This window comes from Sander lucioperca, chromosome 17, assembly GCF_008315115.2.
Source record: "Sander lucioperca isolate FBNREF2018 chromosome 17, SLUC_FBN_1.2, whole genome shotgun sequence".
Lineage (NCBI taxonomy): Eukaryota > Metazoa > Chordata > Actinopteri > Perciformes > Percidae > Sander > Sander lucioperca.
Window position 1 is genome coordinate 10,426,320 of NC_050189.1, and position 482,500 is coordinate 10,908,819.

The window sequence follows — 482,500 nt, forward strand, 5'->3', positions numbered from 1 at the left end:
CCAGGAAGAGGTAATAAATGTTACTTTTGTTCCAGTTTTTGGATTGAATCACACTTATCCAGGTACAAATGTTTCAATATTATCAAATCCAGATGACCAGGGTTCTACAGTAGCCCACATATCACAACGTAAACTATTAACTATGTAAAGAACCAGAGGTAGAATAGCCAGCATGGGGTCACCTTAAGTGTTTTTATTTAAAGAGATAGAAAACAATACAAACATCTCCTTCCATTTTCTATTTCTTTTCTTCTTTTAAACTCTTTAAAGTCTGACCCGCACCTAACTAATGGAAACAAACACATGTACATCATTCACAAATACAGTGTCATATATCTCACACGTCTGTTTCTTATCATAAAGACCAGTTCAGACCAAAGAGTCGCGACGAGACGAGTTGAAACTTGCAACGCGTCGTCTGCAGCATTCTAAAACAGTTAACACCTGTGAGACGAGATGAGATGGTGCATCATCTCCTTAACAACGCCTCTTTGTACTTCTGTTCTAACTTCCGACTTTTAAGCTTTTTTGTAGCTATATAAATACATAATCTATATATAATTGAATGGATTGTGGATCATTTTATTTCTATAGTTTATAGCTGACTTTACCAACTGACTTCTCTATTGGCTGTTGAAACAGGAGACGTCTCTTACGTTCTTCCCTGCTACATTCTAAAACGGTTTCATCTCGTCGCGAATCTTTGGTCTGAACTGGGCTTAAAAGACCGAATGTCCAATAGTAACCACTGAGAGCGTGCAACATGATAGGCTACTGGCCTGTATTGTCCCCAGGGGCATAGCACAAAATGCTAGGCCCTGTAAAAAGGCATTTTCTATGGGCCCCTCCCTGCATCCACAGCTATTCATTTTCATTCTAGCATCGTTTTTGGCCCTCTTCACATGAGGGCCCTGGGTACTCAGTCCCCCCCCCTGTCCGATGCCGCTGATTGTCCCCACAACATCTCCACCACTTTCTGTCAGACTGATTGGCTGTGCAATATGGGATGCAATAGTTAGAAACTATTTTTGATGGTTCATCTCTGATGGTTGGGTCATTGTTAATAATTAATATACAATTAGCAATGACATTATTTTTGTTTGATATTGACAACTGTGTGGGGGATTATTTTATGGGGACAAACTCATATATTTATATAATATATATTTTAATTATGTTTGTTATTGGAGCTTTAAAGACTGAAAGGGAAACAAGTCATCCTGTTGTATGAACTTGACACTAAATAAAATTGAACTGAGTCTAAAACAAAGTTTACAACTGAATTGTGATCTTCATTTATCAAGTGAAGATCACAATATGTCTGAAGATCAAATCCTGGAGGAACTTTTATAATAATAGTTCAGTAAAGAACCAAATATAAAACTTGGGCCAATTTGTTTGAATCATTTTCTAATCTGAGAGTAAATTAACATGTTTGTCTAAATATCAGTAAATGTCCCACAGTTGATGTACACAATAAAAACAAACTGTGAATCACTAAATATGTTTTATACTTACTTGAAGAAGAGCGAGCAGCGAGTCAGTTTGTGTCCCCTGAGTTATGAGATAGACAGACAAACTGATTCTCTACTCTGAAAATGTTTGACACGAGAATATGTAGTCCTACCTGTTCTGATGCTCACCTCAGGACATTAAGGAGGAGGTGCTGCAGCTGTTTTTGCATTTCTTGTATGAATTTGACACTAAATAAAATTGAACTAATCATCCAAACTAACATGTAATTGTAGCACACAATCGTCAACTTTATTCAAATAAAACTTAATTTACCACAAAATAGTGGCTGGTGAAAATGCTGAGTGGCTAGTATAACCTCTAGCCACAGGGGCTGATGAGCAAAAAAGTAAACGTTAAGCCTCAAAGATAAGTTTTGCCTTGTGTTCGTTTTTATTTCAGTCGTGACAATAATGTGGATATAAGAACACAATGATATTAAAAAGTAATAAGAACACCAACCTTATCAGTATTTGATGCTGGTCTTCCTCCCTCTGTGGACTCCTGTGTCTGAGTATCTCCTCCAAATATACTGGCTGTATATCACAGCCCCACTTCACCTCTCTGTCCAAGTTCAATTCATATACGTCAATATATTTATAATAATAGGATGATAATGGTAAAATGAGCAGTGTTGGGAGTAACGGCGTTTAAGTATAACGGCGTTACTAACGGTGTTACTTTTTCAGTAACGGAGTAATCTAATTAATTACTTTTCCCATCGTTGCAACGCCGTTATCGTTACTGAGAATGTAAAGTGGCGCGTTACTTCAATTTGGTTGAATGAAGCGCGAGGTGTCAGGCTTTGGCTACACATCAGCTGCCTGGAGAGAGCAGGGGGGGGGATGATGACACCGTTGCAAATGTGATGATGATTGGCTGGGTGGGCGGACGCCCTGCTCACGCTGTCTCACTGCACGCTCTGACTACCATTAAACACAAGACAGCAACAATGGCGACGAGCCAGGGAAATTTAAAGGTAGCGTTCTCAAACTGGAAGTACCGGCACTACTTCTCGCGAATTGAAATTAAAGGCAAGGCTGTTTATGTAAGTATGTTACATAAACAGCCTTGCCTTTAATTTCAATTCGCGAGAAGTAGTGCCGGTACTTCCAGTTTGAGAACGCTACGCTATGCCCAGGAAAAAAGACTTTATCCACTTCTGCCTCAAGCAACTCAAACCTTATGAAGCACCTCACATCAACACATGCTAACACGACACTTGTTGCTGCTGCTAACCCAACCCCAAGCCCAAGATTTTTATTTTCAATATTTATTTTTTATATGTTTTTATTTCTATGCATATCATATAGCAGACTGCAATCTATTGAGTTCAAATAAATACCAAATGTTCTAAACTACTGTATATAGTGTTTTTGTTCTTCAATCCGTTAATATAAACATCTTTGACATTAAAGATGTTATAGAACGTAATAGCGTTATAGAACAAAAAAAAATAACGTCACAGTTACTTTGCTGAGTAACTTTTTTACAATGTGGTAACTGAGTTACTAACTCAATTACTTTTTGGGAGAAGTAATTTGTAACTGTAACTAATTACTTTTTTAAAGTAAGATGACCAACACTGAAAATGAGGTTCTGTATACTTTGTCTCGGTGTGGTTTCTGTAGCCTCCACAGACCGAGACGACAGAGCTGCCGTCATGTTGACTGCCTGCTTGACCCTCCTTGACCTAATACATAACTAATCATCACACCTGCATGCCTAACTCTAACACTTAGGGACCGTTCAGTATTTATGGAATGGACCACCGGAGGAAAATAGGGGAGCGGCATGTCTTTTTTATTCTTTGTTGAGGGGAGGGTCACCCAACGTTTTTTAGTTTAGGTGAGAGGGTCACCCAACTTTTGTATTCATGAAAACAGCAAAATTTCAAAGTGGCTTGTTTGGTGCATACTTTTCCGTGTAGTCTCGGCCCCCCATCGCTAGCAGATGGGTCTGACCCAACAAAAATCGCAACATGACAGTAACACAAGTTTGGAGTTGCTTTCTTTGAGAGTTGGGAGTTTTGGATAATGTTCAGCTTTGGCAGCTTTACCTATGCTAAAATATACAATGACTGAGGAAGTCTAGTGACGAGTCCATAGCAACCAGTTCACGTGTTTAATTTGTTATTACCCAGTGTGCTTTGTGGAATGGTCTCAATGTTTCATTGTTTTATTTCATGTGAATACTAGTTTACTAGATGAGTAACTTAGTATTTGAAGTAATGCAGTAATGCAGGAAGTGTGCATTTAGTTTCCATGCTTATTGTGTTTCCACAACAATGTTAGTGAGTAAATCTACTGAAATGGCCACCACACCATAACAGAGGAGTGGGATGTGTAAGATGAGAAAACAGAGGTTAACTCATCTATGCTGTGGTTGTGAAAAAAAAACTGTGATAATTTGTACATTTTTGCCAAGCACAAACCAGTACAGAAGGCATCAATAAATTGTTGGGGAGGGTCATGCCTTTTTTCCAAATTATTTTGGAGGGTCATAGAAAAATGTATTGCTGGCGAAGGGAGGGTTAAGTCTATTTTGACTAAAGATCCCAAAACTCCTCCAGTAGCCTCTTAAATAAATAGCGAACAGTCCCTTATGCTAACTTAAATTTAGGACATGACAAAATGTCCACACTACCCAAAAATGTCCTCACTTAAATAGAGAAAAGTATAAGATCACACTCAGATTCACAGACCAGGCAGGTGTGCTGGGCTGTGTGACACATTTTAATTTGAATAAGCACACGTTTAACCCCCCCCTGTAAATTAAACCTAAGATTCAATTTTATTCTCAATTTCAAGATCCATGTACATGACTGTGTTTCAAATAAAGTCAGCTAAACGCCCGTCCTTCCTGCTTCTTAAAAACAGCACCCGTCAGAATATGTTACTCTCAAACGTCCCTCTTTATCTTCAATCTGTGGGTCGTTCCCTCCCCCTACCTGTCCTATAGCAGCTTCTCAGTTGCTGCTGCTACAGCCTATACATCCTCATGTGAAATAGGACACCCTTGTTTAACAGGGCCAGTTATAGCCTGCTATGTTAGGGTGGGCAGCAGAGCCCACAGCTGCTACGCTGACCACAGAAAGCAGCGCTGCTCATCTCTATTTTAGAGAGGCCTGAACACAGAGCAGTGGACGGGTCTGCTGCAGAGCTCGCTGTGTTTGTGCCTAAACCATAGACTGAATTAGACAGGGCCGGTCCTGAACACCACGAGAAGAGGGAGTGGGCAGTGGGCCACACATAAACCACTGAACTTAAGAGTTAATTAGATTATATTAATGGAGTAACAATTGTTGGGAAACAATTCTGCATTTATTTACTTTTTTAATGTAATTTGATCTGAGTAATCTATGGAAGTTTGTTTCTTAGTAGTTGAACTAGATTTTAATGCTGTATCAACATTAACTGAAGGACATGCACTGAGTTGAAAGCATTTCATTCATCAGTTTGATTAGTTTGGACATTTTGGAGACACATCATGAAAAACTAAGGAGAAAGAAACTTTATGAAGCCCTAAATGGATCATTTTATATTAAATGTCACTTGATCTGAGTAATCTATTGAAGTTTGTTTCAACAGTAAAATCTCCAGCATCTTTTGGAAAATAAGTTGTTCTACAGCGCCACCATCTGGCCAAGCTGTGTAACTTCTGTTATATGACTGCTGTTAAAACCATCTGATGTCAGACAGATATTTACCGGTTTATTTAGTCTCAGTTCTACATTTGCTGAATTGGTATAAATGTGTTTTATGAGCTGGTCCAACACTACTGAGTTGATGCACCTGATATCAGATACAAACACTGGTTTTCTGTCTTCATGCAGCTGCAGAACACACACCAGGAGGCCCAAAAGTCAGATCACATCATTGGAACAAAGTTAAAACTTCTCTCAGAGCTGCAAAGTTCTCATAGTCTCTGCTGTGATATTTCTAGTAGATGCAGCTGTAAGATGTCCAGCAGCAATGTTTCTATATTACCTTCTGTTTGTGGCGTTGCTTTGTTTGAACTTCCTTTAGTCTCATGTCTCCTCCAGCAGAACAAGTCAGATCCAGAACTGATCCAGATGTGAGGAGACATCTGGCAGCTTCACTTCTTACGTTCTGGGTCCAAACTGTTTGAAGGAAGAAGCAGTTGCCCATCTGCACTGCACAATACTTTTACTTTAAGTACATTGAGCTGATGGTATTGGTGCTTTTTAAGGCCCGACACAACATGGACCAACCAGGACCAGGTCTGGTATATGTGCTGACAGGGTGATTGGGTAATGAGACCCAGGTGATCAGGATGAGGAGAGTCTGAGGACACCTGGTGGACAGCTGGACAATCTTCTTATTCTTCTGCTAAACACTTCTGAAGCACTTTGTTCTTAAAAATAAAAAGTAACTATTGTTTTCTATAATATCAAATATACCTTAGTATTTATTATTTACTGTGAATGTATTGTGAGACTGTTTTCATATATTTAACCTCTGAATGTTTAAATTATAAGTTGAACCACTCAGTGGATCAAGTCAAGTCAACTTTATTGTCAATTCTGCAAAATGTGCCAGACATTCAGAGCTATTAAAAATATACTTCTCTTCGACCCACGGTGCAATAAGGACACATACAAGTATAATATAAAAAAATAAAAAATATATACAAATAACAATTTTTCTCCCATTCATGGTTTCAATTCAACAAATCATTCAGAAGTTTAATATGATCAGTTAGAGCTGCAACATTTTCAGATATCACAGCCAGCAAAGAACATTTAAATTAACTTTAGTTAGTTAAAATTATCAAAAGATTCAGGATGATGAGCAGCAGGATGAAAAACTCCCCCAAAAACTTTAACAACAGAGAGCAACAGAGGAGGATCCCTCTCTCTGGACCAATAGATATGCAATAGATGTGTGTACAGAATAACCAACAAAATCAAATGACAGTATAGACAGATGACTTCTTAATCAAGTCTGGATGATCCATAGATGTGAATTAAGTGTCTTCTATCTTCTTTATTATCTAACATGATGAAAACTGCAGCTGTGAGTTCTGACCTTCTGTCCAAATGTATATAGAGCTTTAAATATGATTTTTAATATGATCCTGTAATTGACCCTCAGTGTGTTTAAAGCTGTCTGTTATTTCCTGTCATGGTCTCTCTGAATGGGTTTTAAAGGTTAAAGAAAAGCTGTGGAGTTAAAGATGAACCAGCAGAGGGAGCTTTTTACTGGGAGTCAGCTGGTCTTGTTGAAGGAGTTGATCATCAAGTCTCCACAGTTAACCTGCATGCTATCAGCTCAGCATAATAACACACATGAATGGAAGAGGTGGTGCATTGTGGTTTAAATGTCTCTGGAACTGAAATGCAGGAAGAAGAAGAAGAAGCAGGAAGATGTCTCCATATTGTTCTGTGTGATTTCTTTATTTGCTGTAATTTACCAAATTTGATTCACTTCATTTACTTTTTCTGTTGTAGTAAAACACCAAATCATATCTCAGATGTTTCAGCAGCAACAATATTTTTCTCTGACTCTTCTGGATTACAAATATTTTACAGACATTAGTCATTTCTGCTGTCATAACTTGTTCATTTAGATTAATGAACATCAAGATGTAATATATCAGTCAGTTAGCATTAATGCTAATTTCCATATGTAGTAGTAAGACAAGAGGGAACATTACAAGTAACATATGACATAATATATTGTACTGTAGTAGTAAAACAATAGATATAAATTATAATAAATCTCTACTACTTTCTCAATAAACCCCTGAATCAACTAGCGTAGCAACTACCAGCTAGCATTAATGTTAAATACATTTAAATAACACTAAGTCCATGTTTCTGAAACATGTGAATGGGCTTTACAGCCCCACATCAGAAGCAAAAGGTTCTGGTCAGAACTGGATCAAGTTTAACAGATTATTAGAGCAAAATATTTCATCAGAGTTAATACATGGCCTTCTGTAAGAAGGAAGAATAACACAGAAATAAGTACAATACTAAGTTGTTAAAATGTCAATACAAACATCAACAACACAGATTCATTCTTCTTCTCAGCGTCATGCGTCCCCTGAAGCAAACATGTTTTAGTTTGTTAGGAAACCTCATTGTGCTTTATATGTGTAACACCCCAACCCCCATATAATGCCTAAGCTGCAATAATTGCCAGGGCTACATATGGTCCATATGGGTCAATATATAATTGAGGGAGTTTTCATGTCCATGAGATTTATCTCGCAAACATGCTTATTAAAATAAAATTTTAAAAGTCTTCAGTGTTCTTCATGATCTTGTCTTTACAAATTCCATAGTTAATTATTATGGAAATAATCATTTATTTATAAAAATTTACTAGATATCCCTAAAATGTCAACTAAATAACCGTCCGAAATGAATTACAACCACAATCTCATTACCTAAAAAAACATTTTAAAAACTTATTCAAAAACAGTTTTAATTATATTATTTACATTAAGTTGAGGTAATTGTGAACAATGTGTCTTTTTGGGCAATATGTCACATTTTCAATAGAAATTGACAAATTGAATATGTGTCCGAGAAGTCGCTGTCATCTAAGTTACCCATAGCAAATACACCCCTCAAGGAAGAGTGTGTTTTCCAAATCACATGACCTGCTCCACATGATGTCATTTCCTCCTGAAGAGAAAACTAGCAAGACTCCAAGGTATGTTCTCCGTCCACATTTTCAGTTATTTCACCTAAAGTAGTGCTTGGGGCAAATGTGTACTTATCATATGTCAACAATGTTACTACAATTAATTCATAAATAACTTTGAATTTCAATTTTACTCAGTTGTACATATAATATTTAGAAGAACCTCTCCGTAAAATGCCATGTGGTGTCTGGTGCTAGGCAACCATTTTGATTTTATCCCTAAAAACAGCAAAAATGTCAACTAGGTTACCAGTCACCTATGTTACTCTGCAAAGGTAACTTAGTTGACCAAGAGTAACATAGTTGACATTCATGACATGTTATAGTTTTCAGGAGTTCATTTAATATTCTAATTGTACAGTAACTATAAAATACTTTGCAATAAATATTATAAAAGTAAACTTGTTTTCAGGCAAATGCCACGATTATCTGCTGCAGAAAAGCAGCGCCGTTACCGTGCACGGCGAGATGCTGATCCTGCAAAAAGGGAGGCATACTTGGCAAAAGGCCGGCAGAAATGGAGAGAAAAGAGGGAGCAAGGTGCATACTATAAGCCCATATCTGAACAGAGTGAGAGGGAAAAACGTGCAAAGAGAAAGGCCTGGAGAAGAGCCCAGGAACAGAGCAGACGCAGAAAGAAACAGGCTTCTGCTATTGTTACCCCACCACTGAGTCCTGACAGCGAGGAACAACCAGTTCCACAACCAGGAAGGTTAGAAGGTTATGTAGAAATAACCTCAAACAGAACTATGTAGGCAGGCTATGTAGAAAGTACCTTAAACAGAACAATGTCTCATGAAAAAGTACTTGTGAGATTATAATGTTAGATTAAAATGCAAAATTACATGGTGGCATGGTGACAATTAATTTCAAATGCTTTAAGTGACACCTGCAATGTTAAAAAATAATCTAAAAATGTCTTCATGTAATTTCAGACAGAGAATACAAGGAAGAAGGACTAGAAGAAGACGGTACCAGAAAATATACATTGAGAATCGCAAACTCAAGGAAAAGCTTAAAGCTCAAACAAAAACATCAGACAAATACCGTAAGCGCTATGAACGGCTACTGTGCAGTGTCGATTCTCCTAGGAAAAGAACAAAAAGGATGCTCGGAACAAGTCCAGTCAGTAATGATGTGCGGAGAACTCTGGTCTATCATCATGCACTTGTGAAAAGCCTCAAACAAAAATTTCAGTGTGCAGCAAAAGAAAAGACCAGGAACCTAATCGCCAGAGTCGTATCTGGAAAAATATTGAAAAAATACAGGTTCCAGAAAATCATTCATGACACACTGGGTGTCTCAGCCAAACGATTCTGCAAGAATGTGAACACAAATGGGGACGAAATAGCCTGTTTTGCCAGGAAGAAATACATATCCACACACTCAAAACTGCAAGACCAGGTTGTTGCCTTTTACACCAGGGATGACGTAAGTCGTTCAACAGCAGGTAAAAAGCAGACCGTAACAAAGGGAAAAGTAAAAAAGCAGAAGCGGTTTATGACTGACACCATGAAAAACCTCCATAGGAAATTCCTGCTGGAAAACGTCTCCAGCAAACTTTCCTATACACTCTTCTGCCGAATGCGCCCATACTGGGTAGTCCATCCAACCATTGCAGACAGAGATACGTGTCTATGTAAGGTGCATGAAAACTTGGAATTTATCGTGGAGAAACTTCATGGACTTAAACTTCTGGAGAGAACAGAGTTGGAATCTCTTGCTGAGGAAACTTGCTGTAATCCAACATTTAAGCCATGCATGTATGCGGAATGCAAGAACTGCAAACTACAAGACCTCAAGATTCAGTCTGGCTATGATGGTCAAACCCAAGTTTCTTGTGTGCAGTGGACAACTGAAACTGTCCTCAGAGAGAAGAAAAGTGGTGACAGCAAAGAAAAGTTGCCTGTGAATATCACCGTGAAGAGGGAAATGGAGAGTTCTTTGGAGGACCTGATTGAGACTTTCCAGAAACAGCTCAAAAAGTTCAAAAGGCACTTGTTTAACTACTACAGGGAATTGAAAAAGAACATGAAGAGTAATGAATGCCTCATACACATTGATTTCTCTGAAAACTACTCTTGCAAGTTTCACAAAGAGATTCAAGCTGTCCATTTTGCCTCTTCTCATCAACAAGCAACTCTTCATACAGGGGTCCTCTACATTGGTGGTGAGGAAGACCACTTGTGCTTCACAACAATTTCGCCATGCAAAGAAAAGGGTCCACCTGCCATATGGGCACACCTCTCCCCAGTACTTAACCATCTCAAGGAAACATGCCCAACAGTGTCAATTATCCACTTTTTCAGTGATGGTCCCTGCTCACAATACAGGCAGAAGGGCAACTTTTACATGTTGACAACTGAATTGTACAACCAGGGCTTCACTGCGGGCACTTGGAACTTTTTTGAGGCCAGCCATGGAAAGGGTGCCCCCGATGGGGTAGGAGGCCTTCTGAAGAGAACAGCTGACAGATTGGTGAGCCAAGGTGAAGACATTTCCACTCCTAAACATCTTTTCAATGCATTGGTAAACACCAATACAGCTGTCAAGATCTTCTACATTGAAGAGGCTACAGTGGAAAAGGCCATACAGCAGATGCCACAACGACTCCCCGCTGTACCATGCACTATGCGGATTCACCAGGTCATCACGCAAGCACCAGGGAAACTGACATACCGTGATGTGAGCTGCCTGTGTTCAACAAGGCAGATTCTGCAATGTCAGTGTTACCAAGCTCAGGCCTTCGACTTCAATGTCAACTCTGCTGTTCCTGCATTGCACCAAGAACAACCAGACCTTGAAGTACAGTGGGATAGAGATGACATTGTTGGTCAGTGGTGTGTCATCAGATATGACGATGAGGTTTACCCTGGAACCATTGTTGAAGTGAGTGAGACACATGTTCATGTTAAGTGTATGCACAGAGTGGGACACAATCGTTACTACTGGCCAATGCGAGAGGATGCGCTCTGGTATCCATTTGAGGATGTGCTCAGGTTGATTCCTGCCCCACAGCACGTGACAGGACGTCATGTTGAAATAAAAAGAGATGTGTGGGAAGATATTGCCAAATCATATCTTCATGGCTAAGGACATGCGCACACACACACACACACACACACACACACACACACACACACACACACACACACACACACACACACGCTAACAAACACGTGGCACAAGCACACGGTCAAGCACACACACATATAGACACCAGACGTGTATAGTCCAGGTGCCAGAAAGTAAAAATCCTGCCATGTTTTTGGATCTGCCTCTACATCTAGAACAGGTGTTTTCACTAACGAGCTCATCTACCTGGTAGAGGAGCTGGTTTAGTGATGGTTGGGACAGCTGCTGGACAGGATTTCTACTTTCTGGCACCTGGACTATACACCTCTGATATACACACGCGCACAGATAAAGATACACACACACACACACACACACACACACACACACACACTCAAAGATTACTTGATTGAGCTTGACAAAGTCATTGAAAAACAAACCATAATTGGCCATGTTCTTGGGTTAGAAAATGGGGAGTGTGTTCTGTCTCCGCCGGTTTCATGGTTGCCTGGAAGTTGGAGGGTATTACTTGGGTTCTGACATATGAATGTTTTTGAGATACAACTGTTTGCACTATTAAAATTTTGATCCAAGGCAGCACACTTACTCTGTTAACCAACAGAATAAAATACTATTTGGTTATTGTTACTTATTGCAGTGCACTATTATTTTTTGTTCAATACAATGCACTACTGTATTTCATTCCACAAACAAGATTTTCAAAATGTTTACATGGTGGAATTTTTGTGTAAGTGCTATTTTTGATACTTTTGTTGTTGTTGTTTTCTATGTTAGGATCTCTTGCTTATGATATATGTGCTTGTTAATAAAGTTGTGATTGATCCTTGTAAACTGATGTGCGTCTGTATTTCTCCTTTATGTCATGAAATATTCAACAGGTCGATTAAATGCAATAAAAGATTAGCTAACATATAATAATTGATATAGTTTAGGATTGTTTTTGTTAAAAACATCATCCTACTTTGTCATGTCCAGTCAACTATGTTACTTTTGTCAACTATGATACTGGGCTGTCAATTAAGTTACCATTATGTTTTTTTTTAAATATATGTATTTCAATGGTTCCCTAATCTCCAAGTAAATATTTAGAAACTGAGTAGCTGTCAAATATATACCTCAGCATAATTTCATCAAGAAAATTATCATGAATCAAGCAGTTTGGAAACAAAATATACAGACCGGTTACTTCAGTACTTGAAATTTGGGGTTTCAATTGAACAAAATGTGTATTTTCTTAATTAATTGGGTATTTTAATTGAAAAGGTAGGTAAATAGACACATATTCTTCCAAGAGTAATGCTTTTTTTAAATGTCTGCCATTTACTTAAAGTTAAAACTTATAGGTTTTGTCCGTAACATAGTTGACCAAATAATGAGTAAACTTCTTGTTTTTAAAACTAAATATCTGAAATCAATTATGCCTGAGCTTGGCAATGACTAAAAACAAAATATTTCAGGGATGATTTATCAGGGAAGATAATAATATTTTGTAAATAAATATATTTTTTCACAGAATTATTCAAACTCAAAATCTCCCACAATTATATATTGACCCATATATCTGTTGAACTCAGTTTTGTTGTCCACATTTGAAACTCTGAATTCTGGTTGGAGGATGTGGATTAACTGCAATTCTGAGCGGAGCACCAAGGGAAGCCCCCGAGTTGTCTCCACCGCTCTCCCCATAGGAAAACAATGGCACAGCCAGCGCAGAGCAGTTTTAACATGGATCATATGTAGCAACTTTACCTGCCAGGCAATAAGAAACTAGTATGTTTTGTATCTCGGTGCTAAAAAATGTAATGTTAACAGTTTGGTCTCATTAAAGTTGTGGATTAAACGGTTTCCACTGATCCACCTGCTGAACTGTAACTACCGTCTGAGTAGAAATCTTGTTCTCTCAGGAGACAAAGACTGAATAAACAGTCAGCAGAGCTGCTGCTGCTGTCAGTCTCAGTCCACACTAGAGGCAGATCCTTCCCCCACTCTCTGGTTGTGGTGGACTTCCTGTGTTTGGTGTCTCAGGTTCGGGCCGATCCCTCGCTGCTGTAAAGAGACCAAACACATCTGTTTCATTTCATTGAATTCATGTGAAGAAAAAAACTTTTCACTATAAGAGAAGGAAGTGTAAGGTTTGTGGAAGTCCACAGTACTTTTCTTCTCAGGTCCTTATTGATCTTAATAGCTGCTGAATTTAACCTTTAAGAAAGTTCTCCCCTCCGCCCCGCAGCGTGTGGCTGGTCTGGCAAAGAGACTAACATACCAGTGACATTGAGACGGCATTCACGGAAGTTGCCCCAACTATTATTTGTGTCCACATCACACTTGTACAGTCCCGAGTCTTCAGTCCTGAGTCTGGACACATGAAGTCTGAGTCGTCCTTCTCTGAGGACGTCTTTGTCCCACTGGACTCGTCCTGCAAACTGTTCATGCTGAAACTCTGGGACCTCAACTCCTTTACGGAGATGAAACAGACCTAAGCGCCTGAGGACAGTTAACAGTTCACAATAGATTATAGAAGGGTTGAGTGGATGTTTGGTTAGCGTTGTGAACATCCACTCCAGTGTGATGTTGTGGTTCTCCTCTGTCTGATAGGAGGACATTCCTGTTGAGGAGACAGAAGGGAAAGTGAGGAGCAGAGCTGCAGAGGATCATCAAGAGAACTTTGATCAAATGTAAGCGAGGAATGAATTGTTGGTTTAAATGATTCATTGAATAACAGTGTGCTCTTATTTAAAAACAAAGCTATACTACTAATAAAAAGAGGTTACAATGATAAGCTGAAGTCTGAAAGTGTGTTAGTTTATAATAAAGTGAAGCTGTAAACTAACCAGAGACACAGGAGGTCAGGATGATGAGCAGCAGGATGCTGCAGATCATCTTCTCCCTGTGAGAGGAGACAGAGGTGAAGAGTCACAAACACATGAGCTCAGAGTTCACTTATCACAGGTGTCACGCCATAACCACAAACCTGGGAAACTTTATGCTATCATGATTAATATTCGTCTAGGGTTGCAAGGTTTGGCCGCCCATGATTCTACAGAGCTGAACATTCGGCTGCCAGACCAAAGGTAAAGTGAGTAGGCCTACCTGTCCTCACTGCCCGGCTCCGCTTCGATCTGTCACTCCATCAGCTCACTCCGAGGTCCGGCACTGGTTAGCCTCAGTGCTCCAATGACAGTTCATTTTTAGACATTTAAAGGCGTGGACAAATAACTTTAACCCAACTTCATGGGTAAAAAGGGGATTTCAACGTCCTTCATGCAGCACTCCTCCAAAACTCTCCTCTCAGCGGCTGTCCTCCATCCCTCTCAATCACTTCCAGTGCTCTGTGAAATAGTGCTGTGACACAGATGAGAAAGAGAAATCATACCGTCTGTCTTTAGTCCTCACAACACCTGATCCTGTTCTTTCTGCTTTTAACACATTACTGACATCAGATCATTGCAGAGGAATCCATATCAGTGTATCTGTTGGCTGATAACTTGTAGTACAGAAACACCAGAGAGTGTTCAGTCATCATTTGAACAAGTTTGTGCAAGCTTTGACATGAATTATGGGATGCTGTTAACTATTAATCCACAGAAAACAAGGGTCACACCCCCACATTACTCTGGGAGATAGAAATGAAGGGACAGGGCTCACATTTTACTGTTGTAGCTTTAAGCAGCGATGCTGAACCCCAGAAGCATGTGATCTAAGAATTATGACAGATTACAAGCACACAATCAATAGAGGACAGAGTCTACCATACCAGACAGGACCCCAAGTGCAGGCTGGGTAAAGATGCCCATGAGACTGTCCAGCACATAACAGCAGGGTGTAAAATGCAGGCAGGTACGGCATTTTGGAACGCCATAACCAAGTGGCTGGCATAGTGCACATTGCACAGGAACATCTGTGCCAAGTATGGGCTGAAAGTCCCACGGCCAAAGTGGGAGGCACCTCCAAACGTGGCAGAGAATGACAGAGCGAAGATCCCTGTGGGACTCCAGATCCAGACTGATAAAATGCTGATGGCCAACCAACCAGACATCGTGGTGGTCGATAGTTTTACTGGCCTCTTGTATATTTTTACTGGCACGGAAAAAAAAGAGGAGAAAAAACACTTTTCCAAATTGTTGATTTACTAATCGAATATATATTGCAATGATTCATCCAAACAACACACAAAAAGCCTATTCTGCTACAAATATGAGTTCAGTCAATTAAGTTGGATTTGCACTCTAATAATTCATAGTTTGTATACAGTAAATCATAATGCCTGCTGTTATTTATGTAGAAAGGCCAGAGGGAGGCTATAGTTTCACTGAGTCAAGGCCATGACACTGCTGACTTCAACAAAGTTTTAGTTTTTTTTTATTCTGTATTGACATATTGTCAGGGCTACGGCGAAAGAGGTCAGTTTTTGCACCTCCTGGTAAGACGTTTTTGGGTTGGACGCTAGAAACCTGCTGTGCGCTCTCTCACACCTGAATGGGTTTTAGCCCTGGTGCTCCGAGCTCTGGGGAACCCTCCTTTTCGTGCCTCTGGCACAAGCCCCTCTCAGGATGCTGTCACTAAACAGCGCTCCTTGTTCGCCTCGACGTTGGCTAAGAGGGTGTGTGATTTATGCACGCTCCTCTCCATTAGAGGGGACGGGAGCGCGGCCACTTTACAACCAAATCCATCGTCACACCAAAAGTTTTAACAACCCTTTGGGCGAGGGAGTTTTCCCGCCAACAACGACTCGGAGGAGGTGTCTCACCGACCTGCCCGGTGCGCACGTTATTCCAGTATGTTTAACGCACGACAGACATCAGACGAACACAGCAGCTGTTCGTTAACTTCAGAGAACGCACCCAAGGTGCGGCTCTTTCGGAGCAGCGTCTGTCTCATTGACTGTGTGAAGCTATGACCCACGCCTGCAGCGTGGAGGGAGTGGAACCCCCCCTCAGAGCATTCTGGTGCACTCCGCGAGAGCACTCCGCGAGAGCACTCTGCGAGAGCACTGCCACTGTCCGCGGCCCCCTCGGCAGTATGACAGTGGCCAACGTTTGCGCAGCGGCCTCCTGGGCGTCCCTGTGCCCCCATGACTCACGCAGTTTTATCTGGACTTGATGGCAGATGATGCGCTGTCAGGTTTGGTTTTGCTGCTGTCTCCATCCTTCTGCACTTGAGTGGCTTGGAGGAATGCGTGTTTTTTTTTTTGCAGCTATTAATTGTGATGTTAATTTTTGTCACCATAAAACATTTTCACAATCCACATGTCATGGGCCTTACGATCAGTAGGCCTACTCATGATGATGACAGGGTTTTTCTCATCAAAATAATGTGTTTTGATTCATTAAACCTTGTTCAGTGGAAATAGGAAGTTGAATTAGTCTATGTTCTGCTTGTGGACCTTGTGTCGCAGGTGGCATTGACTACGTCAGCTTCGCCCTTAACCCAATAGCAATAGCTCTTAGAGGGCGAAGCCTATACGAAATAGAACGACAGTTACGTATTGTAACTCCAGATTCTATGAGTATAGGCACAGCCCTCTAAGATTCGGGCCACCTGCTTCACCAACATTGACTGAAGAAAAACGCTGATGTTGGGAGCAGATCTCTGGTCGCGCCACTGTAATATACATTATCTGCGGACGTAAGAGAGGCCCGTGCGGGGCACAGGGCGCAAAAGAAAATCTTTACGACTGCGCATGCACAAAGGGATAAACCCAATAGCAATAGCTCTTAGAGGGCTATGCCTATACTCATAGAATCTGGAGTTACAATACGTAACTATCGTTAGCTTGTCTTGCCTTTGTTTACCTATACTTCTCCCACACGCTGCATCTAATGTAGTCTGCCGAAGCCTCGCGCCACTGTTTGTTTTGTTGAATGATTTGCTGGTATCAACGGTGTGTATTGCATTTAGGTGATATTTCAGACTGGAAGTACTCCGGTGATAAGAAAATTCAGCTTTGCAGTGGTTACAAATAACTTTGGTTCTGTCGAATGGCTGTCTGGAAGAACTTTAAAATGAAAATGGCCATGTTAAAGTTCTTTACCCTTCTCCATGTTTGTTGGTTTGTTTATCCGCCCATTCTTTTCTTTTCCCGTTCCTGTAAGCGCGGCAGCAGTCAGCACAGACTTTTACAAAATAAAAGCCTGTTAGCAACAGACTCACAATAATGAAAGAAATAATAAAAACGGCGTTAATAATTAAAATTTGTCATAGACTGCGTCTCACTGCAGCCGGGGTATCTATTATTTTACAACGAAACCAGGGGCAGGGTATTGTTTTGGTTTCGTTTTTGCGCAGCAACTCCGATTCAGTTAATTGCGCCAAGACAGTCATGGAAGGGGACAGACAGATGCAGTGGAGGGATAGGTGGCGTGCCTGTTTAATTAACTACAAAGCTAGTAAAGTAGCCTATTTCAATGAGAATTGTGGGATTATGGTGGGGAGCGACATTTCGTTAGGAGACATGTCCGTCAGGTGGGGCGCCTGGATAGCTCACCTGGTAGAGCGTGCACCCCATGCATTAACGGCGCGTTCATGCCACCTCGGAACAGGGACCGCCCCCTTGATTACGTTGTTTTTCCGACTACCAGCGTTCACATGTCGGGATGCGTGTTCTTCTTCTTCTGTTATATTGGCGTTTGGCATAACAACTTGTTGCATGACTGCCACCAACTGTTGGCCGTAGCCTAGAGCATCAGGTGTGTGAAAACCTGGTGAAAACATGGAGGCCACAATAATTTGCTGCTGTTTTCTTATGCTAGCATACAAACAGCACATCGTCAGGTGTTTGTGTTATCTGCAGGACAACGAATGGGAAAGGACATGGATAAGGTGTTGTTGTTTTTTTTATACATAGGCCTATTTATGAATGATTGGAAACATGTTATGTCTGTGTATGTTTCTCAGCAGAGGCGTTTGTCCACAATAAGCAGTTTATTGTCATTGAAATATGTTCAGTGAACCAAAGTCGCCTACATCAAACGTCAGTTGTCAACAACGCGTCACCAACTGGGAAACTCGGTTAGCAAAATCTGGCCCGAGTTTCCCACCTCTGATTCACACAGGAAGGGACGTGAATGATGACGTTTTCACTCGGAAAAATGTTTTTCCGATGTCCATGAACGTACGGAAAGGCTCATTCCTTGTCGCAGCGCACTTGCTGCATGTCGTTCCTCCTCTCTCTCTCTCTCTCTCTCTCTCTCTCTCTCTCTCTCTCTCTCCCCTTTCACATCTTCAGCTATCCTACACACGGTAATACAGACCCAAAAAAATGTTTAAAAAAAAGAAATGTGCCGAGTTTTGCATCCCTGCCATGCATTGGCATCCACTCGGGAAGCAACAATGAATTCTGACGAATAATGCATGAACCCCTTATGATAATTGCATCCACCTCACAGACAGCAAGGACACTGCTACTGAGTCTAATAAAACATTGATGACTCTAAACGTTTTAAAATTATAGACTTCAGTTTATTCAGGCTATCTTCATTGATGAACATGACAAAGAAGATTATATCGTTTTTAAAGAGTACTTAAACAGCCTTAAAAATCATTAGTTTCCTTTGAATATGCAATTATCGGTTCAGCTCTTACAAAGTGACAGAGGTTCATTTTGATTACATGAAACAAGTACAGAAGTGTCGCAAACTGTGGCTCCGGGTTTCACAGAATGCAATCATGTGAACAAGGCTCAGACGACGCTGATTCCTGCGGTGTTTAGGGTCAGAAAGTGGCTGAGAGATGTGTGTGAGAGTTATGTCCTGCATTCAAATTCAAATGTTTAATTTACTATACAGTCAATGTCTATATACCTGTATTACTGTTATGTAGGCTATTAAATTAATTACTTACAGCTAGGTACAAAAACCTATGCGTATTATATAACGGGCATACACATGTCCAAGCACTGGCTGGCAATCTGCCATGTCTTGTACTGTTTGGCTGAAGTGTAGGAGACTCTTGACTTGAGTTATGGCTCAAATTGTGCCGCTATTCAATTTGACTTTATCCACTCATATTAAAGGCCTACTGCAATTCTGTGAGCTGTCCCTTTTATGGTCTTTTTTTGTGGACATTAATAGGTTAAACCATGAATGGTCTAAATGTTTTCACATCATGCTATCTCACTCTTGTACTGTAACTAGCCAGCAGACTGGCATTGTTCAGAAGCTTCAACAACTGCCGTGTCCTTCAAATGTCCACCCCCACAACACCTTCTCAGGACTTTGACACATATATAATTACATTGAGTTGGCTCAATGCAGCACACAAAATGTTAGGCGAGGTATTCAAAGAACTCGTAAAACCAAACAAACATCAAGATTATACAAAACTGATTGATTTCATGGGCTTGCTCTCAACGCTGGCCGAGCGTTGTACAAGATGAGCAGATAATACATCTCCTTTGTTTTGGTACTTTAAAGGGGCGCTATGCAGTTTTGGCAATTTCTTTGCTGTTTTCTCGCTTTTTGCTCGTAGGTTTCTCTATAGAGCTCCCCCTACAGCTTCGGAATAGATATTTGGCAACACTGTGTAAAAACTTGCTCAGTCAGTTTGCCGTTTCCTCTTTCTCTGTTCCTCCAACAATGCTTTCCTAGCTTTCTGCTTCTTTTTTGCCGGCTCAGCCATGACGATAGTGTGAAAAACTCCATCGCTACCAGCCAGTTCCTGGATGGGGGCGTGTATGTGTGCAGTGCCTAAAGCAATTCGTTACATCACGAGACCTCATATCACGCGGCTCGCCGGCCAAAAGTTGCAATGGTGTTTTTTCCGCTCGCAGGCGCTAGGGGGAAGCGAGACGACCACCATTCAACCCGAAAAAAGTCATATAACCATTCCAATGACTCCGAAGCTGTTCAGTTACGGTGAATTAAGCAAAAAAAACTCCATAGTTCCCCTTTATCTAGCCAGCAGACTGGCATTTTTCAGAAGCTTCAACAACTGCCTTGTCCTTCAAATGTCCGCGCCCACAACACCAGGCGTCCTCTGACCTCTCTTCCTTCTCAGGACTTTGACACATATCTAATTACATTGAGTTGGCACAATGCAGCACACAAAATGTTAGGCGAGGTATTAAAAGAACTCGTAAAAACAAACATTAAGATTATTACAAAACGGATTGCTCTCAACGCTGGCCAAGCATTGTACAAGATGAGCAGATAATACATCTCTTTTGTTTTTTTCCCCTTAGAGGTAAACAACTAGGAGCCACCACATATTTTAATTAGCTAATTTTGTCAGTTAAGACTGTGTTATTAAAAGGTCAAAATAGTAGCTTTGATCGTTTTTTTTCTTTCAAAGTAGCCTAAATAGCATGGCTCTGACATCTGACCAAGTGAGGTGAACTCTGGAAGGGGGAGTGCTTTGCTGTGAGACATCGATCAGCTGTGTGCTCACTGCAACCACCTTAGTGGGCAAACAGTCATCTGAACATCAAATAATCTTAAACATTTGATGAAAAACAGGACTAAGAAGCATTGTAGGAGTCCATACCTGAAAGATTTTAATCATTGTTTGAAACTGTGTGTGTGTGTGCGTGCGTGCGTGTGAGATTTTATTACACAAAACATTTTGTGAACATCCTATTCAATGAAATTGAGATTTTCACTGTACAGTACCTTACACTTGATGTGCCCTAACTATTTTTACTACTTTGTTTCTCTCTCGTCTAACAGTACAGTAGCTTGTGTAAATTGTACATTTGTGTGAAAATTACATTTTGAAAATTATTTTTGGGCATTTTGATCATTCCCAGAACAGACAAACATATTTTCAATTAATTATAGCTGCATATCCATAGTCCACTAAATTACAAGATGGATCTTGACAAGAGGGGCCCCTAACAAATGTGGCTCACAGAAGATAGCTTATGCTCTACATTGCACCCCAAGTTAACTGACAACTGGCTCACTCTGACTGCTTAATTCTAATCATTCTATAATGTAGACTGAATCTCCTTTAAAAAGACATTCAGCCTGAATGAATTGAATTACATTTCAGGAGACATTGACATTTCTGTAAAATCATGTTAAATTAGTTTAGAAAAGGCAATAATAAATGTGCAATTGTAAAAATATAATTACATTTAACAAAAATGTTGCTTACTTAGTGATTAGAAATATTACATAGTAAGTCATATCTGGGTATGTGTACTTAAGCACACTAAATATTGCCATAATAATCCCCATAATAATCCAATTCACATGACTTAAAAGAGGCAAGTGTAAAAAGTCATTTTTTGCTCTTTTGTCTTGCATTTTCAGTAAAGATTGCCAATAGCTTGGAAAACTAAGCCCAACATCACATCATGTCAAAACAAGTACCAAAACCACTGTTGCTCTAATCTATATGAAAACTAATCTCATCTTGTTATCTCTACTCACCTCCACACTGATCTCATGAAGTGGCGTATGTATGACACACCAATTTGTATGCCATTATTGGCATTTTATCAAGACGCATACTGGCTTTTAGCGTGTTCATCATCATTGACTTACATTACCTTGCGATTGCGTGTCAATTGACGCCGTAGCGAGTAGTATGAGAGGGCGAAAATTTGCGTAGGGAGGTTGGTCGGAGTGGGGGATGAGTAAAACACAGGACTTTCACCCAGGAGACCGGGGATCGTGTCCCGCGTGTCACATTTCCTAAACTCAACCGTCGCTTTCTTCTTTTCTTAAACCTAACAGGTTATTCTTTTGCTAAACCCAACCTGCGTTCACGTTTCCTAAACTCAACCGACGCTTTCTCGTGATAACACGGCAAGTGGCGTGTATGTTTACGTCCGCTGTATACAGCATAGACATACACGCGGATAGCTCAAAATGCGTACAGATAACAAGTCACTTGGCTTAAGAAAGTGGGCGTGTATGTTTACGTGAATTCGTGATGTCATGTTGTCACCTCAGCGGAAGCAGGTTTATTAGGAGTCAAGAAATTACCAAACAAGCGCAAGCACAAAATAATTTAAGACCATAATGTCAACGTTCATCTACCTTTGATGCATTTGCTGTCTGTTAGATAACAAACTTTAAATTTCTCATATAAATTTAAAATCCCACAACATAGTCTCAAATTAAAGAATGTCAATCAATCAATTATCAATCATCAAACATTTTAAAGGTAATCTTCATCTTAAAATGAGTCAGCACCACCATTTCATATTATAATCTTTAATTCAAAAAATTAAATATGTATATGTGAATGTTGTAAAAGAACTCAAAAGCTGCTTACTTAGGGTAGGGATTCTCCCAAAAATAGAACCAGCAAAAAATGCTTCACGACTCAGCTGTCACCCTTCCCATAATTGGCATGTAAGTCTGCTTCAACCTTTGCTTTGTTAGCACACCAGACTGAATATAAAGGGTCCATGTGGGTGCCTTAGACAGTGTGGTGGAAGACCAGTGAAGTTCCAGCTTGTGGTGAGGTGGTCTACTACTATGCATCATACCATTTAGATGTATTTCTCATTTTGGAAATTAGTTTACAAAATATAATATCATGTAAGAATGACTGTATGTATTCAATGCACTCTGTGCATCTTTGACACAAGATGACATTTAGATATATATATATATTTTTAACTTATCTCTACAATGTAATATGTGTCAACAAAATTTTCTATTAATTTGAGGTGTTTTCCTGCACTGACTAACCCATGATATTTTCAATAGGATTGTGGCGTGCAACATTCTTTTCACAAGGGGAAAGGATAAGGTATGTACAACTTTTATTTTAAGGCTACATTGTGTAAGAATTTCTCCCATCTAGCAGTGAAATTGTATACCACAACCAACTGAATATTACTTTCTAGCCCCTCCCATTCCGATCGCGTTTTAACTCCTACGGTGGCCGAACCCGAAATTAGCTCAAGTATCTCCATTGTTTACACTCCAATATTAACTTTGGTTTTGTTGCTTTGTCTGTCGTTTTAATTCTATTTTTTGCTTCCTTGGCGACTCCGTTACATGTCCTCGAGAATAGGCGTGATCCTCCATCTTCAATAGGCTTTCAAATCTGCCGGCAGTCGCAAGTAATCTCCCGGCTGGCATTTGTCACAGTGCCACTGAGGGTAAAAGCGCGAAATGCGGAGGTATGTCCCTCCTTGGCTAACGTATTTTAAAGATGGAGGCACAACATGGTTGCCGCCATTTGAGCGACTCGCTTGTATGTATTCTCAATGATTCTAAATGACAGATTCTACGCTCACGAGAATACTTTGATTAGTTGGTGGAAGTAATTACTCATGAATGAACACATATTTGTGAAAGAACAAAGTTTTTTTTGCTAAGAATCAACAAAAGCAATTACACAATGTAGGTTTAAGTATTTGTGTGTTTAATCCGTGACCTTAGGTGTTTTGCATCCAATCAGGACGAAACTCAAAATGATGAACAGTGTTAATTGTAACAACAATCAGCCAAGTGAAGTCAAGTCAGTTTTATTTATATAACCTAATATCACAAATTTGTCTGAAGGGGCTTTACAATCTGTACAGCATACAACACTCTCTGTCCTCAGACCTTCAATATGAACGGGGGAAAACGGAAGAAACCTCAGGAAGAGAAACTGAGTATGAATCTCTCTCCCTGGACGGAGAGACATGCAACAGATGTTGTGTGTAAATTATAGAGCAACGTAACTAAGCTAAAGGACTCTTGTAATAATGTAAAAATATTTTGGTATTGCTATATTGTTGATGTTTAGTACAACACCAGGCATTTAGGAACTGTTCAACGATATGAACAGAAACCATCATTCTAAGATTGCTATTGTTTGATTTACTGACTTGTGATGATGCCCAGAACTCAATTTGATAGGTATATGTTAATTATTTCATTGGACTCTATAATTCTGGGCTATATATATATATATATATATATATATATATATATACAGTATATATATGATTACTCTTATTTGTAATTACTTCACAGAAGTAAACCGCCACCATGAGTACGGATGCGGAGATGGCCATTTATGGCAAAGCTGCCATTTACCTTCGTAAGCCAGAAAAGGAGAGAATTGAGGCTCAAAGTGCACCATTTGATGCCAAGAGTGCCTGCTACGTGGCCGATGCCAAGGAGCTGTACTTGAAGGCAAAAATCCTCAAGAAAGATGGTGGCAAAGTCACCGTCGAAGTCCTGGACACTAAGGAGGTTAGTATCATGAAGTCAGAGTCAACTGGGAATTCAATATGATTAGTTCTCATTGTGTCTGATGTCTTGTTGCAGGAGAGGACAGTGAAAGAAGCTGAAATCTTTCCAATGAACCCTCCCAAGTATGACAAGATTGAGGACATGGCCATGATGACCCATCTCAATGAAGCCTCTGTGCTGTATAACCTCAAAGAGCGTTATGCAGCATGGATGATCTACGTAAGACAATCTGCCTAATGAGAAAAGAACTATTGTGAATTGCTAAACTTGTAGGAAACATGGAGTTAACTGTTAAATCTCTATGATCACTTTCAGACCTACTCTGGGTTGTTCTGTGCCACCGTGAACCCCTACAAGTGGCTCCCAGTGTACGATGCTGAATGTGTAAGTGCCTATAGAGGCAAGAAGCGTATGGAGGCTCCACCCCACATCTTCTCTGTCTCTGACAACGCTTTTCAGTTCATGCTTACTGGTAAGTCATTACCAAAACAATGCAGAATGTATCAGTATAAAGGGGTTTCTGTTGCAGTAAAACTTAATTATTATTACATTATTTTGTTTTTTATTTACAGATAGGGAGAACCAGTCTGTCTTGATCACGTAAGTTTGTTACATTTACATTTGTTGACTTTGTTTAACATAGTCAAATATCTTGATCAAATTCTTAAAAGTCTATGTCTATACCTAGTGGAGAATCTGGTGCTGGAAAGACTGTGAACACCAAGCGTGTCATCCAGTACTTTGCAACAATCGCAGTTGGTGGACCAAAGAAGGACACATCAAAGGTATCTTACTGTATGATTACAATTTAGGCTTCTTCCTCTATAGAATATTTTTCAAGGGGGAAAAATAAAGTCATTTTCTGACTGTAATTCTAAACCTGGATTATAGGGGTCACTGGAGGATCAGATTATTGCTGCCAATCCCCTGCTGGAGGCCTATGGTAACGCCAAAACTATTAGGAATGACAACTCTTCTCGTTTTGTGAGTATGGAACAATTACTACACATGAAAGAGGTCTTGTTACAGATTGCCAATGTGGAGGGACATTAAAAATCCTTTGTTCCAAACAGGGTAAATTCATCAGAATCCATTTCGGCACAACTGGCAAACTGGCTAGTGCTGATATTGAGACATGTAAGTAATAATACTCATAGTACATACAAACGACTGGAATTGAGAATTGGTCAGACTGTAATTTATGAACAATGTTTGTAGATCTGCTGGAGAAGTCAAGAGTGACATACCAGCTTTCTGATGAAAGAGGCTACCACATCTTCTTCCAGATGATGACCGGCCACATCCCTGAGCTGCTTGGTAAGAAGATTGAGAGGATTCACATTGTTTAACCTGTTTTCATATGAAACCAATGTTCTGACGCGTTCACCCTTTTTTTGATCTCCAGATATGGCACTCATCACAACCAACCCCTATGACTTCCCCATGTGTAGCATGGGTCAGATCACTGTGGCCAGCATTGATGACAAAGCTGAGCTGGAAGCCACTGATGTGAGTGATTTTTACTTTCAAATATTTGAATATATCCACATCAAAACTGCTCTTTTAAGTGCATTTTTCTAAAGTGATTATGTTTGTGTGGACCTCTTTTGAACTCAGAATGCCATTGATATCCTGGGCTTCACTGGTGAAGAGAAGGTGAGCATCTACAGGATGACTGGTGCTATCCTCCACCATGGTAACATGAAGTTCAAGCAGAAGCAGCGTGAGGAGCAGGCTGAGCCTGATGGCACAGAGGGTGAGTATTTAATGCCAGCTCAGAGTGAATAGCTTGGGGGAAAACAGTAATACAGTTCTTAATCACACTGGTTTCTGTTCATATCATGATGGAAATCTCGGAACTATTTTCAGAGGCTGACAAGGTTGCTTACTTGCTGGGTCTGAACTCTGCTGACATGCTCAAGGCTCTGTGCTATCCCAGAGTGAAGGTCGGAAATGAGTATGTCACCAAGGGACAGACTGTACCTCAGGTAATTGAGATGAACTGGTATCACTTATGTTTAATTTATATGTATTATATTTTGACTTTTTTTTAAATTTTTGATTCTTTTGTTAAAATACCAGTATTCCATCGTTTTACAAGATGGTTGACGGTTGATTTTAAACAACTCACATCCTTGTTTTTATTCAGGTGATGAACGCAGTGCCTGCCCTGGCCAAGTCTATCTATGAGAGGATGTTCTTGTGGATGGTCCTCCGTATCAACCAGAGTTTGGAAACTAAACAAGCTAGACAGTTCTACATTGGTGTCCTGGATATCGCTGGCTTTGAAATCTTTGACGTAAGCGTCATTTCAAACAATTCAGAGGCTGATACTTTTCATGACAGAATCATTCTTATTGCCCTGCGAGATATTATACTAATTATTTGTTCCATCACAGTTCAACACCTTGGAACAGCTGTGCATCAACTTCACCAATGAGAAACTGCAACAGTTCTTCAACCACACTATGTTTGTCCTGGAGCAAGAGGAGTACAAGAAGGAGGGTATTATCTGGGATTTCATTGACTTTGGCATGGACTTGGCTGCTTGCATTGAGCTCATTGAAAAGGTAATCACTTAATTTGGTAATTATATCTAATTGTTCTTAATTTGACTTAATGTATCACTTAATGACATACTTCTTCACACTTTTTCCAAGCCCATGGGAATCTTCTCCATCCTCGAAGAGGAGTGCATGTTCCCCAAGGCCACAGACACATCCTTCAAGAACAAGCTGTATGACCAGCATCTTGGCAAAAACAAAGCATTTGAGAAGCCTAAGCCCGCCAAGGGCAAGATTGAGGCCCACTTCTCCATGGTGCATTACGCCGGTACTGTGGACTACAACATCACTGGCTGGCTGGACAAGAACAAGGATCCACTGAATGACTCTGTCGTTCAGCTGTACCAGAAATCCCCAGTGAAACTGCTGGCTGTTCTGTATCCTCCCGTCGTTGAGGGTATGATAGTAACTACAGTAGACTAAAACACATTTTAAGGTTATACTGTATATTTTGTAACTAACTGTAGCATGTGCTCATGTAAATTATATGTCACATTCTAACATAACATGTATATTTAAAAACATTTACAGAAACTGGTGGTGGAAAGAAGGGTGGCAAGAAGAAGGGTGGTTCTATGCAGACTGTGTCTTCACAGTTTAGGGTAAGGTTTAACATTGCAAACTTATCTCAAATACAGTATCTCAATGTATGCTCAAACTCAGTTATGTGCATGATATAACTCACCATTCTGGATCTACAGGAGAACCTGGGCAAGCTGATGACTAACTTGAGGAGCACCCATCCTCACTTTGTGCGTTGCCTGATTCCCAATGAGTCAAAGACTCCAGGTACATAGAAAACTTCATCTCAAGAGATTCTTTGAGGACTGATTTGTTTTGTTGGTATGGTTTACTTAATTTTAGACCCTAACTATTTATTCAAGGAAGTAATTATTAAGAAATGTATTTTTTACAGGTCTGATGGAGAACTTCCTGGTCATCCACCAGCTCAGGTGTAACGGTGTGCTGGAGGGTATCAGAATCTGCAGAAAAGGTTTCCCCAGCAGAATTCTCTATGCTGACTTCAAGCAGAGGTAGCAATGGATATTTAAATAACTTTGATAGATAATTAAAAGAAAATGCTCACACTGACCATTAACTCTCATAAAAAGGTACAAGGTGCTGAATGCCAGTGTCATCCCCGAGGGCCAGTTCATTGACAACAAGAAGGCTTCAGAGAAGCTGCTTGGGTCAATTGATGTTAATCATGATGAGTACAAATTCGGACACACCAAGGTAAGCCCCTTGATTACATTAATATACTTTAGTGGTACTTTCCAATGATGGTCAGTGCATTTTGTCTGTTAAACAAAAAGAGTATCTTAAAAAAGTCTTACACAATTGTATGTATTGTAATGGGAAAATAGGCTGCTGAACGAGTAAAGGATAGAAATAGAGAAATTGTGCCACCATGTGGCCATTGATAAAGCAGGTTACATTTTGTCTTGTGCACCAAGTGATAGTAAAATACTAGTAAAAGTGCCTATACAGGATTGAAGTTTCCTAGAAAAAAGCACAGCTGCCATCAGCCATTTAGAATAATTGTGTTTCACTGTCTACGATATTTTGCTACATATCCTGATCCTGATGAAGATTTAAAAAAAAAAGGTTTCTTAATAATATAAGACATTCACATGATTGTGTGGGGTACATGCTCTCTGAGTCATTTCTGGTTTAATGTTTAGAATAGTGTATAGTGCAGACATGAAGTCAATTTCTCTTTTCTCTTTGATCAGGTGTTCTTCAAGGCCGGTCTGCTGGGTGTCCTAGAGGAGATGAGAGATGAAAAACTGGCATCTCTGGTCACCATGACTCAGGCTTTGTGCCGTGGTTTCCTCATGAGAACAGAGTTTGTGAAGATGACAGAGAGGAGGCATGTTGAAAACAACAATTTTGAGTGCACACCCATGGAATGAATAATGAGGAATAACTTTGTCCCTAACAGCCACTTCTTTTCAACAGGGATGCTGTATATACCATCCAGTACAATGTCCGCTCATTCATGAATGTCAAACACTGGCCATGGATGAAGGTGTACTACAAGATCAAGCCTCTGCTGAAGAGTGCTGAAACTGAGAAGGAGCTGGCAGCTATGAAGGAGAACTATGATAAGATGAAAACTGACTTGGCTGCTGCCCTGGCCAAGAAGAAGGAACTGGAGCAGAAGATGGTGTCCCTTCTGCAGGAGAAGAATGATCTGCAGCTGCAAGTAGCATCTGTAAGTACACACAAACGGACAGTTCTGCTTTTTCATGTTTTTTAAAGGTCCTATGACATGCTGCTTTTTGGATGCTTTTATATAGGCCTTAGTGGTCCCCTAACACTGTATAAAAAGTCTCTTTCTCGAAATTCAGCCTTGGTGCAGAATTACAGCCACTAGAACCAGTCCCACAATGAGCTTTCCTTAGGACGTGCCATTTCTGTGTCTGTAGCTTTAAATGCTATTTAGGAGGAGAGAGGCGGGGCAAGGTGGAGGGTGGGGGTGTGGCCTTGACCAGCTTTTGGCCACGGTTGTAGCTCTATTTTCTCATGGGCAGGCCAAATTCTCTGGGCAGCTGTGGGTGGCGGGTAAAGCAGAGAAAGAGGAGGTAACCTTTCCCCTTATGACAACATAAAGGGAAGATTCCAGATTGGCCTATCTTGAGCTTTCATTTTCTCAAAGGCGGAGCAGGATACCCAGGGCTCGGTTTACACCTATCGCCATTTCTAGCCACTGGGGGACCATAGGCAGGCTGGGGGAACTCATATTAACGTTAAAAAAAACTCAGAAAGTGACATTTTCATGCCATGGGACCTTTAATGTTAATGCGCTAACATCAATCTTTGGAAAATTAACTAGGAATCAGAGAATCTGAATGATGCTGAAGAGAGATGTGAGGGACTTATCAAGAGTAAGATTCAGCTCGAGGCCAAACTCAAAGAGACAACCGAGAGACTGGAGGATGAAGAGGAAATCAATGCTGAGCTCACTGCCAAGAAGAGAAAGCTGGAGGATGAATGCTCTGAGCTCAAGAAGGATATTGATGACCTGGAGCTTACCTTGGCCAAAGTGGAAAAAGAGAAACATGCCACAGAGAACAAGGTTGGTAAATAATAATCTGTCCAACAGATGAAGTAAGATTATAATGATGACAGTTTAAAGACAAGATTTTTCTTGCACACTTAGGTTAAGAACCTGACTGAGGAGATGGCCTCTCAAGATGAGAGCATTGCTAAGCTGACCAAGGAAAAGAAAGCCCTTCAGGAGGCTCATCAGCAGACTCTTGATGACCTGCAGGCAGAGGAAGACAAAGTCAACACTCTGACCAAGGCCAAGACCAAGCTTGAGCAGCAAGTGGATGATGTAAGTTTACAAAGTCTCTTGGATTGGCAGCGCAAGAGCATTCTTCTTGAATGTGATGGTTAAAAACTCATCTTATTTCTTAGCTTGAGGGTTCTCTGGAGCAAGAGAAGAAGCTCCGTATGGACCTTGAGAGAGCCAAGAGAAAGCTCGAGGGTGATCTGAAACTGGCCCAGGAATCCATAATGGATCTTGAGAATGACAAGCAGCAGTCTGATGAGAAGATCAAAAAGTAACGCCATTTTTGAATTTCTACAACCATTCTTTAAAAATTGTGGTCAACTGCATGAAGTCTATGTACTTTATCTATAATTCTCACAGGAAGGACTTTGAAATCAGTCAGCTCCTTAGCAAGATTGAAGATGAGCAGTCACTGGGTGCTCAGCTTCAGAAGAAGATCAAGGAGCTCCAGGTGACATATCACATTACACGGAACAGTTCTGCATTGTGTTCCCAATTTTGTGTATTAAAAGTGAAAGTTTACTGAAAGACATCACATCTATATTCAACAGGCTCGTATTGAGGAACTGGAGGAGGAGATTGAGGCTGAGCGTGCAGCTCGTGCCAAGGTTGAGAAGCAGAGAGCTGACCTCTCCAGGGAACTTGAGGAGATCAGTGAGAGGCTGGAGGAGGCCGGCGGTGCCACTGCTGCTCAGATTGAGATGAACAAGAAGCGTGAAGCCGAGTTCCAGAAGCTCCGTCGCGATCTTGAGGAGTCCACTCTGCAGCATGAAGCCACCGCTGCTGCTCTTCGCAAGAAGCAGGCCGACAGCGTTGCTGAGCTGGGAGAGCAGATCGACAACCTCCAGCGTGTAAAGCAGAAGCTTGAGAAGGAAAAGAGTGAATACAAGATGGAGATTGATGACCTCTCCAGCAATATGGAGGCCGTTGCTAAAGCAAAGGTACACAATGCGTTACATGCTATTTTATTAACTAAATCAGCATAGTAAATAATGTAATAAATATTATAAATGAAATCTGATCACTGATCTCATCTATATTTACTCATTAGGGAAATCTTGAAAAGATGTGCCGTACTCTAGAGGACCAACTCAGCGAACTGAAGACCAAGAATGATGAAAATGTCCGTCAAATCAATGACTCAAATGGACAGAAAGCACGTCTCCTGACAGAAAATGGTATCTAAAACTCTTAAACTGAATGATCTGCTGTGTATATTATTAAGAAACATGACAAAAACTAACGTATCATGACATCTTTCACACAAGGTGAGTTCAGCCGTCAAATTGAAGAGAAAGAAGCTCTTGTCTCCCAGCTGACCAGAGGCAAACAGGCATTCACACAGCAGATTGAGGAGCTGAAGAGACAGATTGAAGAGGAGGTTAAGGTAAGAAACCGTTAAGTGAGTGTGTATTGGTATTATTAGTTTGGGATTAAGGGATTTTGTAAATTCAATCATATTTCTTACACCAGGCCAAGAATGCTCTTGCCCATGGACTGCAATCAGCCCGCCATGACTGTGATCTGCTGAGGGAGCAGTTTGAGGAGGAGCAGGAGGCCAAGGCTGAGCTGCAGCGTGGAATGTCCAAGGCCAACAGTGAGGTGGCTCAGTGGAGAACTAAGTATGAAACTGATGCTATCCAGCGCACTGAGGAGCTTGAGGAATCCAAGTGAGTAACATTCAAACAATTCAATGGCCAGTTCAGAAGTGTAGCATTTTAGCATAACTCAAATACAGTACTTTAACAATATTTAAACAAATGTTCTAAACAGGTTTTCAATTGTTTGTATTTAGTATCTTATTACGAAAATAACATTTTAGATTAAAGGTGCTGTAGGTAGGATTGTGAAGATCCAGGACTTAGCCAAAAAATGTGAACATCGACAACTTCTCAGTCCCTTCCCCCTTTCCGCTAAAGCCCAAATGGTCCCCTAAGCCCCTCCCCCCACAAGGGAGAGCTGTGCACGATAGAGCGCTTGTGAAGAGGGGGGAAGGGGAGGAAACCTATCTGCAGCTCGTGCGCGGGGAAGGGGGAGGGGAGGAAGCTATGAAATGATGTGACTGAGCAGTGATTGACACGCAGTTAGACAACCCACCTGGCCCTGATTGGAGCATCTGAACAGGGAGCTGTGAATTTTTGCAAATCGCACTACAGGCTGTAGGTGGTGCCAGAGGAGCCAGATTTTTTTTTTAAATTACCTGCTTCATGTAGTTCTACTGGAACATAGGGTCAGTTTCAGCAAATATGACTGAGGCTTACCTACTGTATCTTTAAAGCAGTGCTTTCTTATATTAATCTATAGGTTCTGAGACTGTGTAATAATTTTGTATCTTATCTTTTTCAAACAGGAAAAAGCTGGCTCAGCGTCTTCAGGAGGCTGAGGAGCAGATTGAGGCAGTGAACTCCAAGTGTGCTTCTCTTGAGAAAACCAAACAGAGGCTCCAGAGTGAGGTGGAGGACCTCATGATTGATGTGGAGAGGGCCAATGGGCTGGCTGCCAACCTGGACAAGAAGCAGAGGAACTTTGACAAGGTAGCATTGTTTACTTTGTGTGGCCAAGCCATACAAACAATTAAATATATATATATTTATTTATTTGTCCCCATATTGCTACACAACCAACTGAACTGTATTAATTATGTTATTCAGGTGTTGGCAGAGTGGAAACAGAAGTACGAGGAGGGTCAGGCCGAGCTCGAGGGAGCACAGAAGGAGGCTCGTTCTCTCAGCACTGAGCTGTTCAAGATGAAGAACTCTTATGAGGAATCTCTGGATCAGCTGGAGACCATGAAGCGGGAAAACAAGAACCTGCAACGTCAGTTCTACTTTATGTAACAGCTACATTGTATTCATCACTTGTATTTCTTACATTGTATTCAATTGTGTTAGAATAAAGTGTTTTTATTTTACATTGTAAGGCTTAACAATATAAAATGTATCTCTCTACAGAGGAGATCTCAGATCTGACTGAACAGATTGGTGAGACTGGCAAGAGCATCCATGAGCTGGAGAAGTCCAAGAAGCAGGTGGAGACCGAGAAGGCTGAGATCCAGACGGCTCTTGAAGAGGCTGAGGTACTTTTTTCTCGGGGAAATCTTCTGAAAAAAAATCTTAATCATAGACAAATATACAAAAAAAGGTTTAAAGGCAAAGATTAATATTTAATTCTTTGATATCATTAGGGAACTCTGGAACACGAAGAGTCTAAGATCCTGCGTGTCCAGCTGGAGCTCAACCAGATTAAGGGTGAGGTGGACAGGAAGCTGGCAGAGAAAGATGAGGAGATGGAGCAGATCAAGAGGAACAGCCAGAGGGTGATTGACTCCATGCAGAGCACTCTGGATTCTGAGGTCAGGAGCAGAAACGATGCCCTGAGAATCAAGAAGAAGATGGAGGGAGACCTGAATGAGATGGAGATTCAGCTGAGCCACGCCAATCGCCAGGCTGCTGAGTCCCAGAAGCAGCTGAGGAATGTGCAGGCGCAGCTGAAGGTATTGTTAGACAAAGAGTTGTTGCACGGACTATGGTCAGTGCAGGTATATTTTGGCATTCATGTGAATATTTTCCTGATGTTATATCACTAGGATGCACAACTGCACCTTGATGATGCTGTCAGAGCACAGGAAGACTTCAAGGAACAAGCTGCTATGGTGGATCGCAGGAACGGTCTGATGGTAGCTGAAATCGAGGAACTTAGAGCTGCTCTGGAACAGACAGAGAGAGGTCGCAAAGTTGCTGAGCAGGAGCTGGTGGATGCCAGTGAGCGTGTTGGACTTCTGCACTCTCAGGTGAACAAGCCCAATTATTTCTTCAATTCAAAAATCTAATGACAATTAAATAACGTGAAAATCAGGCATGTAATGACTAAAGTGCCTTTTTTTTGTCTTTTAGAACACAAGCCTTCTGAACTCCAAGAAGAAGCTTGAGTCTGACCTGGTCCAGGTCCAGAGTGAAGTGGATGACACTGTTCAGGAAGCCAGAAATGCAGAGGACAAGGCCAAGAAGGCCATCACTGATGTAGGTTTACATTTCATTTGTTCTTCCTTTCACGCCAATATGTTCAAGATATTTCTCATTAACATTGTATGCTGTCTCTTCTAGGCTGCTATGATGGCTGAGGAGCTGAAGAAGGAGCAGGATACCAGCGCTCACCTGGAGAGGATGAAGAAGAACCTGGAGGTTGCTGTTAAGGACCTGCAGCACCGCCTGGATGAGGCTGAGAACCTGGCCATGAAGGGTGGCAAGAAGCAGCTCCAGAAACTTGAGTCCAGGGTATGAAAGTCACGTAAGAATTTGCACAACTGAAGCAAGACTTTTGGAAAAGAAAGACGGATACTTATTGTCTTGGTTTTGAAGGTGCGTGAACTGGAGGCAGAGGTTGAGGCTGAGCAGAGACGCGGAGCAGATGCCATTAAGGGTGTCCGCAAATATGAGAGGAGGGTGAAGGAGCTCACCTATCAGGTACAGTCACTTTGATAGCTACCATGTACAGTACAACAATGATCTAATATATTTACCATTAAAAATACACATGCACATTTGTATTGCCTATTACAGACTGAGGAGGACAAGAAAAACGTTGGCAGGCTGCAGGATCTGGTTGACAAATTGCAGCTGAAGGTCAAGGCCTACAAGAGGCAGGCTGAGGAGGCGGTAAGGACAAAACATACATTTTCAACACTGAAAGTTTGACAATATATCGTAGTTATTTTAATGTACAGTAGTACTATGGATCTTTTTGAACATTTTTTTCTGTGTCTTGTATTTCAGGAGGAGCAGGCCAACACTCATCTGTCCAAGTGCAGAAAGGTTCAGCATGAGCTGGAGGAGGCTGAGGAGCGCGCTGACATCGCAGAGTCCCAGGTCAACAAGCTGAGGGCAAAGAGCCGTGACTCTGGCAAGGTAAATACATACCTCAGTTTAGTGAAAAATAACCAACAAAGCAATTATTCTTTGATGTATATCTGTCGATATGTTAGAGCAGATTCTTTACAGTATTATATTCACCTTATAAAGCATTAGGTTTAAATACTATAAAATTAACAGATCACAATTATTGTCCCCTTATCGCTTATTCAAACTCACACAAACCATTTCTGTGTTTTTTACAGGGAAAAGAAGCAGCAGAGTAAAGCACACGAGAGTTTGGCTGTGTTGAATCATATAATATGAAATAATTCATGCCGAAACAATAAAGATTAAACTGTTATTAAATTCTGTCTGTAATACTTTCATCTCTTTGCTTCTCTCAAAGGTAATTGTAAGATTTGAATAACACTTTTTTTGGGACATGAAAAACGCTAAAAACCTCCTTAACATTTGAGGTGAAGGTGAACAATATGGGCAGTTAAGAAAACAAGGAGAAAAAAAGCAAATGTGTTTTCCTAATCTGGAAAACAGGCACAAAAAAGAATAATTAATTACCTAATCCAAGATGAGCTCTCACTTGTCCGCAATCTTTGGAGGCCACAGGCACAATTTACGTAGACAGCAGAATAAACTCTGGACTCCTAGAACCACAACTTTGGCTCCAATAGAAAGCAGTCATTAGCTCACAAAACCAACAAATGTTGTCACAATACAGGGTTTCTGCAGGTTTTCTGCAGACCTTTTTATGACCATTATGAATGAAATTTAAGATCTACGTATATCACAACATTAAAAACAAAACAAAAAACGGCAGATGTCAGAGTCGGGAAACAATTCACTGATTTCCTCATTCACATTATAGGACTGGTGTCTAGTGGAGGACCCTGATGTTTTTTTTTTTTTTTTCTGATACAGGTCCTAAAACAATTAAACTTATAAAATGGTGTAGGTGCCTTAACGGTGCCTGAATCAATACTTTAAAATAAAGAGCACGACTTGTGTATTGCTAAGGCCATATGGTCAAATCTTTTTGTTTTATTAAGAATATAATAACAATTACTTATAACAAAACTTATTTTTCTAGTCAATTGCAGTTATACGACAAAAAGAAGAACCACTAGATGATAAAAGGGTATTTTACAATAACATTGAATGCACCACTAATTTACCAACTAATCGAACATACCATTAAATTATGTTGTTTCTCTGACAACTCTGAGTCTTTAAAGGGGAACTATGCAGTTTTTTTTTAGCTTTATTTACCTTAACTGAACAGCTACGGAGTCATTGGAATGGTTATATGACTTTTTTCGGGTTGAATGGTGGTCGTCTCGCTTCCCCCTAGCACGTGTGAGCGGAAAAACCACCCTTGCAACTTTGGGCCGGCAAGTCGCGTGATATCAGGTCTCGCGATGTAACGAATTGCTTCACGGCACTGCACACATAGAGGAACCGGCACTATTGTCATGGCTGAGCCGTCAAAAAAAGAAGCAGAAAGCTAGGAAAGCATTGTTGGAGGAACAGAGAAAGAGGAAATGGCAGACTGACCGAGCGAGGAGTCAGACACAAGTAAACATCGGACCTGCGTTTTCAGAATGGCGAGAACCGAGACAAACAGAAGCCTGCTAATCCGATGCTGACCTGGCGTTCTTGTTGTTGCACTTGTAAGTATCTTTGGGATAAACTCAGTTTAATCTTTGTATTTCTTGCAGGGTTCAGCAGTACGTAGGCCTATGTAAAAAAGAAAAGAAAAAGAAAACAGTACCATACCTGAATGTGTTGAAACTTGAGTGGGACCATCATGTCTCTTCATGTCCTGCAGAGGTCCCAGTTGGGTTTCCTGCAGTTCAAAGTTCAGACTGAGCTGCAGCCTGCAGGACGAGACAAACACTTTCAATCTAGAAAGGTTATCAGATTTAAGTTTGTAAGCCTTGATTGCTCTTTTAATTAAAGTGACTATATGTAACTTTTAAATGTTTCTGAAACTGTGTAATGTTCCATCTGATGATCATAAATGACCTGTAACAGCAAACAAGACTAACAGTGAAAAGAATGCTAGTTTTATATAGTTTTTATTAATGTCTTTGTCCGGGTCTGATTTTTCCCACGAAGTCACAGAATGATTCATGACAGGTAGACAGCGCTACAGTAACACATCTGGTTGTAGTCAGTTGCCGACATTAAATTACGCCCCCCTTCCATTTATCGCGGACGTTTTATTCCTTTCAGTCCGTGTTTGTGTTGGCCTACTATTTTCTTTTCCCTTGTCCCCCTGTACCTGTGTAAAGCGTCCGTGGGTTTCATAAAATGCGCTATATTAATATTAACTCCTAATGCTTTGGCTCGTCCTCTCCGGGAACCATCACCTTATCGTGGTGGAGAGGTTTGTGTGTCCCTATGAACCTGAGGGCTGTGTTGTCTGGAGCTTTGTACTCCTTGTAGGGTCTCCCAAGGCAAAGTGGTCTCAGGTGAGGGGCCAGACAAAGAATGGTTCAAAAACCCTATGAAAAAACGAGGTAGAGATGGAGTGACCCTGCCCGGAGGAAGCCCGGGGCCCCCGTCTGGAGCCAGGCCCAGATGGAGGGCCCGTCAGCGAGCGCCAGGTGGCCGGGTTGGCCACGGAGCCCGGCCGGGCACAGCCCAAAAAAGCTACGTGGTACCTCTCTCTCCAACCCATGGGCCCACCACCTGTGGGAGGAACCGCTGGGGTGGGGTGCGCTGCCACATGGGTGGCAATGAAGGTCAGGGGCCTCGACGGACCAGACCCGGGCAGCAGACGCTGGCTCTGGGGACGTGGAACGTCACCTCTCTGTGGGGGAAGGAGCCGGAACTTGTGCGGGAGGTGGAGCGCTACCAGTTGGATCTGGTGGGGCTTACCTCTACGCACAGTCTCGGTTCTGGAACCATACTCCTGGATAGGGGTTGGACTCTTTTCTTCTCCGGAGTTGCCCAGGGTGTGAGGCGCCGGGTGGGTGTGGGGATACTCACAAGCCCCCGGCTGAGCTCCGCTACGTTGGAGTTTATCCCGGTGGACGAGAGGGTCACCTCCCTACGCCTGCGGGTTGTGGGGGGGAAAACTTTGACTGTTGTTTGTGCGTATGCACCAAACAAGAGCTCGGAGTATTCGGCCTTCTTGGAGTCCTTGAATGGAGTCCTGTATGGGGCTCCAGTGGGGGACTCCAGAGTTCTGCTGGGGGACTTCAACGCACACGTGGGTAATGATGGAGACACATGGAGAGGCGTGATTGGGAGGAACGGCCTCCCTGATCTAAACCAGAGTGGTTGTTTGTTGTTGGACTTCTGTGCTAGTCATGGATTGTCTATAACGAACACCATGTTCGAACATAGGGATGCTCATAAGTGTACTTGGTACCAGAGCACCCTAGGCCAAAGGTCAATGATCGATTTTATAATCGTTTCATCTGATCTGAGGCCGTATGTTTTGGACACTCGGGTGAAGAGAGGGGCAGAGCTGTCAACTGATCACCATCTGGTGGTGAGTTGGGTCAGAGGGTTGGGGAAGACTCTGGACAGACCTGGTAAGCCCAAATGGGTAGTGCGGGTAAATTGGGAACGTCTGGAGGAGGCCCCTGTCCGACAGACTTTCAACTCACACCTCCGGCGGAGCTTTTCGTGCATCCCTGTGGAGGCTGGGGGCATTGAACCTGAGTGGACAATGTTCAAAGTTTCCATTGCTGAAGCTGCGGCGGGGAGCTGTGGTCTTAGGGTCTTAGGTGCCTCAAGGGGCGGTAACCCACGAACACCGTGGTGGACACCGGTGGTCAGGGAAGCCGTCCAACTGAAGAAGGAGTCTTTCCGGGATATGTTATCCCAGAGGACTCCGGAGGCAGTTGCAAGGTACCGAAGGGCCCGAAGGGCTGCAGCCTCTGCCGTGAAAGAGGCAAAGCAGCAGGTGTGGGAGAAGTTCGGAGAAGACATGGAGAAGGACTTTTGGTCGGCACCAAGGTGCTTCTGGAAAACCGTTCGCCACCTCAGGAGGGGGAAGCGGGGAACCATCCAAGCTGTGTACAGTAAGGATGGGACGCTGTTGACCTCAACTGAGGAGGTAATAGGGCGGTGGAAGGAGCACTTTGAGGAACTCCTAAATCCAACTAATACGCCCTCTATGGTAGAGGCAGAGCTGGAGGATGATGGGGGATTGTCGTCAATTTCCCTGGTGGAAGTTGCTGAGGTAGTTAAACAACTCCACAGTGGCAAAGCCCCAGGGATTGATGAGATCCGTCCAGAAATGCTTAAAGCTCTGGGTGTGGAAGGATTGTCTTGGTTGACACGCCTCTTCAACATTGCGTGGAAGTCTGGGACGGTGCCTAAGGAGTGGCAGACCGGGGTGGTGGTTCCCCTTTTCAAAAAGGGGGACCAGAGGGTGTGTGCCAATTACAGGGGTATCACACTTCTCAGCCTCCCCGGTAAAGTCTACTCCAAGGTGCTGGAAAGGAGGGTTCGGTCGATAGTCGAACCTCAGGTTGAAGAGGAACAATGCGGATTCCGTCCTGGTCGTGGAACAACGGACCAGATCTTTACTCTCGCAAGGATCCTGGAGAGAGCCTGGGAGTATGCCCAACCGGTCTACATGTGCTTTGTGGATCTGGAGAAGGCGTATGACCGGGTCCCCCGGGAGATACTGTGGGAGGTGCTGCAGGAGTATGGGGTGAGGGGGTCCCTTCTCAGGGCCATCCAATTTCTGTATGACCAACGCGAGAGCTGTGTCCGGACTCGGACTCGTTTCAGGTGAGGGTTGGCCTCCGCCAGGGCTGCGCTTTGTCACCAATCCTGTTTGTAGTATTTATGGACAGAATATCGAGGCGTAGTCGGGGTGGAGAGGGGTTGCAGTTTGGCGAGCTGGGGATCTCATCGCTGCTTTTTGCGGATGATGTGGTCCTGATGGCATCATCGGCCTGTGACCTTCAGCACTCACTGGATCGGTTCGCTGGGATGAGGATCAGCACCTCTAAATCGGAGGCCATGGTTCTCAGCAGGAAACCGATGGAGTGCCTTCTCCAGGTAGGGAATGAGTCCTTACCCCAAGTGAAGGAGTTTAAGTACCTTGGGGTCTTGTTCGCGAGTGAGGGGACAATGGAGTGGGAGATTGGTCGGAGAATCGGCGCAGCGGGTGCGGTATTACATTCAATTTATCGCACCGTTGTGACGAAAAGAGAGCTGAGCCAGAAGGCAAAGCTCTCAATCTACCGGTCAGTTTTCGTTCCTACCCTCACCTATGGTCATGAAGGCTGGGTCATGACCGAAAGAACAAGATCCAGGGTACAAGCGGCCGAAATGGGTTTCCTCAGGAGGGTGGCTGGCGTCTCCCTTAGAGATAGGGTGAGAAGCTCAGTCATCCGTGAGGAGCTCGGAGTAGAGCCGCTGCTTCTTCGCGTCGAAAGGAGCCAGCTGAGGTGGTTCGGGCATCTGGTAAGGATGCCCCCTGGGCGCCTCCCTAGGGAGGTGTTCCAGGCACGTCCAGCTGGGAGGAGGCCTCGGGGAAGACCCAGGACTAGGTGGAGGGATTATATCTCCAACCTGGCATGGGAACGCCTCGGGATCCCCCAGTCGGAGCTGGTTAATGTGGCTCGGGAAAGGGAAGTTTGGGGTCCCCTGCTGGAGCTGCTACCCCCGCGACCCGAAACCGGATAAGCGGACGAAGATGGATGGGCTTTGGCTCGTGACACAGTGACAGTGATAGCCGGTTTAGCTCACGAGACATCCAAAGTAGGCTAAGTTACTGTAGCAACACTTAAAATGCAACAATGCATCTGAATTATTGAATGAATACTACTACTAGACCTTTACGACAGCAAGTGTGTGCTGAAATCAACACAAACTGAAAGTTACATATAATAATAATAATAACTTTTATTTATATAGCGCCTTTTCATGAAACCCAAGGACACTTTACAGAATGGCTAAGCTAAAGGAGGTTGTAAGCTGTGGTAAACAGGTGGTGTTTCAGGAGTTTAAAAAAAAAACATATAGTTACTTTAAACCAATCACAATCGTCTTTGGATGCTGCAAAATAGTCTCGGGAAGGAATTGTTTTGGTGGAACATTTTCACCCCACAAACGCCACATACAATATTTAGTGAAGTTACATGAAGGTACAGTAACGTGAGTTATTTAAATTAGCTGGGTACATGGTTAAACATCATTAGCTCTTACCAGTGTATCTCCGTGTGTACTTCGTCCACAGCAATCCCACCAATCGGTCCCAAAACATCCCAGTTAGAGAGGAAATGCTGTAAACATATTCTTTGTAAATGTTTACAATCACTACCCGAAAGAACCAAGTGGGCCTGCCTTGTTGCACCATCCAAACTTTCTTCAAAACTTGACATTTTCAGCGTGTAGCTCGCTAGCTCTGTTGTTGTTTCCCCGAATCGAACAGCGTTTGAATATGTCAGCACAGAGAGCGGAAGGTGGGGGATGTTAAGGCAATTATCCTGGAAATGTACCGACGTTGATCCAGACTAGCACACAGGTAACACACCAGTCATCATTTTGTTTTAATGAAAACTCAACTCCTGGCAATTTCCTGGTGTTCTTCCCCACTGTTTTGGAAGAAGGAAATAACGAGAGTAACCAGTGAACTAGGTCCGTGTACTTGGTGGCCAACGGATTTTCGTTTTGAAAGGAAAAAAACAAAAACGAAAAACGGCCAATTGGTTTCCCAATTACCATTAGTAAATAGGAAAACAAAAAATGGAAAACAACCCATTATTCGTTTTTTGTTTTGATATTAAAAAACGGAAAACGAAAAACAATCTCGTTATCCGATTGTCTTTGATGTATTTGTAGATGGAACTCGGAAATTAAAATACGTGTGTATAAGTCGTATTCCTTAATTTTGCATTGGTATTTTTTTCGTGACCCGGAAGTTACTCCCGCCACGCCAAGACCCGCCCTTCAATAGCATTTATTGGCCAGTACCGCCTGTAAGATCCGTTCTGTGCATGCGCATAATTACGTAGTAGAAAACTAACAATGTCCCTGTGCAATTTGTAACCATAGACTGTATATAAGTAACATGTGTCAACACTTTACGACCAAACATCACAACTTTTTTATTAAATCTTTTTTTATTAAATCTTTATTCTACAATAGTCATAGCTACAAACATTCGAAACTTGTCACTGATCCAAAACCGTGTAGCGACATCGTTGTTGTGTTGTTTACGTTAATGTTTTTACCTAATACTTCGTCTTGACTAATAACCATAGACTGTGTATTATTAATGCGATGAAGTGTAAACGTACATAAGTGTCCTTTTGAAGATGGGATGACAGCTCTCCCAGCCACCACTGCTGTATACCACTATAGTAGCTACATGCTAACGGCAGTAAACACTATAGTAGTTACATGCTAACGGTCATCTTAGCTGGCAATGTTGTTAAATTCTCCCCAATTCCGGGTCACATTCCTGCTGAAACATGTCCGATTGTGTAGTGTTTGGTTCAGAAGCCTTTATCTGTGATTTTTGACGTTAGAAAGTGCTGCTTCGTTCCACTACAATCTAACGTTAGCATACTCATAGCTAACTATTGTAGCTGCATGCTAACGCGACATAGCGGAGCATATATAGCTAGCTATGTACGTATATAGCAGGACTTTGTACTGTAAAAAAATCACCAATAAAGGCTTCTAAACCAAATACTAAACAAATACAAATACAGTAAAGTGACCAGAATTAGGGGTGAAATGTCCAGCATTGAGCTACATAATAGTTTGCTAGGAGTTAGCTGGTCTCTCACAGAGATCTCATTTGTAGCCCTGTTTTTACCTGATACTTTCATAAAAGTACAAACACATGAAGTGAGAGGTATACACATGCTTAAACTTTATTTAAAACATGGTTAACCTGAAGCAGGACGGAGTCATGACTTATAACACCAAAGCAAGGCTTCTAGCTCAGGCTAGCTAGCGTTAGCAAATTACCTTCAAAGTTGCAAAGAAATGACGAAACGTAAAATTTGAAGCCTTTATTTAATTTGCTACATGGTGTTGTACTGGATGGCCAGACGACGCTCGTATATCATTAACAGATACTTTAGGCAACTCCAGCAAACACCTTGTAAACTTCATCTTTGCCATCATAACGGTCTACTGTCACTGTCTAATGTTTTCTTCCGGTAACCGGGAATGTCCAAACATCCTTACGCCAACGCGTGCATAGAGCTGTGAAGTTTGCCGGTGTTCGCGCAAGCGTAGAACTGATCAGGCAGTGCACAGAACGGATTTTACAGGCGGTACGGATCGGGTACTGACAAAGGAATAAGATTTATACACACATTTTAATTTCCGAGTTCCATCTACAAATACATCAAAGACAATCGGATAACGAGATTGTTTTTCGTTTTCCGTTTTTTAATATCAAAACAAAAAACGAATAATGGGTTGTTTTCCGTTTTTTGTTTTCCTATTTACTAATGGTAATTGGGAAACTGGCCGTTTTTCGTTTTTGTCCTTTCAAAACGAAAATCCGTTAGCCACCAAGTACACGGACCGAACTAGTCTCGCATTGCCAGACTTTCCTCCACAGCGCCACGGAGGAAGGTCTGTCTAGTCCACACAACATTCTGGGATGGGAGAAAAACCAATCACAATCGTCTTGGGCGGCACTAAGCTCCGCATGGAGCCACAGAGCCTCTGTAAAACAGCCTGGGAAGAAATTGTTTAGGTGGAACATTTGTACGTTTAAAAGTTGTTTTTGTTGTGCAACAGAAAACTCAGATTGGACAGATAGCCTAGCTAGCTGTCTGGATTTACCCTGCAGAGATCTGAGGAGCAGTTAACCATAGTCCAAAATTACAACACAAAGAAAGAGGAAAGTAACGGACATCCAACGGAATTTCCGGCTGCAACGGAGCAATCCCGGAAGTGGAACGTTGTGGATATAGACTATAAAAGTCAGTGTGCTGTGTAATGCACAGAGACTTTATATTACCATAATAAGAAACTTTAAAGTGTTACATTTGAGAAAGGAATGGGATCAGATCTTTGGGTTCCTTCACCTGCCAGATCCCACTTTAACCCCAGAGCAAGACCATTTCTGCATCTATCTCTAAATCAAGGAATGGAACACCGACTGGGACTTCTCTGCAGGGCATCCTGCTAGCCAGTGTGTAGGCAACAGACGGTGAGCTAAGCTGGGTGGCCTCCGTGCCTGTGTTGGTTTCCAGTGGGATGGTCGGTATCTTTGGTGTCCTTCCGCCGAGACTCGGTTGGATCCTGGAGTACCGCTGCCATTCAACCGGGTGACCCCTTCTTCTGTGTGTCGATATGATGGCCAGACACGCATTGCACTGAAATTGTACCTCGTACCATTTCCTGCGACAAATAAAACTGATTGATTGTTAATGTGGTTATTTGCAACACAAAGCAGTTCAAAAGTTCTTTTATCTGCAGGCTCATATTTGTATGAAGTAATACAGACAGACGCTCACTTGTTTGATTTGAATACACAGCCATTGCTTACATAAGTGATTTGAATTCTGTCATTGTCCATCTTAATGGACAAATACAATGAGTTACATTTGCATTGGTGCTATGAAACTAGACACTGGCACAAATATGAGCTCAGATAATAAACAAATCATTACTGGATTTGCTTGATTTTAGGTCTGTAGTAAGACTTTAGAAAATAATGAACCATTTTCTAAACAGTGAAGTTCTGTCACGTGTAGAGAGAGAATGGTGGACCCAAATGCAGAGAGCAGGCGAAGGAGTTATGAGCACGAGGATTTATTAACACAAAAACAGAACAAACCAAAGGCGGTCCAAAAATGGAGCAGGCAGAATAAACTGAGCAGGCTACGACGTGCTGACAGAAACAAAACCAGACACAAACACGCAACATAAAACAATGATCCCACAAATGACAAGGGGAAGACAAAGACTAAATACACAGGGTAACGAGGAAACAAGAGGCAGGTGACACAAGGGCTGGGAAACAGGTGGAAAACATCAGGTAATCACAAGAGCGGGAAAACCGATAGTAAAACAAGACAAGACAAGACAGAGAACAGATTATCAAAGTAAAACAGGAAACAAGCAAAATACAGAAACAAACTACAAAAATAAGACACACCACAAAATCCCGAAACCCTGACAAGTTCTTGTAATGTCAAAACTAAGTGGCTAAACGAATGTATTTATGTTTCAGTTGTCAGGTTTAAGCAGATGTTAATACTCCCTGGAAAGGGAGGATGAGAACATTTACCTGAGAAATGAACCGTGTAAAAAAGTTTCACAAAGTCTGGACTGGTTTTGCAATATGCAAAAACCCCCACACACCTGCTTCCCAGCTGTTACACACACACACACACACACACACACACACACACACAGACACAATATAATACACTGTATATTTGAATTGGATATCAGTTTTGAGCCATCTCCGCAGGACGAAGGTCAGAAATAAACAAGGTGGGTGTCCTGTAAAAATATCATGAAATGTTTTAGTTATTAATGTTTGGGTGTGCAACTAATGATTTTTTTCATTATCGATTAATATGCCAATTATTTCCTCAACTAATCGATTTTTTGTTCATAAAGTGCCGAAACGTTTTCAAGCCCAAGAGATGTCTTGAAATGTTTTGTTGGATCCAAATTGCAAAACTTGAAGATTTACAAAGTTTACTGAGACATAACACAGACGAAAGCAGCAACATTCTCTTTTGGAAGCTAGAACAGGGGACTGTTTATCATATATTCACTATTTTTTAATCAAAATAAGTGAAACGATTAATCTAAAAAAATATTGCATATTATTTTTGGATGACAAGACAAAGATCAGAAAATACTGTATGTCCTTCGTCATTTTCCCACAGACTGTGTAAAATGTATTTCTTGATATAAATGTAAGTTAGAGTGAAAGGGAGGCATTTTAAACACAATGTATACTTACTGTAAATTTACTTGTTTTTTTTTTTTTAAATTTACTGTTTAAGGGGCTCAATGGTGTTTTTTGCCTCCAACGGCACCTTCCAGGCAGCTAACCCTAACCTTAACCCTAAACATAACCATTGCCACGCTGCCCGGGAGGAGACGTTGGGGGCAAAAAACACCAAAGACCGTTTAAGGGGGAGCTTTCAACTCTAATATAACGCTGGATAGTTTAATAAATTATAATGCATCATGTTTTAATCGTCATATTTTTTGAGAGAAAAATCTGAATCTACAAAGTAACTAGTGACATTTCTCTGTCAGGTAAATGTAGTAGGAAGATAATGTTTTCCTCTGATGGAGAAGTAGAAGTAATCAGCTGGTGGAGAGAGGTTACAGAGCAGCACTTTCAAGGACCAAGCAATCAAATTCAGAGCGTCAACAAATTCCGAACAGCTAACTGCTTTGAATTGGCACTGTAGTCTAACTACAGTATAAAGCAAATAATCTGTGTGTATGTGTGTGTGTGTGTGTGTGTGTGTGTGTGTGTGTGTGTGTGTGTGTGTGTGTGTGTGTGTGTGTGTGTGTGTGTGTCTGTCCTTCACATATCTTGAGAACCATTCATCCGATCTACTTCACACTTGGTTGGGTGCATTGCTGGGGACCCAAGGAAGTGCAGTGCTGAATATTGTGCAACTTATTTTCTTTTCAAGATAATTTTTTTGGCATTACAGGCCTTTATTTGTGACAGGACAGCCTAGATATGAAAGGGGAGAGAGAGGGGGAGCTACATGCTGCAAAGGGCCGCAGGTCGGAACCGAACCCACGGTCGATAAGTCGAGGACTGAGCCTTTGCACATGGCCAGCCACGCAGGCTGCAATTTTGATGTTGGTGCTATAACAACGTATTGGCCTTTAGCATTTGAACCGTAAGACTCCGAGAGATGAATTTGTGTCTGCATTCTGTGGGTGTAAGCGAATCTATCCATAAAAGCCAAGCTCATTTCCGATTTCCCGCCAATTTGAATTGCATCCGAATCTTCTCCCCACCCTCACCCCTAATACTCCTACAAATTTTAAGCAACCATCATCAAATTTGGAGCGGAACATCTCTGGACCAAGCCGGAAAAATATATACTTTCGGAGTTTTGATGTTCCATACAGTTTGGCTATAGCTATATAAATGCTGTGCACACGGCTTGTATTACTAAAAAATATGTCTCTGGAACGCTTTGTGCTATTGCAACCACATTTGGTGGACTTGTGCAGATGTGATGATGTCTGAGTGACCTTGCCAAAAAAAATCCTCCTAGAATGATAGACATGCTATAGATGTATTTATACATTTTCTATTGTATTGTTGTGTGTATTTTTCTCCATTTGATTGTCTTTTTGTCTTCCAGATATGGCAGTGAACTCTTCCTCTTCCAATGACTCGGTCCTTCATCCTAACCTCACTTTGGGCATGGATTGCTCCTTCATGCTTTTTGCATACAGCACCACCAACATCCTCCTCCTCCTCCCTGTCTGCATCCACGTCCTCTACCTGGGTCTCCAACGATGGCGGCGACATCGCTCCACCTCCGCAGCAGCAACGAGTCATTCAGACAGCTTCACCTACCACATGGTCGCCATGGAGCTGATGGGTGTCTTCGGGTACACCCTCTGCTGCTGTGGTATCTTCGTGGATCATTTTAACATATGTATTGTGGGGTTCTTTCTTTGGAACTTTAATTGGTACGGAGAGATATGCTTTCAAATCCTGACCTGTGTGGAGCCCTACCTGGCTGTCGTTCATCCCGTCACCTACCTGAGTCTGAGACGAGAGAGAGGGATCAGAATCAGAAATATCAGCATTGGTTGTGTTTGGCTGCTTTCCTTTGTAGCAACAGGTCTGATGAATGTTTACAACACAATGTTATACATAGATGCCAGCCTCTTGATTTTCTCCTTGTTCGTCATTTCCTTCTGCAGTCTTTCTGTTCTCTGCGTTCTGATTCGTCCAGGGCCAGGGGAAGAGGGCAGGGACAGGGAAAGAGTTGACCAATCAAAGCAGAGGGCTTTCTACACCATCATGGCCATACTCGTAGTGCTGCTGTTAACATGCTCTGGGAAACTGGTTGGGCTTTTTATTGCTTTGTCGATCGAAGGTGTTGATTGTGTGCTGGCGATTTCTTTACTCTGGTTAAATCTCCCCAGCAGTCTGGTGTTACCTCTGCTGTTTCTACACAGAGCAGGAATATTAGCATGTCGTAAGAACAACACCTAATGAGGATCAGGATCAGATTTGCATTAAATCACTTCAGATTCAAGCAAACTAATGCCTATTTAAACATCTTCTGGTTTGATCTCCACCTGCTGCTGAGAAACATATCTGGCTCTTTAGCTGCTCCACGTTCTTCACCGGCTCGTCTCTAACTGTGTCTGTCTGCTGTTTGATGTTGGGGAGATAGTGTACACTGGGTTTACCAGAGCTGTCTGCTGTTTGCCACTAAATCACACAGTTTTGGTTTTAAAGTAAATGTGCCAAATGTGAAGCCGAAACAAAGCTAAAAGAGTTTCAGAAGCTGAGCAGAGCTGCAGAGTTGGGTGATAATTATTTCAGATGCATTTTAATCATTATTCATATAAATGGAGCCTCCGTATTTAGTGTTTTATATTAGAGGGCTTGCACTAATACTGGGCAACACTTGCAGAATTTAAACCTTATTAAAGTGCTCATATTATGCTCATTTTCAGGTTCATAATTGTATTTAGAGGTTTATATCAGAATAGGTTTACATGGTTTAATTAAAAAAAAAACACCATATATTTGTTGTACTGCACATTGCTGCAGCTCCTCTTTTCACCCTGTGTGTTGAGCTCTCTGTTTTAGCTACAGAGTGAGACATCACACTTTTGTTCCATCTTTGTTGGGAGTCGCACATGCGCAGTAGCTAGGTAAGGACTACTAGCCAGTCAGAAGCAGAGTATGAGGGCGTGCCACGCTAGCAGCTAGGCGAGCATTATAACGTGTGTTACAAAGTGACGCACGTTTGTCTCTGAAGTAAAGGCTGGACTACAATAGAGCTGTTTGCAGCAGTTTGTGAACAGTGTTTTCTATTGGAGATGGTAAGTCCCTTTGGGGTGGACTTTGTTTTTTTTTCACTTTGTAAACCTATAACGTGCACAAAAAAGATATATAACTATATACTCTTATCTCAGATTCAGAAAAGATTGCAAGTGCTTTTAATGATTATTTTGTATCATCTTTTAAAGACTTGGCTATGCAATTTGCCATTCCCTCCTTGTCCTCACCTGTTCTCTCATCAACACCTGATCAGTTCTCATTTTCTGAGATCTCACAGAACGAGGTGATACAAATATTACATCTGCTAAAAAATTCTCATGCCCGTGATTTATGGTTTAAACACCTTATTTTTAAAGACTCATGCTGATAGCCTCATACCTCTATTTCTGCATTTAACCAATCTTTGTATCAGGCTTTCTATCGTTCCTACTGACTGGAAAACAGCACAAATTACTCCAATTTTTAAATCTGATGATCTCACTCTCTTTCAAATTACAGACCTATTGCAATACTTGCAAAAAAAAAAAAAAAAGTCTTGCATAACCAGCTAAGTTCTTACCTTGAAACTAATAACTGGCTCAGTGACTGTCAACACGGTTTTTGTGCTAAGAGATCAACCATGTCGTCGTTACTACTCTTCCCTGAACAATTACGTGACTCTCTCAACAAAGGTCATCACTGGAGCTATTTTTTATTGATTTTCGTAAAGCCTTTCGATACAGTGAACCACCAGATCTTGCTAAGCAAACTTCACTCATTTGAACTGTCTCGATCTGTGATAGAAATGCTCTCTTCTTATTTGACGAACAGGTTGCAGACAGTAAAAATTAATCATGTCATAGCCCAACCTTTAGTTTGTGACATGGGCGTTCCACAAGGCAGCATTCTTGGACCCTTACTTTTTCTTTTATACATCAATGATTTCCCTCGAGTGTATAAACACTCAAAATGCTTACTGTATGCTGATGATACTGTGATTTTTCTCTCTGATTCAAATCCTAATGTCATAAATTCCAAACTATCATCTGATCTTCACCTCTTACATGATTGGTTGAAAAAGAACCACCTTACCATCAATGTAAAGAAAACTGAATGTATGTATTTTCATTCACCCAGAAAAAGTCTTTCTTTTACTGATTTTATTACTTTTGCAAACCAAGATCTTGTTGTCACAAAGACCTACAACTACCTTGGTGTGCTACTTGATTCACACCTTACATATCGGGAACACAAATTAACAAAAAAGTTAAATCAGAAACTCTATGTGTATAACAAGATTAGATCATATCTTTCCTTCTCGGTTTCTGGAACCTACTTACATGCCACTGTGTTTTCAACAATGTCCTACTGTCTTCCAATCTGGTCTCTTACCACTAAGGACATTACTGAACCAATAGCACGACTATACTACCGAGCACTTAAGATCCACAGTAATCTTCCAAAGTGGTCTCATCATTGCAGTGCGCTCACACGCACAAATGCTTTGACTTACCAGAACTACGTAAACAGCCATGCTATTGCATTTTATTTTCAGATTCAAAATAGCTCTTTACCAGCACTTACAGTTCTTCTTCCGACACACAATATGAGACCACTACGCTTCACTAGGTCAGTCACACAGGCACTCACAAATTTCAAAAAGTCATATAAACTGTTTCTTCTTGATAGTCAGACTTGCACACACTGATTGTTCATGTATTGTTTTTAGTCTTGTTTTCCGTATTTAATGTTTTATTTGTTTGTATCTGTCTAGTCAGTAATAATGTCCTGTATAAATGTGCCGAAATTGTGTTTATTGTTCTATGTTGCTGCAGAACAGGAACCTGCTGTAAACCAGTTTTTAAACTGAGTCAGGCCTGTTTATTCTAACTTAATTGTTGCTTTTAAATTTTCCTGTATAATGAAATGAAATGAAATAACACAATAAAGGAAAGGGAAAAAGCCAAAAAGCATAATATGAGCACTTTAAAATCTGTCCAACTCCATGCTACACTCATATATCTGTCCATATAAACTGATTTCTTAGCTTTTTTTTCTTTTTATGCAGTTTCATAGTTGTGATCATCCCGTGGCAGAATCAAATTGTGAGTTTTTGTTGTGTTTCTAAACAAACTGCCTGATTAAACAACTATGAAATGTGATTTAAATGTTTTATTTAAATATATTTGAGACTGTCCTCGCCTATAAAGCAATCACCACAACTTTGCGTTTGTTTTTGTGTGTTACCCTCTAGTGGCCAGTGTTAATATGACGCGACCATTATGTGCCTGGGTAGATCACCTGGTAGAGTAGGTGCCCATATATAGAGGTTTGACTCCGCCCTGCGGCCCTTTGCTGCATGTCATTCCCCCTCTCATGTCTTCAACCGTCCTGTATGAATAAAGCCCTAAAAATGGCCAAAAAATAATAAAAAAAATTAAAAAAAAGAAATGCAGTGTGACCAGAGACCAAAGGCTTCTCTTAATAGGACATGAGCTTCCCCGAAAACATGATTTGAGAAATTTTCTACCACAACATCCACCCAACTTTATTTTGTTCTTCACTTACTTAAACTCAGAACAGAAAATAAACTTTTTTTTATATCAACTGTGCTGACATAAATCAAGTAAACCGACATACTTGCAGCTATGAGTGTTTTGTTGCAACAAAAGCTCCTCTGGAAAGTACAGTTTATAGTATATTTTTTAAAAACGGCAATAAGCAATCTTTTTTTTAGGCTACATAATATTTTGTCACACATACAATGTAGTAGGTTACCTTAATGAGCCATGCAGTGTGAAAATATGACTATTAAGAGAAAACAGTTATAGAGAAACAGTTGGTGAACATGTAAATATACGTTAAAAAATGTAAATGAACCGTTAAAATAGAAAATAAACATATTAACTTCTCATAGAAGTGAAGAACGATGAAAATATAGCTTACACTCTTCACGAAAGCACCCAGAATGCCGACACTCTTTCACTGCTTGCGGCATCTGGCAGACAGACAGACAGACAGCTCCCCCTACTGACCAAATGGCCATACTGCTTTCAACTCAGAGGGATATTTGAAGTCTCATGGAGCATTTCAGGGAATTCAGCACAGTGTGTTTATTTGTTCTATGTATATTTTCTACCATCGCTTTCATATGCATTTCTTGTAGGGTAACAACAACAAACCAAGTGGGATGTGTTGGTGGGTTAACGTACTCTGGGTTCCCGTCCTTCAACTAAGCCAATTCGAGTCACCAGTGTAGAGCTTAGATCGGGCCCAAAAAATCAAGCCCGACCCTACCCGATCCCGTGCACGTTGTGTCCGAGCCTGGCCCGGCCCGACATATTAACTGTAATTATGAGCCCGACACTTTTTTAATATGTGGGCCGTTGTAACTGACGTTCTCAACTACAATTCAGAGTTGTTTGAACTGCAGAAATCTGTTTAAAATGACCTTAATGAATAATGCAACAAGGACGAAGCATGTAAACTGCGCTGTTTGTTTATTCAGAATGGAATGGATCGCAAATGGATCCGAATTAAGAAACGTTAAAAAAAAACTTAACGCATTTCTCTGTGAGGGCTTGCCTCGCCCTCAGGGGTATGCTTGGAGAAGTAACAAAAGAGGACAGTGAAGGCTGACTGTCATCTTTTCTGCCATGGCAAGCCTGCTTCATGTGTCTGTTCATCGTCCAAGTCCCCGTTTTTTTTTTGCTGTCATAGGCGAGCAGCGTGCCGCACTTAATGCACTCGACAAAGCCGACACATATGTTGTAACTGCCCACGACTTGTTTAAAATGGTTCCATACCTCCGACTTTCCTCCAGACTTGCTCAAAAGTAATTCTCCTGTTTTTCTTTTTTTTTTTCTTTACATCCTCAAGCTCCATGTTGCACTCAGCAGGCCCGGTATGATGTGTGCGAGAGGAGGAGACTCCGCGCATGACACGTGTTGCATTTTGTAACTGTAGTCCAACTTGTGTAACTTTTTGGACACATTTGTTACTTTGGCCTAAATATAGCCTATATAGATACTATTTATGATTATGGCATAGCTTTCGCCCCACCCAATTAGGCTAATAAAGTAATTATTTAAAAAAACACAAATGCTTGATCAAGGGCCCGGCCCGGCCCGAGGATAGTGGCGGAAAATAACGGCCCGGCTCAGGTCGGGCTCGGGCTCGGGCAGAGAATCTAAACTCTACACCAGTGGTGTAGTCTAATGTATTGTAGTAGGTATACTGTACCACTTTTTTTTTCCTGGCTCAGAATGGGCCTTTTGGTGGTTGGGGAGGGGGGGGAATCAAAGTGTGGGGTCTGGGTGTCCTCCCCCAGGGTTATTTTGAGCGTCAAAGACTAACATCCTGCATTCTGATACACTTTTATGCACCAATTTATGGTGGGAATACCTTTATTTAGCATATGAGAAGGAAAACACAGATGACATTCAAAATATATCAAAAATATAATGGAATATAAAGCAGTAAGGGGGCTTTAACATCAGGGACCTGATCCTGGATCACAAAAGTTGACCCCAAAGGACAAAATAAAATAGGCTACTTATATTTGTCTTAAAGCGCCCATATTATGCTCATTTTCAGGTTCATAATTGTATTTTAAGGTTGTACCAGAATAGGTTTACATGGTTTAATTTTCAAAAAACACCATATTTTTGTTGTGCTGCACAGCTCTCTCTCACTGCTGCAGATCCTCTTTTCACCTTGTGTTCAAGTCTCTGTTTTAGCTACAGAGTGAGACATTTTTTCTTCTGTACTATCTTTGATTGCATTCGCACATGCCCAGTAGCTCAGATGGAGATCATGTCAGCTAGCTAGCTCCATAGACAGTAAAAGAAAGGTTTCTCCAACTTCGGTCAGTTACAAGGCAGGATTGGCTGGGAGACTTCTAAACGAGGGCGCACGTGTAAGTAGTTCTTTTGTAGATTATGGTGAACTTGTGTGTGTTGTAGCAGTGCTTTGCCATTGAGAACGAGGTAGCATGCAAACGGTTGCGGTTAGCCAGCTCGTTTTGGCTAGTGACGTAAAAAGCTGTGCAGATTTTGACCAGCTCACCCAGAGACTGAAGGTAGGACACATTCAGAAACTGTATCTCACTCAAAACAGCATGGATGTTTTTTTTTCAAAGTTTGTATGTGTGTGTGGAAGCACCAGAGACACAACATAACACCCCAAATCCCAGAAAAAGTGATTATTTCATAATATGGGCACTTTAAATGTGCGGTGAAGGGAGGATACTGGCGTTATAGGCAGAGCATTTGGGCCCGCTCCTCGCACTGCGCTCAGCGAGGAGCGGGTCGATGAAAGATGAGAAAAGTCTCTCTGCATATTGTGCAGTGTTAGTTTAGTTTGCTGTCACATTCCTCGACCCCGTATTTGTGAATACAAATATCTGAAGTGAAAGTTCTGTCACATAACTATGTTGTTGCGATATCATAGCACATGTTTAAGTGGGTATATGGAAATCCTGGAGATTTCTTAGTGCGTATACTGCATATACCTGTGTATCACGTAGACTACACCACTGCGAGTCACTGCACTTGACCTCCCGGCCATGTTTATGCCTTTTCTGAGAATTTCACATGCAAAATCCGACACGTAATAGGGTGTGTGTTTAATTTTACTAACAGACCCTCAAAGAAGTCTGTCTATTTAATTTGGAATTTAATGTTTATGGTTTATTTGTAACTTAGTTTAACAGCATATCTTTACATTGCACTTATCATACCGTATCATTTCAGGGCTGATGGTATTTACCAGATACACAGAGAGACGCCATTGTTCTTTGTTGTAATGTTTGTTCCTACCAAAACCTGGACAATAAACTTCACAAAATGACAAATCTTTTGCCTGGACAATGAACATGTCTGACCTGCGTAAAATTCACTCCTTCGGTGCCTCAGTGGCGTTTGGATTTTTAGTTTTTAAGTTTGTTTTCTTTCAACCTGAAGACAAATTTCCACTATATGAATTACGCGCATAACTTTTTTTTAGAATATCATGCAAACCCGTTCAGAGAATATATTGCTTATTTTAACCCAAACCCCTTTTCTTTTCCTCAACCTAACAAAAAGTAGTTGGTTAAATATAAATATATATATATAAATATACAAAAAGGAACAACCTCGAAACCCAATTTAAACTGCCAACGGTCAGTCAAACAATGCAATCTAAAATGCACACTTCATTTAACAGAGAGAGAGAGAGAGAGAGAGAGAGAGAGAGAGTGAGAGAGTGTAAATTACTGTTTGTGTTTTGCGTGGCATCCAAAAAGATACTTAAATAAAACGATTCAAACCACATGTTATAGTTGTTTAATCAGGATTAAGCAGTGAGGCAAACGTTACATAACAGATTATATGTGTTGTTTTACAGGAAACCCAAGATATACAGCAACTTCAGTTAATTAAAGAGACAACAACATGTTCAGTTAATGGAAGTAAATCAAGTCAAGTCACATGTATTTCTACAGTACATTTAAAACAGCATGAGCTGACCAAAGTGCTTTACAAACATAGGCCGAATAAAACAGGTCAACAGCAGACAACTAAATCATTCATATACAGCCAGAGATTAAGATAAAATCTATGACTAATAAATAAAACTAATAAACAACCATCATAAAAGGCCAATAGTGGCCAGAGGTTTGGCATTGAGCCGTGGTTTGAACGACTCAGTAGAGGGTGCAGATCAGATGTGGGGGGGGCAGTTTGTTTGAGAAACAATTACACAATCACAAGTACATTCTGCCATGGGATGATCACAATTATGAAACTGCATAAAAAGAAAAAAAAAGGCAAAAAAAATCAGCCTATAGGTACAGATATATACTGTACATACAGGTGTAGCAGGGAGTTGGACAAACTAACCCTAACCCAGCAGACCGGCAGTTAGAGACGAGCCGGTGAAGAATCTGGAGCAGCTAGAGAGCAAGATATGTTTCTCAGCAGCAGGTGGAGATCAAACCAGAAGATGTTTAAATAGGCATTAGTTTGCTTGAATCTGAAGTGATTTAATGCAAATCTGATCCTGATCCTCATTAGGTGTTGTTCTTACGACATGCTAATATTCCTGCTCTGTGTAGAAACAGCAGAGGTAACACCAGACTGCTGGGGAGATTAAACCAGAATAAAGACATCATCAGCACACACTTAACATCTTTGCCTGACACATTAAGACAAAGCCCAAACAGATTCCCAGAGCATGTTAACAGCAGCACTACCAGTATGGCCATGATGGTGTAGAAAGCCCTCAGCTTTGATTGGTCAACTCTTTCCCTGTCCCCGCCCTGTTCCCCTGGCCCTGGACGAATCAGAACGCAGAGAACAGAAAGACTGCAGAAGGAAATGACGATCAAGGAGACAATCAAGAAGCTAAAATCCATGACTAACAACATGGTGTCAAAACTAATCAGACCTGTTGCTCCAGAGGAAAGCAGCCAAACACAGCCAATGCTGATATTTCTGATTCTGATCCCTCTCTCTCCTCTCAGACTCAGGTAGGTGACGGGATGAACGACAGCCAGGTAGCGCTCGACACAGGTCAGGATGTGAAAGAAAATCTCTCCATACCAGGGGATGTTCCAAAGAAAGAACCCCACAAAAAATACATCATCATGATCCCTGTAGAGGTCACAGAAGGAGAGGGCGTGTCCAAATACACCAATCAGCTCCATGGTGACCATGTGGTAAGTGAAGCTGTCTGAGTGACTCGTCGTTGCTGCTGCGGAGGTGGAGCGATGTCGCCGCCATCGTTGGAGACCCAGGTAGAGGACGAGGATGCAGACAGGGAGGAGGAGGAGGATCTTCGCTATGTTGTATGCGAAGAAGATGAAGGAGCTTGGTCTGGTCATAAAGCAATATATGCCCATAGGAAGGTCAGGACGAGGGACGGAGTCATTGGAAGAGTTTACTGCCATATCTGGAAGAGAAAAAGACAATCAAATACGCACAGAAAAAAAACACAATATCACTTCTTACAGTATATATATGTAGTGCCCCTTTAAAGTTTCTGTATTGAGTCTTTGGGAAAAGCACTGAGTTTATAAAATACAGAATCAACTTTGCAAGTGTCACTAAGATAAAGTTTGTCTTCTATCAGTTTCACAATAATGTGGATATAGGAAGATGATGATATTAAAAAGTAATAAGAACACCGACCTTATCAGTATTTGTCGCTAGTCTTCCTCCCTCTGTGGACTCCTGTGTCTGAGTATCTGATCCAAATTGTACTGGCTGGATACCTCTCTCTCTCTCTCTCTCTCTCTCTCTCTCTCTCTCTCTCTCTCTTTCTATTTGAATAAAAAACAAAGTGGCATTGACAAATGAACCCATTGATAAATAAACAATCACAGTGACGGGTCAAATTCAAAATATATCAATATAATATCCTAATTATCCTACATTTCTTCCTTTATTTGAATGACTTTTATTAGTATTATTATTATATTGTTGCATTACTGATTAGTGATTACAGTACTGATCACTACATGATACCATTTGTGTCCAGATATAATATCTCAACACATTTTGACCCGGGCGTCTTGTAAAAGTAGTTCTAACATCTGAACAGACATTGGTGTCAGTTTTTAAATGTTTCAACAACACATCATGTGATTTTCATGATTACAGTTTTTTACAACTGTTTACACACATCATATTACAGGTCACGGTTTTTGAAACTTCTCTCTCACTCAAAGAGCCAAACTACACACCAAATCTCCAAAACCAGAAGCTATTTCTCAGCCTTTCACTCAGTTTTCAATTGCATAAAACACCACACACAATTCTCTACATAAGACAAAAATCTAACAAGAAGTCACTTGCTTTCCTGTTCCAAACACAACCAATCAAAATGCTACATTTATTCACCAGGTCACACACACACACTCCTCACATGTGATCACTAACCAACCACTGCTTTAGTACAGGCCTGCGCTAAGGTCAAAGGTGAGAATACCTGCTTCGAACAATGGATGCCAACAATAGAGCGAGGGGATTAGGAGGGAGAGGCAGGGGACGACAACTAGGACAAGTTCAAAGAGGGCGTGCTGGAGGAGGAGGAGGAGGAGGAGGAGGAGGAGGACAAGTTGTAAGAGGACGAGGGCCATCTCTGATGAGATCAAGGCCACACTTATTGATCATGTGATCAACCACAGGTCGACAATGAGAGAAGTTGGACTGAGAGTCCAGCCCAACATGAGTTGCTTTACAGTGGTGTCCATAATTCCAACCCAACCAGAAATGAGAACAGATATGCAACTATCTAATGACTATTTCAGCATTATCAATCAGACTTTATTTTGCACTTTCATGAAAGCAAATGTAGCATGTTGCTTCATATATACACACACACACACACACACACACACACACACACACACACACACCCACCCCTACAAATGATGACTTTTGGTTTACATGTTTATGGTTTGGTTTTCTTGTATGCTAGTTGTATTAGTGTTTAGAGTGTATTTTTCAACCCCTCTCAGCAGATCACTGTCACTCTAGAACATTGTATGGACATGTAGATATAAGCCTATGGAAGAGAAAAGAGCTTTAGATTTAGAGACAACAGTGTGTACATGGTACATCCAAAAATGTACTATTGTGAAAAAAAGTGTTTGCCGTTTTGATGCAAATGCTTAATCGAGATGTGTTTATGGTATTTTGAATGCAGCGTTTCATTTTGAAGGAGATATGAGGCATTTTGCATTTTGTGTGTGTAGTTATGGGAATTGTGTGTAGAGTTTAAGAAACAGGAGATATAGTTTTTAAAACGTGTGTAAGCAGTTGTAAAAAAAACTGTAATAGAACTAGCGGTGAGCTTCAGTTGTCCTTACTTGAATATATGTTTTATTACAACCCAAATCTGACATCAGAGAAGATCTTGGTACTACATGTATGGACACAGTCATACCAAATCTCTTTACATTTCACTCAGCTTTATATGGTAACTAGATTATTGTATAATCACACCATCGGACAACTTAATATTAAAATTACAAGTAAAAATCAAACAGTCCTTCATGCCTCATAAAGTTCTACCACAACATCAATCCAGCTGGAGTTTATTTGATCGGTCCATTAGATGGACAGTTGACATAATTTAAAGTAAGTCAAAGCCTGCCGTGTATTCAAATCAAATAGAGTCATTAACTGTTTTCCATGTTCATGTTATTTTAAAGGAGCTGTACTCGATGTTCAGCACATTAATATAGCAGCAACAAATATTTGCAATGTAAAGTGTATAGTGAAGTAATGGTGTCCTGAGTAGAGAATGTCCCACTCCCTCTGTGTGTGTCTGATTCTTTGTTTTGATAGCCGGTCTCGCTGCGTGTGCATGTTTTTGCATGTGGCCGTGAAAAAAAACGTAGGTATTTCACGTAATGGGGAATGGTCTGTGAAAGCCATATGGAGGCAATCCCAGCCTGCTGTTTTTTTCCCTGAGTAAACAGCCCCATTAATCACATCTTTGTGGTTCCTGTATGTAGAGTAAGTGTGCTCTAAGTCAGGCCTCTCCACATGAAGCATCACACTCAACTAAATCTAAAGAAATCTTATCTAAAACTGAATCCTGTACAGTAACCCTTTAACACCAAATTATCTACTATACTTATATACCATATACAGTGTAGCTAATATACTGTACCAACGCATTCTCAAGAACGGGTTAGTATGATATTGTACGAAAACATACGTATGCACGCCCATTTGTAAGATATCCTATGAAATTTGGCGCCCCACCTCTCACAATGACAGTTAAGTTTTGAGGTCTTTACAGTTAAATTTAGCCGACAAAAGGTTACTGCGAGCTGGCTTCAGAGAACCGTGAGCTGTCAGTCATTACAGAGGACGTTGCTGGTTAAGTTTAGCTGACAGAAGGTGACTTTGAGAAAAAAAAAATTCTGATAAATGTAGGAACATAGTGCTATGGGAACATAGGGTTGTGGGAGGCACGCTCCCGTATGTCCGAGCCTGTCTCCACCACTTCCACCTGCAGGTTGTCAGCTGTGTGTCTGCCTGGTATACTCTCACACGGCCGATTTAACCCGCCAGTCCTCATCAATATAGTTTCATCATGTGTCACGTAGCCTAGCTCACCACAAGCAGAAAAAAAGAGGAGCTTAAAATGCAACTTGCTGGTTCAAAGGTAGGACTAGCAAGTGAATGAGCAGTTAAGAAATAGATTGTATAGCCTGTTTACATTTTTATCATGCAAAAGACATTTTTTAATATATATTAATATTGGTTTAACTGATACTATTAGGCTAATCAGTCAAAAATCCTTTTGTTTCCTTAACGGTTAACGGTTAATCATTAACATCCCTACCAGCAGGACTTGCAACCCCAATCATAACATTTTGTTATGTAGAACTAAGTTACAAAAAAAACTACAATTTAATATTTTGGTGTCCTGAGTAGAGAATGTCCCACTCCCTCTGTGTGTGTCTGATTCTTTGTTTTGATAGCCGGTCTCGCTGCGTGTGCATGCTTTTGCATGTGGCCGTGAAAAAAACGTAGGTATTTCACGTAGTGGGGAATGGTCTGTGAGAGCCATATGGAGGCAATCCCAGCCTGCTGTTTTTTTCCCTGAGTAAACAGCCCCGGTTTATGATATATATATATATATATATATATATATATATATATATATATATATATATATATATATATATATATATATATATATATATATATATATATCATAGACTGGCATAAAGGTTATGGAGAGAATGGAAACCAGTCCCTCCAGGCAATATAAGAGCTGTCTATTCTCAGACAAGCACAGTATTGTCTGATCTCTCTCATACTCTCCACGTAGAGTATACATTCTTGCCCTCTGGCAGATGATATAGTAGTAGAGTAGTAGTAGAGTACCCCAATGCTCAACCTTTTTTCTTTAAACAAATTTAGACCTACCTCAATTAAAACTTTAAATAATGTTGCTTGAGGCTGCAGGGGTTGTGCAATAGCTTCATGATATGATGCAAAGGGTTGTGTAGGTAGATAGATAGATAGAGATTTGTTTTCACAGTCTGCTTCATGCACATGGCAATTTACACAGACAAATACATCAACAGGTAACATAAAGACAGGTATAGAAACAACCACATTTACAATGGCGACACCAAATCTATACAAAATCAGCAAGATAGTTTGTTCAGCAATGCTATGGCGACATAGAAGTGAAAACACTTCTTGACAACGCGTGCGTGCGTGCGTGCGTGTGTGCGTGCGTATTCATGCACTGATCAGGAGATAAATCTGACAACACGGGGAGTCATCTTGTTGATTAGAGTCATACATACACATATTATTTTATTATGTATCCACATTAAATTAGGATTTACTTCCAATGTGTTATTGTTCACAGAAAATCAACGGGTGGAAAACCTCCAACAAATCAAATCTACATGGTTTACAAAGAACATCAAAATGAAAATACAACAAAACACGTAATAATCTGCTGTCATAACCCTTCAGTTTATAAACATTGTGCCTATATATGATGTTTACAACAACAGGGCAGATATTAATGCAACACAGCCGCATGCTTCTGACGGGAATGTCTTCATTGTGGAACATGAAGCTCTCTCTAACAAAGGCACACAGTCAAGGTGCTTTTCTACGTAAGCAGACGATGCAACACGAGGGAATCAGCTTTCAGTTATCACAACTAAACTGTCTCCAGCTGGAACAGGAGATGGATCAAATTAGAAATTGGCTGTTACATTCATCATTTACAACACAAAATTGCCATTTATCATATAAGTTAAGTAACTTTAAGGGTGGAAGTAAAACACAATAATAAAAAATGTAAAAAAAAACATGCAAAATGGAGTAATACATTTGTTGCTGGTGCTCGGGTCCTGATAATAATAATACTGATCATCATTTTCCCTTCACCTCAGTCAGTGCGGCTTATCTCTTCAGAGGTCCTGATTGGATTTGATATAATCTGACAGGACAGGTCACACACTTGTTCTAGGTCGTCTCACACACACACACACACAGACGAGCTGAGATACACCAACTGTGATACGTGTGTGTCTAAGGCAGTACCACTCACTTGGTTCCTGATTTTTTTTCTTCCAACTTTTCTGCCTTTTGGATGTGAACCAAACAGGAAGTGATGAAAGTATCCATCGCTGTGGCGCTTTGGAGCAGAAGATTTGCCTCGTCTCATCAATCCTCGGTAGGAGTCCTTTAATCAATGAAAAGAATCAGATGCATGATGAGTATACAATAAGATGTATGAGAAGGAGAACATAGAACAAGTACATGCAAATATGAACAATCCTGTTTACGGAAGACGTAATCCATCTGTTTAAGGACGACTGTGCATTTATGTCTGAAATGACTGAAGTTGCAGACATGAAGACATTCATTAGTTCTGACGATAGCACTCTGCATCTACTCACCTATTGTGGGGGGGGCCTTTGGGGCTCCAGCCCCGAATGTTTTCTCAAAAGCCCCGAAACTTTTAGGGTTATAAAATAACTTCAACTTGTGTCATTTCCCCCCAGTCTCTCTGACTGGACCAGAAAGTCAATGGAGCAAAAGTTCTATTACTGGGGAAATTCTTCTTCGAACAACTAGGATTTGTCTTCTCTTAGTGACATGAGGATTTTGATTCAGTACATCTTAATCCTGTAGCTGACTGAGCGAGACACAATCTCCACAGTCTAACTTTCGCTGCAATTTGGTGTGAATGCAGCCAAAGTGCGGTAAAAGTCTGTCAGATGACGCAAACCAACACATTAAGGCAGACGGCAAAGAGCTAGTGGCAACGACGGCCGACTGTGACGTCGCCCCACGTCGTCTTGGTCTTAGCCAAAAAATTACACTTGAACAGATTGATCAGATGACATGCAGAATTAGAACTGCCTTCTGTGTGCGCTCTCACAGTCGTTTGTTTGCTTTCCGCACTTCCGTTTTCTTCTTGTGTACTAATTTGCTTAAGCTGAACAGCCAATCAGATGGATTCCTCGCACCGGCACTGATGCAGACGCAGATTGAATCTGTCTGCATCAAAAAAAGGCAGATGAAGGCCACGTGACACACCGCAACAACTATAGGGTGACAGACGCTCACCATCGGCCGACGATCTCCTTGGTATGTTAGGGCCTTTCTGGCGGACTTTTTTCCGGCAGGTGGGCAGGGAGCCCCTGGCGCTGCAGTGACACAGAGCCAGTATTTGTATATTTTGATGTGGGTACTTTCATTTCTTCCACCACTGAGTGCCTATTATCTCTCACAGAGTGTCTCTACAAAATAACCTCACCGTTACTCTTCTTCAAATCCTTTGTTGTTCCAGGGAAGTCACACCTTCAGACCATCTTCCTCCGGGCTTGTGTGAGCTCTGGAGGTGTTGAGACTTGAGATGCAACCACAGTGCCGCGCCTTTATCGTCTTCTTCTCACTTCAAACATGGAAGCAGACACCAGACAAAGCTCCTGACGTCCATCCATCCCCCTTTCCTCCTCCTCGTCTTTACTTCTCTCCTGTCAACCATTTTGCTGCATCCAAACTTTGTTCTGTTTCCTCTTCCCCTGCTTTATCCCCCCTCTTCCCTTTGCTCCGTCCATCCCTCCTGAGGTTTCTCCTGCTCCTCCTGGCCTCCCTGTTTTTACTGCCCCGCCCAGCACAAGCGGCCTGGTTTCAGGTCGGGGTGGTGGGGCCGTGGGGGTGCGACCCTCTCTTTGCCAAAGCCCTCCCCAGTGTCGCTGCACAGCTCGCCATCAACCGCATCAACAAGGACCGCTCGCTGTCCTACGCCGCAACCTTCGACTACACTGTGCTGCAGGTACGATGCTGACCTCAGCCAAGACTGTTTACGTTTCTAGTGGCGGTGTCCCTAGATTATGACTGGAGCAAAGCAGGTAGTAAGGTGGTTGAAGTATAACAGCGCTAGAGAGGCAGGTTGGGGTGGTGGATGGTTCAAACAAACACAGGACTTTCACCCAGGATGGGTTCGAGTCCCGTTTGAAAATAAAAATAAACAGCAAGTTTTTTTTCAAACTTTACGTGCATCACGTGCATAAGCAGACGTGAAGTAACATCTGATTTTAAGCCAAGCCACGATCTTTTTGTAAACTTAACTAAGTAATTTTTGTGCGTAAACATAACCAAATGTGACCATTCCATGTTAAAGACGTGTTTAAAACTGCGATCTTTAAGTTCAAACAACCCGTTCTCATTCCGAACTCGTAAAATAAGGACGTTTGGACAGTGGCTGTCAGCGTCTGATGCGACGAAAAAGGCATCTTTCAGCGTGTTTGTGTAATGCACCGGGGAGAGCAGCAGTTAGATAGGATTTAGCGAGTAGTATGTAAGGGTGAATTTTCGCGTCAAACACAGGACTTTTACCCAGGAGAGCGGGGTTCGCGTCCCACTTGTCACGCTTGCTATAGTCGCTATTTTCTTACGACGCCCACCCACGACCCTTTCCTAAACCCAACCGTCCCGTAGTTCCCGCGTGTCACGGAACCGTAAGCCCACCCACGACCTTTTCCTTAACATAACTGCGTCAAAAGGGACGGCAATAGTCCCGACCAAGCGCGTTTACTTAAAGCGCTAAAGGGATGGCACTAAAGGGACGGCAATAGTCCTGACCAAGCGCGTTTACTTAAAGCGCTAAGGGGACTTTTAGCGTCAATAAGAACGATAAAGGCACCTGACCAAGCGTCCATATTTTACGAGATGGGTGTGAGAACGTGTTGGTTCAAAACCACGACCGATGTTCTCTGGTTTAGATATGAGGACGGAAAACGCTCTTGTGGGTCGTATTAGAGGATAGAAACAAATGACCATTTCGTCGTATGGTTTGGAGGAATTATCTCAGCGTTAAATCAAAGTAGTTATGAAACAATCTGATCTGATCACGATTGTTTTGTGGTTCCTATCCTATCATCTACTGGTTCGACAGTAAGAAGCACTCGGAGAACAAAGCGACGTGAAGCAGGGTTCGGTACACAATGTTCAAGGTTTAATGAGACATTGTCTAACAATCGCTCCATTCACTTTGGTTATGTGAGAGTAGATAGATGAGAAAGAGGCTCCAGAGGAAAGGAGCAGTGGTTCAAGGTAGGTTCAGGCAGATAAATCTTCAGAAAGGAAAACAGTGTTACAATTTACCATACACATTTGTGATACAAATTAAAACAGATGAGAGAGGTTTTGTTCAGAGTTTTTACGTAACAGATTCACAACACTGACTGATTGGTACATTGATTAATCTATGCATTGCCTGTCACTCTTCAGGAGCCGTGTGAGACATCAAGGGCGCTCGAGAAGTTCATCGGTTTCCACACGAAGGCCTCGGGGTACATCGGACCATCCAACCCCAGCTACTGTGACGCTGCTTCAATGTTGAGCAAAGGCTGGAACAAAGTAGGTTGTGTTTCTGTGTGAACGGTATTTCAGAGGGACTTTAGATGCTGTATGTGTGGTCACATCTCCTCTACTCTCCTCCTCTTTTCCAGGCTTTGTTTTCTTGGGGTTGTGTTGGCTACGAGCTGGACGATATTCGGAGCCACCCGACCTTTGCCCGCTCCATGCCGAGGCCCACCTGGGTGCTGCTCAGCGTCATAAACTACTTCAGGTGGGCCCACGTTGGCATCATCTCTTCCTCAGAGGACATCTGGGTGGAGACGGCCACCAAGGTTTGAATATTTATCCAAAAAAAATCTGCTATTGGTTTCTAGTAGCTGCCTAGATCTTTCAAAAATCCAATAAAACTGATGACAGAGGAACTCACGCTTTGTTGGGATATGTAATGCCTAATTATGATACCTAAATACTTAATTTACTAAGAAAAGAAGGGGGAAAAGTGCCTGCCTCTGTCCCGTCCAGGTTGCTGATTCGTTGAGGAGCCACGGTCTGCCAGTCAGACTGGTCAGTATCATGGAGAACACGCCTCACGGCATCAGACGAACTCTGACCAAGCTCCGCAAGATGGCAGAAATACGGGGTGAGTTCCAGTCTATTGCTGAAGTTCAGAGCCTAAAAAAAAAGATCTGGCACATTCTTGCATATCTTCAGTGACATTGAGACAAAACTTACTGGATTTGCCGCCAGATCCACAAATCTGCTGCAACTTTACAACCCTTTACAACCAGTGCACATTTAAGAAACTTCCAAAAGAAGCTTCATAGTCATGACATGGAAGTCTGATTCCCCTCTCCCTATTGATGGTTTCTGGAAATTAAATCACAGTATCACATGTACTCTTAGGAATGAATATGACAAATTTCTCGAGATTTGAAGGATACCTTAACAACTCATATAGCAGATCTAATCTGAATTGATACGCCACTGGTTGTCAGGACAAGTTACATTGCCTCTTTTCTTTTTTAAATCACCTACTCCTTTTGAGTAGGGCCTACTTAGTTTGTAAGTAGGTGGGTCAGGGAAGGGACTTGGAGTTATGTCTTTGTGAGTTTATGTATGTTTCATTGAACTGAAAATAGTAAAAAAGAGACCTGGCTACAAAACCTATTATACACAATATTATACAATACCTACCTTCCTTCCTTCCTTCCTTCCTTCCTTATTGTTTAAAATGAATGAATCCTGATCAGGAATGTCCGTTCTTCAGTGGTAGAAACTTTAAACCTGCAGTTCATTATCATGTCCGGTTCTAGTTGTGATCCTCTGCATGCACTCCGTACTGATCGGCGGTGGAGCCCAGAAGCAGCTCTTGGAGACGGCGTACGACATGCAACTGACCGACGGCTCGCTGGTCTTTGTGCCCTACGACGCCCTGCTCTACAGCCTGCCCTACCGCAACGTGACCTACCCGGCTCTGACGAGGAACAGCAAGCTGCTGAGGGCCTACGACGCTGTGTTAACCGTGACCATCAACTCACCCCAGGTGTCCTTCTACGAGGCCTACAGCGATGCCATGGAGAGGGGAGAGGTGGCCCGGACGCTGAAGCCTCAGCAGGTGATGTGTGGGACTGTTGACCAGGGCCTGAAGTTAACTTTTATGGTGTGTGATCATAGACTGTTAATATTAATGGACAGAGCATGTGTGACGTCACCCATTGGTTTGTGGAGATCTGCTGTGAGTCGTCGAGTTTGCCGTTACGGGCGCAGCCATCCTGGTTGCGGATGTGACGATTTTAGACGAGAGGGAGGAGTGAGGGAGGAGCTACGTTACGTTACACACTTTCACTGGCAATCACATCATAGCCATGCTCCAAAACACCCCCTGCTTTATCGCCGATTTTAAAATCAGCGAGACCATAATTCAAAAAATGAACATCATTCTATATTGCAGAAGACTTAAAACTAGCGATTGAGACCATAAACTCATTATGAAAGTGTTTACTGAGGTAATAACTCAAGTGAGAAGTGGGTCACTTTCTCATAGACTTCTACAGAAACCAACCTCCTTTTGCAACCGCACGTGTCGCCCCCTGCTGGAATTCAGATAGAATGCAGGTTTAAGGCACTTCTGCATTTGCAGCACTTCGCCGAACAGGATGCTTTGTTCATTAATATTCAGTCTAACAGTCTATGTGTGTGACACACAGGCTTTTTACCAGCCAATTTCTTTTTTTAGTCCAGATTACGAAACAGTAGTCAATATCCACGACGGTCAACTGCTGGGCTTGCTCCAGTACCGCCGGAAATTCTGACAGATGTCACTCTTTTCGGCCGGATTTCCGTCACCTTCTGCTTTCTTTGTGTTCTCTGCAGGGTAAATTCAGACAGCTAGTTAGACTATCTGTCCAATCTGAGTTTTCTGTTGCACAACTAAAACAACCTTTGAACGTACACAAAACAAGTTCCTTCCCGAAGCTATTTTGCAGCGGCACCGTGGCTCCGTCCAGCGCTTAGCGCCGCCCATGACAATTGTGATTGGTTTAAAGAAATGCCAATAAACCAGAGCACGTTTTTCTCCCATCCTGGAATGTTGTGTGGACTAGCAAGACCTTCCTCGTCAGGGCTGCGGAGGAAGGTCTGGCAATGCAAGACTACAAAAGGTTTTAACTTTCTCCTGCTCTGAGCCATACACACGACAGTCACTGCAGTACATTTGTTCTGTACTGCTGTCGTAAATCAGCACCTCACGAACCTGGCTGTTGTCGCAACTGTCCACTTCAATGTCTTCTTTTACTTTTCTTTGAATCATCCTCATCCTTTTATTTGTTGCTTTTTTCAGCTGGCGTCTTCATCCCAGTAATTAAGCCGCCACATTTTTTAGCTCAAATCCAAGAAAATGGCAGATTTGGTTTATACTGTATGTGAAAGAACAACAGTGGCAAAAATAACTAATGAATTACTCAATTCACATCGGCTACTCGCCAACGTGGCAGGTAGACAGTTTCATCTGCCAATGGCAAAATTCATCCGCATTTGGCACGTGGTTTGGTGTTGATTTCAGGCCGTGGTGGAGGGCTTTGGTGCCCTGTTGAGATTCTCCTTGAGCAGTTCGATCCGTCTGTGTGTCCTGCAGGTGTCTCCACTCTTCGGCACCATCTACAGCTCCGTCCTCTTCATGGCTCACGCGGTGCATCGCGTCCGGCAAGCTGGGGAGTGGATGTCTGGGGGAAACCTGGCAAGACACACCCACAACCTGGACTTCCAGGTACCAATAAGGATCGTGAATAAGACAAACAGTGTTTCAAAATATACCGATAATCTCAGAAAAATTAATTTATGTTCAGTAGAAATTACACTGGATATGGTTTACTTTGGGTAGCAGCTAGATAGCACCTAACATTAGCCACAAGCCCGTTGAGGGAAGTTTTGAAAAAAATCTTTGGGACCAAAGATTTTTTTCTGAATATCTGTATTCCTTTAAATTACCCAAAAAAATCTAATTTTATTTAAAACTAAGTGCAGCATTAATAACAAACAGTTGAACGTTATTAGTTAAATTTCTTTAAAATTTCTAGACTAAATGACTCTATATAGTTAACTAATTAGCCACATATAATTGTTCTCACAGTAATCAAACCAAACACTTGAAGCTCACTGGCATGATAGAGTGACAAAAGCCCAAACTAAAAAGGGCTGTTCCAACTATACATCGTACTAAAGGTCCCATGGCATGAAAATTTCACTTTATGAGGTTTTTTAACATTAATATGAGTTCCCCCAGCCTGCCTATGTTCTCCCAGTGGCTAGAAATGGTGAAAGGTGTAAACCGAGCTCTGGTATCCTGCTCTGCCTTTGAGAAAATGAAAGCTCAGATGGGCCGATCTGGAATCTCCTCCTTATGAGCTCGTAAGGAGGAAGGTTACCTCCCCTTTCTCTGCTTTGCCCGCCCAGATAATTTGGCCCACCCATGAGAGAGAGAGACATCATGGCTTTCAAACGAGCAAAGTGGCAGTTGGTCAAGGCCACACCCCCGCTCTCCACCTTGCCCCCCCCTCTCTCCTCCTCAATAGCTACAGACACAGAAATGGCACATACTAAGGAAAGCTCATTGTGGGACTGGCTCTAGTGGCTGTAATTCTGCACCAAGGCTGAATTTCGGGAAAGAGATACTTCAGATACAGTATTAGGGGACCACTATGATCTATATAAAAGCATCCAAAGAGCACCATGTCATGGGACCTTTAACGTTGCAGGGCTTCAGCCACCCGATCAAAACCAACGGCTCTGGAGCAGCTCTGCTGGAATACCTCATACTGGACACGGACGGACTCTCCTGGGAGCTGAAGCCGACATACAGGTAAATGAGCACTAAAGTTAGAGAGAGAGAGAGAGAGAGAAGCAAATAAACAAATTAAATATTCAATGGCAGATAGGTAAGGTAAAAGAAAGTCAAACTAGGCTTTAACATGTCGATAAACTTCAAAAAGAACTAGAGTTTTGTTAAATTAAAACACAGTAAAGTAGTGATGGCCAAATGAAGCTTCGCGAACCATTTTCTTTATTTCCTGAGCCTACTAGATGGCGCTCTCGGTTTGAAGAAAAACACTGACAGAATGGCAGCTCAGTGTGCTTTCAACCATTTGTTGAACAAAAAGCGCCATCTAGTGGGCTCAGAAAATAAAGATAATGCTTCACGCCATCACTACAGTAAAGTGGGGAAAAGTTTTTCTTTGCAATATTTCGATTACTTACAGAGCAGAAAAGAACACACATTTCTCAGGCTGTAGTTTGACTTGCATTTTGTCCTAATGTGTGCCTTTACTCTACTCAAAGAATGGAGGTGTTATTGTTGGATTAATAACTCGGTCGAATTGATTGACAGGATCGACATGGAGGGCGGTATGGTGCATTTCCTTGGTCGAGAAATCCACTTCCCTCGCGGCTATGGACCCAGGAAGGACGCCTCTTGCTGGTTTACTCCCGGAGTCATCTGCTCTGGGGGTTAGCAACGCATACACATGCGCGCGCGCACACGCACACACACACACACACACACACACACACACACACACACACACACACACACACACAAACAGCTGTTTAGCTCGGATATCTCGGTCTTTTTTTTTGTACTTTAAAATAGTGTCAGCAGTTTAAAATCCTTCTGCATTTAAGATTTGTGTTCTTGAATTTGTTTTTCTTTATTTCCATAAAAACACACTTTACATTTTAATCTTTTCATCAAATCTAAAAGAATACGTTTGTCTTGTTTCAGGCGTGGATCTTTTCTCGACCATCAGCATATTCCTCGAAGCGATGGCCGCCTCTGTTTTTGGAGTGGCAGCTATTTACTGCATCAGGTAGTCATGTTGGTCTGGAATATCACTATAACTAAAACTAAAATGAATTATTTCCAGGTAGAAAAAAGTTAACAGGAAGATGTGACCGTTGTTTGCAGTTTAGTGTTTTTCACAAATAAAGCTGTTTTTGATAACAGCTGTTAGCAAGTCAGTCTTCTTCTTCTTCTTGTAAATTATGGCGGTTTAGATGCTACTTGATGACGTATTACTGCCCTCCAGTCGGTCAGTTAGCTAGCTAGCTATTCAGTCAGTTATCTAGTCAGTCAGTCAGCTAGTCAGTCAGTCGGTCAGTTAGCTAGCTAGCTAGTCAGTCATTTAGCTAGCTAGCTATTCAGTCAATTATCTAGTCAGTCCGCCAGTCAGTTAGCTAGCTAGCTAGCTAGCTAGCTAGCTAGCCAGCCAGCCAGCCAGCCAGTCAGTTATGAGTCTATATATAACTCTATCCTGCTGTCTCCCCCTCCTCTCTTGTTGCCTAGGCGACGCATCAATCAGATCCGACAGGTTAAGGGTCCAAACAGGATCCTGCTGACTCTGGCTGACGTCACATTCATCAACCCGTCGCTTAGCAACAAGGTCTGCCACTATCTGATTAACTCGTGCTTTTTCTTGTATTCGTTGTAGAAGTAAAACTACGCAAGAGGAAGTAAACTGTGATGTTTCATTTCAGTTAATCTCATTTATATTAGTAAAGACATTTATTAAACATCATATTTGGTAGTTGTTGTGTTACTGAGACAGTGGGGGAAAGAAAACTGTTTAAAAGCTCACATCCTGGGGCGCCTGGATCGCTCACCTGGTAGAGCGAGTGTCCCATGTGCGAAGGGCTCAGTCCTAACCGCAGCGGCTGCGAGTTTGGTTCTGACCTGCGGCCCTTTGCTGCATGTCATTCCCTCTCTCTCTCCCATTTCACATCTCAAGCAGTCCTTTCGAATAAAGGCCTAAAATGCTAAAAAAAAAAAACAAAGAAAAAAAAACAAAGCTCACATCCTGAACTTTGACTCCTTTATAGAAGCTGAGTATGGACGACAGCAGGGTGAACGGCATCAGGAGCGTCTCAGACACGTCGCAGGTCTCCTCCCAGTCCCCGGCCACCTACGAGAACTCCAACGTCGTCATTTTCGAGGTGACACAGTCAGTTTCATTTAAATAGGTCAATAACAAAACTCCTCTTGGTCCTTTCTAAACTGTAAACCTGAAGAAAAGTAACACAGTAGTCAGAATCAAATGTTTTTATCATAGGCGTAATTTACAGGGGGGTGGGGGGGCGGTTACAACCCAGAAAATGAAGTGTTTGATGTTTTGTTCAAAAGTGGAGATCTCAACCCCACCAATGTTGAACCCAAAGTTACACCCTGGTGGTTTTAAAAAAAACACCTCCCAGTCAGGGCTGCTCGATAATGGAATAAATCATAATCACAACTATTTTGGTCAATATTGAAATCACAGTTATTTAACACATTTACTCATTGCCTTTTCAAAAGATGTGGCATTTGTAGAACTTGATCAACAGTGAAAACACCTTGAACTGTGAAATTTCATTTTGTACTTTTCCCAAAAGACAAAATGAGAGTTTACTTGCACAACATAATGTGCAATTGTTTTTCTCGATTACTCTGTTTTTGTGATCGTTACAAGCGATCAAAATTTGATTAATTGCGCAGCCCTACTCCCAGTCCTTTTTAAACTGTAAAGACTAAAGAAAAGAAAAAGTCTTCATCCCACTGTGGCAGCCTAAAATGTAAACTTGGCAGATGGGTTTGAGATTGAGCCAACCACCATAAACTTTTGATAGTTTGGGGATATTGTCTCAGGAATTATCCTTTACGTGTAAAAAATAATAAACACACAAAAATGTAAAGTTCAGCAGCTTGAAAGGGTAAGAAAGCTGATTATTGTGTGGTTGTTGTCTCTCCTCCAGGGTGACTGGGCCTGGCTGAAGAGACTTCCTAATGGGACGTTCAGCCGCATCAACCCCAAAACCAGCCAAGTGTTTGAACTGGTATGTGGCATTGCTGTGAAACAAAGAAAGCCACAGCTGATAAAAGAAACCGGCAGCACGAATAGGGGTGGGACAATAGTTTGATATGGCAATATATCGTTGTCCTTCTTCATGCATTGTGAGATTCGATACACTGGCGCAGAATATCGATATTTTAATGAATAAAATAAGGCACTCTAGATAGATTTCAGCATCACTACTTCATGGCTCCTTAAAGGTGCTCTAAGCGATGTCACGTGTTTTTTTAGGCTACAACATTTTTTGTCACATACAGCAAACATCTCCTCACTATCCGCTAGCTGCCTGTCCCCTGAACACACTGTAAAAAAAATGCGGTCTCTGTAGACAGCCCAGGATCCACAAACACCAACAAAAACAAACTGTGCCAACCTGCACTACCAAACACAACAAACCTAACCCAACATCGCTTAGAGCACCTTTAAGGTGGCGTTCAACATATGAATGAGAGAAACTTGAACATGAGTTAGGAAGAGTTTTTCAATAGGATGACGGACAGCAGTTTGAGGGGAAAAAAAGTCCAAAGTCTGGACCCATAGTTATTCTATTGTTCTGTAATTTTAATTTACAGACTGAAAAACTTGTACTGCAGAATTGTGCTGTTTTCTAACAGTTTGGATTTGCAATGAATAAAGCGAGAAAACCTGCTCTTAAAGGACAATTCCGGCGCAAAACGTTATGTACCCACTCTGTCGTTCTCTGGGACATGTTTTCATGCTAATCGAATGAGTTTGTAGCTTGAAAGACGCTAGCGTGGACCGCTGATTATGCATTATGATGCATGTAGTTTCTGGCGTTTTCCGTCTTTTTAAAACAAAAAAAAATCTTCGGTTTTGTCGCCTTTTTTTGAATTTTTTTTTCGTTTATAGTCAACATTACTAACAATGTATCAATCAGATCAATAGAAAATGTATTTCAAAATAGAAATTTAAGTGGACATAATATTTTATTCATAACACAAGGTATGGGCCGGGTCCGAACTTTGAGAAGCCCTGGTTTATAGGTTTGTCTAGCAGTATGTCTTGTTTTTCTCAATTCTCGATAAATGATTATCACCAAATTGCTGTATCCTGATAAATAATACGATTCAACTTTATTGTCAGTTTGCACTAAAATTCAGCTCCACTCCAAAAAAAAGAAAAGAACAATACACACAGATATTATGGTAATCGTGAGCCATGTATGATGTATGGTATGGTGAGGAACCCTGTGATTCCCAGCCCAGATCATAAAGTACTTTTGTTTCCTGGCTGCAGATGAAGGACATGCGTCACGAGAATGTCAACCCTTTCCTGGGCTTCTTTCACGACTGCGGTGTGTTCGCCATCGTGACCGAGTTCTGCTCCAGAGGAAGTCTGGAGGACCTGGTGCTCAACGACGACGTCAAACTCGACTGGATGTTCAAGTCGTCGCTGCTGCTGGATTTGATTAAGGTTGGTATGGTATGGCGGGAAGACGGGATGGGAGCAGATAAGACAAACGGGTGGTAGAGTGGGGTGTGACATTTTTAGGGAAGCATGGAAACTCGGATAAAAGAAAAACACAAATATTTGTTGCCAGTGTAGACATGAAGGAGCCTATAACTTTTTCTCCTTTGGCCCATCAAGACTGGTCTGTTTAAGAGTGAAAACTAAAATAATTAATCGAAATGTTATCAAAATCGCAAAATGGCCTGCTGCAATTTTCAAATCGCATGAGTTGCAGTATTTGTTAAAGCCAAAAAGTGTGTCAAAATCAGTTTTTAACTAAATATTGTCGTGCTGCAGAGAGGTCCGGCCCTTTGTGTCCATATTCTACAGACACAAGAAAACATCTTTGTTTGGTACAGATCCTCGCAAAAATCATAATATAATCATTTTCATTTTAATGTTTTTTTTGTGAAAAGTATGTCAAATCCTATTGCAATATCAGTCAAAATAACTGCAATTAGAAATTGAGAAAAACAATTATGTTGCACATTGCGTTTTGAAAGATTTTGAAAGTGCACTTCTTCTCAATCAATGTTATTTTGTGTTTATTTTGTATATTATTTATTTTATGGGGAATTCAAAAAGTTAAACGGGAAAAATACTAAGGGAAATTTCACAGTTCAAAATGTTTTCACTGTTAATTTGTTTAACTGTTTCACCAGTTTTTAAGTTCAATAACTGCAACATCTTTCCAAAAGTCAATGAGTAATAATTTTTTTAAAAATCGTTATTTCAATATTTTTTTCCATAATCGAGCAGCCCTAAAACCAGTGGAGTGTAAAGTATTCAGATCCGTTACTCAGTTACAGTTCTTGATACTTACAGTACCTCCGCTGACTTGTATTCTGTCTCAGGGAATGAAGTACCTCCACCACCGCGGCGTGTGCCACACTCGCCTCAAGTCCCGTAACTGCGTGGTGGATGGGCGTTTTGTCCTGAAGGTCACAGACTACGGCTACAACACGGTTCTGGAGGCTCAGAGGTTCCCCTACATGGAGTCACCTGCAGAGGGTGAGAGAACGCATCAGATCAGGAAGCCTTTGTGTGATTCTTCACCACAGTAGCAAACTAACGGCGCTCTGTGTGTCCTCCAGAGTTGCTGTGGACGGCTCCAGAGAACCTGAGGAACGGTCAGCCGGAGCTTCACGGGACTCTGTCTGGAGACGTTTACAGCTTCGCCATCATCATGCAGGAGGTGGTGGTCAGAGGGCCGCCCTTCTGCATGATGGACCTGTCCGCCACAGGCAAGGTCATCACTAGTATGTAGTAGGCAGGGCTGTAGTCAGGTCCGCCTTTGTTGAGTCCCAGACAAGTCCAAGACTAGGACTAGTCGAGACCAAGCCAAGACCGAGTTCAAAGAGGTTTGAGTCCAAGTCAAGACCGAGTCCAAATGTGAGACAGTTATGACTGAAACAGAAAATATGATGATTGAGTTATATGACGCAGCCAGGCATACAAGGCAACCAATGTCGATGCCCATTCTAGATGGATTTTAAATTAAACTAGTCTCGCTTTGCCAGACCTTCCTCCACAGCGCTGCGGAGGAGGGTCTGACTAGTCCACACAGCATTCCGGGATGGGAGAAAAACGTGCTCTGGTTTATTGCCATTTCTTTAAAGCAACACTAAAGAACGTTCCACGTACATTGTCCATTACATTACATTATGCAAGTTTTCCAGATCGGGTAGCGGATCTGTAGTTCGAATGAACTGGACAATGTAATGTAATGGACGATTCCGCTTCCAACCTGTAGGGGGACCGAAGCGGGAAAAGTTCTTTAGTGTTGCTTTAAACCAATCACAATCGTCTTGGGCGGTGCTAAGCGCCGGACGAAGCCACGGTGCTGCTGCAAAATAGCTTCGGGAAGGAACTTGTTTTGGTGGAACGTGTGTACGTTCAAAAGTTGTTTTAGTCGTGCAACAGAAAACTCAGATTGGACAGATAGTCTAGCTAGCTGTCTGGATTTACCCTGCAAAGATCTGAGGAGCAGTTAACCATAGTCCTCATGAATCCACCAGAGTTTAGAACGCCAACACAAAGAAAGAGGAAGGGAACGGACATCCGGCTGAAAAGAGGGACATCCGGCGGAATTTCCAGCGGCACCGGAACAATCCCGGAAGTTGAACGTCGTGGATATAGACTAGAATTAAACTAATACCTGTTTTCTGAACGAGCAGGCTTCATCAATGGTTTTGCTTTGAAGGAGGAAATTACTTTAGAACAAAAGCATATAGTGTTGGACTCGGTCGAGACCAACTAGACTATTTGGCGAGTGTAATGGCCGAGTCCGAGACAAGTCTGAGTCCAAATACCAACAAGTCCAAGACAAGTCTGAGACAATAGAAAAACGTCTCAAGTCCAGACTCAAGTAATACAGCCCGGTAGTAGGCAGTTTCAAATACAGCCTTAGTCTTGAAAAAACTAAGAACTAGAGAGCTTCTTGGAACAAGTCTTTGTAAAAATAAGACTCTGCTCTCTGGTAGGGGGGCATCAACAAATCCAGTGAGCAACAAGAAACAATACAAGGCACTCGACTTCAGAACAAAAGATAAAATGCCTTTCATTACATCTGGCACATTCTAACCAGAATCAGATTTTCAGTGTCCAGCCTTCTTCAGGGAGTTACAGGAAAGGTTTGAGCTGAACAAGATAATGGTGGGAGCAAATCAGCAGGTGTATCAGAGTCAACCCATCTATAACACTGTTCACTTAGGGTACGTTTTTTGATCTGCGTTTCTCTGTCTGACTGACATTTTCATCCTAATTGGTGGCATGGCTACCAAAGACCACACACACACACACACACACACACACACACACACACACACACACACACACACACACACACACACACACACACACACTTCATGTTTATCTCTGTTTTAGATATAATAGAGAAGATACGTAAGCCGCCTCCTCTGTTTCGGCCCGTGGTCAGTCCAGACTACGCTCCATTGGAGTGCATCCAGCTGATGAAACAGTGCTGGAACGAACAGCCAGAGAAGAGACCGAACTTTGATGAGATCTTTGATCGGGTAGATATAAAGTTCTAACAACATGTTGCTTTAATTTGAACCACATATCTACCTTTTAAATGCTACAAAATGTAATTTTAGCTAGTGTTAAACTGATATATTGGGTTGCCAAAGTGGCCTTTTTTTATCAAATAAAGAACTGTTGGTGCTGGTTACTTTCTTTTTTAAATAAATCTTTATCTTTGAGATCTTTAAAATCTTTTGTACTAAACCAACCTACAGTTGTCCCTTTCCTTTAATGAACTGCTCACATTTTAAAAATGTCATTCGTCATGAAGAGTTTAAGTGTTCTTGGTGGTGTAAATGTTGTTTTTACCCATCTTAAAACATCATAAAAAAATCATATTGGATTGAAATGGTCTATTTTTCTTTGGTAAAATCAATTTTAGAGTCAATATCGTTTGGGAACTAATTGAACATTCTGATGATTTTAGGGGTGATGACATGCTGCTTGATTTATCTGTTAAACTTCAAGTTATGTCTTGTTTCTCCTCTCATCTCATCTCAGTTTAAGAACATCAACAAGGGGAAGAAGACCAACATCATTGACTCCATGCTGCGGATGCTGGAGCAGTACTCGTCTAACCTGGAGGAGCTGATCCGGGAGCGAACGGAGGAGCTGGAGATCGAGAAACAGAAGACGGAGAAGCTGCTGACTCAGATGCTTCCTCCGTGAGTAAACGTAGACAAACGCACCTCGTAGAAACACACAGCTACACAGACATACGGGTGCCGAGTGACTCTTTCTGTTAGGGCTGCACAATATGGGGGAAAGATGCGATAACGTTGTTGAACATTGCGATAGCGATATTACGTGAGATGAATAAACAGATATTAAAGGGCACTCAGTTCTGCCTTTCTGCTGCTTTCAGTATTCTGCTAAAATACAACAAATTGCTTGTTATGTTTATAACAAATGAAAGGAAATCATTTCCAACATTCTTTTGTTGAATACATTTAACATTTAATTAAATATAAAAGGCAACACTAAAAAAAAAGAATGACAGGTAGGTACATTTTAGTCTACGTATATCCACGACCTTCCACCTCCGGGATTGCTCCGGTGCCACTCTTTTCGGCCGGATGTCCGTTTCCTTCCGCTTTCTTTGTGTTGTAATTCTAAACTCCGGTGGATTTCTGAGGACTATGGTTAACTGCTCCTCAGATCTCTGCAGGGTAAATCCAGACAGCTAGTTAGACTATCTGTCCAATCTGAGTTTTCTGTTGCACGACTAAAACAACTTTTGAACGTAAACATGTTCCACCAAAACAAGTTCCTTCCCAAGTTCCTTCCTTTTGCAGCGGCCACCCAAGACGATTGTGATTGGTTCAAAGAAATTCCAATAAACCAGAGCACGTTTTTCTGTGTGGACTAGCCAGACCCTCCTCCGCAGCGTTGTGGAGGAGGGTCTGGCAGTGGTGACTACATTTTAATGTGCAGTTTTCTACAAATATTTTCAACAAAAAATGAGCAATGTTTATGGCAATATGTCGCAGCCTTTTGCGATGTGTTTATTGCGCCAGTTAATATCGTGATGACGATAAAAACGATTCATTGTGCAGCCCTACTTTCTGTCCCTACGACTCGAGCTTCTTAACAGTAGAGACACGTTTCAGACTTGAGTTTTCTCCGCTGCTGCAGGTCTGTGGCTGAGGCTCTGAAAGTGGGCGGCACGGTGGAACCGGAGCACTTTGACAGCGTGACGCTTTATTTCAGCGACATCGTCGGCTTCACCACCATCTCGGCCCACAGCGAACCCATCGAGGTGGTGGACCTGCTCAACGACCTGTACACAGTCTTTGACGCCATCATCGGAAACCACGATGTCTACAAGGTGCGGCGTTTAAATCTCTCTTTTGTGTCAATTAAGGATGTTAACGATGAATCGTGAATCGGTTACAAATCCATATAAATATGTAAAGATTACAACTGGTTGAGATAAAAAAAACAAATGAATGAAAATTTAAACGTCCTAGGGCGTAATCTACTTTAGATTTCACTTGTTTGACTTCAGACGTCACTACGTCTTCTTATTTAATTTATATGAAGAGATGTTTTTGTATTTGTTTAGTTATTTTGATGAGGGGTTTATTTAAAAATCCTATTTTTTGTTTTTTATTTAATTTTTGTTATTTAAGATAAAATACAATTTCAGTTGCACTTTTGATAAGAGGACAAATCTGCTGTTTTGCACAGTTTATAGACATGAGGGAATATTTTTCAGCCATTTGTCTGCAGCTCATTTTGTTGAAAAAGAATCCTGAGAACGATCGTATCGTGGTTTTAAAATCGTGAATTGTATCGAATCATGAGTGTATCGTTACATCCCTAGTATTGATATCGGGGCAGCGAATCTCTTCAGATCACAGTCTTGCTCACTCTATTCTATTCCACTCCAGGTGGAGACTATCGGTGATGCTTACATGGTGGCGTCCGGTCTTCCTGTCGCCAACGACAACCGCCATGCTGCAGAGATAGCCAACATGGCCCTCGACATCCTGAGCGCCGTGGGAACCTTCAAAATGAGACACATGCCAGACGTTCCTGTCAGGATACGTATAGGACTACACACAGGTGAGGCAGGAAGGAGCGCAGAGAAAATTGCTAAAGAGTTACAGGTCAATTTGGGTAAATCGTGGTACCTAGTACTGGGTCAATATACTGTAGCACCAAACCAGTACAGGGTAAACTTTAGGGCTCCTGCACACTGCCTGCGTGGCGTGTCCGTTTTTATTTCAGCTCCCATGTTAACAGGTTAGAACTTGCACACTGCCCACACGCACGTCTCAGGCACGCCTATTGTGTACAAAAATAATTGTTTTTCAAATATTGCACCTGTCAATACAGAACGAAATATTATGTAGCCTATTTTGCCATCAAAAACGTTGTCTTTGCTCAAATCAGTATATATTTATGTTTAACATGAAGTATACTACTGCTTAAAGTGCAATTTCCACAACTCTCTCCCCATCGAAATATGCGCAAACAAATGTACAAACACAAAAATATTGACAAAATAAAGTTGAAGAACACGCTATTATTTAATTTTGTCAATGGGAAACATACATGTGTACAGACAAGGCTAGCAGCAGCGCCGCATCAGACATGTTTCTGGTGTGCAAAGACATAGAAAACGCCACGCAGCCGCCACGCAACAGTAACGCCACGCTCACGCCACGCAGGCAGTGTGTAGGAGCCCTTACTTTCTTCGTCCACAGCAATCCCACAGATCGCTCCCAAAACGTCCCAGTTAGAGAGTAAAGACCGTAATAAAACATATTCTTTGTAAATCTTTACAATCATTCCCCGAAAGAAACAAGCAGGCCTGCCTTGTTGCACGATCCAAATTTTCTTCAAAGCTTGCCATTTTCAGCGTGTAGCTCGCTAGCTCGAAGTTTGTTATTGCAACACACGGAGAGCGGAATGCGCCGGATGTCAGCCTATTATCCTGGAAACATACAATATAATATAACAATATATCGTTGGTTTTAGGAGTGTTGTGTGAGCAATAATACACAAAATAACAAATCCCTGCATGGCCATGTTATTAAATGTATTACATGGGTCTTTTGCAAACTTAGATCCTAGCTAGTTAACTGAAGAAGTAATAGCTCGCTCTGTCTGTCTGTCTGTCTGTCTGTCTGTCTGTCTGTCTGTCTGTCTGTGTGTAGGGCCATGTGTAGCAGGTGTGGTAGGTCTCACCATGCCTCGCTACTGTCTGTTTGGAGACACGGTGACCACTGCCTCTCGCATGGAGTCCTCTGGGTTACGTATGTACAAAAACAAAATAACTGTTTATGGATGACATAATCAGACGGTAATGTTGGTTTTTGGCGTATCCTGTGAATGAAATACTTGACGAAGAAGAGTACAAATCATCCCTAGCTGAAACAATTAAATTGAGGTGAAATAAATCAGCAATAATTCTGATAATGAATTAATCGTGTTCAAACATTTTCTGATTCCAGCTTCTTAGATTTCTTTGTCATACATGATAATAAACTGAATATTTTGGAGGGATTGCACTCCCAAACTGTTTGGATAAAGCAAGCACTTTGGTAAAGTCCTCATCTGACATTTTATAGCCAGAACGATTAATGAATTAATCAAGAAAAATAACCAGCAGATTGATTAATAATGAAAAGAACCGTTAGCTGCCTGAGGTGAAAGAACTACTCAGATCTTTTACTAAAAGTACAATTTGCAATATTACAGTGTAAAAGTACTCTGTTACAAGTAAAATTCCTGCATTTAAATCGTATTTAAGTTACAAAAGTAATAGCTGCAGTCCTATTCAATTGTTGTAATTTTATATATTCCCAACCACATCCATTTATTTTTTTGTTTGGCTGCAGCCTACAGGATCCACGTCCACCAGAGTACTGTGAAGGTGCTGCGGGACTTAAATGTCGGCTACAAGCTCGAATTGAGAGGCCGGACAGAAGTCAAGGTATAACACTTTTGTTTAGATAAGGAGATTTCTGCATGTGGATGAAGTTCTGTGTCCATCGCTGCAGTTTGTCTATGTGTCTCGTTCTCAGGGGAAAGTAGTGGAGGAGACCTACTGGCTTGTCGGGAGAGAGGGATTTAGCAAACCACTTCCTGTTCCTCCAGAGGTCAAGTGCGGGTAGGAACATCTGTCCTTTCTCCTTTGTTGCTCCCCTCACACCTCAACTGTTTCCCACCAAGTTCCTCCACGTTCTGAGTCCTACACTGGTTGCTATTGTCTAACCATGTCTGACCCAAATATAATTCCCTTGTTTTGATAAGAACAAGCAATCTCATCTGCTAGACCAGGGATGTCAAGGGCCACACTGGGAAAAATAAGAATCACATCAAGGGCCAGACATGTTTAATTTACTGACATGCTTTTTATTTAATCGGAAAAAAAAAAGTGACTGTTGGAGCCATTATACAACTTTGTTTTGTTTTTGTTTTTTTATATACTACGTTGGTGGCAGTTTTTGTATGTGGTCACCGGGTGGAGCATTGGCACGAAAAGGCGTAAAGGTAATCAGCCAGAGGTCTACCGGTGTGGGGCAACCAGGGAAAGCAGACAGCTTTTCACCGTGTGAACGGTCTCACGCCAGTTTGTGAAATGGTCACGTTATTTAGATTTATTGATTCGTGTACAGGTCACGATTTTCTCGTTTATTTCGTGTACAGGTCACGATTTTCGAACGTGACCATTTTACGAACTGCCATGACACTGGGCTGCTCTGGAGGACGCAACAACGGGGAAATGAAACGCCACATGCCGGCGACAACAACGGGACGGACCGCCACACGCGGGACGCGATCCCTGGTCTCCGGGGTGAAAGTCCTGTGTTGTTTGACCCATTCACCACCCCGACCAACCTCCCTGCGCGGATTTTCACCTTATCAATACTACTCGCTACCGTAATCGTTCGGTGATCACGAAATATGCTTCCCATTGAAATACATTACTTTAAAATTCGTGCTCACCACACAAAAATAACGTCATTAACGTGCTTCAGTACACAAATCAATAGATTCAATAACGTGACCATTTCACGAACTGCCATGAGACTGGGCTGTGTCAGCGTACATGTTAGCGTGTTAGCATGTATTGTTATTGGAGTGTAATGGAAACAACTGGACAACTGAAGGATTCAAATCAGTTCACGACTAATTGGTCACAGCACAGAAATGTATGGATTGTATGGACATTGATTATTGGCAGCCCAGAACACGCGTTGAAGCAAGTACTCCCTGTTTTCCCACCGCATTGGCCTAATGTAGGTCTGCTCAAAAGACTCTACAGTGACAAAAACTTCAGAAAAAGCAACAAAACGTTGAAAAAGCAAACCAAAATTTATTGTGGACCTAAATTGATATGCGGGCCACATCAAAAGCTGCGAGGGGCCGGATTTGGCCCACGTGTGTGCTAGACGTTCCCGTATTGGTTGCTAGGAAACAGCACCTTGCTTATTATTACCTTGCTTATCTATTGTGTGATGGCATATTTTTTTCCATCCCTGCAAAAACTGATACCTGACTCGAACCTACTTAACAGTAAAAAGGATTATATATTCTATTAATTGTAGAGTCTTTTAACCAGACCTACATTAGGTTATTACACAATGCGGTGCGAGAAAGGGAGACGCGCGTTCTGGGCTGCCAAAAAAACAATGTTCAATACGTTACATTACTTTGAGTGCTGTGACCCATTTATTCAATGACAGTGTGCTCACTGTAGCACAGGTACGTTTCAGTTTAGTCCATTTAATTTCAGGTTTAAGTTTTATTCTGCTTTCCATATAAACACAAATCAAACAATACTGCTGACACGCTAAAAAGCTGTTTGCTTCCCCTTTGCCCCACACCTGTACCTGTGGCTGCTGATTACCTTTATGCTTCTCTGATGTCACTGCATATACATTCATGTCACCAACGTGCTATATAAACAAAACAAAATAAAAGAAACAAAGTGGCATTATGGCTCTGACATAAATAATGTTATTTGCAAAGACTCTCATAAATAGTACTGGGAGAAATCCACTGAAAGAAAGGCAGATAGACCAAATATTGTTATACTGTTGTATCTGATTTGTTTCATCCGTACTTTTACGGGGAGTTAAGTGTTGGAACTATTTCTTGGCAAACTTCCTGGAGTCTTGACATCACAATGGGGTTGCCAGGGTGGATAAAGACAACTGGTGTATTGTTAAGACTTTGGACAGAGCACGGCTAGCTGTTTCCACATGCTTCCATTCTTTATGCTAAGCTAGGATAATCACCTACCTGCTCTAGTTCCATACTAAACGTACAGACATGAAATTAGTATTGATCTTTAAATCTAACTGTGTGTGTGTGTGTGTGTGTGTGTGTGTGTGTGTGTGTGTGTGTGTGTGTGTGTGTGTGTGTGTGTGTGTGTGTGTGTGTGTGTGTGTGTCACCAGGCAGGGGGCCCACGGCCTGCAGATGGCTGAGATAGCCCAGTACAAGAAACGAAAAGCCGAGAAACAACAACAGGAACAGCTTGCAAAGAGGAAAAACTGAGGTAATGTTATGCATTATTTTAAAAAAAATTAATGTTGATATGACAAAGTTCAGAAAGAAATGGATTCTTTGTCCTTCCCACTTCCTCTTTTCTTTTCTTAGCACTTGCATCGCAACGAATGAGTCAAAGGACCTGAAGCATGTTTCACAAGGCGGTGAAGCTCTTTTACGTCCGGGTCATGACTCAGCAGTCCGCACATAAAGTGGACGACTACGTCATGATGGTTGCACCACTGACCGACCTGTAGTTTTTAAGTTTGCCTGGACATTTTATACCTACCTACCTAGTTTCCTGTGATGTAACAGATCAGTCTTAAGACTGACCTATTACATCACAGGAAACTATGTGACGTTTAAACTCTGGCAGAATTGAAAAATGCTGATGTGTCCTGCCAGTGATAATCCACCAAGGCTACATCTACACCGCTACGTTTTCATTTTAGGTGGGCGTATTGAGACAAAAACGATCTCAGAGTTTTAGCACCAGTGGCAGAACTAATCTGTGTCCATATTAACACGTCTGACAACACATATCACATGACCATTCACACACACTGGGCATGTGCGTGCAGGTGTAAACAGGAAGCAGATTGTCTGACGTTACTCTGCGGTTAAAAATCATGGATATATAAATTGAAAATACTTTGGAGAAAGAACAACAAGGGTGAAAAGTAAGACCAGACCAGGGATTTATTAGCTTGGAGCGACGACGCGGTGGAACTGTTACTGAGAGGTTTGTAAGCCCGCTGTACCGATAAGACGGACTGACGTGCGTCGTCATTTCCAAAGGTCTCCATTTGTGTCCGTTCAGACTACAAAGCAACCTCGGCATTTTCAAACCAAAACGGGGCCAGCAGTGTTTCCAAATGTCTCCGTTTTAGGGGCTCGAAAAAGCCGGAGTAGTGCGGACGCGAGGCGTAAACGAAGCAAAAGATATTTGTTTTTAAACCAAAACGTAGCAGTGTAAATGTAGCCTGAGAAACGTTTCCAGGAAGAGAAAGGGGGCTAGTGAAAGTGTTTATTCCAATTATAACCATGTGTGTCTGTGTGTATTAACGGGTCGAGTCGAGGACTTGAAGTCTTGTGTGGAAACTTATGTCTAGAGGCCGAGATTATGGTGACTAAGCAAAGCAGAGATCTGCAGGAACTGTCTGTCAGCAGCAGCTAATCTCTCTCGTTAATTTCCTCCTCCGTCGCTTCCCTGTTTCTCTGTTTGAAGGGACAAGAGGAAACTGAGAAGGAAATTAAGTAGGGAAGGAGAGGAAACTGAGGGAAATTAAGAAGGGGAGGAGAGGAAACTGAGGGAAATTAAGAATGGAATGAGAGGAAACAGGGAAATTAAGAAGGGAAGGAGGGGAAACTGAAAGGGAAATTAAGATGGGAAGGAGAGGAAACTGAGAGGGAAATTAAGAAGAGAAGGAGGGTAAACTGAGAAGGAAATAAGAGGAAACTGAGAGATGAGGCAGGAAGGAGAGTAGGATTTTTACTTTTTGTTTGTGGAAGAATTTGGCATCTTGTCTTTGTGGTACCAAGTTGTTGATATTGGCAAATTGTCCATCTTGTAGCTCTATTTTAATGTTTTATTTTGTTTACCGGCCCTGTGTTGATGTAAATATGACTTTATGTAAGAATCGGACAGTTATTTTAACAGTTTAATTTTGTGCTTATAGTTGGAATTGAAATTAAAATGATCCTGGATGTGGGTAAGAAATCTGATTTAGATTGTAATGTTGAGTGTTCTTTACTTTTGTAACCAAACCTGCCTGACAAACATCGCAATAAATCTTTTGGTGCTTAAATTTGGTGTGAAGATATCTCGTGTGTGTGTGTGTGTGTGTGTGTGTGTGTGTGTGTGTGTGTCATTAAATTTGCCATGTGAATTAGGGACCCCACTCATTTTTAAACAAACCCACAGCGCCCTCTGGTGGTGCAAGAAAGTAAACTTTGTTGAAGCTACAGATGGCATCATGGAAGCTCTGCAGTATTATCCTGCTGATCCTCACTCTCTCGCTTTCTCTCTCTCTCTCTCTCTCTATGTGTGTGTGTGTGAGTGCGTGCCTTTTTCGGAACAGTTTATTTAGTTTATTGCCCAAAAATCGTAGTATAAGATATTTAGTCTAAAAAATAGTAGAATGAGACTCAGCAACTCCACGTTTGTAATGTGTGTGTGTGTGTGTGTGTGTGTGTGTGTGTGTGTGTGTCTGTAAATTGCAAATTCCTCTTTCTGTCATTAACCCTCCACGTTTCCAGTGATATCACCCGAGGTGACCTTCTCAACATTAGCTTCAGCCCTGCTTGAATCACTGTTTAATTCCAGAAAACAAACATTTATCTGCATGAAAATCAAAAGGCTTATTAACCAGACTGGTTGTACTGGAAAGTGTCCAGCTTTGAATGCATGCACATTTCTTTTCTAACTTTTTGTTTGGTTTTTATGTCATCAGACAGACGGACACACACACACACACACACGCACACACACACACACACACACACACACACACACACACACACACACACACACACACACACACACACACACACACACACACACACACACACACACACACACACACACACACACACACACACACACACAGACAGACAGACAGACAGACAGACAGACAGACAGACAGACAGCGAAGAGCTGCCAACAAGCTGTGGTGTGTCCGAGCTACGGAGCTGGGATCATCAGTGGATTATCCAGGCGTTAGTGGCAGTTTGCTCGGGGGCAGGAAGGGGTTAGTATAGATTATGCTATAGTGATATAGAATAAGGAGGAATGTGGATTGTAAGGATTAGAGAATATTGAGGAATGGGACGTGGATTATTCATGTAAATGTGATCTGCTGCTGTCTCACAGCAGCAACATTTTTCATCATAAATACGACGAAAGTCAAGCCCTAAAACAGAAGAGAGGAGGATAAAAGAGGAGAGAAAGGAAAGGGGGAAAGGTAGAGATGAGTGGGACAAACAGAAAAGAAAGGAGAAGAAATGAAAGGAAGAAAAAAAAGAGGAGAGGAGACAAGAAAGTGAGGAGAGGGATGGACAAGTAAGAAGAGAAAAGAAGGACAAAAAAGCAGGAGAGAAGATAAGTTGCGAAAAAGGAGAGGAGAGGGGAGGAGAGGAGAGGGGAGAGGAGAGGAGAGCAGGTATAAACAGTTGCAAGTATTTCATAGGTTATAGGGCTGAGTTAAAATAACGATTCCCCAATTAAAATGTGTGTTTGAGTGATCTGATATTGATTACTAAAATCCAGAAATCAATCTTTTAATATCTCACCATGGATGTATAAGTAAAAGGTACTTTAAACAAACTTTTATAGGGGTCAGTTCTTAATGTAAACATTAATCTGGTGCATTATAAAACATATCTGAGGGTTGCTTCTTGCTTGTACAATTTACAGCAGAAGTTCTCTGATAATCTCTTTTATATCCAAGCTAAACTGGTATTGTAACTGAAATTTAACCAAATTGACATGGAATCAGAAATCTAATCGGGACCTTGTGAATCCAAATCAAATCGATTGGCGATACCTTAAGAACGTGCAATATTTAAAGGAATAGTTCAACATTTTGGGAAGCACATTCAATTGCGATTATCTTCCAACCCGGTCTCACGGCAGTTCGTGTAAGTGTCACGTTATTTTTAATCTATTGGAAGCAAGGGAAAATACTCTCCGAACACAAACACAAATGTGGCTTAGGAGGAGCTTCATGCGGGAACTATGGAGACTGTCCTCCCAAAAAACTCTCCCAGAGGTCATTTGTTCAAGCAGCTATTACCAACTATATTTACGTTTATAGTGGCTGTTGTAGTTATGACTGGAGCAAAGAGAGAGAGAGGTTAGGGTGGGTGGACGGGTCAAACAAACACAGGACTTTTACACAGCCTGGGTGTCCTGTTTGAAAATAAAAGTCAACGGCGAGTTTTTTTTTACTTTACGAACGGCAGGTTCAGGAAGTGAAGTAACGTCTGATTTTAACCAAAACCACGATCTTTTTAAAGATCTCTTAAAGGTGCACTATGAGTTCCTGCATGACGTCACTTCTGTTGACGTTCAAAGTAAATACCAAGCAAAACAGAGCAAGCTCGCCCCTCCCCTCATGTTTCCTTAACTGTCATGACTGACTAACTGTCACTAACCCCCACCCCCTCCCCCAACCATATTGTCTGTGATTGGCTGGAACGTGTTTGTTGTATTTTTGGTGCCCAGCCTATGCCCCTAGTGTTTGACGTTTACAACCCCTGTGTTGTCTCCCGAGACCGGGCTTTTTCACGGTGTGTTCAGGGGGCAGGCAGATCAAGGAGAGATGCCGTCACATGGGTTACTGGGTTTTAAACCTTGCCGAACCATATTTAGCAATCTGATTTTGTCTAGTTGGAACTTCTCTTCTCTCTCACGGATTAATTACGGTGAATTTGTCTTTATCTGCTCTTTTTTCATCCTTTACTTATTGAGAAGGGTGTCACAGAGAGCCCGGATGTCTTTAAGACTCAGTCACATCCTGCATTCATACCTGGAAACTGCTCTTCCACTGTTCCCACCCAGGTTTATCCTGCCAGTGCAGCCGGGATCGAACCGTCACAAACACGAGAATATGAGACAAAGGGAAAGAAATATATAAAGTAAACTATAAAAATAAACTATTTAAAAACAAACTGCTAGGACACAACCATGTGGTTTCATGTAGACAACAAGAACAACAAACATGGCTTAAAAAAAAACTCTCTATAAAACCAAAAAAAAATTTAAAACTGAAAGACTAAAATCAAGAAAACAAGCACAGGAAGCTGGAAAAGCTAAAATATGAGCAATAATAAAGATGCCCAGAACCAAAAACAATATTTTTCTACCCTTGGGACGCTCTATACAAATGTTTGTGTGTGTATTTGTATATGTATGTGATTTTTCACAATGCAACAAAAGCGCAACTTTGACATACTTCAAGTGTTGAACAAAACCACACTTTCAATATATATTCTACTGTATTTGGTTTGAATGTAAGAGAGCAAAGAACATGTTTAATTAAAGAACTAAAATAACCTAAATTGAACATTCAAACTGTAAAGAAACTGCAGTTTTTACAACTTAAGTAGTTTCAGTTTACCACCACTACATACTAAGGATGTAACGATGCACTGTGAATCGGTCAGAAATGGATATAAATGTGTAAAGATTACAACCTGTTGAGATAAAAAATGAATCGCGATGCAATTGTTAAACGTCCTAGGGCGTAATCTACTTTAGATTTCACTTGTTTGACTTCAGACGTCACTACGTCTTCTTATCTTATTTATTTGAAGAGATATATATCTATTTATTTAGTTATTTTGATGTTGGATTTGTTTTGAACATCTAATTATAATTGTTTTATTTATTTCAGTTGCACTTTTGATTTGAAGACAAATCTGCTGTTTTGCACAGTTGATATGAATAAAGAAATATTTTTTACTCATTTGTCTGTAGCTCATTCGGTTAAAAACAATCCTGAGAAAATCGTGTCGTGGATTTAAAAATCGCGAATCGTATCAAATCGTGAGTTGAGTGTATCGTTCCATCCCTACTTCTGAATACATCCAATAATTACCTACTGCCCTCACTGTATCATGAACAGTTCAGATCAAAGTTAGATCGTATACTTGTTTGAATGTTTTATCACAAAAACATTTTATAAATGTGCAGGTTTGAACAATTTGTTCTCAGTTGAATAAAGAAAGTGTCAGTTTAAATTGTCAACAACAGCAGCAGCAGCAGCGTCGCTGTGCTTGTTCTGAAATAACAGACTGTGTGAAACAAAGGGAAGCATACTTTCCTTTGTGTTTCCTGTGTGTGTGTGTGTGTGTGTGTGTGTGTGTGTGTGTGTGTGTGTGTGTGTGTGTGTGTGTGTGTGTGTGTGTGTGTGTTCTGCTCCTTTGTTGCGAGTACAATAGGAGCGGAGGCTCGACTGTAGGACCCGACCCCGACCAGCAGAGGTCGCTGTGTCACGGTGACTCGCAGTCAGCATGTAAACAATCAAGTTAGATCACAAGATGGCCATAAAGATGGGAAAAAACAGGAAGAAACTAACTAAATAAACAATACAAGAAGCAAAAAAGAAGCTAAACAAATATGGGTCTATGTAAATCCAAGTCAGTTTCAACAATGTGTTTATTATTCTGTTAACTTTACTACTATTTTTTTTTTTTTAAAGATGACTTTTTGGGCAGGACATCTTGAGGAAAGCTAAGTAGGAGAGAGAGAGAGAGGGGGATGACATGCAGCAAAGGGCCGCGGATCAGAATCAACCCCGGCCGCTGCGGCAAGGACCGAGCCTTAGTACATGAGGTTTGAGGGAACTTTACTACTATTTTACAGAGGAGCAAACATAGCCTTATGAACCTGCTAGGGGCCCTGGGGCGAAAATAAGTCAATGGTTTAAAATCTGCTAAGATAAAAAGGTACATAACAAGCAAGAAAACAAAATGTTAAACAAAACAACTGACATGATAAAACCAAAAGTCAAGTAAAGAAAGGTGAAGTTGAGAGAGGGGGAATCAAATCAACAATAGATTAAACGCAGTATAGGGATTTGAACATAAGTCAAGAGTGGACTTAACAGAAGCCAAAGCAGCCTCAAACTGAACTAAAAGCGGTGTAAAAAAGTTAGGGTCTTTACATTTTGGAACAAAAATTGTGGAACATGACTTAATGTGGGACAGGAGACTGGGAGCAGCACCAGAGAAAGCTCGGTCACCTTTGGTTTAGAGGAAATGAGCTCCTGAGCCCCTATCATCTGCCCAAAAACAGTAAAAAATATTTGACATAAAACCGTAGAATGAGCCTTAAAACCCCGACATTTGTAGTGTTTGTTTGTCTCTTCACGTCATTTAAACCCCTCCATGTTTTTTAAATAATATCACCGAGGACATGCTCGATCTTAGCTTCAACAAAGTTTGAGTCACTTTAAAATATCAATTTGTGATAAACTGTGTGCATGTGTATACTGGGATACTTCCTGGCAGCCGATTTATCGTGTAAATGTAGGAATCTGGCATCATTGCAGCACAAAACTGAACTAACAAAGGTCTTGAAAACTTTTACTAGACCACGTTGGACCAGATCGAAAAACCACTATAGGCTAGACTTGTCAGATCAGGACTACATTATTCCAGAGAGTGAGCGTGAAATGCAATAAAGGGAGATTTCACGGGTCTTAATGTTAAAAAATCTCCCTTTCTCTAACATGCTTTCACAACAGTAAGCGGTGCGGAAATTGGGGGATCACTTGCTCACAAATGTAAGTTATGTTTCCCTTAACCTTACAAAATCGGAAGCTGCGACTCGGACGCTAACTTGAACGTATACTCACCATAAGGTCGGCCAACCCTAATTTCATGTCAGTTGATGTTGACGCACATTCAGCCGCCTGTGCTTTAAAGCTATACAACACTAAGAAATTATGAGAAAAAAGAACGTAGTTGTGCTTGAAATTCAATCGAAAGAACATGGGTTACTACAGTTTGCTTTATCTCAATTTAGACCGTACTGACAAATATTTAATTGCTAGAAAAGTATGTAGTAGTTTACATGCAGTACTGGCCTCCTGTGTGTCTAAAGATTCAGACAACGGATGTCAATCATTGTCCAAAGCTACTAAAGAAGTGACCGGACGTGGCGAGGAAAATTTGCATTATTAAGCCAGCTACCAGTTAAACAACCCGGCTACCAGTTTGACTGACACACACACACACACACACACACACACCAAAAAATTCTGGGCCCTGTAGAAAGGCATTCTCTATGGGCCCCTCCCCACATCCACAGCATCTCATTCTAGCATCTTTTTAGGCCCTGTTCACATGAGTCCGACACCCCTGCGCATGCACACACATATACACACACACACACACACACACTCTCTTTATTCTCTGTTGTCTACAAACAACACTAGCTGCGGTGTCCTAACTCTCATGAAATCATCACAGAACAGCTTGTTTTACTTACAAGTGCTCGACTTGACCGCACCTAGTATTTGGTATATTACTCAGCAGTAATGCATGATGCTGTCATTGTAACAATAAAAATGTCTTTTAAATTTCAACCTTAATCGAGGGTGTGTTATATATTTTCTCTGAGGGGTTGAGAGAAATAAACAGAATTCGAGATTCCGGAGAATTTCAGAGGCACAAGCAGAATCTGAAATGCTCCTCCATTTTTATTAGAAGTGAGACAGAAACGAGGTAAAAGCTTGAAGGTTAAATAAGGGGGTAACTGACTGGTCTCACGCCAAAGGGACGGAGGTTAGCAGAACCAGGCTTCCTCTGAAAAGCAGCTGACATTTCCCCAGGGAAGAGTTGGGTTGCCAGTCGGCTCGGCTGGTAGCTAGCTGTCATTGTGGGAGAGATTGGAAGGGCTGGTATTCCGGCTGTCACAATGCTGTCCAAGTTTTTCCGTAACAAGAGGTCAAAGAGGTGAAAGAGTGAGCGAGGGAAGTCAGTCAGGTTCATTTCGAGCTAGGATTGCCAGATTTTTTTAAATACTCCAACCTCTGAGGAAGCTTTACACAAGACGATCAATATCATCTCTATGTGTTTGCAGAAGATTAACTAGAAGGACACTCAGACAGCGCAGACCTCCACCAACAAAATCATTTGTGTATCCGCCCCATGATTCGGATCCGCTCCAAAATGTAATGGGTTCTTCCTTGGCCTATGGTACACCCTACCACCAAGTTTCATGAAAATTGGACAAGTAGTCTTTCCGTTATCCTGCTAACAGACAGACAAAACAAACCGAAAACATAACCTCCAATTGGCAAAAGTAAAAATGAGAATTTATTTTAGTCAGAGTTACATGCTGTGAATATTTCAGTTTATCCATCCACAAGCATTACGTGAATTTTTGGTTTCCTCTTGCTTCCGGTCTGTGTGCTAAGAAATGCTAATTGTCGTGTTGCACAGGCTTATTGCAAGGCTAGGCTACTACCTCTCGTAGCATGATGACTAGGACCAGGAGGAAAGCCATATAGCTAATTTAATCTCCGGCTTTTGTGACAGTTGTAAAAAGTCCAAGAGTCAATATTCACATCAGGGTTTATCAGGACGGAGGAGGACAAACAAACCGCACTGAAAACCTTGGCGGAGGTAAGGACAGACTTTACCTAGCTTAGCAACAGAAGACAGCTAGCTCTGTCGAAAAAGGGGAAACAAAATGCCAGAGGAGCTGCAGAGAAAGATTGTGTGTTACGATCGAAAGCTATGAAATTCATTTTCTCATCTAACTCCTGTTAAAGAAGAAAACTTTTTCCCCGAAAAGTCAGAGTATAGCTTTAAATTTGTATTGTAAAAAAACAATAACTAGATAAAGCATGTATTACAAAAACAATTGTAAATAAAATACAGTATGGATCAGGACTGTTGACGCACATTTGTTTTTGTTTTGGTTGGTAATGAACGTGTGGCTCCGGTGTAGATGGCGTGCTTCAAAAAACTCCTATTGTCACCAAAATAATTGTCCGAAACTCTGCAACTTTAAGTTGGATATGTCAATCAGTTTATTTTCTACATTATAACAAAAACTCAAAAACGCAATAACTCAAACACCATCTCACATTCTCATGTTTTCCACGGTCAAAAAACTGTCGACTCTATGTGCGCAAGACACCTGTCGCAATTAGCACACGCTTTCGTAAACTATGGCAACCCCCAGCGTCACGCACAGGGATGTCGGACTGGGGGTGGTAATGGGACTGAGTACCAAAGACAGAGATAAGAAAATGATGCTAGAATAAATAGCTGTGGATGCGGGGAAGGGGCCCATAGAGAATGCCTTTCTGCAGGGCCCAGAATTGTGTGCTACGCCCCTGGTCACACACTGGTTGCCAATGAAATGGCTCTAACACGGACAGAGGTACATTTGCAATAAGTGAAAATGACAGTTTGCAGTGACAGATCCCGAGGCAGACTGACAGGTGGTTTCTAAAACACGGCACCAGTTCTGCCCGGCTGAAGGGTACACGCTTCCTACTGGGGCCAGCTGCACTACACATGATCCCACTTATGATACCAGAAGGTGTTTGGGATAAAAGCGTCCAGCACATTGTTGCATGCAGAGTGTAGTAGAGGCTCGGAAAGCCGAGCATGGCATTCTCTGAGGCGTGGAAGAACTCAGATACCTCCCCTGGGCAGAGCGGGGAGTCCTCCTCAACTACTCTACTCTATCTGGGTTCCCATGGAAAACACAGCTGGGGCTCGAGTCTCGGCTGCAGCACACACATGCACAGACTTATCTCCACAGCGCTGTGGAGTAAAGTCTGGCTTCACCACTGATACATTCTGGGATAGGACAAAAAAAACGCTCTGGGTTGTTTGCATTTTTTCAAACCAATCACAATCGTCTTGGGTGGCGCTAAGCTCCAGGCGCAGCGACGCACTCTGCTGAATATTCTCAGGAAGGAACTTGTTTTGGTGGAACATTTGCACCCCGCAAAAGAAAACTCCACATACAATATTAAATGAAGTTAACTGTTGACACAATACAGTAACGTGAGCTATTTAAATTCGCTGGATACATGGTTAAACCTCATAAGCTCTGACCAGTGTATCTCTGTGTGTACTTCGTCCACAGCAATCCCACCAATCGGTCCCAAAACATCCCAGTTAGAGAGGAAATGCCATAAATACATTCTTAGTAAATCTTTTCAATCATTCCCAGAAAGAACCAAGCACACATGCCTTGTTGCGCATTCTAAATTTTCCTTTTAAGGAGTGTAGCGTGTAGGTTGCTAGCTCAAAGTTTGTTGTTTCCCAAAGAACGGCAACACACAGAGAGCTGAAGGCAAGGGGCGTGGCTGGATTTCAGGCAATGATCCTGGAAATGTACATCTGTTGATCCAGACTACATGGTGTGAAAGAAACCTGGATTTGATCTGAATTCATCAGCTGTGCCAAAGCCGGTCTGGTTTGGGCTTTAGACGTATAGAGGATGCAGGCCGTGTGAGGTCAGCCCAGCTGGCCTGACCCTCTCTGACACTGTGGCTGGACAGTAATCAAACTCACCAGCAGATTCTCGTATGACTGGAGCAGCAATGTGTTTTAGTAAACCTCAGGCCCCACAGGCAAGAAGTCCAATGTTTGGTGAGCTGTTAGTATCCTCAGCGTATGGGTGAAAGATCCAAGCTTTTATCTGCAGGTGGAAAAGAGAGAAAAGGGGATGAAAAACAGAAGAATATAGTGTCTACTGAATAGGTACTTTTTAAAATGTTCATTTTGTAACTACATTTCAAACAGAAACAGTGTTTTTTTTTCCTCCTGCATTTATTTGACAACTGTGGTAACTTGTTACTTTGCAGAATAAGGTTTTACATGCACAACATTGATATAAAATGGATGGGCAACAGATGGCTAGATGTGGCCTATGTGGAGTAAATTACATTCAAATACTTCCTGCAAGTTAACACACATTTTACTACTAATTTGTCTACACTTTTCAGATCCTTTCAAGTAACAACAACAACAATGTAGAAATACTCCATTTAAAAATGTTACCTGCTCATTGAAGTACAGTGAGCTTATAACTTTAAAAAGAATAACTAAAACGTATCTTTTCAAACTAGCTTTTACCTAGAAACCTTTTTTTAATTCTACTTTGTACTCCAAATCTCAGAGTTTATTATTACTATTAAGCTATTGTACGTTTTACTTCACTACATGTATGTATGACAACATTACAAATGCAAAGTATAAATCACATAACAAATTATGATATATTATTTGTAGTATTTTTACACTTTTTTTACTGAGAACATCTTCCACCATTGCCAAAATCTTGACCAAAGACCTGTGTCTGCTCACAGCGACAGGGGGAAGAATCCGGTGTCTCTTTGGCTTGTCTGCAGCTCTGGAAACAGCTTTCTACGTGTAAAGTTAATGGAAACCGCTAACGTCAGACTCCAGATCAGCCTTACAAAGTCACCGCCTTATTTTTAACTTCAATAAAACTCTGTGCGATGCAATTGGTCACGACTATTGACGCAAACACTAATATCATATATCGATTGGCTGGCAGGGCTGTCTTAGAATGTCAGTCAAACTGATAGACCAATCAGAGCCCGTGTCTGACTCTTTGTTCCTCCCGTTTGGTGTGTGACGCAGGGAATCATGTGTTGTTTGTGCTGTGGCCCGTAGAGATGTGTACAGGAGGAGAAGGGAACGGATTGCTAACCGAGCTAGCCGGATCCTCCCGATTATAGAAACACGGCTAAGCGTAGTCATGTTGCACACGGTGGGATTCATATCGTGAAAAAGCCCGCTTTGGAATACCTGCTTCGCTGCTAAGAAACGGCGAAGGGACTTGTTTTTTGACGGAATAACAAAGCCGGTCCGTGAGGATTGCAAAACTGAGCGAGTCAACGTTAGCTGGCCTAGCCGGACTCGGGAGCTCGTCTCCCAAAACAAGAATGGGGTCTAGGTCCACTCGGATTAGCTTGCTAGTAAAGTGACCTTTGATTGTATTCTCTGATGGCAAATTTCACGAATTACCAGGAAGGCAAGGCAGCGATGTTGATGGTGGAGACGCAGCAGAGGGACGTGGGGACGAAATCCGCGGCCGCCACCGCGAACGGAGACGGCTCGGTCGGGGAACCCCCTTCCCCGTTAATTAATATCGGCGGAGGAGGCAGCGGCAGCAGCGGCGGCTCTCGCCTCCATCAACATTTGCCGCCCTCCAACCTCCTCCACCACCACCCACCAAAGGATCAACAGCAGCACCATCACTACCAGCTGGCTCCGCAGCATCTTACCGGAGAAAATATCGCAGAGTCCCCGGGCAGGAAAGCCTCCTCCTCGTCTCTCAGCCAGGTACAAACCGCCGAGGACCCCGCCGCTTCTTCCGCTGCCAGCAGCAGCAGCCATGTATACGCGGCTGTGAACGTCGCTAATACCTCTGACGTTGTGGATGATATTCGAAAATGTGGCTACTTAAGAAAGCAAAAACACGGACACAAGCGTTTTTTTGTGCTTCGGGCTGCCAGCCACCTCGGGCCGAGCCGCCTGGAGTACTACGACAGCGAGAAGAAATTCAGGAACAGCCTGCGCTCTGCTGCTGCCGCGGCCGCCGCCAGCGGCGGGACGGTCGCCCCTTCTCCGCCGAAAAGGGTTATTTACCTCTACCAGTGCTTCACGGTAAACAAAAGGGCGGATTCCAAAAACAAACACCTCATTGCCCTTTACACTAAGGACGAGTACTTTGCCATTGTGGCTGAAAACGAGCAGGAGCAAGAGGACTGGTACGTAGCTGTCAGCGAGTTGATGAGTGAGGGCAAAAAAGGGCACGTGGACTCTGATGATTTAGATGATGGATATGGTACAGTCACCCCTGGTACTGTGTTTAAAGAGGTGTGGCAGGTGAACGTGAAACCTAAAGGACTGGGTCAAACTAAAAACCTCACAGGTGTTTACCGGCTTTGCCTCTCAACTAAAACCATTCACCTCGTAAAGTTGAACTCTGAAACCCCTTGTGTCAACCTTCAGCTGATGAATATCAGACGCTGTGGACATTCAGAAAGCTTCTTTTTCATTGAGGTGGGTCGCTCCTCCTCTATTGGGCCCGGGGAGATATGGATGCAGGTGGATGATTCCGTTGTGGCCCAAAACATGCACGAAACCATCTTGGAGACGATGAAAGCCCTGAAAGCGTTTGCCGAGTTTCGGCCCAGGAGTAAGAGCCAGTCATCGGGGTCCAACCCCATGCCGTTTATCACAACACGGCGCCACCTGGGCAACCTGCCGCCGAGCCAGACGGGACTGCAGAGGCGGTCAAGGACAGAGTCAGTCGTCGGCACGCCGCCGTCAAGTAAGAGCTCCGGGGCTAGTGGCTATCGCTTCCGCACCTCCAGTGAGGGCGAGGGGACAATGAACCGGCCGTTCCGCTCCGCCACAGGAAGTCTGGTTCACCTTAACTCCGCACGGGCCCATCACGGTCGTCAGGACGGGGCTGGCAGCAGCAGTGGGAGTGGCGTCGCCACAGGAAACGCTGGCACAAGCACAGGCAGCGGGCGCTACGTCAGAGCCATCCCAGGGTCGTCGTCCACCTACCATGCCCGCTCCGCCTCGCTGCCAGTCTCCCACTTCCCCTCCACCACCAGCCCAGTGAGCGTCTCCTCCAGCAGCGGCCACGGCTCCGTCTCCGACACGCTCACCCGCCCATCAAGCGCCTCGATATGCGGCTCCCCGTCTGACGGCGGCTTCAACTCTTCAGATGAGTATGGCTCCAGTCCCGGTGACTTCCGGTACTTCCGGGTGCGGAGCAACACGCCAGACTCACTGGGCAACACGCCCCCAATCAGAGAAGAGAACTGTTTGAATGACTACATGGCCATGGGCTGGAACCGGGAGGTCTTCGGCACCAGCGGGGGCTCTGGAAACAACAGCGGAGGGGACACGCCACGGGACGAGAGCGCGTCGACAACAGAGGACGACCGCTTTTCTTCATCATCATCGTCGCTGAGGAACAGGACGCACTCTTTCTCCAGACCCCCTGGTGGCGCAACTGGCGGCTCTGGAGTGGCAGTTTACCAGAAAATGACCCAGACCAATTTCTCGTTGGACGAGGGGTCGGATATTGTGTTACCTTTTGGCAGCGGGCTGCTCCGTGGTGGGCCGTCGTCCTCTTCTTCCTCGCTCCGCTCTGACTACAGCTCCTGCTCTGAGCACAGCCAACAGAGCCGTCCCTCCACGCTCTCCCAGACGGAGTCCGGCGGTGAGCGGCCTCCCCTTTCCTCCTCTTCCTCTGCCAAGGAAGACAGCGGCTACATGCCCATGATGTGTGGCGTGGCTGCGTCGCCGCATGACACTCCTCCCGACTACATGCCTATGCAACCCAGCTCGTACTCCCCTCAGTTTCACAGTCCAGCTTTAGGTTCCCGTTCCGCCCGCCACCACCAGCTCCAGCCCCAATCCTCCGCAGACTCCCACGGCTACATGATGATGCTCCCGGGGGGCGGCGGCAGCTCCCCGTCCCCAGGGCAGGCCTCCCCCAGCCCTCATAGCAACTCCGGCACAGCAGGGGCCAGCGGGAGCGACAGCATAGCAGAGAGACCTGAGAATGGTGAATATATGGACATGTCGTACTGCAGCAGTGCGGGTCGCAAGCTCTCCAATGAAGCGAGCAGTGGGTATTACACATCGGGCACCCCGGAGGGCCCCACAAAGTCTTACAGCCCTTATTTTTCCCTCCCTCGCTCCTACAAGGCTCCCACTCGAGAGAGGGATGAGAAAGAGTACGGGGAGTACGTTCCTATGAGCTCTCCTGCCAAGCCAGTCTACTCATCTGTTGCCACAGCGTCCGTGTCGACGCCAGAGAAGAGGGGCGGAGGAGGTAGTAGCACCTCCACCCCCTCTCACCCACCCCCGCCTTACGGAGCTCACCATACGACCGCAGCAGTGGCGGACCGACGCGCCGCGAGGCCCAACCGCCTCCCTTTAGGCAGAAGAAGTTTCCAAGGTCCACTGCGGGTTAATGAGCCCTCCGCAGCGTCTGCAGGCTCCTCGGTCCCCTCGACTGTCAGCTCATCTGAACGGCCCTCCAGTCCCGGGGAGTATATCAACATTGAGTTTGGGGATCACTACCCCCACCAACAACAGCCCCCCGCTTATCCTCTCTCTGCCCAAGACGAAGCGCCTTCCCTGGGATCCAGTGACTGCCGTCACTCCCCTCACCAGGACTATATGAGTGTGGAGGTGGCGGCAGAGCAGCAGGACAGCGCTGGATGTCTGGGTAAAAACCAGTCGCCCAGAGCCAGCCTTGTCGCCCCGTGGAACCCACCCAGCTACATCCGACCCCTGGCTAGCAATGCTGGGGCGCTGGCCTCTCCCGGAGTCCCCGCCGGTGGTCCCTGGAGGTCAATGGGGGACGACTACACAGACATGACGTTTAACCTCGGCAGAGGCGAGAGGACGCAAACAAGCCCCACGGCCATGCTGCAGCATCTCTGTGTGATAGAGGGCCATTACGGCCACGCTCCCTCCGCCTCCTCCTCATCCATTTCTCCACCGAGCCCGGGGAGGGCGCCGACGCAACAGCTGGAGCCCAAGGTGGTTCGGGCCGACCCCCAAGGCAGGCGGAGACACAGCTCAGAGACGTTCTCCTCCTCGAACTCAAGTCCCTCCGGAGGAGGACTTGCCCCCTCATCGTCAGCCGCACACCCCACGGCCCCCAACGGCTCCTACCTAACGGAGGGTCAGGCTTCCAGATGGGCCAGCTCGGCGTCTTTTGACAGTACGTGGGTGTCCATGGAGGGTCTCTGGGACTTGCCACCTCCCCACGCTCCAGTAAGATCCACGGAAATGGGCGCAGGCTCCGGGACGCCAGCGTCCTCCTCCTCGGGGGCTGGAGCTGGCAGAATGTGCCGGAACATGTCTGTGGGCTACCAGAACGGCCTGAACTACATCGCCTTGGAGCTGAGGGAGGACGGGAGTAATACGGGAGCCATGATGCCCGGAGCTGGTAGCAGCAACGGGAGCTCGGTGGCGGTGGGGACGGTGCCTCTGCCGGAGAACGGAGCCTACGCCAGTATAGACTTCACCAAATCTGATGGAGTCACCACGACAACCACGGGTGAGTAAACACAAGTGTGTGTGTTTGTGTGCCTGGATGGGGAAACTGCTGCTCACAGCCACATAGGGCTGCAAATAAGTTGTTTCCATTGTCGATCAATCTGCTGATTATTTTCTCGATTCATCGATTATTTGTTTGGTCTATGAAATGGCGAAAAATGGCCATGTCCAGTGTTTCCCAAAGCCCAAGATGGCATCCTCAAATGTCTCAAAGACATTCAGTTTACTGTCACAGAGGAGTGACGAAACTAGAAAATATTCACATTTAAGAAGCTGGAATCAGAGAATTTAAAAAAACAACCGCAAACTGATTATTCGATTATCAAAATAGCTGCCGATTAATTTAATAGTTGACAACTAATTGATTCATCAATTAATCTTTGCAGGTCTACAGCCAAATTATGTTTAATGTTGTCTGTCTGTCTTCTCTGCCAGCCATTGTTTGAACTTTAAAGGCTCTTTTCTAGCTTTCATAATCATATTTGGAAGGAAAAAATCTTTGACTGGTTTTCTGGAGTTTACACAGCAGCCAGCCAGTGTACTGTGGAAAAATATAGTTTTTTTGCTGTGTGTGCATGTGTGTGAGTATGAGCTTTTACACGTGAATAAAAGAAAGCAAGTGCTTAGGTTATTTTGGATTTCAACGAGGAAAAAAAATATCCCTTTGTGCTGCGTGCTATTATTAGTCACATTTTATCAATTTGCAGCTCCTTTAGTGAATCTATTTTGGATCAGGTCTCTGATCTTGACAGGGCTGTGTTCAGGCGCTTTGAGCAGCCAGACATTGTCTTTGAAGGCATCCGTCCAGGGAGCTGAAGTCTCGGCACCAACGTGCAGCACATCTGGAGGTCCGTGTGTGTGTTTGTTGTGTGTTGTGTGCGAGCAGACTGCTAGACAATTAGCTCGCTGAATGAACTGAGGTTTATCTGAGGTCAAATGTGGACTGAATCGCCCCAAAACAAAAAGGCCCTGACTTTCGGTCTTTGTAGCTGCTGGTGTCTCTCTGTGCCTGTCTGTGCACGTGCCGCTGTTTTCTTTGTGTCAGCGTGTGTGCAGAGTGTACTTAACGTGTGGGTGTAGACAGCCTTTTTGTCTGCTGCAACTCTGGAAGGCTGTCACTTGAGACACTTTTCTACATGTACCAAGGCACTCTTCTTCAAAATTATTTAAAAAGCCTTTATTTCCAGTAAAATAAAGGCTTTTTGAAGACGAGTGCCTTGGATTTTCCCTTTTTTTCTACACTTAATTGAATTCCCGACCCCAAAGAGCACCTTCAAACATCTGACTGAACTTGACTTTTTTTGTCTTTCCAAGACACTTTTCTACATCTTTGAAAACATATTCATTTCTACAAAACAGGGATGAGTGCAGTGCCAGCAGGAGCGGTTAGCATGATGGCAAAACACATGAAACTCCTCACAGTGCTGTAATTTAGTGGAGTGAAAATAAATCCGCTAAGTATCTCTCCCATTTTTAGTACCTGTTTGTCTTTCAAAGATCACTAATACTCAAATTTGTATTGTAATAAACTGAATAATGGTACATTTCTTTGAATTTGGACTTAGTTGTTCTGTAGCAAGCAGTGCGACACATTTGCTGCAGCTTTAAAGTCCAGACGTGTGTGTGTGTGTGTGTGTGTGTGTGTGTGTGTGTGTGTGTGTTAGTGCTGAGGTTAGGGCTACAATTAGCGTGGTAGACAGCGGGTACGGATCAAGAGAAAAGAGGATGTTTTTGCTCCGTTTCCAGTCTTTCGCTTCCTCTTTGATAGTCTCCTTTTCCATTTCACCCAGCTCTCTTTTATACTCTCTCCTCCCTGCCTTTCACTCGCTTCCCTCCCGAATTTGTCTGTCTGGCTTCGTGTGTGTGCATGAGTCAGGATTCTCTGCGAACACCGACTGACTCATCTGTATATCGTGCTGCTGAACGGAGATGAAAAAGCTTGTGTGTGTGTGGCAAACCTACAGTACTGAACGTTTGGAGATCAACTCACTCTCAAAGCGCTTAAGCACATCCCATTGTGTGTGTTTGTCCATCTGTCGGTGTGTACTTTTGTTTTCAGCCGCTGCCAGCAGGTTCATTAAGAGTGTGTGTGTTGGTTCATTCAGTTCAAGGTAACATTCATAAATGTTAATCCATGGCATGCCCACACACACCCTCAGTCTGTGTTAGAGTGTCTGCATCTAGGTTGGTTTATGCGCGCTGAGTCATGGCTATTAGGCCTTTGATGTGGCGCCGTAATTGCGGCGGCGGTGTGTCAAGGCATACAGCCGGGCCGGGAGTAAACGCATCATCATCACTCAGGAATGCACTTCCTCTCAGCTACGGTGTTGAACTGATATCAGCACACCTGGATCCTTGACCCAGAGGAGAGAGGGGGAGGGACAGACTCCCTTTCTGTCCAGCTGTCAAGGAAATGCTGTGTGAACTCGGGGAAAAAACGTTTCTATGAATTTTAGATAAAAAAAAAAAAAAAGAATTCAGCTGGAGTTAAAGGGATAAGCAGGCTGGAGACACCAGGGGTAGAAACAAATAATGGGAGCAGCAAACTTTAAAGAAAACTCAATTACCGTCACGTCAAGGTTAATGGTTAACTTTTGACCTCGGAAACGGTGGTTGAGCTTGCTTTGTTTTGTAAAGTCGGGTAGGGCTGCAGCCCACGATTGTTTTCGTTATTGATTAATCTGCCGATTGAAGACCGCAACATGGTGTCTTCAAATTCATTGTTTTATCCAAGTAACAGTCCAAAACTCAGTTGACTTTCATATATGTAGGGATGTAACGATGCACCGGGAATCGGTTAAAAATCCATAAAAATGTGTAAAGATTACAAGCAGTTGAGATACAAAAAAATAACCGTGATGCAATTTTTGTCTACTTTAGATTAGACTTCAGATGTCACATGGGGCCCTATCTTGCACCCGGCGCAGCGCAGCACAAAGCCCGACGCAAGTGTCTTTGCTAGTTTAAGACCAACGCAGTTGTCAATTTCCCGTCCAGCGCCCGCATCGTTTAAATAGCAAATGCACCTGCGCCCATCTTTGCGGCCATGGGCGTGCTGGTCTTACAGGGAGGTGTGTTCAGGTGCATTCTGGGCATGTTGCTATCTTGAGGCAGTGGGAAGTGATCGCACCATTGACCAACAAAGACCTGGTCTAAAGTCAATAACGCAGCATTTCATTGTTATTTTAACAGCAAATTAGTAAAATGTGCCTAGGCTTATGTTACGCCCAAAACACACCTATGAATTAATGAAGACACTAAGTACAACCCTTTAGAACCATGCGCCCGGTGCACGGACCCTTATACCCTTATACCCCCATCAAACTAGCAAAAGGGGATTTGGGCACGCCCTAAACGCACCTGCGCCAGGTACTTCACGCCGTGCCCTTAGATTGTTAAAATAGGGCCCTTTGTCTTCTTAGTTTATTTACAGATATTTAATTCTTTAGTTATTTTGATGCAATTTGATAAGAGGACACATCTGTTTCGCACAGTTTATATAAATATATTCTGTTTAAAAAAAATTATAATAAACATAAAATCATGATCCTGATGTTTAAGAAGCTGAACTAGAGAATATTTTGTATTTTTATCAATTATAAAAAAAATAGTTGCAGATACATTTTCTGTGCATTGATTCTAGGGCTGCACAATTAATTGAAATTCAATATGAAATCGCAATATGGACTAGTGCAATATCCAAATCGCAGGGGGGGGGGGGGGGTTCAATATTTGTTAATGGCAAAATATGTGTCAAACCATTCTGAATGAAGTATTGTGGTGCTGCAGAGATGTCCCGGCCTACACATCGTATCCTACAGACTAAAGAAAAACAATCTTTGGTACAGATCCTCACAAAAATCACACTATAATCATTTTAATTTCTTTCACTGTTAATAATTTTCAATGAAAATGAGACTAATGATACAAAAACGATCATTCCCTCCAATATCGTGAATCATATCGCAATCGCAATATCAGTCAAAATAATCGCAATTATATATAATATTTTATTTTATTTAGTGCTGTCAGTTAAACGCGTTAACGGCGTTAACGCAAACCCATTTTAACGGTGTCAATTTTTTTATCGCGAGATTAACATTCTTTTTGGCCTAGCAAACTTTGTAGTTTTTTTTCACATACTGTTGCAACAACTAGTAACATTAGAAAAACTACAACACCACACCGGATCTAGCTAGACCGGGAACAAAACAACAGGCACGCTGCACACACTTGTTTGGGCTTGCGAGCCGGCCAAAGAGTAGTAGGCTAACGTTACGTTTTGAGTGGATGGCGAGCGTGAGACGCCGAAATGGACGCCAATAAGATTCTGAACGGAAAGTTTACTTTTAAAAAGTTGTCGACGGGGACAGTAGTTTCACGAATGCACAGCCTGTATGACACAGAGAAAGCAGTCCAACGGGAACTGCTGCTGAGTGGAAACGCTGTCTCATTAACCGGTGATCACTGGACATCAGTGAGTAATCAACATTATTTAGAAGTTACTGCACACTGTATTGACTATGTAGCATACGGTTTTAGGACTGTGTTTGTATCGGTTTTTTTTGACAGTTTTTGTCATTTGGGACGTTCCCCCCGTTTTCTGTCCAGGAGAATTGTTACGTTCCTTATTAGAAAAACGTAAAGGTTACAAATGTCCTGCTGTGGCAACCGGTTTTTGGACCATTTTGTTTGTACTGTATAAGCAAAGTGTTAGTGTTACATCTCAGTTAGGTTAGGTACTTGGAGGAATTGTGCAGTAATGACAGATTCACACATTTTTCTTTTGTTTACAGTAAATAAATAATAATTACTAGGGCTGTCAAAATAACGCGTTAATTCCGATTAATTAATCTGAGAAAAAATAACGCGTTAAAAAAAAATAACGCAGATTAATCCATTCCAGCCATTCTAGCCACCATTTGACTGTAAAATGAAGGAGGGAGACAAGAATGTGCTGCCTGGATCATTAATTGGAACATTTACTTGTAAAAATCTTCTTCCTGCCAACCCTGGCTACCGAAATCTGGTGCCACTGATATGTCTGCTCTTCTCTCTGATGCTCTGAAGACGATACAGGCAACACAAACACCGCTGCATGTGACGCTAGTTAAGACTATACTCAACAGCAGCCAACGTTAGCCTACCGCTACCTAGTTAACACTATACTCAACAGCAGCCAACGTTAGCCTACCGCTACCTAGTTAACACTATACTCAGCAGCAGCTAACATTAGCCTACCGCTAGCTAGTAGCTGGATTAAACACGGTTAAAATGCTGACAGCTAACGCTAAACGGTGTAAAGTTTGACTGTGTTTTATCCGGCGGAAAAACAACAGACGTTCAACACAGCGTTCAATGAAACTGGTAATTTACAGCCTTGTGGTGCATTTGAAGTTATTGTAAATGTCCTTTTCCCACCTGGTGGTTGTTTTTGTCGTTCAACAGCAATTTACTAGTGAAATAAGTTATTGTTATTGTTTTCCTTTATATTTAATCATTTAATTTTGACCATATGACCTTAGCAATAAACAAGCCGTTCTTTAATGTCACCAACTGTTGTTTAGTACCCTTTTTTTTTTCTTTTCTTTACTTTCTTAAAAAGTATCAGTTCAGGCACCATTAATTATGTATGCGATTAATTTTGATTAATTAATTACAGAGTATGTAATTAATTAGATTATTTCTTTTAATCGATTGACAGCCCTAATAATTACAAATCTTAAAGTCAAGTTCATAAAGTAACTTTCTTTGCATTCATTTGATTCCCAATTAAGATACACTGGTAAGAATGGCTTTCCATTGTTAATATGTACTTAAAAACAGTTCTGAAATGCAAAATAATAATTTTATTCATGTGATAAAAATCGCGATTAAAAAATTAATCGTTTGATTCATCGCCTAATCGTTTCAGCTCTGAATGTTTGTGTTATTAGCAGTGTTTATAAGCTTCATGTGTACATTTTCTCCGTTGATTAGTTTCAACTTGGGATGTCTGCGTTTTGGTGTACGTTGTAACTAGGGCTGAAACGATTCCTCGAATAATTAATTACAAAAAATCCTCGAAGCAAAATTCTTTGCCTTGAAGCTTCGTTAAATCAATGTAATTAAGGTTGTACGTCTCACTGTGTTTCCGCATGGAGGATAATTACTAGCGCACAACAGGTTGACGCTTCTGTGGACACAAGACTGACGGCCCAGATTACAAATGAAGGAACGAAAATAGCGAGGGTCTAAGAGAAGAGACAGGCGAGAGAAAACGACAGAAAGTTTGGGATCATTTTAAGCTGCAAACATGCTGCTACATCATCTCTGTAGAAAACATCCAGTCTACTCATCCATTCCACGGGGCGAACCCGACACCAGGTAGCTAACTAACGTCTGCTGCTCTCGTCCACCGCGCTGTTTTACACAACTAGCCTACAGCATGCTGCTCTGCAAATAGCCATGTTTTACAAACAAGCTAAAACGAGAGCTGACGGTTTGTAGTCCAACTGTTTATTAGTTTGCTACTAATCTTTAGAAACTTAGCTGCTGCCGGAGACCAAACGGCTCCTCCCCCCAGCATGGCCACTTAATATGCACGTGAATGACGTCATCATGCCGGTGATGTCTGCATTCTTTATTATTTCTCCTTACTCAGTATTAGCCTTCTTAAAATGTGTCCCCCAGAACAGTGTAGTTGAATAGACCTGCTGTAAGCTTTGTACAGTCACATTTACCCTCTGGTTAGTGAACAGCTCTTTTGCATATCCAGTGCAAAGAGCCAGAGGCAGGAAGGGGAAGGGGGTGAAAAATATTAACATTTGGGCCACCAAAAATTTACTTTTTTTTTTTAAGGGTCTTGGAATTTGGCAATAAAAAATGTTGCTTTTTCTAGTAAACGGCAATAATAAATATTTACTATTGCTGTTTACTGTTTTATCGATTAATCGATGGAATAATCAGTAGAATACTCGATTACTAAAATAATCGATAGCTGCAGCCCTACTTGTAACGTTTCACGCGTCACAACAAGTTTGGTCGGTGTTGTACAGCTGTAATACATGAAAGGGGAACACATGAGGATGATGGGAAAGAACATCAGGTGGATATGATATGACAAAAGGTTAAAGTCCAGTCCCGAGGGGACGTCTTATTTTTTTTTTTTTAGATGTGACAGCGGTGGGAACCTGCCCTTTGCTCCCTCTCCTTCCCCCGACAGTGGATATGAGGCGGTAAAGGGTCAGTCGGAGCGCGAGCGAGGGAAGGGGAAGCGAGATGTGAGAGAAGATGGTACAAGGCTGCCCTTTCCTCTCTCGTTCCCACCTCCGCCGTCTATATTTACAAGTCTATTTCCAGACTGACGTGAATTTATGGGCCGGTCCGAGGCATGCCCGTAACAGGACCCCCCCCCACCCCCCCTACCCCCCCTTTTTGATCTGTGTGTTGCATGCAGAGGTCTCTCTCCTAAATAGCCTGATACATGTGCCCACAGATGTTAGAATTATTAACCATCACGCATGCACACAAAGCAATTTAGCCATTCGGACTGACGCAGGGAAGTTGTTTACGCTCTCTAAAAGCCCCCCTTGGAGGTTGAAGTTTTGCCTGTGTTGCCCGTTTTTAGTATCCATTCAGCGAATAAATAATCTTAAAATAACTTGGAATGTTTGATGAGCACCTTAATCCAAAGCTCTGATATGCTAAATGTGCTTTTAGCATGGGTGGCCCGCTCTGAGAAGCTTGGGAATCTCTGAACCTGGCAGTGTTGGTGTCCATTGAGCTAAACAGGGAATTGAACCCCTAACCCTGGACTCTTTGGCACCAGCAGGGTTCCCATGGGTCAATGAATTCCTGGAGTATTACTGAATTTAAGAATTTATTTAATTTGAGTTTCCCAGAGGTTTACATTTCAATTTAGAGGTGGTCTGTGTGATCAGTTCACCGCTTTTATAACTTAAGTCTATCATTTCCAAAGTCATTTCCACATAGTTTTCTTGTTTCAGCTTCTAAATTGTGAAGATTTTGCTGCTTCTGTTCATCTTATGTGATAACAAATGTAATGGATTTGGGTTTTAGACTCGTAGTCAGGCCTTCGGAAAGTCTTGATTGTGAGAGAGCGACACTGATATTGAAATGAATTAGAAAAAGTTATTTGCAGCCCCACTTTGCAGCAATTTTACACGCATTTAGATAATTGTTTTATGAGCTCTTATTCTCTTCTACAGAAAGGTCAAACCTGCTTCATCTTTCAGAGTATTTAAAACTATTATTATTATTATTATTATTATTATTATTATTATTATTATTAAAGTAGAGCATTGAAGTTGTTCAAGTCGTGCAAATTAAACAAAGTCACCGGCAGTGATAGAGCTTCACGAGACCAAAGAGTGGAGCGTCTTAACATCCTGCAGTGCATACTCAAAGGGAAATGTTGTGTCTCATCAACGCTGTCAGCTATGTGGAGTTTTTAGTTACTCCTCAAGTGTAGATTTCACAGGTCGTCCTGAGCATTACTCAGTCACTGAAGGTTCCAGCTTCTCTCAAACATGCAGTAACTTCAGTTTCTTCTTTATGTTATGTTCTTCTTCCTTCATGTTTCCTCCAGCTCTCTTTTTTATGCCTCCCCCCCCTCCCTGACACACGGTAATGATAAAGCAGGATTTTACTAGAGTATCCCTCGGCTTACTGGAATGTGACGTTGGGTAACTTTATTAGAAAAGTCAGAATGTTTCCTGAACATATATTTGAAAACGGCACCGTTTGTTCATCTTTTTTGGTGACCCTTTGACATGCACAGTTTGAGCAAACTAGAATACAACGCAAATGTTTGCACGCTGCAGGAAATTAGAAGTTTTAGCAGAAATCCTAGGTGTTTTCCTGCTCCATTGCCGACCTAAAAGGGATAGTTTGGGATCTTTTGAAGTGCAGTTGTCTGAGCTACTCCTCCATAGTGCGTTAGCTACGGTAGATGGAGGTCGGCACGCGCCCAGTTTGGAGAAGCAGGCAGGAGTACCGACACGGAAGCTAAGCTAATGTCCTGCTGTGGACGGGGGCAGCGGCTGAACATATTTTAGACACCTAAAAAAATGATATATATAATAATATTTTCAGCACTTTACCTCGCTGTCAGACAGCCCTTTAGGACGGGGAACTGAAGCCGTTATCTCTGCTCTCTTCAACACTCTCCTTTAACAGAACATGGAGTTGCTGCTCTACCGCTGCCTCGATCGGTTGGTTAGTTAGTTAGTTAGTCTTTTTGTGTGACTTGTGTTTTTACTAACTAACAAACTCTCCGATCGAGGCAGCAGTAAACCAGCAACTTCTGTGTTACTGTATTATTTATTGTTATGGAGGTGAATGGGTCACATGTATTTCTCCAATCCTATCTGAAATAGTCAAAGGGTGAAAAGTCAAACAATCTATTGCTCTAGAAAACTTCAATCCAATGTGAATCTGTGACGTGATAAAGCTAAAAACACTGTGTGTGAGATTCAGATCTGGAGGGACGATTTAGACCGATCAGTTTCGAGTCTGCTTTGCGTTCCTCGATCTGTAAAAGGCCCCAGCTGTCACGGCAGCCTGTGTCAGGTCAACGCGTTACGCTCGCTGCTCACTCCCATGATGCCTTTCATCTGTTGTCCCAGCTGGGTGAATGGGGTTTAAGGACGGACAGACAGACGGTCACGGCTCTGAACACCTGCCTGTGTTGCAACGACATGACAAGCAGTTAGCTAATGCAGGTGTTTGGAGAACAGTGTTTTTATAACCCGGTTTTGTGGCGTGTGTGTTTGACGGCGGTCAGTTCAAGCGGTCTCGTGTCCTTAGAGTTTGTTTTGATCAAAGTTCACGGCTGGACTGCAGACAAACTCAAGAGACCCCGGACTGCTCTCTCTCTCTCTCTTTTTGTCTCTCTCTCTCTCTCTCTCTCTCTCTCTCTCTCTCTCTCTCTTTTTGTCTCTCTCTCTCTCTCTCTCTCTCTCTCTCTCTCTCTCTCTCTTTTTGTCTCTCTCTCTCTCTCTCTCTCTCTCTCTCTCTCTCTCTCTCTCTTTTTGTCTCTCTCTCTCTCTCTCTCTCTCTCTCTCTCTCTCTCTCTCTCTTTTTGTCTCTCTCTCTCTCTCTCTCTCTCTCTCTCTCTCTCTCTCTCTCTCTTTTTGTCTCTCTCTCTCTCTCTCTCTCTCTCTCTCTTTTTGTCTGTCTCTCTCTCTCTTTCTGTCTCTCTCTCTCTCTCTTTTTGTCTGTCTCTCTCTCTCTTTCTGTCTCTCTCTCTGTCTCTCTCTCTCTCTTTTTGTTTCTCTCTCTCTCTTTGTTTCTCTCTCTTTGTTTCTCTCTCTTTTTGTCTCTCTCTCTCTCTTGTCTCTCTCTCTCTCTCTCTCTCTTTTTGTCTGTCTCTCTCTCTCTTTTTGTCTGTCTCTCTCTCTCTCTCTCTCTCTCTCTCTTTTTGTCTGTCTCTCTCTCTCTCTCTTTTTGTCTCTCTCTCTCTCTCTCTCTCTCTCTCTCTCTCTCTCTCTCTCTCTCATTGTTAAATACAAATACAGTGCATTTCCTGTCGATGCCTCCGAGTGATTCAACCCCCCAATATCGAATCTTGTCGTTCTTTCCAAAGTGCGTCTCGAACTCTTGGTATTTGAGTTGTATTTTGGCGAAGAACGTCATCTTTTATACAGGCTGTGGTGTGTCAGTGTAGCAGGAAGAGGTTCCTCTTGTTGTCAGATCTTTTGGGTTGCCAGGTTTGTCTGGGTCCCCCCAGTCGTGGTCACTTTGCTTTGGCTATAGTTTGGTTGGTGTTTAGGCTGTGCTGAGGCTGTGTACCGTTACTCATCCTCCTCTGTGTACTGTGTGCGCCTGTCTTTCTATCAGTCCGTCCGTTCATCCCTCCATCCATCCCCATGGCTAACAAACAGAGGAGCAGCATTCCAGCAGTGCCCCCTGTCAAAGCATCTGTATTGTGGCGTGCTGCTCACATTGTTGTGGCGGACAAAGCCTCGCTCTCAGTGGAATAACCCAGCTGGACGGCGGCCATGGCCAGGGTCATTTGGGGCCGCTCGGCCGCACCAAAACAGCCAACCTGACAGCCCGGGCCCGGCCATGATAGCAGGGCAGGAAACAAACTTTATGTGTGTGTCTGCTGGCAACAGGCTGAATCCAAAGTTCACCGGCCACGCTCACTAATTTACCAGGCAAACAGATTTGTTTTTATACAGCCAGTAGTCTGAGCCAAGCCGCCGGCTCGCTCAGAGACGTCTTACATCTGTGCTGCTTCTTTGAAAAGCTTTCTGACAGTGAACCAACCTCGATAAAGACAAAATCCTCTCGATTTTACTGGGCTTATAAAACGCTAGGCCTCTTTTAATAACACAGCTGTGTTCAAGTACCTCCTAAGAAATCAGTTTTTGTGTACATTTGTGCAGTCAAATTCATTCACCAGCGCGGTTGCTGGTTATTTCCAGCCCAGACACAGCTGTCAGGTCAGAAGAACTCGCATCTTCAAAATGTCAACGTGTTCTTTTTCTTCTAGTGTTGACACTGAGCTTTGAAAAAGTTTTCACAAAATCCTTTTTTTTTTTTTTTTTTTACTCCTCTGCAGTGTTGTTTGGAAGACTGAGTCCAAAGCCAGACAGATTCCAGTCAAAATTAGTCAGCACCACTTGGCTTCAAAAATGTCCAAAAACAACTAATACTGTCAGAAACCACTGTCAGTGAACCGGACACATTCCTGTGTGTGTGTGTGTGTGTGTGTGTGTGTGTGTGTGTCAGGCAAATAGAAAACAACCACAGCAGCTTTCACTTTTCTGTACACTTGTTACGGCTCCAATTTAAGATTATTGTCATTATCGATTAATCCAACAGTGAAGAGGCTTTTCACAATGTCCTCAAGCCCAAGATGACTTCTTAAACCACCTTCTTTTTTTGTTTTTTTTGTCTGACCTAAAGTCCCAAACCAAAAGATGCTCACTTTACTTTCAGGATAAAGGAAAGCAGCAAATTGCCACCGTTTAGAAGCTTAAGCATTTTTTTTTGCTTGATTACTTTTACATTAATTTGTTTGTGTGACAGTTATGTCATTCAAGCTCTACCTATATAACCAGTTACCCTTGATTTAAAAACAAGTAGAGCTTACGTAGCGTGAATAATTGAGTGAATCCTTCCCGGTGAAACACACACGTTACACTGTTTAGCCGTCAGAATTTTAACCGTGTTTAAACCGGCTTAGACCGTTAGGATTGGGCATCGAGAACCGATTCCTACTTGGAATCGTTTCAAAAATTACGATTCCAGTAGAATCGTTTCTTTATTGGAATCGTTTAAAATTTAACATGCGCAAGTTTAGTTTTCCGTAGCGGCCAGGCGCTCGTGTTGAAGCCGTTAAGCACAGTAAGCGGTGCTCTAGTGTGGCGTCATTTTACGTTGAAAAAAGCCCCGAAAAACTGCAAACCACCATTGAATCAAACTAAAATGTTCCTTATTTGTGAAATAAGCATGTGACCCGTTTCAACTCCACCTCTCAAAGAGAGAATCGATAAGAACCGGAATCGGAAGGAAGAATCGGAATTGGAATCAGACTTGTTAAAATCAAAACGGTGCCCAACCCTACTAACGGCAGGCTAACGTTACCTGCTACATGTTAACTAGCGTCACGCCCTGGGCTGTTTAAAAATTGCATCGCAGATCTTTTTTTTTTGTTTATCTCGGTTGTAATCTTTATCCATTTAAATTGATTTGTAGCCGATTCACGATGCATCGTTACATCCCTGCAAACAATAGCTACTCATTAAAGTGTTGCCAATGTGCCGGAGCTGATACTTGTTTTTTACGTGCCGTTTTTTTTTTAATATAAAACGTTTAATATCAGTCATTACATTGTCATTAAATAAGTATCCGACCCGATGTTTGTTGTGCGTTTAAAGGCTTTTCCAGATGGATTGCTCACCTGTCTGTCTTCCTTTCCTTTCTCAGACTGAGCGACTGGGCGATAGAGGTTCCCCACCTTCCTCCTCCTCATCTCTCTGCTCGGGGCACTCGACTCTGCCTGGGACCTTTGGCCTCCCCCACCCGCCCCGCCAGTGACCTCTGACCTCTTCACCCAGACTGAGGAGCCGCTCCCTTCTGGATGCAGAAAACGACATCAACATCACAACAGATGACAAAAAAACGCTTGCAGTTTTATAAGTGTATTTTATCTTTTATTTTTTTGTGTTTTATATGCATATCTTGTCCTGTTATATTTTTTTTTTATCATTTCCCCCCCTCACACACAATCGATGCTGCCAGTGTGCGCAGCTTTTTTCAACAGAAACGGTCAGTGAACTTTAGTTGAGGGGGGCGCCAACAGAACCGTAGATAAGTCTCATTATCAGATGGTTCTGCTTCTCCATACGGTATTAAAAAGGGAGGCTGGAATACTTAGCAAAGGCATTACGGTACAAACTTGGAAACTTATGTTTAAATTTAAAATATTTTTATCTTTTTATAATTTTTTTTACCCCATGCATAATCTTTCCTCAATACGGTACCGTACAGTTATTACATTGTGGGCAAAGTTGTAGTAGAGAATGTATATTTTTTTGTTTATGGATTACCCCCCGAAAAGGGATAGTTTGGATGTTTTGAAGTGGGGTTGTATCAGCCTAAAAAAAAAGGACCACCTTCAAAAATCAATATCAGTTTAAGTGGACGCTATATTTACAATATTTTCAGCGCTTTACCTTGCTGTCAGACAGCCCTTTACGACGGGGAACTGAAGCCGTTATTATCCATCTTTCCTCACTTCAAAGCCACCAGACTCCTTTGATAAAAACAGCAATTTTACCTCGCAGAGTTGCTGGCCTGCTGCTGCCTCGTTGGGTTACTTTGGGTTTTTTGTGTGACTTTGGTGTTTTAAAGTGTAAAACGGAATCACCAAAGTCTGATATAACAGCTTCAGTTCCCCGTCGTAAAGGGCTGTCGGGCGGCAAAGTAAATTGGTCTACCGTCTACTGTAGGTAACACACTGACTGTGGAGAAGTAGCTCGCTTCAAAACATCGGAACTCTCTTTTAGTGGTACAAACTCGTGGCTGGATCCATTTAAACCTCTGAGGCGACAAGTGGCATTACACAAGTACTGTGCTTGTTCCCTCTGGATTATTACTTTGCGTGGCATTCACACCACAGCGACGCAATCGCATCCATTGCCTCAGCAGGCCAATTAAAAAAAACACAACAGAGCTACGGTACTGCGTCGGTATGGGTTCATCCCAGTGGGAAACCTTAATAGCATTACTTTCCGCATTTTCTGTAGCACATTTTATTATTTATTCGTTGCAATAGGTACAAATATTCCGGTACATTTCTTTGTTTGCTCTCGTGGCAGCGATGATACTCAGCAGGGCGGGGAAAGCACGCCGGCCACCAATCAAATGCTGCAAAGTTTGTCTGAAATGTCAAACTATTCCTTTTAAAAAAAAAAATAAATAAATAAATAAAACACATAAGGAAGTAGTTTGTAGGGGTTTAGGAAACTCTGCTGCTGTGGTCAGTGGATGGAAAAAGTTGTTTTATCGCCCTGCTGCTCGGTCAAAGCAAACCAAAGCAGGTTTTCAAGTCAGTTTTACCTCATACGGTCCGTAGCACAGTTCAAGTTACACACACACACACACACACACACACACACACACAGAGAGAGAGAGCTGTGAAAGGGTAAAGCACAAAGTACAGGCGTTGGCACTGGGATGCACAACACACACACACACCTGTACGCCATGAAGACACATGTCACTGCATCTCCCATGTCTGCTCTCATATCAAATAGTCGTCATACAACCGTATTTAGGCGGAATCATGTGGCCCCCGTTTTAGCACTCTGGCAGCAGCTCTTATATATATATATATACACATACATACATACATACATAGACACACACGCGCATGATGAAGTGTTTGTCACTGTCTCTGTGTGACGTAAAGGGGTTTCCAGTCACCTGAGCTCCAGCCCCAGGTGCAGCATGCTGCTCATACTCGCCCCGCTACGAACATGCACACACACACGCACACAAATGTCACAGTCTTAGCTGGAACTTGCTGCCTTCTCTCTCTCTCACACACACACACACACACACACACACTAAGCATTTCTACTCTCCCATGACAAGACTGATTTCACAGGAAACACAAAGACTGACAGCTAACGTAGCTCACAGAATTGCAATGTATTTTGTTCAGTATTCACTCATCTAATGCTATCTTTGCCCTGTTTCTGATTTTCCTCTCTTTCTTTATCTCCCCACACTTTTTTGTTGTTGTTTTTTTGATTTGTTTGGACAGTTGAAGGCCTGTCACACTTTGTGTGGGGCGCATCGTTGTCGTCCTTTTTAGGGCCCTGCACAGAGGCATCTTTAAATAACTCTTAATGCCTGGGTTACAGAGGTTGGACTGACTGCAGGGAACGATGTCAGTGTTGATGGGACTGACTGTGATTAAGAGCTTACTGTACTTGATGCCCTCTGAACTGCACAGATGCAGCAAACTTTGCACATCTGGTACTTTGTGTCAATGGAAACAAAACTGTCGTAAACTTTTTGGAAGTTTCTGCTAGATAAATAAAGCTACAAATAAAGCTGCCTTGCCTTGCCTAGATAACCGCGCGGTGCACATGCTAGCCTTCTGTATGAAAAGTCAAGTTTGACAACTAGAAAACTACTTTCCAAACTCAGAAGCTGCAGAAATCCAAAGTGTGTGTTTTTATATTCCATGACCTCAAGATTCATTACTTGCAAAAAAAAAACAAAAAACTTTGTGCATACAAGATTTGAATGATGCTTTTATCTTATCTTGTGTGCACAAGATTAAAAAAATAACTTTCTGGACTTCAAGTGCTGCATACGTTTCACACACTCTTGTTGAAAGTGATTTTCTATCGTTCAGACTTAATTATGTGTTGTCTATTTTATAGATTGTTAAACACTTTCAGGGTTAAATTCCATCACTTTTAGGGCGACTCGATGTGTTATTTCATTCATGTTGTACGCTAAAAAGTCGTAGCATGTGCACCAAACGGAGAGTTCCACAAGATCATTTTAAAACCGTGAATCACAATTCCTAAGAGCCTAATGTGACATTTTCAATATTTCATTTACATTAATATAAAACAGTGAAAACTAGCAAATTCTCACGCTTTAGGAAGCTGAAAAGGCGATTTTTCAACTTTTCGTAATAGCCTTAGCTGATTTCCTTTGCTAGAAATACCAGATATGTGGAGTTTAATGTGTCGAGGCAATTCAGTGTGTGTGTGTGTGTGTGTGTGTGTGTGTGTGTGTGTCAGGGAATTTCATCAATATCAAGATGGAATTTCACACAAGCTTTCCATATCATAGTCCAAGACAAAATCCAACTCATGAGGTGCTCCACTTGAAGCAAATTTCCAAATATCCCTAACCCTTTCCCTCCACCATCCCATCTTCCCTTTTTTTTTTTTTTTCAAATTCCAGTGACGACTGTGCCAAAAAGTTAAAGAAAAGCTGAAAAAAAAAAAAAGAAAGCTGTTTGTTTTCTGTCTGCGTGGCTCAAAATGTGGCGTTTAAAGCTGACATTGGTACAGAAACAGGAGAGCTTTTGAGCAGGAGAAAACTTCCTTTTACCCCCTTATGGCCCTCTGGAGGGTCGGGATGATCCCACTAACCCCCAGCAGATCCCTGTTTTAAATGGTCTGACTTAAAAGTGAAACCCCCACACAACCTCGTCCCCTTTTAGTGCGAACAAAGAATAGAAGAGTATTTAGGCTGCGGTGGCCCCGAGACAAACATTTTTGTTTATGTTTTTGAAAAAATGTTTTGTGTACTTACTATGCTACAGCGACGTGTTTTTTTTTTGTTTTTTTTGGGGGGGGGGGGTTTAACGCTATGGAAAAAACGTGGTAGAGCTAGATTTTGGTAGAATCTTCCTTAATTTATTTGAAGCATTATTCAAAAATGGATGTATGTCGTTCATGTCCGATTGCCTTCTTGTTGAATTTTTATCCCCCCACCCCTGTTTTATCCTTTGTCATGACTGAAATAATTTACACAGAATCTGTTTTAACAACTCAAACCTCAAAACTATCCTCAATGTTAGCGATTCTGATGTAAAAAAATCAGCTGTTGATTTCTTTTTTTCTTGTTCAGAGTGGAGAAATGAGAAAGGATATAAGGATATATATATATATATATATATATATATATATATATATATATATATATATATATATATATATATATATATATATATATATATATATAATCTTTGCAGAGAAGACTTGGGTACTGCATCATTATGCAAACTTGTGTCCTTTTTCCTCTAATCTTTTGGTTTATTTTGTATTCTAGTTTACCAAGGAAAAATTTTTTTTTTTTTGTGGTTTTGTTGTATCGGGGCAACCTTGTTTAACTGAAAACAAAGTGATACAAAAGGTAGTATTTTTTTTTAAGAGTACATAGGCATTTTGCAGTTATTTGTATAAAGAAATGGGTTACAACCTCTGCCTAATGTTTATTTTTTGTAACTATATTTACAGTTTATTTGCTGCTGTGTAGTACAGTTGACAGTTGGACAATGCTGAGATGATGTTCATTGCCCTGCTATCAGGCGGGGGTCCCTATTGTTTCCCAGAATCCTTTCCGAAACTACGGAGGATTATGGGCGGAGGAAAGGGGGGGGGGGGGGAGTAGACAAAGCAAATCCCACCGTGCTAGCTGTGTTCTTAGTTTCCGAGTTGAATGCTGTTGTTTATTAGCTTTACAGGGAAGAGAGAGAGTTCAAAATAATAATACTGTGGAGGTGTGTATCCTTCGTATGTGCATTATTTTTCTGCGACGTACGTCCTGTATACGAAAAAAAAAAGTTAGAGAAGAAAGCTGGTGGAAATGGAAGTCCTCGTGTAAATAAGGAAAACTCAAGTTGTCGCTTTTTTCATGTTTATGATCGGCGCCTCGGCAGGTGACCCCCCCCCTCCCCTTTTTTTGTTTCTATTTTACTTCCTTCTCTCTTCTTTCCCTCGTTTTTTTCTTGTGGAGGGAAAGGGGGGGCAGGAGGGGTACTCGGAGGCGATTTGAGCATCGGCATAGTGTTTATATTTATCAAAACTTTTTTGCTTTCGATAGAGCTATTGCAATAAAAATGTGTTCATGTAACCGCTGTGGTCCCAGCTGCCTTTTTTTATGTGTGAGACGTATGTTTATGGAGATTATTACACACAGCCAGTGGTCACTCAAGTACAAGTTAGAGGTACATGTAGTACTCCCATTTTCTACTTTCTACCTGTACTTGACTACATCTCAGAGGTAAATCTTGTACTTTTTACTCCACTACGTTTGTCTGACAGTTGTAGTTCCTTCTCAGATGACAGGTTTTCCTCCCCTTCATGTCCAGTGAGAACCTCGTATCTCCAGATGTGTATATTTTGTGATAAACTGAAGGATGAAGTCTTCCTTTGTGTCTACTTCTTAAGCATAATAAAGTCTGTTTTCCTTAGGTTTGAGAAAGAATTAGGTTCACGTATTTGCCGTGGGGTTTAGGTGTCATCCATCAAGAAAATGTTACGTTTTTCGATAAGAAAGAAATGCTATTTCACATAATTTCTGACCATTCTCACCATATCTGTGTCTAGAGCAGATAATAAATGAAGAAAACACTCAGAAAGCTTGAAGACAAAACTTGCTAAAGAAGTCCACTGGCAACGTGCCATCATGACTTCGCGTAAACATACATGCCACTTTCTAAAGCTAAGTGGCGTGTTATGTGCACGCCGTATACAGCACGTTGCATTTTGAGCTAACCGCGTGTATGTCTACGCCGTATACAGCGGACGGGTTGCAGACTGATCTCAATAAGCGGCGTATGTATGACACGCCAATTCGTATGCCATTTTGGCGTGTTATCAAGTCGCATAATCACTTGTCGGACGGTTGGGTTTAGGAGAACAATAACGGGGTTGGGTTTAGGAAAAGAAGAAAGCGACGGTTGGGTTTAGGAAACATGACACGCGGGACGCGATCCCCGGTCTCCTGGGTGATTGTCCTGTGTTGTTTGACCCATCCACCACCCCAACCAACCTCCCTACACGGATTTTCGGGCTTTCGTACTACTCGCTACAGCGTAAATTGACACACAATCGCAAGGTAATGTAAGTCAATGGAGGCCAAACTGCGTTGATAAACACGCTAAAAAACGAGTATGCGCCTTGATAACACGCCAAAATGGCATACGAATTGGCATGTCATACATACGCCACTTATTGAAATCAGTCTGCCACTGGGGACCAACTACAATCATTTGATCTAAGAAAAGTTATTTAGTTAGATTCGGTTTAGGTGGTGCCTGAAACGGCTTGAGTGCTAAACCCTAAAAAATCTTTTAAAAGCCTCTTGGATCAGCTGGAAAATGCATCGTCACAAAGCTGAGAACAAACGGGGCTGTTTTTCTGACAACACGTAGAGATACGTGGTTCTCACAGGACAGCAACACTACAAACATATGTTGATCTTATAGACCATGATGCATTGCTGTAGATTTAACTACCCAACAATATATAAAGGAGTTAAAAGGAGCAAAACCTAAAACATCTACAGCAGGAAAATGCAACATACACATTACTGCAGCAGGAATATGAATCCAGAAACATCAGATAGAAGAGGAAAACATACTGACAGGGAACATTTTACTACGTACTTTTACTTTTAAGTACATTTTGCTGATGCATACCTTGGTAAGGTTTTGAGTGGAGGATTATCACAATGATCTGAATACTTCTTCCACCACGGAACACAACTCTATTACAAAATACAAGACTTCCAATGAAGTGATTTGATGTCATTGTAGACAAATCTGAGAGCGTGTCTGTGTCTGTGTGTGAGAGAGTCTGTGTGTGTGTGTGTGTGTGTGTGTGTGTGTGTGTCTGTCTGTCTGTCTGTGTTTGCTCTCAGGCAAATGCATTTTGACACAAATGTTTGACAAAGATGAGCTTTGAGTGAAGCAAAAACAAGTTACCTCGGCGCCTGGAGGAGTTAAAAAGAAGGTTAAGACATTTCTGTGAGTAAATCCTTTCAAAAGCCCACTGCTGTCAGTGCGGTGACGTCAGTAAGTAGGTCCGTCCAACACGTGGCTTAATTGCCATTAAATTAGCTCCCCGGATTATAAATCCTTATGTTTTCAAGATAAAATAAGATATGACTTTATTGACCGCGGGAGGGGAAGTTCTGTTATTACAGCAGCACAAGGAAATAAAGAGACAGGTACAGAAATAAGAATTAGGGCTGCACAATATATTGTTTTTTTTTTAAATCATCGCAATATAAACTTGCGCTATAAACACATCGCGAAAGGCACATTTCTTTGTCACTTTTTTTTGTGACAGTTACGTTACATTCAATTGTTCAATAAAAGAATGTTGGAAATCATTTCCTGTCATTTGTTTTAAATTCACCAAGCAATTTGTTGTATTTTAGCAGAATACTGAAAGCGGCAGAACTGAGTACACTTTAATATCTGTATATTTATCGCAAGTAATATCGTTATCGCGATATTTAACAAAGTTATCGCATATCTCGCTCATATCGTGCAGCTCTAATAAGAATAGAATCGGTTACATTCCATCCTGTAAAAACTGAGCAAAGTCTCTCTCAGATGTTTCTACTGGTATCATGTAATTGTAACACGGTTTTCATTCCTGAAGATTATTCTGAACCTACCTTGAACCAATCCTCCTTTTCTTACGGAGCCTGTTTCTTATAAGTCTGAGATAAGAAAGAGGCTTTTCTTTCTATCTTAAGTGAAAGGAGCAATTGTTAGAAAATGTATTCTTGTGCATCTCATTAAACCTTTGCCCTCTCCTCCACAATGAGGCCCAGTTTTTGATCTTGTGCCATTTTCAATCTGATTGTTCCAGTACCCTGTTATAAACTCTGAAGTTTTACTTTTATTGATACAAATTAGACCCAGTCGTATGCATTAATGAATAAATGAAGGAGCACATGGAAACACATGACTGCAGACTTGTTGTTTTCTTCGAATGGATTGATAATCACTCATGGGCTTTTACTGGGGGTTTTTTTGTGACTGTTTGGCCTCTGAAACCTGTTGAAAACATGGGTGTCAACCAGAAAAACAAGCACTTACTTCCTCATTCCTGAGACTCTTTTGGTAGGTTAGTGGTTCTCGGACAATGACACACAGTGTTTATCCAGCTCAGGTGACCGGCTCAGCATCTCAAAGTCCAACTGTCAAAACAATATCAAAGTTCAGTTTGGTCATGATTCAGCTGAGAGGAGGGTTTTTCATCCACAACACTGTTTTTTTCTGGTTTTCTACTTACAAGTCAACAGATAAACTGCACTACACTACAACCGTTCCCTAAATTCACCAATTATTCGGCAATACAATGGTTTCTTAAACACGCATATTCCTCTCAAGTTCTACTGGCTTTCTACCAATTTAAACCACTTTTAAAAATTGTTTTAAGGACTATATATGAAGAGAGAACGACTGGTCACTTGAAGTGTCTCACCCCACCACGCACTAATACAACCTCTGTCCCTGTCGTCTCTCCTCGGCTTCTGCCGAGAACCAAGTCAGCTCTGCTGACCAGCTCCACTCCACACCAGCCTGAGCCATGGCGTATAAGCAAGCACCACAGCAGACGGTCAGGACAACGCTCAGGCCCAGCCCAACCTATACGACTAGAAAATCGCTACACCATTCTGATGAACGATGAGGAGTTCCCTCTGCTCTGCGGAAACCCTTCTCTGCCACGTCCCCACGGCGCTCATCCTGGCCCATCCACACAGTCGGCGCGCCCCCCTTCAGACCCAACAACTTCCACGCTGGTCATCGGAAGCTCCATGGTCAGGGACCTCTACATTCCCCCTACACCCAGCGGTCCGTCCAAGGTCTACTGCTTCCCTGGTGCCAAGGTCCGTGACATCCAGCACAAACTTCCCAGCATCCTCGCCTGCCACGCTAAGGTCGACAACATCATCGTGCATGTGGGCACAAACGACATCAGAGAGAGACGGTCGACAGCACTTCGAAAAGACTTCACCACTCTCATCACCACCCTGATGGGCACAGGAAAACGGATCGTCATTTCTGGGCCTCTACCTACCTACAGAAAGGGTGCTGAAAGATGGTCCAGACTGTTCGGGCTCCACACCTGGCTGAAACCCCACTGCGCTTCCCTGGGCATTCCCTATGTCGACAACTTCAACTTGTTCTGGGAGAGGCCCAGCCTGCTGAAACATGATGGTCTCCACCCAAACCGACATGGAGCCAGGCTGCTATCTGACAACATAACGACCACACTGAAAGTTAAGTATTGACATTCTGTTGAAAATATCACAGATTCATGCCCCCCAGGTATTGATCCTAATGGCACTTTACAAGTGAATGAATCTGAAAATGTTTTCTGCAGGGTAACATGTAGTACTAGTACTATTCCAGTTATAATCAACAATAGACCATACAAAGTGTTGAATCCCCTAAGGAATAAGAAGTTGACTGCAAACATAGTCAATTTAGCATCCAGTTCACGTCAGCCACAACCTGCCCCAAAAAACGAGACAGTGTCTGTAACTCGACTCAGATCAGTTAAATCACAGGTAACCAAAAGAGGGGCAATACTTAACAACCTAATTGGAATTACAACTACCACTGCAATGATAGAACAGGATAGGAAAATTAGATGCGGTCTACTAAATATCAGATCTCTGTCTTCTAAAGCAATACTAGTAAACGAATTGATATCCGATAATCAAATTGATCTATTCTGTCTAACTGAAACCTGGCTGGGCCATGAAGAGTATGTCTGTCTAAATGAAGCCACTCCTCCCACTCATATTAATACTCAAATTCCTAGAGGCTCAGGCCGAGGAGGGGGAGTTGCAGCCATATTTGACTCAAACCTGTTAATTAATCCTAAACCTAAACTAAATTATAACTCTTTTGAAAATCTCGTTCTTAATCTTCAGCATCCAACATGGAAAACAGTACAGCCTATTATATTTGTTGTTGTCTACCGAGCACCAGGTCCATATTCTGAATTTTTATCGGAATTCTCAGAGTTTTTATCATGTGTAGTCCTAAAATCAGACAAAGTACTTATTGTAGGTGATTTTAATATCCATGTGGACGTTGACAGCAATAGCTTTAGTACTGCTTTCAACTCACTACTAGACTCAATTGGTTTCAGTCAGAGTGTGCACGAGGCCACGCACTGTTTTAACCACACCCTTGACCTTGTGCTGGCATATGGCATCAAAATTGAAGACGTAATAGTATTCCCGCAAAATCCTTTATTATCAGACCACTTCTTAATAACTTTCGAATTCTTACTACCCGATTATATGAAATTAGATAAAAGCTTCTACACTAGAAGCCTATCTGACAGTGCTATAGCTAAATTCAAGGAAGATATTCCAACAGCACTAAACTCATTACCGTGCCGTAATATAACAGAGGATCTTTATGTAAACTTTAGTCCCTCTCAAATTGATAATTTCGTAGACGGTGCTACGGCCTGCCTACGGACTACTTTAGACTCTGTTGCTCCCCTTAAAAAGAAGACGATGAAGCAAAGGAAACTAGCGCCTTGGTATAACTCCCAAACTCGTAAATTAAAGCAAATCTCGCGCAAACTTGAAAGTAAATGGCGTTCCACCAAACTGGAAGAATCTCGTTTAGACTGGCAAGACAGTCTGAAAACCTATAGGAAGACCCTAAGAAAGGCCAGATCAGACTACTATTCATCACTAATAGAAGAAAATAAGAACAACCCAAGGTTTCTTTTCAGCACTGTAGCCAGGCTGACAGATAGCCACAGCTCTATTGAGCCATCTATTCCTATAGCTCTGAGTAGTGATGACTTCATGAGTTTCTTTAACGATAAAATTATAACAATTAGAGATACTATTCATCACCTCTTGCCCCCAACCTCTAATGGGTCACCTTTAACTGACTGCTAGAAAGAACGACTAGACCTGACATATACTTAGATTGCTTTTATCCTATAAACCCTCAACAATTAATGTTAAAGGTCTCTTCAGCTAAGCCATCTACCTGTCTCTTAGACCCCATCCCAACGAGGCTACTTAAAGAAGCGTTACCCGTGGTTAACACTTCATTGCTAGATATGATAAATATGTCTTTATTGACAGGTTATGTACCGCAGTCATTTAAAGTAGCTGTGAGAAAACCTCTACTGAAAAAACCCACCCTCGATCCTGAGGTCTTAGCCAACTATAGACCTATATCTAACCTTCCCTTTCTCTCCAAGATCCTTGAGAAAGTAGTCGCTAATCAGTTATGTGATTTTCTACATAGCAATAGCTTATTTGAGGACTTTCAGTCAGGATTTAGAAAGCATCATAGCACAGAGACGGCACTGGTGAAAATTACTAACAACCTTCTAACTGCTTCAGACAAAGAACTTGTCTCCATACTTGTCTTATTAGATCTTAGTGCTGCATTCGATACTATTGACCATACCATCCTCTTACAGAGACTGGAACATTTAGTTGGCATTAAAGGAATCGCACTAAACTGGTTTAAGTCCTATTTTTCTGATCGATCGCAATTTGTTAATGTTAACAATAAACCCTCCAATTACGCTAAAATTAACCATGGCGTTCCTCAAGGCTCAGTGCTTGGACCAATTCTATTCTCCTTATATATGCTTCCTCTAGGCAATATTATTAGGAAACACTCAATTAACTTTCACTGTTATGCGGATGACACCCAATTATATCTGTCAATCAAGCCAGACGAAACCAGCCAGCTAGCTAAACTTCAAGCTTGCATTAAAGATATAAAATCATGGATGGCCTACAATTTCCTGATGTTAAACTCAAACAAAACCGAAGTTATTGTGCTGGGCTCCAAACCCCTACGAACCTCATTAGCCGAAGATATAATTACTCTGGATGGCATTGCCCTGGCCTCCAGTACTACTGTCAGAAATCTAGGAGTTATTTTTGATCAGGATCTATCCTTTAACGCCCATCTAAAACTAACCTCTAGAACAGCCTTTTTTCACCTTCGTAACATTGCTAAAATCAGGAACATCCTGTCTCAAAACGATGCAGAAAAACTAGTCCATGCATTCGTTACTTCCAGGCTGGACTACTGTAATTCCTTATTATCAGGATGCTCAAATAAAACCCTTAGGACTCTCCAGCTGATCCAGAATGCTGCAGCGCATGTTCTGACAAGAACTAAGAAAAGAGATCATATTTCTCCTGTATTAGCTTCTCTCCATTGGCTTTCTGTAAAATCCAGGATTGAATTTAAAATCCTTCTTCTGACCTATAAAGCTCTAAATGGTCAAGCTCCTTCATATCTTGAGGACCTCTTAGTACCTTATTGTCCCACTAGAGCCCTACGCTCCCAGAATGCAGAGTTACTTGTGGTTCCTAGAGTCTCTAAAAGTAGAATGGGAGGCAGAGCCTTCAGCTATCAGGCTCCTCTCCTGTGGAACCAGCTCCCAATCTGGGACACCGTCGCTACATTTAAGACTAAACTGAAAACTCTCCTCTTTGATAAAGCTTATAGTTAGGGAGTGAGGAGTTGCAGTGAACGCCTAGACCGGCGGGGCAGGGTGTATAGCTGCAGACACAGCACCCCTGCTTCTCTCTGCTTCTCTTTACAGTCATCAGATTTACCTATCGTATAATCAATAATATAGTGCCTCTCCTAGTTATGCTGTTATAATTCTAGACTGCCGAGGAAGTTCCTTCTTATGACACGCTCTTTTCTTTTGTTTCCTTTTATGCACATCCTGTCTCAGAAGTGCTTGTTACTCACCTAGCTCTGGGGAGTTTCTCCCCGGAGTCCTTATGTTTCTTCTTCGCCCAGAACATCGCCTCGGATTAGGGCGACACCAAGACCTGGGTCTTGGGTGCAGCTGTGGCTATGGACCTGCTACACCCTGCTACGCTCTGCGATTCCCTGCAATGCCCGGCTACGTCCTGCCGCATCCACCGCGTCCACCCATGCTCTGCTGTGCCACGCTACATCCTGTACCGTCATAACCCCAACCGTCAGACACCGCCCACCAAGAGTCTGGGTCTGCCGAGGTTTCTTCCTAAAAGGGAGTTTTTCCTCGCCACTGTCGCAATAGCCACTGCTAATGCTTGCTCTTGGGGGAACTATTGGAATTGCTGGGGCTTTATAGAGTGTGGTCTAGACCTACTCTATCTGTAAAGTGTCTCGAGATAACTCTTGTTATGATTTGATACTATAAATAAAATTGAATTGAATTGAAATTGAAGTGCTTTCTTTGTTTTTCTGAAAACTCAATCACACTTAGTTTTTTTTTTTTTTGGGTTAAAAATCACAAAAGAAATTTTAATTTATTGTTTTTGTATCGGGTTACAAAACAGACAAACTGATTGTGATTTCTGCCTCCCAACAACACACACTTTAAAATGTTCTACTTAATTGCATGAGGAAAAAAAAAGTACATTTCAGGCACAAAATTGGCTCTTCGTCAGTTACAAAGGAATCGGACAAAGAAAGGGACAAATTCAATAACAATGGTAAAAAAAAAAAGGTAAAAGCATTTGAAAGTCAGATTGCAGATGGGATAAACAATTTTAAATGGCGGATAGTTTAACAAGCAGGTAAAACAGCAACCTGCCAAGGAGTGAAATTGGGCTTCAAACACTGTACATTTTAAAAGGTAACAGTGTTGGGAGTCCTTGGAAGGCCGAAACCACAAGTCATAGTTTTAAGCATCGTAGTCTTGTAAAGAAAGTTTACATTGGTCCACAGGCGGGATTATCTCTATGTTTCTAGGGTCCCATGTTCCCAAAGGGCTCAATGCTCACAGGGTCCTACATAGAGTTTGAAATAGGAGTGGATTAAGGTAAATTTAGTCTATAACCATGACCCTCCACTTCAGGGATTGCTCCGTAGCCGTCGGAAATTCCACTCTATGTCATTCTTTTCGGCCGGTTCTCCGTTACTTTCCTCTTTCTTTGTGTTGGCGTTCTAAACTCCGGTGGATTTCTGAGGACTATGGTTAACTGCTCCTCAGATCTCTGCAGGGTAAATCCAGATCCAATCCAATCTGAGTTTTCTGTTGCACGACTAAAACAACTTTTGAACGTACACAAGTTCCTTCAGTGGCTCCGTCAGGCGCTTAGTGCCACCCATGACGATTGTGATTGGTTTAAAGAAATGCCAATAAACCAGAGCACATTTATCTCCTCCGCAGCACTGTGGAGGAAGGTCTGGTAAAGGAAGACTACGTTAAATTGAACCTACAATTACGTTAGCATTTCAGAACTACAACCTCTCAAAGTGGTTCTGTTGCTCTTCTTTCTTTTTTGAGTTGGTCTAGTATTGTGTTGGGTTTGGAGCTCGTGTGTCTCTTGATATAAACTTACATGATAAGAAATTTGTAAGGGCTACCTTCAAAGTTATAATTGTAGAGGAACGAAGGAAAGTGGGCATTTCAAATGCAGTGTGAATGCAAATAATCTGTTCAGCCACTGTGGAGATATCAATGTCAAAAGTCAAGAAAAGAAAAGAAATCAGGGAAACTGCCCGCAAATTTGAGGGCGTAGGTTTCAAAGAGTAAGTTAAAAAAAAAAAAAAAAAAACATTTCAGAGAGACTTTCTGGGTCTGTTTTTGGTATTTAAAGGACATGCTGCCAGAACCAGGGTTAATTACACTTACGCAAAATAACAACTTTAATGTGAAATTGTGCTGGGAATTCCCCCTTCAACAAGCTCTCTGTAAACTAAATAAAGGGCTGTGGTTCAGCTTCAGGATTCAAGATCCTGGCCGCAAAACTTATCAGCAATCAGATCAAAAAATGATTGCCGCTGACTGACATTTTGGGTTTTTTGGCCTCATTGCTGAACGGACAGGAAGGTCAAATGTTGGTCAAACTCAAGGGTCTTAGCCAAAGTTGTTAGTTTGAAATGCCACCTCTGATGTCTGCACATAATATCAGATATCTGTCATTTTAGTAAAACATGTATGTCTTTAAACCTTGATGTATTACTCTCTTTATACAACTGCCCTCTGATTGCACCGAGATAGAAATTTAGAAACTTTTTCTGACGACATCTGGGCTTCTAAACACGTCAGCAAGAGTAGTTTTAAGACTGAAAAAAGACATTAATGTCAGCTGTACTTTTTGTGGAGAACTAAATGAAACGCTGGTACATTTATGTTGGTCTTGCCCACATACAAAGAAACTTTGGAGCAGAATGTCACATTTTATTGCTGATCATTTACCCTCAATTTACATTAGGCCTACTTTGGGAAAATGTATTGTTTGGATTTACTCAAAATGATAGAAATTTATGTTCAGAGCATTATGTAATAAATGTACTAATTTTATCCAAATTCAGTCAAAAAAAGGAAAAAAGAAGCCAAGCTTTATGAATACATTGTTTCCATATCTAACTATACAAACAAATTGGTCTCAATTAGCCACTTGTTTGTAACCGCCTTTTTTAGGATACGTACAAGCTTCAAAATTCCCGAGTGGGATATTTACTGACACATTTTATTTGTGTTGTAGAACAAAAGTTAAAATCTTTTATGCTTGTGGGATCCACAGACCTTATTTCAGGCACCTAACCAACTAATTTTTAACTCATTTCCAGGTTTAAGGACTCATTCCTGCAGACCCCGAGGCTATAACAGGTTGTGGTGACAATGCTAATCCTAGAATACAAATTGGAGGAAGCTAGTTCATTAGCTGTATTTCACCATTCACTTCTGTTGAACCTGCTGTGCTGAAGTATAAACTGCTCTACAGCAAAGGCAGACAAGTTATATGAGACAGGAGTCAATGCTACAAACACAATGTGTTATTGCCCCATTAGCAACCAAGTTATCTTAGTAGTTTGCTAACTGACAGCAAACTTGCTAGCTCAGATAGCTCACATATTTCTTTAATTTTCTAGTCTAGTGTAGTGTTTGTATTGTTGTATTGTATCTGTCAGGGAAGTATACCATTTCCCCAAAAAAATAATTATTCTTACTAGTGCAGCATTCAGTTTAGTTGTCCAAATGCTAAAAAAAAACAATTAAACGACAGGAAGGCTATATGGGCATTAAAAGCTGGAACGAATAGTATCTCCTGGGCACGCAATAGCATTTTGTGGCCCCACATATTTCTTCTATCTGTGACCCTCCTGGGGCTCCGAAGCCTATGGGGTAGCTTAAACTTATTAAAAAAACATACTGAAGACATGACCTCAGTGTCTTCATTGGTAGCTGTGGCATCAGCTTAGGTCCCCCAATATGGCCACCAGAGGGTGAGTTACATCACCTAATTATACGAGCCTGATTCATATCATTCAGTGTGTGCAGGAAAAGGTTTAGGAGTTGATGGAGTAGGTTTGGCTGATGCCAAATGGTAAGCTTTCTGACACTGCCTTTAATCCAGATGAAGCCATGGATGTTTTTTTACCCAGTGAACCACTCTGCAGCCTGGGGGAGACCGCCTAGCGCTGCCCTGCTGACTACCAGGCCTCCACAGTAAGGCTCAGCGGAGAGATATGATGATGATGATGTGTTTGTGTGAGTGTGTGTGGAAGATGAGGGCCAGGCCAGTTTCAACACCAGCATGTGACCCGCTAGGGTTTCATCACTGATGGATGAACCAGTGGGCCCCCTAGGGATGAAGAATGGTGCTAGGGTTCAAAACAGCACCTAGTGTATGTTTACCGTATGTGCATGATGTGGGCCAAGGCTTGGAGTCCAATGTGCGGATCTGCTGTACTTGGCTTTTCAACTATTAGCGCAGCTATGAAAATCTTCGTCAGTAAGTGAATCCTTCCCGTAAACACACACACAAACACACTCACAGGTGGTTTCCCTAATGAGCGAGGATGCGTCAGAGTTTGGAAGATGAGGGCCAGGTCAGTGGACCAAGCAGGGGGCATTTCAATACCAGCATGTGACCTGCTAGGTTTTTATTACTGATGGATGAACCAGTGGGCCCAATGGGGATGAAGACTGGTGCTAGAGTTTCAAAACAACATAGAGTGTGTGCTATTAGCATCTTCGTCAGTGAGTGAATCCTTCCGCAAACACACTCGCAGATGGTTTTCCTAATGAGCGAGGATGCGTCAGAGAGTTTCACATGAGCCCTCGTTTCCATTTCGCCAAGCAGGAGGCCTGACCTCGTTGACGCTCAGCAACAGCGTCTTTAAGAAAGAATCCATCGAGAGGGGTAACACCTCCTTCTCACATCCTAGAAAGTTTCCTATTTAGGTAGCAAGTGAGAGGGCTTTCGAGGTATCTGCCAGAGCAGATGCTATAGATGTCTTATAATTGGATATGTACTGGAAGCGAAAGTGCCTTCCACTACAAAATGATGACATTAAACTCACACTTACCGTGTAGAGAAGTGAAGTCCGATCCCACTTTTAGGTCGGATTCTAATTAACTCACATTCAGTTGTCAGCATTTACTGTATTGGACAGTCAAATTAGGACAAGTTGTCATTTTACCCAAAATAAGACATGAATATTAAGTTATATGCAGAAGAAGAATGAAGAATTATATATATGTGAGCATTTTGTTCTATTCATGCTGAATCCATATTATGTATTGGCAGTGTTGGGGAGTAACGGAATACATGTACTGGCGTTATGTATACAGAATACAAATTATGAGTAACTGTATTCCGTTACAGTTACAATTTAAATAGTTGGTATTTAGAATACAGTTACATTGTTGAAATCAATGGATTACATGATGAAACTTCTCTGTTTCACGAGTTTATTCACTCTCTAAATAAATTAAGGCAACTCCATGCATTTCCCAGAAGCCCCAATATGAAAACGAAAAAATGAGCTATTTGCGTGATCACTGAAAGAGGTAAATATGGAGCCGGAACCGCCACAACAGAGCCAGGGCAGGAATGCGTTTCTATCTTGGAAATTCAAACAGCATTTCACATTAAAGAAAGAACAGGGAGAACGAAATATAATTGTGCAGTGCAACCTCTGCTTGCCAGCAACCAACCTCCTTTCAGCGTCCAAATTACTCCAACCTGAAGAAGCATCTTAAAGTAAGTTATTTTTTTTTATTAGCCAGGGAGTCGTCTGCTGTAGTTTTACTGGTCACCTTGCTATTTTATAGTTGTATCAGGTAGCTACCTGCTTAGTTGACGTGCGACTTTACATTCTCCTATGTGCTGATTTACTAGCTCCAGAGCCGTTGAAAGACTGATTAGCCCCGTTTGACATGCTAGCTAACGTTAGCTAAAATTAGCTTGTGGTAGCTTAGACTGCGGTTAGATTTTTGTAGTATGCAGTTCGGGACTACAAATACAACAATCTATCTGCTTGTTTAGGTACACATTCAGCCAGTTGGAACAGAAGAACACAACAGAATAGGCCTGTTTAGTAAGCAGGATTTGATAACCACATTCCTACACTTATAAAATGCAATTCAATGTGGAAGTAATCCAAGTATTCAGAATACGTTACTCAGATTGAGTAATGTAACGGAATACGTTACAAATGACATTTTTGGGCATGTATCTGTATTCTGTAACGGAATATGTTTTGAAAGTTTCCTATCACGGGGTCAGACCAGTTTTCTTTGGTGGTAAGTGTGTCCTCGGACTCTGTGCTGTAATACTGCCATCTGCTGGTTATTGGCTGTAATAGAAGACGCTTTTTTCAAATCATTTGGGAGTTGGCAGATCAATCCTTAGCGCTTGAAGGGGAAATCAAATTTCCACCCATAACTCCACCTACTTCCCTAACAAATTTGCAATTAATTTACATAAATTATACCTTGGACTTTAAGGCCACTATAGAAGTCTAGGGCCCTGGCAAGAGTTTCCCACTACTTCACTGATTATTTACTATATTTATCATAGATATTATTGACGTTACCTTGTACGATTTTTCATGTTACAAATAAAATTCTGCTGGATGTGTAAATTAGCAGCTAACACCATATCATCCAACCCATCATCAGGTGTTATTGTACTTGATTGGGTTGGCTTTATTTAACATCTCCCCTACTGTCTTAAAGGGCCGGCCACACCACCTTTGTATCTTTGACCAAAACAATAATTCAGGGATTTTTGTAGGCCAACCCGGAAGTTAGCATTTTCCAATTTCTATTGGATTATTGTATTTTAATGTTACAAATAAAATTAATTGATTGATTGAGATACATTATATTGTGGGGATTGATATATAGCTTATATGTAACTGTGTTTTTTTCTAAATATTGTAGATAAATGGCAAATTAAATACATTTTTCACTATTTTGTGACATTTTATGGAGAAAACAATCAATTAATTGAAAAAAATTGTCAAATGCATCAATAATGAAAATGACCATTAGTTACACAGCCATACAAATAGAGTGATAACAGAAGTAACACTAACTTTATATGCTTTCCAATTTCTCCTATTTTGTGCTAAGCTAAGCAGCTGCTGGCTGTAGCAATATATTTATCAGACAAATATGAGATTGCTACTGATCCTCTCATCAATCCTTGAACCACGTAGTGAATAAGCGTATTTCTCAAAAAGTCGACTGTTATTTTAGCATGAGCATTTAAAGTGCTCATATTGTGCTTTTTGGCTTTTCCCCTTTCCTTTATTGTGTTATATATCTTTTTTGTGCATGCTATTGGTTTACAAAGTGAAAAAGCCCAAAGTCCATCCCAAAGGGACTTACCATCTCCAACAGAAAACACTGTTCACAAACTGCTCCAAACAGCTCTATTGTAGTCCAGCCTTTACTTCCGTGACGAATGTGTGTCACTTTGTAACACACGTTATAATGCTCGCCTAGCTGCCAGCGTGGCACGCCCTCATACTCTGCTTCTGACTGGCTAGTAGTCCTTACCTAGCTACTGCGCATGTGTGACTCCCAACAAAGATGGAACAGAAGTGCGATGCCTCACTCTATAGATAAAATAGAGAGCTCAACACACAGGGTGAAAAGAGGAGCTGCAGTAATGCACAGTACAACAAAAATATGGTGTTTTTTGAAAATTAAACCATGTAAACCTAGTCTGATATAACCTCTAAATACAATTATGAACCTGAAAATGAGCATAATATGACCACTTTAAGCAATACATTGTTTCCATATCTAACTATAAAACAGCTATTAAATCATATGACCTCTGTAAGCTTTACAAAATATTTATTATAATCTTTTTGCTTCTGTTTTGGTAATATATCTATATATTTTTAACCCCTTAATCTCCCTGGCTTGTTTGTTTGTGATTGTAGACTCAAGATGTACAGAGTATGTCCTGAGATTGTATTGTATGTCCATGTCTGTCAATAAAGAATGATGATAATAAAAAACAGTGGTTTCAAGATACAATCTCATACATTTACATTTTAGGTATTTATGTGGCCCTCAGAGTAAACCTAAAAGCTACAGGAATGAGATAAAAGACATGCCCTAGTAGCTGTTTGTCATGTGTCTTACTGCATGCTACCTGCCCAGCACCAAATAGTAAATCTGCTAGCTAGCTAGTAGCTAATTGTAACTACAGTTAGCCACTAGCTAGCTGGTGAAGATAATGGAGCATTTAGCAGCTAAAGAGTCAAATGTTTTTTCTCAGGAATAAGAGCTAAAAGGAAAGTGAATATTAGACTTACATTCATCAGGACAGAAACACGGCACAAAATGGATGCTAATTTTGCTCCCTGTCTGCTGGATGTGTAAATTAGCAGCTAACACCATATCATCCAACCCATCATCAGGTGTTTTCACTTATTGTACTTGATTAGACCTCTCCTTTGGGTTGGCTTTATTTTTCATCTCCCTGACTGTCTTAAAGGGCCGGCCACACCACATTTGTATCTTTGACCAATACAATAATTCAGGGATTTTTGTAGGCCAATCCGGAAGTTAGTATTTTCCAATTTCTATTGGATTATTGCAGGCAGAATATATCATGGGCTCTGTGACACACAAAAGTTTATGATATTTACCATTTTGTTTAGCAAGATAATCTTCCCAAATGAACACTACTTTTAGGATTTTTCATAGGTAAATGTAATTGCCAGAAGCAAAAAGCTATAGGCTATAAACTAACTACACCATGGTCGTATGACTTCAACGTCACGACCACTAAACTTCCAACTTGTAATTTGACTTTGCATGTTCGGATGTTTAAAATCTAGCTGTGGTCTCAATTAGCCACTTGTTTGCAACCACCTTTTTTAGGACACGTACAAGCTTCAAAATTCCAGAGTGGGATATTTACTGACACATTTTATTTGAGTTGTAGAACAAAATGTTAAAATCTCTTATGCTTGTGGGATCCACAGACCTTATTTCAGGCACCTAACCAACTAATTTTTAACTCATTTCCAGGTTTTAGAACTCATTCCTGCAGACCCCGAGGCTATAGCAGGTTGTGGTGACAATGCTAATCCTAGAATACAAATTGGAGGAAGCTAGTTCATTAGCTGTGTTTCACCATTCACTTCTGTTGAACCTGCTGTGCTGAAGTATAAACTGCTCTACAGCAAAGGCAGACAAGTTATATGAGACAGGAGTCAATGCTACAAACACAATGTGTTATTGCCCTGTTAACAACCAAGCTATCTTAGTAGTTTGACAGCAAAACTTGCTAGCTCAGATAGCTCACATATTTCTTCTGTGACCCTCCTGGGGCTCCATAGCCTATGGGGTAGCACTAGCTTAAACTTATTAAAGGGGCACTATCAAGGGGGTAAGCGTCTGTCAACAACCCGTAGCTCCTGTGGCGCCATTTTGATGCTAACAAGCACTCACCCGCCGTTATCATTCCATTGACTGCCATTCATTTTAACGTCACTTTGACAGCGAATAACTTTACATCTGAAGCGTTTAAAGACTTTGTCTATTGTTTATTTCTAAAGAAACACGACAATGTATAAAAGGCTCCATTACCTTGTATCTCACGTTATGGCTCCGTAGCAGACGTTTTTGTAAAAATAGGCTAACGATTGTGTCATAACCACGCGACACTGTCGCATAGTAGAGGAATTACCGTATAGTACAGGAGAAGCTCGCAGACAGTTTCAACTTACATTAGCTGTTTAAGTTTAATTACTAATGTTAACTAGCATCTTAGTGATCAATAATTAGCCTGTGCCTATGTTATCTCCTTACATATACCTACGCTTTCCGTCTCTGCAAGATTGGGAATGATTGAGATTTCTCTTGGCACAGCTACCAGAAGACTTACAACTTTCAGACAGGTTGCTCACGTCACATTTACGTCGTCTCTCTCAGTTGGAGGCTGCGCAGTAACGCTCAGCCATCACCGGAAAAGTGCTTCTAATATCCTTCACTGGTCTTCGTCCAGAGACACGGGATCTGTTGGTCCATTCTTATATACTGTCTATGGGCGCTATGCAGTTTTGGCCATTTCTTCGCTGTTTTCTCACTTTTTTTGCTCGCAGGTTTCTCTATATAGCTCCCCCTACAGCTTCGGAATAGATATTTGGCAGCTCCTATGTTTACTTGTGTCTGACTCCTCGCTCGGTCAGTGTGCTGTTTCCTCTTTCTCTGTTCCTCCAACAATGCTTTCCTAGCTTTCTGCTTCTTTTTTGCCGGCTCAGCCATGACGATAGTGTGAAAAACTCCATCGCTACCTTGTTAGCCAGTTCCTGAATGGGCGTATGTGTGCAGTGCTGTGAAGCAATTCGTTACATCGCGAGAATGATATCACGCGATCCTTCCTGACGCTGTGGCCAGCGGCTCGCCAGCCGAAAGTTGCAAGGGTGGTTTTTCCGCTCACAGGAGCTAGGGGGGAGCGAGACGACCACCATTCAACCCGAAAAAAGTCATATAACCATTCCAATGACTCCGAAGCTGTTCAGTTAAGGTAAATTATGCTAAAAAAAACCTGCATAGTTCCCCTTTAAAGAAAACATACTGAAGACATGACCTCAGTGTCTTCATTGGGAGCTGTGGCATCAGCTTAGGTCCCCCAATATGGCCACCAGAGGGTGAGTTACATCACCTAATTATACGAGCCTGATTCATATCATTCAGTGTGTGCAGGAAAAGGTTTAGGAGTTGATGGAGTAGGTTTGGCTGATGCCAAATGGTAAGCTTTCTGACACTGCCTTTAATCCAGATGAAGCCATGGATGTTTTTTTACCCAGTGAACCTCTCTGCAGCCTGGGGGAGACCGCCTAGCGCTGCCCTGCTGACTACCAGGCCTCCACAGTAAGGCTCAGCGGAGAGATATGATGATGATGTGTTTGTGTGAGTGTGTGTGGAAGATGAGGGCCAGGCCAGTGGACCAAGCAGGGGGCATTTCAACACCAGCATGTTATCACTGATGGATGAACCAGTGGGCCCCCTAGGGATGAAGAATGGTGCTAGGGTTCAAAACAGCACCTAGTGTATGTTTACCATATGTGCATGATGTGGGCCAAGGCTTGGAGTCCAATGTGCGGATCTGCTGTACTTGGCTTTTCAACTATTAGCGCAGCTATGAAAATCTTCGTCAGTAAGTGAATCCTTCCCGTAAACACACACACAAACACACTCACAGGTGGTTTCCCTAATGAGCGAGGATGCGTCAGAGTTTGGAAGATGAGGGCCAGGTCAGTGGACCAAGCAGGGGGCATTTCAATACCAGCATGTGACCTGCTAGGTTTTTATTACTGATGGATGAACCAGTGGGCCCAATGGGGATGAAGACTGGTGCTAGAGTTTCAAAACAACACAGAGTGTGTGCTATTAGCATCTTCGTCAGTGAGTGAATCCTTCCGCAAACACACTCGCAGATGGTTTTCCTAATGAGCGAGGATGCGTCAGAGAGTTTCACGAGCCCTCGTTTCCATTTCCAAGGAGGGGTAACACCTCCTTCTCACATCCTAGAAAGTTTCCTATTTAGGTAGCAAGTGAGAGGGCTTTCGAGGTATCTGCCAGAGCAGATGCTATAGATGTCTTATAATTGGATATGTACTGGAAGCGAAAGTGCCTTCCACTACAAAATGATGACATTAAACTCACACTTACCGTGTAGAGAGGTGAAGTCCGATCCCACTTTTAGGTCGGATTCTAATCAACTCACATTCGGTTGTCAGTGTAGGAGCCACATATTGTATGTTGTTTATGGTCTCATTTATATTATTTATTGATTATTATATTGTGCACATATATTATAGGTGGTGGCTGTTTTCATCGCGGTTTGAGTGATAACATATTTGTTTGCTCACCTGTTCACCTGGGTTTTTTGGGCTTTGACAGAGAGGGGGTGAGCCTGGGAGCGAACTAACGCACTTATTTCGACTCACAAAGTAACTTTACATTTGGTAACTGCAGTGCTAGTTGTATTTTACGTGTGGAGGAATACAATACAATCTTGAGCGCGTCACAGTGTGTTTATGCATCTCTCTCTTTGTTGGACTGCTTACAGCCGCAACAGTCAGCATCTACTGTATTGGACAGTCAAATTAGGACAAGTTGTCATTTTACCCAAAATAAGACATGAATATCAAGTTATGTGCAGAAGAAGAATGAAGAATTACATATATGTGAGCATTTTGTGTTATTCATGCTGAATCCATCATATTATGTATTGGATGATTTCAACTTTCTCGTGTTGTGTGGGTAATCTGGGTATGGGGTCAGACCAGTTTTCTTTGGTGGTAAGTGTGTCCTCGGACTCTGTGCTGTAATACTGCCATCTGCTGGTTATTGGCTGTAATAGAAGACACTTTTTTCAAATAATTTGGGAGTTGGCCGATCAACCCTTAACACTTGAAGGGAAAATCAAATTTCCACCCATAACTCCACCTACTTCCCTAACAAATTTGCAATTAATTTACATAAATTATACCTTGGACTTTAAGGCCACTATAGAGGTCTAGGGCCCTGGCAAGAGTTTCCCACTACTTCACTGATTATTCACTATATTTATCATAGATATTATTGACGTTACGTTGTACAATTTTTCATGTTACAAATAAAATGCATCGGTTGATTGAGATACATTATATTGTGGGGTATTGTGATGTATATATTATATGTAACTGTGTTTTTTCTAAATATTGTAGATAAATGGCAAATTAAATGGGGCATTTTTCACTATTTTGTGACATTTTATGGAGAAAACAATCAATTAATTGAAAAAATTGTGAAATGCATCAATAATGAAAATGACCATTAGTTACACAGCCATACAAATAGAGTGATAACAGAAGTAACGCTAACTTTATATGCTTTCCAATTTCTCCTATTTTGTGCTAAGCTAAGCAGCTGCTGGCTGTAGCAATATATTTATCAGACAAATATGAGATTGCTACTGATCCTCTCGTCAATCCTTAAACCACAGACAGTTAAAGAAATGGACCAACAGATCCCGTTGCTCTGGACGGAGACCAGTGAAGGATATTAGAAGCACTTTTAAAAAGAAAAGTCCTGCATTCAAAATGTTGCTCAAGTAGAAAAGTATTAGCCATCAAAATATCCTTAAAGTACTAAAAGTACAAGTACTCATGCAGACTGGCCCATTTCAGATCATATATATTAAATAACTGGATTATAATTATTGATGCATTAATGTTTATCATTTAGTATGTGTTTATAAACAGCAAATTTACAAATTTACTCCAACATTGTTGTTACTATACAATATTTGGCAATAGCTGTATGCTACAGTACATTGGCTTTCCAAGAGAAATACAGTAGAAGTAGCAAAGTACAAATACTTCACTACTGTACTTAAGTAGAATTTTCACGTATCTGTACTTTACTTCGTTATTTATATTTCCGGAAACTTTTATTTTTACTCCACTACATTTCCCCTAAGCATCTTAGTTACTCGTTACTACAAAATAAAATCAGAAGAAATTTGTTACACTGGAAAAAAACAGGTTTGGTGAATCATTGCTCCTAAATTGCCAAGATAATGCACGCTCCATTTCAGTTGGTGACATGATGCCTGTTGGTTGCCAAGCAGCAAGAAAATAACCATAGGCCAAAACTAAAGAAGAGGAGGAGGAAGCATAATGACTGATAGTGTCATGGAAGCACCTGGTGCAGGCTCTGCCGCCATGGTAACAGACGATGATCACCCCGACGACGGTGGTGATGAAGATAACGTTACACACCTTTGGCCATAAAGTTCATAGTCAAAGTTTTTTTTTTTTACTTTTACTTCTAATATTTAAGTACATTTACTATCAGAAAATTACTTTTGATAGTTAAGTACAGTAAATATCAGATACTTTAAGACTTTTACTCAAGTAATATTGTAAAAGGAGACTTTAACTTCTACCAAAGTCATTTTCTGGTAACATACTTGTACTTTTACTCAAGTATTGATTTCAAGTACTTTATACAAGACTGTGTGTAGTGATGTCTTGTTTTGTTTTTCTTGTCTTTTGTTGGGATTTCTGCCGTAACCTAATTTCCCCACGGAGACAATAAACAATAAAAAACTATTTTATGAGGTGTTAGCAGTTCCACCAAAGATACTTCTCACGTGGTATCATTTAAATAATAGTTTTAGACCAAAAGAGGTCCTGTAATCCAATTACTCTTGTCTTTTCCTTCTTTCCTCTCCCGTTAATCATCTCATGACCCCTCAGCTGTATCTCGTGACTCTTAGGAGGGGCCTGAACCCAAGGTTAGGCTGCAACACTTCTTCCACACAATATTTATACTCAAAATAATATTGGAATAAAATCCTTAACATGTTCACGAGATAGGACATTTTTTTTTTTTTTTTTAGAAGACAGCACTTTGGACATAGTATTTATTTCAGTCTTAAAAGTTTATAACAACTTCTGGATAACATAACATGAAAAACAAAACAAAACAAAAAAAAGAAATAAAAACACAAATACACAGTTTTAAAATCGCACCCCAGGTTGACATCATTAGAATTCATAAAAGCTGTTTTGAAAAAATAAAAAATAACATTAAAATCACAGGAACATTTTTTTTCTCCCCCCCCCCTAAAACAGCTCTTGTAGACGTTCAGTACCGTTGAGTACATCAGGAGTCTGGACAGCTGATGTGAGAGAATTGAAATGTACAGACACTTAAACCTGCGTTTCGACAGGGTCGAGTGGGAACATTTGAACTGATTTTAGATGTAAATTCAAGTCAGCAAAAGTGGATTTGAAGGTTTTTGGTGCAAAAAAAAACAGGCCCCAAAAACTCAGGCCCTCTTTTTTTTTTTTTTTTACAAGCAAAGCCCAGCACCTGGAAATGTTAAAAAAAAACAACAACAAAAAAAACAATATCAAGATGTTCTAATCAAGGAGCCAAGATTTAATTTAAATCCTTTTTGCACAAATATCTGCAACATTCCCCCAATCATTAGACTACCTAAAAAGCACATCCACTTTATTTCAGTTCAACATTTATTAATCCTACAAATTGAATACGAAAGGTTTAAGCGACTGGCATGTTTTAGGGAAAATGGCTCTGTCTGTGCTCAATAGTGAGCTTTACGTTTTCGGTGTAATGCCTGACCTTTGTTTGCGTTTGAAAACAGTGAACAATCTCCCCACAGCCGAATAAAGTTTATATACCTTTTTATCCTCTTTTTTCAAATATATATTTATTATATATAAAATACTGTTTCATTCATAAAAGCCTTACTTTGTACAATATCTGAGTTGATGTGTGTCAGTGAGCAATGAAGTGAATAATGTGTGTGTGTGTGTGTGTGTGTGTGTGTGTGTATGTTTGTGTGTGAACGCGTGAGCTAAAAAGAACCTGGAAAATTGTCTTATAACAAATAGCTGGTACCGATTCAGGACCTAATACACTAAAAACAAAAAAGGTGTTTTACACAATATACACATTTTATTACTTACAAAAAAAAGTTAGGAGAAAGAAGGTGTAGGCTGAGGGTTAGAAGGCGGGCTACAGCAGGGTTAGTACCACCAAATAGAGAAAGAGCGTGTGAATGAAGAGCTAGTAATAAAAAAAAAAAAACTAATAAAAAAAAAACCGCAGTCTCACTAAAGGAAAGCTCATCGTCAGTGCATCTCTCATCTTGGATGTTCCGAAGTCAAAGTGCCGATTTGGATTTGGTAGCCGTGGTGACCATCCTCTCCTCATCGTAAAGGCCATAAACAAAAAAAATAAAAAGAGCTCTTTTGTCTAGAAATGGTACAATATCACGTTTTTCTTGCACCAATGTCATAAAGTGATTCAATAAAAAAGGAGAAAAAAAAGAAACGATCAATTTGGGAAAGAAGGGAAAAGAATGGGAAAAAAAAATGCACTTTTGCTTTTTTCACACATCCATCATGGCACCATATAGTGGATATTTCTCTGCTTTCATTTTGAGGTACTTCTTAAGAGAAAGAAAGAAATGTAAAATGTATTTACGCTGTGTCGTACAGTAGCACCATTGTTTAAGTTGTAAGTTGTTTTTTTTTCCGAAGACAACGCACAATTGGAATTCCACCTTGTTGTCACGTTGACGGCCTATCCGCCCCCTCCCCCCCCCCCCCCCCCATCCCCCTACTTGTTCCTCGTCATCCAATCATCTCTTGATATTGATCGTGCGTCCCCCGAAATGGTGACGTAGCTCGTTGCCATGTGCCGTTACGTCCTCTTCATGCAGACCACGCAACGGCTGACGCGCGTTCGTAGGTTACCCGCCTTGAGAGTCTCCGACTGGGGCTTCCTGTAAGGACCAAAGACAGGGAGATGGATATATGTGTTCATTATAGATAGATAGATAGATAGATAGATAGATAGATAGATACAGTAGATAGATAGATAGATAGATACAGTAGATAGATAGATAGATACAGTAGATAGAATAAAGAATACATAGATCTTTATATCGTCATTGTGCTCAGAGTACAAATCATGAGAAACCATCAGGCCCCTGTCAACAGTCAAATTACAAATAGTTTGGTTTCAAAACCAGAGTTCAACCGTTTAGAAAACAATGATCATTTTGGTATTATTGTCCTAAATCTATCGTTATTTTTCTCTTGTCTTAATGTCACATCTTTTTAAATGCATCTCTTCTGTTGTTCTCCTCCTGACTAGTATATATCCACGACCTTCCACTTCCAGGATTGCTCCGGTGCTGCCGGTAATTCTGCCAGATATCCTTCTTTTTGGCCAGATGTCCGTTTCCTTCCTCTTTCTTTGTGCTGGCGTTCTAAACTCCGGAGGATTCATGAGGACTATGGTTAACTGCTCCTCAGATGTCTGCAGGGTAAATCCAGACAGCTAGCTAGACTATCTGTCCAGTCCGGGGCGCCCGGAGCTCAGTTGGTAGAGCGGGCGCCCCATATATAGAGGTTTACTCCTCGACGCACCTCCGACCTGCGGCCCTTTGCTGCAGGTTTCCCCCCTCTCTCTCCCCTTTCACGTCTTTTACTGACAGCACTACGTGACCACAAACAACAGAGCTACGTGCTGAAATCAGAATTCTCCTTTAAAGAATGCCAATACTGTGGACTAGCCAGACCCTCCTCCGTGGCGCTGTGGAGGAGGGTCTGGCAATGCGAGAGAGACCTCCTGACTAACCCCACATGATCATGAGTAATCAGTTTTGGGCTTCTTGCCAAAGAGCACCTTGCCGTGGACGTGTACTGAAACAACGACAACAGCTCTTATCACTGAACCGTCCTGCTGGCCCCGTGTGTCCGTACCTGAACATCTCAGACTGTTCTACGGTGGCCAGCCAGAAGCTGTAGGAGTTGCCGTAGTAGTTGCACGTCCCTCGGCCGTGGCACTCTATGAACGGGGCGCTGCGGAACTCCTCCAGGCAGGAGCCGGGGGAGGCCAGGGCCTGACCGGAGCCCTCGGCACCCGCACTGGTGTGCTGCGGAGGAGAGGCAAGACTGGTTACACACTGCACTGCACAGACGAAGGTAAAAGTTGGGTTAAGCGTGGCGTTGTGATATTTAGCGTCCTGTAGGGCTGGGCAATGTATCGATATTATAACGATATCGATACATGAGGCTACATATCCTCTGAGATTTTGGACGTTGTAATATCGTGATATGACACAAGTGTTGTCTGTTTCTGGTTTTAGAGGCTGCCTTACAGTAAAGTGATGTCATTTTCTGAACTTAGACTGTAGCTGTTCTATTATTTGCCTTTACCAACTTAGTCATTGTATCTCTCACTTTGTAAATATTTTGTGAAAGCACCAATAGTCAACTAGGAGTGTGCGCAAAAATAAATTCACATTCGTATCTCGATTCAAGCTCTACCGATTCCAAAAATCAATAATTTATATATATATATATATATATTTATTTATTTATTTATTTTTTTTTGATTGTATGTCTACTGCAATCACATGGGAAAAGTAACTACATTCACATACTGTGAATCGTTTTTTTAATTGAGAATCGTTTTTGAATCAAAAATCGATTTTGAATCGAATCTTGAGCCTAAAATCGAATCAAATCGTGACATTTTCCAAATCGTGCACCCCTATAGTCAACCCTACAATATCACCGCAATATCCACATTGTCGTGTTTAGTAAAAAAATCGTGATACTTGATTTTCTTCATATCGCCCAGCTCTACTGTCATGTTTAGGGGCATTTTGTAAACAATTGTGCTTAGTGCAAATGTGTATGTGTCATGTGTAGAGCTGCAAAGATTGATCGATTATTCGGTTAGTTGTCAACTATCAAATTAATCGGCAACTGTAATGTACTACCTGTGAGTGCAAAAAACAATAAAGATATTTTTGCCAACTATTTTGATCATCGATTATTCGGTTTGAATCATTTTTAATGGAAATAAAAAGGAAAACTTCTCTGGTTCCAGCTTGTTAAATGTGAATATTTTCTAGTTTCTTCTCTCCTCTGTGACAGTAAACTGAACATCTTTGAGTTCTGGACAAAACAAGACGTTTGAGGACGTCATCGTGGTCTTTGGGAAACACTGAAAACTGACATTTTGTAGACCAAACGACGAAGCCATTCATCCAGAAAAGAATCGACAGATTAATGGACCGTCCTACCATCATGAAGGAGTAGCCTATCCACAGAGCTTCCCAATTTGAAGGGCAAGTGGGGATCTGGATGGTCTGACTGTGGACTGCGATCACCATGGCTGGGGCTTCACACACTGCACACCTGGACACAGAAATGTCAAATCAAACACCTCGCATGCTTGCCTTTGTAGTGCCTTCCATTCACCTCGGAACTCAGAAGCTGGAGCTGGGAACGACGTCGCCCCCGAGGGGAGCGTTTCATTAAAACAGGGCTTCATAAAGTCCGGACCAAACGGCAAGTCAGTCCGGACCTGGACCATACCTTGTGCTATGAATACTTTATGAGGTGTAACATTTTCTATTTTGAAATACATTTTCTATTGATCAATACATTGTTATATTAATGTATCATTGTCATGTTGACTATACAAGAAAGAAATCGTCAAAAATGTTGCAAAAAGGCGGGAAAAAACAATACTGCTGTACTTTTACTGCATGAAGCTGAGAATACTGCTGTACTTTTACTGCATGAAGCTGAGAATACTGCTGTACTTTTACTACATGAAGCTAAAAATACTGCTGTACTTTTACTACACAAAGCTAAGAATACTGCTATACTTTTACTGCATGAAGCTTAAAAAATGGACCGAATGCTTCTTTTTTTTGTTATCGCCAATTGTTGTGGACCTTTGACCTGGAATAAAAATCAGATGCGGACCTTTGTGATGTGTTTGAGAACCCCTGCATTAAAACAAGTCGGAATTCACGTTGGGGTTAGCTCTAACCAGGTTAGCCATTGTTAGCAATGCCAGTTGATAACAATGCATTACGCCGTTTTACAAACAGCGTAGCAACATGTCCACAGGTAGAAGTTGGACAGGACTGTGTGTACGACTGATTTAGTGAGACACAAAAATAAGACAGAAGTGCTAATAAACTGTATGTTACTACAGCTTTCACTACTGTTGACGCACGGGGCAGCCATGTTGGATTTTGAGCTTGGGCTACTGTGAGGTTGTCCGACTTCAGGAGGCGTTTTTGACTTTGACCTCGGAAATTCCGACTTCCGAGTACAAATGGAGCGCGCAATCCAGCGTCTCCGTCTCCGTCTCGGCCCTACCTGCTGATGAAGGGCTTGATGCCCTCTCCGGTGATGGGGGCCATGGACATGGGCATGGGCTCGGGCGTGGACAGCCAGTAGGAGTAGTCGTTGCGGGAGGCGAAGTTGCAGACGTTGTTGATGTTGCAGAACATGAAGGGCATGGTGCTGAACCTGCGCAGACAGCTGCCGGCCGAGCCTGGAACAGAGCGAGGACGAGGTCAAATAGATGAAGTGCTTTTGATGAAATCAATATAAATTGGGACGGCTTAGGCCCTGATCACAGTTGGCGTCTTTTTTTACAAGAAAAAGTTGACTAGGGTGGTTTTGTAGTTTGAAAAAAAAAACAAAAAGCAGCGTGTTGGTTCCAAAAAGGAGCAGAGGGCGTCTTATGTTGCTATAACAACAGCTACTGCTACAGTATCCAAGAGTGCTATGTGGAGCGGTGCTAACGTTAGATAAAACAAAGCAAGTTCCCCCAACCAACATTCCCTGAACATATCATATAACTCGCTGTGCTCTGACACTAGCACAAGTCTATCTATCTGCACCTTTTCATTTTTTCTTGTTGTTATGGAAACGGGGTCAGCCCTATGTTCCTACAGCCCAATGGTCCCACATTTTTAAGAATTTTCTTTTCACTGAAAATTAGGCCCTATGTTCCCACAGCCCTATGTTCCCACATTTCTAGGACATTTTCAACATTAGGTCTTTTGTTCCTACATTTATTTCCCTTCAATTTAAGCCCTATCCTCCCACATTTTTTAGGGTTAGGGGGATAAAATCTGATACAAATTTATGAAAAAGGAAATGTGGGAACATAGGGCTTAATTTTGAAAAAAAAAATCTTAGAAATGTGGGAACATAGGGCTGTGGGAAAATAGGCACGCTCCCATGGATACGACCGGTCTCCTTACTCCGCTTGTCAAAAAAGCGCTTTGACGCAGGGCGTCTTTTTTTCCAGAAAAGTTACAACTTTTTTCAACTTCAAAAAGACGCCCTGAGCTGAAAAAAAAATCGGTCATTCACTTTATTTTTTTTTATAAACACGGTTTACTCCATAGGATTATAATGTAAAACAGACGCCAAGTGTGAACACTGCCTTAGCAAAACAAAGACCCTCCGTACCGAGGTCCTGTCCATGGGCCCTCTCGTTGCCCTGCACATACAGCAGGGAGTAGCCGTCGTAGATGAGGCTGGTTCCGTCGGGGCAGAAGGGCACATCCTGAGCCTGGCTGTGGCGGGTGATGAGGAAGCCGTGGGCAGCAGAGACGGATCCTGGAGGACCGGGCTGACCCTGTGGACCGTCGGAACCAGGGGGACCAGGGTAGCCACGCTGACCTAAAATCAAGAGAAAGGCATAGGGATGGAACGATGAATCATGAATCGGTTAGAAATCAATTTAAATGTGTAAAGATATATATATATATATATATATATATATATATATATATATATATATGAATCGCGATGTAATTTTTAAACGTCCTAGGGCGTAATCTACTTTAGATTTCACTTGTTTGACTTCAGACGTCACTACGCCTTCCTAGTTTATTTATTTGAAAAGATTTCTTTCTATTTATTCAGTTATTTCGATGTTGCATTTGTTTTAGAAATCCAATTACTATTATTCTTTTTATTTCATTTTTGTTGTTTAAGACAAAAGAGCTGCACTCTGTGACAGCGTGGACACTGCCAGAGAAGCAACAGAGACAAGACTTTCATGTTGCGTTTGAGTGCGCCTCCGTAAGCTTGTGTTGCGTTCAATGTTGTTGTAAAATAGCCTTCTGCCATCTAGTGTTTCTTCTTTTTGTCGTTTAACAGCAAATGACTGGTAATAAAAGTTGTTTTTATAAGTTATTGTAAATAAGCTTTTTTTTAAATAATTTAATTTAACATATGGTCTTAGCAATAAATCCTGAGAGTAATCGTACTGTAAACTTCAAATCGTTAGAAAGGCATATATTACCAACGGGAAGCTACAGTAGGCACTTAGTTATCAGAGAGCGTTTACTTTTTGCAAACTTTGTTATGGTATTGTGCAATTGTGCATTTGGGCATTGTGCAATACATACGTTATTGATCACAGCATGATTTAATTGGAAATGTGCAATCTGGGCAGAATTAAGTGCAATATGAGGGGGAGGATGTGCTGTGGGTTCTTCTGTGAGTGTGGGGAAAGGTAGGGGGGTCTTGTGTGAGGTTTATCGGATGTTTATTGAACGCATTGGATGAGATAATGTAATATAAAGGCTTATCTTATCTTAATTACTGTTGAAAAAACAATTAATTTAATCACAAAGTCACATTATGTTTCTAGCTTGGCTTGTCGTTGCTAGGCTGAGCCAGGTGAGTGGTGATGTCTGCTTCCTGCTTCACTCACCAGGCTGACCGGCCGGGCCGTTGTCTCCCTTCCTGCCGGGCACGCCGCTGAAGCCAGGAGGACCCTCGGGACCAGAATCTCCGGGGGTGCCGGGCTGACCTGAGAGCAGAAAGAGAGAGAGAGAGAGAGAGATTACTTTCTGTTAGACGAGCAAAAAGGTTAGACATGATATCAAGAGTTTGATTTAAAGGGGCGCTATGCAGTTTTGGCAATTTCTTCGCTGTTTTCTCGCTTTTTGCTCGCAAGTTTCTCTATAGCGCTCCCCCTACAGCTTCGGAATAGATATTTGGCAACACTGTCGTAAAAACTCGCTCGGTCAGTCTGCTGTTTCCTCTTTCTCTGTTCCTCTGACAATGCTTTCCAAGCTTTCTGCTTCTTTTTTGCCGGCTCAGCCATGCTACCAGCTACCAGCCGGTTCCTAAATGGACGGATGTGTGCAGTGCCTAAAGCAATTCGATACATCGCGAGACCGGATATCACGCGATCCAAAAGTTGCAAGGGTGGTTTTTCCGCTCACAGGCGCTAGGGGGGAGCGAGACGACCACCATTCAACCCGAAAAAAGTCTGCATATTTCCCCTTTAATAAAAATGAAAAATCATCACTAAAAGTTAACAGAGTGCCATTTGATTCGATTTAGTTGTTCCATTCTTCTCTGACTTAATTATTTTGTCTTCTTAAATGTATCTGTATGAAGCATGGAGCAGCTACAACTGCATTTTATTGTGAAATTCTGCATTTTGTAATGACAATAAAGCCGGACCTTAAACATTATTCGAACTGAACAATGGATAAGCTGAATATATATACTGTATGTATACAGCAAAATGAAAATCATAAAAATTACATTTAAACAAACTTTAAAGACAAAGAAAAACATCACTGCAACAAATAGGTCCGTCCTATTTTCTTAGGAATCTTCTTTCGTAGGAAGAACTCAATTACATGAAAACATAACTATGTATATAAATGTATTTCTCAATTCTGTTGTAATTCTTCATCACCAACTGTCCCGTGACCTTCATCGCGCCGTATTCACTCACCCGAAAGTCCTTCACGCCCAGGAGGGCCGGGTGGTCCCCGACCACCAGGCTGGCCCTGAACACCAGGGGGTCCTCGCTCTCCCTTCACATAGATGGGAGTCGGAGCAATGGCGGGGTCGCCAGGAGGGCCTGGAGATCAAATGTTAGAGAGGAAAATAATCAGTCCGAGGTTCCACGAGACATATTAACTGATTTTAAAGCCAAATCTAAATGTTCTGTGTTGATTTAAAGCTTTAGTGCGTAACTTTTTGATATTAATGAACATCTGTTACATTCAAGCCGTTGCCAAATGAGTTGCTACAAAGCTAATTAAGACTCTCAGCTCGACACAACTCTCTCTGGATTTCTCAGTGTGACTGTGTTCAGAACAGGGTTCATACGCATTTTAACCAATACTTTTCCATGACGTTTTCATGACTTTTCGGCAAATTTCCATGACTATGTATTCCTGAAAATGTCAGACGACATTATACAATAAGAATAAAAATCTGTGTTTAAGTTTACCCTCAGAGGTTTAACAATAAAATGAATGACAATTTATGTGGTTCATAGTGGGATTCGTAATATCGCGCCCAGAATATAACGTTGAGGTTAAGACGACGTGAAAATACATTTATTAATCACATTATTATGCTGTGTTAAAAAAATCCATGACTTCTCCAAAACTTTCTGGGTCTGTTTTTGTTTCCAAAGCCTTTCCAGGCCTGGAATTCGCATTTTTCAAATTCCATAACTTTTCCAGTTTTTTTCAAAATGTATGAACCCTGTCAGAAAATTGTGGTGTCCGGCGACCTTCGCGTGAAGAAAACCGAGTGAAGATAATGACCTCTTCTTAAGAGTCCATCATGTTTTTTTAATCCTCCGTGTCCTCCGTGGCTACTAGCAAATGCGTGGAGGAGGGGGGGGGGCATGCGCGATCACGGAAGGCTTGTATCGTGTGGATGCTCCGTCAGTGTTGTTGTCATTACTTAGAATTCCTCATGGGTGCGACAGTAAGTACGCACTATAGCTTTGAAGTGCTCATATTATGCTTTTTGGCTTTTCCCCTTACCTTTATTGTGTTATATATCTTTTTTGTGCACATTATAGGTTTACAAAGTGAAAAAGTCCACCCCAAAGGGACTTACCATCTCCAACAGAAAACACTGTTCACAAACTGCTCCAAACATCTCTGTTGTAGTCCAGCCTTTACTTCAGAGACGAAGGTGCGTCACTTTGTAAGACATGTTACAATGCTCGATACAATGCTCAAACCGAGCTAGTTAGAGCGGAGGCCCGAAGATACTAGCTACTGCGCATGTGCAACTCCCAACAAAGGGAGATGTCTCACTCTGTAGCTAAAACAGAGAGCTCAACACACAGGGTGAAAAGAGGAGCTGCAGCAATGTGCAGTACAACAAAAATATAGTGTTTTTTGAAAATTAAACCATGTAAACCTATTCTGATATAACCTCTAAATACAATTATGAACCTGAAAATGAGCATAATATGAGCACTTTAGGACCCCGCGGAAGCCCTGCACTAATCACTGTAAGTGAAAAGGTGAATGTGTCGACCCACCTGGCGCTCCGACGTCACCAGCATTTCCAGGAAGGCCGCTGCCGCCGGGGAGTCCCGGGTCTCCCTTTGGTCCTGAAAAAAACAAAAAACAAAACACAAATGAAGCACATGTTTGGGCTTTGCTTTCGACAAATTGACTAAAAATACAGGTTTTTTTGGATCGTAGGAAGAAATCAGAAAAATGCAGTTACAGTACTGTGGACTAACCAGGGAATCCAGGAACGCCGGGCAGACCGATGTCTCCCTTCAAACCAGAAGAACCGGGAAGACCAGAGGGACCCTGGGAAGAAAGAAGACCCGACAGTTACACCTCAGTCCAGAGGTGGAACAAGTACAAAAAATATTCTAGTTAAAAAGCACTATTACTTTGATGAACTTTTACTTAAAGGTGCAGTAGGTAAGACTTATAAAACTACCTTTCTGTCATATTTGCTGAAACTGACCCTATGTTCCAGTAGAACTACATGAAGCAGGTAATTAAAAAAAAAAATCCAGCTCCTCTGGCACCACCTACAGCCTGTAGTGCGATTTGCAAAAATCCACAGCTCCCTGTTCAGATGCACCAATCAGGGCCGGGGGGGGGGTGTCTAACTGCGTGTCAATCACTGCTCATGCACACACATTCATTCTCCCTTGTGGGGGGAGGGTCTTAGGAGACCGTTTTGGGCTTTAGTGGAAAGGTGGGAGGGACTGAGAAGTTGTCGATGTTCACATTTTTTGGCTAAGTCCTGGATCTTCGCAATCCTACCTACAGCACCTTTAAGTACAAGTAAAATTACCGGTATAAAATCTACTCAAGACTGGCTCCATTGTGGGTGGCCATTTGTGAGACCTATTCATATATATGTAAAAAAAAAAAAAAAAAAAAAGACATACAACCAAATCCAGCAACTGCAATATTTGGGGAAGCACCTAGGGAAGCTTTACTGTCACGCACTCAGGCTGATGCATGCCTATTCTCCGTTATTAGCACGGAAACTAATCTTGTTACAGTGGAAATCTAACAAACCACCAACCCATTCAAAATGGGTAGCGTGTGTCATGGCACATCTAAAGCTGGAGAAACTTATGTACGCTACAAGAGGCTCCCTCCGTTTTTTTTTGATGCATTTGTATTTTTGTATTATTGCTTTTATTCCACTTGCTTTTTGGATGACCTTTACACCATGTTGTGTATGTATGTTTCTATTATGTGGTGTGTGTGATTCCATGTTCTTTGGGAAGACACCACCCTGTTTGTTTTTCTCCTTTTTTGAAAATCTCAATAAAAAGATTTGAATAATAATTAAATCTACTTAAGTAAAAAGTAGCTCAGACTAAAAGTTACTTAGTTACTTTAACAGTGGTAGTTTATGGCATGCAATTTCTTACTTGCAATTTTGTTTTTTTACTCAGTATTGGATGTGATTTAAACTGTAGCAAAGTACAACACTTCAAACAAAACATACTTAAGTAAACGTAAAAGTACAGATTTTTTTGGCCTTGACCAACTGCCATGCTTCGCTCATTTGCAAGCCATGATGTATCCCTCTTTCTCATGGGTGGGCCAAATTCTCTGGGTGGGCAAAGCAGAGAAAGGGGAGGTAACCTTTCTCCTTATGAGCTCATAAGGAGCACATTCCAGATCGGTCCATCTGAGCTTTCATTTTCTACAAGGCAGAGCAGGATACCAGAGCTCGGTTTACACCTATTACCATTTCTAGCCACTGGGGGACCATAGCCAGGCTGAGGGAACGCATATTAATGTTAAAAAACCTCAAGTGATTTTTTCATGCCATGGGACCTTTAAAAGTACAGACAAAAACTACTCAATTACAGTAACGTGAGTAATTGTAAGTCGTTACTTTTCCACCTCTGAATTCAGTAAAAGGTATCTTACCGGGAATCCGGGAACGCCGCTATCTCCCTTCTGTCCGGGGAAGCCAGGCTGGCCGGGAGCGCCGGGGATTCCCTTCTCTCCTTTAACGCCGCCGCTTCCTGCGGGCCCGCGGGGACCCTCGGGACCTGGTGCACCTTTACACGCAGCCGGCAAAAGTCAAAGGTCAGGTACAGAATGACTACTGACTAATTAACACAATAATGTTTCCTCTCTTTAAATTCCTGCCAGGATCAGTTTGGTTGCCATTTATCAAGTCGCAAGTGAGATTTTAGAAGTTTTTTTTTTTGTGTTGTCTTCGCGTCAACCATGAAGTTGTTGTCTTTCCGGGTCAAAATTGAAAATGAACTTTTGGTAACACTTTACTTGAAGGTATCTACATAAGAGTGACATGACACTGTCATGACACATGAACCATAACCATAACTTGTCATGACAAAAACTGAATGACACTTAATAAAAGAAGCGTTATGTCATAAACGTTTATGACTTGTTTACAATGTTTATGACACGTTCATGACAGTGTCATGTCACTCTTACTGTATGTAGATAGCTTCAAGTAAAGTGTAACCAAACTTTTTTTGGCGCTTTATCCAATGTTTTTGTCCCTTTTTTCTATGCTTTTAATGTTTTTTTTTAAACGTTTTTCTCAGCGCTTCTTTAAATTCATGGTCAATAAACCTAATTTATATGACATTTTAGCAAATATTTTAGTTAAAAAAAGCAGAAATTATGAATTATTTAGACTATGAGTTAAGATCAGAGGATGTTGAGTGGATCACAGACTGTCAAAAGTTTAGTCAGGGTACGGTTTTGAAACCATTTAAACATTCTCTTCAAATGCTATAAAATTAAATAAAAGACCACAAATTTAATGGAAATAATCATATTTTTTTTTAAATGTTGTATGGGTTCCGTACAATGTACATCCATGTTATTTTTGGGCAATTTGTTTGAAAGAAACCCATATTTCTGATGTTAAAAACTTTGAAAATGGGCCAAATTTGAGCCGAGGACAACACAAGGGATATGAAATGTTGTTGCCATGTAGTGGTTGACATTCTTGGCTCGTTTAACTGGAAAATATGTATTAAACCATATTCTCACTCCATAATTTAAACTGTATAGACGGGAACTAAAATGACCCAGACCGTGTGTTTTTTTTCTTTTTTTACAATGCAGCCACTGAAAACAGACTTGTGAAATAAACAAATCATGTACAGTATATCTCCAGCCTTCACAAATCACCTGCAGGTAGCAATATTATGTTAAAAATAACTATTTATAATCATTTGTTAAGTTTTAAAACACAGGAAATAGCTTAGATGTCTACATGAGTTCAAATCAAACAAAACTGAAGAGTTTCATCATAGAACTAGCTGTAAAAAAAACCAACTTATTATAAAAATATAATATTCATTCTGATATAAGTTGGTGTATTGTGTGACGGCGTATTAGAGACATTGCAGGTAAAAGAAATAAAAAAATGATGGAGCTGGGGGAAGGGGGGTAATATTCAAAGAAAAAACTCAGAATCCCAGAGATTAAAGAGGCAAATTTATGAGAAAAACTAAATCCGAAAAATTGTGTTTTTTTTTTTTTTCAACCTCATCATCACAGATGCCACCGCTTGCTGTGTATTACGCCTGCAGTGGATGACCTAATGAAATTATAACTTGCAATTTAATTTTGCAATAAGGAAACACTTGTAATTTCAGCCCGGAATCAACATATTACATCCTGATTTGGATGAGGCGATAGCAGTGGACAGATGCAAAATAATCGCTAGTCACAATCAAATTTGACTTTATATTCTCTGAGAATATCCAAGTTTTGTTGTCGGAATATTACCCCCCCCCCCCTCCCCGGTTCCGTATTGTTTTTCTAATACGCCGTCTCAGTGTTGCTAGGGAACATAAAGTAATGTTGCAAGGCATCTTGAGCCCTTCATTGACGCATTTTACATATCATTTCAGTTGTTTCAGTTCAGTTTGTAGTCAACATTTCTCAGAGACAAAGCTGAGTTTCTGCCAGTTTGCAAACTAGCTTTATATCCACCAATGAGCAGGGCCACACGGAATCTGCAGATGCAGAATTGCGCGGGTTTTTCCGCAGATTTTAAACAAATACAAATAATCTAAAAATAAAACCCGCAGATTTTCTTTCTGGATCACCGCTGAAAACAACAAGAACAATCTGCAGATTCTGTTTGGGACTGCTAATGAGAGCATTTGTTTCCTAAAGAGCAGCTTTACCGCAGAAAAACTTTTTGTCCGTCAAAAATGGAAAAGAAGAAGCAGAAAAAAAAACCCAAAACACAATTTTGCTCTTTCAAAATGGCAAGAAAACATCAGAATGATAAATCCTCAGTAACACAATTGGAGTAAACGTTTGCTTTTATGCAAAAGTTAGGGTGATTATGATCAGTCCTGAGTGTCCAGCCTGTCCTGCGGGGTAAAGAGAGGGTAAAAAACCAAACAAAAAAACCCTGCAGACATCAACCCATTATCTGATTTTCACTCATTCTCACACTCTCCATGAAGTGTTGCTCCTAATTAAAAACAGATACCACAATACTAAACAATGTGTAATGATACAAATCAAGAGATCAGGGTTGGGATAAATGCATCTGCATAACAGTAGGTTGATGTCTTTGAAATTCAATATCTCAAAAGGATTTAGCCAGAAAAAAATAAGTGTAAATTTCAATTCTACAAATTCAAACTTTTAAAGTTTGAAGTGAATCGACCTCAACGCCGTCATGAGACACATTAAACCGTCGCCCGTCGTTTCCCCCCACAGAGCACAGCATGTATCAAAACCATCAAACCACTGGAGTCTAACCTGAAGGACCTAGGTTTCCCAGAATTCCCAGGTAAAGCGGAGCCCGGTTGATGGCACAGGGCAACAACAACAAAAAAAGAAGAGGAGGTTTAGACAAGAAGCAAGCATCAGTACAGGAACACAGTCAGACTAAACAAGATATTTTTGTCTGTAAGTAGCGAGGACGTATTAACCAAAAAGGCTACTGGACAACTTTGAAGGCTTCGCTGCCGTTTGCTTGTAGTCTCATAGATAGTTGATATTTATGTAATGGGGAGGATAGCCTACTGACTGTGCAGCTGTGGATTTTAAAAAGTGATAAAAGTAGCACCCAACAGCGCTCCCGTATCTCAACATTTGCACCGAGTTCACTGCTGAGGTTTTGAAAGGTATGGCTCCCCCTGGAGGTCACATATTACGCCTACTAATTTGTGTTCTCAAATTATTCATTTTCCGTAGTCTCACTTCTCCATAGTCTCACACACACACACACACACACACACACACACACACCGAGGACCCAGTTAGTGCACCCTAAGCACGATTAAAGGGATAGTTCAGATATTTTTTTTTTTTTATAAGTGTGGTTGTCTGAGCTATTTATCTATAGTGTGTTAGCTACAGTAGATGGCGGTCGGCACGCCCCCAGTTTGGAGGAGCAGGCAGGAGTACCGACACGGAAACTAAGCTAATGTCCTGCTGTGGACGGGGGCAGCTGCTAAACACATTTTAGACACTTAAAAACATCTATATCAGTTTAAAGGTGCTCTAAGTGATGTCACGCGTTTTTTAGGCTACAACATGTTTTGTCACATACAGCAAACATGGGGGGGGGGGGGGGGTGTTAGTGCGCTGAAGCACAGAAGGGAGGGGGCGGGATGAGGAAGGAGCGGCTAGTCTTCGTTTTGTTTGAAAATACTTTGAACGTCAACAAGAAGTAACGTCACCCAACATCGCTTAGAGCACCTTTAAGTGTACGCTATATTTAGAAGTTTTTCACAGCTTTACCTTGCTGCTACACTGCCCTTTATGACTGAAACCGTTATCTCTGTCCTCTTCAAAGCCACCAGACTCCTTTAACAGAAACAGAATCATTTTACCGCGCAAAGCACGGTAGTTGCCGCTGCCGCGATCGGTTAGTTAGTTTGTGTTTTTGTGTGACTTTGGAGAATTCAAACGAACTTCAAAGCCCAGTTCAGTCCAAAGATTTATGACGAGACAAAACCGTTTTAGAACGTTGCAGGAAAAGTCGTATTGGTCTGAAGCGGCCCGTCTCAGCTGGACTCAAACCAGCTGATGGTCTCGCTGCGACTCAAGTCACAGAGGCTGGTTTTAGAACGTGAGAGGACGTCACCTGTTCCAACAGCCAACAGAGGAGTCAGCTGGTCAACTCAGCTACCAACTATAGAAATAAAATGATCCATAATCCATTTTATTCCTATGTTACAAACTGTCAACTGTTCGAACTGAAGAGAGTTTCAGACGGAGGCTCAACGAGCGAGCACGGTACGCGGTGGAGCGAGCTAGAGAGTGACTGAAGAGAGGGAGCGGCGATAGAACAAAGCCGTGAATCAGAGAAATAAAAGGGTTTTGCTGATTCATCACTAGAAATGCAACTGTAGCAAGCATCTCACTATCACTGACGTTATCCACATTCATATTTTTAGACGCAACAAATGATGTATCCAGCTACAAAAAAGCCTGAAAGTCGGAAGTTAGAACGGAAGTACAAAGAGTCGTTGCTGTGGAGATGATACACTGTCTGGTCTCGTTAATACACCTATAAACTGGCAGGTTTTAGACATGGATGTATTAAGAGAACTGGATACAGTGTTCGGCGGGAAGCCCCGTACATTCCAATGAGAGTGCTCAAAAGTGCATAACGCAAACATGGAGCTCGGATCTTCCGCGTTGACTGGCCCATGACGTCACGACGGACATGCGCACTACCAACCAAGTTTGTTTGTGTTGTCATAGCAACACGCTCGATCATGAGCTTCTCTCTCGTGTCTCTTAGTGGCGAACTCATGAACTTGCCTTTTCATTGTAGAAAATATTCACTAAAGTTAAACATTGTGTTTTCGTTGTTCCTGATCGTTTACATGCTTAGCTAAATAAACGATGGATGCATTTAGACAACCAAGGAGATGTAATTATGTCGTGCTACTAGCTAGCGCTAGCTACTAAGGTTAGCCTGCAGTTTCGTGAACAGAGCTTCTCTTAATAACATCCATGGCTTCATCTCTCATCCACGTTACAGGCTTTACAGCATACATACCATGGATGTATTAATAGAACACATGGTGAATTACAACCATTAGCGTTAGCATTATCCATTATTACAGCTACAGGACCTCGGGAGAACAGTCATATGAGCATGCGCAGTGCAGTCTGTGCGTTCATAATGCCTAGTTTAATAACTCTGGATTCGGCTACTAGTAAATGTTAAAACGTGACAACAACAAGGACCCTTTAGGTGTTTAGTTAGTTTCTTTCTGGGCCATGGGGTGCAGTTCCACCCTTATCTGCTAAGCCCATGGCTTTAAGACATGGCGCTCTTCCTGGGGGCTTGGTTTTAGAACGTTGCATACCGGCGCGTTGCAAGTACTTTGGTCTCAGTCGCACTAAAACACAAACTAACTAACCGATGGAGGCAGCGGTAGAGCAGCAACTACCGTAAAATGACTGTTTTTGTCAAAGGAGTCTGGTGGCTTTGTCACTGTTAGCATGTCGCATTTAGCATGATAACATTTCAGTCTCAAAACCACTGCAGACATTTTGTCTTGTTTTTCTACTATGTGACCACCCGGGAGAGAGACTCTTAACAGCGAGTTGGGGGGACATTTTTCAGATTTGGGAGATACTGGCTGCTATAACAAAAACATTTCAGCTCTAGTATGTTTACATCATAACACCATTTCAGTAAAATCCATCAGAACTACAATTCCAGTATGTGACACTAAAAACAAAGATTTAACCTTTCAGGTGAGTTAGTTATACGGTGCTCAAACTGTACGATGCTAAATGCATAGCACATTCTGCTACGTTAGATTGGTATTTTTCATGCTACTTGTGCCAGAAAACAAGCGAGTTTTAAACTCTACTACTGTGTGTGATTTATTATTATCATCATAAAACAATTTATTATTTTTTAATGGTGCTTACTTGTTAAAAAGGTGCATTAAACTACCATCAGTGTGCATAGAAAGTGAAAGAAGACAGTCATTAGAAGAAGAAATAAAGAGTGAGGGAAGAGAAAATGCAGCGATTTCCCAGTAGAAGTGTGTTCCCTTTAGATCAGAGGGTGGGGTTAAACTGTAAGGAGCGTGCAGGAGACGTCTGGACGCCGTTGGTCTGACCTGCGGGACCTGTGGTGGCCGGATGCACGTGTCATCACATGAGGAGGCGGGGCCACACCGCAGTGGGTGGGGCCAAGCCACCGGAAACACAGGGGGTTAAATGTCATAGCTTCATTTTGTCACCCTGATGCGTTATCATGGAACCCACTGTCGTTCTAGGCAAGATCCGTCCGTAGAAATACATTTCTATGTACCCGCCCTTTAATAGCATTCGTGTGCTACAACTGGCCAGGCGTCCACGCTTGTGCGAGGTAATGGAACCCGATTTGTTACGGGCCTATCCACTGGCCAATCGGCTATCCTAACCTTAACTACTCAAAGTCAATGCCTAACCTCAACCAATCGGGCTGCTTCGTAGGGCGGGTCTTCCCTAGAACTGCAGTGGGATCCATTAAAACGCCACCCTGACACCCACAAAAACACTTTTTACTAGCCTAACACAGTGCTGGTGTGAACATTTGCATATAGAATCTTCAGATGGACCTGACAAAAAGTTAGCAAAATAATTTTGCAATGTTGTACTGATTGTTCAAATGGGTGTAGCCTATTAAATCCCCCCCAAAAATGCATTAACACTTTAAGAATGGATGTAAAAAATGAATGTAAACGTGAAATTTGCATTTTCAATTCACTACAGACCTTGCCGCTCACGCCTTGTAATATTTCCCGGCGGGAGGCCTGGATCCCATCCCAACTGCTTGCAGCTTGAATTTGAAATGTATTTTTACTTGTATTTTTTGTGTAAGTTTACCGTGTGAATGCTGCTAAGTTGTAGTGACGTGAACGTGGAGTAAATTCATACACACACTAGACATTGAGAATTACACCCGGTTATTGCACGTAAACTTTTCCAAATTTGGTGATTTTGATGATAAACTAAAGGATGAAGTCTTTATTTATGGATTGACCAATGCATCCTACTACTTAAGTTTAAAAGCCCATTTGATTAGGCTGATATTGCTTTGTCACAAAGCTGAAAACAGGGCATTTTTTCTTAAATTGTGTTTTCACACAGAATGGCAATAATATAAAAGTTTATTTTATTTTCACTCAAAACCACTGCACTGGATGCTTGTATTATACTGTGTGCACGATCTATCTGAGGCGTGCGCAGGCCTGTCCACTCTTTTTTTTTCCAGCATTGTGTTAGGCTTTTATTCTCAGTTTGTGTTGGGACAAACAGTGTCCATGCAGATGAATGATTGGTGGGACGAAAAACACGAGACAGCAAAGCCTGACGCAAACCCAAACACTCCCAACTGGACTCTTATTGTTTAAGGTAAAAGGAGCGAGCCATATCAGTACCAATATTATTACCCTTAATAACTCACGTTTAAAAGGCCCCGAAAGCCTGTTTCTTAATCATCTTCTTACTATGAGCAATTGTTACTGTTTTTTTTGTTAGGTCTGCTCAATTACGGCAAAAAAAATAAATAATCAGAATCACGATTAATTAACACAATATCATATTGACTTTTGACAAAAATCTTTAACAATGGATTTTCGTGAACTTTAAATATATAATTCAGATGCAAAAAAAAAAAAAACATGTAAAGAAATGAGAAAAATAATATATAAGTATATACACATTTGTTGTTTGCTTATGTTGCCTGATGAAGCTGATTAGCGGAGTTTTTGAGTGTAAAGCATTTTAGTTTTTCTTTTAGTATTGCATTTAGTCATTAAATATGTAAGGTTTTGGAGAAATGCTGAAGATTTGAAACCAGATTTCCAGAGGCTTTTGTGTACTGAATCCCGTTCAATTCAACAAACAAAGTCTATCTCGAACTCTGTTTTGAAGAAGCGAGTTTCTTTGAGTTTGTCTCAGGCTCAGCTGTTTCACACCAACATTTCTTCAGAATGATCTCACACGACCACAAACACTGGACACACACACACACACACTTTACAGGACTTCAGGGCTGTGGAGAGACGGATAGATACAGCTCCCCCCCCATCGTGGGATCAGGAGACGAGGGCAAGGGTGTGAGGGAGACATGAGGACGGATAGATGGATGGATTGGTGGATAAAAGACAAAACTGGATGATCTTGAGACAACAGAGTGCCATAAACACAACATGCTCGTTTTTTTTTTTTTGAGGGGGGGTGTCAAACCCCCCCCCCCCGGTGACAAAGAGTGATTGGTACGTGAGGAGCACCCCCGACATTTCCTCATCCGTGCTCAGTGTTGCTGACAATGATTGTTGACAATGTGGTGCTCAAACAGTGACTCTTTTTCGCCGGTGGTGGCCACCCCCATGCAAATCAACCGACATGGAGATGAAATCATTCACATTTAAAGTGCACGTTTTCTGCCGTTTTGCTGTCTGGTTTTCGCTGAATGAGCCCGATTCACAATACCCATCATTCAGCAGCGCTGGGTTTTTTTTTCTTTAGTTTGAGTAAATAATGTCTGATGTCCCCAATTATATTGTTAATCACAATTATTTCTGAGACAATTATATTGTGCCGTCACATTTGGAATTGTTACAGCTCTAGGTGTAGGTGAGTATAGCAAACCACCACTCACTCTAGGTGTGACAGGGTTTATCAGAAAACCAGGCAGCACTTTTCTGGCAGTACGTGTGGTGACGAATACTACATCAATAGGTGCTTTACCTGCTCGTCCGGGAGGCCCAGGGGGTCCTTGTGCTCCTTTGGGGCCCAGCAGAGCCTGACCCGGGGGCCCAGGAGGGCCGAGGTTGCCGGGAAGACCAGGGGAGCCGGGGTAACCGGTCTCTCCTTTAGAGCCGGGGAAACCAGGACTGCCAGAGGGGCCGGGGGGACCGGCGTCTCCCTTTGAGCCTGGGTGAGAGATACAGTAGAGCTTGTTATATCAGTGCAGCGACAATAATCAGGACAAACTAGCCTCTTACATAAAGGGGAGGGTTACCAGTGGTGAAGGAAGTACTAAGATCCTTTACTTAAGTAAAAGTACTAATACCATACTGTAAAAATACTCTGGTACAAGTAAAAGTCTTGCATTGAAAATGTTACTTAAGTAAAAGTCTGTAAGTATCATCAGGAAAATGTACTTAAAGTATTAAAAGTACTCAATGCAGTATCCAAACAGTGATGTGTTTAATGGTCTAATCATTACAGCTGGACTTGTAGGCCGTTATATTGTTGGATTATTATTATTATTATTGGTTATATTGCGCAAAATATGCGGGGCATGCATGATTTCATAATCCCCGCATTTTCGTTGCAAAAAAGTCATATATATCATATGACATATATCTTAGCAGAAAGTTGAAAAATGTTGCATTTACTTCACACAAGAGCAGCCATTTTCCCCCATTGCCATGGGAACGTTATGAAGTGACGTAATTACGCGACGTGAACATCACGAAAAGCTGCAAACCCCGCGATGAAGCCATGATGAAACCGCAGTTTTTGCCAGTTTCCGCAATTTTTGCAAGTTCCCGCAATTTCATCGCATAAATATCCTGCATATTCCATCGCATTTTTAAAAAAAATATGCCGCATAATCAAGGATTTTTGCCCGCAACAATCACAAAAAACTCGCCTTTTTCTGGAAGGACTGATAATAACACATTGGGCCCTATCTTGCACCCGTCTTTGCTAGTTCAAGGCAGACGCAGTTGTCAGTTTCCCGTCCAGCGCCCGCGTCTTTTAAATAGCAAATGCACCTGCGCCCATCTGTGCGCTCATGGGCGTGCTGGTCTTGCCAGCACTGATAGTAACTCACCTGGCAACCCTGGAAGCCCCGGAGCACCGGGTCCGCCGTAACCAGGAAGCCCTGGAGACGAGAATCAGAAGTGGATCAAATCAAAAACAAAACGTGGAAATCTTGAATTTAGTCATCTCTTTCTCCGAGCATGTTGTTGACTTACCGGGGTCTCCTTTGATTCCAGCCGGTCCTGGGATCCCGTCCCGACCTGCCTGACCCTTGTCTCCTGGCAGCCCTGGTCCTCCTGGTAAGCCGGACTCTCCTGGTCTACCGGGAGCTCCGGTGAGACCCGGTGAACCGGGCCCTCCGTCGAGACCCTTGGGACCGGGGATACCCGGAGGTCCTGAGCGGAGAAGATGGACAACGCATCAGCTTTGTTTTAGCTCGCAGCCGCTCGTCAACACAACTGCAAGTCGACACTGATCGCACAATTATGTAAAAGGTACAATATGTAACATTTCTGCATTAAAATGTCTAAAAAATAACCTATGTCATATGTTCTGTTGAGTTGTGTACTTACATTATCCTAAATGTTTCCAACAACGTTCAAACCCAGAGAAACCTGTTATTTTAACGGGACGTTTCCTTTAGTCGCCTGTCAGTGGCGTCATAATTTGACCCTTCTGGTTCCTCTAACTTCCGTCAAAACACGGGAACCCAGATGATACGTTCGAGAGTACTTGTAAATCATACAATGTCACAGAAAGATTTACACTCAGTAATCGTGATACAGCTTTTTTACGGTTACGGAGTATAATTAGCTATAAATAAAGCTAACTGGTCAGTTACAAATCGAATCATGAAAAAAGTAATAATGTGGGGCAAACTGCTAGGGCTGAATTATTCATTGTGAGAGACGTCAGCTGTTCCAACAGCCAATAGAGGAGTCAGCTGGTCAAGTTTTTAAACGGCGGCTCAACAAGCGCCTGCGAGTAGGTACGTGGTGGAGCGAGCTAGAGAGTGACTGAGAGAGGCAGCGTCGCTAGAACAAAGCCGTGAATCAGAGAAATAAAAGGTTGTTTCCGCTGACTCATCACTAGAAATGTATCTGTAGCAAGCATGTCACTACCACTAACGTTATCCACATTCATATTTAGACGCAACAAATGATATATCCAGCTCAGAAATTAGAACGGAAGTACAAAGAGGCGTTGTTATGGAGATGATACACCGTCTCATCTCGTCGCATTGATGTGAATCGCAGCCAGGGTCGTCTAGCAACTCTCCGTTGGCTTGCGAGCTGGAAAAACCAAACTCTAGTCAGGCCAATCACATCGTGTATAGAGTCGGTGGGCGGGCTTAACATAATGACGGCAGAGTTGCGACGGTTCCACGTGAATTCCCTGCTACTTGAAAACAAAGTAGATGGCTGCTGCAGTCCGTGTTTATGTACACCCATTGGTTTGATTAAACAGCCCTAGCGGAAGAAACTGACATATTGTACGTTTAAAGTATTAGCAGAGAACATGATGTCTGTATGGTCTTTGGTGTTTTTTGCCCCCAACGTCTCCTCCCAGGCAGCGCGGCAATGGTTATGTTTAGGGTTAAGGTTAGGGTTAGCTGCCTGGAAGGCGACATTGGAGGCAAAAAACACCATCAAGCTGTCTGTACTCCTGTGGATCTTCCTGAAACCCGCTGGAGTCAAACTTCAGACTCACCTTGTAGTCCTGGGATTCCGCTGTCGCCTTTGGGACCAGGCCCTCCTGGTAACCCTGGGAGACCGGGGGATCCTGCAGTTCCTTTAAGTCCTGGACTTCCTGGGAAACCTGGCTGACCTGGTTCACCCTTTGAGAGACAGAAAAAAGCTGGCACTTTGTGTTGCAACACACCAAAAGGAAAAACAATATCTATTTAGTGTTACAAACAAAATGTTTAATACGTCCGAAAAGGAGCGGGATGAAGTTATGTTCATTATAGAAAAAAAAAATGTTTTATGATGGATGGGTGGTGATGGCGCAGTGGATATGACACATGCCTTTGGTGTGGGAGATCTGGGTTCAATTCCAACTGCGATACATCAACCAATGTGTCCCTGAGCAAGACACTTAACCCCTAGCTGCTTGTAAGACGCTTTGCATAAAAGTGTCAGCTAAATGACATGTATTGTAATTAGAACTGTCAGTCTTCCTCTATAATACTATTCGAATTCCATTTGTTATTTTTTTTAATATTTGATTATTTAATGTGTACTACACTACTCAGGATTATGCATTGTCAATGCCACAATAAGCATGTGGTTGTTGTTACACGTTCTGTCCACTGGAGGGACTTCCAACATCAGCCTGGCCTTGAAGGGGATCTACATCATGGCGCATTGCATTTCTGGCACACCGCTCTCTGTTTACATTATTTTCCACCACGCACACAGCGACAAACACAAATCAACAGAGAACTCTGTAATGAAACATTATCTAACAAGTGTAGTGAAGTGGCTCTGTTGTAAAGGCTAACGGTGCTCGGTTAGCACAATGACATCATGTTAGAATGCACAATTTGGAAACGATTTGTCATAAACTAAGTAACACTAACAATAGTGTTAGCAACGATGCTAACGGCATTGATAGCTAAGCCAAACGTGCTGCCACTACTATTTTAGTGATTTAAAAGCAACCTGTTTCTTGCAGATTGTCACGTTACTGAGAATGCAGCTGTTAGAAGGTAATATATAAGTAGAAGCTAACTCTGACAGCTGTAGGGCAGCGAACATTAACTTTAGCTGTCTCCATAAAGCTCCCGGCTAAGCTCCTATAACTCGCGACGCAGTTAGGAAACCAGAACGAGCTAACGTCAGAATTTCCTTAATTTCTTCCGATTTCCAGCCGCAGCCTGTCACTCCCCCCTTTACTAACGTTACTCGGTACGTAACGTTAGCTCACAATGCCTTGTGTTTCTCACTCCCGTAACTTATTGTTCATCAGAAGTGACATAAGAAGAGGGAGATTAGCTAACGTTAGCCAACCTATTTATAAAAAAAAGTAGTAGAATAGTATTGATTTTTTTACTATTCAAATTTTATTTGACTTTCCAAATTCGTTCCAACAGCCCTAATTGTAATGTAATGTAATGTAATGTAATGTAATGTAATGATAATAAAGAGCCGTAGTTTACTTCATAGGCTGTGTACCTGCGTTACTACATTATCTGGGTCACATAACAGTGATATAACCAAAAGATGGATCCTGGGATTCATTAAAAACTTTCATTTGTTTAAAAAAGTAAACCATAAATAAATATTTTTAGATTTGACTGAAAGAGACAATTAAATTTGTAATCGCCATTATTTCAGAGCCAATTAATTGTACAGCAAAATTTGGAATTGTTCCAGCTCTACACTTTGAAGCTTTTCTGAAGTAAGACATGTCAGTGTTTGAGTCGTGTCTGTACCTTGGGTCCGGACAGTCCGGGTGGTCCGACTCCAGCAGAGCCTGGTTCACCTTTGGCTCCAGGGAAACCGGGTCCTCCTGGCTGTCCAGGGGATCCGGGCCGACCTGGCTGACCTGATAGACCCTTCTGCCCTGACGGTCCTGTGACATCATCAAAGCGTGACATCAGCATTCATGAAAAAGAAATCAGGGCCATGTTCGGCCCCGGAAAAAAACGTAGCAACACGTTTTTTTGGACTGAAACGGGGGTGCGTTAAACACCGTGTTGTGTGCGCAAGCGCCCCGCCTTTTTATTACCACGAGTTTACAGACATGTCTCTGCTGATTGGGTATCACCTGGGACACAGCCAATAAACGAGAGACACACCCACCAAACGAGAGAAAACATATCTCAAAGCCGTTGAACACTGTTTCCGCCGTTACAAGGAAACGTGTCGTTCAATCAAGAAACCGTCGCAAAACGGTGAACACATGAACACACACTGGGGATGTGCGTGCCAGCAACACATTCAAATTAACTTTTTTGATCACCAGCCAACATGGCTAGTAGATTTTTAAAGTTACCAGCCAATCAGATTTGCTACTAGCCACGTTTGTTTGTTTTCTGACAAACTTTACTTTAATTTCAGCTTCTCTGGTTTGTTTGGCTTGGTTCCGTTTGACTTCTCCGTTTTGGGCGTAGCTCGTAATCGATACCACGCACGCTTGGCACGCAGCCAACAGGGTGTCTGACTTCACGTTCATGGGAAATGTAGGATTAGTTCTACAAGCACCGTTGCACATAAGCACTGTTTGAACAAAACAGATAAAAGACTACGCTTCCAAGCCAAAGACACACAAAAACGGCCACATTTGTTGGTGGTAAACAGACCAATCTGGCAACACCGACTTGTCGCATCGTTTCTGCAGCCGGCCGATTCAAACAAACGCTTCGCTTCGTTCATCAGCGGCCAAATTGGCTAGCAACTTTACAATGTTACCTGCCAAAGTTCATTTTCACCCGCATTTGACAAGTTGGCGGGTATCAATTTAAAGCCCTGCGTGCCGGTGTAAACAGGAAGCAGATCGTCTGATGTTACTCAGCGGTTCAAAGTCATGGATGTATAAGTTGAAAATACAGAAAATCCTTTGGAGAAAGAACAACAAGGGTGAAAAGTAAGAGCAGGGATTTATTAGCTTGGAGCGACGACGAGGTGGAACGGTTACTGAGAGGTTTGTAAGCCCACCGTACCGATAAGACGGACGTTTTCCAAAGGTCTCCGTTTGTGTCCGCCCAGACTACAAAGCAACCTCTGAGTTTTCAGACCAAAACGGGGGCAGCAGTGTTTCCAAATGTCTCAGTTTTTTAAACCAAAACATGGTTGTGTGAATGTAGCCTCAGTGACCAAGCATCCACCATGAGTTCAAACCCACCTGGAAATCCCATTTCTCCCATTGCGCCTTTTGCTCCTGAAAGCCCAGGACCCCCGGGGCCTCCTGGGATGCCGGGATCTCCTTTGGGACCTGCAGCACAACGGAAACAGCCCGTTAGGAATCCATTCGCACAAGTAAGCGTGTATTCATGTAAGTGTGCATGGGTGTGTGTGTGTGTGTGTTGGTACCCGGTGGTCCGGGGAGTCCGGGACGTCCGTCTGATCCTGGCAGCCCGGGGTCACCAGGGAGACCGGCGACGCCTTTCTGACCTGAAAAACCTGGTACACCTGTAGAATACAAGCATTGTGTATTTCATTATACAGCGGGTAGTTACTGAATACTTTATCTATACTATACTTTATACTTTATCTGCCCATACTATACATGTAAATATTTTTTGCATTCTGCACTCAACCCATTCAGCCTCCTTTTGTCTTATACGAAACCGCTATTTTGTATATATTTGTTTCTGTAGTTATTGTTTATTTCTTCTTAATGTTTAATATGTCTGTTTGTGTATGTATGCACCAATCACCAAGGCAAATTCCACGTAGGTGTAACTCTCTGTGGCATTAAAGTCCTTTCTGATTCTGAAAATGTGTTTCCTATTCACAAGGTCCCCATTCAATTCCATTTACGATTTGATTCGATATCGATTCGCTCAGGGATATTTCAGTTACGATACCAATTTTACTTGGTATGAAAGAGATTTTCATAGAAGTAAGGGCACATCGGGCAAGTAAATATAACAACGCGCTTGTCCATTTGACTGGCGGCTGTCTTGTTAGAAGAAGAAGATGATGGCTGAAGCAAAAGTGTGTTTCAGGCGTCCTGATAGAAGAAGGATTCTTCCTCGGGTGGCACTAGAGGATGTCGATGAAAGGACTACAATGTTTTGCGAAGTTCGCCACAAGTTCGAGTCCAAGGCAGATAAAAGCGTCATTTTTCACACATACATTGAACCCTGTTGGACAAGGAACCCTCTAACCTGGAGCATTATTAAAATATTAATGTTGTCGTTAAGAATGTACCCAAAGCATTGGCGTTCTAAACTCCGGTGGATTCATGAGGACTATGGTTAACTCCTCAGATCTCTGCAGGGTAAATCCAGACAGATGGCTAGACTATCTGTCCAATCTGAGTTTTCTCTCGCAAAACTTTTTTGCAGTGGCTCTGTGCGGAGTTTAGTGCCGCCCATGACGATTCTGATTGGTTTAAAGAAATGCCATTAAACCAGAGTACGTTTTCCTACCATCCCGGAATGCTGTGTGCAGTAGCCAGACCCTCCTTCAGCGCGCTTTGGAGGAGGGTCTGGCAAAGCGAGACCAGGGGGGTTGTAACCCCCCACACCCCCTGTAAATTATGCCTATGAGAGATGGTATACCTAAAGCCGTACATCTCTGAAAATGGCCATGCCAGTTTTTCCCCCTCGCCAAAATGTTGCCTAACTTTGGAGCATTATTCAGCCTGACATGGGTTCCTTAGATCGTCTGCAGTGGTTTCACTCGATACGAATATCTTTAGTCTAGCTTTAAAACAGAGCCTCTTTAAAGATCAGGTCTTGGAATTTTATAAATCGATATCGGATCATTCAAATGAAGATCGATTTGAAACGGAAAATCAACATTTAAAAAATAAAAAGCTATATTTTCGACCGTACCTGATGGTCCAGGTTCTCCTTTGTCTCCCTTTATGATCTGTGAGGGGTCACTGCTTCCTGGGGGTCCCTGGATGCCGGGTTCTCCTCTGTCTCCTTTACCACCGGGGCCGCCGGGTCCACCGTCTCGGCCCGGGAATCCAGGTTCACCTGGAGAGAAGAAACGGGAGAATCAGAGGAGTTTAGCGGTCGTCAGCGAAGTACTTTGTTTCTTTATTCTCTTTAAAAGCTTTCATTAACTGCTTTTACGTTTCTTTTTTTGTGTTATATCAACAACATAAATTACAAAACAAGACATTTAGTTATGGCTGCAACTAACGATGATTTTCATCATTGATTAATCTGTCGATTGTTCTCTGGATTAACAGATTAGTCGTTTGGTCTTTAAAATGTCAGCAAATGGTGAAACATGTGGATCAGTGTTTCCCCAAAAGCCTTCCTCAAATGTCTTGTTTTGGCCACAACTCAAAGATATTCAGTTTACTGTCACAGTTTTTTGACTTCATAAAAAACGTCTGAAACCGATTAATCGATTATCAAAATAGTTGTAGATTAATTTAATAGGTGACAACTAGTGGATTCATCTTTGCATTTCTACATTTACTTAAACTAGTGCAGTGCCCGTTGAAAATTTGCCCATTTGGAACGGGCGATTACTTGGCCTGTGGTATTGCTGCATGTAGAATTCATCAAAACCAAATTGTACCCCCAAATTACTTACAGAAGGACCCCACACCACTTAATATGCAACTCCACTGTATAGCCTACTACTGACTTACAGTGTAGGCTACTTCTACAGTAGCATCAGAGGAAGACATTACTACTATATTTACCTGACAGAAAACGCTGCAGATTCAGAATGTAATCACAAAATATCACAATGAAAATGTGGAGTAATCAGACATTAGCGTCATGGACTCATGGCAGTGCGCTACCCACCCAGCCTGTTATGAGAGCTAATCAGCACATATCTGGGTTCATCAACCACCAGAACCCGACCGTGTGTTTGTGCGCAGAGAGAGAGAGAGAGAGAGAGAGAGAGAGAGAGAGAGAGAGAGAGAGAGAGAGAGAGAGAGAGAGAGAGAGCGAGGGAGAGAGAGAGAGAGAGAGAGAGAGAGAGAGAGAGAGAGAGAGAGAGAGAGAGAGAGAGAGAGAGAGAGAGACGGTGTTGTCTTGTGTCGGATCGTTAACGAAATTAACTTTTGAGCAGTGGTGTTCATTTTCACACAGGTTTAGTGGCTTGACGGTTAACGGGGAAGTATGGGATTTGATTCACGGAGTTATTTTGGCGACTTAATTAACCCAACCCAGGGCGAGTCTGATGAAAACTGATGTATCTGCCTGGTTCAACTCTGAGATTTTCTCACATTGCACCGCTATGTGAAGGAATAACCTCCAAGATTAGGCCACGTTATGTTCTGCCAGCTCACAGCAATTTAATACAATAGCAGGAAAAGAGTCCCCGCTGTTCTAAAGCATTCTGCATGTGGCGTCTGCTGATGTGCAGGTTACCTTCCCCCCAAACACGGACACACATACAGATACGTCTCACTTTATAAGATAAATAGCCTGCCTATATGTGGCATCACGCTCTGTCTGCACTTGTTGTCTGGTTGTGCTTTGCATGTGTGGGATTCTGATACGTGCTTAAATTCGGGAATTGTCGTTTGTTTATTCAAAGTCAAAGACAGTCCAAAGTAGTGCAACTTTGCACATTTTTGTGGGTCTGAGGTATATGCCACATTTTAGCTGCCAAAGCTCCGCTGCTCTCTGTCTCTGGTCCTCAGGGTGAGAGGGGGAGTGGCCAGCGGCTAGAGCGGCAAAAGCCAATGTGTGCTTCTTTTAGCGATATATATTTAACGATATCTTTTGCATTTATAATCCAACCAACGTCAAACTTGGCACTGCACTTACTCGTGCCCGTAGCAAGACACCTGTCAAGTTTGAAATCCATCGGACTAACGGTTCGAGAGATATTCACATAACACACAGACAGACAGACGTTCCTGCAATTTATAGATCGATAATGAGTCATGAATTTATCTTTTAAAATGCATTTTAATATGCTTTCTCATGGAATTAATAATCTAAACCTGTGTTTACAAATGTTAAAAATTGAGTAAAAACTTGTGTCAGCTTTTTCCCCATATAAAGAAATAAGATAATAAAAAGTGGGGAACATAACTTGGGACCCGCTGTGTGTGATGTGTGCTGTATGTAAGAGTTACAAGTGAACACCTTTAGGTCCGGGACCGCCGGGTCCTCCTGGTTTTCCTGATTCTCCAGAAGGTCCTGGAGATCCCATGGGGCCCATGTCTCCTTTAAGACCTGCAGCCAGTCGGACGTTACAGAGGAGAGAGGGAAGTTAGAACAGAAAATGAACAAAATTACCAAGACTGTCATATAGTCGATCATATCTTAGTCTGGAACGACGACACTTCATTTCCAGGATAATCGCCGCCGGATGTTTCGAGCGAAGTGTTGACGTTGTCTAACTCTGTTCTCTTCGGGAAACAACAACAACTTCGAGCTAGCAAGCTACACAGTGAAAATGGCAAGTGTTGGAGAAAATTTGGATTGTGCAACAAGGCAGGTCTGCTTGGTTCTTTTGGGGAATGATTGAAAAGATTTACAAAGAATAAGTTCACGGCATTTCCTCTCTAACTGGGACGTTTTGGGACCGATTGGTGGGATTGCTGTGGACGAAGTACACACGGAGATACACTGGTAAGAGCTAATGGGCAGCATGGTGGCCCAATGGTTAGCACAGTCTGTGGTCTCACAGCAAGAAGTTTCTGGGTTTGAATCCAGGTCATTCCTGGCCTTTCTGTGTGGAGTTTGTATGTTCTCCCCATGTTTGCGTGGGTTTCCTCCGGGTGCTCCGGTTTCCCCCACCATCAAAAAACATGTACTAGGTTCTCCAGTCAGTGCCCTTGATCAAGGCACTGGCTCAGATCTGGAGTTGGTCCCCGGGCGCTGTAAGTTTAACCATGTATTTAATATTGTATGTGGTGTTTTCTTTTACAAGGTGCAAATGTTCCACAAAAACAAGTTCCTTCCGGAGCCTATTTTGCAGGGCCGCTGTCCGGAGCTTAGCGGCGTCCAAGACGATTTTGATTGGTTTAAAGAAATGACAACAACCCAGAGCGTTTTTTCTCCTCTCCCAGAACGCATCTGTGGTGTAGCCAGACTTTACTCCGCAGCGCTTTGGAGATAGAGCTGGCAATGCGAGACTAGTCATATCTCAACAGCCAGCAACAACTAACAACAATTAACAATTAACTGCTAGTTAACCAAAACTAGCCATCTTGCTAGCCATGACTGAAAATTATACTGAGGTTTTCTGTCTATATTCTCAAAGATGTGGATGAGGCAGTCGCATCATCAGAAAGCCAGTAGGCCTGTGGCATTTACAGTTAGCTACTGAGTCCTGATAATCGTAGAATAATCATGTTAGCAGTAGTTTTTACCTGGCAGTCCAGGCAGGCCGTCCCGTCCAGGTCCTCCAGGGGGTCCTGGAGTTCCAACTGGTCCTGGGGAACCTGGGAAACCGGGACTTCCTCTGTCTCCTGGCAGACCTGGAATATCTAGACCTGGAGGGCCGGGGTCTCCCTTCTCTCCGTTTGATCCAGGGAATCCTGTTTAATTTAGTTTAGTTGAGTTTATTAGTTTACACATGAACAAATATTACAGATTAATATACACATAATCAATAAAAGATGTGATGGAGAGATGCAAAAAAAACAAACAAAAAAAACAATCTGGGCACTCTCCAATGCATACTCCAATTAAAATTGAAAGAAACTAAAATACTGAAAAGAAAGAGAAAAAAAGAAGAAGAAAAAAAGCCCAAACTGAAATTACACACAAAATCTAAACAACAGAATAAATACAAAAGGTAAAATAATATTAGGAGTTACACTGGTTGTTTGCAAAGACATTCCATCCTGCAATGATGATATCAAGATTACTGTATATTGTCTGGATATAGAAACTGAATGCAATCTGGGCGTTATTCCCCCCACAACTAAATAATATAAGAATAACAATAGTTAAATCTGGTCTTAAGACACATGCCCAATGCGGTCAAGATGTAATCAATCTTGTGTGTTTGCAGTGGACAAAGCAGCGGATCATTAAAAACAAAAGTGTCACGGCCTGTCCGTGACTCAGGCTGTGCGTTTCCTTTTTTTGGGGTTTTCGGTGTGTGTGTGTGGGAGTGTGTGGAGTGTGTGGGCAGGCGTGGCTTCCTCCAGGGCACCTGGCTCTCCAGCGCAGCTGCAGGTGATCTACTAATCAAGCTCCAGCTCTAGTACTCCTGTGATCCAGGCAGCCAGCGCCAGTTCATTCAGTCTACCAAGTGGTAACTACTCTCGGCCAAAAGCTCTAGTCTCTAAGTGAACTTGTTTCGAAGTTTTTCTTTATTTTAACACTGTGTCGTTTTTTTCTGTGCGCAGACGTTGGAGGTCTACAGTATCTTCACTTCCAGCCACGCCACCTGCTGTGTGTGTTTTCGAGCCTGCCTTGCCTACCTCCGCTCCTACACTCCATTTGGATCACCACCATCCTGAGTTATATTGCAAGATTTCTGTTTGGCTGAACTTTCATTAAAAACTGTTTTCAAATTCCATCCATCTAGTCTGTGTTCCGCTCTTGGAGTCTTAATACCTCAAATACTGTGCATTTCAAAGGCCCCATATTGTAAGAAAGTGAGATATCCATTTCTTCTTTGATTATAAAGCACAAGGTTCATACGCTTTTTACTTTTCCATGACCTTTTCATAACTTTTCCATGACTTTTTAGCCAATTTCCATGACTATGTATTCCTGAAAATGTCAGTCGATTATACAATCAGAATACAAATCTGTGTTAAAGTTTACCCTCAGAGGTTTAACAATAAAATGAATGACAATTTATGTGGTTCATAGTGAGATTTGTAATATCGCGCCCCGAATAGAACGGTGAGGTTAAGATGACGTGAAATACATTTACTAATCACATTATGCTGTGTTAAAAAAAAATTCCATGACTTTTCCAAAACTTTCTGGGTCTTTATGTTCCCAAAACCTTTCCAGGCCTGGAATTTGCATTTTTCAAATTCCATAACTTTTCCAGTTTTTTTTCCAAACGTATGAACTCTGAAAGCAGGTCGAGGTGCTGTGTAAATACTGTGAAAGTATCAAAACGCTCAGTCCACAGAGAAATGCACACGGCCCGTATTCAGGGTTGTGGCTAGAGGGGATACAGCTAGGGCGCTGAGCCGAGAAAAAGTGGCGACGACAGTCAGGTTAATGTCATGGTTGTGTATGTTTCAGTTTCCTGTTTGATTTTGTAGTCTGTTTTCTCCCATGTCATGTCTTGTTTTACTTCCTGCCTTGTGGTTTCCCGCCTTTGTGATTGTCTGCCCCACCCTGATGTGTTTCACCTGTTCCTGAGCCCTCATGTCACCTGTCCCTTGTTTCACCGTTGTTACCTTGTGTATTTAGTTCCTAGATCATTGTATTGTATTTTGTTAGTGTGTGGAGTCTACCCCTTTGTCTCGGTGTTCCCATTTTTTGTGATTCCTGTTCTTTTGGCTTCGTTGACATTTTGGAACTGTTTTTGCCTGCTGTCTTCAAGGACTCCTTTTGTTGTATTGATTTTTTTATTTTATTAAATCATCAAGCTCACCACTGCCCTGCTGTCTCTGCATTTGGGTCCGTCTATTCTCTGAAACCTGTTACAGTTTAGGCACCAAAACGACTAGTTAAGTTTATAAAAAGGGATCGTGGTTGGGATTTAAACACTCCCGAGAACATGCGTTTCCTGGGTGAAAGTATTAAAAATAGCAATATCCCCCTATAGTTGTATCCTTCAGTTACAGTATTCATAACTTATATTTTTTGCACTCTTTTGTACAGTATCTAAGTTTCTTGGTTTTATTTTAATTTATTTACCTTGTAGTGTCTTTTTCTATTTTAGTCGGTGTGCTTTGCCCTTAACTCTTTTTACTTTTTACTTGACTCAAAGAGCCTGCACAATAATTCCTATGTGCCTGGACTGTTTGGTGTATGCCCAAATGGCAAATAAAAATCTTAAAACTCGAAAATGATATTATATTATGTTTGCCAGATTTTGCATCACTTACGGCTGTAGCTGTATCAATTCCAGCCACAACCCGTATTCAGCATAGACACATACATATACATATATATATATATATACATATATATATATACATATACATATATATACATATACACACATATATATATATATATATATATATATATATATATATATATATATATATATATATATATATATATATACACATATATATATACATATATATATATATATATATATATATATATATATATATATAAGAATGGACCAACAGATCCTGTTGCTCTGGACGGAGACCAGTGAAGGATATTAGAAGACCTTTTCCGGTGAGCGCTGAGCGTTACTGCGCAGCCTCCAACTGAGAGAGACGACGTAAATGTGACGTGAGCAACGTGTCTGAAAGTTGTAAGTCTTCTGGTAGCTGTGCCAAGAGAAATCTCAATCATTCCCAATCTTGCAGAGACGGAGAGCGTAGGTATATGTAAGGAGATAACATAGGCACAGGCTAATTATTGATCACTAAAATGCTAGTTAACATTAGTAATTAAACTTAAAACACAGCTAATGTAAGTCCAAACTGCCTGAGAGCTTCTCCTGTACTGTACGGTAATTCCTCTACTGTGCGACAATAAGTCATATGGTTATGACACAATCGTTAGCCTATTTTTACAAAAACGTCTGCTATGGAGCCATAACGTGAGATACAAGGTAATGGAGCCTTCTATACATTGTTGTGTTTCTTTAGAAATAAACAATAGACAAATAGAGTCTTTAAACAGTTCAGATGTAAAGTTATTCACTGTCAAAGTGGCGTCAAAATGAATGGCAGTCAATGGGATGCTAACGGGGGTGAGTGCTTATTAGCATCAAAATGGCGCCATAAGAGGTTTGGGTTGTGAGGAGACGCTTACCCCCTTGGTATTCAGAAACGGTGCCTTTAAACAAGGAAGACTCGGAAACCCTGACCAATCAGAGCAGACCGGGCTTTTTGAAGAGGGGGTCTTAAAGAAACAGGCGCTAAAACGGAGCGTTTCAGACAGAGGTTGAATAACAAAAAAAAAAAAACGTTAAAGCATGTAAACATGTTCTAGCAGAAACCCCAAATACAAGTGTGAACCTGAAAATGAGCATGATATGGGACCTTTAAAGTACAATATTAAACATATTCAAATAATTGGAACTGCCTTCCTATTGAACTCAGAGAAAGCACCAAATATCTATTATTTGAAATCACACTCAAGAGATGGATTAAAAACAATCAACACTGCAATCATCAATAGCTGGTTTTACCTCTTCCTAGGTACTGCCCTTCTTTGTATTGTACTTATTATTATTATTATTATTATTTTTTTGTCCCTCTCTTTTTTCTCTTCTTTCTTAATTTGCTTTCTATCTTTCTTGCATTCTTTTTTTTATTAATGTAATATGGTGATATGTTGACCTGCCAAGGGACTACAGATGAAAATCAGCTTTTTTTGCTAACTCTGGCACATTTACATTTTGCGTGTAAACAAAAAATGTCAATTGATGTGCATTGTCCCTTTTAAATAAACAAATACATAAATTAAATACATTGTCACGTGTGATATGTGTCACCATTAACTGGCCATCAAGCAGCACCAGTTTTGGGGTTACAATACCTTTCTCGCCTTGGCATCAAAGGGGTCGCAGGTAAGGGAGGGGCGTGTTTCAAAGCGCAGAGGGCGGAGCGTTGGATTAAGCCGAGGATGAGATGAGGAAAACAAAGTATATAATGCATTAAAAAGTTCTTTATGAAGCCGGTTGTCGAACACTCTGGATGAAGAGTGTTCAAACATTTTGTTTGATTTTTGTTAGTTTTGAGTTTTTTTTTGTGTACATCCGAAGCAAGAGCGGTGTGAGGTTTAATTGTGGTGAACCGAAACTCTGTGAGGTTAGTTTACGATCGGTGTGCTCGTGAAGAAAGAGCCTAGAGTGATGTTAAAAACGGTGAGGCGTTGACGTGGGTTGCTCAAAAAGTGGAGGATGGTGATGCAGGCAGGAAAGGGTGAGAGAGAAAACAAAAAGGTGGCACTCGAAAGAAAGCAAAGACAAGATGAAAATGTGAGGGAAAAGTTCCCCAGATCAAGGTATGGTTTCCCTCCAGTAGTGTGGTAACCATCATACACACATACTCAATCACCGTGATCACCAACACACCCGAAAGAGTGACTGTGTTTTTCAATCAACCAGACAAACCCCTCGCCTGGGGGGGGGGGGGGGGGGCACGGCTCACGTGGAAAGGGTGCAACATATAGTTTGAACCCCTGAACCAAAAGGACATCCAGACACCTTCACAAGCTCAAAACACGGACAAGTGGGTGGCCATGCACAGTCCTGGGTGACTTTCCAAACAAACTAATACATGTTTCAACATTGTAAACGTGGAAACATACACAAATACGACACAAAATGAAAAACACAACAAATCTGATGTACCAATTAGGGATGTAACGATACACTAAACTCCCAATTTGATTTGACTCGCGATCAATGAGCTGCAGACAAATGACTGAAAAATACTACAAAACAACCAATGTGTTCTCTTATTGAGTTACACTGAAATTGTATTTGATCTTAAATTACTAAATTAAATAATTAGGTTTAACAAACCAAATACACAATAATACAAATCCCACATCAAAAACTAAATAAAAATAAGCTAAGAGGGCATAGTCAGTCCTTCCAGAATTTCTTTTTTTGTTTTTGTTGTTTTTTTGTGATTGTTGCGGGCAAAAATCCTTGATTATGCGGCACGTTTTCTTAAAAAATGCGATGGAATATGCGGGATATTTATGCAATTTTATGCGATGCAATTGTGGGAACTTGCAAAAACTGCGGTTTCATCATGGCTTCATCGCGGGGTTTGCAGCTCTTCGATGATGTTCACGTCGCGTAATCACGTCACTTCATAACGTCACTTCATAACGTTCCCATGGCAACAGGGGAAAATGGCTGCTCTTGTGTGAAGTAAACGCAACATTTTTCAACTTTCTGCTAAGATATATGTGACTGTTTTGCAACGAAAATGCGGGGATTATGAAATCATACAAGCCCCCGCATATTTTGCGCGGAAATTGGCAATTTATGCGGCGAAAGTGCGGCGTATTTGAAAAAATGCGGCCCCCGCATAAATATGCAGATTTTGGCTGATTATGCATTGAATTATGCGATCGCATAAATCGCGTTTTTCTGGAGGGACTGCATAGTGACGTTTGAAGTCCAACAAATGAAATCTAAATTAGATTACGCCCTAGGCCCTTTAAAAATTGCATCTGAATTCATTTTTTAATCTTTTAATCTTACACATTTATATTGATTTTTAACCGCTTCGCGATGCATCGTTACATCCCTGGCACCAAGTAATAGCTGTACTGTACATGTGTCGGTTCCTATCAACGCAATGACAATTTTGAGAAAAGCTTCTGCAGGAAAATACAGCCTTATGTATCTCACCTGGGGGTCCCATTGGTCCGGGGGGTCCGGGGGGGCCTGGCTGCCCCGGTGTGCCACCGGTGGGGATTCCCGGGGGGCCACGAGCTCCGGGTAGACCGGGTGTACCGGCGTCACCTGGACAGAGATGGACGAGAGAGTGAGCTCGGTGTACTGTTGGCTTTGAAGAGTTTTGGGTGGATGGGTGATTGCGGTATGAGTATAAATTTGTGTGTGTAACCCTTGTGTTGTTTTCAACGTTTTTTATATATCAGAGATATAGGTTTCTTTCAACCAAATTGCTAACGAAACAACATGGATGTACGTTCTTTGCAGGTAAAATCAATAATTATTTTCATTTAATTTTAGCATTTTGGGTGTTTAATTCAATTTAAAAAAAATATGTAATTATTTTTTAAGTGGTTTCAAAACAGCATCCTGACTAAATCTTTATATAAACAGTCCGTGATTCACTCGACATCCTCTGATCTGAACAATTACTCAAAATAATTCATAGTTTCTACTTTTGTTTTTTTAAACAAAAAAGTAGTTATAATGTCATATACATTAGTTTATTGGCCATGGATGAAATAAAAAAAAAGCGCTGAAAAAAAGTCACAAAAAACGTTTACAAAAGCAACGAAGAAAGCGCCAAAAAAAGTTTCCAAAAAAAGCATTTTCAATTTTGACCCGGAAGGACAACAACTTCATGGAAATCAGTAAAGCCCGGTTCAGATCAAAGATTTGCGGCGAGACGAGTTGAAACTTGCAACTACTTGCTCGCAATGTTCGACTCGGCAACGACTCTTTGTACTTCCGTTCCAAGTTGCGACTTTCAGGCTTTTTTTGTAGCTGGATATATCATTTGTTGCGTCTTAATATGAATGTGGATAACGTTAGTGATAGTGAGATGCTTGCTACAGATACAATACTTGTGATGAATCAGAGAAAGCAACCTTTTATTTCTCTGATTCACGGCTTTGTTCTATTGCCGCTCCCTCTCTCAGTCACTCTCTAGCTCGCTCCACCGTACGTGCTTGCGGGCGCTCGTTGAGCCTCCGTCTTTCTGCCATTTCTACCAGTTGACAGTTTGTAACGTTGACATAAAAAATGGATTATGGATCCTTTTATTTCTATAGTTTGTGGCTGAGTTGACCAGCTGACTTCTCTATTGGCTGTTGGAACAGGTGATGTCCTCTCACGTTCTAAAACCAGCCTCTGGAGACTCAACCAGCTGAGTCGCAGCGACGCCACCAGCTGGTTTGAGTCCAGCCGAGACGGGCCGCTTCAGACCGCTGAAACTTTTCCAATTTTGCAATTTTCTAAAACGGTTTTGTCTCGTCGCGAATCTTTGGTCTGAACTGAGCTTAACAGAACTGCCGAAAAACCTTTAGGTCCCGGAGAGCCATCAAATCCAGATCGACCAGGTGAGCCGGGGCCGCCGGGGAAACCGGGATCTCCCTTTGGTCCGGTGAAACCTTTAGCTCCAGGTACTCCTGGTGAACCTGGGGGGCCAGGGAGGCCAAAGCCAGGCTCACCCTGTCACACACACGCACACGCGCGCACACACACACACACACACACACACACACACACACACACACACACACACAGGCAAACGGTTAATTCAATGTACAGTATACGAGGTACCTTGTGATAAATATTACCCCATAACAAGAAAACAGGTACAATTTAATTACAGATAAAAGCAATTAGCTAGCATTTTCGCCAAACAAATACCAAGAAATAGGTTGCAGCAGTTTGTCTTTCGACTACACTTGCAAAATCCGCGATGGGACTGAGCTTGAATAGCTTCGGCGACTTTTTATAGTACAAAATCGCTGTCAATCAAAAGGAGATGCAGTCTTTCGACAGACCCTCCAATCATCACGCAGAAGCCCGGAGTCCGGGCCAGCCCACTCCTCCATTCAACCCCAGAGATGCTGAGCGTCCGTGGGCGGGACATAATCACAGCATTTATCCAATGACAAAAACTGTTCAAAGCAGCCCCATTGAAGTCCATGGACGCCAGGCTTCAACAGGGAAATGCACTGTGACGCTACGGGAATGTATGACAATAAGTAAGATGTGTAGCTGATTCTGAACGAACTCATCTTCGAGATGAACGTGTTCTAATGCATTTTTAGTCAATAAAATGTGAACACAATGGTACATATTTGACCATTCATTTTTTGACATTTTAGGGGAAGCCGAGCTTCCCTTGCAGTCTTAAAGAAATCACCTCTGCTACCTACTCTATCCATCCATCCATCCATCCATCTATCTATCTACCTTGGGTCCAGGAAATCCAGGCTGGCCGGGGAGTCCGTCTACTCCTGGTCTGCCCGGTGGTGCTGGAGCTCCTGGCTGGCCGGGGATACCTGGGATTCCTGGAGTAGAAAATGGAGAGGGAGTGAGGGGGGAGGAGGACAAAATAGGTGGGGGTGAACAGAGGATTTGTGAGCAGACAACAGCAGGAGGAAGAGAAGGCGTAAGACGTACTGAGAGGAGGATGTGAAGGTGAAGGAGGGGCGCGGGGAAGAGGAGGAAAGAGCAACAGGAAGCTGCAAAGGAAGACGAGAGGAGGAAGAAGGATGGGAGGAAGGGTTCATTGGTGTCTTTACCTTTAGCTCCGGGGGGTCCTGGGAGTCCGATGCCTGGGAGTCCAGGGTCACCCTTCGATCCTGGTAAGCCAGGGAAACCATTTTGTCCGGGCTGACCTGGGCTACCTGCCAACCAATCAGACAACAGAAACATGTGTCACCTTAGTTACCTGGAGTCAACGCTGCGTGAAAAAAAAAAAAAAAAAAAAAAAAGAAGTCCTTTACTTTAAAATAATAACTGTGTACCTGGTGAGCCGGGCAGTCCGGGCTCGCCATTCAGTCCTGGGGGTCCTGGTGAGCCTTTCTCAGACATTGTCTGGCCCGGTTGTCCTTTAGCACCTGCAGGGGGAGAAAACACCGGCGAAAGGTCAGTGAGGAGAGTTTAAAAGATCTCTATAATATATTATCAAGAGAGAGAGACGGGAAAGACAAAGACTACTGGACAGTAATACAGAGTACGTTTACATGCACACCAATATTCCTCTATGAATCTGAATATGACAATACACTGAATTTGAATCATGTCATGTAAACAGCATATTCTGTTTGGACGTTGTGAATAAAGCCTTTTTTCCAAATTAAGCATTTTCAGATTAAGATATTCCGGTATTGGGGCGCCCGCGTGGCTCACCTGGTGGAGCGTGCGCCCCATGTACAAAGGCTCAGTCTTTGTCGCAGCGGCCGCAGGTTCGACTCCGACCTGCGGCCCTTTGCTGCATGTCATTCCCCCTCTCCCTCTCTCCCCTTTCACATGTTCAGCTGTACTATATAATAAAGGCCTAAAATGCCCCCCCCCCCAAAAAAAAATAAAATAAAAGATATTCCGGTATTATTCTGGTTTTTGAAGCATTCTTTGGACATGTACACAGCGCATTTGGCATCTGCGTCTCAATCAGGGTTTTTACTGCAGTTTGACAGTTTACGGCCTCATGCCTGTGCGTTGCTATGGTTACTGTACACAAACCAACCAGCCGCCAGTTTGCACGGCTGCATGTAAACGGGAATATTAGTGGAATATTCAATTTCATTAGCCATGTAAACAGCTTAAATCGGAATATCATCTTTTTTTGGAATAAGGAGAAAAAAAACGGAATATTAAGTGCATGTAAATGTAGTCAGTGTCTTCTGTGAAATGGACGGTTTCAGTGAGTAGATAAAAGGTGAAGTGTTCTGGTACTTAATATAACAAGAGTAATATTACACCACTGTAATATTGATTTGGTTTTTATTCAGCTCTACCGCAGGTTGAAAAAACGATAAATACTCCGATTTGGGCAGAAAGTTGTTGCACTGGATGTGAACCCTGAAATATGGAATGAAGTAGGAAAGTTTTTTATTTGGATCACCTCTTAAAGGACAATTCCGGCGTAAAACGAACCTAGGGGTTATTAACAGATTTGTACCCACTCTGTCGTTCTCTGGGACATGTTTTCATGCTAATCGAATGTGTTTGGAGCTTGAAAGACGCTAACGCGGACCGCTGACTAGACAAGTTATGCAGAGTGCGATTATTTCAGATATATTGAGCAAATTGCTTTTGATTTTAGTTTGCATCGCCAGCTGTAAGTCATGACTGGTTTCCAAGACGGCGGCGGCATGTAAACATGAACGCGAGTGTCTTTATAATCTATCTTTTCAATAAACTGTCTGTACACTTACAAAGTTCTCAATGCTTCGGTTAACATTTAGGGAGCCTCATTATGCTACCGTTGAAGTGTGGTGACATTTTTATTCTTTTTAGTGGTATGAATAGCGATTTGTTTTTACTTTCCCGGTGCCCCGAATACTAGCGTTGTAAGCTAGTCAGCGGTCCGCGCTAGCTTCTTTCAAGCTATAAACTCATTCGATTAGTCCCAGAGAGCGACAGAGTGGGTACACATCTGTTAATAACCCCTAGGTTCGTTTTGCGCCGGAATTGTCCTTTAAAAAACCTAAAATTGTCTTCTTAAGGGGAAAGGACTCTCCTATTCTCCACTGTGCGTTCCGGCTGCGTTCTGGTTTTGTTCTGCCACGCACCATACCACACCGGGAGCGTCTCAGAAGCGGAGCTTCTTGCTGCCCGACTCTCAGATTATATTGTCTCTACAAGTACTTTACAGAACAATCACGTGTTTATTAAGCTAGTATCTACCTTCCACTCCAAGCACTCCTGTAATTAAACTCCATGTCTTCTCTTTTCTGGTGTTGTATTTATAAAAGATCTGTGATGTCGTATTACGTTTTTCATCTCCAAGATGAATCTCTTGTTGTCCGTGGTGTTGTAAAGGAGACATAAACGATATTGGGGAGAGGCGGAGTCTTTTGGTAAACTGACTGGATGCTCTCGCTGTTTCACTTCCTGCCCGGCTGCCTGAACCCCCCCCCGCGACTCGCGTGAAAATAGACCTGGCGCATATCTTTAGTCGAGCGGAGAGCCACTTCACGCGCGCTTCTGGGACGCGCCGTGGCGCAGCTGGTGGAATACCAAACATTGACTTGAATGGCCGTGATTGCTCGCAAGGGCTGCCACGCGCCCAGAACGCAGCGTAGACTCGCCTGGTGTAGGCATATCATGGCTTTGCTGGAGGTGCCATTGTTCCATACATGTGATACTGTCATCAAATTAGCTTTTTGTTTTCCTTGTTTTTTAGCTCTTATAGTGTAACAGATGTTGAGAGAAAAACTTTGTTGTGGTTTGGGTCAAGGGTTGTGGGTTGGGATTTGTTAAACAAAAGTTGTAATGTACTACCTGTGAGTGCAAAAAATAAATAAAGAAATCGTTTTCTTACCGGGTGCACCGGGACCTCCAGGTCTTCCAGAAACGCCCTGGTTACCTTTCTCTCCGTTAGGTCCCGGGGGTCCGTAGCCAGGGCTCCCTGGAGGACCCCTGTCTCCTGGAATACCTGGGGCACCTGGCTCACCGGGGATGCCTCGTTCTCCTTTCACCAGCAGAGAGCCCTGTCGAGCACATATGAAGTTATGAAGTGGGCCGTGGGACGGATGGATGGATCTAAATGACAGTGCGAGCGCCACCTACAGGAGCTCCTTTGGCTCCCGGAGATCCAGGCTGTCCATCGCGACCGGGCCGACCGTCCAGACCAGGGAGACCGGGGGCTCCCGGGAAGCCAGTGTCCCCCTTCTCTCCCCGCCCGCCGTTGACTGTGATGGCATCACCCGGGTCTCCCTTCTCTCCGGGGAACCCTGGAGAACCTTGAGGACCAGCGGGACCCTGGAGAGGAAAGGGCAGAGAGCAAAGAAGAAAATGTAGTTGGTAGATTTAGATTTTTGTTAGCCAACCTACTGTCAAAAGCGGCTGCAAATTTTTTATTCACTCGACCCAGTTCTTTAAAAAATGGCAGCACAGGGGCGCCCTGTTAGCTCACCCGGTAGAGCATGCGCCCCATGTACCAAGGCTCAGTCTTAACCACAGCAGCCCACAGTTCGTACCCGTCCTGCCCTTTGCTGCAGGTCTTCCCCCTCACTCTCCCCCCTTTTACGTCTACAACTGTCCTATCAATTAAAGGCCGAAATGTAGCAGCAGATCAGACATAAACTGTTCAGTTTATAAACCAACAGAAATGTCTTGAAATCAATTCTTTGATGGACAGGAAGCCAGAGTCAAAAAGCTTCAAGGCAAAACAATGCTAAAGAAGTCCGACTACAATCAGAAGATCTGAGAAAAGTCTTTCAGTTACATTCATTCGGCTTAGGTGCTGCCCAAAACGGTTAGGGTGCTGCACCTAAACTTTATCATGGCAGGGGAAACCCCTGTAGTGGAACACAGCACAAGATAACAGTTGACATCAGAAAGTAATATAAGCTTTATATTATACCAAGCACTAATGTGAGGTGATGACAAAAAGGTATTATGGCCTTAATTTAAAGCTCAAAGAATATCTTTAGAGTAGTATTTTCATTCCCCAGATCCCCAATAATTGTGTTGAGATGATATGTGCCGTTTTAGTTAAAGTAAAAAGTACTAACAGACGGTCCGATGGCACCAGGTATTCCTGGAAATCCTCTGTCTCCTTTGATACCCGGGGAGCCAGGAGATCCTGAAGGAGGAGAGGGAAGGCATTACAAATACAGTAATAAAGATGATATATTAGATTAGATTTACACTGCTCAACGTGAGAAACGATTAAAGACTGCTACAGTGTGTAGGAACTTGGCGGCTCTCTCATAAAACCTACATCCTTCCAAAGATTTCTACACAAAGCTCTGTCTGATGGGAAATCTGTTACTGTAAATAGGAAGGTGTTACCAGGGAATCCGGGCTGTCCGGCAGGTCCGGGGGGTCCTGGGATGCCAGTGCTGCTGCCAACGCAGTTCGAGCAGGTGTCGCCCTTCTCACCTGAAACGACAACAGATCACTGACTCTGGGTCCATGTTTTCTTGGGCGGTGCCCTGCTACGTCCTGCTATGCCCAGCTACGCCCTGCAGTGCCCTGCTACACCCTGCAGGGCCCCGCTATGCCCTGCAATGGGGGTTAGAGGTAATTCCTAAATAAAATGTGATGTTTTTCAATAATAAAAAAAGAATTCACATCATTTCGGACCAGTATTATCACCATATTTGTGTCTAAAACGTTGGAAACACTAGAGTAGATAATAAATAAATCAAATCAAAAAGCTTAAAGACAATACTTGCTAAAGAAGTTCACTGGGTGAACTACAATCATTAGATCTGAGAAAAGTCTTAGTCTCAGTTTTGATGCTCGCATTCATTTTACATTTATTCGTCTTAGGTGCTGCACCTAAGTGTTATAACGTTAGGGAAACCCCTGGAATCCACTTCTTCATATTTTATTATTATCTTATGACATCTTATGTCGAACACCAAATGACTTTTCAAGCGATTCTACTGTCGGAGACAAATCTCCAATATCGGAATGAAATCATGAGAGTCTTGCTAGAGTCGGGCGCTCTCCCGTCGTCTCAATCGTTTGGTGTAAGGTGGTCATAAAACTCAGTCCGAGCCGTCTTAAGTCAGTCTTTTTCCCGTCTAGACGTTTTGACAAAATCAAATGTGTTGGATATTATCGTAAGTTTGAAGTCTTGGTAGTAAAATCTTCCTAGTCTAGGACTAAAAACTCAGGGACATTATGACAGATTGTCTTTAGATGTGACATGGTGTCAGACTTTAATCTTTTCAAAGTATTTTCAGAGTCGTCTATTGGATGGTAGGCATTAGCTATTAAACCAAACTTTTACAACTGTATATTAAGCCATCTTTTTACCGTAGTGAACGTTGGACGAACCATTAAGGCTAAAAAATTCATACCACCACAGAAATGAGTTGCACCGTCGATAGAGACAGGGCGCATCGCGTGGGAGGGAAACTCAGGACGCCACAATCTTCTGAACATAGCCATACTGAGAAATACAGAGAGGGTTGTGCGGAGCTGATAGTCTTAAGCTTTGTAGCAACTCATTTGGCAATGGCCTGAATGTGACGGACGTTTATTAATATCAAAAAGTTATGCACTAAAGCTATTGTTCTGACCAATTGCAGAGCAGTTTAGGACATATGTTCAAATACCCATCTGGCCAATGATGTGAATGTTGTCACGTGACTTGTGTTGCTGCATTTTAGTACGTTTCACCAACTCACCAGCTGATTCTGACCAGAGCAAACCGTGTGGCGTGAAAAGGAACCCAAACGGCTGAAAAATGCTACTATTTATAATTTCTTGCCTTGTCCGGACCAAATGAACTGAACTACAGATGTGAAAGCACCCATACTGTATATTAAGCAATCATATCTTGCTCACAGTGTTTTGGATGAACACCAGCATCTCAGTATTCTCTCACCTTTCTGGCCCGACTCTCCTGGATAACCCGTCTCTCCCTGCACGCCGGGACGCCCGGGCTCTCCTGGAATGCAGTTTTGGCCTCCTGTGGAATAGCCTGGAGGCCCGGGGGGCCCCGGTTGACCCTGGGCACCAGGAGACCCAGAACGCCCTGGTGGACCTGGCAAAGACAGACCTGGAGTGCCCAAGTCCCCCTTCTGACCTCTTTCTCCGGGGAAGCCTGGGGGTCCGGGCGGACCAACACCACCGATAGCTGGAAGTCCCGGAGATCCTGGAGGTCCTGACAAACCTGAAGGAGACAGGAGACAGGACCAGAACCAGTTAAAAACTCATTTATTTAGAGCGAAAACTAACTGTGACTTTCATTTTTTATTCATTTGCCAGTTAGTTTATTTTGGCATTTACCTATTTTGAGTTCTACAAACAAAAACACAAGAACCAAAAGTTTTGGAGACATTTGATTAGAAATCTCCTTTTGCTCTTTGAAACCTCAGTGGGCAAAGCCACAGAATTAAAACAACAATATTAGCTCCTTAGCAAACCATAAGCTTGTTAGCTAGCCTGCGGTTTAAAAGGGGCAATCCTACATCAGATTTTCCAGAATGGTTGACGTAGTTAGGTTTAAGCAGTAGGAGTGGGGATTGGTTAGGGTTGAAAAATGTTATCGCCTACGTCTAATGTAAAGATAGGAACGTGTGTAATATTGTAAATCTTTTTATTTTATTAGGTAAGTTCCACATTCACAAAGCTAAATTCTCTAAATCAACCCCATGTTTTAAACTAGTCCCAATTGAAATGGTGAGTCTCTTAAATGGGTAACAAATAAGAGAGGTATTTTAATAACTAATATCTACTCAGAAATATTTAATTAAGAACACCTGCTGTCACCACTTCTAATGAGGTGTGTAAGTCTGTCACCTTTTCATTTATTTATCTTTCGTTTAAATTATTTCTTTCAAATTGAGTTTACTTTTATATTATGTCATATGTACCTGTACATGCACAATTTGTGTTTCTGAACTGAGATGATTGACTGTTTGTAAATCGAATTCTAAATAGAAAAATAAGAAAAAAGCATTGGTTAGGGTTGAGCCGTCTTCACATGATAACCGATTTGCTGTCTGAGAGCAAAGCGCAGCGCAGGTATTTATCATCAAGGGTGGCAAGGAAGCTATTTCCCCGTTGCTAGGTAACGACAGCTGTTATCTCATTAGTTGCACCTTTGAAAGGTAGGTCAAAGTTGAAATAATTTGAACTTTGAGCGCAAAGCGGCAAATCCGAGCGCTGCGCAACGCCAGGGATGGAACGGCCGGCGCAAAGAGGTTTTGCTGCCAATTGTGCGTAGGCGGCTTTAGGGTAAGCCAATCAGAGGCAGAATAAGGCGGGACACGAGGCATGTCCTTTGATGTCGACACGTCTAGCAGATCCAATCTAGCATCTACCGTTTAGAAGCGAGACGCCCCATCTCAGAGTAACTTCCTGTCTCTGTATCACGTGGGTTTCTCCACGGCCACGCCTCTTTAGGAGACTAGCGGCAGGTCCGGAGTGTGTTGATGCCAACGGGAGAAGTGAACGTGAACACAGATTATGAGCGATTCTTTCGCCCCCCCCCCAGTCACCAAAGTAAAAATCGGGCCCATTCTTCACTAGCCACATATCTCCAGAACATTCTGACACTAAAATGACATTTTTCAGACGGACACATCAGGAGAAAATTAACTTACTTAAGACCTGTTGTCTTTTTCAACTAATATATTTTTCCTTGGGTTCTGAACACTGAATTTTATACATTAAATTTCGCCGCTGAATTTGGCCTACTGACATTTTTACCGTTGAATTGAATTTTTGATTCTGAATTTGTGAACATTGAAAAATAAAGTTGCAAAAATAAGTTGTGAAATTCAGAGGCAAAAAAATTGGCCTTTTTAATTTCAAAATCCGATGAAACAGATCTACTTCCATGCAAACGCCACAGAAAATGCTAAATATATCTGTTTAGCAAAAGAAAATATAAAAACATTATGCAAATATAATGTTTCATCTGTCCACACGACGTTCACTACACTTTCAAACGAGGCCACGTCCACTTAGGAGAGAAGTGGGGCAGCTTCTAATGCGCTATCTTTAGTTTTAGGGAATCTTTGGTTAAGCTAGCTAACTAGCTAACTTAAGCTAACTAGTTGTTTTTTTAACTTGTAACCAACTTAGCCGTTTCCATTTGTTTGCTTTCCTGTAACTATGCTGTTTTGCTGCACCTTTTTTAACATTTATTTCTAGTTGTTATTGGTGTTTTAAAACAGTCAAGAGATCCAGCAGACCTAACAGACAGAAGGGAGAAGGTTCCGGAGAGTTGGAGCTAATAATGGCAAAGGCCTGATCACCTTTGGTTTGTAGTTGGAGCGTGGAAGATAGTGTTTTCAGCGTTACTGAAACAACCTTTGTATATATGTTATATTTGAATGTTTTGTGTCTGTGTGAGCACGTTTACCTGGTAGTCCTCTTTCTCCTTTGACTCCCGGGGATCCGGGGAACCCTGGCTCGCCTTTAGGGCCGACCTGACCCGCCGTCTGCCCGCCGATCACCTGGAGGCACGACCAGGAAGAAAGCACATTTAGGAGAGACTCACTCCTTTTTTTTTTTTTTTATTCAACTAAGACGTTATTTGTTTATTTTATTAAGAAAGAAAGAAAATAAAGTCACACTATTAATATACAACATCAATCCTTAAGCATATAGAAAGAAATCTTATTAAATCAAGGAGACAGATGCAGATATCACCACCTCGCGGTCAGAAGAATGTTATGCACTGAGCACCGTTTATCTTTCTTTTTTTTTTTTGTTTTCCACTTTTCTTGGCTCAGTTTTAAATTACACAGTTACGTTTGGTTCATCATTGGACACATTCACACCAGATGCTAGAAAAACATATTTGTCCCCATTTGGAGAAGTGTCCCCATCTGGTGGTCAGAAAGGTGTAGTGCACTGAGAAGCCACTTACCTAATTAGATCAGGGCACATGTCAAACAAATGTATTTTGGCGCTTTTGTCTGACAGTTTTGTTGCTTTTTTGGGACATTTTTCAGTGCTTTTTTTCAACGTTTTTTGTCACTTTTTTCTATAATGGCTGAGGAACTTTTTGCTGACTTTTTTTTAGGGCTTTATGGTCGACCAAACCGTAAGGGAGAAGATTTTATGAGACATGCAATAATACAGTCAAAAATATTTGACTTTTTCGATTAGGGCTGGGCAATATATCGATATTATATCGACATCAATATATGAGGCTAGATATCGTCTTAAATTTTGGATATCGTAATATCAAGAGTTGTCCATTTCTGGTTTTAAAGGCTGCATTAGAGTAAAGTGATGTAATGTTCTGAACTTACCAGACTTTTCTAGTGGTTCTATTATTTGCCTTTACCCACTTCATTGTATCCACATTATTGGTGATTATTTATCAAAACTGTCATTGTGTTAATGTTTTGTGAAAGCACCAAAAGTCAACCCTACAATATCGCCGCAATATCGACATATTTGGTCAAAAATATCGTGATATTTGATTTTCTCCATATCTCCCAGCTCTATTTTCGATTAAATTAAAGCACGTCAACAAACTATACTGTCTGGCCCTTGATGGGATTCTCATTTCCCAGTGTGGCCCTTCTTCTGGTGAAGTTGAGTTTGACACTCCTGGATTAGGGAGTATTTTCTTTCCTTTATTAACTTATTAACTTCATATTTTAATTGCCAGGTAGAGTTTTATTCTATTAGTGTTGTCCACCGTCTGCTACTGTTACGGCCGTGCTCCAGAGTAAGTGCAGAGCAGAGAAAAACATCCCCAAGGAAACTGCTGACAGACCCGGAAGAAAAGCTATAAGTGGATCTTGAGTTAAGAGTAGTTAAATGTAGAATACACACCACTCCTGGTAGGCCTTGGAATCCTCGATCACCTTTTAGTCCCTAAAAAAAAAAAAAAAAAGAGAGGGACAGTGGCAAGTTATCAAAACAATCCACGACATCACCTAATGACTTGCTGAATATAGTTTTAAAAAAGGTGTAGAAAACCCACTCTCTCTCCATCCCTGCCTGGAGGACCTGGCAAGCCTGGTTCTCCTTTGGACCCCTGATGGTGAACAAAGAAAGAGAAACAGTAAGAAACAGAAAGTTAGACACAAGAGATTTTTATCTAAAAAAAAATATAATATGAATTAGTCTAGTTTATTGGCAGAACTCACGGGGTAGCCTGGAGTACCGGGGTCGCCATCTTTGCCTGGTTTGCCCTGCAGATACAAGAAAACAGTGATAAGGGTTTGAGGTCCAAATGGACAATTATGTTCGGTTTTTAAAAAACATATCAAGTATTAAGATGTGTGTGTGTGTGTGTGTCGTCTTGTGCGTCTATATTTTGAAGTTTAGACCTTACAAGTGAGGATATGTTTTGAAAAGTGGGGACAACTTTGCCCATCCTCGTTTCTTCAAAAAACTGTTTAAATGTTAGGACTTGGATTTTAGGGTTTCTGTTAAGGCCTCGGTGTGCTTCCAATGAAGTGACAACATTTTGTACGAACATGTCGAAAATATGAACAAAAACAGCCCGCCATTGTAGCTCCGTCAAGGCTGCATCCCGACACTTTTGTGTGTCTTTGTAAAAATTCAATGTGACAAATTGTACAAATTGGGATAACAGACAGTCATTCTATAAAGGAATTCATGGAGTTGCATCCGGTTGCACGCACAAAAAGACTGAGTGCTTGAGAGAGATGTTCCCACCTCTGCGCAGCACACCGGGCTTTCTGTGGAAAAGTTACTAAATACTTTTGGACGCCAGCAGTAATTCCACTCCACTAATTCCGATGTTAGAAAAGAAATTGCTTTTATTTTATTTATTTTTAAGACTGTTTTTTTTTTTTTTTTTGGGCATTTTAGGCCTTTATTTGATAGGACAGCTTAGACATGAAAGGGGAGAGAGAGGGGGAAACGACATGCAGCAAAGGGCCGCAGGTCAGAACTGAACCTGCAGCCGCTGCGGCAAGGACTGAGCCGCTGTACATGAGGCGTATGCTCTACCAGGTGAGCTACCGAGGCGCCCCAGAAAAGTAAACTACTTTGAAGCAAACTGAGGTCTTTAGAATAGAAAAAAAAGGGTTAGGTGATGGTAAAGGTTATCGGAAAGTATGTCAACGAATTGTCCTACTAAGTACATTTATTTATCTGTTTATGTGTGATCTGTCCTTACTCGTTTGCCTGCTTCTCCTGGTTCTCCCTTGTCTCCTTTCTGGCCACCCGCGGGACCCTACAACAACAACAACAACAACAACAACAACAACAACATGGCTGTTCAAAACAGTACAGGGCTATTTCTGTATCTCACCAGTCAACTTCTTCAAAGATCTCTCGATGATGCGGAGCTCTTTCAACGACATTACGATGTTCACAGGTGAGGAATAGATACTTACAGGAGGTCCTGGATAGCCGGGGTCACCTGGGGTACCTGGAAGACCTGGATCACCCTACAGAGAAAACATTTAGAGTTTCAAACAAACAGACAGACTGAAAATGCCCTTCAATGGCGGGTATCTGAGCTTTACCGGTTGCTGATGGAACCTACAAAGCAGGGTTTAACTACAATGAAAACTGCTCATTGGAGATCTATAAGTACAGTGCTGGGCATTGGCATCAGATCTTTTGTGATATAATATCACAACATGAAACAATATCAATACAGGAATGGACCTGATTAAGAAAACGTCATCAGGAAATAAACACTTCCAAAAACGACAATGTACTGTAACTCATTCCTGCGCTGTTATGAATTTATAGCCTTCATGCATCGTCCAACACTCACAATATGGGCAAAACAAAGTAACGAAATATCTAAAAAGTGTCTAACTGTTCTGTGAATATACTGAGTTACTGTACGGAGCAACAGGTGTAGAAATGGTCTGCTGCCATCAAGTGGCTGAAGTGAAAGTTGCAGCATCCAGCAGTTTCTACAGGACAGACGCAGAAATGTGGTAATACGAGCCATGGATTGATCATTTATTGTTTTGGCCTGAACTCTGATGGAAATAGTTCTTGCAATTTACATTAGTTCATATTTTCTCATGTAAATCAGGTTAGTTTGGGCGTTGGTTAGCCTATTTAAAGTCCATTACAACTATTTCACTTGGCATCGTCTTCAGTGTCACCTGTCAGATTAGATCCAAACAGGGCTGCAATTGAGGATTATTCTCATTGTCGACATGACTCAAACCGATTATCAAAATAGTAGCCGATTCATTTAATAGTTGACAGCTAATCGATTAATCTTTGCAGCTCTAGATCCAAACGAGCTCTGCTGCGTCTTAATTAGGAAAAAAAAACCTAGCTATAACCAACTGAACCAAAGTTATGAGTGCTTTGTATTGTATGCTTCCTATTTAATGCACTATTGTTGTCCAGCGTTGGGAGTAACGCAATTACAGTAATGTATTCCTTTTTGCTGTAACACAGTAATATAACGCGTTACTAATAACATTTCGGTAATATCATACCCGTTACAATCTCAGTAACGCGAATTACAATGCATTTTAACGCAACATTTAGTGGTGTTATGTTTTTTTAAGAATTCACCAACACTGTGAAACATCGGTCTCCCAACAGGTAACGGTACGGACAACATCTGTGTCCCAACAGGTAACGGTACGGACAACATCTGTGTCCCAACAGGTAATGGTACGGACAACATCTGTGTCCCAACAGGTAACGGTACGGACAACATCTGTGTCCCAACAGGTAACGGTACGGACAACATCTGTGTCCCAACAGGTAACGGTACGGACAACATCTGTGTCCCAACAGGTAACGGTACGGACAACATCTGTGTCCCAACAGGTAATGGTACGGACAACATCTGTGTCCCAACAGGTAACGGTACGGACAACATCTGTGTCCCAACAGGTAACGGTACGGACAACATCTGTGTCCCAACAGTTAACGGTACGGACAACATCTGTGTCCCAACAGGGAGCGCTACGTCAGCGCAGACAGCGGTGTGTCCGAGCAACTGACAGATATAAACATGTCGGGGATTAACGTTAAGGCTTGCTACGCGTAAATATATTAGCATTAGTTCTTATCAGCGGTGGAATGTAACTATCCTGTACTTCAATACAATTGTAAGGTAGCCTACTTTTAATTGAGTGTTTTCAGTTGTTCCTACTTTATACTTCTACTCCACAACAATTTAGAGTCAAGTAGGCAATTGTAGGCCTACGTTATTACTTCACTATTTTAATGTATAGCTTAGTTTGCAGATTCAGATTAATACAACATATTATAAATATGAATAAATAAATCATAATGTATATTGTCGACCCGACCCCGGATAAGTGGACGAAGATGGATGGATGGATGATGTATTAAACTGGAAAAAGAGGAGACTTTATTGATCCCGTAGTGAAATTCACAAGCTACCTGCCAAGTCATACGTCTGCGGTTATTTTGGTGAAAGTAACTCAAAAGGTAGTGTAAAGCATTACAATTAAGAGACAGTAATATTGTAATATCACTAATTACTCTCAAATGACAGTAAGTAGTAATCGATAATGTATTACATTTTGGAAGTAACTTGCCCAACACTGTTGGTGTCCCTCTCAGTGCTGGGCTGGCAGTGTTACCTTGTCTCCTCTCTGAATCTCTGTCTCAGGCGGCCTCTTCTGTTCTCCAACTTGCCCGGGAGGACCAGGAGGTCCTGGCAAACCTGTATCACCCTGTGTTCACACACACGTGCACACGCGCGCGCGCGCACACACACACACACACACACACACACACACACACACACACACACACACACACACACACACACACACACACACACACACACACACACACACACACACAGGATTAAGGGTTAAGTGTTATACTTCTTATAGGCTTTTCACATGGGAAGCGAATGTCGGGTCTCGTAATTAATTTGCAATGAGAGGCGAGCGGGCAGGTAGGGGGGTGCTGGCAGCTTGACAGGCGACTCGACAAGCGGGCGCAATCCCATGAAACTGTCACGTTCGCGCTCGTCCCACGCGCCCGCACCCGCCCGCCGAAAGAGGTGAAGTGTCTTGAACTTTTCCCTACGCGAGCGACGCGCAGCGTAAATCAATGAACAAGAGACTGATTCTTGCTGTTTGTGAGTTCCCTAAAATATAAAACTGTTTTCTAAACAGTTATCAGGACACAGACAGCGGGGCTTTTGCTTGTCAGACCATCGGCACAAGACTGGATTTATCGGGTAACGTCAGTAATTATGACTATGCTAATTTAGCTAACTTTAGCTATCAACACTAACAGTCCGTGGTTAGGAAAGACTAGGATTACCACCATTTGTTATAAATCGACCTGTGATTAGGGATATATGATACCACGGTCAGCTAATCTCATTCAGTTGTACGGCAGGGGTAGCCTGGAAATCCAGACCCAAATCCGAAAGATTGAGGGTCTGGTAATGAGTAATGAAACTCGAGGGGCGGCACCAAGCACGCATTTGAAAATCTCACTGCACGCAATTGGATAACACTACGACCAATCACAACAATACACGGGGTGACGTATCGCTTAGCTACCAGCGGAGCTAACTGGTAGATTAAACTCTTAGCTACCAGAGGAGCTAACTGGTAGATTAAACTCTTAGCCACCAGCGGAGCTAACTGGTAGATTAAACTCTTAGCCACCAGCGGAGCTAACTGGTAGATTAAACTCTTAGCCACCAGCGGAGCTAACTGGTAGATTAAACTCTTAGCCACCAGCGGAGCTAACTGGTAGATTAAACTGTTAGCCACCAGCGGAGCTAACTGGTAGATTAAACTCTTAGCCACCAGCGGAGCTAACTGGTAGATTAAACTCTTAGCCACCAGCGGAGCTAACTGGTAGATTAAACTCTTGCCGTATCCGCTCGGCAAAAACTTCTGTTCCTCTTTTAGATAAAAAGCCAAGTCTAACTCGTCCATTGTAGCGGCCAAAGCCGTTTCAAACAACTGGCATTCAGCCGTAGCCGTCTTGCAATGTTTACTAATGACTTTGATGTCGCAGCGCTGTCGTCATCTGTTTAGCTCGCCTCTGGCCCGCCTATATCACATACACCGATGTGATTGGTGCAGTTCGGCTACAAGGGCATCGTTAATGAGCATCATTACTCATTGCCAGAGTGACTCGCTGAGCAAATTCAAACTGTGCTCTCGCGAGAACTCTGGATTTCCAGGGTACGGCAGGGATACAGTAGTGCACAGAATCCCCATGGTTACCGCACATTGATCGCCTGGCGTTTACTCGCCGAGCGTTGTCCTTCACATGAGGAGCGCAGTTGACCCCGCAGAGCCACGCGACTACGCAGGCCAAGTGTCGCTCCCCGTGTGAAAGGCCCTTTCTGAGTGGCAGAAGATGCCAATCAAGCTTTTACACAGCAGTAAATACCTTCTCTCCTTTGGGTCCTTGGAAGTTCAATCCCATGTTCCCCTGTTGGAGAAAACAAGAAAACAACAAGCTCTCAGTTACTTAGCCGTCAACCGGAATGCGAAAAAGACAAAGAGGATTCATTTAGAGAGAATGCATGGTCATCCCGTCTTTGTAAAAATCTGTTTTTTCTATTGACTCCTGAATGTTTGGACTCACCTTGGGTCCGGGAGGTCCTGGGGGACCTGGACGACCCTGAAAAAACAACCCCACAAAACAAACACTGTTGGACTATCGTTCACTTCAACATCTTTAATGGTTCAATTGGTCATTCAACAGAAATGAAAAAAAGAACACATATATAAATATATATGAAATACAAAGATTTCTTCCTACATTACCTCATAGCCTCTGGGTCCGGGAGGGCCGAGTGGACCTTGCAAACCGGGGGGTCCGGGATCTCCCTGTGTTGTGAACACGCACAGAAGAAACATACATACTTTAAACACGTACTTTAAGAGCTACTTTCCTGTGAAAATGTATCTTTTACGAGCATTTATGGCTAGGAATAGTCATATATTGTCAAATTGTTTTTTACACTGTTTGTATAAGAGATGGAGATTCACATGGAGTTCACGCCTCACGCAGACTGATCTCAATAAGTGGCGTATGTATGACACGCCAACACGTATGCCATTATTGCCGTGTTATCAAGACGCATAATCGCTTTTTAGCGTGTTTATCAACGCCGTTTGGCCTCCATTGACTTACATTACCTTGCGACTGTGTGTTAATTTACACTGTAGCGAGTAGTATGAAAGGCCGAAAATCCGTGTAGGGAGGTTGGTTGGGGTGATGGATGGGTCAAAACAACACAGGACTTTCACCCAGGAGACCGGGGATAGTGTCCCGCGTGTCACGTCCATCCACATTAAATAAAACTGTGACATGCAGGCCCCCCCCCCCCCCTTGTGTGGCTTTAAGGTTGGAATAATCCCCTTTTTTTTTGCCGTCTGACAGCATCACTTCTGTTCTCAGCTTGTTCCAGATCTTCATTGAAGCTAGCTGACATTTACAATGCCTGTTATGCAAACCCAAGACTCTACCAAATGTAGCCTGACATATTTTGTATCTTCGTACACTTTGCTATCTTTGTTAATACAGTTTAAAGTGGGTATGAACAAAGTTTGGCTGCACAGTACGAGTCTTTTTTAGAGGTTAAAATACACAAAAAAAACTCACAGGAACTCCAGGCAATCCGGGTAAGCCAACTGCTCCTTTGTCTCCAAAACGATTGGCGGAGATCACATCACCTGGGTCGCCCTGTGGAGGAGGAACACACATGGCATGTGATCAACAAGCTAAGAAGCATCCGCTATTTACGACACTGCTTCCCCAGTCTGTTATGCAGATTTCTGATTAAATAAACAGCACCATCTTGTGGCGAACACAAACAATTCAACTGGCCAGTTTTTTATATTATAAGAATCTATATCTTATTAACTAAAGAACAGCTGATATAACAGAGGGAGAATTTAGTGTACTTTTTATAATAATGACAGCCTGAACAAACAGAAAAACATTTGCAAAGATCTCACTTGTAAAAGAGTATAAACTTGAGCCTGAAACACTGCCGACTCTAATACAGTGCCGTATGATATAATACACTGTAATACTAAGCCAAGAGAATAAGAAATATACCTAAACTTTGTTTGTATGCTATTATTACATTGCAGAAGATGAAGAACAACAACAAGTAACACATTCTATTTCATATTGTATGCATGTTAGACATGTTTGTTTATGCTTTAATTATATTATTATTTTAGCTGAAGTCCATGTACCGATATATATCTTCATTAAGCTCTATGTGCCCTATTTGTATGACTTGTACAATGTCCCGGGACCTCCCTACATAGGTGAAAATCTCGACCCCCCCCCCGCCCCCCTCAATGTCGAACCCAAAGTTATGCCCTTGCTTGGCTGATTAGATCTCTAGGAGCTATGATTCTTTTTTTTAAACATTTTAGGCCTTTATTTCCACAGGACAGATGAAGACATGAAAAGGGAGAGAGAGGGGGAATGACATGCAGCAAAGGGCTGCAGGTCGGAGTCGAACTTGCGGCCGCTGCGTCGAGGAGTAAACCTCTATATATGTGCGCCTGCTCTACCAGGGGAGCTAACCCGGCCACAGGAGCTATGATTCTTTGTGCCAGTAAGAATGAGAAAGGTGAAAGTTGTCCCGCACTAAACACTTACCTTTTGTCCTGGCAGACCAGGTGGACCCTAGAAAGGAGAAAAGAAGAAAATGTAACAACAAAAAAAGAACATTAATTGTTAAACATATCATTAAACAGTCTGATAACAAACAAAGTTAAGTGTGATTTATGGTTGTGCGGAGGCTCTACGCAGAGCTTTCCCCTAGCCTACGTGAGCGGTCTGAAGTTTATACTTGTGCACTGGTGTGTGCGTCGATCTCTTTAAGACAATAGCAGGGCCAGCACGTGTGTGTGTGTGTGTGTGTGTGTGTGTGTAGGGAGTGTGTGGTAGAGCAAGTGAGAGAGTGATGGTGATTATTGTGAGTATAAGTGAGTCATAGTGAGAGAAACAAAGTGTCTCCCCTGTGCTTTCTGACCACGGTGGGAGATCTGTAGCAGGAAAGGTTAACCCTCTCCTTGATTTCATGTTGTTTATGGAGAAGGAGAACCAGGAAATGAGTCGGGGGGGGAATGCGACGCTACCAAGCCACGGCCGAGCGACGTGCGTCGCCGCGAAATGTAGTTACATTTTTTTTTCTACGAGAGGTGCACGTCAGGCTACGACATAGGGTCCGTGCCTCCACGTACCTACGTACATAGCCACAGCGTAGATTTAACGCATTTAATGCATAAATTGCGCTTTTCTCTTCAATGCTGCAAACTCACCGGCCGTCCTTGCTGTCCGGGGATTCCTGAACTTCCTGGGAAACCCCTTTCACCCTGGAGAGAAGAGGAACACATTTAACACACAGCCAATGAATAATATATAAAAATGTATATAAAAATGCTCAAGAAAAAGCTAGTAAGTGGACCTTGAGTTAAGCCTTTCTTTGTCACAGCCCAAAAAAAGGGTTATTTCATAGCATTACGGCTCAAAATGTCAACTTCCGGAGCAAAAAGATGACCAAATGTAAAAAACATTCAAAGCTGGCACAGATTAGCCTTGATGCAAAATTATTACTCATTATTATTCTTTAACAAATGTGTCATATGCAACTTAATTGTTGGGGGGTTTTCCCTCATTTTTACAAAACAACTGGCTTGTCTGAATGTATCTAATTCACTGTCATTTGTTTTAAATGCCGTTTTTATTTTATTTTTTCATTTTCCGAGAGATTTTTCATCAGATAGCCTACCTTTGTACCGTTGCATCCCGCCAATCCTCTCGGGCCTGGAGGTCCGTCCTGCCCAGGCAGACCCTGAGGAAACACAAAGTAAACAGGAAGTTATATCACACGTGCTACCTGGGTGTTTTTGCAAAGTAGTGTGGTTCAATATCATTTAATGCTTAACTTCCTCTTGCTCTTACAAACAATAAAAGAAGCAACATGTTTTTAGAATATTACAGAAACATATTTGATTAAACCCCTTGAGGTCAGATTAATTGCTCTTTCCTAATGTCTGTCCTTATTTTAAGATTTTCAATTATTTTTGTATTATAATTATTTAATACTAACTCATTTAGAATATTTATTTGTCTGTCTACTTGTATTTATACTATACACTGCACTACAATAGAATTTGTACAATCCATTGAAACAGATATGTTACTTATTTACTGTATATATATATTGACTTGCTCTTTTCTTACTCTTATTTTACCTTGAATGCGACTGGGAGCAACTGCAACTAAATCATTTCTGATTCTGTCATTGCATTGTTATCATTTATTTTACTTTCATCACACTGTGCCTCACATGGTATGTAGGCTACATTTTCTTTGCTAAATAAAGTTTTGTGTAAAAAAAAAAAGAAATAATAATAATAATAATAATAATTTTTTTTGAATTATTTCAGTAAGATTTTAGACAGGGGTGAAAGTTACAAATTACATCCAAGTCATGTTTTTTGTGTTTAATTTGTAAAAATCAGGTCACTTCTACTTAAGTTTGTTTGTTTTAAATCTCAAGTAACGTTACTTCCGTTACCAAGTCAAGATATGTAGGTCCGTATTTTCCTGTTAAATTCTAATTTTGAAACGCACCTAAAGACTTCATTTGCGTATTAAAATCACAAAAATTTGTTATGCGTGTTGCTTTGATATGTGTATTTGTGTCTGCAGCCACTGTGGAGTGTGTTGTCTTGTTTTCTGTTTAATTCCAGTGAGGCTACACTGAGGAAGGAGGTTGTTGTATAATCTGTTACTGATGATCAGCTGTATTGCACAGGCTGCAAAGTGTGTCTATAGAAAAGGGATGTGGTTGTTTGGACATAGGGGCTCTGTGGTGTGATGTGTAAAAAATAAAGTAGTCTTTCCATCCATGATTCTTTTTTTTTTTTTTTGATGACGGGGGAAACTTACTGGAAGTCCTGGCGTTCCTGGAAATCCTGGCAATCCAGACGGCCCCTGTTAGGAGGAGAGAGAAAAGAAAAGCAAATCAGTAACGTGAAGTATAAAAGCTGCAGTAAAAGTCACGACAGAGTTTCTTCACAACCACCTGGAGTGTGTTTTTAAGATAACGGTGAAATGTGGACATCTGCTGGCCAGAGGAGGCTATTACAACCTAAAATCCTTCAGTTTTGAGACACCTTTTGGACAAATGAACAAGAAAAATGAACCAAACTGAAGTTAAACTGTTTTATTAGACCGGGAGATTGGTCCGAAATGAGGAGAATAAATAACTGTAAACCTTGTTAAAGAGAGACTTTCTCTCAGTATGTCTCTCAAATGAAGTGTCACCCTGCTGTTTGCGAGAAAAAGAGACTGTAAAAAAATAAAGCATATACTTACTCGTATTCCTTTTGGACCAGATGGTCCTTGAGCTCCATCACTGCCCTGAGAGGAAGAACAGACATTAAACTGGATTAGAGGAGTCATCTATTTTTTTCATTTATTTTTTAACCCTCTGACCCATTTCAAAAGTTTCTATATCAGAAATGTGGGTTTCTTTCAACCAAATTTTAAAACAAAATAATGTGGATTCTTTGAATTTGGGTGTTGTGTTCAATGTTATAGCATGTAAAGAAATATTGATAATAGAACGTTGAAAAATGTAGGAAAAAATGTCAAGAAAGTGACAAAAACATCGGAAAAAGTGACTAAAACGTCCGGAAAAGTGACAAAAACGTCCGGATAATCTTCAAAAATGCCAGGAAAAGTGACAAAAACTTTGGTAAAAGTGACAAAAACGTCAGGATAATCTTCAAAAACGTCAGGAAAAGTGACAAAAACATGGCAAAAGTAAAAAAAAACGCAGAAAAATATTGACAGAAACTTCGAAAAACGTGACAAAAGTGTCAAAAAAGACAATTTCTTTTTACATTTTGACCCAGAAAAACAAAAAGTTGCATCATGGTCGACAACACAAGGGTTCAGATTATTTTTTGGGGCATTTCCTCCTTTAATGGACAGGGCAGCTAGGTGAGAAAGGGGAGAGAGAGGGGGAAGACACGCAGGAAATTGTCACGGGTCGGACTTGAACCCTGGACCTCTGCATCGAGGCATACACCTACGTATTGTATATGTGCGCCCGCTCTACCAACTGAGCCAAGCCGACCATAGAGGTATCATCTTTGACCGAATCGTGTCCGTCAAATCAAAATTATACATTAAAGTCTAAATTATGATACATTAATTTGGGCGCCAAATTATGTTTACAAAATAATTTTTCAAAATTTTTTTTGTCTTCAAAAATGAATTCCTGAAAATATACATTGACATGAATCTAACATTTTAATAGCAAAGATAAATTGGCCTATTTGTGAAAGAAAATGTAATTTACACATTGAAAATAACCTTACTATGCCTATATGGTAGCCATACAGTTAGGCTTAAGGATTCACTGCAATTCATTTTCATCCATGCGGCCCAATTTAATGCAACGTAATTTCATACAGTATATTTACCCCTGTTTTAGAGCATATGAGACCTACATTTTCTACCTCAATACTTGTACCTGCAGTAACCTTAAAAACTGTACTCCTTGTAACTAGAAGCAAGGTTTCTCTTCTCAACTTTTCTGACTTTTCCCTTATCCATTCCAGTTAAAACCTCATTCAAATTGACCCCTAAGGCTATGTTCACACTTGGCATCTTTTATTAAGCTGCCAGCCTCTACCATGGCGTAAACTGTGTTTTCAAAAAAGTCGTGAACGCTTTTTTAAAGCAGCCATATTATGCTCATTTTCAGGTTCATAATTGTATTTTAAGGTTGTACCAGAATAGGTTTACATGGTTTAATTTTCAAAAAACACCATCTTTTTGTTGTACTGCACCGCTCTCTCTCACTGCTGCAGATCCTCTTTTCAGCTGGTCTCTGTTTTAGCTACAGAGTGAGACCTATTTTCAGTGTTTCCCGCAGCACTTTGCAGTTAAGGCAGCCGCCTTAACAACACACACATGCTGCCTTAACTAAGTCTTCAAAAAAAAAAAAAAATCCGCCGTGTTACTCTGTCCTGTTTGAGTGGCTGTAATGTACTGTCGCATCTGTCGGTACACGATCTGTTCTGCCTGCACGATCCGTTCTGCACATGAGCAAAATGTTCGCGCATGCGCGGTTGTACGAGGATTTACGACACTGCACGATCTGTTCCACGCTTCCGGTCGACAGCCAAGCTAACGTTAGTTTAGCTAACAGCTAATTCGGCTAACCGCTAGCTGATTGTAGCGGTCTGCCGTTAGCCTCCACAGGCAAGCTAACGTTAGTTTAGCTAACGGCTCATTCGGCTAACCGCTAGCTGATTGTAGCGGTCTGCCGTTAGCCTCCACAGGCAAGCTAACGTTAGTTTAGCTAAGAGCTAATTCAGCTAACTGCTAGCTGAGACAGCATGTAATAACTTTAAAAGACCCTCAAAATAAAACTTGAAAATAAATGTTGACATATATAACACCTAACATATATAACAGCTGTTACGTCAGTTCTACTTTACTTGTGCTCATTTAAAATACAATCACTCAATACTTGTCTTTATTGTTATTACTGTGAAGTCTTAATTTAGCTGTAGACTGCTTTTCCCATTACGTTTGAGTTAAAGTTATTTTAGATTGAATCTAGCTGTCAGCTAGCGGTTAGCCGAATTAGCTGTTAGTTAAACTAACGTTAGCTTCCCGGTGGAGGCTAGCCATAGGCTAGCGTGGAACAGATCGTGCAGGTCGTATCCTCGGTAAAACAGTATTATCTTGCGCATGTGCAGAACGGATCGTGCAGGCAGAACGGATCGTGTACCGACAGCATCAACACAGTCTGTAGGAAACAAGGTAACAGCGAGTTGTCAAGACACCACCAATCACAACGGAAAGAGCATTTGCTGGCAGTGAGTGTAACTGTCATTTATTCACATTTAAAGGGATAAATCGTCATTTCACCGTCGCGTGTGCGTTGGAGTTTGTCAACAAATGTGCGGCCAGCTGGGGCATGCCCGGGCAGTCCCCCCCCCCCCCCTGTCAGATGGCAACCCTACCACCATAACTAACACATTTTCTGCGGGAAACCCTGCTTTTCTTCTTCTTCTTCTGTACAATCTTTGATTGCACATGCGCAGTAGCTCAGATGTAGCTCATGTCAGCTAGCTAGCTCCATAGACAGTAAAAGAAAGGCTGTGTCTACAACTTCGGTCAGTTACAAGGCAGGATTAGCTGGGAGACTTCTAAATGAGGGCGCAAATGGAAGTAGTTCTTTTGTAGATTATGGTGAACTTGTGTGTTGTAGCAGTGCTTTGCTATTGAGAACGAGGTAGCATGCTAGCGTTAGCATACTAGCGTTAGCATTAGCTAACACTAACGCTACGAGCTAATGGTTGCGGTTAGCCTGCTCGTTTCGGCTTGTGACGTCACAAGCCGTGCCGTTTTTGAACAGCAAAGTTTGTATGTGTGTGGAAGCACCAGAGACACAACATAACACCCCAAATCCCAGAAAAAGTATTTTTTTCATAATATGGGCACTTTAAATGCCACGACGCCGACTTTCTTTACTTCTGCAGCTCAGGGTGTCTTTTTGGAGTTGAAAAAAGTTCAACTTTTCTGAAAAAAACGCCCTACAGCAAGCGCTTTTTTTGACAGCCGACCAAAGACAAACGGAGTAGCCAGACCTGTTGTTTCCATAACGAGAAAAATTGGAGTGAGAGCACAGCGAGTTACACGGTATGACCGGGTGCTACCTGTACAGGGAACTTGCTTGTTTCATGTAACGTTAGCAGCACCGCTCTCTCTCTCTCTCTCTCTCTCTCTCTCTCTCGCTCTCTCTCTCTCTCTCTCTCTCGCTCTCTCGCTCTCTCTCTCTCTTGCTCTGTTCTTTCTCTAGCTCGCTCCACCGCTTTGTTTTAGCTAACGTTAGCACCGCTCCACATAGCGCTCTAGCTAGGATACTGTAGCAGTAGCTGTTGTTATAGCAACTAGGCAGTTTTTTGGAACCAAAACGCTGCCAGCTTCTTTCTTTTTTTTACTACAAAAGCACGTTGTCTTGTCAAAAAAGACGCCAAGTGTGAACCTAGCCGAACCCACCTTCTCTCCTCTGGCTCCGATCGGCCCCTCAGGTCCGGGGAATCCGGGGACTCCTGGCTGTCCGGTGAGACCTGGAAAACCCCGCTCGCCCTGCACACAGTTACACAGATACAGTAAACACATTCAAACAAACATATATATAAAACGTTCTTCCATCCACCTTCCAAAGGATAGTTTGGATTTTTTAGGCTTGTATCCGGTACTTATAAACCCCCCAGTTTGGAGAAGCAGGCAGGAGTACTGACACGGAAGCTAAGCTAATGTCCTGCTGTGGACGGGGGCAGCAGCTAAACATGTTTTAGACATCTAAAAAAATCTGTTTAGGGTAGGCCATATTTAGAATATTTTCACCGCTTTCCCTTGCTGCCAGACAGCCCTTTACGACGGTGAACTGAGGCCGTTATCTCTGCTCTCTTGAAAGCCACCAGACTCCTTTGATAAAAACAGTAATTTTACCGCGCAGAACACGAGAGGGTTCATTTTTAATCGATTGATTTTAACAATTCTGATTCCGATTCTTCTTTCAATTCCGGTTGTTATCGATTCTCGATTTCTTTGAGAGGTGGAGTAGAAACGGGTCACATGCTTATTTCACAAATAAGGAAAGTTTTAGTTTGATTCAATGGTGATTTACAGTTTTACAGGGCTTTTTTCAACGTAAAATGACGGCACACTAGTGCGCCACTTACTGTGCTTCACGGCTTCAACACAAGAAGCGCCTGGCCGCTACGGAAAACAAAACGTGCCCATGTTAAATTTGGAACCAGTGATCGGATTTGAAAACAAAACTTCCAAACGATTCCAAGTTGGAACCGGTTCTCGATGCCCAATCCTAACCTTCACTGATATTGTATTTTTTCGGTGTCTAAAATGTGTTTAGCTGCTGCCCCCGTCCACAGCAGGACATTAGCTTAGCTTCCGTGCCGGTACTCCTGCCTGCTTCTCCAAACTGGGCGCGCTACTGTAGCTAACACACTATGGAGAAGTAGCTCAGACAACCACACTTCAAAAGATCCCAAACTATCCCTTTAACATACATATACTGATTATGTCTTTAATACAAATACTAGTACCAACTTATATCTGCTCACAACTACTTCATAATGTGTTATAAACCATTTATATAATGTTAAAGTGCACAATGTGTACGTGTCGTTTTGTGCACCTTGTCTCCTTTTACTCCACTGCAGTCACATTTAGATCCCACGCATCCATGGCAAGCCTGTTTGGGCGACAAGAAAGAGAAAGATGAGGACGTTTGCTGTTAAAATGTTATATTATATTTCTTTCTTTGACTTATAGTCTCTTTTATAAGAGTCTCACGGCCAAATTTGGCAACAAAAACACAGACTCTCAGACAAAACCGTAGACAGATAACTTTAAATATATATATCACTAACTGAAGCAGAACCATGTTGCTGCTGACAGTCACTATGTGGACATTTTCCTTGTGAAATAACGATAAAAATGTTTGAATTTTTGCAACAGAAGACTACTGCAACATGCTGACAACGCTGCTCACTATGATCTCGGTTTGCATGCTTTAGCTTGCAGTTTTTTTGTCGGTGTATTCCCTTAAATATATGCATCTTTTAGTAAAAGTGGATAGTTTCATGCTGAAATCCACCAGTGCCACTAGAGAGCGCTCCATTATTAGACTAGTACACCCTCCCCCCCCCCACCCCCACAGAAGTAGAAAGGCTCTCCTGCAGGTTTGTTTAATGATGAGATGAGATGAGAGGACCAAAACAGCAAGCTAACCTCAAATAAAAAGCTGTTATCTAACATAAAACAAATTTGTATCCTGTAATCCTTCAGTTTTCTCAGCAGGAAATGTTTTTCAGAGGCGCGGAGACGTGAGAAAGTTGTGGAGAGAAGGGGCTAAATGAAGGAAGGGAGGGATGGGAGTGGGAGTGCCAAGCTGCTGATTAACTTTTCCCATGCTTGTTGACACAGCGAATGCCAGACGGGCATTGATTGCACGCATGCCAGGCAGTCAGGTTTGTGAGAAAGACAGGGAGGCAGAGCGTGCACGAGAGAGCACCGACGGGCAGACAAGTCAGCATTCTTCTGTGTCTGCAAAACCCTTTTGTGTGTCCGTGTTTGTGTTGATGGCTTTCGTCTCGCATTGCCAGACCCTCCTCCACAGCGCTGCGCAGGAGGGTCTGGCTAGTCCACACAGCATTCAAGAATGGGAGAAAAACGTGCTCTGGTTTATTGGCATTTCTTTAAACCAATCACAATCGTCTTGGGAGACACTTGGCGCGGGACGCAATAACCGCGCATCTGCAAATTAGCCTGTGGAAGGAACTTGTTTTGGTGGAACGTGTGTACGTTCAAAAGTTGTTTTAGTCGTGCAACAGAAAACTCCCATGTCGCGACGAGCAAGGTGAGGGTGCAAGGTGACGTCTTTAAATGTCTTGTTTTGTTGTAACACCCCAAAACCCAATTTTCTAGTCTTTTGATCTTTTGTTATCTTATTTTATCCATTTTTTAAATCTTATTTATCTAGTAGGATATTTCTTGTATTTTCTGTATGTATGTATGTATGCATGTGTGTGTGAGAGTGTGTATGTCCTTGTAACTTGCTGCTGTAACAGAGTAATTTCCCAGTTTGGGATTAATAAAGTCCACCCATCCATCCATCCACCCACCCATCCACCCATCCATCCATCCATCCATCCACCCACCCATCCACCCATCCATCCATCGTGATATAAAACAAAGAAAAGCAGCAGATCCTCACATTTAAGAAGCTAAAACCAGCTGGTATCTGTGTCGGGCGTTTAATATAATAAAGTGTTGCAGCTCAGTGAGTGGTGTGAAAGGACGTAATGGGTCAGATTCCAAAGCGTGACATTGGAGGCACAAGTTTGGCATCTCAGCCCAGTGATCTCCCACAGTGAGATCATGGGAGGGAGGTTATTTGTTTTGGTGACAACATCCTGACTCCCTAAACAGTGTTACTCATAACTGTAGGCACAAGAGTACAACTACTGTCCCGTGTGAAGTCGAGCAAATATATTCTGAAGGTTTTTACAGAGGGGTTTGTTCATATATCTTTCACAGCCTGATTTATAGAACATTTTATTCATAAAAACATGGCAAAAACGTATTGACAGTGTGTGTGTGTGTGTGTGTGTGTGTGTGTGTGTTTTTACAAGCCCTGTATCTCCACATTAGTCTCTGGTCCAATTCAGTTCAATGCAATTCCGCTCTCCCACGCCCAGGCTTGCAGCTCACACTTTCTATCTTTGTCTTTTACCTCCATCTTTTTCTCTCTTTCTCTTCATCCATCTGTTTTCCTGCAAGCTCTACATTCATCTGCCCCTCCCTTATTGTGTTTATCCATGACAGAGCTCCCTAGCTCTAAAAAGGCTTTAAAACATTCATAGATGCTTACTCAAAAACCCTAGAGATTTCCACTTATCCCTTACCCACAGGTGCCAGCTCTTTCAGGGATTCAAACCGGCGTTCAACGTTTTGGACACTTACAAACTTTTTTTTCCTCTCTAACGTTGAGCTGCAATCATGTCCTCAAATTAACCATAAATATTAGTATTTTCCCTAGGTTTGTGGAAGAATCAGGTGCACATATTTGACGTGGGGTTTAGGCGTCCTCCCTCAGAAAATGTGATGCTTTCCAATAGAAAGAAAAATGCAATTTCACATCATTTTGGACCATTGTTATTGCGATCTCTGTGTCTAAAACGTTGAAATAGCTGGAGGAGATTATAAAAAAATAACACTCAAAAAACTTAACGACACAACTTGCTAAAGAAGTCCAACTACAACCATAAGATCGGAGAGAAGTCCTTTAGTTAGTATTGATGCTCACATTGATTTTACCTGGTCAGCCCTATGTTCCCACAGACAAATGGTCCCACCGCCCTATGTTCCCACATTTCTAAGAATTTATTTTTCACTGAAAATTAGGCCCTCTGTTCCCACAGCCCTATGTTCCCACATTTCTAAGATTTCTCTTAAAATTAGGCCCTATGTTAGGGTTAGGGTTACATTCCATCTGTAGTCCATTGCTAATGGATAATAGGTTGGGTGTAATTGGCTATCAAATTGGGAGAAAGGGGGATAAAATCTGATACAAATTTATGAAAAAGGAAATGTGGGAACATAAGGCCTAATTTTGGAAAAAAATTGTGTCAAAACGAGCTGCAGCCACCGATACACATTTGAAATATCATTCGCAGGTCAAATATAGCTGATTTTTAAAATATTTTGGTGAGTGAAATGCATGAAGGCTTTTAAGAAATAACACGTCTGACCATTTTTAAACTCATCTTATACTGAACAGCTGCTGTAACTGGCAAATTATGGATTGTTTCAATGATAAACAACAAAACAAAAGTAAAAAAAAGATGCAAATATTGCTGTTTGACTTTATGGGAACATTCTTATGACCCTAAAATTTACTTTTTTTTTTACAGTAAAAGTATTATATAACTGTAACGATACTCAACTCACAATTTGATACCATTCCGGAGCGAGTAGCGTCTCTTGAGTCATAGTGAGAGAAACAAAGTGTATACACATTTCTGACTCACAAACTACCTTTGTTTGGGACCTTAGAACTCTATTTACCTGCTTTCCTATGATGCTGATCATCTCCAAAATCAAACTATCCTGATAAATATTTGTTATAATGATTATCAGAGCTGCAAAGTTTATTGGATTCATTGATTAGTTGTCAACTATTAAATGAACTGCCAACTGTTTGATGATCGATTAATCTGTTTAAGTCAAAAATTCTCTGATTGCAGCTGTTAAATGTGAATACTTTTTTAGTTTCTTCTCTCCTCTGTGACAGTAAACTGAATATCTTTGAGTTGTGGACAAAACTAGACATTTGAGGACGTTGTCTTGGGCTTTTGGGGAACACTAATCCACATTATTCACCATTGTCTGACATTTTATAGACCAAACAACTAATCGATTAATCGAGAAAATAATCGACAATGAAAATAATCGTTAGTTGCAGCCCTAAAGATCAGCCAGTGTCTGCCTTTAGTGTCATACATGTGAGGCAATAAGTATATACTGTGATCGACTGTAGTACTTTACTCAGGTACTGTACTTGAGTACAGTTTTAAAGGAACTTTTACTTGAGTATTTCACAACTTGGCAGTTTGTTGCATGTTTAGTTGATCGTGCAGTCGGTTATCGTATCCGCTGCAGGATGAGGTGTTGCACTTAGAGCTGGGCGATATGGAGAAAATCAAATATTACAATATTTTTGACCAAATACATCAATGTGTTTATAGCGTAGGACTGGGCAATATATCGATATTATATCGATATCGTGATAGGAGACTAGATATCGTCTTAGATTTTGGATATTGTATCATGGTAATATGGCATAAGGTGTTGTCTTTTTCTGTTTTTAAAGGCTGCATTACAGGAAAGTGATGTCCTTACCTGAATGTTCTAGCTGTTCTATTATTTGCCTTTAGCCTCTTAGTCATTAAATTTGAACACTATTGATGATTATTTATCACAAATCTCTTGGTGTGAATATTTTGTTAAAGCACCAAATGTCAACCCTACAATATCGCCGCAATAGTGATATCGAGGTATTGGGACAAAAATATCGTCATATTTTGTTCTTCAATTTTCTTCATATCGCCCATATAGCGGCAATATTGTAGGGTTGACTATTGGTGCTTTCACAAAATATTTACACCATGAGAGTTTTGATAAATAATCACCAATAATGTGAATACAATGACAAAGTTGGTAAAGGCAAATAATAGAACAGCTAGTCTGGTAAAGATATTACATCACTGTACTGTAATGCAGCCTTTAAAACACTTCATATCACAATATTGCGATATCCAAAATTTAAGATATCTATCCTCATATAGCGACGTCGATATTATATCGATATATTGCCCAGCCTTAGATGCACTGTGTGCCAATGTGTTGTGAATCGGTTTCCCTTTGGTGTAAAGTAAAAGACTGAACAGAGCCAACATGAACTGAGTGTAGTTTAAAAACCTGCCTAAATGCAGTGTTTAAAGTATCTCTCTCTCCCCGCTTATTCACCCCCACAGCACTGATGGGGCATGTAATCCACTTAGAGAGGTCAGTGAGCTGCAGATATTTGCTCCACTCCCTCCGTCTGTATCTGTCTTTTCTCTCACTCTCTCCTTTCCTCCGCTCCATCCCACTTTTTTTCCCCCCGTCATGCCAACGCCGACCATCAGGCCCTGAAGCGGAGGTGAAGCCTGGCTCGCCTCACTCAATCTCCACTGGCGGTCCGTAAAGGACAGGTAGTAGCAGCCAGAGTCAAAAACCCGATTTATATTCAGATTAAGGCAATACAAACGCATTTCTCAAACGCAATGTAAACACCGACCTTACCCCGGCTAAAATCCGTGTTCTCGTACCCCGGTTATAGCTACCCAACCTCACTCCGCTGCAGTGGTTTTTCACTTGGAAAAAGAAGAGAACAGTTGGAAGTGACGACGCCAAAAACAACAGCAACAACAAAAGCTTTAAACCTTTAAAACCCACTGAGGACTTGTTGAACATTAGAGAATGTACGAAATGAATAGGGTTGGCTATCGTTCAGGTTTTTTCAGATACCGGTGCTAAAATGATACTTTTAAAACCGTGCCGGTGCCTGAACCGAAACTTAGGGTAATAGGGTATTTTACAATAACTTTGAATGCACCACGTGGCTTACTAGTTTCAAGTGAACGCACTGTCTGTGTTTTTCCGAAAAAGGCAGCTGCACACTGCTTAACGTCCCGCTGTTGGAATCCTCCACAGTGAAATACAGTCACACTTTACACCATTTAGCTGTCAGCATTTTAACCGTGTTTAATCCAGCTGCTAGCTAACGGTAGGTTAACGTTACCTGCTGTCAATTGTAGTGTTTATTAGCGTCATGTGCAGCGATGCTTCTGTTGCCTCTAACGTCTGTTTCGGAGCATCAGAGAGCAGTGCATTTAATTGGCACCGAAATCTGCGTTGTGATTCGGTCCGTTAGATACCGGTCGTTTAGGCACTGGTGCCGTATGAGCACCGGGTTTTGGTACCCAACCCTAGAAATGAACAGCGATGAAAAGTCGTCCCATGTTTGCCCTTATTCCGACCAGTTTTACGTTGGCAGAGCGCTGGAGGTAGAGTGACTCCCAACATTCAACATGGACAATTTGAGGTCAAGACGAGGTGGAAAAAGAGCAAAAAAGTAGCCTACATTTATATTCACATGGGGTGGAAGTACTCCGACCTTTTACTGAAGTAAAAATAGCGACCCATTCACGATGCATCGTTACATCCCGAGTGACAAACGGCGTAGGAGTATCTCACGTTGATTTTTGTATGTAAAAACAAACTGCATTAAAAAGCCAAAAGGAGCTTGTGTGCACAGAGTGATGGAGGGGTGAGCTGGGTGAGGAGAGAGAGGAGGAAAAGGAGCGAGCGGAAGGCATGTACCCGGGGATTAGACTGGCGAGACTGGAATTCCCCCGCTCATCAAAGACTGATGATTAGACATCTATACACACTGCCCTGCCCTGGATCACACACACACACACACACACACACACACACACACACACACACACACACACACACACAGCATTAATGCAGCATAGAAACCCACACATGCACACTGCAAATAGACAAATACTCTCATAAACAGTACACACAGATGCCATCATTAACACACCCAAATGCTAATAACTTCTACTTTCCAACACTGATCGCAGATCAGCAGTCAGAAACCACAGTCTTGGGAGTACTTTTATAATCCGTGTATATTGTTCGGATCTTCACCTTTTTATATTTTTTGGCATAGTGTAAATTTGGTATTTGCACCATCTCCTTGTTTGTTCTGCAACTGCTGCACAATCATTTTCCTCAGGATGAATAGTTCTATCTTATAATCTTTCACTCTTTCTTTCAGGGTGTAAAAAAAAAAAGTAATCAGAGTTTGGAATGCGTTACTGCGGACAGTTTGATGAGGAAAAACGAGAGGATGATTGTACTGTAATTGTGTGTGTGTGTGTGTGTGTGTGTGTGTGTGTGTGTGTGTGTGTGTGTGTGTGTGTGTGTGTCGGAGCCGCTGCCCTTTAAACCGTTGATCCCTTTCATCGCGGCTGGACTTTGACTACTTCAAGGTGCTGACGCCCACGACAGCGACGACCAAACCAAATATTTTCACTTCGACAAAAGAAAAAACAAAATCCGATCATGTGTGTTTTGACTAACCGGCCCTCTGGAAGAGGAAGACCCCCCGACTGTCTCACACACAAACACACACACGTCGTCGTGCCACAGTGCCAGTCCAGGCATTCCATTGATATTCCCGGGAATTCTCTTTCTTCCGAACACAATTTTCTCTCCTCTCCTCTCTTCTCTTCTCTTCTCTTCTCTTTTCATTTAGTCTAATGAATGTTGACCCCAAGTGACCTCCCACTGAGAGACACCTGAGCATTTTGAGGCACCAGATTTAGTTCCTTTTGTAAGCAATTAAGTGTTAATGGCAGTTTGCATTCTTCTTTGCTTCCCGCATAATGCAAACACAAACACACACTTTCTAGGGAGGGATTGGAATTTCTCAAACTTAACCATCCAGATGGGACTTTGGGGGGCCAGGCCCTGAGAAGGAGAGGTGAACACACACACACACACACACACACACACACACACACACACACACACACAGCATCAGCATCCACTCTTCTTATCCTCCGCAGTGGTTTTCACACCGCAGGAGTTTGTTTTTTCGTGTAAGTAGTCTGTGCGGCGGGGGACACTCAAAAAACGCAGCAAAAAGTTTTGACTCAACTTTTGGAGAAATGCAACCCCACGTCACGCTGCGGTGGCCAGTCATGTAACTGGAGATCAGACTTGTCAGAGTGTTTTGAGCTGTGGTTTGAGGCGGTGTGAGAATCCCGTACAGGAAACAGGAAACATCACTGCCTCTATTGTTGCCACAAGAAAGTTTTTAAAACACTATGAGGGTAAAAAAAAAAAAAAAAAAAAAAAACGGAACACAAGCACTGAACTGCCTGGGAGTTTGTGTAACAGCTGAATGTTTCCTGCAACAACGAAGCCCTCGCTATGTCTCACTCGTCTATTTTCTGGGTCGGAAACGTCGAGATCTATAAAAGATCTGACGGAAAACATTAATTGGGAAAAGTCTCCTTGTGCTTTGTTGGGGGGGGGGGTTTAGGAACATAACAGGACGTCACACAAATCAGCCGTTTAATTGACACCCAAAAGTCTTGGATGCCTCCCAAGGTGAATAAGGAACCCAAAAGCGGAGAAACTTCCTTCCCGTAACCCTTCGTACAACTACGCGCAGTACAATCCGCGTCTTGTTTGTACGGTCGTATGCTTTTACTATTTCAAACGCTTCCGCATAAACAGTCTCACGCTCGTCTTGTTTGTTTGTGGGGAAGAACTTTCGGTAACACTTTACTTGAAGGTATCTACATAAGAGTGACATGACACTGTCATGACACAGTCGTGAACACATGAACCCTAGCTCTAACCACAACCCTAACTTGTCATGACAAAAACCGAATGACATTTACTAAAAGAAGCGTTATGTCATAAATTTGTTTGTAATGTTTATAATGTTTATGACACGTTCATGACAGTGCCATGTCACTCTTATGTAGATACCTTCAAGTAAAGTGTAACCGAACTTTCTCCGTTTTTTGGATTCATCGTTCACTGTGGAGGGATTCCAAGAATTCAAGGTGTCTCGGTGAGTAACTGATAGACAAATGATAATTTTGAGGGGGAAGTATTTCTTTAATATCTATTAAAAAAAAACGATGAGCAATTAGAGCTGTGATCTCAAGCATATAAGTTGTATTACACTCTAAATATATATTTTTTTTGCTTTTCTTCACTTCACAATGCTCACAATTGGAGCAGTGTGTAGGTTTGCATTGCTGAGCTATCCGTGTTTGTTCTATCTAGAAAATGTCCTCACGTGTTTCTTGTAAGCAGGGAGGGGTTGAATTCCTTTTCCCTGGGAGATATGACAACCCGCCCTATCCTAGCCCGGCCCAGCCTGACACAGGTTTGAACATGCCCCCCTCTACCATCTACCTCTACCTCTCTGCAAACGCTCCACATACATCACCACTTGGCACGGCGCGTCCTCGCTACCGGCAATGAGAAATTAGGGAGGGGAGCGGCGGCTCGCTGGCTGAATACCTGGATATGTGGTAGCCTGGGGGATAGACTGAGAGGAGGTGACGAAGACAGACAGGCAGACACGAAGTTAAAGGGAGGGAGGAAAGAGAGAGAGGCTAAGCTCACCACCGTTTTTCTAAATATGCTTTAAAGTCACGCTGATAAGATCACGTCTGTGGGATTTGGTTTAGAGATGCATTCAGGTTCACAGTCAAACACTGCAACTGCCAAAAACAGGCGAATCTGTGTGGTCCAAATAGTTCTTTCCTTTGCACTCGAACAGTCCAACGCACAGGGGTGTGACCTGTCTTTTTTTTTTATGCAATCCTGGACCTATTTATGGTTTCTGTCCAGCGGTCACGACACGGGGCGCTCCAGCAGAACAAATGAGTCTATGTTTGAGGAAATCCCCTTAGCTTTTCTTTCAAAGGTCCCTTCACTCATGTGTAAGTTTTGTCCTATCAGGACCTGTAACTACGTCCAGCTGTAATTCTGAATTAGAGCCCGACCATAAATCAAATCGGTTGGGCTCTACTCTGAATCCATGTTTGTATCTGTAAACCACCCCGTCTGCTCTCGAGGGATTTTTGCACCCGGAGCCAAAGAATTTGCATCAAGAAACATCGATCCAAACAAATCATAGGAGAATTTCGAGAGAGAAAAATGACCGTTTACCGTTTACCTCCAAACGGTTCAGACGTTGCCATAGAAGTCGACATCTGTATAAACCTTCAGGCAAACAGCTTGCATTGCTCCCATTAACCTGCATGCTGGAGGTGTACAGTATCACTGTTTGGATGAGCTGCAGCCTAACCTTAATATTTACCCAGGAACCTTTGCTGTAGACGCAACAAGATAGCACTGGATGTCCTGATAACTTCATCTGGGAGACAGATAGGAAGAGGTTATTTTTTTGATGCTGAATCTCTTGCTCTACACTTGGACTTCATTCTGCCTGGGATAGAAAGTCACAGGGATTAAAATATGTGGAAAAGGCTGAACACACCCGAACTTCACACCCTTAATAACTGATTGTTAAAGATCACTTTACAAAACCCACGGGCATTAATCTGCTCCTTTTAACAGCCTCCACTTAGTCTGGCTATGGCACCAGACCAAGCTCAATCTTTTAAGATTGAACATTAGTCGGGGGAGTCTGCTCTGTATTTTCTACTGCACAAGGGCATAGTTCAAATGACTCTTTAAACAATTGGATAGTCCTTCAACCAATCAGCTGAGCTCCATTCTTTTGGCCACCAGCGGGGATAGCTGGTAAATTAGGCTTTTACCAAAGCCAGTCAGTAGGTTAACACATCCTTCTTTTGTAGGAATTGTTCCAAGTTGTCAAGTTTCTGTTCCGTTTTCAGAGAAAACTTGCCTTTGAAATCTTACCGGCAATTTCCACTGGATGCGTAACGGCTGCGTATCCGCTCCGGAACGTCGGTGGAGTCATTAGGTTTCCACTAAAGTCAGTGTGTGTATTTCCACTGACTGCGGAACGGCTGCGTTCCGACTCCGTCCCAGCTCCAGCGGTCCGCAGCCCTCCGGAGCAGATACGCAGAGCTTCTATTTTTGCCGGACGCCGGAGAGCTCTGCAGCAATTCAGCACACGGCAGATAGTGCGGGACAGGAAGTCGAGCACAGAAACAAAATAAAAATCTGGTTAATTTTCAAAGTAAAATACAGCGTGCTCACGGCGGATCATATTTCCCTGCACTACACCTTGAAAACACAGCACAGAGTTGTTTCCCCTCTACTCCTCTGGATGGAAACAAACTGTTGTTGGTTTTGTGGTTCTATTCTACGTGAATTCGCGAGATCTTGTGGGTCCTGGTGACTACAGCTGTCAGTCATGCCGCAACAAGTCCGGACCTAGTGGGTACTGACGGATGGCGGAGCACGCCGCCGGTCCGCAGACGTTCCACATCCAGTGGAAATCCGGAGTTATAAAACAGCAGCGACAGCGGCAATCAACGGGTTGCTGCGCTTCGGTAGCCGCCATGTTGAATGTTAACAGAAAGCTGCTTGGTCGCTTCTCTATCGCCATCTAAACCCGCCAATAGCGCGCCAGGTGGATAAGCCAGTTTGTGATTGGTCCCTGCAGATGGACCTGAAGCAGGAGAGAAAAATGTACAGGTTTCCAGCCTGAGCTGCAGGGCCAAATCAAATCGCCGGCAGATCGGGCTGGGTTTACCCAGTCTAGCCTCCACTCGCTGTTCCACCAGATCTTAGAGCCTGTCGGTGTTCAAGTTCGCCCCAAAAGTGTTGGATGGTATAGTGGTCAGAACTCTGAGCAGACCAGGCAAGTTCTTCCACACCAAAACTGGGAAAACCGTTTCTTTAGGGACCATGATTCTTACATGCACATTCTCTAATCTAGTTTTGGGTCTATCCGCTGACACCACAAACTAAAAACTCCCTAGCTCACATAACTTTAGTCCTAGAGGTCTGGAATTTGATTTGATTTGCATAGTGTGGCATAAAGCAAGTCCGAGTTATTGTTATTTTTTAAATGTGACTTACTACAGACCCAAATGGAATCTGCAGAATTTTCTGGCATGTTTTTCTGCTTGGGATGGAGATGGGTTACATTCTTCTACCTTTTTTTTATAAGTTTTACTTAAATTTGTTTGAAATGTGCGGGAAATTCTGCGGAATTCTGGGTCAGTGTATTACAGACAAGGACCAAACAAAATCTTTTTTTGAGCCATGTTTGAACTGATGTAGTTTAGCTTGTGTTTTAGTCAACACGCAACACACAAACCAACAATCTCAGAAACTAGAAGATGTTTTAGACCTTTCAAATGAAGCCTCATAAATGCATTTTGGGCTCACAGTTCCTTTGTTATAAGCTTGCCCATTTGGGTGTGCCAAATATGCGAGGCGACTGTGGGTGTTTTAAAGGTTAAGATCACTTCTACTCCGTTTTTATATTAGTGGCATTGTGAGTATTTTAATATGTTTTATTTATATGATGGTTTTATTAGCATGCTGTGTTGAATGTCTGTCCCTCACTATGAGTTCAGCGAGGCAGATCCCAGACGTTTGTTGTTATTTGCAATTTAAGTTAACTCAACGATGGTCTGAAATATCACTGTAAGCTGCAGCATTAAGTAGGGTTGGGTAGCGTTTGGATTTTTACGATTCCAATGCCGAACCGGTACTTTTAAAACGATTCCGATTCCTAAACCAATTCTTGAAAAATGACATCAAAGATGTAATATGTTTACTAGCGATCACTTGCAATGAATGGTTAATATGCTTTTACGTCCGTTTTGGTGAGCCCAGAGGAAAAATATGGCATTTTAAAAGTATAGCCTACATTTACGGTAGTTATCTAAAAGTAGACTACAGAAAGAACTACAGAAAGTGTGATATTTTTACGTCCGTTTCGGAGCGACAGAGGGAAAATATTTCAGTCGACACATTAAGTGGAACCAAAATGAGGAACCGAAATTTGCTTTCTAATCCGGTCCGATTCCTACCAGTTGCATAGGAACCGGTTCCATAGTTTCGGTACCCAACCCTAGCATTAAGATAACATCCGTCCTGAGTGATCGGATCACAAGCGGACAGCTCTATGTACAGGTGAAAACTCTCTCAGGACGCGTTGAGATTGGATTGCAAAAAATACATTTCCCCTATAACTATACGACCTCGTCCAAACCGCCACAAACAAGCCCAAGTGAGCAGCGGTGTGGCGTCCACATACTTTTGTGCGAACCCTCCTTCTACCTGTCCACCTGTCGTCACCACGCAAGGGCGGAAACGTGAGTGGGAAGCACGCAGGTAAAAAGATAAAAAGCATCTCAGCCACATTGTAGACTTTAGACTAAACATTATATCGACATTCATGAATCAACAGCCCGGCAAAAACAATACATGATTACTGTATATAGTACATCAAAGTAATAGTAATAGTTTTCTATCAGTTTGGTTCAGATCCTCAGAGGATCAACAACGTGCTCTCTCTTGTTTCTCCGAGTCCTCTGGTGTCTGATGGGATCTCGTGAAGAGGCAGGTCACAGCAGGTTCCTGCCCTGCCTACATTTCTCTTAAATATCCGCACTTAGAGACTGCCTTCACGGAGAACGCACACATCTGAAGTGCAGCAGCTGAAATGTTGAGTGTTACAGGGGGAGTTCAACTGTGCAGCTTTCTATTGGTTTTGCATACACAAAAAAGAGAAAAAAAATGGGCATTTTTAGAGGGGAAACGTGGGTGACTTAAACCTGGAAACGCTGGACGAAACACCTGCTGTGACGGACTAGCTGTTAGCATTTTAGCAAGCTTTAAAATAGTGGATATTCAGTCATTTAGTAGCTTGTCTTTGCTGTCCAATAATAATTAAAAAAAAACATGCAAAATAATGCATAACACTTTAAAAGTGAGTCAGAAAGTCACCTAAACACAAATAGAAAAGTATTTGGCAATACAACAGGAGCAGTTCCTCAATAAATATTTCTATCTGCAAAACTTCAAATCTATTTGTTCCTCTAACGTTAGCACCGCTCTCTCTCTCTGTTCTTTCTCTAGCTCACTCCACCACTTTGTTTTATCTAACGTTAGCACCTCTCTCTGTTCTTTCTCTAGCTCGCTCCACCACTTTGTTTTATCTAACGTTAGCACCTCTCTCTGTTCTTTCTCTAGCTCGCTCCACCACTTTGTTTTATCTAACGTTAGCACCTCTCTCTGTTCTTTCTCTAGCTCGCTCCACCACTTTGTTTTATCTAACGTTAGCACCGCTCTCTCTGTTCTTTCTCTAGCTCGCTCCACCACTTTGTTTTAGCTAACGTTAGCACCGCTCCACATAGCGCTCTAGCTAGGATACTGTAGCAGTAGCTGTTATAGCAACCAAAGACGCTCTCGGCTGCTCTTTGGAATAAAAACGCTGCCAGCTTTTTGGTTTCACTACAAAAGCACCCTAGTCCACTTTTTCTTGTCAAAAAAGACGCCAAGTGTGATCATGGCCTTCAACGACTAACACTGGTACGATTTTGTCGATTAGTTGAGTTAATCGATTGTAATAATTCAATCTGTAAAACTGAGTTTCTCCACAAATAACCACTTTAAAAGGAACACACCGACTTATTGGGACTTTAGCTTATTCACAGTAACCCCCAGAGTTAGATAAGGCCATACAAGTAGCACTGCTTCGCCTTTCTGAGAATGTAGTTCCAGTTTATATACGGTTAGAAGATGGCTGTGTCTCATGCAACCTTGTTATTTGTACTATACAATTGTGTGTGTGACTATACAAATCACAACATGTAAATAGGAAAATGTTGGCGTTACTTTGTCACTTATTCGGAGCAGTAGGCTAGTTGGAACCAATTACCTTCAGGATCCGTGCTAGGCTAAGCTACCGGTGGAGCCGTCGGACAGAGTTATAACTCGCACGGAGATGAGAAGGGTATGTGTGGACTTATTAACTCTGGGGGATACGGTGAATAAGACAAAGTCCCAATAAGTCGGCACGTTCCTTTTAAATCATGTGTTTACCAGAGATGTGCTCACTAGTTGTTTGGACACAAGTCATTCAGCATGAAAAAGCATTTAAAAAAATGACCTGAGAAATCTTAGTCGACTTAGACCGAAACGACCGATCACTCAACCAAACGACTAAGACGGAGCAGCCCTAACGACAAGGAGCATTAAAGCTTTCATTCTTTTAGATTTGTCCTTTAATTTGTCTCCTATCTGTGTCAAGATGGGATGCACACAAGACTTATAATGGCAGGGGAAACCCTGAGGATGAAATAAGATAAGAAGAATAAAATAATAATAATAATAATAATAATAATAATGCACAAACAAGCAGAGGATCAGGTGCCTCCTGCCTCCCGCTGTTGTCACTAAACAATGTTGAAAATGCTCCGACAGAGAACACGTACCTTTCTCTGTGCTGCTGAACATTCTACTCTGACTGCATGCTAACGGCTTAGCTGCATACCAGCCGGCACGCAGTAACTAAGACCAGGCTCACACACACACACACACACACACACACACACACACACACACACACACACACACACACACCCACACACCCAGCGGTGTGCAGCCTAGTGTGAAGTACAAACAGTATTTGTGACTTCTGATTTGATCGGGACTCTGATATCTGATGTAGACGGGAGGAAAGAAAGAGGGAGATGATGTGGAGACAAAGAAAGTGTAGAGGAGCTGCACAGATTAATCGATTAGTTGTCAACTATTAAACGAATTGCCAACTGTAGCGATAATTGATTAATTGGTTTGAGTTATTTCTTGTGAAACAAAGTAAACTACTTTAATTGCATCTTGATAAATGTAAATATTTTCTAGTTTCTTCACTCCTCTGCGACAGTAATATCTTTGAGCTGTGGACCAAACGAGGACGAAAAAGGACAGTTCAAAAAAAAAATATTTTGCAACGTGCGAATTAATCACACGACAAAACATAAGCCCAGAGTGTAAAGGACTTAAAACAACATCACACTTCTTGTACCTTTTTGCTCCGGAGAGAGACTAGAGTCATAATTCTTACGGCCACAAGAGGTCCTTGTCAGGAAAATGCCAACGCACCGCCATGGTTTTAGGCAAGGAGCGAAGGAGGGACCGGCCAAAGAGATCAAGTGTTCTCTCCGTCTGGACACATTGATGTGTTAACTCAAGTCTGCAACTGTGAAATGTGCAAAGAAACAGTAGTCACACACTGACTCATACCATTTATTCCCCTGTGGGTTCTGGGGAAGCCCTTGTTTCCTCCTGAGGAGTGTGATTTAAGAAGCAGGTGCCCGCAAATGAGAGAGAGAGAGAGAGAGAGAGAGAGAGAGAGAGAGAGAGAGAGAGAGAGAGAGCAAAGAAGAGAGAACCAGATGCCCTCCCACACTAGAGTCGATTCAGCTGCAGTCAAAACAGCTTTCTGTCTCTCTGGAGCGCCTCTGATGACTTCACTCATTCAGTCTATCGGTTAGCCACAGGCTACACGTTAACCCTGTTGTCCTCGGGTCACATTTAACCCATTTCCTATATCAGAAATTTGGGTTTCTTTCAACCAAATTTTCAAAGAAAAGTAACGTGGATGGTTCTCTACAACGCTCTTCACAAGTAAAATAAATGATCAGTTCCCTACTTTCATTGAATTTGGTTGTTTTATTCAATTGAATAGCATTTGGAGAGAAAAAAATTGGAAAAAAAGTGACAAAAATGTCAGAAAAAGCTTCAAAAACGTAAAAAGGCGCTGAAAAATAAATCGACAAAGACATTGGAAAAAGGGACTAAAACTGGGTGCCTGGGTGGTCTAGTGGTAGAGCGGGCGCCCATATAAAAGAGGCTCAGTCCTTGACGCAGAAGTTGCAGGTTCAATTCCGACCTGTGGCACTTTCCTGCATGTCATTTCCCCTTCTCTCTCCCCTTTCATTTCTAAGCTGTCTTGTCACTAAAGACCTAAATGCCAGAAAAAAAAAATCTTTAAAAAAAGGGACAAAAACATCTGGGGGAAAGTGACAAAAGTGTCAAAAAAGACTGCCAAAACGTTAAAAAAAGTTTTAATTTAAAATTTTGACCCAGAAAAGTTGCTTGATGTGCGCCGGGAAGACAACACAAGGGTTAAGCACTTTTGTGTGCGTGCGTGCGTGCGTGTGCGCACGTGTGGCTGCGATCCAGTGGGCTACCTGACAAGTCCACCTACACACAGAACAGTCACAAGACATGCTGTCCTCCGTCCCTCCGTCCTTCCCTCCTTTCCCTTTCTTCTTGTGTTTTCCTGACCTTCTTTTCCTCATCATGCTGCAGGAAATTTTACAGCCCAAAAGGAAACGCAGAGCGCCACTCAGGGACAAAGCGAAATGAGACGGAGAAAGAAACGTGTACATGTAGCTTCAGGTGGGAAGAAACAATAAAGTTTGGCTCAAAAGGATCAAACGAGCAAATACATTCAGAAGATGCAGGGGATATAAGATGGATATGAACCAAATAGTTCTCCTCGCAATTGTTTTGCGTTCTTTCTTTCGGATGAGAAAAAGAAAGGGAGGAGTTTTTGTAATCAGTCTGAGATCAGCTGCTGGCCTTGATCTACAGATGCCTTCCTCTCCTTTCCCTCTCACCTGCTCAAACTGCAGACTGTTGGACAGCCTCCCTAAAGTACTTAACGGTATTACCAAATATTTGTGAATGCAGTCCTGACCCGAGCTGACGCGCCCCGTCTTCCATCATCATTCAACGCCTTTTTATTACTATCTGCCTGTCTCCTGGTTCTGTTTTCACACACACGCACACACACACACACCCACCCACACACACTGCAAGAGAACAAACTTCAGATAAAGTTGCTCATAGGAAAAATGCAAACTGTCCTAAATCTGCCTGTTTCTGTTTATACACACACACACACACACACACACACACACACACACACACTGCAAGAGAACAAACTTCAGATAAAGTTGCTCATAGGAAAAATGCAAACTGTCCTAATTCATAGGCCAGTGTTTAAGCTTGATCTCTTTTAAATGTTAAAATGTATGCAGAACTTAATATACAGGCTGGAACAAAAAAAAAAGTTGTTCTCAAACTTGAAAAACACTTCCAAACCTGCATTAATGATAGCATATAATGAAATAGTTCTCCGACTTGCACAGCTGCCGCCTCCGTAATGCCTTCCGGTTTGGATTATCTGACAAATAGTGCACGCATCAACACACGTCTGATGTTTTAATGTTAAAGTTCCAGATGTCTGACATTTCCTCCAGCACATGAACACAACATAGTTGTTGGCTAAAAATGAAACAAAAAAAAGAAGAGAAAAGCACGGAAACAGATATTGCACTTCTGGATCGTCACCAAAAGCTGATCCTAGAACCAAATCTTTCAAACAGACAAGCAACAACTTTCCGTTCCCAAAACGAGATTCAGGCCCACATAGATCTACTGTTTCTGCTGATGTTAAGGAAAGACAAACACTGAAGTGTGCAAAGATCAAAAGAAGAAGTCCGACAAAATAAAACAATCTGAGATATAGACGCCCGTAGGCAATGTAGGCAAGCTTACACCCATCTCTTACAAAAGAGTTTATTTATCATTTACTCAAAGTGATTCTTTACATATCCACTGTGGAGAAAAGATCAGCGGGGCTATCTTCAAATTCCAAACATCGGGTTGATAAAAGCATTAAAGATTATCCAACCACAGCTTCAAATGAGTCGGAAAAAGTTGCAAAAGTAAAACGTTTTAAAAATGAATGTATTTATTATTGCAGGGGCTACTTTTTCTCAAATGGTCTTAATTGGACTTTCCTGAGTGCTTTCCATTTCAAAAAAAAGAATTTGAAAAGCAGACTTACAATTGACAAATCAACCAGTCGATTGACGTCCATGAAGTCTTGACTTTTTTGAAGAAACAACGATATGGATTAGGGATCGACCAATACTGATTATTAGTAGTTAATGAAACCGATAACCGATATTTGGATCCGATATGCATTTACAGTAAAAATGAAAATCTTTAAAGGTGCCCTGCCACACATATTTCATTACTTTGTGGTGATGTCTGAAGTTCTACCATGGACTCTGTAACATTTTTTGTGGAAAAAAATCCTTGGTTACCTTGTTTCAAGCCATTCTAGCGTGGTATAGAAAGCCTGCAGGAAGACTCAGCTTGTGCCAGTTCTCATTAATATTCAACGAGCTAAGCTGCTTGACTCTGATTGGCTACCAGCTAGCCAATGAGAGCCTGGCTATCAGCATCCTTTGCCCAGCGCAACTGGGCGAGCTCATGAATAGTAATGAGCTCAGGCAACACCACAAGCTGACAGAGGAGGTAGCAGTTCATTTTCATGTTCACGACATAACACAAACACATATGGACCTAACATATTTAACAAAATACAAGTAAAAACGGTTTTGTGTGGCAGGGCACCTTTAAGTCAAAATTAAGATTTTGGGAATTTTACAAACAACACAAAACTTTGTTTCGATGCTTCAAGCAATTATTGAATAAATGAGAAACTTATTAACAACATATTACCCAGTAACAGAGAGTCAGATAGTGTTGTGGGCGGGACATTAAGTCAGACTCAGTGGTGAGTGAAACCGAAGCAGAGGGACAGACACAGAGCTGTAGCCGAGCCAAAGTAGCACACTTTTTAATTCATTAACTTTATCGGTTATCAGGCAAATAAAACGCCGATACATAATCTGCAAACTGCCAAAAGAAATCTATCACCAATGTGGATATGAAATTGTTGGATGTAATGTTGTATGTAGTATTGCAATTGAATTAAGATGTTGATTGTCTGTATGAATGTGAAATGATTGTTGTTGATTGAGACACTCCCATTGATAAGTGATTGTCTATTGTCCCATACCTGGGGACACAGAATGGGAGGGGCAAATTGTATTTAAGCCCGGTTGTCTTTTTTATTTAAAATTGTCTCGATGGGGGACCGGAGGGACTGAAACGTTAGTTTTTTGTAAATGAACGGTGATGCTATAGCAAGAGCAGATTGTGTGATTTTTGTCCCTTTGTTCCTCTTGTGAAATTGAAAAATACTGTTTTGAATCAAACTCAAGGCCTGGGGGCCAAATCCGGCCCCTTGAAATTTTGATCCGGCCCGCATATCAATTTAGGTTCACAACTAATTTTGGCCCGCCTAGCAGTGCACAACACCAAAAAAGTCAGTCACGCTGTAATTATGTGACACTTAAGGAAGATTTTTTGCAGATTTGCTGACTTTGAGCCTCAGAAATTCCCCCACAACCAGAGAGTTTACATATTCAGGCTGTGAAACAGGTTGCTGGGAGTCAGCTATGTGGTAGCCTGCTTTTAAAAATGTAATCTTTGTTTTTCATGTTTTGCTAAATTCTATGATGGCGAAGAAACTTTTTTGCCGACTTTTTTAGGGTTTTATGTCGACCAAACTGTACATGAGAAAGCTATATGAGACATGCAATAAAACAGTCCAAGATATTTTACTTTCGGTTGTTACTTCACTTCCTAAAGGTTACGCACGTGACGCTGTTCGTTAAGTTCGCCGAAGCTTCGAATGTTGATAACTCCAGAAGCTTGGAAGCTCAAACTATGGTATTCGGTACAGCCCTACTAAATATACTAGCAACTAAGAAACATTGAGTGTAAATGGTTCATTTGTTACTGTTGGCGCACATTTGTTCTTTGTTTTGGTCTGTATTTAATGCATGGCATCGGTGTAGATGCAAGCTTTAGAAAAAAAAAAACTGTCACTCAATAAATTGTTGTCCAAGAGTTGAAACTTAAAGTTGGATATGTCAATGTCCATTTAAAACTAATGCAACAAAATAATAGTTCTTTTAATCTTACCACATTATCACCATACACGCAACCACGGTCAAAAAAACTGCTGTACAGCCGTACCAATTAGGCCACATTTGAATAAACGTTATTCCACCCTCAATGAATTTGCCAATGAAATGGCTCCAACAGTTACTACATACATAGACCCTGTTCAGACCTAGCATTAACGTGCCTTGTCTAAAACTAAGTTAAAATTAAATTGAAAAGTCAGAAATAAAATAAAAAATAACTGAAAATCCAAAACTATTATAAACTTGTCCAAGCATACCTAATCTCCCAAGAGGTTTGACATGCTTGTAAAACATCTCTAAGAGCTTTTAGAAATTTCCAGACATCGTGGATGAAGCCAGCTCACGTGATTTGAGAACGCTACACTTTAAGCAGAAGAGGTCAGTTGAGTAGGCGGTCCTTCGGTGGGACCCAGACCACAAGATCTCAATTCATCCTCAAAGTGTCTCGGGTGCGTTCACACCTGTACTTAGAGTTGTACTCTTGTGATCAGATCACCCAAGACGCACATTAATGCCAGGTCTGAACACGGCCATACATTCAAAGAAGTCTCTTAAACATTAATCTGTAACATAATTCAGCTCTAAATCCACAAAGAGAGCTCTGCTTTAATCTGGATATTCTCCCTGCCCTTCAAAGAAAAGGTTCCCTCAGACCTTTAAGTGACCTCTGTTTCACCCTCCAGATTAGAAGATCAGAGATTCCTGACTTTTATAACCCCAAAGAGGTTTCAAGAATCTTTAAGTCCCTCACAGACCGGTTAAAGCTTCGGTCATGTGGGGAGCCGTGACTAGCATGACTTGAGCTGGTCGTAACAAAGTAAAAACTAGGTTAAGACTGCATGGGGGTGTGGTTAGTGATGAGAGTCAAAATATAATCAGATGGGTGGATGGGTGGATGGATGGATGGGTGGGTGGCTGGTGGGTGGATAGATGGATAGATGGATGGATGGGTGGGTGGGTGGATGGTTGGGTGGGATGGAATGGATGGGTATGGATGGATGGATTGGAAGGGATGGATGGATGGAATGGATGGGATGGGATGAATGGGTGGGATGGAATGGATGGGTGGATGGATGGATGATGGCTAGGATGGAATAGATGGATGGATGGATGATGGCTGGGATGGATGGGTTTCCACCATTCCCCAATGGTGGAAAAAGACCCAGCTGACCTTTAAAGCCTCAAAGCAAACAGTGAGGGATGGAGTAAATAAAGAAGTCTCTAACAAACACACCGTGTTTACACTCCTCTTAATACTGAAAGGGGGAGGAGAGGGGAGGGCAGAGGGGGTGATAATGAAGTTTCAGAGTAAGTGACAGAAAAAGACGTCTTGTGCAAAGAGATTAAATGACATTATAACCCCAGTGGGAAGTCAGCCGACAAAGAGTGACCGTCCTGCGGCGACGACAGTTAAGTTTAGGCACCAGAACAACTAGTTAGGATTAGGGAAAAGATTCTGGTTTGGGTTAAAACACCAGTCACTTTAAGTACAGTAGTACTCCTGGGACACAAACACCCGTTACCTGCGTGAAAGTCTTGTGTTTTCCCCTTAAAAGGTTCACACTTGTATTTGGGGTTTCTACTAGAACATATTTACATGTTTTAATGTTGAAAAAAAACCACTTTATTTTTCTAATACTGTCTGTCTGGATATACCTGTATTTTGTTAAAGAAGGAAAAGTAAATCGCAACATTCAAAACTATCGAATAATCACAATAAATGAAAATCGCAACACAAATCCAATCGGCACCCATGTATCGTGAAAGAATCGAATCGGGGCAAAAAAGGAGAGAGTGAGTGATGAAGAGGAGGATGGATTGTAGTAATTAGCTGTCTAAACATTTGGGGTTAGCTCTCATTGACTGTTGTCCACCTGTTAATCCCAACGGCATCTTCAGCTCATTGACACCACGGTGTGAGATCTACCGGGAAAATGCACACGCACACACACACACACACACACACACACACACACACACTTCCTTTACAATGGGTAACTATATATAAAGGAGGTAAAGATGTTTAAGGAGCCCTTCTCTCAAAGCAGGCGAGATAACGATGGAATTTGTCTTCGAGAACAGACACAAAGGGAAGGAAGAGAGAGAGAGATGGGGGAGAAAAAAAGAAAAGGGAGGGAGATACAGTCAGAAAGAGAGGAGGATAGATGTACGTTGGGATAAATTTAAGAAAGAGAGCAAAACTGCTTTTGATTATTGAGTTTAGGCAGGATATCTCAAAGGTTTAAAACGACTAATTCTCTAACAGTAGTTCAGGAGCTTTTTGGACATTGAGGTGAGATTTTTCTTCTTCTTTTTTTAAACTTTGGCTCACGACAATTGGATTATTTTTCGGCATAAAGCTGCGGTGAAGCCTAAACTGGGGAAACATCTTTCAGTTCAGACACTTTTTTTTGTGTGTGTGAATAATTGCAATGAAAGATTTCTGGAATATAAATTAAATTTAAGTTAAATCTTGCGAATTCCAGAAGAGACAAATTATTCAACTCTTCTGTGTCTCTCTTTGGCACTCAGGGAGCAAAAAGTGAGAACAATAGATGGGGGGGGCGAGATGAAAGAATGAAAATAAGAGTCCAAACGACAGTAGACAAAAGAAGAAAATCATAAAAACCAACAAAGACGAGAGAAAACGGCTCAAATGCAGCTCTGCAGTGTTCGCTGACGTCACAGATTTAATCTTCCGCAGTATGAGGATGTTATGGCTAACACACACACGCAAACACACACACACACACACACACACACACACACACACACAGGTTGCTTCACCTTTGACGTGACCCACATCCCAGGTGGAGGGGTGTGTGTGTGTGTGTGTGTGTGTGTGTGTGCTCACAGGAAAGCATGCATCAAATTAAGAGTGTGTTTGTGGTTGCACGGCATGATGGGTTCAAAGGAAAACCTCCAGGTATACATTACCGCTGAACTACCTCACCTGGCTGAAGGGAGATTCATATCTAGGCGAGGATTAAACCACACACACACACACACACACACACACACACACACAACCAGCTAAACAGTGATATATTAGACATAGGGATGTAACGATGCATCGTGAATGAGTTTAAAAATCAATATAAATGTGTAAAGATTGCAACCAGCTGAGTTGCGATGTAATTTTTAAACGTCCTAGGGCGTAATCTACTTCAGATTTCACTTGTTTGACTTCAGATGTCGCTACTTCTTCTTAGATGATTTATTTGAATAGATTTTTTTCTACTTAGTTAGTTATTTTGATGTGGGAAGTCAATGATTACCAGCTGTACTGATTGAGAGTGGCACATGTGTGTTGTATTTTAAATTGTACGTGCAGTTATCTTTATTCTCACTGTCCTGTGAAAACCATTCATCTCCAAATGTCAACTTCACATCACCTATAAGAAAGAAAAGAGCCTTTTTTAAAGCTGATTTTAAAGGGGTTTACCTACCAGCAGTAGGAGAGATTTACACAACTTCTTTCATATTTCAAACTTCACCATGTTTTTATTTATTTTTTTCTGTGAACAGTGATGATAAAGGCAAGCTGCATTCCTGAGGAAATATTTGGTCACACACACACACACACACACACACACACACACACACACACACACACACACACACACACACACATACAGACTCCACTAGGGGGCCTCAGAGAGAGAGACCTGCTGCAGCTCAGGTGTGTGTGTGTGTGTGTGTGTGTGTGTGTGTGTGTGTGTGTGTGTGTGTGTGTGTCTGCGTGCGTGTGTGTGTCAGCGTGCATGTCTGTGCGTGTGTTTTTGTGCGTGCATGTGTGTGTGAATGTGCGTGTGTTTTTTTGTGCGCGTGCATGCGTGTGTGTGTGTTTCATGCGTGTGTGCGTGCATGCGGGTGTGTGTGCATGCGGGTGTGCATGCGTGCATGCAGGTCTGTGTGCGTGTGTGTGAATGTGCGCGCATGCGTGTGTGTCTGCGTGCATGTCTGTGCATGTGTGTGTGCATGTGTGTTTTTGTGCATGTGTGTGTGCACACGTGCATGCGGGTCTGTGTGTTTTTGTGCGTGCGTGCATGCGGGTCTGTGTGCGTGTGTGACTTGCATAATCTCTCCATATGTAGAAGACTCTGAAAAAACTTTACAAAAGATTAAAGTCTGATACCATCTCATATCTATTAGTCACGGACTAGAAGATTTGACTACCAAGACTTTAAATTTACAAACTTATCAAACCCGTCTGATTTGGTCGAAAGCGTCTAGACGGAAAAAAGACTTAAGACAGCTACTCGATATGAGGAAAATATGCGACGACGTTGAATATCGTGATAACGATATCGCTTGCGATCAATAAACAGATATTAAAGTGTACTCAGTTCTGCCTTTCTGCTGCTGTCAGTATTCTGCTAAAATACAACAAATTGATTGTTGAATTTAAAACATAAAAGGAAATAATTTCCAACATTCTTTTATTGAACTAATTGAACATTGAACTGCACATAAAAGGCTCCACTAAAAAAAAGACAGTTACATCTTTAAGTGCCGTTTTCTGCTGATACTCTTTTAGCTAACTCAAAAAAAATCTCTTGAGTGTCTTTCGCAATATGTCGCAGCCTTTTCGCAATGTGTGTGTTGCGCAAGTTGATACTGCGGCGACGATAAAAAAAACAATTGATTGTGCAGCCCTGTGCCTTACACCAAACGATTAAGATGGCGGGCGCGCGCCCCCGACTCTCGGAAGACTCTCCTGATTTTATTCTGATATTGGAAACTTGTCCGCGACGGTGGAATTGCTTGAAAAGTCGATTTAGGTGTAAAGTCGGCATCGCTAGCTTTTCTCTGGGCCTGATCAAACTCCAAAAAACAACTGATGAAGGCTGTGAGACGTGGTTGAAAGCCAGTACGTGGATCAAACATCTGTTCCCAGAGTCAGGACTGGACTTTTTGTTTGCTGTCTTCTATCCATCCTCGCCCTCTCCCCCTCTGGACTTCCTCTTTTCCCCCTCGTCCTCTCCAAAGCGGGCGGGGTCAGCCACATTCCTATAGGTACAAAGTGAACCCTCCCCTCTATCTCCATGGCAACGATAACAGCCACTCAGTAACGCCTATACACGGCCAACACCTCCAAACACTCCTTTAACTCAGCTGTCTGTATAGTGACGCCCAACATTGTTCCAGAGCAATGTGTAAAGAAATAATTTGGCCCTAAAGTGGAAATATTTCTCAAGTCGCTCGTGAAAACATACCTACACTCACTTGTTTCGGTGCTTGAAATGAGTTTACAAAAGTCTGGGGTTCACAAAAGTAGCGTGATATATGAATAAAATAGTAAACAAATGTCTAAAATGAACTTTTGTAATATCGCTTTTTTAGTAGGAGCGTTGTCAAACACCGGTTGGACGCGCTGTTGCGTCTTTTGTCCTCAGAGGGTTAAATAGCCTAAAAACTTGATTGACTTAATGAAATAACGGCATACAAACATAGGATTCAGGATTGTCAAAAAGTCCTCATACCACACATAGATTATAAACTTTGAGCAGACTCACCGTCCCCTCATAGTTTGACTTAGACCTCACTCTGAACTTATTAGTGGTGTTAGGAGCCTAAAAACCTGACTGTGTGCTCTGTTAGGCAATGAGGAACATAGGATGCAAGTATATAAAAGACTACTGAATGTTTTGGAACATTCAAAGTTCTCGTACCGGCAGAAAACGGGGACAGATGGGAGGACTTAGATATACAGCGGTGGAAGAAGTATTCAGATCAAGTTTTTACTTAAGTTAAGGATCTTAAGTAGTAAAGTACTAATACTACGCTGTAAAGAAAATACTCTGTTCCAAGTAAAAGTCCTGCATTGAAAATGTTACTTGCGTAAAAAGTATGCAAGTATCATTAGGAAAATGTACTTAAAGTATTAAAAGTCAAAGTACTCAATGCAGAAAAATCCTCCTATTGTAGAAAGTGTAAAGTATTAAAAGTCAAAGTACTCAATGCAGAAAAATCCTCCTATTGTAGAAAGTGTAAAGGATCCAAACAGCTGTGTGTTTAATGGTCTAATCATTTCAGCTGGACTTATAGGCCATTATATTGTTGGCTAGTTTATAATAAAAAATCTGATTTTATAAACTACATGTGTTTTGTGTGCAAACATCTGAATGTGTAAAGTAACTAGTAACTAAAGCTGTCAGATTGATCTAGTGGAGTAAAAAAAGTACAATATTTCTCTCTGAAATGTAGCGGAGTAGAAGTTGGAAGAGCCATGAAAAGGAAAGACTCAAGTAAAGTACAAGTACTTCAACATTTGCACTTAAGTACAGTACTTGAGTAAATGTACTTCGTGACATTCCATCACTGATGCCATACAAAGTGATAAACAGAAAGTGTGCAGGCCTGATTGGACACGCCTTGTGTGTGTGGGCGGGATCGTGTGCATCAGCGTGCAACTAAAGCCCTCATGAATTATTAATAAAGTGTGAATATTCATCAGCCTGTTGGAATATTACATTGCTTAGTCAGACTGTGACTTTGATTATGCATCTGCGTCATGCGGGGAGGATGTCAGCGTTTACAGAGCTGCAGCCACAAGTTTAGGAATCAGAGTGAGGAGGGCTGAAGTTAGTAGTTATGGACACAAACACGCACGCACCTCCTGGATCTCTGCTCCTGATACATCTCAAGTGCAAAAAGACATTTTCACCTTGATGCAAATGATAATAGAGCCACTGAAAGTCGTGTTTCTGCTCTTCTGGCTGCACAGAATCCAAGCGATAAAGCAATACAAAGCTGGATTTTAGGTGGCCTATATATCTATACTTCAACATGCGCCAGGGACCAGCTAGGTGCTGTCAACATAAAACACACCTGCAAGGGGAGAGACACCTTAAAAAAAAGAAGAAAAAAAAAGAAAAAAAGAAAAATTTAGAAATTTCGATAAAAGAAAAATCACATGCCCGCTCTTCTGGGATGCAAATGGATGTTAACCAAACGAAATGACGCACACCGTGGTTCAGATAAGAGCGTTATTATCACCGACGAAGCAAAAATGTTGCAGTTAACTTCAATATTTTAAGAAGAAGCGCGCTGCACACACACACACACACACACACGCGCGCGCACACACACACACACACACACACGTCAACGAGTTGAAGAGTCAAAAGATACCAAAGACTACTAGATTACAAAACAGATGCAGGAATGATACCGAGATTAAAAGGCAGATGCAGGCTGAGAAGAGTGCACCGTGGTCGGCGTGTTGCTACAGGTTGTCTCCTCCTGGTGCAGAGAACAGGGAGGAAGAAACGTGATGCCCACGGAACGGGACACGAACTCCGTCCGATTCTTCCCACCAAACTACAAAGCAGAGCTCGCGGGTTCCCCGTCGTTTAAAAAAAAAAAAAAAAAAAAAAAAGTGCCCGAAAAAAGCTCAGCCCAAAAGTTGTGTATAACTCTAAGTGGGTGTGATTGTTGTCATTGCAACAAAACGGAAAAAAATAAGGGTAACTGGATTATTATTATTAGAGCAGAAGGATAAGCACTTGTTGTAAAGCAGCCTCTCTATTTATAAACCCGCTGTGGGAGCCGGTGGTGTCCCGGCGCCGGCTTACTGAGAGCAGCGGCTCTCTCGGCTTCTTCGTGCGGGGTATAGGCTATATCTTGTGGGGCAAAAAAGCCCGCTATGGAAGGCTTTATATGTCTGCAAAAAAAAAAAAAAAGGAAAGAAAGTGGAAAACGCACTTACCGCTGAGTCGGATCGCTGCACCGCGACGCTCAGGGTGAGGAAGAGCAGAGGCACGGCGAGCTGTCGCAGGCTCTTCAAGTCTTTATTCATCTTGGGGGGAATAAAACAAGGGTCCGCCTGCGTTAACACTCACAAACTTAACGGCTCTCTACTCGCGTGTCATAGCCCTGCTTCCCCCCCCTGCACACTTGATTCTTGGTGAAACAGAAATAATAAGAAAAGGCACTTCTTTCTCGGCTTGTCGGCTGGCTGTTGTTGCGCTTGCAAGAGGCTCCCAGTGGTCCTGGCTGGCTCTAGCACCGTGCGCCTCTGCTGTCCCCCTCTCAAACTTTTTCTCTCCTCGACTTGCAAACCTGCCCAGCCGGATCTACTTCCAACACCCAGGGCGCACTTATATTAGCTCCCCCATGCACCTACACCAAGACAGACAATTCACCTCAAAAATAAAAGTCTCCGGATGATTTGCATCTTAAAATGTGGTCCGAACTTGTAATCAATGCGTGACATTTCAGTCCAGACGACGATATGTGTTTAGATTTCTTTCCAATTTCTAAAAGAATTGAATAATGTTAGGACCTCGCAAGCGCGGATGGATATGGTGCCTCCCCAATACCTACCCAACGCCTGAGGCTACACAAAAAAAGCGTTGACATTAAACCTTTATTTGACATTTTCTATAGGCCCGGACATGTTGCATTCCTGCCAGATTATGAAAGGCCAAATTCTTACTTTTTACTCCTGACAGAGGGATGCTGCTGGCAAAATGGAACAAATTAAGAAAAAACTTATTATTTTTTTTTTTTTTCAAACAAAGTAGGCTACATCATCCTTTCTTTCTCATTTTCCTGCATTCTTTTTAAATTGGGTGTGAAGAAAGAGGGTAGTGAAAGTTATGTTCACAGCTGCTGATACTGACTATAATATCTAAAACTTTATGGATGAGATCATCCTAACATCCATCCAAACTTCCTAAAACGCGCATGAAAGTCACATACTGACATTTCAGTTGCACATTTTCTTTTCTTATAATGTAACATTGTATAATGGAATATGTAATGTTCATGGCAATAAGCCCTGAAAGCACGAAAACAATTAAAATGCAGATAACATCCTGTATGGGGGCAAGAAGTTGTAGAGTAACCAGCAGTTAATGATCTGTTTCACAAGTTTCACTCTCTCTCTCTCTCTCTTCTTGCTTGTGATCTTAAATACTTTTATTTTTCGTACTCCGAGACAATTTCAGAGCCGAATTTCAAATATCTTAAAGACAACTTTTGCAGGGTTGGTTTACCAGATTAGAGTAATAGCATTGTTGACTTGTGCTTGCTGAGGTTTAAGAGCAACATATCTGTTCTTATAGGCCCTGTGAAGTGTAAAAGTGGAATGTAACTAAGTACATTTACTCAAGTACTGTGCTTAAGTACAACTTTGAGTTTTCATGCCACTTTCTACTTCTACTCCGCTACATTTCAGACAAAAAATATTGTACTTTTTACTCCACTACATTCATCTGACAGCTTTAGTTACTAGTTACTTTACACGTTAAGATTTCTACACACAAAACACATCTACATTATAAAATCTGATGTTTTATTATAAACTAAACTAGCCAACAATATAACGGCCTACAAGTCCAGCTGAGATGATTAGACCATTAAACACACAACTGTTTGGATCCTTTCCACTTTCTAAAATGGGAGGATTTTTCTGCCTTGAGTACTTTTACTTTGAATACTTTAAGTACATTTTCCTGATTTTCAATGTAGGACTTTTACTTGTAACAGAGTATTTTTACAGTTTGGTATTAATACTTTTACGCACAAATGATGCGTAACCAACACCAAATAAATGGGAATGGGAAACTTGGAAGTAAAGATCATACCAAATAAGTCATTTGTTTGGTATGTTTGACTTGGAGTGAGTTTAGTCTTGAAATATTCTTGACATCTTTGCAGTTGTGTGCATTGATGTCATCCTTGTCATAATGTCAAGTTTTTAAACTGTCTTCAAAGAAATGTTAATTTACTGTAAGGCCATTTTGGAGTCTGTAGTTTGTGGTGCTATTGAATTGCGTTGTGTTACACTGACAGGTGTTTCTATTATTTTGTCAACCCCATTTATATAAATGAGGAACCACATCTCCATTTGTCACTTTATAGCCATTCCTGTCCCCTCGAAAGTATGTTCCCATACAACTAAACTGCATTCTCATTACATTTCCAGGGAAACATAGTTTGTCCCTGATTACGTTTGATTTTGACGTATCACAAATACGTTTTTAATCAAAGTCCACTTAGGGAGGAGGGATGGGTGAATAAAATTGAATTTACGTCACATACATAACATAGCTGCTTAACTTACATATGTAAACGTAGGCCTACTTATGTTACCCAAACCATGATCTTCTACGGAAACCTAACCAAGTAGTTTAGTAGTTTGAATTCACAGCGTTAACCACGTGTTTAAAACTGCAGCCCTTTCGCAACGTGTGCCTCTCGTCGGTACTTGTTGAAACAAACGTACTCCAGGAGAAACTATGTTTCCCTCGTACCGCAGTTTAGTTGTATGTAAACATATGTTTTGGGTGACAGGGTTGTTATAACTGGTGGAGACAAGATCTGGAAAATCGTAACTTAAGAACTGAATGAACCAGTTTGAAGAAAGTTTTGTGCTTTTCATGTTTGAACTATTTCTGCAATTTGGGCTTAGGGTTAGGGATAAGGTTGGGGACATAGATAATGTGGGGAATATACTCATTAATGCAGCAATGACACTAGATATGCCTTCAAATTCCTATGTCAAAGTGCAAAACTCAATAGATCCCAGGAAGAATCCCTGTGGTACACCGCGGCTAAAAACAAACTGCAGAGAAGAACAACGAGGCCTTTATGTAAGACATATATTTTAAACAGCAACATGAGTGTAATGTCAACCAAATCTATAAGTAGATTAATTAACATGTTGTAGTAAACTCTGTTGAATGCTAACTCAGGTCAAGTTGTACTAAAATAGAACATTCAAGAGCTAAAAGTGGCCTGTTTGCAACTTGAGTAACTCTGTGTCTGCACCATGTTTAGAGCAGTAGCTCAGGACTGAGGTGTTAAAACAAAGTTTTTAAAAAAAATTTGATCTCACTATGGCTATAAATATGACCCTGACAACGCAGAGCTGTGAGAATCCTGTAATATATTTGTGGGATCCTTTTTTTTAATTTAAAGAAAAACAATGTGTTAGTTAATTGCAAATGTATATGATACACAACATAAATATCATGCAATCCCAGGAGATTAAATAAAGTGTACTGTTTAGTAGCAGATTTAATATAATATAATATGACCAATGTATTGGTTGTATGGGTGTTAATATTACATAAAGTATCATAAAGTCACTTTAAACTACAGTCATTATTAAGACTCTAACCTTTTTAGGGACATTATGTTGATATTATGGGCGATACCTTAAACACAATGTTCATACATGTTTCATAATTGAGTATCATAGACATAAAGGTCTTCATAATGTCTTTAATAGTGACATATTTTCTTTATTTTTTTTTTGCTTTTTTTGCATAGATTAAAACCAAATAAAGACTTTCTCCGAATAGAAGTGCCTCCTTCGCTGCACCAAACAGTTTGAAGAGGTCATGGCTCTGTGTGCGTGGGTAAAAGCTCCTGTTGTAGCCAAAAGGTATGGAGGCATGAATGACATGTGTTGGCCCCTCCTCTCCCTGCTGCTGTGGTGCGCTGGCTGAGTTGAAGCGCAACAACCCGGAGAGCTCAGCAGCGACTTCACCGCTGCAACTTTGGTGAGTTGGATAAGCTCTCATTTTACGACAGAAATCACCCACAGAAAGGTGTTTTTACGTGCAGGTTGTGTTTAAATGCGTGAAGCTGTGTGTGTGTGTGTGTGTGTGTGTGTGTATGTGTGTATAAATACGGGTTGTGTTTGGCGGTGGGACTACTTTATCTCTCTCTCTTTCTCTGTGTCTGTCTCCGGGTAGATGACAGGGGTTTTTTGGAGCCGTCGATGAGCGCGTTTGAAGTGCCTTGTTGGTGAAGACAAGGGGATCGAGTCTCGAGCTGCGGTTCCCCCATCTGCCAGTCCGATCAAAATGAAATTCCTGTAAGTTATTTCCCCTCTTAGAAATCACGCTCCAAACGTTATTTCTTTCCAATGTTCGGCTTTGCAAACAGCCGCGGCGCTGGTTGCGCCTTCTGTAACGAGATGAGCCGAGCTCCGGCGGAATTTAGGCTATAATCACTGTGGGGAAAAAACAAACAAACTAACTAAAATGTATTTCTCTGGCAGGATTTGTGTGATAGCAGTCGCCTTGGCCGTGGGATCTGCGCACGGAGTAAGTCCCGTTTGCTTATTTTACACTCCTCCAGGTGAAGTGGCTCTCCACTTGGTTTATTTAGAGCGCAGATGCAACACCGATGAAGCTGGATCTTTTTTTCATTCAATTGCAGGAGAAGATACTGTTCATGAAAGTGTTGCACGTACATGTCTCAGCTGCCCTAATGTGAACACCAAAGCCACTTTTAAAAAAACCTATTTTTTTAAAGAGACAATTTAGCACAGATTGTTGCATTATGTATACGTTAATATGTGTCTAACGTGACTTGTTGTCCATATCAGAGACGTGCCCTCTGCACAGGTCTCCTACATGTTATCCCTCCACGCGTCACGTTGTGGGTGTCTTCAGCATGAGAAGACACATTTCTGAATACTTTTTGAGTCACTCTACAAGTCTTTAAGGACACTTCAGTCAGTGTTTTGCAGTTCTTTTTATTGTCATTTAATAGGAAATTGATATGCCAACTCTCTTAAAAACTCTCTCTGGATGTCTTTAAACTGGATGTTTTATAAGTAGCCCGAGGGACTGAAAAAAAAGCAGTTCATATTTGAGTGGGCCCGCTCTGAGTCATTTGCAATTCAAACCCCGCCTCGCTGATGAATATTTAAATTAGGGAGATTATTGGGGCAACTTTTTCCAAGCCACACCTATAAGACTTCCTACAGCTGCGGGACACAGCTGCAGCAGAAAGACGTGTGCAAGCAAACGGGGATTATTTCTTTCTTTGCACCACTCAAAAGTGCATCCTTTTAAACCTTTTCTATTTTATTTTATGCATCAGTATATTTGGGGCTGATTTGAAGGCAGCTTTTTAAAGTCCTGTAAAGAATGTTTCTTATGCATACAGTAGAAAACTCTGAAACGACTTTGAAAAGATTGAAGTCTGACACCATGTCACATCTTAAGACAATCTGTCATAATGTCCCTGAGTTTTTAGTCTCAGACTAGAAGATTTTACTACCAAGACTTCAAATTTACGATAATGTCCAACACGTTTTGATTTTGTCGGAACGTCAAGACGTGAAAAAGACTGATTTAAGATTAGATTAGATTCAACTTTATTGTCATTGTGCAGATTACAAGTACAAAGACGACAAAATGCAGTTTGCGTCCAACCAGAAGTGCAAAAAGAGCAGAAAAGTGCAATGCGATATACAAAGTATAGACAGGTATAGACAGGTGGTGCATAGACAGGACAAGAAATATAGGGCATTGTAGACAGTAGTATAAAGTTGGTTTACAGAAGCTGGTTTAGAGTTATATAAATTAGATATAAATATGTGCAGTGTATTAGCAGTTACCTTACAAGAGCAGAATAAATATGGCTATGTGATATGTGACAATGTATGAACAACATGTACAGATATGTGCAGCTCAGGCTGAGTTTTATGACCACCTTACACCAAACGATTGAGACGACGGGAATGTTGTGCAGTGACAAATGACATATATATATATATATATATATATATATATATATATATATATATATATATATATATATATATATATATATATATTCCAACATATACACACTGAACCATGGAAATCTATAGCGTCACTGTCCAGTGAAAAGCATGTATACAGGCTATCTTAAGTTTAATTTAACACTTTACTTTAACCCTCCCTATTCAGCATTTATAAGCACTATGTAAACATTTCATAAATGGTTTATAACACACTCTAATGTGAGGCTGTCCTCCCCCCGAAAAACGCTCCCAGAGGTCGTCTGATCCAGCAGCAATTACGACCTATACTTACGTTTCTAGTGGCGGCGCCCTCTAGTGGCCGGAATAGTTCTGACGGGAGCAAAGTATGAGAGCAGAGTTCGAGCCCCATTTTGAAAATAAAAGTAAATGGCAAGATTTGTTTTTTTTTAAACGTCAGGTTCAGTATCCCGTGCATAACCGGAAGTGTCTGATTTGAACTCAAACCACGATCTTTTTCTAAACTTAACCAAGTAGTTTTTGAGCCTAAACATAACCAAACTTCGAACCGTTTCACAACGTTAAAGACGTGATTAAAAACTGCGCGACCTTTACGTCCAAAACCGCGACCGGCGCTTTCTGGTTTTCAGGAATGAGAACGGGAAAAAAACTCTCCTGTGGGTCGTCTTAGAGAGTAGGAACAAACGACTATATCGTTGTGTGATTTGGAGGACTTGTTGTAGTATGTAGTTGTATGCCGCTAAAATGAAATTTTAAGTGTTTATAAATTTAAGTGTTACAATATTATCATCCCATATCTGTTATATAGGCCTACAACTAGTCTACGTTATGTTATAAATTAGTATTTCTCAAACATTGATTCGCGAGTAGATTTGGTAAAATATCACAGTTCTAGTTAAATAAACCCAAATGTAAATGTTAACATTATTATTTGAATTGGCTGTTTTCTCTCCGTGATGTCGGACGTCGGCAATGAAGCCGACTGTTTTTGCAACAGTGCTTCCAATTTACGTCACAAACGATCAATGTGACATTCGAAGGAAATACAGAGGAATGAAGTTTACGGTTTATCGTCGACTGACGAGATAAATCGATGGCTTCGGACAGACATTGCTTCCTTGCTGTCTCAGCGTACGCAGCACCATTCTTCAGAGACAATGAGTGAGTAAGCTACTTGTAGAAAACTGAGGAGGCCTTTTGATGCTTGGTCCGGTGCCTTTGGCGTTGTTATTGATGCTAAAATTCTCCTTTAGCGTCATATCTAAATGCGCTTTATCTAAACGCGCTTGGTCGGGACTTTTGGCGTCAATTTTTTTTTAACGCAGTTAGGTTAAGGAAAAGGTCGTGGGTGGGCTTACGTTTCCATACGCGGGAAGAACGGGCCGGTTGGGTTTAGGAAACGTGATACACGGGACACAAACCCCAGTCTCCGGGGTGAAAGTCCTGTGTTGACCCCTCCACCACCTCAACCAACCTCCCTATGCGGATTTTCGGCCTTTCATACTAATCGCTACCGTAGTCCCTCTTAGTGCTACGTCATCTTAAAACCCTGTGTAGCTGCTGCTCTCCCCGGTGCGTTCTACAAACACACAGAAGGATGCTTTTTTTTTCTGACGCTGACAGCCACTGCCCAAGTGTCCGTATTTTACGAGTTCGGAGTGAGAACGGGTTGTTTTGGGGGATATTCTGGCAGTTAGGTGGTCCGTGAGTTTTTTTTCTTCATTGGATAAGTAGTCTTTGGTCTGAAAAACTTTAGGACACTCTGTTATAAATGATTGGAAAGGTTTATGTACAGCTTATAAATTCTACAGTAGAGGGGGGTGAAAGTGTTTTCAATACTTTATTGAGACACAGACCAGCCATCTGTGATGACAAGGGTCAGGTTAAGTTGTGAAGAGAAGAGTCAATGCAGCACTATAGCGATTACTCCCACATTAGAATAAGAAAGAGCAGCCGTGCTGTTTGATGGTGCCATTCAGACTGATAGGGGGCAACATGGCATCTTTCTTGTTAGTTGGGCAGGGCTTTTGGTTGAGGAGGATCCAAACTGTTAGCTATATCTCTCATAACATCTGTGCAGCATTTCCCTGATGTTGGGGGGGAAAGCTCCCAAAACATTAATTTTACTCTTAAATTGCTTTTTAAAGTAACAGCGTTAGGTTTGGTGTCCTCTGAAAACTTCATCAGATTTCATCCAGTAGTGATAAAATACTATTTTATCCAAAGTGTCTTATAATGAGTGGTGGAAGAGGTATTCAGGTTCCTGTCTCAGGCAGTCATTGTCCCCCTAGATATTGGCTTTAGCTCCTTGATGACCCATTGATTATGTCTGCAGAGTCTAGCTCGTTCTGCAGCTGCTCCTCCACGATTGCTAGCTTGTCCCGTTTGGGTACTTTTTTCTTACGTTTTTAACATTCTTTCTGCTCTTTTTTGGCCTTTTAGGGATTCTTTGCCCACTCATCTGTCCCCTGCTCAATTAAATTTCACATTTTTAAGTTCTTCAGCAGGTAAAATATGCTTTGCCTAGGAGCGCGGCGCCACAAAAGTAGCAATACTTCAATATAAAAATTACAAAAAGTTACTAGTAAAAGTCATTTTTAAATGGTGCTTAAGTGAAAGTAAAGACGTATCCAGCAGAATGTACTTAAAGTGTCAAAAAGTACAAGTACTCATTATGCAGTCATGTTTTACATATTTTCTCATTGAAATAATACGTACGTAGTACTTTAGTTAATTTTAACAACTTTATATATTAGTTGGTAGTTGAATCTATACCAATGCATCCTATTTTTATGTTTAAGTTGGTTTTTACATGTAAAAGTATACAATGTAACTAGTAATTAAGGCTGTAAAGTAAATGAAATGGAGGGAAAAAAGCAATATCTGGTGTAGAAATGTTATAAAATTTTATATGCTAAAGTAGGCCAAAGTTCAGCCATAGCTACATTGTTAGCTTCTAACAAAAAGTCAGGCACTGCTAGGCACTGTTTCGTGCGTCTCAGCATAGCCATCTAGCGGTAGGGGGTTTAAACACAACATAAACGTGAACCACTGTCTTACATGAATATTTTTGAACGTTTATAAAAAAAAAAAAAAAAAATCGATGTTGCCTTCTTGAAAATCGATACAGTATTGCAAAATAAAATATCGCAATACTCAAGTGTATCGATTTTTTTCTTACACCCCTATTTTCAACCTATATTCAATTGAATAAACTACAAAGAAAATATATTTAATGTTTAAACTGATACACTTTTTGCGCATATTCACTCATTTTGAATTTGATGCCTGCAACACGTATCAAAAAAGCTTGGACAGGGGCATGTTTACCACTGTGTTACATCACCTTTTCTTTTAACAACACTCAATAAGCATTTGGGAACTGAGGACACTTATTGTTGAAGCTTTGTAGGGTTAGGGTATGGCTCTTCTTTCCCATTCTTGCTTGTTTGTATTTAGCTACATTCAACAACTGCTTATAATATCATAATTTCACAACGTTTCAGGCACGTGGTGCAAAAATGAACCTTTGACGAACTTCATCAGGGACTCAAACCCTCAACCATCAGGCAGCCGACGTTGTCGTTGGTGGTGACAAAGACGCTGACGGGGAAACATAAAAGCGAATCAGCAGCAAAAAGCTTCCTGCGTCTCAATAGAAATCATCTGATGGAGCTTCATTGACTTTGAATTGACTCCTCCGCCCACTTCCCACCTCCCTGTTGTTTTGTGTTGTATTTGTGTGTGTGTGGGGGTGGCTGAGTGGATAGATACGTGTGTGTGTGTGTATGTGTGTGTGTGTGTGTGTGTGTGTGTGTGTGTGTGTGTGTGTGTTGAGTGGCTGACAGATGATCATTGGGTGGTCTGGGCTGCTGTAACCTTGGTAACTGTGTCTTTTTGGGCATCGCCGTGGTAAGGCAGTGGTCCAACCCAGAGTTACAGTATGTGTTTTTGGCTGAATTGAAAAGGTCTTTATTAGGGGTTATCAGTGTAATCAGATAAGACTAAACGCACACATACGTTGGTTGAAGTACATTTGTAACTTACTGTAACTTTGTACAGACATAAGAACATAGCCTATGTTTCTCTCTTTGTAAACAACAGCAAATTTGCTAGAACATGTTATACAGAAGTTGTATATCTTCAAATGTGCTTTATACAGGAATGGATGGTCTTGAATTTGGTGAAAGTGTAAACTAGGATTATTTTGTATTAAAGTTACTGTTCTGAATATCTTACAGTTCCCGTTTTCCAAGGAATTTGGCCCAAAGCTTGCACACATTAGTGTTATCTTGCAACAAAACAGCATTAGCACTTAGCAGCAGCTAACATTGGAACAATACTGTAATATATACAGTAATATACCATTTAAAAGCATTACAAATATGCTTTAGTTGTCACTAGTGGAAGTTGGAGGGAAAGCAAATTAAAAATATCAAAAATATGTTGATTACAAAACGTAAGCCAGATGCCATTGCATTTCTTGTTGGAAATTAGAAGAAACATGTTGCAACTCCCAGTTTATTTCTTTTCTGTTTTGAATAAAAACAGTTGCGTTTTGTGTTTAGCTTGGTAGCTAGCTAACCATAGTATCTGTTTATCAATTAGTTAGCATGTCAAGAAGAAGCCAGCTTTGGGAGTGTCTAGGAGAAGTGTGTTAGCATTGTTTAGCTTGTGAGTTTGCTAGCTAGTTATGATGCTAAACAAACCGTTTGTTCAGGCTACCTTAACTGACTCTTCTAAGCTACAAGTGCTACCAGGAGGTAAGAGCTAAACACACTATATTAACTAGCCATATTAACCCACAGAAAATTTGGAAATATATGTTTCCTTTGGAGTAGCGTGTTAGTATTGTTTAGCTTTAAAGTTAGCAAGTTTACTAGCTAGTTATGATGCTAAAACCGACCGAGTTTGTACAGGTTAACTGAGCTGATTCTTCTCGAGCTACAAGCTGCAGTGCTACCAGTTTATTGAGCCACATTGCCCTATAGTACATTAAAAAAATGTGTATCTTTTGGACTACTTGGCTTTATTTTTTATCATTATCAATCATACCTTAATTTAGGTAGCTCACTTTTTTTTTCTTTTTTTAGCCTGGTTGTTATTTTGATGGATTATTTTAATGTGTAGCTGAGTCCCCCACACTTGAAAATGATGTTTCAGTGAACATCCAGTGAGAGCCAGAAGTGTCTGTAGGGGTTGACGCAGCTGTTGGCACAGGGAAAACATCACACCCAGGTGTGGAGGAATGGTGAGGAGAGGGGAGGAGGCATGACGGGAAGGAGAGGATGGAGTCAAAGGTTAATGCGAGTGATTCTGTACTACAGTACCTGGACGGTTAGGAAATGTACTCTCAACATTTGTTGGAATGCAAGATGGATGGGTTGTACACATTTGTACATATCTGTTTAATCTCAGTCTGGTGACAAATGAGGGTTTTAAGTTCGACACCCTTGGATATGTTGTATGTGCGTAGTTCATGGCACAAATAGAAACTTTTGTCCTCCTTTGGCAAGTAGACGTCACCATTGTAGCCTTAATGGATCGTACTGGGTTTTTGCAAGTGTTATCCCCGTTTGATCTATTTTTCCGACTGTTTCGCATGCCCACTGGTTTCCATTTATGTTTGTGTGATATGACAATCAATTAGCAGACTCTTGAGTCTTCCTTGATATGTCTAATTCATCATCGTGATCATGAAGTCTGCATTACAATAACTGTCAGGAAATAGTGAGAAGTTGTCATTATAATTTCCCAAAACCAAAGGTGAAATATTCCCCAAAAAAACACATTCAAGTTACATTCATGTACAGCTAAAAGAATCATCAAATCTTCACATTTGAAAAGCTGTAACCAGCAAATGCTTGACATTTTTTCTTTTAAAAAAAGAAATGAAATTTGGAGTATATGGGCTAAAAATATGCAAAAGCACTGGAATGAGTGTATGAGGTACATAAAATGCGTCTGTGTGGGAGAGATTTCTGAGCATAGCTAGATACTTCTCTTGTAGTTTTTGGAATATTTGGTTTCCTAACTGTGCAACAAAGTGAAGTTGCACAGTTGGGGATTCTTGGAGATAAATTGATGTGATGAAGCTGCTGAAATGCATTTAACTCCAGATTGTTGCAAATTCTGATGAAAACGTGCACACTGACAAACGTTGCTGGGTCATCCATTAACTACCCCTCTCCTCTCCTCCCTCCCCCCTCTCTTGAATTCCTCCAGAGCTTGGCAGGACTTGTCAGGCTGTCTCCTACTCCCTGCAGGTGCTATAGGCTGGAACATTCCACAAACGCTAAGTGAGGTGACTGATCACTGCTTGATTTGTGGTTGCTAGACCCTCCCCAACTCAACTGAGTCCCCCACCACCTCCTTCCTTTCCCTTCTGCCCTCCTCCCTCCATCCCAAACCCGATCATTACCCCCTCCCACCCCCTCTTCCTATCACTTTTTGCCCTTTACTGCTTCCACAAGTCAGACAATCCATTACAAGTTCATTTGTGGTTTGATTTGTGAGTGGTGGTCCCCCAACAACCTCTTCACCCTTCTTATCTCTTATCTTCCCTCTTTCTCAACACTGTCAATGCTCTGGACACAGGAGCTCTGTTGACCTAAAACAATCTGCAACTATATTGATAATCAATCAATCATTTTTCATAATTTTTCAAGCAAAATAGCCTAATGTTTACTGTTTCCAGTTGCTTAAATGTGAGGATTTGCTGCTGTTGTTTCTCATATTTGATACTAAACTTTTTGGTTTTGGACTGTTAGTTAAACAGCACAAGTCATTTGCAGATGCCACTTTGGGCTCCAGGACAATAAAATAAATGTTTATAGTCAAACAATTGATTGATAAATTAAGAAAATATTCATGTGATTCATTGAGACTGAAACTAATGGTTAGTTGCAGCCCCGGGTATCTGCATGTTAGTCCTAAGCCCATCGTTCAAACATCGATTAAATCGAGTTTATTTTTCTGCTGTAGAAAAGAAGGTGTTTAAGGACCAAAACCACATAATTATGGTGCGGAAGGACGTGTCAAACCGAATTAATCCTACTTTATTACTTCACTCTTGGGTTAAAATATGTAAGGGTTTCCACGTGTGTTGGTTTAAACATCAGTATGTTCCTGGGTGTGTAGAAGGCGCTGTGCTGTAGTTTACATTCTCCAAAGGCTCTTGCCTGGAAACAAGAATGAACGCTGATGATTTGGGTCAGGATGAGATTAGTCAAGTTTATGAAAAAGTTCTGACGTTGTTTTGAAATGTGATGTGGCAACAAAAAAAAAAGCCCACTGGCAAATCCGGAGTGTGTGTGTGTGTGTGTGTGTGTGTGTTTGATGTGACTGAGGCTGCATTTACATTGCTACGATTTGGTTTTTAAGCTGTGTTTTGAGCCAAAAGCGATCTCCGCACACACGTGTTTTTAGCTGCAGTAGAAGAACTAATCTCCGTTTAAGCAAACACTCCCAAACTGCACATCTCATCAACATTCTCCTATACTGGGCATGCGTGTGCCGGGGTAAACAGGAGGCAGTGTGTATACTCTGCCCCGTTGCTGGTAGTTGCCATGGCAGCGTTAGTAGCTTAGTGTTAGAGAACGAGACGGCGTGACCCAATCAGGCGGCGAAGCGTTGGCGTCAGTGTCGGTGTTGCCAAAGGTGTCCGTTTGCGGCCGTCGAGACTGAAACACAACCCCGCAGATTCCAAACCAAAACGGGTCAGAAGTCTTTTCAAATGTCTCCGGTTTAGGGGCTCGGTAACACCAGAGCAGGGGGAAGATAGTCGTTTTTAAACCAAAAGGTAGCGGTGTAAACGTAGTCTGGGTCACGCTGCTCTGTCTCAGTTTATGGTGCATGTCGTGTGTCTGGAGGAGTCGGGATGCAAATGTCTCTTTCCTTTACATCATTTTATCTCTCCCTTTTACTTCTTTCACTACCTTTAATTCACCTTCTGTGCCACTTTGTGCACTCAAACTCTCTTTCCCGCTATCTCTCTCAGCATAAAACCTAATTTCTTTGCGTGTTTTCAAAGCTGGAATATCCCTTTTCATTTCCACCCCCCCTCCAGTTTCCCCCTACTTTTCTCTCTCTGTAGTTTCATCAGAGGAACATACTTTGTCAGTAAGTGCATTAGGGAGCCTATAAACCACACATAGCAGGTTTAACGTACCGTTGAAAAGCCCCTGCTATTCCTCTCCCACGCCCACAGTTAAGACTCTGCTACCTGTGTGGTGCTTCCATGCGTTTGTGCATGTTTCCCAGCCCCATAAAATCCTATATGTCTCTGTGTATGTGTGTGTTGTTAGTGCAGGTGGGATAAAGGGTTGTTTTTAGGGGAAATACCCTCGCCAAAACCATTTTAAGAGGACACATTGGCTTTTAATGCCACAGCAGTGGTAGACAAATAAAGCTAATCGGCAGTCAGAGGAGACTAATGTGTGAAACCAAATATCAAGTATGTAGAAAGAGACTTTCAGGCGAAAAAAATTCACTGAATGAAATCTAGCACGAAGAACAGAGAGAACGACCGATTTTTGTTTTACTTCCCATGTCAGGTGAAAAAAATCTACGTTTTGTTCTTATGGACGTACAAATGTTTGGCTAGAATTATTAGCTTTCCATCCAAAGACAATACAATACACAGAACCTTGCGTGGGCCAGGTTTATAATTCTGAGGAATGTTACACAATCTCTGTGATGCTAAAAAGCATTTGTTAAAACATCCAAACACAACAGAGTGCGTAAGGTGCATCAGTGTAACTGTTGACAGATGGTGCCTAGTGATTTTACTTGGTAAAAGTGTTTGCGTTGCGCAATCCTCCTAAAAGAAATTCCACCTGTCATGCTTTCGCATCCATCCATCATTCCATGTATTCCCTGGAATGAACTCCGTCTTTTCTAAGTCTTGTGTACAGGTATGAACAGTCTTTTTAAAAGATTGTGGCAACACATGATGGGATAAGGAAACATGTCAAGCACGCCCCTCCTTCTCTATTGACGAAGCACACGCTGTCAGTTTGTCCCCCAATTGGTCACGGTGAACTCCAGGGGTCAGAGGTCGTCGGAGCACAAAGGCAGTGGGGGGCTCTTGGCCGTGGCGTCGGCTTAACATTCCACCGCCCCGCTCTCCAGATTTGTTTGTCGCACTTTGTCTTTTGCTTTTCTGCCTCTCGTGAAAGGAAGACGAGCAAAAACACCTCAGATGGAGAGGGAGAGCAGGGGGGAGTCAGAGGGGACAGAAGGGGGGAGTTATTCTATCTACGTCAGAGGTGGAAGGAGTACAACAATATTCTACTTAGAATGAACGCTGATGATATGGGTTTTTACTTTGATGAACTTTTACTTACTAACTAACTAACTACTGGCATAAGAATCTACTCGGAAGTAAAAGTAAGAAGTAGAGGTTACTTAGTTACTTTTTAACAGCGGGGGGGGGATATAATTTTTGATATTTATACTTATTACATATCTTATTTTTACTAATTATACTTCTTTAACTAAATCACAGTCTTTTGCGATTTGATAAGGGCACAAAGCCGCTTTCGCTTTGAGTTTGTCGACAGATACTTTGCCAAAACAACGGCGCAAAACAATGTTGGACACCTTTTTGGTTTACTGTGTTTTTTTTTAACTCAGTAAAAGATGTGATTGTAATTGGTTACTTTCCACCTGTGATCTATGTGCTAAGGTAGGTCTTTGCCTGTCAGAGAGAGCTGAGGTAGGGCAGTGTTTGGCTGGCGGGATGCTCGGTGGGAGAGCGGTCCTAGCTTGTCGGACGTGCCTTGTCCTTTCTCCTTAATGCCGTCGCTCCCCTCAGGGCTGTTTGCACTTCAGAAGGATTACACTTCTAATTTACTTCGCCCCACTTGTTGGGTTTTCTCTTCTGTACGTCTTGTCTTTAATTCTTCCTTTTTCTTGCTTAATTTTGCATATCTTGTCCCTTTCAAACTCTACACTCGTCGCTCGTTTCTTTACTTTTCTTTAAGTCTTGCATTGCCAGACTTTCCACCAATCACAATCGTCATGGGCGGCGCTAAGCGCCGGACGGAGCAACAGTGCCTCTGCAAAATAGTCTCGGGAAGGAACTTGTTTTGGTGGAACATGTGTACGTTCAAAAGTTGTTGTAGTCGTGCAACAGAAAACTCAGATTGGACAGATAGTCTAGCGGGGGGCTTATGGCCCGGAGGTAAAATGCCCCACAACCACAAGGTTGGGGGATCAATCCCAGGTCGTCCGGCCACATGTCAAAGTGTCCCTGAGCAAGACACTGAACCCCAAGTTGCTCCCCGGATGCTGTATGTATAGCTGTCCACTGCTCCTAATACTTAGGATGGGTTAAATGCAGTAATATCATTTCACTACATTGTACTGTGTGTATGTGACGATTAAGGAATAAAGTTTTAGTTTTTAGCTAGCTGTCTGGATTTACCCTGCCAAGATCTGAGGAGCAGTTAACCATAGTCCTCATAAATACACCAGAGTTTAGAATGAATGCAATCAGTCAACATTAATTTGTATACTGTACCGCTTTACAGCAACCAGCAGGTATCCAAAGTGCTTTACATCAAGGACAAGAATTAAACAACATAGCGTACGATAAAAAGAATAAAACATAGAATACAGTTTGTGTTGATGTTGATTTTACAATGGAAACCATGTCAACTTAACACCCCCCCCGTGCAACATCATTACTTTGGCATTAGACACCAACATCAGCCCTTTAAGTCAAAGATTTTCCATTGCAATTATCATACGTGCCCGTGCAGAGGCAGCACATCTTCTTTTGTTTGTCAGTTTACTCTGGTGGTGGTCTGAACAGCCGCCCCTGTGGGACAAGGTGTGTGTGTGTGTCTGCGCATGCGTGTGTGCGTGTGTGTGTGTGTATATATTACAGTTTTAGAGTGGCTTTCTAATTACCACTAATGTTCTTTAATCGAGACGTTAATTACATTCTTCAGCCCACATTAATGCCATTGTTCTGGGTAGTAAAGCTGCAGGTGCAGATATTTACCCTTTTTGTAGCAGCCTGACGTCTGTGTGGCCGGCAGCTAATGTAAACCAAACCAAAACAAATGTGTGCAAAGCACTTATATCCTGTTTGAGTTTACCTTTAGCATGGCAGCGTTAGCTTTAACTCTCTTCATTGTGAAGGGGGGGAAATGCTTGGCTAAAACTCTCTTTCTCTAAACCTGCAGGGAAATCTCGTCGTTCTTTGCCTCTTGTTAAAAATGTTAAAGCTTAATTTTAAGGTGATTTGATGTTGTCGTCAGTAAGCTCGTTAGCGTTTTGAGACGTAAAATAAGAGCTGGGCAATATGGCCTCGGCTCACCTATATACCTATATAGGTCATGTCAGATCTGAGTATTTTCCTCATTTTATTTAGAACTTTAGTACAAAATGAACATAACGCACAGTCTGTAGGGAGTTGGGTTGGGAACCGGAGGGTCGCTGGTTCAAGTCCCCGTATGGACCAAAATACGGAGTGTGGATTTGAAGCTGGATTTTCTACTGCCCGGGAGAGATGCCAGGTCACCTCCTGGGCACTGCTCTTGAGCAAGGTACCGTACCCCCCCCCCCTCCCCCAAACCGCTCAGGGCGCAGGTCCTGAGCATATGTGTGTGTGTATTTCAGGCCTGTGTAGTGATTTCTAACAGAGTGTAAATTGTAATTTCCCCATTGTGGATCAATAAAAAGTATAACAATTAAAATGACTGCATTGTCCCCATAGGGATATTCACCTTGGACTTAAATGCTGCACACTTGACATATTGTCTCATCATACAGCTGACATAGACCTAGTAGTTACAATAAGAACAACATATAAACAAAGGGACATGTAGCCTATGGAAAAACATCACGACCACAATTTACATATTGGTATGTTATGCACCTTAGTAAATCTGGCCTTCAGTGTCTTGACCCTCCTCCGCTCGGCAGCATGTGTGGATGGTCTGGCAAAGCGAGACTACCGTACCCGGTGACGAGGTAAACCCCCGGCCACAGCCCACCAATATCCCGCTATGATAGGAACACTATCATTGGCACATCAGATGTGTCACTTATTGTGTGCTATTACCGCCTCACTGTGTCTCTGCCTGGCCCTGTAATTACGAATACCTACCTCCGCACTGTTTCACACCCCCCCTCCTTCTTTGTCTCACACTCATCCTTCGCACCGTCCTCTGTGCCAGCCAGGTAATCCCGGCAGCACAGGTAACTACCTCATCCACACCTCCCTCCTTTTCCTCTCTGAGCTTCTAATAAACAACATAACTTTGGTCCATTGGGTACCTTCTTTATTGGAGTGTCTGTGTTTGTCCTGTTTCCTTTTTGTCATAACTTCACTAAAAGCGGCTGCCAACGTTTATGATGCCACTGCTTTGAGGAAAACGCAGCTATGAAGGCAATAACTTGTAGATTTAATCTTTTTTATAGAGCTGACGTCTTGATGTTGTTATGTTGTTGCTTGTTACCACCAGGCGTTTGGGTATTCTCTTGATGTCTTTCTTCCTGTTTTGTTATTTGGTTATTTGCCTCACCTTTAGATATCTCTTATCAATTGTTATTTTAGGTCAGAATGTTTTATTGTTCTCACAGTAGCCTCTATCCTGTTGTTGCTCTTTATTTTACTGGAAAGAAACTTGAGCTCTTCGCTTGAAAATTGCAATTTAAATAAGATTATTATCATACTGGGTTATGGACAGTAAAAGGATACAACTAGAAGGGTCAAGACATGCCCTACATCTCGCAGCTTACATTCTGACTCAAGGGGGCGTTCATGTGAAGTTTAGCAGTCAAACAAACACATTTTTCCAATTATTCCGACAATATAATTGGAGCACAAATGCCTCATCTCGAAAGTGACTGTGATTCGGATCCTCTCCAAAATTGAAAGGGTTCGTCCGTTGCCCATGCAACACCCTTCCACCAAGTTTCATGACAATCGGACGGGTAGTTTTTCTGTAATCCTGCTGACAGACAAACAAAGACCCGAAAACATGACAGAGGCAATAAAGTGGAGGCATGGGTATTAAAGTCAGCCCTAAAACTGTGAAACGTATGGTTTGTACTGCAGATTTTCCAGATAGATTGTTTATCTGGTTATTGCCATGCAGACAAGTGACTGAAACACTTTATAACTTAACTTTTGACAATTTTCTATCCGATGTTGCTTACATCATGGTCCTCTGTGGGGTTTAAAAGGAATGCGGGGTGGTCGACCTTAAGACATGGCGGTTTTTCTTCACTCGTTCACACTGACTAACCTTTGTCAATCAGCGATGTCTTGCGAGCATACGTTTTAAATCATAAATCAAACAGACTTTCCAATATGTCTTCTAGGCCTATCCAGAGGGGATAATACCACGTCAGTCAGGTGTAATTTACCGTGCTTTGTCGCTCAGTGTGGAGCTATCACTCACGCCCTGCAGTTGAACCACGACCGGCACTATTCATCATCTGTGACAAGACTGATGAACAGCAGTCAGTTACTTTTTCAATTCCAACTTTTGCATAAGGCTGTGATTGATTGATTGTCTCCTTATCGGTTTGTGGTATAGTAACTTTTGATCTCTTAAACCAGGGGTCTTCAACGTTTTTTAGGCCAAGTGGTGGCAGTAGCTCAGTTCGTAGGGAGTTGGGTTGGGTACGGGGTGTGGACCGGCAGCTGGAGAGATGGCAGTTCACCTCCTGGGCACTGCCAAGGTGCTCTTGAGCATGGCACCGACGGCAGCCTGTAACTTGTATTTGCAACGTGTGTAAACCTCATCTGAAGAGGTATTTCAAACAGGCTCCACGAGAGGAACTCCCAGAGCGATACACAGTCTTGTTTACGAGGGAGGAGTGGCTGCTTTTGAAGGCCTTGCAGGGGATATTTTCAAAAACTGGGTCACTCCGTCCTCTGGCATGCACCCATAAAAATGCCCTAGCTCGCTGCCCAAGGCAGCACTCTGGCCCAGTTTCTCCTCATACCTGGCTGTGTGACTGTAACCAAGTGTAAGACAACTTTTGGCAGGTGTAGCGCTCAACGTCACATTTAACAAAGGGCTCTTGTTATCGGGTTTCTGTGCCCGGGTTCCCTTTAAATCACTGTCAGATCAAACTGTTCAAAGAGCTTTGTAAAGAAATATGTGAAAAATAGCCCTGTCTTCATCTTTGTATAACATCTTTAGTCATGGAAAGTTTTTTATATTGCAGCTTTCAAACACAGATGCAGATTAAATTGCATGTGAAATATGATAGCACCCAAAAACCACATGCACCTAAATGTGAGTTACGTCACATGTGAAGTCATTGTTTTCACATTTCATATGTAAAAAAATCTTACGTGTAAAACACGTTTCGCGTTTGACAAATTTAGATGCTTTTTTTGCGAAAATGTAACAGAAGAAATGTAACAAAGCAGACAAAAAATGCATGGATTGAAAGGCCGCCCCCCCCCCCAAAAAAAAAAAGGGATACAGTTTTAGTTCAGTAATAAATAGTCCCAAATGTACACATTTACACAGCTACACACACTCTCATTATGTTGTTTTATGTAGCTTTAAAACATCTATTTAGCCAGTTAATAACCAGCATAGTGCTCATTGTAGCGCCCTGACTGAAGTGCCTTGCAGCTTAGCGCTACCTGGCACCGTTCCCTCCAACTTCACCCTGCGCCTCGTGCTCTTAGCTTTAACTCCATTCATTACAGAGTGAAGGGCCTCCGCTGGTCCACTGGCTCTGCTGGCTCTGTTCCCCGTTGCCCGCCATGGCCCCAAAAGGCCGCTAATGAGGGGGCACAGGCGATCATTGTGCCAACCTGCGCTGCAAAACATGGCTGCTTTCTTTACGTTGGCTCTTTATCGTCTTGATTTTGCATCGACGTTCAAATGTCTCCCATCGCGGGAGAAACCAAGTGTAAGCTGTGTGCTGGTAAATGTTTGGTGCTGTAGCCGGGGTCAGCGTGTTTGTCAACAGAGTGCAGTTGCCTCTCATATTCATTTAGCCGGCTCCTCTTGTTCCTAAAATAGCTCACTCGCCCACACACTGGCTGGCCAGAGAGCAGCTTCAACTGTGTGTGCGTGTGTGTGTGTGTGTGTGTGTGTGTGTGTGTGTGTGTGTGTGTGTGCGTGTGTGTGTGTGTGTGCGTGTGTGTGTGCGTGTGTGTGTGTGTGACGAGGTTTCATTATTTCTGTGAATGGTCAGGGTGCTTGTGAACTCCAACTAGGGCTGTGCAATTTAACGAATTTTGTTTGCGATTTCGGCTCCTAACGATCACAAAAAACTGTAAAAGTGTAATCTGGAAAAAGGTCCGTGTACTTGGTGGCCAACGGATTTTCGTTTTGAAAGGAAAAAAACAAAAACGAAAAACGGCCAGTTTCCCAATTACCATTAGTAAATAGGAAAACAAAAAACGGAAAACAACCCATTATTCGTTTTTTGTTTTGATATTAAAAAACGGAAAACGAAAAACAATCCGATTTTCTTTGATGTATTTGTAGATGGAACTCGGAAATTAAAATGTGTGTATAAATCTTATTCCTTTGTCAGTACCCGATCCGTACCGCCTGTAAAATCCGTTCTGTGCACTGCCTGATCAGTTCTACGCTTGCGCGAACACCGGCATACTTCACAGCTCTATGCACGCATTGGCGTAAGGATGTTTGGACATTCCCGGTTACCGGAAGAAAACATTAGACAGTGACAGTAGACCGTTATGATGGCAAAGATGAAGTTTACAAGGTGTTTGCTGGAGTTTCTGTAATGATATACGGAGGGTCGTCCGGCCATCCAGTACAACACCATGTAGCAAATTAAATAAAGGCTTCAAATTTTACGTTTCGTCATTTCTTTGCAACTTTGAAGGTAATTTGCTAACGCTAGCTAGCCTGAGCTAGAAGCCTTGCTTTGGTGTTATAAGTCATGACTCCGTCCTGCTTCAGGTTAACCATGTTTTAAATAAAGTTTAAGCATGTGTATACCTCTCACTTCATGTGTTTGTACTTTTATGAAAGTATCAGGTAAAAACAGGGCTACAAATGAGATCTCTGTGAGAGACCAGCTAACTCCTAGCAAACTATTTTGTAGCTCAATGCTGGACATTTCACCCCTAATTCCGGTCACTTTACTGTATTTGTATTTGTTTAGTATTTGGTTTAGAAGCCTTTATTGGTGATTTTTTACGGTACAAAGTCCTGCTACATACGTACATAGCTAGCTATATATGCTCCACTATGTCGCGTTAGCATGCAGCTACAATAGTTAGCTATGAGTATGCTAACGTTAGATTGTAGTGGAACGAAGCAGCACTTTCTAACGTCAAAAATCGCAGACCAAACACTACACAATCGGACATGTTTCAGCAGGAATGTGACCCGGAATTGGGGAGAATTTAACAACATTGCCAGCTAAGATGACCGTTAGCATGTAGCTACTATAGTGTTTACTGCCGTTAGCATGTAGCTACTATAGTGGTATACAGCAGTGGTGGCTGGGAGAGCTGTCATCCCATCTTCAAAAGGACACTTATGTACGTTTACACTTCATCGCATTAATAATAGACAGTCTATGGTTATTAGTCAAGACGAAGTATTAGGTAAAAACATTAACGTAAACAACACAACAACGACGTCGCTACACGGTTTTGGATCAGTGACAAGTTTCGAATGTTTGTAGCTATAACTATTGTATAATAAAGATTTAATAAAAAAGTTGTAATGTTTGGTCGTAAAGTGTTGACACATGTTACTTATATAAATCGCACAGGGACATTGTTAGTTTTCTACTATGTAATTATGCGCATGCACAGAACGGATCTTACAGGCGGTACTGGCCAATAAATGCTATTGAAGGGCGGGTCTTGGCGTGGCGGGAGTAACTTCCAGGTCACGAAAAAAATACCAATGCAAAATTAAGGAATACAACTTATACACACGTATTTTAATTTCCGAGTTCCATCTACAAATACATCAAAGACAATCGGATAACGAGATTGTTTTTCGTTTTCCGTTTTTTAATATCAAAACAAAAAACGAATAATGGGTTGTTTTCCGTTTTTTGTTTTCCTATTTACTAATGGTAATTGGGAAACTGGCCGTTTTTCGTTTTTGTTTTTTTCCTTTCAAAACGAAAATCCGTTGGCCACCAAGTACACGGACCGAAAAACTCTTATTTTGCACATTGCATTTTGCAAGTGAACTCTCATTTTGTCTTGTGTTCTGAATGAAAAACTAAACGTAAAATGTTACATTTCAAGGTGTTTTACCGTTTTTTTAAGTTCAAGAAATCTTCTTTCCAAAAGTCAATGAGAGATGGTGTTAAATAATTGCGATTTCAATATTGACCAATTTTTTCTCCAATAATGGAGCAGCCCTAACTCCCACACATTATAAGCACAACATGTATTGGGAGAAAAAACAACGTTACCGCCATGGGATTCTTTTGCATGACTTTTGTTAGGCACCTGTCTACGCAGTAAAGTTCTCTATGGTTCTTGTTATTTTTTCTTTTAATCTTTAACACTCCAGAAATATACTTCAGCATATGATATATAGCTAAAATTAGCATATTGAATGCATGTTGCACAATACATGCACACAGTGGCAGTTCTATCTATTGTTTTATTTCCGCTGTCATCATAGGTAACATGAAATCCAAAATGTTCCCACACACCAGACTATATACGACGCTGGAGCATCCTCCAACTCCAGGCAGCCTTCCTCATCTCTCCCACTGGACATTTCTGCATGTGACGTGACCTGCAGCACTCCACACTCCACCTGAGGAGCGGTCGGCTCGGCGCCTCTCAAAATCTGACGAAAATCTTTTAAACTGACCTTTTGTCAATCAAAAAAGCAGACAGATTCAGCAACTGTATGGCCTATTTCTCGCTTAAAATATTGTCCGAAACACGTTTCGGTGAACTATTTTCGTAAAATACGAGATCGTATTCAGAACGAGACGCCATTAGAGTCTGTTTTGAAATTCGGGAGCAGCAAGAACCATGTGACGCGTTCGTCCAATCAGCTGCCATGTGTTGCGTTCGTCACGCTCATCCCCCTCGTCGTTTCCAGTAAGTGTTTTAACATAGGTGTATAAAGTGGGCACTACGGCAGTAAGTGGTTAGTGCACGTTAACAGTGTACTGACGAACCGTGCGACGCACACGCTCCGAACACGCTCCGAACAGAGACAAGCGAACCGGGCGGTTCGGATGTTTTTTCATGAACCGTACCACCCCTAAAATCTAATAAAGTAAAATATACTGATTTACTGACAGGGACCAGGCTGCAACGTGCACCATCTAATGCTCTTCGGTTTAGGGATGCCACTAATAAGGATAATTTTCTTGTGACCGTTTTGTCGATTTAATATCAGAAAATTGTCGTTTTGTCCGACCAACAGTCCAAAAACCACAAGATGGACTGTTGGCTGTAACGACAACATAAAACAGATTCAAGCTGAACATACTTGCATTTAGAAGAAGAGAAGTGTTTAGTATTTATATAAAATGGTAATTTGAGTTGAATAAAAATGGTAAAATGAGTTATATTCACCTTTAATTTGTAGGTAGATTTTTGTAAGTTAGAGAGGATGAACTGAATCACTGAGAGGACAGTGAGAACAACAGCGCCATAGACAAACCCCCAATTATGTAACAGACAATACATTATTGCCCTTTTTTTTTTTAACAATGCATATTCGGAAGACAGACACAAGTTTGATGTAATGTCACTGCAAAGGCAGACCTCGTCTATTGCCTCATATCTGTCACATCTTCATTAACCTCACATGACCGAGGGCTTCACTGAAAAGAGCCAGAAATCTTTTTCACTTTATTAGATGTTTGACATCGCTTAAAGATTTCTTGCTTGGGGGGGTCCGTCTGTTTGAACATTGAATTACACCGAAGCGCGCGCACACACACACACACACACACACACACACAGGTTTGTGGCACTATCTTTGTGGGGACCCGTCATTGACATAATGCATTCCCTAGCCCCTAACCTTAACCATCACAACTAAATGCCTAACCTTAACCCTTACCCTCACCCTAACCATAACCTAATTCTAACCCTAATCCTAAAACCAAGTCTTAACCCTCAAACAGCCCTTTAACCTTGTGGGGTCCAGCGTTTTGGCCCCACAAAGCTGTCGGGACCCCACAAGTATACTGGACTCCCGGTTTTTGGACCCCACGAATATAGTTAAACAAGCCCACACACACACACACACACACACACACACACACACACACACACACACACACACACACACCTGCAGGCCCAAACAGACTGATGGAGAAGGTGATGTTCGTTCTTAACTGGCATGGAGTGATAAAGTAATTTCGGGGGCCTGCAAGAGCATGATTTAAAGGGTTTCTAAAGAAAACGGTGAAGCAATTTGGCAACATTTTTCATTGCTACATGACCGTACAAAGATCAGCACAGAAAACACTGTGAGAACTGTAGCTCAGATTGCAACATTTTAGAAAAGCACCTTACTTATTGTAACTTCTTTTTTTATCCGTTATGAGGTATCAGAGATTTACAAATTCCTTTTTTTAAGCTCCACTCTTTGCCTTCATATTTGTCTTTGTTATGACAAACTCTTTAAACGGTGAAGCCAGTAAGCAGTGATAACTTCCACATACAGTACATTTACCCTTTCAGCCTTATGTAATGGAATGAGCAGGTATTTGCATTGTGTTGTACACAGTTTAAGCTCATTAAGTCCATATTTCGAAAACAATATATGCTCCTGCACAGTAAGAAAATCTCTTGACGGCCACGCTGACCTTCCTAAACTCTCTGCAACTTCACTAGGATTGAAGCAAGGTCCACCAAGGCGCTTTCAGAGTCTATTTGGATAAACGATTGCTCGTTGGAAGTTGTTTTTTCAAGCAAGAGTGTCCAACATTTGACAGCTACAGCTTCTCAAATGCTGTCTTATATTAAAGCAAATGAATTACTTTTGCATTGCGAGACGAGACATTTATTGATGTGTTTTTTCCGCTCTTTTTTCACTGATGTTTCATGGACCGAGCGATTAAGCGATTATTTGAGAAAAGAATCTACAGATGAATCCATAATGAGAATAATCATTATTCCTTTTTTTAAAATTTGGTGATAATCGTGAAAAATCCCGTTCGGATTTGCGTCCTCCAGTTGCGGCATACACATTTCTACTGTTGCAACATTGCTCGGGTCATGTTTTTGGCTTTATGAGGTGTAACTGAGAAGCTGTTGTCATCACGATGCTTGACATCTCATCCCCTCGAGGTCCTGTTTTTTCTTTTTTTCCCTCGAGCATCACATTCACAAACCGTCACGTGAGCGCTGCGACCTGCAGGCGAGCGCCGCCCCTTTTTTTTTTTTTTTTTTTTTCATCAGGAATGTCTCCCCCCCCGATCCCGCCGGCATTCCACGATCCGGGACAGCCAGTGGGGGGACAGGTCTGGGCTTAGCATCCATCAGCCCTGTGGCGGCTAATAGCTGAGGAACCGTTGCCAGGGGTGACATGAACATTCCTTGTCATCGCCATAGCTACTACCCCCACCACCCTCCCACCCCCCGGCTCTGTGAAGGGGTCGCACACCTGTCTGCACCTCTTCTTTCCTTTCTTCGCCCTAACCTTCCCCCTCCTCCCTCCTTGTCTTTCACTCTCCTCCCCACACCTCCCACCACCGCGTCTTTCTTATTCTCATTTGAACTCAGTGACCCCTTTTGATTTTGGTTATGTCATGAATTGTTTAAACGGCAACAATTCGCGATATCATTTGCGAAGCGAAAAAGGAAAAGTTTCATGTTTACATGTAAATATGTACCTAATGGATACATCGATCTAATAAGACCTGATGTCAGGGCTGCACCATATGGGGAAAATATGCAAAAACGCTATTATAACAATGTTACGTGCGATAAATAAACAGATATTAAAGTGTACTCGGTTCCGCTTTTCAGCGAATCATACACCAGGTTTGATTTGTGGAGCACACATGCTCAGTTAGTAAGGATTTGATTGATTGATTGATTGATTGATTGGAATTTATTACGAACATTTAAAAGGAGACAGAACAACTCATAGGGTCCATGTATCTGTTAAAAGTGCTATTAATAAATAAATGCTTGAAGCTTTAGCGTCAGTCGAGAAGTGAGTCAGACGCCACTGGACTTGGTGTTTAGTCTCGAGGATGTTTTGTCTCAAAGACTCGACTGAGAACACACACACACACACACACACACACACACACACACACACGTGTGTGTATTCTTACATGAGTCACAAAGCATCTTTAAGACTCCACACTCCAGCTGTTTTAGAGGTACCCCTGGATATCCAATAACCTGGATAACTGAGACATTCTTCAGCGTCTCTTTTTCACTCTCTACATCTCTTTCCCTTTCTCTTCATTTTGCCCGAGCAGACGGTTTCACGTGCAGGTGAATCCTCCCCTGAAGCATGTACAGGGAAGAAAACACCTCATTTGTTTAAACTACGACGGTACCCATAAATCCATCTGTGTGTGGGAACCTAATTCCTGGGTCACTGAGAAAAGCCGTGAGAGGGCAGAGGTGACGGAGCGCCAGCAGGTAGGCTGCGTGGTTAGGGGTTAGGGTTAGGGTCACCGTTAAAGAGCAGGACTTCAATAACTTAACGTTACATGTTACTTTCAGGAATTCGGGAGCGAGACAAGAGCACACACGCGTTTTTAGGATTTGAATTGAGCTCACAGCACGCCATAAAGGCTGACCACCGCACAGGTCAAGGTTTTATCTGTTTATTGAGTTTAAAAAAGTGTGTGTTTATGTGGGTAGTAGCTGATAAGAGGAGAGATGACTGATGGAGTTACCTCAGGGGGGGTCTGTTAGAGCGCAAACATAAGTGACCGTGGATTCACCTGACGATTGGGAAGATAAGAGAGGCTGTGAATCTCGCTTTGTTGTGTTGGATTTGAAAATATAGATGTGTATCTATTTTCTGCAGTCCTGCGCTTGAAAACTGACGCCTACTACTTTTGCTTGAAAGCGACAGTTCCCGAGGGCTATTATTATTTTGTGAACAAAAGGCCCAAATTACCCAGCATTCTTTCACAAGCACCGTCATTTGTTTTAGCACTGTGATTTGCTGCTGTCAGTCTAATTGTGTCAGGTTCACGCGCAGGTTTAACGCTTTCAGAGTTTGTTGTCCAGACTTGAAAAATAATGAAAAAAAGAAAATGCATGGAACAGTGAGACTGAGGCATTATAATGGCCGCTTGTATAATGGTCAAAGTGACCGTGCATGACCTCAAAGTTATAGAGGTAAAAGTGAGGCTAAGGCCATGATCACACTTGGCGTCTTTTTTGACAAGAAAAAGTTGACTAGGGCGCTTTTGTAGTTGAAAAAAAACAACAACCTGGCAGCGTTTTGGTTCCATAAAGCAGCCGAGACTGTCTTTTGTTGCTATAACAACAGCTACTAAACAAAGTGGAGCGATGTAGAGAACGAACAGAGAGAGGGAGCGGTGCTACCGCTAACGTTAGATTAAACAAAGCAAGTTCCCTGAACCGGGAGCACCCGGAGCACACTTGTCCATTTCCAATCCATTTGTTCTTGTTGTTATGGAAACAACAAAAACTTCAAAAATATGTTCTGAGCAGCAGAAAAAGAAAAGTCAGAGGTGGCTTTTAAAAAGGGATTACAATGTGAAAGCAGCTTCAAAAAAGACACCAAGTTTGAACATAGCCTAAGACACGTCGCTGCTTTGAGGAGGAAGTCTGACCTCTCTTCCGACTTTGAAAAACGGTCATGGACTGACCTTTAGCCGGATGTTGAGAGATAGCATCAGTTAAAGATGACACTAACGAGTTTTGGAAATGATTAAAGGCATTATGACTCTGAGGAAAACGCTTAAGGTGGAGAGAAGAGTTCAGCTGCTCTGCATAAACTTAGAAGAATTTGCTTTTGATGCAATCGGTGGTCGTTGAATGTCTTTTGCAAAAAGACAAAAGGAAACAGGGCCTGTGAGGAAAGGTGGTAATAGCCACAAAAATAGAAATAAAATGTATGCATTTCAAGTAGCTGCTTGATCCACTAATGAGTCCAAGCTGTGAGCCAATGTCATGTTCTGGCCTTGATGTTTTCAACAAATCTTCCCTCAACCCTAGCACAGAAGTCAACGGTCCTTATTTCTTGTATGACTTCAAACCATTGTTGCTGTTTAGGAGAATAGGGCTTATTCCAGCTTCTGGTTATGGCTTTCCTTGCTGCTGCAAGGAGTATCTTTACTAGGTATTTTATTTAACCTTTATTTAACCAGGTAAGGCAATTGAGAACAAATTCTCATTTGCAATGACGAGCTGGCCAAGACAAGGCATAAAACGTGCAAGACAACATAGCGTTACACAATAAATTTGCAAAAATATAAACATACAAAATAGAGCAAAGAGTCTACGAAGAAATACGGATCAAATGTAAGCACTGAGTGTAGTACAGAATCTGTATAAAGTTTGTGCAAATGGAATAGTGCAAGAAACATTAAACAGATGTTAAACAAATATGAGAGCGGTTCTGGTAAGCTTGTGCCACTATGCTTTGGAGCATAAAAGACAATAAAGTGAACGTGTGCAATACATGCATGAATGATGGAAGAGACAAATGGAAAAAAAAAAAATCAACAAATGGAATAAGCGTTTCAAGTTTTAGGGGGTTTTTGTAATTCATTCCAGTCGTTGGCAGCTGGAAACTGGAAAGAATGGCGGCCAAAGGGGCTTTTGGGGTGACTAAAGAGATGTATTTGCTTATATTGAGCGCAGGCTGCGGGTAGGTAGAGCTATGGTGATCAGTGAGCTTAGGTACAGCGGGGCTTTGCCTAGCAAGGTCTAGGGCTGTCCTTGACTAAAGAAATTCTTAATCGACTAACACTTATATGATTTTGTCGATTAATCGATTAGTTGATGTAATCGACAGAGCTGTGCTCTTTGAGAGGTGGTTAAGACTAGAAAAGCACAATATAAATGTAGTTAATGAACCATCTGTAAAACTGAGTTTCTCCACAATTAATCCTGCAAAAGCACCACTTTAAATCTTGTGCTTACCAGAAATGTGCTCATAAGTTTCTTGGAAATGAGTAATTAAGCATGAATAAGCATAAAAAATGACTCATCAACTAAAGAAATCTTGGTCGACTAAGACCAAAACGACCGATTAGTCGACTAATCGACTAAGAGGTGGCAGCCCTAGCAAGGTCTTGTAAATGAGTTGGTGCCAGGGAGTTAAACGCCGGATATGCAACGAGTGCCAGCTGACTAATAGCGTAGAGTTTGCAATCTTATCTGTCCTTCTGTAATGTTACAAGTAAAATATGACCCAAGTACAAGACATTGCATGAGAAAGGAATCTTAAAGCCAAGTACATTACTCAAAACTAAATGTACATCCTCCCAAAATGACTTTAGTTTTTCACAAATCTCCAAAAAAACACGGATGTGATGTGTAATTTTTTAACACGTCCGGTTATGAGAGCCCATGGCCCGACCTTTAACAAAAAGCTGCTTTAAGCTAAACGCTGTGGGACCTTGATGGGTTTTAGCGAGGTAACTTTAGTGTCCATCCAGTTCCAAAAAACAAACGAGACATTCTGTGGCAAAGATGGACAGAGCATAAACGGGGTGAGAGGCACACAGAAAGACCGACGGAGTTAATGGAAGTTAGACTGGAAGAGAAAGTCACAGAGAAATGGCTAAATGTATTGCAACAAAATGGCAAAAACATGCCCCAGATGCTGTTTCTCTGAGCGCCGGAACTTTTTGTTTTTTGAACTGCGCCTCTTCCCCCATAACTCAGCCCTGTTTACGACCAAATAAAAGAGCAATGCTCTGCCTTCCCTTCGCTTCAACAGACTTTCCCATGATGCTCTTTCACACCAAAGGGTCATTGTTTACGCCTCGTCACTGCTTCCTCTTCCTGATGTAAACCGTTGCTCTTGGTTTTACCCTCAGTTTAGCCTTTCAGTTTCCATGTGATTGATTGAGTTCCTCTTCACGCCAAAAACCTAAAATATGGAATATTTGGAATCAAACCTGCCGTGTTTGTTGTTGAGTGTGAATGAGTGTGAGTGAAGTTAATGCAGTTTAGCATCTGCTAGTCAGCTAATGGTCAATTAGGAGAATAAAGGACAGAGGACGCAGCGTAGGTGGCCTCACACAGTTAATGATCAGCTGAAAGAGACAGTTTTATGTTAAAGAAAGAATGTAAGTCATTTAGTTTAGTTTATTTGCACAAAGATATAAGTACATACAATAGATTTTTAAAAACTATTCAGCAATTTTAGTGCAGGAGAGGAAAGAAGCCTAAAAGGCTCATTCAAGGTCCTCCCCTTATACAAAAGACAAAAAAAAACTACTAAAACATGATAATTCCTCCACAAAAAAAAAAAAAAGATAAAACAGGCAATACAACAAACAAACTGGTAAACATAATACATAAAAGACAAGACAAACAGAAATACAAGGCATAGAGTCAGACAAGAAATACAATCAACAGAATTATCCCAACATAAGGTTTAAGATGAAATGAGAAACCTCTTTAACTGGGACCAGGGCTTTAAACTGACACCCGCCAACCCCCAAATGCGGTTAAAAATGAACTTTGGCAGCTAACATTGGAAACTTACAAGCCAATTTGGCCGGTGATGAATGAAGTGAACAACACTGCATTTGTTTGAAGTCAGGCAAGTTGCAGAAAACACATCAGTGTTTCCAGATTGGTCTGTTTTCTGCCATAAAACTTGGTGTTTGTCTTGGAAAAACTTAATCTTTATCTGGCAATAGTGATTGTGGTACTGATCCTACATTTTCCATGAACACGATGATCTGACTTTCATATTACCATTGGGCAATGTTCCTAGCGTGCACCGTTTCAAACAAACCAGAGGAGCTGAAATTTAAAAGTAAAGTTAGTTAGGAAAAACAAAATTTGGCTAGTGGAAAATCTGATTGGCTGGCAATCTACTAGCCATGTTGGCTGGTGATCAAAAAAGTCAATGTAAAGCCCTGACCGTGAGCTAAAATGTTTTAGTGACCCACTCAATGAATACCACAGCAGTGGACCTCTATATCTGATAGATTATAATTTCCTTTACATAACTAAAGACATGTGCACCATAAATTGTTGCATTAAACTCAACAGAATGCAGAAAATGACGTGTTTGATGTTCAAAATTTCTATTTTGCTCAAAAGTATCATAAGTTCCGATTAACTCTGACATGACAGTACTTTTTTTTTTTTTTGGAGGAGGGGGGGGGTTGCACTGGTCAGTTTTGATTGTAACGGGTCCGATTCCATTTTTGGCTTACCGATTCTGATACCTGAACTTGTGTATTGGCCGATATTGAGTACAGATCCGTAATACATATGTTTTATTATGTTGTTACAGCTATATACTACTATCCCTGTATGGATGTGATATGATTGCTATCATTGTTAGGTCTAGCTCAGGTTAAACTCTTTGTGAAACATGAACAAACAAACAATTGAACGCCATACAACTTTATATTATTATTATTCAGTTTGACTCTGAGTCATAAAAAAAGAACATAAATAAACTACTTTATGACGTGGTATGGGATCGGTGCATAGACTTAAGTACTTGCTGATACCGATACCAGGATTTGAGGTGGTATCGGAGGCTTTTCTGACAACAACCCCTGTAATTGGTATCGGAACATCTCTAGTTAGATTTAGTATGCAGTATGGATTTGGGACACAAATAAAGAGGGAATTTGGAAATAAAAATACTTTAACTTTAGAAGATATCCACTTGATTTGCCCAACTCTAACTTGTCGCCCATCTCACCTGCTTTAACGTTCATATGTACACCTGATTGTTGTCGTAAGACGGATATAAAAAGTTTATCAGATTTACGTGGCGCAGCGAGCCATTTGTAGTTGCACATTTACTCGCCGGGTCTCTCTCTCTCTCGCGCTCCCTGTACTGACCTAATGTTGGAGCATTCCTTTCCTTCCACTTGTCTCAACCACTCCACAGATAAGGTCAAAGGTCCACCAGAAGAAGAGCAGGGGGGATAAGGGGAGGAGGGGTGAGGGTTGTTGGCAGGGAGTGTCCTTTATTTTCCCCGCAGTGTTGTGTTAGTTAGCAGGTTGCTCCGTGTGTTTGTGTGTTGGTTTGGTCTTCAAAGGAACGTCATTCTTCACAGAGTGAGGGAGAAAATAGAAGGAGAGGGAAGATGAGGGATGGATGTTTTTCTGAACTCCCCGGGCATGTGGGTGCACTGACATGCAATGCTTCATAGGTAAGTAACCCAAGCAGGTGGATGCATCAGTGATTGGCTCACGGTCAGGACTTCCAACGAAAATTGACTGAAGGCACAATGTTATTTCATAACCAAATTAAATGAACCTTTTTAACCTCAGCTGTAGTTTCTGAACCACATTTGTATTCTTATAAAATCTGTAAAACACCCTGCCTGTTGTCTGCGATATTTCCTGAACAGATTCACTTACATGTTAGCATTTCTTTTAATCATTTTGGATCAATGGATGGGCGTGGCGGTCATCGTCATCTGGCTTTTGGCCCTTTTAAAACCCAGAAAGTAAGAGACCACAGGAACTTAAATCAAAGTTTATTTTGCACATTCCTCTTTGCAGTTGCACCACAGGCAAAGAACAGTGAAGATTAGGCAAGTTCGTATGATTTTAACACTAACAATAACTTTGAATGCACCACAAGGCTGGCGAAGCGAGTTTCAAGTAAACGCACCTTCTGTGTTGTTTTTCCGACAACGGAGGCTGCAGATTGTTGGACGTCCCGCTGTTGGAATCCTCCACAGTGAAATACAGTCAGACTTTACACCGCTTAGCTGTCAGCATTTTAAATGTGTTTAATCCAACTGCTAGCTAACGCTAGTCTGTTTCGGAGTATCAGAGTATCAGAGGGCAGCGCCACCGAAATGAGGCACCGAAATCTGCGTTGCTATTCGGTCGTTTAGGCACCGGTGCCGTATTAGCACCGGGTCTCGGTACCCAACCCTAGTCTTTGGGTCTTTAGAGATTTTGCAGCTCTACGACCTTATGTTGAAACCCCCCACACTCCTAACACCCAAGTAGAGTAAAGTAAAGCTGTCCATCCTCACATTGACTACCACTGACCGTGCCGATCAGGATCAAACAGCCTCCTGTATCTCCACCTTGAACCCTGGCTCTCTGATGTGTGCAGCACTTAACCCTCCACGCAGCTTCTCAAACACTCATCATGTTATTTCAATACAGTTGAACCCAAAATGCCTTCCCTCTGGACGTCCAACACATCCTCTTTCTCCTCTGATCGGCGATTTGATCTGCTGCATCACTACGACCTGGCCTCTCTGAAAATATTATCTCAGTAATGCACAATGTTGTTTCACTGTCGAAAAGTCTATTCGTCATCTTTAAGTCCCTCTGAATCTCGCTGTGGTGACGGCTGAGCTGTAATGGCTCCCCAGCGGGACACTTAACCCCGGTCTGTCTGTATTATCTGAGTGTGGTTTGATCTAAAATCCCCCTTCCCCCCTATGGGATTTGTCACTTCTGAGTCCCCCCTCCACAGCAGAGCGGCGGCTTCCTGAGGTGAAGAGGGAGTCGAGGGGGCTGACAGCGGGCGGCTTGTTCGGGCAGGACTCCCGTGGCGTGTGAGATCGTGACGCCTGCCAGCTGTGTAAAGATTGGCCAAATACCTTGGGTTTCTTTTAGAAACAACGAAAACAAAATGCAGTCATTGTGCAAGATGTCATCTGTACATCCAACTCCTGTTTTCACATCAGTTTCACTTGTTTCAAGAATGTTCTTGTCTTGTTTTAAAAGCAGATCCCTCCACTCATCTCACTACATTGTTGCATTATTTTCAAGAGTTGGTTTGCATTGCATTGGACCAAATTTGGCAATATATATATATATATATATATATATATATATATATATATATATATATATATATATATATATACACATACATATATGCATACATACATACATATATGCATACATACATACATATATCCATCCATCTTCTTCCGCTTATCCGGTAACGGGTCGCGGGGGTAGCAGCTCCAGCAGGGGACCCCAAACTTCCCTTTCCCGAGCCACATTAACCAGCTCCGACTGGGGGATCCCGAGGCGTTCCCAGGCCAGGTTGGAGATATAATCCCTCCACCTAGTCCTGGGTCTTCCCCGAGGCCTCCTCCCAGCTGGACGTGCCTGGAACACCTCCCTAGGGAGGCGCCCAGGGGGCATCCTTACCAGATGCCCGAACCACCTCAACTGGCTCCTTTCGACGCGAAGGAGCAGCGGCTCTACTCCGAGCTCCTCACGGATGACTGAGCTTCTCACCTTATCTCTAAGGGAGACGCCAGCCACCCTCCTGAGGAAACCCATTTCGGCCGCTTGTACCCTGGTTCTCGTTCTTTCGGTCATGACCCAGCCTTCATGACCATAGGTGACGGTAGGAACGAAAACTGACCGGTAGATTGAGAGCTTTGCCTTCTGGCTCAGCTCTCTTTTCGTCACAACGGTGCGATAAATTGAGTGTAATACCGCACCCGCTGCGCCGATTCTCCGACCAATCTCCCGCTCCATTGTCCCCTCACTCGCGAACACCCTCTGACCCAACTCACCACCATATGGTGATCAGTTGACAGCTCTGCCCCTCTCTTCACCCGAGTGTCCAAAACATACGGCCTCAGATCAGATGAAACGATTATAAAATCGATCATTGACCTTTGGCCTAGGGTGCTCTGGTACCAAGTACACTTATGAGCATCCCTATGTTCGAACATGGTGTTCGTTATAGACAATCCATGACTAGCACAGAAGTCCAACAACAAACAACCACTCTGGTTTAGATCAGGGAGGCCGTTCCTCCCAATCACGCCTTTCCATGTGTCTCCATCATTTCCCACGTGCGCGTTGAAGTCCCCCAGCAGAACTATGGAGTCCCCCACTGGAGCCCCATACAGGACTCCATTCAAGGTCTCCAAGAAGGCCGAATACTCCGAGCTCTTGTTTGGTGCATACGCACAAACAACAGTCAGAGTTTTCCCCCCCACAACCCGCAGGCGTAGGGAGGCGACCCTCTCGTCCACCTGGGTAAACTCCAACGTAGCGGCGCTCAGCCGGGGGCTTGTGAGTATCCCCACACCCGCCCGGCGCCTCACACCCTGGGCAACTCCGGAGAAGAAAAGAGTCCAACCCCTATCCAGGAGTATGGTTCCAGAACCGAGACTGTGCGTAGAGGTAAGCCCCACCAGATCCAACTGGTAGCGCTCCACCTCCCGCACAAGTTCCGGCTCCTTCCCCTACAGAGAGGTGACGTTCCACGTCCCCAGAGCCAGCGTCTGCTGCCCGGGTCTGGTCCGTCGAGGCCCCTGACCTTCACTGCCACCCATGTGGCAGCGCACCCGACCCCAGCGGTTCCTCCCACAGGTGGTGGGCCCATGGGTTGGAGAGAGAGGTGCCACGTAGCTTTTTCGGGCTGTGCCCGGCCGGCCTCCGTGGCAAACCCGGCCATACATATATACATATATACATACATGCATATATGCATATATGCAAGGGCATAACTTTGTGTTCAACATTGGGTTTCCACTTTTGAGCAAAATTGAAATTTTGAACGTCAAACACTTCATTTCCTGCACTGTGGTGAATTTTTCTGCATCACGTTACGGTGCAAATGTCTTTATTTATGTAAAGGAAATTATAATAGTTTTTTTTTATTTGGGTGGGGGGAGGGGGTTTGCACTGGCCAGTTTTGATTATTGGGCGGTTGTAACCCAAAACGTCGTGTTTTGTCCACAACTTAAAGATATCCAGTTTACTGTCACAGAGTGAAGGGACTAGAAAATGTTTACATGTAAGTCCTAGCTCTATCTCTCTATCATATTTACATACAGAGCATGCAGCTGCCACTATACGTCTTTAGAGTGTACACAACACTGTCACATCCTACATCTGTGAGTTCAGAATCGGCTGTTTAAACGTCCTAGTTACAGTAAACTCCCTGTGTAAAGTGCTCTTTAAATCTTCTGGTTGTCAAAATTCTTTTCGTATTTTCTTAGAGTCAAGGGTAGGAAGTTGCCTTCAGATTACCCTCCCCCCAAAAATAAGATCATCCAGCCTAGTATAAGTTGTTTTCCAGTGATTGATGTCTCGTTTTTTGAGTGGAACTGTTAAGATTGATAACGACCTAGGGCAGGGTTTCTTAAATGTATTACTCAAAGGTCCGCATCTGAATTTTTTTTTAAGGTCAGGGGTCCGGAACGATTGGTGCTAATTAAAACAGTTACTCAACTTACTTCAAGTTAAGTTCTCTGTTTTCCTGGTCAACTTTTGTACCGATACCACTACCTGGAATTAGGTACCGGTCCCTTTTTCTGGTAGCCTATTTTCTCTCTAATACATTTTTTCATTTCAGTTGTAAAAATAAGTCCAAACCTATTAATCTTTTTAGGGGGAGGGAGATCAACTATGGTCCGTTACACCACTACTGTATATTCAACTTCACTAACAATGTATTGATCAGTATAAAATGTATTTAAAAATAGAAAACGTTAGACTTCATAAGGTATTGTATTCATAACCAGAGGTTAATGGGCTGGATCCGGATTAATCTATATCCTATATTCTAAAAGGTGACTTAAACTTCTACCAAAGTCATTTTCTGGTAAGATACTTGTACTGATTACTACTACTACTTTACTCAAGTATTGCTTTCATGTACTTAAAACAAGACTGAACATACATAAACTACCAGATGGGTGGGATTTGATTCATTTGAGGAAAAGTTTGAAAGAGGGGGCAGAAAGTTTCACATATGTCTTGTTTTTACTTGAACGTTAACTTAAATATTCCCGGCGGTGAAGTCATATGTGTGTCGGTCTTCAAAGAAAAATAGATCGGACCGGTTAAAGTTTTACTCAGGCTGAACTGCATGGCTGCGCTAATGACAAATTCCGTCAATGATTAATCTCTCGGTCGTTTTTCTTAAATGAAGGAAAAATCCCTCAGATGTGATGAGACCTTGCTGCTTGTGATCAGTGGTGTAGTCTACGTCAGAGATCTTCAACAGGGGGTCCGCGACCCCCTAGGGGGGTCCTCAGAATCAACGTAGGGGGGCCGCCAAATTATTGTTTTAATACTTTTCCCCCCAAAACTTAAAATATGTCTAAAAAAATATACAATAACATGAATCCAACATACTATTAGCAAAGATAAATCAGCTTATTTGTAAAAAAACTAAAAAACTCAACAACATTAAAGATACGCTTACGTATGATACAGGTAGGCTTATGGATTCACTGTGTCTTCCACAAGTATGTTTGACATTAAACCATGATGATATATGATGAAAATAATGAAGTTCATTCTTGAACTTAGAAACTACTCAAAGCTCCACTTCTTTGGCTTGTTGCGGAACTTCTGATTGGGACGAATCTGCACCTGACTGCTCACGTTTACTGGGCTTCTTCCAGTTCTGAAAGTTTTAGCAGGATGTTGCCGAGTGGAAAACCATTTATCGAAGGTATTACACTTAATTACTCATCTGTTTCATCTCAGTATGTCATGGCTTTACTGCAGAAGCTCTTTTGTTGTATAGTTTCCAACAGCGATAATCTGTCGGACGTTTTACCTTTTATAGCTTCACATTTAGCCTGTCCTGTACCTAATTACGTCATGTGAAACCGTAGCTCTTTCTCCCTCTCTCTTGCACCTCTTGTTTTCATGAAATCATGTCATGTCTTTACTGCCTGCAGTGTGTCATCCATTACCCAGGGGTCTCACTGAGACAAATGAGAAAATATCTCTGTGGATTAAAGGGATCATAGCACAGGGCGGTTAGTGTGTGTGTGTGTGTGTGTGTGTGTGTGTGTGTGTGTGCGCGTGTATGTGTGCGTGTGTGTGTGTGTGTGTGTGTGTGTGTGTGTGTGTGTGTGTGTGTGTGTGTGTGTGTGTGTGTGCGCGCTTGTGTGTGTGTGCACCCAGAGGACTATAGATGGACTGTGTGTATCATGTGTTAGGGGACAGGTTAGAACAAAAGGGGATTTGTTTGTTGCATACGGTACTATCGGGGGAAGGAAAGTAGTTATTTTTGCAAAAAAACGGCTGAGTTGAAATTCAAACTCTTGCAACAAGAGACAAATACAGCTGATTAAAGTCTGCACTGATGAGCCCTTCAAACACTTTAGCTTGAAGTAAGGATTTACACCAGTCTGTTATGTCTGCTACATATACTGGAAAAGCTGCTCAACAGTGATGTTTAACATGTCTACATGGTAGAGTGCTGATCGGGCCGCATTTTTCTGTCCGAGCCGGGCCCGCGTCCGACAGAGCAGTAACCGAACCCGACCTGAGCTGGACAGGCATTAAGATATTTATGTCCATTCAAGCCGTTGCCCAATGAGTTGCTACAAAGCTAATTAAGACTATCAGCTCCACACAACTCTCTCTGTATTTCTCAGCCGGGCCTGCGTCCGACAGAGCAGTAACCGAACCCGACCTGAGCTGGACAGGCATTAAGATATTTATGTCCGAGCCTGACCCAAGCCCGACACAGTTAAAATCGAATTTTTTTCTCATACTTACACGTGTACGTTTATTTGTGTGGAAAGCTTTTATTAAGCAACTGTAGGAAGGCATTCTGAAATGTCAACAGATGAGCGTATCAGCGCACACGGGGCAACAAGCGCACGTTAACACAGGTGCGCACAAGAGGCCCAATCATAATAAGCTGTTTTAAATTTAAAATGTTCAATGCCTTATCGCACTGATGTGACCGAGCCTGACCCGAACCCAAACATCATTTCTAAATATCTGTCCAAACCCGGCCCGGCCCATCAGGTACCGTCTGTCTTGGGTCGGGTATCCATCCTCTACTACATGGATGGATTACTGAACAGGCCAACCGGCACAGGGGGTCGGGGGTCACATAATGTCACCGAAAAAAAGACAAAATGATCACAAAGACACACAAAACGACTGCAAATGACCCAAAATGACTACAAAGAGCCACAAAGTGACTACAGAGATGCAAAATGACCAGAAAGAGCTACTACAGGACTCAAAATAGACAAACTGACCTAAAACATACACATAAAGACTAAAAATCGACGCAAAACCCACAAAAACATGCAAAACCTCAAAGGAATTGCTAAAAATAGATACAACATGACTTAAAGTAGACTCATTGAAATCGAATCTGACGTTTATTTTTACGTTTATTCAGTTAATGGCTTGTTGGTAATTGATGAAAAATGTCTACTACGATTTCCTAAAAGCCTAAAGTGACGTCTTCAAATGTTTTGTTTTTTGTTCGATTAACTGTCCAAAAGTGAACGGTCCTAACTGAACAGACTACACCCAAATATATTCACATTTGAGAAGCTGAAATGAGGAAATGTTTGACACATTCGCTTGAAAATCTGACTCAAACGATTAATTGGATATAAATCATGAGGTTTCTACAGACGTACTGTAGAGTCACAGTCACTGTGAACTGTCCCTTTATTTTTAGTCCCAATCGTCATCCGTCTGCTGAGTCACCGAGACAAACTCAGCGCCTGTGTATCACTTTTTTGCTAAATTTGACTTCCCTCCGAGGTCCTCCTCCCGTTAGCCAGTCGTCGCCTCGGCTCTGTGTACATGGTTGCTATGCCAACCGCTGCCCATCACGACGGTGAACAAGCAGAGCTGACGTTTGAGAGATTCCCACCAGCTGTACCGGCACACGCACGTACACACGTACACACACACACACACACACACACACACACACACACACACACACACACACACACACACACACACACATTCATTGAAGCACACCTACTCTCTCTCTCTGTGTCAGTGTCTCTCTGTCACTCGGCCGTCCTCTTCCTTGACGAGCTGCTGTGACATTGCTGTGGCTTTTCATGTCCAACCTTCACACTGACCAGCCAACTTCCACATGAACATAGCTCAGCCACTGTGTGTGTGTGTGTGTGTGTGTGTGTGTGTGTGTTGTGTGTGTGTGTTGTGTGTTTTCTGTGTGTGTGTCATGGTGTCTAACTGACTAAGGATTCATGGAAGTAAACGGCTGCTATTTTTATCCTGCCCAAGGTGTAAAGTTTTCACTTTTAGCAATAAAGCAAAATAGCTAAACTTTCTTTCATAAGTGCTTATTTTTCGCCCTTTTTGGACAGCTGATAGTGTGGAGAAAGACAGTACATTTCATGACAGAGAGACAAGCACTTTAAATTGTAAAAAATTCCTTTTTCTTTATGTTCGACCACAGATAAAGTTTTATTGAAGCAGCTCCAGAAACCTCATCTCATCTTTTCCTTATCAATACACCAACTTTTAAACATTAGCCCAACTTTAAAATCATTTTCCCAAGATGCATTTGCTTCATTTTATCAATTTTCTTGCATTTAAAGCATTAGTGCGTAACTTTTTGATATTAATGAACGTCCGTTACATTCAAGCTAATTATCAGCTCCACACAACTCTCTCTGTATTTCTCAGTATGGCTATGTTCAGAAGATTGTGGCGTCCGGTGACTTTCCCGCGCAGAAGCTCGAGTGAAAATAATGACCTCTTCTGAAGAGTCCATCATGTTTTTTAAATCCTCTGTGTCCTCCGTGGCTACTAGCAACTGCGTGGAGAGGGGGGGGGGCGTGCCTGCGTGCCTGCGTGCGTGCGTGCGTGCGTGCGTGCGTGCAATCACAGAAGGCTTGTATCATGTGGACGCGCCGACAGCGTTGTTGTCATTGCTTAGAATTCCTCATGGGAGCGACAGAAACTACGCACTATAGCTTTAACGCCAGAAATAGCTGGATTGAAACCAAACTCTTGATCCGAATGCCATGAAGTTTATGTTTCTCATTCAGCAAAAAGAGAATCGATTAATCGTTTAATAAGTCATTTTTTTTCAAACAGAAAGTTTCATAAACATGTCCTAGTTCCAGCTTCTCAAATGTGAAGACTTGCGTCCGTTTGCTTCATTACGTGACGTTAAACTGAATATATTTGGTTTTGGACTGTTAGTTGAGCAACAACAAAGAAAGACATTTAAAGACAACGCTTTGGGCTTTTCTTTTTTAGAAGTTGTGGAAGACGTTTGAGTATGTTCTGACATTTTACAGACATTTGTCTTCACAATGACTGTCATTCCACCCTCCATAGTAACACAAAAAGAGTGTACAACGACATGTTTAAACACAGACATACGTATATTGGTCATGACGGCTGGCGGTGGCTGATGTTGGTGGTCCAGTCTTCAGTTTATACATGTCCTCTTTAAGTCCCTTTAATGAGAGACAGTTAAATATTACACAAACCAGAGAGAGAGAGGCTGTGAATGGGCTTTGTATAATGTTAAGTTTACCTGAGGTTCTGAGTGTTGTGAAGCTTTACGTCAGAGGAATGCCGTTAAGTATACGGTGACGGATGGCTGTGTAAACAGAGGTATACAAATACAGTTGGATTGAAGCCAGTTGGAGGGCTGAGATGGGACATTTTTCAACTGCCAGGTTTTTTGGCTGCAGTGTGGATTTCACACATGACACATTCAGAAGTCTTTTAAAGGGACTTTGTTTTTAAATGCAAATATACAGCGGTGAAAGAAGTATTCAGGTAAAAGTACTAATACCACACTGTAGAAATACTTTGTTACAAGTAAAAGTCCTGCATTTAAAAGTACTTAAGGGAAAGAATGTGAGTATCATTAGGAAAATGTACTTTAAGTATTAAAAGTAAAAGTACTCAATGCAGAAAAATTAGAAACTGGAAACATTTTAAACAGTTGTGTGTTTAACGGTCTAATCATTTCAGCTGGACTTGTAGGCCGTTATATTGTTGGCTAGTTTCGTTTATAATAACACATCAGATTTTATAAACTACATGTGTTTTGTGTGCAGAAATCTTAATGTGTAAAGTAACTAGTAACTAAAGCTGTCAGATGAATGTAGTGGAGTTAAAAGTACAATATTTCTCACTGAAATATAGCGGAGTAGAAGTAGAAAGTGGCATGAAAAGACTCAAGTAAAGTACAAGTACTTCAAATGTGTACTTAAGTACAGTACTGGAGTATAATTGTACTTATTACATTCCACCACTGCAAACATATGAATCTATCAAAGTTTATTTATATAACTCAACAGCAAAATGTTGATAAGACAGAAGAGAGTCTAATACACAAAACTAAATGACCATAGCATAAAATAAGCCAATGAAACCACAAAGATTATAAAACACCACATACTGTAAAAGCCAGACTAAATAAATGGGTTTTTAGTTTTTCTTTCAAAAATATCAATACTTTCATATTTATAAATCCTAAGATTTTGGCAAAACTGTCCTTTCATGTCAACTACAGGCTTGAAATAACAAAATAGCCTTCAGATGGAGATTTTAAGCAATGCGCGGAGGTATATTATCAACAGGAATGTAAATACTTTTCATAGGAAAGGCTGCTTTTTGTCCCTACTTTTTTATTGTCCTGTATGTGTTGTATTTGTAAAACATAATTGTACCTGTTTTTCTTCGTGCGATTGTCTTGTCTTTGCAGAATTGCCATGAATAACGATGGGATGAATGAATTTGTTTTGCTAGATGATCAAGTCAATTCAGTGCATTCCAAAGAAAAAAAAATTTCACAAAAAACTTGTACCTTCAGAATGAACCCTAAACCGTTTCATACCCTCTAAGTCATCTTAAATACAGATGGCGCTTTCTGTGACATGATCAAATATCGCACGCATCTCCAAATATCACTCCGTGTTATCTCATGTCAACTGCTAACTTCAGTTGCTGTCAGACTCGCTGGTACACGTTGAGTTATGTTGCGTTTACATTGATAGATTTGCACATCAATGAACTTATGATATGTTGTAAAGATTGTGCCGTCTGCTTCAGCAGGAGGGTTGTAAAGTTGTAGGTTTTGAATAGTTCTCTGGATCCCAAAAAAAAGTACAAAACCAATTATTTCTCTTTCGCTCACTGAGGCTTACTTAATTTGTCACAGTATAAGCATATGGATGGTCGTGGAAAGGCGGAGAGAGAGTTCTCATCCCTGTCCTCGCCTCGGGGCAGCGAACTGACAGCTGTAGTCGGCTCACGATGGGAGGAATGTGAGGAGGACAAAAGGAAAGAGGGAGAGCCTTAGTAAGAGATAGGAGGGAGGGGGGGTTCAGGTAGAGAAAGGAAGTGTCTTCTTTCTTTTTCCTGCATCAAATATTGGTGCTTCTCACCAGTGTTGGAACCAAGTCATCGTGGCTCAAGTCCCAAGTAAGTCTCAGGGTTTCCCCCAGAAACGTAGTTTAGCCCGGTGGCAAGTGTCTTTTCTTCGCCGATGGCTCGGCTGGGGCCGGTCACAGACTGATGGCAGCGTTAACGTAGAGTCCATTAGTTTCTGTGATAACAGAATCATGGAAGCAATCGCGAAATTGAGAATTTAAAAAAAGCTTTAAGACAGATTCCATAGGGTCTTAAAACCTGACTGGAGATTTGAAAATATGACTACATCTAACCCCCATTTTCCATTGGGCACGTCTGAACTGCGTTCCAGTTTTGTTCCATGCTCGGTCACACGCCATACCACACCGGGAGCATCTCAGGAGCGGAGCGTCTTACCTGCCCGACTCGCAGATTACATTGCCGCGGCGCATCTGGAACACAGTGCAGATGCGCCCGGTGGCAAATAGGGGTATGTTTCCAACTGAGCCGCCCCACTGTAACTGTAATTTAAAAAACATCTTAAAAATACAGTACAAAATAATTCCCCGGTGGGGGGCAACATACACTTAAAACCTGCAAGTCATTTGGTCCATGTCTCAAGCAAGTCTTGAGTTATTTTTTTTTAGGTCAAGTAGAGTCGAGTCCTTAGTTAAAGGGTAACTACCGTTTTTTTCAATCTGGACCCTATTTTTTTCTGTTTTTGTGTCTAAGTGACTGATGGGAACAACAGTCTTTGACATTGGTCCAGTATTAAGAGAGATCGCTGCAGTCGGCAGCGGCGAAACAAGCTACAATGTAAGTTAATAGGACAATTGTCCAGCTTGTATTTACCTTCACAAAAGTGCTTGTTTTGCAACTGACAGACTCAGATTAATATTCTAAGTGTCTGACAACATTATGGAAAGGATTTCTAAGGAGGTCGACCTTTCTGTTAAAGAGTAAGATCCTTTTTTAAACATAAAAACATCCGCCAAACTGCGTTCGCTAAACCCACCAGACTCCATGTAAATAAACATTAATTTTAGCATCGTAAAATACACTTCATTCAAAGTCGACAAACAAAATAAAACTATGAAAAGACTTTTCCACTTTTCCAACCATTAAAACTCTATAAATAAACACACAGTTTACCGATTTTCATGTGAAAATATGATGGCTCTATACATGCTAAAAGTATTGTTGTTTTAAATGGAGTCTGGTGGGTTTAACCCTAGCGACTTCAGAGCTGTTTCTGGTTAAATAGAAAGGTCTCAAGAGGTTTTATGGGTCTATCTCTGAAGGAATCCTTTCCATAATGTTGTCAGAGACTTAGAATATTAATCTGAGCCTGTCAGTGGCAAAACGAGCACTTTTGTGACGGTAAATACAAGCTGGATAATTGCCGTGTTAACTTACATTGTAGCTTGTTTCTCCACTGCCGACTGCAGCGATCTCTCTTAATACTGGACCAATGTCAGAGGTTGTTGTTCCCATCAGTCACTTAGACACAAAAACATAGGTTGAAAAAAAAGTTACCCTTTAAATTTGAGTCCCAAATCTTCGCTTTTTTTCCTTGCGTGAAATGTTTGAATCTAAAAGTGATTCCTCGTGGCACAGACGCATCCGTTGCGGCGGTCTGGTCTGACTAATGAGGCTTCATCAGGGGGGCTTTGATGTTACGTGTTGCCATAGTGAGGAGTTTGACTGACAGCCAGTCATCCAATCATGACAATCACATACCGGGGAGCTTTTTTGAGTCGTCCAATCATTAATTCACAGTTTACGATGCCGCTGCATCACATGGTAGTTGCTTGGTAGTTGGACAGAAATGTGACAACATTAAATTATATTATTTTATATCTAACAGCTAACATTCAAAATTATGAATACACGCCAAGTCATCCGAGTCATCATGCATCAAGTCAAGTCATTAACTTACAAGTCCAAGTCGAGTCTCAAGTCATTTATCTTTTGTCAAGTCGCAAGGCATCAAGACGGTGACTGGAGTCGACTCGAGTCCAAGTCACCAAGTCTCAAGTCCACATCTCTGTCTCAAACTTTATTCCTCACATCTGAGATATCCATTATTATGAGCCATCTTTTCTCCCCTGGTTTCTGTCACTTCTTCCCCTCTCCATCCTTCCCAGCTTGTCATTTTTAAGCAGAGAAGAAAAAGTTGTGGATTGACGTGCCCTATCGACTACAAACACACTGGTCGCATTCCTCAGCTTTTACACACACACACACACACACATATATGCCCTAACCTGGCCATTGATAGCGTACGCTCCCTTGAGCGTAGCCGTGCCTTTTTTACTGTCAACAAAAGATATTTATTGAATTTCACCCCTACTTTTCGGAGGTAAACATAGCTGCTTTTACAGTTCCTTGTAAGTGCACTCAAAAGGCTGCATATGACCCGAGACAGGAATTCATCGGGAGGCGCATGGTGAGGAGAAGGAGGAGGAGGAGGGGGAGGGAGGAAGGTTGGGAAAGAAGGGCGAGGAAGATGTGAATGAAGAGAAATAAGAGGAGGAAAGGAATGGCGATGAGGAGGCGAAAACGGAGTGGAAAGCTGAGAAAAGGTGGAGAAGGAAAGGCTTGGAAGAAGAAAAGTGAAGGACGGAAGTGGACTAAAAAAGAAGGAGAGGGGTGGAAAAGAAGGAGAAAAATAAGAAGAGAGGATTAGAGGCAAGGAGGAGAAGAAAAGAGAAGGATGAGGAGCAGAGAAAGGAATGTAAGGATGAAGAAGAGGGAAATTCAGGGGGGAAGATGAAGATTAGGAACACTGGAGCTAGAAGAGGAGGAGGTGGGAAAGAGAGGAGAAAGGAGAGAAAATGAACAGTTGAGAGAAAAAAAGGCAAGGTTACAAGAAGCAGAAGGAGATGGCTTATTTCTCAGCTATTTCACCTGACAGGAATTTAGTTATATATATATATATATATATATATATATATATATATATATATATATATATATATATATATATATATATTCCTTTTTGTCTGACATTTTAGAAGCCATAAAAGTAATCGATTAATCAGAATTGTTTTGTGTTAAACAACACTAGGGGTCGACCGATACTGGTTTTTCCAGGCTGATACCGATACCGATTATTAGTAGTTAATGAAACCGATAACCGATATTTGGAACAGATATACATTTACCGTGAAAATGAAAAATTCAAGTAAAAATTAAGATTTTGGAATGTTACAAACTCCAACACAAAACTGGGTTTAAATGCTTTAAGCAATTATTTAATAAATGAGAAACTTTGAACATAATCCCCAGTAACAGAGAGTCAGATAGTGGTGTGTGTGTGTGTGTGTGTGTGTGTGTGTGTGTGTGTGTGTGTGTGTGGAGGGGGACATTAAGTCAGACTCAGTGGTGAGTGTAACCGAAGCAGAGGGACAGACACAGAGCTGTAGCCGAGCCAAAGTAGAGCACTTTTTAATTCATTAACGTTATCGGTTATCAGGCAAATAAAATGCTGATACAGATAATCTGCAAACTGCTAAAAAAAAAAAAAACGGGCCGGTAATCAGCCAGGGCCGATAATTAGTCTCTCCCCAAACAACTCGGTGAAGCCTAAAACAATGTGCGTCCCTGCAAACACGGTGCACGGACTTGGCTGAGCAGACTGCTGCTTTGACCCTTGACCCTTGTCTGATTTTAGACCTGGGACTCTTCTTTATGGACGGAAACACACCCGCGGAAGGACACGTCCACGCGCAGAGGGGCCGAAATGCACGATCCTGCTTCGTTACAGACATGTTGGCCTACTGTTTCACTCTCTTCTCTCTGTGTTAAAGTAGTAGCCGGTCCCCTCCCTGGCTGCAAGCCAGACTCATTAAAAGATGTTTTAATAATCTTGTCATGCAGGATCTCGGGGGCAGACGTAAGCCTCGTGACTCTGCTCCCGGTGCCAAGCTGTAATGCAAGAAACGCGCCTCTGCATACTCCAAAAAAAAAGAAAAAAAAAGAAGGTTGATATGGAAGTTTGCAAGCCAACGCGAGACCGATTCGTCTTCAAATCAGAAGACAGGTAATGTGCAAGCCGCGCTGCAGCTATGGCACCTTCTCTTGAGATGAGTATATATACCTTAAATCTATATTTTGGCTCCCTCGCCCCTCCTCCTCCTCCTCCACTGTGCCTCGGCATGACTCAGACAGATAGGCAGAGAATCCGACACCCGTCTCTCCCCGGAGCCTCCCATCACTCCATCTCGGTTATTTTAAAACCAAGAGCAGCAATTACAGCGAGCAGGGGTCTTCACTGTCGTTAAAATAGGGCTTCTTCGAGTGTGTGTGTGTGTGTGTGTGTGTGTGTGTGTGTGTGTGTGTGTGTGTTTATCAGATTTATGTAATCTGCCCCGCTGCGCCTATCAGCGCCTGTCACTTCATGTCCCCTCCACTCCACCCAGGGACCTGTTTTTTTAATTCTAGTTAAGCGTATGTGAGTGGTGAGTGGTGAGTGTAACCGAAGCAGAGGGACAGACACAGAGCTGTAGCCGAGCCAAAGTAGAACACTATTTAATTCATTAACTTTTTATCGGTTATCAGGCAAATAAAATGCTGATACAGATAATCTGCAAATTGCCACAAAAACAGCCATAATGTCCTGTTATGTGATGTTATGAGGCTTGTTTCTTCTGACCCAGCTAACTTTCTGTGTTTGAATGCAGTTATGGGATTGATTTGATCGAACAGTTGCATTCACAATTGGAAACATGTTCACCGCAGCTCAAAATAATTCAATTTAAAAACCTGTCAAACTCTCAGATGAATCGGATTCAAAATGCTCAATTTGAGCTGCAACTAACGGTTATTTTCATAGTCGATTAATCTGTCGATTAGTTTCTGGATGAGTGCATTAGTTGTTTGGTTTATAAAATCAGTCAGAAAATGGTGAAAAATGTTGATCGGTGTTTCCCAAAAGCCCAAGATGACGTTCCTTAAATGTCTCGTTTTGTCCACAACTCAAAGATGTCCAGTTCACTGTCACAGAGGAGAGAAGAAACTAGAAATGTGATGTCGATGTGTGATGATGTGCGAGGGTTTGCAGATACCCACCACCGACACAGCCACAGTTGTCTCAATCTGAGCAAACGGCAGCAGATCTGGCGGGAACTCTTACTTTGGAGCGACCCATTCAGTGATAATCGCTACGTTTGGCTGCTAAAACGTGTTACTGTATGCAGGGATGCACCGAATTCACAATTCGGCTTCAGATTCGGGCTAAATATTAGGATTTTGACGGGGTTCGGTTTCTGCCGAACCTTACACTAGTCGACGTAATGACGCCGCCATTGATTACGGGAAGGTGTTTACGTAGGTGGAGCGTTCAATGCAGCAGGCTGTGAGAAAGTGAAAATGGAACTCGTGAGCAGAAAAAGTGTAGTTTGGCAGAACTTTCAGTCAAAAGAAGGCCATTAAAGTCCAGCTACATGTTCAGTTTGCAATGCCGATTTGTCTCGTGGTGGCAAGGACCCTAAACTATACACAACATCGCCGCTGTTAAAACATTTGTGTATGAAACATCCGAAAGAATACGAGTTGTGATGAAGGAATCTACAGACAGCAGCCAAAATGCAGCAACTTCAGGTACGGCAAAGGAAGGACAGTTCATTTCTGACTTCATGAATGTGTTTACTGTGTTAACGGACTGAGGATGGGAGTGGGATTCGGTATTTGGTTTCGGATTCGGCAGAATCTTAGCCAGTGGATTCGGTATTTGGCCGAACCCGAAAAATCTGGATTCGGTGCATCCCTAACTGTATGTTCACAATCTTGGAGAAACAACACAATATCCAAACCTTTACAGAAGCTGTGTTCTTGCACATTGCAGATTTGAAAAGCTGTAGTCTTGTTTATAGTTGTGTTCACTGTCTTCAAAGCCGTTAGGACATTCTACATCCTCTCGTCACCCACATGTAGCGAAGGAAGTTTGGGTTTGAAACCGAGCATTTGGTTACTCTGGCCTCCTGTTACACTTGACACACAACCACAGGAACTTGGTGTGCGGTTGCGAGTCCACGGACAGTACGCTTGCATGTGCATGTGTACGACTGTGTTTGCGTGTGTATGTGTTTGTGTCTCAGCTTGTCTCCCTCGGCCAGCTGTAGAGATTACATTACAGTGTGTTTGGAAAAGCACTGGAGGGTTTCTGCAGTTCACATGCCTGACAAAAAAAAAGAAGAGGAAAAGTCCTCTGCCTCTTCATCCCTTTGGGGGAAAAAAAGTGTCACTCAAACGTTGCTGTATTGTCTCTCTTTGAAGGGACAGTAGTATGGGATCCAGAAGGTAGACAATTAAGGATTTTGTCCCGAATATAACCCATTGGTTTTACAAGAAGACTGATAAACAAGTTATGAATGTAGCATTTTCATCACAATTTTAGACTTCTAGCAGTGATTTTTTCATTTTAACAACTCCAATTCAGCCTCCAAGAGGTATTTTTAACTAGTAATAAGATTCTTGAAACAGTTTGATTTATTTGAATTTCTTACTGGCCTTTCTGTTTTTATTCTTCATATGTTAAGTGAGTGTTGTACATTGAGAGCAAAGATTAACCAGAGTCAAATTCCTTGTTTGTTTCCGCAAACCTGGCCAATAAAGCTGATGTTCCTACCATTCTGATTCCAGCTGGCTCAGGGAACGCCCGCACTGATTTCCCCCAATTGTCAGTCAGTGTTTAAATACCCACAATCACCCTGCGGCGCTACAATCGACCTGTCCAAGCTTGTTTGATAGATTGCGATTGGCAGGTTGAGCTCACTAGTATTGTTTGTCAGGTTCCATGGAACCGACACGCAGTTGAGTGATGGACAATGTTTTTGGTGATTTTAGGGGGGTTGTTGAGTATGTCGTCTAAGATGTGCCGGGGTGAGAGAAGATGGATACAGATATAGAGAGCTGTATTTATCCCCCAGAGGGCAATTTGATTTCTCCAGTCCACCGAAACATAGCCTATATATACAAATTCATACTGCCAGGCATAGAGGAAAGGGTGAGATCCAAAAGTTTACAGCAAGAAAAATCTTTTCGAAATAAGAAGACAGCATGGGGGTGAGGGAGTTGACTAGAATGTCCAAAACTCTGGAGAAAGAGATCTGGGTACCATCGCAAAAAACAAAGTTAAAACACAAAACAAAACAACATGCACAGACACACCGAGTCGACCGTCTGCGGCGCCATCTTAGACCATCTGTGATGAAGCTGATTCTGGTTCTGAAAAATTGGTTCCTTTGAATCGCATTTTCGCGGTGTAGCTCTTGGGTAATGTCTGCATGAAGACGGATGGCATTTTGACAACACAGTTACTGATTTTTAGATTAGCCGTCATGTTCCTACCATTCTGAATCCAGCTACGGCTCAGGGAATGCCCGCACTGATTTTGATTTGATAGATTGCGATGGGCAGGTTGAGTTCACTGCCTGGTATTGTTCGTCAGGTTCCATGGAACCGACACGCAGTTGAGTGATGGACGATGTTTGGTGATTTTGGGTGGTTGTTGAGTACGTCGTCTCAGGTGTGCCGTGGTAAGAGAAGATGGATACAGATATAGATAGCTGTATATGCGTACTGTCAAAACAAGCAGCTGCTGTGATGATAGAGGCTGAGAAACAAATGCCTCTCACACCATCCATCCATCTACCATCCATCTGCCGCCATTACTCTGTCACTCTCTCGCTCCTTTCAACAGAACTCCTCTCTCTTTCTTTTCCCCCCACTTAGTCTTTTCCTCAAATCCCCCCCCCCACCCCAACATTTAATGGTTTCAGCTTCTCAAATGTGAAAATGTAGCTTTATCGGCCTTACGTTACAGTAAACTGAACATCTTTGGGTTTGAAGACGTCATTTAAGTTCTAGGAAACTATTTTTCTGCCGTTTGAAGACGAATTGATTGGTTAAAAATACAACGGACAGATTAATCATCAGTGAAAATAATAATTGTTTATAATCCTGCAAGCAAGAGGAGGACAAAAACATGTAAAGAATATTTGTGGTTTATTACAAGTTGGACCTTATTTTAAAAGTTTAAGCCATCATTTCCATCGGTTATGATCACATTCTCCACACCAAAGTGATTGCCAAGATCTGGAAATTCAGAAACTTCGCTAAAACATTTCTAAAACTACTTCATTTGGAGATGAAATGTGAACCCGCCTGAAATGTCTGTACTGTAATAATCCTTTTGTTGCACATGTAAACTGTATATGTGCACACTGCACACGACTGCGGCCGCTACGGTAGGTCAAAGATGAAGCCAGAAGTCGTTCTGTAAACCGTGATGAATGTTTACAACGGACACTTTGGCAAACAATTGAACCCCTTACCTTTATTTTCTTTCCTGAAAAGGTTTGACTAACCAGGAGGGTATGTTTAAAACCCTGAAAAAGCATCTGACTGTTTTGGGTTTCTTTCCCTGTCTGAACTCCTTTTAGCAAAGAATAACGGCTAAAAAAAGACCAAAAGTTGTAATAAACCAGAATGATGCTTTAAATATGTGGGTCCCTGAATCCTCACAGAGGAAAGACAAGTGTTTAGACTTAAACTTTAATGTCAAAGGGGCAATTTGTTGTACAGTACAGGCATATTGACACATAATCCACAACACAAACATTGAACCAGGCATCTACATCACTATTTATCTTAACACATAACACACACACACATCAATAAATAGAGGATGTAGTGTAGGGCCAGGTTGACTGCATCGTCTACAGACCTATTGGCTCTGTAGGCAAACTGCAGGGGGTCCAGGAGGGGGTCGGTGATGTCTTGAGGTGTGAAAGCACAAGGTGCTCAAAGGACTTCATAACCACAGAGGTCAGGGCGACGGGTCTGAAGTCATTAAGTCCTGTGGTCCTTGGCTTCTCGGGAACAGGGATGATTGTTGAGGACTTGAAGCAGGCTGGCACGTGGCATGTCTCCAGTGTCCTCCGACATTTTGCTGCGTGAGCAAAGGTGAGCGCACCTTTGACTAGAATGTCCAAAATTCTGGAGAAAGAGATCTGGGTACCATCGCAAAAAACAAAGTTAAAACACAAAACAAAACAACGCGCACAAACACACCGAGTCGACCATCTTAGACCATCTGTGATGAAGCTGATTCTGGTTCTGAATAATTGGTTCCTTTGAATCGCATTTTCACGGTGTAGCTCTTGGGTAATGTCTGCATGAAGACGGATGGCATTTTTACAACACCGTTACTGATTTTTAGATTAGCCGTCATGTTCCTACTATTCTGAATCCAGCTACGGCTCCGGGAATGCCCGCACTGATTTTGATTTGATAGATTGCGATGGGAAGGTTGAGTTCACTGCCTGGTATTGTTCGTCAGGTTCCATGGAACCGACACGCAGTTGAGTGATGGACGATGTTTTGGTGATTTTGGGTGGTTGTTGAGTACGTCGTCTCAGGTGTGCCGTGGTAAGAGAAGATGGATACAGATATAGATAGCTGTATATGCGTACTGTCAAAACAAGCAGCTGCTGTGATGATAGAGGCTGAGAAACAAATGCCTCTCACACCATCCATCCATCTACCATCCATCTGCCGCCATTACTCTGTCACTCTCTCGCTCCTTTCAACAGCACAACTCTTCTCTCTTTCTTTTCCCCCCACTGTCTTTTCCTCAAATCCCCCCCCCCACACCCCAACATTTAATGGTTTCAGCTTCTCAAATGTGAAAATGTAGCTTTATCGGCCTTACATTACAGTAAACTGAACATCTTTGGGTTTGAAGACGTCATTTAAGTTCTAGGAAACTATAGAGGGTTTTCACGACGCGTCATCAGACCCGAAGTTGCCATGTTGGAGGTACTCCGCATCACAACAAAGCACAGGCACTGAAGTAGATCCCGAACGGCGTCAAGGAAAATGGTTAATTATTGCCGTGTTTTAGGTTGTACCAATAGGTCAGACCGAGAAAAACATTTGGAATATTATCGACTTCCAAAAGTTATTAAAAACCAGGGAGAGGAATGCCAGAAGTTATCAGAGGAAAGGAGGCGCTTGTGGTTGGCAAAGCTCAACCAGGATCTACGAGGGAAAACTCTGTCTTGTTCAGTCTTTGAAATGAAAAAAAAAAAACTACTGAGAGTCACTTGGCTACACCTTGAGTATCACAATGATATCATACAGTTAAGGTTAGGTTGATTAAAGACGTTATTGCATTACTTACTTTGGCCTTCACAACACAACGGTCGTTAATGACTTGGTACTGCGTCTCCCTCACCCATCCACACACCATCTGGTTATAGGCCTCCAAACTTTTGTAGGATTTAAGGTCTTCCGCTGTGTATGGGCTCGGTGAAAACCAGGTAGTTGACTATATCGGGATATGCAACTGAAGAAAGAATCACCGGGTCGCCATGGGTCCAAGAAGAGGGAGCCAACTTGTATGGATCTGCACCGCCAGTAAACTGTAATTTCTCAAAATATCGCGCCTTTTTGTGGTCCAAGTCCTTCCATGCCTTTGCATCTTGGATGCGTTTTGATGAGCTTTTCTGTTGTTTAGACATAAAGTATTAAAGCATCCAAAGTGCACAATACTCCATTACTCCATTCAGTTGTTTACACTGAGTGCCTCCAATATGGCCGCGCATCCAGGTTACTGCCCAGAACGTGACGTCGGTGAAAACCCTCTATTTTTCTGCCGTTTGAAGACGAAATGATTGGTTAAAAATACAACGGGCAGATTAATCATCAGTGAAAATAATAATTGTTTATAATCCTGTTATTCATTTGTAAGCAAGAGGAGGACAAAAACATGTAAAGAATATTTGTGATTTATTACAAGTTGGACCTTATTTTAAAAGTTTAAGCCATCATTTCCATCGGTTATGATCACATTCTCCACACCAAAGTGATTGCCAAGATCTGGAAATTCAGAAACTTAGCTAAAACTTTTCTAAAACTACTTCATTTGGAGATGAAATGTGAACCCGCCTGAAATGTCTGTACTGTAATAATCCTTTTGTTGCACATGTAAACTGTATATGTGCACACTGCGGCCGCTACGGTAGGTCAAAGATGAAGCCAGAAGTCGTTCTGTAAACTGTGATGAATGTTTACAACGGACACTTTGGCAAACAATTGAACCCCTTACCTTTATTTTCTTTCCTGAAAAGGTTTGACTAACCAGGAGGGTATGTTTAAAACCCTGAAAAAGCATCTGACTGTTTTGGGTTTCTTTCCCTGTCTGAACTCCTTTTAGCAAAGAATAACGGCTAAAAAAAGACCAAAAGTTGTAATAAACCAGAATGATGCTTTAAATATGTGGGTCCCTGAATCCTTACAGAGGAAAGACAAGTGTTTAGACTTAGACTTAAACTTTAATGTCAAAGGGGCAATTTGTTGTACAGTACAGGCATATTGACACATAATCCACAACACAAACATTGAACCAGGCATCTACATCACTATTTATCTTAACACATAACACAAACACATCAATAAATAGAATACAGTCAAAAGGAGTGTGTTGCACTTCCCTAAAAGGCCTAATGTCATAAATAAATGAAACTACTGCACAGTACTTCACATATATTCCTCCTCCAGTCATACCCCTCCCCAGTGTTAAAAACTATCCTTTACATTCGTCCTTGCTCCTTTTCCACCTTATGCCCTTCTCTCCTTGTTTCCTCTCCATTCTCCTCCCTCGTCCTCTTCATTCCTAGAATCCCCCCTGATTTGTGATGATAAGCTCCTCCGGCTCTGTTTTGCAGAGGATTAGCCTCCAGATACATAATGACCAGCCTAGACAGGAATTTCTGTACATTCTGTAGCTGCTTACCCCACTTTGACATGCGTCGGTATTTACTTGTCAATACGTCTCAGTCAGCACGGCCCCAAGTACTGTTAAACACAGGTTAATACAAGCCCTACAACACCACAAAGAGAGATTAAGATCCATGTCCCTCTATCTCCCTTATCTCTCCATCTTCCTTATCTCTTTGAACACATTGAGCATGCAGCAGAGCCTCGTTGGGTACAATGTGTGATTCGGGAACATGTCAAAAGAAAATCAAGCAGGTCATAAAACGTGCTGCTGCAGGTCCATGTGTGCATTGAAAAGCACACATGGGTGGGTGACAATTCCCCTGATGAACCCCTTAAATTCACCGTAGGTTTTAAGATGTGGATGGAAATCAAGCACTCATTTGCACAGCATCACTTTGTTTTGATTGTATTTCACTGAAATTGTCCCTCCCATGATTTAATGCGATGAATTGATGGTCTGGTTTGGTTTTAGGGAATTTGTGTGTTTGGCCATCTAGCGTTTGGCAAGCGGCACCTCTTGTTGCATCTCGTCACACCGGACTTTTTTTTAGACCTCTGCGTCCTCGTGTTTGTGTTTTGCATTGTTGCAGTAATTTTACAGTATAGTGGCACTGAGAATATAACATTAAAATGCTGTTTTAGACTACATATGCGACCGAAAAGTGCTTTTCTCGTGGCTCTATACACTTAAATTCAGGGCTGCACTTACTTATATTCTCATATCATCATTAATTGACAGATTGACAATTTGTTATGGATGGATGGATTGATGGATGGATGGATGGATAGCTTTTATTGACATTCAACTGTACATACAGAGTGCGCATGTGAACGAAATGTCGTTCCACTGGCTCATAAATACAGTATTTTCACTAAAAACAAAGCTACAAATGCTACAGAGTGTTATCGTTAAATATGACATTTAAAAAAAATTAAATTAAATTAAAAAAGGAGTTTGAAAGCAGCATTAATATTGTTATGGCACAAATTGAATGGCAGCATATTGCACGTTAAGAAAAATAGATTCCTCCGGCCGTCGCCCCCATGTTTTTTGCCCATCAGATGCATGAAGTTCGTTTTGTCCAAACAACCACAGAAAAACAGCTAATGATCGCTCATTGTGATTTATTAAATTTCTCCTTGGGGATCAATAAAGTATCTATCTATCTCTATCTAAATACTGTGTTTGTCTCTCTAAGACAGCAGCTGGGCCGGTGTTTGGTGCTGTAAAGACATGTTTCACCATCAGCATAGATCTCATTTTTTTTGCCAAGTCTTCCGTTGCGACACGCTCTAAAAAGGTTAAATTCAGTTATCTGTCACAGACAGCTTATATTTTGGTAGACAAATGTGTTTTTTCGCTGCAGTGTTGAGGTGACTGATTTATACAAGTAGCCCACAATCTGTTTTGGATGCATCTAGTGTGGGTGGCACTTCTCACACACTGTCGAGGAAAGCTGTGAGAAAACAGCTGCGTGTGTGTGTGTGTGTGTGTGTGTGTTTCTAATGATGAGCAGTATGTTGTGAAAAAAAGAATAACCTCTAGTTTGACAGTTTCGCTTGAGTTTTGGACTGAAACTGCTTTGTGAAAAGTATGGGCACAAATATAAACTGGAAAGTTTACCTGTCAAGTATAAGCCTAACTTATTTTTATTTAATTTTCTTTTTAAATAAAGCCAGTAGGGAGGAATATTTGCCTGGTATGAAACTCCAAACATCCAACTGATTTATTGCCTATATTGCTGAAGGCCCTTGGTAATGATTTGAACAACATGTCTGAATAATTAGCCACAACATATTATGGTATGATAGGCATTGGGATTTAAATTCAGCCTTCGAGAGTTTGATATATGTTAAAACAATGTCCAAGTTTGCAAAGCAGCGGAATCGTTTCGAACATCTGTAAACGCTGCCATGGATTTATCACGCTAGAACGATCCATCAGTATGCGGCTGGTGACGGCTTGTCTTTCAGATGTGCTGCAAATCATTTTCATCCGTGCTTAATTAGAAGAATATTGGTATGTATTTTCAAAATGCATCCAAATAGTGCACGTGGGCCAAAAAACTCAAGGCCCGTGGGCCAAATCCGGCCCCTCCTAGAAGCATTTTTGACGTTTTTTGGCGCTTTATTTCTCTGATGTCTAACTTTTTTAGGGCTTTATGTCGACCAAACTGTAAGTGAGTATGACTTTATAAGACATGCAATAATACAGTCAAAGATATTTGACTTTCCTCCTAAATAAAAACATGTTAACAAACTTTACATGTCTGGCCCTTGATGTAATTCTTATTTTCCAGTGTGGCCCTTAGAGAAATGCCTATTTATTTCTACATAGACTCTACATGCAAGCTGTTAAAAATGTCCTTTTCTTATATTTTTTCATCTAAATTTCTTTCTTTTTCGAAAACTAGTCTGCAACTGTTCTGGAATAGGTGGGTAAACAGTTGATCTGACCAACAGTTAAAATGGCCGCTGTGGTTAGTTTTCTCTCGCTTTGACCTGAACCTGAAGGAACCAGCCAGAGGATCGCACGGGGGGTCCAATATATCCTCTGGAGCTCTGCAGCTGACAGATGTTTGTGATTTGTGTTTACATTTAAGGGAAAGCCAAATCATATCGGGCAGACATATATTCATGGTTAAATGTGTTGTAAAATGAAGGATTAGATTTGGATTAGAGGTCAGGGAGTTGCACATGTTTAGGCAAGACAAATGTTTATGGGAATTTTAGAAACATGTTGTACGATTTGGAATGATCACTTTGAGAAGTGATGTATTGATAATTTCCCATCTTACACACCTTCAGTCCTCACACACACACACACGCACTCTCTCACACACACACACACACACACACACACACACACACGCAGTATCTGGCCGTCGTCCTCTGTCTTCCTGGGTGGCCTCGCTACAGCAGCATCACATGTACACACGCATTCACGCTCTCAGACGCACACCTTTGCTTGTAAATCACTCAAAGTACCAATTCATGTCATCCCTGTGTGTGAGCTGTGCTCTTCGGTTACTCTAAGCATTAGCATTAGCAAATCCCCATAACGCAAACATTACACCGCAGTCGTGTACTGCACTGCTCTACAAGATAGATATGTATTTATTGTCCCTTGAGGGCGATTTGTTTTCACAGTCTGTTTCATGCACATGGCAATATACACGGACAAATACATCAACAGGTAACATAAAGACAGGTATGTAGACACATAGAAACAACCACATTTACAACAACGACACCGGATCTATACAAAGTCAATGAGTTTGTTCAGCAGTGCTGTGGTGACATAGATGCGACAAAGCTTCTGCCAAAGCGAGTCCTTCTACACCTCAGAGTCCTGTATCTGCAGCCAGATGGCAGCAGTGTAAGGTGTGGATTTAACAACGCATATATATACACTTACAAGTCATTTTAGTTGTTGAAGAGTAAGGGTGCTAACTTAAAAAAGTGGTCTTTCCTTTGGACGGGGATAGGAATATGAGCCAGGGACCCATTTTAAGAGCCTACTGTATGTAAATCGTATTGGAGTGTTCTTCTCACAAAGCTCTTTAAGGGGAGTCCAGATTAGAAAAAAATGTTAAAGATTTACAGCAACCTGACACCTCCTGGGTCATAGGTATCTCGCTTTGTGAAGAAAGGGTCAAATGAACTCCTTTCTGTCTGATTCACTAAGGCCCTCACAGTGGCCCAGCCTCCTCTGCATCTACAATACCACCATTCACGCAGCGACTCAATTTGGAAGTGGAGCCACCTGTAACCCAACCCGCGTAGCTAATGCTAAAGCAGCCTCGCTAAAGCAGCCTCGCTACTGATCTGTTAAGCTAACGTTAAAGCGGTCAGAAGCGAAGCCAATATTAGGCTGCAAGTTGATCTCACTCTGCTTAACTGAAGATTTGGGATAGAAAAAAGCTCAGTTTAGAGAATGACTGGAAGCTAGAAAGGAAATTAGTGTCAAGAATGGAAATCTTAGTTTGTCCTAGCTTGGCTTCTGTAGCGAGAGCAAACTCCTCTTCCTCTAAAGCCCCTGACACACCAACCAGATGGCTGACCGTTGACAGAAAAGGCAGTCGGACCGATCAGCCGGCTCCCCGAGGTCCAAAAAAGTGCCTTGGAACGTACTGAAGCGACGCCGTCTTGAGCCTACGTTTTGCGCGTACGCGAGATGTAATACAAAAAATTAAAACCGGAAATGATGAACGCGTCACGTGGTTCTGGCTTCTCCAGCTGATAGTAATGGCGGCTTGTTCGAAATACGATCTTGTATTTTACGAAGATAGTTCACTGAAACGTGTTTCTGAAAACATTTTAATCGAGAAATAGGCCGTGCAGTTGCTGAATCTGTCTTCATTTCAGATCGACAAAGGTCAGTTTAAAAGATTTTCGTCAGATTTTGAGAGGCCTTCGTCACTCATCCCGCTCGTTATTTCTCCACCAATCAGATTGGTGGAGTGAGTCTGACTGCCCGCACTCCGACCCAGCATGTCAGGTCGGCCAAAAATGAAGGCCGACAGCCCCTCCGACAGACTGTCCGACAGCCGATTATCGGGTTGGTGTGTCAGGGGCTTTAAAGAATCTTTAATTGGTTTGAAACTATATATCCACAACACTAGTATCCACCTTTACCCCCCATTCTCCAAACTGACTGGATAGTCTCGCTGTTTCACTTCCTGCCCGTCTCTCTGAACGAATTTCTATAGTTTTTTCGCCGTGTTCTGTTTTTCAATGTCTTCTTTGGAAAAGAAGTGTTAAGAGTAGTGTGCTCCCTCTCCAGCCAGCCAGCAGGTCTCTGACCTACAGAGTCACCAGGTCTGAACTGTTCCCCGGGGGCCCCTTAAGCCCCTCACATGGAGCAAAGTGGTGTCTGGGGACTGTTCTGTTTAAAACCTCAAAGGGCACCACCGTCGTGTGTGTGTGTGTGTGTGTGTGTGTGTGTGTGTGTGTGTGTGTGTGTGTGTGTGTGTGTGTGTGTGTGTGTGTAAAAGACAATGTATGTGTGTGTCCATCTCACTTGGTATGTGTCGACATGCAGCTCCTAAAGCTAGAAACCTGTGTGTGTGTGTGTGTGTGTGTGTGTGTGTGTGTGTGTGTGGCCTCTGGTCCAGTAAAAATCTGCAACAGGTTACAATCCATCTCACTTGGTTAGTGTCGACATGCAGCTCCTAAAGCTAGAAACCCACCCGTCCTTTTGTGTGTGTGTGTGTGTGTGTGTGTGTGTGTGTGTGTGTGTGTGTGTGTGTGTGTGTGTGTGTGTGTGTTTGTCCGTGTGTGTGGTGACCCCCTGTAGAGTGGACTGTGGTGGAGAAGATGAGCAGTGCATTGTGTTGTGGTGTTTTTACCGTAGCTAAGGAGAGAATAGCATTACCATTCAAAAGGCCTGCTGTCGCGGTCGGAGGAGGTTTAATGGGGTTTTCTGCTCCTCTGTGATGAGCTGATTCCCAGCTGCTTCAACACCACGGTTTCAACAAGGTTTTAAGAAGTCTAAAAAGGTCTATAGTAATAATTTTTAACAGGTCTTAATTTCCCTACGTCCCTGTAACGCTACCTCTGATGCTCATTAAAATGCTCCCGCAACGCTTAAGAAGTTGTTTTCGTTTCCGTGGTGTTGTAGTTCTTTCTTTCGCTAGTGCAAATAAAATGAGCTGTATTGCGACTACAAATGAGACCAACGTGCCACTTATATTGCAGCCAACCAGCTTTCATGTTATTGCCGCGAGTCTCTTTCAGATCGTACCACAGACATAAAACTGATTTGATTCTTTAGCTACGGGGAAGTGCAAGTTAAGCGATACTTGGCTTGATTAAATTGAATTTAGGGCTTGGTTAAAGCCAGTTGCTAACAACGTTTTTGAAGCCTACTGTTTCTTATACATTTTGTGACTGCATTTCCTTTGAAGTTTTTTTTTTTTTTTTTTTTTGATGTCGTGACATAAGTCTTCAGTTTCATTCATAATGGTCATAAAATGCTCTTGAAAAGTCTGTAATTTGACTTGGTGAAACCTGCAGTAACCTGCAGGTTTCTATGTTGTGTTGTATATTTTGTAACCAAATATGAAAATATAAAATCCATATGTTTGTATAGTTTGTATCAAATGTAAATATTTGGAATATCTTTCTCTAAAACTTGAAATTTTTACTTATATTTACTTACTTATACTTACTGATCCCCCTTTAACTTTAATTTCAGTTTGTTTATAGTGCAACATCACTTAAAGGGGCTCCACGCACGCACGCACGCACATACACACACACACACACACACACACACACACATACACACACAGGTTGAAATATAAATATCAGACACACACACATATATATATATGTATATATACATAAAAATACATTAATTCCATGTATCTGTTGTGTGACTAAAAGTCTAAAATTGCCACAAAAATCAGAAAGTAATTGAATGGAGAACATTTCTGACGCATTTCGGCCGTTAGGAGAAATGGCTTGAAGTTTATTAAATTAATACCCAACCTCATTGGTGTCAGATGGAAAGATTGCTCCAAGATGCCCGCCTGGTTTTTGAGTATGAGGCATTTTAAAGTTATTTTAGTAGATTTTGGAGACCAAAAATTGAAATTCCTCAACACAAAAAGGAGCAACGAACCCTTCATGTGAAGTCCAAACATGTAAATGTTAATATTTGGAGACAGAACATACAGTAAATGATTAATTTGAGATGTTACGGAAGAAATATGTGTTGGAAGAGATGCTAAGAGATACTGTATATCTGTGTTACTGTGTGTAAACATGTCTTTCACTAGAGTGTCCGACGGTCCGTAGCACAGCTGCCCAATGGGGTCAAAGATCACCCTCGGCTGACCCTGCATTGTGTTCCTCCCTCTCTCTCTCTGCTTCACACATACACAGAAAACACTCACTTATATTTAAAAGGGTCATCGCCGAGCTGTGGACTCGATTGGAGCGAGAAAAGTAGCGATAGGAGAAGAAATGAATGAGTGGAAAAACAGTAAACTAGAGAGGGAAAATAGACTGAGAAGAAGGTAGAGTCAGTGCAGAAAGAGTGACAGAAGGATGGACGGGAGTTATTGTGGGCGCAGAGACAAAAGAAGATATAAAGAGACAGTCGTAAATCTGTCAGTGTTGTGTCAAGGGCTGTTCAGTGTCTTTATCCATAAAGGTCATGGACTGACACGCGCATGCACGCACGCACTGTGGACCTCAGTGTGCAGAGTTACTTTTATTAGTCTTCAAAAAGGCTGCAGATTTGTGTGTGTGTGTGTGTGTGTGTGTGTGTGTTCATGGGCGAGCGAGTCAATAGCCTCACATCAACTCAATTTATTGACTTTTTTTGCATCACTATGAAAAGCCGTAAATTACCGGGGCGATCCTGATCGGCTGCCCTCCTGCTTTAACCCTTAACCACCCCATCCCCCACCCCACCCCTCCTGCTGTCTTTTTGTCTCTCTGTTCTGTCTGTCTCTCTTTTTCTTTCTTCATATGTGTGTGTCGGAGGGCACCGGGACAGAGCGCTCATGACAGGAGAATGAAAGGGTCAAAATTAAAGTGAGGAACAAGTTGAGGGGAGGAGGGGGAGAAACGAGGCGGTGGAGGAATTTCACATCAGAGGAAGTGAAGGGGAATGAAAATGCCCGAGACGATTGTGATTGGTTTAAAGAAATGCCAATAAATCAGAGCAACGTTTTTCTCCCATCCCTGAATGCTGTGGGGACTAGCCAGACCCTCCTCCGCAGCGCTGTGGAGGAAGGTCTGGCAGTGCGAGACTAATGCATTACATTCCCACTTTGATAGGACGGCGTCTGAAACAGTTACAAAGTGCACAGACAGGAAATTTACTGCATGCGTCTTAAATTCCCATTTTTATAGGTACATGGCCAAAACAAACACACAGACTCACCTGCATAAAGAAATGTCCAGGTGAACATCCAGACAGGATATGAGCCACCGTCTCTCGGCTAAATTCCAAAGAAATATAAAGTCTTGGTTGGTGAAAAGGTCAAATGGTGCCATACTGTATGTTCATGGACACTGCAAGGCTCAATGCATTCTCGTAAACCATTCGTATATCGTATGGTAATTTATGCACAGCCATTTGTATTGCTTTGTACCTAATACAATACTTTTTAGGCACCGACCGAATTGCCTCTGAAGTATCGAGTATCGAAACATGCCTCACCATTTAATACCTCATTTCAATACCTAAGGAGTAAATCTCGTCAGCGTCAGTGAGCCAATCAGCACACAGCATGCTTCTACCAAGATCTAATAATGTTTGTGATTGGCTGTCTAACGTTACACGTCGTAGAGACGCGCAGGAAGAACTCTACGTTACGCACAGAGACGGGCTCACGTAGTAGGAGCCGATAAATAAATAAAAAGATGTGTGCGTAAATGTTGTAATTTCTTTTTGTTTTATAAAATTGGTATCGAAAAATGTATAGTTTAGGAACCGGTAGCGAATTCACGGAATTGGTAACAGCAGTACCGGTATTGAACATTTTTTAACGGTACCCAGCCCTAGTACTCTGCTTCTGACTGGCTGGTTGTCCTTACCTAGCTACTGTCAGGGCACGCCCTCATACTCTGCTTCTGACTGGCTAGTAGTCCTTACCTAGCTACTGTCAGGGCACACCCTCATACTCTGCTTCTGACTGGCTAGTAGTCCTTACCTCGCTACTGCGCATGTGCGACTCCCAACAAAGATAGAACAGAAGTGCGATGTCTCACTCTGTAGCTAAAACAGAGAGCTCAAAACACAGGGTGAAAAGAGGAGCTGCAGCAATGTGCAGTACAACAAATATATGGTGTTTTTTGAAAAATAAACCACATAAAACTATTCTGGTACAACCTCTAAATACAATTATGAACCTGAAAATGAGCATAACATGAGCACTTTAACTATTCATTGCATCGACTTGGGCCAGGAATTCTGAGATTCTTAGATCTCCCAAGCCTTTCTCCAGATGGGTGAAATTACTGACCGTCCTTCACTGTTCCTTTGAATTCCTCAAATTCCCAGATTTGGAGTTCCTATATGAGTTCTCGGGAGACCAATAAGCCCAGTGATCCTGACCCCCTGCAGCCCACAACATGGCATTCCTGCCCTCCGCGGCCCTCTTGATCCACTCCAGTGGAAACACACTTCTACCTGCTGTCATTCCTCCCTCCCTGCGGAGGTCCTTCTTTTGTTTCAGGGTCAGGGATTTAGAGGAAGGGATGAAAGGTGAGGGAGACAGAGGAGGGCTGTGTTGTGACGATACCAGAGTTTTGACTTTAACAGCTAGAGGTTTTTCTTTAAATCACAGTTCAGGACTTGGAGTTAGTTCAAGGTGTGTTTGACTCGGACAATTTTGAATGTTTTCAAGTGTATCAAGGTATCTACTGTCTACTAACTTCAGAGTTGCTGCTTTAATTGACAAAGAACATTTCATTCTCAATGCTTCTCAGAGTTCTCAAACGATTCTTTCATTTCAAGTTATTGTTAATTAAATTTTGGATTTTTCTGGCTGTTTTTTTTTTATTTTTTTAACAAAATTAGCAGTTTGAAGACATTACGTTGGAATTTGTGATGTTCATTCGCGGTTATTCCTGACATTTAATGGGTGAAATGATTAATCGGTTACTTGATAAATAATGTCAATACTGAATTTGATCTTTTGCAGACGTATGAGAGTAGTGTTAATATTGTTTGCATTCAGACTCTTGCTACGTCATCTACCTCTTCTGATACCTCTGATATCTTGCTAATATTTTGCACTGATATTGCTTAGATTCTGTATATTTTATCGCTGATATTTATTATCTCTTCTCTCCTTCGTGCCTTGTTTTATTCTTTGTAAATATGTGTGAAGTGCTTGATGCACCGTTTGAAGCTGACGCACTCGTGGTTTCATTGAGATTGCATAATGACAATGAGGTTCTTGAATCTGAATCTGGAATCTGAGTCTTGAATCAAAGCGGGTGAGGATCCAGAACAGGCGGACAAAAAGAGACTTCAAATTCCAAGACCTTTCGATTACGACAAGGTGTTTAGTATTTTAAATTGGCAATGCGTTGACCAAGATTCAAAGACGCAAAAAAAAAAATTGAAGTACTTTAGAACAGCTTTTCCGTTTCAAAACTTTTTCAGGACCGTAATTGAAGGTATTTCAAGGCCAGTTCATACCCGGGAACGATGTTAAAGTCTTAGAGAAGGAAAGAAAGCAAGAGATTGATGGAGTGAGGAAAGGAAAGAAAGTAAGCATCTAGTTTCTTTCAAAGGGAAAGTGGGTCAGGAGAAGCAGTTGGGTTCGGGTCTACCCTGCTGACACACACACACACACACACACACACACACACACACACACACACACACACACACACACACACACACAGACTTAGGGGACTGCGCACACTTCCATACACTCACACAGTGGTGAGGGACAGCTATGTACGTCTCTTGTCCTGTCATGTAACTGTGTAGCAGACAGAAAAGACATGCAAGACAGAGGAATGTATGTCACACACACACACACACACACACACACACACACACACATACACACACTTGGCAGCAGGTGAGGTGATGACACCGCGTTGAGTTTGAGGGCATGAATGGCTGCTTCTCTATATACACGGTTCTATATATTAGACATTGTAACACAGGACGTTAATCACATTTTAAGTTGACAGCTGTACATTTTCATGGGGTTTCCAAAGTCATATTTCACAGTGACACACCTTCCTTTCTTTCTTAATTCCCTCCCGCTGTTTTATTCAGGTTTTTATGGCCTAATATTTGGCTGCGAATGGTTGTAAACGTCTGTTACTCGCTGGGCTGTGAGCGAGACACAACAGCAGAAAGACAAATGTGTCTGAGCGCTCGCAGTTCAACCAATCAATCAGTCATTTTAAACACAGTGTTGGACAAGCGGAGTAGCTACCTGACAGGATAACACACCTGGTTTGGAGCTGTCCTCCACTTCCTGGGTCCCATCATCCATTTGTCTCTGTCTTTACAGGGGGAGGGCATCTTCCCTCTTTCTCACCTTTAACCTCCTCACAACAGGAAACATCTGGAGAGGAATCGTTTTGGCTTCTGATCCATGTGATTGATTTTGTTAGCTACCTGACGGTGACAGCACATTGTTAGCCTGATGATGGTTTTATTTTGTGTTTGTTAAGTTGACTTACAATTTGTACAGCTCAACGCATTCACATGAACGGGTTCGTACGATATTGTACGAAAATGTATGCACACCAATTCGTATCATATCCCACGAAATTAGGCGACTGCCAGCTGGTCACGTGATGCCGGCTACAGAACTCCGTGAGCTGTCGGTTGCATCAGTGGCTGCTGCTGGTTGAGTTTAGCCGAGGAAAGGTGACTGTGAGCCGGGTACAGAGCACCGCGAGATGTCCTTTTAGGGGCCGTGGCAGTTGAGTTTAGCCGAAAAAGTGAGCATCATGTTGGACATCAAAACGACTAGTTAAAGGTATTGTAGGTAGGATTGCGAAGATTCAGGACTTAGCCAAAGTCTGTCTCAGTCCCTCCCCCCTTTCCGCTAAAGCCCAAAACGGTCTCCTAAGCCCCTCCCCCCACAAGGGAGAATAAATGTGTGTGCATGAGCAGTGATTGACACGCAGTTAGACACTGCGTGTCCTGGCCCTGATTGGCGCATCTGAACAGGGAGCGGTGGATTTTTGCAAATCGCATTACAGGCTGTAGGTGGTGCCAGAGGAGCCGGATTTTTGTTTTTTTATTACCTGCTTCATGTCGTTCTACCCGAACATAGGGTCAGTTTCAGCAAATATGACAGAAAGTTAGTTTTATAAGGCTTACCTACTGCACCTTTAAGTTTAGGAAAAAGATCGTGGTTTGGATTAAAAAAACTCCCAGGAATGGACACACGTTTCCTGGGTAAAAGTATTTTGTTTTCCTCTGGAGGCAAACTCTGCTCCCCATTTACTCCGCCCTCCGCCCTACGCGGTCCTCAGCGTTCTTATACAGCAGCAGTCAATGTGGTGCATACAGCTATATATACATTGAACACATATGAATTGCAGTGCTTTACTTTTCGTAGCTTTATGTAGGAATGGCATCCATGCTTGTTGCTTTTCTGTCGCTAGATTCATGAATTTCGCTTGCTAGCTGTGTAGAAAGATGATATCTCCATACTTCATTCTGCCTAGATTCAGATCATTTGTCTAAAAGTAGCAGTCTGACTGTAAAAAGACTTATACTTATGTAATATGGGTATTACGATTCTCCAAATTCCTGATTCTCCAAATTGACGATTCGATAGACTTTTTTTTAAACTATGGAGTCTTTATTGTGTAACAACAAAAAGAACAGCACATTATATTTAGCAAATTGATCATTTGTGTTGATCTAAGTAATCGTACTGAAATACAAAACATGCTTAAATGTGCTGCCGATAGTTTTACATTTTCAAAATAAAAAAAAACGTAGATAAGTATAATATAAAATATTCAGAACTATACTCAGAAAAATACTCAGAACTGTGACCCCTAAACTGATAATTGTTACTTATGTGATATTTGTGTCTACTTTTGCTTCATCTTATCTTTCATCAGCATTAATCCTAATCTTAAAACCCAATCTATGTAATTATAATAATAACAACATTTATCTGTTAACGAGATTTTATTACAGCTCCAGGAAACCTTTGTGGGAAACGTGTGTACAATTTTGTAACACGTTAAGGTGGGTCTAGTTTGCATAACGAGCTCTGCCTGCAGCATTTACACGGTTTACATATCCGGTGATTCAGCCTCGAGTTGACTCCACACTCATCACATGTATAAGGAGCTCATCCGGTCTCCAAGTGCACTGCAATGTTTCCTAACGTTTGCCAAGTAACCTAAAGTATCCCTTAGCAGATTCCTGTGCTCCTCACATGGATACCACAGACTGAGACGCGGCATGTGGCGATATATGCCCTCTGCTTGTTCTGTGCACTCATTAGAGTCATTAGAATTTCACATGTGTGAAAGAAATACTTGGATGCAGCTTGCATTGCACTGCACCTAGATACCAAAAGGGGACAATGGTAAATCCTGGTCGTTTAAAGGAAGGCCTGACAGCTGAAAATCACCCGCATTATTTATTTATCAAGTCACTATATAAGTCAGTGGGCTTTTCTTTACCTGTACATCAGCATTAGTGGGGATTTCTTTAGGCGTTCCTTCTTCAGAGTTTCTGCCGGTGTCACCAAGTCAAATTTAAAGTGCTCATATTATGTTCATTTTCACCCTGTGTGTTGAGCTCTCTGTTTTATCTACAGAGTGAGGCATCACACTTCTGTTCCATCTTTGTTGGGAGTGGAACATGCGCAGTAGCTAGGTAAGGACTACTAGCCAGTCAGAAGCAGAGTATGAGGGCGTGCCACGCTAGCAGCTAGGCGAGCATTATAACGTGTGTTCCAAAGTGACCACGTTTGTCTCTGAAGTAAAGGCTGGACTACAACAGAGCTGTTTGGAGCAGTTTGTGAACAGTGTTTTCTGTTGGAGATGGTAAGTCCCTTTGGGGTGGACTTTGGACTTTTTCACTTTGTAAACCTATAACATGCACAAAAAAGATGTATAACACAATAAAGGAAAGGGAAAAACCAAAAAAGCATAATATGAGCACTTTAAGACTTTTTTAAGACCATTATGAACGAAATTTAAGACCTTTATCACAATATCAACTGAGCCCTAAATTCAGTTTTTTCAAGCCAAGTATCGTTAAACTCGTACTTCCCCGTAACTGAAGAATGAAATCAGTTTTATGTCTCGCCAGTAACACGAAAGCTGATTGGCTGCAATATAAGTTGCATGTTGTTCTCATTTGTACTTGTAATACAGTGCAATTATATTTGGACTAGCGAAAGAAAAAACTACAACAACACAGAATTTAAAAAAAGAGCATTAGAGGTAGCGTTGCATGGATGTAGGAAAAGTAAGACCTGTTTAAAATTATTACAGACTTAGAACTCAATACTTAAGGCTATAGTGCGTAGTTTCTGTCTCCCCCATGAGGAATTCTAAGTAATGACAACAAAACTGTCGGCACGTCCACGTTATACAAGCTTTCCGTGATCACGCACCACCCCACCAAAACTAAAAATCACCAAACTAACCTCAACATCTTTGTATCTTCTTTCTGTTCACATTGCGTGCGAGCATCTAGTCCGCCTGTACGAGTACATATTGTCAAACTCTCATTTTGCATCAACATGCCAAGCAAGATGAAAAACAAAATCAGCCCCCAAGTCCAAAACGCTGCTGTGATTCCTTTTTATTGTGAACATGACTGCAGGCGAACCGTTGTCGTGGTATCCAGATTGATGTCTGTTTTTTTAATAATAAAAGGATGTCAACACAGTCTAGCCTCCAGGTACCAGAAACATTTCCCTCCCGTCTGTGGCGGAGGACCTGGGTTACTTCAGCTCTGTTGTAGCATGCTAAAAAATGCATGCTAACTGTGGTGTGCATGTATGTCTTTTCTGTTTTGCATCGCTTGGATTAAAAGGTATTTGATGCAAAGTGATTCGTTGTTTCATCTAGAACAAACTCAACTTCACTTAGGGCCAGACTGGGAAAAAATGAGAATCACATCGAGAGCCAGACATGTACAGTTCATTGACATGCTTTTATTTAAGAGTCTAAAAAAAAGTAATATTTCTACTGTATTGTTGCATTGTCTCATTCAGCTTTCTCACTTACAGTTTGGTCCCATAAAAAGCGACAAAATTGTCTAAAAAAGCGACAAAAACGTTGGAAAAAGCACCATAAACGTCGGGGAAACGGTGGCAAAACATTGAAAAAAAAAAGAATTTGACGGAAAAAAAGCGCCTAAAGCATCGAAGAAGCGCCAAAAACGTTGGCAAAGGCAGCAATAATGTAGAAAAAAAGTTTTTTTTTTTTAACAAAGCAGTTTTGCGCCAAAAAACGTTTAAATTCCAAAATCATATGTGCAGAGAAAAAGGTTTAGTTCAAAACCAGACATGCAAAGAACAGTTTCTCTCTGAAAAGTAAAGCATTTTTGTTCTGAAGATGCACAAAGAAGAGAATCCTTTCAGTATCCTGAGTGATTCCATTAGCCGTATTTATGGCCCAAGTTAACTTTCTTTATTCATTGAGCTGTAAACCCAAGATGACAGATGTTAAAAAATAAAGAAATAGCAGTGTTTGGTTAAGCTGTCCTTTTCTTTGTGTTAGTTCTTTAATCTGTGACTTCCTCTCTCACCACCTTAAAGGGAATCCACAGGAAGGAGCTGCACCGACTCTTTAAATCGCCTTAAACGATGTCACCTACAGTGCTTTACTTTCATCATTGTTAACCAAAAACCACAGTTTCCGTAGACATTCATCTTTAGAGCTGCGTCTTCACACACTCTGACATGCACATACATCGCCTGAGGCCCCCCCCCAACACTACAGAAAGTAATTTAGTGACGCCTCTCTCTCATTATTTTCTGTCTGTGTGTGTGTGTGTGTGTGTGTGTAGGTGTGTGTGTGTCTGTTTGAGTATGTGTGTGCGTGTGTGTGTCTGTGTGTGTGTGTGTGTGTGTGTGTGTGTGTGTGTGTGTGTGTGTGTGTGTGTGTGTGTATGTATGTGTGTTATCTTCAGACAGTCTCTCAGGTGGGAGCACCTTTATGAGTCCCCCTCCCCTCCCTAACTGTCCATCATGTAAAAAGTTATCTTACTTTCTTTCTCGGTTGATTGTCTAAAGTCATTTTATTTCATTTTGAGCTGCAACCCGAGGGCAAACTTTACAGTGTGTCTGCGCTGTAGGAGTTTTTCATGAACCACATTGTCTCTACATGACACGATGATCAACCTTTAAGGAAAAACAAGCAGCGTTTGCCTCTTCTCTCTCACTCCCTTGTACTGTCGTCCCATGAATACAGGTTACCAATACACCTGAATCTTTGTGTTTACAGACCAGGGGTGTAGCACAAAATTCTGGGCCCTGTAGAAAGGCATTCTCAATGGGCCCCTCCCCACAGCCACAGCTATTCATTCTAGTATCTTTTTTGGGCCCTCTCACATGAGGGTCCTGGGTACTCAGTCCCCTTTTCACCCCCAGTCCGACGCCCCTGTTACAGACTACTTAAATGTACCCATAAGTAGCGAACATAGTTGGAATAAAAGAAAAAGTTAGACAGGAGATGAGGAATGAAATACTTTATTGCTACGCATTTGGTATGGTTTGGTATGGTTTTATTTATGGATATAGAAAGACAACAAGGGGGGGAGGTGGTATCCAAGGGATAACATGTAAAAGCGAAAAACACTTGTTTCCAACATGGTCCCTGATGTAAGAGAGACGAGACATACAACACATGCAAAACACATACAGTCCTTCTAAGGTTAAAACAATTAAAAATAAAAAAAAACTACACATCAAAATACCAGATAAAACACCATGAACTACAAAAGCAATAAATTACCCTATCCCCAGTCTAGATTTTATTTTCACTTAATTGTCTATTTTATTCCACAAGTAGACCCTAACTTTACCTCTAAAATCCCTTTTTGTTGCTGCCATTTTAATATGAAGTGGAAGACTATTCCATAAAATAATTCCTGTATAAAAAAACGATTTTCTTGCTTCACTATTCACACATGGCACCTTACATGAACGGACACTGGCCCTAGTCTCATGGGCATGTTGAGTGTGTACCATCAAAATCTGAAAACCCAAATACTTTGGGGCTACACCATTAATAATACTGTACATATGATTGAGTTTAAGTTGTTCCACCCTAAGCTTGACAGGCAAAAAATCAACCCTCTTAAACTCATTTCTTCCCACATGATACCTAGAAGGTTTAGACAGTATGAAGCGGATCATATTATTTTGCATAATCTGCATCTTGTTTTTCATTTTCATCGTCAGACCACTGTACCATGCTGAACATGCATAGTCAAAATGACATTGAATGAGTGCTGAGACGAGAAGTTTTTTTATTTTGGAGTCAAACTGCCTTGTATTACGGTATAAGAATTTCAATTTGCAGGCACTCTTGTTCAGTAATTTCTCTACAATGGAATATCCTGACAGTGTCTGATCCAATGTAATACCTAGATATGTAACAGAATTTTTTGCTTCAATTTCATTGTCGTTACATGTGACTTTTAGTACAGGTGCCTTTTGTAGCTTACGTTTGGTGCCAAATAGGATGCACTCTGATTTCCCTAGGTGCAATGACAGTCTGTTGTCAAACAGCCACTCTCTTACATTTTTAAGCTCTTCACTAAGAGTGTCTTCAATTTGGTGGATATCTTTTCCAGACACTAGTAGTGATGAGTCATCGGCATATAATAACAACTTACATTTGACTGCAGCTGGCATGTCATTTACATATATAAGGAATAATAAAGGGCCTAATATCGAGCCTTGGGGTACACCACATGTTATTTTCATGGGTTCAGACAGGACTCCATCAAAATCACAAATTTGATTTCTTTCTGATAAGTATGATTTAAACCATTTTAAAGAAGCCTTCCCAAAACCCATGCATTTCAATTTGGATAAAAGAATAGAGTGGTTCACTGTGTCAAATGCTTTTTGTAAGTCCAGTAACACCATGCCAGTATAGTTACCTTTTTCACTTTCTTGTCTGATGTAATCCCAAAGATAAATGAGGCATGTGTCAGTGGAGTAAGCAGATCTGAATCCAGATTGGAGGTCATATAGCAAATTATTCTGGATCAAATACCTCTCCACTTGATCAAAAACCACTCTCTCCAGTATTTTGGATACACTTGGTAGTATTGACACTGGTCTATAGTTTTTTATATCTGTCCTACTATTCTTTTTAAACAAGGGGAGTACTCTGGCCCTTTTCATCTCAATTGGAACCTTACCTAATTGTATGGACAAATTTATAATATGTGCAATAACCTCACCAATAACATTAGCACTATCCTTTAAGAATCTGGCTGGAATATGATCCATGCCAGTAGCTTTGTTAGAAGATAAAGAAACTAACATTTCTATAATCCTCTCCTTAGATACTGGACTCAGATTGAATGTATCTGGTGACATATCTTGATAAAAAGAATTCAAGAAGGATACCCCAAACTTTCCAGCTCCTGTTGGTAAATGTGAAGCCAAGTTAGCAGCAACAGTAGTAAAAAACATATTGAAATGATTTGATATCACCTTTTTGTCAAAGCAAATAGCATTATCAATGTCAATCCCAGTGTTACAGCTGTTACTATTTATTTTCCCTACACCTAAATTTTTAAGGATTTTCCATAATGTCTTTGGTTGGTGAATATTCTCTGTCACTGCTTCAGCATAATAGTAAGCCTTAGCCTTCTTTATATGATATCTTGCTTGGTTTCGGTTATACACATATTTATCAAAATCAGGTTGCATACTTGACTTCTTGTATTTCCTGAAATAGTGGTCTCTCTGTCTAATTAAATCAATAATTTCAGTTGTCATCCATTTGGCTCTCTTCTGTTTCACTCTAATTTCTCTCATTGGTGCAACCATATCCAATACTGTTAAAAACTTCTCCTTAAACAATTCCCATGCCCGGTTTGCATCATTACTGTCAGTAACTGTACTCCAATCTTGTTCAGCCAATTTACCCTCCAATAACTCCTTAGAATATCGTCTTGTACATCTTATTTTTAAGGAATGATGAGACCCTGATCCTATTTTAATTTTTGAAATTTTGCGAGTACAGAAAATAACTTTATGATCACTGAGACCAATATCCAAGACCCCAGAGCAGCTGATATTGTCTCTGTCAGTAACCAACACCAGATCCAGAATAGATTTAGAGTACATATCTACTCTGGTTGGCTCCATTATGAGTTGCTCCAAACCAAGCACTTTACAGTAATGTAAAAACTTTTTTAACAGCCCATTTTTAGTGGTCATCAGCAAATTTGTATTAAAATCACCTAAAACAATACATTCTCTCTCCATCAACACATTACTGTCAATACATACTGATTCTAATAATTCATAAAAGTCATTTTGTTTGGGGGGTCTATAACACACGCCTACAATAATAGGCTTTGTTTTAGGCAGTCGAATTTCAACCCAGGCAGCTTCCAATGACTCTATCTGTATTTCCGGGCATGGAATAAATGATAACTCAGTCCTGATGAAGAAACATACCCCTCCTCCGTTCCTATTGCGGTCTCGCCGGTAACAGTAGAAGCCTGGCAATTCAACTTCCTTATTTCTATTCTATTCTATTATTTCTCTCCGAGAATAATTCAACCTGGCATATTCTTTTTTAAAGTTAAACCTTCGGACTCCGTACAGAATTTGAAATAATGTTGAGTGGAGTTAATGTGAAAGAGATCATTTAAATGTGTCCCAGAAGCAAGTCAAATTGTATTAATAACCTATCGTCTTGCAGAAACTCCATCTTATTTCTTCTCAACTTTCTATTCTCTCAGATAGCATAATGTCCCCTCTGGGCCTCCGTAGACAACTTTTTTTTCTATCCATTTGATCTTTGTGTTACATGGACTACTGGTCTGAATAATTTATCATACCATCCACAAATAAGTTATTAGAGTTATTTTCCCTCTTTTTCTGGCTCGTCCTTGAGCTGAGAATGAGAGTTCTTCTTTCCCTCCCCTTCACACTCCTTTCTGTCTGTCCCATTCACAGCTTCAGGCTGTATTTTACCGGTTCCCATCAAAGTCTAATGGTCTGTAGGTAACTCTGTTGTTCTCTTACCCACCCTGGCCTCTCCTCTGTCTCTCTGTCTTCTCTCCCACATGCAGAAATACATGCCTGACTTGTGTGTTTAGGAGGAAGAGAAAGAGGTGGATCAGATCACAAAAGAAGGCGCGTCAGGGTGATATTTTAACCTCACCATGCTGCTGAAAAGCTGATGGACTAGAGCGAGGGGGGGTGTATAGCATAGCATAGCTGGGAGTTTTTTTTTCTGCCTTCAGGCTACTTATATGTTGAAATACTTCAACCCTGGTTACACTGTGTGTTTTTGTGTTCTTGTATCTTTGCATTTGTTTGAATGTTTTTTCTAGAGATTCCCACACATACCTTGTTCTTTTTCATGATGGGACACATTTTCAACCTCTAAGGCACAGAAATGTTTTCAAAAGGTTTATTTGCGAAACTGAAAATAATTTCCAGGTAGTCTTCCTATAGTTCAACAGGTAATTGTCGCTTTGTAACAGTTTTCAGAGAGCTGGAGACAGGCTATGGCTATGTTTTTTAAGCAGCCAGCGTCTTTTTTACATTATAATCCTGCGGAGTAAACCGTGTTTTCAAAAAAGTCCTGAGCGCTTTTTTAAATGCCACCGCCGACTTCTTTTTTGCAGCTTTTTTGAGCGTCTTTTTTAAGTTGGAAAAAAGTTCAACTTTTCTGAATAAAACGTCAAGCTCTTTTTTCAAAGATAATTTTTTGGGGGCTTTTCCGCCTTTAATGGGCAGGACAGGTGAGAAAGGGGAGAGAGAGGGAGAAGACATGCAGGAAATCATCACAGGTCGGAGTCTAACCCTGGACCTCTGCGTTGAGGCATAAACCTCTAAATATATGTGCGCCTGCTCTACCCACTGAGCAACCCGGCCACCAAACGCTTTTTTTGACAGCCGACCAATGACAAGCGGAATAGCCAGACCTGTCGTTTTCATAACAACAAGAAAACATGGAGTGGGAGCACAGCGAGTCATACGGTATGACCGGGTGCTCCCTGTACAGGGAACTCACTTTGTTTTATCTAACGTTAGCACCTCTCTCTCTCTCTCTCTCTCTCTCTCTCTCTCTCTGTCTGTCGCTCTCTCTCTCTCTCTGTTCTTTCTCTAGCTCGCTCCACCACTTTGTTTTATCTAACGTTAGCACTGCTCCACATTGCGCTCTAGCTAGGATACTCTAGCAGTAGCTGTTGTTATAGCAACAAAAGCCACTCTTGGCTGCTCTTTGGAACCAATACGCTACCAGCTTCTTCTTTTTTTCACTACAAAAGCGCCCTAGTCAACTTTTACTTCTAAAAAAAAGACGCCAAGTGTGAACCTAGCCTAACTGCTTTGACTGCCATTTCACTGGGACATTAAAGTTTGCGGAGCCTTTATCTTTGCCATCTTGTAGCTGTTTTAAATGGGACAACTAGTCTACAACTTCTTTTTCTCTGGCCTGACTGTTTCTGAGACTCCGGATAATTACTGAAAATAAAGAAATGCTGCCAAAGAAGAGACAAACTCATGCATTAAAAAGCTCATAAACAGGGCCAGCCGGTGTAGTTCATGATAAAATCTCAAGGTCCCTCTCAAGGTTATTTTGAGAGCGCTGTCCAAATTGAAGCAACAGCCGCAGCTTATTTTAAGACTTTACCCTGAGTTTTAGGAGCTCTTACCATTTATGGACAGATCTCAGTGTGCACTAAGACAGCCTGGAAACACATCAGACTGAGAAGAGTCACTCAGAGCTACCGTTTTAACGTATCAAATCTGTTTTATAGCATTTTATAGGACCAGTCCGTAAAACTTCAGTGTACAGAAAGTGTCCCACTGGCCCTTCCGTGTCTTTTCCATTTAAGGACATGACACTGTGTTCCAGGTCTGTTAACATTACAGCTCGCAGCAAATCAGATGATTCACTGGACCCTGCATGGATTTTATGGGAGAGAAGGTTTTGTAAACGCTCAGTTGCTCAAAATCAATAAAAAAAAAATGGCTTCAAGTTCCGAGTTCAAAGACTATTCAAAGATCCAGATGATTTGATGATGATTTATCATTCTGTGATATTTTATTAAAAGGTTGTTTAGAGAAGAGTCACGCACACTGACCATTACGCAAGCAATAATTTATTTAGAAAAATACAACGTTTCGGTCTCAGACCTTCATCAGGTAAATTTACCCTGCACTAAGCTTTTGATCTGCTACTTTTGATCATATCCTACGCACCTGCCCGACAAAAGAGGTGTGCAAAAAAGCTTTCTTACATTATAAAAAGGTTGTTAAAAATGTTAAAGCCTTGAAAACAACATGCAAACTAGGCGATACAAAGTCCAAAAGAGGCCAGATTACAACGTGATTACAGGCCTTTTAATGTTGGATTTTCATTGCAAGATTTCTAAAAATGTAATCATCAGAATCAGAATCAGAAAGAGCTTTATTGCCAAGTACGTTGCACATACGAGGAATTTGTCATGGTGTTGTTGGAGCATGTCACACATTCAAATATAAGAAGGTTAAAAAGAATATAAACAATATAAGTATAAACATATACACACACAGTATGTATTAATAACGATAAAATAAATTTAAATAAATAGTAAAATAAGTTAAACAGTAGTAAAATGGAACGCTACAGCAGAGTAGGTACAGTGGCATGAGGAGCCAGAGGTGTAGTTTGGAGAGAGTCAGGATGGATTCCGGGCCTTGTTGATAAGGCTAGTGGCAGAGGGGAAAAAACTGTTTATGTGGCGTGAGGTTTTGGTCCTGATGGACCTCAGCCTCCTGCCAGAGGGGAGTGGCTCAAAGAGCTTGTGTCCGGGGTGGGAGGGGTCAGCCACAATCTTTCCAGCACGCTTCAGAGTCCTGGTGGCGTATAGGTCCTGGTGCGGCAGCAGATTGCAGCCAATCACCTTCTCAGCTGACTGAATGACACGCTGCAGCCTGCCCTTGTCCTTGGCAGTGGCAGCAGCGTACCAGATGGTGATGGAGGATGTGAGGATGGACTCAATGATGGCTGTGTGGAAGTGCACCATCATTGTCTTTGGCAGGTTGAGTTTCTTCAGCTGCCGCAGGAAGTACATCCTCTGTTGTGCTTTCTTCACGAGGGAGCTGATGTTCAGCTCCCACTTTAGGTCCTGGGAGATGATCGTTCCCAGGAAGCGGAAAGACACAGAGGGTGATGGGGGCAGGTGAGGCTGGGTTCTTTCTGAAGTCCACAACCATCTCCACTGTCTTGAGAGCGTTGAGCTCTAGGTTGTTTTGCTTGCACCAGGTCACCAGGTGGTCAGCCTCCCACCTGTAGGCGGACTCGTCTCCATCAGAGATGAGGTGTCGTCCGCAAACTTCAGAAGCTTGACGGACTGGTGACTGGAGGTGCAGCTGTTGGTGTACAGGGAGAAGAGCAGAGGAGAAAGAACGTAGCCCTGAGGCGATCCGGTGCTGATGGTCTGTGAGTCGGAGACGTGTTTCCCCAGCTTCACATGCTTCATCATGAAATGCAGGATGCTGATAAGAAACTGAGTAAAACATTTAGAAGAAATTGTTCTTGCAGAAAACACACTAAATGTTTCACTAGATAGATAGAGAAAGTTAGTGACACCATGCAAGGTGAAAATAAAAGGCTGCAAGGACAAATACCCGCACCGCAGCTGGGCTTCACGCGATGTTACGAGATCACGCAAGAATTCCGGGATCACATATCACACGGAAATCCATCTTGTCAGGTTTCAAGTAGTCTATATCGATGAAGTTCCACAACTCCGGTGGATTTATGAGGACTATGGTTAACTGCTCCTCAGATCTCTGCAGGGTAAATCCAGACAGCTAGCTAGACTATCTGTCCAATCTGAGTTTTCTGTTGCACGACTAAAACAACTTTTGAACGTACACGTGTTCCACCAAAACAAGTTCCTTCCCGAGGATATTTTGCGGAGGCACCGTGCCACCGTCCAGCACTTAGCACCGCCCATGACGATTGTGATTAGTTTAAAGAAATGCCAATAAACCAGAGCACATTTTTCTCCCATCCCGGAATGCTGTGTGGACTAGCGAGACTAGGCCTCAAGCAATGTGTTTGTGTCTGAACTAGCTTGCCGAAACCAATCGGCGTTCGGCTCCGGTAAGAAACCGGTTGTTTTGAGTTTTTCCTTCAGAATCAAAGAAGTTGTTGGTGTGTCTCCACGCTGCTGTAGTGTCTTTGAGCGAGATACTGCCAGCGCCATTATGCTGCTCTGAAACTGACCCTGACCTCCGTGCAGAGGGGGAAAAAGACTACATCATCGACATACTCTATGATCCAGACTGTCCCCGCCCGTCTGGTCCTCCACGCAGGTTAAAACAAGCATCAAAGATTATTTAAATGTGACCCAGACTTTAACAGACTTTTGCACCCTGCAGCCAAGTTAGTTAGTTAGTCATAATACCATAATAACTGAGATTTAAAAGACTAAAGTTGCTGCCGTTAGTTAGTCAGGAGGGTAAAAGTGAAATTTAATGGACTGAACAATTCCTGTGGTCTTGTGCCTCAGGCTCGCCCAGGTGTGTGTTGGTGTGTGTATTTGGGGTCAGCGAGTGGAATTTTCCCTGTTTGTGATCAGACGTCGGGAGGGTCAAAAAGGGGAACTCAAAGCTCGGGGTCGGATCTTGGAGCTGTCAGGGATTCAATGTTTCTCTCTTCAACACTATAAGGGACAGAAACTGCCAAAATCAAATAAATGACTCGATAAATAAATTAATATGCCATTAAATGTACCAAAACATAACATTAACAATACATGAAGGCATTAGTTAATTGATAAAATGTGACATAAATTCCTATTCCTATTTATTTACCTTCTTAGATGTATTTTAAAGGAAATAATACAGAAATAAATGAGTTTGGGGGAAATAAATATGGGAAAAATGCAAAGGGAAAGTAATACAAAAAGAAATGAATACATAAATGAAATACATTTAGAAAATAAATGTATATAAAACAATCAAAACTTAAATAAAAAAGAGAGATAAAAATAAATAAAAGGGTTAATTAAATAGGAAAGTAAATAAATAGGAGAATTAATACAAAAGGTGAATAAATAAAGATGAAAGTTGAAACATACATATCAGTTTATGCATCATTTTATCAATTAAATAATTAACTATTAATCATGTTTGGTACATTATATCATAATACATTTATTTATCAAGTAATTTATTGATTTTTAATTTTGGCAGCTTCCACCCTCCATACACCAACTCTTTCTTTTGGAAAGACAACAACACACGCCCAGTGATGAATCACAGCTCTTTATTTGACCCTTGTGGTTTTGATATAACAGTCTGACTTTACAGTGAAATGCAGACTCTATTATTGAAGTGTTTTGCACGGGCAAAAACCCAGACGACACAAAAAGTCGAGGCAGCTTATGGAGAGTGACTCAGCAAAAGGGATCTTTTGTCTGTCAAATTATTTTAGAGACAAAAAAACCCCCATTCCTTCAAACTCTACAATTACAGCCCAGTAGATTGACCTGACCTAACCTAAACGTGTCGAACGAGTCAGGAATTCTCATCAAAAATCGGACTGTAAAAAAAGTGATTAACCGTCTGAGGCAGTGGTACTCGTTGCGCGGCTCGCCAAGCTTTAATTTGTGGCTCGCATGGCAGTAAATAATACAATTATATGATCATGCAGTCAATACAGATATTTCATAAAAACATTAAAAACAAGTCTGCTCTATTACAAATAATTTATATTTTTAAAAAATACCCCAAACAGCGGCATTACAAGATGGAAATATAGACTAGAAAAGATTTAAGATTTAACCCTTGTGTTGTTGTTGAAAACACAAGACAACAGAAATATATGTTTGTTTTAATTTTTTTTTACCAAATTGCCAAAAAATAACATGGATGCATGGATGTATTCCATACAACGATCTTCGCATGTGAATGATCTTTCCAGCTTTTAACGCCGAATGTGCTCTTGGATGATTAGATACATGATGGGCTAATGTAGATCAAATTGCATATTATATGTTCAGGGATGACAGATTGATAAGCAGACATGCTATTTATGAGTGGATGTAACCTTTGATACTTTGCGGTAAAAGTGGCTCTCCTATTGCCTTTGTCCCATGAAACAATTAGTGACGACCACTGCTCTGAGGTCTTAGGGCATTTCTTCTTAAATTCATCTTTTAAGGGTGTTTGTGTTTAACCTGATGTCATGTGTTTGGTATCAAAGTGTTCAGAACAAACTCCGCTTTCTGTATCGTGAGGCCCGAATTTGTTTTATTGCAATGTGTCAAGAGATAATCTGGCCCTAAAGCTGAAGTGAAATTCTTCAAACCTCTTGTGGAAACATTTACACCTTTACTCATGTGGACGAATTGTTTTGGTGTTGGAATGAGTTTTTCAAACCAAATAGCCTAAACCGAAAAAGAAAAAAAAAGCACAATATCTACATACATCTGGGCAGATATTTATATATCTAAACTACATTTCGGTGCTGTATTATCGCTGAAATAGAGACATTGAAAAAAAAACATTGATTGGATGTGGGCGCACGTCCTTCGTCCTCAGAGGGTTAAAAAACAGAGGGGTGAAATAAATAGACGATAAAATGTGGCTCCAGTGGCCGAGCTGTGTTTCTTATTCGACCTGCAGGTTTGGAATTCAGCACACACACAAACACACACACACACACACACACACACACACACACACACACACACACACGCACACACACACACACACACACACACTCACACACACACGAGTGAAATCTGTGTCAGGATTACTGCTAGCACTCTATTCACACCACCTCGACGAGGGAATAAAAAAAAAGCAAACGGGTGAAGTCGCAGCTCTGTCAGTGAAACTTCCGTTACTAAAAATAGGTCCTGGTTGTGGTTTGGCAGGGCGGCGGGATACGTGGAGGTAACCTGAGGTGCACGTTGGCTCAATGACTCAGTGGCTTTTTAAAGAGGATACACTTGTTTGCAGAGCTACTGATGTTTTAAAAAATCAGGTTTGTGTGCTATAAGGTCGGTAATTTTTAGATCTTTTAGCTCTTTATGCAAGTCATTATTTGGATTTCTTTGTTGCTTGCTTGTGTTTTTTGGTTGTTTTTTAGTCTCAGTTTCTCAGTTTTAAAGTGGAAGAATAAAAGTGAAATAGTGTTTATACATTTCTTGCCACACCCTTTGCCCCTCCTAATTGGTCATTCCAAGACAGTGATGTGATCACAGACACGTTTTAAAGGAATAGTTTGACATTTTGGGTAGAGGTGTGAATCTTCACTGATGCCCAGATTCGATTACGATTATCATGTCAGCGATTCGATATCTCGATGCATCACGATGCGTCAAATACATTTTTCTATTAAAGCCATATAGGATATTTAATTCATAGCATTTCAAGCTTCAAAAACAAAACATTCTGCATGCTCTAATACTAGTAAACTGGATACATAAAACTACAGCACTGAGCACATGGTACTTTCTGAATGTGCAAAACGTAACAGAAATGTAAACAGAAAGGTTGTTAGGCCTACATTAAATTGTAAACAGAAATAATCGATCATGGCCCGGCCGATTATCGATGCAGCATCGTCCATGTCCACGATTCGATGCATCCATTATTTGATTAAGTTCAACACCTCTAGTTTTGGACTATGCTTATTTGCTTTCTCACTCTTGTATTTGTATGTTAAATGAAACATGAAGCTAAGAGGTGGTTAGCTTAGCATAACGACTGGAAACAGGGGGAAACTGCTAGCCTGGCTCTGGCTCCTAGCTCATTAACATGTTGTGTCTTGTTGGTTTAATCCATGTATGTGTGGTTCAGAAGGGTGTTTTTCTTTCATTCTTTTTTTACCATTGATTGAGTCATGTAAACCCAATGATAAATGTCAGATAGTGTTAGATCGATCCGTTGCTTCTACTTTTGCACTCTTGAAATAAGTGTTTCTGATAATGTCATTTTTACTCTAAACCTCATGATGTTTCTGTCTGAGGTGTTTTATTGCTGATATACTGTCACCTATTTAACAGTTCAAAGAGCAAATAATCGGCTCCGTGGGCCCGAAATGGTCTTTACCAGGCTGTCATCCTGACACACACACACACACACACACACACACACACACACACACACACACACACACACACACACACACACACACACACACACACACACACACACATACACACACACAAACAGGTTTGTGGCACTATCTTTGTGGGGACCCGTCATTGACATAATGCATTCCCTAGCCCCTTACCCTAACCTTAACCATCACAACTAAATGCCTAACCTTAACCCTTACCCTCACCCTAACCATAACCTAAGTATAGCCCTAATCCTACAACCAAGTCTTAACCCTCAAACAGCTCTTTAAACTTGTGGGGTCCAGCATTTTGGCCCCACAAAGCTGTTGGGACCCCACAAGTATACTGGACACCTGGTTTTTGGACCCCACGGATATAGTTAAACAAGAACACACACACACACACACACACACACACACACACACACACTCACAAACACACGTAGACACACAAACATACATGCATTAGACACACATGTACACACACACGGCAGTGTTAGGGGGCATTTATCCTTTGACGTTGATCCATGGGGACGCACCGATCGGTTTACACTTGTTGTTCGGACGAAACCTTAAACTACACCGGTGAAGGCGTGTGTGTGTGTGTGTGTGTGTGTGTGTGTGTGTGTGTGTAGACCTCTAAGGACATAGCTATGTAAGTTCCTTAGCTCTTCTGAGGCACATTAGCTCAATCTCAGATTTCCGCCATCTAATATATGAGCTGTAATTGCTGTCCTATTGTGACTAGAGACAAAACACACACACACACACACACACACACACACACACACACACACACACACACACATGTTCTCCACATATATGTATACCTTTTCCCTGATTCCTTTTTGCACATGTCGCTCCAAGGTACAAAACGGAAATCACACAGTGTAACCAGATCTTCTTTCACTCCTCCTCCATCTTTCCCTCCACCTCTTCAGAAGATTATTTCTACACCGCCAGTCCCTCCGTCATACCCTCTTTTTCTCCCCCCTCTGCCTCCATCTGTACCTGTTGGATGCCATTACGTCTTACACTACTTCCCTCTGTTGGTTATCAGTTTACTCCTCCATTATCTACCTCTCCATCCCCCTCATCCCCCTAAAGGCGAGGCGAGTTTAGTGTTCTTCAAAGAGGCTGATTATCATAGCACTTATCAAGAGGTTGGGCACTGTCACTTTGTGTGTGTGTGTGTGTGTGTGTGTGTGTTTGTGTTCCTGAAATCATTCTCACAGTTCACACATTTAGGTTTGTGTTTTTGGGGAAGTTAGTAAGTTCAAAGTTCAAAGACAGTTGGTTTACTTCATAATTAACCAGAGATCTTTCTGAGCGTTGTTTTGTTTGTCGGTGAACACTGTATTCGTGCCTCAGAACCAAGAGATTTAAAATAATTAAATCAAAAAACAGGATTTCTCATTCACATTGGGTCCAGAACAGCTCCATGGTGTTTTAAGCCCCCAACGTCTCCTTCCAGGCAGCACCACGACCGTTGACTTCAAGGCACCTAACCCAAACCATAACCATTGCCTAATCCTAGTGCCTTCCAGGCAGCGCTGCCTGGAAGGAGACGTTGGGGGCTTAAAACACCGATAAACTCCAGAAGATCAGGTTGTGTGCAAAATACTGCGCCAGTTTTGAAACAACAAAAACCTCACTGGAATCAGATTTATCCTTCAGCATCTTCTTTGATCGAAACAAGGATGCCATTTAGTTAGTTTGTACTGCTTTCAAGAACAAGTGTTTACAACAGGGGTTCTCAAACCTATACTTCAAAGGTCCGCATCTGAATTTCTTTTAAGGTTAGGGGTCCGGAACGATTGGCAATAAAAAAAAAAAAGTATATATATATACATACTGTATATTTAATGAACTCACTTTTAAGCAACAAACATTCAAGTTGAGTACTCGGTTTCCCTGGTTAGCTTTTGTACTGATTTGGGAACCGTTTTTCCAGTTTCTTGCAGTAATAATTGATTGATTAATAGAAAATGTATTTTCAAAATACAAACACTACACTTCATAATGTATTGTATTCATAACACAAGGGCTGGGTCCGAATTGACTTGCCGTTTGGTCCGGGTGCGGACCTCGGTCCGGACTTTGAGAACCCCTGGTTGACAAGAATGGTAGAGGAATCAAAGCATCTTTCCTTTATCGACTCTCGCAAGTTAATTCCATGTTTACTACGCTGCCATTTGTCAACTCTGTTCATACACAACCAGCTAATGTAAACATCATGCTACGCTAATGGATCCTTCAGTATTACAATCTGATTGTGCACTGTAAATATTATCTTTAGCATCGTATGTCTGGCCGCCTCTGCTTTGTTAGTTGAAATCAAATCATAAAAAACTGTCTGTTGTGGTCTAATTTCACTTCAGTCAATAAAACTGTCTTGTTAGTCGTCGTCGTCTCGAGATGGATCATTTGTCAGACTCTTGTCTAAACATTTTTTTGTGGTGAGATATAAAGTTAAGTTCTATCAACACTTGAAAGTGGAAGTGATTTATCAGCGTAATAATCCCTTCATGTTGCACAGTGAGAATTGTTGCAGGATGAAACAGAAGCCAGATGCTCCAACAGAAACGGGATCTCAACATGCAGACCTTCAAATCCACCTGCTTACAATCAAATAGTCCAGTAGTTTATTGTCTATGTGTCAGTGTGACTGCCAAGACGAAATGAGACAATAGTCATGTTTCCATTTAATTGTCAAGTGAATTTTTTTAAATCTCGCACAAAAGAAAATGCAAATTAGAAGCGTTTCCATCAACTGGTTTAGAGCCAGTAAACTAGACTACGCAAAGCGTAGTTTCGTCACACATTGACGTTACACATGGTTGTAGATTGCAAACCGGCTTGCTAAATCAAAGAGTTCAGAGACTTGTGAGCATCTCTGGATCCAACTGATATGGACATTTGCGCTCTCACATACAGCTCTTTAGGGTCTAGATAAGTTCAGGGTTCAGTTCATGCGGGAAAAGGGCTCGGCATTCGGCAGTGTAACCCTGATCTTTCTCTAATCTTAACCAAAAGTTTGACCTGTCTAAAAAAAAAGGTTTGGATAGGTTTGGGGAGTCCAAGTGTAGCCCGTTGTCATTTTTGTCTCCCAAATGCCAGCATAAATCAGGGATGCATGACGAAATTTGGGAGGGAATGATCATTTTTGTATCGTTATTCTCATTTCTTCATATTCTTATTTCTTCATTTCATTGAGAAATATAAAAATTAAAAAAAATGATTATAGTGTGTATTGATTATAGTATTTTGTACAAAACGGATCCGTACCAAACAAAGATTTTTTTTTCTTTAGTCTGTAGGAGACGATGTGTAGGCCGGGACGTCTCTGCAGCACCACAAATACTTCATTCAGAATGGTTTGACGCATATTTTGCCTTTAACAAATATTGCGCCCCTCCCCTGCTGCGATTTGGATATTGCACTAGTCCATGTTGCGATTTCGATAAGAATAAATCGTGCAGCCCTGGCATACATTCTTTTACCATTCCATGAAAGTCACCAAAAACGTTGGTGACAACTGCTCTTCACTCAGCATTCCTTTGTGCCAATCCTTCCCTTCCCATCTTTTCTGTTGTTGGCTTGCCGGCGGGTAATTTCTGACTGATTTACACCTAAACACACATCTCATCTGCTCCACTGATCACGCCGCGTTCCTCCCCCTCTGTGTCTGCGCTCTCGTCCGGACAGCGGCTTGCAGTTTGTTTTGGCTCTGACTGGAGTCTCGTCCTTTGTCTCTGTCTGTATCGACTGCAGTTTTTTGTTTTTTTTTGCCACATGAAACGTCTCATTTTTATTGCCTTCGGATGACATAATTGAGCTGGCGTGTTCCTGGTTATTTGTGCCAGTTTTGCCAGTGGGCACACTGGAGAGTTAGGGAGGTTCATTCCAAGTGTGTCTGTGTTGAAAGGTGGAGAATGCACCGTTAAATTCAGTCTATATTTCAAAAGGTTGTAAAAAAAAAAATTTAAATGATGATAAATCATTTCTACTGGCAATGGTGAGATAGGGTGAAACAATGGAAACAAACAATGGAAGTTTTTTCACCTATAGGGGAATCCCAATGTTATTGTTGCACAAGAATTATGGGATTGTCTTCATGTTTGTGTACCTGAGTTATGTTTCTGATTTCTGTTTGTTTCTTTTGAGAGCTCTACCTTTTTCGTCTCTTTCAGTCGATACAGTAAGTTTAAAAAAAAGTTGTTTCTTGTGATACTAGACAAACCCCTGCGATGATTGTTGACCCTGCATGCACTTTAAAAGTGACACACTGTTCTATACTTGGTGGTTTGGGTTTATTTTCACGTCATCGTTCTGCACTCCGAGTGGATTTATAACCAGAGAGAAACCAACGCCCTACCGGAAGCTCATGTTCCCACCATGTGGCCTGTCAGACAGCGTCTTGGCTGGATCACTGGATATTGATATGGGGTTGTGATGACAGTATGATCTTTAACTGAAGTAGTCAGGGCAACACAAAAGCGTAACTTTGGTTTCAACGTTGGGGTGTTGAGATCTCCAACTATCTAGGGTGGTCCCGGGACATGTCTGCATGTATTGAGATAAGCGACAAAAATCTCGAAAAAATGGTCAACAAAAAAAAAAAAAAAACTAAACGTCAAATGCAACAAATGTCAGAAAAAGTGTGAAAAACTTTGGAGAAAAAAACTCAAAAAAGGCAACAAAAACTCCGAAAGAAGTAACGAAAACTTAGAAAAAACACCTCCAGAAAGGCGACAAAAACATCGAAAAGATTGTCCACAAAAACCCCTTGAAAAAAACGACAAAAACCTCTGAAATAAAGCAACAAAAATGTTGAAAAAAGCGGCAAAAATGTCGAAAAAAGCAACAAAAACATTGAAAACAATAAAAAAATGTCCGAAAAAAGCAACAAAAACGGTAACACTATACAATAAGGTACACAAAAAATAGGTAGTTAATGATTAGTTATTGTTTTTGAAAGAGTAACGAATGATTAGGTACTGTTTTTCAAAGAGTAACTACGCTTCTGAAAAACAGTAACTAATCATTAACTACCTAATTTTGTGAGCAGCCAGTAAGAGAGGCACGGTGGGGCATGGTTAAGAATTGGTTGTTATGAAAGCATCACGGATGTTTCAGCTCATTTTGGCGTTGCAGATCAATCCTCCTTTCACTGATAACATCTACGTTGAGAGAGATGCACTTAAGGACCCGTGCAGAGCTGTAATACTAGGCCTAGGACCTTAGGATACACTTTATAAACCTGTACCAACAAGAAACACAGTAGCTCCTGTGTCGTGCCCGTTCCCGCTCCGGGTTTATTATGTTCTTTAAAAATCTTGACTTATATGTTCATGAAGCATAAAAGAGAGAGGGAGAAATACACGCACGCACACGCGCACACACACACACACACACACACACACACACACACACACACACACACACACACACACACACACACCTCTAAAATAAGCTGTTTGTTTGTCCATTGGTTTCCATTGATTTCTGCTCACAATATTTGTAGATTTTGAGACTCTGGAAAGCCCATTTCCATTAGTAAGACATTTGCATAGAGAGTGATTTGTCTGCTCTGCATTGCCTCGTAACAATAATGTAACTTTGACAAAGACAAATTCAGCTTTAATGTTAAGTGTGATGGATCAAGTCTCACAAGTAATTGATTTCCAAAGCACACAAAAGCGAAGGGAAGACGATGGCTGCATGGAAGATGAGGAACATGCGTACGAAAAGCTGAAACACAGCATCATGATTTTACAAAAAGAGTTTAAAAAGTATGCATGATTTTAGGAAAAAAAAACATTAACATCTCTGTTACGGTCCTTAAAGAATGAATAAATAACTTTGAAAAAGTCAAGTTTGAGCATTTTACATTAACTGAAGTTCTGCTTGAAACTTCCTTTTTTTATTGAGTTTTAAATCTTGTTACTCTTGTTCTTGTTACTCCTCAAAAAGTGAACATTAAAGTGAACTCCCTCTCCTGATGTAAATGCATTTTTGTTTGAAGGCAACAACAGCGGTTTACAGTATTTACATTTGTTAGACTCTGTTTTAGCTCCACACATTTCCGCCGTCTGGCCGAGTTCTAGACGACCTGACTCCAGCTGGGTGGCCTGCGCGGTCAACGGCCAACACATGACAGACCTACACGTGAGCTTATGTACAACTATACAAGGCGTGCACGTAGGCACACGCACACACACACACACACACACACACACACACACACACACACACACACACACACACACACACACACACACACACACACACACACAGTGACACAAACACAGTGCGGAATAAACAGAAGTAAAGGAGGAACGCTGGAGGCCCAAACACAGCTGCTTAATCTCCTGTGGCGGATGTCAGGGTCACAGATGGACCAGAGACCCGAGAGGAAGAAGAGAGAAAGATTTGATGGGGAGGGGAGGAAGAAGAGAAAGGGAGGATGCGAGGAAAGGTGGGGCGAAGAAAGGAAACGAGCGGATGAAGTGAAGACAAAAAAAAGGACAGGGACGTGGTGATAAAGAAAAACAGGAGGACATCTAGGAGAGGAAAAAGACTCCCTTTCTTCCTCCTCTTATCTCCACATTTTCTTTGTTTGCCCTTTGCCTTTCTTTGTTTGCGTAAGCAGTCACAGCCTCCCATTCCACATGTGTCTTTTTCCTTGAAGCCATTCCTCAACGTCAGGTTCAGGTTCAGGTTCAGGTGAAATGTAAAGAGGTTCCTCCAGGGTCAAATATATACCCCCCCCCCAACCTTTACTGTCACTCAGTCATGTTTTTGTTGTTAAAAACTGACGGCGGCTCCTCCTTTAAGTAACCACAGTGTTCATTGGTTTGTATTGTGTAATATCATTTTGTTACTGGCAGGTGTTGGAGTAAACTCTGCACTCCCATTGGTCGTTAACATGTGATGACATGTGGATTGACAGGCGGCGGATTCAACAAATTCCTGTGCATCACTTAGTAAGGGAAGCGTGAAGGGTCAATGTAGGGATTCAAGGCGGTTGGTACTATTTTTTGGATCGATACAAGAGAATTAAAACAAATAAAGCAAATAAAAACAAATTTCTTTTTTTTTTAACTGTTTATTTTTAATTTCTTTTAAGCGACAGAACATTCCCTGACAATGGACCTGGGAGACAAATTAAAATAAATAATGACATGTAAGCAAATAAAGACAAAATAAATTATATAAAATAAAGTCAAATTAAGTAAGGATTGTGAAACATGTTTATACATACTCAGCTATAAAATTAATATAAATCCATAAACCTAGACACCCAGATATTGTGCGACACACGTCCATCTCTGCATGAAAGGGTCCATTTTCAGTTGCAGATTTGCTGTCATTTGTTCCATTATATAGACCAGGGGTGGCCAACCAGTTCAGCATAAAAAGCCACAAAAAAACCTGCACCATAGCAAAAAGCCACACAACACATGCACGTCCACACTACAACAGCAACAGTGACATCCAGATCTGATGACAGTTATAATACATAGTAGTTTTCATAGTTTTTTTTCTCACTTAGATTGACTCAGTGGGAAATCTGACCGTCTTTGTTATCCACAATCCTTTTCAGGTCTTGCTAGAACTCTGTTGTGCCCACTCGAAGCGACTCTTTCACTCGTTTGTCGCTAAAGGGGCTTTCAAACAATCTGATTCAGCAGTGAAAGGGTTAACGAGGAAGGTGATCTGTGGCAGCTTTTTTTTCCTCGGGTTGCAGAATTTGTCCTCAAAACTGCTGCTGCGTTATTTTTAATTTTTAAAATAATTGGCAAATGTTTTGGCAAGTGCATTCCATTTTTTTTGTACTTATCTGAAATGTTTCAAAAAGTAAAAAATAAAAAAAATAAATCCACCAATAACACAGCCCCCAGCCACACAGTAAGAGCCTCAAAGGAGCAGGCAAAGAGCCACATACGGCTCAAGAGCCACAGGTTCGCCCCCCCTGATATAGACTATTTTTCAGTCTCTGTGTCCATTGGGTTAGGGTTGGCGGTTTTGGCACCTTCCAGTTCATCGTTATCATTTTCTTGGCAATCAGAGGAAGCATTCTCAATATGTATATTTCTGATCTGTATTGTACATGTCTTCCAGTACCGCCCTTAACCCTTGTGTTGTCTTCCCGTCCACCATGCGACTTGTTGTCCTCCCGTGTTAACCCTTTTTCCAAGGTTTTTGAAGCTTTTTGGAGGTTTCTGTGGCTTTTTTTCTGCCCTTTTTGTTCCCTATCTCCGGATATTCCACTAACATCAATGTATTCCCATTAGTTGTACACTTTTTTTTTTTTTAATTCATGGTCAATAAACCTTATTTATATGAAATTATACCTCATTTTTGAGTAAAAAAAAGCTGACATTTTGAATAATTTTGACAAGTAGTTAGGATTGAGTGGATAATCACAGACTATCAAAGTTTAGTCAGGATACTGTTTAGAAACCATTCCATTGTTTTTTTCAAATGCTGTAACATTTAATAAAACACCCCAAATTCTATGAAAGTAGAGATCTGATCCTTATTTTTCCTTGAGAAGAGCGTTGTATGGAACAACCCAATCTTATTTTTAGGCAATTTGCTTGACAGAAACCCAAATTTTCTGATGTAGAAACTTTGAAAACGGGTCAAATTTGACCCGATGACAACAATAAAAACCAATGTCATTGTGTTTTATGGATAGAAAAAGGGCAAAAGCACAAACTATTTCTTTAACTACACAATACTGGCACTTTCCTTCCAATATATCAGCCATCCCTCTCCGACCTTTAAACCACCACCGTTATGTTAAAAGTGAGGAATTCTATAACATACGACGCACGCAAAGCTTTATCTGACTTTTTTGTTCCCTAAACAAACTGGCTGTCCTGTTGTCCCATCTGTATCGCTGAATAGACGCCAGTTTATGCCATACATCCGGGTGACCCTAGACTCAACATTCATGCGGATAACATCAGCCAGACCTTATAGGAACGAACAAGTCCAGACGCCAGCCCGCTGCCACTCTCAGGTGTATGAACAGCAGGGGGGTTCAAGCTTTTGAAAAGGCTTCAGTTAGATGCTCGTACATGAAAGTGTTTGGACAGTAAAGTATGAGCAAATAACCAGGAGATTGACTGGGGAACATTAGCTAAAGCTTAAAGGCCCATAGCTGTGTAAGGCCGGGGATGACGGAGTGGAAGAAAAGAGTGAACACAGCGTTGGATTCATCCGGAGTGTGCCTGTTCCATCACGTTGTGTCGGCGAATGTATGCAAATGATGAGCGTGGTGCTTTTGTTTAGGCTGTAACCTTTTCTGTACATGTCTAACCCTGTAGCAGATATGCATTCCTTTAGCTCAACCTCACACGCCTTCACCTTATCTTAAAGGGTCATGTCACCCAAATTAGGGGTGAGTTTTCTCACGTACAATTTCGGGAAGTAAGACGCAGCTTGTGTTTTAACGGGTGTAAGATGATGTGACGCTCAAATAGCTCTCATGGTTAAGTCCGTACAGAACAGATAAACACAGTTGAACAAGAACAAAAACCCTCTCCCAGAACAGAAATCACACCTTGCCTAGTCACTCTCCTCTAATTCTTGTGATGCTGAGGTCATTAGGACTGATACTTGTGCTGCTGCATTTTTCCATAGGTCTATAGTCGATGACTTGGCTTTGTTAATCCTTGCTGTAGTGAGCTCAAGCATAACTATGTCCAGAAAATACACCAACCACTGTTTTATACATGGTGATGGCGCAGTGGATATGACACATGCCTTTGGTGTGGGAGATCTGGGTTCAAGCGTTGTTGGCCAGCGTTGAGCTATCATTTTCTTGGTTTCGGTTGAGCCGGCTAGCCAAACTTTCTTCTGTCTCCCAAGCAGGTGTAGTTTAGAGTCGTCGTGAGGAACAGTTTTGAAGCCTGACACCGCCAGAACAAACGGGAGTTAGACTGGAACTTCGCAGTTCAGTTTTTTCGATTTCCAAGGGGCGTTATAAACGGCCGTACACCAAAATGCCTCTGGACGTAATTGTATAGATCTACAACCGGTCGGAGCAACAAAACGTGACGTAGCACTGAGCCACGGACAGATGTAAACAGAATGTTCGGCAGCCGAAATTATTTGGCTGAATATAGCACCGAAAAAAAAGCACTTTCAGCTTTCGGCCGAATAAGTGAAAAGGCCGAATACATTTTGACCGAACAATTACGTTTTTTAAGACGGGATCAAATAGCAACCAGCGTAGAGTGAGAGGCGCGCATGTTTTTTAAATGCAGCAAACATGTCGGCAGTGTGGAAGCACTGTCAAAACTGTCACTGCTTTTTTGGTATAATGTTCAGTGTTATATAATAAATATTTTTAGATTGTAGTTTTGTAATTGATTTTCGTATTTGAAAAGCAAGACAAAATAGTCAAATTTTGATCATTTAATTGACGTAATGATGAAAAAATTGGCGAAATAAATTAAAAAGAAAACGGGTTTTAAATTATATTCGGCTTCGGTCAAGGATTTTCATTTGGGTGCATGCCTATTAATCTCAGCATTAAGGGACTGGGGAATATGCTGGCGTTACCTGCATGTCTAAAAGCACTGACATGTCCTGCTCCATGTGCATTTATATACCTCTAATGCCTTGCCTTGCCTTGCCTTGCCTTGCCTTGCCTTGCCTCTAATAACTCTTTATTGTTCGCATGTTTTCCTCGGCACACCTCCTCCACTCTGAGGGTTGAGTGCTCTCCCTCGGGCGCCGGCTTAGCATCTGTTTGCCCGTATCATCCTTCACTTTAAACTCTGGGTGTGGACAGAGCAAATTGTACGAGGATCAACGCCCGAGTGCATCTCAGCCCTGCTCAGGTAGAGGCTGGATTATGTCCCGGAACAATGCATCCGCAGGGCCAATAACAATCTGAGGCCGCCGGCTCTGATTGGATAGTACCTGTAGAGGTATTCCTGCCTTAACAAAAGGAGGATCATTAGAGTAACATGATATAGAGATGGGGCATCATCTTTTGTCATCCCCTGTTTCTTGTTCCCTGTTTTTTTAACCACAAATGTTGCTTGAATTCCCCTTAAACTGGATACAGTTCTCATCCTATTTGTTTCTTTTACTCTGTTGTTCTTTTTTGGACTTCATCTGGAGTAGCGTTAGTTAGAGCTGGGCGATATGGAGAAAATCAAATACATCGATGTGGACACTGCTGCGATTTTGTAGGGTTGACTATTGGTGCTTTCACAAAATATTAATACAATGAGAGTTTTGATAAATAATCAGCAATAATGGGGATGCAATGACTAAGTGGGTAAAGGCAAGGGAGCATGCCTGTGTTCCAACAGCCCTATGTTCCCACATTTCTAAGATCTTTTTCAAAGTTAGGCCCTATGTTCCCACAGTTCCCACATTTCTAAGATTTTTTTCCCAAAATTAGGTCTTGTGTTCCCACATTTCCTTTTTCATAAATTTGTATCAAATTGTATCCCCTTTTCTCCCAATTTGGTAGCCAATTACACCCAACCTATTATCCAGTAGCAATGGACTACAGATGGAATGTAACCCTAGCCCTAACATAGGGCTTAATTTTAAGAAAGATCTTAGAAATGTGGGACCATTGGGCTGTGGGAACATATGGCTGACCCCAAAGGCAAATAATAAAACAGCGAGAACAGTCTGGTAAGTTCAGAAACCGACATAACTTTACTGTAATGCAGCCTTTAAAACCAGGAAAAGACAACACTTGTGTCATATCACGATATTACGATATCCATAATTTAAGGAGATCTTGTCGATATTCTATAATAACGATATATTTCCCAGCCCTATCGTTAATGCTCCACGTGGCTTGTTCTGCATTTATTTTAAGCTTCTTCTTCTTTAGCCTCTTTGCCAAAAGATTCATTTCAGCTGCGCTCTCTTCCGGGCCTCCCTCCTTTCTCTCTTCTTCCCTTTTCTTGCGCCCTCCATTAGTCCTAATGTCACTGTTTTCCTGCTCACTTTCTCCCTCTCTTGCCCTCCTTCTGTCACTGTGATTAGAGGAGTGGAGGAGATCAGAGGGGAGAAGGCAGGAGCAGCACCGCTGACCTTTCCCCTCCTTCTCTTTCTCCCTCCCTCTGTTGTGCCATGCTCGATTTCTCCTTCTTGTGTTTTTCTCTTTTGGTTCTCCCTTCTCCACCACGTTCTCATGCGTGTAGGCCAATGTTGCATTTTCCCGCTGTAGATGTTTAAGGTTGTGCTCATTTTAACTCCTGGGTATTTTGAGTTTCTGAGTTTAATATGCAGTAATGCATCATGGTCTATAACAGGGTTCTTCAACATTTTTTAAGCCAAGGACCCCTGAGCTGAAAGAGAGACGGAGCAGGGACCCCCTACTACATATTTTATACAATTGAGCTGCATATTAAACTGGGCCTACAGTAACGTATAGGGCGGCCTTAAGCCTTTATACATACCTTTTAGTGCATAGCTAATACTAAGCTATTAAAATAGCCTAATAATTGTCAACATGATTTTATAAATCATGTTTTAATGTTAACATACATGTGGCTAATCCTGAGGATTAACTGTATCTGTGGATGGCTACCATAGTGACTCTCACCTATAGGCCAGTAAGCCTATCATCACTGGTGATTTATATTTACTAATAATATGTTGGATTCATGTTAAGAATTTTGAAATTTTGAAAAAAACTTCCCCCCCCCGTACTTCACGTCTTTCCACTCCACCAGCACCATTTCATCCACTAATCACATAGAAATGCCAGCCATGGGCTTTGAGTTTGACCCCCCCCCTCCCCAAATAGACCCCTAAACTATGGCCTCATATGAGACATTTGCTCCAAGGTGATTAAGCGTGTTAATTATGTATTTACATCAAGTGTCCGTATTTGACATGTAGAAACACACAGATATATAGAAGACAGATAACGCACATATATCTCCGCTCAGCATGTGGTCCATCGAGTGGATAGATGGCTTTTGGCGTTTTGAAGTTTTAAGAGGCTCATATATACGAGCTTATGCCACCCATACGTCAGCTTATAAAAGCTCTCTTTTGCGCTGCTTATGACCTCTGAAAGCGCTGCGTGATGTTTGGTAGATATCTCAGGAATGTCACCCTGAAACTAGAAAAGGTTAATCTGTCGTTTGCTTGGAGTTTATGAGCCACTGAAGGTGTGTGAGTTTGTTTACTGTGCATACGATTGGGACGGATGAGGATGTAAACCTGCAGAAATAGAAGGAAACCGAAGGTTTTAGTGCAGAGTGAAGATTGCTTTTTGGAAAAATGCCATTTTGTTACCTAGAATAAAAATGCATCTGAAACAAGTTCTCTGACAAAAAAAGATTCTAACTTAATGTCCACTTATGTAGCAACATATCTTCATGACAACTGCGCAAACCTCATCCACTAAGAACGACTAATTTGTGGCAACACAGACCAAAGTTGTTGTTGCACCTAGAAGAAACAGGCTATAAATAGTAAAGATGTGTGAGAACGGGCTACTTTTTGAACACGTGTGCCAACGACAACACCCTTTAAACCTTTTTTTCTTCATCCTTTTTGTTTTGTCAGCACACCGACAACTTGGAGCGCTTGTTTCTGGTGGACAGCTATTTTTGGAACATATTTTTGGCCCGTGGTAATATTTCCTGTGTAAGTTTTCGTGCGTGTTTTCATGACAAACCATAGTTTGGAGACCAGACAGACTCATCGGGGATTCCTCCCGGTTAAGGATCTTGTAGTGTGTGACTCTGTGTCGTCATGACAACCAACAACATGACTTCAAAACTCCTGATTACAAAAGAGCAGAGTTGTGTGGTGTAAACAGTACAGCGATCTGACAACTTTGAAAGTCGTGTAGTGTGAACTTAGCTTGAGGAAGAACTTAAGATGCGGTTGAAAGCTCCAAACTTCTGTTTCCACGGCCGAGAAGTATGCCAAATATGTTGAGGCCCATTTTAACCATTTAAATTACAAACATAATCACATGCAGTGTCTCAAGAGTTTAAGATATAAATCATGGAAAGTCTGTTTTCCTGTTATGGTCCAATCTTTGCAAGTGTTATTTATGTATAAAGGCCTTTAACTCGTCATTACAGGTGTTCACATTTACAGTTTTTTTTCTGAGCACTTAAAGGGTAACTACATTTTTTTTTCTATGTTTTTGTGTCTAAGTGACTGATGGGAACAACAATCTTTGACATTGGTCCAGTATTAAGAGAGATCGCTGCAGTCGACAGCGGCGAAACAAGCTACAATGTAAGTTAACAGGGCAATTGTCCAGCTCGTAGTTACCTTCACAAAAGTGCTAATTTTGCCGCTGACAGGTTCAGATTAATATTCAAAGTGTCTGACAACATTATGAAAAGGATTTCTAAGGAGGTCGACCTTTCTGTTAAAGAGTAAGATCCTTTTTTTAAGCAAAATTGCGTTCGCTAAACCGACCAGACTCCATGTAAATAAACATTAATTTTAGCATCGTAAAATACACTTCATTCAAAGTCGACAGAAACAAAATAAAACTGGGAAAAGCCGTTTTGGGTCGTCTTTCCACTTTTCCAACCATCACAACTTTAGTTTTGGTTGAAATAAACACACAGTTTACCGATTTACATGTGAAAATATGATGGCTCTATACATGCTAAAAGTATTGTTTTTTTAAATGGAGTCTGGTGGGTTTAGTGCTAGCGACTTCAGAGCTGTTTCTGGTTAAACAGAAAGGTCTCGAGGTTTTATGGGTCTCTGAAGGGATCCTTTCCATAATGTTGTCAGAGACTTAGAATATTAATCTGAGTCTGTCAGTGGCAAAACGAGCAAAAGGTAAATACAAGCTGGACAACTGCCCTGTTAACTTACATTGTAGCTTGTTTCGCCGCTGCCGACTGCAGCGATCTCGCTTAATGCTGGACCAATGTAAGAGGTTGTTGTTCCCATCAGTCACTTAGGGCGTTTTCACACATACCTCATTTGGTCCGGACTTTTCAGTTTGATCCGAACCAAAATTAGAGGTGTGAAACCTCCCCCGGACCACGGTCCGGATCAAAAGACCAAATTTTGGTCCGACCAAAAGAGGTGGTCTCGGTCCGGACCAAACTGAACCATGGTCCGGTTCGTTTACAGTGTGAAAGCATTTTTTGGATGGTTCGGACTTTCGGACCAAATACAAGAAGCTCTGGCAGGCTCTCCTTGTGTTACAAGACCGGGGAATAGCTCCTTTAAGGAATAACTTGGTGCTTAGTGTGGAGGCTACATGAGAGTGTGTGTGACGGTGAATGCGCTCAGAGCAGACAGCTGTCGGCTATCAGAGCAGAGAATACATCAGCAGTTTATTTGTTAAGTGGTAGTAAATGTACAGTGTAGGTTTCCGTTTGTCTCTGAATAAATTCTCCAGAAAGTTCCCGTGTCTTGCTTCTCAACATCACAACAACATGTGATGACGGCAGGACGTAGTTTTGTCACGTATAGATCTTTAGTGCGCTTGCATAACTGCAGTGTGAAAGCAAAACTTACCAGATCAAATGTATACAATGTAACAAAAACATGAACCTTGGTCCGGACCTTGGTTCGGACTTTCATGTGTGAAAACGCCCTTAGACACAAAAACATAGGAAAATAGGGTCCAGGTTGAAAAAAGTAGTTATCCTTTAAAGGCCTTCTCGTCCATTTCGGGCTTAAAATTTGAGTTTCAGATTTAATTCATGATCTTGGAAACAACAATTTCTTAATTAATGGATCAATTATCTAGCCTTTTATAAGGATCCACATGGCTGCATTAACAACTTCCTCCTTTACCCTCTATCCTCCCGCTGTGTGATGCCATTTAACTCATCCACTTTCGCCTTGTGTATTGTTTTTTTTTTTTTTTTTTTTAAACTCGCCGAAGATGAAGCCTTTCACTCCTGGTCGCCCTGGCTGAGAAAACAAACGTTTCCCAGGTCACAGTGACATCATGAAAGGAGTCAAAAAAAGAGTCCTAAAGGGTATCCCCGGGGCTGATGCTGCTTCTGGTATCAATGGCTTTATTCTTTGTTAAGAGGCTTGACTCTGGTTGTAGTTAAAGCTGGTTTGTATCTCTGTTTCTGATCAAAGAAAAGAGCCGGAGGGAACAGACCGCGGTCACACAAATAAAGGCTAAAACACAAAAGGGAACCTTCACTGTACACTGTTATGTTTGTTACATAATTCTGCCTTTTAAATAATCAGCACTGACTAAAGCTGGAGCCATTTCCCTAAATCCTGTTCAAATCCCTGTAAATCTGCTAACTTCTCACTGACGCAACTATTCCTCACATCGACACATGACTCATGGAGGTGTTACCTAAATCTCTGTATATGTGCTCCTCTGCCTCTGTTTTCTGTCCCTTTGTTTGATTTGTTTCTTTTATTCATGAAGGGATTTAAACAAAGACTCAGACAGCTACATTTTGCAATTATGCGGCGAAGTCTCGCTCAAACGAAGGGAATGTGTGACATTCTAACACCAAAATGCACTTGTACGGCAATTTGCCTCCATATGTTTCCAAAGCATTGTTTTGTAATCGCCGTCTGTTTTTTTTTTTAATTTTAATTCCTGCAGGGTGTGGGGAAGTCTGACGAGCCGTGTGGAGGCCGGGACTGCGGCGCAGGATGCCGATGCAACCCGGAGAAAGGCAGCAGGGTGAGTCTTGTCTCATCTGTGGGACCCAGTCTAGCAAGGGCGTAGGTGTTGTTTCCACATGGGGATTGGGGGGATTGGGGGAAGGGGGGGGGGGCACAATAACCTGGGGGTCTGAGGAACTGCCCCCAGAACATTTAAAGCGGTCAAACACTTCCTTTCCTGCTTTCTGGTGAATTTCTCTGCAACTATTTGGGTGTTTTCTGCATCAATTTATGGTGCAAAAGTTGTTCATTTTTATTTGGATTATTTAGTATTCTCCTGTATTGTTTAAAACTTTCTGCATAATCAAAACATCACAAATGGAAAGACGACCCAAAACGGCTTTTCATAGTTTTATTTAGTTTCTGTCGACTTTGAATGAAGTGTGTTTTACGATGCTCAAATCACTGTTTATTTACATGGAGTCTGGTGGCTTTAGCAAACACAATTTTGCGGATGTTTTTATGTTTTAAAAAAAGGATCTTACTCTTTAACAGAAAGGTCAACCACCTTAGAAATTCTTTCCATAATGTTGTCAGACACATCGGCAAAACGAGCACTTTTGTGAAGGTAAATACAAGCTGGACAATTGCCGTGTTAACTTACATTGTAGCTTGTTTCGCCGCTGTCGACTGCAGCGATCTCGCTTAATACTGGACCAATATCAAAGATTGTTGTTCCCATCAGTCACTTAGACACAAAAACATAGGAAAATAGGGTCCAGGTTGAAAAAAACAGTAGTTAAAGTCTGCGTTTATGCAAGTAATGTGGTAAAAAAAACAAACAGCTGAGAGCTGTGTGTGTGTGTGTTCACATGTGTCTAAAACCAGACTAACTGTAAGCTTCACACTGTAGCTCGGTCTCTTTCAGCCGTTATCCAAACAACAATTACTGTCTGACACAGAAGCCTGCACTTACTGCCGGCCCGCTGTTCGCCAGTTTAGGTAAATAACATAGTGAGGACCCAGCTACCTGTAGGTAAATGATATATATAGATATGTATATCCCAGGTAATACTACCTGCCCGCGTGCAGGCCTCCTGCTCGGCCTAAGTGACACAGCCACCGCTGTATTACTGAGACGTTTACGTGTTTAGGTGCTTATTTGTCTCTTTTCAGTTTTACTTTTGCACTCCCAAGTCGGTGAGGCGAGGCGTTGTTCTCGATCATAGCTGTTAACAGCGCTGAAGTAACCCTATTACCTCAAACCTCTAATATTGACTGTTGATTTGTGTCTATCCTACTGTCTACTTTATTCCCTTATAATGCCCATATTTAATGCTGTCTTTTTTTTTTTTTTTTACTTTATCCTTGCACTGCTATATAGTTTTTATATTACTATGTCTACATTATTCTCTTATATTGTCCATATTTAATGCAGGTCTCTAGACTTTATCCTTGCACTATTGGACTTATTTGCACTACCACCATGATACCCACTCTCATAGAGCACCTTACCATACATACTGAATCACAGGGTCAGTCCCTGCCCTGTCACTGCAAGCATCTCATGCTTATACATCCCTTAGTACATTCATGTGGATTTTTCTATTTAGTATCTTTTCTTTTATTGTCCATATTATTCATGTGGATTTGTTATTTTATCATCCTGTTTATGATGTATGTGTATGTTGTGTGTGATGTCTTTAAGCTACAGGGACCTTGAATTTCCCCTTGGGGATCAGTACAGTATCTATCTATCTATCTGTCTATCTGTCTATCTGTCTGTCTGTCTGTCTGTCTGTCCGTCCGTCCGTCCGGCATCTGCAGCTTTGCTCCCTTCAATGTCCTTAAGCCGCGCTGCTTCTTAGATACAAGATAAGAACAATATCAGAAGAAGCGTTCAATCAGTGATCTAAACATCCTCCTGTAGGGATGTAACGATACACTTAACTCACCATTAACGATACTATTCACGATAAGATTTTCTTATCTAAATTATAATTTTGACAGTCTTTTAGCTGTATCTTTTTCAGGCAAAGTATTAGATATTAGGCTGCAGAGGCTCCGTGAGCGATATGTCTTTACTAGGGATGTAACGATATACTTCAATCACTTAAATATGATAGGATTCACCATTTTAACCCTTGTGTTGTCTTCCCATTTTCTGGGTCGAAATTTAAAATTAAAACTTTTTATTCCACGTGTCGGTCGTCTTTTTCGACACTTTTCCCGACGTTTTTGTCACTTTTTACGACGTTTTTGTCACCAGTTCTTTTTCAAATGCTATAAAATTTAATAAAACACTCAAATTAAATTAAAGTAGTGAACGGATCACTTATTTTACTTGTGAAGAGTGTTGTATAGAACCATCCACGTTGATTTTTTTTGACAATTTGATTGAAAGAAAACCCAAATTTCTGATATAGAAAATTTGAAAACGGGTCAAATTTGACCCGAGGGCAACATGAGAGTTAAACTACAATGATTGAACTAGATTTTGCAGCAGAGACACTATGATTGGATGAGGCTTTTGACTCCAGCTGGACACAGAAAATGTTGGGCTGACCGCGCCGGCAGCTTGACAAAATTAGGAAGTCCTCCCTCTCTGTTTCGCATTGACACACTTCCTGACTCCTTTGCAACTTAGAATGTGTGTTGAACACACACACACACGCACACACACACACACACACACACACACACACACACACACACACACACACACACAAGCACACACAAGCACGCGCCATCCTGTCATCCCTAACTCTGCCCTTTGACCCACGGGGGGTTTACCCAACTTAAAGTGGATGTTATTGGACTTAATGGATCCAACATGACACAGATATTAAAGCCAGGGAAGTCAAACTTTACACACACAAGCTTTCAAACACTTAAGTTAAACCGAAGCCCCTTTGGCTTTTAATAATGAAACCCAACTAAAACCAACACACAACGTCTGGATTGTGTCTATGCTGTGTTTGACGTCATATCCCCCCACTACACAAGATCTATCTTTGTGATACAGTGATTCAAACGAGCTCTTTAAAGGTGCTGTAGGTAGGATTGCGAAGATCCAGGACTTAGCCAAAAAATGTGAACATCAACAACTTCTCAGTCCCTCTCCCTCTTTCCGCTAAAGCCCAAAACGGTCTCCTAAGCCCCTCTCCCCACAAGGGAGAATGAATGTGTGTGCATGAGCAGTGATTGACACGCAGTTAGACACCCCCCCCCGGCCCTGATTGGTGCATCTGAACAGGGAGCTGTGGATTTTTACAAATCGCACTACAGGCTATAGGTGGTGCCAGAGGAGCTGGATTTTTTTTAAATTACCTGCTTCATGTAGTTCTACTCAAACATAGGTTTCAGCAAATATGACAGAAAGTTAGTTTTATAAGGCTTACCTACTGCACCTTTAACACACAGTAGACACAAGGTGTGTTTGTTCCACCCATTGTTACGTGATGTCGTGTTTCATGATGAGACATTTATTGGCCGGTGGAAACGTCTTCCATTCCTATTTGTATGTCTCGGCATGTCGGTCCTGCTCTCCTCCTCTTCTAGAAGTAACAGTAATGTTCCAGCAGTGTGCAATGCCCTCCAGAGTTATTGGTGCCGTTTTACCAACTGTCTGTTGGAGCCAAAACATCTGTACAGGACAAACAGCAGGAATAACAATGGAAATATCCAGTGGTGGAATGTAACTAAGTACATTTACTCAAGTACTGTACAAATGTTGAGGTACTTGTACTTTACTTGAGTCTTTTCTTTTAATGCCACTTTCTACTTCTACTCCGCTACATTTCAGAGAGAAATATTGTACTTTTTACTCCACTACATTAATCTGACAGCTTTAGTTACTAGTTACTTTACACATTAAGATGTTTGCACACAAAACACATGTAGTTTATAAAATTTGATGTGTTATTATGAATGAAACTAGCCAACAATATAACGGCCTACAAATCCAGTTGAGATTATGGTGTACCAAAACATACGAAGTGATGATTACAGGAGAATTACTTTAGGAGAATAGAGACGTACCGAGATGTAACACCTAAATATGTATTTTGGATGTTTTCTTTTCACTAGTCGGAGAGAAGACATATTAGGGATGTGACGATGCATCGTGAAAAATCAATATATATGTTTAAAGATTACAACCGGTTGAGATGAAAAATGAACGTCCTATGGCGTAATCTACTTATTTTATTTGTTTGACTTCAGACGTCACTACGTCTTCTTATCTTATTTATTTGAGGAGATGTATTTCTATTTATTGAGTTATTTTGATGAGGGATTTGTTTTAAACATCTTATTATTATAATTTTTTTTTTTATGTAAGATAAAATACAATTTCAGTTGCACTTTTGATTTGAGGACAGATCTGTTGTTTTGCACAGTTTATATAAATAGAGGAATATTTTTCAGCCATTTGTCTGCAGCTCATTCTGTTAAAATAATGAGCTGCAGTCGTACAATCATACCGTGAGATTAAACTGTGCTCACAATGTGCGTATTTCTAAATGAAGTTAACTTCAGAGCTGTAGTGCGTAGTTCCTGTCGCCCCAATGAGGAATTCTAAGTAATGACAGCAAAACTGTCGGCGCGTCCACATGATACAAGCCTTCCGTCTTAATTAATTAAAAGTCTTAATTAGCTTTGTAGCAACTCATTTGGCAATGGCTTGAATGTAACGGACGTTCATTAATATCAAAAAGTTATGCACTAAAGCTGTAATCTAAAAAATGTGAAGACAGTCGCGCTGACAATGATATGAAACCGAGAGAAGCAGCAAATCCTCACATATGAGAAGCTGAAAATAGAAAATAATTAGCTTTGCTGATTGATGAATGACTAAATAACAATTCATCAACTCATCAATCAAGTGTTAGAACGGAACAAACACCGTGATTAGCTGAAAAAAAGAAAGAGGTGTTGACACGAAGCCATTAGCAAAATAAGTATGTACGCAGTGGTGGAATGTAACTAAGTACATTTACTCCAGTACTGTACTGCAAATGTTGAGGTACTTGTACTTTACTTGAGTCTTTTCTTTTCATGCCACTAGTACTTTTACTTACTTACTAAGGATCTGAATACTTCTTGAACCACTGTATGTAAATGTGAGAGGGACAGACAGAAAGAGTCTCTCTCACATGCCCAGACGACAAAGGAGAGGCAGGAATAAAGGATGAATAGAGAGGAAAAGAGAGAGTGCAGCAGCCGCCCCTGTTAAAGTAGGATGAGGGTAAAGCGATAGTGGGTGTGTGTCTCGGTGGGATGGCAAGATAAGAAAATGAGGGAAACCCTCTGCAGGGGCCTCTCGATGAAAGACTGCGTACCGCCGCTCCTGAATTCCTTTTCTTTAATCCTGAAGCAGGTAGAGAGGGAGAGAGAGAGAGAGAGATAGAGAGACAGAGAGAGCCGACAGACAGAGAGAGAGAGAGAGAGAGAGAGAGAGAGAGAGAGAGACAGACAGACAGAGAGAGAGACAGAGAGAGAGAGAGAGAGACAGACAGACAGAAAGAGAGAGAGACACAGACAGAGAGAGAGAGAGAGAGACAGACAGACAGAGAGAGAGGCAGAGAGAGAGAGATAGACAGAGAGAGAGGGGGGGTGGGGGTGGGGGGGTCCTGATGTCCGATGACTAAAATCCTTCATCCGGTTAAAATCTGTAGTTAAAAAATCACCAAGATCTAAAAAGTGTGTCGTAAAAATGTGGCTTAAAACTGGATAACAAGTCAGTTAATGACAGCTTCTGGCAGACAACGCTGACACATAGGGGTAGCGTAGCGTCACACAGAGGGGATATGACGCTACGACAGGCAACCAAAATGTAACGGAGCGTTACCTTAAATAAACACGCGCGCGCACACACACACACACACACACACACACACACACACACACACACACACACACACACATTTCGGCCTGTCTCTCTGGCTCTGTGATCCAGTGCCCCTGACCTTCTGGTCTACCCTGGCTTTGTGTTGGCTGTGACCTTTGACCTTTCCTAGACTAGACTCTCTGTGTCTGGTGAGGGGATGAGCCAGCTAAGTGTCAGGTGTGTGTGTGTGTGTGTGTGTGTGTGTGTGTGTGTGTGTGTGTGTTTTAAGAGAGAGCCTAAACAAAGACCATCACCATATTTAGACTCAAAAGAAGGGAGAGCGTGATAAAATGCCAAGCAGGTGTGTGTGTGTGTGTGTGTGTGTTGAACCACTCTCAGCTTCTTACACCCCTTTTTGAATCCTATAACTTTTTTTTTTTTAACTTTTTTAACATCAAATACATAAAGGTTGAAGGTAAAAAAAAAAAAAAAAACACAGAAAAGTACAGCAAAAGAAAAGCAAGTCAATTCTCTGTTTCCTGTTCAGGGTAAAAGTTTGAACTAAAACTAATATAAAACAGACAATTCATCTTCCTGAAAAGTATCCAGGGAGCTTTTGCTGCATCATCTCAGTTTCCAGTGCGCACTACCACCCTCACATGGCTGCTTTAGGTACCGCTATGATCCAGAGTTAAAGCGAGAGCATTATCTCGTGCAGCTATTTTCTCAGAAAGTTGATTGTAGGAATGAAACATAATGTAGTTAAAACATATCTCTGCAGCCAGCTGCTGTTATGTTTATATGTGTTTTTGTTATATTTTGTCAGTTAGTGTATTTTTCATTTAAAATAGCATTTATTTAATGACTTTGGAAACAGCAGTTTGACCAAACCAGTCTTAACTTAACTCCATCTCCTGAAGAGGACTGTTAGAGGCGATTGAAAGCTACATAAAGAGCTAGTAAGTGGACAAACGGTCAACGATGTCATTCTGGGATTCTAAGCTGGTTGGTGACAGTTTACAATTGATGTTAAAGATGTTTTACAGCTTTCAAAGATGACATCTTTAATTCTTTGTAACAGTTTAATAATCATAAAAAAATCACAGATTAAAACACCAAGATGATGTTATACATGAGGAGTAATAACAAGGTGCAAGACCCATTTGAGTACATTATATGTAGAAGATAAACATTATAGGATTATTAATACAATACAAATATTAAATTACTTCAAACATGTTTTGTAAAATGACATTTTGAAGTACTTTTATTTTGAAGTTTGGCAGAATATTACAGAATTTTTTTATGCACTTTGTTTTGGGGCATTTAGGTGACGCTCTTCATTCAGCTCATCTTAATTGCAGTCCTAGCCACACAGCTCAAACAAAATGAAAGCATGAGAATATAGAAATGAAGTACATACAGTGGAAAAATGCCAGAGGGAAGGTGTCACTGGGTTCTGTCTTCTCAGGAATTAGACACCTTGTGGGTGATCTATTGCACACAGACACAGACACACACACACACACACACACACACACACACACACACACACACACACACACACACACACAAAGGGCAAACACGTGCAGGAATGTACAAAACTTGTTATTACTGATTTTATAGGCTCTTGTAATTCGATGCGATGATGACAGCACAGTTATTTATGACATTTACACACACACACACACACACACACACACACACACACACACACAAATCCAAACTATCATTTATGACATTTCTTTTCAGCAGTCGCCTCGCCTTGCTCTTTCGGATGTGCAATTATGTTTTTGTGTGTGGTATATTTTGAATCTCATTTTGAATCTCTCATGTGGCGGTTCATTTAAAGATAAACACAATTAAAAGTGAATACAGGAAGATGTCACTTTTGCTGCTTTTGATCCGGAGCCTGGGGCCTCACCTGCAGGATGGGTTGGGCGTCAGATTGTATCAGACAGGAGTTAGTACAGCTGCCTCTGTCTGCTGGATGTTCTATCTCTGGACTCTTTTTTTGAAGGAGCAGAAAGAGGAGATAAGTAGAGGAGAAGAGTCCCACGATGCTAAAGCAGACACACACACTGATACAAAAAATCAGTACATTAACAAACTCTGTAGGAGTCTCAACCTCTACCTAACTAAACACAGCTGGATTCAGCACGTCTTCACACACACTTCAGTTCCTTTTGTCACACAGATGGGAAAACGTGACCGCGTCTCTTCCCCCCGTTATAAACATAGAGAGGTGAAGCTGACACAAACCCAGGCAGTTCACTCACCACATGTCCCCGAAGAATCAAATCTGAAACATGTTTTTGTTTGCCATCTTCCACATTCCTGGCTGTCTCTGCTGTCAACAGACATGAGTGTTTGCATGTAAACTGTTGGACCCAGATGGGACTTTGTCGGCCAACGTTCGCAGGCTGAGGTCGATCAGCAGAATGGACTTTCTTCTCATAGTCGCAGCTCTAAAAGAAATTGCCATTTCTATGCCAACACTTTATTACAACTCACCTGAAACTTGTTTTGAAGCATCACAGAACGGTAACACTCGCAATGATTGCTTTTAAAGTCAGGTGGACATCAGTAAACTTGTATTGGCTCTTTACTGTAGGTGATGGGAATTGAGGCAAAGTCACCTGTTTTTGTTTTTTTAATCGTTTGAATTTGACTGGCGTGCTGTTAATTATTAATCTTCGCCCTTTTCTTCTGCAAGAGTTTAATGGCTTCCCGACTGTAGAATTAGCGCCACCAGCGGTTTATGCTGCAAACTCCTGATTTTCACATAACAGCAATGGATGGAAACATGCCGTAATTTGCGTTTGTTCAGAATTTGCACCAAATTTGGATGAAAACTCGGCTACAGACTGCACAAAAGTCCAGCTGTTAATTTCTCGAATATGTAGCAAAAGTTGACTTTGCATGCTTTTGAAACACACCTTTACATGGTTTGTATAACAAAAATAACAAGAAGCAGAACATAAAGAAGAACTAATGAAAATGTACCAAAATAAAAGTGCATAAGATGGAATTTTGTAGGTGATTTGTAGCTTTATAACTATTGGAATACCAGCCAAGTAATTACTATGAATTAAGGAAAAGAACGTGAGATGACGGCCCTTTCAGGGTTTGTGGCATTTGAGTTTAGGTGAAAAAAAGTGAGCATCGTGCGGCGACAAAACCACTAGTTAGGTTTAGGGAAAAGATCGTGGTTTGGATGAAAACATGAAAGTCTTTTGTTTTCCACTGGAGGCGAACTCGGCTCCCTGGTTTTAAAGCGCTGTGTTTTATAATCCACCCAGGGCCACTCCTTCTTATACAGCAGCAGCCAATGTGGTGCATACAGCAATAAATACGTGGAGTATGCACGAATTACAGTGCAATACTTTTCGTACCTGTATGTACGAATGGTTCGTGAGAACAGCCTGAGATAACTTGAACATGAAGAGAAGCTGATACTATCAGTTGTGATTTAGCTAATACCTAAAAACTACACATGCTGCATTTTGTACTAAGGCTATGTTCACACTTTGTGTCTTTCTTGACAAGAAAAAGTTGACTAGGGCACTTTTGTAGTAAAAAAAAAAAAACAAACAGCGTTTTTATTCCAAAAAGCAGCCGAGAGCGTCTTTTGAGATCTCTCAGGACTTTTTTGAAAACATGGTTTACTCCACAGGATTATAATGTAAAACAGACGCTGGCAGTTTTTAAAAAAAGATGGCAAGTGTGAACATAGCCGTAATGATATAAAGTGATGCATCCATCACTCACAGTTTTTTGCTCTTTTTGCTCCATATGGGAAGCTTCTTCCATCACTCTCTCTCTCTTAACTCCCCCTGCTGTTCTCCCTTTCTAACTAATGAAGTGTCTGGTTTGGAAATAAACTGTAAAAGGACCATTTGTATCCATCATTTCACTTTAGTTTATTACTCCCAGCTGCCGTCTACTGGAGATGTTGCAGCATCACCGAGAAATGAATGAGATTCTTACAACTCAAATGAAAAATTCAAACATTAATTTTCTTTATTTTATCTTCATTTACCTTAGTGTAATCCCCCCTTCGCCGTTACGAACATCTTTATCCGCATTACCTCAACAGTCACAGCTGTACGTTTATTTTTTAAAGGTTTAAACGAGCCATACGTGCCAATTACATCTGCTGTTTGCACTCAAGAGGTTGTCGTCACCTCGGGGAACATTTTTTTTTCGTTCCAGCTCCAAGTACACCAATTAGTTCAAGTTTTTAAGACTTGGGAGTAAAAATCCTGTGTTTTATATTTATGGCTTTCCTCACAGCTCGTCGTTTTTCAAGGGAAATTTTGCTTTATTGTTGGAGGAAACAAAAACCTTTGGTTCACTTGTTAAGGCACATCATGTCTTGCATTTCTTGTCCCGACAGCTAAGAACAACTTTATGACATCATCGCGTGGGACAGCGGGGGCCTGCTGACCGCTAATGGGGTTTTTATTGGAGGGGAAAGCACCTGGATGAAAGGAGAGAACAGGTTGTTGGTTTAATGGAGTCCATCACTACAAACATATGAGTCAGGGGTGCAGAGGAGCAGTGGGAATCAGTCTGAGGGAGTCTGAAGAGAAGACCCAGCGAGTGGTTGTCTCTGTTTTTAATGAGAGTTCGACAAGAAAAACAACCAACATACCTCAACAGTCCAGTAAAAGCGATTTAATCCGAATCCTACATCTAAAGATTACTTACATAATCTATTAAACTGCCGATTACACTTGATCAGTAATCCTTTTTTTATATTGAATGTTCGAAAATAGCGTGACACCAAGACTCCCAGACACGAGCTGAGGTCTTCAAGTTGCTTGTTTGTTCCAACTAACTGTCCAACCGTGTTTTCATTTACTCATTTGTATGCAGATTTTAAAGTATTATATTCGAAAAGCTGAATAGAATCGGCAAAATTCGATAAAACTTACGCAATTGTGCAAACTACTTTTTTGCGCTCCCTTGAGGTGGTTTGTGTCTTTGTGGAAAGAGCTGCTGCGCTTACTGAGAAATAGAAACGCCTTTGCTGAATAAGTTCTGACGTAGCGAAACATTTAACTCACAGGACTGATCAGCTGTTTCCGCTGTCATCCGTCTTCCCGGGTTTTCCCGTAACGTGTCTTCGTCTCCGGACGGCATTAAACATGGCCAATGCTAGTTGACATAGAAGAACAATTAAAACTTGCCCAATTGAACTAAAATTCCTGGAGACAATAGCTGCATCTCAATAGCCCCTTATTTAATAGCTCCTCAAATCCTCGGTCCTCGGCTGAACCAGAAGTTGTTCTGTCCCTCCTCGATGAAGGCCGTCTCAAAGCTCTTATTTCTGCCCGAGGACCAAGGAGGGATCACCGAGGAGCTATAGGCGAGGTTACACGAGAGCAGCCTTCCTGGAAGCCTTGCAGCTGAAGGAGTTGCTAACTCCGCCCATATAGCTGACGAATTCATGTGACGCTTCAGAGGAAAGGACGTCTCATTTCTCTAAAACACATTTGCTCGTTGCCTCTCTCCTCCGATGAGTTCCTCGCGTCTCTCCCGTGCCTCCTCGGTGGGAGGGACTAAGACGCGAGGAAGGGAGGCAAGTGGAGGAGTCGGGAATGCAATTTAAGGGCTATGGGACGTACCCATTCTCTCTCCACTCATAGACAGGTTAGATGTCCAAGGCAATTTGTGTTGTTTCCGATTAGCAAGCTCTACTTCTTCTACTCTGTTTGCCGGCGGATTACAGCCATGCGTGGCCAGTTGATGGAAACGCACCTAGGTTGCATTTCCCTTTGGCAACATTTTAAAAGTTCGCTTGACATTTCCGTGATTGTTTGTCATTTTTGCTTGGAAATGAACGCAAATAATCAATCATCAATCACTGCTGTAACTCCACACTATATGTCACAACCGGTGTGTTTTACACTTTAGTTTGAATGCTAAGTACTCAGCTCTTCTGTTCAAAAGTGAAAACCCTCCTGTTTGTCTAGGGAATTCATTTCCAAGCCAGAGCTTCCAAAAAGTGTTTAGAGCAGCAAAACGTAGTAAACATAACCTCCTTGGCGGAAGAATAACGCTCATAAATATGGACCCATGCTCAAATTCAGCTGTTTCTTCATGTAGTAAATGAAGTGAAAATCAGAAAAGGATTTGCCAAAATCTCATTGAATCTTGCAGAATGACAACTCTGTCCAATAAAAGAGCAATTTTTTTGTGACTTTTATCTACAACCTGAACTTAAACAGCCATTAAGTTAAAGATTAAACAAAATACAATACAGGTGTGATCACATCCTTAGCAACCGACTGCTCCCAGTTTGTTATCTCTGTAGGCCTACTCTCCACATATCTGAAAAATTCCATGTTAAATGCCAGCACGCTGAGATAATGCAGATTTCTCTCTCTGTCCACCCCGTCTTTGGTTGCTGTACAATCACTCATCCTGGGCAGGACAAACATGTCTGAGATGAACGAAGGTGTTTGGGTTTGCGGTCTAATCGCTGATGGTAATAGGAGGAAAAAAAGACAACACAACCTAAACATTCCCATCTAGAGAGGATTTCCCTCTGTGTGTGTGTGTGTGTGTGTGTGTGTGTGTCTGTGTGTGTGCGTGTGCACGTGCGTGTGTATGAGTGTGGGAGCTGACTTTGTATTTAGTGTTTTCAGTTGTTTCAGCTTTAACAGCATTAAAAGTGAAGTCCCGTCCTCCGAGCACATCTTTGTAGCCGTCGCTCTGCCTTTCTGTCGAGGGCATTTGAGGTTCTGCCGAGTCATGTGGCTCGATCTGTAATTAGGTTATCAAACCTACCCCGCTGATTAAACTTGCACCCAAAGACCCAACATTTGCCAGCCCCCCTTTCCACATTGCTCCCATCACCGTCCCCGAGTGAGCATGCAGTGTGACAGCTAAAATCTTCCCCCTGGCACACTCGCTGCTCAAAACAATGCGTCCCGATAAATCCTCCGAGGGCCCGAGGGTGTGTGTTCGTGTTTGTATGCGCGTGCGTTGGTGGACAACACACACACACGCACGCACACACACACACACACACACACACACACACACACACACACACTGGTGTTCACACGCATGGCGGATAGAATCTGTCTGTTCAAGCACTCTCTTCTATCAGGAAGTGAGGTCGGCCCGATGGGAGCAGTAAGTCCAGAGAGCTTAGTGGCCCCGAATAGGCTCCATTGTGCCCTTTGTGCTGGAGGGGATTTGAGCCTACAAACTGACCAGTCTGCTGGAAGGTGATGAGGATGGAAGGTCTGGAAGAGCCGGGCGGAGACCCGCCGGGCTGGCATATAAACAGATGGGGATGCCAACTGGCAAGGGTGTGTGTGGAGAGACGGTGTCGGGAGACACTGGCAGAGAGATTGGCTGATCTCTGATAAAATGTGTCTCCATGTGTAAAAAATAAAAATAAAGCAAGGCACTTTATTTGTATAATGCGTGCAAACCAGATGTAAAGAAGTTGAGCCATTACCATATTCTAGGGTTAACCAACTTAATAAACTTCACACAGTCTTGAGCGAACTCATCGAGTCAGCAGGCCTGTCTCCAGATGTCACAAGATCTTTTGAAGTGTGGTTGTCTGAGCTACTTCTCCATAGTGTGTTAGCTTCAGTAGATGGCGGTCGGCATGCCCCCGTTTTGGAGAAGCAAGCAGGAGTACCGACACGGAAGCTCAGCTAATGTCCTGCCTAGGGCTGGATCCGAATATTCAATTATTCAGAATATAAGTAACATATTCAATGCAGGACTTTTACTTGTAACAGAGCATTTTTACAGTGTGGTATTAGTACTTTTACTTAAGTATAGGATCTGAATACTTCTTCCACCACTGCCGTCTTTTTACCTTAACTCACACTTCACCTCTCACCTTTTACGTAACACCAGACTGTCAGCCGATAATGTTGGCTATAATTGTGATAATTATACAAAATTACCCCCAAAACCCTCCAAAGTACATCTTTTTCTGGAGGTGTTGCTTAAACACAGAGAGGTTGCAGGCTGCAGGAGGAGCAGGCTAGCAGTTTAATGTGCGTGCAGCTGGCGCGCTGACAGGTTAGAGGCCGAAAGAAGGAAGTGGGAGGCGGAATGACGGAGCGACAGATGACAAGTCCCGCAAAGAAACTAGATAAACGATGCACACTAAAGGTGATGCGCTTGACAAGAAAGAGTGACGGAGGATGAGATGGAAGGAAGGCGAGGCGTGAGAGAAAGTGGCTCCCTGGTGGGACCCCTGCATATTTCCCCCGGGTGAAACCAGGTGTGAGTGCGACCCAGACAGCTCCGGCAGGCTGCCTTTACCTGACGCAGCCCTGTTATTACTGTTACCTGCCTGGCCTCGAGGCCACCTGAACTCAACTACACACACACACACACACACACACACACACACACACACACACACACACACACACACACACACAGTGCGTGCGTGCGTGCATGCATGTGCTATGAGTTGTTAAGTCTGTAGTGTGTGAATGTAATTGTGTGTGCATATGTTTTTTTTAATCCTTTATACTGTACCATGTGTTTTAAGTGCGAAGCTAAATTCGGTTACGGGCAAAGTTAAGGAATATGCAGTCACACACACACACACACACACACACACACACACACACACACACACACATGCATCTCGGCTCTATAAATGTTTCTATAAATGTCTCATAAATGTTAAATATACTTCTGCAGCACTGGTTTACTTCCCCCAGTTAACGTTATTGTGTGACGTCTTTATGAATGAATTGATGAGCACATTCATTTGCTGTGCGGTAATGAAACAAAACTGCACATATTCCAATTTTTTTATATGATATATACATATATACTGTATAAGACCTTTTCAACAGCCTGGCCCCTTGTTAACTTCCTGTCAGTTGATGTCATTCACATACACTGCAACAGGAAATCAACTTAGGCCGTTATGAATGTTTATGTTCACAACTGTGAAATGGTCTGTTCACTAAACCCAAAGTAAAGGAAATTCTGTTTGCATGCTAATGAAAGAGTTTTTTTTTATTTATTTTTTTATCTAAATGAAATCCTCTGACTTTCCTTTGACCCGAACCCAGACATCTGTCCCTCTCTCCTCCCTTCATCTGTCTCCCCTCTCTCCCCTGTTATTCCTTTGGCCTGTTAATTCATCCACCTGCTAATGTGGTTTCTTTTTTTCCCCCCAAAACCGTCAGGTGGTTAAAAATGATAATGCAGTCTGTCAACTGCAGCACAAGCACATTCATGTCAAGATAAATTGGTTTTTAAGCCAAATATGAATCCACAATAATAGTTTTTCTTCCAGACCACCATCTGAGAGCACATGCCGCTGCATGCCCACATAAAGAACTTGACCATCCCTCTCAGATTTAGGATTGTGAGGCACAGATGTGCTTTCCGCCCTGACTTGTTCCCGTCTCGTGTAAACTCACCCGTCAAATCCACAACACAGAGGCAAAATGGCTTCCCCAGCAATTTGTCGTCCCTCTTCGGGTGGATGATGGCATTTAATTGAGAATGTTTATGTTGTTGAGACACTGTGTTCACTCAGACGTCAGACAAATATGATAATGGGGCAAACAAGAGGCTCATTCAGGTCATACATCGCTTACTTATCAGACCAAACGGAATCTGTGGATTTTTTGTTTTCAGCAATGATCCAGAATTTATTAATTTTTTTTTATTTTATTGGTTTATTTGATATGGACCATGCATATTTATGAACATTGAAAAACACCATGTAAATATGCCAGAATTAGTAAAAATAACTACTTTTCATCTGCAGTCCCTAGGCAGGTGACATAAGACTAACATAGAGACAGCCAGCAGTCATACAGCACTCATTCACCTGTCAAGGTACACATAATGGTGACATATACATTGACAAAACAAACAAACAAAACAAAAATACATGATGACAAAGACATTATTCATCCACCTCTATATTACACTCAATTTAACAGTGAAAGTGTATGGGTGATGAAATGTGTGTGACAGTTAATACCAGAATGAAATTATGCGAAAATTTAGCATACTGTTTTTCTGCTTGGGGTGGAGATGTGTTAACATTCTGAGTTTTATTTTCATTTGTTTAAATCTGATCTGTGGAAAATCGGCAGAAATTCTGCGGAAAATCCTATGTCTGCAGATTCCGTGAGGCCCTGCTTCTCACATCTTCACCATTGGGAGGCTTTAAATCACTTTGATAACGTACTTTTGACCTTATCAAGACATAATAAAAGCTAAATACATGAATACTTACATACTATTAATGCAAAACAGTGTTGGGGAAGTTACTTTTAAAAAGTAGTGTTTGCTCGTTACTCGTTACTTCTTAAAAAAGTAATCAGTTACTTTACTTAGTTACCCCCTATGGAGAGTAACTTTTTACTTTACTCGTTACTTTTACGTTACTTTTAAAAGCAGGCGTCTCTGGCAGAGACTGAAGTTAATTATACCAAAACTATCTTTGACCATAAAGCCAATCTCTGGTTTATCAGTGAAGTGTCTGAACTCCACCGCAGACTGGATTCTCTCCTCACAGAGTGACGGCTGATTCATTATGAACGAGTCCAGCGCGGGTTGAATGCACATCAGCAGGTCATCGGCTTAACACGGTGTTAGTGTATACTATGTAATGTCTGTATTGACTTGTACCGGTCGCGCAGCCACGATGGTCCGTGCATTGTCGTAGACAAATGCAGCCTCTTTTCTGGAAGTCCTTGCGTGTCCGTGCAACCGACACAAGTCCACAGTGGTCCGCTACGTGTATGTATGAGGCCATCTCCACCGCATCCATCTGTGAGGTTGTCAGCTTTGTGTCTGCCTGGCTCAGAACGCCGTCCAGCAAAAAGCCACAAAGCTTAAAACGCTCTCAAAAGTTAGCTTTGGCTGCTCTCACTTGCCATGATTACTTTGCTACCAGCCTCTGTCACACCCTGTGTGGAGCTTGTAAGCGCGCAGCTGAGAAGGCAGTGTTGCTGTCAAATCTGTCCCTGGGAAAAGTAACGTTGCGCCAAATTGAAAAAGGAACTACGTTTCGTTACCAAATTTTCAGTAGTAGCGCGTTAAACTACTTTTTACCCGAAAAAGTAGTTACATTACTGTAACGCGTTACTTTATAACTCAGAGCGTGTTACTTTGTAACGCATTACAAAGTAACGCGTTAAACCCAACACTGATGCTAAATAAAGGGTTTAAAATAAAGTTAGTTTTCTTTATGCGAATCAAGGCATGAAGAAGAGAGGTTGTTTCATGTCATACAAAGACAGATTTTAGATGTTTTGACTATATAAATAAAAGACGACTTTCTTTGGACACTTGATTTAATCCCATTTTTTCTGAACATATGTTTGAAGAGTCCTAACTGCACTTCATATTAATACACACAGAAGGAAAAAAGGAGCCTCACAGACACCTGCTGTTTGAAGGTTCAGTATTCGTGAGTTTTCTGTTCTTACTTCCTGGCTTTAAAAGTGACCATGTCTCTCTTCTCTTCTTTCAGGGTCGTCCAGGGGCTCTCGGTGAAGTCGGTCAGAGCGGACCAGAGGGGCCACGTGGGGGCCCAGGGCCTACAGGGCCTAAAGGAGAGAAGGGCCATGTTGGCCTGAAAGGACCATCTGGCCCCAAAGGAGACAAGGTGGGTGTAATAGATCTTAACAGTAATGATTTAAGTAAGCCTGTGAAATCACACAATCCTACGCTGTGTGTTTGGTGCAGGTGTAGCTAATTAAAACATCCATTCCGCGCATCTACTCTGCGAACGGTCCGCATACATTACGCGTGCAGTGTAGCCAAAGCGTTAGTCAAAATGGGTTTTCTCAGAAGGGTGTCTGGCGTCCGTCTCTCTTAGAGATAGGGTGAGAAGCTCAGTCGTCCGTGAGGACCTCGGAGTAGAGTCGCTGCTCCTTTGCGGTGAAAGGTAAGTCTGGCAGGGGGCCTCGGGGAAGACCCAGGACTGGGTGGGGAGTTTATAGCTCCACCCAGTCCTGGGAACGCCTCGGGGATGTGGCTCGGGAAAGGGAAGTTTGCGGTCCCCTGCTGGAGCTGCGCGCCTTGACTCCGAATGAAGATTCAATTCAATTTTATTTTATTTATTGTGTCAAATCACAACAGGAATTATCTCAGGACACTTTACAGATAGAGTAGGTCTAGACCACACTCTATAATTTACCCCCCCAAGAGCAAGCATTTGGTGGAACAGTAGCAAGGAAAAACATCCTTTTTACAGGCAGAAGCCTTGGACAGACCCTGGCTCTTGGTTGGGATACAGAGACACTAATACAGATGTGCAGAAATATAATTAATAATAATTATAGCAGTTGGTATGATAAACAGTAGCAATTATACTACCAATAAAGATAATAGAACTATGATTAGAAATAACAGTAGTAACAGTGCAGGGCGTAGAGCAGGGCCACGGCAGCAGCTGCAACCACGATCCAGGTGCCACCACGATCCAAGGAAAACTGTGAGGCGAGGAAAATGTAAGGACTCCTGGGGAATACGCTCCACAGAGCTAAGTATAGATGGATGGATGGATGTATTTCATGACCAAAGCTAAATGTACAACTCATCCAAACAATATCAGTCAGAACCTTCTGCAACAGTAACATGTTTTCACCACCAGATATTTATGTTTAAAATAATTATTATTTACTCATACAGGGACCTATGGGAGTGCCAGGGTTCCAAGGAAATGACGGAGTACCTGTAAGTAAACCAGAAACACAAATACACACAATATGCATTCATACACTTAGACATATCCTTGATCATCCTGTAGTTATTGTCATAGTTTTTATATGTTCATATCCTATCTGAAGCAGTCTAAAGTTACAAACAACCAACAGGCAGATATTATTTATTTGAGAAGTGATTACATTCAATTGAATGCATTGCATGAGGACATTTAGGGATGTTCTCCACAGAAAGTAAACCCTAACCACTTTATATGTGGTGTTTAGACTGAACAATGGAATTGTAATGGGTACAAAATCATTACAAGTAGCATCACACTGTTTTAAAATAGTTTTATGTTCAGCTTTGTTCCCATTTTACGGAAAGTGTTTTTGGATTAGAATTGCAGACTCCACATTCAACATTAAGTTGAATATGTAAAATACAAGATCTATACATATATAAATGTAGACCTTCTTTTTGGTTTCAAGTTGAATATTTAAGGTTCGTCCCATTGAATAAATGAAATTTGGTCATTTTCAGCTGCAGTTGTTTTGTATCTTAAGACATGGCGCTGTCAGTGATTGTTCCTTCGCAGTAACCCTTCCTCTCTGTCTGTCTGTAGGGTCACCCGGGTCAGGGTGGGAGCAGAGGACCACCAGGACTGGATGGATGTAATGGGACCAGAGGAGAACCTGGAGATCCCGGCTTCGGGACTGGAGAACCTGGATTCCCTGGAATTTCTGTGAGGACAAACTTCCATTCCCCTTTCGATTCCTCTATAGCTTTTGTGGATGTTTGAAAGCAATTATTTAGAGAAAATACAGTTGATTATCACTGCTTGTGATGTAGATTAATACTGATGGCGTTCTTTGCTCCAACAGGGGCCTAGCGGGCCAAAGGGTCAGAAAGGAGAGCCTCGATTCATCTCAAACGGCATCACGGTAAGGTCTCGCACTTTCCTCTTCTTCTTCCTTTTCCTGTCTTTCCCTGAAGAACACGTAGTGTTGAAAGTGCTGTGTCGATAAAGTTAAAGCCAGTCGCGTTTCCGCTTCTTCCATTTCCATTGCAGATGAAACTATCTAAAGCCTTTACACTCTGCTCATACAAATTTAGACATTTTTGGATTGATATGTTTTGTGTCTTCATTTAGTAAAATTTGATGAAAACATGTCATATTTTGTATTGTTTTTAAATTCATGACACAATTTCAATACTTGTTTTAAAGCTTTAGTGCGTAACTTTTTGATATTAATGAACGTCCATAACATTCAAGCCGTTGCCAAATGAGTTGCTACAAAGCTAATTAAGACTATCAGCTCCACACAACTCTCTCTGAATTTCTCAGTATGGCTATGTTCAGAAGATTGTGGCGTCCGGTGACTTTCTCGCGCAGAAACTCGAGTGAAGATAGTTACGTCTTCTGAAGAGTCCTTCATGTTTTTTTAATCTTCCATGTCCTCCTTGGCTACTAGCAACTGCGTGCAGGAGGGGGAGGGGGTGCGTGCGCAATCACGGAAGGCTTGTATCATGTGGACGCACAGTGGACACATGATACAGCTTTAATTATATAGCTTTAATTACTATGGTTTATTGACTTACATAACCTTGTAGCTTAGGTTGTACTGATTTTAGCACTTGAAGATACTCCAGGAAATGACAATAAGCAAACCAATCTAGGCACTGGCGGATCATTTCTATTGCGGAGTTCAAAGGGTTAAAGGTTCAATGTTTCAAATCAAAGTAGTTTGAGCTTGTTTTTTTTTTTTGTTTTTTTTTGCCATACTGAGTGTTGTCCTTTGCAAATACAAGCTAATTATTGGCTTTATTATCAAAGTGTGGTCTCTTTTCTTGGTGTTTTGAGAGTGGGAACATCCTATATTAACAATATGTTTTTGTTATCGAGGAAGCTATGTTTTCAGAGCAGTAGTTTGTCTCTCTGTTTAGTTTTTAGGATATCTCAAAAATAAAAAAACTTGACAGATTTAATTAAATCTGATGGAAAGTGACTAGTATTTGGTGTGGATTTGGTCTGGGATTCAAGGATTTTAAGACCCTAACTTAACATTTGGAACATAACATTTAGAAAAAAGAATTAAGAATTGTTTTTTGATTTATTTATTTTTGTATTATTTTTCTGTCATCATAATTGCATTAATCATTGTGCAGCTGGAAACTAAGTTGAAATGGTGCGTGCACGTGTCAGCTGAGTCAGCCTGGACTGTTTGATTTGGCCACCAGGTGGTGCTACAGCAACAGTACAGTCAAATTGAATAAGCATATAAGAAAATAGTCAAGCGTGAGACTCCCATGAAACTTTGAATCTGTGCACAAATAGTCCAACATGTTGATCTGAAAAATCCAGATAGAAATCTAAAAATCTACAAAGATCTAAAATGTCTAAAAATGTAGATACAAAAAATATTCAAATTTCATTTAATTCAAAAATGAAATTAAGAGGAGTGCAGAGTTTTCTCTGCCATTATAAGGTTTAGGTGTAGCACCCGAGCCGTTTAGGGCAAGTTGAATGACTGTCACTTTTCTCAGATCTTTTCTCAGAATGGTTGTAGTTTGTCCTCAGTGAACTTCTTTAGCAACTTTTGTCCTTAAGCTTTTTTTGAGTGTTATTTATTATTATCTGCTGATAACAGATATGGTGATTATAATAGTCTAAAATGATGTGAAATTGCATTTTTTATTTTATTTAAAAACTTAACATTATCTTGAACCCCTAAACCCACCCGTGAAATATGTGCACCTAAGTCTTCCACAAACCCAGGGAAGACACTGGGGTTGTGCTTATTAATGATGTGTGTGTTTTTTTTGTTTTTTTAGAGTTTACCAGGTTTACCAGGAGTGGACGGTTTTCCTGTAAGACTCTTTTTCTGCTTCCTATGCAACGATAAACAATCTTTAATAGACCTGAGCACTGTGAAATGTTGCACATTGAACGCAGCGTTGTGTGTTTTTTTTCCTCTGCAGGGTATCAGAGGTCCGGATGGTCCACCTGGTTTTCCTGGTCCGAGTGGGCCGGAGGGATTCTCTGTACGTAAGAAACTGAGAAATTGTCGATGTTCAAATTTTTTGGCTAAGTCCTGGATCTTCACAATCCTACCTACAGCACCTTTAACTTAAAGGAGTTTAGCTTTTTTGTTTCCTCAGAATGTTTAAGAATAAAGAAAGTAATTTATATTCAATTATTAAGTATTATTACATTATTAGTTACACTTCTTTTTAAGTTATGATTGCCGGTATATGGGTATAAGAATATTATTACATGTAGATGTTTGTTTTTTCAGTGATTTTTTTTTTTACATTTTAACCAACATTAAAAGTCATTAGACACTAATCTTTCTATCCATCTAAGAATGTTTTTTTCTTTATTTGAAGCATTTGTGAATATTGTTTATGATTTTGCTGTCCGTGAAACTGAGTGTGATTCTGTTGTCTGTCTTCAGGGTCTGCCTGGTCCTCCCGGCCCCCCAGGGCCAATGGTAAGTCACCTAAAAATAGTATTGTGGTTTATTATGTTCAATTATCAGGCAGTGCGCATATTAGGGCCCTTGTAGCTTCATCATAAATAAATGGCAAAGCCGGGTGAGAAAAAACTTCCGAGATAATTTTTCAAAATCTTTCTTGTAGAATTTACCTTTTTTTTTTTTTTTTTTTTTAAAGATTATTTTTTGAGGCATTTTAGGCCTTTATTTTGACAGGACGGCTGAAGATTAGAAAGGGGAGAATGACACGCAGCAAAGGGCCGCAGGTCGGAGTTGAACCTGCGGCCACTGCGTCGAGGAGTAAACCTCTATATATGGGCGCGCGCTTTGCCAACTGAGCTACCCAGGCACAGAATTGACCACTTTAATGTCAGAGAATATCCGAGTTGATTTCTTGTAAATATGTGAATCTTTTCTTGTACATTTATCACTTAAATCTCAGAGAATCTCAGAGTTTACCCCCCTCCTCCAGCTTAGTAATTATTATTATTTTTGACCTAAGAGGGCCCTAATACGCCGCTGTAGTACACAGTGGCTGTACAGGAGGGTTTCCACATTTAAAAGTTGTTGGTTTTTGTTCTTTCAAGTGCGTATTGTTAACCCTTGTTGTTTTTAGGGGAGCCGTAGTGACGGATATGAAGGAGAGAAAGGAGACAAGGTACGCTTTGTTAACTGAAGAGCACATATATGTAGACTTTGTCTGTAGAGACACACACAAACACACACACACACACACACACACACACACACACGTAATGGCCTGCTGAGTGAGTGCAACTTGTCGAAAAGTAACATCTGGGAGTTTTTTTCTTTTTTTTCTCTAATGCACAAATTGTGCTTTTCTCTTGTTTAGTTTCCGTTTTCCCATCACTTATGAACACAATAAACAGCAGATTATTTAAATAAAGTTTATCTTCACAGACTTAAGAATCAGGACAGGAAAAGCACCTTGTCTTAAAATCATTTGGACACTATAATAAGAGCGACAGCCATGTGCCAAGTGGTTTACCTGCCATTTACTGTACCAAAGTATCAGAAACAGAAGACTTAGGGTGCTCTAGCTGGGTCCTCGGTGTGTGTGTGTGTGTGTGTGTGTGTGTGTGTGTGTGTGTGTGTGTGTGTGTGTGTGTGTGAGAAGTGAATCATTTGGACATAATGCATGTTTAAATCTGACTGGTGGTGGCTTTGCAACTTGCACTTCTTCCGTCCAACACACATTCATTTACCCTCCATCTATATCCTTCCCTCCTTTAACCCCACCCATCCCTGCATCCCTCCATCCTCCTCCTCCTCCTCTCTCCATCCCCAGATTGACTTTTTTTGTTTGTTGCATCCGTTTCCTGTATGATAAAAAAGATCACACCTCTACTTGATTCAGTCTGGTTTGTTCTTTCAAATGATCCGTGCTGCCACTGAGACAAGTCACACACTCACCCAGATGTGCAGAACATTTTTTTGTTTAGATCTGGAATCAGTGTTTGACCTCGAATCATAATCAAATCTTCCCCGATAAAAAAAAATAAAAAAATAAATCTACTTAAAATACAGTTTGTGAGTCATACCAGTGGCAATACACACTTTGTTTCCCTCACTGTTGAATGACAGTTCAGAGATTTTACATCATGAAGTTTTTCTTCCAAAACTGGAAAAAAAAATTGTAAAAAAAGTAAAATTTAGCCAATCTCAATCAGGCGGTGCATCACCTTCTATTTGGTGGCATTACATATACAAAATTCTCCTTAAATCAAAGAAAACTTCAACGTTTAAATGTCCGAGCTGTCACTCTGGAGGACAATCTGTGGACTGTAACCGGGTGCTGGAATCACTCGCTCCTACTTCCCACGTTGCACTTTATTCCCCCCCCCCTTTAATCACGTTTTGGGCATCCTGGTGGTGAACTCTGGGATTTGTGGTTAATTTGCCTGCTCTTTGACTCCTCGACCTGCATCCACCCACCCATCTCATTTTGAACACTCACACAAAGAGTACTAACACGTCATCTCCCTCACACTCTGCATGCATCGCACCGTAAGCCTAAACCACACCGACCTCAGAGAGAATCAGGGTTGAACTAGATTTACTGTAGAGTCTGTTGGAGAAACATTATTGTAGGATGATATTCAAATTGTCCTGTGTGGCATTTGAGTTTCTCTTGTAGCCGTGGGGAAAACGGTGGGGGGGGGGCTGAAACTTCTTAAAATTGATCAACAAGAAACTCAAGATAAAGCATCCTTAAGCTCTCTCTGCTTTGACTTTCATGTCTTCCTCTCTCCTTTCACCGTTTCTTTATCCATCCTCAAGGTTTTCATCTTTGCATTAATTTACTCTTCTTATGTGAACAAATCTATCTATCTATCTATCTATCTATCTATCTATCTATCTATCTATCTATCTATCTATCCATCTATTCTTTATTCTGTCTGTCTGTCTGTCTATCTATCTATCTATCTATCTATCTATCTATCTATCTCTGTATACTTTGTGGCCAGAAGTATGTAGACAGATCTGCTTTTTGTGCACTTTTGTGGTTTGAGGTCATTTCATCGTGAAATCCTGATTCTACAGCATACAAGGATGTGTTACGTAAGAATCAGTTCCCCTTTAAGGAGCCACAACGTCAAAATCAGAGGTGGAAAGTAACTACTTACAAATACTCACGTTACTGTAATTGAGTAGTTTTTTTGGGTGTACTTTTACTTTTTAAAGTAGTTTTTTTTTCTGTAATTTCACTTTTACTTAAGTATGTTTTGTTTGAAGTATTGTACTTCGCTACATTTTAAATCACATCCGTTACTGAGTAAAAAAAAATGTTTTGGCATTGTATTTCTTTCTTAAAAGGTTTTTGTCGCTTTTCTTAGTTTTTTTGGCTTTGTGCAAAAGACAGCGATTTCATTTAATAAGCATAATAAGTATATATAAAATATTAAGTATAAATATAAAAAAAGTATATTAAAAAGTAACTTTTACTCTAAGTAAATTTTAAATTAGCTAGTTTTTACTTTTACTGGAATAGATTTTTATGCCGGTAATTTTACTTGTACTTAAGTAAAGTCATCAAAGTAATAGTACTATTAGTAGAATATTTTTGTACTCTTTCCATCTCTGGTCAAAAGCACAGTGTCAGAGTGTTATGTTTGGGTGTCCACATACTTTGGTAGTCTATTTATCTTTCTATCTGCTCATTGCTTTTTTTCTTTTCCCCTCATTTACATGTTTCCTTCAACTTGTTGCTGCTCTTTTTTTCATTTCTGCCCCTTTTACTCCTCCATTTTTTTCTTCCTATATCTACTTCTTTTCCTCTCACCTCTCCCATCATGCACTCCTTCCTCTTGGCTAACGGTGTGTTGTGTGTATTTCGGACTCCAGGGCGACTCGGGTCTTCCCGGACCCAGCGGAACTCCCGGCGACGGGTCGCTAAGAAGCGAACAAACTCTCACTATCTACAAAGGAGATAAGGTAACACAGCAAGGGAAGGCTATAGGACCCGAGGTTGTAGCGCTTCCTCAACACACACACAAACACATACACGGATGTGGTGGGCTTTCGTTATAAAAGTGGTATAAAGGAAGTGAGTAACACAGTAGGCAGGCGGCAGGCTGTTTGTTGTTAAAAGAGGAAGAGGAGCAGTGATTGCAGTAAACTTTACAGCCACGGAGGGGAAGACAAACGAGGAGTCAAAGGAGGACGAGACCTGGGGAGAGATGGAGGACAGGTTGGTCCAAAAGTCCAGCATCTTTTTCCTGCAACACAGAGCTACAACAGAGCTACTCTGGGGACAGAAATAATCTCAACCTTTGCGTTAATGTCAATGTCAATTTTATTTGTATAGCACCTTTCATCAAACCCAAAGTGCCTTCCATTGATGAGTGGATTGTTATTATTATTGTTATTATTATTATTAAAAAGCTTCCATCATCAGAAATACATGAAAATAAAACATATCGCCAAAGAGACTGTCCTCCCCCGAAAAACGCTCCCATAGGTCGTTTTTTCAAGCAACAATTACGACCTATATTTAGGTATCTAGTGGTGGCGCCCTCTAGTGGCCGTAATAATTATGATGGGAGCAAAGCAGGAAGTTAGGTGATGAAATATAAGAGCGGCAATAGTGGATGGGTCAAACAAACGCAGGACCTTCACCTAGGAGAACAGGGTTTGAGTCCAGTTTGAAACTAAAAGTAGCCTAAACGTACGTAGTTGTCTCGCTTTTCCAGACCCTCCTCCATAGCGCAACACAAAGAAAGCGGAAGGAAACTGAAAATACCGGCGGAATTGCCTGCAGCCCCGGAGCAATCCCAGAAGTGGAACGCGAAGGATATAGACTATGTACGTAGTAACCTTCAGAAAGTGAAGTAACGTCTGATTTTAACCCAAATCACCATCTTTTTGTAAACTTAACCAAGTAGTTTTTGTGCCTAAACATAACCAATTGCGACCATTTCACAGCGTAAAAGACACGTTTAAAATCCCGACCTTTACGTTCAACCGACTCTCTGATTTTCTGGTTTAGATATGAGGACGGAAAACGCTCCTGTGGGTCATATTAGAGGGTAGAAACAAACGACTATATCGTTGTGTGGTTTGGAGAACTTGTTGGAACTGTAGATCTTTGGCTCCTTTCATTAAGGTGTAGCTCAACCAATCAGATCCTTTCTGCCTCCAGAGATTCTTGGATTGTGACAAAAGTATGTTAACCTAAGCAATGATCTTCATACTAAGACCAACCTCTCTCCATCACCCCTATATGTCCTCACTCCTCCACTCACTCAACAGCCCCTTCAGTGGCTTTAGTCACAGTCCCCCGTCCTCCAGTCAACGGTCGCCCATCTCTCCTCCCTGTCTTCCCTAAAAGCCCCAAATCTCTGCCATTGCCTTTCCCCCTCTGTGTTCCGCCGTCTCCCTCGTCGCCACAGTGACCAGCGTAAACAGCTCTCTCCTCCCTTGGTTACGGCATCCAGGGCGACGTGGGCTTGCCCGGTGACCCCGGCCAGCCATTGGTCAATGGCATTGTGGAGTTTGTGGGTTTTCCCAAAGGAGACAAAGGAATGCAGGTTTGTTGGAAAACGCAGCTCTTCTGGTAGTCGGGTTTCTGACGGCGAGCAGGATGAGCTGCACCGTGTCAAAGGATGCTCGAATGCAGCCATGTGTCCCTCAACATCCTTCCTAATCTTTACAAGTTTCTCTTGGTAATTAAAGGACAAATCCGGCGCAAAATGAACCTAGGGGTTAATAACACATGGGTACCGAGTCGACTGTTCTCTGGGATATGTTTTCATATGCTAATCGAATGTGACCAGTTTTAGCGCAAACTGCTAATTACCTTATAACGCTAGTCATCGGGGCACAGGTAAAGTAAAAAGAAATCACTATTTCTATACCGCTAACAAGGCTCAAAATAGCAAAGATAGTTTATAAAGACAGTAGCGATCACTATACAGACAGGTGCCATCTTGGGAAAACAGTCACGACCAGTCGAACCACGAGCGCCGTCCTTGAGCTGTGTTACTGTGTTATTAACCCCTTGGTTCATTTTGCGCCGGATTTGTCCTTTAAGTGAGCAAAATGCTAGATTTGTAGAACAATTTGTATGGTCTCCCAATCCTGGATACATGACTCTACTTACCTTTTTTGTACTTTCCAAACAAGCCATTGGGTTTTCTACACAGTGTGAAAACTTGCACGACTGTTTTTAAAGTAAAACATACTTTTTTTGTAATCATCACGTAATGGAGTTGTTAGCAGACTTTTAAAAAGCTGTCTTTTATTGTTGCATTGAAGGACACTCCAACATCCAAGATTTTAAGTGTTATTCAGTAAACCACAACTTTTGTTTTTATCCTTTTGATACCATGATGGTTTAATGTTCCTAAATAATCCAATGTTTCTTTTTCAGCACTCAAATGCACTTTAATTTATGAACGTCAACGAGTCCTTGAATGCACCAACGGAGGACAGTTTTGAATCCACTCTTTGAATCAAATGTCCACTGTGATGAAAGTTGATTTACTGTATACACTGAAAAACAATTGCACGAAGAACAAAGGAGTTTATACTCCTATTGCCTGTGAATTGGGCTACTCAAAAAATACAGCCTGAGGGGAGAGTTTCAAAGTGAAGGGGGGGGGGTTCGGGGGGGTTGTGCAGTCTATAGTCTGCAGACTACTTGCTGGTCAAAGGCCGTCTGATACAGTTTGCACGGACTTACAAAAGGTATGTTCAAACATAAAGAATGTGTAAGACTCTCAATATTGCTCACAGTTCATATCGTGCAAAAATGATGGCGTTCTCATGGTTACCTTTGTTCTCTCTCTGTCTCTCTCAAAGGGTGAACCTGGCCCGAAGGGATTCAGAGGATTCCCTGGCAATCCTGGCCCACCTGTAAGTGTTTTTTTTTTTCTTCCAGATATATCAATTTTCAATGGCATTTCTGTACAATAAATATTGATTGTGTGTGTTAAGTAAGAATATACCAAACGTACAAAAAACCTCCCCGTAACTTTACGTGAAAGAATCGACAGCTGAGAGATCAATTAAGAGAAATTCTGGCTCATGAGACTCAACTATGACCATTTTTTTTTTTTTTTTTATTTCCAGGGACTATTCGGCTATCGTGGTGAACTTGGAGAGAAAGGCATTCCTGGATACCCCGGGGCAAGAGTAAGAGATAACGACTGACCGTATAACACTAATTCCATGCATTAGAAGTAGAAATATCCTCCCCTGACCTCAGCATACTGGAGATTCCTTATCATGTTCTCTTTTTCATGGTGAAATGTATTGATCTCTCACTTTTCCTTTCCCCTTTCCTCTGTGGTGGATGTCGTCTTTGATTCCACCGAACAGGGTCCCCCTGGTTTTAACGGGCCTCCTGGAGCTCCAGGACAACAGGTGGGCTTTTGTGATGTGCAACATGAGTCATTTTATTTAGGCCTATAATCGGCAGAATGCCATAATGCATAAAGCAACAGTTTTGTTTAATCCCCTTCACTTCCTCCATTATGTTCCTACATTAGCACACTTTGTGGTTTATTTAGAAACATTTTTTACATACATATTTAAGTGTAAAACCATCTGTCATCTGTACAGTAAATTCAAACCAGATTTCTTTTTTTTCTGACACAGGGATTAGTAGGCAATCCAGGTTTCCCCGGACAAAAAGGATACATAGGACCCAAGGTAAAATGAGTGTGTCGCAACTCCATACTGCATATAGCCTGCAAACAGTTTTTATTGTACTAACCTTCATAGTGTTGTGTTTTGCATTTAGGTTACAAGTAATCAACACAATCAACTGTTTTATACCAACAGGAGATGGAACAATATAAATACGTCAATCAAAATGCAACTCATAGTTATTTTGTTTGTTTTCTGATGTGTTCCTCCAGCTGTTTTAGCACCATCCATGATTACTTTAAAAGAAATGTCCAGCCGTGAAAAGCTTCTTCATTTAACAATATACCAATGGCAATACCATTGTTTTGCCAGCAGATGGCGCCTATGTTTGTTAAATTAATTTGACCAAGGATGGTTTAATTTAAAGAAGCCAATGAAGAAACCCTCCCCTTTATTCTTGTTATTTAGCACAATGCTATTAACCGGTAATGATATAATTTAATTGTTCAGTTTTTGTGGTTCAAATAGGTTTAAAAGAGTTATTTAAAGTTGTGGGAAAACATTACTTGAGAGAGAGACAAAGAGAGAGAGTTAATTTAATGAGAAGAATATACCACAGTAAGCTAGCAGTAAAATCAAGCTAGCAAATTAAACAGATATATCTGTTTAATTTGCAACAAGAGGTATTTCAGACTGGACGTGCTGCGATGATAGCTCAGTTCACGACGACAAAACACACAGATCACTTTGGTCTTGTCCATTGTAGAGATATATATATATATATATATATATATATATATATATATATATATATATATATATATATATTGTGTATATATTGTGTATATATGTGTGTATATATCTATGGGTCTTGTGAATGGAACCATTTGGCAACTTTTTAAAAGTAAGTAATTTTCCATTCAGAATCTTACTGGCATCCATTTCGGCGTCGCGCACTCGCCATCCACTCAAAACATAACGTTAGTCTACTACTCTTTGGCCAAGTGTGTGCGGCGTGCCTGTTGTTTTGTTCCCGGTCTAGCTAGATCCGGTGTGGTGTTGTAGTTTTTCTAACGTTACTAGTTGTTGCAACAGCATGTGAAAAAAAACTACAAAGTTTGCTAGGCCAAAAAGAACGTTAATCTCACAATAAAAAAATTGACACCGTTAAAATGGGTTTGCGTTAACGCAGTTAATAACGCAGTTAACTGACAGCACTAATATATATATATATATATATATAAAACCTGTAAATTAGGGAGCTTTTGACAAAGCTATGTCTCCCAAGATACCAAAGTTAGCCATTTATTCAAAACAGCAACTACTAGTATGTTAAATCACTTTGGATTCCTTCAGCTTGGCACAAGCTTGTCACAACAACAAGCTTGATATAGTTTCACTACTTTTCCTATATGTTTCCGCCTATGTGATATGTGTTTCCTTTTATTTTGTGTATCTCTAAAAGGGAGACCAGGGCGACCAAGGACCACCGGGACCGCCGGCTTACGTTTCTGATCTGGGCACTTTAGTTCAAGGTAACACAAAATACAAACTCATAATTTGTGGAAGAAAGAGGGCGTTACGGGGACAAGAAGAGGAGGAAAAAGCTCAGATCCCACTCTAAAACATCCATGATCCCACTGCAGTTTCAGGCAAGACCCGCCCTACGAAGCAGTCCGATCGGTTGAGGTTAGGCATTGACCCACAGGTGTCAAACTTAAAGGCTGTTTTATGCTTCTGCGTCAACTCCACGCCGTAGCTATGGCGTCGCTCTTACGGCGTCGTGACCCTTTCAGAGTTCTGCATCAGGGTTGCTCTGCATCGCGGTGCGGTGATATGTCTGAGGTTATTTGTGAGGTGTCTGCCAGCCAGTTCATACTGCATGTTAGCAAGCAAACTTGCGGTGACGCAGAGGGGTCTGCGGGGGTACACTGTCGATTCGACGCAGAAGCATAAAACAGCCTAAGACCTGCGGCGTAAATCCGGCCCCTTGCAAATTTTGATCCGGCCTGCATGTCAATTTAGGTTCACAATTTTGTCCATCCTAGTTGTGCACCAAACCCAAAAACTTTTTTTCAAACTGCAATTACGCGACACTGAAAGCAGAATTTGGCAGATTGGCCGACTCTGAGACTCAGAAATTCCCAAAGAACCAGAGAGTTTTCATATTGAGGCTGGTTTTCATGGTGCTTTTTGACATTTTTGTCGCTTTTTGTCGACCAAACTGTAAGTGAGAAGGCAACATGAAACATGCAATAATACAGTCAAAAAATGTTTTACATTTTCGAAATTAAATCATGTCAATAAAATCATGTCCATAAACTCTACATGCGATTCTCATTTTCCAGTGTGGCCCTTTGTGAAATTGAGTTTGACACTCCTGAGGTTAGGATAGGGCGGGTCTTGCCTAGAACTGCAGTGGGTTCCATAATAAGCACATATTTGTAATAAAAAAATAAAAAAAAACCTAAAAAATATATGTACATGTTTCTTGTGTTGACCGTCTCTTCTCTGATTGGCTGTAGGACCAACAGGTGACCCGGGTCTCAACGGCCTCCCCGGTGCACCTGGTGATCAGGGATCTCAAGGATACCCAGGACCACCAGGCCAGCCAGGGATTGTTGGATTTGGTTTTGGTACAGGTAATATACGACGCACTCATGTTATAATACAGATACATGTATGCAAAGGGCAGGGTCCAGCCAAATGCTGGAAAAAATATAGAGGTGGCTGGTAGATTTGCTTCACTCACCAGCCCAAAAACACAATGGTAAGCTATTGTTTGGCTGGTTAAAATTTGAACATTCAATAGCCATTTGGCTGGTGGATGAAAAAGTTTATTGTGGACCCTGGCAATAGGTTTATTTTTACAATAAAGTGCTCATATTATGCTAATTTTCAGGTTCATAATTGTATTTAGAGGTTATATCAGACTAGGTTTACATGGTTTAATTTAAAAAAAACACCATATTTTTGTTGTACTGCACATTGCTGCAGCTCCTCTTTTCACCCTGTGTGTTGAGCTCTCTGTTTTAGCTACAGAGTGAGGCATCTCACTTCTGTTCTATCTTTGTTGGGAGTCGCACATGCTCAGTACCTAGGTAAGGACTACTAGCCAGTCAGAAACAGAGTATGAAGGAGTGCCACGCTAGCAGCTAGGCGAGCATTATAACGTGTGTTCCAAAGTGACCACGTTTGTCTCTGAAGTAAAGGCTGGACTACAATAGAGCTGTTTGGAGCAGTTTGTGAACAGTGTTTTCTGTTGGAGATGGTAAGTCCCACAAAAAAGATATATAACACTATAAAGGAAAGGGGAAAAAGCCAAAAAGCATAATATGAGCACTTTAATTGAATAAATCAACTGATCATCTCCGCTATTCTCATGTGCAGGTCGTCCCGGAGCTCCAGGTTTCCCCGGGAACAGCGGCCCAAAGGGAGAGAAAGGAAACCCAGGCATACAAGCATATGGCTCGGAAGGAAACCCTGGCTCCCCTGGACTCCCCGGCCCCCCCGGCCCCCCTGGACCTCAGGGCCCGACTAGTACGTTCACACAGAATCGACTGACAAAAGCTCTTCCTTCACAGCTGGTCATGATAGGAACTGTCGTAGCTCATTTGAGAGACGAGAAGGCTCCCAATGGCAATGACAAAACCCACTGAACATAACAATAACTATTTTAAACTTCCCTTTGTGCCTTGTTTATGTCGTGCATGTATGTTGTTTATGACTGCTGTGACAAAGCACTCTGAGCTATAATCCCTTGGAGCTAAAATCATTCAATTTGTTGTTATTATTATGAGAAAAAAAATTTTGTACCTCTAGATGAGGATACGGCATCTTTATCATCCTGTCACTGAGCTGCTTTTTGGCATTAGAAAATGGATTTTGTATTTTTTTTTTACCAGCCATAGAAGCTAGTTTATATCTTAAAGTATAAGACAAGATAGAAACAGACTTTAAAACATCATGGCTGACTGATTTAACTGTCCTCCAAGGATCTACCGTTGAACCCTGCGTCATCTATCCTGACTGGCCCAAAGGCAGGTATCCTAAGCACGGCCATATTGCCACAATCGCCATGGCAATATTCAGCCCGCTAAACTGAAATTCAAAGCAGCAAACACAACTTTCAGCAGGCAGTATCTAACAGGCAAAATGCTTACTTTTGACGCTACCCTCTGTGCAGGCTGCGGTGGTAAGTACAGTAAAAGGAGAGCGCAGGCTGTTCTTCAGACTTGGATGCGAGGGTCTCTCTACTCCAAGCTGCTTTTCTCATCTTTGGCCACAAGGTGTCGCCTGCTCTGAACATAATTCACTGATTTTACATGGACGTTGTTGCATGGCAGCAGTGTTGTTTTGCAAGCAGGGATTTTTTTCTTTCTTCTATTTTGTCGGTACAAACACATTAAATGAAGGAAGACAAAAAAAATAAACAAACTGAAAGAAAATACTAGGGCCGTACTGAATTTTTTCTTTTGAAGATTTTTTTTATCACATTCAAAGCTTCTATTCAGTTTTTTTTTAATGAAGCTTCGAATGTCTGTCGTCACATTTGATGACGTCATCATTACACTAACCCTAACCCTCCTCCAACGAAAATCCTCAATTTGGATATATAAAAGTAATTTACGATGCTGTTAGATTGTTGCTAGATCGCCACGGGTGCGCGCCTCCCTTTAGGTGCCGCAAGCAAGAGAGCGAAATGTTTTTTGACCGCAGTGAAAATGATTTTTTTTGAAAATCTAAACGCCAACAAATATGGATTAAAACAGAACATTTCGTTTTGACTTTTGGACTTTAAAACGCTCCGGAGTTGAATTGAAAATGTTTGAATCACACGAGTCGGAAACAGTCCTACACAGCCACCACTAGAATCTAATTCTACTAATATTATTATACTAATACCGTTAGTGTAGTCTAATCTTATTCTGATGGATTGCAGATGTGCAGTGTCGTTGAAATCCAACGTAGAAGAACTGTCTTCTTCTCTCAAGAAATCCCAGAGTAGCCAGTGTAATGAGTCAGATCGTTCATCACGTGCAGCACGGGGAGAAGACGAGTCTCCAAACACATCTTCCTCATATACAAAATGGGAATACACAAAAGAGACAAATGGTCAAGAATCTCAGACAGGAGACTTCTTTGAACCATACATATTACAATTTAGATTCTTTCTGAAATCACAAGTCATGTTAATGTGCTTCACACATCCCTTTGTTGTGTATAAGTTTAGGTATCGTTTGGATTTTAACAATTCCGATTCTTCCTTTCGATTCCGGTTCTTCTCGATTCCGATTCTTTGAGGGGTGGAGTTGAAACGGGTCACGTGCCTATTTTCACAAATAAGAGGAACGTTTTATTTTGATTCAATGGTGGTTAACGTAAAATAAAGCCTCACTAGAGCGCTGCTTACTGTGCTCCAAGGCTGCAACACAACAAGCGCCTGGCCGCTACGGAAACCAAAACTTACGCATATGAAATTGGGAAGCGATGATCGGATTTGAAACCGAATCCTCTAAACCATTCCAATAAAGAAATGATTCTACTGGAATCGTAATTTTTGAAACGATTCCAAGTAGGAATCGGTTCTCGATGCCCAATCCTAGTTGTGTAGGATCTCCTGGTGAGATATCTTCTGACCATTTGTATGGAGAGAAAACACCTAAAGATTTATAAGATAATATATACACTACCGGTCAAAACTTTGGGGTCACTTAGATTTCCATTCCACTCCATTATAGACAGAATACCAGCTGAGATCAGTTGCATTGTTTTTATAACCAGGGCAGCAGTTTTCAGATTACATTAAATGCTTACATAATTGCAAAAGGGTTCTCCAATGTTTTCTCAGTTAGCCTTTTAAAATGATATCAGATTAGTAAACAGAATGTGCCTTTGGAACATTGAATGAATGGTTGCTGATAATGGGCAATGTAGATATTGCATTAAAGATCAGCCACCCACTCAGATCAGCTGGTATTCTGTCTATAATGGAGTGGAATGGAAATTTCTAAGTGACGCCAAACTTTTGACCGGTAGTGTACTTTATTGTCCCCAAAGGGAAATTTGTTTTGGACTCTGTCTGTCCGTTCCGCAGTTCACTTTGTTCTCGCTGTCTCACTAGAGTCCTCAGACTAATGTAAATTACTCGTTGATCTCAAATGAATTCCTCACAGCAGAAATGCCGGGTTTCAACCAAATGAATAGACATGCAAGAAGAAGAAAAAAGCTATAGTTATCACCGTTATGACTGAAGCTTAGGAGTATTTGGTACAGCCTTAGAAAATAATAGTTATAACAATGATGGTCAGTTTTTCTTTCAGTTTGCTGGGAACATATTTGAAACATTTCATCTCTGTGACATCCTTTAAGGTGTGTTGCAGTATGAGCATTCTTGCAGCCTCACAAAATACCCGACTGAAACAACTTCCAATACGCAATACATGTGCTTGGTGATGAGAATCTCAGCTCAAAGCTTTACTCACTAATGAATAGAGCCGCATGATATGAGGAAAATATGCAATATGCGGCATTGTTGGCGAGTATCGCGACAACGATATTACTTGTGATAAATAAACAGAAACGTGTACTCAGTTCTGCCTTTCTGCTGCTATCAGTATTCTGCTAAGATACAACAAACTGCTTGTTGAATTTAAAACAAATGAAAGGAAATAATATCCGACATTGAATTGAAACTAAAAGGCAGTGCTAAAAAACGAATGAAAGTTACATTTTAAAGTGCAGTTTTTTAACTGATATTTTCTTTCAACTAACTCAAAAAATCTCTGAGTGTCTTTTGCGATATGTCGCGGAGTTTCGTCATGTGTTTATTGCGCAATTTGATATCGCGATGACGATAAAAAATAACATATATTGTGCACAGCGGTGGAAGAGGTACTCAGATCCTTTACTTAAGTCAAAGTACTAATACCACACTGTAAAAATACTCTGTTACAAGTAAACGTCCTGCATTGAAAATGTTACTTGAGTAAACGTCTGTAAGTATCATCAGGAAAATGTACTTAAAGCATTCAAAGTAAAAGTACTCAATGCAGAAAAATCCTCCCATTTTAGAACCTGGAACAAATCCAAACAGTTGTGTGTTTAATGGTCTAATCATTACAGCTGGACTTGTAGGCCCCATTTAATTTATATTAACACATCGTATTTTATAAACTACATGTGTTTCGTGTGCAAACATCTTAATGTGTAAAGTAACTAGTAACTAAAGCTGTCAGATGAATGTAGTGGAGTGTGGAGTAAAAGTCGACAATATTTCTCTGAAATGTAGCGGAGTAGAAGTAGAAAGTGGCATGACTCAACATTTGTACTTAAGTACAGTACCTGAGTAAATGTACTTAGTTACATTCCACCATTGATCATGCAGCCCTACTAATGAACTAACACTCGGGGCCCTATCTTGCACCCAGCGTAGCGCAGCGCAGCGCAGCGCAGCGCAGCGCAAAGCCCGACACAAGTCTCTTTGCTAGTTTAAGACCGACGCAGTTGTCAATTTCCCGTCCAGCGCCCGCGTCGTTTAAATAGCAAATGCACCTGCGCCCATCTGTGCGCCCATGGGCGTGCTGGTCTTACAGGGAGGTGTGTTCAGGTGCATTCTGGGCGTGTTGCTATCTTGACGCAGCGGAAAGTGATCGCACCATTGACCAACAAAGACCTGGTCTAAAGTCAATAGCGCAGCATTTCATTGTTATTTTAACAGCAAATTAATAAAATGCGCCTAGGCTTAGGCACAGCACGCACACACTATGCTTGTTACACACACAGGGAAGCGCAGCAGCACACAAACATGCAAAAGATTACAAATAAAAATATTACGGTGCAAATCCTCCATCATAATAGCATTGCTCCAAGGTCCAAACGCGCCTGGCTTTTAAAGGGAATGGGAGATTGAAACATGCGCCCGGCGCACAGACCCTTTTTTCCTCCCTCAAACTAGCAAAAGTGGATTTGGACACGCCCTAAACGCACCTGTGCCAGGTGCTTCACGGCGTGCGCTTAGATTGTTAAAATAGGGCCCTCAGGGTTATCTGTGGCTTTCTCCCTCCTTGACCTTAGATTCTCTTCACCATAAAAGTCCAGAACAAACATCCATTTACAGATGATGCATTTGCATTCCCACTGGATACCAAACAATAATATCAATGTGTATTGTTAGCAGTTTGTTTCTTTTGACTGTGTGGGTGCCAAACGGTATGCATGCTGCTTGTGGCAAGTAGCTCTTAGCCATTATACTCAATGTAAAATCACTGAATTAGCTCAAGTACAACGCTGTTTTATATTTTTAATACGATATAAACAACTTCATGCTTTTATCACTTTAAATAAAGCTCTGTCGTCTTGCAACAGCAGCTGAACTCTTTCATATTACATGCTGAGCAAAGAGACTAATCCTGATTTCACACTGTGACACCAAGCTGCACTTGCACTGCACTGGTTTCAATGATTCCTGTTTACATTAGAGAAATATTTAGGTGTGAAAATAAATTCCTTTCAAGACGGGAACTTTACAGATATCCATTTTTCTTTTCTACGTCCTACATCAGTCAGTGCAATTCTGCTTGTGTTCAGTGCGACATCTAAAAGTCATAGAACTTGAATATTGTTTATGGCTAATTTACCATGTGAAACATCTCACTGATTGGACTTTATATGTGTCTTCTCCCCCAGGTGCTCCTGGAGTGCCTGGGCCACCTGGACCCAGAGGACAGCCGGGTAACAGAGGATACGATGGCTACAGAGGTACACACACACACACACACACACACACACACACACACACACACACACACACACACACTGTACAAAACTGGTTATTACTGATTTTATAGGCTCTTGTATTCAATGCGATGACATTTACACACACACACACACACACACACACACACACACACACCACACATACACACACACACCACACACACACACACACACACACACACACACACACACACACTGTACAAAACTGGTTATTACTGATTTTATAGGCTCTTGTATTCAATGCAATGACATTTACACACACACACACACACACACACACACACCACACACACGCACACACACACACACACACACACACACACACACAAATACACACACACCACACACACACACACACCACACACACGCACACACACACACACACACACACACACACAAATACACACACACCACACACACTTTGATCGAATGTTCTCAGACAAAATCTCTGCAAGGAATTACTTGATGAACAACATTGTTGTTTTAATTCAGTATGATAACAGGACAAGGACTGTTGAAAACTTAACTTAAAAAATATTTTTTTTACATTTTATACCAGAGGTCTGAGACTCCCGGCCAGCAGGCCAGACACGTCCCCTTACCGATTTTATGCGGCCCGTAAATGTCTCCCGTAGTCAGGTGTGCTTTGCAATCTGCAACGCGGCAGAACATGCAGACTGTAGCAGCTTGCAGTGTTTCTCTTGCATCTCCGTGGTCAAACCAGCCGCCGCTAAAGTTGGAGACAGACGCCGGCGGAGCAGAGCGACGTCTCGGTGAGCAGAGCAGACGTAGTAACATCGCTCGCAAAACAGCCTCTGGGAAATTATTGAAATGAAATGAACGGGTTTGACCATAGAGATGCGAGTAATAGTGTATGCACTAGTCCAAAACGCAGGACCTTCTTCCTGTATTTACTTTTTTGTTCCCAAACAAACTACGGGTGTGAAACGACGTACGTTGTGTGAAATGATTTTGATTGAATGGTTATAGTCATGCTTCCTACTGGAGTCCACATGTCCTGCACTTTTTTAACGAATATGATTTTGGACATCCTGTTTCTGCACTAACAAAAGATTTTGTCTCGAGAACAGGCTCCATGATCATCTCCATTAATATCGTTCCTCTCCTGTGAGCCCCTCTTCCGTTGTTCCACTCTTTGATTCATCCTCCTTTCCCCTCCTCTGTTGTCCCGTTTTCCTTCGTCCTCCAGGTGATCCTGGCGCCTGTGCCTGCGAAGGAGGAGGCAAACCAGGGTTGCCTGGGTTACCTGGAGCCCCAGGAGCCAACGGCAACCCCGGCTTTGCTGGACGAAAGGGCGAGTCTGGTGACGGCGGTCCACCGGGCTTTAATGGCCGTCAGGGACCTCCTGTACGTCGATTTTTGAGTATTTTGCTGTTGCTGACAGCTTTCGCAGTCCAGTGTTATAAATTAGCCAAAAATGAAATGTGTGCGTGCAAGTTTGAAATGCAAGTTAGAAATCCTTCATGTCTGTCCTCCTACAGGGTCGCGCTGGTGAGACTGGTTTCTTCGGGCGGAAGGGAGAGAAGGGGGCGCCTTACTACACCGACCGTTTTGGGGTGAAAGGAGAGCTCGGAGCTACTGGACCCAGAGGACCTACTGGGGAAACTGGAAAACCTGGCAGAGACGGACTGCCGGGCTTCCCCGGAGCCCCTGGACCCCCAGTGAGTGCTTCTACGCACAGTATACATATTAAAGCTGCAGTCTCCCTCTCCCCTCTCAGTCGCACGGGCAATGCAGCGTCTGTTACGCAGCCAATAGGAATGCTCTCTCTCTATCTCTCTCTCTCTCTCGCTCTCTCTCTCTCTCTCGCTCTCTCTCTCTCTCTCTCTCTCTCTCTCTCTCGCTCTCTCTCTCTCTCTCTCTCTCTCTCTCTCTCTCTGTCTTTCTCTCTCTCTTTGAAATGACCTGTGATTGGCCAAAGTTTCCCGTGACGTTCTAGATTATCTAAAGCCCAAAAACTGAGCCAAGAGAAGTCTGTTTTCTCTCTGATCTTCTAAAGTTCATCTCCTGGTTTTTAGCAAGTTTGTAAAAGAAGGTTTACAAATAAGGATTTGAAACAACCTGTTCTTCCTCTCCTCCCCTCCCCTCTCCTCTCCTCTCCTTTCCTCTCCTCTCTCATCTTTCCTCTCCCCTCCTCTCCTCTCCTCTCCCCTCTCCTCTCCTCTCCCCCCTCCTCTCCTCTCCTCTCCCCTCTCCTCCACTCTCCTCTCCTCTCCTCTCCTCTCCCCTCTCCTCCACTCTCCTCTCCTCTCCTCTCCTCTCCCCTCTCCTCTCCTCTCCTCTCCTCTCCCCTCTCCTCCACTCTCCTCTCCTCTCCTCTCCTCTCCTCTCCTCTCCTCTCCTCTCCTCTCCTCTCCTCTCCTCTCCCCTCTCCTCCACTCTCCTCTCCCCTCTCCTCCACTCTCCTCTCCTCTCCTCTCCTCTCCTCTCCTCTCTCCTCTCCTCCTCTCCTCTCCCCTCCTCTCCTCTCCCCTCTCCTCCACTCTCCTCTCTCCTCTCCTCCTCTCCCCCCTCCTCTCCTCTCCCCCCTCCTCTCCTCTCCTCTCCTCTCCTCTCTCATCTTTCCTCTCCCCTCCTCTCCTCTCCCCTCTCCTCTCCCCCTCCTCTCCTCTCCCCTCCTCTCCTCTCCCCTTTCCTCCACTCTCCTCTCCTCTCCTCTCCCCTCCTTTCCTCTCCCCTCCTCTCCTCTCCCCTCTCCTCCACTCTCCTCTCCTCCACTCTCCTCTCCTCTCCCCTCCTCTCCTCTCCTCTCCTCTCCTCTCCTCTCCTCTCCTCTCCTCTCCTCTCCTCTCCCCTCTCCTCCACTCCACTCTCCTCTCTCCTCTCCTCTCCTCTCCTCTCCTCTCCTCTCCTCTCCTCTCCTCTCCCCTCTCCTCCACTCTCCTCTCTCCTCTCTCCTCTCCTCTCCCCTCCTCTCCTCTCCTCTCCTCTCCTCTCCTCTCCTCTCCTCTCCTCTCCCCTCTCCTCACAGGGTGACGCTGGCTTCGGCACAGTTGGAGAGAAAGGTTTCCCAGGGTTCCCAGGGCCAAAGGGTCGTTCTGGTGGCCCCGGCGAGCCCGGCATTGGCTATGTCGGCTTGCCCGGCTTTCGCGGAGAGACTGGAGAGCCCGGTATCCCTGGGTTGCCAGGGCCACCAGGTCCACCCGGACTTAAAGGTTAGTGAAGCCTGGGAGGAACGTGTGTGTGTGTGTGTGTGTGTGTGTGTGTGTGATGCCTCATTCTCCCCACAGGTTGAAACCCCTGCGACCATAAATCCATCCCAACCAATCCCTGTCCATCCTCCGTACTGTAGTTGCCATAGTAGCCTCATCCTAACACTCTTAACCATTAGAAGATATTCTCTAGGGAAGGGGTCTTCAACGTTTTTTAAGCCAGGGACCCCTTAACTGAAAGAGAGACGGAGCAGGGACCCCCTACTACAGATATTGTATAAAATGAAGTTGCATATTAAACTGGTCTTACAATAACGTGTAGGGCGGATATAATATATTATACATTATACATTCCTTCTTAGTGTATAGCTAATACTAAGCTATTGAAATAATAATTGTTGGCAGGATTTTATAAATCATGTTTTAATGTTAAACATACATGTGGCAGAGTGGATCCTTAGGATTAACAGGATCTGTGAATCTAATGGCGCTTACCCACTGCTAGTACCAGCTGATTCATATATATATATATTTTTTTATATAATTTGGCGGCACCCCCTGCAGTAAGTCTGAGGACCCCCCCACCCCCCAGGGGCCTCGGACCCCCTGTTGAAGATCTCTGCTCTAGGGGACAAACTGTTCCTGGTCCTGAAGCAGCCAAACTCCCCGGGAACCCGAAGGGACGACATGTTAGACTTTCCTCTACCAAAGCAGCCTCCGGCCCTCCATGCCTCGGCTGCTGCAGTTTCACTTCATGATTAATGGTCCTCCATTAATGCGCTTTTACACTTCTTCTGCAGCCAATAACCTTCAAATCCATAAACTGCTTCATCGACGCACATTGGTGACGTTGTAATTCTAATGCTAATTTGCGCCACAGCTATTGTGCTTCTTTAGTCTCAGAGGAATTGAGAAGGTTTCATTGGGTCAAATTACGATTCACAAATGAGTTGATTATTCAGATAAGTTGGATTTGGTCGTTCTTTTAAAGGATAATACTGGTGTTGTTTTAAAGTTCACAAAGTCAGTGCAGTTATTTCTTCCTTTAAAGAAAGTAAATTCATTCTTGTTCTGACTAAAAAAGACCAGCAAAATGTTGTTTAAAATACATGGAAATCTCATCTTATATTTGATGTGTAGTCGTCTAAAAACATCTCGTCTTGGTTAAATGTTTATTTAACCCTTGTGTTGTCCTCGGGTCAAATTTGACCCGTTTTTATATCAGAAATATGGGTTTATTTGAACCAAAATGCCCAAAAATAACATGGATGCATGGATGTACGTCGTGTGGAACCCATACAAAGATCTTTGCACGTAAAATTAATGATTACTTTTATTGAATTGTGGGTGTTTTATTCAATTTTATAAACATGTTTAAACGGTTTTAAAACAGTATCGTGACTAAACTTTGACATAAACCAGTCTGTGATTCCCTCAGCATCCTTTGATCTTAACTATTAGTCAAAATACTTCATAATCATTAAGAAAATTAGGTATAATGTCATATAAATAAGGTTTATTGACCATGAATTTAAAAAAAAAAACAATGTCTGGGGACATGTAGGGTCACATAGATTAATCTAGGAGTTCTTACACATTCATTTTTGTTTTTAGACATCTTCATAAACTGTAACAAAAGACAATCTCAAAGAGGGAATGATAAGATACTGCATGTGAAGTGATTTGGAGAAATATAAACCAGACCTAGAATATGATTTATAAATTGGCTGAACTGAAGCTTAGTCCACACGTACACGGGTCATTTTTTTTTTAAACGTAGTTTTTTCTCTGCCTGTAGACCACACAAACTGTGATTTAGGTCATTAAAAATGGATCTTTTGGGAAAACTCATTCCAAGGTGAAGATGTTCAGAAACTCTGTTTTCATTGTTGCCGTGGAGACAGGGAAAACGGGGTTTTTGGCTTGTAACGTCAGAGTGTGCACCGTTATCTCATAAAATAGTGCAGGTTTTAACCTTTGCCAACAGGACTTTTTACATGTTATACCATGTGCGTCGGATGGTTCACGCCTAGGGTTGGGTAGCGTTTGGATTTTTACGATTCCGATGCCGAAACGATACTTTTAAAACAATTCAGATTCCTAAACAATTCTTGAAAAACTGAAAAATGACATCAAAGAAAGGCTCCTTTATAGAGTTTTTTTTTTTTTAAATTGAAAATGATTTAAACTTAACAATATATTAACGTTTTAAAGTACTTAAATATATAATAAGTAAACCTAAGTCACCTAACACACAATAGATAGATTAGCCGAGCAAGCGTAATATGTTTACTAGCGATCACGAGCAGTGAATGGTTAATATACTTTTACGTCTGCTTTGGTGAGCCCAGAGGGAAAATATGGCATTTTAAAAGTAGCCTACATTTACGGTAGCTAGCGAACGGTAGACTACAGAGAAAGTGTGATATTTTTACGTCCGTTTCGGAGCGACAGAAGGAAAATATTTCAGTCGACACATTAAGTGGAACCGAAATGAGGAACCAAAATTTGCCTTCTAATCCGGTCTGATTCCTACCGGTTGCGTAGGAACCCATTTTCGGTACCCAACCCTAGTCACGCCTCGCCGTCGACCATTAATACCTGACAATGGACACCTCGTCGGGCATTAACACTTACTTAACACATCCATGTACTGTTACTCTTCCACTATATTGAGGAACAGAGGCGTCCGAATGCGCTACGGAGCAATCGATGCATCATTACAGCCAGGTAGCCTCCCGCTAATAGCCTTTTTTTCAAGCTTCTGATAGGCCAGCGTGGCTTTAGGGTTGTATCGCCGCCTCTGGTTTGGCTCTTTCCAGCGTTTTTAATGTGTTTTTGCGTTTTCATTTGGATGGAGATTTTATTTTGTGGACAGGATTTTTTTTTTTTTAAACCCAGTTTTCAAAAAAATACCCTGTACGTGTGAACTAGGCTTATATGCCAACCCTACTAACCCTAACCCTCCTTTAGTCTACCATTACCCCTTTCTCCTTCTCTGAGACTAAACAAGTGCTCAGCAGCAGCTGGGCCACTCACCTTCAGTATGAATGTGTGCTCTCATACTATGACGCTAATGCAGGTTATTGTCACTCACAAGAGCTGAGAGAAAATGAAGAGACACAACAACAATTTAATACTTTTTAGCCGCAATTTGACTGTTTTGTTACATCTGTCTCTCTCTCTCTCTCTTCTCTTTGAGTGGAATAATCTATTTTAAGCACTTTTACATTGAAGCAAGCATTTCAGTATGCTTTTGCCTTAACGGAATGAGCCTTGAATTAATTGAATGGAAGTGATTGCTCATTTGCTGATATCTGTTTGATGAAAAAAATGATTTAATTGCTTTATTGGCGCATGCGAATGACCCTGACTGGCTTTGTATGCTGCCATCTTCTCCCTCTCTTTCTCTTTCTCTCTCTCTCTGGCTCTCCCTCTCTCTCTTTCTTTTCTCTCTCTCTCTCTCTCTCTCTCTCTCTCTCTCTCTCTCTCTCTCTCTCTCTCTCTTCTCTCTCTTCTCTCCCCTCTCTTCTCTCTCTCTCTTTCTTTTCTCTCTCTCTCTACTCTCTCCCCCTCTCTCTCTCTCTCGATCTCTTGCTCTCTCTCTACTCTCCCCCCTCTCTCTCTCCCCCTCTCTCTCTACTCTCTCCCCCTCTCTCTCTACCCTCTCTACTCTCCCCCCTCTCTCTTTACTCTCTCCCTCCCTCTCTCTTTCTCGCTCTCTCTCTACCTCTCCCCCTCTCTCGCTCTACCCTCTCTACTCTCCCCCCTCTCTCTCTTTCTCCCTCTCTCTATCTACCCTCTCTACTCTCTCCCCCCTCTCTCTCTACTCTCTCTCTCTACCCTCTCTACTCTCTCCCCCCTCTCTCTCTCTACTCTCTCCCTCTCTACTCTCTCCCCCCTCTCTCTCTACTCTCTCCCTCTCTACTCTCTCCCCCTCTCTCTCTCTCTCCCCCCTCTCTCTCTCTACCCTCTCTACTCTCTCCCCCTCTCTCTCTTTCGCTCTCTCTCTCTACCTCTCCCCCTCTCTCTCTTTAACTCTTTCTCTCTCTCTGTCTCTCTCTCTCTGTCCATCCATCCCTTCATCTCGCTGACCTTCCTTGTGCATGTGTATCTGTCCAGGTGAAAACAGCTGTGAAGGGGTTAATGACGCCGGAGAGGGAACGGGTGGGTAACTAACTTTTTCATCCACCAGCCAGAGTAACGAGCCTGGGACAGGATTTGTAGCTTTTTGGGTTCAGGCAGCCCGGCCACTGGCGGAGTCATAAAATATCCCTGGTGTTCACATGTTGGCCAGAGCTCATCGGCCCAACAGGGGATGATCTTTGAGACATTATTAGATGGAAATAAATGCTGCTACTCAGGGGTTTTTGACCAACTTCATTCAGTTATTCAGGTATGGCCTCATACCGTTGTATCATGTGTTCACAATGCAAGCAACTTGGATTACAAGTCGCATATTCGGGCTAACTGACTGCCAGCTGCAATATAATCAAATCTGTATCATATACATGTGGGGCAATTGGGAATTTTTTCAGAAAATCACGAGAAGAGAATATCCTAGTTTTTTCCCATAAATCTGGGAGTTTTTTTTCCGTAAATATACAACTTTAATCTCAGAGAATATCCAAGGTTTTTTTTCCCAGAATATTACCCTCCTACTCAGCTTCGTAATAACAATTATTTTTTTCCTACAATGGACCTGATATGCTGTCGTACAGGTCAGAAAAAAATGATTTTGTTAGTTATAAATAAAGACGTTTAAGACTCAAAAACTTGACTGGCTCTTCTCACAGAGCCAATGAGGAGAGCAAGAAAAAAACATGGCATGTAAGTATGGCTGTTTCTATGGCAGATAATACTACACTAATACAGATAATTATATGCAGACGCTGATAAAGAAAATAGTTTTGTAAGGCCTTTGATCTAAAATACCTTAAGAAACTTTGGCTATTATGAGCTCCTTTTTCACTTCAAAGCTTCTAAATCCTGTAAACTTTAAAATGAAATTCCTTAAATGCAGTGACTCTTAAAGTGGGGTCTGTGAAAAGTTTTCTTTCTTTTTTTGTGGAAGGCTTCAAAGTTCAACAAATAATGTTTTAAAGCTATAATAGTTCATAGATTACTTTCAAATATAACAAATCCATAACTCTGAGAGGGGGTCCCCCGTTTATTCTCCATCTTGTCCTAGGCTGAGAACGTCTGGTTTAGAGAATTCATGCTTTGAATCAAGTTCTCAGTCATGTGCTGCTGCAGCTGTATCAAACTCAGAACAGAAATAAAGTCATGAGAGGTAGGTAGAGAAAAAAGAAAGAAATCTAATTTAGGAATAGCCTTTAAAGAAACCAAGACGTTTGTTAAACATTAAAGCGCCTGGCATAATAAAAATCTAGTGACCAGTTGTTTGCAGTGTGAACACGTGGTGTGAACGTTACTCAAAGAAAAGTCTCTGATGACGGAGAAAAAAAGATTGCCGTTCTGTTTTTGTAGGCTCTAATCAGTGGTGCAACGTAACTAAGTACATTTACTCAAGTACTCTACCTAAGTACAAATGTTGAGGTACTTGTACTTTACTTTTCATGCCACTTCTACTCCGCTACATTTCAGGGAGAAATATTTTACTTTTTACTCCACTACATTCATCTGACAGCTTTAATTACTAGTTCCTTTTTAAATGAAGATTTTTGCACACAAAACACATGTAGTTTATAAAATCTGATGTTTTATTATAAACTAAACTAGCCAACAATATAATGGCCTACAAGTCCAGCTGACATGATTAGATCACTAAACACACAACTGTTTGGATCCTTTACACTTTGTAAGTTGTGAGGATTTTCTGCATTGAGTCCTTTTACTTTTAATACATTAAGTACATTTTCCTGATGATACTTACATACTTTTACTTACGTAACATTTTCAATGCAGTACTTTTTACAGAAGTGAAGGATATGAATATTTCTTCCACCTCTGGCTCTAATGGCTCCGCTGACCTGTAACCCACACTGTTGGGCAAGCAATTGTGGGAAACATAGTCTTTTGCATTCTGAAAACAATTGTCAATCATTTGTTTATGACGGAGCCGATGGAAGCTTCTCGCTCCCTGCGTCTCAGGGATTCCACTCTGGCAGAGTCGGTCGATGATTGACAAGTCGAGTTTCAGGTTTTATCCGCAGAGATAGGCCACTTTTTTTTAACAAGCGTTATATGCCGCAGTTACTCTCCTCTTCCTCCAATCCAAGCAGCTGAAACTTGACGCATGTTTTCCAGCCCTGCCTCTTCTAAGTGCTTTTAACCAGTGAGTGGGGGAGGGGGTGAATAGTCCTGATCCACAACACGAAATTTAATTTATAACTTTTCTAATTTTTTGTACTGACCCTATTGTGATGGTTTTTGCTACTAACGACATTCAACCTGCAACACATAACAATAATAACAATAATTCCCATGATTCAACTCAGATTAACCTAAATGAAAGTCTTATATATTTGGCATGAATGGAGGCGACAGACAATCAACGTTGCGAAAGACATTCACAAGAATTTACTGGCTGTTTAAAACATGATGATTTGAGCTAAAGAAATATCGTATATGTTATTCTCATTATTACTAAACGTGTGCTAGGCATTTAGTGTTGTTTTGCTGGCTTAGAATAATGGAGCGCTGGCTTACTGTAGATGTTTCTTAAACACATCTCTGTGATGGGTAAGCTTTGTCCTAACTGGACCTCATCTTTTAGGTCAGATAAATGGACCCACGAAAATGTTTGTAAATATTATTTGGGCCACGTGTGGTAGGATTTAGTAAGAGAAGAGTGTAACTATCTTTTATATGGAAGGAATAAATAGCCAATGTTTCTATTGTGTGATTGCTAACCTTTGTGTGACTGCTACCAGGCCAATCTCTACCTTGCACCATACCTGGGGAGGAAGGAAACCCCGGTGTCCCCGGTATACCTGGACGACCAGGTAGGATTCAATTAGTTTTTTTATGTTCTTTATTGTAAGGGGTTGTGTTTAGTTGGCAAAGGGAAGGATTTAATATGTTAAAAAGTTTAAATAAATGACAAGACAATGCTTAAGAATGGATTCATTTCGGTGTATGTCACTGGAAACATATTGTAACTGTACAATAACATGCAAAGCTTTGATTTATTACTTTGTAATGATACCATTTTATTTTCTATAGATGTCTGTTCAGGCTATCACTCCTCATGCACAAAGCAAACACAGAATCATATAACTGGGGTTGTCACGATTTAGATTTTAAGTCGAAAATCAAATAATAACATAATCCACTTTCGAAATCAAAAGCAGGATCCGTGATTCCCCCAGTAGTTTTCTCTCTTTGGCAACTTGCGCACATCGGAAGAAAACAACAACAGGCACAGTGTAGCTTACCGGCAGGTAGCATGCAGCTAAAGAAAACAAGGTAACGATAGCTTAGGGACTGTTCAGTATTTATGGAATGGACCATGGAATGGAAAATAGGGGAGGGTCATGTCTTTTTATTCTTTGTTGAGGGGAGGGTCATCCAACATTTTTTAGTCTAGGAGTCTATAAAAAACAATATTCATCAAAAAAATGCCTTTATAACAAAATAAATTGTACACATAATTGAGGCGATACCTGTCTGCACCTAAAGGTCCTAAAGGTCAACCCGGTAACCCAGGAGGCCTTGGACGTCCCGGGTTTGATGGTGCCAAAGGAGAGAGAGGAGACTCCGGTTTTGGAGGCCAACCTGGACCACAAGGTAAACCTGCGTGGTCGGTCACTGCTCTATTTGTTCTCCAGAGTAGAATCAGGCCCGACACTGTGATGAAGAGTCAAGTGTCTGTAGATTGAAGCTGTGAACTGAAAGCAGGTGATTTTATGTTTTCATACCGACTTGCGTTTTTTTAAAACTGGAAATGTAAATCTTCTTTGTACTGTTTAAGTGATTCTGACTTCATTCCAAGCCAGCCTTCCTTAATCACCTAAATGAGCAAAAAAATGTTTTAACAATATATCCAAACTTAAAAAAACTCTTATACTAACTAAATATACAATGGCTTAGGGCTGGACCAGTGATTTCTTGTTTGTGGACTGCTTTATGTGTTTTTTTGGTTTATCTGTCCAGATAAAGATTAAGATAATTAATAAGATTATTTTCTATTTGTCTAAAAGAGTTGATTTGTTCAACTGTTGTTTGTGCTCATTTGTTGCTTATCTCGTTTGTTTTTGTCTTTTTTATTGCTTATAAGTTTAACTTGTATTTTTGTATTTTTACGTTCACTAAATTGACTAAATCAAAAATAAACCTCTACTCTCCTCTCTGCCTCCATACAGGTTTCCCGGGACCCAGAGGTGATCCTGGAGTTCCAGGTGCTCCCGGACAGAGTTTAGACGGAGAAAGGGGGAAGAATGGCGCCCCTGGGCGTCCTGGAGCCAAGGGCCAGCCTGGAGAGGTACTGGGAGCCACACCAGGTGGCCCAGGACGGGACGGGGCACCAGGTATTCCTGGAGACAAGGGCCAGCCCGGGACACCAGGACAACCTGGATTACCTGGTGAGTCTGAGTCTGTTGCCGAATTTCCAGGCGGCAACGGAGCAATCGCGGAAGTTGAAGGTCGTGGATATAGACGCCCAAGACGATTGTGATTGGTTTAAAGAAATGTCAATAAACCAGAGCATGTTTTTCTCCCATCCCGGAATGCTGTGGGGACTAGCCAGACCCTCCTCCGCAGCGCTGTGGAGGAAGGTCTGGCGAAGCGAGACTAGGTGTGCCTAATAAATGAGCGTAAGTAGCTTCATTAGGAGCTGTGTTGGTGCTTGTTGTGGTGGTTCTGGTAGCAGCAGGACAGAGTAGAAACAGCAGCAGTAACATCTGTCATTTTCTTTCTTCCTCTGTCAGGTGGTGATGGACGTTTCGGTGTTCCTGGGCTGAAGGGGGAGCGCGGAGTTGACGGTGCTCCTGGTGTTACCGGCCTTCCCGGACTTCCAGGCGATCCGGATTTTGGCATTCCAGGTCGGCGTGGACCTCCTGGCAGTAGCGGACTAAGCGGATCACCAGGTGAGGGAAACGATTCAACCCTTTCCGCGCTTCACCTTTTATTACCCGACTTCTGTTTCATTTTGTAGGGAATTTTGACATTTTTAGACGGTGCACGTCTGAATTGAGTTGTTTGTATTTGCTTGATTTTAAAGTAAAAGACAAAAAAATATATTATTTGGTTTGATCTTTGCTGTTGTCTTTCACTCCTCATCCATCCACCTTTCCCGGAGTTGGTTCATTCCTCCCCAGTTTTCACTGTATTTCTTTCACAATCCTTCGTTTTCAAAATCAGACACCACGGTTGCCTGTTTTGTTCCTGTTGTTTATTCAAACTCTGCATCACCCAAAAGTCTTTTTTTCTTCTCCTGTTGTGTTCTTCTCTTTGTCCTGTGTTTCTTCCTCCTTTTTTACTCCCTCTTTCCTACACACCACCACCACCATTATCTCCATCCTCCCAACCAATCCATCCTTTTCTTGATGTTGGGTCATTCGCTATAGGCTGCCAAGGTGAGACACTCTCTCCCATCCATCCATCCATCCATCCATCCATCCATCTATCCATCCATCCTTTGCCTCCATCCCTCCATCCTCCTGCTATTCATGCATTAAACCAAACGCTTTAACCGCAATGTTCCTCAAAGTGTCTGCCCACTCTCCATTTCCCATCTGTACGGCAAAAAATGTCCATCTTCTCAAAACAAATGAAGGAAATGTACCAAAGTAAAAAAAAAAAAAAAAAATGTAATTTTGTTTGTTCTCGAACCAAGTGAATGATCAAATTATTATCTGGAAGCCAGCAGAGTTACGTTCCTTCAGGGACCATGCACTTCAGAGTGACACCCTCATGCATTTGTGAGCAGAGACTATTTTGATCTTTAACAACTCACTTATTTGATCATATCACACAATCTTCCTCAGCAGATGTTGTGGAAATATTGGCTGCATCCGAAATTCCACACTCACATGCTATTTAGTAGCTGAAACAGTCATTTTTTAGTACGTCCGAGACCTTAGTATGCAACCAGTAGTACGCCATTGCATACTATTTCCAGTAAAATATTACAGTATGCAATTACTGGACTACGCCGGCATAAATATCCCACAATGCAATGCGGCAGTAATGACAACGTTCATAACAGACAAAGGGACAGAAACCGAGGAGCTCTGTAATGTCAATAATTATTATAATATATATATATATATATATATATATATATATATATATATAATTTACATTTCTACATATTTAAAGGACTGTTGGTCTAGTTATTCACCTCTTTCAGTAATTTAAGCATTATCTGGCAATGCCAACAGGGGTCGCCATGGTTACGCGTCTTCAACGGCAAGGAGGCTCTCAGGATGTGACGTTGAAAATGACAGTTTAGTACGCTGAAAAGATACTACTGTTTATTTACACAAAAGTATGTTAAAGGATAGTATACATGATAAAGCTTTAGTGCGTAACCTTTTGATGTTAATGAACGTCCGTAACATTCAAGCCGTGGCCAAATGAGTTGCTACAAAGCTAATTAAGACTATCAGCTCCACACAACTCTCTCTGTATTTCTCAGTATGACTATGTTCAGAAGATTGTGTCGTAGTGAAGATAATTATCTCTTCTGAAGAGTCCGTCATGTTTTTTTAATCCTCTGTGTCCTCCGTGGCTACTAGCAACTGTGTGGAGGAGGGTTTGGGGGGGTGGTGTGTGATCACGGAAGGCTTGTATCATGTGGATGCGCCGACAATGTTGTTGTCATTACTTAGAATTCCTCATGGGGGCGACAGAAACTACGCACTATAGCTTTAAGTATGTAGTGCAGAGGTAGCGATTTCGGACTCAACCATATATTCAAATTTCCATCTTTTTGAAGACTTCTTCCTGCTTGCATCAGAATTGAAATTGAAAGTTTGTTGTTGACTTGCTTCTTGGTGGTTAGTTCATGCACTTGTGGAAAACGGAGATTCGTTCTGACCAACAGCAATGTTTTAATTGCAGCAAACCGCTGAAGTCACATTAACAGGGTTCCCACGGGTCTTGAAAAAAACCTGGAGATTTAGAGATTAGTTTTTCAGTCGTGGAAACACCTGGAAATTGATTTAAATGACCAGATATCGTAGCCTGGCTTCGCCCTCCTACGTACTTCCACTCAATTTTCATTTTCCTTCAGTACGTCGTCTGGGTTTGCGGTATATTTGTGGGTTTTCTCCGGCCAAATCTTTACTGGTCCAATCAGCGAACAGAGTGGCTGAGAACGATGACGTTGAAGTTGTAGTTTGAGTTGTAGTTCGTTATGGCGGCAGAGAAACATGCAAGCGAAGCCATTCGGTCCGTTGTGGCAAAGCTGCCGGATATCCAGAAGTTAAGGCCCGAGCAAGAACAATCTTTGCTGAGTTGTGTTGGTGGCCATGATGTTGTGGCCCTCCTCCCCACGGGGTTCGGGAAAAGTTAGCTTTTTCCAGCTTGCTCCGTTAGTGGTGAAGGAGTTGGCTAAGGCGAACGCTAGCGATGCTAAGCCGACGTCACAACCAAACGTTAGCGATTGGTTATGGCAGATCCAGAGTGGCTTTGGGCAGATCCAATAAGTTTTAAACTTCAACAGAGCCTTCAAGGAAGTTAACACTTGTCAATGGAGAGTGGCCAGACTCTCTGTACAAATGAAATGTACCAGAGTCTGGTATGGACCAGGCTACAGATATCCTGGAAATAATCTAATTTATGTTGTCCTGGAAAGTTTGTATTGTATTTTAGCCCGTTACTTGCGTACGTAAACCCTGTTGTGTAGTCTGTTTAATAAATTTGACTGTTGGTAGGATAAGCTGTTATTCCCAAAGGAATCTGCATAAGTTGTGGTTTTAAGTACTTGTGGATTGTCTCTCCTGCAATTGCAATGCATGTTCGCCCAAAACCAGTTTATAAAAATATATATTTACATGCTTAAATGACACTTGATGGAAATGAATGCATCACACCTGACTGAAGGACAGTTGATTAAACAAAAACACAATTTTACAACTCAATTAATGGTCCTAACAATGGCTTAAGATGGACGTTTTAGCTGTGAGAGATTCAAAAACAGAAAGAAATCTGAAGAAATGTGTCTGCTGATGTTTGGTTTTCATTTTTGCAGCCAGTACTAACCCTAGTACGTAGTTCAAGTACACCTTGAAGTGTAATCTGTACTAGATGTGTTCTCATCGCATTAATTGCAAAAGGCTTGAGTGAAAGGTTTTGGTGCCAATGCTGTTTAACAATGTCGCTGCACTCTTAAAAAAAGGACTTTCCATTCTCAACTCATCTCTGCCTTGTTAGACAAACGTGGCAGCATCAATGTCGCTGCACGGATGTGTTGAAAATGTGTCTCTCTTTTTAAGAATGTAAACAGTAGTCGTAGTAGAAGTAGTCTGCTATCCTGTAGGACAAACTTTAGGCGGTTGAAGCTCGCTAATTCAGTCTGGAATTGCACTTGAGTTTCTAATACAGTATATACAGTTTATAATTACAGATTTGATCAAGCAAATGTTTAAACATTTTAAACCCCTGCATATGTATCCGAAATTAGCCACTACAAGCCGTGTATCTGTTCAATAAAATCCCCAATCAAAGTGCAATTGCAGTCTAACCAAGGCAATTAAAGAATGTAATGGAACATGTGCGCTTGCATTGTTGTCTACTTTTTTTTGGCAAAGTGTGTCTGTGTGTGTCGTACGTGTGTGCGTGTGTGTGTCAGTGTGTGTATTCAGAAAAATATATAATTAAATTACTATATGTATTAATAAACTTAGCTATTGTGTTGAAAGGTAAGTCAATTTATTATAAAAAGAAAGGTAAGTTTATATTTGTTGCTCAGTCTATTTGTTGGCTTTTAGAGAGTTTTTTCCAACACTTACGTTATACGCTTTTGTGTCTGAATTAGTGAAATTTAGATTCATATTAATATATTTATACATTAATACAGTTTTTTTTAGATTTCCATTTGTAATGTAGATTCTGACCAGTGTCTGATAAAATCCCTCTCTGTCCTTCTTTTGCCCATCTCGCCATCCGTCCCGTCGTCATCCTCCGTCCACCCCCAGGTTACCCCGGTCGTAAGGGAGATAGAGGAGACCCAGGGTTCCCAGGGCCGGCCGGAATGAAGGGAACCCCAGGACTGCCCGGCACCATTGGATCACCAGGGCCCAGGGGACCCCCGGGACCGCCAGGACCGGGAACTAGAGAGGGAATCCCAGGAATACCAGGAAGGAAGGGTGAGCGAGAGCTACCGTTGATGCTCTTACTTCTTACATCTCTTCAACTTCAACTTTCACTTTATTACCCTGGAGGAAATGTGATCTGCAGCAGGCATCAAAATCATAACATGTTCAACAAACATAACCCATTATCATCAAGCAACAAATACAGAAAAAATCCACAACACAAATGAACAGCCAACAGCTACCGGAGAATAAAAACATTAGAAACAGCACAATTAATAAATATGTGTTAAGTCAAGTCAAGTGCTGTACAGGCAATGAGGGAACGTAACTAAGTACATTTACTCAAATATTGTACTTAAGTACAAATGTTGAGGTACTTGTACTTTACTTGAGTCTTTTCTTTTCATGCCACTTTCTACTTCTACTCCGCTACATTTCAGAGAGAAATATTGTACTTTTTACTCCACTACATTCATCTGACAACTTTAGTTACTAGTTACTTTACACATTAAGAGTTTGCACACAAAACTATAAAATATGTTGTATTTAACTAGCCAACAATATAACGGCCTACAAGTCCAGCTGTAATGATTAGACCGTTAAACACACAACTGTTTGGATCCTTTACACTTTCTAAAATGGGAGGATTTTTCTGAATCACATACTTTTACTTTTAATCCTTCAAGTACATTTTCCTGATGACACTTACATACTTTTACTTACAGTAAGTAACATTTTCAATGCAGGACTTTTACTTGTAACAGAGTATTTTTACAATGCGGTATTAGTACTTTTACGTAAGTAAAGGATCTGAGTATTTCTTCCACCACTGTGTACCGAGACAAGTAAGAATGAATGGAATAAATAAATCCTTAGTTTCCAGGCTAATCCAAGCTATTTAGCAAGAATACACAGAAAAGCATGTAAGTTAAAGGAGTAAATTAAGCTTCTGAATGGCCGCAGGGATAAGAGAAGCCCTGGCACGCCTTGTTCTTGTTTTGGGCATTCTGAAACGACAACCAGAGGGCAAGAGACTCCTTAAAAAGGACAAATCTCCTTACAGCGACAAGAACATTTTGTGTCTTTCCACAGGTGAGAGAGGTTTGCCCGGACTGGTGGGTTTCCCTGGAGTACCAGGTCGTCCTGGAAGCCCAGGGTTTCCTGGAGGCAAAGGACTGGCTGGAGGGCCAGGAAGAGACGGACGCCCCGGCGGTCCCGGATTCCCCGGACTGAAAGGTAGAGTATCCAGAATACGGGTGTGCCACATCACATCGTTCACGATAATACCGGGATCATTTTATTATGATAGAACAATAATATTGTGATAATGGCAATATTTCGACGTCAAACCCATGGACGTCGGAACAATTGTATGTGGATGGGACAAGACCCACACACTTTTTAAGACCAATGATATCACTTTTACCGTCTCTAATTCAGCGCATCCGTCAGACAAATCCTCTCCACTTGAGGAATGGCCAAATACATTAAACTTAGGGGTGTACATCTCTCCCTTATAGGACGATCCGATACGTATCTAGATACATGGGCTACGATACGGTTCAGGGACGATACATTTTAATATGAAACAATTCAGTGCCATTCGATTTGATGTTGAAACCATTTGGTGCCATTTGATACGATTCAATCTGATAGATACAGTTCGTATTTGTTTAGTTTACACACATTCATTTCCCATTATAAATTAAAATAAGCCAATTCTATAAAAGAAACACTGCCTACCTTCAAATAAATATACTGTATATTTTGTAAAAGGGACCAGGGAATAGCAAAGCAACACAATGTTTTAACTTTTATGAGTGCACAACATTTATTTTTTTGCCAGCTTTCCTCCTGTTTTAGGAAGCAGCGACTGTATTGCGTTTTGCCTGCAAAACCGTGTCTGTGTTGTTCATATTTATGTAGAATTATAGTTTGCTCTTCTTAGGTAAAATATGCGGCTCTGGTAGATGTTTGTGCTGTGCAAGCACCGCCTCTTTTATGTGAACGCGCGCGTCTCTGGATTGGGAAACCCTAGGTTGATTGAACTAGTTGTTAACCACCGTGGTGACACAGCTTATGCAGGACCGCGGTTGTTAGGTTAGGTGAAGCCGGGTAACTGAAATCAATCCAGGGCATGTTGATCTTGATTCGTAGGACAGGCCTCAGGATGATGACACCTGGGCAGCGATCACAGGATGGCAGTGTCAGAACAGACGAGTCGCGCTGACTTTTACTGTATGTGTTTTTCCTCCTCTAGGTGACAGAGGATACCCCGGTCTCCCTGGCTTGCCCGGTGCTTTTGTTCCAGTAAAGGTTGAAAAAGGAGAACCAGGAATTCCCGGAGCAAATGGTCTTCCTGGCTTCCCCGGACCCAGAGGTAACACTACTTCCCTGCCCTGCTGTATAAGTAAAACGTTATATTGTGTTCAAGGCAGCCCAACAAAAAACTAAAATTACTCATAATCACAGTCTAAGGTATATAAATACATGTACTCTCTATGTCATTCTTATATAATTCTCTTTTTTCTTGAAACATTCACAGATAAACCTGTTTGCATAATATTAATCACATTTCTTAGCTTTCTGCTAATTTAAATCACCAAGAAGTTGATTTATTCTGCCAAATGTTGCATCTTTGTATAATAAGACTGCACAAGATCCAAGAGTTTTATTATAGATCAGCAGTTTTACTATGAACCCGCCAGAGGGGAACCCTTAGGGACTTCTAGGACTTCAGAGAACATATCAGCATTTTTAAAGTCATATTAAACATTCTCAATTAATGATAATGCTCTATTTTATTTCTAATTTTAGCTTGATTTTCTATCAAATTTGCTTCCAAAATGACGGCGTTAGTGTCCTAAAACCTTAAAGATAGAGTTATTATATATTTTTTATAAATATTGTTATATTTAGTTGTTGTTGTCTCTAGGCAGAAAAAGTATTACAGCTCAGTCACTCATTGGTATGGACTTCCTAACCGGAACCTGGTCAATCAGCCGATCACAAGTGTGTGTGTGTGTGTGTGTGTGTGTGTGTGTGTGTGTGTGTGTGTGTGTGTGTGTGTGTGTGTGTGTGTGTGTGTGTGTGTGTGCGCGCTTGCTTGTGCGTGTGTGTGTGTGTGTATGTGTGTGTGTGTTAGAACTTGTTGTGCAGCGTGTTATAGCTGCTCACATCTTATTTTAAAATACCCCAAAAAATGATGACTTTGCGACTTTGAAGGCCCAATGCCAGACCCCATGTTTCGCTACTGGAACCTGTGTGGAGAGAAGTATTGCGATCTTTTGCTTAAGAAAGAATATCAGTTCCAAAATGAGAAAAATTCCATTTCGAGTAAAAAAAAAAAAATCCTGCGTTTTACTCAAGTAAAAATGAATTATTAGTATGAAATACTATGCAAAATGAACTTGCATGAAAAAATAAAAGCACTCATCATTCAGTTTATTTGTCATGCATGTCCCTGGATTATTATAACTTTATATAACCATTTTAATGGTTTTAACAACTTAACACACATTATTTTATGAAGTTATTCTGTTATTCACATGACAAATCTCACTCTCAACAACTAACTATACCTGTCAGATAAATGAAGTACCATGAAACAGTACCTGAGTGCAGTCCTGAGTAGGGCTGCACAATTAATCGCAATTTCATATGGACTAGTGCAATATCCAAATCGTACGTGGGCGCAATATTTGTTAAAGGCAAAATATATGTCAAATCATTCAGTGCAGAGTCCATGCAGAGACGTCCCGGCCTAGAAATTGTATCATACAGACTAAAGAAAAAATCTTCTTTAGGTACAGATCCTCGCAAAAATCACCAAAATGATCATTCACTCAAATATTTTGCATCATATCTCAATTGCAATATCAGTCAAAATAATCACAATTAGATATTTTACTCACATCGTTCAGCCCTAGTACTGAGTAAGTATAATTAGATGCTTAGTTGGTTCCAATCTGTCATTTTCTGATCAGCTGATTAGGATTTGTCCTCCGTGTTGCACCTGTAACCCCGACTCTGCGTCTGGTTTCAGGTGACAAGGGTCTGCCAGGTCAGCCTGGTCGTCCGGGTCTGCCTGGACTTCCTGGTTACGCTGAGCAGAGCAAAGGACAGCCGGGAGATCCTGGGTTCCCCGGGCGACCAGGAGCGCCAGGCTTCCCCGGAGCAAAGGGAGAAGCTGGAATCATGGGATTCCCCGGCATGTCTGGACCAAGGGTAAGAAAACAGACAGACAGACAGACAGACAGACACACACACACACACACACACACACACACACACTTACATACGCAAACATGCAACAAGATCAGCTAGGGAGACTCAAGTTCTGACGCCGTCTTTCAGGGTGATGATGGTGTACCTGGTTTACCCGGCAACCCTGGAGAATTTGGTCGGCCTGGTGGCAAAGGTGAGTGTAAATATCAGGCCTATTTATGAATAGTTTAACACATAAATCCATCCTTTGACTGGCGTGTTTTCTGTTCCTCAGGTGCACCTGGAGAAAGTTATGGTTATCCTGGAGCTCCAGGAGCTAAAGGCCAGCCAGGAGATTCAGGCTTCCCAGGTAAGACTCACTCATGTTTGGTTTCGGTAAAAAACAAAAGACCCACACCTTACCTAAATATAACAGTAGTTCCTTTAAACTGCTTTTAACTTGAGAATAGTTAAAACCGAAGCACATGCAAATGACCAGGGTTCAAACCCAGTACCTTCTTACCGTGAGGACACAATGCTAACCATTAGGCCGCCGTGCCAATTTCAGATCCTACTGATGAGAATAACTTCTAACAACCCCTCTACCTTTTGTCTTCACATTAAAAAAAACCTCCTTAAATGTTTAAAACATCTGATCCAGGATGTCTCACCTACCAGATTGATTGTCTCTCTTCAGGTGGCCGTGGCTATGACGGCGCCCCCGGTGACATCGGCTTTCCAGGAAGTCCAGGTTTCCCTGGAGTGAAGGGAGCTCCTGGTGAGGGAGGACGGCCTGGATTAATGGGTGAGAGAGACCGCTACTAGGACAAACACATGACCAGTCTGCCATACTAGTACTGCTTGGCCTGCGGTTTCAGAACCAAATTGTCCCCCAAAATCCCTTACAGAGTACACACTTACAGTGTACTTCCACTTCAGAGGAAGACATTGTACTACTACATTTACCTGACAGAGAACGTGGCGTCTGCGTATGACGTCTTTTGTGCTGCAGGTTTTTCGTCAATTTTTTGTGGTCAACCTTGATTGTTCGGTTGTTTAGTTTTATTCGCAGTTTTTAATGAACAATATCCAACGCTGTCCAAACAGCTCCAAATCCCAAACCCCAAGTTTATTGGGTACCCAGGAAACCAAGTGTGAAGAAGTTTGGATGAACGGTTCATGAATAGAATAGAATGCCTTTTATTGTCACTATACACATGTACAATGACATTAAAAGCAACTCCTTTTCCAGTGCCAACATGTACGTAAAATAAATATAACAACATTAAATAAATAGATATGTTTTATATACAGTGTGATATGCAATGTGGGTTATTGCACACATTTCAAAGACAGACACACACACACACACACACACATACAGAGGTTTCCCGATTAATTAGAGAGATTTCATTCGAGACACCAGAGAGAGTCAGAGGGAAGCCACAATCAGATACTAACCCATTTGGGTCGTCTTCCCCTCTGCAGGCTCCCCTGGTTTCCCCGGGCCCAAGGGCCTGTCCAACTACCCAGGAAGGAGAGGAGCAGATGGGCCTCCTGGTTTCCCTGGAGGTCCTGGAGGTCCCGGAGCCAAAGGTGAGAGACATCACGCACCATGCACGTTTAATCCCGTTTCCAAACAAGACGAGGTAACTACAACAGGGAAGATTATGAGCACAGGCTGCAGACAAACACTCACTCCGTTGTGTTTTTGCAGGTTTGCCTGGATCCCCTGGTTTGGATGGACTTAATGGCCTTCCTGGACCTAAAGGCATCCCTGGAACCCCAGGCAAGGACCTCATTACACACACACAGAGTCATGCTTCTTCTGCTCCAGGGCCTAGACTCTAGCGGTTCACGTGAAACTCTGAAGGACTCTTAAAAGGAGTCTGAAGAGAGTCGGTCCATCTCAAACACAGTCGTGGGCATACAGTGTTTACAGCGTCATGTTCACCTAGTCATGTTAGTTTCTATGGTGACCAGGATGTCCAGCATTTACTTTCTCAAGCACTATTTGGCTTATTAAACAATACTGCGTTTGCAGCAACAGCACTCTTTGTCTGCACAGTCCACAAGAAGCATGAAGCAAAACTCACATAAACAAATAAAAGTTTCATCTATTCTATTCCTTTTAAATCACTTCTGATCCTTGTTATTTTGCGTCCTCGACAGGTCAAATTTCTCATCTTAAATTTGCCCTTTTGAATAATTTCGAGATCAGATATACAAAACCATTTACCACTCACCCCTCTTTGAGACAAAATCTTTATATCATATATTTAGGGGGCATTTGTAGGCCTTTATTTCCACAGGACAGCTGAAGACATGAAAGGGGAGAGAGAGGGGGAATGGCATGCAGGTTGGAGTCGAACCCGTGGCTGCTGCGTCGAGGAGCAAACCTCTATATATGTGCGCCTGCTCTACCAACTGAGCTAACCCGGCCTCTGCCATGTGTTGTACCTGGTGTGGACAGGGAGTTATTTTTGAATTTGGCCACAGTGAGTCTGATCTATTGATACATATGTAATGTGTTTATATGAATCCAAGTCTTCATATTTCTGGCCAGGGTCCTGCAGGTGGTAAATGGTTAAAAGGACTACACATCTACATCAATTCAAAGAGGACATTTCCTGTTTTAAATGAGACAATAAATAAACTGTAAAAGAATACATAAAAGTCCTGTGAGGAGCTGACAAAATTCTGCGCAAAAATTCCAAGTAAATATTCGTAATTAATCACGACAGTTTGCAGATGTTGACGATGAGCTGGTGAATGTTTTGTCGTGTTTGTGTGCAGGTGGGAGTGCAGGCGGTCGCCCAGGAGCCCCTGGTGTTCCAGGGGTGAAGGGAGAGAGAGGAGTCTCGTACCCCGGAGCTCCAGGCTTCCCAGGGCCGAAGGGAGAGAGAGGAAATACAGGTGAGGTAGTCTTACAATGCTAATTGAGTGTAAATGACTTAATATAATATGGAAAATACTGACTTCTGGTTTTGTTTTTGTGTGTCAGGGGGTCCTGGACTTGTAGGGTTCCCTGGTCTGCCCGGACCTCCTGGTCCGACTGTGGGGTCGGATGTCCCCGGACCTTTGGGAGACCCCGGCCTCCCTGGACTGGATGGAGAGTATGGTAAATACATTTCCTCATCCCTTCCTCTGATTTCCTTCCTTTATTTCAACCCAATTCCCCCTTTACCTGTTTTGTTTCCTTTCCTCTTATCTCATCTCATCCCTCCTCTTAACCCTCTCCTCTCCTCCTAACCCTCTCCTCTCCTCCTAACCCTCTCCTCTCCTCCTATCCCTCTCCTCTCCTCCTAACCCTCTCCTCTCCTCCTAACCCTCTCCTCTCCTCCTAACCCTCTCCTCTCCTAACCCTCTCCTCTCCTCCTCCAGGTTTACGAGGTCCTCCAGGTCCTCCCGGGCCTCCTGGTCCAGGCACAGCCCAGGGAGATAGAGGTGACTCTGGGCTCCCGGGCTTCCCTGGCTCCCCCGGCAGGAAAGGAGAATCCGGCATTCCTGGAGGCGCCGGACTCCCCGGCAGCCCCGGTTTCAAAGGTGAAGCTGAGCTCCAAACAGGCTTTAAACTAAAAATGTGATAAAATAAATAAAAAAAGTTTGTGTGTTAATGCAAAAGATAAAGTAAAACGTGTTTTTGCTTTTCAGGAGGCCGAGGTGAGAGCGGCTACAGCGGAGGTCCTGGTGTCAAGGGTTTCCCCGGTGACCCTGGTTACTATGGAAACAAAGGAGCCAAGGGAGTACGAGGTAGGAGGAGTTTAGTCTTTCCACAGGTAGACATCCATCAGTGGATTTTGATGGTACAGGAAACGAAGGCAGGTTACTTTTATGTGAGTTTAATTTATTTTATCCTACTAAAACTTTTCTTGCCCTTTATTCCCTTTTTTTTCTCCGCTCATCCTGTGTTTTTCCTTCACCCATCCGTCCTCCCTCGTTCTCTTTCTCTTTCTCCATCCCTTCCTCCCCAGGGCAACGTGGGCGTAAGGGTATCCCTGGAGTGGTGGTGCCTCCATCCCCACCAGACATCGGGAATCGCTTCGGAGATGTGGGTTTTCCCGGTGCAAGCGGTGGCTCCGGTGTCCCCGGAGAATCCGGTCAGCCAGGAATGCCCGGACGTCCAGGTGAACAGTGAAAACCATTTTTTTTTTTTTTTTATAAACAATCTTTGCCATGGTGAAGACGTTGTTTAAAATGATCTCTTTTCCAACGTTAAAGCCTATTTGGGCTGGGCAATATGGAGAAAATCAAATATCATGATACACAGTAATTTCATGGATCCCCAGTATGAATATATATGATATGTATATAGGGGTTGTAATTACACTGCAGTACAGTACCAGTAACTGCAGTACAGTTCCAGTAACCTGACTCCGCCAGATGGATTGCTTTGCATTTGCTCGGCATATCCATCTGGGAACTTTCCGTTGGAGAACTTTTGGGAAGGGGCGAAAATACTGTTTAGCTGATTGGATAAACCATCTGTAGACGGGCCAAATCAACCAATCAGATCAACGATATATCAAACTCTTGCCGAAACCAGTCGGGAGAAGAGCAAAAACATCTTTTCCTCCGCGAAAAGCCTCCAGTGCCGTTTTTTTGCTCTTCTTTCAATGAAGGAATACTTTCTAATTCGGATAAAACTTGCGCGGTAGCTAAGCTCATCTCATCCGTGGAAGCCGCCATGTTGTTTAGACTGAACATTCGCTTCTTGTTTCTCAAATTTTCTCTGTCTAAAGATGCCAGACTGATCTGCGAGTGGAAAACTAGAGCTCGCGAGATCAGGACGGTCTCACGAGGCTACAGTTCCAGTGCAAAGAGACTGAAACATGGATAAAGGGGAAAATAAATGTCTGTCTGGTCTCCTGCTGCAGGTCCCAAGGGTCGTCCCGGTCCCGTTGGTAAACTTGGCAGGACTGGGTCTGCTGGTTTTCCTGGACCTGTCGGTGACGCTGGACCCCCCGGTTTCCTTGGACCCACTGGAGAACAAGGTCAGTAGTCTGTCAAAGATGACGCTTATTTCCAACTGTTATGTCTCCTAAATTCAATTCAATTTCATTTATAGTGTCAAATCACAACAAGAGTTATCTCAGGACACTTTACAGATGGAGTAAAACCAGTTTATATATAAATTATAGCTTCACATTATTATATATCCAACTGATTTTATTTCTGTGACCATTGAAGCTGAGACATTGATTGCTGTTTATCACCATAAAGAAACACAACAATAAAAGAGTTAAACGCTCTTTTAACCCATTGATCTCCCCCGTGGCAAAGCCACTAAAAGTGATTGTAACAGCTGCTTAAATTTCTTCTTGTCTCCTCTTCTTCAGGTCCCCCTGGTCAGGCTGGTCGCCGCGGCTCTCCCGGGAGCGTGGGCCGCAGTTTTAGCATCGGCTACACTCTAGTGAAGCACAGCCAGAACTCCCAGGTTCCCATGTGTCCTCAGGGCATGGCCAAGCTGTGGGACGGGTACAGTCTGCTGTACGTGGAGGGACAGGAGAAGGCTCACAACCAGGACCTCGGTATGGAAAACCCTTTTATTCATATCGTTACAGTCTTATGAAGTGGTTTCACCTTCATCAACCTTTTTATTTGGGACAACTTGGAGTCTCGTGTGATTTCGCGTGAATCCAGCTGCCATGCAAGGAAACATACTTCTACCCAAAACCTTAAACTGGAAACTGGAGATCCCGAACCATAAGTGAGCACTCTCTCTCTGTCTCTCTCTTTGTGTCTCCAGGTCAGCCAGGGTCGTGCCTCCCCAGGTTCAGCACCATCCCCTTCCTCTACTGCTCCCCCAACGAGATCTGCTACTACGCAAGCCGCAACGACAAATCCTACTGGCTCTCCACCACTGCACCCATACCCATGATGCCTGTGGCCGAGGAGCAGATTCAACCTTACATCAGCAGGTACTGCACACTGTTCTGGCTCAGTGGACTCTAACAGTCAAACTCAGGGTTTTTCCTGCATAGAGGAATTTTTGCGTCTAACGACTGTGTGTCACACCCCAGGGAAGTTTTGAGCATCAACGACTTAATTTCCTGTATTCGGATACACTTTTATGCACCAATTTACGGTGGAAATACCTTCATATAGTGTATGTGAAGAAGAAATTAACAGATGACAATTCAAAATATATCAAAAATATAATATAAAGTATGTTGTTGCGTGTCATTGGGCATTTTTAAGTGGGTATATGGAAATCCTGGAGCTTTCTTAGTGGGTATACTGCGTATACCTGCGTATCACGTAGACTACACCACTGATCCAGAGTCAGGCTGTAGCGGACTCTCCTGGTGATTTATCTAAATATTAAAAAGCATAGATTTCTGTCAAACAAGGTAACACAGACTCATTGCCTTTACTACTGTACGTGGACCAATCATGCTTACTTTTGTGCGTAGTTACCCCGCCCCCCACCCACCCCCCAAAAGGTCCAGTCTGAGCCAGGAAAAACCCTGACACCACATGCATTATAAATAAATGTACCAAACGTGTGCGTATATTAAACTCAACTCTTTGTCCTCTCGTATGAACCATCCAGGTGTTCTGTGTGTGAGGCTCCCTCTCAGCCCGTGGCGGTCCACAGTCAGGACATGACCATCCCCACCTGTCCTCCAGGCTGGAGGAGTCTCTGGATAGGATACTCCTTCCTCATGGTAAACTAAAGACTTTAAATCACCCTCTTCTCATAATAAGGCCTACAAAATGAAACCTAAATGTGTGTGTCCTCTGCAATCTCTGGAATAAGACAAACTTTAGTTGGACAAGTTAAATAAGAAAGGATTTTCTTCCTATATGTTAACATTCCATGTATAATTTCTTTTGTCATTTGGATCGCGTAAACTGTAATTTTTCTTGTTTTAGTAGTCGAGTATTCTACCGATTATTCTATCGGTTAATCGAGGAATCGGATGAGAAATACTTTTTGCTTAATTAAAGAGCAATAATAAATAATATGATCAGTCAAAACTACACACATTTAGTGCATTTAAGTGCCATGATTACATTCTGGGTTTAAAACAAATGTCTAACTGATGAGGAGTAGTCTCCTAGCAGCGGGCAGCGAGGCAGAGATGCTGCGGGGTGCACTACATCTTGTCTCATTTGTGGTCTGATAAACAGTAAAAAAGTGCCCCATATCGCTGTTTTGCATCAGAATTGACTTGACGTTTCTTGCAACTCAATAGTTCAAACTAGGATTTAAATCTGTAGTTTTGTCAGTTTTTTTAACCGGGGCCCTGTCACAGTTCCAGAGATTAAAGGACCCAAATGCAGGGAGAGGCAGGCAGGCAGGAGAAGGGTAGAACTCGAGAATTTATTAATAGAAACACAAAAATGAACAAAGGGAGTCTTGGGAGAAGCAGCAGGCAAAAACCAATTCCAAACGAAGAAAGGTATCCAAAAACAGAGGGAAGTACAAAGACCAGGGAAATACCAAACTGACATGGGAAAGCAAACAAACACACACACACAAACTAACCAGGCAAGGACACAAACAGACACAAAACGATCTGACAAGAGACAAAGGGAACACAGAGGTTAAATACATGAGGTAATGAGCAAATGAGGGACAGGTGATACAGCAGGTGAAACACATCAGGGCGGGGCAGGACAATCAGACAAGGTGGGAAAACATAGGAAGTAAAACTAGACAAGACAAGACAGAAAACAGACTGTCAAAATAAAACAGGAAACAGAAATATACCCAATGCACGGAACACCACACAGTCAAAAAACAGGATAAACCTGGAACACACAATGAACAGGGAAATAAGGAAACCGAAATATACACAACAGAGAACAGAAATATACACAACGAAATATACACAGTCCAGAATACACAAAACAGGATACATCTACACAACAGAAATATACAGAATAAATATACAAAACAGGAAACAGCAACAGAAATATACAAACAGGCAACAGAAACATCCACAACCACAACAGACCCTATGTTCTATGTTTTTGTGTCTAAGTGACTGATTGGAACAACAATTTTTGAACATTGGTCCAGTATTAAGCAAAAAGTATTGTTTTTTTAAATGGAGTTTGGTGGGTTTAGCGCTGGCGACTTCAGAGCTGTTTCTGGTTAAACAGAAAGGTCTCTAAGATGTTTTAAAGGTATATCTCTGTAGGGATCCTTTCCATTATGTTGTCAGACACTTAGAATATTAATCTGAGCCTGTCAGTGGCAAAAACAGCTTTTGACAATGCACATTTGCCCCATAGAGTTACATTGCAGCCCGGTCTGTGGCTGCCGGTTACAGCGTTCACGATTAACCCTTGTGTTGTCTTCCTGTCGACCATGCAACTTTTTGTTTTTCTGCGTCATATTTTTTTTTTTTACGTTTTTGTCACTTTTCCCGATGTTTTTGAAGCTTTTTCCTGACATTTTTTGTCAGTTTTTCAAATTTTGTGGCAATTTATTTCTGCGCTTTTTTAATTTATTTAAAAAAAAAATAATTATATTATTAATTTCTGTGGATCATCATGATTAGGTACCAGGAAGTACATCAAATAAGGGCATTTTTTTCCCAATATTTTTGAAGCTTTTTCCATCATTTTGTCACTAATTTCTTTTAACATTTTTATTTTTAATGTTTTTTTGACAATTTGGTTGAAAGAAACCCAAATTTCTGAAATATAGAAACCTTTTGAAAATGGGTAAAATTTGACCCGAGGACAACAGGAGGGTTAATACTGGACCAATGTCAAAGATTGTTGTTCCCATCAGTCACTTACACACAAAAACATAGGAAAATCCAGGTCCAAGTTGAAAAAAAACAGAAGTTACCCTTCAACTACACCCATTTGTTTGAAAAAATTGTAGAGCAGACAGGAAGTGATGCATTGTACTTTCCAGCAGCAGTTAGTGTAGAATGAATAAAGAATTGACTTTTCTCTCGTGTGCAGCACACAGCAGCCGGCGCCGAGGGCGGCGGTCAGTCCCTGCAGTCTCCCGGCTCCTGCCTGGAGGACTTCCGCGCGACGCCGTTCATCGAGTGCAACGGGGGCAAGGGCACCTGCCACTACTTCGCCAACAAGTACAGCTTCTGGCTCACCACCGTGGACCCCCGCCATGAGTTTGTTTACTCGCCAGCACAGGAGACCCTGAAGGGAGGCCAGGAGCGCTCCAAAGTCAGCCGCTGCCAAGTCTGCAGCAAGATCTTGTAGTAGGAGGAGGAGGAGGAGGAGCAGGAGGAGCAGGAGGAGGAGGAGGAGCGGAGGTGATATATCAACACCTCACAAGAAATAAAAAAGAGGTGTTGATGATTGAGGATGAGATGATTTTTATAAAGAAATCTAGCAAAGAACACTGACTGAAAATGAGCCCCTATCCTGCGTTTCCGATAGTTTCAAAATCGAGTCGAACAACAAATCGACTCAGTTTTTTGAGTTTTTGATCCCTTTTAGGAATGAATGGCTTATTAAAATAATAAAAAATAAAACAAAAAGGAAGAGTTGGAGGGAGGAAATGCAAAGAGAAGGGCTCCAGCGGGATTGCCCTTCTTTAGATTATCACTGACAATGGTGCTATTGTTTATGTTTATTTTGTGGCTCGTTACATGTTTTTTTTTGGCGAGAAGCATTCTCGGCTACCTCAGAGAGTGCCACCCCGCTTTGGACAGCACTGCACCGCTTACACATCTGCACACATCTGGGCGGCCGCTTCAGATACGTCAGTTCAGACAGTAGAGTCAGACATGGGTCTAAGGTCTTCACTTCTGTGAACTGATCTATCTGAAGTAGAAGCACCTGATTCTGGTTTAAACGCATGTTTTAGTGAAATGGCCGCCATAAAACTTTGCTTCTCTTGTATCGACTGCCCGCTACGACCACTTTATAACCGCAGTGATGTTACAGATAATGTTACGTTAAAAGCTGCATCCTGTTTTTCAAAAATGACTCCATTGGTTATCATTTCATGACAGTATGGAAATCTAGTTGCTGACATTTGAGACTTGCTTGAAGGCATTAAAGAGCACAATAAGTGCGCTACTATTTTTTTTACAATTTGTTTTTTTGAAAGTTGCATTATGGTTGTTTGTGTCCGTTTTCGTGCATACAAGAAAACTTATCCAAAAGCGTTCAAGGTGCGAGCAAAATGTGTAAAATTAATGGAGGAAGGAAAGTGAAAGAAAGAATAGCTAGTAATAAATACACAAGCACGGTGCTCGTTCAGTCAGTATTTTACATTATAAATCAGATACTGGACCAACAGCAGCTTTTTAAGGCAGAAAAAGAACCCGATTTTTCAATATCCTTTTTACAGTTCACACATTTGCTCATTATTGTCTGCTGGATTTGATTTTCTAACAACATGGCAAGTTGTATTATCAGGTTTCAACTGTCAAATCTCAGATATTATAGCTTCAGGAAGCCATTTCAGAACATTTGCTGCCTCTAAAGATGACATAACCGACACTAAACAACAACTAAAGGTTCATTTTAATGGATTTTTATTACTTCAAGCAAGTTGCAATTCTCTACTAGTTGATTTTCATAGTTTACAGGAATTATTTTAAACCAACGACGGCCTGGAAGTTAAGAAAATCTATTGAATCATGTAAAGTGTGATGAGGATGAAAGTGTCAGGGTTCCTACGGTCATAAAAAAACTGGAAAAATCATGGAATTGGAAAAACAATTGCGACCAAATATATAAAATAAATAATTGTTTTTTTTGTCTTTCAATTATATCACAAAGGGGACAACAGGAAGACAGTGCATGTACAGCACATACACTTACTTCCCCATAAGCGTAAGTTAGTTGCCCGTGTCTGATTGCTAACACACTTTATTATTTAATCACCATAACATCACAGATAATGGAAAAGTCATGGAAATCATTGGCCAAAATGTGTAGGAACCCTGGAGTTTATTCTTGATCCTGGAAATTGAAGTTTGACTAAAAGAGCTAGGAGTTTATAAGCAAAGTCCATCTGCCAGTGAAGCTAGGAAGTGAACCGTGAGTTCAGAGTTTTTTTTTGCCAAACTTAAAATGCTCATAATATGCTTTTTGGCTTTTTCCCTTTCCTTTATTGTGTCATATATCTTTTTGTGCACGTTATAGGTTTACAAAGTGAAAAAGTCTAAAGTCCACCCCAAAGGGACTTACCATCTCCAACAGAAAACACTGTTCACAAACTGCTCCAAACAGCTCTATTGTAGTCCAGCCTTTACTTCAGAGACAAACGTTATAATGCTCGCCTAGCTGCCAGCGTGGCACGCCCTCATACTCTGCTTCTGACTGGCTAGTAGTCCTTACCTAGCTACTGTCAGGGCACGCCCTCATACTCTGCTTCTGACTGGCTAGTAGTCCTTACCTAGCTACTGTCAGGGCACGCCCTCATACTCTGCTTCTGACTGGCTAGTAGTCCTTACCTAGCTACTGCGCATGTGCGACTCCCAACAAAGATGGAGCAGAAGTGAGAGGTCTCACTCTGTAGCTAAAACAGAGAGCTCAACACACAGGGTGAAAAGAGGAGCTGCAGGAATGTGCAGTACAACAAAAATATGGTGTTTTTTGAAAATTAAACCATGTAAACCTATTCTGGTACAACCTCTAAATACAATTATGAACCTGAAAATGAGCATAATATGAGCACTTTAAAGAAAAATGCTCAGCAGCAATATAATCTATTCATATTTTGCCATTATTGTGCAAAATCATGCAAAATTACCAGCGCAGTCCTTTAACTTTACACCTGTAATCTCTGTATATCTCACAATATGACTCTATGGTGCTACACAATACTCTGACAGCTGACTTGTAAGGCAACATTTAAAATATTAAACTGCATGCAAGGAAGAAAACAAAGAAACAGCACTTTTCCTCTGAATAGCTAAAACAGAAGCTCTGCAACAGCTTACTGTAGTGTAACTGTAATGACTTGAATGAGGCCACTCATTCATAAATATTGCACTGATGTGAACTCACATGGGGCTCGGACAACAGACACATCTCCAAATCACAGACTTTCATCTTCATCTCGTGACCAAAGTAGTGTTTTTTTTAAATCACGCTTCTCTCACACTAAATTTGCAACAGCAAACCACACACACACACACACACACACACACACACACACTCTCTGATAGATTGTTAATTATTGCTGTACATAATGCTTACTGTATTTCCCACCAAAGTATGTTGGAGCAAAAAGTCTTTAAAGTGATTAGCTCTTTGTTTTTTGTTGTTTTGTTTTTCCCGGTCTATGTGTCTGCTCTCTGTCCTCGGATAAGAAAGAGGAAGAATTAAGGGAGTCATTTTCTGTCTATAAATGTAGACTCTGCAGCCATATTTATGACAGAATTGACTTTGGTTTGCGATGCAAATTCAAACTCTCTTCTCCTCTCGTATCCTTGGAGAGTGAACGCTACTGACTTGTAACCACTATGACCACTGTGTCTCTCTGCTGGTAGCCCTGATTATATTACTATGTCACATGTTACCTTTTTATTTTTAATTTTTTTTATGTTGCCCTTTTCTTTTTTCTTTTGTCAGCCTTTGTGGTTTTGTAATGTAGATTGTAATTATTTTACGCAAGTCATGATACTATCCCCTGGTTTTATTTACTGAGATGGGAGGGAACGGGACGATAACCATGTGTACATTAAATATTATGGAGAGAAAAAAAAACAACAACAAATGCCTTTTAGGATTATGTTTTTATATGGAAAATATATTCACCACTGATGATTTAACAGATGCAACAACCTTTGGTTTTTACCCCAATTTTTCAAAAAAAAAAGAATGAGTTGTAATGTTTCATGCAGCAGCGTGCTGTAAGTGCCGGAGTGACAGAAAGGAAATGCAGTTTTCCTCAAAGAGGATCTATAACAATAAAATGGTAATAACATCTGTCTGTTACTGTCATGTGTATTTCTGTGCTCACACACACTTTGAAATAAAGTCTCTAAACTAACTTTCCAATGCAGAGTTATTCTTTATAAAACAGTGAGGTGTTGCAGTGTTTTCGTGCTAGCAGCAGGCGTTGTTTTAACGTGTTATTATTACATGTTTTGTTGTGCTGTAGTAAGCAGGGGCGATTCTAGGATCAGACCTTTTAGGGGGGCTCAGCCCCTAATGAGAATGTGACACGGATACAGTGCCATATTGTTTGCCCTCTGTCACTAACAGACAAGTTCCCAAACTCCAAAATTGATTAAAAAAAAAAAAAATCTCGCCACGGGTCTAAAATCGCCACTGGTAGTAAGTGTAAAGATAATGCTTGAGATCAGATTGCTGTTTGTTTGGCAAAAGCAAGTTGAGAACTTTAACTCTTTAGAATGTGATACAGATTTTATTGCCGTGTTGTGCAACCAAGCAGTCATCAGATATCAGATGTGGAACTTAACGACAACTAGTAGGTGTTATCACCTGGTAGAGCACGCCCTCATTTATACAGAGGCTTAAGGCCGTTTTACAGTAACCGCAGCCCGCGTGGCGCATCCAAATGTGACGTCATGAGATCGCCGTGACCATTTATACCCGCGCTGGTGGTCGCGACACTAGTTGCAGTCTTCTCCTGAACAGCGGTGGCGCTAAGAGCAAAGACTACCGACGTTGCTCTTTCTACGGACTAGAAGAAGAAGAAAAAGGTAAACAACGGCAGAACTGGCTGCAGCATTGCCGTCAATGCTTCGATTTGATTGGATGAGCTACTTCGTCGGATCAAGCCTTTCATTCACCATAAAAGAACTCATCTTAAACAAAAAGCCGTGCGCGACAGCTCGGCGCACGCTATAAATCGGATGCGCCGGCAGGATATGACATCATTTTGACGTCACGATAGTGCGCGCCAGCTTGGGTGCGTTCAGTATATAACACCTATGAGTCCTCAACACAGTGGTCGCAGGTTCAAATCCGACCTGCGGCCCTTTGCTGCATGTCATTCCCCCTCTTTCTCCCCTTTCATATCTAACCGGCAATTTCCACTGGATGCGGAACGTCTGCGGAACGTCGATGGAACGTCGACGGAGTCATTAGGTTTCCATTAAAGTCAATGTGTGTATTTCCACTGACTGCAGAAGTCTGCGTCCCGACGCCGTCCCAGCTCTGGCGGTCCGCCCTCCGGAGCACATACGCAGAGCTTCTATTTTTGACGGACGACGGAGAGCTCCGCAGCAATTCAGCACAATTCAGATTGTGCGGGACAGGAAGTCGAGCACAGAAACAAAATAAAACATCCGATTACTTTTCAAAATAAAATACACCGTGCTCACGTCAGGTCATATTTCCCTGCGCTACACCTTGAAAACACAGCACAGAGTTGTTCCCCCTCTACTCCTCTGGATGGAAACAAACTGTTGTTGGTTTTGTGGTTCTGTTTATAGAAACTACATGCTGTTATATCGCGCGAACATACGTGAATTCGCGAGATCTCGTGGTCGGCTGGCCGCAGCCGTTACGCAACAAATCCGGACCTGACGGACGGCGGAGCACGTAGCCGTTCCGCAGCGGAGCCGGTCCGCAGACGTTCTGCATCCTGTGGAAATCCACAGTAAGCTGTCCTATCTAATAAAGGCCTAAAATGCCACAAAAATAAAATCTTTAAAAAATAAAAAGATAGGCTCCTGGATAGCTCACATGGTAGAGCACGCGCTCATATATAGAGGTTTACTCCTCGAAGCAGCGGGTTCGACTCCGCCCTTTGCTGCATGTCATTCCACATCTCTCTCCCCTTTCATGTCTTTAGCTGTCCTGTCCAAATAAAGACCTAAAATGCTCAAAAAATTATCTTAAAAAAAGAAATATTATAGTACTACAAATACATCTGTCAAGTGGGTGCAATACTTACTGGTTTGAAATACATAAAAGTATGACTTGCTTAGTAAATTAGCAAGATCTTAACAGTGTATGTATAATGTGGAATGAAACTGGATAGAAAGTTAAGTTATGACAGCTTCTGGCAGACAACCACTATCAAATCCAGTGAGATTTAAATGAAAAGTGATATGAATAGTCTAGTCAATTTTATTTTTGCCCACACCCATTATTTGACGGGGTTTATTAAATTATAAAAAAACAACATAGAGGTAGAAATACAAACCGTCATATCACCTCCCGGACAGTAGGTGGCGACAAACCTCTGAATGTTGCTAAGGAAACAGAAGAAGCCTAGCATCACAACAACACTACTCGTAACGTTAGCTCAAAGAAGAGCGGAGTGCATTTTTTTTCTGCTAATTGGGAACATATTAACAGGTGAGTAATACAACTGTCAGCCAACAAAGCCTCTAAATGACTTGTTTAGTCCATGTGCATGTTCTTACAAGTGTTAAATCACATATGCATCTGTTTAGGGGTGCGTAAATCGTTAGCTTACCAGCTAACATTAGCTCCGCTAGCTAGCTTCTTCCCGTTAGCTTTTACAATCTAACGTTTTATTTTTGACACGATGTGTGACGTCGCTGCATGCAAAGAGTCTGACATATTACTTTACTTACGTTACTGCCATCTCCATTACTGCAAGCTAGCTAGTTAATGCTACAGTTATTATGACGTTACGCAGTGCAGTCTGCTGTTTTACATTACCATTATATAACGTTAGCTACACTAACATTGGCTAAAAGTGGTTTCTTGTGATGGTTTTCGTAATTAAAAGGACATAGTATTGTCTGCAGGGTTCGTAGTTTCACACTTAATGTTTGCTGTGAGTAATGTGATATGTGCTCAGATGAAAGAAATTACTGGTAACGAATACAGAAATACTCCTAATTTTTAGGAATACTTTTAATAATGTTATGCTCAAACGCCTTTCGCTAAACGCTTTAGCTCTTTGAATATCTTTGATCAATGAAAGGCCTTGATAATAGGTTATAGACTTTTTTCACGCAGGCATGTTGACATGTCATAGCAGGAAAAGCACAGGTTTATTCAAAACCATTAATGATGGCTGCATTCCACTTAGGAGAGGCCCTGGTGTTGTTCATGCTGACTCACTGAAATAGCTTACTGGGACACTTGATGGAACTGAGCCATCGTTAAGGTTATCAATTTCAGCTGTGCTTTTTCTACTATGACAAGTCAAAATGTCTGCTATAAAAAAGGTCCATAAAGTATTCAGTATAGAAATTAGAAAACTCAGTACTTGGGCTGGGGCGGACGATATGCTTTTGTCCCGATTCTTTCACGATACATGGGTGCCGATTGGATTTGTGTTGCGATTTTCATTTATTGTGATTATTCGATAGTTTTGAGTATTGCCATTTACTTTTCCTTCTTTAACAAAAACAAAAGTTGAATAATACACTTCTAGAGACAATATACATATGCGTAATTTTTGTGTTTTTTTTATGTTCTTCTTTACAAATATATTAAATGTCAGACTGACTCACTGACATGTGATGTGCATTCTTCTTAGAAAACAATTACCCATGTATCGTCAAAGAGTCGAATCGGGACAAAGGATATAGTCCTAGCCCTACTTAATACCTTTTAGTTTTTTGAAGTAAAAAGCAATAATTTCATGTTTATTTATTGTTTATTACCAGTGCATTGAATGTTCTAAGTTACAAATGGCTGAACAAAATAAAAAAAAACTAAACTAATATATCATGAGACATTTTCTAAACTATGTTGTCTAAAAAGAATGCATATCACATGTCAGTCTGACATTTATTCTATTTGTGAAGAGGTTCATAACATGGATTTTCTGCTTTGCTGGAAACGGATACGATGTAGTCGCCATCGCCATGCATTGAAATGATCACTGATATTCAGATTTGGGACACTGAGACATCCTGTTTTTCCTCTTTGATCTTTAACGCAGGTACGCTGGAATTTTCTGACACCCACTCGGACATGTCCTATGTCTTCATCAACGACTCGTCGCAGACTAACGTGCCTCTGCTGCAGGCCTGCATTGATGGAGACCTGCCTTTCGCCAAGAGGCTCCTGGAGACGGGATGCGACCCCAACATCCGAGACAACCGGGGCCGCACTGGCCTGCACCTAGCCGCCGCGCGAGGGAACGTGGAGATATGCCGACTCCTGCACAAGTTCGGGGCCGATCTGTTGGCGACTGATTATCAAGGAAACACAGCTCTGCATCTGTGTGGTCATGTGGACACTATACAGTTCCTGGTCTCCAACGGGCTGAAGATCGATATCTGGTAAGGAATGTTATCAATATGCATATATACAGTTGTGGCCAAAAGTTTACATACAGTTGTAAAGAACAACATGTATGTCATGGCAGTTTGAGTTTCCAATAATTAATACAACTGATGTTTTTCTGTGATGGAATCATTAGAGCACTTACTTCTTTGTCACAAAAAACAGTCTAGAAATTTGGCTCTCTTTTGACTTTACTAAGGGTTTATTATTTATATTTTTGACCAAGTAGATTTGGTCACATTTACAGAAGACCCATAATAAAGTCGAAAAATACCCAAATTTCATGACAAAGAAGTATGAAGGCTACCGTAGCTGTAATACGTACTTTGAACTGCGTGGTGCGGGAGAGTTGATTGCGATATATGATCTCAACGCTAGATGGTAGAAATTCCTACACATTGGACCTTTTTAAAACCATAAACGTCCATAAAAAGCTTTAATATCACGCTGTGGTTACAAAAATAACTAAGTAAACAAAGTAACTGAAAGATGTCTTCAGCTTAATACATTTAACTCAGTGCAGCTAGCATTTTTGTTTTATAAAACTCACATAAAATCAACTTTTACTTAGAATGGTGTAGAATTTACTGACATAAATGATTGGACTAAGGTGATCGGGGTGACTGCCAAAAGTGCTGATCCCCAATCAGTAAAAAAAAACAAAAAATAAAACATATCGGCTCCGATCCGATCGGGACATCCCTAGGTGTGTTGGTGTGTGTGGCACGTGGCAGGTGAAATTCCAGTTCATACATGTACATGGTTTCTTTTACATGGAGTAGTAGTACTTGGAGAAGGGCTCCTGTGACTCTGTGGTCTCTAACCGTGCTGTGTTTGCCTGACAGCAACCACAATGGCTCGACCCCTCTGGTGCTGGCGAAGAGACGCGGCGTGAACAAGGACGCCATCCGTCTGCTGGAAGGACTGGAGGAGCAGGAGGTGAAGGGCTTCAACCGAGGAGCCCACTCTAAACTGGAGACCATGCAGATGGCCGACAGCGAGAGGTACACGTGTAGGGAATGCGAGGAATGATGGACTGTGTGGGCGGAGTGGGAGAGACAGAAGAGACATATGATTACCAGGACCGGTGTGTGTAAAGTTACCACCGGTAAACCCAGGAGTGTGAGTAGCGTAGCGAAGCACAAACTGAAACATGGGTAACGTTTAGATCACTGCAAAAGCGCTTGCTGATAAATTGGACAGGTTGCAAAATGCTAGAAAGGCTAAGCTACACAAAGCAAGCCTCTTAGGTGCCCTGCCACACGTATTTCATTACTTTGTGGTGATGTCTGAAGTTCTACCATGGACTCTGTAACATTTTTTTGTGGAAAAAAAGCCTTGGTTACCTTGTTTCAAGCCATTCTAGCGTGGTATAGAAAGCCTGCAGGAAGACTCAGCTCAATTTGTGCCAGTTCTCATTAATATTCAACGAGCTAAGCTGCTCGACTCTGATTGGCTAACAGCTAGCCAATGAGAGCCTGGCTATCGGCATCCTTTACCCAGCCCAACTGGGCGAGCTCATGAATAGTAATGAGCTCAGGCAACACCACCTCAGACTGACCAGCTTTTGTAATTGGCCTGATTTCTGCGTTTATTTCTTTTCAGTGGCTAGAGCTGACAGAGGAGGTAGCAGTTCATTTTCACATTCACCACATAACACTAACACATATGGACCTAACATATGTAAATACAAGTAAAAAACGTTTTTGTGTGGCAGGGCACCTTTTAAGGAAATCAATACAAGGGTTGATATTAAAGGGTGATAAAATACAGGTAGCCTGTAGAATGGAAAGCAGTCCCTCCTTCTGTGATTTTATAAGGCTAATGACTGAAAAAAATGTCAATGATGTCATCAGCGACTAGTTGACGTCGACTTTCACATCGGAGTCAAATTTAAAATATCTGAAGTAATGCGACCGCTACAACCCACAACTCTTTCTACGTACACATATTCATGTAAATATAGTCTGAGAACAGTGGATCTCTCCTTTAACAGCTTTAAACTTGTATCAGGACACCGCTTCTGTTTCATCGTTACTGCCAGTGTTGTTTGCATTTGTCACATGACTAGGGCTGGGTTCAAATAATCGATTCTCAAATTAAAATCAATCTTTGTTTGATTGATCCAATATCGATTAATAAAATCCCGGAATCGATCTTTCGATAACTGCCTTTTCACCATGAAGTAAACAGTACTTTAAACTAACTTTTTGGGGGTCAATTCTTTATGTCAACATCAATCTGGTGCATTAGAAAATAGATTTGAGGGTTGCTTTTTGCTGTAACAATTTACAACAGAGGTTCTCTGAGAATCTCTTTTATATATTAACAGGTATTGTAACTGAAATTTCCCCTAACCAAATTGATATCGAATCAAATCAGAAATGTCATCAAATCGGGGCACGGTGAATCGGAATCTATTCAATAAATGGTTGGCAATACCCAGCCCTACACATTACTCATCATGACTGGTTTGATCATTACAAAAAAGTCCCAGTGAAGCTGCGTTTGAGGCAGGAGGAGGAGGAAGAAGATCTGGTCTGTAACAGTGATTTCTGTGTCTGTCCCAGTGCGATGGAGAGCCACTCCCTACTCAACCCCAACCTGCAGAGCAGCGAGGGCGTCCTGTCCAGCTTCAGGACCACCTGGCAGGAGTTTGTGGAGGATCTGGGCTTCTGGAGGGTCCTGCTGCTGCTGGTGGTCATCGCCCTCCTCTCCCTGGGCATCGCCTATTACGTCAGCGGAGTCCTGCCTTTCTCCAGCAGCCAGCTGGAGCTGGTGCACTGAGCTAGGGGGGGGATGACGGAGAAGCACGGGAGTAAAATACATAAGAGAAGTTCTCTTTATACCCGAACAGAAATCCAGATTTTTTTGTTCATTTGCAGCCCAGATCTGGTCTTCATCTTGGTTACCTAAACAGGGAAACATCATATGGTATTGTTAGTAAAGCAGTGATCCAAAAGAACAAAAGTCACTTTCATAATTTGAACAACTTGAGGTGATTAACAGGAAGTGTCTCATGTCTACTGAGAACATGTGTTGAAGTATTGTGTAACATATCCCCTTTAAAATGACATCACCGTTGAAGCTGCTTTTAAAATAGTGAGAGTGAGAAAATATAATGCTCTTGTTTTGTTGTAATGCAGTTCTAGAAAGACTGTCCTTTTCTTTTCATTCATACTGTATGCTCTGTTACAAGCTGTTCATTGCCAACATTTTGTATCTCTTATTTTCCTATTCTTTTAACTGTTATTTATCAATTATGTTCTGTATGTTTTTCTGCATACTGTATGTTTTTCTTGCTTTCTTCACCTATTTCCAATTTGATCCATCTCCTGTTCCAGCTGGAGACAGTTTAGTTGTGATAACTGAAAGCTGATTCCCTCGTGTTGCATCGTCTGCTTACGTAGAAAAGCACCTTGACTGTGTGCCTTTGTTAGAGAGAGCTTCATGTTCCACAATGAAGACATTCCCGTCAGAAGCATGCGGCTGTGTTGCATTAATATCTGCCCTGTTGTTGTAAACATCATATATAGGCACAATGTTTATAAACTGAAGGGTTATGGCAGCAGATTATTACGTGTTTTGTTGTATTTTCATTTTGATGTTCTTTGTAAACCATGTAGATTTGATTTGTTGGAGGTTTTCCACCCGTTGATTTTCTGTGAACAATAACACATTGGAAGTAAATCCTAATTTAATGTGGAGACATAATAAAATAATATGTGTATGTATGACTCTAATCAACAAGATGACTCCCCGTGTTGTCAGATTTTGGATTTCTCTGTTGATCAGTGCAAGAATACACACACACACACACACACACACACAGTATTGTGGTTACAGAGGTTAAAGTGAGCATGAGGAACTCAAAATCACAGTTTAGAAATACTGTACTCTACTGTATATAAAAATAAATAATGTCTTTAATCCATCGAGTGTGCTTCTTTAGGCATGCACGTTTGTAATATTCCCCAACAAGGTATCTTGATTTAGAGTGATTGATCTGCTTCCTGAAAGGGGGTTTCCGCTCCAAAATGCAGCTTTATACACATTTAATCTTCTTGTAAAGATGTAATTATCAGAAACATGTCTTCAGATATTACAGATAATCTTGTAAAAATGTACATTTTAATAAATGGGAGGGTGTGAGGGTCAAAAACACTTTCTGTTTAGGGCTTCCATCCGCTAAGGATTAATAAACCTGGCACTAATGATTACTTTCTCATGACTCAGGTGAGTCACAGCAACAAAACAGGAAGTGCCTGGATTTGTTGCATCCCTATGAATATTGTTTGTCTTACTTTAAGTTTTGGAACTACTGTTTATTTGTTTTAGAGAATGTAAACGGGAAGTTCTGGCAAATTTGGATCATTAGAAGTATGCAGAATTGGGGCGACCTCTAGCTTACCCAGTAAACGCGGCCGGGTTCGGATCCGACCTGCGGCCCTTTGCTGCGTGTCATCCCCCATCCTCTCTCCCACCTTTCCTGTCTAACCACTGTCACTCTGAAATAAAGGTAAAAAGCCCCAAAAAAATCATCTTAAAAAAAAAAGAAGTATGCCGAATGAACTATTAGCAGTTCCTCTTGGCGGTACACTTATGGGTGAACAGACAAACACCACTAGTTTACTTTGATAGGGAAGAGAACTTAAAAACGCCATGATTCTCAGGCAACTTTTGGATTTATAATGAGCGTCTTTTTTTCTGTGATTTCTTAGCAGATTTATGGACGTTTATGTACGTCGGAGATAACGATATTAACTTAAAAGTCACATTGAATTCTATACTATTTTATATATATGCAAAAAAGGGCATTAAGATATGACATAAATGTAAAATCGAAATCTACAAAGTAAATCTAGCTGTCATTGAAATGTAGTGGAGTAAAAATGTACAGTTCAGAGCAGTATTTATCGTTGATATGTTATACAACCTAGAGCTAAAAGTAAAAATGCAGTGAGCTTCAGAGCTCACTGCATTTTTACTTTTCGAAATGCATTAATTTCATGTCATTTTTTTATTTCTAATAGGTGCGTTTAGTCAGAGAGATCTGGGGTCTCTTAGGCTCAACGTCAGCGTCAGCGTCAGCCCAGGCCTACCCAATCAGATAAGGCTATCCCCCACCACACACGTGTACGTGTATATTCTGGACAATTAAAAGTCTGGAAAGGGAATGTAGGAGCCACATATTATATGTTGTTTATGGTCTCATTTATGTTATTTATTACTTATTATATTGTGCACTTATATTATAGGTGGTGGGCGTTTTCATCGCGGTTTGAGCGGAAGTGATAACATATTTGTTTGCTTCACCGTTCACCTGTTTTTTGGGGGTTTTGACAGAGAGGGGGTGAGCCTGGGAGCGAAGTAACGCACTTATTTCGACTCACGAAGTAACTTTACATTTGGTAACTGCAGTGCTAGTTGTATTTTACGTGTGGAGGAATAAATCATTGCAATACAATCTCGAGCGCGTCACAGTGTGTTTATGCATCTCTCAGTGTTTAGTCCCTCGCGGCAGCACTTCGTTGGACTGCTTACAGCCGCAACAGTCAGTGTGGGCGGGGTTGAACGTTTGATATTTGTCAAAATGTTTGTCCGTGCTGCGCTCTCTGTCCGGTTTTGTGGTGAAATTAAACGAATTGTGCACGAAGAAAGTGAGGATTTGGTCCTCTTAAATGGAGCTATAAAGCAGCAGGGAAACACCTCCTGTTCTGTTCTATAGATGTTCTGACACCCAAAACCAAGAGGAGTAAAGTCAAAAGTCATCAATGAACAATTTACTGTCACTGAGCTGTCAGATTGATTGGATTAGATCATCTCCATTATCAACTCCAAACCACACCACGTGCACCTTGATGTAGGATGACAGCATCGTGGTAAGATAAAACGCTACTTCTACGCCCACCGTGGCCGTTAATAAATATGCTGCTTACATTATTAATGACACTCTTGCTTCATCCCATAACCCTTAGGCTATTTGATAGCTTCTCGGTCCTCGTCTGAACCGGAAGTTGTTCTGTCCCTAAGGGACTAAGACATGAGGAAGGGAGGCAAGTGGAAGATGCAGTTTAAGGGTTATGAGATGCAGCCTGTAGGTACTTCTCATGTCGCTTAAATTGCTTCCTCGACTCCTCCACTTGCCTCTCCTCCTCGCTTCCCACCGAGGAGGCACGGGAGAGATGAGAGGAAATCAAGGGAGGAGAGAGGAACCGAGGAAATGTGTTTTACAGGGATGAGACGTCCTTTCCTCTGAAGTCACATGAATTCGTCAGCTGTTTGGGTGGAGTTAGCAACTTTTTCAGCTGCAAGGCTTCCAGGAAGGCTGCTCTCGTGTATCCTCGCCTATAGCTCCTTGATGCTCGCTCCTCAGGGCAGGAATAAGAGCTTTGAGACGGCCTTCACCGAGGAGGGACAGGACAACTTCTGGGTCAGCCGAGGACCGATGATTTGAGGAGCTATCAAATCAGTGACATGAGAAGCACCCTATGTGTTGCCTTTGCGGTTAAGGTTAAGGTAATCGTTTTCATGAGGTCATGTGAGGTTGTGTTTGTATATCTGTATACACGCAAATTAGGAAATGATCTGCCTTTTTTAATAACTAGTCTCGCATTGCATCGCATTGCATTGTTTATTGGCATTTCTTTGAACCAATCATAATCGTCTTGGGGGTTGCTAAGCACCGGGAAAAGTAGCAGCAGTGCCGCTGCAAAATAGCCTCGGAAAGGAACTTGTTTTGGTGGAACGTGTACTTTCAAAAGTTGTTTTAGTCGTGCAACAAGCCCAAGGCAACGGATATCCGGCCTAAATGAGTGAAATCTGGCAGAATTTCTGTCGGCAACGGAGCAATCCCGGAAGTGGAACGTCGAGGATATAGACTAATAACTGCCTAAAGAGTATGTACATTGAAGGCTTAATTAATTAAGATGTGTATAGATATTTGGTATTTGTATGTGTTTCTGTGCATGTATAAACATACTTTATGTTTTCATTAAATGCTGTATGTGTGACCAGAGGATTGTGCAGGTATGTGTGAGGAGGAAGAGGTGTAAAATGTGGTATGATGTTATGCACCTTAGTAAATCTGGCCTTCAGTGTCTTGCATATGTTAATCAGTTTTTGATTTTTAGACTACTTTTTGAATACACACTGAGTTGTAGCACCAACAAAGCTTCCTTTATTGTCAGCTTGACAGGAATCAAATGAGCTGTAACTAAAACTGGTGCTTATTCAAATCAAAATGTGTCATGCGGCCCAGCACACCTGCCTGGTCTGTAAATCTGAGTGTGATCTTATACTTTTGTCTTTGTAAGTGAGGACTTTTTTTAGAAAGTGTGGGCATTTTGTCATGTCCTAGATTAGAGTTAGCGTAAGTGTTGGGGTTAGACACGCAGGTGTGATGATTAGTTATGTATTAGGTCAAGGAGGGTCAAGCAGGCAGTCGCCACTGCAGACTTTTGGTTTTCCATTGTAAACATGACGGCAGCTGTGTTGTCTCAGTCTGTGGAGGCTACAGAAACAACACCGAGACAAAGTATACAGAAGCTCATTTTACCATTATCATCCCATTATTATTATAAATATATAGACATATTTGATCTATCTCCTTATTAGATCTCCTTATTTATTGATTGTATCTCCTTATACATGCTTCCTCTAGGCAATATTATTAGGAAACACTCAATTAACTTTCACTGTTATGCGGATGACACCCAATTATATCTGTCAATCAAGCCAGACGAAACCAGCCAGCTAGCTAAACTTCAAGCTTGCATTAAAGATATAAAATCATGGATGGCCTACAATTTCCTGATGTTAAACTCAAACAAAACGAAGTTATTGTGCTGGGCTCCAAACCCCTACGAACCTCATTAGCCGAAGATATAATTACTCTGGATGGCATTGCCCTGGCCTCCAGTACTACTGTCAGAAATCTAGGAGTTATTTTTGATCAGGATCTATCCTTTAACGCCCATCTAAAACAAACCTCTAGAACAGCCTTTTTTCACCTTCGTAACATTGCTAAAATTAGGAACATCCTGTCTCAAAACGATGCAGAAAAACTAGTCCATGCATTCGTTACTTCCAGGCTGGACTACTGTAATTCCTTATTATCAGGATGCTCAAATAAGTCCGTTAGGACTCTCCAGCTGATCCAGAATGCTGCAGCGCGTGTTCTGACAAGAACTAAGAAAAGAGATCATATTTCTCCTGTATTAGCTTCTCTCCATTGGCTTCCTGTAAAATCCAGGATTGAATTTAAAATCCTTCTTCTGACCTATAAAGCTCTAAATGGTCAAGCTCCTTCATATCTTGAGGACCTCTTAGTACCTTATTGTCCCACTAGAGCCCTACGCTCCCAGAATGCAGAGTTACTTGTGGTTCCTAGAGTCTCTAAAAGTAGAATGGGAGGCAGAGCCTTCAGCTATCAGGCTCCTCTCCTGTGGAACCAGCTCCCAATCTGGGTTCGGGGGGCAGACACCGTCGCTACATTTAAGACTTTAAAACTCTCCTCTGTGATAAAGCTTATAGTTAGGGAGTGAGGAGTTGCAGTGAACGCCTAGACCGGCGGGGCAGGGTGTATAGCTGCAGACACAGCACCCCTGCTTTTCTCTGCTTCTCTTTACAGTCATCAGATTTACCTATCGTATAATCAATAATATAGTGCCTCTCCTAGTTATGCTGTTATAATTCTAGACTGCCGAGGAAGTTCCTTCTTATGACACGCTCTTTTCTTTTGTTTCCTTTTATGCACATCCTGTCTCAGAAGTGCTTGTTACTCACCTAGCTCTGGGGAGTTTACTCCCCGGAGTCCTTATGTTTCTTCTTCACCCAGAACATCGCCTCGGATTAGGGCGACACCAAGACCTGGGTCTTGGGTGCAGCTGTGGCTATGGACCTGCTACACCCTGCTACGCTCTGCGATTCCCTGCAATGCCCGGCTACGTCCTGCTGCGTCCACCGCGTCCACCCATGCTCTGCTGTGCCACGCTACATCCTGTACCGTCATAACCCCAACCGTCAGACACCGCCCACCAAGAGTCTGGGTCTGCCGAGGTTTCTTCCTAAAAGGGAGTTTTTCCTCGCCACTGTCGCAATAGCCACTGCTAATGCTTGCTCTTGGGGGAACTATTGGAATTGTTGGGGCTTTATAGAGTGTGGTCTAGACCTACTCTATCTGTAAAGTGTCTCGAGATAACTCTTGTTATGATTTGATACTATAAATAAAATTGAATTGAATTGAATTGAATTGAATTGAATTGAACTTGGACAGAGAGGTGAAGTGGGGCTGTGATATCCAACCAGTATATTTGAAGGAGATACTCAGACACAGGAGTCCACAGAGAGAGGAAGACCAGCATCAAATACTGATAAGGCTGGTGTTCTTATTACTTTTTATTATCATCTGCTTATATCCACATTATTGTCACGGCTGAACTAAAAACAAACAGAAGGCAAAACTTATCTTTATGCTTGACATTTACTTTTTTGCTCACCAGCCCCTGTGGCTAGTGGTTATACGAAGCTACTAGCCACTCAGCATTTTTACTAGCCACTATTTTGTGGGAAATTGTGTGCTACAATTAACTTGAAGAACCAGATTTATAACCATTTTAAATGTAAATGAGCACTGTAAACACCCAAATCAAGACTACATAGAATGTAAAACACTGCAGTCATCAAATATTCAGCTCTGATAATGTGTGCAAAGCTCCTTTTTGTATGAACACATGCAACCGAAAAAGACACAGACATAAAAACAGTAGCTTCTTATTGCATAAGTGGTGCAGGGTTGTAGAAGATTTTTATTTTTATTTATTGTTTGCACTCCCAGGTAGTACATTACAACTTTTGTTTAACAAACCCAAATCTAACCATTTGGCGGTGCTAATGTGCCCTGCTTATCTTACTGATAGTACTTCAGCACTTACAGTTGATTGACTGTATTTTATAAACTTAGTGGTTTAGCTAAAGACTAACCACAGAGACATTAAAGGAGCACTCCACTGATTTTCCAATATCAGTATCAGTATACCTAAAATATTTTGTGAGTATACAGACATTTTTTTGTGTATTTTTCTCCATTTGATTGTCTTTTTCTCTTCCAGATATGGCAGTAAACTCTTCCTCCTCTAATGACTCCCTTCTTCAGCCTGAACTTCCTTTCGGCATAGATTGCTTCTTCATCAAACCAAACTCCTTCATCTTTACTGCATTCTACATCACCAACATCCTCCTCCTCCTCCTCCGTGTCTGCATCCTCGTCCTCTACCTGGGTCTCCAACGATGGTGGCGACATCGCTCCACCTCCGCAGCAGCAACGAGTCACTCAGACAGCTTCACCTACCACATGGTCGCCATGGAGCTGATGGGTGTATTTGGACACACCCTCTGCTGCTGTGGTATCTACGTGGATCATGTTAATGTATTTATTGTGGGGTACTTTATTTGGTGCTTCAATTGGTACGGAGAGATTTTCTTTCACATCCTGACCTGTGTGGAGCGCTACCTGGCTGTCGTTCATCCCGTCACCTACCTGAGTCTGAGACGAGAGAGAGGGATCAGAATCAGAAATATCAGCATTGGCTGTGTTTGGCTGCTTTCCTCTGGAGCAACAGGTCTGATTAGTTTGTATGATGTTTCAATGATTGTGGATTTCAGCCTCTTGATTTTCTCCTTGATCGTCATTTCCTTCTGCAGTCTTTCTGTTCTCTGCGTTCTGATTCGTCCAGGGCCAGGGGAACAGGGCGGGGACAGGGAAAGAGTTGACCAATCAAAGCAGAGGGCTTTCTACACCATGATGGCCATACTGGTAGCGTTGTTGTTGAGATGCTTTTTAAGTATGGTTTTGACTGTTGTTGATTGGTCACGTGTTGACTGTGTGATGACAATAACTGAAATCTGGTTTTATATCCCCAGCAGTCTGGTGTTACCTCTGCTGTTTCTACACAGAGCAGGAACATTAGCATGTCGTAAGAACAACACCTAGTGAGGATCAGGATCAGATTTTAATGAAATCTGCAGAAGGTTAATGGACATCCAGGCTTTTATCACAGCGAGGCAAGAGAGAATACAAGAAACATCAGGACCAGGTTTTAACGGGACATATATAGCATATAAATAAATATGCACAGTATATACAGCATCATTTAATTGACAGCACACATACTGTACATACAGGAACCACAAAGATCTGATTAATGGGGCTGTATACTCAGGGAACAAACAACGGGCTGGGATTGCCTCCATATGGCTCTCACAGACCATTCCCCACTATGTGAAATACCTACGTTTTTTTCACGGCCACATGCAAAAACATGCACACGCAGCGAGACCGGCTATCAAAACAAAGAATCAGACACACACAGAGGGAGTGGGACATTCTCTACTCAGGACACCATTACTTCACTATATCTTTACATTGCAAATATTTGTTGCTGCTATATTAATGTGCTGAACATCGAGTACAGCTCCTTTTTAAAAAAACATGAATATGCAAAACAGTTAATGACTCTATTTGATTTGAATACACGGCAGGCTTTGACTTACTTTAAATTATGTCAACTGTCCATCTAATGGACCGATCAAATAAACACCAGCTGGATTGATGTTGTGGTAGAAATGAAGGCATGTTATTTTAATATTAAGTTGTCCGATGGTGTGATTATACAATAATCTAGTTACCATATAAAGCTGAGTGAAATGTAAAGAGATTTGTTTGTATGTAGTACCAAGATCTTCTCTGATGTCAGATTTGGGTTGTAATAAAACATATATTCAAGTATATACAACTGAGGCTCACCGCATTTGTTCTATTAATCATCAAAAATGTGTTGTTGAAACATTTAAAAACTGACACCAATGTCTGTTCAAATGTTAGAACTACTTTTACAAGATGTCTGTTTAAAATGTGTTGAGATATTATATCTGGACACAAATGGTATCATGTAGTGATCAGTACTGTAATCACTAATCAGTAATGCAACAATATAATAATAATACTAATAAAAGTCATTCAAATAAAGGAAGAAATGTAGGATACTAAGGATATTATATTGATATATTTTCAATTTGATCCGTCACTGTTATTGTTTATCAATGGGTTCATTTATCAATGCCACTTTGTTTTTTATTCAAATAGAGAGAGAGAGAGAGAGAGAGAGAGAGAGAGAGAGATATCTTACTGACACAGTTGATTCTGTATTTTATGATTTGATGATGAGCAGTATTTTTCCTAAAGAAACTTTAAAGGGGCACGCCACTGATTTTACAATATCAGTATACTTAACAGGGTTTCCCCCAGTGTATTGCAAGCCTGGTGGCCCAGGGGTCCTAAGCCACTGGTAAATATTTTTTGTATCTGTAATGTATTTTAAGACCTTTTTAAACTACAGTGGGACAGCTCGGTTGGAAATTTAATCGTAGTGATATTTTCAAATCTTGTTAGCTTTTAGCACTGACTCAATCTATAACCTTATGGAATCTGCTCTCATCAGTCTGTGAGCATTAATGTATTAATGTACTGATGCCTGCCGGGCCCTCGTAAAAAAAAAAAAAAAAAGACACTTGCCACCAGTCTTAACAACAAGGGGAAACGCTGCTTAATATGTAAATATATAACAAAGGAGAGATCCCTCTTCTAGGATTTATAGATAATCAAGTTAATTTATATAATTTCGCCATTGGATTTCCTTTTTCTCTTCCAGATATGGCAGTAAACTCTTCACTTGTTTTAAATGTATGCTATTACCAAATAAATGAACCAAAACATTTTTACACATGGTTTCCCTTTCTTAAAAATAGTGGACAGAGGCATATGTTTTTATTTTTATTTTTTTATTATTATTTTGAAAAACACATTTTTCATTATCTTTATGGTGGGAGGAAACCGGAGTACCCGGGGTAAACCCACACAAACCAGAAGAGATTCAGGCTACATTTACATTGCTACGTTTTGGTTTTTAAGAAGCGTTTTCAGCTGTCAGTGTTGGTGTTGCCAAACGTCTCTGTTTGCAGCCGTTAGGACGTTAATGCGAGGTGTAACCGTAGCGAAAGGTATTCTTTTTAAACCAACACGTAGCAATGTAAATGTAGTCTCAGAAGCCAAAACACCTCCACACAGAAATGTAGCTATTCTGTTGGTGTAATCCAGACAGACTTGCTTTATGCGTCATTATATGGAATATCACATACCATATAATGAAACACATATTGTTTGGCCTCTCAAATAGCCTGCCTAACTTAATATGGATCCGGAAGATAGACTTCAATACCGAACATGTGGTGGGTTGACCAGCCAGGTATATTTAGCCTTTTAATATGGGACTCTTGGGTGCTTTTGATTTTCTTTTTGAATCCATGGGTGAAGAAACCCTTAATATTCTTCAAAACCGAACGTTTCGGCAGCAAGTTATTGTCTTGGGGTTCTTTCACGGTTACGTCCTTGACAGAACAATAATCATCGCTGTTCGTTTTATAACCCTTTTTTTCCTGGATTTTCCAAGACCCGTTCTTGCTTTTAAACTTACCTTTTGGTGCATGGGTCCATGTGTTGTGGGGGAGGATTTCGCTTTCCTCTGTGGGAAGATCATTTTCCCTTTCTCTAAGGTTTTTTAACGGAGCTTGTTTTTTCAGAGCCTTGATTTCTGCCTGGAGGACAGCGTTCCTCTTTTCTTCAATCTCAATAAATTCCTTCAGGTCTTTAATCTGTTCTTTAAGAGACTCCTTTGCTTCCTTGAGGAACGCATTTTCAGTGTATATATCCTCTGACTCCCCCTGATTCTTGTAGGAATCGGCTTTGCTTTCAGCCCATCTATCAGATGCAACATCCATGTTCTTTAGTTTTTTAAGTAAAAGGAAAACTCCTTGCAGACTAGGGCTGAAACAAACCACTCTTTTGTATATTTACTATTGCTACTTATAAAGCAAAGTATTTCTTATCCAATTATGCGATTAATCAAAGGAATTACTTAAAGGTACACTTTTATGTCACATACAGAAAACTGGTGCTGTGAACTGACGAACTGACTGAACTGAGGTTTTAGAAGACTGCAGTCTGATGCATTGCACAGAACAAAGAATGAAAGGCAAACATGATGTCACATGGAATCTTAGATCAAGGGAAGGAGAAAGTGATGTCATGCTCTTTTGATTTGGCATTCTTAGCTCTTCCCTGCATAGTTACTGTCGCTATGCCTGTCAGGAAGGGATGGAACTTTAAAAAAAAATTCAAAGTCTTCTTTTGTAAATCAGTGTGACTCCCACACAGTGTATGAATAACTATCCAAAGATATTTACAGAAATACAAAAAAAAACCAATTTGCACAAAAGTATTTTTTTCTTTTGTAGCAAAAAGCAACTCTAACTTTAGTGTTCCTTTAAAGTGACTATATGGTTTTTCTTTTAAACTCCTGAAACACCACAGCCTACAACCTCCTTTTGCTTAGCCACAGTCATTCTGTAAAGGGTCATGGGTTTCATGAAAAGGTGCTATATAAATAAAAGTTCTTATTATATGTAACTTACAGTTTGTGTTGATTTCAGTGGCCCATATGAACAAAAGCGGTAGTGTTTTTAACACACTTGCTGTCATAAAGGTCTAGTAGTTAGCGTTATGGGGAGGTCATATAGTTGCGATGAATGTTTTGCTCAGACAGATAATCCTTCATTCAATAATTCAGATGCATTTCTATGGCGTTATATATGTGTCACATTCCTGAGCGAGTGATTGTATGTTTTGAGCACAGAGAACTATATTTTGCAAGCGCATTACATTGCATTTTGAACAGAAATTAACACTCGCAAAAAATAATTCAGTTTGAGTAAACAAAAACCTATTTCGTGCACAATAAATGTATTTGCATGTCTTTCTCTGCTCGCAGGTAGACGCTGCTGCGCTCCAGTCATGTCTCCCTCGCTCTCAACCTCTTCTCTCTACGCGCTCAACTCTAGACACGCTCGCTCAGATTTTCACAGCGTTACAAGTGTGCCACAAAACCAACCAATCGCAGAATCAAAAAGTCAATTCTGATTGGCTGTTCGTCTCCAATTAGATCACAAGTAGCAGGAAAGACATCTACAGGGAAACAGTCTTTAACGCAACACCTGCCGTGATGCCCCAGCAAGGGGTATCTCTGCTGTAGCCAGTGGGTACTTGGAAAGACTGTGGAGCAGCTTAACTAATTAAAATAACAATTGAATTATGATTGATTTAAAACTATATATCAGCTAAAACAGCTCAACACATATGTTTAAACATATAGCGAAGTAATCAATGGTAGAAATAAACAGCTAAAAGTGGCCTACTGACTTAGCTAACAGTTGAAATGATTAGCTAAATGTAATGGATGAATTTTGAAACATTAACCACACTTCAAGTAAAAGGCCTAGCTGGCTAGTAGAATTTCTGACCAAACCAACCTAAATGTTTACAGTTCAATTGCATAAAAATGTAAGAATATTCACTTTAATATGATAAATAGTGTGAACACATTGGGTAATTGATAGGGCAAGGTATGTGAGTTTATATGACAGAGCTGTGGGGGAAACTCAGACCAGAAGGGTTGGAAAGCACTGATCTACAGTATTTTATATTATTGACCTACCGGTATATTACAGACATGCCTTAATAGTTGTGTTAATCACAATGCCGTTGTTTGAATTACATATCTCTGTGTGACTAACGTCATCCTTCACAAGCAATCTAACATTAGCCCAGCATGGATAAAGTCTATGCATCCAACGTATTCATCCGAACACAACTAAAATGTCACAATCCAGCCACTTGTAAGAAGTTTGTAATGCTGGTTTCATAGTTATTGTGTTTTATTAACCTTAATTCTGTTTGCCAAGGCTATATTTTATTGGCTTGCAAAGTAGCTATCCGTTGCTAACGCTAACGTTAGCTAGCTAATTTATGTCAAAAAGCAGTAGCTAACTAATGTTACTGCCAAGATATGGTTTCATTGTAAGACAGTGTAAACACATGACAACACTTGACGAGTCTTACAACACCTCTCTGGTCTCTAGTGAAATCATATCTTGGCTGTACCCAGTAAGCACACATACGTCGCGGCGACGTATTGGCGACGTAATCAAAATACATCGGGGATACGTAGTATTTTGGTAGTTTGCTCACTGGCACGACGTCCCCGCGACGTCGCTGCGCTACGTTTCAGCGACATATAGCCGCTCTCTCCGCGACGTATACATATATACATCGTTCTAACGTATGCCATACATCGTAGAGATGCAGGCAATATACATTGTTCTAACGTATGCCATACGTCGTAGAGATGCAGGCAATATACATCGTTCTAACGTATGCCATACATCGTAGAGATGTAGGCTTATATACGTCGTTCTAACGTATGCAATACATCGTAGAGATGTAGGCTTATATACGTCGTTCTAACGTATGCAATACATCGTAGAGATGTAGGCTTATATACATCGTTCTAACGTATGCAATACATCGTAGAGATGTAGGCTTATATACGTCGTTCTAACGTATGCAATACATTGTAGAGATGCAGGCTTATATACATCGTTCTAACATCTGCTATACATCTTACAGATGTGGTCATCTTCCTGTTATACATAGTACAGATGTCAGGCTCTACATCCACCAGATATCATTTATACAGTCTGCAGATGTCAGGCGCTATATACCGTATATGTTATCCAAACATACCTTTACTCTTTAAATGTTGATAAAATAAATGACAAATTACTTACCTTAGTACACCGAGAATATTTTAGATAGGGGGCCTAATTAACATTTTACTGCTATAACTACTACTACTTTATAATAAACTATAGCTACAGTCCAATAATACCTCTAATCTAATCTGTAGAAATCATAGTCTAGAAGATGACAAACAATTATTAACCTAATTACTTGAAAACATCTTAAATCACTCTGTAGGATCGCTGGTATAAACAAGACCAGTAAACTTCTCACTTTTTGCTGAACAAACATTTATTTTGAACTATATAATTAATCAATAAACATAAAAAACATTAACAAATATTAAAACATTAAACATTAAAATAAAGAATTATCTTGGCCGGCGGTGGTGGCGATTAGGTGCCAGCCGGAGAAACTCTTTGATGGCCTTCTCGGCCTCCGCTTCCGTCGGCACCTGGAGGACCGGGTTCCTCATTACTGCTGCTGTAATAAAATCGTTGGATTCCGATTTATTATCATACTATTTATTTTGTTTTATCTAGTCTTCTCAGTTTTCTATAGAGGTAAAATGGTATAGAATGGTTTCTGCACAGCAAGTGAATAAGAGACTGGTTTAACTTAGTGGAATATATATATTTAATAATTCTGGATTCGCTTCTAGTGAATGTTAAAAATGTTAAAAACGTAACGTTTTAACCAAGGACCCTTTCAGTGTTCGGGCTGGTAAGTTGATATACCCCCAAACAAATTATCCGCTGAAATATAGATGTTTCTTTCGCCATGCAAAGTCTATGTGAAAAGTCTTTCTGGGCCATGGGGTGCAGAACCACCGTTATCCACTAAGCCCATGGTGGCTTTTAGACTCGGCGCTCTTCCTGGAGGCTTGGCCAGACCACATCAAGATGTTGGGTCTGGGAACTCTCCATTGACAGGGCTCAATCCGAGGGGCGAGATAAACGGTTGTCTTTCAAACTCCCTCTGCATGCAATAGGATAGCGCTACAACCAGGCTGATCCTGCAAGAGATCATAAAGTAGTATTCACTCAGTTAAATTGCAGAAATCTACCACAAACATTCATAAAAAACAACTGTTCAAATATATATATATATATAAAGTAAAGTTAACTTCCAACTTTGAATATTAACACCACAAACACAGATTAAAAATGCACATAATTTACCTTTGAATTTACTTTGCTCCTCTTCAGTAACCTTTATTCCAAAAACGAAGTAAGCCCGTGATTAAATCCTCCGTTGCTAAATGTCCAAGCGCCATCCTCCCGACTTTGATCGACACTGACGGAGACTGACAGTTGGATCACTGTCGATTCACTCATGTATCCTTCCGCGCTGAAGTATTTATGCTTCCGCCGAGTCGAGCTCTCGTTAGCATGTAGCTAGATCCTTTCAATAGAACACAACTTAAAGCGTTAACAATTATTTGTCTGTTTCATTCTAATATAAATAGGGTAAAGGGTTTGAAAATTAAATTCTTCAATAGGCTACTGTTTGTGAATATAAATATAAATTATTACACTCCTCATTAACATGATTAAAAATGATTCAAAGGGACACCAAAAAAACATTCTGATTTATTTTGCCATTGTCTACTACGTGAAGACATATGGCTGCTCAAAGATAATTTACACAAGTTCAGATTATTATAGAAAATAGCACACTAACACATTAAAAGTTGCTGGGCAGAATTCAGATTCACTGTCCATCACATCAACAGTGTGTGTAGTAAAGATGTCCAGACGCTCATTAAACGATGCTTCCAAATGACACGTGAACAACTGAGGAACTTTTAATACATCTCACCGACATAGTTAATACGTCGCTGCGATGTATAGATTGCGATCATAATCAGACCTCCAGACGCTCAATAAACGATGCTTCATTATTCTTCTTTATGACCCGCGATCAATTGCAGACGAAGCGTGCCGACGTATGTGTGCTTACTGGGTAGTTAGCTAACGTTTCTGCTTTTTGAGATAAATTAGCGTTAGCAACGGATAGCTCCTTCGCAAGCTAATATAGCAACATAATTCAGGTTAATAAAATACGGTAATGTAACCAAAGTATTAAAAACTACTTAGCTACATATGGCTATAGTGTGACAGGTCTACTGCTGTTCAGTCTCGCATTGCGAGACCTAGCTAACTTAGCTAGTTACAGTGCTGCGAGGCCTGTTCAGAGGACATGTCGGCTGCAGTGTGTGAGCTAGCTAGATTGCTTGTGAAGGATGAATCAAACTAACGTTAAACACACAAGGAGATATAAGTCAAACAGGCTGGGTTAGGGTTAGGGTTAGGCTGCCATGAATCAGGCATCATTCCTGCTGGTCAGAAAGTTGTCTTGGAAGGCTTTGTTAGTGGTAATGAAGCAAACAATGAGAGATGGGTGTTACTGGAGCAGCCCTCGATCTCACCCTTGCCAGGAGGAATCTTCATAGACAGTTGTCTGATTACTCCACCAGCACGTTTTCCGTACAAGATTCCTGTCGTGCTAAGAAATGAAACCAGCCATGACATTGTTTTACCAACTAAATCAGTCATCGCGGAACTTGGCATCCCTCACGAAATCATAGAGAGCCGCAACACTCCCCTTAGTCGGCAGCAAAGCCCAAGTCATGGTCGTCCATCGTCTGCAGCTGTATGTTCTAGCCAACAGCAGTTCCTTAGTGAGCCAGACCAAGAACAGGGTGAATCAACTTCAAATCTCAAATTTGACTTTGGAGATTCCCTGCTTTCTGAAGAATGGAAGAGTAGCATAACACAAACGCTGAACGCTTACCCGGACATATTTTCTCATCACGACCTTGATTTCGGACATGCAACGAACGTCAAGCATCGTATCAAGCTTAAGGATGAGACGCCCTTTAAACACCGACCCCGTCCTATCCATCCACAGGATTATGATGCTGTGAGGCGACATCTTCAAACTCTCCTCGAAGCGGGCATTATCCGTGAATCCGAATCTCCTTTCGCATCACCTATAGTCATTGTCAAAAAGAAGAATGGTGATGTACGCTTATGCGTCGATTACAGGAGATTAAACATGCAAACGATCAAGGATGCTTATGCATTACCAAATCTCGAAGAATCATTCTCTGCACTGAGCGGATCACAGTGGTTTTCTGTGATGGATCTTAAATCAGGATATTATCAGATAGAGATGCATGAACAGGACAAAGCTAAGACCGCCTTCGTATGTCCTCTTGGATTTTGGGAATGGAACCGTATGCCGCAAGGAATCACAAATGCGCCAAGCACATTCCAGCGCTTAATGGAAAAGTGCATGGGCGATATACACCTGCGTGAAGTGCTGGTTTTCCTGGACGACATAATAGTCTTTTCCAAAACTCTTGAGGAACACGAAACTCGGCTAACCAAAGTGCTGGATCGTCTTAGGGAGAACGGGCTGAAGTTATCCCCAGAGAAATGCCATTTTTTCCAAACTTCTGTACGTTACCTCGGGCACATTGTCTCTCACAAGGGAGTGGAAACGGATCCCCAAAAGACAGAGGCCCTCAAAACTTGGCCGAGACCCCACACTTTAAAGGAACTCCGTTCTTTTCTCGGGTTTTCCGGTTATTACCGGAGATTCGTGAAGAACTATTCGAAAATTGTCAAACCCTTGACCAACCTTACTGCGGGTTATCCTCCAACTCGTAAGTCTCCTTTGAAAGCCAAGTCTGATGCTAGGTATTTCCATCCCAAAGAATCATTTGGAGAGAGATGGACACCAGCTTGCCAGAATGCTTTCGAACAGATAATTGGAAAGCTCACTTCATCTCCAGTCCTGGGGTTTGCGAATCCAGAGTTACCATATATCTTACACACCGACGCAAGCACCACTGGGCTTGGAGCCGCCCTATACCAAGAGCAGGATGGACAGACCCGAGTAATTGCTTACGCCAGCCGAGGCTTGTCACGCAGCGAAGCCAGATACCCAGCCCATAAGTTGAAATTTTTAGCCTTGAAATGGGCTGTAGTGGAGAAGTTCCATGATTATTTATATGGAAATTCATTTACTGTAGTGACTGACAACAACCCGCTTCGGTACATACTGACAACGGCTAAGCTAGATGCCACCAGCTATCGTTGGTTGGCTACTCTGTCCACTTTCTCTTTTGACATTAAATATCGCGCGGGTAAGCAGAATCAAGACGCGGATGGTCTGTCAAGGAGGCCGCATGGGGAGTTGACTAATGACAGCTCTTCACAGGAGGAGAGTCTAAGGATTCACGAATTTACAACTCATCACTTAGCTCCAGTGGATGTTGTCAAGGCGACCTGTCAGTACCATGCAGCTGTGCATGATGAAGCACCATCCCACTGTCTGGTAGAGTCGATGCTATAGATGCTGTTCCCTCTGTGTTTGAGGATGCTGAGTCGTCGTTCCATGGTCTCGTCACAGTCCCGAAGCACAGTGACACTGACTTAGCCAGACTACAGCGAGAAGATCCTTCAATTGGCATTATCATTAAGTCACTTGAGTATGGAGAATCTGCACCTGAACTGGAAGTAAAATTGACAGAGCTTCTTTTGATGCTCAGAGAGATGAGTCGCTTCGAACTCAAAGACTCAGGTCTGCTATACCGGAAACGACAGAGTGAAAACAGGACAGAATACCAACTTGTTCTCAGGTCATCCGTTCTCACCAGTCTCCATGATGAGATGGGTCATCTTGGAATCGAACGCACACTTGAGCTGGCCAGGTCCAGGTTTTATTGGCCGAAGATGTCGTCGGATGTTGAGTCCAAGGTCAAAACCTGCCCAAGGTGTGTTAAGCGCAAACGTCAGCCAGAGAAGGCCGCACCGATGGTCAGTATCCAAACCAGCCGACCCATGGAACTGGTGTGTATGGACTTTTTGTCCCTCGAACCAGATAGCCGCAACACGAAGGACATTTTGGTCATTACTGACCATTTCACGAAATATGCTGTGTCGATACCCACTAAAGATCAGAAGGCCATCACGGTAGCTCGTTGCCTTTGGGAACAGTTTTTCGTCCACTATGGGTTCCCAGAGCGCCTTCATAGTGATCAAGGCCGCGATTTCGAATCTCAGCTAATCAAAGAGCTCTGTGCCTTAGTGGGTACGAAGAAAGTCAGAACAAGCCCCTATCATCCCAGAGGTAACCCAGTAGAGCGCTTTAATCGTACTCTATTGAGTATGTTGGGTACTCTGAGAGAGAAAGAAAAGTCAAGATGGCGTGAGTATGTCAAGCCTTTGACCCACGCATATAATTGTACAAAGAATGAGGTGACTGGGTATTCCCCATATGAGCTCATGTTTGGGCGGCAGCCCAGATTGCCGATTGACATAGCTTTTGGGCTACCCGTCAAAGGAGCCTCATCCACGTCACATTCCCAATATGTGAAAAACTTGAAATCTTACCTGACAGAAAGTTACCACTTAGCTGTTAAAAACGCCAAGAGGGTGGCTGACAAGAACAAGAAGAGGTTTGACATGAGAGTAAGAGAGTCTTGTCTGGGAGTGGGAGATAGAGTTCTCGTACGCAACCTCAGACTTCGAAGCAAACATAAACTTGCTGACCGATGGGAGGCCACTGTGTATGTTGTCCAGAAGAGAGCTGGAGAGCTACCAGTGTACACCGTCTGTCCTGCGGGTCAGGACGGACCCACCCGCACGTTGCACAGCGATCTACTACTTCCGTGTGGATTCCTTGCCGATGAAGAAGAGGAAACTGAACAGCCTGTTCGAGTCTCTCGGCCTAGGACCAGACAGAATTCCCTTCAGTCTGCCGAGAAACCTCTTGATTCTGATGAAGAGGACTGTGACTATTCGTGGTCGTATCCTCCAAGATTTGAGACGGAGACACGAATTCTTCAGCCTTCTTCCTTGATTCCGACTGCAAATGTTACACAGATTGGAAATGAATCAAGTTCTCAGACTCATTCCTCACCAACATCAGGAAGCTTGTCAGAAAATTCACCTGATGGCGTACCTGACACTAGACATACTGATACACTGAACTCCGCTGCAGAAGAAGGAAATGCAAACCACACTCAGCACTCAGCTGATGATCCTCCTGTTGACACTGAATCTGCAGAAAGATGCTCAACTGAACCTGGAACTGAGAGCATCAGTACTGAAACTGAGCCACACACAACAGAACAGAGAGAGGGGGATTCAGTGATTGCAAGTGAGCCAAGTTCGCCAAGCCCTTCTTCTCAAGAGCAGAGTGATGATGCAATGGCAAAAGATGCTCAAACTGAAGGAATTGAAATTCTTAGTTCCCTGCCAAAGCCAGCTGATTTGGCAGATGTCGCTCAGATACATGATCAAGCACCCACAGTTACTGACACTGATCCTGTAGGAAGTACAAATAGTGTTAGTGAGCAAGATCACAACACCTTACGCAGGTCTGAACGCCAGAGAAGGGCACCAGGAAAGTTTACTTATCCCCAGTTAGGTAAACCCCTGATTTCTTTTGCCCAGACGATTCTAGAAAGCTTTAATAAAGCTCTAGTTGAAACATTTGAGGGTAATCCTTCCCATTAGAGACAGCCATGAAGGGACTCATGCCTATTTAGAGGGGGAGGGTGTAACCCAGATGATAAATACATTAAGAAGAGAAATTCATAGGAATTAAGTTGTCATTGTTAAAAACATAATTTTGATAAAGAGATACTTTTACTTTCTTAAGTTACAATTAGGTACTTTTATTTTGAAACTCCACGATGCACGTTAGCTACATCCGGTGCTGGAAAACAGACGAGAGAGAAGGAAGACGGTCATTTTTGTTTTGCAAGCCCATATTTAGTTTCTGGAAGGGCTTAACCTTAAAAAAAAAAGTGATGAAGAAGTTAATGAAGAGACTGAAGTTTTTTTGGAACATTTGACTGTAAACTTTTAAATGGTGTTTGATGAAGACGGGTGCCGAATTCATCAAGTTTTTGTCACAACCTTTTCTCGGTAAGCTAGCCTGTTCATCCTTATGTTAGTTAACAGCCTGAATCACTCATGTCGTATTTTAGTTGGATTTATGCTAAGAAATATCTCCATAAAAGATGAAAGATGTATATTTTTATTGTACTTTTACTACGAGTGGTACATATTAAGTTATCAAGTGAATGGAAAGATATTTTGTTTGAAATAAGCTTGCGCTTTTGTTTTGAAAGGTTAAACCTGATTCTAAGTCATGTTTTCATGTGTGAAATGCATATCAGGTGCTAATTTGAAGTATTTATTCCAATGCTTTATACTGAAACGAACTAATTATCTTTTGGTACAATTGTAAGCTTATTGCAGTTGTGAAGTGAAGTACTTATTTGAATTCAAGGTATTCTATCTGATTACTTTGCATTGGTTAACTGAATGGTATTCACTACTTTTCAGCATGTAGAAGTATATGCAGTGCTGTAAATATTTACTTTTTGGCATTTCACATTGGAGATAATGTTGTACAACATGTGAACATGGGGGCATTTGATAGATGAATGTAAAAGCAACCTGCATAGGGAAAAGAGTTATGAAACTTAACAAAAGGTTATAACCTGGTTGTGAATGCAGGTCAAGTTTTTGGTTGGATCTGAAAAGTCCTGGAAGAAGATTCATCGATCTCCATAGATGGCGAGCCAACCCAGTTTGATTTCTATCATAGAATCCTGTCCATTGAAGGAGCCGGATGCCCTATCTGCTTCGTGGTAGGATTGTACCAGTCACTCCACTGGTCATCACTCTTCGGATATCCACACACTGACTGTTGACTTGACTTACTTGACTTTACACTTGAAGCGAGGATTGGAAAAGGAACTTTCAGTTAAATACAAGAAAACACAATAAGTCAACTTAAAGGACAATTTATTTTATTTTATTTTCAAAGGGCCCATTTTATTGTTTTACATGTGTAAATGTATTGCACCTGGTTCAATTATACATTTGGTTACTAAAGTCTAAGTAACTTTAACCCCGGTGTGTGTCTGCTCATTGCACTTGAACTCCCCTCCTCACGAACCTAGAGTGAAGGTGTACTTACCCAGGAGTGGGTTACAATTACAATTTGCAGCAGGTAACGTTAGCCAGTACTTGCTTAAATATGGTTAAATGCTGACTTTTGGTTTTCCATTGTAAACATGACGGCAGCTGTGTTGTCTCGGTCTGTGGAGGCTACAGAAACCACACCGAGACAAAGTATACAGAAGCTCATTTTACCATTATCATCCAAAATTATTATTATAAATATATAGACATATTTGAATTGAACTTGGACAGAGAGGTGAAGTGGGGCTGTGATATACAGCCAGTATATTTGAAGGAGATACTCAGACACAGGAGTCCGCAGAGGGAGGAAGACCAGCATCAAATACTGATAAGGTTGGTGTTCTTATTACTTTAATATCATCTGCTTATATCCACATTATTGTCACGACTGAACTAAAAACAAACAGAAGGCAAAACTTATCTTTAGGGCTTGACATTTACTTTTTTGCTCACCAGCCCCTGTGGCTAGTGGTTATACGAAGCTACTAGCCACTCAGCATTTTTACTAGCCACTATTTTGTGGGAAATTGTGTGCTACAATTAACTTGAAGAACCAGATTTATAACCATTTTAAATGTAAATGAGCACTGTAAACACCCAAATCAAGACTACATAGAATGTAAAACACTGCAGTCATCAAATATTCAGCTCTGATAATGTGTGCAAAGCTCCTTTTTGTATGAACACATGCAACCGAATAAGACATAGACATAAAAACAGTAGCTTCTTATTGCATAAGTGGTGCAGGGTTGTAGAAGACTTTTATTTTTATTTATTGTTTGCACTCCCAGGTAGTACATTACAACTTTTGTTTAACAAACCCAAATCTAACCATTTGGCGGTGCTAATGTGCCCTGCTTATCTTACTGATAGTACTTCAGCACTTACAGTTGATTGACTGTATTTTATAAACTTAGTGGTTTAGCTAAAGACTAACCACAGAGACATTAAAGGAGCACTCCACTGATTTTACAACATCATTATCGGTATACCTAAAATATTTTGTCAGTATACAGATTGTTTTTTTGTGTATTTTTCTCCATTTGATTGTCTTTTTCTCTTCCAGATATGGCAGTAAACTCTTCCTCCTCTAATGACTCCCTTCTTCAGCCTGAACTTCCTTTCGGCATAGATTGCTTCTTCATCAAACCAAACTCCTTCATCTTTACTGCATTCTACATCACCAACACCCTCCTCCTCCTCCCTCTCTGCATCCTCGTCCTCTACCTGGGTCTCCAACGATGGCGGCGACATCGCTCCACCTCCGCAGCAACGACGAGTCACTCAGACAGCTTCACCTACCACATGGTTGCCATGGAGCTGATGGGTGTATTTGGACACACCCTCTGCTGCTGTGGTATCTACGTGGATCATGTTAATTTATTTATTGTGGGGTACTTTATTTGGAGCTTCAATTGGTACGGAGAGATTTTCTTTCACATGCTGACCTGTGTGGAGCGCTACCTGGCTGTCGTTCATCCCGTCACCTACCTGAGTCTGAGACGAGAGAGAGGGATCAGAATCAGAAATATCAGCATTGGCTGTGTTTGGCTGCTTTCCTCTGGAGCAACAGGTCTGATTAGTTTGTATGATGTTTCAATGATTGTGGATTTCAGCCTCTTGATTGTCTCCTTGTTCGTTTCCTTCTGCAGTCTTTCTGTTCTCTGCGTTCTGATTCGTCCAGGGCCAGGGGAACAGGGCGGGGACAGGGAAAGAGTTGACCAATCAAAGCAGAGGGCTTTCTACACCATCATGGCTATACTGGTAGTGCTGTTGTTGAGATGCTTTTTAAGTATGGTTTTGACTGTTGTTGATTGGTCACGTGTTGACTGTGTGATGACAATAACTGAAATCTGGTTTTATATCCCCAGCAGTCTGGTGTTACCTCTGCTGTTTCTACACAGAGCAGGAACATTAGCATGTCGTAAGAACAACACCTAGTGAGGATCAGGATCAGATTTTAATGAAATCTGCAGAAGGTTAATGGACATCCAGGCTTTTATCACAGCGAGGCAAGAGAGAATACAAGAAACATCAGGACCAGGTTTTAACGGGACATATATAGCATATAAATAAATATGCACAGTATATACAGCATCATTTAATTGACAGCACACATACTGTACATACAGGAACCACAAAGATCTGATTAATGGGGCTGTATACTCAGGGAACAAACAACGGGCTGGGATTGCCTCCATATGGCTCTCACAGACCATTCCCCACTATGTGAAATACCTACGTTTTTTTCACGGCCACATGCAAAAACATGCACACGCAGCGAGACCGGCTATCAAAACAAAGAATCAGACACACACAGAGGGAGTGGGACATTCTCTACTCAGGACACCATTACTTCACTATATCTTTACATTGCAAATATTTGTTGCTGCTATATTAATGTGCTGAACATCGAGTACAGCTCCTTTTTAAAAAAACATGAATATGCAAAACAGTTAATGACTCTATTTGATTTGAATACACGGCAGGCTTTGACTTACTTTAAATTATGTCAACTGTCCATCTAATGGACCGATCAAATAAACACCAGCTGGATTGATGTTGTGGTAGAAATGAAGGCATGTTATTTTAATATTAAGTTGTCCGATGGTGTGATTATACAATAATCTAGTTACCATATAAAGCTGAGTGAAATGTAAAGAGATTTGTTTGTATGTAGTACCAAGATCTTCTCTGATGTCAGATTTGGGTTGTAATAAAACATATATTCAAGTATATACAACTGAGGCTCACCGCATTTGTTCTATTAATCATCAAAAATGTGTTGTTGAAACATTTAAAAACTGACACCAATGTCTGTTCAAATGTTAGAACTACTTTTACAAGATGTCTGTTTAAAATGTGTTGAGATATTATATCTGGACACAAATGGTATCATGTAGTGATCAGTACTGTAATCACTAATCAGTAATGCAACAATATAATAATAATACTAATAAAAGTCATTCAAATAAAGGAAGAAATGTAGGATACTAAGGATATTATATTGATATATTTTCAATTTGATCAGTCACTGTTATTGTTTATCAATGGGTTCATTTATCAATGCCACTTTGTTTTTTATTCAAATAGAGAGAGAGAGAGAGAGAGAGAGAGAGAGAGATCTTACTGACACAGTTGATTCTGTATTTTATGATTTGATGATGAGCAGTATTTTTCCTAAAGAAACTTTAAAGGGGCACGCCACTGATTTTACAATATCAGTATACTTAACAGGGTTTCCCCCAGTGTATTGCAAGCCTGGTGGCCCAGGGGTCCTAAGCCACTGGTAAATATTTTTTGTATCTGTAATGTATTTTAAGACCTTTTTAAACTACAGTGGGACAGCTCGGTTGGAAATTTAATCGTAGTGATATTTTCAAATCTTGTTAGCTTTTAGCACTGACTCAATCTATAACCTTATGGAATCTGCTCTCATCAGTCTGTGAGCATTAATGTATTAATGTACTGATGCCTGCCGGGCCCTCGTAAAAAAAAAAAAAAAAAGACACTTGCCACCAGTCTTAACAACAAGGGGAAACGCTGCTTAATATGTAAATATATAACAAAGGAGAGATCCCTCTTCTAGGATTTATAGATAATCAAGTTAATTTATATAATTTCGCCATTGGATTTCCTTTTTCTCTTCCAGATATGGCAGTAAACTCTTCACTTGTTTTAAATGTATGCTATTACCAAATAAATGAACCAAAACATTTTTACACATGGTTTCCCTTTCTTAAAAATAGTGGACAGAGGCATATGTTTTTATTTTTATTTTTTTATTATTATTTTGAAAAACACATTTTTCATTATCTTTATGGTGGGAGGAAACCGGAGTACCCGGGGTAAACCCACACAAACCAGAAGAGATTCAGGCTACATTTACATTGCTACGTTTTGGTTTTTAAGAAGCGTTTTCAGCTGTCAGTGTTGGTGTTGCCAAACGTCTCTGTTTGCAGCCGTTAGGACGTTAATGCGAGGTGTAACCGTAGCGAAAGGTATTCTTTTTAAACCAACACGTAGCAATGTAAATGTAGTCTCAGAAGCCAAAACACCTCCACACAGAAATGTAGCTATTCTGTTGGTGTAATCCAGACAGACTTGCTTTATGCGTCATTATATGGAATATCACATACCATATAATGAAACACATATTGTTTGGCCTCTCAAATAGCCTGCCTAACTTAATATGGATCCGGAAGATAGACTTCAATACCGAACATGTGGTGGGTTGACCAGCCAGGTATATTTAGCCTTTTAATATGGGACTCTTGGGTGCTTTTGATTTTCTTTTTGAATCCATGGGTGAAGAAACCCTTAATATTCTTCAAAACCGAACGTTTCGGCAGCAAGTTATTGTCTTGGGGTTCTTTCACGGTTACGTCCTTGACAGAACAATAATCATCGCTGTTCGTTTTATAACCCTTTTTTTCCTGGATTTTCCAAGACCCGTTCTTGCTTTTAAACTTACCTTTTGGTGCATGGGTCCATGTGTTGTGGGGGAGGATTTCGCTTTCCTCTGTGGGAAGATCATTTTCCCTTTCTCTAAGGTTTTTTAACGGAGCTTGTTTTTTCAGAGCCTTGATTTCTGCCTGGAGGACAGCGTTCCTCTTTTCTTCAATCTCAATAAATTCCTTCAGGTCTTTAATCTGTTCTTTAAGAGACTCCTTTGCTTCCTTGAGGAACGCATTTTCAGTGTATATATCCTCTGACTCCCCCTGATTCTTGTAGGAATCGGCTTTGCTTTCAGCCCATCTATCAGATGCAACATCCATGTTCTTTAGTTTTTTAAGTAAAAGGAAAACTCCTTGCAGACTAGGGCTGAAACAAACCACTCTTTTGTATATTTACTATTGCTACTTATAAAGCAAAGTATTTCTTATCCAATTATGCGATTAATCAAAGGAATTACTTAAAGGTACACTTTTATGTCACATACAGAAAACTGGTGCTGTGAACTGACGAACTGACTGAACTGAGGTTTTAGAAGACTGCAGTCTGATGCATTGCACAGAACAAAGAATGAAAGGCAAACATGATGTCACATGGAATCTTAGATCAAGGGAAGGAGGAAGTGATGTCATGCTCTTTTGATTTGGCATTCTTAGCTCTTCCCTGCATAGTTACTGTCGCTATGCCTGTCAGGAAGGGATGGAACTTTAAAAAAAAAATTCAAAGTCTTTTTTTGTAAATCAGTGTGACTCCCACACAGTGTATGAATAACTATCCAAAGATATTTACAGAAATACAAAAAAAAAACAATTTGCACAAAAGTATTTTTTTCTTTTGTAGCAAAAAGCAACTCTAACTTTAGTGTTCCTTTAAAGTGACTATATGGTTTTTCTTTTAAACTCCTGAAACACCACAGCCTACAACCTCCTTTTGCTTAGCCACAGTCATTCTGTAAAGGGTCATGGGTTTCATGAAAAGGCACTATATAAATAAAAGTTCTTATTATATGTAACTTACAGTTTGTGTTGATTTCAGTGGCCCATATGAACAAAAGCGGTAGTGTTTTTAACACACTTGCTGTCATAAAGGTCTAGTAGTTAGCGTTATGGGGAGGTCATATAGTTGCGATGAATGTTTTGCTCAGACAGATAATCCTTCATTCAATAATTCAGATGCATTTCTATGGCGTTATACATGTGTCACATTCCTGAGCGAGTAATTGTATGTTTTGAGCACAGAGAACTATATTTTGCAAGCGCATTACATTGCATTTTGAACAGAAATTAACACTCGCAAAAAATAATTCAGTTTGAGTAAACAAAAACCTATTTCGTGCACAATAAATGTATTTGCATGTCTTTCTCTGCTCGCAGGTAGACGCTGCTGCGCTCCAGTCATGTCTCCCTCGCTCTCAACCTCTTCTCTCTACGCGCTCAACTCTAGACACGCTCGCTCAGATTTTCACAGCGTTACAAGTGTGCCACAAAACCAACCAATCGCAGAATCAAAAAGTCAATTCTGATTGGCTGTTCGTCTCCAATTAGATCACAAGTAGCAGGAAAGACATCTACAGGGAAACAGTCTTTAACGCAACACCTGCCGTGATGCCCCAGCAAGGGGTATCTCTGCTGTAGCCAGTGGGTACTTGGAAAGACTGTGGAGCAGCTTAACTAATTAAAATAACAATTGAATTATGATTGATTTAAAACTATATATCAGCTAAAACAGCTCAACACATATGTTTAAACATATAGCGAAGTAATCAATGGTAGAAATAAACAGCTAAAAGTGGCCTACTGACTTAGCTAACAGTTGAAATGATTAGCTAAATGTAATGGATGAATTTTGAAACATTAACCACACTTCAAGTAAAAGGCCTAGCTGGCTAGTAGAATTTCTGACCAAACCAACCTAAATGTTTACAGTTCAATTGCATAAAAATGTAAGAATATTCACTTTAATATGATAAATAGTGTGAACACATTGGGTAATTGATAGGGCGGGGTATGTGAGTTTATATGACAGAGCTGTGGGGGAAACTCAGACCAGAAGGGTTGGAAAGCACTGATCTACAGTATTTTATATTATTGACCTACCGGTATATTACAGACATGCCTTAATAGTTGTGTTAATCACAATACCGTTGTTTGAATTACATATCTCTGTGTGACTAACGTCATCCTTCACAAGCAATCTAACATTAGCCCAGCATGGATAAAGTCTATGCATCCAACGTATTCATCCGAACACAACTAAAATGTCACAATCCAGCCACTTGTAAGAAGTTTGTAATGCTGGTTTCATAGTTATCGTGTTTTATTAACCTTAATTCTGTTTGCCAAGGCTATATTTTATTGGCTTGCAAAGTAGCTATCCGTTGCTAACGCTAACGTTAGCTAGCTAATTTATGTCAAAAAGCAGTAGCTAACTAATGTTACTGCCAAGATATGGTTTCATTGTAAGACAGTGTAAACACATGACAACACTTGACGAGTCTTACAACACCTCTCTGGTCTCTAGTGAAATCATATCTTGGCAGTAGTTAGCTAACGTTTCTGCTTTTTGAGATAAATTAGCGTTAGCAACGGATAGCTCCTTCACAAGCTAATATAGCAACATAATTCAGGTTAATAAAATACGGTAATGTAACCAAAGTATTAAAAACTACTTAGCTACATATGGCTATAGTGTGACAGGTCTACTGCTGTTCAGTCTCGCATTGCGAGACCTAGCTAACTTAGCTAGTTACAGTGCTGCGAGGCCTGTTCAGAGGACATGTCGGCTGCAGTGTGTGAGCTAGCTAGATTGCTTGTGAAGGATGAATCAAACTAACGTTAAACACACAAGGAGATATGAGTCAAACAAAACAACGGCATTATAGTACACACAAATATTAAGACATTTCTGTGATATAAGTCAATAATACAAAATACTGACCGAAATGTGTTTTAATCCAGTAACATTAGTCGAACAGCTCCACTGTAGTCAGTATTTGCTGTACCAACCATAGACAGTATATAAGAGTGGACCAACAGATCCCGTTGCTCTGGACGGAGACCAGTGAAGGCCGTTAGAAGCACTTTTCCGGTGAGCGCTGAGTGTTACTGCGCAGCCTCCAACTGAGAGAGACGACGTAAATGTGACGTGAGCAACGTGTCTGAAAGTTGTAAGTCTTCTGGTAGCTGTGCCAAGAGAAATCTCAATCATTCCCAATCTAGCAGAGACGGAGAGCGTAGGTATATGTAAGGAGATAACATGGACACAGGCTAATTAGTTGAGCACGTAGAGAGAAGAGGTTGAGAGCGAGGGAGACATGACCGGAGCGCAGCAGCGTCTACCTGCGAGCAGAGAAAGACATGCAAATACATTTATTGTGCACGAATTAGGTTTTTGTTTACTCAAACTGAATTATTTTTTGTGAGTGTACATTTCTATTCAAAATGCAATGTAATGCGCTTGCAAAATATAGTTCTCTGTACTCAAAACATACAATTACTCGCTCAGGAATGTGACACATATATAACGCCATACATTTCAAGTGTTGCTACAGTAACTTAGCCTACTTTGGATGTCTCGTGAGCTAAACCGGCTATCATTGTCACTGTGTCACGAGCCAAAGCATTAGGAGTTTATATTAATATAGCGCATTTTCTGAAACCCACGGACGCTTTACACAGGTACAGGGGGACAAGGGAAAAGAAAATAGTAGGCCAACACAAACACGGACTGAAAGGAATAAAACGTCTGCGCTAAATGGAAGGGGGACGTAATTTAATATCGGCAACTGACAACCACGTGTTACTGTAGTGCCGTCTACCTGCCGTGAATCATTCTGTGACTTCGCGGGAAAAATCAGACCCGGACAAAGGCATTAATAAAAACTATATAAAACTAGCATTCTTTTCACTGTTAGTCTCGTTTGCTGTTACAGGTCATTTATGATCATCAGATGGAACATTACACAGTTTCAGAAACATTTAAAAGTTACATATAGTCACTTTAATTAAAAGAGCAAACAAGGCTTACAAACTTAAATCTGATAACCTTTCTAGATTGAAAGTGTTTGTCTCGTCCTGCAGGCTGCAGCTCAGTCTGAACTTTGAACTGCAGGAGACACAACTGGGACCTCTGCAGGACATGAAGAGACGTGATGGTCCCACTCAAGTTTCAACACATTCAGGTATGGTACTGTTTTCTTTTTCTTTTCTTTTTTTTTTTACATAGGCCTACGTACTGCTGCATAGTTTGAGTAAGTATCTGCCTCTCCGTCCCTCTTCTCAGACACACCCCCACTCCCCACTTCCCTCTGCAGCTCTATGAAGACTTATTGTTCTTCTCCACCTGTCCACCAGGTGTCCTCAGACTCTCCTCATCCTGATCACCTGTGTCTCATTTCCCAATCACCCTGTCAGCACATATACCAGACCTGAGGCCTGTACTACGAAGCGAGATTTGGCGTTAACGAGCTAACTTCAGGTTCAACCCAGGGGTTTCTGTACTACGAAGGTGGATCAGTTGTTACCGGGTTCAATCGCTGTGGTAACTTATGCTGAACGCCTAACCTGGTCGGGAGCAGGTTATGTTGGAGATTAGAGATCAACCGGTATAAAAGCACCGCCTACTGACCAATCAATACTCGATTGATAACGGCGTCACCGTTCTTAGAAATTTAGGTGGAGCTCGGTGGGCGGAGAGAGAGAGAGAGGTGCGCTCAGAAAAGTTAAAACATTTAGAGACCGACAACCCCGTTAACATTCCCTGATGGGTATATTTATGAAAGATATAGATTTGAAGCGGAGGGAATTACATAGGCCTATAGGCTATTTGTCGGCTTCTTCAGCCGTGTGTTGCCAATACGCACATCGGTTAGAATTATGTTTTGATATTTTTTTATTTTCTCTCACAGCTTACCACTGCTAGGGTTGCAACTGAAATAAAAGGCTAAAGCAACGACAGTTCATGGAAAGCAGAAGTGTAATTATGGTCAGATCTTGTCAGTGTCTGTGGGAAAAGTGGGAAAGTGACTAGTCTAATGTAGGCTATTATAGTGGGTGTACTGTACTGTATATTGGCCAGAATCTGCCTTTGGGGAGGAGGGGGGCATATCATAGTGGGGGGTCTGGGTGTCCTCCCCCAGGGAAGTTTTAAGCGTCAACGTCTTCATTTCCTGCATTCCGATACACTTTTATGCAAAAACAAATAAAAATAAAATAGGCTACCTTAGAAAAAAGCACGGATAACAATTCAAAATCTATCAAAAATATAATTGAAAGTATGTTACGTGTCATTGGGCATTTTTAAGTGGGTATATAGACATCCTGGAGCTATCACGTAGACTACACCACTGGAAGTGATATTGATAGGATAAGCGTTGTGATTTACGCAAAACAGCGTCGGCTTTTTTTGCCAGCTTTCCTTCCAGCATTTTGCCTGTAAAACCGTGTCTGTGTTCTTCATATTTATGTAGAATTATAGTTTGCTCTTCTTATGTAAAATATGCGACTCTGGTAGATGTTTGCGATTGGTCGTGCTGCGCAAACACCGCCTCTTTTATGTGAACGCGCGCGCCGCTGGATTGGGAAACCCTGGGTTGATTTAACTAGTTGTTAACCAGCGTCGTGATACAGCTTATGCGGGACCGCGGTTGTTAGGTTAGGTGAAGCCGGATAACTGAAAGAAATCCAGGACATGTTGATCTGGATTCGTAGTACAGGCCTCTGGTCCTGGTTGGTCCATGTTGTGTCAGGCCTTAAAAAGCACCAATACTACACTGTAAAAACACTCCACTACAAGTCAAATTCCTGCATTCTTACTTAAAGTAAGTATGTATCAGCTAAACATACTTAGAGTACTTAAAATAAGTATATATTGATCAGTGGAGATGGTAACTGATGTTGTGTTTCTTCCTTCAAACAGTTTGGATCCAGAACGTAAGAAGTGAAGCTGCCAAATGTCTCCTCACATCTGGAGCAGTTCTAGATCTGACTTGTTCTGCTGGAGGAGACATGATATTAAAGGAAGAGCAAACAAAGCACAGACGTTTACTGTTGACATTTAGACTGATGAACATATGAAATCACTCACAGATTAGAAAATTGATGCAATTGATGCAAAGTTTTATATTTGGTTCTTTACTGAACTATTTTCTCCATGATTTTGATCTTGTGATCTTCAGTTGATAAATGACAGCACAAAGTGTTCACTTTGTTTTAAGCTTCTTCTCTGTATCCGTTTGGTTGATTAGGACATTAGTTAAATAGTTTCCTCTCAGAGAAAAATAACTGAATAAAACTTAGAATTAAAAAAAAAAATTCAAATTTCTCTCACCGCTCGACACACGATACCTCATAATGACGATGACATTGCACTTAAATCAAAAAGAGAAAAAGTATTCAGACTCTTTGCTATGACATTTGATGCCTGCATCAAATGCCAAACACTTTTTTTCATAATAGTACATTTTTGGATATACCATGACACTGCTGTACTAAATCTAAAGCTCTTTCATAGGCTCATATCTACACTTCAATACGATATTCTAGAGTGAAAGTAATCTGCTGAGAGGGGTTGAAAAGTACACTGTAAACACCAATGTTGATGCAGAAAATATTTATTTGGCAAAACACTACTGGGTTAGGGTTAGCACAGTGTTGGTATGGGGGGGCAGCGAGGAAGGTATCTTCTAATGTGCCCTATCCAACCTTGGGGCATAAACCGATCCCCTGGCGGCACACTACATCGACCTGTGCCGGTGTGTTCCACTGGCACAACGTTTAAGGGCATGTGAACCTGGTAACGTTAGGCAACGGTCAGTGACAAATTGTTAAGTGATTGTGATGATATGAAAGGGGAGAGAGAGGGGGAATGACATGCAGCAAAGGGCTGCAGGTCGGAGTCGAACCCGGGCCCGCTGCGTCCAGGAGTAAACCTCTACATACATGTGCGCCTGCTCTACCAACTGAGCTAACCTGGTCACGCTCCTTGTTCCCAAAGTATTAGAGCTAACATAGCTATTGTTAGCCTTGCTACTGTAGTGGCTTATTCCCACAGACAGTGCTTAGCCTATGCCACAAACTGTTTACGTTACTCATTAAAAGTGGCCATATGGTGAATAATAAATAACGTTGTGCCATATATGCCTGGTTAATGTTCCGCAATGTGGAGTTTTGTATGATGGAATGTGTGATCACGTTCTACTATTAAACATACCAAAGGCGAGCATTGAGATACAAATATATGTATAATGATCAGAGATGTATAGTAACGAAGTAGAACTACTTCACTACTGTACTTAAGTACTAAAAGGCTGTATCTGTACTCTACTGGAGTATTCTTTTTTTCTCCTACTTCCACTTTTACTTCCGTACATATTTTTGATGAGTTTAATACTTTTACTCTGATACATTTTTTATGTGCTGCATCGTTACTCGTTACAATTATAAAAATGTTCCAAACTAACATTATCACTGCCAGAGCGGTAGATGGCTCTGTCACCAGGTTTGATGAAGCTGGCTCATCATTGAGCAAATCAAGCGATCAAGCTGTCTTATAAGAAGACCGCACGTGATCCCGTTCTGCCTTTTGCTCTGCTGCCTGCCTGCACTGAGAACACTTGAGCTTTGTTAGTTTGTTTCGAGATGGAAGAACCAGAAACACCACCTTCAACATCTTCAACTTCGAGTGATCGTGGCAGTGACTCGGTGAAGAAGGAGACCACCCCTGGCCCTACTTAGCGTCCATGTTTTCATTTGTCGGAGTGAAAGACAATTCATATAGAATGAAGTGCCTACTCTGCCTCCCGAAAGAAATAATGGCCTTCAAAAATTCACTGTTAAATTTGAAGAAACATATCAAGGTAAGTTACAAATATAATACACAAATGGCACACCAGCTTGAGCTATCAGTAAGCGCTAGCTAACTAGCTACCCGCGGTTCATGACATGCTGCGGTGTTCACACACGTTAACGTTACTAGCTGGCTATCATACTGCTCTTGTACATTCCTGTCCTTGTACTGCTGCTACAGCCAAAGGAATTGTGAGTGTCCTTTAGGCTAAACATTTGAAATAATATAAACAATATAACATTCAAACTTTTGACTGCTTTCTTTAATAACTACATAACACAATACTTGAGTAGTACATTTTAAAATAAACTACTTGCAATACAAAAAATGTTGAGTACTTGAAGTTTCCTACATAAGAGTGACATGACACTGTCATGAACACATGACACTTTAATGACACATGAACCCTAACCATAACCATAACCACAACCATAACCATAACTTGTCATGACAAAACCGAATGACACTTACTAAAAGAAGCGTTATGTCATAAACGTTTATGACTTGTTTATAATGTTTTGTTTTGTTTGCTTCAAATGTGTTTATTAGGATAAACCCCTTGAGATGTACCATCTCGTTTTCGAGGGGGTCCCAACATATAACACAATAATTACATAACAACAAAAATCTAAACAAAACAAACAACAAACAAAACAAAAACAAACAACAACAACACCTGCATATGTTCATCAATACATTACAACCACCAAAAGGCCAATATGGCCAATAGTAAGTAAATAAGTAAACAGTAGAGTATGAGTGAATTTCTAACTACAGTCAAATATAAACATTAGGTATGGACAGTAGATATAAAAATAGCATGCATATTTAATAACAGAGGCAGTTTATCTTGAAGTGCGCAGACAGGGCATGTTTAAACAAACCAAGTAAAGAAATTGATCTTATTTCCACAGATAGATTATTCCAATCTGCTGGAGCCTTAAACTTAAAAGCTTTTTTGCCGATTGTTTTATGACACGTTCTTGACAGTGTCATGTCACTCTTACGTAGAAAACTTCAAGTAAAGTGTAACCAATACTTTAGTACTTCCACTTTAGTGTGGTGCTTAAAGAGCGCTTAAACTTCTAAGTCACTTTTTTGATAGAGCACTTGTACGTTTACTCAAGTCTGGGTCTCTAGTACTTTATACATGTCTGATAATGATACAGTCTATACTGGTGGTATAGGCATAAGCTAATCGACATGCAACCATCAGCCAGTTCTGCCAAGTTTACGGTGGCTCCAGTCCCGGCAGTACCTCCACACTGCCTAGGCAAGACCCACACAGCAGCTTCGCAACTCCCAAGAGTGACCTCCGTGTTGCTTTTGGATCAGAGCCAACAGAGCGGAGGCACTCTGGGGTGGGTACCGAAACCCGGTGCCGATATGTATCTACTGGGCCGAATAGCAACGTGGATTTCGGTGCATCATTTTAGTGCCGCTGAAATACCTGCGCTGCTCTCTGGTGTTCGAAAACGGAGAGGCATCAGAAGCATCACTGCATGTAACGCTAACATTACAATTTGCAGCAAGTAACGTTAGCCAGTACTTGCTTAAATATGGTTAAATGCTGAAACTAAATGGTGTAAAGTTTAAATGTGGCAGTATTTCACTGGAACTGATTCCAACACTGTAACACCCAATATTCTGCAGTTAAAGACTCAGGGCCCTATCTTGCATCCGGCGCAGCGCAGCGCAAAGCCCGACGCAAGTGTCTTTGTTTGTTTACATGTTTTTATTTACACATTTATTTCACACGTCATCAATGTATCATTAAACATAATTTCAGAAGGTACAATGATCATATGTAAGCCGTGTGAAATGGGGAACCCCAAATAAGCTACTAAAAGCTTTTCGGAGAGGGCCCGATAACAAACAAACAACAGATAATATACAAACCAAAAACTTAATTAAACTAAACTAAATTTACTATAGACACAACATTGACAAATACAGAATACAACAGAATACAGACACTTAACAAAATCAACAAATCCAGTCACAGTAGACTCAACATAGACAAATACTACAAACAGACAGACGATCCCAGCACAAACTATAGCACTTACGGAATAATCAACAATCATATGTTATGAGCAATTTTTCCTTGAGACTTTTCTTGAAGATGGAGACGGAATGCGACACTTTCAAGTTTTCCTCAAGCTCGTTCCAAATCTGCGGTCCCCTACAAACTACACTCAGGCTCGTACACTTTAGCTGTCATTTTTTTGCCAGTGATTAGGTGTTTTATCCTTGTGTCATAAGTGTGCAGGGGACGACTGATTGGAATAAGCTCACACAATCGGTAGTTTAACCTATGAATGACCTGGAATATCATGCAGGCATTATGAAAGACATTATATTCGGTAAGCCTTAATAAACGAAGGCGACAAAATAGAGGACGAGTGGGGGTATTGGGCTCAGACCACGTTAATGCCCGTATGATTTGTTTTCTATAAAATCTGTAGTTTTTTCAAGTGGCTGAGAAAAGTGTTACACCATATGACATTACAGTAGTTTAAATGGGGTTCAAACAAGGTTTTATATAAGGTGAGAAGTGCTGAGTGTGGGAGTAAAATAATAAAAAAAATAGTCCAACATATTTAGATATTTTTTTGTTAGATGATCAATATGGCATTTGAAATTTAAACATTCATCAATATAGACTTCGAGGAATTTAGTGGTGTTTACTCTTTCAATAATTTGTTCATTTATTTTAAGACAAACATGCTTGTTTTCCATTAGATTTTTGTTGGAATGAAACACAATATAGTTCATCTTATTGATGTTACACCGAAACCAAATTTCTACATTTCTTAACTCGCTATTTATTATTTCTTGCAGTCCAACTGGACTCTTATGTGACATAAATACATTAGTGTCGTCAGCAAATAAAACTTTTTGTAAAACCATGGTGGAATTTTCACAGTCATTAATATATATAATATAAAGAGAAGAGGGCCCAAAATGGATACCTGGGGGACTCCAAATTTGATGGGTTTACTTACGGAAATTTGTTCATTCATATTTACATATTGCTGTCTGCCAAATAAATAACTTGTGAACCAGCTAAGTGCTAGTCCTCTGATTCCATAATGATGTAATTTATTAAATAAGATGTCAAAATCAATAGTATCAAATGCCTTAGATAAATCTAAAAAAAAGTTGCCTTTATCAATGGCATCATTGATCTTTTCAATCAGATCTCAAAGTATAGGCGTCAGAAAGACTGCTGTGAAATGGTTCACCTCTTACCTCACTGGAAGAACTCAAGTTTGTGATGTTGAGGGGAACATATCAGATCCACTGGATATTACTTGTGGGGTGCCCCAAGGTTCAATCCTTGCCCCCCTTTTATTTTTAGTTTATATTAATGACATGCCAGATGCTGATGACTCTGCATTACTGGTCTCTGGGATAGGGCTGAGGCGATATGGATTTTTTCTTACCGCGGTTGAAAAGCAAGAAATTCCCGCGGTAGAGGGGTATACCACAACCCCCTTACGAGAGTAGCGTAAATTAGAGCGAGAATGGCAGGGTGCCTTAAGTGAGTGACGTCAGTGCCTGTGTGGTCATGCAAGGAGAGCAAGCAGTAACGGAGAGTAGCGTATGAGTGCCGCTGTGAGGAAAAGAGAGAGGAAAAAGAGATAGCAAAGTTGATGTAAAGTGAGTTAAAAGTTAACAATAAAACAGCAAGCTAGAGCTTCCCAAGACACGGTGGCTTTATCTATTGTCAATACTGCCGGTAAAGTGAATGGCGTTACCCCTGAAAAACATCGGCTTAACCCTTACAACATGTTGCAGCCTGAGTGCAGCCCGTCTAGCAGCTGAGCAGAGAGGGCGACTCGGCAGTCCGCTAACTTGTTGCTCTCTCTACCGTATATAAGCTAGTCTGTTTTAGGCTACAAAACGTGCATGCAGGCTAAAATTCAACCGTGCCGTTTTATCGGGATAAAGATATAAACAGAAGGAAACTCCGTTAGCTGCTAGGCTAATATGCAATGGTAAACACTGCAGCTATAACGTTAATGTGTCTACCTCAGCTGAGAACGGTAGGAAAGGCAAAGACATTTCTCCGATACAAGACATTACACAGGTTGGCTACTCTCGCATAGGCCTAATAGTCAACACGAATGGAATGTTATTGTGTCATGGAATAGGTCAAATTTGCTCCATCTTTTGATGATAAGTTTTGTTTAGAAAACCTTGAATCCATGTAAGACACAATGTCATCAGACACAATCCATGTCATTAGAATCAATGAATCAATGTGTCATTAGACACAATGTGACAATGTTTTTTTGCGGTGATGACGGTGACGAGCTCAGACCCGCGGTATTAACCGTGGTAATGCGGTAACCGTCCCAGCACTACTCTGGGAGTCATATCAGTGAGATTGAGAAGACTCTAGGTAATGAATTAGATAGTGTTAGCAAGTGGCTCATAGACAACAGGCTTCCAATACATCCTGGTAAAACTGAGTCCATTTTATTTGGAACAAAAAGGAAGTTGTCTAGAACAAATCCACTTAAGGTCACATGTAATGGCACTGAAATAGTGTCTCAGAAAAGTGTCAAATACCTGGGGTTAACATTAGAGCAGTCATTAACCTGTAAATCTATTGTGACAAAATATTATCCAAGTGTGCCGGTAAACTGAAATTCCTGAATCGCAGGACAAGCATTCTAGATTTGTCTATCAAGAAATTACTGGTTGTCTCACTGATTCAATGTCATTTTGATTACGCATGTTCTGCCTGGTACTGTGGATTATCAGTTAAATTTAAAAACAGACTGCAAGTGATGCAAAATAAGGTTATCCGTTACTTGTTAAATGCACCCCCCCAGACTCATATTGGTAGAGATGCTTTTAAAAGGGTAGGACTGCTGCCAGTCCATGTTAGAGTGGAGCAGTTAAAGTTGAATCATATAGTATGTATGTCATAAATGGCTCTGCTCCCAAATATTTACACTCTCATATAAAAATGGTTCATACACAGCATAATCACAGTACTAGGGCCAGTGTCCGTTCTTGTAAAGTGCCCAGAGTCAACAATGCAGCTAGAAGTGCTTTTTTCTATACAGGTATAACATTGTGGAATAATCTGCCGCTTTCTCTCGAAATTGTAAATACCAGAGGGGCTTTTAGACATCAGGTTAAGGCATTTTTATGGAATAGAGTAATCAATCTTTTTAATTAGAGTAGACTGATTATTTTATGTGATCTGTGATTTTCTGATTTTAGAATGCTCCTGAACCTTGGATGATTTGTGTTAAATGTTATTGTCTTTGTCCTGCAATAGCTCTTTGTCATGTGTTAAATGTTCTAACACCAAGGACCATGTTGGAAATAAGTGTACACACTTTAACATGTTATCCTTTGGATTATGTTGTCTGTCAAATCCAAAATAAATCAAATCAAAAAATCACCTCAAATGTTAAGGATGTTTTAACGTTTTTCATGTCTCAAAAAAAGTGTTATTCAAATCTCACAATTACCTTTTGAGAGAAGCAAAGAGATGAAAGTATTACAGACAGAATTTAATAACAGTTTAATCTTTATTATTTCGGCATGAATTATTTCATATTATATGATTCAACACAGCGAAACTCTCTTGTGTTTTACTCTGCTGCTTCTTTTCCCTGTAAAAAATACAGAAATGGTTTGTGTGAGTTTGAATAAGCGACAAGGGGACAATAATTGTGATCTGTTAATTTTATAGTATTTAAACCTAATGCTTTAAGGTGAATATAGTATTGTAAATAATCTGCTCTAACATATCGACAGATATACATCAAAAAATAATTGCTTTGTTGGTTATTTTTCACTAAACTGAGGTATGTATTTACCTTGCCAGAGTCACGGCTCTTTGCCCTCAGCTTGTTGACCTGGGACTCTGCGATGTCAGCGCGCTCCTCAGCCTCCTCCAGCTCATGCTGAACCTTCCTGCACTTGGACAGATGAGTGTTGGCCTGCTCCTCCTGAAATACAAGACACAGAAAAAAATGTTCAAAAAGATCCATAGCACTACCGTGCATTAAAATAATTTTGATATATTGTCAAACTTTCAGTGTTGAAAATGTATGTTTTGTCCTTACCGCCTCCTCAGCCTGCCTCTTGTAGGCCTTGACCTTCAGCTGCAATTTGTCAACCAGATCCTGCAGCCTGCCAACGTTTTTCTTGTCCTCCTCAGTCTGTAATAGGCAATATAGATTTGCATGTGTATTTTTAATGGTAAATATATTAGATCATTGTTGTACTGTACATGGTAGCTATCAAAGTGACTGTACCTGATAGGTGAGCTCCTTCACCCTCCTCTCATATTTGCGGACACCCTTAATGGCATCTGCTCCGCGTCTCTGCTCAGCCTCAACCTCTGCCTCCAGTTCACGCACCTTCAAAAACAAGACAATAAGTATCCGTCTTTCTTTTCCAAAAGTCTTGCTTCAGTTGTGCAAATTCTTAACGTGACTTTCATACCCTGGACTCAAGTTTCTGGAGCTGCTTCTTGCCACCCTTCATGGCCAGGTTCTCAGCCTCATCCAGGCGGTGCTGCAGGTCCTTAACAGCGACCTCCAGGTTCTTCTTCATCCTCTCCAGGTGAGCGCTGGTATCCTGCTCCTTCTTCAGCTCCTCAGCCATCATAGCAGCCTAGAAGAGACAGCATACAATGTTAATGAGAAATATCTTGAACATATTGGAGTGAAAGGAAGAACAAATGAAATGTAAACCTACATCAGTGATGGCCTTCTTGGCCTTCTCCTCTGCATTTCTTGCTTCCTGAACAGTGTCATCCACTTCACTCTGGACCTGGACCAGGTCAGACTCGAGCTTCTTCTTGGAGTTCAGAAGGCTTGTGTTCTAAAAGACAAAAAAAAGGCACTTTAGTCATTACATGCCTGATTTTCACGTTATGTAATTGTCATTAGATTTTTGAATTATTGAAGAAATGATTGGGCTTGTTCACCTGAGAGTGCAGAAGTCCAACACGCTCACTGGCATCCACCAGCTCCTGCTCAGCAATTTTGCGACTTCTCTCTGTCTGTTCCAGAGCAGCTCTAAGTTCCTCGATTTCAGCTACCATCAGACCGTTCCTGCGATCCACCATAGCAGCTTGTTCCTTGAAGTCTTCCTGTGCTCTGACAGCATCATCAAGGTGCAGTTGTGCATCCTAGTGATAAAACACCAGGAAAATATTCACATGAATGCCAAAATGTACCTGCACTGACCATAGTCCATGCAACAACTCTTTGTCTAACAATACCTTCAGCTGCGCCTGCACATTCCTCAGCTGCTTCTGGGACTCAGCAGCCTGGCGATTGGCGTGGCTCAGCTGAATCTCCATCTCATTCAGGTCTCCCTCCATCTTCTTCTTGATTCTCAGGGCATCGTTTCTGCTCCTGACCTCAGAATCCAGAGTGCTCTGCATGGAGTCAATCACCCTCTGGCTGTTCCTCTTGATCTGCTCCATCTCCTCATCTTTCTCTGCCAGCTTCCTGTCCACCTCACCCTTAATCTGGTTGAGCTCCAGCTGGACACGCAGGATCTTAGACTCTTCGTGTTCCAGAGTTCCCTAATGATATCAAAGAATTAAATATTAATCTTTGCCTTTAAACCTTTTTTTGTATATTTGTCTATGATTAACATTTTTCTTCAGAAGATTTCCTCGAGAAAAAAAGTACCTCAGCCTCTTCAAGAGCCGTCTGGATCTCAGCCTTCTCGGTCTCCACCTGCTTCTTGGACTTCTCCAGCTCATGGATGCTCTTGCCAGTCTCACCAATCTGTTCAGTCAGATCTGAGATCTCCTCTGCAGAGAGATACATGGGTTTTATATTGTTAAGCCTTACAATGTAAAATAAAAACACTTTATTCTAACACAATTGAATACAATGTAGCTGTTACATAAAGTAGAACTGACGTTGCAGGTTCTTGTTTTCCCGCTTCATGGTCTCCAGCTGATCCAGAGATTCCTCATAAGAGTTCTTCATCTTGAACAGCTCAGTGCTGAGAGAACGAGCCTCCTTCTGTGCTCCCTCGAGCTCAGCCTGACCCTCCTCGTACTTCTGTTTCCACTCTGCCAACACCTGAATAACATAATTAATACAGTTCAGTTGGTTGTGTAGAAATATAGGGAAAATAAATATATATATTTAATTGTTTGTATGGCTTGGCCACACAAAGTAAACAATGCTACCTTGTCAAAGTTCCTCTGCTTCTTGTCCAGGTTGGCAGCCAGCCCATTGGCCCTCTCCACATCAATCATGAGGTCCTCCACCTCACTCTGGAGCCTCTGTTTGGTTTTCTCAAGAGAAGCACACTTGGAGTTCACTGCCTCAATCTGCTCCTCAGCCTCCTGAAGACGCTGAGCCAGCTTTTTCCTGTTTGAAAAAGATAACATTTGTTTTCCACTGAAACTGTAACTGAAAGATTTTTTTTCATGAATGAAATACAAATTATTACATAGTCTCAGAACCTAGATGCAAGATTTTTAAATGCAAGTACTGTATTTGAGTTATGCTAAAATGCTACACTTCTGAACTGGCCATTGAATTGTTTGAATGTTACTCACTTGGACTCCTCAAGCTCCTCAGTGCGCTGGATAGCATCAGTTTCATACTTAGTTCTCCACTGAGCCACCTCACTGTTGGCCTTGGACATTCCACGCTGCAGCTCAGCCTTGGCCTCCTGCTCCTCCTCAAACTGCTCCCTCAGCAGATCACAGTCATGGCGGGCTGATTGCAGTCCATGGGCAAGAGCATTCTTGGCCTGGTGTAAGAAATATGATTGAATTTACAAAATCCCTTAATCCCAAACTAATAATACCAAGACACACTCACTTAATGGTTTCTTACCTTAACCTCCTCTTCAATCTGTCTCTTCAGCTCCTCAATCTGCTGTGTGAATGCCTGTTTGCCTCTGGCCAGCTGGGAGACAAGAGCTTCTTTCTCTTCAATTTGACGGCTGAACTCACCTTGTGTGAAAAATGTCATAATACTTTAGTTTTTGTCATGTTTCTTAATAATATACACAGCAGATCATTCAGTTTAAAACTTTTAGATACCATTTTCTGTCAGGAGACGTGCTTTCTGTCCATTTGAGTCATTGATTTGACGGACATTTTCATCATTCTTGGTCTTCAGTTCGCTGAGTTGGTCCTCTAGAGTACGGCACAACTTTTCAAGATTTCCCTAATGAGTAAATAAGAGATGAGATCAGTGATCAGATTTTATTCATAATATTAATTACATTATTTACTATACTTATTTAGTTAATAAAATAGCATGTAACGCATTGTGTACCTTTGCTTTAGCAACAGCCTCCATGTTGCTGGAGAGGTCATCAATCTCCATCTTGTATTCACTCTTTTCCTTCTCAAGCTTCTGCTTTACACGCTGGAGGTTGTCGATCTGCTCTCCCAGCTCAGCAACGCTGTCGGCCTGCTTCTTGCGAAGAGTAGCAGCGGTGGCTTCATGCTGCAGAGTGGACTCCTCAAGATCACGACGGAGCTTCTGGAACTCGGCTTCACGCTTCTTGTTCATCTCAATCTGAGCAGCAGTGGCACCGCCGGCCTCCTCCAGCCTCTCACTGATCTCCTCAAGTTCCCTGGAGAGGTCAGCTCTCTGCTTCTCAACCTTGGCACGAGCAGCACGCTCAGCCTCAATCTCCTCCTCCAGTTCCTCAATACGAGCCTGTTGAATATAGATGTGATGTCTTTCAGTAAACTTTCACTTTTAATACACAAAGTTGGGAACACGATGCAGAACTGTTCCGTGTAATGTGATATGTCACCTGGAGCTCCTTGATCTTCTTCTGAAGCTGAGCACCCAGTGACTGCTCATCTTCAATCTTGCTAAGGAGCTGACTGATTTCAAAGTCCTTCCTGTGAGAATTATAGATAAAGTACATAGAGTTCATGCAGTTGACCACAATTTTTAAAAGAATGGTTGTAGAAATTCAAAAATGACAAAAATTACTTTTTGATCTTCTCATCAGACTGCTGCTTGTCATTCTCAAGATCCATTATGGATTCCTGGGCCAGTTTCAGATCACCCTCGAGCTTTCTCTTGGCTCTCTCAAGGTCCATACGGAGCTTCTTCTCTTGCTCCAGAGAACCCTCAAGCTAAGAAATAAGATGAGTTTTTAACCATCACATTTAAGAAGAATACTCTTGCTTTGCCAATCCAAGAGACTTTGTAAACTTACATCATCCACTTGCTGCTCAAGCTTGGTCTTGGCCTTGGTCAGAGTGTTGACTTTGTCTTCCTCTGCCTGCAGGTCATCAAGAGTCTGCTGATGAGCCTCCTGAAGGGCTTTCTTTTCCTTGGTCAGCTTAGCAATGCTCTCATCTTGAGAGGCCATCTCCTCAGTCAGGTTCTTAACCTAAGTGTGCAAGAAAAATCTTGTCTTTAAACGGTCAACATTATAATCTTACTTGATCTGCTGGACAGATTATTATTTACCAACCTTGTTCTCTGTGGCATGTTTCTCTTTTTCCACTTTGGCCAAGGTAAGCTCCAGGTCATCAATATCCTTCTTGAGCTCAGAGCATTCATCCTCCAGCTTTCTCTTCTTGGCAGTGAGCTCAGCATTGATTTCCTCTTCATCCTCCAGTCTCTCGGTTGTCTCTTTGAGTTTGGCCTCGAGCTGAATCTTACTCTTGATAAGTCCCTCACATCTCTCTTCAGCATCATTCAGATTCTCTGATTCCTAGTTAATTTTCCAAAAATAGACGTTAGCACTTTAACATTAAAAAACATGAAAAAGCAGAACTGTCCGTTTGTGTGTACTTACAGATGCTACTTGCAGCTGCAGATCATTCTTCTCCTGCAGAAGGGACACCATCTTCTCCTCCAGTTCCTTCTTCTTGGCCAGGGCAGCAGCCAAGTCAGTTTTCATCTTATCATAGTTCTCCTTCATAGCTGCCAGCTCCTTCTCAGTTTCAGCACTCTTCAGCAGAGGCTTGATCTTGTAGTACACCTTCATCCATGGCCAGTGTTTGACATTCATGAATGAGCGGACATTGTACTGGATGGTATATACAGCATCCCTGTTGAAAAGAAGTTGCTGTTAGGGACAAAGTTATTCCTCATTATTCATTCCATGGCTGTGCACTCAAAATTGTTGTTTTCAACATGCCTCCTCTCTGTCATCTTCACAAACTCTGTTCTCATGAGGAAACCACGGCACAAAGCCTGAGTCATGGTGACCAGAGATGCCAGTTTTTCATCTCTCATCTCCTCTAGGACACCCAGCAGACCGGCCTTGAAGAACACCTGATCAAAGAGAAAATTGAAATTGACTTCATGTCTGCACTATGAACTGTTCTAAACATTAAACCAGAAATGACTCAGAGAGCAAGCATGTACCCCACACAATCGTATGAATATCTTATATTATTAAGAATTTTCTTTTTTTTATCTTCATCAGGATCAGGATATGTAGCAAAATATCGTAGACAGTGAAACACAATTATTCTAAATGGCTGATGGCAGCTGTGCTTTTTTGTTTTCAATCCACAATGGTGCACAAGACAAAATGTAACCTGCTTCATCAATGGCCACATGGTGGCGCAATTTCTCTATTTTTATCCTTTACTCGTTCAGTGGCCTAATTTCCCATTACAATACATACAATTGTGTAATATTTTTTTAAGATACTCTTTTTGTTTAACAGACAAAATGCACTGACCATCATTGGAAAGTACCACTAAAGTATATTAATGTAATCAAGGGGCTTACCTTGGTGTGTCCGAATTTGTACTCATCATGATTAACATCAATTGACCCAAGCAGCTTCTCTGAAGCCTTCTTGTTGTCAATGAAGTGGCCCTCAGGGATGACACTGGCATTCAGCACCTTGTACCTTTTTATGAGAGTTAATGGTCAGTGTGAGCATTTTCTTTTAATTATCTATCAAAGTTATTTAAATATCCATTGCTACCTCTGCTTGAAGTCAGCATAGAGAATTCTGCTGGGGAAACCTTTTCTGCAGATTCTGATACCCTCCAGCACACCGTTACACCTGAGCTGGTGGATGACCAGGAAGTTCTCCATCAGACCTGAAAAAAATAAATTTCTTAATAATTACTTCCTTGAATAAATAGTTAGGCTCTAAAATTAAGTAAACCATACCAACAAAACAAATCAGTCCTCAAAGAATCTCTTGAGATGAAGTTTTCTATGTACCTGGAGTCTTTGACTCATTGGGAATCAGGCAACGCACAAAGTGAGGATGGGTGCTCCTCAAGTTAGTCATCAGCTTGCCCAGGTTCTCCTGTAGATCCAGAATGGTGAGTTATATCATGCACATAACTGAGTTTGAGCATACATTGAGATACTGTACATGAGATAAGTTTGCAATGTTAAACCTTACCCTAAACTGTGAAGACACAGTCTGCATAGAACCACCCTTCTTCTTGCTACCCTTCTTTCCACCACCAGTTTCTGTAAATGTTTTTAAATATACATGTTATGTTAGAATGTGACATCATCATTTACATGAGCACATGCTACAGTTAGTTAAAAAATATACAGTATAACCTTATAATGTGTTTTAGTTTACTGTAGTTACTATCATACCCTCAACGACGGTAGGATACAGAACAGTCAGCAGTTTCACTGGGGATTTCTGGTACAGCTGAACGACCGACTCATTCAGTGGATCCTTGTTCTTGTCCAGCCAGCCAGCGATATTGTAGTCCACGGTACCGGCGTAGTGCACCAGGGAGAAGTGGGCCTCAATCTTGCCTTTGGCGGGCTTAGGCTTTTCAAATGCTTTGCTTTTGCCAAGATGCTGGTCATACAGCTTGTTCTTGAAGGATGTGTCTGTGGCCTTGGGGAACATGCACTCCTCTTCGAGGATGGAGAAGATTCCCATGGGCTTGGAAAAAGTGTGAAGAAGTATGTCATTAAGTGATACATTAAGTCAAATTAAGAACAATTAGATATAATTACCAAATTAAGTGATTACCTTTTCAATCAGCTCAATGCAAGCAGCCAAGTCCATGCCAAAGTCAATGAAATCCCAGATAATACCCTCCTTCTTGTACTCCTCTTGCTCCAGGACAAACATAGTGTGGTTAAAGAACTGTTGCAGTTTCTCATTGGTGAAGTTGATGCACAACTGTTCCAAGGTGTTGAACTGTGATAGGACAAATAATTAGTATAATCTCTCGCAGGGCAATAAGAATGATTCTGTCATGAAAAGTATCAGCCTCTGAATTGTTTGAAATGAAGCTTACGTCAAAGATTTCAAAGCCAGCGATATCCAGGACACCAATGTAGAACTGTCTAGCTTGTTTAGTTTCCAAACTCTGGTTGATACGGAGGACCATCCACAAGAACATCCTCTCATAAATAGACTTGGCCAGGGCAGGCACTGCGTTCATCACCTGAATAAAAACAAGGATGTGAGTTGTTTAAAATCAACCATCAACCATCTTGTAAAACGGTGGAATACTGGTAATTTTTGAATGACTGAAATGAAATAAATGACACAAAATAATCCAAAATAATAAAACAAATATGTCAAAATATAAATACACATGTACTATCCTACATGTAAATTAAACAGAAGTGATACCAGTTTATCTCAATTACCTGAGGTACAGTCTGTCCCTTGGTGACATACTCATTTCCGACCTTCACTCTGGGATAGCACAGAGCCTTGAGCATGTCAGCGGAGTTCAGACCCAGCAAGTAAGCAACCTTGTCAGCCTCTGAAAATAGTTCAGAGATTTCCATCATGATATAAACAGAAACTAGTGTGATTACAGACTGATCTCATGAAGTGGCGTATGACACGCCAATTCGTATGCCATTATTGGCGTGTTATCAAGGCGCATACTTGCTCTTTAGCGTATTTATCAACGCTTTGGCCTCCATTGACTTACACTACCTTGCAATTGTGTGTGAATTGAAGCGGGTAATATGAAAGGGTGAAAATCTGCATAGGGAGGTTGGTCGGGATGGAGGATGGTAACACACAGGACTTTCACCCAGGAGAGCGGGGATTTTGGCCCGCGTGTGATGTTTCCTTTCCACGTTTGTTGTTTTCCTAAACACAACCCCATCTTCTTTTCTAAACCAAACCAATTGTACTTTTCCTAAACCCAACCCGCGTGTCACGTTTCCTAAACCCAACCGTAGCTTTCTTCTTTAAACCCAACTGGTTCTTCTTTTCCTCAACCCAACCCACGTGTGCCGTTTCATAAACCCAACCGTAGCCTCGCGATAACACGTAGCCTCTTGTTTAAACATTGCCGTCCGCTGTATACAGCGTAGACATACACACGGATAGCTCAAAATGCGTACAGATAACACGTCACTTGGCTTAAGAAAGTGGGCGTGTATGTTTACGCGAAGTCATGATGTCATGTTGGTGATTAAGAACTGTATTACTGTTTTTTTCCCAAGCTATTCACTCTGAGCTGGCATTAAATACTCACCCTCTGTGCCATCAGGCTCAGCCTGCTCCTCACGCTGCTTCTGTTTAAACTTCAAGTTACCATGGTGGATCACAGCACCAGTCATCCTGTAGATGCTCACCTTCTCTTCACCAGTGAAGCCCAGGATATCAATGGCATTCTGAGTTCAAAAGAGGTCCACACAAACATAATCACTTTAGAAAAATGCACTTAAAAGAGCAGTTTTGATGTGGATATATTTAAATATTTGAAAGTAAAAATCACTCACATCAGTTGCTTCAAGCTCAGCTTTGTCATCAATGCTGGCCACAGCAATCTGACCCATGCTACACATGGGGAAGTCATAGGGGTTGGTTGTGAGGAGTGCCATATCTGGAGATCAAAAAAAGGGTGAACGCGTCAGAACATTGGTTTCATATGAAAACAGGTTAAACAATGTGCATCCTCTCAATCTTCTTACCAAGAATCTCGGGGATGTGGCCGGTCATCATCTGGAAGAAGATGTGGTAGCCTCTTTCATCAGAAAGCTGGTATGTCACTCTTGACTTCTCCAGCAGATCTACAAATATTGTTCATAAATTACAGTCTGACCAATTCTCAATTCCAGTCGTTTGTATGTACTATGAGTATTATTACTTACATGTCTCAATATCAGCACTAGCCAGTTTGCCAGTTGTGCCGAAATGGATTCTGATGAATTTACCCTGTTTGGAACAAAGGATTCTTAATGTCCCTCCACATTGGCAATCTGTAACAAGACCTCTTTCATGTGTAGTAATTGTTCCATACTCACAAAACGAGAAGAGTTGTCATTCCTAATAGTTTTGGCGTTACCATAGGCCTCCAGCAGGGGATTGGCAGCAATAATCTGATCCTCCAGTGACCCCTATAATCCAGGTTTAGAATTACAGTCAGAAAATGACTATTTTTCCCCCTTGAAAAATATTCTATAGAGGAAGAACCCTGAGTTGTAATCACACAGTAAGATACCTTTGACTCGTCTTTCTTTGGTCCACCAACTGAGATTGTTGCAAAGTACTGGATGACACGCTTGGTGTTCACAGTCTTTCCAGCACCAGATTCTCCACTAGGTATAGACATAGACTTTTAAGAATTTGATCAAGATATTTGACTATGTTAAACAAAGTCAACAAATGTAAATGTAACAAACTTACGTGATCAAGATAGACTGATTCTCCCTATCTGTAAATAAAAAAAAAAAAATAATGTACTATGTTTTACTGCAACATAAACCCCTTTATACTGATAAATTCTACTTTGTTTGGGTAATGACTTACCAGTAAGCATGAACTGAAAAGCGTTGTCAGAGACAGAGAAGATGTGGGGTGGAGCCTCCATACGCTTCTTGCCTCTATAGGCACTTACACATTCAGCATCGTACACTGGGAGCCACTTGTAGGGGTTCACGGTGGCACAGAACAACCCAGAGTAGGTCTGAAAGTGATCATAGAGATTTAACAGTTAACTCCATGTTTCCTACAAGTTTAGCAATTCACAATAGTTCTTTTCTCTTTAGGCAGATTATCTTACGTAGATCATCCATGCTGCATAACGCTCTTTGAGGTTATACAGCACAGAGGCTTCATTGAGATGGGTCATCATGGCCATGTCCTCAATCTTGTCATACTTGGGAGGGTTCATTGGAAAGATTTCAGCTTCTTTCACTGTCTTCTCCTGCAACAAGACATCAGACACAATGAGAACTAATCATATTGAATTCCCAGTTGACTCTGACTTCATGATACTAACCTCCTTAGTGTCCAGGACTTCGACGGTGACTTTGCCACCATCTTTCTTGAGGATTTTTGCCTTCAAGTACAGCTCCTTGACATCAGCCACGTAGCAGGCACTCTTGGCATCAAATGGTGCACTTTGAGCCTCAATTCTCTCCCTTTCTGGCTTACGAAGGTAAATGGCAGCTTTGCCATAAATGGCCATCTCTGAGTCCGTACTCATGGTGGCGGTTTACTTCTGTGAAGTAATTACAAATAAGAGTAATCTATATATATAATTTTATATTTAGACATTAAAACTAATGTATTCTAGCCATATGACTGGAAAGCCCAGAATTATAGAGTCCAATGAAATAATTAACATATACCTATCAGTTCTGGGCACCATTACAAGTCAGTAAGTCAAACAATAGCAATCTTAGAATGATGGTTTCTGTTCATATCATTGAACAGTTCCTAAATGCCTGGTGTTGTACTAAACATCAACAATATATCAATACCAAAATATTTTTGACCTTATTACAAGAGACCTTAGCTTAGTTAAAGCCTTTCAGACCTTCAGACAGATTGTCTATGCTGTAATTTCATTAAGTTGTGCTATAATTTACACACATCTGTTGTATGTCTCTCCATCCAGGGAGAGAGATTCATGCTCAGTTTCTCTTCGTTAAGTAATATTCAGTTGGTTGTCAAATACAAATTCACTGCTAGATGGAAGACTCTTACACAATGTAGCTTTTAAATAAAAGTTGTACATACCTTATCCTTTCCCCTTGTAAAAAGAATGTTGCACTCCACAATCCTATTGAAAACATCATGGGTTAGTCAGTGCAGGAAACAACCTCAAATTAATTGAAAACTTTGTTGACACATAATACATTGTAGAGATAAGTAAAAAAAAAACAATATATATATATATATATATATATATATATATATATATATATATATATATATATATAAATGTATATATATATAAATGTCATCTTGTGTCAAAGATGCACAGAGTGCATTGAATACATACAGTCATTCTTACATTATATTTTGTAAACTAATTTCCAAAATAAGAAAAGCATCTAAATGGTACAATGCATAGAAGTAGACCACCTCACCACAACCTGGAACTTCACTGGTCTTCCACCACACTGTCTAAGGCACCCACATGGACCCTTTATATTCAGTCTGGTGTGCTAACAAAGCAAAGGTTGAAGCAGACTTACATGCCAATTATGGGAAGGGTGACAGCTGAGTCTTGACACATTGTTAGCTGGTTCTATTTTTGGGAGAATCCCTACCCTAAGTAAGCAGCTTTTGAGTTCTTTTAAAACATTCACATGTACACAAAATTTTTAAAGATTATAATAGGAAATGGTGGTGTTGACACATCTTAAGATGAAGATTACCTTTAAGATATTTAATGATTGATAATTGATTTGATTAACATTCTTTAATTTGAGACTATGTTGTGGGATTTTAAATTTATATGAGGAATTTAAAGTTTGTTATCTGACAGACAGCAAATGCATCAAAGGTAGATGAATGTTGACATTATGGTCTTAAATTATTTTGTGCTTGCGCTTGTTTGGTAATTTCTTGACTCCTAATAAACCTGCTTCCGCTGAGGTGACAACATGACATTGTGACTTCGCGTAAACATACACGCCCACTTTCTTAAGCCAAGTGGCGTGTTATCTGTACGCATTTTGAGCTATCCGCGTGTATGTCTATGCTGTATACAGCGGACGTAAACATACACGCCACTTGGCGTGTTATCACGAGAAGGCGACGGTTGAGTTTAGGAAACATGACACGCAGGTTGGGTTTATTCAATAGAATAACCGGTTGGGTTTAGGTAAAGAAGAAAGCAACGGTTGAGTTGAGGAAACGTGACACGTGGGACACAATCCCCGGTCTCCTGGGTGAAAGTCCTGTGTTTTACCCATCCCCCACTCCAACCAACCTCCCTACGCAGATTTTCGTCCTTTCATACTACTCGCTACAGCATCAATTGACACGCAATCACAAGGTAATGTAAGTCAATGGAGAGTATGCGTCTTGATAACACGCCAATGGCATACGAATTGGCATGTCATACATACGCCACTTCATGAGATCAGTGTGGAGGTGAGATGACAAAATGAGATTATTTTTCATATAGATTAGAGCAACAGTGGTTTTGGTACTTGTTTTGACATGATGTGATGTTGGGCTTAGTTTTCCAAGCTTTTGGCAATCTTTACTGAAAATGCAAGACAAAAGAACAAAAAATTACTTCTTACACTTGCCTCTTTTTAGTCATATGAATTGGATTATTATGGGGATTATTAGTAAACATACCCAGATATGACTTACTATGTAATATTTTTATTTACTAAGTAAGCAACATTTTTATTAAATGTAATTATATTTTTACAATTGCACATTTATGGGCGGCCTATAGCTCACCCAATAAGAGCGTTCGCCCCATATTGGCAGAGTAGCTGCAGCGGCGGGGGTTCAAATCCAACCTGTTGCCCTTTGCTGCGTGTCATCCCCCATCTCTCTCCCCCTTTCCAGTCTATCCACTGTCACTGTATATTAAAGGGAAAAGCCCCCAAAAAATAATCTTTAAAAAAAAACAATTGCACATTTATTATTGCCTTTTCTAAACTAACTTAACATGATTTTACAGAAATGTCAATGTCTCCTGAAATGTAATTTCAATTCATTCAGGCTCTGAGATGTCTTTTTAAAGGAGATTCAGTCTACATTATAGAATGATTAGGATTAAGCAGTAAAAATATATACAAATATATTTGTCTGTTCTGGGAATGATCAAAATGCCCAAAAAGAATTTTCAAAATGTAATTTTCACACAAATGTACAATTTACACAAGATAATGTACTGCGTGTTAGACAGCAGAGAAACGAAGTAGTGAAATAGTTAGGGCATATCAAGTGTAAGGTACTGTACAGTGAAAATATATCATGCATCTCTTGTAAGACTTCATTGAATAGAATGTTCACTAAATGTTTTGTGTAATAAAATCTCACACACACACACACAGTTTCAAACAATGATTCAAATCTTTCAGGTATGGGCTCCTACAATGCTTCTTAGTCCTGTTTTTCATCAAATGTTTAAGATTATTTGATGTTCAGATGACTGTTTGCCCTCCAAGGTGGTTGCAGTGAGCACACAGCTGATTGATGTCTCACAGCAAAGCACTCCCCCTTCCAGAGTTCACCTCACTTGGTCAGATGTCAGAGCCATGCTATTTAGACTACTTTGAAAGAAAAAATGATCAAAGCTACTATTTTGTTTTCGTTATAATTTATGCTCCCCAAACATGATGATTATGGAAATAATTACTGCATTCAAACAAGTGACCTTTTAATAACCCAGTCTTAACTGACACAATTAGCTAATTAATTAAAATATGTGGTGGCTCCTAGTTGTTTCCCTCTAAGGGGAAAAAAACAAAAGAGATGTATTATTTTTAAGTCAAGGCAGTTTTATTTATATAGCACATCTCAGCAACAGTGCAATTCAAAGTGTATTATCTTGTATTATCTACTCATCCTGTACAACTCTGTTTATTTTTATGGTTTCTTTTAATACCTTAGATATGTGTCAAAGTCCTGAGAAGGAAGAAAGGTCAGAAGACACCTGGTGTTGTGGGGGCAGACATTTCAAGGACACTGCAGTTGTTGAAGCTTCTGACAATAGCCAGTCAGCTGACTAGACATTACCAGAGTGGTTTAACCTATTTATGTCCACACAAAAAAGACCATAAAAGGGACAGCTCACAGAAGGGCAGTATTAATATGGGTGGATAAGGTCAAACTGAATGGACCTTTTTCACAGCAGACATTTTGACTTGTCATAGTAGAAAAAGCACAGCTGAAATTGATAACCTTAACGATGGCTCAATTCCATCAAGTGTCCCAGTAAGCTATTTCAGTGAGTCAGCATCAACAATACCAGGACCTCTCCTAAGTGGAATGCAGCCATCATTAATGGTTTTGAATACACCTGTGCTTTTCCTACTATGACATGTCAACATGTCTGCCGTGAAAAAGGTCTATAGCGGCACAATTTGAGCCATAACTCAAGTCAAGAGTCTCCTACACGTCCTGTAGTGGATCCGGAGTGGATGGGGCTCTTCAGCCAAACAGTACAAGACATGGCAGATTGCCAGCCAGTGCTTGGACATGTGTATGCCTGCTATATAATACGCATAGGTCTTTGCACCTAGCTGTAAGTAATTAATTTAATAGCCTACTTAATAGTTATACCGGTATATAAACATTGCCTGTACAGTAAATTAAACAGCATTCAAATGCAGGACGTAACTCACACACATCTCTCAGCCACCTTCTGACCCAAATCAGGCAGAGGAGAACCACAACATCACACCAGAGTGGATGTTCACAACGCTAACCAAACATCCACTCAACTCTTCTATAATCTATTGTGAATTGTAAACTGTCCTCAGGCCCTCAGTCTTGATTCATCTCCATGAAGGAGTTGAGGTCCCAGAGTTTCAGCATGAACAGTTTGCAGGACGAGTCCAGTGGGACAAAGACGTCCTCAGAGAAGGACGACTCAGACTTCATGTGTCCAGACTCAGGACTGAAGACTCGGGACTGTACAAGTGTGATGTGGACACAGATAATAGTTGGGGCAACTTCCTTGAATGCCGTCTCAATGTCACTGGTATGTTAGTCTCTTTGCCAGACCAGCCACACGCTGCGGGGCGGAGGGGAGAACTTTCTTAAAGGTTAAATTCAGCAGCTACTAAGATCAATAAGGACCTGAGAAGAAAAGTACTGTGGACTTCCACAAACCTTACACTTCCTTCTCTTATAGTGAAAAGTTTTTTTCTTCACATGAATTCAATGAAATGAAACAGATGTGTTTGTTCTCTTTACAGCAGCGAGGGATCGGCCCGAACCTGAGACACCAAACACAGGAAGTCCACCACAACCAGAGAGTGGGGGAAGGATCTGCCTCTAGTGTGGACTGAGACTGACAGCAGCAGCAGCTCTGCTGACTGTTTATTCAGTCTTTGTCTCCTGAGAGAACAAGATTTCTACTCAGACGGTAGTTACAATTCAGCAGGTGGATCAGTGGAAACCGTTTAATCCACAACTTTAATGAGACCAAACTGTTAACATTACATTTTTTAGCACCGAGATACAAAACATACTAGTTTCTTATTGCCTGGCAGGTACAGAACAAGTTGCTACCAGTGGTGTAGTCTAATGTATTGTAGTGGGTATACTGTACTACATATACATACACAAAATATATATATATATATATATATATATATCCTTTTTTTTCCCTTTTCTTTTCCTGGCTCAGAATGGGCCTTTGTGAGGGTTATTTTGAGCGTCAAAGACTTAATTTCCTGCATTCTGACACACTTGTATGCACCAAGTTATGGTGGGAATATCTTTATTTAGCCTATGAGAAGGAAAACACAGATGACATTCAAAACATATCAAATATATAATGGAATATAATGCAGTAAGGCGGCTTTAACATCAGGGACCTACGTCTCTCTGCATGTTCTGCATGTGACAGCAAACAGTAGTTTGCTGTCACATTACTCAACCCCGTATTTGTGAACCCAAATATCTGAAGTGAAAGTTGCGTATCATAGCACATTTTTAGGTGGGTATATGGAAATCCAGGAGATTTCTTAGTGGGTATACTATACCTGCGTATCACGTAGACTACTACACTGGTTGCTAGACATGATCCATGTTAAAACTGCTCTGCGCTGGGTGTGCCATTGTTTTCCTATGGGGAGAGCGGTGGAGACAACTCGGGGCGCTTCCCTTGGTGCTCCGCTCAGAATTGCCGCTGAGATCAAAGTTCAACTTATTTAAACTTTGACCTCGTTGCCCCTGACCTTTCAAGGCAGGGCTGGACTGGCCATCTGGCATACCGGACATTTTCCCGCTGGGCCGACGCACTTTTAGGCCGAATCGCCGATATAATTTATAGGCCTTTTTTTTCTTTTCTTTTTTTTGGCCGCGCCGGCCCATAAAGAACTGACAGCGGCCCATTGGTTAATTGTCTTTATTGGCAACTGACCTAATCAAATCCAGGAACCCCCTTCCCCACTCCCGGCCCTGAGACATGAGCTGTAATAGTTATGCTTATGCTGGAAGTTTAGCATCCACGTTAAAATGGACAAACGAACGATTAAGAATCTACAGGCGGATGCCTCAAAATTTCTGACATGTTCGGGGCTGTAGTAGCTGCTTCAACATCAGCATTACCTGAAGTAGATGAAGGAGGAGAGGTGGCTCGCTATACAGAGAAGCAGAAACAACATCATGACAGGGAAGAAGCTGAGGAGGAGCAGAGTGACCATGACAGGGCCATGGGAGTGAGGAAAAGATGGAAGAGAGAGTAGTTGACGACGTGGTTAGGAGTAGGCAAATTAACAGGGACTCTCAGGAAGGGAGGGAGGCTGTGTGTGTGTGTGTGTGTGTGTGTGCGTGTGCGTGTGCGTGTGCGTGTGCGCAGCCGACCTGTCGAGCGCCAGTGTGACATCATGGGAGCGCCGTAACGGCGCTTCTGTCGCGCCGCGCTCCACTTTATTCATATGGGTGACTTTAATGCGCCCACAAAGCATCCCGGGAAGGCGGCGCTGCATTTGAAAAAATGTTGTGCGTCAAAAAAGCTGGCCGATGCTCATCTTTATGCAAATGAATCTATTGAACGTGACGCGACTATCCAATAGAAGTAGACGAAAATCTTTCAAACTGACCTTTGTCGATCTGAAATGAAGACAGATTCAGCAACTCTACGGCCTATTTCTCGCTTAAAATGTTTTCAGAAACACGCTTCGGTGAACTATTTCCGTAAAATATGAGATCATATTCTGTCTGAGCCGCCATGACAGTCGGTTTGAAATTCTTGAGCAGCCAGACCCACGTGACGCATTTGTCCAATCAGCTGCCGTCAGGGGCGTGGAGCATCAACCATGGATGTATTACGTCGCGACACCACGCTTCAGTCGTGTCGCAAAAATGGATCTGCCATTCGCCATAAAAGAACTCATCTTAACCCAGTAAGTTTACAAGAGAGACTTGCAGGCACTCTGAGAGTCCTGATATCTGGTTACCCTCGAGCTCGTTCACACTTCCTGTTTCCGCTTTGTCGCGCTCTGCTGAAACAAAATAGAGTGGTGCGCGGCCTCTGGACGTGCCAGCTTGGCTGCGGCGACTGTAAAACGGCCTTTATGTGTGCCTCACGTCATAATGACAACAAGCAGTTTGGCTGTAACATTAAAGTTAGTGGCTGGCAGGTAACCTAACTGCTTAAGCTTACATTGAAAATGCTAGCGGTTGGCCTGTTGGGTAGCTGAAAACTCTGTGTGATGTATAAAATCAGTGTTGATACAAGCATCAGTGTTCCTTGAATTGCTTAATTAGCTTCTCTTGTATTGGTGCTCTTTTCCAGGGCATATAATACTCTCAGCTTTATTGTAGCTTTTTGGAAGGGTTATGGTTATGGTTATTGTAATTAGCTTACAATAACTTTTGTCCAAAGCGACAAAATACAAATCTTACAATAGTTAAAATTAACAGTAAACATTTTTTAAAAGTTGCTAAGCCAATATTAAGCAAAATAGTAATAATAACAATAATGGCAATACAATATCAAATATCAATAATAATAAAACAAATAAACAAATACCATAAATATACAAATCATAACTCTAAGAATTAATTAATTATTTAAGTGTAAGATCAACAGATGAGTATGAGAGGCCGTATAGGAGATAATTCATACTTGGTCTCACATACAACACCATAACCTCACATATATACCATTATACTCTCATATATATACCATTATACTATCACATATATACCATTATACTCTTGCACATCAACTGGCATACCCTTTTACATGTACAGTCAAGCTTTCCTTTATTTACTATCATACTCTCTTACACAGATTGCTATTCTCTCATACACACAAAAAAATTCTCTCACACACACAAAATACCCTCTTATATGCACCATCAGAGAGACAAATAATATGTGTGAAACAGAATGATAGTAAGAAAGATTAATAGTCTATGCGAATAAGAATAGTTATATGTAAGAACCATAATTGCTGTGTAAATGTAAGCGAAAAACAGGATGTGCAAGAGAGAATACTTGCTTATGTGAGAGAATTTGATTGAAAAGGAAATAGTACTAAATTCTCAGTTCCTGATTGGCTTATACATGAAGAAGAAGGATTTCAGGTACATGTAGCTAACGGCCCACCTTCCCTACCAACATATATATATATATATATATATATATACACTGCCTTTCCAACAGCTGAATAGGTGAATCTAGATACTTCTTTTTACCCTGGTCTGTACTTCTATATTTACTTAATGCTTTGTGTATGCTTTTAGCTCTGTTTTGGTCTCGACAGACTTCTGAGGGAAATAACTGATTCTTTAGCAGTTTAATGCTTAGCTATGTTCGACAGCTAGTTGCTAAATTTGTCTGTTAGCTGTTTGATACTGGTAGTAGTGGCTTTATCAGAGCTTGTTTGCGAAGAACAGCTGCCCGCTGCATCTGGATCAACACAAGATGAGAGTCATGAACCAAAACATTAATAATTTAATAATTTATACTTTATTAATCCCGCAAGGGAAATTACAATGTTTTACAAAGTTACAGTCAAACGTAAAATCAAACAATGAACTGAAAGACACAAACATCTGAGACGTAAAGCTGAGGGGAACTGCAGAATCAAGCAACTTTTTACTTTGGTCGTTCACTATGATCAAATCACTATGATCCACCATAATCAAAATAGTGATTTATTTATATATAATAAGTAATTAACATGTAGTATTAGTTCCATGCCACTTGGCCTAACCAGATTTCACTCGTTCAGAAAGTGGTCAATATATAAATTCATAAATAATTAAGAATCATTACATATTGTGTCATTTACAAAGTATCTTGAAGTTTTCTCTCAATTAACCTGCTGCATAGCACTCCATCGACAGTGCAAATACAACCAAACTAGCCCCATAATACCACTAAATACTTTTTGCATAATATATCTTTCACAATATCATCCACAAAATATACTGCTGAGCAGGGCTTAATTTGAGCAGGAACACGCCGGAACATGTTCCGGCACCTCCGACGTTGGATCCGGAACCTTTTTTATTGGATCTGGCACCTCCTGTGTCACTATGAAAAATTAATCGCCTAAATGAAAACAAAAAAAAAATACTGTTTGTGTAGTGTTCAATGGTGTTATCTGTCTTGTTAGTCTTTATTCCCCATTGAAGTTCCAAAAAAATCTTATGTTTGCATTTTTTATGCGTTTTGAGGTGAATTTTCAGGGTAATACGGAGGGGGCAGAGGGATGGAGGGAGGGGAGGCACTTCAGCAGCGTGGCGCTGCACTTCAAGTGACACAAGCGCTTGTGCTGGTTGAGATTGCTGTTATAGCCTCATTCCACTCAGGGGAAAAATGTCAAAAAGACAACAAAGTTTGCTTAACTTTTTCAAATATGCTGGTCAGTCGGATCCCAAAGCAAAAACCGTTACTGTCGATCGAGAATGTGGAGACCACAGGTTTTTTGGTTAATTTACTGGTCCGATGGATAATTGCTGCTTGTGAAAACGATTGTTGCAGTGTAGGCTATTTTTTATTTTTTATTTTACATTTCGCACCGATGCAGTGCATGTTCTGAAATACAAATAAACATTGCCCTGATGTACACACAGAGTTGTTTAGGTTTTTTTAGTCAGAGAAGCTACGTAGGCAGTGTAATTTTCTTTTTGTTCATTTACTTCCAACCCCCGTTTTGAATCGCCGGATCCACCCCCGCTCTGTGCTCCGGGACCTCCCACTTTACAAATTAAGCACTGCTGCTGAGCAACCTCACGGCATTTATTGCTATGACAAGATGACAGTTACCTCCTTTTGATTGCTTATAGGACAAGCAGATTGTACAGTAAGTGCACCTGCTTCGCCTCTGCAAATAAATATACAGAAGAGCAAACTTATAAATCAGAGGGCACAACAACAATGAGCAGAACAACATTTTTATTGCCATCTAAAAGGTTAACAAGCAGGCAATAAAGCAAAGCCACTAGGCTCATTTGGAGAGCAACACCTGCTATACTGTATACCTAAAAAAAGCTCTGCAAAACTTCACTGCTGCTAGTCTATGTCTCAGTTCCTTCTCTTCATACTCAACTTGTTCTAATCTTGTATCACAGCAGTACTTCTGAGACTGGGGATTGTCTGAGGAATAATAGTCTTTAATGTTTAAATGTGTCATTTAATTTGAATTTATGCAGATGAATGTGTTTATTGCAGCAGTGGGACTCAACCACTGGGCAGATCTCCTGTGGTAAAAAAAAAAAAAGTGAACGTGGACACTGGAGATGTGTCTGAGAGACAGAGACTATTGATTTCCAAAATGCCTTTGCTTTTCCTCCTCTATTCCCCCAGCATATGTGAAGGCCAAGGCCAATCAAATAGTCGCAAATTGTCAATTGCCAAATTACCAGCTCCAGCACTGTTAAGAACCCCTCTCTGCCACAGTTGTAGAAGGGTTCGTCCTCCCTGTGTAGATAATCCATGGTTGTTCCAATGATTTTGGAATTCTGCAGCCGCTCTCTGAACTCTTGGAAAGTAGATGTAGTGATGACAATACAAATGGAGTTCATCTGTAGAATGCAGTATGCCCTCATTTTCCATGAAGGGCAAACAGCTTACTGAAGTGAAATGACAGAACTCTATTAGCTCTGCCCACAACTGCTCTATCCTCTGATTGTGGACACTGTGGCCAGTAATGACACTGCGTCTGTTTAACCCTCTTCTCTCCAGCATATACTGGGCCACCGCTGTGTTCTCCATGCTATGGTCACAGCGTATTCTTAAGGAAGGCCAAAGCTCTGTACACCAGTGCAAAACACAGTAGTTCCAATACACTTGATGCTCTGTTGTTATTGAGGCACTGCAAGTATATGATGGTCCGACTAAAGCCGTCAACACATCCGTGAAAGACCATCCTCCACCTCACCAGTTTATGGTTTCCATCAATATGCCTGTGGGAAAATTGAAATGTCGACAATGAAAAAAAGAACCGTAACCATGGTACATATTTTTACAGAACCAGAATGTGTTCCTAACTTGCTAACTTGCTTGCTTGCTTGTTGTTGTTGATTTTTCTCAACTCTCATGGTTTATGACCTATCTGAAGCCTGTGATATGGCATTTAATGTAACCTTAACCCCCTTTCCTGCTGTTGATGTGCATCAAGTCAAAAAACCGTCATGTGTTTGTAGATTAATTTCTACAACCCTATGGCAAAAAACATTCCAAAAAGTGTTTCATTGAGAAGGTCCATTGCCAAATAATAATAAATTATATGTACAGTATGGCGTATGTCAACTCATTTACAGAAATTGTTTAAAACAAAGGGTGCACAATTATATTAACATGACATTAAACAACAGCGTAAGACCTTTCCTAGTCTAATACTAAATAAAAAATATATTAAAATATTGGGCAGATGAAATATGTTGTGGGCATTAAGGGTCTCCTCAGGATGAATAATATTCCATCCAATACTTTTGCCTTATGTATAATCATATGATATGGTAAACGCATTCCAGTGTTTTGGTATAAAAATACTAACTTAATTTACTTAAATTGCTGCAGAATAGCTTGAAGTTGTTAACTCATAACATCTACTCATTTAACAATGTCCTACTACCCAGTCACTTACACACGAATCTCGAAACTGGCCTTGATAGCTTGGCTTAATTCCTCGTCATCAGAAGAAAAATCTGAGATGGAACCCATGATCGAAAGGTAGGTTGCATAGTTGTCATTGCTGGCTGATTGAATCTGGTTAACTGTGGCAACATTTTTCCATGTGCTGGTTCGGTCTGGTCATGGTGTCACTAGACCCTTGCTGTGATGCAGAGGTCTGGTTCGCTCTGGCGCTCTTTGTGAAAGGATACCTAGAAACCTGCTGTGTTGATGCAAGTTGGGCTCCCCTAGCCCTTGTAGTCAAGGAGTTGTTGGTCTGATTGGCAGTGGTAGCTGTGTGGTCATTCGCTGATGACGTGTCAACTTCTACACAACTGTCCTCTGAATCTGAACTGTTAAACTAAAACAAAACAAACACAAAAAGGGAAAAGTAAATGACAAAAATGTAATCAAAAAATAAAGGGGGTAAACAAATTGACCAAACCATGAAAAATGTGTGCTCCAAACCAAGCAAAAAGCTCTGCTTTACAATTATTATTTGTTTAAAGCTTACAAGACTTAAAATATAGCCACTTTCATGAAGCCTTCTTCTGGTTTTGTGCTTGTAAACTTCACTCTATTATGGGTGATGTAACAATACATCATCCTTGTTGAAGGTAGGGTAATTCTGGGGAGTAGACCTAAAAAAATAATGCACAAAGAATGTCATAATTGGCATTACAATCATTATTATTAGGATTATTATTAGGATTATTATTAGGATTGGTAGTAGTAGTAGTAGTAGTAGTAGTCCCACAATCATATCATCATACTAGACCTTTTTTGATGGTCAAGTGTGTGGGTTAACTGGTGAGGGTGCTGATTTGCAACCAACTGGTAGACTACCCACATAGGATGGGAGGTAACAAGGTGGTTTAAAGAGGTGACAAAAAGTGATCACGGACACGGATTTAAACTGCGGGCGTTTCACTTTGAAACGCTCTTTCATACAGATGCAGTTCATTTCTGATCATAACTCTCTAAGTATTTGCAGTCGAGTAAAAGTAAAACATTCTATATTTTAAAGGAACACGCCGACTTATTGGGACTTTAGCTTATTCACCGTAACCCCCAGAGTTAGACAAGTCGATACATACCCTTCTCATCTCCGTGCGTGCTGTAACACTGTCTGACGCCCCCAGCATTAGCTTAGCCTAGCACAGATCATGCAGGTAACTGGTTCCAACTAGCCGACTGCTCCGAATAAGTGACAAAATAACGCAAACATGTTGCTATTTACATGTTGTGATTTGTATAGTCGCAGGGTGTACAAATAATAAGGTCACATGAGACACAGCCATATTCTAACTGTATAATAAGTGGTAACTATATTCTCAGAAAGTGGAAGCACTGCTACTTGGGCGGAGTGATTAGTGCAACACCGAAAAGCACAGTTACTTCCGTCAACAAAACCAATGTGAATAGCTAGTTAGTAGCGAATGTGACTGGTGATCATGGCATTATTTGTACACCCTGTGACTATTCAAAGCACAACATGTAAATAGGAACATGTTTGTGTTATTTTGTCACTTATTCGGAGCAGTCGGCTAGTTGGAACCAGTTACCTGCATGATCTGTGCTAGGCTAAGCTAATGCTGGGGGTGTCAGACAGCGTTACAGCATGCACGGACATGAGAATGGTATGTATCGACTTGTCTAACTCTGGGGGTTACGGTGAATAAGCTAATGTCCCAATAAGTCGGCGTGTTCCTTTAAGCAGTAAGTGCACATATAAGTGCAAATAAAGAGAGATCTTCCAGAGAATTACTCCTCTTAATTTTTAAGTTGGCCTCATTTCTCTCAAAAGTGTGTCTATCAGTGGGAGAGCCTTTTCCAGTGTTCTGCCCTGTAATCACAGACTATCCATTTGCCCCTGCAGACAATGATATCGTGCCACATCCAGCGTCCTGCTCCCAAAGGCGAGAGAAGTGAGCAGATGAGACATTCCCTAACGTGGCATGCATTTATAGATCCAATTCAATCAAACTCTCTCACATAAGCAAGTATTCTCTGTTTCACACATACTATTTGTCTCTCTTACATATATTGTCATACTTTAGTATGATGGTGCAAATAAGAGGGTATTTTTGTACTATATACCTATACGGCCTCTCATAGATGAGTCTTGAGACCCCTCTTGAAGGATCCAAAACTATCGCACGAACGCAGAACACTAGGCAACTCATATCATAGAATGCAGTCATATTTTAAGAGGACTGTCTGCAGGGAACGTGTCTGACCAATCACGGTGGGTGTGGGCCACCTGTGCCAAAAATGCCAGGGCCGAATTTTTGTCCCAGTCCAGCCCTGTTTCAAGGCACAACCAATCTGTCTACCCGCTCTGAGCTCTGTGCCCTACGCCCTACTTCACGGTTTTACTGCAGATCATGTGTAGGCTTAAGCCTCACTGATCTCTCGCTCTTCTCACCCACAGTTCAATACTGCTGCATTAAGTTAAAACTGCTAACACATGCGTAGCACGTGTCCATTTAAAATGTCCGATTACTGAAAGTTAATCCACATCCTCCAGCCAGTATTCAGAGTTCAACAGATATATGGACCATATAAAGCACAATGAGGTTTCCTAACAAACTAAAACATGTTTGCTTCAGAGGACGCATAACGCTGAGAAATTAATCTGTGTTGTTGATGTTTGTATTAACATTTTAACAACTTAGTAGGGAACAGTGGGGATTTCTCCAATCAGGAATGAGCTAGAGTCATGACACTCCTACTGCACATGCTCAGTAGGCCCCTCCTTCTTTCTGGAAGTTAACAGCTACATGTCATCATTCCTTCTGGGAGAACTGACATTCAAGGTGAAAAAGTAACTTTTTTATGACCAGATATTTTTGGCATACTGTCTTAACTGTTTAAGTATTGATCTTTATAGTTATATAGTTTGAATGTGCAGTTTCTAGCTCTTAAGAGACTTAGGTTCAGTGTCTTAAAGCTAATGTGTTAGGCTAGCATCACTAGTTTTAAGATTGTCATGTCTAGTCCCTGTGTCAAGTTTCTTTGTTTAGTTGGTTTCATGTTTTCTGTTGGTTTTCCCATTTCCTGTTTTAATTTGAAGTCTGTCTTTTCTCCATAGTCTTGTTTGATTTACTTCCTGTCTTTTGGTTTTCCCGCCCTTGTGATTGTTTGATGTGTTTCACCTGTTCCCCAGCCCTAGTGTCACCTGTCCCTCGTTTCCTCATTACCCTGTGTATTTAGTCCCTGTGCTTTCTGTGTCTGTTGTTGGTGGATTGTCATTTGTTTTTTGTCGTCAGTCTTTGGTGTGGAGTTCTGTTCTGTTTGCTGCTGCGTTTTTGTACTCCTGGATTTTTACCCGTTTCTTCCTTGTTCCTGTGTTTCTGGATTTACTCACCTGACCTGCTTACAAGTTTGTAAGTCTCCATGTGTTTTCATTAAATTTCTATTATTTCTAACTGCTGCACTCTCCTCACCTTCCTGCATTTGGGTCCAATCCTTCAACCCTGACAAATATGGCTGCCGGTGGTGCGTTGCAACTGTCCCTCATGACAACAATAATGACAATTACATAAAATTGATATAAAAGCCAATTCAGTGGTTTGATAACTCTGGTTTCAAACTAAAAAAGATTTGAAAAATTATGCCAAGTATAAGTTTTATTACATCTAAATGACTGCAACATTTTTCAGGGTCCATTTAAGTACAAATTACTTGCATATTATATGTACATGTTGCAGCAGTATGGGCGGGTAGGTGACCTATATAATATAATACAAACGGTTGCTGAGAAACTAAAGGAAATGTAAAGTGTTGCAACTGCCCCCTCTCTCCCCTACTGTACTTGACTCCCAATGAAGCAGTAAGGCTGAGTCAGACTCTTCATATCTGTTAGTTTCTGTTGTTACTGTTCTAAATGTTTCTTGATCCTCTGTGATCTGAAGCTGCAGACTCAACAAAACTACAGCTTTTTTTTGTGTTGTGTAATTGAAACTGTAATTTTGTATTACAGTCTATAATTATTTCTGATTCAGCTGTTATATTTCTGTGTTATTCGTCACACAGAAGGCCATGTATTAACTCTGAAATATTTTGCACTAATCTGTTAAACTTGATCCAGTTGTGATCAGAACCTGTTGCTGCTGATGTGGGCCTCTTAAGCCCATCCATGTTTCAGAAACATGGACTTAGTGTTATTTAAATGTATTTAACATGAATGCTAGCTGGTAGTTGCTATGCTAGTTGATGTTAATGAGAAAGTAGTAGACATTTATGTAATTACTTACATGTAAATAAATGATAACATGCATTGTACATACATAACATTTAATATTTCAGTTCATAATTATTTTTTGTTGTATTTGCTTATTTTACATAAATATTTAAGAAATTGAGTTTTAGTTTGTCTGGTAAATAAACAGTTGTACATAAAGTGGTATGGCATGTTATTTAGACTAAAGTGGAGACACCAAAGCTTATAATGTTCATGTATTTGGCAGTTTATCTAGAGGATTTTTTTTTAGTGAACTGAGAACATCTCTACTTGATGATTTTGTGTTTAGAAGTAAAATCTGAATTATGGATGATCTCTTGAGACAGAAAGTGTGTTAGAAGTCTGAAGTACACAAAGATCAGATGCTGACAGCGAATTAACTTTGGGCTCACAGAATAAACCAACAGACAGCATGTCAAGCAGTTCAGCTTTTAAGTTCAATAATCAATTTAAATCCTACAAATGTTCAACATGATGAAAGTGTTTTATTCAGTTTAACTAAATGTTGTCCCTGTCCTTTCCTGTAGAAAATCCTGAATAAAGGAGTTCTCATTGTTAGCATTTTCTCCACTATGTGACACTAACGGCTTGTTAAAATACAGCCGCATGTGTTACGATGAGCAGGGGATAGTGGACCCAAACGCAGGGAGAAGGCAGGCAGGCAGAAGGTTTGAACTCAAGGATTTATTGAAACAAAACACGGCCGCACGGAGGCTGGAAAAAAACACAGGAAAAAGAACTCGCAGGGAAAACTTACAAAATAATGCAGGGAAGAATACAAAACAAAGGCACCAGGCTAAAACACGCTGACAGGATACAAACACACACAACTGACAGGACAAGGACACAAAACGATCGGACAAGAGACAAGGGGAACAAAGAGGCTAAATACAAGAGGTGATGAGCAAATAAGGGACAGGTGATACAACAGGTAAAACACATTAGGAGAGGCAGAGTAATCAAAACGGGCAGGAAAACACAGGAAGTAAAACTAGACAAGACAGAAAACTAGACTAAAACAAAAATAAAACAGGAAACGGAACATAATACAAAACAGGGAACAGAAATGACCATAACTACAACAGCATGTTTGAACCTGTTCAACTGTTTTAAATGTTACTAAAGATGTACAAACTCCAGTTCCCTGTACTAGTGAAGAGAACAGGACAGAGACCTGCTTGCACATTTTGCTATTGTTAATTTACCTTAAAACTATAATTATAGTTAGTCTCGTGAACAACTCCTAAAATTATTTTCTGTAGCAGGGATGTCGTTAGGCCTATTTTAGGGGTGCTGAAGCAAGCCTTAAGATGTTCCTAAGCCCCCCTAAATAAGAACCGGTGTATCCTTCAATTCTTTAAGCAGATGGATATTCAAAGATATTTTAGCAGAGAGAAAGAGAAGCAGGAGATTGGCAGGGCAGTTGATTCTGAGGGAGCCGGCGTGATTGAGGTCAGTAATGGTCTATAGGTCTAAGGACATGTGGGGGGTTGTGTTTTCTTCTAACAATAAGCATTTGTTGGCAGGTCTAGGCACTAAGGCATAGCCTAAACTAAATTATTTCATATTTATTATACAATATATGCTAGCTATATTCTGACCAACTTAACTTTCTGCATTCAAATATGCTTGACATATGACAACTTGTTCAACCATTTTGCATGTAAAGACTTATGCTATGAACTAATGCCTACATTTTGTGGGGGGTGAGACTATTCAACAGAGACCCATTATAATACATTTTGATCATGACAAAAGCAATTGATAATGTAGGAAACAGCAGAGAATTGTACATAATCATTTGCATGGATATACCAAAGCATTTGCAACTTGTTCAACGAAATGAGAAACTGCTTCTTTGATGTGCCCAAGTGACACAATGATGTGAAGATTGAACAGGTCTTTCAACAAGTTGAGAATTTCAGTTCTGATCTGAAATGTACCGAAACACCTGATTAAAAACTGTAATTTGGTACTTTTCCGTTTCATGTTTACAGTAAAGGTAACTTTGGTAAACTGTTAGTTATTGTTTGTTTCACTAGTTATCCCTCATTAAAAAGGGGGTTCTTGCTAAGAATATCACCATCTTCTACGAAATGTCAGGAATACACCGTGTTCATTGCAAAACAATAGTTTGCAATACTAAAAATACTGCATCCTCACAAGTTTTTTTTGATAGTAGCTTTCACATAGTGTCACTTTATGATGTATAGTGGAAGATCAGAAAACGTGGGCAGGAGTTGTGAGAGAAGGTATGCGTGAAATTACACACCTGTAATCCAAATCATCTAGTATTTGGGGCAGGCGCAGTGCCACTCATGATTCTTATTTGTTTTTCAACCCCGTGTGTTCAAGGGTTCCTAGACTTTCTCTATTACATTTTACTTGAATTATTAATTACCTCTGTGTATTAATCTCTTTCAGATAACAGGAAAGAGTTTGAAAAGTATCAGAGGAAGAGGCACTAATGATTCGAGAAAAGAGGAAGCCAAAGAAGAAGACCTACACAGACTTCGAAATGGGTAGGTAATAAACTATTATTAAATCGCATCCATCTATCAACAGTAAATATTTTAACCCTTTGGAAGTTGTTCTTAGGTTACATTTTGTTTTCAAAATGTAACCCTAACGTACAGTGAAGGAGAGATACCACACGTCCTTCCTGCTGCTGTCAGACTTTATAATCAACACTGCTCCAAGTAGACCACGCACACCATATGTGACAATTTACTCATGTGCAACATCAATGTACACCTTATTATGCAATATCAATAACTCCTCTGTGCAATACTGTGTTAAACTTTCTGTATACTTAACTGTTTTCTCATCATCTTTGGTAAGTTTGCAAACCATCTTAATTGAAAATGTGAGTTTAATTGAAAATGTGAGTAGGAAGTAAAGAGGGCAGCATAAAATGGCACCTTTGGTATCAAAAGTAAATACTTTTTAAATAATTGTGATTACCATGAAACCTTGATGTTAGCCCTTTTAGAGAGAAAGTTATGGTATTTTATGGGATGGTGTATAACATGCTATTTAAAGCTTTCATTTAGAA

The 482,500-nt window shown here is 41.5% G+C and overlaps 8 protein-coding genes and 4 long non-coding RNA genes across 19 annotated transcripts in view; 6 read left to right on the plus strand and 6 right to left on the minus strand.

Moving 5' to 3' along the window:
* The window catches only part of LOC118493553, a 10,961-nt gene extending 3,333 nt beyond the window's left edge, over window positions 1-7,628 (minus strand). Inside the window, exon 1 of the long non-coding RNA XR_004895504.1 lies at window positions 7,263-7,628. This is a non-coding gene — a long non-coding RNA (uncharacterized LOC118493553). The remainder of the gene's footprint in view (window positions 1-7,262) is intronic.
* An 11,363-nt stretch (window positions 7,629-18,991) lies between these two features.
* On the plus strand, window positions 18,992-35,509 carry LOC116053172 (myosin heavy chain, fast skeletal muscle-like). Of its 2 annotated transcripts, XM_031304138.2 has the most exons (40): window positions 18,992-19,002; window positions 24,212-24,430; window positions 24,506-24,649; window positions 24,746-24,902; window positions 25,003-25,030; window positions 25,119-25,215; window positions 25,322-25,414; window positions 25,504-25,567; window positions 25,649-25,747; window positions 25,836-25,939; window positions 26,048-26,186; window positions 26,300-26,418; window positions 26,580-26,729; window positions 26,830-27,000; window positions 27,091-27,391; window positions 27,526-27,596; window positions 27,696-27,783; window positions 27,911-28,028; window positions 28,107-28,230; window positions 28,731-28,867; window positions 28,957-29,212; window positions 29,834-30,076; window positions 30,161-30,337; window positions 30,421-30,566; window positions 30,656-30,746; window positions 30,847-31,236; window positions 31,347-31,473; window positions 31,564-31,682; window positions 31,769-31,965; window positions 32,646-32,829; window positions 32,947-33,112; window positions 33,247-33,371; window positions 33,480-33,788; window positions 33,882-34,085; window positions 34,189-34,314; window positions 34,399-34,569; window positions 34,654-34,758; window positions 34,855-34,950; window positions 35,068-35,199; window positions 35,409-35,429. In XM_031304138.2, exons 2-40 carry the CDS (start codon window positions 24,224-24,226, stop codon window positions 35,427-35,429), a joined length of 5,796 nt encoding a protein of 1,931 aa, XP_031159998.1. In that variant the 5' UTR covers window positions 18,992-19,002; window positions 24,212-24,223. The 2 variants fall into 2 exon arrangements, with proteins under 2 accessions (XP_031159998.1, XP_035849710.1); XM_035993817.1 differs by lacking the exon at window positions 18,992-19,002 and having other exon boundaries at window positions 24,224-24,430; window positions 35,409-35,509.
* A 26,606-nt stretch (window positions 35,510-62,115) lies between these two features.
* Window positions 62,116-84,653, plus strand: gc2 (guanylyl cyclase 2). The gene is made up of 25 exons (XM_031304140.2): window positions 62,116-62,323; window positions 63,446-63,934; window positions 65,392-65,520; window positions 65,613-65,792; window positions 65,983-66,100; window positions 66,774-67,075; window positions 68,594-68,725; window positions 69,714-69,817; window positions 70,343-70,461; window positions 70,736-70,820; window positions 71,297-71,393; window positions 71,830-71,943; window positions 72,739-72,819; window positions 74,094-74,270; window positions 75,161-75,317; window positions 75,401-75,550; window positions 77,193-77,341; window positions 77,850-78,013; window positions 78,984-79,176; window positions 79,742-79,916; window positions 81,014-81,112; window positions 81,698-81,792; window positions 81,884-81,969; window positions 84,265-84,365; window positions 84,467-84,653. The coding sequence occupies exons 2-24, from the start codon at window positions 63,512-63,514 to the stop codon at window positions 84,362-84,364; spliced, it is 3,429 nt and encodes a 1,142-aa protein (XP_031160000.1). The 5' UTR covers window positions 62,116-62,323; window positions 63,446-63,511; the 3' UTR covers window position 84,365; window positions 84,467-84,653.
* On the minus strand, window positions 65,830-88,676 carry LOC118493631. The gene is made up of 3 exons (XR_004895583.1): window positions 88,555-88,676; window positions 73,092-73,100; window positions 65,830-65,841 (listed from the first exon to the last, which is right to left on the minus strand). It is a non-coding gene; the product is annotated as an uncharacterized LOC118493631 (long non-coding RNA).
* Window positions 88,677-96,493: 7,817 nt separating this feature from the next.
* On the plus strand, window positions 96,494-115,138 carry LOC116053173 (insulin receptor substrate 2-B). The gene is made up of 2 exons (XM_031304139.2): window positions 96,494-100,961; window positions 113,900-115,138. Exons 1-2 carry the CDS (start codon window positions 96,866-96,868, stop codon window positions 113,902-113,904), a joined length of 4,101 nt encoding a protein of 1,366 aa, XP_031159999.1. The 5' UTR covers window positions 96,494-96,865; the 3' UTR covers window positions 113,905-115,138.
* Window positions 115,139-140,749: 25,611 nt separating this feature from the next.
* Window positions 140,750-234,829, minus strand: col4a5 (collagen, type IV, alpha 5 (Alport syndrome)). 7 transcript variants are annotated; one of them, XM_035993820.1, is made up of 53 exons: window positions 234,433-234,829; window positions 206,384-206,440; window positions 205,219-205,308; window positions 201,511-201,555; window positions 201,082-201,126; window positions 199,916-199,978; window positions 199,446-199,499; window positions 198,781-198,807; window positions 197,764-197,844; window positions 196,923-196,985; window positions 196,741-196,776; window positions 196,543-196,584; window positions 194,754-194,846; window positions 192,552-192,605; window positions 192,332-192,388; window positions 191,331-191,375; window positions 191,165-191,218; window positions 191,014-191,055; window positions 189,584-189,677; window positions 187,097-187,384; window positions 185,548-185,637; window positions 185,268-185,338; window positions 184,321-184,512; window positions 184,073-184,241; window positions 181,551-181,643; window positions 181,326-181,430; window positions 180,994-181,091; window positions 180,090-180,240; window positions 178,726-178,839; window positions 176,892-176,900; window positions 172,613-172,780; window positions 171,381-171,470; window positions 169,146-169,292; window positions 167,674-167,772; window positions 167,486-167,575; window positions 166,074-166,213; window positions 164,447-164,474; window positions 164,348-164,401; window positions 162,853-163,032; window positions 162,708-162,758; window positions 161,615-161,800; window positions 158,995-159,003; window positions 155,657-155,665; window positions 152,816-152,949; window positions 151,144-151,216; window positions 150,937-151,008; window positions 149,377-149,505; window positions 148,336-148,434; window positions 147,081-147,293; window positions 145,974-146,151; window positions 144,881-144,995; window positions 143,550-143,722; window positions 140,750-142,564 (listed from the first exon to the last, which is right to left on the minus strand). In XM_035993820.1, the coding sequence occupies exons 1-53, from the start codon at window positions 234,520-234,522 to the stop codon at window positions 142,483-142,485; spliced, it is 5,031 nt and encodes a 1,676-aa protein (XP_035849713.1). In that variant the 5' UTR covers window positions 234,523-234,829; the 3' UTR covers window positions 140,750-142,482. The 7 variants fall into 7 exon arrangements, with proteins under 7 accessions (XP_035849713.1, XP_035849711.1, XP_035849714.1 ...); XM_035993818.1 differs by having other exon boundaries at window positions 164,348-164,474; window positions 234,433-234,826; XM_035993821.1 differs by lacking the exon at window positions 162,708-162,758 and having other exon boundaries at window positions 164,348-164,474; window positions 234,433-234,827.
* Window positions 234,830-238,145: 3,316 nt separating this feature from the next.
* Window positions 238,146-403,514, plus strand: col4a6 (collagen, type IV, alpha 6). Its single transcript, XM_035993640.1, has 50 exons — window positions 238,146-238,237; window positions 238,440-238,554; window positions 238,741-238,786; window positions 334,569-334,649; window positions 351,904-352,038; window positions 353,067-353,111; window positions 353,704-353,823; window positions 353,963-354,022; window positions 355,914-355,949; window positions 356,061-356,123; window positions 356,537-356,572; window positions 357,192-357,233; window positions 361,534-361,626; window positions 362,900-362,953; window positions 363,170-363,232; window positions 363,419-363,463; window positions 363,698-363,751; window positions 365,154-365,223; window positions 366,214-366,330; window positions 367,079-367,228; window positions 367,684-367,728; window positions 372,377-372,448; window positions 373,677-373,834; window positions 373,969-374,148; window positions 375,459-375,642; window positions 379,762-379,806; window positions 382,536-382,607; window positions 383,284-383,391; window positions 383,967-384,185; window positions 384,531-384,689; window positions 385,170-385,178; window positions 388,746-388,916; window positions 389,958-390,101; window positions 391,126-391,245; window positions 392,911-393,092; window positions 393,222-393,285; window positions 393,367-393,441; window positions 393,769-393,876; window positions 394,560-394,667; window positions 394,789-394,860; window positions 395,868-395,987; window positions 396,076-396,192; window positions 396,456-396,617; window positions 396,726-396,824; window positions 397,046-397,198; window positions 397,949-398,065; window positions 398,411-398,602; window positions 398,821-398,992; window positions 399,628-399,742; window positions 402,003-403,514. Exons 2-50 carry the CDS (start codon window positions 238,544-238,546, stop codon window positions 402,261-402,263), a joined length of 5,124 nt encoding a protein of 1,707 aa, XP_035849533.1. The 5' UTR covers window positions 238,146-238,237; window positions 238,440-238,543; the 3' UTR covers window positions 402,264-403,514.
* LOC118493524 lies at window positions 263,206-287,438 on the minus strand. The gene is made up of 3 exons (XR_004895480.1): window positions 287,428-287,438; window positions 286,993-286,997; window positions 263,206-263,328 (listed from the first exon to the last, which is right to left on the minus strand). It is a non-coding gene; the product is annotated as an uncharacterized LOC118493524 (long non-coding RNA).
* LOC116053237 lies at window positions 307,383-330,644 on the minus strand. Its single transcript, XR_004105781.2, has 3 exons — window positions 330,634-330,644; window positions 323,034-323,047; window positions 307,383-307,622 (listed from the first exon to the last, which is right to left on the minus strand). It is a non-coding gene; the product is annotated as an uncharacterized LOC116053237 (long non-coding RNA).
* A 4,625-nt stretch (window positions 403,515-408,139) lies between the features above and the next one.
* On the plus strand, window positions 408,140-413,963 carry ankrd46b (ankyrin repeat domain 46b). Its single transcript, XM_031304439.2, has 4 exons — window positions 408,140-408,299; window positions 409,867-410,209; window positions 411,059-411,217; window positions 412,784-413,963. The coding sequence occupies exons 1-4, from the start codon at window positions 408,188-408,190 to the stop codon at window positions 412,998-413,000; spliced, it is 831 nt and encodes a 276-aa protein (XP_031160299.1). The 5' UTR covers window positions 408,140-408,187; the 3' UTR covers window positions 413,001-413,963.
* A 21,260-nt stretch (window positions 413,964-435,223) lies between these two features.
* LOC118493511 overlaps window positions 435,224-482,500 on the plus strand; it is a 124,759-nt gene continuing 77,482 nt past the window's right edge. Inside the window, exon 1 of the mRNA XM_035993553.1 lies at window positions 435,224-435,254. The gene's annotated coding sequence lies outside the window, so the exon portion shown is untranslated. The remainder of the gene's footprint in view (window positions 435,255-482,500) is intronic.
* On the minus strand, window positions 452,763-476,339 carry LOC116053103 (myosin heavy chain, fast skeletal muscle-like). Its single transcript, XM_035993600.1, has 40 exons — window positions 476,326-476,339; window positions 463,417-463,635; window positions 463,198-463,341; window positions 462,945-463,101; window positions 462,822-462,849; window positions 462,625-462,733; window positions 462,440-462,532; window positions 462,287-462,350; window positions 462,107-462,205; window positions 461,915-462,018; window positions 461,668-461,806; window positions 460,820-460,938; window positions 460,462-460,611; window positions 460,191-460,361; window positions 459,800-460,100; window positions 459,594-459,664; window positions 459,407-459,494; window positions 459,162-459,279; window positions 458,960-459,083; window positions 458,358-458,494; window positions 458,013-458,268; window positions 457,686-457,928; window positions 457,425-457,601; window positions 457,196-457,341; window positions 457,011-457,101; window positions 456,521-456,910; window positions 456,283-456,409; window positions 456,074-456,192; window positions 455,791-455,987; window positions 455,416-455,599; window positions 455,140-455,305; window positions 454,904-455,028; window positions 454,486-454,794; window positions 454,189-454,392; window positions 453,957-454,082; window positions 453,702-453,872; window positions 453,512-453,616; window positions 453,320-453,415; window positions 453,071-453,202; window positions 452,763-452,863 (listed from the first exon to the last, which is right to left on the minus strand). The coding sequence occupies exons 2-40, from the start codon at window positions 463,621-463,623 to the stop codon at window positions 452,843-452,845; spliced, it is 5,808 nt and encodes a 1,935-aa protein (XP_035849493.1). The 5' UTR covers window positions 463,624-463,635; window positions 476,326-476,339; the 3' UTR covers window positions 452,763-452,842.

Bases quoted from the DNA above. Each gene is read 5' to 3' on its own strand.
- LOC116053103 (XM_035993600.1), bottom strand. From the start codon at position 463,623: ATGAGTACGGACTCAGAGATGGCCATTTATGGCAAAGCTGCCATTTAC. The intron at 462,351-462,439 runs GTGAGTATGGAA...TGTTCCAAACAG, and splicing joins ATGACAACTCTTCTCGTTTT to GGTAAATTCATCAGAATCCA. The intron at 460,362-460,461 runs GTAAGCTTCATT...GTCCTATCACAG, and splicing joins CTGGCTTTGAAATCTTTGAC to TTCAACACCTTGGAACAGTT.
- LOC116053172 (XM_031304138.2), top strand. From the start codon at position 24,224: ATGAGTACGGATGCGGAGATGGCCATTTATGGCAAAGCTGCCATTTAC. The intron at 27,392-27,525 runs GTATGATAGTAA...AAACATTTACAG, and splicing joins GTATCCTCCCGTCGTTGAGG to AAACTGGTGGTGGAAAGAAG. The intron at 34,759-34,854 runs GTACAGTCACTT...TGCCTATTACAG, and splicing joins TGAAGGAGCTCACCTATCAG to ACTGAGGAGGACAAGAAAAA.
- LOC116053173 (XM_031304139.2), top strand. From the start codon at position 96,866: ATGGCAAATTTCACGAATTACCAGGAAGGCAAGGCAGCGATGTTGATG.
- gc2 (XM_031304140.2), top strand. From the start codon at position 63,512: ATGCAACCACAGTGCCGCGCCTTTATCGTCTTCTTCTCACTTCAAACA. The intron at 65,521-65,612 runs GTAGGTTGTGTT...CCTCTTTTCCAG, and splicing joins TGAGCAAAGGCTGGAACAAA to GCTTTGTTTTCTTGGGGTTG. The intron at 69,818-70,342 runs GTAAATGAGCAC...ATTGATTGACAG, and splicing joins GAGCTGAAGCCGACATACAG to GATCGACATGGAGGGCGGTA.
- col4a6 (XM_035993640.1), top strand. The intron at 355,950-356,060 runs GTAAGACTCTTT...TTTCCTCTGCAG, and splicing joins CAGGAGTGGACGGTTTTCCT to GGTATCAGAGGTCCGGATGG. The intron at 393,093-393,221 runs GTAAGAAAACAG...GCCGTCTTTCAG, and splicing joins CCGGCATGTCTGGACCAAGG to GGTGATGATGGTGTACCTGG.
- col4a5 (XM_035993818.1), bottom strand. From the start codon at position 234,522: ATGAATAAAGACTTGAAGAGCCTGCGACAGCTCGCCGTGCCTCTGCTC. The intron at 178,840-180,089 runs GTTTTTCGGCAG...ATCTCTGTCCAG, and splicing joins TGGCTCTCCGGGACCTAAAG to GTGACGCCGGTACACCCGGT. The intron at 162,759-162,852 runs GTAAGTCAACAA...TCTCGTCTCCAG, and splicing joins TGGAATCAAAGGAGACCCCG to GGCTTCCTGGTTACGGCGGA.
- ankrd46b (XM_031304439.2), top strand. From the start codon at position 408,188: ATGTTGCTAAGGAAACAGAAGAAGCCTAGCATCACAACAACACTACTC. The intron at 408,300-409,866 runs GTGAGTAATACA...TCTTTAACGCAG, and splicing joins AATTGGGAACATATTAACAG to GTACGCTGGAATTTTCTGAC. The intron at 410,210-411,058 runs GTAAGGAATGTT...TTTGCCTGACAG, and splicing joins GGGCTGAAGATCGATATCTG to CAACCACAATGGCTCGACCC.